This window comes from Falco biarmicus, chromosome 10, assembly GCF_023638135.1.
Source record: "Falco biarmicus isolate bFalBia1 chromosome 10, bFalBia1.pri, whole genome shotgun sequence".
NCBI classification, from domain to species: domain Eukaryota; kingdom Metazoa; phylum Chordata; class Aves; order Falconiformes; family Falconidae; genus Falco; species Falco biarmicus.
Window position 1 is genome coordinate 18,490,863 of NC_079297.1, and position 539,538 is coordinate 19,030,400.

Sequence of the window (539,538 nt, forward strand, 5' to 3'; positions counted from 1 at the left end):
AACTGATCAAAGCCTATAGCGCTCTGAATACTGTTTGTTCACCTGGCAGCTTATCAACAAGCCTGGGCAGAACTTTACAATTAAGGAATGAAAACAGGACACGGGGTAGACAGCAATATTCTATTTTTACAGGCAGGCAACGTCAAAATCACTAGACCTTTCAAAGTCAAATGGAAGCAGCCTCAATGGTAAAACAGACTAATAGCCTCTCAGACTCCCACTTCAGAAACTGAGCAACAGGCCCTGAGCCAAAGTTGACCTCTAGACAAACCTGCCAACCAAACATTAAGTATATATTTAGTATCCAATCATTAGCAAACCATGCATGATCCTTAGCGAAAGATGTAGCTTAGATAAAAGAGTAATCCTGAGCCAAGCTATCTGTGGTGCATCCTTCCTTGCTTAGAGGCAGGTGGACCAGGCAACGAAACCAGATGTTCAGCCTTGTTTGGAAACCAGTGGTTATAATCCAGTAGATAAGGGAGCTTTCTTTGGTTCCTCCTTGAGCCCCAGCCAGGCTTTGGTGGGATCTGAGAGGAGAGTGAAACCAGTTGTTTCTGCATTTACAAGTAGGTGAGCTTGTTTATTCAATACAGTATAAAAGCTGGACCCTCTTGCAGTGACTTGGGAGACCTCCCCTACAAGGGGACACCCTGCATAGACTCCCCAGTTGCTAGGACAGGCTCTCCACATCCTCACTGCAGCAGGGGCGGATCTGGATGATGGTAATGTAGTAGGGCAACGGGTGATCTCTTTCTTACTCACTACAGCCAACCCTGAGTAGTAATGATTAGGTGCATTGCCTTGCTTATCTGTTTTATTGCTTGAAATCAGGGTACTTTATGCTAATCCTTCTGTATGCACATACTGCCTTATTTTCTGCATTAATTTGAAACAAACAGTAATACAAGATTATTTTCTGTACTGGTGTCTGTGTGCTATCCACTGACCCCGTAGAACAGCTCTGCAGCTGCAGTTAGGTGTGGCAAAGCTCTCTCAACTCAGAAGCCACATAAAGTTGCACCCACCTCCTCCAGGTCCCCTATTACCTGCCTCCAGGCCCACCAAGTTCCCTGCTCAAGCCATCAGTGGAATCCAGGGCATGAAGTTTCACCTCCTCCATCTAAATAAAGCTTTTGGTGGCAGATTATCTCCTTGCTGTAGGTGCACAGCATTCAACGCAGAACTACCCCAATTCTAAATATGATTGCAGTACAAATACAAAAACTTTTCACATCACTTCAGCAGACAGCCCACTAGAAATCCAGACAAAGTACACCCCAATGGTGACAGAGGTCAACAAATCCCTACAGCAACTTGCCAGGAATCAGAATTTAAGTTATCAAAAAGCTCTTTGATAGTTTAATTTCTATCAATGCCTAATGTTAATTTCAAATTCTAACTTTAATTTCTATTAAAACAAAAAATCTGTGAACTGGGCTCCAAAATACAACCGCAGAAGACCCAACAAATCTCACAGCAGATTACCTTTTAAAAATTACAAAGAAGTCTTGAGACAGAACTGAAAAAACTGAATTTCTACAGAAAAGACATAAAATTACCCTGCTTGATGACTAGTTCTAACCAATGTGTCGTATTATCCCATTAAGAAAGAAAAGCAACCACAAAGGTTCTTTCTCTCACAGAGCACTGCAGAAATGCTGCCCTCTGTTCCAAGAGGGAAGGAAAAATGTTAGTCTGCCTACTTTCCCATAGGTTTTAGTATGCTAGAGCTTGCAATAATGAAAAATATTCTTGGTCTGATTATTCCTTTCCATGTTCAACTTCAAGCCACATCTGCTGCTCAAAAGGAAAGAGAAGGGCAGATTTCATCTTACAGCTGGTTCCTCAGATAACATGATCCACACTAGCTGCCTACATTTTTTACTTCCTTTGTTCATAAAATTCCAGCATGAAGCAACTGCAACATACTTGCCAGAGAAGTATTTCAAACATTTCAAAGAGAACAAAAAATTATAACATAAGCACCACAAAGGAGAACAGATAACCAGTGAGAAGACCATTTAAAAACAGCTGACCAAACTCTTTAAACAGAAGTCCGATAATGTGAACAGGCAAGGACGAAAACAAGGGCACATTTGCCAACGGTATCACCAGCAAGCTGCCTTCAGACAACTGGCTCTGCTTTATTCAGTGTTTAGCTAAGCATTTTCCATCCTATTCCAAGTATATCCAAGTGTCCCAGACACATTCAGAGTTCAGACAGTAACTTTGTGACCTACCAAATGAGAATACATCTGACATTGCAATTCCATGAAGCTTTAGGTGTAGATTTTGATATTTTGAACACAAACACCAGATGGCTCACAGAGCTCCAAGTGCTTGCTCTTTGGGGCAGAGTTACTAACAATCAGTATAACTGTCAACCTAGAGCAAGGTCTTCAGCTTCAGCAATTTGTATCCACAGCACCAACTGTTCCGTTTGTTGGGTTTGGGTGTTTCTTTTTTAAAGGACAGTTCCCCACATCTGTAAATCAAGGGTCCAGAAAGAAGCAGTGAAAAGAGATGTAGCAACAAAAATGCAAGGTGGTTTCATAGTCACTTCTCAAGTGTGATGCACTTCTACGTTTTCTTCACAACCTTCATCCATTCTATGTATGCAAAACCTGACATTGCTACTCCACTGTCACAGTAACTTCATAGTCCGGGGCAGAAAGTTAGAGGGATGTTTTATCCAGTTACCAGACAAGAAAATCCTTAGCCTGCTGGCTCTTCATCCATCCTGTTTGGAAAGACACCTCCTTCTTCATTTCCTGCTGAATGAAATACATCCAAACATGACACCTGTTAGTCCACAGCCAGGAAAGGACTTCTAACACACATTCATCTGAACAAAAGAATTTTTTTAATGGTTATTTCTAAGTGTTCCTTCTAGATGACAAGACAAAAGACAGTCAGACAGCCAAGCCCTTACCAAAGAACTTCAATCCACTCCTTCCCAGAATCCCCAAACACAGCTGAGTAAATGCTAACTTGCCAAAGCACAAAGAAAAAGACACAAGAGATGTTTCTCTCAACAGGAATGCGTAGTGAAGCCTATTCTGCATTTCACTTTATCAGTCCCGATAAGACAGCTAGGCATCTCCCAACCAATTTACCTTTTATTAATATCACAAATGCTTTTTACCAAGAGACATAACTGATTGAACAGCTAGATCAAACAAAGATGACATGTGCTTCAGCAGTTAACTAAAGGGAAAAAAAAAGTCCATTGGGGGACAATATTCCTGAAACTAAAAGATGCTCACCACTGTCTGTTCCTAAGTCTTATCTCCCACATTGCCTCACCTGACATTGCAAAGAATAAGAAGATTCTGGACGGCAGGAAGAGTGGAATTTTCATTCTGTCCTGTCACCAGGTGTCTGTCCAGCACAACATGTACAGCATCTGGAATGCTGGCTAAATACAGGAGAAAAAGCAAAAGCATTGTGTTAGTGGACACCACTTCAGTGTCAATATCACAACCCTGATAAAACTAAAACAAAAATTAACTATTTTGACCATACAGATTTGCTGGGTAACTTGACATGCTGATCTGTAACAACCACGACAGGGACAATCTTGAGCCCCTAATCCTGAAACAATTTCACTGCAAAGTCCTTCTCCGAAAGGCCAGCAGGGCCAGTCTCATCGTTCAGTTAACACTAGGTGGGTAACATGCACACATCAAGAGATTGTCATAATAAAACCCTCAAAGTATATATTTTAAAATTGTAGTCACCCTGTGATACAATGTAAGCTCTTCTCATGTAGGATATCAAAGTTGTAATCACCATACTACAAAGAACCTGCAGAAAAATACTTATTTTCTGTCCTATAATATCCTGACATGTTAATATCTACCAGGAATTGTTCAGTACTCCAACTAGCATTTTTAAGTTACCTCATTTCAGATAGAGCCATTAGTTTTTCAGTAATGAACAACTCTTATTTTCTTTCCCTTCTCACAGCCACTGACTGCCTAAATACAGGCCAAGCGCCTTCAAACCACACATGCTTTTTTCCTCTTCTTGCTGGACTCATTATGCAGAAGGTGGCAGCAGCAGCCCATGTGAAAAGCATCAAGATGCCATTTAAACACAGAAACAGGCAGTCAGCAGCATGGGTGGAAGAGAATGAAGCAAAGAATATACAGCAGTTTGATAAGACAGTGGTGTTTCTTCTTAGTGAAAAACAGAAGAATGGCATTAGGAGCCTGGTTCTGTTTCCTATCCAGGCCATGTGCATAGTTAATCTCTAATCTAGCCACTTTAATTGAATCAATTCAATAGGTGGAACTATTCTGCTGAAGGATGACTTAAATACCACAGGCATCTCATTATTCTCTTTAAGGATTCTAAAAAAAATTACCTAACAAAACAGGAGACTGAACAACAGCTGCAACTGAAGAATAGGCCCATTTACAGCTCATTATTTAATTCTCCCTGTAGCTCTTCAGTACTGCAGGAACGCAACATGTAAAGGAAAATGACACTTTTCCCTGCACATCCAATTGAGGAAAAAGTGACATTTCTGTGCTTGAATGGATTTAATTTCTCTTACAGGACTGAACTTCAGATTTTGCTGTTCAAAGTCAAACTTTTACATTTTGACTAATAATAATTAATGAAATTAGTAACAAAGCAAGAAAATACTAAAAAACCAGATCTAGCTAGAGTAAAATAGTTCTGCTAAAAGACAACTAATCAGAGCAACCAAAACGCTATGCAGCCTAGCGCCTCCAGCTTTAATTAATGAAGCATTTGCTTGAATAGAAGGCAACCCCAAAATCAAGAACTTAACCTCTCCCAGCAGCGGACATGCTCTCTGCCACACAGGAAGGCAGCAGCTGCAACACCTCCGTACAGACACAGGCTGCACATCTGCAGAGCAACAGCAGCTCCCCTGCTCACACCCTTCCCTGCAGCACAAGTTCTTTGTTCATAGCAGGACAAGCAACGTCACGTTTACCTTGGGGTGTAAGGGCATGTGTGGACAACCACGGAGATCAGTGCACGGTACTGTACTGCCCTACTTCTCCACACACGGTATTTTGTGGCATTTATTATTAAAACACTCACTGTTTATATTCCTAAAGTGGGAATGCAAGATGAGATAGCCTGTCAGAGTCCTGTTCAGCTGTGTAAAACTGGCACATACACATTCATTTCCAGAATGCAGCCACGAAACATGAAGACCTGGACAACAGAAGAGTGACATACCACTAAATGTAGCTCCAGAGTCTTTCACAAAATCTTCCACAATAATGGATAAACTGGCAAAATTAGGCTGCCTCACTAGTTCATACACAGAGGGCTGAAAAAGATCAAAAGGAAGTAAGTCTGTCTTGCTTTTTACAGAATGACACCCAGCAATTTCTGCATAGCAACTAGACACTGAACAGTGTGCATGCAATTAACTTCAAAAAGCGCAGACCTGTTTGGATGCTGGACACAAACATTTGGACACAAGTGCCATGCCACTTGCAGAGTCCAAACAACAGTACTCTGTTTTCTAAATGAATATGGGAATCGGCTTAAATGCCGAGAAAAATAAGAAGTACTTAGTTCAGTTTTTATATGCACAGGAGGAAACAGAATTTTATGGTTTCCATAGTAACTGTAGCTAGGTCACATCATGCCTTATTTTAAATATTTTGTCATGGACTGTAGTGCCAAATACAAGCACATCAGGACACTGACAGTTTTTGGGAGTCCCATAAACTTAATTTCTTAACTTTGCATGTAAATTTTCAACCCTGTAAGTTGTACTATAGAGGTTTGCATCACCTCAGCACACAGGTGCAGCTGCCATATAAGTAGTCTGTGAGGAGAGATATAACTGTACAGTAAATAAAATATCAACAGTATCTAGCTACATTTTTTTTTTATTACAAGCCAGTGTGTACAAACTGCCTTTTCCCCCCTAGAGCTTCCTCTACCTTTGAAAATAAAACAGCACCTTGAGAAATATAACCTACCTCCAGCATTCATGAAGCAAAAAAAAATAAAATTCTTAAGAGCCCTCAACTATGAATTCAAAAAGCTGCAGCAGACATTTCCAGCATTTTAAAGTTTACTGAACAATCAGCAGGCAAACACTTTCCACATGACAGTGAAGTGCAACAATCCCTCCACACGCTCACTGCTGTTTCCCTTTGCTAATGATAACTTTCCACATCATGCACATAAACCAAGGGTACCAAACTGATGATTTATATTTGTAGGAGCTTCTAGGATAAGACCAAATCTACCAGCACCTGAAATCACGGGCCTCCCACACAGCAAAAGCGCCCCCAAACAGCAAAAGTCACCCGAAAGTTCAACCTACCCCTGTCAGGCTGTATCCCTGAAATACCCAGGATTTATCCTCATTGGTGGCACAACACAAAGCTGCAACTCCATGTCCAATCGCACAGATCGGCTCTAGAGAAATACCAAAGCATATTTGTGAGGATCTTCAAATAGCCAAAACCTAGATGAGTTAATGAGATTCTTCAACATTACAGCATGTTGCCTTCCTGTAATAAAATTATACTGCACCATTTATAGCCTCTTAGGCTCCTGCACACTACAGTAAGAATTATGCCGGTCTTGCAGAGTCACTAGCTATTAACTCCAAGTCCAGAGACAGCAGCAATCAGAAAAACACATACTCAAACGGTAAGTGAGAAGCACACACAAGTCTTGATTAACTACAGCCTTAATGATGATCCTGGTACACTTCACATTTGGCTCTAGACCTTGAATCCCATCGACTTGGAGACGGCTATTTCTGTGTCACTGTAAGGCAGAAAACCCCCTTCTGACACAAGCATTGAAAAGCTACTGATAAGGTTACTCTTCGAGAGAAGATACATTTCTCTAAAGCAGCTCCTTCCAGTTCTGAATGCTCTTCAGCTACGGCAACATTTTAAAGTCATTGGAAGGCAACACTGTTAAGTGAACAGTACAGTAGTACTATTTTATTTAACAATATTTAACAATTTCACCTACTGTTCTCAGTGCTGAAGTGCTGCAATATCTTAGCCAGGTACCCGCTGTTTGCAAGGTCAGTCATAGCCCCAGGACAGTTTGGAATCAGCAGCGCGTGGTACCTAGCGCCTAGTAAGAAGGAAAGGATAAACCAATTGTAATACCAGTAACAAACAAAAGCCTGACCATAAATCCATTTCAGATTTGACACAGTTGAGACAATACCACACAGGTCAGTCAAAAACTGTATAAACCAAATGAACTAAAGAAACTAACAGATCTATACAGAGTCCAGAAAAAGGTCCTTTTTAGGACAAAGAACACACCTTTGATACACCATTCTTACCCAGGCAAAACTTGAAACTGTTATGTCTGCTAGCCTCTACTTTAGCAAAGTATTTATTTTTACAAAATAACACTACAGAGTGTGTTTATATACACAGAAACAGACTATATATATTGTGTATGTATACATAGGAGGAAACTACCAATCCAAGATAAATAAGAAAGTAACAACTGTAGCTGGTAGGGCTTCCTCTTAAAACACTTGTTTTACATCTTTTCTGTGTCATTCTTCCCTAAGGGCCTAACATTAAGCAGCATCTGTTTCCCCGATAAATGAAGATGACATACTAGCCAACAACAATCCCTTACCATCAATCGACTCCAACTTGGCAGGGTTTGCGTACGATTTCATACGAAAGTCCTGTACCCAGCGCATGTTGCTCTCGTTCACATCCACAAAATCAATTGATTTCCCCTAGGGGAAGCATGGTTCAAAGGCTGTCATTAGGATCACTGAAAAAACATCCACTACATTTCTTGAAGCATAACCATGTGGGATTTCGAGATACTTCAGTTCTCACAAATCTGAAGCTCTCCGTTTTTCCCACTGAAGCCATCCTTCTAATAGCACTCCCTCTGCTCTTCGTGGGTAACAGATACTGGACGAAGAAGTTCAAAACCACACTATAGGAAGCATGCATTCACTTCAATATTAAGACAACAAAATTAAGTCCTTTAATTTGTAAGGCCAATAAGACACCTCTCCGAATAGTATAATTCTCTCTTGTCACTTGAAATATCAATTGGTTTCAGACTGAAATCACAGAAATCACTTACCCCTGGAGTTGCGACTTGCAGATTAAAAGCCGAGCTAGTCAGCGTAAAGCAGTGAAGGAACGACTGGGCTGACACGCCTGAAAAACAGAGTCCAACAACTTAAGGAAACAATTACGTTTTAATCCCAGCCACACTATGTAGTCTTACCTAGCAAAGTACACGAGCTTGGTTTTTTGATCATCTTAAAAGCTCTCAGTAATTCCAGACTTATTTTAAGATGGAAGAAATGCACCGCCACCGTTATAGGTGAACAACGTATTGAGAAACACATGACAAGTATGCCGTTTGCTCCGGCTGGGGGGTTAAACAGGCAGGAGTGAAGGAAATTTGGCTTCGCCCAGGTACATGTGCAAGGGCAGCTCTGGTGCAGGCACATGCCAAGGGGAAACCAGCCCGCATCCAACGGCACAGCTGCGAGCAGAGGAACACACAGACACGTGTGCACTGCAGGTGGGCATCTACAGAAAGCGAGCACATCTGTGCACCACGCAGCTGCACAAGCAGGAGCAGCGCGTGTGCACGGCCGCGCAGAGCAAGGCTGAGCAGCCAGCCTGCACGTGGGACTGCACAGCTGAGCCGCACGCCTGCACACGCACACACTGCCGAGCCGCGGTCACTCTTGCGCACGCACCGCACACCTGAGCCGCACGCACACCGCGCCTGCACACACACACCGCTGTGCAAGCGGCGCCGCGGGCTGCGGTGCGGGCACACGCGTGGCAGGACGGTGCCGCGCTCGGTGCCGCCGACGCACGGCGCAGCCCAGGCCACGGGGCGACACCGGCCCGGCCCAGGGCGCAGCGGGCCCGCACACAGGGCCGGGCCGCACCCCGGGGCACCGCGGGCCGCGGGAGCGGAGCCGGCCGGCCCGGGGCTCCCCCCGCCCCGAGAATCTCACCCGCGGCGGCGGCGCTGGCGACGATGAGGCAGGTGGGCTTGGCCAGCCGGTCCGACATGGCGCGGGGCGCGGCGGGGCGCGGCGGCGGCGGAGGGGGGCGGTGCCTCATGGGCCGCGCCTGCGCGGGGGGGCGGGGGCGGCCGGGGGGCGGGAACCGCTGCGGGGCGGCGGGGGTAGCCCGTAGCGCCGCGGTGCCTTTTGAAGCCGTCGGGAGCTGCATGGTGGATCCTGCGGGTCACCCGGTGGCACGCCCCACCTGCCTTCCCCTCCGCTACCGTGCAACGGTTTGGTTTTGGTTTTTTTATTTTGGTTTTTTTTGCATGAGAATTGCAAACTAAATAAAGCCATCCCAGCATCTCAAGCTGTCCGTCTCATGCTTCATATCTGGTCCAGGTTGTATCCCCTGTGCGTGCTCTTAAGTTTTGAAGGGGCCTTTATTCTGCAAGAAAAATGTTCAATTTTTTGCAGCTCTCGCTGCTTTTGGCTCCGTGGCTCACCGGAGGAAAAGTAACTTTTCTAAACCTTCTTCAGCTTATGAATCTGTGTTTTGCATCCCTGTGTTAATAGGTTTATCTCTTGATGGTTGCTACTGTATTAGAAAGAGACAGTGACAGTATAAAGCCATAGATACAAAACAAAGACAGTACAATTCTACCATTCTTTTTGTTTGTTTATTTGAAAATAAATGTATTCCAGCCTGGATTCCTAAAGGAAATGTATCTTATACCATCAGGCTGGCTGCTTGTCCATCTCCTCAATCATCTATCTCTATTTTTTTTTTTTTTTCCTCTCCAAAAGTGTTCTGAAACTGTAGGCTGGTTCACTGTGGAGGTAACCTGGATGTTCCTCTCTTTGCTCCAGCTTAGCTACCAGAAAATAATTTAAAAAAGAAAAAACCCGAAGCCTATCTTTCACTGTCCAGTTCAGCTACTATGCGGGGACTTAGTGCCACTCCAGCAGCCTAAGCCTTTACGGCATGGAGCATTGCATTTACACTCTTTACACCTGCTTGTGAAGCCAGTGCTTTTTTCCTAAATCCAAGAGCAGAATGGAAACCACTGTCTCAAATCCTACTCCATCAGTCTTCTCACCCTCCCTAGACTGCCCAAAATACAAAGCATCAGAGGACTTGACAATGATTTAAGGTGAAGACGTAGAAAAAAATGTGAGAGTGCCCTGGTTGCTGGGAGATTAAATGGTACAAGTGATGTCTTAATACTTGATCTTCCATTGCTCAGTAGGTGGCAATGCCTCAGTTTTACCAGAACACCGCTTTGCAAATGGTCTTCTGTTGAATTCTTCTCCAGCAAGCACCATATGTGCTTTGCAGCCCCTCTCGGCTTAATTCGGCAGGTTAACAAGCATGAGTAGTAACTATCACCGTGTCAGGATCACAAAGACAATATAAATTATTTGCTGCTTTGCGCAGACTGGTTTTTTTTTGATAGAGCCTGGACGTTATGGTTAAGTGAAGTCAGCTGAGTGCTTCCTCTTCAAACCTGGTCTGGTAAAATCTAACTGCTGTGTTTCTCATTTAAAGCACACATCTTATTTAAAGTGTGTTTAAAGCTGATGTCTCATGTAAGGCGTCCTTTCCTGTGGCTAGATGATGGCTGGAGTGGAAGGCAGCAGGGGAAAGCAATGTGTAGTTTAAGATAATTGTGAACATAGCCTCTGGATTTTATACTTTTTAAATTCCTGTAAATATGTGGAGGGGAAGAAGTAGATGAAACACATAATGGATCGGTGGAGGATACCCAAACCAGTGTTTGAAAGCACCGGGCTGATGCTAGCTTTGCTCCCTATGTTGGCACCACAACTGCACCGACATGTCTGTGCTGCCACCTGCCCTGGCAGTGAGAAGAGGCACGTTTTTGGTTTGAAGGAGACACAAGCGGAAGATTCTCCAGCTCATTCCCCCTCTCCACCGAGCAAGCAGCACTGTTCTGTCTCAGGCTGAGGAGGACAGTTTGTGCAGGTGCCTCCGCTGATTCCAAATCACCAGGAAACCTTCCAAGCTGCAGCATCGCCTGCCGTGCCAGCCCCGCCACAGCTGCACACCCTCTTCTCTTAAGAAGAGATGAGCCAGGGTCTCTGTGGATGAGGGTATGTTTGCCCTTCCTAGGAACTGAAGAGCCTCAGCTCCCTTGAAGCAGGGCTGTCACCGCCTGGGTACCACAGCGGAGACGGCTGTCGCTGCTCATCCATACCCCACTACCCCAATGTATGTGCTATTTTACACACCCTAACTGGGGGCAGTGAGGAGGACCGGTCACCCACCCACCCCAGCTGCTCAGATTCAGGCTCAGAAAAAAAGAATTTATTTGCTGTCCTGCTCTTATGAATATTAATCTAAAACTTGCATCCTCAGCTGTGTTTCTGCAGCAAAAATCTCATATAATGAATGCTTTTGCAACTAAAGGCTGCCCCTTTTTCCTGGCCCGAAGGAGTTCACAATACTTATCTTCCCAGTTCTTCACAGATTCAGGTCCAAAAGCCTGCAGACTCCTGCAGAGCCCCTGTTTGGAGCTGGTGTAACGTGACAGCAACTATTCACAGTGACATGTACTGCCAAAACCTCCTCCCCGGCTAGCACAGATGTGCTGGGACCACTGCGGACATCAGCCAGGTGCTCAGGGGGCTGTGTTACTTGTGAGGACAGGTGCTCCCAGGCCAACTTAAACCCAAAACCAAGCAAATGGGCACACACCTTGATTTGGCTGGGGAGAGGTCAGAGCAAACCATGCAGCAAAGCCTGCAGACCAGCCTGCAGGACAGGGGATTATTGGGATCACAAAGATTTCCTCAGTGGCTCTGGGCAAGTCTTTACACTTCAGTTCCTATGCGGGAGTGACAATAATCATCCTTTGCCTGCTTCCCTTGGGCAGGCTGGGGTTTATCGGGGGGGGGGGGGGGGCTTTTCTTACAGTTCTTCCTGGGGTCGCTAACCCTAGCAAATGTTGAGCCTGTAGGAAACATGGGTATGAGTAACGAGTGAGAGGGAGAACAGCCATTTTCACTCACACCCCCACATACACAAAGATGCTCACATGATGAATTATACAATATATCTATGTGTGTATTTATATCTCTGTATATAGTTTATTTCTCACAATCCTGGTAAGAGTTACAGGTGTACTGGGAATCATTTACAGTTTCACAGCATATGGAGTGGCCATACAGCTTCTGATGTGAGTAACATACAGTGTGTAGAGAGCACACGTTTTCAACCCATCCACCCACCACTCATACAATGGGTTTTCAAAGCTAATACTAGATTCAGCTACGTAGAAAGCCTGGAAAATGTTAGGGTACAGCGTTGGGTGTCGTACAACACTGTCAGTCACAATGGGACAAGCTAAACTACTTTAATTTTCAATCTAGTATTTCTAGTCTACCTGCATTATTGCATTTATACGCTTTTTTTTTTTTTAAGTCAAAGTAAATAGAATACTATATGGGAAAGGAAAAATTCTTGACTATTTTAGGATTTGAGCTGCAGCCCATACAAAGTGTCCATAGAAGCATAGACAAGATTATAAATTCAACAAGGTATAAATTAGCTGTATAGCTTTGTGTGTAGGTAGGTGTCCATTTCCCTCCAGGAAATGTGTCTAGCAGCATATTGTTTCTGAAAGCAAAAAAAACCCAAACCTGTATGTTGAACACAGGTAAATATGTGTCACAAGCAGGTCTGTTTGTACAGGGAAGAAATCAAGGTGTCACTCTGAAAATTACTACCATTTGGAAAACACATTCAGGCGCTCACTCAAAGCCCACAGATGTCGTTGGAAAGATGCCTGTGGCTTCCAGGGTAGCAGCAGGCATTTCCCTGCTACCAGTGTGTCAGCTTTCCATCTGACTCCTGAGGGCTTTGGATCAGTCCCTGGAAAAGTAACAGAATCCAAGCAAACCAAAAGAAAAATAAATAATAATCCCCTGTAATCTGACCTTCGAGTTCCCTTTCTACAACTGTAGTTTCTCCAAAATTTGTAAACAACCTGCACCTACCACTAGAAGAGAGTTGGTTTTCACTGGGGAGTTGAGATTGCACCTTTTCAAGATTTCAGTTTAAATGGTCCTAACCAGTGACTTGGGAAAAGGCACCAGGCTTAAGAAGGGCTGCTCAAAACTTTGTAAAGCCAAATTATTAACTTGTTGGTTTGTTTGGTAGTTGGTTTTTGGTTTTGTTTTGGTTTTTTAACATGACAAATTGTATGGCACCCTTGTTCTTATCAAATCACCCCAGAAACTTGACTGCTTGAAGCTGCTGTGGCAAAACCAGGGATACAATGCAGGTCTTTACTGTTGCCAAGATGATTAAAATTCCTCTCTTCCTGGCAGGAGTTTTGGTACTGTATTCATGGGGGCTTTGCAGTATGAGAAAATAAAAAAAATAAAGAAATCATCTGTGAATTTCAATCTGGAAGCAACTGAAAGAGAAACAGGAGCAAGAGTAACATGTTGGTCCAAATCCCGCTTAACCCAAATCCTGTTTTTCAGGGGGAAAAAATAATCTATTTGATTTGAAGAGTATAGCATCAAAGAGCACAAGTCCCCAAGTACTGCACGTCAGAGCATCTGAGTGCAGCACACACTGTCCAAAGCAGCGAGCAGAGCCAGAGCACAGGGTAGAGCCACACTCGCACCTTTGGAAAGCCAACAGCTGCGATCTGTCACACAACTTGCAGGCTTTGGGTATCAACTTATTAGCACGGTTAGTTGAATGAGCTCTGAATTTTCAAGGCCCAGCAGTCTTGCGTTACTGTATCAAATGGTAACACCTGAGCAGCCCATTCAAATGGTAAAAATCCTTGCAGCCTTCTGTCTCCTCAATCCTGCAGCACACCCCTGGCATGTGAGCTGATTCTCCAAGGCCAGCAAAAATACAGGTCACTGACTTGAGCTGAGAGCCAGCTCTGGAGTGCTTGGGAACCTCTCTGCCTGTATTTTTTGTGGTCCAGTAACTGGAAGACTGAAGAAGTACTGGCATCAGCCAAGCGTAGGGTATGCTCGTGCTGTGTCAGCATTTCTCGAGCAGCCAGAATACCTCACAGCTGGCTATCAGGCAGGCTTCAGTCCCGAGCAGAGCTTGTGGCCATGCAGTGACACTGGCACGGAAGAGGAAGGACAAGGAAAAGGGACCTTCCAGCTGTGGTTCTCTTATCTGCTGAGCTTCTATAACAGACAAGAGCACTTGGCATCTTCAGACTGAGACCCTCAAGCCTTAGTGGTTTGGGCAGATGAAAACTGGTACATTCCCTGCTGTGCCGCACAGTCTGCACTCCTCTTAGGTGCTCGATAGCCAAAGGATGCCTGTCTCTTTTGGGTAGAGGTACCCAAACCCTGCCCCAGCCTTGGGGCAGGGGTTCTGCCTCACTGTGGAGAGACCACATCTGCAGAGCTGTCTGGGAAGAAAGTAGAAAAAGGAAAGAGAATACAGTGCAGTAGCCAAAGAAGCAGTAAAAGACAAGCAATAAATTGGATCTCCAAAAACTGATGGAGCCGCACAGTTTGTAGCAGTTGAAGATCTGGCATGAGCAGCCAGCCTAGGAATTTGGGCATTAACAAAGAAAGCAGGTCACAGGGCTGGACTGATGATCTAAAAGAGAAGAGGAAAAATTCATCATAAACCCCCTTTGCTCAACAGATTAAATTCCTCAGAGCCACTCAATCAAAGTAACGGGATCTGAGCTAAGCACAGCAAGACACAATAGAAGACACAGAAAAATGGTGTCGGATAGACCCAGCCACGTCCAGCTGAACAGCACGTGGGCATGTTCCAAGCCAATGTCTCAGTTAAATTGTAGTGCCTCCAGTAGCACCTTGCATCATCACCTCGGCTGCTTAATTCAAGATAATCTAGCTCAAGGAGATCAACTTTCTGTATAGCTACCTTCAGTTTGATGAACCTAGATCAAGTACCTTCTCATTTTTGCCATGTATTCACTGCGACAGCTAAGACATCTTATTCTGTGCTCTCTGTCCTTAATGCCACTTAAAAAATAACTTCCCATTAATGATAAATTAATATTTCAAATGGATAAACTTCAGAAGAGAACTAATCTCCAATTGAATGAGGACAGGAGAGATTTAAAAAGAACAATAGGGCAGAAAAAGTCACTGCAGAAGTGTTTAGGGGTAGATGACGGGCTGATAAGAGAGCAGTAATATTTAATCCACAGTACTAGGCAGATGCTGCTCTCATCACACTCTCCTGGCTTCTTCGTAACCCACAGAGCAAAATGCTGAAGTATGGGGGTGGTACTTCAGCCCTGGCCCAGGGGATTGCTGCACAGGCTTCATTGCCTCCTGCAGCAGAGCTGTCAATCGAGCGCCACTCATAAGACCTGAAATGTGCAGGCAGCCCAGGCTGGATCTTCAGCATCTGTGGATTCCTCCCTGAAGGAGTAAGAGACCAAATACCTCTGGTGTAAAGCAACAGGAAATATCCTAATTCCAGCCTTCTGCACTGAGAATGTAATTAACTTAGAACTGGCTTTGATCTGGATAATAAAAATTCTGTATCTATTCAAGAAGAGAGGTGCCTAATCTGTAAAGAACTGCAGTCAGTTTATGAAAAAGATTATATGATGCAGTTGCCTACCCCTGTGGTGGGCAGCTCTTCCTGGCTTGGGAGATTTCTCCCAGCTTCATGGTGAAGGGAATGATACAGCAGTAAGATGCTACACAGCTTGGGAAGGGAACCAGCATCCCTGCTCTAGCATGAAGTCACAGACTAAGAGGATCAAAGTGCAGGTCGGTTGGATTTTCAGTCCTTTTCAAAGCAAAGCATGTGAAAGCCCTTCAAAATGCCCAAATCATAAACTTGCAGCTTCCCTTAATCGTACAAAGTTGGTTGTAGAAAACTTCAGATCTTTTTCTTGCTTCACTAACACTTTAAAATTGAACAGAGCCACAAAAGATCATTTGGAAAAGTCAGTTAGCAAAGGTTAATTTGCATGGCATTAGAGTTGGTCATTTTTGCTTTTGTCCAAGAAAAAAAGAAAGAAGCGGGTAGAGTATAAAAATTAATGTGCCCTTACCAAAACTGTTAAGACAATGAAATTGTGCTTTTTTTCTCTGCATTTCTCTGTACTGTTTCTTGTACCCTCTCAGAAGCACTGACTTGAAGCTTTGTGTAGAGCTGATTGACATTCCAAGAATTTCACCTTTCAAATACATTTTTTTCCTTTTTTGCTCTGTTTCTTGAAGAATAATTTCTCTCTCAAATCTTCAGGACTGTTATTTTCAACCTATTCTAAGAACAGTTAGAAGGATGCCAATTTCTAAACCCCAGTGGCATTTCCAGGAAAGGAAGGGAAATTTTTGAGGCAGAAATAATCTCTCACCAACTCTAGGATTTGTAGTTACATTGTTGTTTATACACAAATACAGATGTAGATATAAGCATGGTTGTAAGCCAGGCTGCCTCAGTTAATACCAGAGAAAACTACTTTCCTTACACTCAGCAGAAGGACTAGGGAATGGTTTTGTCAAGTTTAAAAAAAAAAAATAAACCACACGCCATTGAGATCATTTTACATTTTACAGTGACCTGCAATCGTATCCCTGGTGCCAATAAGATCTCAAAGGCCTGAGCAGAGCATGGTGAAGCTAACAGAAAAATTCCCCGTTTTCAGTAGCCTATGGATCAACCCCTACACTTTGATTCAGCAGAGATAGAAACCCATTTTTAATTTATCACTCAACCTAAGGGAACCAAGAAGTGCTTCAGGGCAAGCAACTGTTCAGCGCCTTAAGCGTAAGCTGGAGAGGTGAGCAGCAGCTGCAAGAATGCATTCTTACCCTCCTAAAAATGCTGCTGCATTATCCTTTGGCTTCCAGATTTGTTTGTGTCCTACGGCAGAACTGTTAGGAATAACAGGACTTATCCATAGCATAGGTCAGTAGAAAGAGGAAGCAAAAGCATAATTCATTTCCCCTTTCTTAAAGCTAGAAGCATTAAAACCCTTCTATCAAGTCGTCCAAGAGAGCATAATGACAACTTTATATTTGACTAAAACTTTTGGCTCCTTAAAAATAGATTGAGATTGAGTGTAGTAATTGAATCTATAGCTTTAGTGATAAGCTACAATGGCTGAATTCAGTTTTGCAAGTTTATAGACTTTATCAAAAGAGTAAACTAGCAATCTAGATCTCTTCAAATCCCAAGCACAGAGTCTGATTAGTTTTAAGCATTAGTCATTCTCCCCATGGAGATATCGCTAGAAGGACTTCATATCACAAACACCACACAAAGAATAACATCAAGCAAATAACGGCATGTGCTCAGTACGAGAAAAGACAACTATTTATTTAGCACAGCGAGTTCAGTCATTTAAGCCGTCTGCTTTGACAAATTTGGTTTCAATCTCACTTCAATTCTGAGAGAGGTGAATTTGCTCTTCTCAGCCTAGTTCTCGCTGGATTATTTTTTTTTTTTCTTCCTCAAAATGAAACCACTGCACAGCCTGGCACATTAAGGCAGAACAGGAAGTGTTTGCTAAGAGGATGTCATTTGCAAGTCAGGACTGGAGTGCGTTGCCCCGGCTTAGGAGCTTGTATGACATCTACGCTTGATCTACCCGACTCAAATCAACACTAGACCCACACTTCGAAAAGCACTACAACACAGTCCAGTATAGTTAGTTCAGTATAGTCTAGAAGTGCCTTATTTTAAAGCGAGTAGCCCACACTACTATCCAGGGAAGGGAACAGTAATTTTGAGCTTCTAGCACAAATGGGCACATCGTACATTCAGCAGTTCACTAGCCATACATTCTTTGCACTAAGAAGAAACCAGGACAAAAAAAGGAGTTCAGGTGCTGCATGGCATGATGCAAATGGCACAAAAAAGACATCACGGACACTTTGTGTGAATGCAGGGGAACAAATGAAGGGTCATCCCCAGGTTGGGTTGGTTCTCCCCACCCCCAGCTGCAGTCATATAAACATACATGTATGTATACATACATATGCAGAATATTCTTCAAGGCAGGGCGGTGTATATACACATACACACAAACACAGGTGTTTTCCAAACCGAACTGCCAAAGAGGTGGGTTCCAGGTAGTGAATCTGGACAGCAGACAGCAACGCTAGGTGATGACAGTAAGTGGAAAACCCTTTAGGAATGGGACACACGATGTTCACTGCCTGGGGAGGGTTCACGTGCGGTTACATACCCAGCTGGTGAGCTGCGGTCCCATCACCAGCTCTGTGGTGTATTTCTGGATGAAATTGGCCTTGCATCTGAGTGCTCTAAGGGCAGGGGGGGTTGGAGGTGGACAGAAATAGTTAAGGCTCATGTTGGCTGAGAACTGTTTTTTCCCGCTTCTAGAAGTTGTCAAAGGTTAAGTCAGGGAAATAAAAACACTTTAGAATGCAAAATAGGAGACTCAAATGAAGCAAGTGTTCCTCTTTCCTCCCCTTGTATCTATCTATGCTGGCCAGGACAGAATAGATAGATGCCCTCTCTGCAATGTCGTCACCCACTGCTAAAACAAATAATCTGTGCCCAGGTCGGAGAGGGAGAGAGCAGACAGGACAGGTAGAGGTGTCTCTTGTTGACAGAGCTCCCACTTGAAAATGGAAGTTACTGTCTGAAAGTCACCAACTTGCTTTGGCAAAACATGAATCAGAGCAGGAGCGACTGGTTTCCCTTCCTCATGAGTGACCTAAGCAAAATTTCCCTACAGCCAAGAGCTTTGTGCTTCAGAGATCTGAGGGAAGAGGAGCCCAGGAATAGCCATCCCCACATCCATGCCCTGTAATTTGGATGCATTACTCGGTACCCAGTGGGCACAGGCCCCTCAGTCACGGAGATCAGGTTCCTGGCAGGACCATACTGCGGTTTGCTTCTGACTTGTGCACTCACATTTCTCTTGTGGGGAACCAGAATGCACAGTTCAGGGTGCAAGCAGGAGCAGGGGGAGCTGGTATGCAATGGGGTCCCTCCCCAGTCTGGCAAAAGGACATGCCTCGGGCACTGCCAGGGTCCAGGGGCTCTGCAGCACTCCCAGACCCCATGTGTGGATGCAGCAGCCTCACTGTGTCCTCTTGCAAAGCCCTGCCACAGTCACTGCCAGGGAGCTGTGCTAGCACTGCTGCTGAGCTACGTTCTCTCACATCTCTGCTTTCCAAATACCTTTCCTATTCCTTCACTATTGTTTGCCCTCCACTCTCGCCCCTAAAAATAACCTTTGACTATCTGCAAAACTGGGTGAGGGGAAATCAGTTCTCTAGAGAAAGTGGCATTATAGCAATACCCCGCCACAGACCCTTCTGCTTCAAATCGGGTAAATTCTCCAGGCTGTGACACACTGCTGCAAGGAGTCACATCCACAATACATGCAGAGTGCTTTAAGCTGCAGGATTTCACCTGGGGCTGTAGCACTCATTCCAAAAAAACCAACATGCCCAGCCCTGGCTCTTTACTGGTAGAGGTAGGCATTAGACTCCAGCTTTTTGCAGCATGCTGTTGTTCAGAAGACAGCATCTGACACTCCCAGAGGCTGGGCACCTTTGGGAATACTCCATGAGCAAATGACAAAAAGGGGAAAAGAGGATGACAAAGTCCACCATAGGCATGGCCAGGCCGCATCAAAAAAAACTGTTGTTTGGGGAAGCCATGTGCATTCAGCAGGCCAAATTCTGAGGTAAGACAGACAGACATGAGCCAAGAGAATTGCCAGATAGGGTTGTACACATCTACCATCTTATCCAGTAATCCTGCCAGAAGCAGACACTGCAGAGGCAGACCCTGAGGAACTTACACCTTTCTCTAGCCCTGTACCCACTGAATGTATACATCCAGGCTCACTTAAAGGTGTATGGCTTAGGCTCTCTAACTGAACTGTCACCACCTCTTGCTTATCACTATAAAACCCTGCCCACAGGCTGCAACTGCCACCGAGCTCAAGGCTCTGTGGTTCTGACCTCATCTAATCTCTGACCTAATTTAAAAATGAGATGTAAGGTGTTTCTTGTAAGACTTTTTTTTGCAGTAGCACAGCAGTCAAGAGTCGTCTAATGGAAGCTTTCAGAATAAGTTCTGCCCACCAGAAGGGCATCAGCTGATGCACTAAACAGCCTCTCTCATCACCTGCCTTCCTTCTCCCCCTTGCAAGGTCTGGCTTTAGAGCCAAGGTACTCACCCATGAAACCAGGCTGCTCCAGAGGGCTGGGAATTTGTTTCCATTTCCCAATCGTGGAGGAATCACAAATCCCTGCTACTGCCACAGGAAGGAGGTAAGCAGTTCCCCCACGACAGGTGGGCTTCCAGTGCCCTTGAACAGGGTTTCCCTGGTATAAAGCAGGTCAGTGTTATTCTCATGGGGTCCATGTGCTCTCTGTCCCTAAAACCAGCTCATGTCTCCCATTTTTCTACCTTCTCATGTACCAAGAGAGCATAGTCTTCAGTGGGGAAAAAAAAAATAATCACGTGAAAGGCCTGATCCAAAGCCCAGAGAAATGAACAGTGAGAGTCCAGCTGACCTCAAGGGAGTTTGGGCTGAGGCCATAGCATCCTGCAAAGCCCAGCCTAACTTTAGGAAATACTAGATCCAAAACAAAGTCTCTCTATCCCCACACGCTGCCCATATGACCTCGGCAAGCCACGAGAGCCCGCAGGTTGCCTGCCAACGTGCAAGAAACCAAGCAGGTGGCAGCTGCTGCCTGCCCAAGGTCAGCACAGGACTTCGCGAGGTATCTCCGTGCACTGCTGCCTGTGCTGTCGGTCAGAGCACAGCCCTGCTGCTCGCTCCCCTGGCAGCTCAGCCCAAGAAATGACTTGATGCCATGTCCCAAGTTGCTGCTCAGCTCCACCATGCTGCAGCCTCCGCCTCCAGCTGCAGCCAGCCTGTTTTCTCTGGGGCACTTTCGAGTTGGGTTTTTAAAAGGTGGGTTGATGAGCAGCAGGTACACAAGACACCTATTAGGGATCACGCTTTGCTGTTTGATCAGGCAGCTGCCTTCTGCCTGCAATTGCCCATTGCTTCCCCGGCATGGAACACCAGCCCAACACAGTGACAGGCAAACTGGGCCTTAGCACTAGGCTCTGCCTCCCCTTCTTTACCACAACCCAACTTAAAAACAAACCAAACGAACCAAAACACAAAGCAGGGACTCTGGATGGGACGTAGAACACTTCAGACTTGAAAACAGGGGACTGCAAGAGAGGTGGGGGTGTCTCCCAGGGAGGACAGCAGGGGAGGGGAGGGGACACCGTCATTTACACTGATCAGGAGAAGCTGTAATCTATACACAGTGGTATAAGCCAAGATATATTACATGAAAGAACACACTGAGTGCATGGAGTTACCCACACCGGGTCAAACTGGCACAGTTGTCTTGAACAAGACTCTTGGAGTTGCAGTTGGTGTTTGTTGACCTATCTAGCTCACTCTAGATATATATATAGAGAGATATGTATAGAATTTTTCTGCATGCATTTGTCTCAAAAGGAGCTGTACAGCTGGGTTGGGTTTCTCATCCCCACCCCGTCTCGGTCTTCATTTTTTCCGGGCTAGGAACGCCACTCCCACAATCACAGCGAGTGCAGCCACCGCCACTCCTCCGATGATGATCAAGGGCTTCATGTTGTCGAAGATGCTGCCTGGTGACTCCTCAGAGCTGCTTCCCTTGTGGTCAGAGTCAGGGGACTGGCTGGTAGCCTCTTGTGTCTCCGTGGTGGCAGGGCTGGGTTTCAGGCTGCTGTGGTTGTTCACAACGGCGGCATCACCACCCGCTTTCTTGGTGGCAGAGGTGGCAGTGGCAGGAGCAGGCTGCTCTTTGGGGATCTCCTTCTTGTCTGCATTCGTGGCAGGCCCAGGGTTGGGCTTTTCTGGCTTTCCAGAGCTGGGGGCCTTGGCGTCGGGTTTGTTTCCACTTCGGACATTGCCTTTGGAATCCATCCCTCCGAGTGCTGTGGGTAGTGACCGGATGCCACGTGCACGGGGCTATCCCAGCTCTTCTCTGGTGCCTGGCTGCTGGAGAAAGCAGAGGAGCCACCTGAGCTCAACCCCTCAGAACAGATGTCCTGGGATGACTGTCACACTGGCAGTGTCCTATCTGGACATGATACAGCACCTGGAAGAGGAAGCAGAGCAATGAGAGGTGAGCAAAAGGACAGAGCAAGCCAATGCCGCTCTACCTGGAGGCAACACAGAAGACAAAACTGGGAAAAAAAAATGTTGTCTTTTTCTTTAGTAACTGTGAGCTGCATTCAAAGCATCTCCTACAGTGCCTGCACCTGCAAGAACATCAAACAAGTTGGACTGACTATTGTCTACGGCTGCCACAACTAGGCTCCGTGTGCAATCAAATCCATCCTGGCCATGTATGCAATGTCATTTGTCAGTGATGGGAGATACTCATGTCCAAACAAATAAATCTTACTTATCAGTTGCTCACCACAGCTCCCTTCCTCCTGGGTAAGGAGAGAACATTTTGTTCTATGAGAAAGCAGATCAAGAGCTCCTCCCTGCTCTCTCACCCTCTACCCTTCCTTTTGCAGCATTATCCCAAGTTAAGCTTAGGCAGTGGTTAATACGTGATCTCGTGTGATAGTCTGCATCCAGATGGGTACTGCACAAAAAAACCCCAGGATTAGTTCCTCAGTTATCACAGGTATCAGAGCTATAAGGATTATTGCTGTCAGTGTTTCTGGTGCAGCTACAGCAAAATAAGGCAAGCGCCAGATCCTCAGCTGGTGCAAACCAGTGTTATTGACTGCAGCGCAACCGCATGAATTTACTGTAAAGCTGGATCTCACAGTGATGGAGGGATCTCACTGCCATCTCCTCCTTGCAGTGGTTAGCTGGGCTTGCCTACAGAGCTGAGCAGGATGCTAGGTGTACTGCAGGCGATGGGCTGGAGCCATTTTCCCCAGGGAACTGAGAAAAGCAGTGGCTCCACCCAGAGAATCCAGCAAACAAAGTGGTCTTCAAAGGGTTAAAAAGCACACCGAAACCATCACCCCAGCAAGCCTCCCTAGGCAATCTAAGCAGGGTGAGCCAGAAGGAGCTCCCATGGCTATACCCCTGCCGGGCAGCTTGCCATCAAGCAGCACCACGTCAACTTTGAGCTTGGGAAATTATGAGTAAACAGGAGGCAACAGTCAGAGCCGAGTTGCCTGCTTCATTACCCCCCTGCTGACCTTCAGGGCTGCCAGCAGCCTGCCAAGAGCTTTCTGCCCGCTAAGTGAAATACGAGCATATTAGCTGTCTGGATTTAGAAATAAAGAGGCTCCTCAAAAACCTCTACAGATAGATGCTTCTTTCAAAGCAGCTCAGAGTGCAGATCGCTCCTTTAATGACAGGCAGGAAGAAGGTCCCAGGGTTGCAGCAATGGTCTATGCTGCTGACCATTCTGGGAAACAAGCTAACAAATGTGGTGGTATAATCTTCATCTAGGCAAAAACACTGGCCTGGAGGAAACCTACTCATAGAAAATGCCAGGTTTGGGATCAGAGCAAAGCTGGGCAACATCTTATGGCTTGGTATGAGTTAGAAGCTCCCCCCAACCCTTTCCTGCCCTCCCTTGTATGCTCTTGTTTGATGGCCACCATCGTCTTCAAGGACAGTCAACGGGAGTTGGCAGAGGGAACCGCAGCACTGAAGTAGTGTCTGTCCTTAGCTCTCATGCTGCACCAGGCATGGTGACCACGACACCAGTATGCCATATACTGAAAAGGCTGTCTGAAAGGTGGGCAGTTCCTCATTTGACATCTGGTACAATGGTGACACAAAGAAATAGTACGTGGAGCCCAAGACTGGAGAAGGCTTGGAGGTTAAAGCAGGGAGAGTCAGATTCATCACGCCATAAATATTAAATTACCTGCTTAGTTGCTTTGATATCAATTAGCTGGGCTACTCACACACTCTCTAGTATTTGTGTGGTTATACTACATGAACCAAGTGTTACACTTCTGCTGCTTTCCCTAGGAAAGCTATGTGCAGCCCACAGAAGTGGCGGGGTAAATCACCAAAAGGGCAAACTGGCCTCTTTGAGAAGTGAGGGCTCTGCACAGCCCAAGCACCTCACAGTTTATCTGCACTCCTCCTTGATCATATCTGGTTTCCAGATTCCTGGAAGCAGGAAAGCTGGTTTTGCTCAGAGCTTATGCTGCACCATGGAGCTTTGTCCCGCAGCTGTGCCCTGCACTGCTGCAAACAGCTCATGAAAGAATCTTTTGATTTCTAAATGAGTTTCCACTAAAAGCAGTGCAAGCCTCTCGTGAAGGTTAGAAAAGGTTTTAAAAGATTTAGAAACCAAACTAAGCCCAAAATAAAGACCAGCATTTCTTCAGCATACACATGAAAGGACTTTCAGTCAGTGGTTTGCCATCACTGGAACTAGCCACAGAACTGCCCAGCATCTCTCCAGACCCTTTGGCTTGCTTGAGCTGCTGCGGTCAAACACCACACCAGAGAAGCTCAGCACCTTTTCTGCCCCCAATGGCTGCAGCATGGCCACCAGAGCCACTGCCCAGGTCAGCATCATGCTGGCCTGCAGCCATTCGTGCCAACCTCCTCTCCTCCAGACCCAGGGTGCTCTGGGCAGCACATCCTCTTCCATCATAGCACCTAACCCTCTCCTGCACGTTATTAGCTACCTCCCAGGCAGACTCCCTACCTTGGGTATCATCCCTTCTTTCCTTTCACTCTCCTTCCCTTTCAGTCCTGTGCTTTAAAGGGCATGACCATGTGCTCATCTTTAAGCACCTTTATGTCCCACAGGCTGAAAATAAAAGTGCTTTCCTCATTTTCAAAAACAGCCTGCACATACAGGTATGAGGGTATTTTCCCCAGCCCTTTGTCTCCTCCTCTTCCCTCATTCCATCACAAAGTTTTTTCTCTAATGGCATGTTTCTCTACCTTTGCTTTCTTCTTTATAGCTCCTCACATCTATTTATTCCTCCCTTCTCTCTCCTCTTCAATTGCTGTCTCTGCCTGTCTACCCATTCCTCCCCCCCTGCCTCCTACACAGACAGCAGCACTTGGGAATAAGGTTTTGTGGGAAAGAGATTTAATTCCCTCCCTTCCCTGCTCCCCCCAGCTGTTTCTTTGTTTAACAACCTCTGCCTTTTCAGGGAGGTTTTCACTTGCCAGCCACTAACCAGCTCTTTCCCAGGCTGGGAAGAGGGAGCAGAGATCAAGAAACCAGTGATCATGGAGAAAAAGGAAAAAAGGAAAAGACAAGACTTCCAAATTCCTGCTGCTGCAAGCAGCAGCACACAAACATCACAGCTCTCCTGGGATGCTTCTGGTTGTTGTAGCTCTCAAGGTCAGTGCAGTCAGACTCACCCAGTGCAACAAGCTGGCCTCAGCCAAAGCAACAGGGCCGACGTGAGGAGCAGCTTTCCCCAGCTCCCCAAAGGGCACCTTTTCTGCCTCACCACCCCTCCACCCCACCCCCAGCAAATACATCTATTCATCCGTCTCCTGTGTGCAGAGATGAAACCTGCATCCATCCTGCACCGAACTGAGCAGATGACTCAGTGCTTGCTTTACCATATCACCATTAGCAGGTCCTCTTCCCTCTGCACAGACCACCCCCAGCCCCATAACCTTCCCCTCGCTGTTTCAAGCTGGAAGGGACAGCCAGCACCTCTGTGAGACTTGAGCAGCTGCTAGAGGGTTGGCGTCTGGGGTGCGGTGGGAAGCTGCCCAGCACCGATGTGCCTGGGGTCACAGCAGTGCTGAGCACAGGGCACACACATCAGGGTTTCTCCCTTCTCCGTGAAAAGGAGACAGTCTCCATCGGGTCCTCAACTGTGACACCACCAGCAAGAAAGAATTCAACCAACACAGCAGGGTTATGTATCTGAATTTATACTTCCAAGAAAGGTCCATCCACACACTCCAGGTGTCCTCCAGTTGAAAACATCAGTCTTAGATATAGCTACTGACCATGCCCAACCTGTAACAATGCTGTGCAGAAAGAGCCAAAGATGGCAGAAAAGACCTATATCCTCAAATCTTCTTCCTTACCCCCTAATCTCCCCTTCACTCCTTTGTCATTCCTACCTGTCTGGAAAAAAGGCATGAAGATTTGCCTTTTTGGGGCAAAAAGGAGAGTTCTAAATACCAAAGCCCCATTCTCTTAAGTATCATGGCCTGTGTTGGTATTTGAGCAAAGCATTAAATGGGTCCCTATTACCAGGCAAGCATCACTGCTCCTTCCTGCCTTATCTCTGCTGTCAGCCCCAAACGCCTTAGCCTGAAGCAGCTGAACCATGGCAAGGACCGTCCCGTAACTCTGCATCACTTGAGCCAGGCATGGCAGCAGTCTGCTTAACGCTCATGGGTTGGGGACAGAGGTTGTCCGCAAGGAGACAAGGCAAGCAACCAAACCCACTCTGAATTCCCTTTGAAATGACACAGCTGGAAGTCAGCAAGAGCCGAAAGCACTCAGCAGTGCTGGAAGAGGTGGCTTTTGCCTCTCGGGATCAGGCCCCTCCTTCCTGAAGCTACAGGAAGACTTTGAACCTGAGAACACACCACCCAACGCAGTCCTCATATTCTTCAGTCAACTGCTCCTACACCCACACAGCGAAAGGTTTTCAGTGTCATGGAGGCAGAATATATGCTGAATACCAATTAATTTCAGGTGCCTTCAGCAGGCTCTGTAAGTCTCAGCTGGCATGTCTGCATTCGGTCATTTAAGACCAAGCTGGCTTTCCGAGGGACAGAAAACGGCCCTCTTCACAGGCAGCTTCCCTTGGCGAGTACAATTTGCACCTGCCAAAGCTGGCTCACAGGACCGAATCACCATCACAGGCTCAGGCGCCGGCACCAGCTGGTAGGTGGAGAGCAGGTAATTTTGGACCGAGAGCACAGATTTTGTTCCTGTGGCAAACTGCACATGTAAATAATTAAAATTAGAATTTGGCCACTTCAAAGAGGCACCTGAAAATACGTCACTTCCTGAAAAGGGAAAAAAGCAGCCGTGTTCTGACTGCAAAAGGCAAGGCAGCAATGAGCTGAAATGACTGGGACTGTTAGAAACCAGGGGTGTTACTGGGGGGATCAAGTGCTGCTGCAGGCTTCCTCTGTGACCTTTGCGTGTCATGCACTCTCACCTTCAGTGGAAATCAGTGTGATACAGGGGGCTGAACTCACCAATGTGAGACCCTCGGATGGAAGACAGCATGGTCATAGGAAGCATTACCATCACCAAAGAGATCTTGACTGAAATGGTCAGAGGAAAGTCAGCTGGAGCACGTGGCTGAGGAGTTCGTGATGTGCTGAGGAAAGTGCCAAGTAAAAGGCAGCCTGTTCTGACATTCTAAGGCCTCTCCAAAGAGGTCTGGGGTTACTGGCCACAGGGCAGTGCTGGTTCATTGCCACTTGTTATGGCAAAATGAAAAAACCAGGGTGCCGTCAGGCACATTGTGCTGGAGAAGGGATTATTTCAGGGAGCCACAGGCTCAGGGTTTGGGGTGTCCCTCCTAAGAGCCTGAAGCTGAAGACTGTTCACCTTCCTTCTCCCAGAGATCAGCAAATGCCTCCGTGCACCATAGTGGCTTGGAAGATTGTTCAGACAAGGAGGGCCTGTGGGCATAGGCTGAAAGGAGCAGACTACAGGAGGGGTGCAAGTCCTGGTTAGCTCAATTGAATACCACGCAAGAAACCATCAAAGCCTATTTAAAAAAAAAAAACACACAAAAACCAAAAACAACCAAAGCCACCAGGATTTGTCCCTCCACAGCTGCTAGCTGAAGGCAGAGCTGGAATCACACTTCTGACTTATTTTACAGTAGAAAATAGAATCAACTTGCTGACTCACACCAGGCTAGCCCTACTTTCGGCCCCCCCTCCCCCCCATGAGCTTCACCTTAAACTCACTGGCTGAAATGTAGCACCTCTGCCCATCACAGGGTTTGTATTAGTCACCGAGGCATCCCACTGCTTCTGGAAACCCAAGGAGAATCATCAGTTAGTCATGTCTTTTCATTTATGTAGCCCTACTTCTTTTAGTATCTTCATTGGAGCTGTTCAGTAGCTTTCGTCCCTGCCTTCCCTTCCTTTGGCCACAAAAACCCCATTTCACCAATTGTTTCTCCAGAGATGCCCTCTTCCATTTTCCCAGTTACTCCTGGAGTACTGCCTCTGCTCCAGGCTGAACTCCAAGTGCCTGGCCAGACTCAGACCCAACAGTTTAGACTGACCAGGCCCCCATCGCTTCTGGAAATGCCTTGCCTGACACATCCTAGCACCCCACTCACCTGTTCCCCGGGGCACTCATCCCCAGCCCACAGCAGATGCAGACTGCTAGCGCGGTGGAGGGGAGGGATGAGCAGTGGCTCATCTGTGGGAGGCTGAGCTTGCGCAGCAGCCGTGCTTTGCAGGAAACGAGGAGGCCTCACTTTCCATCTTGCTCATTAACTTGTGCACACAACAAACAGACCTTTGCTCTCCATAAAGAAATACCAGCCTGCACAGCCAAAGGTTTCTCTGGCCCAGCAAGGGGAGATTCTTCCCCGGTGCTCTGCCCATCCCACAGGTAACGGCCATCATGGCTGGTCAGGCTTCTCATGCTGCATCAGCAAGCCCGCAGAGGGCTTGTGGGTAGCATCAGTGAAGAGAGATCAAAGATAGGCAAGGCCCAACTTCCCCCCCCCCCCCCCTCCCCAAAGTACTGATGGCTCCAAGGGGGTCAAAGCTTGAGCCCTTGACCTTCTTGTCTAACCCCCAGGTAATGCAGCTTGGAGGACCAGACACTGTCCTTGGAAAAAGTGTCCTCAGGGGTCTGTGCCCATTTCCTCTGCTGCATGGGGAGTGATGGGTCAGGGCTGGAAGGATTTGTGTTCAGTGCCCTGCCCCATTCCAGCCTCCTCCTGCAGCTGGGCAGCGCTTTTTTCCCCAGTGCTTCAACTCCCCGTTTCCAACGGGGACAAACGGCACTTCTCCCCCGTTCTGAGCTGCCAGGGGAATAAACACACTAAAGGCAATGAGATGCCAGGCAAGGACCTAGGGTAAGTGGCAGCAGAGTAGTGTGACTAAGCCTTCCTCCCCATCTTCAAGAAGTGCTGTGAAGACAGATGAGGTAATGCAGTGCCTCTCAGTATTACCATAAATATTAAAAAAGCTTTACATAAGGAGCTTGTGTTCGTTCAGCTGCCGTGGGCAGCTCCCCAAGGAGGATTTTAGCTCCCTTACGGTCTATTTTGGCTCCCCACTCCTGACGCAATGCACAGCAAATGTGACAAAACACCATGCAAGCACAGCAATAGCGTGAGTTACTCATCATAGACACTTTTAAACAGCCAGAGTGCACCAGGACCAGGCGGCGCAGGGAGATGGCTGCGTGTGCCATCCCTCCCCCAAGCCAAGCCTTGGAGACAGCAGCACCAAGTTACAGTAAACGCTGCTGACCCACTTCACTCTGATGAGATATTTATGAATCCTTTTCCCAATCTGTTGTTTGCTACCCCCCACATCCCTCCCCCCAGCCCTGGATTAAACATTTCCCTCTCAAACCAACCCTTTGAGTCTTGATGTGGAGAGCGTCAGATGCTGAAAGTATTTTCACAGGCAGCAGCAGCAGCTTCAGATCGCTGCCACAGCGGGAGATTTGCCAGCAAAGCCTCTACGGCTGCGTCAGTCCTGCGGCTGCACCCAGACCCAGCGTTCTCCTCACCTGTCCTGCTGGTCCTGGCAATGACCAGAACTGCAACCATCACTCACACAGCCCCAGAGCATGGCCAGCCTTGCAAGACCCTACTCCTTGCTCCCTGTGCCACCGAGACACAGCAAATGTCTCTCCCAGCCTGGGTGATGCATCAGCATTCAAAGGTCAGGCTATACCTGGCACCATGGTGAGGTGTGGGAACAGGACAGGGTCCTGCTGCCCAGCAAAACTGGCTTTGCTTCACATCTGCAAAGGGAATGGCTGGGGGGTGCAGAGCCTGGGTACACCAGTGGGCCACCAGCTGCACAGAGAGGAGGCAAAATGCCAGCTTCCAACACAGGTGCCAGTGTCTTCTCCAAAGGCTGCCCTGCCACAGCCCAACCACACTCCCCATGCAGGTGACACAGCATTTTGGAGCCCCACAGCCAGTCTCAATTCATTCCCCACCAGCACAAGCTCAGAAAAAGGCTAAACAGTCCTTTTCTACACCATGACCTCTGCAGATAAGGTCCGAGCTAAGCGTCATGCCTGTGAGCCATGCTTGTCCTGACCCCAAAGATCTCACTGGGATGGGCACCACAGACATTTTATTTTGTGAGGTGGAGGTGACAATGCAGGGACACACATCCCATATCCCTGCTAGAGGTTTTGCTTTTGTCCTTTTGGGTTTTTAAGCCCAAAACACAGCTCTAACTTACACTGTTCAGGCACTCTGCCTGTACACAGCCATGTACATAGAAAAACACATTGACATCTCTGTTCTGTTATCTTCTCTTGCCCTATGTGAAAATAAAGCAATAAGAACCATGAGAAATGGTAAAACTGACTGACTCTGCCCTTAAACCTGCAGCATCAAGGGAAGGACAACTTGCTGCAGCCTCACCCTGCCCTTCAGCAGCCCCACGGTGAGCTCCCTTTGCACATTTCCTGCTGCACCACCCACAAAAGCTCCTTCCAGGGCACCTCACAGACCCAGAACCAGCCATTTCTCTGCAGCCACACAGCTTGAAAAGCACTTGGAGTTCACTTCAGCTTCCTGCCCACAACTCCGTTAACACTATACAGGCTGCTGCCAAAAAACCCCAACCGAGCCCACTCCTTCCCTCCTCCACCAGTGCTTGCCATGGACGGTCCCAAAGGGGCAACTCACCACCCCAGCACCACGCTGGCACAGACACACGACCGGCACAAAGCCCCTTCTCACGCCTCAGCTCAGGGCTGCCCCAACACACGGCAGAAATCAGGAAAGCATTACCAGAACAGCCTTGGGAAATACAAGACTGGCACCACTGGAGAGTGTGAGACACAATCACGTGCTCTGACTGATGCCCCTATGTGTGGGCACCGAGTTACAGCTGGCATGGTCCTGACCCACTGTTCATAGGAGAATTCACACCTGGCAAGGCTCAGCCACCTGACCGGTCACCTGCTCAAGTGCCACCAGCACTGGTGATGCAGCGGGACCAGCTGCACTCTCAGCTGCAGTTCACAGCAAAACCATTTCTAGAACTAGAGATAATCTGAAAATACTTCAGGGAGATTAGGTTGACAATGTCCTTCTGCTTCAAAACCTGGCTTCTCAGGGTTGTAACATGCTGCACAGGCCCCCGAAGGGGGACTATCATAACTAGAACAATTTCAGAGCCCCTCACTTTGCTGTGCTGTCCCAACTTTACTCCTGGCTTTGAGCCCCCCCTCAGACACAAAATCAAACAGTGTTTTCCCACTTTATAGCTCCATTTTTTTGTGGTGGAACAAGATGGTAGCTTTTACCCTTCAAAAAACCAATGAGATGTTAGATCTTAAGCCTCTCCCTGACAGGATGGAGCATCACTTACCCGAAGACAGAAATTTAGGGGAACAAGGGAAAGGATCTTCTCTGGATGACTTTTTTTTTCCCCTATGGCAGCTGTTTGACAGGACACTGGGTCAAAGCACTGAGGTAGTTTCAACGGGGAGCGATTCAGGCGATGCAGTGGAAGATGCGCAGCCAGCAGCATGAACCACAGAACCTCTGTGTGTATCCCGCATCCCAGGCTGCTGTGCCACCCCTGCATCCTACCCTGGGCACCTCCCCACATCTTGGCTTTTGCCACACTCAATATTTCACAAACACTCTCATTTTGCTTCTTTATAGTGCTTTTCTAGCTCTCCCAGAGCCAACAATTCAATGCCAGCAACTCTGTGGCACTGGGGATAAGCTACTGCACCGATAGGTGGCAAATCCCTTCCTGAGGATGGGCTGGCACCTCCTGTAAGATCAGAAGGGAGGCCACCAGGGCCCCACAGCCCCAGCAGAAGCTGGCCCAGCAGCCTCCTGTTGCAGCCCTGCTATTGCAAAGCTAATTATCACACTTCCAACCAGAACTTCATAGCTCGGCACCAGTGACACCCTCTCCACCACCTGGAGGTCTGCACCGCCTTCGGCTCTGCTCAGCCATCCTGCCAGAGAGCTGCTTGCTCCAGGAGGGAGGTTACTGCCACTCCCAAAACGCTCAGGTCTCCCCAGGGAATAAATAAATCAGCAATTCCCCACAACATCCACCCTAACACCCCGGCTGGGGCCGTGCAGCACAACTCAATTCTGCTCAGCACCACGATGTCATCTTAGGAATAACGTTGTGGCAGGGTCAGCAAATGTTTCATGCTTCCTTTCTGCCTCTTGGAGAAGGGTGAACAACTCCCTTTCCACCACAGAGCCCTGCTCTTTGTACTGAGCCTGCCAGCACTTGGGAAACTGCCTTCGGCAAGAGGACAGATGCTCCCCATTTGGGGTGCTGCACCCCAGGCAGCCAGGAGCCGGTAGCCAGACAGAAAGGAAACCAGCCTTCTGCAACAGAGCTGCTGCGGCCTCTTCCTGACAGTCAGTGGGTCCTGTATCTCTCAAATTTAGTATCCACAAGCAAAGAAGATCAGGGTATCTCTGATACAGTAAAACAGCCCCAACCAGTGCAGTAAGCAGCAGCAAATTTAACAACTCTCTTCAGTTTCTGGGTATCCTAAACCCATCCCATTTGACCAATGCAGGACTGCACCAGGCTCTCACGGCATCACCCCCCCGTTCATGATGCGGCCACCAAGGAGGCAATTCTGCATGTGCAGAGACAAGTCCTGAATCTGCCAGCCCACAGATCTGCAGGCATCAGCCTGAAAACTGTTGCTTTGCAGCTGAAATGTAAGAAGCCACTGCAGGCAGGCAAAGGGCCCATTCAGCCCGAGGCAGTGACCTTCTGTGGAGGCTCCTGGCACGCTCTGGGGTAAAGCCCATCGTTTTCCTGGTGCGACAAAACCAGAGCACTCTCCCTCCCTGCAGAAAACTGGGAAGGATCTAGGGAAGGATGGCCAAAGCTCCTCCAGCACAGAAATGCTTGCTCAGAGAGCTCCATCCCTCCCCTCTGCCCCATCCCCCTGCCCTCGCACATGATCAAGGATGGGGAGAGTGTGGCAGGGCGCTCAGTAGCCCCCGGTCCTGGCAGCCTCCCAGCGGAGGGAATGGATGCAGAGGGATGAATATCTGCATTTAAGGGGATTCTGGATTTTCTTCCCCCATCCTACCACAATATCACAGGGTTAGAGACTGGTGTTGGACACTGTGGCTGAAAACAGAAAGATGGAAAATGCTGAAGGTCAAACCTGTGAAGGTCAGACTTTTGGAGGTCAGTCCCGAGATGGAGCAGGGAGCTCAATCCAGCATAAGTCCATCCTCCCTCTCCCGACAGCATCCTGCCCAAGCCCCACCCAGAAAAACAGGGCTGCGACAGGGAGGGCTTCCTCCCATTGCCCCAATGCCAAAGTTTCAGTGGGCTTACCTCAATTCAACAATAAAAGTCCTTTTCCTCTGCTCCCCGCCCCCCCCCCCCAGAAGTGACCCTAAACAGGAGCAGGGACCAAATCAACAGGTCTCTGCAAACACACAGGCATGGCCAAACATAGCTGTGCAGAGGCAGGGACATCAGACTGAAAAGCCCAAGACATCCCCCATCCATTTCATGCCTGGAAGCACACACACCTGGATACAGGAGCCCTGGTCTAGTGTCCTCCTCCCTCCTACCCATTTGGTGCCACCTCCCCACAGCTTAACAGGTGCTATTGCCTCTGTCCTCCCTCCATTTCAGGCTTTTTTGGGCAGATTTCCCTTTGTGAGCTCCTTTCCAACACCAGCCAGGGGGCCATAGCAAAGGATACCCCTTTTGATCTCCAAGCACCTCTGCCCAACAGAGCAACCCCCAGCTCCTTCCTTGGGAAAGGGGAAGGCTAACGGCCAGGGCTGCTGGCTGTGCCCAGCCACGCTTTGCCTCCAGACTGACAGCAACAAAGCGGAGACGTTAAACCCATCCAGGCAGAGCGAGAGGCAAACAAATACCACCGCCCATGGAGATGGGAGAGGAAAAGCAGCTGGAAGCCTGATGGAAACCTTTCGGGGACGTGTACAGGCTTTGCTGCCGAGGCTGGGAGGTTTCAGCCGGGGATGCTGCCTTGCCTCCCCTCCTCCCTCCCAGCAGCCCTGTTTCCGGCACATGGCCGACTCCGCTTTTCCACGCTCAGAGCCCTCCTGCAGCACCAAACCCCCGTCTCCATCCCAGGCCAGCTGCCATCCCCCTGGCTGAACCCCTTGGCAGCCAGCGGTGGCCAGCCCGGTCCCCTGGCTGAACCCCTTGGCAGCCAGCGGTGGCCAGCCCAGCTCGGACCGACCGGGCAAGCACGGCACATCCCATCCCGCCGAGGCAGCAGAGCAGACAGCAGGTACGCGGAGGCAGCGGCGGAAACGCCTTCCCTGGCTGCCTGACCTTCAGGGAGCAGGAGCGGGGAGCTGGGGTGGGAAGGGAGCTGCTTGGGGCCAGCCATCCCTGCTCCGCTCGTTATTTCAGGTGGGAAAGCAGCACTGTCGGGTGTTTACGGGGAGGCTGTGTGGGAATGCTCTCCCAAGCCAGCCGGCTTGGCATCCCCGGCCTCCCCCCGAGCAGCTGCAAGGAGGCAGGCACTCACCTTGGCCAGGTGGATCTGCGCCTCTGTTTTGCTATGTCACCCCAAGCAGGGACGCTGAGCTGGCCGTGACAGCTAGGGACCCCTGGCAGCTCTGTCCCCTCACCCACCGGGTGCCAGCGTGCGCGGCGGAGGCAGCAGCCCTTACCTCCTGTCCTCCGGCCGCCTGCACCGGTCACACCTTGGGAGCTGGCTCTTGCGCAGAGAGGAGGGAGGGAGGCAGAGCAAGGAGGGTGGGGGGAAACTTGGGAGTTTCCCACAATGCACCTCTGCAGACTGCATGAAGATGGAGAGCAGGGAAGGAGGGGGGAGGCAGCGCTCCAATCCGGAGGGAAGGGCTGGGACTTTGGGGGGGGTGGGGGGGTGGAGGTGGGAAAGGGGGAGCAGGATGCTGAGGGGGGCTGGCGGGCGGTTAAGGCAGGCCAGCTGCATCTCACAGCCCCTGCTATTTGGCTTGCTGGCTCAGCAGTTCAGGACTGTGCCTGCAACACTGACCCCCCTCCCGCTTCGCTCACCCCTCCAAAGCCCACCTGGGTTTGCAGCAATTGCAGTGAATATAGCCACAAAGGAGTGGGGGAACACACCGGGGAAAATGGGGGGAGAGCCCAATAAATTGGGATGCTTGTGTGTAGACAAGAGGAAAAAAGGTGTACGGGGCTCCCCTCGCCAGGATAAGGGGTTTCCAAGTGTGACAGTCTCCCAGCAGTGAGTTAAGGAGTGGCAGTGTGCCTTGCCAAGGAAAAGCTCTGCATGATGGATGGAGGAAGCTAGAACACTGTGCCTTGGGGTAGTTTTGTGCCAGTTCTGCTTCCCTTCTCCCCAAACCCTCCCTTGCCCCAGCAGGCTGGGGTCCGGCTCCCCTTACAGATCTGGTGCCAGGTCTGTGAAGGACGGCAGGCAGCCCAAGGCCAGGTTGGAGCTGGGCACACAGCCCGGTCCCGCTGCGGAGCCCTGTCAGACACCCAGCCAGGCTGTGCCAGACACAGCCTCCTCCTCCTCCTCAGCCGCACCGGCACTTCGCAATGTGTTGGTCAAAAGCCAGCACCCCCCCTGCCACCACTTCCCCTCTGCCAGCCGGCCATGGGTCCCAAATTCACATCACTGGGGTCAAACCCTGCTCATACCCCAGACTGCAACCAGATCCTGAGACTGGCTAGAACTCTTTTAGCCCTTATTTCCTAAGTAAATCAGGTTATGTGATGCGTGCCCATCTTCCTCCATACAGTTATTTGGGACCCACTGACCAGCTTCATGCTACTTGGTAGAAAGTGTGGACATCTTAAGGACATTATACCCAGAATCCCAGGAAGAAACAACTTTGTCAGCTCAGCCACTTGCAGAACAACCCACTTTAATTCTGCAGCTGCTGTGTTTTCCTCTCTCCCATAAACAGCAGCCAAGCAACAGCTCAGCCACAAACATACTCAGTGCGGAAGGGCAGAAACTCCAAAGAAAATCGGTATTTTCTTTACTGACCCTCTCTGGTTCTGCCAGACTGCCCACAAGAGCCAAGGCAGTGTGCATCTCTGCTTACAAATACTCAGGCTGATTAAATCCCACCGTAAAGAAAAACTGTTTTTGAAGGAAAGTGCAGAAAACACAGGGGCTGGATGTGAGAAACCCAGACCTCCCAGAAAAGGCTGTGCTTGGAGGGGCTGGTTTCAGATGCAGCTACCAGCATTCCCTCAGAGCAGGGATGAGCAAGGTTATCTGGATGTAGTCCTTGGCTTCAGGATCCTGCTTGGCTGAGGCAGGCTGGCACAGACAGCATCAGCTGTGGCCGATGCTGCTGTCCCCTCTGCTGCCTGTCTGGTCCCACACCCAGCAGTGCCAGCCCCCCTGCCGCCCCTCCCAGCTGTTTTAGGGACTTGTGCCAGGCACAGCCAAGACCATCCAGCAGCTGCAAACAGCTGCTTCGCCTCTCTAATGCCTCCCAAATCTCTTGATCTACTGGCAGCAGCAGGGACAGGCTGAGTTTCTGCAAAGCTCATTAAAACCTGTGATTTAATGCAGGAGAGACACCCAAGCCTCTGCTCCCAGGAGCCGAGCACCGGACTCAAAAACCTTTTTGCTACTTCTACATCAGGCAGAAATAGCTGCGGCCTCTGTGCCTCCCGCAGCATGGGAGGGGGGAGGGAGCCTCCAGCAAGCAGAAATTGCCAGCTCCAGTCCCCAGAGCCTGGATGAGCTGAGGCCAGGGCGTCGTGGCCGTGATTTCCTTATGTTCACACATGCTGTCTCTGCCTTAGGAGATAAACAGACCCATATGATACCTTCATATGCCCTAGACTTTTTGAATTTATGATATTATATGCCTCTGAATTCAAATGGAAAAAAATATTTTTACCAATGTAGAAAAAAGGAAGCAGAGGAAAGGAGCTGTAAAACAAGTAACCTCACTCCCTTGTTGTAGAGGGGGGGAGAAGCCAGGAAAGCAGCAGCAGAGCTAGGCAGCACTCAGAAATCCCCTGGCACCACGCACGGGAAGGGTCTCCTGCAGCAAGTGGGTCACATCCCCCCTAACGCAGCATGGGAGAGTGCCGGCACAGGCACAGCAAGCAGCAATTCAGATTAAGACATGGCAAGGTGAAAACAGCTTTTTCAAGGTCAGATGGAGAGGGAAATCTTTAGAAACCATGCCGCAGGTTTTTCCTTCTTGCTCTCAGCTCACAGCGTAGCCCAGGATGAGTTAGTGGAGGGGAGAACAGCCCTGGCTCCTGGGGAGCCCCCCTGCAAGCCCTGCTCTGGTGGGGGCTTGGTGGCAGCAGCATCCCTGGGAAGAAACATGGTGTGCCCTGCACCGTCAGAGAGAAAAGGTTGTTTCCAGACTTTGTGTCCTGCAAGCAAGAGGGACAGGATGACACAGGCTGTGAGCAGGGACCCTGAGCTAGATGGACACAGCTCAGCCCGTGGTGCCACTGAAACAGGCTCACTTTGGAGCCTGTGAAACCCTGAAGGGACATTATCTGGGTTGAACCAAGTCCCTGCTAGCTCTGCCCTGCCCCAGCAAAGCTGCTTCCATTCCCTGGCAGCAGGAGCCACACAGCGCAGACCCCACAAGCCCTGCCACAGCAGTGGCACTGTGGGCAAAAGCTTGGCTGCCAAGGTGTTGTCAGTAAAGTCTGTTTCGCCCCCTCCTAAAACTCTCAGTGTGCCTTAAAACATCCTTTCCCAGCATCCCTCAAAGGCAGCTTTGCTAACCACATGCCCCCCTGAAGCATTTTCCATCGTGCCTGGTGGGAAGGCCAGCCCCACAGAGCTGCAGGTACTCTGCAGCCTCAGCTGCAAACCCCCACCTGCCTCAACCCCAGTTCCCCAGCCCCTGTCTCCTCCACAGGGTGGGTTTACATCCCCCCACCAGCCAAAACACAGGTTCCCTGTTCATAAACTGGAGCGTGAAGAGCAAGTCACAGGACACACACACACACACACATTTCACCCCTGGGCATCCCCAGGGGATCCTTTCTCCTTTCCAAAAGCCCCAGCCACAACCCATCCATGGCTAGAGAGGAAGGAACAGGCTACACAGATGCAAAAACCTGTGGACATCTGGGCAGCAGCCACTTCTCCTTACCTCTGCACTTCCAGGGAAGCAGGGTGAAGGACATTTCTCACAGAGCAGGGGGGCTTGCTTGTTGTTGCAGCAACTGAAGCACTGCCAGGCTTAGCATCCTACACAGAAAGTTCTTGCAGTGAAAATACAAGCCCACTTGCCCCTGAGGGGCTATTAATAGCCTCAGAGCCCTGATCCACCTCACCTGGAGCCTCCCCACCCACTGCCAGGAGTGGTGGGCTTCATTTCCCTGGGCGCTGGCCCTCTGCCCAAGCAGCGCTGCCAGGAGATGTCCTACATGGGCTCCAGCTCAATGCTCATCTCTTCCTTCAATTACATGGGTTTATAATTTCTCAAGAAACATTTTATTGAAAGTAGTCCTTAATGATTTCACTCTGAGCAGTCTCAGCTTCTTTAAGATACAAGTATTTGTATGGGGGACCAGAAGGTCCCACTGATGCAGCTGGGCGATGGGACTTCCCACAGAGCAGGGTTTTCTGCCACCCTCCAGCAAAGCCTGTGTCTGTCCTCTCACCCTCTGTAACGGCCTTTCTCTGGTTTCTGTGTTGCTGACACAGAAATCCCACCATAAACGTCTGATAAGGGTCCACGCTCCAGCTGTGTTCTAAAGTAACAGGCTCTTTGCTGCTGCACCAAAAGCCCACTGGTACCTTCATATCTCCCGGGCAGAACCTCAGGGCGGCCCCCAGGGTCCCGCTGCAGTTGGCACACAGGCACCCATCCGTATGGGCAGCCCCGGGCCCAAGCCGCCTCCGTAGGGATGACTTTGGCCAGCTGGGAGGCGGCAGAGGTGTAGGAACATCACGGTGTCCTGCTGCTGCTCCTCTCAGCTGCAGTATCACTCCTTGCAGCAAATCCCATCTTTCCTTCCCATCCCATTTTGTCATATCTTCTCCTAAATCCTTTAATGCTCTCCAGAGCCCTTAATATCTTTGATCCATTTTTTTTTTCTGAGGTACTAGCCCAACCCAAGCATCTCCTATTCCTCTGTCCTGCTGAAAGCCACAGGTCCTTCTTGGCCCATGTCAAATTTTCCCCCTTCTCCTGCATCCAGGCCACCATTCCCACTGCTCTGTTTGGCCTCTACCAGCAGAGCCCAGGGAGGCTTTTCCCGTGCTTGGACACCGAGTTCCAGCCACTCAGAGCCACCTGTGCCTCACCAGCAAAGGGCTGATGGGGTAGGGTATCGCATCCCACTGGCACCTTCGCAGTTCTGCACTGGTTCAGAAAAATCTTCTCCATCTTCTCCCAGTTTCTAGAGCCACCTTGGTGCTGCTGGTTTCTTACCCAGCTGCTGGGCAGCCTGACTTAATGCTGCAAGAAGGGCACATGCTGGCCCCTTAGCACACGTCAGACTAAAGGCTGGCATAGCACAAGTTCTGGGCATCGAGCTATTTCATTTCCATTGGATCCAAAGCTTGAAGACATTTCTAGAAGTGCCGCTCTCCAACCCACAATGGTGCTTTATTCCTACGGCCTCATGGGCCCCAGGATAGCTGTCACATGGGGACAGCAACTGTTGTTCCCAGCTCCTTTTTCCTCTCCCTTTCATACACATCACCCCGATAATCCTCTTCCTCTGACAGCTCCCAGTTTAATTCTCTGTTTCCTGCAGCTATTTTTAATTTCTCTATCCTACTGTGCTTTTGCAAGCATCTAAATTTAGCTTCACATCGCCTGTGATGGGGTCCCCTTAGAGGTCCCCCTTGCTCCATGGTGAAAGCTGCAGCAGGAGGCAGTTCCTGCAAGGAACTGCAGCTTCCCTCTGGTTTTCTGAATTTACAGGAAACTAATTCCAGGCGGATCTGGTCCCGGATAACTGCAGGATGGTACTGGTCTCCTAAAGACAGGGGACATGGAAATGGGGAGAAGAGTGATACCAGAAATAAGGAGTCCCAAAGAGGGAGGAGGAGAAGCTCAGTGACTTTCCGTACGAAGCCCACCAAAAGGCTTGGGACTCCCAGCAAAGCACGGTGACTCTGGCAGCATTAGAAATTCAGGGGCTCGGTGGCTTTCCAGGCAAACCCCGACCTGCTGTGGGGAGGAGGGTGAGCTGCCAGCACCGGGGAGGCGAGAGGCAGCAGAGGGGCTGCAGCACCCACAGTGCACTTCCCTAAAGCCACCTTTTCCCCCCCCAGAACAGCAGTTTTCCTTGTGGGCTTATTGCTGGGGGTTCTTTGGGTGTGAAGCCGCCCATCCCAGGGGATTTTGCGGAGGACGGCTGGCGAGGTGCCGGGTGGCGGGAAGGAGGAAGGGTGTGCCGGATGCTGGGCTGCCAGCAAAAAGTGAAACCCTGCCCGTGCGCAGGACGGGGATCTCAGGCAGCACCCTGCCATCCTGCCACTCAGGCCGTGGGGACCAGGCTGTCCCTGGCACTGGGGAGACCCTGCCCCAAGGGGCTGCAGGTCCTGCTCCGCTTACTAACCCCCAGGATGCTTTTTTGGGTGGTTTTGGCATCCCCAATGTGCCAAATGCTGCAGCACCCACAGCCCCTGTGACCTTGCTGTGCTGGGGTGACTGTCCCCAGCCCTTCCAGCGCAGGAAGAAATGGAATGCATGGGATGAGCTCGGTGCCCAGCTCTGAAACCTCCACCGTGGTGCAGCCGTGATTTCTAACCGCTGGTATTTTCAGGTGACATCCCATAATGGCAGAGGAAGAGCATGCAGCAGCCCTCCTTTTCTGAGCACTGCAAAGTCTCGCACCTAAAGACGTTCAGGAGTTTCAGACAAAGTTGTCGGAGGTTCAGGTGGAAGAAGGATGGAATATCTCCGAGGGTTCGCTGGCCGTGCCTGGCAGCTGCATGAGGGAAAGCCACAGTGAAGACGCCACGATGGACACAGCGATCAGGGTGTTTGAGGAGGTGAACCAGAGCAGCCTGGCTGAGAAACTCCTGGATGAGAAGGTGAAAGGTAGGGAGCCAGCGTACCTTCTGCTTTCCTTTCTCTCTTTTTCCCTTCAGTTATCCTGAAGACAGGGAGAAGTTGGTAAAAGCAGGTTTTGGCTTCCCCGGGGAAGCGTGGAAACATGAAGCTGTCCCACCGCGATCCTGTTAGTCTGGGGGCTGCAGTGACCTCTCTTGCCATCCTCACGGACTGCTGGACTCCCCCCTGCCTGGAGAAGAGCCTTCAGCTCTTGGCACTGCCTGGCAGGTGGCTGGGCAGATCCTTTCTTCCTGGGATGGAGATTAAGGACATCTCTGCAGAGCTCATGTTTGGTAAAGCTTTGGAGCCAAAGGTGTCCCTGGGAGCCCAGGGATGGTGCCTTCAGCCCCAGCGGCACAAGCAGAGGGGGATGGAGGCTGCAGGTGGCCCCAGGCAATTGCATTTGCTCCCAGGGGAGTAAGGATTGCAGGGGGGTTAAAACAGGGGTTGATGGATCAGGGTGACCGCAGGGGACCCAGGGGAGAAGAAGGGCACTCCCAGAACCAACCAGAGGCCCTCAGTTCTCACAGGCACCATCCTTACGGCCTCTGCCAGACTTAGGAAAGCTCCATGCATGGAAACAAGTGTCCCACTGGCGTGTCAGGAGCACAGTTGTGCTGGGTAGGAGCCCCTTGGGAACCCCCGAGGAGACTGACTCTAGGTCACTGAAACGATGTGTGCTGGGAACTGACTCTGCTTCTCACCGGCACAGAGTACAAGCAGAAATACAAAGAGCACGTGGTCCGGGAGTTCCTCCGCTACAAAGAAGTGAACTCATGTCTTGGGGAGCACCTGTCCCTCAGCAGCCGCTACACCGCCCTGACCATCGCCAGGAAGCCTCGGAGCAAGCGTGGAGGTGAGCATGAAGCTGTGGGCACCAGCCCTAAGTGTGCCAACACCAGCAACAGAGTGGCCACCGTCACCATCACCACGCAGACGCTGTTTGAACCCGACGAAGACGGGCAAACACCACAGGTTGTGGTGCTGGTGGGGGCCCCAGGGATGGGGAAGACGATGACGGTCAGGAAGGTGATGGTGGAGTGGGTGGAAGGGACCACCTACACGCAGTTTGACTACATCTTCTGCGTAGACTGTAAAGACATTACCTCAACCCAGGAAGCGAGCATGTTAGACCTGGTTTCAAAGTGCTGCCCTCAGGGGCACATGCCAGCTGGGAAGATCCTGGATGAGCAGGAGAAGATCCTCTTCATTTTTGATGGCTTCGAGGCCCTGGGATTTTCCTTGGCTCAGTGCGAAGGTGAGCTGAGCTCTGACCCCAGGGAAGTGAAGCCGCTGGAAACCACCCTGATGAGCCTGTTCAAGAAGACTCTTCTCCCCAGGTCTTCCTTGCTTATCACCACGAGGCCAACAGCTCTTCAAAGCCTGGGGCAGTGCCTGGAGGGCGAGTATTACGCAGAAATACTGGGATTTTCGGCAGCCATGAGGGAGGAATATTTCCACAGGTATTTTGAGAATGATGATAAAGCTGAGATGGCCTTCAGGTTTGCCAGGGGCAACAGGATCCTCTACGGTTTGTGCGCCATCCCCCTCATGAGCTGGACCATCTGCACCATCCTGAAACAAGAGCTTTGCAAGAAGAAAAACCTGGTTGAGTGCTCTACAGCCACCACGTGGATGAGCCTGGTTTACCTCTCCCGGTTAACGACGTGTGGAGGCAGCGACAACCTGCAGGACTTCCAGCGGTTCCTGCACAACCTTTGCTCCTTGGCTGCTGATGGCATCTGGAAGCACAAGGTCCTCTTTGAGGAGAAGGAAATCCAGGACCGTGGCTTGGACCAGATGAATCTTCTCCCCCTCTTCCTCAACGAGAAGATCTCAAAGAAAGGCACAGACCACGGGAACGTCTACAGCTTCACCCACCTGCACCTCCAGGAGTTTTTTGCAGCCATGTTTTACGTTCTGGAGGACGATGAGGAGACGGTTGGTGACTCCAGGGCTCTTGCAAAGGATGTAAATATGTTATTAGAAAGCTACAGCAAGTCCAGGCAGGATTTGAACTTGACGGTGCGGTTCCTGTTTGGTCTGGTAAGCCAAAAATCAATGGAGTACGCAGACAAAACCATTGGGTGCAGAATTTTGCCACGAGCCAGGGAAGACATGCTGAGGTGGCTTCAGGGGAGGCATGGAGGCACCTCCTGCCCCAGCCAAGCACCGAAGGTTTCTGAGTTGGACACTTTCCACTTTTTGTTCGAGTTGAATGACAAAAGCCTTGCACAAAGTGCATTGGATTGTTTCAGTGACATAGACCTGCAGGACGTCAAGCTGACGGCGTATGACCAGACAGCTCTTTCCTTCTGCATCAGGCAGTGGGCTGGGCTGGGCTGTGTCACCCTGCGGGGATGCTCCTTCGGTCAGCAGGACCCCGGGGATGAGCTGCCTGTGTCGGTGCCACGGTGAGTCCTTCCCCTCTGCTCCAGCAGCCCCACATCGCAAAGGTTTCTCCTCCTTCACCCCAAAAGATGCTTTTAGAGGCATTTCAGCACCTTCCACCCAAACACCAGCTTATGCTTCTCCTGGAGCTTTCATTCCTCAGCTGAGGATTTGGCTTATTCTTGGGGGAAATCATGGGAGCATAAGGATTGGGCAGGCTCCTCCGGCTGCTGCGCATGGTGGGGTTGATGGAGACGGAGCCTCTCGGCTCAACCCCCCAGCCAGAGCAGACCCATCCGTGCCCAGGCATCAGGCTGGCGTCATGCCCCCCTTCTCACCTCCAAAGGGGGGATCCCCACTGCTGGAATGTTAAGTGCACCCCGGGCTTTGCTTGGGAGCAGGTGACTCCAGCAGGAATGCTCACCAGCCTCTGCATCTCCAAAGCCATTAAGGTCCCTCTCGAGGGGGCCATGGTGGTGAGGTCTACTTGGGAAGCAGGGGGTGTGGAAGCCGGGAGCTCCCGGTGCGAATGAGGGCCACCTGTGCCACCCCACTCTGTCCCCCTGCAGCTCCGGTGCCTCAGGAGCCAGAGGACACCCTCGTGCCCAGGGTGGGCAGCAGGAGCTGCCCGCCTCCATCTACCCGCTCTGCCGAGCGCTGCGGCACCCGGGCACCCACCTGCGGGAGCTCCGGTAAGAGGCAGGCACCGAGCCCAGCCCATGGGCGGCACTGGGCGAGGGCACTGAGCACAGCCTGGGCACCCTGGCTGGCTTGGCGGGGCACGGGGGGCACAGCTGGCACCCCACAGCTGCCACGCGGCATCACCGCCGGCCTCATGGACCATGGGGGGGTGGTCCTGCCGTGCTGATTGGCTGGGAGGTGAGAGGGTGTGGTCCCTTCCTGCTGATTGGCTGGGGAGGTGGGAGGGTGTGGTCCCTCTTTGCTGATTGGCTGGGGAGGTGGGAGTGTGTGGTCCCTTCCTGCTGATTGGTTGGGGAGGTAGGAGGGTGTGGTCCCTTCCTGCTCATTGGCTGTGCTAAGGGTGAGTGTGGTTCCTCCATGCTGATTGGCCAGGTGGCAGGGTGCTGGGGCAGCCAGGGCAGGGGTGATGGGCCCCTGGGTCCCTGCGCTCTCCCTGCAGGCTGCAGTGGTGCGGGCTGTCGGAGAGTTGCTGTGCGGAGCTGGCGGCGCTGCTGGCCCAACACCCCAGCCTGGTCCGACTGGAGCTGGGTGACGGCACGCTGGGCGATGGCGGTGTGCACCTGCTCTGCGAGGGGCTGCGGCAGCCCAGCTGCCGCCTGCGCGTCCTGCGGTGAGTGGCCCCGCCACCCATGGGCATCCCCCTGCACACCATGAGCATCTCCCAGTTGGCCATACTCATGGGGTGGAGTGCTGGGGAGGTACCCTGAAAGAGCCTCTCTGGGGTGGTGCCATCCCTCTGTCCTGCTCTCCCAGGGTTCAAAAGCAGCGGCACCAGGGGACAACCACCGTGATGGGGTGGCAGGGGGGGGCCCTCAGGCTGGTTCTGAGGGTCTTTTCCACGGGTCCCCGGCAGGCTGTGGTACACCCGCCTCACCAGTGCCTGCTGCGAGGACCTTGCCGCTGCGCTGAGCACCAGCCCATGCCTGGTGGAGCTGGATTTGTCCTTCAGCGAGGGGCTGCGTGATGCCGGTGTGAAGCTGCTGTGTGAGGGGCTCCAGCCCCGCACCTGCCAGCTACAGACGCTGCGGTAAGGGGCTGGGGTCCGGCTGGCGCTCCCTCCCTCCCACCCGGAGCAGCTTGCCCACCCACTGGTCAAACCCTGCATCCCTGTTTGCCCTGGTCCTGCAGGCTGGGGAGCTGCCAGCTGACGGGTGCCTGCTGCCAAGCCCTGGCTGCTTGGCTGATGGAGAGCCCCCACCTCACCTGCCTGGACCTGAGCGACAATGAGCTGGGAGCCGATGGCATCCTGCAGCTCTGCCAGCAGCTCCGGCATCCCACCTGCCCGCTGCGGGCCCTGGGGTAAGGTTCCTGGTGCGTCCCCCTTCCATCCCTGGCACCTCCATGCCAGTACCCCATGGTCGGATGCTGTGGGTCAGGGAGGGAGACACAGCACCCCGACACCCAGGAGAGCGGAGGGTGATTTAACCACTCTGCTCTTTTTCTTCCTCTATCTAAATTAGCCTGAGCACGTCCGGGTTACACGAGGAAGTGCTGCACGAGGTGGCTGCGCTGCGGGCGCTGAAGCCCAACCTGAAGATCCAGGACCTCCTCAAGCAGGATGTGCTGCAGACGGGGGCCATGGCCCGGCTGCCCTTCCACCGCGGGGTGCTGCCGGGCACCGGGGGTGTGGGGGGCAGGAAGGTGCTCCCCCCCTTCAGGAGGGGTCCCTCCAACACCCGGAGCTGTTGCTAGCCCAGCTGACGGTGCTGCCGAAGCTGGGGGGAAGCCTCCCTGGGTCTGAGCCTGGTGGGGGCACAGGGCAGGAGACCCTGCCTGCCACTGCTGGGGGTCACGCAAAGCCATGGGTCCTTCTTGCTCCCATTTTCCCACACGTGGCAGTGGGAATAGTGGTGCGGGTGTTTGCCAATGCCAAATAAAAGCCCCGGAGCTAGTCCCAGGAATCCCCCTACGCTCTCCCCCATCCTTCCCCCGTCCCCACCATGCCCAGGGGTGTGTCTGTGGGTCCAGCTCTTGTCCCGCATCCCCCAGGGATGGCTGATGGACCTCAGAGTGAGGTGCCAGTCTTGGAAATGAGTCTCCAGCCATTTTGAGTTTCAATAGAAAATTTGGGGGGTTTTAATAGAAAAAAAAAGATAAATTCCCAGTGAAATAATAATAATAAAAAATAATCCCTGCAGCACTGCTCGTGGGAGAGACACAGGAGCTGTTCTGCTGCTGCACTGCAGTTCTGGGCAGGGAGAGGTGACTTCTGTGGCCAGGGCCACCCTTTCTTGGGGACAGAACCCCCCCACCCTGCAGACATTTTCCCAGGGGACCCCGCGGTGCAGCCCGGGTGTCCTCACAGTGATGTCGCCAGGGTGCTGACATCAGCATCGTCATAGTCCGTGTCCCTCGGGGGCTGTGCCAGGGGGTCTGTGGTGGCTTCTGGGGGACTTGGAGGGGGACTGCTTCCACCTTGGGGGACAGCAAAGGCTGGTGCCTTGGGGAGGGGCTGCTTTATGTCCCTCATGCCAGACCCCAAGTGGGGTCTTGCTGCAGCCTCCATGGATTTGCTGCCTGCTCCCTGCCCGCCACCACAGCCAACCCCCTCCGCAGCAGTGGCTCTCCAGGGGACAGGGCAGCTGTGGCCCCTCTTACCTGTGGGTGAGACACAGCCCCAGCTCGGCCGTGCCACCCCCTTGGAGACATCCCCAGTGCTGGGAGCGGGAGACTCTTCTGGCACGGCCGTGGCATCATCATAGCCATCCGGGGCACCATGCTCAAGCAGGGCAGGGGAGTCTGGGACAGGCACCGGGGTGCATGGGAGTGAACTGGAGGCCATGGCAGGGGTCTGGCTGTGCCACCCCCCCTCCAGCCACGCCACTGGGGATGTGCCTGTGGCACTGGGGCCGCACGCTCTCAGGCAGAGCTGCAGGAGGGATTCATCGGCAGGGGAAGGTGATGCTTTGCTAATGAGAGCTGCAGTCAAGCTGGGCTTGCCTAGGCAAGGGCGGCCGTGTCCCTGCAGCTTCCCAAAACCTGGCTGTGTTCCCCCTCCCCAGGGCTCCCCACTGGTTTCTTGCCCCCGTGCCCTTACCTGAGGCTGCCTTGGGGTCACTCTCCTCCACGTCATCCCCAGTGTAATACGGCAACTTTGTCTCTGACCCCTCCGACAGAGACCCTGGAGGGGGGACACGGGGTGTTGGGGGTGGCCAGAGCCGGCACTGCCCGATGCCACAGAGTGGGGCCACGGTGGGACCAGGGACACCCCCCACAACACAATGCCACACCACCAGGACACGGTGCTGCGGTGAGGCTGGGGGGCAGAGCCTCCCCCCCGCTTCAGGGAAGGGTGCCGGGCATGGGAGGTGGCACTGACCGAAGCGACTGGGCATCTCCTGGTACGCCGGCGTCAAGGCATATTCCAGCTCCTCATAGACAGCATCACCCATGGCACCTGCAGCTCTACCAGGGCCTGAAAGAATAAGCAGTGCTCACCTGGGGCCATGGGCAGCGTGGGTGGCACTGGGGCCACCCACTGCCCATGGCAGGGGGAGCCCGGGACCCCCAAACCAGCTCTTCCCTGGCATCCACCAGCCAGGACCCACCTTGGCACCAAGCCCGGGCACGGCATGTCTGCACGGCCAGGGCACCCAGGGTCAGGCACAGCAGTGTCCCCAGCACTATGCACAAGATCGTTGGCACTGGCACAGTCCTTGCCACTGCTGTCGGGGTGATGCTGCTGGGGTCATCTGTGGGGACATGGCCAGGCAGTGTGAGCAGGCGGACCCTGGCCATCCTGGCACGGGGGGCTGCTGGCATGGGCAGAGCTACCTGTGCAATCGGCACCATCTGGGCAGTGGCTCCCCGGAGACAGGGTGGGCGTCCCGCTCCTGCCATCAATGTCCTTATCACAAGCAATGATGGTGTCCCCACCGGGGCTGCAGGCTTGCAGGTGCCAGGGTGCCAAGGGGCACTGCCAGAGCGAGCGGGACCCCTCCTTGCAGCTCACCCAGGCCAGCCAGGCAGGGGCAGAGGCCCGGGCAGAGGCAGCCATCAGCTTCCCCCCGTCGCCACAGCCCAGCTGCCGGCAAGCTGCGGCGGCCGTGGCGGGGCTGGTGCCGTTGGCACACACGCGGCCCCAAGTGCCATTGTACAGCACCTCCAGGTGCCCACTGCAGCGGCTGCTGCTGCCCACCAGCCGGAGGGAGAGCTGCTCTGCAAGGGGGTGCGGGGGGTCACGGAGCAGCCAGGCTGGGACCCCCCCGGGGGAGATGTTCCCCAACCTGGGGAGACACAGCACTGACCTGAGCAGACGGCACCCGCCCCACCACCGCGCTGGCAGCCGTGCCATGCCGAGGCCGGGCAGTCCCAGAGAGACACCTCCATCCCGGTGCAGCCACCGGCACCCAGCCACAGCGGCCCCGTGCTGGCACCGAAGCGAGCCGAGCTGGGTGCCGCCAGTGCCACCCCACAGCCCAGCTGGCGGCAGGCGACGGTGGCATCCAGGAGGTCCCAGGTGTCCTGGCAGACGGTGGCCCAGGTGCCATTGACGTAGACCTCCACCCGCCCGGCACAGCGCCCAGGGCCGCCCACCAGCCTCACCCGCTGGCTGCCTGCGAGGCATGGAGGGGACCGGGCTGGGGCAGCCGCTCGGGGTGCTGGCACCCCCGGCCCTTCCCGGCACACTCACCCGAGCAGACAATGGCCACCTCCTCGGGGCCGCTGGTTGGTGTGGCGGCCGTCCCCGAGACGTTGCACTGGGCCACGTTCTCCTCGGTGCCGGCACACCACAGCCCCTGCAACTCCGCTGTGCCTGAGCCCGCCATGGCGTAGACCTTCTCCGGCACACCGCAGCCCAGCTGCCGGCACACCACGCTGGCACCCCAGTCATCCCACAGCCCCGCCAGCACACGGGCCCAGGCCCCGGGTCTTGTGGCAACCTCCAGCCGCCCCTCGCACCGGCTCTCCCCCTCCACCAGCCGCAGGGGCTCGGCAATGCCTGCAAAATCACCGGCGGGGCCATGGGGCCGCGGCCCTCCCCTTGCCCTAAAATGACCCTGCGTCTTCCACTCCCGATTTTTGGGGTGTCCCAAAAGCCCCTTCAGGCTTTTTCCTAGTGGGTGCCATACAGACCTGAGCAGTTGATGGCAGCGGCGTGGCCAGGGGGGCAGGCGGGCTCCCCCAGCACCGCTGTGGGGCACTCGCCCGGGTGCCGCTCGCTCCCGCTGCAGACCAAGGCGTGCCGCTGCAGTGGCCCATCCCCGCTGCCGAAGGAGCCTCCTGGGGGCACGGTGGCAGCAGGGCCACAGCCAAGGTGGTGGCACAACACGTGGGTATCAGGCAGGTCCCAGCCAGTGGCGCAGAGGGACCCCCATGTCCCCCCCAATTCCACCTCTACCCGCCCGGTGCAGCTCGAGCTGTTGCCAACCAGCCGAAAACCTGTGTAAGCTGTGGCAGAAAGGGCATTGAGGGCAGGGGGGACGGTGCAGGGACCCCCTGGCAGCAGCCCCCAGCAGCACCCCCCAGCATCCCCAGCGCTTACGGGAGCAGACGATGTTGGCGTGGCTGGCGCAGCCCTGGCCACGGGGCGGCTGGCGGCTGCAGCGGGACAGGAGGGGCTCGGTGCCAGTGCACTTGAACCCCTGGTCCCACCGCAGCCCCGCTCCTGACTCGAACCAGCCGGTGCCGTGGATGGCCAGTGCCGCGCCGCAGCCCAGCTCCTGGCACAGCACCTGGGCAGCCTTCATGTCCACGTGGTCCTCGCAGACGCTGGCCCAGGCTCGGTGCTGCCAGACCTCCAGCCGCCCATCACAGGCACCGTCACCACCGATCAGCCGGGCAAACCCTACCAGGACAGCTGTGGGGGTCAGCGGGGAGGGATGCACCAGGCTCGGCACGTCCCCCACCAACACCCAGCTCCTACCTTGGCAGACGACAGCAGTGTCAAAGTTGTGAACGCCAGTGTAGGGTCCCCAGCCGCGGATCTCACAGTCCCAGAGGGTGGCCTCGTCCCCGCGGCAGCTGACAATAGCCAGGTTGATGGGGCCATCCCCCCTGCCGAAGCGGCTGCTGGCGTCATAGGAGTTGATGGCCGAGCCACAACCCAGCTGCCGGCACACCACCTCGGCGTCCTCCATGGTCCAGCTCTCGTCTGCCACCGTGCCCCAGCGTCCCTGCAGCTTCACCTCCACCCTCCCGGCGCAGGGATCCTCACCACCCACCAGCCTCAGCTCCACCGCATCTGTACCAGGGCACCGGCACGGTCTCAGCCTTGCCCAGGGATGCCCTGGCACACGGCGAGTGTCCCAGCATGGCCAGTCTCCCCACCTCACCTCTGCAGGTCACCCCCACGTCCCGCTCGTGGCCGCAGAAGTGCTCTCCCCAGCCAAAGTGGGGACAGTCCTGCAGCGTCTTCTCGTCACCCCCGGCAGAAGAAGGGCTGCAGCCAGATTCGGCCGGTGCCTTGCCCAAACGGGGCATAGACGGATGCATGGGCCACCGCGCCGCAGCCCAGCTGCTGGCACACCACGGCGGCCCAACGGGCATCCCAGTCAAAGTTGTAATTGCAGACTGAGCCCCACTCGTCCCTGTGCTTCACCTCCACCCGGCCAGCGCAGCGCCCACCTCCGTCCACCAACCGCAGGTCCTCGGTGCCTGCAGCAAGGAGGGTGCTGAGCCCAGAGCCGGAGGGGGGTCCCTGCCCCATGGCTGCTGCCTCCAGCCCTGCTGCTCACCCCCCCAGAGCTTCACACACAGCAGAAGCCCCAGCACCCTGACAGGCACCATCCTGCCGTCCCGGACCCCCCCAGGGTGGGGTGGGGTATATATAGGCAGCACCGCAGCAGGGAGCCAATGGAGGCGGCAGCACCTTTTGAGCCGTTATCAAGTGGGTTATCTCCCAGCTGCCGGGGCCCGGCCTCCAATAACCTGCTCCGTGCCCAAATATGAGGCTCAGCTCCGCTTCTGGCGTCACACATCTCGCCATGGTGGGTCGGTACCCGGATGTCCTCGGGGGGAGGCCAGGCCTCCCCAAGGCACCTGCCGCCAGCACAGGGCACATGGACCCTTCCCACTTGTGTCCCCCCATGGAGCTCACCCTGCTGCCAGAGCCTGGTGAAGCCCAGTCCTTTTGGCAACAGGATTCACCCCAAAATCTACCAAAGCCTCCACGAGGCTGCCCTCTGCACCAGCACGGAGCAAAGCCCCAAGACCCCAGCACCCATTCTTGGGGTGCTCCCCTCCCTGGGATGCTTGGAGACCCCCAAGGTGGGGGACACCGAGATGAAAGCAGCCCCGAGGCTCCCCCCTGTTTGCAGGTGGCACGTCCCTAGCTCCTTGTGGATGCCGGCAGCACATGGCGGCATTGCTTGCAGGTGTGCCTGGCATCCAGCAACAGCGTGGGCAGGAAGAGGCGGTTTCCCCCCAGGCAGGGACCCCGACGTTGGCATCGACCACACGTGGCTCCCCAGCCACCTGCAGCGCTGCCGGGAACACCGTGCTTCCGCGGGCCCGCACCTGCCTGCGGTTAATGCTGCTGAGGGGAGCAGGGAGCTGAGCTGGTGCCAGGGGCAACCTGCCTGGCTGAGCCGGGACCAAGCACCAGCAAAATCCAATGTGGGGGGAGGTAGGAGGTGGGAAGGAGCATGAGCTCCCTCGAGGCCTCAGTTGCGTGTGAGGATGAGGATGGGGCCGAGCCACCCACGGCCACGGGATCTGGCAGGCTCTGTCAGCGCTGAGCAATGCTGGTGGCCACGGCAGGGCCGGGGCGCTGGGACGCCGTGCAGGGCGAGGAGGAGGCGATGCAGCAGGTGGTGAGGGGCTGCAGATGTGCCCGCCCAGGCAAAACCGCCACAAGCACAGTGACAGCCCCAAACCCTGCTGGCAGCGGCAGGGCCCAGCCACCTGCGGAAGCACAGGCGGGCGAGGGGCCACACGCAGCAGCAGCCGTTGGCGGTGGTGTGACCACACGGGGGACCACACGGGGGGCACAGCTGTAGGCAGCGTGGGCAGCACCGCCACATGCTGCTGGCCGCCGCGTGCGGCTGGGGGCCTGCCACCTGCAAATGGCCCTGTGTCACCTCGAGGCCGGGTGTGTGTGTGTGTGTGTGTGTCTCTGAGCCCAGTGCTGGTGTCACATGGGACGTCCCCGCTGGTGGTGCAGTGGGGACCTGCTGTAGCTACCTGTCCCTCCTGCCCGCACATGGCAACCAGGGAGCAGCTGGGGATGGGGACCTGCCAGGGATGAGGATCCCACAGGGGATGGGGACCTGCTGGGGATAGGGACTCCACCAAGGACGGGGACTCTGCCAGGGATGGGGGCCCTGCAAGGGATGGGGACCCCACTGAGAATGGGGACCCCGCCGGGGATGGCAGGAGGGGATGACATGGCTTTGGTGACCCCAGGGCGAGCAGTAACCCCCCCGCGGGCCAGGGACACCGGGAGAGGGCGGTGGCCGAGGTTCACGAGAGGTTTTGATCCCTGAATTCCACGCGTGGCTCCCCAAAAGGGCGCCCGGGGCCGGCGAGAAGCGCTGCCCGGCGCTGGCCCCGCCCACGGCCCGCAGTCCCCGCCCGCCCCCGCCGTACCCACCCCCCGCCGACAGGGGGCGCCGCCGCGCGGCCGCGTTGCTCCGGAAAGAGCCGAGCGGCGGCGGAGGCGGCCGAGGCGGGGCGGGGCGGGCGGCGCGGGGACGATGGCGCAGCAGGTCGAGCAGCTGCGGGCGGACGGCGTGTACAAGGAGGTGCTGCGGGAGGGCACCGGGCCGCTGCCCGACTTCCGCGACGGCACAAAGGTCAGAACCGCACCGCCGCCGCCGGGACGGAGACGGGGGCGAGGGGACGGGTGGGGGCGGGGGAGGGGGGGGGGCTGGACGGCGCAGCGCGCATGTGCAGCCCCTCCCCCCCGGTCGCCATGGTGACGCCGCGGCCTCCTTGTCCCCCTTCAGGCCACCTTTCACTACCGGACGCTGCGATGTGGGGACGAGGAGACGCCGCTGGACGACAGCCGGGCGCGGGGGAAGCCCATGGAGCTCATCGTGGGCAAGAAGTTCAAGCTGCCGGTGTGGGAGGCGGTGCTGCGCACCATGCGGGCCGGCGAGCGCGCCCGCTTCCGCTGCGACGCCAAGGTGGGCGGGGCTTGGGGCCGGGGCTTGATGCTCGCTGTGAGCGGCCCGTGCGCTTGGGGGCGTGGTTTGTTGGGGCTTTATGCCCTGCAGGGCGTGGTTTGCCGGTGTGGGGGCGTGGCCTTCACTCACACTTGGCGCAGCCGCCTCGCCGAGCCCCCGGCCCCGCGGTGGGACCCCGGGGACGTCCCTGTCCCCACCCTGGGAGCAGCCCGGCCCAGCGCCACCTCCCCCTGCCCCGCAGCACGTGGTGCTCTACCCGCTGGTGTCCAAGAGCCTGCGCAACATCGCAGCGGGGAAGGACCCGCTGGAGGGGCAGCGGCACTGCTGCAGCATCGCCCAGCTGCACGAGCACTACTCCCTGGGCTACCCCGACCTCGACGAGCTCCAGAAGAACCCCCAGCCCCTCATCTTCGACATCGAAGTGCTCAAGGTGAGGCACCGTGCCAACAGGGGCAGCCCAAGGATGGCCGGTGGCACCCATGCCCCGGGTGGAGGCTGCGGGCAGCGGGGTGCTGGGGCTCTGCCCTCACGACGGGGTGCTGGCAGGTGGAGGCGCCCGGCTCCTATCAGCAGGATCCGTGGGCCATGACGGATGAGGAGAAGCTGCAGGCTGTACCCCTGATCCACAAGGAAGGCAACGAGCTGTACCGGCAGGGCAAGGTGCAGGAGGCAGCTGCCAAATACTACGATGCCATCGCCTGTCTCAAGAACCTGCAGATGAAGGTGGGGCTCCCCTGCCGCCCTGGCTGGGGGGCGTGCAGTCCTCCCTGCATCCCTCTTGGGCGCTTCCCCTCACTCTCCCTCTTCTGTCTCATCCTGCAGGAACAGCCCGGCTCTCCGGACTGGATCGAGCTTGACCAGAAGATCACACCCCTCCTGTTAAATTACTGCCAGTGCAAGCTGCAGTGCGAGGAGTACTACGAGGTGCTGGATCACTGCTCCTCCATCCTCAACAAGTACGAGGGTAAGGAGCGGCGGGCCAGCCTGGCCAGCCGCGGTGCACGCCAGCGGAGCGAGCAGGTACCAGGGAGCCCCCCCTGCGCTCTGCCAGCCCAGCAGCTCTCTCCCCGCAGACAACGTCAAGGCCTACTTCAAGCGGGGGAAGGCCCACGCGGCGGTGTGGAACGTGGCAGAGGCGCAGGCTGACTTTGCCAAAGTGCTGGCCCTCGACCCCTCGCTGCGCCCCGTCGTCTCCAAGGAGCTGCGGAGCCTGGAAGCCCGACTGCGGGAGAAGGACGCCGAGGACAAGATCCGCTTCAAGGGCATCTTCTCGCAGTAGAGCCCACAGTCGCAGCGGAGAGCCCACCGCTCTCTGAACAGGTCCTTTTAGATATTCCACATGTGGAATGTTCATTGATGTTTATTAATGTTTAATACAAATTTTACTTATTTGAAGTCATTTGAAGTGGCCCGGGAGCTCGCCATGGCCCGGTGACACGGCAGTGCACTTAAGTCGCAGTATTAAGCAGCGTGTAGCAATCACAGCGCACGGCTGAAGCACAGACAGAAGGGGAAGCTCTTTGCCGGGCTCCACACTGTGCTCATCATCACGCCAGGAACAGACGCGTGGGGTGACACGAGCTCAAGCCTGCTGCTCTCTGCCAAGTTCTTTTATTCTTTGTTTGATGTTTTTATACTTTATGTTGAGCTGAGCCACCGCACCTGGGGCTGGCTGAGCTGTTCATGGCCGCAGGGGCTGCGTTGCTGAGCCTCAGCCCCGGCTCTTGCCTGTTCACGCCTGTACTCCACGCCACGTCCTCCATCGTCACTTCTCAAGGCTGCTGCTATCATCCCAAGCCGGTGTTTCCTCTATAGTACATCATCATGTCAGCATCGTAAATATTTTATATAGAATAACTGCTTGTTAGTGCTATCTATATAAAACTCTGGTTGTGCTATGCCAATATAAACAGAAGTAAAACTACTCACAGGCACCTGGTCACTCAGAAAATTTGCTGTTACAGGTAAATGAGGTAAAAACCCTGCAGGCAGGCCAGGAACAGGTCAGCAGGGTGGAGCCTGGCAAGCCCTGGCCCTGAGGCCTTGCAAACTCGCTGCAAAACAAGCCTTTAACTTGCTGTGGTGAGCAATGGATGTGTTGTAGCTGCTAAATGACTGTTCTAAGGTGTAGAGATGGGAAGAAAGCTCCATCCTGGGCTCACGGTGTAAAAGAGCTCTGATGCACACAGAGGATGTGTCAGCACGTGCCCCCCCATGGCCCGGTGCTGCAGGAGGTCAAAGCCAAGCCCACGCTGCTGCAGCACCCCAGACCTCCTGGCCCTCACCCCATGCCTAGCCCACAGGTGACAGCAGGGTGGCTGAGCCAGCAGCTTTCCTGTGCCTGCCCCACACTCCCTCCACCCCTGCCCTAGCACCATGGCTCTCCTCTTGCACAAAAGCTCTAACCGCTCACGCAGCGTACGGCTTAATGCCGACATCGACGCGTACCTGAGAGCAGCGGTGCAACCCAGAGACACCCCAAGCTGTGCCCTTCCCCGCCATGACGTGTCCTAAACAGCCCCTGACCAAACCATGCTGCCCCAACACCACCTCCCCATGTGACACCGTGTCCCCGGGTCCAAGGCTTCCCCAGGCCAGGGCTCTGCTGGTGGCTGGCAGCCCTGGTGCCACCTTCCGTGGCTGACAGGTACAGAGCAGACACGGGTACCGGTGCCTCGTCTTTACATTGCTTTATTCACACCGAAACGAAAATAAGAGAACAGAGGAACCGCTGTTGAATGCCAGCCCTTCCTCTGCCCTGCAGCTGGCAACACTGAACGGAAATAAATAGGAGGGGAGCAGGGGGGTGCCGCTCGCCCTGGGGCAGGGCTGCAGCCCCCACAGTGCTGCCTGGGGACAGATCACCCCGGAGGGCAACACACCAGCTCCTCTGGGCTGGGGGGCGGGGGGAGAAATTCCACCAGGCACTGCCCAGCGCAGCTCTACAGCCCCAAGGACCGGAGGGGGACAGGGCAGCGGGGTGGAGGCAGAGCTGGGGGGCAGCAGGGGGGACCCAGGGTGGCTCAGTCCCGAGGGCATGGCCCTGGATCTCAGCAGGGCTCGGAGTGCCGTCTCCCAGGGCCCCTCAGTCTCCGGGGACCCAGCGCCCTTGTCTCCTTCCTATGGGCTCAGGGCCCATGGCAGGCTCCAGCCCCCGGTGCTCCCGGCTGGGAAATGAAGGCTGCGGTGGAGGGGGGACACAGTGGCTGTGCCACCCTCACTCCTCACCCTCCAGCTTGAGGCTGATGCTGCGGGGCTTGGCCCGGGGCAGGCCAGGGGGGGCTGGCGGGGGTCCCCCATCCCGCTCTGCCTGGCTGGAGCCCCGTGACCGCAGGAGCTGGCTCTGCTTCCGTAGGAAGTCGACGGGCGCTGGGCAGCCATAGGTGCCTTTGCCCAGCACAGGCCGTGGGGGTCCCTTGGGGGAGTGGGCTAGGGCTGAGGCTTCCAGCTGAGCCAGGTGGGCTACATAGCCCTCGGACAGGAACTGCAGGGGATACAACGTGAGCCGGCAGCCCCAGCCACCACACTCACACCGCCATGGTGGGGTCAGCAGTTCCCCCCAGGAGCCCCAGCCGCGCCACCCTACCTGGCACTGGTTATTGAACTTCTTGACGGCCCGACCCACGATGTAGATGTGCGCCGGCGTGAGCCCCAGCGAGCTGTAGACGGAGACATCCTTGGTAGAGCCGTAGCCAGCGACAATGGTAATCTCTGCCTGCTCACGAACAAGAGTGTTAGGGACCGACCCTTCCCACAGGGACAGCAACCCCCAGGGGACTGGGACACCCTCATTTTACAAGGGGATGGCTGCAACACCCCTGGGCTGGGAGCTTCCCCCCTGCGCCTCGTCATGGGCAAGGGTGCCAGCTCCACCACCACAGCCTGGTCCAGCTCCGAGCATCTCCGCATGCGCTGCTACCCCACCCCCCGGGACGGAGGTGGCTGTGGCACAGCCCACGCTACCCCTCCACCACCATCAACCCCGTGTCCCCAGCCCTGCCAGCATCCCCATCCCCACCTCGGTGCGCAGGCTCTGGAGGAAGGCAGCTTTCTGGCGCAGGGGGTCGTGGGTGAGGCCATCGCAGAAGGAGACTGCGCCGTGGGGGAAGTTGTGCTGAGAGAGCCAGGCCACCACACGATGCTTCTGCATGTCAGGGCGTCCCGTCACATAGATGATCATGTAGCCCGAGTCCTGCCAGTGCCTAGGAGGGGACATGCGCTGCTGCCAGGAGCCTGTGTGGGGACAGTCCTGCTGGCGGGAAGCCACCAATAATCTCCCAACACAGCACATGTGGGCGCTGCCTCCAAAACCTGCCTCCTCCCAGGGATCTTTATCAAGGCTGAGGGCACAGCACAGCTGCAGGACCAAAAGCAGGAGTATTTTCCCACAAGAAGGCACTAGCGCAGAGATACTGTGAAGACTTTCTGGGCCAAGGGGTGGTGGGAGATCCCCCAGCTCACCCCTGGGAAGGCAGCCTGCTCCAGTGCCCCTCGCTACCCCAACTGGGTTGTCACCACACCATGCAAGGAGGGGAGGATTGTCCCCCTTAATCAAAGGGCACCTACCGCACAACGTCAACAGCCCCTGCCCGCACTTTGGGGTCACTGCCCATGATGGAGACGCTGGCAGTGAAGGAGCCATCGATGCTGAACACGACTGACTCTGTGCCCCGGGCCACCACCGTCAGGTACGCCTCGGCATAGCTGTGGTCCCCCCTGGGATGGGAGAGTGGGAGGGCTCAGCACCAGCTCTGCCCAAGGGGCCGGAGGGGCACCCGGGATGGCACAGCACACCTGCGTCTCACCTGACCACCATGCGCACGGGGTAGATGCCGATTGCCAGAGCCTTGTCTGGAGGGATGGTGAAGGTCAGGCGCCCGCTGCCGCTCGTCACCTCGGTGCCATAGTACAGCCACTTCCCTGACAGTGGCTGTGTCATGATGTAGATGTCCACCTGGGAGAGGGAAAAGAGCCGAGCACAGACTGAACCTCCAGATCCTGCCACGTCCCCAACCTAAAGTCCTTACAACCCTCACCCACCACCCCACACAGAGTCCCAGTTCACCACATCCCTTCCCCTGCTATGGGTGACACTAGCCCCGTGCTCCTTCCTGGACATCCCTGCCCCACCTGATGGGGTGCTGGTGGCACCTGCAGACCCAGCAGTACCTTCTCGCCCGTCAGCGTCACCACGTCCAGGGGTCCGTACATGAAGCGCCCACTGAGGACCTGCGCTTTGCCCTCACACACGATCACGTCACAGGCCCGGTGGTTGGCCGTCACGTTCTGCAGGGACACCAGGGTCTCAGCAGCTTGCCCTGGGGATGCAGCTGGCACCCAAGGGAGCCCCTGAGGTGGCACAGGGGCCCCACCGGGCTGCGGGACCATCCTGGCATCCTCCTGGCAGACGGGAGCAAACCCTCTGGCTGCATCACCCCATGGCCAGGGTCTGCCCTGGCAGCCAGTGACGGCCAGAGCCCCAGAGCCCCAGCGAAGGGTCAGGCTGCCGACAGGCACGCACCCGGATCTTCACTTGGGTGCGCTTGCGCTGCCACTTCTCCCGGGGGATGGCAGGGCTGTAGATAGAGCTCTCCTCGCTCTCCGCCGGCTGCGGCCCCTCCTTCTCCATCACCTGCCAAGGAGCACAGCCCCAGCTCAGCCCCTGCTAGCCCCAGCGAGCCGTGCCGCCCAGCCCACCATGCCCGCCGTACCTGGCGCAGGATGAAGGCCACCACATCGGAGGACTCCCAGTAGCTGGCGTGGAAGAGGTGGGGCAGGGTGATGGTGGGGAAGGCGGTCAGGGCGTCGGGGCAGTACAGCGAGTAGTCAATGCGCTTTGGGCCCCACCAGCGCTCCAGGACTGCGGGGAAAGCTCGAATGAATCCATCCCCAGACCTTATCCTGCATCATAGATCCCAAGGTGCCGGCATGGGATGGGATGGGCAGGGAATGGCACTTACTCTTGACAACTTCACTGGTGCTGGCGGGAGTGGGGGGCTCTCCCAGTTCACTGCCCTTCCAGAAGCCCCCAAAGCTGCTGGTGGGGGTAGGGGGTGCAGCCACGTCCACCTTTGGCAGGAACAGGGCAGAATGCATCTGCAGGGCCTCCGCTGTGGAGAGAGACAAGTGAGGAAACCCAGAGCCCCAAGGGGACACCACCCACCCCGGGACCAGCCCTCCAACAGAGCCCCAGAGGGGTGGGCAGGGCTCGCACATCACTCTCCCCCCACCGCAGCTGGGCTGCTGTGGTGCCGTGGGTGCTCTGGGATGCACCGGAGCCTGCACCGCACCCCGGGGTGCCCAGGACCAGCCCGGCGTAGGGGCTGCTCACCCAGCAGGGACGAGGTGCCGTCACCCAGGGGGTACTTCTGGTAGCGGGGCACACTGAGTGGTGGGACAGCGTGGAAGGCCTTGGCCAAGAGGGGCTCGAGGCGAGAAGCGCAGGGATCGGCCGCGTGGAAGAGGTTGTAGATCTGCTCACAGGCGGGACGCAGCTGGGCCACTGCGGCAGAGACGGGGCGTCGGGGCTGCCCAGCCTGCGCAGCGAGGAGCCCGGCGGGGACAGGGCAGTGTGGCAGGGACTCAACGCCCAAGGTGGAAAAAGCAAGACTGGGTAAGAGGAAAGGGGAGGCAAACCCAGGACATCGGTGACAGCCAGGGACGAGCTGGGGCTGGCACAGTGCAGGGAAGGGGATGCTTGGGCACACACCAGTGCCGACACCCACACAGCCAAGGCTGGGTGCACAAAGGGCTCAAACCCAGGCAGGGTTTTTGGGGAGGTCCCGGGGGTTGCAGAGGGAGCACGAGTCAGGGACAAGAGTTCAAGCCCTGCAGGGAGGGCTGGGGGCTGGCACCGTGGCTGGCAGGGGTCCTCACCATCCAGAGCAGGCATGACGGTCTTGCGCAGCGCGAGCACCAGCCCCAGCGGGGAGCCAAAGAGGAAGAAGCCGGATACCTTAAAGTCGAGGCGGGTGCTGGTGCCCTCTGCCCCGTCCAGCGGCATGGGGCCACTCCGTGGTGCCTCTGCCTCCAGCGGAGCCTCGCTGGCCTGCAAGCTGGGACAGTGGGGCTGGTGGGCATGGGGAGGGACAGCACTGTCCCGCTGCCACCAGCCTGGGGACAAAGCTGTGCCCAGCATGGCTCCAATAGTCTGGAGGAGCTGCTGGAAGCAGCAGAGCTCCAGCAAGATGCCCCCAGGGCAGGCTGCCCCCATGCAACGCTCCTCCCCAGGCTGGTGCGGATGGGAAATTCGCCCTTTCCATAAAGCACAAAATTAGTCAGGTCAGGAGGGCTCCCAAGGGCTCCCACAGGGATGGGCCACAGTGCTGCAGACCACCCCCCGCTTGCTCTCACCTGCCCGAGGAGCTGTGATGGTGGCTGTCCCCCTGCTCTCGGCAGGGCAGCTGTGCCCCCGGCTCGGGGCTGGTCTGGCTGGACCCTGTGGCTCCATCCGCCCCGTCGGCCAGTGGGTCCCTGCTGCCACACAGCTCGGGGGAGACGGGCTCCATGCTCTGTAGGGGGAGAGGCAGCAAGTGCCCGGCCCCCACTTAACCCCCACCAGCACCCCCGTCAACCCTGCACCCAGGGGCACGGACCCCCTTCCCGCCCCTGGCACGTGGCAGGGTGCCGGCACTCACCAGGCTGCCGCGGCGGCTGCTGCTGCGACTGCCCCCTGCACCTGCCCGGCTCTGGCAGAGCGCGTCAAAGCCCAGGATGCCGCCCACACAGTCCCCCAGCAGCACCACCTGCGGACAGCACACACCCGTGCCAAGGGTGACAAAGGACAGAGCCCCCAGGGGCACAGCCCCAGCTGGAGCCCGGAGCAAAGGTTCCCCCAAATCCCCTCTCACCTGCCCGCAGAAGCCGGCTCCCTCCCCGGAATGCAGGAAAGCGCTGTACGCCTGGTTGGCACGGGCAATGACAGCACCCACAGCGTGCTGGTAGCTCCCCGAGGAGGTGGCCAGCAGCGGGAGGGCTGCCAGCGGGATGTGGTCCTGGCTGCTGGACAGGCTGTCCCTGTCGTGGCTGTAGGGGCTGAGCCTGAGGGACACGGAGGGGAGGATGAAGGAGGCTGCCCCAATGTCCCCACCCCACCGCACGACACCCACTTGCCCCAGGATGCTGCACCAGGAGTTATCTCCATCCCATCACTTGTCCTGGATGCTACACCAGGAGAAGGAAAGTCTCCTCTTCGAGGCCACCACCTCCCTGGTCCCCTCCCACAGCTCTGGGGTGGCTTTTCAGGCGGACAGCCCCTGCCTCGCCTCGTGGCATGGTACCCATCCCTGGCATAGGGCGCTGCCATCCATACTTAGAGACGAGGGCGTAGGCAGCAGCGCAGATGGGTGGGCAAGGCACCAGGCGCAGCGCCACATGCCCCAGCGCCTCGGGGAAGTGGACACGGGTGACGGCGTCGAAGGTGGCCACCAGCGTCTGCACATCTGCCTGCTTGGAGCCCGGCTCTCCCACTCCCTGGTCCAGGATGTTGCCGCTGTGGAGGATGAGGAAGAGCGCGTGGATCCGGCATACCTGTGCCGCGCTCTCCACCAAGCCGCCCTGCGGGAAGGAGAGTACTGCCCTTGGCACCCGTGCTGGCAAGCATGGCCAGGGGGCACGACCCGAGGGAAGGGACAAGTGGGGCACACACCTCGGGGAAACCAGTCGCCCCCAGTCCTTCGCCATCCACCTTGGTGGCACTGGCTCCGTCCCCTGTGAGCACACAGCCCCGGTGAGCCTGGCTGGGGTGCCCAGGCAGGGGTCAGCCCTGTCCCAGGACACCTACACCAGGATTTGTGGCCAGGGCCCCCCGACTGCTCACCCAGTGCCTCATCCAGCTCCACTGGCCGCTCCAGCGTGTCCAAGAAGTCGTTGGAGCTCCACTTCGTCATCTCCTTCGCAAAGACCTCGTCACTGTCGGACAGGTCCTCTGCAGTGGCAGGGAGGGGACCATGGGTGGGGGGAGCACCCCTGTGCTTGCACCCGCACCGCAAGAGCACGCAGCCAGGCACACCCAGCCCACCCCAAGCTGCTGCCCGGCCCCTGCCACTGAAATCCCGAGCTGTGGCCACGTGGCTGCCCTGCCGTACCGTGAGCATCGAAAAACTCCTCCTCAGAGCTGTTCTCAGAGTCACGGGCGATGTTCTGCATCCGCCACTCAGACAGGCTCTGAGGAGACACCCCCCCTGCCACCAGCACGGGGTCAGCACCCAGCATCCCCCCACAGTGAGACCCCACTCCTTCCCCAAAGCTCCCCCTTGTTACTCCACCCAGAGCCCCCCTCTGGCAGATCCAGGGCCACCCTGGGTCACCCAGGGCCACTCCTGGGAGATCCAGGGACATCCAGAGCCCTCCCAGGAGACCCAGTGCCACCCAGACCCCCACCCAGGAGACCCAGGACCACCCCAGGGTCACCCAGATGCCCACCCAGGAGACCCAGGGCCGTCCCAGGTCACTCAGATCCCCCTGCCAAGAGACCCAGGGCCACCCCAGGGTCACCCCAGGGTCACTCAGGGACCCACCACTAGAGCACCACTTGGCAGACCCAGAGGCCCCCCCCAGGGAGACCCAGGCCAGGGAGGAGAGGGTCCCTCAACAGATCTCCTACGTAGAACAGCAGCAGCTGGGACACAGGGGTCCCCGTCACACCCATGCAAGACCTGGTCTCTCACCTCCATGCTGGGAAGAGTAGGAGGACCGGGAAGAGGTGGACCACTGCTTGGCAAAGGTATCATCAGGGGAGGCGTCAGCCACCCCCTGCACCTCGGCCCCCTCCTGCCCACCGGCACCCCCTGGCTCTGGCCGCCCCTCAGGACAGGGCCCAGCGGCAGGGGGCTCCTCAGCCTCGCCGCACTTGGCCATCTTCTGCGCCAGCATCCGCGCTGTCTCCTCCTCCAGCTGCCTGATGTCCTCCATCGTCAGGTCCGTCCACTCGTCCTGCCAGCACCAAGCCTGGCGGTGGGCACGCAGCATCACCTTCCGCAAACCTGCGAGGGGGAAGCAGAGTAAGACAGGGGGAGCAAGCCCGGCATCACCCCGGGGTCCCCCAAACCTTCCCCCACAGCAGCACCAAGGTGCCGGGGTCGAGGGCTCGCCACGGCTGCCCCACACTCACCCACATCATGGATGAACTGCTCGATTTTGGACTGCATCCCCCAGTAGCGGAACTCCACCTTGCAGAGCTTGTAAGCACACATCAGGGGCCCGCCAGTGGCTGCCTCCAGCCAGTCGTCCCCCAGTGGGCCCCGGCCCGTCTTGGCCGAGTGGTAGAGCTTGGGGTCCTCCTCAGGCTTGTATTCCCCAGGGGAGATGGGGTCACGCACGATGTCGATGGTGTCTGCAGGGGGGAACAGTGCTCGTCACCCCACGGCACTTGGCGAGGGGATGTGGGCGGCAGCTGCCCTCGGGCAGAAAAAACTCATAAAAATCAGATGGGGCACCCATCAAATTATTCCCACACCCATGCACCCAGCACAGCCAGTAGCAAACACCCTCCACCCTGCAGCTATAACATCAAAGGCACCCTTGGGTGGGCCTGAACACATCCCGTCCTTGCATGGGGGCCTGATCCGGCACTGTGCGGAGTGGTGTGGCCGCGAGAGGCAGCGGGGCCATGGGGGGAGGGGCAGGGGTGCAAAGAGCCAGGGCTGACACACGTAGGTGCATTAGCCAGGAGATTTAGCAGCTGGGAGAGTGGCCCTGGGGGACACGGGGGCTGGTGCTGAGGACAGCCAGATGAAGCAGCTCAGCACAGGGGTAAGCCCCACCAGCTGCACCCCATCCCACCCCCCAAGACCTGAGGGTCCCCCAATAACAGGTCATAGAGCACGGCAAAATCACCATGTGACCCAGGAGGAGCCCCCCTCAAGCTTGGGGGTGTGATGGCAACACCCTCCTCTCCCCAAATGGGGGTGGCCTCCCCAAAACTGGAGGCAGGGGGGCTCACGGATGGCACCCAGGAAAACATAAGCCAATAGACCCTGGGAGGGGGCCAGTCAGCCCCAATCCTGCACAAAATCTCCTGTGGTTCAGCTGCTCCAGCCCTGTCTCCAGGCCAGCTCCCTCCAGCCTGGGCTACGGGGGTCCCGCTAGCCCCCACGACCTTCCCACAGAGCTGTCCCCAGCCAGCCCCCCCAGACCATGCCAGCCCCCACATTTATTTGCCCCCATTGATGCCCCTGAGGCATCCATTGGCCTTTTCCTCCAGCTTGGGCCAAAAAAAAAGGGGGGAAGAGGACTTTTAAGACTCCAAAAGCAAAGAACAGTTGCAGAGCAGGCGCTTGGAAGCGGGGCTGTTCCCGTGGTGGGCAGCTGCAACGCAAAGGGCCACCAACCCTCCAAACCTCCCCAGCCTTCAAAACACACTGTGGGCTGGGAAAGCAGCACCCGTGGTGTCCAAACCCTGCAGCAAGAGGCCGGGAGGGCACCCCGGGGCTGGCACCCACTGCCTGTGCCGCTGTCCCCCCCAGTTATCATTATGCAATGGGTAAAGCCCCTCTGCCGCTGCATCACACAAACTAGAGATGCCTTGACAAAGCAGTGCTGCTCAGCCCCAGGCTGGCACTCGGCACATGGCCGGTGCAGCGGCGAAGCGAACATGAGCCCTTAAATCGGTGCCCGAGGTGCCGGCTGAGCGGCTCGGATGGCAGCACGCTGCGGCCAGCAGTGAGGAGCTGGGATGAGATCTACTGGCTCCCAGCAGTATCGCTCCTGCAACAACCAGTGGGTCTGTCTGCTTTTACCGCTGGGAAAAAAACTGGTGATGCAGCAGTTATCCCTGTGGCTGGCCCAGACCACCTTACTGCACTGCCTTTTGAAATGTGAGATGAGATTTAAATCTGTCAGTGCTATGGGACACCACGGTCAGAGCGAGAGCTGGCAAACACAATCCCAGCAGAGTCCACACTGGGGCTGGTCCCAGCCCAGCCCCACTCCCCATGGGACACAGCAGATGCCCCGAGATGCTGCAGGACGGGCACCGGCAGGGCAAAAGTCAGGCAGGGCAGCAAGCAGCAGGCACAGAGCTGTGCCCTGCCTGCTATCCACTTGGCCCCGGTTGCTGCCGGTGGTGGCAGGGGCAGAATGCATCCCCCCCAGCCCAAGCTGCCAGCATCCCGGCCGGACATCCCTGGTGCGGCAAGAGCCAATGACAGAAATAGGTCAGATGAATCATTTCCTGAGTGCCTATTTTAGGCCTCCATTTTAAGAGGCAGCACGTCACGCTCTGCACTCCAGTACCTAAAACGACTAGACTGACACCATGGGGAAAGGGAAGCAACAGTGGCCGGGGCCAAACCCGCTGGCGAGGGAGGAATCCCACCCCGGGCTCCTGGCTCTGCCTGCCGGTTCCCCCCAGAGAGCAGTGGAGGGGCCTGGACCTGGAGAGTGACCTGGAGCAAAGCCCTGGGGAGCAAGGGAAGCAGGGCAGGGGATGGGAAAATGGGGACATGCTTTTCCAGATCCTCCCTGCCTCCACCTGCTCCAAAATGTCCTGCTGGAGCCCGGTGTGGGCTCCCACATATACCCGGAGAGGGGCCAGGAAGGCAAAGCTGTGCCAGATGACGTGGGACAGGGCTGGGACCAGGAAGGGGAAGGCTGCAAACAAATACACAGGCAAGGGAAGGCGGCAGAGGACGCAACTTCCCCCCTAAACACCTTAACGCAGACTGTAGTTCAGCAACACTGCCAGGGGAGTGGGAAGGGGGCTCAGGGCACCAGTGCCCTCCCCTGCTGGAGTCCCTCCAAGGCTGTCCCCAAAACGTGAGGGCCAGCAGGGAGAGCAAAGCCAGGCACGTTGCAGCCAGCAGGGAAGCTGAGCCCCTCGGGGCGGCACGCACTCAGCCCAGGGAGCACCACGTGGGAGCCCCGGCAAGGCACCGCGTCCTGCCCGGCGCCCCGTGCCAGCCTCGCAGCATCCGTACGCACCCAGAATCCTCTGCCTCTTCTCCGCCGCGCTCAGGTTGAAGACATTGGTTTGCTGGCCCGCGTCTGGCCGGTAGTATGTCTCGATCTCGATGGAGAACTTCTCCACAAAGGGACACGTGTACCTGGGGGATGCGTGGGGACAGGGCTGAGCCCAGCAGGACGGCTGGCCCCGCAGCCCACCCCTCGGCCACAGCGGGTCCCACCTGGTTCGGGTGTAGGGGTAGGCGTTCCAGGATTCCTCCTCCACCTGCAGCGCAGCCTTGGGGAGCAGTGCCCGAAACCAGCTGGGGATGTGGGAGCCCACATGGTAGACCTTGTGGGTGTACTGGCCGCTACCCGCCAGGGCCATCGGCGTAGGGCCGGTTGGCCAGGATCTCCACGCCGCTGCCCTCGCCGCTCGACTCCTCCCGGCTCTTCTTCTGTGGGGCGAGCCACGGGGTGAGCACAGCCCCCCACCACTCCCAGACCCGTGCACCCCTACAGCCTGGCACCTGGCACCCTTCCACAACACCCAGCCCCACACCTAGTACTGGGACCCCCCCCCCCCAAACCTCACTGACCCCCTACACCCTGCTAATCCCTTGGGGTCAGCCTCAGGCCCCCCACAGCCCCGTGCACCCCCAGGTTCAGCCCCACGGACCCCTGCACCCCCCGGCTCCAGGCTCAGCCCTCCAGCCCCCTGCACGCCCCAGGCTCAGCCCCAAAGGCCTCCTGCATCCCCCAGGCTCCATGCTCAGCCCCACGGCCCCCTGCACCCCCCACGCTCAGCCCCACGCCCCCCTGCATCCCCCAGCCCCACCTGGATCATGTAGAGCTGAGCCACCTGGTACTCCTCCAGGCTCATGGGCAGCAGGATGTGGTACTCCTTGATGAGCATGGCGGCGGGGGGCAGCGCCTGCGGGGGCGGCCGTCAGCCCGGCCCGGCCCGGCCCCTCTTGGCTCGGCCCGGCCCGGCAACGCTCGGCTGAGCGCCCGGCCCCGTTCGGCTCGGCCCGGCAGCGCTCGGCTGGGCGCCCGGCCCCGTTCGGCTCGACCCAGCTCCGCTCGGCACGGTTCGGCCCCGCTCGGCACGATTCGGCCCCGCTCGGCCCCCCGACCCGCCCCGCTGCCATGGCAACGCACCCCCCCGCCCGCCCGGTCCCGCCGCTGCCCCCCGCCCGCCGCGCCCCGGCCCCGCCGAACCTGCGCGGCTCCGAACCGGCCCCTCGCCTCGTGACATCACAGCCCGTTCCCACGGAGACGGCCGTGACGTAGGGAGGGGGGGCGCGTGACGTCAGAGACGGAAAGGCGGCGAGCGCCGCTGCACGGGCACTCCGCGTGTGTCGCCACCGGCGCCCCGCCAGCACAGGGACCGACCCTGCGGGCCGTAACGCCGGCACCGCCGGCCCCGAAAGGGGGAGAATTTATACAAAAAAGCCTTTTTTCAAGTGCTAGAAGAGGGGCTGGCACATTCCTGCACCTCCCGGCCCAGGCACAGCTCCCAGACATCACCCCCCTCCCACCCCGAGCCAGCTCAGCCCTTCCCCGGTCACCGGCCACAGCCCCCGGGGCACTGACAACCCCCCCGCGGGGCACTGACACCCCCCACCCCACCCCCCGCGGGGATGCAGCGCAAGGCAGACTCCCAACCATGTCCTTTATTTATAAAAACACGCATTTATAAAGAGCGGAGAGCACGGGCAGCACGGCAGCCCCCCCCCCGCCGCCAGCGGGGCAGGGCCACCGGGGGTCCCGGGGGGGTCCCGGGTGACAGCAGCTGTTACGTGCGAGCGTTCCGCTCTGTCTCTGCCAGGCACTCCCTGACCAGCGCCCGGGCGTGGATGATACCTGCGGGAAGAAGCAGACAGACACCCCCCTCCATCAGCCCCCAACCCACCCTCCGTGGGGCAAGGGACCCCCGGGCACGCAGGACCGGGGTCCAGCCCTTCCCCCGCCGCCCTCGTACCCCGCTTCAGCCGCTCCATGGCACTCTTGCTGCCGGCGTAGGTGGGCCGGATCTCCTTCCCCATCTCCTCGATGACGGAGAGCAGGTCGGTGTAGGTGCTCTGCGAGCCCTGAGCCCCGGGGGGCTTCATCGCCTGCGGGGGGGGGCGCACAGGGAGGGGCTGAGGGCCGCCCCCACCGCCCCCGGGCCCGCCGCCCGCAGCCGCCCCGCGCCTCACCTGCACGTAGCCCATGGACGGCGGCCCGAAGTCATTGAAGAGCGGCCGGAAAGGGGCGGCGCCGCCGGGGACGGAGCCGGAGGGCGACGGGACGCTCGTGGCTGCGAGAAGGGGAGGGTTACCGGCTGCGCACCCCCCCCGCCCCAGGCCCCTCACCCGGCCCCAGCCCCCCCAGGTCCCCCGCCGTTACCGGGGGGTGCGCTCACCGGCGGGCGGCGCCCCAGGCCCCGGCGGGGCGGGGCTGGCGCTGGCGGCTCCGGGGGTAGCGGGGGCGGGAGCGATGGGCTTGTAGGACATCCCCGACGGCCGCCCGCCGCTCCCGGTTCCCTGGAGAGCGGCCGGGGGGTCGGTAAGCGGCCCCCCGCGCTCCCCCCACCGGCTGTACCGCCGCTTCCCTTCGCTCCTCAGCTCCGCCCAAGCCCCGCACACCCGACGCGACCCGGGAGAGCGGAGCGGCGGCGGCCCCCGGCACGGTCCGGTTGGACGGGGCCCACCGCGGCCTTGCCTGACCCGGCCTCCCCTCACCGGCACCGCCGCTCGCCCTGATGACGCCTGCGCGCGACGCCGCCCTGACGTCACCGCGCCGCCGCGCGCCCTCGCCCCGCCTGCCGGTCACCCTGGAGACACGCGGCGTCCGCCCCGCCCCTTCCCCCCCCACCCCCCGCCTCCATCCCCTGAGGTGCCGAGGAGAGCCCCGGGCCCCACGGCCGGTACCGGGCCTCCGCTGGGGCAGGGACCCCCCGTGCCGCCCGCACAGCCCCGGGCCAGGTAGGGGGGGGGGGCGGGCTCCCGGGCAGGGCCTACCGGGACCGGTGTGGGGGGAGCGCCCCCCGGCGCGACCCTGACCTCCGGGCCTCAGCCCTTACTGCACCCGGGGGTACCTGGGACACCTCAGCGGTGGAGGGATGAAAATCTAATTAAGCCTAAGATAAAGACACATTAAAGTCCGTAGAGCGAAGAGTTTAATTTCAAAAGAGCAAAAACCCCACAGCCTATGCCCGGGGCGGGGAGTGGGCCCGGCTGCCGTTTTATTCCCGCTTTGACCCCTCGAGGGCAGCCAGGCTGGGCACCAAAGCCCCGAGGCACCTCCCCTGCACCGGGGGCCCGAAGGAGCATCCTGGGGCCCCACCGGCCCTGAGAGCATTGGGGTGCCCAGCAGGACAGAGCAGGGCCGGGGGCAGCTCTGAGGCCTGGCTGCGATAATGGGGGCGGGCGGTGGGGTGGCTGCAGGCTCAGCCCTATATCATGGTTGGAGGGAGCGGGGGTGACGCAAAGGGCTTGGCTTCGGGTACAGGGCACAGAGCGAAGGCAGGAGGGATGAGCCAGCAGGGCTGGGGTGCAGCCGGGGGAGAGGGAACCGACACGTTTGGCTTTTGGGGTGAGGTCAGGTTGGGAAGGGGGGACGTTGCGGGGCGGGGAGCAGGAAAGAACAAAGATCAGGGCGAGAGTGGCCGAAGCCCGGCCATCTGCACCAAAAAGCGGCCTGGCGTCAGCCCCAGCGCCCAGCACCGCGGTTGGACCTCAGCAGCCGGGCAGGCGTGCAGCCAAGGGTAAGGCTGAGCGCCTCCAGCGCTGAAGAAGTGAGGGCCTCGCCCCAGGCTCCAGCGCTGCGCTGCGCCGGCACAGCCCCAACCACAGCTGGGCATTCTTCTCCACGGCCCCCTCCTCTTCGTAAGGCACGGCAGGGGCTCGGGTCCCATGTTGGCACACGCTGCCCTCAGCGTGACATCATCCGCACAAACTCTGCCGGCAGGAAAATATGTGCAGAGCATCCCAAATATTACTAGGGGTGCTCCCGGCCCCCTCCCTGGCCCCTACCTTCGAAGTCCACCAGGCCATCCCCATTGAGATCCACGTCCTTGAGGATCTCATCCACCTCCCGGTAGTTGAGCTGCTGCCCCAGCAGCTTGCGCATGGCCTCCCGCAGCTCTGCCATGCTGATCTGCCCGTCTCCGTTGCTGTCGAACTGCAGGGCAAGTGCCCATCGGTGCCAGCCACCCTTGGTGTGCCGACAGCCTGCCCACACTTGGGCCATCCCCCTATCCCCATCCCCTCACCTCACGGAAGGCGTCACGCAGCTCCTTGATCCCAATCATGTCCGCTGTCTCCGCCAGCATCTTGGGGCCCATCAGCTCCACAAAATCATCAAAATCCACCTTGCCCCCAGCTGTGGCAGAAGCAGGGTATCACTGGGGGGGGGGAGGGGGGCAGAGATCACCGGGGCCAGGTCCGGCTGCCAGCAAGGTACAGGGCCCCCCCCCGCACCCTGCCACATACTGATCTGCTGGGACAGCTCGATGAGCTCCATCTCGGTGGGCATGTAGCCCATGGTCCGCATGCACTCGCCCAGGTCCTTGTAGCTGATGTACCCGTCACGGTCCTTGTCGAACTCCCGGAAGGCCTGCTTCAACTCTGGGGGGAGCGTGGCGTCACCACCGGCACCCCGGCACCACCACATGCCCCCACCACTCGCTCCCACCAGCCTGTCACCCTGATGCAGCCAGGGCAGCTCCCGACCAGGGGGAAGACCCCCAGTCCCAAGGAGGGCAGCACCTCACCTTCAATCTCTTCGGGCCGCAGCTCCCGGTCCTGGGGAAGAGAAAAGGAAAAGAGTCAAAGGAGGGGTCCTTCTCCCATGGATCCCCCCAGAGATCCTGCCTTAAATCCCCTGCCGGCCGGCAAGCGGCCACAGGGTGCAGCCAGTGGCGTGGCGCCCGGTGCAGCGGGCACGCGTGGTGTGTGGGAGGGGGCGGCCACGTACCCGCTGGGTGATGGCGATGCTCTGCCGCAGGAAGATGCAGGCTGGCCCCACCAGCCCCTGCAGCACCGAGTAGTTCTGCAGCGGAGGAGACTGTGCCGCCTCCGCTGCCTCCTCGGGGTCCCCGGTGCCAGGGGCCAGGGAGCCGGAGCGCGGTTTCCCATCCTGAGGGCAGAGCGGGCATCAGCGGCGAAGGCGGGGGAGCCCCCCTGCTGGCCACCCAGGGCAGGCATGGGCCAGTCTTACCTTGGGGAGCCTCCGCTCAGGGGTCTTGGTGCAGTTGCCCATGGCTGGGGGCTGCCCCCACGCCGCAGGGCATGCCTGGCCCCGGGGGGCCAGCTGGCGCAGTCCTGGGCACTGCCACCCCGCCGGGGCAAGCTGGGGCCAGGGCCGGGGCGGGTGTGATAGTGGCCGTGGCTGCGCGGGGATTTGAGGTTTTTATGGAATATCTGGGGATATGCAGGGCAGGCGGGGGGGGGTGCCGCGCCCGCGCATAATCCCCCGGATTATTCCCCGCTTGGCCGCCCTGCTCCAGATGTGGGGAGCCGCCCAGCTGTTCCCCAGCCCCCCAGCCTCCCCGCGGGGGCACTCAGGGTCCCCCAGCACCCGCCAGCCCTGCTATGACCCGGCCCTCTGCTCCACTGCCGGTTACCTGCTGGAAAGCCAGGGGCAGCTGGGACCCCGGCTCCTCGGCAGCCCGCCGATGCTCCGTGGGGGGCACACCGCCATGGCTCAGCCGCCCTTGGCTCCCCAGGGTGCCGGTATTGCTGGGACCCCCCCTGCCCCACGAGCTGCGGGGTCAGGTGGAGGCGGCGGCGGCCTCCCCGCTTACTGGGGCCGTGGGGGCAGAGGATGCCCCGGCAGGTGGGGGGCGCAGGGCTGCCGGTGCCCCGCCGCTGGGGCCCACGGAAGAGGAAGAACATGCTGCCTCCCACCCTGTCCCACTGCTCGCCACCAGCCCTCACTCCCTCTCCGCACCCCCAGGGGCAGGCGGGAGGGAAACCGGATCCGCGCCCGTCCCTCCGTCCCTCCGGCCCTGCTCCCTCGCCGGGACGAGGCCACCGACAGAGGTAAGGTGGCCCCAAACCAGGGGGCAGCTGGGGGGCGAGCGGGACCCGCCACGGGGCTGGGGCTGGGCAGCACGACGCGGCCCCCCGGGGTGCCGGGGGGGGGGTGGTGGTGGCAGCGGGGCGCCCCGGGGGGCACCGGGGGGGGGCGGGCGGGGGCCTCCGGTTTCAGCTCCCGAAACCCGACCCGGGACGGGGCCCGAGGCACGTGGCAGCGCGGAGCCATCCTGGCCACGCCCCCTGTCCGTGTGGCCACGCCTCTTTGTCAAGTGCGACCACGCCTCCGCGTCTAGCCACGCCCCCGGGAGTGGCCCTGCCCCGCTCGCTGACGTCACCGCTGCGCCGGGTGCCGGCGCTCGCCGCGGACGTCACCGCCGGTGCGCCGCTCGCGGGGGGCGCCTGAAGGTGACGGTGGGTCCCGGTAACCGGTGCTGGTGCCGCTGCCCGCCCCGCCATGGCCGCCCGGCAGCTGCTGGCGCTGCGGCGCTTGCCCGCCGCCTCCTTCTCGGTGAGCGGGGACGGGGGAGGGCGCGCCGGGGCGGGGCCCGCCGGCCCTGGTGCTCCCGGCGCTGAGTGCGTGTGTCCCCGCAGACGGCGCCCAAGAAGACGCAGTTCGGGTCGCTACGGGACGAGGACCGGATCTTCACCAACCTCTACGGGCGGCACGACTGGCGGTGAGTGGCGGGGTCGGGGGGTGGCCCGTTGCCACCAGCTCGGTGCCACCGGCCGTGCCGTGCCCGCAGGCTGCAGGGCGCCCTGCGCCGCGGCGACTGGTACAAGACGAAGGAGATCCTGCTCAAGGGGGTGGACTGGATCCTCGGCGAGATCAAGGCCTCGGGGCTGCGGGGCCGCGGCGGCGCCGGTTTCCCCACCGGCCTCAAGTGGAGCTTCATGAACAAGCCCCCGGACGGCAGGTGAGACCGGGACTGGCCCCGTCACCCCCCCGCGGGGAGCCTGGCCCTGACGGCACCCGCATCCCCCTCCAGACCCAAATACCTGGTGGTGAACGCAGACGAGGGGGAGCCGGGCACCTGTAAGGACCGGGAGATCATGCGCCATGACCCCCACAAGCTGGTGGAGGGCTGCCTGGTGGCGGGGCGTGCCATGGGCGCCCGCGCTGCCTACATCTACATCCGCGGCGAGTTCTACAACGAGGCCTCCAACCTGCAGGTGAGCGGCGGATGGGGGCGAGGGGGCCCCAGCCAGCAGGGGAAGGGGGCTGCCCCAGACCCACTGGTCCTTGCCCGCTGCAGGTGGCCATCCGGGAGGCGTACGAGGCTGGGCTGCTGGGGCGGGACGCCTGTGGCTCGGGATATACCTTCGATGTCTTCGTGGTGAGGGGTGCCGGAGCCTACATCTGTGGGGAGGAGACGGCGCTGATCGAGTCCATTGAGGGCAAGCAGGGCAAGCCACGCCTGAAGCCCCCTTTTCCCGCCGACGTGGGTACGTTCCCGGCCCTCCCTGCTTTGCTTCTGTGGCTCTTGGCAGCATGAGCCATTTCCAGGCACTGCTGGAGAGTGGGATAAAATGGCAGCGACCGGACAAAACCAGTCGTCCCCAAGCCACCGTCCTGCTGCAGCCGTTGAGAGCTCCCACCACTTCCAGGTGTCTTTGGCTGCCCCACCACGGTGGCCAACGTGGAGACGGTGGCTGTGTCCCCCACCATCTGCCGGCGGGGTGGTGCCTGGTTTGCCAGCTTCGGGCGGGAGCGCAACTCAGGGACAAAACTCTTCAACATCTCGGGTCACGTCAACAACCCCTGCACTGTGGAGGAGGAGATGTCAGTGCCGCTGAAGGAGCTCATTGAGAAACACGCCGGTAAGCACCATGGGCTGCCCTGCCGAGCCATGCTGGGGCCATGCTGGGCCCAGCTCAGCCCGCCCTGTCCCACCTCTCTGGCAGGGGGTGTCCGCGGGGGCTGGGACAACCTGCTGGCTGTCATCCCGGGGGGCTCCTCCACGCCGCTGCTGCCCAAGTCAGTGTGCGAGACTGTGCTGATGGACTTCGATTCCCTGGTGCAGGCGCAGAGCGGGCTCGGCACGGCTGCCGTCATTGTCATGGACAAATCGGTAAGGGACGGGCCCCCTCACCAGCCCCCCTGTGCCGTGGCAGGGCCCTCACCCTCCCTTCCCTCCCCAGACTGATGTCATTAAAGCCATCGCCCGCCTCATCGAGTTTTACAAGCACGAGAGCTGCGGGCAGTGCACCCCATGCCGAGAAGGTGAGCAGGGGGCCGGGGCGGGCAGGTGTGGGGCCTGGGGGGCCACACTGCAGGCCCCTCATGGCCTTCCCATCCCTGCAGGTGTTGACTGGATGAACAAGGTCATGGCGCGGTTTGTGCAGGGCAATGCACAGGTGGCCGAGATCGATGCGCTGTGGGAGATCAGCAAGCAGATCGAGGGCCACACCATCTGTGCCCTGGGCGACGGTGCAGCCTGGCCTGTGCAGGTGGGGCGTCTGGGGTGGGGAGCAGGGTCGGGGGGGGTTGTCAGCCTTTCCCCCCACCCCCTTAACCCATCTCCTTTGCTCTGTGCAGGGCCTCATCCGCCACTTCCGACCCGAGCTGGAGGAGAGGATGCGGCGCTATGGGGAGGCCAAAGCCCGAGCGGTGTCGGCGTAAGGAGGCGGTGGAGGGGCAGGGGCTGCCGGCAGTGGTGGCCCTGCCTGTTCCTACTGGGGGGGCTCCCTGGGCAACTTGTGGGTTCTGCTGAGGGATCCTCAATAAATGCTGTTGCGCTCACGGGCTCGCTTGGCTGGGAGGGGGGACAGGTGTAAGCTGCGGACATAACCTGGGAAGGGACCACTGGCAGGGCTTTGGTGTCCTGCCTCCCCTGGAGCAGGGTATCCCCAGGATCAGGGGGATCACGCAGCCAGGGTATGGATTTCCTCCCCACCCCCAAAGGGAGATCCTGGTTTTCCATGAGCTTCCATGGCCCCCGCTGGGCTGGGCCGGGGGGCAGAGGCAGCACTACACTGTTGGGGTAATACATGGCCCCCAGCCCATCCCTGGGGACACCATGCTCCCTGCCGTGGGGACACCAGGACAGCTCCTGCCTGTACCAGTGCTGCAGGGGACAGCTGTCGTGTCCCCCCAGCCCCCATAGTGTTGGCATCGAGGGCCAGCCATGCACTGTGACTCACAGATCATGGCACAAGTGGTTCCAAACATGGCTTTTTACTAAATCACAGTGTGTGACGCCAGCTGCAGGCAGGTGGAGCCTGGCAGGCAGCAGCACCCATGGGTGGAAGGGCTGGTTTCCTCACGGCACCCTCCTCCCACCCCATCCCGGTGTGCATGTCAAGGCCACCCCTAAAAATGCCCCCCCGGCACCTGAGGGCCACCTCGTTCCCTCTGGCGTCACGTCGAGGGGCTTCGTGCCGGCAGGTAGGTCTTCCTGCGGTAGCCATTGGGCAGCAGCAGCTCCAGCGTCAGCTCGGTGATGATGGCTGTCAGCCCCCAGACCTTGTGGGGGCCGTTGAGGAAGACAGGCAGGGTGTAGCCATAGCGGCCGGCGGTGCGGAAATGGGTGTAGCCCTGGTTCTCCTCCCGCAGCAGGTGAGCCAGGGGCAGGGTGAAGACCTCCTCCACCTGCCGGCACAGGTGACAGGGGGGTGGCCAGGGCCGGCTGCCACAGTGGCACCAGGGAACTGGGTGCTCAGCCTAGGCGGGGGCCGCAGCCAGTGCAGGGTCACCCACCTCATCGGGGTTGGGGGTTAATGTCCAGTCCTCCAAGGGCCCCAGGTTGGCCACAACGGGAGCCACCATCTGTCCCTGCTGGAAGGTGCATCCACAGGGGATGGGGGTGACAGTCACCCCTTCCCCAAAGTGTCACCCACGCACCTGGATCCCCTCTCCCCAGCCCCGGACACCCTGCGGCCCTACTGTGCATCTGTCACCCAACACCCCCTTGCCTGCTGCCACCCGTGTCCCTGTCATTCCATGAATCTGTCATTGTGTCCCCGCCAACCCCTGTGTCCCCATCACCCTGTGTCCCTGCTGCCACCCGCCCTTATGTTCACGTGCCCTTTGCCACCCCCACGTCCTTAGTGTCCCCACACACCTTGCAGCCCCAGCCCGGCGCCCTTGTCACCTCGCCCCCCCGCCCCGCCCCCCGCCCCCGGTGCCCTGTACCCGGTCGGGCAGCGGCCGCAGCTGCCCCCAGACGCTCGGTGCCGCCACCGCCACCCCCAGCTCCTCCCGCGTCTCCCGCAGCGCCGTGGCCACCGCGTCGCCGTCCGCCGGGTCGCGCCGCCCCCCGGGGAAGCTGCAAAAGGCCGGGGCAGGGAGGGCACGGGGGGGGTCGGCGTCGGCCCGGCCCCGGGCCCCGCTCCCGCCGCCGGTACCTGACGTCGCCGCTGTGGGGGCCGCCCAGGCGGCGGGAGCGGAGGGTGAAGAGCAGCGCGGGGCGGCCGCGCACCGAGCACAGCGGCACCAGCACGGCCGCCGCCGCCGCCGCCCCCCCCCCGCCGCCCGGCCGCCGCCGCCAGCCGCGCCCGGCACCGCCGCTCGCTCCCACCGCCCAGCAGCGCCGCTCCCGCCGCCTCCGCCATGGCGCCGCGGGCACCGGGGGGGGGCGGTGCCGGCCCGGGCCCGCCCCCTCCCGGGTGCTCCGGCCTCCCGGGGGGGCGTGCAACCGGCCACCCCGGTGGATAGCCTCGCCCCAGTGTGCAAGCGGCCCCCCATGTGCAACTGCCTCCCGGTGTACAACAGCCCTGCCGGGTGTGCAACCACTTCCCAGCGTACAACCCCCCTGCCAGGTGTGCAACCCAGCCGCGGGATGAAACCTCCTCCCGGTGTGCAACCCCTCCCAGTACGCAAACCCCTCACCAGGCGTGCAACAGCCCCAGGGTGTGCAACCACCCCCGCCAGCTGTGCAACATCCTCCCGGCGCGCAACTGCCTTGCCTGCTGTGCAACCCACCTCCAGCTCTGCACACACCCCCCTGGGCATGCAGCGGCCCTGGGTGTCCCACCCTCCCACTGGATGTGCAACAGACCCCACCGGCTGTGCAACGGCCCCCCCCCAGCTTTGCACAACACCCACCTGCAGCTTTACAATGCCCTGCCAGGTGTGCAGTCCTCTTGCTGGGTGTGCAACAACCCCTGCTGGGTGTGCAACCCACCCCCCCAGCTTTGAAATGCCCCTGCTGGGTGTGCAACAACCCCCACCAGATGTGCAACCCCCCTCCCAGCTTTGCACACACACAACTCCCACCACACGTGCAAGCCCCTCTCCAGCTGTGCAACCCTGTTCGGGAGTTCGCAACCCTCTGACGGGGTGTGCGCCCCCCCAGTGCCACTCCTGTGTTCCCTCACCCAGGGGTGCTGTGGTGGGAACCCCCCCCCAGCTCTGCTCCCACCACCGCAGCCTCAAGGAGGAATGAGGGAGGGGAAACTGAGGCGCATGAGCAGAGGCCTTTGGGCCCCACCACCACCCACGCCACTGCCCCACAATTATCCCCCAGCTGTTAAAGAGCAGCCCCCAGCCCCTGCGCAGGGTGGGGCAGCCCCTGGGGGAGCTGGGACCATCGCTGCCCAAGCACCTGTAACACTGGTACCACCGGTCTTAATAAATCAAGGGGGTTATTGGTAAGAGGGGGAAGGTTCTGGGCCCTGTTATCCTGCGGGGGAATTTCTTCCCTCAAAACAGCCTCGACTGGGTCCAAGGCTGGGAGAAGGCTCCCAGGGTGTAACCACAGGAGAGGGATTTCTGCCAGCGGATTTACTGGGAGCCTCAGCAATGCCAACACTTCCAGGCTATAGATAAGAGACAGGTGCTGGGTCCCTGCAAGGACGGGAGGGACATGACAGTGGCTCGTGGGACTGTCCCAGCACCCAGCCTGGCTGACTGTGCCTACGGGGGTCTGTGCGGGTGCTGAGCTGACAAGGGGTCAGAGAAATAAGGGGGAAGTAGGGAATCATAGGGACAGCACTCCGGTGGTTCAGTCAGGGAGGGAACACTGGAGATCGGCCAATCCCCTCCCCAGGAAACCCCCGGCCTCATGACAGACAATCAGACATCCAACCTTCACCTCTCAGCATTAAATGATTTTAAAAAACTGTATAGAAATCAACACGCTCTCAATTCTTTGCCTCCAGAGCCCCACTTTGGCTTCACAACTGCCCTCTCATCTCCAACTTCAGCGAAACCTCCTCTCCTCCCACACGTATCGCTTCCCTGCGGGCACCTTGCGGAAAAACAGGCTGTTCCCTCGGCTCATGTTGCCCTGGAAGGAGGAGACAATCACTGCTGGGTGAGTCAGGGCTGCCCCAATTCCCGGTGCAGCCCCCCCAGACCTCACGGGGCTCCCACCTGGCTCCTCTCCATGGCCAGGCAGCATCCCGGCGCTGCCCCGCTCCAGCCACTTACCTCCCTGTGCAGCTGGCTCCAGCAGTCCAGCCAGGAGGAGTAGGTGGGTGCGTAGGGGAAGAGGCCCCCAGCCAGCCTGGGAAAGGGAGAGGAGACCCACGGGAAATTATTTCCACCCAGGGCTGAGCCAGTAGGGAAGGAACCATCCCCCTCTGCAGCACCACGCTGGGCTGAACGCCAAAATGGCCCTTCCAAGGCCAGGCTCCCACCCCACACATCCCCCCCAAACCACAGTGCTACCGTCCAGGGATTAGCCCCACAGCAAGTTTAAAACATCTTTGCTATCTGGGAGCTTTGGAAAGGCAGTTTTGGCAGCTGATCCGGCATGGAGGGGCATGGCTGACACCCGGGCCAGCCCCACCAGGCGTGGGCTCGCCCTCGCTGCGGCATAGGAGATGGTGGCAGACTCACCCGCAGTTATTGACGGCCATCAGGTTGGAGACCAGCACGAAGGGGTAGGTCAGCATGCTGGCAAAGAACTGCAAGGGAGAGCAGGGCTGACTGGCAGCAGCACGTGGACCCCTAGGGATCTCCCCGCTTCACTCCACATGGCAGTAAGGAGCCCCAAAAGATCCCCAAGGACACCCCACAGAGGAAACCCTCTCCCACAGGCCCCATGTGGGGCTGGGCCAAGGCCGACAGCGTGAGCCCGTGGGTGCGCAGGGTCACAGAGCTCCTCCATGGAGCATTCCTTCCCCTGCCGGCCGATCCCTCCACAGCCCAGGGCTCTGCTCCCCCAGCGCAGCAGCCGCAGGACAGGCAGGATTATGGGAACTGTTTCCCAGGGGAAAGAGGATTCCGTTATGTCCTCCCTCCCCACAGGGAGACAGCATCACACACGTGTGTACCCCCCAGTCACATGGGCTGTACTCACTCCAGTGACTGCCTGTGAGTAGCTCTTCATCTCTGCCATGGTTGAGACCTGTAGGAAAGGGAAAGGCACCTTCATTCCCTACAGAGCTGTGTTGCCACCCCAAAACAGGGCTGTGGCCTCCCAGACTGTCCCTGGAGCCTCCCCCATCCCTCACTGCTGTCAACTCAACACCAGCCACGTCCCTGCACTGCCCCCAGCCTGCCCCAGGCCCCCCAAAAGCAGGGTGCCAAGCCCATACCCCATTCTCCAGCGCGTACGTGTTGATGAGGTAGGCCAGCATGTTGCAGAGCCAGAGTGAAAGGATGTCCCCGAGGAGCCGGGGGATGAGGCCGCTAAAAGAGAAAAGGCAGCAGGAATGTGAGCCTAGTGCAGCCTTGGATCCAGCCGCACGGAGGGAGAGCTGGGGAACAGCCAGTTTAGAACAGGAGGGAGCAGCAGTTCCCCCAGAAGCTGGGTGAAGGGGGAACTCCTGGCCCCAGGAGCAGGACTGTTCAGAGAGGACACGGACGCAGAGGGGAACTGTTGGAGGGACCCAAAACACCCCCCAGCCAGTGCTCCCGGGAAAAGGTTACTACACCTTTGCTCTGTTTTAATGTCCCCAGGTACTGGATGTCACCTGCACACCCCGGGGCTGGTGGCTACAAGGCAGGGGCTTGCCAGATCCACACCAGGAAGCCCCCCAGGGAGAGCAGAATAGGAAACTGTGCACCCCAGCAGCAGCTGAGGTCAGGGCGGAGTGCTTCTGGAACCCGGCAAGATGGGAGGGCAGAGCTGCAGCGCCGCAACTGGAGCGAGGAGCAACACCTGAGTGAGGCCCATGGATTTTGGGGAGACACCCCGCTGTGCCCCCCTCCCCAGGCCCCAATGGACGGCACTCACGCGAAGAAGCCCAGGATACCCTCTTCTCGGTAAATCGTGGCGAAGGCGCTTAGTGTCCCACTGGGCCGGGGAGGAAGAGGACAGTGCTGCAGTCAGAGGGGGCCCTGCGGGCAGGCAGCCCCCGCTGCGGCAGCCTCCGCCCCATACCTGTACTTGGTCTCCCGGCCGATGAACTGCACCATGCAGCGTAGGGTGATTACTGCAGGCAGAGACAGGCAGCGCGAGGGTCAGGGGGGTACAGGGATGCTCCAGAGGAACACAGGGGTGACACGCACCCGTTACTTGAGTCACTAGGCCCATGCACCAGCTACGGGGGAAGGCACCTACCATGAAAGGGGTGGGTGATGAGCGTGGCAGCAGAGCGAGCGACCATCTCTCGGGAGGTCTGAGGAGAAAAGGGCTGTCAGGGGGGGCTGGGTGACAGGGACACAGCAGACAGAGCACCCACCAGGGTTGTACCAAGCCCCTCTAACACCCTCCTCCTCCTCCTCACCTCCTTGAGAACCTGCTCCAGTGAGGACACGGGCTCCTTCTTGCTGGTGCCAGGCTGGAGACAGAAAGAGGCATCAGGCAGGGAACAGCCCCCCAAAAAGCACCACTCCTTCCCCACCACCTCTGAAAGGACCCACAGCCCCCCAGCATGGGCTCGGCAGCCCCTGGCCCTGCTGGAGCCCTTCTCCCTGGGAGCAGTGCTTGATGCCGGGCTGCCTCTGCCTGCAGCCAGGGCGCACACAGAAGGAGGGAGAGAGGGAGTGAGAAAAGGAGAGGGAGGGAGGCAGGCAGGTGGGCAGACAAAGGGAAGGAGTGGGAGTGAGAGAGGGAGGAAGGGAGCAAGAGAGATGGGGGAAGGAGGGGGAAAGGAGGGAGGGGTGGAAGGAGGGATCAAGAGGGAGACAGAGGATTCACTGGGGGAAGCAGCCTTGCACCTACCTCAGCCTGCTCGGCCTCCTGGTACCGCTGGGGATGGAAAGGGCAGGGTCAGCACAGCCGCGGGAGCCAGGGCAGGGACCCCCCCAAGGCCAAAGCGGCGAGACGCGGGGTCTCGGTGCCCCCAGCGCCGGCCGACACAGCCCTCCCGGGGCCGGCTGCGACGCGCCCCCCCAGGTACCTGCAGCACTTTGCTGTGCACCACAGTGCCGATGGCGCTGGAGCAGAGGCGGGGGGTGAGGCCTTTGAAGAGTCCCGCTCTTCCGTCAACCTTCACGATGTGCTTGGCTGGGGGGGCAGCGGGACCCCGTCACGCCACGCCAGACCCCCGCGGGGCGGGAGACACGGGCAGCCGCGCCGCCGCGGCAGACTCACCGTACGAGAAGAGGCCCGGCAGCTGGTAGACCTGGCGCCCGAAGACGTTCCTCCCCAGGGTGGGCGGCAGCGGCTCGTACCCCACCTGCGGCGGGGACAGGCTGCCTGCAGTCGCCGGTACCGGGCCCGGTGCGCCCCCCCAGCCCCCCCGTTACCGGCAACCCCTTACCTGCACCAGCACCTTCACGTACATGAGGGGCTGCGAGAGCACGGTCAGCCCCGAGCCCAGCAGCACCTGCGAGGCCGCGTCCGCCATGGTGCCGCCCCGGCGTCACGGCCCAGAAGGACACCACCGCCACCGTTTCCGCTTCCTCCCCCCGCTCCCGGTACTTCCGGCGCGGCCGCAGCCTGCTTCCGGGCGAGGGGGGAGCGGGGCGGGGGGGAGCGGGGGGGGGTGGGGGGAGCGTGGAGCGGCTCGCCGGGTCGTCATAGCAACGAGGTGGCGTCACCACGGCCAGCAGGCCTGAGGCGTCGCTATGGCAACGCGGCCTGCGGCACCCGCGGTGCCTGAGGCCTCGCCACAGCCTGCAGGCCTGAGGGGACATGGCAGGACCTGAGGGGGCAGGGCGTGAAGGGACATCATGGCGACAGGGCCTGAGGGACTGGGACCAGAGGGGACGCAGTGGCGATAGGCCTGAGAGTCTGGGGCCTAAAGGGACACTATGGCGATGGACCTGAGGGCATGGGGCCTGAAGGGATGTCATGGAGATAGGGCCTGAGTGGACGCCGTGGTGATGGGGCCTGCAGCACAACGGAGCCTGCAGGGCTGAGGTACCGTCATGGTGCCGGGGCCTGGGGCTGGGTGCCTCTGGGCAGGCTGGAGGCTGAGGAGGAGCCCCAGGGGAATGGCAGGATGAAAACTAGTGTCACCACACAGAGGCACAGCCACGGGTACAGCCTTTAATCCCGAGCACAGGCCCAGCAGCGGCGGGCAGCGGGCAGCGAGGCCGTGCTGTGGGTGGTGAGGTGGGAATGTGCCCTGTGCCTGCGGGCAGCAGCCACCTGCCCGCCCCGCTGCCCACCCCACCGCTTGGACAGCCCCAGTTTGGCTCCCAGGGCTGTATCCCGTGAGGAATCACTGGTGACACCAGGGTGGTGGGTGCTCAGCAGTGGCTGATGGCGCGACACTGCACTGGTGCCACTGTCCAGCTGAGATCCCCAGATGGCAGCACGGTGTCCAGCCCCCACTCCAGCTGTGCTGGGAACGGTTACAACAGAGCCAGCTCTGGGCTCCTCTCCCGCCGCACTGCCTCCCCTTGGGGTCCCGGGGAGAGCCAGCTGCCGGTGGGTCCTGGAGGGCCCTGGCCTGGCCTGGGGGTCACAGGAGAGGAGTTAGACCCACTTGGAGCTCCAGGAGTACTGGCACCAGGCTGGGACAGCACCAGGGACAAGGGTCCCTCCAGGACTGTCCCCTCTGGGACCAGGTGGACTGTCCTCACAAGTCCAGGCTCACCGGGATGTTGGCATGGTTCTGGTAGGCAGCGTTTGTCTGGTTCAAGGCATTCCTCGCTCTTCGGCTCCGCAGCTGCTTCCTCCTCTGTCGCTCCTGCTGCAGCGGATGGCAAAGCAATATAGGAACATCTGCACACTGTGACATCTTGCGCCTTCCCGGCGCTTCATCATGCCTGCCCTGAAAGCAGTGGCACCCAGGGACTCACCGGCTGTGCCGGGCCACAGAGGTGAGCCGGGGTCTCATCGGACACGGAGCTGTCAGAGCCGCTGGTGCTGTGTGAGGGAGACGACTGTCTGCAGCACCCGCTGGCACTGCCGGGCTCTGTGGGGCGGCGTGGCTGGGACGTACCTGGACTCAAGCTCTGAGGCGGAGACGTCACTCCAGCTGCCCCCAGAGCCCGGCTCATGGCCCAGCCGCTGCCTCAGCAGCGTGTCCACCTCTGACAGGCACTGCTGGAACTGCGGGTCAGAGCCAGCATCACCGTGGTTCCCTGCAGCACCAGGACCAGCCTGGGTGCTGTTGTTTGAGCCACAGCTGCTGACCCACCTTGGCGGGATCAGGGTCACAGAAGTCAAGCAGGGTGTCACAGAGGTGGTAGCCCAGCGACTTGAGGTCTTCGACAGTAAAGTGCGAGTTCCTTCCACCTGGAGGGAACAGGGCACAACGAAACAAGTGGCAGCTTCCCAACCTGGGGACCATGTGTCTGCCAACACACCTGGCACCATTACCCCTGGCCCATGGCAGCCCCTCACCCAGCGTGGAGCCACCGAAGGCTGCCTCCATGGTGTAGCTGTTGGAGACACCCATGCGCCACATGACCACCCTGCCCGTCCCTGCTTTGCTCTTCTGCACTTTAAACTTGCAGCTGGGGAAGGAGAACTGGGGCCAGCCCCGGAGTTGGCACAGTGCGGGCATGTGTCCCCCTTCCAAGCCCCACAGGGACACCACAGCAGCATGGGAAGTGGCACGGTGGCCACATTCCCTGCATCACCATCTGGTGTCACCATGAAGCTTGGCGAGGATGCCATTCCCCAGCTCTGAGACGCCATTCCTCAGCTCTGAGGATGGCTTCAGAGAATCCCACCTTGTCGGGGGCGTTTTTGCTCAGCATCAGGGGGAAGACGCGCTGGCACAGCCGTGGCCCAGCACCAGCCCTGCCACTGTCACAGCCATACATGAAGACATTGTTCTTCCGGCTGTGCCCATGGAAGTCGCAGTACAGCACCACCTCCCGCTCCGCCAGCACCCTGCGCACATCAGGATAAACCCACCAGCACCACCACAGGAACGGCATGGACCTGCCAGCTCCCCGCACCCCCACCTCACCTCTCAACCATGGCCCGAAGGTGCCACACGCTGGGGAATGAGCTGCGGAGCGCCGTCCTGTAAGCCCTGTTGGGATCGCGGCCTGCCAGGGAGCAGCGCGAGTTGCCCACCACCACCCCATCGGGGTTGAGCATGGGCACCACCTTGAAAATGAAGAGCCGGCGCAGGAGCTGCGCATCAGCGTGGGCACCAAGGAGGAAGTCGAGGCAGCCCTGCATGGCCCAGGAGCTGCCGCTCTCCCCGGGGTGTGCGCGGGCACTCAGCACCACCACCCGCTTGGCCGCCACACCGGCAGGGCTGGTGATGGTCAGCAGGTAGACGGTGTTACCGGCCAAGCTGCGGCACAGAGCCCGCACCGTGCAGTACTGTGAACGCATTGGGTCACTTGCCAGTGCCCGCAGGTAGCGCTGCAGGTCAGAGTAGGTGTAGGGGTAGGAGTGGGCAAAGAAGCAAGTGTCATCGTTGTGGGGGAAGCGCACTGTCCAGGAGAGGCAGAAGGTGGCCGGCTCCTCCCCGCCACCACCCCCCCGGTAGTAGCGGAGGTCAGTCCCGACGCGGCGCCAGCCGATGCCACGGCTCTGGGCATCCCGCTGGGAGTAGAGCAGCGGCCGCAAGCCCTCGCTGTAGAGGCTCTTGGGCTTTGCCAGGTTGGCGATGGTGAAGCGGTAGAGAGGGTCTTGCCGGGTGTTTTGGACGCGGAAGTAGAACCACTGGGTGTGCTTGCAGGTGTACAGGTCTGGCCGCAGTGTCAGCACGTACTCGTAGGGGCCCCTGTGCAGCAGGACAGGCCACACTCCAGCTCCCAGCCCTACTGCTGCCCGCCCCCAGGCCCCCAGACCCTCTCTTACACCTTGACAGCTTTCTGGAGGTTGCCGCTCTCAAAGCGGGATTCGAAGAGCAGTGTGGTGTCCTGGGGACCCTCCAAGGGGGCCGCTGGTGAGGAGAGGGGACCAGGGGCCCCCCCGACCCGGGCATGAGTGAAGCAGGAGCCTCGGGGTGCTGTGGGGGGAAGCCCAGAGGGACAGCGATAGGGGCCTGGGGAGACCAAGGGGGCACCCAGGGGTGCTGCCCCCTCCCCAGTACCTGGGTTGAAGTGGTAGACAACAGTGCCAGGCTCCTTGCTGGGGGTGGCTGGAGCCTGCTCAGGACCCACGGGCTGGCAGAAGGGCTCCGGTTCAGGGGGGACCCACTCTAGGGAGGGACAGAGACAGGCACTGTGGGCACCATGGGTGTCTGGCGCAGTGGCGAGGGGGGGGGGGGATGGCCGAAGCACTCCCTCACCGATGTGCTTGATCGTTTCCTCGATGACTTCGCACTCAACAGGCCAGTGGGGAGCCGGTAGGGGTCCCCGTGCCGAGGGAAGGGCAAAGAGAGCCCGCGGTTCCCCCAGGGACCCACGGCACCGCACTGAGGGGACCGGTGTGCCCTGGCGGGGGGTCTGCTCCAGCACCCCAGGGGCTGCAAGAGGACCAAGAGGGGCTGGGGGGCTGTGATGCACTCGTGGCAGAGCAGGAAGCCCGAGCTGTGAGGGTTGGGGTGGGGACACCCCCCCAAACCCACCCACTACCCCGAAGCAGGGAGAGGACCCAGCCACTGTGCTCTGCACGCCAGGAGGACACAGCTCTGAGCCCCAGGGCAGCACCAACTGCACTGCCGGGGGACTGTGGGCGGCAACGGGGTCTCACTCACGGCTCAGCTCCTGCCCAGGACCCCGCAGACAGCCAGGTTTGGTGCTGCCGGTGCCAGGCTCCTCGGAGGCGTGCTGCTCAGCAGAGCCCCCTGGGAACACCGGGCTCTTCTGCCCGCCCATCTTCTGGCCTTGGGGAGAGCGCAGCTGCAGCCCCGAGCTGGGGACATGAGGGGACGTGCCCCGGTGGCCAGGGCCCCTCCGCAGCCAAGGCTCACCTCGGAAGTAGCCGTAGTAGCGCAGGTGGCTGTACATGAAGCTGTCGTAGGGCTCGGGGACCAGCTCGCCACCGAACCCCCCCAGTCCCTCAACCCTGATCGCTGGGCTGGGCTGCATGGCTGTGAGAGCTCCCGCAACGGCCCAGCAAACCCTTCTCTGGTGACTAGGACGCGGTCGCTGAGCGACCAGCTAGCACTGGGGAGGGACAGGGCGGTCCCGAAGCCGGGAAAGGAGCCAAAGGGATTGCGTTATCCTGGCAGACACCCAGAGGAGCGGGGCCACAGAGGGCTCCCACGGCATCAGCCTGAGCCAGGGCCAACACGCACACCAGCCCTGAACTGCCCCTGGCCCCGTGGCAGGGGCAAGAACAGCCCCACTCAACCAGACAGTACATCCCAAACTGCTACAATTTATTGGACAACGGTCAAGTGAAGGGCTCTGAACTGTACATCTGTAAAAAAAAAAAACCAACAAAGTGTGCGGTGCACACCTCATGTGCTCGACGCAGTTTTCCTCCGCTTCAGCCGCGCTCGCCAGTCCTCTGGCAGTGCCTCGAAGTTGGCATTCCTCTCTGCCATGCCACTGCAGGGACAAAGTGGGGTGTCAGTGCCCGGGTGGTGTGAGGCGATGCTCCCCACTGCCCTCCTGCGCCCCCTGCCCTGCCCAAGATGCGGATCTGCACCCCCTGCCTTTATGGAGGACAAGGAAAAGGCCCCCAGGAAGCGCCAAGCCAGGCAAAGCGCCACAGGCAAGGGCAGCTGGGGCAGCCTCCTGGGGCTCATACCTCATCAGCTGCTGCTGCTTCCACTCCTCAATGCGCCGCTGGGCAGTGGTCTCCCGGTCCTCCTCACTGGAGCTGGAATTCTCCTCCTCGTCCAGCTCCCGCTGGATGCTCTGCCACTTCTTCACCAGTGATGGCATCTTTGTCTTGCCCTTCTTGCCCTGTGCCAGAAATGCAACAGGCTGCGGTGAGGGCGGCTGGAAAGGGAGGAGAGGGTGCCCAGCACCCCCCAAAGGATGGGCACAAGTTACCCGCTTACCTTGTCCTTCCGCCCCTTCCTCGGCTTCTCCTTCTCCGGTGGCGGTGCCTTGGGGGCAGGAGGTGGGGGCGTCTGGGGGGGCGGTGGGGGTGGCGGCTGCTCGGTGGTGCTGGCAGCGGGCAGGGCTCCTCGTGCCGGGGCCGGCTGCACGGCGGCAGCAGCCAGGCTGACCGGAGCGGCGCACTCCGAATAGCTCATGACAGAAGGCGCGGCGGGTGCCGTCACACCCAGGTAGCTGGACTGCAGGCCCAGCGCGGTGGGCTGAGGGCCGGCGTGGCCTGGCGCCATGCGGAGGTTGGGGCGGCCCTGGATCTCACCCTGCAGCCGCTGGCGCGGCCTCAGGGAGGCGAGGGGCACGGCTGCAGGCTGGTACTTGCCGGCGGCCATCAGGGGCTGGCTGTAGATGACGGGGCAGCTGCCGATGGTGGCCGTTCGCTGCATCAGCCCCGGGCTCATCTCCACGGCTTTCCTCTTCTGAGGCTTGGTGGAGAGCAGCGGGGCCGGGCCCGGTTCAACGGCACCCTGGAAGAGAGCGCCAATGTCAGTGCTGAGCCAGGGCGGACACGGCCCTGAGGTCTGGCCGAACGACCCCCCTCCATGCCCCACAGGCGCCAGGCATGGGGTGGTGGGACATGACCGAGCCCCAGCTTCGCCCGGCTGCTGGACCACTGCTCACCTGGCTGCTGCTGGCAGCTGGGCGCAGGAGAGGCTTCAGGGGAGCGTCTTCCTCCGTTCCTGGGGCGGGTGGCTCCTCGCCCCCCTCATCTTCCATCTCCACTTCCTGGATCTCACCGTCTTCTCCGGGAGGCGGGGGCGGTGGGGGTGGCGGCGGGGGCGAGTCCGGTGGAGGCGGAGGCGGCGGAGGCATTTCCAAAGGCAAGGGAGGTTGGAGTACCGGGACAGAGGACTGAAGCAGAGTCCAAAATGGAGTGAGCGGCATGAGAGACGTAGCAGGAACTTGGCCTGAGAAGGATTCTTTACAAAGGGAGCCTGAAGAATACATATTGACACAGGCTTGAAAACCCACGCTACGGACCGCGCTGCCTGCTCCTGCCTGCTGCCTCCCTGCCAGGGCCCTGCCTGGGAGCGGGCAGGCAGAGCTCAGGCCACCGGCTTGACCGATGAGCTGCCCCCTGCCTTCCGCGGTGCCGCTGCAATGCCTAAAACCGATGGGGACAGCTGGGACGGGGGAGTGGTGCTCGTCCCAGTTTCGCTAAAGCCACCACGAAGTGCCCAGGGAGGGAGGCCAGTGCCACCCTGTACTGCTCTAGCGCTTGGTGAGGCGCCCCAGCACTCCCGTTTCAGGGCCAGGACCCCCCCAGCCGCAGTGACCCCCCCCTTCCTGCCCCTCGCTGTACCTGCGGGGCGCTCGGCGGGGTCCTCGGCGCGCTCTCCCTTGTCTTTTGGAGGTGGTTTAGGAGGACCGTCGGCTTTTCTGTCGGTGGTCCGCTGTCCCTCCTCTTCGTCCTCCCCGTCGGGGAACTCCCATTGCGACTCTCCTGAGCGCTCGTTAACATAGAAATAGCGTCTATGCTCCCTAAATCACAAGAAAGAGAAGGAGGCTTTAGATTCCCTTCCCCGCCACCGACACTCCGAGGCGGGCCTGCCCACGACAGCGGTGCGCTCTCGCAGGGAAGACCCTCTGCAGCAGGGCTGCCGCTCTCCCAAACACAACAAACAACTTTGAGGACAGAGGCAGGAGAGGCCCGAGCTGGCTCGCTCAAAGCTATTTGCATTGCTGGCTGCGTGAACGTCGCCCTGAGCCCCCCGCTCCGAGGGAGGGGAGGGCTGAGAAAGCAGGCCAGCGTGCGGCAGAGCGACGTCTCGCTAGCACCAGGACTTTCAGCCGCCACCTTGGCTGAAAGTCGCCCTCCAAGAAGAGGCACCGGGGAACAGCCCAATGGAGAGAAGCGGCTGCCCCCCTACCCCGTGGTGCGTGGAGGTCGCTTTTATGATACTCTTGGTGTCAAACACACAGTGAATGCTAGAGAGAGGGAGCGGATCTGGGAGCTGAAAAACAAAAGAGCAAAGATTTCAAACAAAGGAAAATTAATCAAGAAAGCCAAATAGACAAAGAAATGTTTGGGTCTGACCTGCTGGCAGGAGACAGAAATCTTGTTCTTCATTCCGTCGATGAGTTGAAGTTTGTCCTTTGTCAGAGCTGTTGGTCAGAAGAGGTGATCCAGAGATCCTGCAAAGTTCACAGAGCTCTCGCATGCGCGACCCCCCAGGCCCGCCCTCCACAGCGCTTTACACTCGCAAGAGTGGCAACCAGCTCTGTCCGATCAGGGAATCAGCTCCGTCTCAAAGCACTGAGCACTCCGTTTGGATCCTCCAGTTTGGTGGCTGGCCCAAACTCTGTGAGTGCCGGACGTTGCTCTGCCTGCCCAGCACTGCTAACAGAAGCTGCTCTCAGTCTCCCAGAGGGACGGCGCCACGTCGTCAGGTGGTGATGGTCACAAATCATGTCTGAGATGTCAGAGATGAAAGGTGAGAAAGGTAGGAGAGCGCGTACCTGTCCCAGTGGCAGGACCAGCCTTTAGGGGTGGCGTTTATTTCGTATTGTTTTAGCTGTTCGGCTGCGTCTTGGAGTTTGCGTTTGAGGTAGTTTCCATTGAGAGCACCTTCTCGCCAGTCTGCAATGCGGGTCTAGAGGGCAAGAACCGGGGGAAGCCGTTGAGGGAGGCTGCAAGCGGCCCTCGAGACAGGACTCGAGGTCTGGGAGGTTCCCTTACGGCACGGGACTCGGGGGGGCCAGGAGGAAGACACCGCCTCCGTGCAAAGCCATGCTCTCCCCGCGCGGAGGAAGGGCCCTGCAGGAGGTGGGTGAGTGGGCACACGGCGTGGTGCCGCGCTGCCGCGGCCACGAGGTTCACGCAGCAGCGGCCCTCGGCGCTCAAACGGCGGACAGTATTTGATCCGCTTCGGAACAGAAGGCCGGAGCGAGGGGCGAAGGCTCGGTTACCTCTGTCTGCAACAGCAACATGTGGAAGTTGGAGATAGATTGTCTGTTGATGCCCAGGAACTCCAATTTACTAGTCAGAGTGTTTGCCAGCTCTCCGATCTGAAACTGCCAGGGAGAAAGGGGAGAGTAAAGAGCTGCCCTCAGGTAGCATCACCGGGCGGCGGCGGCCCCACAGCTCGAGGCCATCCCCGGCAAACGAGACTCAGGACTGCCCGTGGCCCCTCAGCCTGGTGGGACTAGGACGTGCCACCCCCTCCTTTAAGCCCCGCTACTTCCTGCACCCCAGGGACAGAGTGGCAGGATGAGACCTCCTGTGTAGCAGCAGGAGGTGCTGGCAAACCCCAGCTCCTTCGTGCGGACCTTGCCCTATGCCCAGCCATGGCCCCCAGTGCTTCTCAGCACCGCCACCCGCTTCACACCAGCTGAAGGAGGGTAGGGGCTTGGTCTGCTTTGGTGCTCCAGCTCTGGAGCTACAGCAGAGCAATTGCCAGGGCAGAGCGTTATACTAGATACTTCAAACATTTCCCAAAGGAAACGGGCCAGGATATAATTTCAGGCTTTGTAAATCGTTGCTTTCTGGAGGAACTAGCTGGAAAGCTCAGGAAACGGGTAACAGCTCTGGATTTACTCCTGGAGCAGAAACTTTATCCATGTTAAGATTCAGGCCGGCCCACAGCGACCACTGTTAACCCCGGCGTCCTACAGGAGCAAAACCTTCAACTCTGGCACTGCACGGGGACAGGGGGATCCCCCTGTCAGCCCCCCTGACTGAGGGGACCTGCATGAGAGCCGCCACAAGCTGGAAAGCGATCTAGAGCAGAAATGGGGACGCCTGCAAGTGGCATCACAATTGCTTTAAGGAGGGCTCTAAAAATTATTTTTTTTCCCCCCTTCACTGTTCAGAAGAGGCTTTGGAAATTCCCCAAAGCTGACAAGCAGCATCTGTCTCCAGAGAGGGGGCCAGGCCAGACAGACAAGCAGCGTTAGGGAAGCCTGAGGCAGGGAAATGAATTCCCGAGTTAACATGGCTACAGAGAAGTCAGGGAAGATCCCACAGCAGAGGGTGACTTCGCAGCGGAGGACCCGGTGGATCTCCTGCAAACCAGAGAGCCGGCATAAGAGAGATTACCCCAAACCGATGAAGCAAACGGTACCAATTACCCAAGGAGACGGGATTCCTCCAACAGCTCTAAAGGGATCCTGCATGGGAAAGCACCACGCTACAGCACACAGTCCGTCACAGAGCACCGCCAGTACCGGGAGAAAAGGGGACAGCAAACGTAACAGCTTAAAGGGCTTTTGGCAGCCATCTGGGGCACCGCAGCCAACAAGCGTGGTCCTGCTGCAGGCTTTTTTTTTTTTTTTTTAAATAAATTTAGAAAATCAGACAAGCCTCATGTAGATGCTATGCTGAGGGAGGCTCAGTGGTTCTGGGCAGGGAATGTCACATCTCAAAACTCTGTTAAAGAGTTCTTCTTATGAGAGATACACTAAATCCATCATGAGGACAACAACAAAGCCCTTCCCTTTCACACTGGAAAAATGATTAAGTGGTGGGAAACAAAGGCAGGGCCAGAGGTCAGCTTTTGCTACAGGTTTCCACCACAAGCCAGTGATTCTCCATCTGTAAACCATCTGACACAGAGAAGTGATAATGTTTGCGAATGAAACAAAATTACTCCAGAGCCAAAATTAACACTGTAGGAGATCTCGCAGTAACCAACGACCAGAAAATCAGAAGGACAAATAGAAAAGATCTCCCCTACCACTCTGTGGAGCTATCACCCAGAGCCTGTAGCTCTGCGTGTCACTACTACGGCTCAGGAAGGGGCTCTGGGAGTCGTTCAGCCGCAGCCAGAAAGAGCAAATCAAGGCTCAGAAAAGAAAACATCAGCACAACACTGCAGGAATCCCCAGGGCTTCCCCAGTTTGCATCTAACAACTGCAAAAAGTAATGCCGGGCGAAGGGCACAGCAACAGGTACCGGCAGCCTCCAGAAACAGATATTACGGACGAGGAGTCTTCAGCCTGGAAACGGGACAACTGAACAGGTGCGTGCCAGAGGACTGTAATATCGTTATTGGTGAAAAGAAAGTCAAGACAACAGTGTTTGCTCTCCTTCACAACAAGACCCAGGGCTCAGTCTTTATGTCCCCACACCCCCCTTTTTATTAATTTTTTTTTTTTTAAAAAAGAACACTTTCAAGCCTTTTCTGCTGGCTCCTGCTGGAGACAGGATGCCAGGCTGCAGAGATGCCGGCCCAACTGGCCCGGGCAAGCTGTTCTCGCAGCCACACTGGGATCTAAGGTTTACAGCTTCAGCAGGGGTATGGAGCCGTCACACCGGCAGTGCGGAGGGGGACAAGGTCACTGCAGCTGAGCCAAACCCACAGCCCAAAGCTGAGGCGTCCCTGGCTGGTGGCATCCCCTGGGCAGAGGTGGCTGAGAGAGCCAGCACGTCACTCCGCGCTGCCAGCGGCATGGCGAGCCCCTGGGAGAGCAGCCAAGCGCCCAGCCGCATCCCTTACGCGAGCTGAGATGGATCTCACTGACATGCATCTCTGCATCTCTGTACCTTTAGGTCCTGCTCCTCCTCTTCTATTTTTGGTGCCACTTGGGCTTTTGCTTTCTCCTGGGGTTCCTCAGGCTCTGCCTCTTTGTCTGAATTTGCATCAGCTGCTTCTGTGCTCGCTGCTGCAGGAGAAGAAACAACAAGTCAGCCCTTCTCCCACCACTGCCACGGCACTGCCAACAGCCAGCTGGAGACACCATGCTAGGGAGCCAAAGCCGATGCAGGACACGGTGGGGAAAGAGCTGAGGCCTCTTTCCTACAGAAGCTGGCGACAAGAGCCTGAAATCAAAAAGGAGAAGGTCACTGCCTCTGTGTTGTGATGGTGGGGGTCCTTCCAGGACAGTGCGGGACGCAGTGAATTACAGCTGCTACAGCACAAGGGCAGGAAGAAGGAACAGCCTGGAGCACAGGGGCTCAAGGTAGCATGAAGAACTAACTGCCAGGCAGGCAGTCATTAAACTCTGACAGTTTAATAATCTGTCAAGAAAAGGTACTGGGTATTAGTTGAGACAATTACCAAAGACTGAAGAGCTCCCAAAAAGCTGTCAAGACCATAAGGTTTTGCCTGTGTCGCATCACAGAACAGCTGTGACTAATTCACTGTCCAAGTGACAATTTCCAGGGAAGAAAGTTTTGCAAGGGACTACTAAAGCCCTCGGAGGGAAAAAAAAACACATTCCTGGTGTGTTCTGGCACCCAAGGGCAGGACAGTTCCCTCAGTCACCCTCTGGCAGCTGGGTGCTCAACTTTGGGTTTATTTGGCGTTTATTTTAAGAGTAACAGCTTCCTGTTCCCCAGGTAACCAGGCACCAATGGGAAGAGCTGGCTCCAGGGATGTTCTGCTCGAAAGCCTGCAAGTCGCAAGGGGGGAAACCATCCCCCAGTGTCACCCTGGACAAACATCAATCACTTAACCCTAGCCAGGCCACCCAGCTCACAGCTCTGCCGGAGCCAGTGCGAGTTAGGGCCACGTCAGACCCGTTTTGGGGCAGTCTGCTGAAGGCTGAGGGCAGTCTGCTGAAGGCTCAGGGCACTTCTGTACCATTTTTTTTCCTGGGAAAAGCAGTTATCCCTCATTCAGCCAGCCTTCTGTGCTGCCTCCCTCTTTGCCATGAGGCAGGTGGCTGGAATCAAACCTTGCACCAGGGAGGGACTGGCACATCTGGAAGTGCCGGGGCTGGCAGGCACGGGCTGCTCCCTCAAACACCTCGGCCAGTGTGTTTCGGGGAGCATGGCTCTGGAGGGGCTGGGGAGGACAGGAATGTCAGTACAGGCAGCAAAGCACAGGCTGCAGCAAAGCGCTAACAGCTGCAATCACATGATTTCCCCAAGGCAATAAATTTATACGATGCTCTGCGACATCCGTTGAACTGCTCCTCATGTATTTGTCAACCGTCTCTGAAAGACCTGTGCTGCACCACAGGAAAGCGGAGCGCCAACAGGCACACGCGCTCCGCTGAGGGGTTGTTATTGCTCGGGTGATGCATCCCACACACACCCAGTATCAAACACCCTACGTGAACCAGGTCTTCCTTGCAGCGAGGTCCTGCTTTACGTTTCCTACACACCAACAAGTGCAGAGCCGGAATGGCTCTTGGGGAACACCTTGGCTGCCTGATTTGGCAACTCTTACCAGGCAGCTTAAAACCAGAACTTTAAAAGAGGAAGGTAACAGTTCCCCATGTACCGCCAGGGTTAAGATTTGTAACGTCAGGAGGAAAGCGGAAGGCGGTGGATGTGAAGTGGCCATTACCACACTTCTGCGTTCCTTCTCTTGATAACAGTGTCAAGTACAGGCACTCCCCTGCTCATTTTCCTGACAAAAGTGTTGAACAGGGGCACTCTCCTGTTTATGCTCTTTAATTAAGATAAAGGAGAGAAACTGCTTGAGCACCAGCTCATCCCCATGCTGCCCTGAGCCCGTGAGGCTCATGCTGCCGGCCTGTGAGCTTGATGTGTGTGACACTGGTGACTGCCACCCTCCAGGCCTGTCCCCTACCCAGCACACGTACCTCACTGCCTGCCCTGGCTTCTCTACATGCTGCACGGGGCTCTGCGGGCAGGCACCCCGCACATCTTCGGGGAAAGAAGACCCCGGTGGGGGAGGGCTGTGGCCTTTCCGAACACCCACTCCTCCCTCCGAAGGGAGCCTTTCCAATTACCTGCTTCTCCTGCTTCCGGGCTCTCCCGGCCCGTTTTGCTGGAGCCTCGACTCGCAGATTCAGGGCTGGTGGCTCCAACAAACAGTTTCCATTTCCCTCGCTTGGAGGCCAGCCTGCGGGTTGCATCCTGTGAGGCCGACTGGCTGCCATCAGACAGTGGGCTGGAGCCCGAAACACTGCCATCGCCTTCCTCCAAGGCGCGCAGCTCTGCCTGCAGAGACACACAACAGCAAGCGGCACTTCAGGGACCTGAACCTCCCCTGAGGAGCAGCCGTGGCTACAAGTCACCCGTGAAAGAAGAGCAAACGGCTGCTCTAGTTGGGGCATGGTGTTAACAGCAGCAAAGATGAGCAAGAATTTGTTTGCCAATGGCTGCTGACACGCCAGCAGAGCATCCATATGAAACTGCAGCTGATCGGCGCCCAGACCTATAAGGACTCCACGCCCATATAGGAGCAGCACTGGAAATGCAGTGTCATTCTTCCAAAGGAGGCAGGAGATGGGAACATCTGCTGCTCCCAGTTTATTTCCAGCTATTCCTTCCCTGCATGTGAGGCCTCATTCCTGTAACAAAAGTATTTTCCCTTACCTTCTTTCTCTCCAGCACCATCTCCAGCTCGAGGGTGTCTTGCTCCTCCTCTTCCTCAGCGCTCTCCCCTGACTGCACCACGCTGCACAGATCCTCCTGCAGCGTGTCTTCCAGGGGATCCCTGCCAGCCTCTGGCTCTTCAGGGGCAGCCGCCACCTCTTCTGCTTTCACCTCCTCTTCTGGGGGCGGCTCGACCTCCTCTTTACAGATCACCTTTCTCCTCCAGCGCTCCTCTTCCTCCTTCACCACGTCAGGCAGAAGCGGGGCCAGGAGGGCTGCAGCCACCCCCTTCTTCTCCTCCTCACTGTTGGAGAGGGCCTGCACACCTTCGTTCACTTCCTGCAGGTCAAAGCCTGTGTGAGATTTCCGGCAGCTGCTGCGTGAGCTTTCTGGCAGCAACCACGCGAACTTTCCGGCAGTGGCCACTGCTCCCTGCTCCTCGCCCCAGACCCACACCTTCCCCAAGCAGCAAACCCGTGCTGATGGGGCCCCTCTTTGAGCTGCAAATGGGAGCAGAGTGACCCACTCGCTGCCAGAGAAGCCCAAAAGGGCACCTACAAGCCCCATCACAACCAAAAGCCACTGCCTGGCCCATCTGACTGACCTTCTTCACCTCCCGCTTGGTGAGGCTGGCCCCACGGCCAATGCTGCCTGGGGCGGCCCCCTTCTCCTGGGGGTACAGCTCGGCAGTTGCTACGAAGCTGCCGTTGGTGCCTGCCACGGTGCTGCTGAGGAAGAGAGAAGGGAGTGAAGGGTGGGCATGGGGACAACGTTCCAGTGCTTCCCCTCGCAGGCCTGGGGTCTCACTCACCTGTGCTGGTAGTGCTGCAGGCCCTGGACCTGCGTTGCCAGGTACTGTGGCAGCTCCCAGGTCACCTCGTTGCTCTGGGTGTTCCAGTAATAGTAACAGCCGGTGTTCTCGTCCCACACCTCCTGCCAGTCGCCCATCTCCAGCTCCCCCACTGCCGGGGGGACAAGGACAGGCCGTCACCCAGGGGATGTGCATAGCCTGTGTCCCACCGCGAACAGGATTGGTCCCCCAGGCCGTTGTCACCCCCCTTTTCCCTGGAGACAACCATTCCTCACCACCCTCGGCTCCCTTTGGGCAGCAAAGTGAGGGTCAGGAGCCCCCCAAGATAGGTGCAGCCCACCTGGCTGGGACGGGTGAGGTGCTCACCTCCCGCCAGCGAGCACTGGGTGTCATATTGCCACTCTGGCGCTGGTGCAGAGCCCGCGCCGTTGGCAGTGCTGGAGGACTGGCCCGAGCCCGACTCCTTCGGCTCTGGGCGGGGAGGCGTGGGGGGCGGTGCGGAGGAGGAGGTGGTGGCAGCGCTGGGCTCGGCAGGCTGCGGAGGTGCCGTGATGGCATCGATCTCCTGCGAACACAACATCCCGACGTGAACATCAAATCCCAGCGGACGCAAAAGCAGAGCGAAGGCACTTATCAGCAGGGGACAATGTCTCAGGCTGTGAAGCCACCCTCTCCCCACCACCCCGCTCCCTCCCAGGGAGGAAACCCCCTGCACCCTTCTCCCCTCCACACCCCTGGTGCCGCACTAACCGCCAGGAAGTTTGCCAGCGTGCTGTCAATGTCTGACGAATTATTGCCATTCGCGTCCGCGGAACGGGCTGACTTCTCCGGGGTTTCACCCTCCTCATCATCGCTGTCTGCGTAGGCGCCGAGCAGGCACAAGCCTCCTGGCCACAGGGGGAGAAGGGAGCAGCAGACCCTCAGCAAAGGGGAGGCACAGTGTGGCACACACACCCAGGAGCCACCAGTGCAGGCAGCGAGGCTCCTGCTGCCACCACAGGGAAGTGGACCTGCCCCCCCCCCCCCCCCCGCTCTGGGTGGTCCTGCCATTGCCCCAGTCCTGCAAGGGGGGAGCAGCCCCCCAGGGAGCGGCAATGCCAGCTGGAGGGGGTGGGCACCCCCTCCCATGAGCGTTCAGGAATAAACGCTGCCCCTCCCTCTTCAAAACATCCACAGGGACATCTCCTGACCCCCAAAACCAGGGGGGGACCAGCCCCCCGACCACACCGGGGTGGGAAATACTCTCCTGGGGGGAAAATAAACCAACAGAACAATGCCAGGAGGGAAAAAAAAATGCTCCACTATCGCTGAAAAAAGACTGGGGGGGGGGGAATATCATATCCTGCCTGCAAACCAAAGAGGGGAGTCACTGCTCCCTAAAATATTAAAATTTTAATTATTGAATTGGTATTAATTTCATTCAAGAGCTAGTAATAGGCAATAATAGTAAAAGACAAAATAAAATCACTTCTTCCCCCAGATAAAAATACGCAGGGTGGAAAAACACCTCCTAAATAATTTTTTAAGGCAGGAATTCACCTCCCCTTTGCAAACGCCTTGGGGGGGCCCGTGGGGGCAGTTTCCCACCACCCCACGCACGGTGCAGTGGGAGCAATAACCCTGCTCCCCCCAAAACCGGGGGGGAGGATCGCCCCCATCCCCCAGACAAAAAAGCACTTAAAGAAGGCAATCATGCTGCCCCAATAATAAATTAAAAAAAGGTACTTAAGGAGGAACAATCACATCCCTCAGAAAAAAATGCAAGATGATTAAAAAAGAGATAATCCCACCCCGAACAGAGATTGCGTAGGAAGGGGTTGGCTGTGCCCGCCTAAAAAAAATAATTTGAAGGGGGGGCGGTCAGATGCTTCAAAAAAAAAGGTTTAAGGGGCGAGCAACCGCAGCCCCTCCAGAGAGCGGCATTTAGGAGGAAAATCCCGGTTTTCGATGAGCACTGGGCGGGGGGGCGCTCCTTCCCTACCCCCCCCCCGCCCCCCCGGGGGTCCCGTACCTGTGGGCTTGACGGCGGCGGGAGCGGGGGGCGGCGGGTTGGGTGTGCTGCGGGGGGGCTCGGCCACCGCCTCGGGCTCGTCTGCGGGGGAAAAGCCGTTAGGGGGGGGGGGGCGGGGGGCGGCAGGGCCCCGGCCTCCCGGTGCCGCCAGCAGGCCGCAGCGCTACGAGGAGGCCGCGCCGAGGCCTGCGCCAGGCCGCGCCCCGCCAACAAAGCGCCCCCGCCCCCCCCCCCGGGCACAGCGCCCCCCCCGTTACCCTGCTCGGAGCCCGAGTCAGCCCCCTCGGCCGCCGGCGCCTCGTCGCGGCGGGGCCCGGGCGGGGAGAGCTGCAGGATGGGCCGGCGGCCCGGCGCGGCGCGGGACTTCTTCCCCATGGCGGCGGCGGCGGGAGCGGCGCCTCAGGCGGCGGCGGCGCATGCGCGGGGCCGGGGCGGAGCCGGGCGGGCGGGGGGCGGGGCCGGGCGCCTCGCGCTTACCGGCCCTGCTGCGGCGACCCTCCCTCCCGGCATGGAGGTACCCCTCCATCCTGCCCCAGGGAGCCCCGCTTCTGCTCCAAAGCCCCCCACCCTTCTCCAGAGACAGCCTCCCCCTCATTCCTGCCCCAGGGAGCGCCCCCCAGCACTGGGGAACCCCCGTCCTGCTCCAAAGCCCCCGCCATGGAGACCCCCACCCTGCCCTATAGCCCAGGGCTGCCCTACAGCCCGCCCCGGGGTGTCTCTTGAGCCTACAGCCCCGTCCGGCCCTACGTGATGGTGCTGCTCCTTTATGATACAGCCGCACAGGGCAGCTCTTAGGATATAGGGCAGCCTATAGCACAACGCTGCCCTCCCGGGCCACAGCCCTGGCTTGTCCTATAGCATAGTGCTACTCCAAGGGGCTACAACTCTTGGGTACCCTATAGCGCCCTGCCCCTCAGGCTGACAGCTCCATCCTGCCCCACAGCACAGTGCTGCCCTCGGCCCTATAGCGAGGTGCCACCCTCCGCCATAGGGCACACCACCGCTGTGGAGCACAGCCCTGCCCCTGGGCCCTAGAGCTCCAGTCTGCCCTGTAGCACAGTCCTACAGGGAGCTCCCTGTAAGCAAGGGCTGTACGTGCAGAATCCCAGGGAGAGAAGCCCTACAGCCCGCCGAAACCCCCGCTGTGCTCCCAGGGGTGCAGCCAGCCAGACGCAGACCTGTAATAACACTTTGCTTTTATTAAAGTCCATCCAAAACCACAACAATAAATAAAAGAAATGCCAAAACCTGCTGTGTATGGTACAGGATAAGCACGAGGGGACGGTCCTGGCGACGGCTGCAGCCCAGAGCTCTGTTAGCCACCGATCATCCCCCACCCCCAGAAGGGACAGGGACAGCAAGGTGAGTGCTGTGCCAAAGGTGCACTCCACCTCCCCAGACCAGACCCTTACAGAAAAAATGAGTAAAACCAGCACACCACTGGCTGAGGCAGTGCAGGGTGGGACGGTGTCACCTCCCAGGGACGTCACCTTGAGGAGGCGCTGTCCTGGGGCAGGAGGGGGCCTGCAGGCAACAGGGCTGCTGCTAGTTGCGGCGGTAGAGGTGATCCCGGGTGGCCATGCTGACCTTCTGCTGGTAGTCCTCCATCTTGTCGTGCAGCTTCTGATACAGCTGGGTGAGGGGCAGAGCAGGTGTCAGAAACGAGGGCTCCCACCCCGTCCCACACCCAGTTCCCATTTTCCTTCTCCTCAGGCAGGAGCAGGCATAGGGCACTTTGTGGTGCTCCCTGCCACCCTTCAGGCCCCTCCGCAGGGTGTTTACAAGCCCCCTTGCCCCTTTTCGCTGCACAGCTGTACCTACCACAACGTTGTAGTGGTTGGTGGTGCTCTCCCGCAGCGCCTGGAGCAGCTGGTCGATGGCGGTGTAGGGCAGCCACACCATGGGGGACGTGGCGGACAGCGGGAACTGAGGGGAGAGGAACCCTTGCATCGTAATGTGCTTGCGGCAGAGACTCCTCACAGCCACGGCAAGGAAGAACTCTCAGCCACCATGTCCTGGCACCCACTTGTCCTACTGGTCCCACTAAGAGGTCCCCTCTCCCCTGGGGGGGGTTATCCACACCTCACTTCTGGAACCACCGTCATGCAAGTCACGTGCATGATACCCAAACCCCAAGCAGGATCCGCCCCAAGGAACAGTCCACCACATCCCCACGCTGCAGGCGAGCTCACCTCGATTCCGAAGTACCGGTGCCCTTTGCCCAGCACAGCATCTACATATTCCAGGACCAAATCCACAGCCTCCTCCAGCAAATCATAATTCAGATAGAGACGCAACAGCTCGGCAGCATCCACCTTCTGCAAGCAAAGAGGGAAACGTCAGCCAGGGAACATGCCCAGGAGCCATCACGATGCTGAGAGGAACCTGCTCTGAGCCTCAGTGACAGGCACAAAGCATCCAGCACAGACTCCTGGAGCTGGGAACAGGAAGGTAGGGCAAAGCTTGCAGCCAGGAGGTGCCTGGCAAAGCAAAGGTGATGGGGCAGCTCTGGCACGGCTAGGGTTATTTGGCTGCAAGCAGTACGTGCTGAGCAATGACCCTCTCCCTGTTCTCACCTTGTAGCTGTTAATGAGCCAGTTGGGCAGCGGTATCCCGTGAGCCAAGAGCTTGTTGATGACGCAGCGATGGTACAGGCTGTTCTGGGATGGGTACCGCTCCAAATAGGATGACAGCAGCCGCCAGGCTTCATCTGTGGCACTGCAAGGCAACATTTCCCCTCAGAACCTGTGCCAGCAGCCCCTGCTACTGCCTGTGAGGCCATGGTGTGGCTCCAGGGGACCTGTCCCACTGCCGGGGTTCAATGTCTGCGCTCGAGGCCCAGCCAAGTGGGGTGTGCCGAGTACAGCAGGCTGGGGAAAGCACGGAAGCATGGCTCTCCCAACATCCCAGTCCCACAGGTCTGCTTTACGTGGGTTTTGTGAACCCACGACCCTCTGGATTCCTGCAAGGCTTTAACGCTCATTCCCACACCAAGCAGCTCTGCTCTTCTCCCCCGCAGACAAGGACCTACCTGGACTCCTTGGTGGTAACCAGAGCGGAGAGCTCGTTTGCTGCCAGCCAGTCCCAGGCCTCTGCCTGTGCTGCCTCCCCTCCCAGCTGCAGCTTAATACACCTGCAAGACAGAGCAGTGCAACAGAAGTGGGTGCCTTTAGAGTCCAGCCCTTTCACCCAGCCTCGCCACAGCTGCCAGCATCAAAGCCACCCCTCGCAGGACTATTCCTAAGCAACAGCTACGAATTAGCTGGCTTGGCAGGAATAGAAGGCTATTAAGAGCGATTTCTAAGCTGCTCTAGCTGCCAGGGAGGAATTAATAATGTCTCTGATGTTAGCAAGCTTTAGGGCCTGAGCTTGGGGGGCAAGAGCTGCCCTCTGTGCATCCAGCCTCAGGAACAGGTCGCAGCAGCGCTCCTGAATGACTCCACAGGCACAACGCATCCTCTGGGAGCGCAGAGAGGCAAAGGAGAAGAGGAATCCTGTGGTCAGAGATGAGGCGTGAGAGCAAATGGCAGCACAAAGATCAGACGGGAGAGCAAGTGCTCTGCCAACTGCTATTTGAAAGCTGCTCAGCAGCTTGAACAAATCTGTCAACATCTCACTGTGACTGTCAGATGCCAGCTCTCTGAGACCAGGGAGCAATCTCTCCCCCATCCCCACCTGCTCAGCAAGGCTCCCTTATTCTTCCTTTTCAGGCATGAAGAGCAAGTTCCACCCCAAAACCACTACGCCAGCAGCTGCCGTGGCCGAGCACAGCCCTAGCAGCCACGGCGAGCAGACAGGTCGGGACAGCGCTGGCTTCTGACCCTGGGGAGCTGCAAGCTGCACCCTGCAAGCAGCGCCTGTCTCCAGCTGCACGTCACCCAAGGCAGGGAGGAGAAGCTCGCCACGTACTTGAAAGTGAGTCCCTCAAAGATGGGCGTCAAGGGCAGCTTGAATGTTTGGCACAGAGTGATGGCAGTGTCAAAGAGGCCGGCCCGGACCAGGAGAGCAACCGTTTCCTCAGGTGTAGAGTTGCCTGCAGGGAAGCAGGGCCAGGTAAATGCCTCCCCCAATCACACACCAGTGCTTACTGGGGCCTGACCCCATGCAATTCAGCAGCAGAGCTACAACAGCACCGTGACAACCACTCAGCGTAAAAACCCCTGCAGCAGTACTTCTCATCGCATGGCTAGAGGCTTTCTTGGCCTCAGGAACACCTCCTGAGCCCAGGAGCCACCCATGGAGGGACTGCACAGAGCCACAGTGACCCATGGAGCTGTCCCTGATCAGGCACCAGCTGGAGGGATGCAGGCAGCAACATACAGCCCATAGCCAAGTGCTGCTGCTGTTTAGGTGACTAGGGAGGGGACAGCCTTGTCACTGGCGCAGCAGGCCTGTATCCAAGTGAACAAGGCATCAGCTCAGCTCTGCCAGCGCAGGCAGGAGGGGCAGTGGCAGGAGGAGAGATGAAACTGTGACACTTGGCTCCCTGCATCTCCAGTGTGCCCTCAAACGAGCTGTTCAATCCTTTCCCTGCAATCCCTTACTGGGAAGTCATCTCCTCCTGACACTTAAAGGGGAAAAATGTGTACATGTTGTATAACTCTGATAAGAGTGGCAGAACATACCTAAAGGGCCAGGGTGGGAGAGTTGCAGCTTTCCGTTCCCCAACAAGGAACCATTTTGATAAGCTAATGCTGTGTCGTGAAGCTGCATCGTCCAGGACAAAAAGTAGTCTTGCAGTAACTGTTTTTTCTAGGGCTTTCTAATTCTGCTTCCTCTGGGGGAATTTCCAGCAAGACAAAAAGATGTCTTTTTGTCCCAACACAGGAGCTCAACCCCAGCCCCAGGCTGCAGACCACTACTAGAGCTCAGCAAAGCCAAAAAATGGTTGAAACCTTAAAACTGGTTCCCTTGATCTGCCTCTCCAAAGCTGCCAAACTTGGTGGTGAGACTTCATGCTAGAGAGAACCAAACAGTCCCTGCCAGCTCCTGGGTTTGTCTCTGGGTCAGAACAAAATTGCTGCTTCCTCTTCTGAGCTACAACTGAAAGCGCCATAACTAGCAAAAACCTCAGGGGAAGTGAGAGGCGGCTGCGCTGTGTCTCTCTTACCTGCCACAGCTGCTGTTGACAGGTCATGCTGCACCAGAGTCAGCCGGATCCGGGCCAACACACACTCCTTCTCCAAATCCTCCAGCTCAAGAATCTCAATTTGTCGAGTTGCTGTAACAGATGGACACAAAGGGCTCTTTGGGCATCATGCAAAATACCTACACCCCTCTGCCCTCCTAAGAGGAGTTGTATCACAGAAAGCACCAAAGGAGGGGTCAGGTTCTGCTGCCCCTTCCACGCCACCTTGAACTGTGCCTATCTCCTTGTTGAAAACCTCCCACTCCTCTATTAGAGATGTTACCTAACGCTGGGTAGCAGCTGCTGCTCTGACTGCCTGGCATATGCTACAAAAGAGCTCATTCAGAAGTAATTGCTTTAAAAATACCTGACCTTAAATTTCTGTACTGTTATGCTGAGGATTTCAAGTCTAACCTGACCCCATCATCCTGTGCTTTGGTAGACACAGGCAGAGCAGAGACCTTCCCAGCAAGCAGGGTTTCCAAAAGCACAAGTAACAAAAGTCTTGAACAACTAGAAATTGTCTCACAAAGGTGTGTTGTTTTTTTTTTTTTAATTACAAGTTATTTCCACTGGAAGCAAAAGTGCTGACAAAACATCAAACTGCAGAGGAGTGTGCACAAAAGCTCCAGGGGGAATAGATGTTACATGGCAGCATATTGCAACACTGGGAGAGTTACATTACCTTACAACCCCCCAAATTACTGAACTGACAGAGGCAAGAGCTGCACTGAGCCATCTCCTAGCTCACACAGGAGCAGCAGAGCTCTGAGGCCAGGGCAGAGGCTGTGGAAACACAAGAGACATTGGAAGTACCAGGACTAGGCGCTTACTTGGAACAGCCGTGCACTCCCCATCGTAGCTTCTCTTCGGGGATGCTCCAGGACGTTCGTACTTGCAGGAAAAAGCAGAAAGAGGGTTCATGCCCACCTGGTTTCCAAAGGACAAGTTGCCTCAATACATTACAGCCCCAACACCAGCTCTCCATTTCAAGCCTTGATTTGAATCAGAAAAGCCATTACAACCACTTGGCAGTTCAGGTTACATTATCTCTGGCTATCAGAAACACGGCACAGCGCTAGCTGATCAGGCTACAGCCACCCCCCTCCCCGCAAACAGATTTGAAACACAAACCATGTTACAGCAATTCTCTTTTTCACTGGTATTCTGGCTGTTTAGATTCCCCCCAAAAATTCACTTCTTCAACAAAAGGTGATATATTCCCACATATATCTGCAGCCCCCTCCCAAAAGCTGTCCTGCTTCCACCCTGCTCCAGAGAGGGTCAATGAGACAAGGCTGGCAGACAGGACTGATGTCTCCATTGAGTGGGGCGAGACAATTCTGCACAAGCTGGCCAAGAAGATGAGAGTAGCAGATTAAGGCGGCCAATGCCTCTGTTCACATCGGAAAGGATTTTGGAAGCTCCTTCCCAGATGTACACCTCTAAGTGCCCCCACAGTCAATAGCTCAGGTCAGAGGCTTCGTAGTAAGCTCAGCGTTTCCTACCACAGCTCCAGAAGCTGGCTGCACTATCCAGGCGTACTCTGGGCGGATCAGCCGTAAGCAGTTAATAGCAGCGAGGAAACAGTTTCCTTGTTTCTGGAGCCCTCTGAGTGTCCGCACCTCCCTGCCCAGGCGCATGCCGTATTCAAACATCACTGTTCCAGCTGAGGAGAGAAGGGGAACACATCAGCCAAAAGCCAGGCAGGCCACCCGGCAGCGGGAGGTGAGGCAGCATCCCAGGCCAGGCGGGCTGTTACGTGTCCACCCCGAGCCTTACCCTTGCGGTAGTTGTGGCGGTAAATGTGGAAAGCGTACAGCAGCTCGTAGTAATTGTGGGTCATCAGGTCCACTGCTCGAGCATGCGATTCGATGATCCCCACGACCTGCAGCATACAGAAGCTCCAGTGGGTCGACAATCCCTTTAAACAGAGCGGTTGTGCCCTGCTGCTTCCCAGCGCAGGCAGATTACCTCGTTATGAAGGTTGACATAGGGGAACTCCACCAGGTCCTGGAGCTGGGAGCGCTCACAGAGAACTACCACTAGCTGGCGCAGACAGTCCAGCTGCCTGTGGAGAGAAGCGCAAACGTTCTGGAGAAGCGGGAACAAACCCATCTCCAGGATGCAGGCTTTAAGCCAGGAACGCGCTGCTTTGCGATAAGCTCCGTGGGTTTTTTTTTTTCTGGATTAGAACGAAGAAGTCCCTTCAGACTTCGCCTCTGCTGGGAAGTGAGACCCTGGTCAGGAGAGATCCTCCGCAAAGGTCTCTCAGGAGGGCAGTCTACCTCCCTCAGCTGTATTTGGTAAGATTTTCTTCAGCCTCAATTAAAATGCATTCCTGCTTCTCCTCTAAACATCTATTCCAGCTCACCACATCCTCCTCTGCTAGGGTGAAGCTTCCTCTACCCAGGTCACCTCCCACATGGTACTCATACTGAAATTTCAACCCCAAGTCTTTTCTTTATTAAACTAACAGGATTCCTAAAGCTTTTCAACATACAATGCCGCATGTGAACCTTTAGCCATTCTTCTGGCTCCTCCCTGAATCAACTTCCCCCCCAGTTTCTTCCTTTGAGCTAGTGCCAGTGCCACCTGTCCTTACAAAAATGAAGTGTGCTTCATCAAACACACCTTTACACATACTAAACAATACCTCCTAACACAGCAGCCACGTTCTACCCTAAAGCGTCATCTTCCTTTCAGTTTGATGGAAAAATTGGTACAAGGACCTCAGAGACAAGTGAACATGAAGGCATAAAACTGTCACCTACCTGCTGGGATCTGGGTTTTGTGTTAAGGCTACATATGCTTCACTGTTGTGTCCCAAATCCAAGTGATGTTTGAAGATGCAAGTTCTCAAAGTAGCCTGAAAACACCAAAGAGCACAAACCAACATGTTTTGAGTTATAAAACTCAAGAAAGGAATTCCTGTGTAAGCTCCCCAAGAGAACATCTTGATGCAAAAAAGTGACCTGTACCTGACTTCTCCAGTCATCCGCTGATTCCATGATAGCCAAGGTAGCCAGCTGGATGACCAGCTCCGGTAAACCCACCATGTCCAACAAGCGCAGAACCTGGAGAAGACAATACTCTAGTGCTGGCCACAGCAGTACTGAAGAACGGGTCGGGCTAGTGAGAGTTTGTTTTTTTTTTTAAAGAGCTACTCCTGCCCCTACTAACCATAAGAGCAGTTTAAAAAATTTTACCAATGTTTCTAAGCAACTAGACTGGAAACAGGAAAGATTTGGTAAGTTGCAGAGATCTGAACCCCAGCACAACAGGTCCAGGCTATGGGCTTTTCTGGAGGATTCATCTCTGCACGTATCAGTTTTCTGAAACATTTTAGCACTGACAGTTACAGTAAACCCCTACAACAGTGAGGTAAACTATTCTGTTCCCAAGCACACATGCACCTGTATTAGTGAGAGAAGTTCCCCCTCCAAGGGCACCTGACAACTCCTTGTGCTTTCTGGAGTTTAAAATCAGGGAATTCCTTACAATGAGCCTAGGTCTAATCTTGCAGCCTGTCTTAACCATGGTATTACGCAAGAAGAAAGATCTTATCTCAATTTAAAGACATTATTCGTGATTTGCCTCAAAGCTTAATAACCTTGCCCTTAAGCAGCACCTTACATCTAGCCTGGACGTGTCTGGCTTCTGTCTCCAGCTGCTGGATCTCACCCTGCCTTTTTCTGCTGGATAATAAAGTCCTCTGCTATTAGAAAACTAATAGGTGGAAAGTACCTAGCTTTCACACTGTAGTCACCTCATCAGCAGCCCTCAAGGAAAGTAAACTGACTACACTGAGATTTCACCTCCCCCCCCAAAAAAGCATGTTTTCTGAGCCTCAAGTCACTTCTCTGAAAGCCGGGGACCAAGCAGGAATTCTCTTTCCAAGCAGTATCTGCGTGGAACAACTTGGTGCCAGTTTACTTGGCCAGGAGCATGTAGGGGGCTGGCTCAGCTGTACCTTGTTGTAGTACTGCAGGCGTGGAGTGGAGACCACCTCACCCTCCTCAGGCTGGATTAGCCTGTCCAAGAACTCTTCTCTTCCCACCTCTGATGCAGCTTGGCAGAAACAGTCCAAAGCCTAGAAGCAGACCAGAAAACAGCTTGTGTGCTCCCTTGCGGGACTGACCAGCCCTGCTGTACCAGCAAGAGGACAGTGCTACTTGTTTTAGCTCCAGTGTACTGGTCCTGCTGGCCTCAAGCTAACGAGAACTTTCCCAAGAGCAGATCCCGCTGCCCAGCTCCAACCCCATTCTTTGCCCAAAGGAAGCAGACCTCAAGGATGTTTCCTGACTCACCCCAGCAGAAACAAGGCTGGCCCTACTTGTGCACCTCCTCCCTCCCAAAGGAAAATGCCCCAGACCCCTGAGGTAGGCAGCACCAGAGGAGACGAGGGCCTTACCTTGTGTCCCTCACCCATAACAAGGTAGCACCTGCCCATCATGAAGCAGCAGGAGCCCATGTTCACGTGGCACCATGGCTGCAGCAGGCGGATGTATTCCTACAGGAGAGGAGGAAGAGGAGTTTTGATTCAGGTCAGCACTCGCTCATGACCTGCAGGCACCCAGTGCCAGAGGAAGGGTTAGGTCTCTAATGCCAAAGTGCTGCTTTGGTGGCCCCTTTAGCTGTGGTGCTCGCATAAATCCTGCTCTACCAGATCGAGGGCTGGTTTCCCCAGCCCAAAAGTCCCTTCTGTGCACAGGTGGGGAGACATCCCTCACATGCTCCCAGGGAACAACCTGCTTTGAATAGCTCCAGTATCTGTACAAAGGACCTCAGAATCAGCACCCAATATCCCCAAATATCCAACACAACACTCTCCACAACCACTGCAAACTTGCTGCCGGGAACCGCAAAGGAAACATCACCCTGGTGTGCACAGAGCACAACGGGGGCATGCATGTTGTGAAGGCAGCGGGAGAACAGGCAAAGCAGGCATTAGAAGAGCAGTATCTGTGCAGCAGGGCAGGGGAGGGTGAGCAGCCAGGGAAGACCATGGATAGCAGCAATAAACTGACAGGGATGGGGTGGAGTGCTGATAGCACCAAGGATACACCACAAATAAAGCCACAACACAGACACTGGCCAGCGTGAAACAACACAACTGGCCCTATGCCTGCTCCGTCAGGATAATATAAGGGCTGCAAAGTGTCATCACCTATCAATAAGCAGCTAGGAAGCATGACAAAACCTCAAAAGTTGGCATCCCTCGTGCCTGGGAGAGCAGCGTATGCTCTTCATACTTGGAGAAGCAGAGATGTCCCACTAGCAGGACTCTGGGACTCAGCAGGGAGGCAGGCGGAGAAGCCAGGACCTGGTGGTAAAGCCAAGGTCTCACTGGACGACCTGCATCTTTGCATGTGCATAAATCACCGGCACATATGCCCCATCTACCCCAGCCATGCATTCACTAAAAGCCACGTGGCAACGCATCCTTCTGAGCCCGGATTCACTGTTCTGATTAGCCAGCTACAACAGATAAATCCCACCCAGGCTTACTCAACAGCTTGTCATACAGAATAAGTAACAAGGAGAGGTCTGGCCCTCATCCCAGGCCAGTGCTTTGGTCACTAGACCTTCTCTGTGCCCGCCTGTTACTCGCAGGGTGCTTCCTGTATCTCCACCTCTATGTGGGTCACCGTACTCGCGCTCGAGGCAAATCCAGTGTGAGCTCCCTGAGGTCAATGCACTTAATCCAAGTTTACGTGACTGACTGGGATCAGTAAGCGTAACAGAAGGTAGCGGGGAGGAGGAAGAGCCTGCCCCTGCAGATATAAAAGTCTCTTGTACCTCCTTGAGGCAGGACACAAGTGAGGCGAAAGCAATGCAAGGAAATTCAAAGCATGCTCGTGCCATGAGAGTGCACATATGCCAGGAGGTACAACGATGCTGCCCAAACCATCCCAGCATTTCCTGGCTCAAAAGCTCTGCAGATTTGACATTCTTCTCGGAAGCAACACGAACACAAAAGACAGCAATTTAGCCCCCAGGTGTAAGGGACTGTGAGAATAAAAGGATCTGCTAAGCACAGGAAAAAACATGTCATTAATAACAGCCTGCCTAGCCCTGCGTGCCTCAAGGACTGCCATCAGTCAGGGTATGAAGCGTGTCACATGGCACTGCAGACAAGAAACCACGCGGTTCAGAACTAGAGCACAAGCAGCTACAACTACCAAGCCCTTGAAGAGCACGGGAAGAGACAGTGGAGAAACAGCTGAAATACAGCAGTCTATGGAGACACCTAAAAAAAAAGTAGTTCACTCATCTTGCTGCCAAGATGTTGGGAGCACAGCCAGGGATGGGAAGGCGACAGATGTTTCTTACTCTGTTTTTTACCAGTAAGGACATTTAAGAAATAAATAAGCCCTCCTGAAGCATTATTTCAGCTGCTGGGTTGAAGACAGCCTCCTGAACCCCAGTCCCGTCGGGCAATCTGTTTGCAATGGTACCACAGGAAAGGCTACGGGTAGATCAGCAGCTAGCAAGCTGCTGGATTACGGGCTTGCTGTGATATTTAAACAAGCTCTGCAAAGATGTTTCTTGCACGCAGTATCACGCTGTCAGACAAGCCCTGGGAGACTGAACTCCTCCACGAAAAGGGTATATAATAATCCTGAGCACTTATGCCTGGATTTTCTTGAAAACAGATGAAAGAGGAAATGCATAAAACAACCACCTGAAATCATTCCCCAGCAAACTGTCTGCGTCATTTTCTAGGTACGAGATATTTAGCAAAAAGCCCTTCTGTTAGCAGAGGCAGACACCACAGGGAACAAGACAGATGCATGAGGAAGATGGAAGATATTTGCTACCTTACAGTTTGTTCACCGCACCGACACTGTGATAATTACACGAGAGATTTCTAACAATTACCCAGCAGAATCCTTCCTTGCTCTATGTTTCATCTGCAGGACAAACCTCCAGCCCATCATCTCCAAAAGGGAGACGTGAGAGCAGAGTATTTGGGAAGATTAGCTCGTGTCTGAGCTCAAGAGAGCAGTGACTAGCAGAAAGCAGAACAAACTCCAGCAACTAGAAAGATGATGTTTCAGGGAGCTTTTTCTAAGCAGATGTAAGGCAGCTGTGCAGAGAGCTCACACTGCGTTACACCTCTGCACTGGCCAAAGCGCAGAGCTGCTGCTGAAAGAAACCCACGCCTGGAAAGACAGCGTTTGCTATTGCACCCGCTCCTGCTCTTCCCCCTTCAGCCCCTATGAGAGAGACGACGCAAAGCACTCACCTGCAGCTGGGTGTACTGACAGCTCCCCATCAGGCACTCAGGGAAGAGGAAGCTGGGATTGCTGGGCCATCTGAGCGGCGGTTAAGGAACATGGGACAATCCAGCCCCAGGAGCTCACAGAACTAGTCTGAAAGTCAGCATGCCTCTTGCACTCAGTTTGTGGGGGGAAAGGAGAGAAGATTAAGCTGCTCTTTATACAAGTCATTATTCTGTAATAAGATTTATCCATATTAGAACAAAACCATTAGTACATCTAATCCACAACTACCCAAATCTTGTTACTCTTCCAAATCTCGCAGCACCGCACCTTGCCAAGTCAAGTTGCTAGAGCTCAAGGGCTTAAAGTCAAAAACTCAAATCCTTTCTTGTGCACCGGAACAGGACTGATTCTGTGAAATCTTAAAATACCTGCAAATCCCATTAATGCTAACAAGTCACTTGTTCCAGAGACTTGCCTTTGAAATGTAGGCGTGGAAAGCACTGATTTTGGAGTTGTATGAGGCTTGGTGGCAGAGGTGGCCAACTTACAGCCCCCAAGCACTCTGCAGCCCACCACCCTACCGCCTCCACTAGCCCCAACCCTCCTCCCACAGACCCACCGATGCTCCCAGCCTCCGGATGCACGGAAGCTCCGTATCAGGATCTCACACAACTCGCGCAGGGGCTCTGGCACTGCCATGCTGTACAGAAACTCCTCCTGATTCCAGCCCGGCAAGAGTGAGCACCTCGCAGCCGGTTTACAGTCAAGGATACAGAAGCGGCAAAAAGTCAGTCACTATTGCGGTAATGAGATGGGGCCAGTTCAGGCTTGTTTCAGCTAAAGAGGTGTTCGATTGTAAGAAGAGTCGAGATATAATGTGCTTTCTGGCCACTTCCTGGAAGAACAGCTCCACAATTGTTTGAGGGCTGGATACTAAAAATATAAGTTAAAGAAACACTGAGAAGAGGGCCCGCAGCAGACATCCCAGGCTTTCTACATCGTGCTGTGCTCATCAGCCCAAACATCACAGATTAAGACAGAGCAAAACAATAAGCACGTTCAATACTCAGACTTGTTGGTTTTGGATTTCTCTTGCCGTCTGGTTAAGTCAGAGGGAGTAGCAGGAGATCAAAGAGCCACATACTGCAATGTTTATTAACCACAACTCAATTACAACAGACAAAAAAGGGTTGTGCTCTCTCTCCAGTTGTGCTATTCGCAACACAGCTGCAGCTTTCCAGCGCGACCAAGTGTTGTGCAGGGCAGGGCTGAGGGAGTGCTGATTTGGCTATCTGTTCAAATGCCTCCATCCTCGTTCCAGCACCCTCAGCAATCCAATCTCCCATTAGCTAACTGTTCTCAACGCCTCTCCCCAGGCTGCCATCTCCTTTCAATCTTTCCTACGTTTCACATATTTTTCCTGCAGCACAGCAGCCAAACAGGACTTTCCTCACGAGCCGGCCAAGAAATAACCCACGACACTGGCACAGACAAAGGATGTTTTCAGTTTTGCTTTCATGTGCTGACATTTACATCGAGGCAATTGCCTCCTGAACCAAGACTCTCATTCAGGGAGAGTTCGGACTCCAAAGACTGCAGTGTGCTTACAAAGAGCACAAATGCCCCAGGCCTGTAAGCCAGTGGAGGAAATTCTTCTCCAGCTCACAGCCCTGCACACGTGGCACTGCTGCCTGTTTGTCACCAATTTTCTCAGCTCCCTCCGAAGTGTCTTAGGCTCAAAGTGCAGACTACTTACAGCAGCATCTTACCTCTGCATTTTCTCCCCCATCCTGCTCACCACCTCCCTCCCTAACTGCTTCAAGGTACACATCCTCCTAATTACATATTCTATATCCTAAATATACATTCTCCCCCACTGGGATTTCTCCTCCATGACAGTAACCCAAAGCATATGTCTTTGCAGCAAGACTTTTAAAATGCAAACGAATTATCAGCTGCAATTTTCCCCTTGAGGCGCTGGCTGTGAACAACACTCAGTCTCAACTGCAAAGGGCTGGAAGCACAAGTATGTTTTGGGGAAGTATTGCTACATTCTCTCCTTTCCCTGAGCTGCTGCTCCTGCTTACTGTGGGATAAAGGCTGGCGAGCAGGACAGAGCTGGTCTGACCCACTACAGCCGCTGTAACGTAGGTGAGTGAGAGGTGAGCTTGGCTGACACTGCCAGGGTCAGCATTAATAATGCTTGGCTGAGCAAGGCCTTCCCATCCTCCTCAAGTTGAGGATAAGATCCACATCTCTGGTCCCAGTCCAATGCTACAAGATCCTTTGTTGTTTTTTGGTGGACGGCATGACAAACATCTCCACCTAAAGTGGGGTCATTCAACCACGCACTCCATTAGCTCACTGCAGAAAGCATTTCCATAGAGTGGCAAAGACAGAGTGCCAGAGGTATAAATAACACAAACACCGAGAGCTGATGAACTGTGGACATCTTACCTAGTTTATGGGGCGTTAGAACAGTGGTGTCTGCTAACTCCAACACAGATAGATGCTGCAGATTAGATTCCCTAGAGAAGAAAAAAAGCCATCAGTGAAGAGGCAACAAAACGCCTCCTGCTTTAATTGCGCTCATTGTTCAACTCAAATGACTCCTACTGCCAAAAAAGGCAACAGTGCACAGAACAGCAAGACCTCACACGGCAGAATTAGCACAAGGCAAGGAGTCAGCTCAAAACGTGGAAGAAAAAAAACCAACCCTCCCCAGCACAACCTGACTGCTAGAGTGATACTCCCACAGCAGCCACCAGCTTTTCACATCAGGAAGGGCATTTCAGGTGGATTTAGCAGGAGCCTACAATCAAAGACAGAAGGGGCACGGTATCGGTATAGAGACTTACAGCGTGTCAACGGGGACATCTGATGCCAGGCATTGGCTCGCCCACTTAATCAGGTAGTAGGAGAGCAGCAGGGGAGAGGTGCGGTGCAGCAGGTCCTGCTGAGACTGGAACAGCTGTCCCCCTCCCAGAACCATCTGCAAGCAAACCAGAGGTTGGCGCACTGAGAGACCAAGCCCAGAGCCATGGCAGGACAAGGGCAACCATTGAGGTTTATATCAGGCGCAGCTCGTCCCTCCTGCAAACACCAAGGTGCTCAATAGCCCGGCAGTTCACTCAGCCCACCCAGGAGACCAGTAGGACTCTTGCATGTACCAGAATAACCTGGTCATAAATTAGTGTCACCTCAGACCAAGGGGCAACTCAACTATTCTGGTGGCCCAGACCCCATGGGGAAAGTTTAACAAGCAAAGCTATGTGCACACAGAGTGCTTCTCTCGCCTGTGAATACCCACACCTGCTGATGTGTGGACACTAGCAAAAAGGTGCTTTGCACTGCCGCAACAATGTCACCGAGAGTGAAATCACGGCTTTGCTGCAGAGACCATCCCAGGGCCCAGCCTTGCATCCCTGTAGGCTCCAGCCAAGAGCAGCATGGCTAGGTGACACGGAAGAAAAAGCAATCCATGCCTGTGGAGGACACAACTGTGTCAAGGTGGCAAAGCAGTAGTTCATCATCAAACAAGCAGCAGGTCACATGCCCTGCGGTCTGTGAGAGCCTGGCTCCAGAAGGGCACCTTGCAATGTGCTTTAAATGCTACCAGGGCAACCTTATCCGGGAAGAAGGGGATTTCTTTTCAACCAAGAAACTACTGCAGTAACATTTCCAAGCAAATATCGGTTTAAACAACACTCCTCTTGTCTGGGGACTGGTTCCACACCCCTGCATCCAAACCATCAGCACCATCCCTCACGTGGCCACAGAACGGACCCAGACCAGTCCCCACCATGACCACAAACACAGCTGCCATCGTGGCGGCTGTTTGCACTGGCTGGAGCAGCCTCCAAGAGGCTGAAACTACGGCCTCTGGGTAAACACTGCTGCCCTGACACAGAGGTGCTGCGTGCTGCATTGCCAGAAAACAAGGCTGCAGTCCTGTGCACGCTAGGCTGCGCAGCACCAGGGGAGGGATGGGGAACAGATGGGAAAACTACATGTTCAGGCAGTGTTGTTTCAGACGGGAGGCTGGAAACAATGCCGCCCTCCTGCAAAGTTTTGCTTCCTGGATGCTCATCGTGGAAAGAGGTTAGGGTGTGAGCACTGCTTTGCTTAGGATGACAAAAGCAGCTGGAGAAAGAGAACAGGCCTTGCCCAAGCCTCAGGCTAGTTCAAACAGCCTCCAGTGTTCTGTGGGAAGAGACAGTGCTCACAGCCTGGCACCACCAGAACCCAAGACCCAAAAGTTCAAAGAGCGTAGCAGTAGCTTCAAGGGCTGTACTCACAGGATCTCCAAGCCGGAGCAACAGCTGTTGGAGGATCAACAGGTCCCGACAGATCAGGAAACGGATGGTAGCAATCTTACACACCCCCCAGCAAACCACGCTGACAGCCCTACCGCTACCATACAGCTGGGTGAGGTTCATGCGCATAGCTAGATGATGAGCTGAAAGATAAAAATCACTGAGATAAGGGGAGGAACTAGACAGACAAGAACACTTGCTGAGACACTGCTTTCCCAGCCCAAACACACCGCTGTAGAGCTCTCACCTCTTTCCATGTCAGCGTCTGTCTCGTAGTCCATTTCTCGGATGAGCACTCCAATGGCATGGATGGGGTTTCTGACCTCCTGCAGCTTGCTGTGTATATCCTCCATCACATTTTCCCTGCAAAGTGAAAAAGATAACAATAATGATAATCATCGGCAACATGAGATTTAAACTCAAGAGTGCTCCCTTTCCTCCCTTACTGATCCTCTCTGGAAGGCAGTGTATCTGATCAGCCTGGACATTCTTGATGAGAATCCTCTTCTGGCTTGGAGTTTTATTACGGCACCTGCAGGAACCAGTCTATTTATTCCACCCCCCAGGCTACCAGGAAATAACAGTCAGATAGCTGGCATTCCACTAATGATTTCAGGAGGTTAGCACAGTAACCACATGGTTTGACCAAGGCTCTGACCTCTACCTAGTGTCTGCAGGCACTTGCTTTCCACACTGCAATGATTACCTAACAGGAACTTGTTCCTCTTCTGCTATCTTACCTGAGAATCATGAACATTTCTTTTCTGGAGGACCCCAAGCAACAGCAAAGGGGTTCTGGACGGAAGACCCTGCTAACGTCACTGATACCCACGCTCCCCAACTCTAAGGAGACCTGGAAAAGTCTCCTGCAGCACAGGGAGAAGCCCGGACATCTCAAATGTGCTTTGATGCCAATCAAGGATGGCTCCAGGCAATCCCTGCTCAGCCATCACAGCCTCCCTGCAGGGGAGCTTCTGCAAAAACATCTCCTTACGTGTCATTAGCTATCAAGTCCTCCAGGATCTGCTCTGCAGCCTTTTCTGGAGGCTGGAGGCGGGAGCAAGCCATTTCCATTATGAATGCCATTTCCATGGAAATTGATTCTCCGATCAGTCGAAGGCACTGGACAAGACAGACAACATCACGAGACATCTCCAAATCTGTAATGAAAGAATCTAACTGTATATTTACAAGAGATTTCAAAGCAAAGGTGGGAGGGCCATTCAAAAACCAGTTAGTTCAGCTCCTACCACCAAACAACTAGCAGCACATTGGTCTCAATCCTGCATGCCAAACTGCCCCTTCCCTGCTATGAGGCCAAATTAAAACTTAGAGGTTAACAAAGAAAGATTTGGGCTTTATATTTGGAAAGTAAAAACTACTGATGCAACAAGAAAACAATGAAATTTCCTCCAAGGGATTTTCTCCAGCCACAGGTTGAAAGGAAATAATTAGTGCGCCATAAGAGAAAAAAAAACCCAGAGCAAACGGCTCAGACAACTTAGGTCTGCCAAGCAGAAAGCACTCTCCTTTCAGCAGCTATCTGTTTGCAGCACCACCTCTCACAGCTGTGAGAGGATTTTCACAGTCTTAGGAGTGATCTGAAGATTCAGTACTGAGGGTTCAAATCACTGCTTTGCAATGCAGTCCTTCATGTATGCGTTTTGAAAATTAAGTTAGATTTTTTGAGAAGTCTGAAACAGACAGGGCAGGAACTGCTAGCTGCCCAAACCCAGCCCTCCAGCTTTCCTTCCCTCAGATCCAGAAATAGCTCAACCAAATGGATGACAAGTCTTCTTTATAAAAAATATAAAGATCACTCGAGCATGAAAGTAGAGCTTAGGTAACATTTTCCGTTGCCTTTTTCTTGTGAAACGTCATTCCACAGCCAGTAAAGCATAGAGGGCACTGTGGCGACAATATTAACGACAGGTTTTGCACACTCTGGCATTTACTCCGCTGAGACAAGGAACAGCACGGTCCCTCTCCAGTGCTTACATGAAAACATTTATACAAAAACATTGCACTAAAAACCAAGTTTGCAGAACTGGGCAGCTGAGCCCAGCCACAAGTTTCCTTCTCATCTGTAATCTTTGAAAGGAGTTTACTCCATCAGCAAGACACAGAGATTGGGGAATTTTACAAACAGAACCACTTGGACCGTGTCAGAGTAGGTCTTACAGCTCTCAGTGGGCATGGAAAAGCTGAGCAAGCACCCAGCCGAGATAATGGTGAGGAGGGTTCATATTGGTGGGGTCACCCACATGGTCAGAAACACTGCACCCCACTCTCCCCACCAGCACACTACCGGGCTCCAACCCAGCAGATCTGCCCCACACAGAGCTGGCATGAAGAGGGCACCAGCTAACCGCAGCCTACACAGAGTGTTTATAAAGCTACAAGGGCAAAGGATCCACCAATGCAGGTCCTTACCACGGAGCAACACGCAGCCCAAAATCTGAGATGCTTCCTTTTTAAGTTATCTGAAAGGGATCATGGCAGAACTGCAGCCTTGACACCGCTTTCTAACTCCTGGTGTGAGCACGATCGCAGGTTTCACAAAATAAAACTCCCTACAAGTGCCAAAATAAAAAAACTAGCTCCATGTACATAACTATGGAAGAGTCAGGAGCACTTCAAGAGACCTCTGGGAACTCCTGCATCCCTCCCTCTGTCTAGGGTTTCCCTGACATGTAGTGTTAAACCTCCAACAATGAAAAAGCTCCACATCTCACTTACCATCACAGATTGCAGCATCGTCCTCAGTCAGGAGGTGCTCATTAGAGAGGAGATAGAGGTGGTCCACCAAGGAGCAGGGCATGAGGAAAGACAGGGAGCCCTAGAAAGGTGAGGAGAAAGCCCTTCTTTGAGGTCCCCAGATCCACACCTCTGTCAGATCATCACTGCTTCAGTTGGCCACAGAGGCCAAAAAGCCACCGCCGCTCAGTCTCACCTTCTTCAGCAGGCACACCATGCTGGTGTAGGGATTCAAGTGCAGGGCCAGGGGCCGTGAGAGCGCTTCTTGGTACTGAAGGCAGCAGGCATAGAACTTGGACCAGAACTCCACCTGCAGCTGCCAGAACTCCTCCGGCGAGCACTCATATTCTGTCACGCTGCTCTGGAACTAGCAGGACCAAAACAAGACTTCAGGTGAATACAGGCAGTGAACCAGAGAGAAAAACTGTAGCATTCAGACTGCTGTCTTGTCTCTCGTGACCAGTGTCACACCTTTATATGGTTAAGGTTTATAAACACCAGCTACAGTTCTCTTCCCCACCACCTTTCCTACAGCACTGAATCACACAGCAAACAGCGAGGGGAACAAAGATCACAAGAACCGTATCGGTACAACCTTAGACAAAGAAGCACCAATGATATCAAGAAAAAGGGCAGCACTGCAGGCCTCTCTAAAAATATTGTGCATGACAACTGCTATAGAGGACGTATAGCCTTTTTTGTAAACTTTCTAGTAATACTCTAAGCAGCCTCAAGGATGAAGAGCAGGTGGTAGGACTGCTGGCTTACAGAGTCAAGCATATCAAAGTAAAATCTGGAGCAGCAGGATAAAATGGGGGAAATTTAGACCCAAAAGGACAGCCAGTTGATCTTTCAGATGGGTCCCCTAAGCAGATTATCTTTGGTGTCCAAAATTACGAGTGATAGCACCCATTTGCAGGGAGCTGGGAATGGGCACCATATGATGCATTACCAGTGAAGTGCACTCAGGGAGCAGAGACAGCAGAACACTGAGAAAGGACTCCAAAAAAAGAAGAGGGAATGGAAAAGTCAGACAGGAAGGATGGTGATTTGTACTTTTTAAAAAAATGTACGCAACTTCTTTGGAGAGAGAAAGGACAAAACAAGGCCTGGAATCACTCTGCACCTCATTAACTTCACTGAACCATCACAATACTGCATACAACAGATGTAAGCACAAAACATCATGAAGAAAAAAAAAAAAAAAGAAAATCTCACCTCACTTTCCACAGCTAAAGTAACCTCTTTTTTTAACTCCTCCCACGTCAGATCCATGTGTCTCTCAGTTCCTTGAGAAAAGATCTGAAAAGCAACAGAGTGAACTTTTACTTTAAAGCAAGAGAGCTGTCTCCCCAGGGTTCAAGCAGTACTGAGTGACGTAAAGCAAACACAAGAGCGTCAGCCAGTGCTTTGCAAAATGAAAGCATCAAAAAACATGGCTGGCTGCTGAATGTGGGGTACACAGATGTACAGCCAGCTTCACTCTTCCTGTGGAAATGGAGGAAGCTTCCGGGTAGGCAGTGCACCAGAATGTAAGGAAAGAAGTGACGCACACCTTGACAGCAGCCCTCTCTTGTACCTTGCTATAGGCCTCTAACAAGGTCACAGCACAAAGAATCAGTCGCAGGAGCAGAAGTTTGGCTTTTCCATTTTTCCTGAAAAGGCACTGCATGTTGCCCTTAACAGCCCTAGAGGAGCCAGAACCGAGCAGATATATTCTGAAAAAGACCACTACAGTGGGCTGAGAGAGTCTCTATTCCCCTGGCTAAAGCAGCAGGCACTGCAAAGCAAGTTCAGCAACCTCTCTGCTATCTAAGGGGGAGAAAGCCCCAAAACTGGAAACCACATTCTGCCTCCCAGCATCAGCACACACACTGGATGAAGTATGGCACAACAGCCGCTAACTTGCTTCAGTGACTGCTGACAGGTCTACAAACTGTCAAATGCAAACTGATGCCTGCCAAGAGCCCCAAGGAGTCCTGCTGCCTCACAGCTAAACAGCCAGGAAGGATGAAGCCGAGCAGCACGTGCACAGAATGCCCTCTCACTGACCTGCAAAGCCTTCTGGATAGCTGCATTTGTGAACCTGCCAGGCATGAAGAGATACTCCAGGTAGGTTTCCTGCAAAGAGAAAAAGATCACAATCTAAGAAAACATATGTGTCAGGAGCAGAGCATTTAAGATACTGCTTCTGATCCTTACTCCTGTTCTCAAACTCATCCCCTGGATCTGTTCTTCTTTCCAACTTGAGTTCATTCCCATATCCTGCTCGAACCTCCCCCCTACCAGCCCCTTCACAGTTCCTGAAGTGACCAAACACTGCTTCTCGCATGCTCCAGATCTTGTTTATATACACGTCTTGTCTCAAGGCTCCCTCGAGTGACTCCACATTCTTCTCATCCCTCAACTTTTGGTTTCATCACCATGCTTAGTGCTTTAATGCTGTGGTAATAGAGGCTAAGGCCTGTCCCCTTTAATTTGGAGCCATTTTAAGACCGAATCAATACAATTTGTACATTTGAACTGTCTTCATGTTCTCCTGGACAGAGCAGCCTCATTACTTCTTGTTGCTATCTCATAGTTGGCTCACCCTGGGGTCCTGATCGTGTCGAACCGTCACTTCTTCTTCAGGCAGCGGCTGCACAAAGACCTGGTTCCACTGTCCCGCGACATTTCTGGAAGAAAAACAGAACCAGACTCAGTTCTGCATTGCAGTGCTCCAACACAATGAGCCCAGAAGCAGCCACCCGAACTAAACCTGTCACTTCCACCAGCAATCACAGATTTTACAGAACCCTTTGGATCTGGTAACAGGAGCTTTGATTAATAACAACCAACAGATTTAGCCAGGAGAGCTTAACGGTGGCATCCTTAGCTCTAAACTAGCAGAACAGGTTGGATGTGCTCACCAGGTGACTCTCTCTCAGACTGACCATTAGGTTCTTCTGCCTAAACTTGCACACACTCACAGCACTTTTTCACCCATTATTTAACTCCCTGGTCTGGTTATGCACCAAGTCTGCCCTCTCAGCTTCCTGTATCCTATTCCTCAGGATCCTTATAAAGACAGGGATGATTCTTTCACATCACTGGTCTCCTCAAAACATGATCTTTCTTGGAAGAGACCAGCTGGTTATGTTTTGAAGGAGCTGTCGGTGAAGTACAGCCCTCCCTCTGACACACTCACAGCAGACTCCACTTCCAGCAAGCCTGCTGCCTGGCTTTTTAAATTTTTCACATTCCTGCAGCTGAGCTGTAGCTTTATCATAAAACAGAACCAAGAAAAATAAAATTCCATGTAATACGCACTGAGACACAGTGGTGCACGCAACACAGAAACAATAGGAAGAACTAGGTACCGCTGCGCCTCCACACACTTCAGTCAGCAAAGCAGGACAGGAGAAATGTTGAAGAGCTCTATCAGTGTTTTTAATGAGCAGCATGCAGAGCTGCTCCCGCAGATACCCTCACGAGGCTATCAACGCTACCAATTCAGCACAGAAACTCACTGCTCAAAGTTGATGTATTTCACAACGGTTTGGTTCTCTTCGTTGTGCCACAGCGCCCAGATCTCAGACGAGGTTAAGGCAAAGTCAACGAGAGTCTCCTAGGAGAGAGTGCAAATTTACTTTCTTATCATAAATTCACGTACAATAGAGACACGTGTACTTAACAGCAATAAAATATTCCCTCGTATCATTTAACCAAACATTGGGAACAGTTCTTTATTCACAGAGGCAGTCCAGGCCTCTGATCTCTCAGTAAGCAACCCCTTCCTTATCGTCTCAGTGCCCTCTGGGGAGCCAGGCCCCAGCACTCACCTGCGAGGAGAACAGGGAGGATATGTGGTCAAGGCTGTAGCGGTTACTCTCCGTGCTCACCAGCTGGAAGACACAGAACTACAAACACACCTCATAAGTAATTTGCTAAACAATGTAAGCCACTAACCAGCACATCATGGGGAAGCTCATCTCCAGTCCCTCCCCTCGCCTGATGCTACAGTCAATAGACCCCAAAGGGCCAAGGGCAGGAGGGCCAAGCTGAGCCACAGACCCTGCCAAGCTGACCTTCTGCACCACGTACTGGTGTTGCTGCCTTCAGTCTTCTCAGCAAGGACACTCATCTCTGCCTGAACCTGAAGGATTTCTAGCTGTCTTTTGAAAGACTAAACTAGAAAACCAGTAACGTGGGCAGTAACTGCTGGGCACTGCTAGTGACAACACAGTGCGGGCAAGTAAGGACACTAAGGTGGAAAAGTCCAAAATCCCCAAGCCACTTGCTGCTAACCAAGCTCTGCGTGTTCTTACCAGAGCAAGCAGAGTGCTAGTGGGACAGAAGTCACAATACACACTTCTACTCTGTACGCGAATGCCCTGGAGAATGCAAAGAGTAAGCTGTCCAACAGATGAGACTACTCTGTGCCGTCATTCCTGTCCTGCTAAATTTATTATTCACTGCAAAAAGCAGAAGTTCTAAAGAAGTCAACGTCTGGCAAGGCAGCGACGCATGTGCACGCTCCCAGGAGCCTGACACACACGTACTATCAGTATTTCCAGGCTTTTAGCTCCTTTCAGACCTTTCCTTTTCCCACGGCACATATGTGCTTTCGGGATCCTACTGGAACAAGAGGTGAACAAGTGCTCACAGATCAGCTTAGTCACACAGAGAATTCCACTCCCAGGGTGAGGGCACATGTATCCTGCAGTGTTTTGAGAGCAAAGATGTTTATTCAGAAAGTACTGCTCTCCCCAGAGGACCAGCCATGAAGCTTTTCCCTATTTCTTGCCTTACAGACCCAGATGCCAGGAGGAACAACGTATTTTCCATGCAGCCCAAGAAAGATGCATTCACAGCGAGGAAGCCCTGTCCCTCCATACCTGCCCTCGCTTGGGTGCGTGCATGTACACACCGAGGTAAAGCCCCAGGGACTGGGAGAAGGCCAGTCGCAGTCGGTGCCCAGTCCCAGCTGCAAGCCGCAGGTCCCTGCTGACCGGCACAAACTCCAGCAGATCTGCAACCATCAGGCACATTTGGTCCTACACAAAATAAAAGATTTCAGGAAAACAGCACAGGAAAGATGCAGGACTGAAAAAACCACGCTTCTCCCTCATCCTTCCCTTCCTGGCCAAAGGCTACCCAGATCTTCTTCTAAAGGATGCACATAAAGCATCCATATGTGTGCGCACCTAAACCACTGTTTAGCTCTTCTCATCTCACCTGTGCCCTCTCCCACCAAGCACATGGGCTTTCAGAGTCCAAGCACGGAGGATAAAGCTTCCCCTCCCTGCCATAACGCACGCACGCATTCCAGTGCAGATGAGCCGTGAAAGCAGTTGCCCTGGTCGATTAGCTTTGGCACTGATATTTGGAGCAAGTGGCATGCAGCAAGCAGAGGCTTTTATTAACTTCTTGTTGACAAGAAGCCATGTCACAAAGAAGCTCTTATTACTGCTAAAGCAGTAGAATATCCATTTGGTGTGCCTCCTCGGCCCTTGAAGCACTCCTGTCTGCCCTCCTGAACGCTCCAGTATGTTTGTAAATAACCTAATACTGCCTCTTACCCTACGGACAAGGCTTTGCTGCAGAGGAAAACCCACTCGCTCTCCAAACACAGCTACAAACACACGCCACAACAGTTCTCACAAACTGCCCTGAATCCCAGCGTGCAGAGGTTGTAGTGACAATTTGATGGCAGATCAAGCCTTTGTCCCTTAAGCCTCAGACTATCGCCTGAGCAGTGACGGAAGACACTGCCCCCCTGAACCCAGGCTTCACTCACCTTATAGGACCACATCCGAAGTTTATGGTCCTGGCAGAGTGCAAAGAGAAAGGCATCGTGATCTAGGCAGTGAACAGAGAGGCTGATAGGCAGGTCTGATGGGCCACAGTCACCTCTGAAAATACAGAGCTTATTTCAACAGCTTAAAAGAAAATCAAGGCTAGCACATAAATCCATGGCACAGGGTTTCTATCACACTGTGTCTAAAACCAAATAAATCAGTGGTGTGAGACCAGGAGGAGAGTGCGCGTTTCAGGACTGTGTTGGTCAGCATCCGAGGTGCAGAGGAGCCCACCACACCGGTAACAGCCAGTTTTTCACCTGCTTTGGCAGAGCCAAAACACAACCCTGGCTTCCCCAGCCCCAGCCTAGCACATGCAGAATGCGGGCGAAGGACATGGAGGGAGGTAAGGATCCGACCAGCCCCAAGCACTGCACCACTGATGGTCAAAAGTCATTCATGGCACCAGGAGACCCGCTCCCATTTCCGAGTCACAGTCCCTAAATCTGTTTGTGCTGTCGGAAACATCATAACAATTACAATCCAACACTGAGCCCAGCTTGCACACAGAGCATCCGTGTCACCCACACGTAACCTCTGCCGGTCAGGAACCAGCCTGACATTTCAGAGCAAGGGCAAGAACATACAACTGTTGTAATCCTTAATCTGCGCTGGCTGCAAGCCATATCCTGGGCAAATCCTTGGAGGCCAATTACTAGATATAACATGTTCAGAGACACAGACATACAGAATCAGCAGGACCCCATTAAGATGAAGTAATCCAGCATTCAAGTCCCAACTTCCGTACTGCGATAGCTCCTGTGACCCAGTTAACTTTTTTTGGCAGAGTATTTATAGATGCTGACTTGCCTGCCTTTGAGTTCAGCTAGAAACTCTAGGTGAGGGAATCGAAAAAGACAAAATTATTTCCACTTATTCATCACCAGACACTAACCTGATGGCAGTTGGCATCCAACCAGTAAGGAAACGCTGCACCACCGAGCTCTGTTTTAATTCCACAACCGAAACTGTTCCTTTCAAAATAAAAGTGGTATTAAGAAACATGTTGAGTACCCGTTAACAAAATATTCACTGCCACCAGCAAGGGGCTTCACAGGCATGATGTAGGAAAGCTTTTGCTTGTATGTATGTGGAGAAATATGTTAAGACACGTAAAAAATCAAAATCAACAGAAGTTCAAAGCTGGGAGAGGGGATGCTACACTGAGCAGTGTTTCACAGAGGCGGATGCGAGGAGGCAGCCTGTTCCCGCTCCTTACCAGGTGCATCGTGAGGAGGCAGCTTAAGGACGAAGATCCCTCCTGAAGCAGAGGGCAGAGCGAAGAGAGCCTCCCCCTCACTGCTAAGCCACGCCGCTGAGGCGACAGAATTAGATGCCAGGCCTGGCACGCTGGGAATCACATAGTAATTGGAAGGATCTCTGAAGTTGATTTTGCTGATATCTGTAAACACGGACTGCATTTGGCTCTCTGTTATCAGGTCCTGGAGGGAAACGGCAGAGTACAAATCCTGAGCACACATACACAAGGCACAGAGAAAACAACCAGACACCTGTGGAATGGCAATGGCCACACTGCTACTTGATAACAAGGATTTTTTTCTGTTAAGGACTTTCATCACTACCACTCCCGTTTCCTTTACTGTTAACCCTTTACAAGCAGATATGCAAGGGATTTCAAAACCTGCCATTTTCTAGCAGAATACTTGCTCGCTCTCTCCCTCATACACTATAACGCTCCCAAAGGAGCTCTGCAGTCCATCAGCTGCTTTGAAACAGCTCAGAGCAAAATGCTGGTAATGAGTTCCGCGAAAAACAGCTCTGCAGTAGCACAGCATCATCCCTTGGCAAAGCTGTCTGGAACTGTAAAAGCAAGAGATAAGCTCTCCAAGCGAGGAAAGGCACCTGACAAGACACACCAGAAGCAGACATGAGAGAAAAAGTCACAGCAAACAGGTAAACGTGATGTAAATTTTGCATAGGATCCATCTTCCACATGAGATAAAATATCCTATACCTTGCTATGTACAGAGGGCAAGTTACAAACACAGCCAGCCTTTCCTCTGAAGCACTCAGTTGCTACCTTCAAAGTGTAATTTGTCCCCATTGTCACAGGGCTGGGCCCCCAGGACCTCCAGCAGAGTCACCTCCAACCTCTGAGCCTCATTTCAGGTTATGTCACCAAGTTTCAACAAAATTAGAGCCCTAATCACCAATCTGAAACACTCAGCTTTGGGGCAAACGCTGCGAATCCAATGCCTACAGCCTCTGCCTCCCCAGCATGTGGTCTGAGTACATTCAGTCCCAAACAAAGCCAGAGATTTCCAGCTTGTTTTTCTTATTTGACTCTTTTCCCCAGTAGTTTTCACTTCCACTACCCCATGCGGATGAACACACCTGCTCTATCTGGCCAAGAATCAGAGGCCTTGGGAGTTCAGCAGTTTATAACACCTACAAAGAAATTTAACTAGAAAAGTTTGGAGAGTAACTAAAGCAGAGAGTTTCCACACAGCTCAAGAGAGCCTGATATGCTCCAGCTTTGTGCCTCTGGACACACAGGAGGGTTCCAGTCGAGGGTACAAATCCCCACCACAGAGCTATGAATCGGATCAGTCGTGATGGACTGATCCAGCTGGCAGGTAACTGTCATCAGCTGCAGGCCTCAGCAGAGCACAGGAGAATAAGTGCAGCAAAAACTCGGGGGTCAAGACAAAGATGGTCATGTAAGTGAAGGAAAGAGGAAGGAGAAGAAAATAAACCCAGACCCAGCAATGCCAAGGCAGTCCCTCACCACCTCCTCCAAGCAGTGTGATGCCCAGCCGGGCACCAAGCAACGGTCGCCTGCCCCAATTCCCTCCCCTCCGTGTCGCTGAACACTATCATGTATGGCACAGGGACCATCCCCTTGGCCAGGGTGGGCTGTGCCCCTTCCCAGCCTCCTGCCCACCCCCAGCCAGCTCATTTTGGGGGGCAGCATGAGAATCAGATGAGCCGACAATGCCATGCACACACTGCTTGGTGACAGATGAGCCGACAATGCCATGCACGCACTGCTCGGTGACAGCTCAAGCAGTGGTGTGTCCCCAACTCTGCTGCGGTGACAAATCCACCACACAGTGCCATGTGAGCAGCTGCAAAGAAAACCAACTCCATTCCGGTCAAAAGCAGTATACAGTCTGCTCAGCAGGGAAAAAAATCCAGCCCAATTGGAAAGGGCTCAGGAAACACCGAGCTTCATACCTATCAGCAGCTCACCTCCAGCATTTCTACAGCCAGCCCACACGTGATGGGCACAACTGTGGTGACAGGGTTTATGTGAAGCCCTGCAACAAGACAGTGTTGGGGTTTAATCCTGCTGGGCAGCAAAGCAGCACACAGCCACATGCTCACTCCCCCCACAAGTGGGATGGGGGAAGAGGAATGGAAGAATAAAAGCAAGAAAACTTGCAAGGTTAAAGTAAAAAAACCAAAATAATCACTTAATAAGTGAAGGACAAGGAGAAGACAGAAGAAAACAAAACCAGGGACGCAAAGGCTAGATAGACCAACACCCAGCCCGCTCCCCAGCAAAAGGTGGCTAACTGCCCCTGAAACCCTCTTTTCCCTTTTATTGCTGAGAATGATATTATTCAGCAAGCAACATCCCTTTGGTTAGTTCAAGTCATCTGCCCAGTCGTGCCCCCTCCCAAACCACTGCACACCCCCAAATCTATTCACATGGGGGACAGAGTGAGAAACAGAAGGCCTTGAAGGCTGCTTTCAGCAAAAGCTAAATTACTAGCACATTATCAACACTCTTTTGGTCACAAATTCAAAACCTGGCACCACACAAGCTACTACAGTGAAAATTAACTCCATCATGGCCAAAATTAACTATGTCACGACCAAAATAATTGTCACAGCCAAAAGTGGTATGGGTGGGAAGCAGTACTTTGTGCTGAGAAGCACGCCAAGGCTTTTGCTATTTCGAAATGCACTTGGCTCTGCTGAGGGCTGGGGCAGGACCGAGGCAGGTGGCTGACAGAGGCAGGCAGCAGGCCATGCCAGTACTCACGCTGCGGTACATGCGGGCAGGATGCGGCAGGAGCAGGCGATGCACCGTCTGCCCGGTGATCAGCAGGATGACCAAGTGGCTCTGCACCTCGCAGAGGTGCACACCGCCCGGCAGAAACGGGCAGCCCTGGATGCGGAGGCGTACGGCATTGTGTAGCAAGTTAACGTCCAGAGATTCCTCCACCAGCTCCACCGTGTCTCCCGATGTGGTCCTGAGGGAAGAGACCGGGGAAGGCGTGAGGACGGCGGGCACGGGTGGGGGGAGAGGTGGGCCCCAGCAGGAGGGGAGTGAAGCCGGCACAAAGAGAAGGGCCCCAGCCGGGCCCGGGGCCAGGCCCAGCCGCGGAAGGGGCGGGGGCCGGGGCAGGCCTGGGGCCGGGCCTGGGACTGGGCCTGCCCCCGGGCCCGTACTCACCACCGCACGAAGCGGTTCCTGGTGGCGGCGGCGAGCTGCGCGCTCTCCTGGTAGCAGAAACCACCCGCGCTGTCCCCATAGCGACCGGCTGGGAGCGGAAGCGTCCCCGGGGGACTAAAAGCCACCTCCTGAGGCCGCCGCGGTGGGCCCCGAGCCGCCGCGCTCAGCTCCAGGCAGCTCCGCTCCGTCAAGCCCGCCGCCATCTTGCCGCCTGCCTTCCCGCCTCGGCCGCACGGGGCATCACGGGAAGGGAGGCGCGGGGGGTGCCGGGGAGGGGCGGGGCGTGCTGCTGCGCCCCCTGGTGGGCGGGCGGGGGGGCAGCACGGGGGGTCTGGGGGCAGGGGGTCTGGGGAAGGGGGCTTTGGGGAGAGGGTTTGCAGAGGAGGTTTGTGGAAGAAAGATCTGGGGGGCGAGGGGAAAGGGAGGTGGTCCAAGGATGGGGTGTGTGGAGGGGATATGGGGTGTCCCGGGGATGGGGTATGGGGAGGGGATATAGGGGGTGGGCCTGGGAAGGGGGGGGAGAGGGGCATCTCCAGGGCACCGGATCTGGGTTCGGGAGGCCGGAGCAGCGCCCCCCCCCCCCCCCCCCCCCCCCCCCCAGCTGCCGCCGGCGCGGCGTGTCAGGCACGAGGGGCCAGGCTGCTGGCAGAGCACGTGCCGGTGTCCCAGCGAGGGCGGCGGGGACCCCTCTGCCCCCCCAGCCCGGCCATGCCAGCACGGTGCGCACGGTGCCCCCCGATGCCATGTGGTGCCGGGGGCCCGGCCGGGCACGCCGTGCTGGCCCCAAACAATCCTGCCTTTGAGCGGGAGCCCTGCTCCGGCAGCACGAGGCCGCGGCAGGACAGCCCCATGCTGGCGGTGCGTGCCATGGGGCGCTGGGGTGCTGCGCCTGGGCCGGGGGCTCTGCCTACCCCCTGCTCCATCGCGGGGGTTGGAGCACCCTGGGTGCTGCAGCACCCCCAGGAGCTGGGGCCGGTGGCACAGCGGTGCCGTGCCATGCTGAGCTGGGCCACGCTGGGAAGGGCAGGGATGGGGGTCCCAGGTGCATCCCCCTGCCCCTGGCACCTGCGCTGCCCTGGCCCCAAGGGGGTCCCGCTGGTGGTGCCCCACATCTGCCCCATGGCTGGCAGCACCTGCGGGCTCTGCCCCTTGGTGACCGTGTCCCCCTGGGCTGGGGTCCCATGGGGTGGCCCAGTGGGCGTGGTGTCCCCCCACACTGCGCCTCGGTGCGTGCAGGGACATTGCCAGGATCCGGCTGGGACTGTGCTGGGACCATACCAGGACTCTACTGGGATGATGCCTGGACTGTGCTGGGATAATACCAGGACAGTACCGGGACTGTATGGGAACCATACTGGGACTGTGCTGGGATCATGCCTGGACTGTACCGGGACTGTACTGAGGCTGTACCGGGCCTGTACTGGGACCGGGCCTGGACAGTACGGGACCGTACAGGAACCAGACCGGGACTGTCCGCCGTGCGGGCGGCGGGCGGGGCGGGGGTGATGCCGGGGCCGGAGCCGCCGCCGGGCCGGGCGGGGCGGGCGCAGTCCCCGCCCCCGGGGCGCTCCCGCCGCTTCCTGCGGGCACGGCCGGGCCGGGGCGGCGGCGCGCGGTGAGTGCGGCCCGGGGCAGCGGGGGGGGCGGCCGGGGGGGCGGGGGCTGCCGAGCCCCGGGGGTCCCGGTGGAGCGGGAGCCGGGGGTGCCCGGCACCGGGGGTCCCGGTGGAGCGGGAGGTGTCGGTCCCCGGGGGTGCCCGGCACCGGGGGTCCTGGTGGGGTGGGAGCCGGGGGTCCCGGCGGAGCAGGCGCTGTGGATCATGGGGGTGCCGCGGGTCCCAGTGGAGCAGGAGCCATGGATCCCGGTGGGGCAGGAGCCGTGGATCCTGGTGGGGCAGAAGCTGTGGATCCCCGTGGGGCAGGAATCACTGCATCCCAGTGGGGCAGGAGCCGTGGGTCCCGGTGGGGCAGGAGCCACTGCATCCCAGTGGGGCGGGAGCCATGGGTCTCAGTGGAGCAGGAGCCGTGGGTCTCTGGGACAGGGAGCCACGGGGCCTGGAGTGCCCAGTGCTGTGGGTGCCAGTGGGACAGGGAGCCGTGGGTCCCAGGGTGCCCAGCAGTGTGGGTGCCGGTGGGGCTGGCACCATGTGTCTCGGTGGGGCAGGAGCTCTGGGTGCCCACGGGGTGGGAGCTCTGGGTGCTGGGGTGCCCACAGCCATGGGTCCCAGTGGGGCAGGAGCTCTGGGTGCTGGAGGGGCCATAGGGGTGGAGGGCCCTGGTGAGCCATGGGGCAGGGCTGTGGGTGCCCAGGGAGGGCAGGGGACCGGGGGTCCTGGGAGACACCCGGTACAGGCAGCCATGGGGCTGGGGAGGACCCCAGGCCCAGCTGAGGGGTGCAGGGCACGATGGTGACCCCTGTGCGTGCACTGGCAGCTGGGACGGGGGTACCACACCGGGACCCCGAGTCGCATGTGGAGCGGGGTGCCTTGCACCCCTCCGGTGGGATTAGGTGGCTGCTGGCCACACGGGACGCCATGGGCGCGGGACACTAAGAGGCTTTGGCAGCCCTGCGGGCTTGATGCCACCGTGTTCTGGGCACTCTGCACCGTGGGCTCGGGCTCCAGTCCCACCCGGGCATGGCGTCACAGCTGCCGTGGTGTGTGGGGGTCTCACTGCTGTGGCATGGGGACCCCTGTCGTGCCGCACCGCCTGCGGCACCGCGATGCTGCGGGCAGGAGTGCCAGCACCCAGGCTGTGCCTGCCGGGCACCGGCGGTGCCAGCCGGGGCCAGGAGCGACGGCCGCGCCGAGCCATGGCAGCTGGGCTGGAGCCGGCAGCGACCTTCCCCGCTCCCAAGGCCGCTGCGATCCTGGAAAATGCCTGGAAATGGTGAACTGCCTTCCCTTATATGGCTCCGCCAGGCTGGCCTCCTCCAGCCCTGCTCGGCCGGCTGCCCGACCCTGCACCCCCGGCCTGCCCACCCTCGTCTCCCGGCGTGCCGTGCCGTGCTGTGCTGTGCCGTGCCGTGCCAGGGCCCTGGGAAAGCACCGTGGGCTGAGCCTCACGCCCCGGCTCCCGCGCAGGAATGTGCAACAGGGCCGGCAATCCCGCGGCGGGGAGAAAACCTCACCCCGCGAGCACCGGCACCGGCGGCTCGGCACAGCACTGGCCCCTGCTGCAGTTTCCCCTGCTGGGGAGTTTTGGGGTCCCCCCATGCCGGGGCCAGCCGGCAGCCTCCTGGTGTCCTTCCTTGCCTGTGCTGCCAGCAGCACCCATGGGCCACATACAGCTCGGCACCCCGGGGGTCTCTCCTGTCCCCAGCAGCAAGGCTGGGGGTGCCCCGGGGTTCTGGCAGCCCCCGGGGTTGGGGGCAGCATCCTGTCCCGGCAGGGGTGAAGGTCAAGGCTAATCCCCCTCCCCCCCCCGGGAGAAGGCGGCAAGTGGGAGCCGGGGGGGCTCTGGCTAGCAGCGTGCCCACCGCGGCGGTGCTGGGGGGTAAGAGAATAAAGCCCCCAGCCGGGTGGGCTGGCGGTGGCCCAGGCGAGTGGCCACGGTCCCTGTGACGTGGGGCCGGCGCAGTAATCCCGGCGCGCTGAGCGGATTAGGGTGGCCGGGGGCGGCCTGCGGGGACGAGCCGAGGTGGCCGCAAATCCCTGGCCGGGCATCACGTGGGGGAGCCAGCGCGGGCACTGGGCCACCGTCCCCCCGTAGCAGGCGTGGGGTAGCTGTGCCCTGTGTGCCCCCCACGGTGCCACCCGGGTGTCCCCTCTTGTCCCCTGGAAGGGACATGGGTGGGGGCGGGGATCGGACCCTGCCGGGTGTGGATGCTGGGGGTCTGCTGGCCTCAGTGGCCCCGGCAGGATGGGCTGTCCATGGGGCTGGGTGCCCCCCACCCAGTGCCAGGGTGTCCACGGGGCCGGGTCTCCCCTGGCCAACATGACCCTGGGGCCAGGGCAAGGCTGAAGGATTCGGGGTCTGGGCGGGCTGCTCCCCAAATCACTCAGAGCCAGGATGCCGAGGGGGTGCCCCATGGCAGAGCCAGCTGTGCCAGCAACAGGGATGCCTGGGCTGCAGCACAGTCTGGGGATGTGGGGCTGGGGGCGGCACCATGGTGGGTATTTGGGGGGCTCCTGGCTTGCATGGGAAAGCTGTGGGGAGGGCGGCGGCGGGATCGCAGCCATGCGGCATGGCGGGTGCAGGGAGGAGCCGGCGGGAACCGGCCTGACCGGTTCAATACTGGCACCCCCCCGGTGGTGCCGGGGGGCTCGGGCAGCCCCGCCGCCGGCACGTGGCCGGGCTGAAGGTCACTGTCCCTGGGGCCACCCACCTGCTGGGGTGAGCGGGCTCGGTGCCCTGCTGCAAACTGTCCCTCTGCCAAACAGCGCAGCGGTGAGCCCTTGCCGCCGCTCTGGCACGCTTTGCTGCTGGCAGCTGGTTTTTGGGTGCCCCAGCTGGATCGGTGGCACCGCACGGTTTCGGTGGCACAGGAGGATACTGGTGCCGTAGGGGAGTAGCCGGTGGCACCGGTGGTCCGGAAGGGCGGGCCAGCGCTCAGCTCACCAGGAAGGTGTCCCACAGGCGCGGCAGTGACGCACAGCGGGGGTGCCAGCGGGTGGGGGCTCGGCATGGCGATGGCGTTGGTCCCACCGGGGAGCCTCTTCCTCCTGGAGCATGGTCTCTGGCTCCTGGAGTGCATCACCTGGCTCTGGGGCAAGGGAGGGGGTGAACCCCTAATTCTCAGGGCCCTGGCGGGTGGGAGGCCTTGTTGGGCTGTGCCAGGATCCGGCCAGGCTGTATCCTGCCTCGGCTGTTCCGTAGCCGGGGATTTTTGGGGTTGAGGGGTGCTGGCACCACCCTGGCCTGAAGTGTTTGGCCATCAGGTCAACCTCGGGGGCTCTTTGCAGGGGGGTCTCCACACCCCCCTAACCATGCTGCTCTCCCCCCTCCCAGACCCATCCTGCACCCCACCAGTGCTGAGGGATGCCGGCATGCCGGTGCCCGCCTGCCTGCAGCACCCTACTCTGAGCCCGGTGCTGGAGCCCGGCCACGCCATGGAGGAGCCGTCTGGCGGCAGGGCTGAGCCATGGGCTGAGGGGCTGTGCAACAGCAACAACAATGCTTCCCCCGGGGGGTGGCCGGGTGGCCGTGGCGGGCACCCCCTGGCACCTTTTGGTGGCCCCGGGGCCGAGCCCAGCTACCTGGGGCGGGTGGTGCTGGAGATTGTGGAGTCGGAGCGCACCTACGCCCGTGACCTGCGCAGCATCGTGGAGGTGAGTGCTGGGGAGGGACACGGGACACCCCTCAGATGGGGTTTGGGGGTGGCCTGGCTGGTTGCACCAGTGCCGCCACCACCCATGGGTGCCCGGCAGGGTTACCTGGGCAAGATTATCGATGCGGAGGAGCCAGTGCTGCGGCCGGAGCAGGTCAGCGCGCTTTTCGGCAACATCGAGGACATTTACGAGCTCAGCAGGTGGGTGCTCCCTGTGCCGCGGGTGGGGGGGGCACAGCCAGTCCCACAGCTGGGGGGGCTGTTGTCATCCCATCCCCTCTGTCCCCCCTAGCACCCTGCTGCAAAACCTGGAGAGCTGCGCCAATGACCCCGTGGCCGTGGCTGTCTGCTTCGTCACCCGGGTAAGGGTGGGCATGGCGGGGGGCACTGGCGGGGGGCACAGGGCCGTGCCAGGCTCTCACCGTGCTCCCCCTGCCCGCAGAGCCAGGAGTTTGCCATCTACACCCAGTACTGCAACAACTACCCCAGGTGAGTTGGGAGGGGCCTGGCTGGGCAGGGGGCTGGGCAGGGGGCTGATCCCGCTCCCTGCCCGCAGCTCGGTGGCGGCGCTGGCCGAGTGCATGAGGAGCAAGCCCCAGGCCCGGTTCCTCCGTGAGTGCCAGGAGCGGCTGCGGCACGCGCTGCCCCTCGGTGCCTACCTGCTCAAGCCCGTCCAGAGGATCCTCAAGTACCACCTGCTGCTCCAGGTGAGCCGGCATGTGGCGCGGCATGGGCACCCAGCAGGGTACCGGTGCCTGGTGTGGTGTGAGTGCCTGGTGTGGCACGGGGACATGGCATGGCGTGGGCACCCGGCAGGGTACCGGTGCCTGGTGTGGTGTGAGTGCCTGGTGTGGCACGGGGACATGGCATGGCGTGGGCACCCGGCAGGGTACTGGCGCCTGGTGTGCGGTGGGTGCATGGCATGGCATATGGCGCAGTCTGGGTGCCTGGTCTGGCATGGGCACCCGGCAGGGCATAGGTGCCTGGCACAGGCCAGGTGTGTGGCGTGGCATGGGGAAGTGGCAGAGCAGGAGTTCCTGGCACAGTTTAGGCAGCTGATGTGGCACAGGCGCTTGGCACAGCTTGGTTCCCCAGCACAGCATGTTCCCTGGCAAAGTCCAGGTACCTGGCACAGCACATTTCCCTGGCACAGCCTGGTCCCCTGGCATGGCACAGCACCCTTCTCTGGCACAGCCTGGTTCCCCAGCGTGGCATGGGTGCTTGGCGTGGCACATTTCCCTGGCACAGCCTGGTTCCCTGGCATGGCATGGGCACCCAGCATGGCACATTTCCCTGGCACAGCGCACACACCTGGCATGGCACGGGCACCTGGCACAGCCTAGCCCCCTGGTATGGCACACCACCACATCTCCCCCGATGCCGCGTCCTTTGCTGGCAGGAGATCGCCAAGCACTTTGAGCACAAGTCAGGGGACGACTACGAGGTGGTGCTGGAGGCCATTGACACCATGACCTGTGTCGCCTGGTACATCAACGACATGAAGCGCAAGCACGAACACGCCATCCGCCAGCAGGTGGGCACCAGCAGTGTTGTGGGTGGCACTGGGTGGGCACCACCGTGGTGGTGGGTGTCCTGATGCACCCATCCCGGGGCACTCACGCAGGAGATCCAGTCGCTTCTGCTGGGCTGGAAGGGACCGGACCTGACCAGCTACGGGGAGCTGGTGCTGGAGGGCACCTTTCGGGTGCAGCGGGTGCGCCACGAGCGCGCTGTCTTCCTCTTTGACAAGACCCTCCTCATCACCAAGCGCCGTGGTGACCACTATGTCTACAAGAGCCACATCCCGGTGGGTGCTGGGCATGGAGAGGACCAGGGTGGGTGCTGGGGATGGGGGAGTCTGATGGGTGCCAGGGATGGGGGGGACCAGGGTTAGTGCTAGGATGGGGGTCCGGAGTGTGTTGGGGATGGAGGGGACCAGGGTGCGTGCAAGGAATGGGGAGCTCAGTGGGTGCTGGGGATGGAATGGACCAGGGTGGGTGCTAAGGATGATGAGCCAAATAGGTGTCAGAATGGGTGTCCAGGGTGTGCTGGGGATGGGGGAGACTGCAGCATGCTGGGGAGGGATGGGGACCCTGGTGGGTGCTGGGGATGGGGGGGGTACCAGGGTGGGTGCTGAGGATGGGGAGCCCGGTGGGTGCTGGGAAGGGGTCTGGGGGGTGCTGGGGATGGAGGGCTGATGGCCTCTGCCTTCAGTGCTCCTCGCTGATGCTGATCGAGAGCACACGGGACTCGCTTTGCTTCAGCCTGGCTCACTACAAGCATGGCAAGCAGCAGCACAGCCTGCAGGTAGGGGGGCACAGGGTGGGGGTCACCCTGGGGAACCCCTGCCCAACCCCACCACCCTCCCTGTCCTGCCCCAGGCCAAAAATGTGGAGGAGAAACGCGTGTGGACCCATCACATCAAGCGGCTCATCCTGGAGAACCATCACGCCATCATCCCCCAGAAGGTGAGGGCAGAGCGGGATGGGTGCTGTGCTGGCACCAGGGCCCCCCCCAGCATAGCAAGGAGGGGGCAGCTGCACCCCAGCTTCACCCCTTGTTTCTCTCCGTCCTCCTTCCCCCCCAGGCTAAGGAAGCCATCCTGGAGATGGACTTGTTCTGTGAGTGCCACTGCCGCCCCACGGTCCCCTCCCTGCCCTCGCCTGTCCCCCCCAGCCCCCAGCATCACCCCTTGTCCCTGCAGACCCCCCACGCCTTCCCCGCTGCAGCCCCGAGCGCCTGAAGAAGAGCTGGTCCTGCCAGCCCCTGGCTGACCCCGCTGCTGAGCTGCGCCAGGGCCGCCGGCAGTCCGGTGAGAGCCGCACGTCCCCAGCGTCCCCACCACCGCTGCCGACCCTGCCCCGGGGTGACACCATGGCTGGGTCGCACCGATGCCCGTCGGGGTGGTGGGCACTGGGTGCTCGTGCTGATGGGTGTCCCTGTGCCCGCAGAGCCCTTCCAGCACCGGGACCGTGCGGAGACACTGCCAGACCGGCTGCACGGGCACACGGGGCGCAGGCAGTCAGGTGCAGATGCATGCAGGGAGTGAGGACCCCAGCCAGGGTGGGGGGGCTGGGGATACTGGTGGGGTTGGGGATAGGTGGGCTGGGAGACATGAGTGATGGGGGGGCTGGGGGACGCTACCATCACCTGATTTGGATGCCCAACTTCTCCCTGCAGAGCCTGCCAAAGAGATCCTGCGGCAGCTGGGTGAGCAAGGTGAGCTGGCACGGCTGCTGGCACCGGTGGGGTGGGCAGAGGAGGTCCGAGGGCTGGGGGAGGCACTCTGGGGTGCCGCTGCCCCCCCAACCTCTACTTTTCTCTCTTTTTTCTGCTTTTCTGGCAGGGCTGAAGGTAATGCTGGGGCACAGGGTGGGTTGGGGTGCCCGGGCCCCCCTAGCCCTGGCACGCTACTTGCCAGGAGTAGAGAGAACAGGACCCTGAGCCTGACACTCACCCCCGAGTAGCACGCTGACAGCGACGGGGCTCTCCTGGAGGCGGGGGAGCCCCCCCAGCACCCCAGAGCCTGGGCAGTGACTGAAGGTGTGGTGGAGGAGGAAGAGGAGGAGGAAGACGAAGAAGAGGCTTTAGACAAGGAATGCCAGGAGGAGCTGCCTGGTGCTGTGGACCTGCCAGAGCCGCAGGAGGAGCAGGTACCCACCCCAGCCCCCCAAACCCCACAGAGGGTACCTACTGCGTAGTGCTACCCTGGGCATCTCCCATCACTCCTGGGGCACCCAGCATCATTCCTAGGGTACCTCATGTTGCTTGCAGGGCACCCTGTTACTTCTGGGGCACCCCATGTCACTCCCAGGGCACCCAGCATCATTTCTGGGCACCCCATGTTACTCGGAGGGGAGGCTGCATCACTTCTGGGGCACCCCCATATTGCTCCCAGAACACCCTGCATCACTCCTGGGGTACCCCATGTTGCTCCTGGGAACGCTGTGGTGTCCTCAGCCATGAGTTTGGCTGGGGCTTACCTCCAGCAGCAGTCCTGCTTCGAGCAGCCGGGTGCCCCCCCAGCCCATGACACCCCCCGCTTGCTCTTGCCCAGGCTGGGGGGCACCCACTAGCGCTGGAGGGACCCAAGCGGCCAAGCAGCTGGGGGCCAGGGAGCTGCGAGAAGGTCAGTGCAGCCCTGCAGCTTCTGCCGGGGAGTCCCGAGGGACCCAGCACCCACCTGCCTGCCCCTCCGCAGGCCAGCAGCACCAGGGAGCACCCCGAGGGGCCAGGGGCACCTGAAGCCCCCTCCTCGGCGGGGACCCCGGCACCGGTGCTGCCTGGCGGGGAGAGGGAGCCGGAGCGTGCTGCAGAGGATTTGCAGGGGCTGAGCAGTGAGGAGGAGGAGGAGGAGGAGGAAGAAGGAGCTGCCAGCAGCATCCTGCCCCCCTCGGTGCTGGACCAGGCCAGCGTCATCGCAGAGCGCTTCGGTGGTGGCAGCAGCTTCTCCCGCCGCAGCAGCCTGGCGCTGGAGGGGCGGCCGGCCAGCCGCAGCGGCAGCGCGCTCAGCCTGGATGGTGCCCCCCCACTCGAGGCCGGGGAGCCTGGGGGGTCCTGCAGCACCGTCCCTTCACCCGAGCCCCTGGCCGGAGCCCGTCGGGAGTCACTACTCTCCAGCCGGGACCGCCTGCTCCTTGACAAGATTAAGAGCTACTACGGGCACGCCGAGCACCAGGACGCCAGCTTCAGCGTGCGCCGCCGCGAGAGCCTCTCCTTCATCCCTAAGGGACTGGTGCGAAGCTCCATCTGCCGCCTCAACGGCCTCCCCCGGCCCCCGGCAGCCTCTGAGCCCCCCACCCAGCCAGCGCCAGAGGGGCCCGAGGCATCGCCAGAAGAGCCGTGCCAGGAGAACGGGCTGCAGCCCCTTGAGCCACAGCCCCCTGAGCCGCTGCTCATCCTGGAGGAGGACGACCTGGGCACCGGGGGTGAGGGGCTGCCGGCTGGGCCACCGCCGAGGCTGCTGCTGACCCCCCCGCACCCTGGCACCAAGGTGTACCAGCTGGCACGGCAGTACAGCCTCCGCATCAAGAGCCGCCGTGCCGGTGCCCGATGCCCCCCAGCACAGCCAGAGGAGGGGGACCTGTGCACCGGCACCCCCTCGGTGGTTGTGCCACGCCATGGGGGGCTGGCGGTGGCCCCCTCCCCGGGTGTCCCCCGCAGTCCCTCCAGCCCTGGCAATACCGAGCCCTTCACCTGGCCTGATGTGCGGGAGCTTCGTGCCCGTTTTGGTGCCCCACGGCCCCCACCGGTGAGCCGCAGCCGCTCGGCACCTGACGGGCCGTGCCGGGGCGGCCGGCCAGCCGAGAAGGAGCGAGGCAGCGGCCGGAGCCGGAGCGCCGAGGCAGGCGGGGGTCCCAGCACCCCTGAGCCAGCGCCGGCACGGCACAGCAGTGACGGGGCGCTGTGGGTGGCAGCGGAGGCTCCCCTGGGTCCCGGGCAGCGGGTGCTGGTGCTGGAGCAGCTGCCAGCGCCTGCTGAGCCGCCCACCTATGTGCAGATCCGCTCGCCCACCACCCGGGAGAAGATCTGCTTGAAGGCAGTGGTGGAGCGCTGCAAAGCCTACCAGGCCTCTGAGGAGTACCGGCGGCGCTGCCCCGAGCCCCTCGACACCCCTGAGCCCCCCCGCCACGGCCTCGTCAGGGACCTGCGGCAGAAATTTCAGACCCTTGATGCCGCCAGCTAGGTGGGTGACAGGGAGAAGGGGTGTCCCACAGACCCCCAGAAGAAAGAGCACCCTGTGGACCAACCTACCTGGAAGAAGGGGCACCCGTGGACCCCCAGCTCACTTGAGAGGAGGAGCACCCTGCGGACCTCCAACCTACCTGGAAGAAGGGGCATCCCATAGTCTCCCAGCTCGCCTAGAAGCAGAGGCACCCATGGACCCCCAGCTCACTCAGAAGGAGCACCTTGTAGACTTCCAACCTACCTGGAAAAAGGGGCACCCTATGGACACCCAGCCTGCCCAGGAGAAGGAGCACCCTTGGGACCTTCAACCCGCCCAGGAGCAGGGGCACCCCATGGACCTCCAGCTCACCTGGGAGAAGGAGCACCCTGGGGACCCTCAACCTGCCCCAGAGCAGGGGCACCCCATGGATCCCCCAGCTCTCTCAGGAGGAGCAGCACCCTGGGGACCTCCAACCTACCTGGAAGAAGGGCCACCCCATGGCCCACCAGCCCACAGGAGAAGGGCCACCTCATGAACCTCCAACGTGCCCAGGAGCAGGGGCACCCCACACACACACCCCAGCACCCAGCACTGCACCCAGCTCGCTTTCACATCTTTATTAGAAAAAAAACAAAAACCAAACCGAACCAAAAGTTCCTCTCTGGTCGCCTGCACTCCCCCCAGGGTGGCTTAGCCCGGCCGCGGGGTGCAGGGGTGCCCCCCGCCCCCCCCCCCCAGCAGTGCGGCAGGGGCACAGGGTGGTGGCTGTGGGAGGGGGGAGGGGGCAAGCGGTGCCCCCCCGTGCCCACATGCTGATGCTCTTTGGTTGGTGCCTGTGGGGGCCAGGAGTGCCCCCTCTGCACCCACGTGCTGCTGGGGGGGGTGGGGCACGTTATGGCTTGGGGAGGGCGGGGGGGACCCACAACAGCACCATGTGTGGGTGCTGGGTGCCGGGTGGGGGGCATGCACGCGTGTGGCCGTGCGCATGGAGGGGTGGGTGCACCTGCATGCAGGGACACACGTGTGCACACGTGTGCGTGCAGGGACATGTGTGTGCACGGGGCTGCTGTGCACCCCTGTGCAAGGGGGCACCCCTGGGTGCACACGCCTGGAGGGGCCCATCCACACAGACGTGTGCACGGAGGGCGCCCACAGGGACGTACATATACATGTGTGTTCACCTCCACATGGGTGTGTGCATACCCTTAAGCATGGAAATGTATGTATATATAAATACAAATATATATATATACACATGTGCACACAGGCACGTGTTCAACGCACATGGGCTGTGCCCGTTCGTATATGTGCCGCTACACGTATACATGATGTGGGCCCACGCGTGTGCTCACAGAGGTGAGGGGTGCCCACAGCGGGGCTGTACGGCTCCTGCACGCGCATGATGCCAGGCAGCTGCCCCTATAGCCCTGGCTGTACGTATAGAGACATGCACATACAGGTCCCTACGCACACATGGCAGTGGGCACCGCTGGTGAGACAGGTCCCTGGGGTGCAGGGTGCCCAACCCCACCCCGGGGGGGTTATTTCTTTTTTGGGAAGAAGCTGAACCGTTTCTCCTTGTCCTTGCGGGGCAGGGGAGGCTCGGGGGGTGCCGGGGCAGGGGGCAGGGGCAGGCTCTGCGCCTTCCCCCGGCTGCTCCGGCACTCGGTTATTGCTGTGCTCAGCCCCTGCAGCCAGGCCTGCAGCTCCTCCTGTGGGCACGGGCATGGGCTCAGGGGGAGCTCCCCTGGCCCCCCATCACCTTCCTGTGGCCCCCAGCGTGATGCCAGATGCCCCACATCCTCCCCAGCCCCCCATAGCACCCCAGGCACTGCCTGCCCTTCACCATGTCCTCATGGCACCCCTGGCGGCCCCGTGGGCACTGCCAGCCACCCTGTGTGGCACTGAGCACTACAGGTCACCTAGTGTGTCCGCTGGCACTACTGGTACCCCCTGGGCACCTCTGGCCACCCTGGTGTCCCCTGGGTACCACCAGCCACCCTCTGTCCCCTTGGACATTTCTGGCCATCCCCTTGTCCCCTGGGCATCTCTGGCCACCCCCGTGTCCCCTGGGCATCTCCAACCCCACTGTGTCCCCCCAGGCACCACCAGTCACCCCGTGTCCCTCCAGGACACCCCTCACCTCATCCTTGCCATGGAAAAGCCACTCGCTGCCGTTACTGAGCCTGGGGACAGAGCGCAGGTGCCAGTGAGATGCGTGCCACCTCCGTGATGTGCCATGCCGCAGTGTGCTGTGCCAGCCTGGCGCCCTACCTGAGTTTGAAGACGTGCTTCTTCTTCTTGTAGCCAGTGGCCACCTCACAGAGGGCATCCCGCAGCCCCAGGGGCTCCTCGCCGTGGCAGGGCAGCCCCAGCGCCCGGCTCTTGGCATCCTTGAAGAAGGCGAGCTGGCCACCCCGCAGCACGCAGTACCGTGTGCTCCACGACCTGCCACCACAGCAGCGCCATCAGCCTGGCACGCACCCATGCCCCCTGGCGCTGCCACCGTGGCCACCGCCGTGCCTACCGGTTGGATGCCCGCTTGGTGGCTGCCTCCAGGTCGTGCTTGCGGCCGAGGTAGCCCTCCAGCTGGATGCTGCAGGTACGGGCCGGCAATGTGGCCGGCTCCTCTGGCTCCTCCCGCGGTGGCCACGGGCTCGGCGATGCTGGCTCCTCATCGCCTGTCATCTGCACCAGCTGCCGCAAAGCAACAGCCCTGTTACACCACGGGGTCACCACCGCCACCAAAAACCACACCCTGAGGTGCTGTCCCCTCCTATGGTGGCACCCCGCATGTGGCGGGTCCCTGTCCCCAGTGGGGGACTCAGTCCCCAGGCCGGGGGGTGCCAGCTGGGGGTCGGTCACCCCCAGCTCTCAGTGCCAGTGACCCACCAACTCCAGGACATGGGAGCCAGTGGCTACTGGGATGACCCCAGTGAGCAGCTGGGATGCAGTCCTGCCCTGGGACCCGCACCTTGGGCTCAGGACGTGCCAGAGCCCCCCAGATTTGGAGTGATGAAGTTAAGCCAAGGCAGGCAAGCAGCCCCAGGAGCCACCCCAGTGTCACCTCCAACCAAGGGGGCTTGGGGACAGCGAGGGTGTCAGCAGGCAGATGGGGTCTGGTCAGGGGCCATGGTGCCTGGTGAGCAGGGTGCCTGGCCAGGGGCTGGGTGCCACAGGAGGGGCTCGGCCAAGGGGTGCAGGGACCCCAGAGTGCCTGTCCTCTCCTCTTGTGCCCACAGATGGCCCCAGTGCCACACAGCCATGTCTGCCAGCACCACAGGGTCCTGCGGCGTGCCCTGCCGAGAGGGATGCTGTCCCTGGCATCCAGGTGTGACAGTGTCCCCAAGCAGGCAGGCAGAGATGGATCATGTCCTCGAGCAGGCAGAGGGGGTCCTGTCCCCAGGCAGGTGAACGTGGCTGTGTCCCCATGCAGGGACTTCAAAGAGCCAGAAGATGCTGGCGTCCCCCAGCAGGCAGAAGTGATTTTGTCCCCGAGTAGGTACTCAAGGATGCTGTCCCCAGGCAGGCAAAAGTGATCTTGTCCCCCGGGAGCCAGAAGATGCCAGTGTCCCCAAGCAGGTAAAGATGGATCATGTTCCCAAGCAGGCAGAGGGTGACCCTGTCCCCAAGGAGCCAGAAGATGCCAGTGTCCCCAGGCAGGCAGAAGAGGCAGAAGGGGTTCCTGTCCCCAAGCAGGCAGAGCAACCAGAAAGCAACCCTGTCCCTGGGCAGGCAGAACAGGCAGGGGGAGTAGAGAGGCTGGCAGCTAGCGCAGGGTGGATGGCACACAGGGTGACAGTGCCCCAAGGGTGGCAGTGCCCTGTGGGGGGGGTGATGCTTCGCAGGGTGATGATGCTGTTTGGGGTAATGATGCCCCACAGGGTTCTGATGCCTTGTAAGGTGATGGTGCCTCACAGGGTGACGCCGTCTCTTGGGGTAACAATGCCCCACAGGGTGACATCCCCGTGGGGGGGTGATGACAACGTCCCAAGGGCCACGTGTGCTGCAGGGCTGACGTGAGCACGGCCAGCCAGGAACGCTGCTGCTGTGTGTCCGTAGGCAGTGCTGCCCGATGTCCCCTCCATGCCAGGGCAGAGCTGGCCCCATTCCCAGCTGGGTGCCATGGTGCCGGGGCCACGCGGTGTCCCCGGGGGTCTCTCCCGGAATGCATGCTGCCTTGCTGACAGCAGAGGATGGTGTCTGGGACCTGCCCGTCCCAGAGCAGACACTCCAGCTCCAGCTGCTGCGCCGATCCCCGAGACACCCATGCACCCACAGGTGCCAGCCTTTGACAGCTGGCCCGAGCCTGGTCATGGGGGGCAGGGATGCTCCAAGCTGCCACAGGGGGCCCCCCGGCCGCCCCAGGAGTGGGGGTGAAGGGGAAGGTGCAGTGCCCGTGTGCCCACCCGGCCTTTTGGGGGTTATTTAGCATTTATTCAACTCAAGGCAAGGAACAAGGCAAGGAACGAGGCAAGGGCTGGGGGTGCGGGGAGCCGGCAGCACGACACTGTCACGATCACGGTCACGGGGTCTGCCAGGAGCCTGTGGGACATGCAGGGAGACTTTTTGCTGCCAGGGAAGGAGAAAGCTAAATTCAAGAACTGACCGGCTCTGGTCCATCGGTGGCAGATGGAGAGGCATCCCGTGTGCTCGTGCCCTTCCTCTTCTCCTCCTCCTCCTCCTCTTCAGACCTGTGGCAGGGAGGCAGCCTGCTCAGCATGCCTGTCCCAGCCAGCTCGCTGGGGACACGCAGCTGTGGTCCCACAGGGACACGGGCTGGCTGCTGCTCTCCTGTCCCCGCAAGGGATGAAAGCCCCAGCATGGTGGGGCTTGACCTTCATCCCTGCTCTTCGCCTGCATTTACTGCTCTGAAAGGGCAGATTGCTAAAAAACCCTTAATGCTTTGAGAAGAGGGATGCTGGAAACAACGCCCATGCGCCAGGCAGGTGCCACGGGCTGCCTCTGCCCAGGATGCTGCCAAAGCTGCCAGGGGATGGTGCTGGCACGTCTTACCCGGCCTCCAGCTCCCCGTCCAGATCCAGGCAGTAGTCGGGAGCCTGGGGGTGTGCTGCCTCGTCCCGTGCCAACCCCTCACGCAGTGTCCGCCCACCCAGGAGCTCCAGCTGCCAGTGAAGGAGGTGAAGGCGTTAAAGGGGAACGTGGGGTGGGGAAACTGAGGCAGGGCAGGTAGACATGAGCCAGGACCGGCCATGTCCCACCCTGAGTCTTCCTCACCGTCGTCAGCTTCCTCAGGGCGGCGATACGCTCCTCCCAGGTGGCCGAGGACTTTTCGAAAGCCTCATGCCGCTTGAGCAGCTTCTCCACTGCGTCCACTGTCTGCCCATAGTCGCTGCTGGCCAGGTAGGGCTCCTGTGCCATGAGCCATGACTCGGCCACTGAAGCATCCCGGGAGAACTGGCACACCTCCAGCACTATGGGCAAGGACAGGCAATGCTCAGCCCCCTACCACCATTGGCCCCCTGGACAAGCCGCGGTCCTCCCCGGACCCCACGGACACACTCACACAGCCGCAGCCCGGTCCCAGCGCTGCTCCCACATTTCCATCATGGCCTTTCTCTTCCCCACCAGCTCCACCAGCTTTGCCTTGATCTACGAGGGGATACTGTCATGCGGTGGCCCTGGTGGCACCGTCCCTGCTGCCCCCCAGCCCTGGCTGCCCTCACCTCGGGTGAGTCCTGGTGCTTGCGATGCAGCAGCTTCTTGCCCAGCTCAAGACAGGTGGAGAAGCTCTTGCTCCGGGCGTCCACCTCAGCCCTGATGCCCTGGTGATACTTCATGAGCAACTCCACCGAGGAGACATCCCTGGAGACAGAGAGGTGCCAGCATCAGTGGTGACATTGGCACTGGGTCCCAGCAAATGGCACCGGACACCCACTGGAGGCAGCCATACCTGGGTTTCTCCTGCGTCTCGATCTGCCGGACAGTGCTCTCCATCCAGGAAAGTAGGTCCCGTGCCATGCCAAAAAAGCGATGCTTGTCGGCCGTGTCCACCAGCCGGGCCCGGCGTCCGCTGCATGCCTCCAGCAGTGCCCGCAGGGCTCGCGCCACCTCCTGCTCCTGCTCCTGGATGCCCGCTGCCTTCTCCCCAGCATAGGCAGTCTGCAGGCGTGCTGCCGTCTCCCGAAACTGCTGCACCTGCCCGGTGGAGCCAGAGAGCACGAGGGATGCTGAGTGCCGGTGGCGGCAGTGCCAGGCATCCCCGGTAGCCTCGGGAGGCAGCCTCACCTGCGTCTCCAGCAGATGGAGGTCGCGCTCGAAGGCGCTGTGCATGCGGTGGAAAGCCTCCACTGTGCCAGCGTCCTCGCCCAGGTCCTGGGGCAGCTCCTGGTGCCGGGCAGCGATGAGGGCCAGCAGCTCGGCGCCGTCGTAGAAGTACTTGTGCAGGTCGTAGGAGGCAGCGAGGAGCTGCATGCGGGTGTCAATCAGCTCCAGGAGGTCAGCCCAGCTCTCATTCAGCCCGTCTTTCCATTCAGCCATGGTGGCTGCCTCTGCATGCCCGGCGTCAATGAGGCCCTCGATGGCCAGGTTCACCCGGTCCACACGTTCCTGCCCCACACTGCCTGTCTCTCGTGCAAACTCCCGAAACTTATCTCGCAGGAGCTGCACAGGGGAGAGAAGAGTCAAGTTTGCCCTCCCCGAAACTGCACACCTCCACGCCTCCCCAGCACTGGCACCCTCACCGTGACATGGTCCAGGTCCTGCCCCATCTCCTGGGAGGAGGCAACCACATCACGCTCGGCGATCCACTGCTCCAGGTCTTCCTCCTCCCGCTTCAGCTGGAAGAGGTGGGACATGTTCTCCAGGCGCCGGCGGCGCTCCTCGGCCGCCTCCTTCAGCCCCGCGTAGTGCTTGTCCACCTGGCCCTGCAGCCGGATGATCTGCTCCCTGCGCGGCCCCCGGCACACAGACACCCCAGTTCTCACCCGGGAAAAGATGCCCCTGACCTGCCTGTGTTGCCAGCTGGGGTTTTTTTTGGGGGGGTGGGGGGGGACGACACGACTCGCTCTGTGCTCCCCATGTCCCTCTGCCACCACCTCCCTGCCGCAGCTGGGGCCATGCCAGCAAGGCAGAGCAAGACGCCAGGGCAGCCAGCCCTGCCGGAGCTCCAGCCCAACCATCCACGCACCCGAGTGCTGAGGGCACGGGGCTGCCCTGAGGGACAGGGGACACACACCGGTGGCACCTACCCCTCAGGGTGGCCAGCAGAGAGCAGCTGCTGAGCCCTCCCTGCCAGCTCCTTGATGGTTTGGCCATAGTCCTCAATGGACCGCTGCTGTCGGACGTGTCTCTTCAGCATCACCAAGCTGCTCTCCTCATCCTGTGGCATGGCAGACACCAGCGCCCTCAGCACTGGGCATGGCCGAGGGAGAGGGATCGGGGTCCAGCCCCAGCACCCACCCTATGGGCATGTCCTGCCTCCATCCGATGCAGCAGGGAGCAATGGTGAGCTCGGTGGGGTATGGAATGGCATGGCGTGTAACGGCATTGGCTTGGCACAGGACAGCATGTAACGGCCAAGGCATGCGATGCTTAGCATGGGATGGATTGCAATGGCCAAGCATGGCATAGCATAGGATGATCAGTAATGGCACAGCATGCCACGTAATGACAAGGCATGGCATGGGATGACCTACAATGGCATAACAAAGGGTGGCATGGATGGCATGGTATGGGATGCTGCGTAATGGCATGAGATGGACAGTGTGTTATAGCACAGCATGACATGGCATGTAATTGCCATTGGATAGCATGTGATGGCACGGCATGCGTGGGATGGATGGCATATAACAGCACAGCATGGCATGGGATGGTGTGTAACGGCATGACACACCGTAGTACTGGATGATAACAGCACGGCACTGTCTGGGTTGACATAGAATGCACCAGCATGGCATTGCCCAGCACCCCTGCAAGACACGGGGGCACCACACAGAGCCACCCTCACCTTTGGCTTCTCCTCAGCTCCCATGAAGAGCTCCTGCTCGCTGATCCAGGCCTCAGCCTCACTGGCATCCAGGTAGTACTGCTGGGCCTCGCCAGCTTCCCGCAGGCGCTGGTGCCGGGCGGCCGCCTCCTCCTGCAGCGTCACCCACAGCCCCTGCAGCTCCCGTACCCGCGCCTCCAGCTCTGGGCTTGGCTTGTCCCCGCTCACCGCTGCCTCGCCCCGGCTCAGCACCTCAGCCAGGCGGGGGGCATGGCCCGACAGCTCCTTCTGCAGCGTCTGCCAATGGGGTGGGCAGTCATGGTGGGGCTCACCCATGGGATGGGTGTCCCCAAGGCACCGGCCGGGTCTGTGAGTACCACCACTGCACCCAGGCTCACCTCATTCCTCTTGGCCAGGCGCTGCACACTTGGGAGGTCAGTGCCATGCTCCGTCGACCTCGCCAGGGGCAGCCGCTCCTGCACCCACAGCTGTGGGCAAGAACACCCGCTGAGTGGTGCATGGCACCCGCTGGTACCCCTGGCACACCAGACCCCACCACGACAAGGATGCTCACCGTCTCATCCTCCAGATCCCGCGCAAGCTGATACATGGTCTTGGCAGTCTCCAGCTCCTTCCTCTTCCTCTCCAGCGGCTCCAGCAGGTTGAGGCATTGCTGCTGGAGCCTCTGCTCATGCTCATCAACCTCCTGCACATCCTGGGCAGGGGCAGGGCCCTGCCACCGCAGCTCCTCCAGCTCCTTCATCCACGCTCGCACTTGCTCTTCCAGCCTCTGACAAGGCAAAGTCATGTGAGCCAGGGGACAGAGCCAGGCTGGAGACCCCCAGGGCACCAGCCAGCTCCATTCAGGGACACAACCCGGCACCTCAGACCCACTCCCCGCAAAGGAAAGGGCAAGGTGCCAACAGCCTTCGCCCTCACCAGCCACTCGGCTGGCAGTGCCACCACTCACCGTCAGCCTCTTCAGCAGCAGTTTGGTGGCAGTGAGGTCCTTGGCCTGCTCAGCAGCACGCAGCTCCTCCTCCACCCGCCCTAGCCAGCTCTCCAGCTCCTCGTAGCTCCGAGCATACAGCGCCAAACGGTTGGCCTCAAAGAGCTGCCGGCCCTTCTCCTCGGCGGCATCGCGCAGCCTGTCCCACCGCTGGCGCAGCTCACCTAGCCGCTGCACCACCACCTCACTGTACTGCGGCTTGCGGCTCGCCAGATCCTTCCCCTCCTGCCGGCAACACCAAAGAGGTTGGTGGCCACCGTGGTGTGGCTCCATGGTGGCATGGGGACCTCCTGCCCAGCCAAGGGGCTGGGAGGTTTCCAGGCACCAGTGCTGGCACCCACCGTCTCTATCTTCTCCAGCCAGCCCTGGCTGGATGCCAGCTCGGCCATGAACGCCTGGTGCTTCTGCCACTTGCCATGGAGGCCACGGGCTTCGCTGTAGGAGGCGTCCTGTGCTGTCAGCATCTTCTCCTCCACCCAGGCATCGAGCTGCAGGCAAAGGGGTGTCAGAGCTTGGCCAGTGGCAACCACCCAGCACCGCTGGCCGTGCTGAATGCCCACCTCCTGGCAGCTCTGCAGGAAGCTCTGCAGCTCGTGGTTGTCCTGCAGCAAACCTGCCGCCTCCTCTGCCTTGGCCGTGACAGTCCCATGCCTGGCAGGGCGACCAGAGACAGGCGGCATCAGTCCCCTGCCCAGGCGCTGCCTGCCCGCCCGCCAGCCAGCCTGCGCCGGACTCACCGCTCCTGGAGGGCCTGGCACTTCTCGGCGATCTTCTCTGCAAAGATGTTCTCCTCAGCTGCCAGCTTGTTGCCACCAGCCACCGCCTGGGGGACCTTCTTGGCAGTGCTCTCCATGCCAGCACGGAAGTCCTGGAAGCGGCGCAGGGCGGTGGCCGAGCCCTCCAGCGTGGTGGGCAGCTCCAGGTGGGCCAGCGTGTACTCCTGGGGGGGCACAACAGGGGGTCGGCACCTCCTCAGGGTGCCCATGAGCCAGGGACCCCCCCTCCTCGGGCACCCACCTGGTTGGTGAGGAGGATCTCCGCCTGCTTGGCATCACGGAGGAACTCCTGGAAGCCATGGCACTGGCCAAGGAAGTGGTGCCGAGCCTCCGCCATCCTGCCCAGGGCAGCCCAGCCAGCCTCCACACCACGCAGGCGCTGCCGCAGCCCCTCATACTGGGGGTCCTCCTGCTCACCCACCACACGCTGCCCTGTCTCCACCAAGGTGGCAAAGGCGGCCGTGTGCTCTTCCACGTCCCGCCGGGCAGCCTCGTGCCGCTGCAGCAGCTCCTCCGCCTCGGCCAAAGAGGCCGGCACCTCGTCAGCGGCTGCCACCGCTTTCTGAGCCCCAAAGAGCCAAGCCTGGAAGTCATCCAGGTCCTGCAAAAAGCTCCGGAGCTGCCCAGCTTCCCCCAGGGAGGCCGCCCGCTCCGCCAGGGCCACCTGCAGCTCATCCCAAGCGGCCACTGTCGCTGCTAGCCGCACGGCCACCTCCCCGGCTGCCTCCGGCCGTTCCTCAGCCAGGCGTTCAGCCTGGGCGCGCAGGGTGGCCAGGCGGTCCTCGGCCACCGCCAGCTCCCGCTCGATGCCATAGAGCTTGCGTTGTGTGGCCAGAACGCCAGCCAGGTCCCGGCCAAGCTCAGCGGTGGCCTTGACCGCCTGGGCTTTGCTCTGCAGCCATTGCCGCGTCTCCTCGCACTCCAGGCAGTAGTTAAGGAGGCGCAGGGCTGAGCCCACTGCCTGGCGACGCTCCGACACCAGCTGCCTGAACCGGTCCCACCTGCAGGGCAAAGATGGGTGATGGCAGCCAGTGGGGACGGTCCCAGTGTCACCCCCTCGCCCCGGTGTTGCCTGCCACCATACCTCTCGTTGAGCTGCTCCCGGCACTGCCGAACCTGGGGGCTGCGGGGGTGCCCACTCGCCAACAGGCCGTCAGCTGCCTGGTTGACGGCAGTGATCTGGGAAGCCACGGTGGCCATCTCCTGCTCCAGCCCGTCCAGCCTGCGGGGACAGCTCAGCTGAGAACGGGCAGCAGCTGGGGACATGGCACAGCAGCACCGCCACCGCGGGAGCCCCTACCTGTGCTGTGCCACATCCAGGTCCTCCAGCGCCTGAGGGACCTCCAGCTGCTGCAGCCAGGTCTCCTTGGACCCCATCCAGAGGTGGCAGGCGTCGCTCTCCCCAAAGACAGTGTAGAGGCTGAGGGCATCCTGCAGCTGTCGGCTCCGCCGCTCGGCCAGGGCAGCTGCCTCGGCGTGCAGCTCCCGCAGGGCCACCAGCCGGTTCTGCGCCTCGGGGCCGGCCCGCAGCTCCGGTGGGAAGCCCTCAGCTCGCCGAGCCAGCCCATCCAGCTGCTCCTGGGCCGCCGCCAGCTCCTCCAGCAGCTCCTGGTGCTGCCGCAGCAGGGCACGGGTGCGGGACTCATCCTGACCCAGCTCCTCGGTGGCCGCCCGCCGGCGGGCATCCTGCAGCCCCTCTGCTAGCTCCTCCATGTCCACCTGGAACTGGAAGAAGCCCTCGGCCTCCTGCAAGCCACGGCGACGGAAAGCCGCCAGCTCCTCCAGCTGCGCCCACAGCACCCGCACTGCCGCCCCCCGCTCCCGCAGCTGCCCGGCCGCCTGGCCCGCCAGTGCCAACCCCTCGCCTGCTGCCAGTGCCCGCTCCAGCCGGCTGCCCCGGCTCCGCAGCTCAGCCTCGAAGGTGGCATGCCGGCGCTGGAGCAGCAGCACGCCTGGCAGGTCCTTCCCAAAGTCCAGGGAGGAGTAGAGCTGCTCCTGCTCCTTGATCCAGCCCTCTGCTTCATCCAGCTCCCACAGGCAGGTCCAGAGGGAGCGGGACTGCTCCAGCAAGGCTCTCCTCCGGGCTGCCAGCACCTGCAGCTCTCGCCGGCACAACTCCAGGTGGCTCACACGATCCCGGATGACTTTGGGGTCACAGGGACGGTAGCCTGCCCAGGGAGCAGGGTGGGCACCCATCAGCAGGGCATCCCGGCTTCCCCCAGCCATGCCATGGTCCTGGGGCATCCCAGCATGCCTACCCTCAGTGTCCGCAAAGCGTAGAGCGGCAGCGCTGATGGCCCGTGTCTTCTCTGCCTGCAGGGCCATGTCACCCTCCAGCAGCCGGTGCGTCTGCAGCAGCTCTTCTGCTTCCAGAAGGTGCTTCCCAGATTCAGGCGATGCCAGCTGCACCTGCAGGAGAGCCCCAGCTGTCAGGCACTGCCAGCTCCAGCAGACAGCACCCACTGCTACCTAAAAGCCACCGCCAGCACCCCCACACCAGGGTCCAACCAACACTGTGCCGGGTGGGACCAAGGCACCCACCCATGGTGGCACCCAGCGCGCGCAGCTCACCTTGACCTCATCCATCCAGTCGATGCTATGGAGCATCTCCTGGAAGAGGTGCTGCAGGGTGAGGTTCATCTCCAGGCGCTGGCGCCGGGCAGCCAACAGCTCCAGGAGCTGCTCCCAGAGCCGCAGGATGTTGTCCTTGCGCGCATTGATGCGCTGGATGTCATGGTAGCCCTCCACCTCCAGCTCCCTCGCCACCGCCTCGATGGCCTGCACCCGCTCCTTGTAGGCAGCCGTGTCTGTCTCAATGGCCTCATGCTTCTTCTTGGCTGCCTCCACGGCTGGCAAGTCCTGGCCAAAGTTGTCCTGCCCCCACACACAGCCTGTGGTGAGGCTCTGGTGGGGTACCCCACTCCCCGGTGGGTGTCCCCAGCCTCACCTGGGCCACCAGGCGCTGGTTCTCACTCAGCCAGGCCTCCCGCATGGCCGCTTTGCGGTCAAAGCGCCGCGCCAGCTGCTCCAGCTTCTCCTGCCGGATGAGCTCGGTGCGCAGCGCCAGCTCCCGCTCGTGCTCCGCTTTCTCCAGCTGCTCCCAGGCCTGGGGGAAGGTGGCACTGGACAGGGGTGGCACCTGTGTCCCACGACCCCACCACCACCGAAGTCCTGCTTTGCTGGTGAACACCCATGTGACTCATGGGTAGGGGAGAATGGATGGAGGAACCCAACCTGCCCTGGAATGGACCTGCCCTGCCCTGGGGTGGGCTCGCTGTGTCCCGGGATGGACCCAAACTGCCTCAGAAATTGGACCTGAACTGCTCTAGGACCCATTCCAGGATGGACCTGAACTGCCTTGGGAGATGGACCTGAACTTCCCCAGGATTTGAACTGCCCCAGGGTGGACCCAGCTTGCCCCAGGAGATGGACCTGACCTGCTCTAGGACCAGACCGAATCTGTCCTGAGATAGACCTGACCTGCCCTAGGACCTGAACTGCCTCTGAACGTACCCAAGTTGCCCCGGGACATCCCTGACCTGACCTGCCCTGGGACAGCCTGGGGAGCAAAGCTCCCAGGGATACTGGGCTAAGAGCTGCCCCCAGAGCACTGGGGGAGCAGCCGCGTGTCCGCACGGCACAGCACGGCACAGCACGGCACATGGCCAGGCTGCCGGCATGGGCCCCATACCCGGTTGATGTCAGAGACCAGGCGCCCCTCGTGCGGGGTGTAGACGCGCTGGTTGTTGGCTCGCATCCGTGACTGGATGGTGAAGAGCAGCACCTCCAGATTGCCCTTCTCCTGAAACCTGCCCCAGAGAGAGCACTCAGCCCAGGGCACCCATAGGTGCTCAACACCCCTGCGTGGCCACGGGGGGCTCAGGAGCACTTACTTGGGGGGCTTCTCCACGGTGCGGTACGTGCTGAAGGCTTGCAGCTGGTGCTGCACCCCGGCCAGTGAGTTGGCGAAGCTGCGGCTGTTGAGGGAGGCGATGGTCTGCTCGATCCAGGTGAGCAGGTCAGAGGCCAGCCCCCCGTAGCCCTCGATCATCCGCTCCGTCTCCTTGGCATGCTCAATGACCTGCGGCAGGGCTGGCAGTGAGCGTGGGGTGCTGGCACCCCAGCAGAACCCCCCACTCCTCACTGCCATTCCCCTACCTTGCCCAGACGCCTGCCCTCCACCTCCAGCACCTTCATCTTGGAGAAGTAGTGGTAGAAGGCCACCACATAGGTGATGATGGACTTCTCGTCGGGGTTCTCTGTGAACACATCTGCCCGGTGCGAGCGAGAGGTGTCAGTCCTGACCCAGTCCCCGCATCACCCCGGCATCACTCCAGTGGCAATGGGCCTTATGAGGTCCCCCCTTGCTTGCACCCAGCCCCCCCCTCCATGGGGTGAAGACCTCTCTGTGCCTCCACAGGGCCTGGGCGTGTCCCAGGGTATAACGGGGAAACTGAGGCAGGAGGCTTGGCAGCAGCAGCAGCCTCACCTTCAGGGTCTAGGAGTGGGGTGATGCCCAGGTGCCGCTCAGCCACGCTGAACGCGTGCTCCAGGTTGTGCCGGGCATTGGATTTGGTCAGGTTTTGGAAGTCAACCAGCTCAGGCCTGGGGACAGAGGGTGAGGGACAGCAGTGATGTGCTCATGGGACATCCACCAGTGCCACCACCCTGGCATGTCCAGTGCCTGCCGCCATGACACCTACCTGTGCCTGTGGATGAGAGCATTGAAGGCCAGCCCATCCTTCCAGCTCGAGGTGAAGTTGGTGACGTTCACATGGGGGTACCTGTGATGGGGAAAGGGTGTCACCATTACCCTCTGGGCAGCCCTGGCCCCTGGCATGGTGGGGTGTGGGTCCAACCACCTACCCTGCTGTCTTCATCTGGCACCAGAGCAGCAGCGCATCCCTGGCTGAGCGTGTCTCCCGGCCCTCCTGTGTCTGCACAATGATGTCCTGGATCTGGGGGCAGAAGGACATCACAGGGTTGGAAGAGGACATCCACAGGGGAGTGCTCCTGTTTGGGAATAAGCCACGGGGTGCCCCCCACCCACCCAGACCCACCTGGAAGCGGAGGATGATGGTCCAGATGAGGCCAAGGACAAGGCGGTGGTTGCCATCCACGATGTCGTGGGAGCCCATGTTCTCCAGGTGCACCCTCTGCTCCTTCAAGAACTGCAGTGCCTTGTCCACGTTCTCCAGGCAGTGGATCCGCATCCGTCCCTTGGTGGGCTTGGGCTGAGGCATGACATTTTTTAGCACACTCTCCTCCATGCCAGGCACCCCAACCCCTGCGCAGAGACACCCCTGCACCCCTGCTGCCGCCCCAGCGCTGGTGGAGCCTCGGTCAATGCCAAGGTCAACAGCCTTGGTGGAGCATGGCAAGGGTCCCAGGGTCTCCGGCTGGATGGGAGTCCTACCAGAAGCTCTCCTGACAGCACCTCCAGCAGCTTGATGAGCACCCGCCCATCCCGAAGGTCCATGTAGAGGTCTGAGATGCGGCAGGTGACACGAGCCAAGTGTGAGTTCACCCATTTGGTGAAGGTTTTCTTCTGCACAGCCTCCCGCTCGTCTGCAATGAGAATAGGCACAGTGGCACCGGCACCAGGGACAACCTGGGAGGACCACAGGGACCCAAGACCCATCCCTGACCTGCCAGGGCTTTGATGCGGGAGCGCTCAAAGAGTCGTGCCGAGCTGTTATCGTTGTCCAGCTCATCGTCAGAGGCGTCCCAGCGGACATTGATGCGGCTGTACTGCTGCTGCAGCTCTAGCTGCTCGTAGTCGTTGGCTGAGGTCATGGTCCCAGTGTCCCCCGGCCGGATGGCCGTCGGCTACCGGCAAGAGGCCCCTGGGGGAGAGCAGAGGCAGCAGGCATCGGCATCGCTTGCCGTCCCTGCCGCACGTGGGGATTTGCAGCTCAGAGCTGCTGGTTAAGCTGCTCAGAAGGATTTAGCCTCACCCAGGTGTTGGGGGGCACCCGGCGGGTGCTGCCCACTTGGGGACTCACCCTGCTGGCACAGACTCCTGTGCCCACGGCTACGAATGACAGTTCTTCCTGCCCTGTGTCCTGTCTGCACCCCCAGCACCCTGAGCCAGGTCCCAATGGGTGTCCACCCAACCCTTGGGTGCCCTCAGGAGAAGAGGGTGCTGCTCACACCCACCCCAACACCTGCGCCATGGAGGAGCTTTGCCGGTACCCATGGCAGAAAGCGGGTGACAGCTGCTGGCCGGGGGGGGGCACCCGCCCCCGGGGACATTTGAGATACAGATAGGACACGGCCAGTATCTAAAAATGCCTGCGAGCAGCTGTCGGTGGCCCAGCCGGGCAGCAGAAGGCTGCTGGGGCCCCTGAGGGGTGCAGAGAGCCAGGCTGGGCCCCTCTCTGGCCAGCACCCCAGCCAGGACCCCCCCCAGCACCTCGGGGCTGCGGGGAGCCCTCAGCCATGGGCGCCCGGTGCAGCTGTGGGAAATCCCAGTTGCCCCTAAGTCCCTTGTGTCCCCATAAGCCATGACAGCCTGTGGCCCCCCAGCCCCCCAGGGACCCCCCAGGCAGCTGGCGGGCTGGAGAGCTTTATCGGGGCTGGCAGGGCTGGGCTGGGCTCCGCATCCTAATCGCAGCCGCCCAGGCAGGGCCTTGGCTCAGCAGCGGGCTTGCATGCAGGAGTGTGCAAGGACACGAAGAAGCGTGCAAAAGCATGCACATGCAAGCAAGGACATGCAGGAGCATGCCAGAGTATGCAAGAACATGCATGCATCAGCCAGGACATGCAGGAGCGTGCCAGAGCATACATGTGTGAGCAAGGGCATGAAGGAGCATGCAAAAGTGTGCACACGTGAGCAAGGACATGCAGGAGCACACCAGAGTGTGCATGTGCAAGCAAGGACATGTAGAAGCATGCAATAGCATTCGCATGTGAGTAAGGACACATAGGAGCGTGCCAGAGCATGTAAAAGCACACATATGCAAGCAAGGACATGCAGGAGCATGCACACACAGAAAAGGACATGTGAATGCACGCAAGCACATGCAAGGCGGTGCATGAGAGCGTGCAAGGCCACGCAAGCACACACAGGAGTATGTGGGAGCGCAGAAGAGCAGGGCCTGCAGCCCTCCATGCCCTAGCTCTGTGCCACTGCCGGCCAGCACAGCTGGCACTGGGCTCGCCCTCCTGTCCCACCGCAGAAAACCCCTGGGGAAGCCCAAATTCGGGGATCTCCACCCCAACACCGCAGGATCTGCAGCCGCCCTGCCCAGGCATTGCGAATGGGCTGAATGTGCTGAGTTGAGTCAGGTCTCTGCAGCACACCACAGCCCGGTGCGGGACCTCGGTCCTGGCTGAGCCCCCCGCCACCACCACAGCGGGGCCACGAGCATCTGAGGAGGCGGCAGTGATCATGCCAAAGGGAGCCACAGCAGGGCCCAAGGGAGCCGCCAGCATGCATTTTGAGCAGTGGTGCTCACTGACCCTTTAAATCTCCCTCTGCCGCACTGGCACCTTCCAAACAGCCCTGTCTGGCAGAGCCACGCCACCACCAGCACCCGCCACCTGGGGATTGCCATTCCACCGGCTCCGCAGGAGAAAAGCCGGGAGCACCGGGATGCCGGCCCTGCTGCCAGCATCCTGTGGCCGGGGCCAAGGCAGTGTTGCTTTCCCCGGCCAGTGGCTCAGCACCGTGAATCAGCACTTCCCACGAGGGGCTGGCACTGTGCCGCTGCCGAGCCCCCCTGCCAGCCCCGGGTGATGTCCCCCCTGCACCCCAAGGGTGGCCAGGGAGCGGTTTGGTGCCTGCTGCCCATGGCACCCTCGAGCCCCTTCCCTGGCTCAGCCCTCGCCACCGCAGCATGCTGCTGAAACATCACCTGCCAGCACATGACAGCTCCTTGGGGTGCCCCAAAACACCCCGAAATAGCTGCCCCATCACCTCCGCCCGCAGCCTGATGGGTCTTTGGGGGCCCTGCTGCCTGGCATCACCCCAGCTGTTTCGATTCACCAATTAACACTATAATTTTGCATCTCCCCCAAGCCAGCGGTCAGCCATGCTCCCGGCGTGGTCAGCCACATTGGGAAGAGGCAGAAGCCGGGGGGCACCCCCACAGCCCCCCGAAAGCTGCCTGCCTCCCAGGCACAGGGCCAGGGCCGGGAGCAGATGGCCCGCTCAGCACGGTTGCTCGGCACAGCACGGGGTGCCTGGGCATGGCACGGCTCCTCTGGCCAGCAATGCCCGCTCCGGCCACGGCTCCCACCCAGCGGGCGAAGGTTTGGGTTTCCCCAGGGCCAGAGTTGGTGTGAATGCCAGCCGTGCCAGGACTGTCCCATGTCACCTAACCCACCAGTGCACTGAGTGGTGACACACACACGTGCTGACACTCCACAGACATTTTTGGCTATAAATAGGCCTCCCCTGTGCATGGCCAGGCCAAGCCCCACTCCCTTCTTAGGAGCTGCCCCTCACACCTCCTCGCCTACCCCAAAACCACCAGCCAGGGCCCTAAAAACACCCGATAGCTGCAGTATGCTCCTCGGGGGGGCCATGAGGGCATCCACCAGGGTTGCAGGGGTCTCCTTTTGCTTGCCACCCTCCCCAAATGCTCCTCCTTGGCTTAACCCAGTGGAGTAAAGGGGACTGCAATCCCCTGACTCCGAGAGCTGGAGATTTGCAAAGCCAAAAAGCCGCCCTGAAAGGGGAGCTGGGAAATCAGCTGCCCCCCCCCTTGGCTTATTGGGGTGCGGGCAGGGGTTCCCCCAGCCCAATGCCCACCCACGAGCATCCTCCTGCTGCTGGGACGAGGGGGCCAAGGGCACAGCAGCCAGAAAAACTCCTCCCAGTAACTCCAGTTTCCCCAGTTGGTGGTGGCGGCAGGCCAGGCAATGTGCCCCACCATGACCCATCACACATCCCCTCCGGAGACACTTTGCCCACCGTGTCCCACTGGCACGTGCCTGGCTGGGAGCACCCAGGAGTGGTGCAGGGACCCCGCTCGGGGCTGGCACCCCAGGGAAAGTGTCCCCAGGGTGTCCCCAGAAAGTCACCGCCGCTCGCCCGCCCCGTCCTTCCCAAAGCCACGCGTCCCCGCTGGAGATCGCAGCCCCGGGGGACACCCGGTGACAGCAGACTCCCCGCCGCAGCGGGAAAACGGGGGTGCTGAGCTCCCCCGGCGGGGTCCCCCTCCCAAACTTTCCTCCGCGCCCGCAGCCCCCGCGGTGCTCGGGGCTGCACCCCAAACCCAGTGTCCCCGGGACGGGCAGCGCGTCCCGGTGCACACCCCCCCCCCCCCGCTTTTCCGCGGGGACCGGCGCCTCCCGACCCCCCCCCCCCCCCGTCCCCTCCCCGGAGGCGGCGCATTCCGGTGCCTGGCGGCGGCGCATCCCGGTACCGGGCGGCGGTGCCCGCGGCTCTCACCTGCGCGGGGCGGCGGGCGGACGAGCGGCGGCGGGCCCGGGGCCGGAGCCGGGACCGGAGCGGGGCGGGGGGAGCGGAGCCGCCCTGCACCGGGATATAAATAACATTATCTGGGCGCGCAGGGACATTCCTGCCCGGGGCCAGCGGCGCTGCCCGGCCCAGATAGCCCCGCTCCCCCCGGAGGGCCGGGCCCAGGCGGGCGGGGACGGGCCGCCCGCCCCGCAATGCAGCACAGCGGCCCCCCCCGGCCGCCGCCGCCGCCACCGGCCGGGCGCGGAGCGGCGCAGGGCTCCGCTGCCACGGGTGGGGTTCCCCGGCGGGCCGCCCCCACCGGTACCCCCGTGCTGGCCCTGCTCTGTGTTTCCCCCCGGTAACCCGGGCTGGCCCCGCTGATCCCCACCCCCCCCCAAAAAAAACCCCGGTAAACTGGGCTGTCCCCACCGTGTGTGTGTGTGTGTGTGTCCCCTCCGGTAACTCGGCCTGTCCCTGCTCTGCGTGTGTCCCCCGGTAACCCGGGCTGGCCCCGCGGATCCTCCCCCCCGGTAATCCAGGCTGGCCCCTCTGTGTGTGTGTGCCTCTGTCCCGGTGACTCCGCTCAGTGTCCCCCACCGGTAACCCGGGCTGGCCCTGCTGTGTCCCCCCCCGCCGGTGACTCGGGCCGGCCCTGCTGTGTCCCACCCCCAGCTAGCCTGCGGCAACCCCCCCAGCTAGCCCAGCGCATCCCCCAGCTAGTCCCAGGCCCTCCAGCTGGCTCACGGCATCCCCCCAGGTAGCCCCAGGCCCCCCAGCTGGCCCAGAGCATCCCCCAGGTAGCCCCAGGTACTCCCCCTGCTAGCTCCGGGTGTCCCCCAGCTAGCCCCAGGCACCCCTGGCTAGCCCTGGATACCCGCAGCTAGCCCCAGGCACTCCCAGCTAGCCCCAAATGTCCCCACAATCAGCCCTGCTTGCCCCCAGCCCAGCGCTGGCCACCCGAACGCGCAGGCGGCTCCGAGACGCTGGGCAGGCGACCGGGGGCGCGCCGGGGGTCGCGGGGAGCTGAGCCCACACAGGCACCCAGCCTCAGCCGCGCCGCCGCGGCACTGCCCGCGCTAAATCCCGTCCGGGGGTGGGGGTAACGCCGTGGCCACGCCCCCGCCCTAAGCCCCGCCCCGTGACAGGAGTCTCGCGAGAACTGCGGGGCGGCGGCGGCGGCGGGATGTGCGGGGGCTGCGTGGGTACCGAGTACCCGGAGCGGGTAGGCCCGTGGCGGGCGGGCCGGGGCCGGGGCTGGGGCTGGGGCTGGGGCTGGGGCCGGGGCCGGGGCCGGGGCCGGGGCCGGGGCCAGCGCCAGCCATGTGCTACCGCCGTAGGGTACCACTTGCCTGGAGGGCGGTTCCTTCCTCCTCAACTTCGTGGGGTGCGCACAGTGCGGCCGCCGGGACTTCGTCCTGCTCGGCAACCGCGCTGCCGGCCTGCACGGCGGGGACGAGATCGTCACCTACGACCGTGCGCTGGGGGGCGGCCTAGGGGCTGCCTGGGGGGAGGCCGAGGGCTCCGGGGGGGCTCGGGGGGCCTGGGGGGCCCTTGAGGCCTAGGGGGAGCGGGACTCAGGGGGGCTGAGGCCTCGGGGGGGACATTTGGGGCCATGGATTCGGGGGGAGTTGAGGGCTGGAGGTGGCTATTTGGGGGCTGGGGTTTGGGGAGGGGGCTGAGGGCTGGGGAGACGTTTAGGGCCTTGTACTCGGGGGGCCTGAGGGGGAACATTTGGGGTTTGGGGCTCAATGGGGCTGAGGGCTGGGAAGGGGACGTTTGGGATCTGGGGCTCAGGGGGAGCTGAGGGCTGGAGGGGGGACGCATTTGAGGTCTGGGGTAGGGGGAGACACTGAGGGCTGGGGGTCCTTGGGGAGGGGGGAGGCCTGAGGGAGGGTTAGTTTGGGAAGGGAAGATTTGGGGGGGCTAATACTGGGGGGAACCTGGGGTTGGGGGGTGATTGGTGTTCTTGGGTGGGCAGGGGCTAGGGGTGATGTGTGGGCGGGGTGTCAAGGCTTGAGAGGAGCTGGTGGCTGTTAAGGGTGGTTAGGTGCTGGGGGGTTTTGGGGTGGGTGATTCTCAGGGACCCACCCTGGGGACTTGGGGGTCAGTGCCCCAGAGGATGAGGGTGGGCCCAGTGGATGGGGGCTTGCCCCCAAGGGCTGGGGGTGGGGGGGCAGTACTGCAGGGTCAGTGGTGCCAGTGGAGCCCCTTAACCTGCAATCCTCTCTCCTCCACAGACCTGTGCAAGAACTGCCACCACCTGATTGCGCGCCATGAGTACACCTTCAGCGTGGTGGATGACTACCAGGTACAGCCAGAGCAGCGGCTTGTCCCCCCCGCAGCCCCTCTCTGGCTCCAGAAGCATCCTAAGCTGAGCCTTAGGGGCTGTTCCTCCTGCTCCGGGTTTCCATACCTACCTGCTGATTCCCAGCTGCCCTGGCAGCCACAGACTGGAGCCAAGTGGGTTCAGAGGCAAGCTGTGGCACCAGCCTTGAAGGCTTCAGAGCTGCATCCCTATGCTCAGGGCTACCTGGAGCCCCTGACGCTAGCCCCTGCTTCGTGAGGGGCAGTCCAGCTCACCTCTGGCCTCCAGCGCAGCCCCAGCGTGGGAATATCAGTGACATGCATGGCCCAGAGCAGTAAAACGTGGCTGTGTGGCAGGGGCGGTGGCAGGGGTGGGCCTGCAGCTCTCCCAGCCCTCCTCCCTGGCACATTTCCTATTCAGCTGCTAAACGCTGGAAAATGGGCTCAGGGGAGTCAGGCTCATCCTGGGGGAAGAAATGAGATCCCTCCAGGTCTGATTGCAATCAAGGATCAGGTGCCGGCTCTAGCTCGGGTTTCCCTGCGGGAAAGTGGGGCTGTGGCAGATCCGCTCCCCCTCCTGTTCCACCACAGGAGTACACCATGCTTTGCCTGCTCTGTGGCCGGGCTGAGGACTCCATCAGCATCCTGCCCGACGACCCCCGCCAGATGACCCCGCTTTTCTGAAGCTGGTTTGTATCCCAGCACGAGTCCCTGGATGCTTCAGGACCTCCCTCCCTGCTCCCCGCTGCACAGAGCTGCGGCACCAGCAGATCCCAGGGGACTTTGCAGTCCCTTAGGTGATTCTCTTCTCCAAACCTCCAGCCTGGATGTGGCGGATGCCTGATGCCAGATGCTTCCATGCACCCAGCGGCAGCTCAGCTGTCCTTGCTGCATGGTGGCTCTGACCCCAGCTGCAGGGGCAGGGTGGAGCGCCACGGCCCGAGCGCCCCTTGTGCTGAAGACACGAAAGGGGCTTAGTGTATTGTCACTCCAAAAAGGGGTCCAAGAGATTGCTCGCCCTGTCCTGCCTCAGGAGCCCACATGTGTGGGGCAATAAATGTGATGCGTTACAGCTCGGTGGTGCAGGTGGTAGTGCTTTGCGGGTGGGCTTCACCCCCCTGGACTCCCTATAGGTGGTGAAGGGTGTTGGGGCCCAGCATGGGGATCAGGGGGGCTTTTTCCTTCCCAGGAACCTGTGGGATTCCTCCCCTGAGAAGTTAATTATTTTCGCTCCCCCCCGGGGGCCGTGTGGAGCTTATGTGGGGTCGTTGCAGGCACACCCCCGGGGCCCGTTTCTCTGGGGGGTGTAACCCAGCTCTGCCCCGCTGAGGGGTGCATGTTCCTGGGGCAGGCAGGAGCCGGGTGAGCCGCAACTGCCAAAATCACTCCCCTGGGGTGGGGTGCTGCTGTTGGCACCCAGCCCCAGCGACACCTGCGGGGAGCTCGGCGCTGCCAGCCTGGCACCGCTCCATCCCTGCACCACTGTTTCCTGGATTTGGCACTGCAGGGCTGCTTCCTCCCGCCGGCTTGTCCCCAGCAGCTCCCCACAAACCACGCGGATGCAGGTGTGCTCCCTCCGGCTCATTTATTGCCACCAGCCCACACTGCCCCGGTGGCTCCAGCCCTCTGCCCCCATCGAACCCCCTCCCCACAGCGGTTTCAGAGGGGGCTGTCACCCGGCAGAGAGCTGGGGCTGTGCCGGGGGGCGGCAGCTGGCAGAGGAAGGGAGGGGGGGATGCTGGAGCCAGCCCTACTTGGCCAGCTTGAGGAGGCGCTGGATGTCGGGCTCCAGCTGGGCGGTGGGCGTGCGGGGGCTGTAGCGCCGGAAAGGTTCCCCCTCGGGACCCACCAGGAACTTCTCAAAGTTCCAGGAGATGTCAGAGCGCCGCACGGGACTCCAGGTGAGGAAGCGGGGCTCAGCCATCAGGTGCGTCGCCTCGTCGGCTGGCGCGGGCAGGTGAGCCTTCAGGTAGGCGAAGACGGGGTGGGTGTCCTGCCCGTTCACCTGGCACTTCTGGAAGAGGGTGAAGTTGGGCTCGAAGCCACCCCCTGGCCGCACGTGCTTCAGGCTGTTGAGGATCTCCTCGTTGGTGCCGTTCTCCTACGGCAGGGAAGGAGAAAGCCGGAGCCATGCTGCATTTTCCCCTTCCTTGCACACAAAGCCAGCCACTGCGGTGGCCCCCGGGGACTTACCTGGTAGCCAAATTGGTTGCAGGGGAAGCCCAGCACGACCAGCCGCCGGGGGATAGCGGGCTTGCAGCTGGTTGAGCTGGGTGTAGTCCCGCACCGTAGTGCCTCAGAGGGATGCCACGTTCTCGATGAGGACCACGCGGCCCCGGAAGACGTTGAAGTCCACCTTCTCCCCCTGCAAGGAGGTGGCACTCAGGTCGTAGAAGGACTTGGCAATGGGGACGGTCATGGCTGCGAGCGCGTCTGCCTTCCCCGCTTCCCGTCGGCGCACCTTAAGGGCTGCCTGGTGCCCACGTGATGTGCCGGCTCCAAAGGTCTTCTTGCCCCACCGTGACTTGGCAGAAACCGGAGCCGTTCCACCTGCTGGCACCCACACAAGGGGGGAAGGAAGAGGCAGGGAGGGTGCGGGTGCTGCAGGACCAAGGCGATGCTCCTGCCTGCCTCAATAATTCATGGCACAGTGCGGTGTGGCATGACTACTCTTCCCCATGCCTGCGAGCTGTGGGATGCCGTGGGGCTTGGCACCACCGGCCTGGTATGGGCTGGCCTCGAGAGCTGGGAACACCCGGGGAGGCAAGAAATAACGGGACTCCAGGAGCTGGGGCTGTGTGGGGCAGAGGAGGGGGCGACTCAGACCCAGGTGTGTGATGGGGGGAACCGGTGCACCAGCACATCTTCTCCAGGGCTGCCTTGGCATCACCCCTGGGCCTCCTGTGCTTGCTGTCCTGGTGCCTGCTGCCTTCCCCCCAGTGCCCCCAAGTCCCAGTGCTCCACTGGTCCCAGTGCCAGCATCCACCCTGGCACTCATCTGCTGTGGCGCCTGCTTCCTGGCATCCTGGTACCTGCCCATCCTGGATCCTGGCAGTATCCCAGTGTCTACCCATCCTGGTGCCTGGCAGCATCCTAGTGCCAACCCATCCTGGTGCCTGGCAGTATCCCTGTGCCCACTGCCATCCCAGTGCCCACCCATCCTGGTGCCTGGCAGCATCCTGGTGCCCGCTGCCATCCCAGTGCCCACCCATCCTGGTGCCTGGCCGCATCCCAGTGCCTGCTGCCACCCCATCCTGGTGCCTGGCAGCATCCCGGTGCCCACTACCATCCTAGCGCCCACCTATCCTGGCGCATGGCAGCATCCCAGTGCCCACTGTCACCCCAGTGCCCACCACTGTCCTGGTGCCCACCACTAGGCTGTGTGACCATGATGGCCCTGTCCCTGCTGGGGCCAGCTCCTGCCTCCCTGGGTGGCTGTTCCAGCAGCCTGGCGGTGGTGGACACGGTGCCCCCACGGACCCGTTCCCCCAGCCTGGAAAGGGGACACCATCCTGGCAGCCCTGGAGCAGCCTCAATTATTGATAACTGCTCGGGTTGCTGCAGGCCAGCTCTGCCTGTGGCACGCTGCCCCACTCGCCTGCGTATCTGTGGCTGCCCCATGGTACGGGCGGCTCCAGTGGGGCACAGCCATCGTGGCACCCTGCAGCCAGCATGGCACCGTGCCCACAGCCCGCCACGGCAGCACACAAGCCACTGGCTTCCTCCAGCATCACCTTTATTCTGCAAACCGTGTGTGTGTGTGTGTAAAACTCGGGGGGGGGGGGTGTGTGTCCCCAGGGGCATGGGGTGGGCACACAGCGCCCATGACAGCCCCCCGCCCAACCCCATGCACCATGGGGGAGCATGGGTGCCAGGATGCAGGGTGCCAGGATGGGGGGACACCCCCATGATGCCTGCCTGGCCCCCGCCATCCCTGGGGGGGCACATCCTGGGTCACTCCCCTCCACCAGGCACCGGCCGCACCCCCCCTTCCATTGGGGCTGCCCCAATCCCGCACCCGCCGTGGGCCCCCCAACACAGGCCTGGGGGGGGGGGGGGGGGCCGAGGCGGGGCCAGGCTTCAACACCAGCAGGCTTTGGGGCTGTCCTCGCTCCCCAGAGGCTGCTGCTCATCCTCCTCCAGGCGGGCCAGGGCGGGGGCGCGGGGGGGGGCCCGCAGCCCCTCCAGTTCCTTGCGGTGCGCCTGCAGCACCAGCTCCGTCAGCCGTGTGAAGGACTGCAGAAGAGATGGGGGGGGAGGTCAGCCCACTGCACCCCTCCCGAACCCCCCAAGTCCACCCCAGCCCCCCCCCCAGCACCTCCTTGATGTTGAGGTTGCTGCAGGCGCTGGTCTCGTAGAAGTCCATCCCATACTCCCTGGCCAGCTGCAGGGCGAGGGGCCGTCGGCGGCACCATGGTTTGTGGGGGGCGGGGGTGTTCAACACCCTCGCCCCCCCCCCGCCCCCCGGCACATGCACAGCTGGATGAGCTGTGCTGCCCATGGTGGCACTGGGGTGGGGGCATCCCCTGCAGGGGGCACTGTGTGCTGTCCCTGGGTGCTTCACGGTCCCTGAGGGGGGGCACTGTGTGCTTTGGGGTCCCGAGGGAGGTGGGCACTGGGTGCAGGGAGCACAGTGGGGGGCACTGGGTGCTTTAGGGTCCCTGGCGGGGAGGACTGGGTGCTTTGGGGTCCCAAGGGAGGTGGGCACTGGGTGCAGGGAGCACTCAGGGGGGTGCACTGGCTGCTTTGGGTTTCCTGAGTGCTTTGGGGTCTCAGGGGCGGGGGCACCGGGTGCTTTGGAGTCCCTGAGGGAGGGATACTGGGTGCTTTAGGGTCCTTGGGGAGGGGCACTGGGTGCTTTGGGGGTGCAGGGGACCATGCTGGGCTGCAGGGGGGTGTCAGGGTCCCTGGATATGCTGCAGGAGCGGGACAGGGAGGCGTAAGAGCAGCCCCGGAGGTGCAGAGGCTCTGGGGGGCCATCCCTGGAGGTAACGGGGAGCTGGGTGGGGGTTAGGGGGTTTTGGTTACAGACAAGGCTTCAGGACAGTTGGAGGGGGTGTCCCTGGTCATGCTGGGGAGGGGCTACAGATGTCTGGGGGGTCCCTGGCTATAAGTAGGGCTGCAGAAGAGTTGTTGGGGTCCCTGGGGAGTACAGGAGGGGCCTGGGGGGGCCGTGGGGTGCAGGGGGGGTCCCTGGCAACCTGGGGGTGCAGGGGGGGGGCCCTGGCCCCCCCGGGGGCACACACCAGCCCCCGCTCACCTGCAGCCCTTGCTCTTTGGCCACTTGCCTCTTGTGCTCCTCGTCCGCCTTGTTCCCAATGAGGATTTTCTGGACGCCATCAGGCGCGTACTGGGGAGGAGCGGGTGGCGTGAGAACACCACCACCAACACCATGGGGGGGACCCCCCCAGGACCCCCCCTTTGCTCCTGCACCCCCACCTCATCCACGTCGCTGGCCCACTTCACGATGTGCTGGTAGGAACGCTCGCTGCTGATGTCATACACCAGGAAGATGCCCTGCAGGAGGGGGGCAGGCAGCCATTTACAGCCCCCCGTGCCTCAGTTTCCCCGCTCCTGTGTACCAGGATGGGACCACCCCCGTACCTGTGCCCGCCGGTAGTACTGCTTGGTGATGGTCTGGTACCGCTCCTGGCCTGCCGTGTCCCTGCAGCCGAGGGGAGCGGGTCAACACCACCACCCATGGCACGAGCTGGTCAGGGCTCAGCCTCCCCCCTGGCGGGGGGAGCGAGATTCAGGACCACCCCCCCCCCAATCCCTGCCCTCCCCCCCCCCCCCCCCCCCCCGCCCCGAGCCCCAGCACTGGCACTCACCAGATCTGTATCCGCACCTTAATGCCATCCACTTCGATGGTCTTCATCTTGAAGTCAACGCCTGGCATGGGGAGGGGAGCAGTTACGGGGTGCCCCGGTGTCCCCCCCATCACAGCAGCTGCTGCCACCAGGGTCCCCGCAGTCCCCTCACCCTCTCCCGGCCCATCCCAAGGCATGCCGTGCTGCCAGACCAGGTGCCAAGGCTCACCCGTGCCCCCCCAATGCCTGGAGCCATGGCCCGGTGCCCCAGCATCATCCCGGGGCCGGTGCCTGGTGCCAGGCCTGGCAGCGGCCTCCGTGCTGGGTCACTGCGCGGGTGCTGGCCCCAGCCCTGCTGCCGAGCGGCTGCTCCTGGTGCTCCCCGTGGCCCCGGTTTTGCTGTGCTGTGGCTCCCCAGTGCCCCCAGTTTCCCAGCCCCACAGTTCCCTGTGCCCCGAGTTTCCCAGTTCCCTGGTACCGCAGTCCCCCAGCACCCACGGTTTCCTGGTGCTCCCGGTTCCCCCGTGATGTGGCTGCCCGGTGCTCCTGGTTCATCAGTGCCCACTGCTTCCCATTTCCCCAGTGCTGCAGCTCCCCAGTGCTCCCAGTTCCCTGGTGCCCACAGTTTTCTGATGCTCCCAGTTCCCCAGCTCCTCGGTGTCACCGGTTCTCTGGTGCCCACGGCTTTCCCATTCCCTGGTGCCTGTGGTTTCCCGGTTCCCCGGTGCCCATGGTTGCTCATTTCCCGGTTCTTCACCTCCCCGGTGCCCACAGTTTCCCGTTTTCCCAGTGCTCCTGGTTTCCCGGTTCCCAGTACCCAACGGTTTTCTAGCTCCCTGGTGCTTCCATTTCCCGGGTGCTCCCATTTCCCCAGTGCCCACGGTTCCCCGGTTCCCGCTTCCCCGACGCTCCCAGTGCCCATGGTTTTCCAGCTCCCTGGTGCTCCCGGTTTCCCCGTTCCTTGGTGCCCACAGTTCCCTATTTCCCAGTGCTCCCAGCTACCCAGTGCCCATGGTTCCCCGGTTCCCGGTTCCCTGGTGCTCCTGGCTCCCCAGTGCCCACGGTTCCCCTTTCCCGATGCTCCCGTTTTCCCGGTGCTCCCAGCTCCCCGGTGCCCATGGTTCCCCAGTTCCTGGTGCTGCCGGTGCCCATGGTTTCCCGCTTCCCGGTGCTCGCGGCTCCCCAGTGCCCACGGTTCCTTGTTTCCCGATGCTCCCGGTGCCCACGGTTCCTTGTTTCCCGGTGCTCTCGGTGCCCACAGTTCCCCGTTTCCCGGTGCTCCCGCTGCCCACGGTTTCCCGCTTCCCGGTGCTCCCGGCTCCCCGCTGCCCACGGCTCCTCGCTTCCCGGCGTTCCCGCTGCCCAGCGCGGCTGCCCGCCGCCCGCTGCCCGCGCTGGTGCCGGTGCCGGTGCCGGTACCGATGGTGGAGATGTGGGCGGGGTGGAACTGGTTGTCGGTGAAGCGGCAGAGCAGGCAGGTCTTGCCCACGCCCGAGTCCCCCAGCAGCAGCAGCCGGAAAGAGCACGTCGTACTGCTTGGCCATGGCGGGCCGGCGCCGCCGTACCGGGGCCGTGCCGGGGCCGCTGCCGGGACCACTGCCGGGGCCGCGAGCGCTGCGCCGGGCGGGCGGCGGGGCGGGGCGGGGCGGGGGCGGGCGGCCGGGGGGGCACCGGGGGATGCTGTGGGGAACGGGAGGGATGCACCGGGGATGGAACGGGAGAGACACACGGGGGAGGGGGAACCGGGGGATACACCGGGAGAGACACACGGCGGGGGCGCACCGGGGGATGCACCGGGGATGTACAGAGGCATTGGGAGAGACACACGGGGAATGCACCGGGAATGCACTGGGGCACGGGGATAAACACACGGGGAAGGGGAGGGGAGGGGGCGGGCACCGGGGGATGCACTGGGGGGGCCACCGGATGGTGCACGGGGGATGCACCAGGGCACCGGGAGAGACACACGGGGACGTGCTGGGAGGGAGACACGGGGAATGAGGGAGGGAGGGAGCACCGGGGGCGGGGGGGGGGGCGGGGGGGCACCGGGGTATGCCCTGGGAACGGGGGGCGACACATGGGGCATGCACTGGAGAGTGTGGGGACATCTGGGGACACACCAGCCCCCCCCAGGAGAGAGTGGGGGACACGGCCCAGGGGCTGCAGGGGACACTGGGTGACACATGGAGGGATGGGTGGGCAACAGGGGGGCACTGGGAGCAGTGGGGTGGCCCGGGGCTGAGGGGCCTGGAGCAGGGCCACGGCAGGGCTGCGGGGGGGTGCAGTGGCGCAGTGCTGGGTGCTGAGGTGCAGCGCTGGATGCAGTGCTGGATGCCACGGCGCAGCGCTGTGTGCTGGGGTGTAGCTCTGGGGCGCAGCGCTGTGTGCTGGGGTGCAGCACGCGGCAGAGGAGGATGCAGCGTGGGCCAGGGAGTGCACGGCAGGGTGGCACGGCACAGCGTGGCAAAGCCACGCACGGGGCAGCGTGGTGGTGAAGGTGCTGCACAGCGCAGCACTGCAGCACACATGCTGCCGTGCACCCTGCAGCACAGGGGGCCAATGCAGTGCTGCAGCGTGATGATGCAACACAGTGTCGGTGCAACCATGCAGTGCTGTGCTGAGATGATGCAACACCACACAGCATTGCAATGGTGCAGCGCCACAGCGGGATGACGCCACACTGCACAGCAGCATGATGATGCAGCGCTGCAGTGCGATGATGCAACACAGCGGGTCGGTGCAACTGCGCAGCACCACGCTGTGATGACGCAGCACCACGCGGCAGTGTGCGCCACAGCGGGATGACGCCACACTGCTCAGCAGTGCCATGATGCAGCGCTGCAGCGTGATGATGCAACACCATGTCGGTGCCACCACGCAGTGCCACACTACGAGATGTAGCACCACGCTGCTGGACGAGGCTGCAGCGCTGCGGCGTGATGACGCAACGCCGCGCGGCAGTGACGCAATAAGGCAGCGCTGGGCAGGGCCCTGACCAGGCCGCGGCCAGGTAGCCCACCATGACGTCACGGCGCGGTGACGCAGCGCCCTCCTCGCGCCCCGCCGCGCCGCGCATGCGCGTGGGAGGGCGAGGCAGGAGGCGTGGCCTGGGCGTGACGGGGGGCGTAGCCAGGGGCGTGACCGCGTGTCCCCACCCGGCCGCCGTCGTCCGGCTGCCCCCGCCGGCGCGAGCCGCCCGCAGCATGGCGGGAGCGGAGGCCCCCCCCGGCGGGCGGCGGCGGCTGCGGGACGATGGGCTGCAGACCCCCACCTCCGCCGAACAGGTGCGGGGGGCCGGGCCGGGTGCTGGGAGGGGGGGGGGCGGGCCGGGCCGTGTGGGGCTGGGCCCTGGGGTGCCCTGGGGCAGGGCTGTGGGGTGCTGTGGCTGGGTATGAGGGTGCCAGGTTGTGTGGGGCTGGGCTGTGTGGGGCTGGGCTCTGAAGGTGCCAGGCTGCTGGCTGATCCCTGCCCCAGCTCCCCCATGCAGCCGCTGGCCCCACACTCGCGTGTGTCAGGGGGCCGGGGGCTGCCACCCCCGGGGAACATCACTCGTGTCCCCCCGCAGTATCTCGGGCAGCCCGACCCCCTCCCGAGACAGCCCTGGGGTAGCTCCCCGGGCACTGGGACGGGCCCTGTGGGGCAGAGGGCAATTCTGGGTTTCTCAATCCATGGGGCCCTGTGAGCCTCTGGCCCCCCGGGACGCGGTGCCTGCGGAGGGCTGGCCCTGGCTGCACACCCTGTGCCCACCCAGCCGCTCCATCGCGGCCCCCCAGCCGTGCAGCGGGGAGGGAATACAAGGGAGGGCTCAGGGGTCGAGATAAGGACAGGGAGCTCACTTTGCAATTAGTCGCGGGCAAAACAGACTCTTCTTGGGGAAAATTAGTTTCATTTATTACCATTCAAATCAGAAAAACACCTTCCCCCACCCTCCTTCTTCCCGGGCTTAACTCAATTCCTGATTTCTCTCCCTGGTCCCCCCAAGGGGGCAGGGGACGGGGAATGAGGGTTACGGTCAGTCCAGTACATGTTGGTGTTGCTGCTCCTTCCTCCTACGCTCCACCCTGCTCCGGTACGGGTCCTTCCCACGGGAGACAGCTCTCCATGAATCCTCCAGCGTGGGGTCCTTCCCACAGGAGACAGCTCTCCATGAATCCCTCCGGCGTGGGGTCCTTCCCACGGGTGCAGCCCCTCACATGCTGCCCCAGCACAGGCTGCCATGGGTCACAGCCTCCTCTGGGCACCCCCTGCCCCAGCGTGGGTCCCCCCTGGGCTATGGCGGGGTGGGTGGGGGATCTGCTCCCCCATGGGCTTCCTGGGCTGGGGGCACAGCCTGCCTTGCTGGGGGCTCTCCATGGGCTGCCAGGGAACCTCAGCTCCAGCGCCTGGAGCCCCTCCTGCCCTGCCCTTGATGCCTGCGGGGCTGCGGCTCACACACATTCGCTCCTCTCGCAGGCACGGATTATTTTCCTCCCCCTGCTCCTTCCCGCGCTGTCCCTGTGCCGCTGCTGCCGATAGGCTTGGCCTTAGCCTTGATGGGTCCAGCTGGGAGCTGGCTGACATCGGCTCCATCAGATATAGGGGAAGCTTCTGGCACCTTCTTGCAGAAGCCACCCCGGCAGCCCCCCCCTTCCCCAAAACCTTGCCATGCAAACCCACTACAACGGGGCTGCTTGTGCCCCCCCATCCTTGCCCCCCTGCCCTCCAGGGTGTTTTCTGGAGGGTTGCCCTGGCTGGGACAGTGCTGGGTCCTGAGTTCGAGTTTTAAAACAGGGGGACAGTGTGGCAAGTCCCCGGTTAGCTGGCAATGCTGTCCTGGCGTTAGCGGGAGGAGGGTGTTGTATGTGGCAGGGGGGTCCCAGGACAAAGCAAACCCCATCTTTAAAACTGCTGCATTGGAAAAGCGGCAGTGGACGGAGCTAATCCTAGGTGCAAAGCTCCTAACGGCTTAGCTACGATGCTCCGCGGGCCGGCAGGACTGAGTCGCTTGTGATCGCTTTGGTTTTCCTGGGGAATGCAACAAGATGGTGCTGCTGTCTCGGAGAGTGGCTGTGAGCTGGATAAACCCCTGGGGTGGGGCAGGAGCTGAGGGGGGCTCCGGCAGGACTGCTTGGGATGGGAAGAGCTATTTTCCAGAGCTCACCATGGTCTTTGTTCCCCTCTGCGCTGCGGCTGGTGGCAGACCAAGGTGGAAGACATTGTGCAGGAGGTCTTTGATGCCTGCAAGATGAGCCATCATGCTTCACAGTAAGTTCCTCTGGCAGCTGGTTCCCACCAGCTGTAGAAACTCTTGATAATGATAAACAACCAACCCACCCCCAAACCAGTGGCTCTGGCAGCTGCCGAGACCTGCAGCAAGGGACCAACTGCTCCTGCGGGTGTTGGGTGGGATCTTGCCCCTTCTGCTGGCCATGAGCCCGGGGGTCATGGTGGCATCAGCTCAGGGCTGGTGTCCCCCTCTCAGCTGGACTGCTGGTGCTCTGCCTGCTGAGCCCTGCCTGTCTTACAGGTACGTCCTGCAGCGGGAGAAGCACTGCCATTACCTGAAGAGAGGCCTCCGGCAGCTGACCAAAGCCTACGAGGTACCTGCAGTGCCACCAGCTCCTGCTCTGCCCCTTGGCTGAGGCGAGCCCTTCGCCCCAGGGCCCTGGGTTTGCTGGCCCTGGGGCAGTGGCTCCCGACGCGCCCTTGGGTTGCACATGTCCCCATGGTGATGCTTTTGGGGCTCCCCTGCCTGTACCTGCTCCTGTGAGAGCTCTGCCTGCACCCCAGGCCCTGTGCCACCCCCTGGCCACCCTCACTGTCCCCTCTGGTCCCCGCAGTGTCTGGATGCCAGCCGTCCCTGGCTCTGCTACTGGATCCTGCACAGCTTGGAGCTGCTGGATGAGCCTATTCCCCAGTCAGTTGCCTCTGAGTAAGTGGTGCTGCGATGGGGTGGGTCACAGCGGCAGCCTGGGGACCCCCACTGTGGACCTGGCTGTGGCCAGAGGCCCCGTGGGCCACCCGCGTGATGCTGGAGGTGCCACCTCCTGCTGTCCCCGCGTGCTGGCAGGAGCAAAGGAGCGCTTTGTCTCCTCTGCGGCCATCAATGCCGCCCATTCTTCCGGCCAGCGCCTCGTGCTCCAGTGTCTCGTGACGGATGGAGATGGGGGACAGAGAGATAACCCCCGGCTTTGACCTTGGGGGGAGGAACCGGGGCTGGGCTGGCCCCTGCCCCGCTGTGAGCCATGGAGCCCCTGCTGTAGATGGGGGGGTGTAAGGGGAGGTTCCCCTCACCTGGGTGGGAAGTATCCTCCCACTGGGTGCCAGCGAGCGCTGAGCCCCTTCCTCACCCTCCCCGTGCCCCCCTGCAGCGTTTGCCAGTTCCTGAGCCGCTGTCAGAGCCCCCAGGGTGGCTTTGGGGGTGGCCCTGGCCAGCACCCACACCTTGCCCCTACCTACGCCGCCGTCAACGCACTGTGCATCATCGGCACGGAGGAGGCATTCGATGTCATTGACAGGTAGGGCCGGTGGTGCTGGGCTGGGGTCTGGTGGGGGGAGGCAGGATGCATGCCCCCCCCACAGACCGCTGGCTTTCGCAGGAAGAAGCTGCTGCAGTACCTGCACTCGCTGAAGCAGCCGGATGGCTCCTTCCTCATGCATATCGGCGGCGAGGTGGACGTCAGGTGGGTGAGCACTGTGGGGAGGAAGGGGATGGCTCTGCTGTGCTTCCAGCTGGCTGGGTGCTGCGGCAGGGGGGCAGTGCCGTGTCCTGAGCACCCCTGTCCTGCAGGAGCGCCTACTGCGCTGCCTCCGTGGCCTCGCTGACCAACATCCTCACACCTGAGCTCTTTGCCGGGACAGCCGAGTGGATAGTGAGGTGAGTGAGAGCCAGCGTAGCCAGGGACGGGGTGAGGACGGGGAATGGTCCCTCACGCCTGTGCCATCCTGAACCTGCTGCCCGTGCAGGTGCCAGAACTGGGAGGGTGGCATTGGTGGGGTGCCGGGCATGGAGGCCCACGGCGGGTATACCTTCTGCGGCATGGCAGCCTTGGTCATCCTGAAGAAGGAACATCTGCTGAACCTCCGGAGCTTGCTGGTGAGTCACCCTGCACTCTTGCTGGGATGCCAGGGGTTCTCAGCTGCTCAGTGGGACCGGTGGGGGGGTCCCTGTCCTTGCACTGGCACCCACTCTCGCCCGTCCCACACAGCGCTGGGTTACCAGCCGGCAGATGAACTTCGAGGGCGGCTTCCAGGGCCGCTGCAACAAGCTGGTGGATGGCTGCTACTCCTTCTGGCAAGCTGGCCTCCTGCCCCTGCTCCACCGTGCCCTCCACGCCAGGGGTGAGTCTGCCACGGGGAGCTCCCAGCCTCCTCCGCCCCCAAAACGGCATCTCCAGGGGTGGCTGAAGGCGTTTACTGAGGGAACGAAGCACAGCTACTTGGGTGTTCCCGTGTCCCTGGTCTTTGGAGGGGGCTGCTGAATCATGGGGAAATTCATGCCTCCCCGCGGGCTTTTTGGCACCAAGGCTTGACTGCTGGGCCAGCGCCTTGATTGTTCCCCGGGGTGTGCGGGAAGACCCAGGTGGGGATTTGCCGCCTTCCTGGGGTCCCCCCAGCGATGTCATCAGCTTCCTCCTGCAGGCGACACGGCACTCAGCATGACCCGCTGGATGTTTGACCAGTTAGCGCTGCAGGAGTACATCCTCCTGTGCTGCCAGTGCCCAGCCGGTGGGCTGCTCGACAAGCCGGGCAAGTGAGTACCAGGCTGGGGGGGCTGCCTGGGGCCCTGGCACCCTGCTCAGCACCCCAATATCTGCCTCACCAGGTCCCGGGATTTCTACCACACTTGCTACTGCCTGAGTGGGCTGGCCATTGCCCAGCACTTCGGCAGCGGCGAGCTCCACCAGGAGGTGGTCCTGGGCGGCCCCGAGAACCGCCTGGTAGGTGCCAGGCATCGCTGTCAGCTGCCCGGCCTCTACGCCACCAGAAGCAGCGTTAACCTCCTCCCTCTCTCCCTCTCACAGCAGCCCACGCACCCTGTCTACAACATCATCCCGGAGAAGGTGGCAAGAGCGGTGACGCACTTCTTGCGGCAGCCAGTGCCCAGCCTGCAGCCGGCAGCTGCTGCTGACTAGGGGGTCCCGCTGGCCCCAGACTGTGCAGAGCAGCCCTGCCCCAGGCCGGTGGGGAGCTGCTGCAGCGTCTCGACGCAGACGGGCAGAGCGAGGTCCTCAGGGTGCTAGCAATACCAAAAACCGGCCTGCCCCGTAGCCACCAGCTCCTTCTGCCGTCATGCTGGGTGCCTTGCTGCCCTCCTGGCAGAAGCGGAGCTGGCTGAGGGGGACACGGGACGTGGCAGAGCTTTTGGCATCAATAAAGCGGAACAGACACCTGCCGTCTCCTGTGCGCGGGAAGGGCACATAGCTGCCACTGCCTGTCACCCATGGTGGCCCTGGGGAGACAGGACAGGAGGTGACACTGAGCTCGGGCTGCTTCCAGCCCTGGTGCCACCTCCCCTCCTGCCCCAAGAACACGCGGCTACCATGGGGAAGGATAAAAATAAGTTTGGTTGTTTTTTTTATTATTTATAGTCTTATAGTAAAGGGAAGCCTTAACTTGCAAGACAACTCTGGGCAGTATGTACAACATACCTTAGATCCATGGAATGAATGGCATCAAAAGGGGGACAGGGTCACCTACGGGGCAGGGACGGGACACTAGAGTTCAGAAAATGCCACGGAGGTGGGAAGGGGCCGAGGGAGGCATGGGGGGTGAGGGAGGGAAAGAGGAGGGGGCAGGACGCACACGCAGACCACCAGCCCAGCCCCCCGGCTCCATGCTGTGAAGAGAGGGGTGTGGGCACTGGCCCCCCGGCTCTCGCAGGTGCTGGGGGCAGGTGGAATTGCACACGCAGAAAATAAATAGCGAGACCCCCAGCGCTTGCCGGGGGGGTGGAGGGGAGGGGGCAGGCACAGCTCCCCTGTGGGGCCTGGCCTTTTTGGGGGGGCTGCCCGGCTCCTGCGCAGCCTCACCCTTCAGCTCTGGACTGCTGTGGTCCCCAGGTATAAATAGAAATGCTCATATAAAATCAGAAGGGAGAGGACAGAGGAGCTTGCTAGGTGTGGGAGGGCACTGGGGACATCTCACGGCCCCCAGATCCCCCCCATGTCTGTTGGGTGGGCGCTGCGAGGCCCTGCCTGGCCGGCTCCCCCCAGGGCTGCGGTGGTTGGAGTGGGGAAAGGGCCGGGGAAGGCTGGGAAGCTGCAGTCCGAGAGCCTCTACGAGAGAAGGGAGAGAGTCCTTACGCAGCCGGCGGGCGGGCAGCCGACAGCAGCAGGGGGCTGTGGGGGGGCCTAACTGGCCTCCATGCGCAGCTTCTTCCTGCTCTGTGGCTCGTCGGGCTCCGAATCGGAGCTGGAGTCGGAACCGCCATCGAAGGCGGAGATGGTGCTGCCCTTGGGGTTGGTGTAGAGGCTGTTGTCTGTCGAGGGGTAGTTGGCCTGCAGCTGGGCACTTGACCGGGCCTTCTCCAGTGCACGCACTGCAAGGCAGGGCCACCACGTCACCTCCAGCATGCCCATCTGTCCCCACCCCTGGCTCCTGCAGAACCCCTGCTCACCTTGCTGCTCCAGGAGAGCGTTCTGCCGCTTGAGGTCATCGATGTCCTGCTGGTGCGTGTGGTTTTTCCGGCGCATGTACTGGATGTACTCTGTGGCTTTGTCCAGGATTTGGGCCCGGGATGCCTGTTGCAATAGTGGGAAAAGACAGAGGCAAGATAAAGTCCTAGCCCTGGGGGAACCAGTGGGATTTCAGCTGCCCTGTCCCACCCACAGCGCAGCAGAAAGGATTTTGCCGTTATTCTGACATGCCTATGTCACCAGGTGATCCAAAGCCCAGCTCTTGTCCCCACCGGGGACCCCCATGGCAGGGCAGATCCTTGCTAGCACTGGGAAGGGTCACTTCTGAACACCACTGATGGTGCTCAGCTTGGGTCGCGAGCTGGCCCTAGCCAAAACGCGTCCTGCAGCAGCATCCCAGAATGAGAAGCCACCGCTGTGCACCAACAGCCCCACCACAGCCTGCGCAGCTGCCAAGGAAAGTGCCGCTACCCCCGGTGGGCAGAGCCGCCCCACGGCTGTGCCAGGAAGATTCAGCCACACCGGGTGGATTTGCCCCCTTTGTCTTCCCCAGAAAACCCCAGGTGGTAGCAAAGGCTGGGTGTGTGCATGACCTGCCCTCAGGAATGCCAGCTGGCAGGCCCCGTGGGTGAGGAACCGCAGCTCAGCCTTGCTGCTGTGGCTTCCCATCACCGTTGTGGAAATCTCCGTCCAGCCTCAGTGCCGCGGGCCGGGACCCCGGGCAGGCGCATGGCCAGGCTGCCAGCACGCTCCATAAACTCACCTTCTCTCCTTGGAGGGAGGGGACGGAGTCCCGCAGGCTGTGGAAGCTGTCCTTGATGTGGTCCCTGCGCTTGCGCTCCAGCGCGTTGTGATGAGCCCGTTTGTCGGCCTGAGAAGGAAGGGAGAGGGGAGCCTGAGGGGGTGGCACTGTGGGGGAAACCACGACCTGCTCCCCTCTCCCCAGGTGCTGCGGGACAGCCTGCTGAGTCCCAGGAGTGAGTGTGAAAAGCCTCATTGCGTTTCAGCAGCTGCCCCGCTTTGCCTGACAGAGAAGCCAGGGCAGGAGGAGCCAGGCTGCTGACTTTCACCCCAAAACCCCGTGCTGGCAGCTTGGGATGAGGGGCTTGGAGCCGGTGCAGGAGCTTGGCCGAAGCCCCGACTCCCCTTGGCTGGGCGGTGCAGCAGCCGCGACGCCTCCTGCTCCCATCGCAGCGGCAGCTGAGGGCGTGGGAAGGAGGTGGCTCCCGTTGCTTTCAGTTTCTCCCGGCCCTGTCGGAGCCCGCAGGCAGCTTCCTGCTGCTGGGGCAGCCATGCGCCCCACTGGGGGGGCAGAGCTGGGGCAGCAGGGGGGCCTAGCACAGCCTCAAGGGCCAAGAGCAGCTCACAGCACTCTGTCCTGCACCCCCTGCGAGATGGGCTCCCCATCTGACCTCTGCTGACACAACCCCATGGCTTCCCCCCAAAAGCACCACTCTATGTGTCATACTCCCCCCCGCCCCCATATACCCCCAAGATCTGCCCTCACATCCCCCCCTCCCAGAGACAGCCCCTCCGGAGTGCCAGCTCCCCAGATGCCCCCAAAAGCCATAACCCCCATGTCTCCTCTCCCAAAAGAGCCCCAGGCCCACATGTACCCCCCCCCGAAGACAGACACCCCCACTCTGCCCCCAAAAGCCACAGCTCCACAATCCCTCTCTCCTGAAGAGCCCCCACCCCACAGACACCCCCCCAAACACGCACCCCTCAAGAAACACAAGCCCTGTATGTAACACCCCAAACCCATGTCCTTCCCCAAGACCCCCAGCCCCCCAGGTGTGTGTCCCCCAACCCCGCCCCACAGGCCTCTGTCCCCCCACCCTCAGAAGACCCCCGACCCCACAGGTGTGTCACCCCATGAAGACCCCCCACCTCACAGGTGTCCCCCTCCGGAAGACCCCCGACCCTGCAAGTGACCCCCCTCTCCAACACCCCCCAGCCCCAAAGGTGTGTGTCCCCCAACACCTGCAGTCCTGCCCCAGTGCAGTCCCTCCCCCAGAAGACCTCCCAGCTCCACAGGTGCCCCCCCTGCCAGAAGCCCCCAAGGCCCCACAGGTGTGTCCCCCCGAAGACCCCCAGCTGCCCCCCCCCAGCGCCCGCCAGGTGTCCCCCCCAGAAGCTCCCCAGGCCCACAGGTTTCCCCCCCAGAAGACCCCCACTCCCACAGGTGTACCTCCCATGCCCCCCAGCCGTCCCCCTCCCACCCCCAGGACGCCACCAAGCACACGTGCCTCCCCCCCCAGCCCCCCCCGCCCCCCGCGCAGGCGCACTTGCCCCCCGCCCCCCCCCCCCACGTGCTCCCGGTCCCGGGGGCGGCAGCCACATACCGCGGACTGAAACCTCGGCTGCTCTTCCTGAGGGACGCGGGCCAGCGAGGAGGAAGCAGAGGAGGAAGAGGAAGGGGGGGGGGGCGGGAAACGGGGCCGCGGTGGGGGGGAAGGAGAGAGAGAAACCAACAGTTACCCCCCGCTACCCCTTCCCCGGCGCTGCGGGCACCGGAGGGGAGCGGCGGGGAGGATGTCCCGGTGTGGGGGCCCGACTCACGTCGCTCTCCACCTCGATGTCATCGTTGTCGCTCATCGCTCCCGGCCGGGTGAGCCGCGGGCCGCGCCGCCACAACAACAGCGCGCAGCGCGCATGCGCCGCCGCCGCCACACGTGACCTCTCACCCCCCCGCTCCCCGCCGCGCCGCGGGGCACTCTGGGTGCGGGAGTCCGCCTGGGGAGGCGGGGCTATTAAAACTCCCGGTCTGGGGACTACAGCTCCTGGCGTGCACCGCGGTGGAGCGCAGTGCATGCCGGGAGCTGTAGTCCTCGGGCTGGGGGAGCGCGGGTGCCTGTTGCCCCTTATGGAGGGCGGTGGGGCCGCGACGACGCGAAGGCGGAGGACGGTGGCAGTAAGCACGGAGGCGGTGGGTGGAAGAGCTTTTATTGAGCCGTAGAGGAGCATAAGGGGGCGCGGGCTGGCGTAGGGGTGGCACTTTAGGGGGCGGTGGGGGGCTGCTGACCTGGCCTGAGGGGCTGTGAGTCTGGCCTGGGTTGAGGGGGGGCGCGGGCCTGGCCTGAAGGACTGTGGTCTTGGTTTGGGGGGGGGCTGTGGGCTTAGTCTGGGGGGCTGTAGGCCTGGCCTGAGGGGTGGTGGACCTGCTTGAGGGGCTGCAGGCTTGGTCTGGCCTGGGGCCGCTGTGAGCCTGGCCTGAGGGGCTGCAGATCTGGTTAAGGGAGTCCGTGGGACTGGCTTGTGGGGCTGTAGGCCTGCCTGAGGAGGGTCTGGTGGGCCTGGCCTGGGGTGGGCTGCAGGCTTGGCAAGGGTGTCTGCGGGCCTGGCTTGGGAGGGCTGTGGAAGTTTGAGCCTGCTCGGGGGTTTGGGCAGCTCCAGGGGGGCTGTGGACTCCCTGCTCAGGTTCAGAGACCAGGAGGGGTGACCACCGTGGTGGGGCAGGGCAGGCTGTCTCTAACCCAGCTGGTCCTCATCATCTCTTGGCAGCTCGTCCGCATTGGTGGCCTCTGCTGGGTGCCGGTCATTGTCATCATTGCTGCTGCCGCCATCACCCTCTGAGCCAGTCTCATCTGAGTTGTCCTCCTCCAAGTAGCGGTAGCCATGCATCTTGTGGCGTGGGCGGGGGATGCGGGGCAGCCGGTACGCCATGTGCTGTGCCAGCTTGTGCTCCATCCAGAGGTAGGCCCCCACTGCCACCACAAGCGCCAGCAGCATGATGGAGAGCTTGGCCTGCAGGAGGGCAAAGCGGGAGAGTGGCGTGACATTGCATTCCCTGAGCCTGGCAGGCTCTGGAGGTGATGGAGCCAGCAGGGGGGCACTGTGGGGATGACTGCCTGCCTGGCCACGCTTACCTTCATAGGCAGCCCTGACCACAGGTAGACAGTGAAGATTGCCAGGGCCTGCCACCAGTGGTAGATGGTAAAGACAAAGTCTTGGCGCTCCTTGTCAGTGTACAGCATGCCCAGGAGGACTGCGCCAGAGGAGACTGGTTGTCAGCATCCCCCTCTTGTGCCGGTGTCCCCTTTTGGGACACTGTTAGCAGGACCCAGCCACAGCGGGTCTGTCCTGCTCCTTGTCAGCAGGTCCAAGGAGCTGGGGACCACCCAGGTCGCAGTGCCCAGGAACATGAGGAGAGGATACATTGGAAAGCTGGGGACAGCCTGGCTGTGCCAGGGGACAAGAGAGGCTGTGCTGGGGACCTTCCCGGTACTCACTGCTAATGCTGGTCTTGTTGAGGGCACTTCCTGTGCCCCAGAGCACGGCTATGGTGTAGAGCAGAGGTGCCTGGACCACATGCCGGGGCTCAGGTGCCCAGAAGAAGAGAGTCACCAGGAGGGCAGCGTGGATGAGTATTCCAGCTAGCAGTGGGATATGCCGCCGCAGGCGCAGCATGGAGAGGGCCAGGCTGGAGCACGCCGAGGCAGAGAAGCCGTAGGCCATGAGGAGGTACGCCAGCTTCTCCAGCCCCAGGGTACATACACCATAGTTCTGCAGCAAGCACAGGCTCAGTGTTGCTTGGCCAGGCTGTCCCTGCTCTGTCACCCCCCCCCCCACCCTGTCCCTGGGCCCTACCAGGGAGAAGCCAGTGCAGACGAAGAGCACCTCGAAGCCGCTGTAGATGAACAAGGGGAAGAGGTGGCGCAGGCGGTAGTCCCGCATATGCTTGAAAGGCAGCTGGAAGATGTTTCCCCAGCCGATGCTACGCAGGTCGATCTCCTCCGTGGGCCGATACGCCGAGCCACAGAGCACCAGGACCTGCCGAGTGGCTGTGGGTGAGGCACTGCCGGCATCCAGGCCCATCCCCTGCCCGCCGCAGCACTCACCACCAGCATGGCGAGGAAGGCAGCTGCCATCAAAGCGCTCTCCACGATGATGAGGTTGACGCTGCGGGGCAGGCTCTGCAGCACCGTCTTGTTGAAGCCAGGCAGTGTGCCATGGCTCAGGGTCCCTGCCGGGGGGGGGGGGGGGGGCACATGCCATGGCTCAGCCCCAACCAGGGGGTTCCCCACACCACCTTGCTATGCTGTGTCCATGTACTTACCACAGTGCTTGACCCCGAAGAGCGTGTGGTTCAGCTGGTAGAGGTAGTTGTTGAGGAAGAAGAGCATGGGCATCTGAGCACAGACGAAGCTCAGCTGCAAGACATATAGCAGGGGATGCTCAGCACCAGGCTGCCTGGAGCAGCCCCCTGCCCATGCCATGCACCCCACCCAGTGCTCACATGGAAGCAGGCGTAGAAGATGGTCTGGAAGATGATGATGTAGGTATTGCAGGCTCCTCGTGGTGCCTGCTGCTGCTCCTGCACATGTTCCTCCTTGTAGTTGACGTACTCATAGTACTTCTGGGCCATCCTGCATGGCACAGTGGGTAAGCTCGTGCCCCCCAGCCCCCCTGTCATGTCCCCCCTCCGCTGCCTACCGTGTGATGTAGTTGCCCATGGAGGCCCAGAGGGGTACGATGGCCACCCCGATGGCCACAGCAGAGGGCACCAGTGTGTAGTAGCGCTCCCAGTAGTTGCTGGAGACGAAGAGGGCGTAGATGCCCACCGCCAGGAACATGGCCCACTTGGTGCCAAAAAACCTGCCACGGCGAGGAGGAAGAAGCGTCAGTGCCCATGCCGGCATGCTGGCGGGGAGCACAGGCAGTACCATACCTGATGAGGATGGGCGTGTAGAGCAGCGCTGCGACAGGGGTGATGTTGATGCCCATCAGCACCTTGCGGTCAATATCCTCCAGTTCTATGTTGCTGTACTTCACCTCCCGATAGGTCTCATCATAATGCAGGATCAGCTGCATCTGCAGCAGGCCTGGGGGGGTCCAGTGGCTGTCACCCCTGCCCTGAGCCCCCCACACCACAGCAGGGTGTCCCTGGGAAGGGGCAGGGCCATACCCAGGTAGACGCCATAGGTGAGCATGCCAGCCAGGCTGGCGGCCAGCACGTTCTTGACAACACCGAGGCGCTTGCGGCGGAAGTACTTCTGCTCCTCCTCCTCCTCGTTGTAGTCGGGGTGAGTGCTCACAAAATCGTCCAGCTGCGGGTGACCCCAGCTGTCAGCTCTGGGGATGGCCACCAGCCCAGTCCCCCCGGGTGCCTCCCCAGCCTCACCTGTGCCTCAGTGCCCTCAGCACCCAGCCCATTGCCCCCCACTGCTTTGGCCGCATCCTGGTAGTAGGTGGGGTCTTTCTCCATCGCTGCCTCTGGCAGGAGGGGGCCTGGATGGTGTAGGGGTAGGGGGACCCTGTTGGCATCCCCAAGCCTTGCGCCCATGTGTCTTGTACCCCCAGAGCTGCACCCCTGTGCCAGCACCCCCAGACTCTGCACCCATGTGCTTTGCACCCCTATGCCCAGCACCCCCAGACCCCGCACCCATGTATTGCACCCCCAGCACCTTGCACCCATGTGTCCTGCACCCCCAGACCCTGCACCCACGTGCTCTGCACCCCTGTGCCCAGCACCACAACACTGACACCCATGTGCTCCGCACCCCCGCATTCAGCGCTCCCAGATGTGCACCCCCAGCCCCTGCACCCATGTGATTTGCACCCCTGTGCCCAGCACCCCCAGGCCCTGCACACATGTGCTTTGCACCCCGGCACCCCCGGACCGCGCTCCCCTGTACCCGGGGCCAGAGCCTCGGGGCGGAGCGGCCGCCGCTTCCTCTTTCGGACGGGGCGGGCGGGACAGGGGCGTTTAAAGGAGCCGCTCCCGCACCCCCGGGTCCCGCACCCCCGGGTCCCGTACCCCCGGGTCCCGCACCCCCGGGTCCCGCACTCGGCCCGCCTGTGCTGCCGCCGCCTCCGGTCCGCACCCCCAGAGCCCCTCACCTGCACCCGTCCTCGGTATACTGCTCCACCCCACCCCCAGACCCATCACACCCCAATCTGCACCCTGCACAGCACCCAGACCCCCCTTGCACAGCACCCATTGCATCCCCCCAGCACCCTGTCCCCCAGCACAGCACCCGTTGCATCCCCCCACCCCAGCACAGCACCCATTGCATCCCTGCCTTGCACAGCACCCACCCCAACCCACACAGCGTCTGTTCCGCCCCCTGCACAGCACCCCGCTTCTCAGCACCCCTGTACCCCCCACAGCTCCCCCTCACTCCCACCAGGCCCTGGTGTGGGTGCTGCCTGCTTGGGGTGGCTGGTGGCACTGGGTGCCTGCTCTGCTGCTCTCGCTTCCCCTTCCCGGCCTGGGTGATGTGGCAGGGTGCTCAGTTGGGGGACATCCCGGTTTGGGGGTGCAGGGCTGGTTTGGGGGGTGGTGGGGCACATGCCTGTCCTTGTGTCACCCAAAACCCAGGGCTGGGAGGGTGCTCAGGCACGTGGCGATGCTGGGGTGCCTATGGCTGTGCAGTGCCGGTGCTCCAGGGCAGGGTGGGGAGGGTGAAATCTCCCTCACAGGGAGCCAGGGCAGGATCCGGCCCAGCCGGTAGTGGGGGATTCTTGAGATGTGGTGGAGGATCAGCCAGTACCACGTGGGGAGGGTGCTGTGGCCATGGCTTCTGTGGGACGCGGGACAGCCCCAGGAAGGGCCACAGTAGTGCAGGATGCAGCCCCAGGGGCTGCTGGGGAACAGCACCCATCTTGACGCCCCCTTGCCCTGGGCAAGGGTGAGAGGAGCCACCCCGGGATGCCAGGGGGCAAGGGCCCTTCCCAGGGGTGCAGGTCCATGGCCCCAAACCTGAGTGATGGGAGGAGCGAGGCAGGCTGGGGGTGCAGCCCCCCTAGTGTGTGTCCCCCCCTGGGGCTGATTTGGGTCCCCAGCACCATGCAACCCCCAGGTCTGATGGAGAGCAGTGCCCTGGTTTTCTGCATCCTCAGAAAACTGCAGAGCATCTCTTGCCCAGGCATGTCCCACCTTAGGATGGGGGACCCTGGTACCCCCCATGAGGCCATTTTGGGTCCCTAGTGGGTCTCTCCAGCGGATGTGTGGCATCTTCTGGGGAGGCAGGGGGTGCTTGGGGGATAGCTGTGCCCTCCAAAAGCCAAGGCTGGCTCCTAGGGCTGCCCTGGGCATCATGGCCAAGCTCATGGTGCCAATCTGGGCTACCAGCAGCGGGGATCCATTCTGCCTTCCCTGGAGAGCTGCTGCGGTCCCTGGGGAGTGTGGCCATGTGGGCTGAGCCGGGATGTGGTGGCGGGGTGTGTGGGACAGGGCTGCTGCCCTTCCTGTTTACGAAGCGGGGTAATTAGTCCCTGGTGGAGGAGCGGGTATGTGGGGAGCTGGCCGAGGGGAGGTGAAGGTTGCGGTGCTGGGCAGGAGGAACCAGTGCCATCAGGCATGGCTGGACACAGGGTGAGCTGAGGGCTCAACCAGCTGGCACTGGGGTCGGAGTGGGCAGACAGGGGACCCGTGGGGTCCATTGGCATGTCTGTGGGGTCCCCATGGGTCAAAGTGGTCCCAAAGATCATGATGATGGGTTTCTTTGGGGTCCCCCTGGGTCAGGGTGGTCCCAAAGATCAGGATTATGGGTGTCTATGGAGTCCCCGTGGGTCAGGGTGGTTCCAAGAAGCAGGTTGATGGGTGTCAGTGGGGTCCCTGTGGGTCAGGGTGGTCCCAGGGGAGCAGGGTGAGGGGTATCTATTGGTCATGGTACCCTTAGGAATCAGCATGATGGGTGTCTGTGGTGGCACTGGGGGGCAGGGTGGCCCAGGGGGACAGGACAATGGGTGTCTCTGGGGTTCCCGTGGGTCAGGGTAGCCCAGAAGAGCAAGATGAGGTGTCTGTGGGGTCCCTGTGGGTCACGGTTCGTGGCACTGGTTAGGTGGCCACAGCAGTTTCCCAGTGCCACTGTCCCATGTGGGAGGTCCCATCCCATCCTGTCCCAGGCCTTGGCCCCACTGCCAGCCCCACAGAGGCGGGGCACAGTCCTGCCCGCCCCTGGCCATGGGGCCTGGCCACCAGCCCCACAGCATTTAGGAGGGGCACTCTGAGCCTCAGCAGTGCCAGCCTGACCTCACTTACCTCTCGCCACCACTCAGCCCCCCAGGTAGGCACCTTGGGGCCCCAGGGACTGGACCCCCCTTTGTGGCACTCAGCTGGCCCCATGCAGGTGGAGGCTGTGGGGCACTGGGCACCCCACTGGGTGGGTTCCCTCAAGGAAGAGTGGGTGCATTTGGCATGGAGAAGGGCCAGGGAGGTGGGGAAAGATGTGGGGCTGTGTCTCTGTGCCGCAGCTCTGGGGGTGTCTTTGTGTGCTGGTGGAGTGATGCTGTGCCCGAAGGTACTGCTGCAGCTCACACAGCCCCGCACCAGGGTCCCTGGGATCCCCCTGGGTCAGCCTGGGGTGCTGCCCCGCACCAGGGTCCCTGGGATCCCCATGGGTCAGCCCGGGGTGCTGCCCCACACCAGGGTCCCTGAGGTCCCTGCGAGGTGACCCTGTGTCAGCAGGGCAGCCCAGGCAGGTCCATGGCCAGAGGCTGGCGGTGATCCCGGAGTTCAGGAAGGGCCCGGGAATCCCAGGCATCCCCCGCCGGGTGCACCGGGGCCTCTGGCAGCCGCGCCGGGCTGAGTCAGCCGGTGGCCAGCACAGCCCTGAGCACCCAACCACCCTTCAGAGGTGCCGCGGGGTGCCTCGGCCAGCTCGGGGCGTGGGTGTCTCGCTGCGGCGTGACTCTTGGGATTGAGCCGGCATCTCTGGCGCTTCCAGCTGCAGCGTAACCCACTCCGTGTCTCTCCCCAGGGCCACCACACTCTCCGTGGAGACCAGCAGCTCATTCCCACAGCTTGGCATGCACCAGCCCCTCGAGCCCCCTGGGCCGCAGCCCCTGGGCTACGGCAAGTGCAGCCCGGTGGGCAGCGATGCCGGGAAAGCTGCTGGGTGCAGTGCAGGCAGCGAGGCCAGCGGAGGCATCGGGAAGGGGCCAGTGATCTGCAGTGCCATATGGTGAGAGCGAGGGGACAGGGGCAGAAGGGAGACAGGGTGCTTGGGGTGAGGTGGGCAGCAGGTGCTGTGGCAGCGCTGGGGTGATGGTGTCCCTGGGTTAGTGCTGATGAGGGATGCTGGGGGACAAGTTTGGGGTCCTTGGGCCACGACACCCCAGCATGGCTCAAGGGAGGAAACAAAAGGACTGCTGGGAACGGTGCTGTGCAGGGGGCACAAGGAGCCCTTGTTCCCTGCAGCAAGGGAAAGACTCAGGCGCGTGGAGTCCCTGTCCTCTCCCCAGGGACTCTGGTTTGATGCTGGGCTGGAATGATGCGGAGCTGGCATGACGTGGAGCTCCTCTCCATCCTCACTGGGAGCATGAGAGCTCTGACATGGCTAGGGTCTCACTGACATCCCTGTCCCCACAGCGGGAACCCCTACGCGGGGCTGGTGAGCCACCTGCGGGCAGCCTGGCTCTCGGGGAAGACACGGCCCTTGGAGTACCGCATGGCCCAGCTGGAAGCCCTGGGACGCTTCTTGGATGAGAAGAAGCAGGACATCCTGGATGCCACCGCCTTGGACATGGGCAAGGTGAGAGAGAATGGATGGGTGCTGGCCACCAGGGTCACATCTCTGGGGCCTTTCATACCCTCTTGTCTGGGTCTTGCATCCTCCTGGGTGCAGGCGTGGGGCTCTGGGCATGGGGGTCCCCTCATCAGGGTCCTGCATCCCCCTTGATGTGCTCCATGGCTGGTGTGGTGTACCTGTAGGTACTGCGTCCCTGCAGAGCTCTTTGTAGCCAGGGTTAGCTGGAGGATGTGTAGGGACTGTGCTGCTAGGCAGGCTCGATGCTGCTAACCCCATCCCCGGTGCACTTAACTGGCCAAAGGCCCTGTTGGGCGCTGCCAGGTGGGACCCTCAGCATTGCTGAGCTTCACCCTCTGCATCTGCCCCATGCATCGAGTCCCGGGTGGCTTCATGTGACCTCCACAGAGGGTATTGTCCTGGGGTGCTTCTTGCCAGCCTGGTTGCACCTGAGATTACTGGCGTTGTGCAAGGTGCTGGCATTGCACATTCCTCCCAGGGCTGCTGGCCTCACAGGGACTGGTTTTGCTGGCATGGCACTGAGCCAGTGGCACAGGCAGGGACCTGGATGTGGCTCTGGTTATTGTGGCACAGTGGGAGCTCCCAGATGGTCTGCTGAGGAAGCGGGAGCATTCCTGATGTGCTGTGTCTAGCAGTCTCAGCTCACCACTTCTCTGTCTAGCTGCTTCAGGACCCTTTTCTCCTGGTTTTTCTTACCCTGATGTGTTGCAGCCCAACAGACCACTGCACGCTTTGCTCACGCAGCATTAGGAAACATTTTCAGAGGGATAGCTTGACCTGACGCAGCATAACTGGTCTTGTCTGGTAGTGGTAGCACTCAGACCCGAAGGATTAGTGTCTGTGGGTGCATCAGCACAGCAGCCTGTGCTCTCAGACATGACTTTCAACATCCTGACATCTCTCAAGGCTTGTAATTGCCTTGTTTGTTTGAGGTGAGGGCCTTCTCCTTCAGTCAGGGATTGATAGGCATCAGTGCTCGAAGTGCGTCCTTCATCTCTCCTAATTGTATGTAATTAGAGCCAGTTGTCTTGTAATATGCTTGTTATGCAGTCAGGTCTTCATAGTTAGAGGGACAGTTCATCTGGTCTTACGTATCTGGGGTGGGTACCTCACCACCAGGGGTGCCAGTTACTCTCCACTGATGACTGAAGGTGCTTGGATGACCTCAGTCTTAATGTCCCATCTTATAACCTTCGTGCCCCATCAAAACCCTTGATAGCCCATCTTCACCAGCAGTTTCTTCATCCTCCTAGTGATGCAACTGTCAGCTCAGGCTGAGAGCAACCCCGTTGCTTCACCGCATGTCTGATGTGCCTGCTGAGCCCTCGTGTCTAGGAGCAGCTTGGCCTCCTGGCAGCAGCATGTGTCCAGGCCCTTGAGTGGTGTCAGGGACCTCAGGGTCCCTTGAGTTGGGGCTTGGTGGTGGAGCATGAGAGGTTGCTGCCTGGGAGTCAGCAACCAAACTTTCCAACCCCAAAGTGGTGTGTTGCTGCAGCGATGAGAAGGCTCCCACCCAGGGATGCTTTGGGGTTGGAGTCCAGAGGACGTTGTGGTGGAGGGTGTCAGACAGCTGCGTCCACTGCACTTTGCAAACATGGATTCATGGCACAGGAGCTTTGCTCCTCCTGCTCTCCAGGGCAATGCAGGGGATTTACTGAGCCTGCTGTTACCTTCTTGTGTCCTTACACTTCTCCTGCAAGAACGGTCCTGAGCTGTGCTTCACAGCTGTAGTTACGGCAGCGGGGAGGACCCACCATGGGCAGGAAATGCCTTGGCAGCTCCTGGATGCCGGCTCTGACGTCCCGCCACTGCTCCCAAGTCACTGTCCATTTAGTCATTGCCTGTTGGGATGGTGTATCTCGGAGAAACCTGCTGGGTTTGTTTAATTCCCTGACCAGGACATCTCACCTGACCTGCCTTTCCCAGCTGCATGCCAGCCGAGTGCAGGAGCTCCAGGAGCTCCAGGGGGTTTCTGCCTGGAATGGGAGTCTGATAGCACTCGGCCAAATTCCATCATGGGGTGTTTAATTAAGTGGTTGCTCTTCTTCGTATTTCTCTTCAAACAAAGCAACATTTTAAGTTCAGCTTTTGTGCATGGGAGGGAGCTCAGGGCTTTGCTTCCAGCTTGTGTGTCCAAGTGGTCAGGACACAAACACACCAGTGCAAGAGCACTGTCCCACCCTGGGCCAGCAGCACAGAGCTGCCTCTGACAGCAATACCAGCTTTTCTGGAGCTCCAGTGACATTGCTCAGTCCCCTCTTGGCTCAGGGCTCTGCTGCCAGGTGAGCATTTCACAGATGCTGAGCTCAGAAAGCTGTTAAATATTGTTGAAGATGTTAAATATTGTTTTTCTTCTCTGCCAAATACCTATTTTCATAAAATTTCAGGGGCTGATATTCCCCAGGGAGGTGATAGGAACTTCTGCTTGATAGATCCTACTTAATAATAGCTTCTCCTGCTCTTCATGGGCAGAAGAGGGGAAGATGTCTCCTGCAGAAGGGAAGGAGATGGGGTCAGTGTTGGGGTGATGGTTATGTGATGTCTGTCCCCAGCCATCCTTTGAGGCTTACTTCACTGAGATCCTCCTCTGCAAGAACAATCTCAATGACACCCTGAACAACCTGTCCCACTGGATGAAGGACGAGTACGTGGACAAGAATCTGGTAAGGCAGAAGCTCTGGGCTGACTTGGGAAGGGAAGAGGGGAGGTGACTTGTCGGTGGTGAGGGGCAGAGCGGGTTGGGGAGGGCAGCACTGCATGCTGGGCTGAGGCTGGACAGGAGGCGACAGAAGCAGCACTGAGGTCATGATCTTTCTTGCAGGTGACACAGCTGGACTCGGCCTTCATCCGCAAGGACCCGTATGGCGTGGTGCTCATCATTGCACCCTGGAACTACCCCATCCACCTCCTCCTGGTGCCCCTCATTGGGGCCATTGCTGCTGGTGAGCCGAACCTCTCCTCTGGCCTGGAGGATCCAGGCAGTGCCAGGTGCTGGCAAGGGGGTCTGCCAGGGGCCTTGTCCCCAGGCTGGGATGCCACAAGGGCTGGCTGTCACCATGTCACTGCTCTGATGTCCTGTCTGTCTCCTCCCAGGTAACTGTGTTGTTGTCAAACCCTCGGAGACATCCAAGAACACAGAGAGGCTTGTTGCTGAAATGCTGACCTGCTACCTGGACAATGTAAGAAGTTCTTCCTGTCCTTGTGCCTGTCCCTGCCCCAGGGCTGTGGTGTTCCCAACCCTGCCCTGCACACGCCAGCACCACTTCATCCCTGGTTTCAGGTGCTGCTGTATGTCCTTCCTCCGCGCTCAGCAGCCCGGGATGCTGTTGGTGGGGATGGGGACACAGTGGCCCAGGCAGGTGCTGACAGCGGGGTACCCTTCATCTTATGTGGCAGGACTGCTTTGCCGTGGTGACCGCGGGTGTGCAGGAGACCACCAGGCTGCTGGAGAACAAGTTTGACTACATCTTCTTCACTGGTACGTCCCGTGGGCCAGAGCAGAGCCCTGCCTGGCTTTTGTGCAGTGAGGGATTCCCTCTGGACACCCCACTGTGAGCTACCCTGCCCATCGGTGTGAGACAGTGGGCAGCCGGCATGCAAACAAGACCCCTTCCTTGCCCTCGGAGAAGGCAGAGCTCATTGCGTTGGGCATCTGGCATCAGGATCTGTTGGAGAATCCAGTATGTGTGTGTCTGAGGGTTTGCTGGGACTTGGTATGTTTCTCCTGGACCTGGCTCCCCACAGTGCCACATCCCAGAGCTGTGCTGTAGCTGGTGGGATCCTCACCATGATGCATCTCTTCCCTGCCCACAGGCAGCCCCTCCGTGGGGAGGATCGTGATGACAGCTGCTGCCAAGCACCTGACGCCCATAACACTGGAGCTGGGGGGCAAGAACCCCTGCTACGTGTCTGACACCTGCGATGTGCAGAACGTGGCCCGGCGCGTGGCCTGGGGCCGCTTCTTCAATGCGGGGCAGACCTGCATTGCACCCGACTACGTGCTGTGCAGCCTGGAGATGCAGGAGAAGCTGATGCCTGCCCTGCGTGAGGCCATCACTGAATTTTTTGGCTCCAACCCCCGGGAATCCCCCGACTTCGGTCGCATTGTGGGGGACAAGCAGTTCCGCCGCGTCCGGGCGCTGCTGTGCAGCGGGCGTGTGGCCATCGGGGGACAGACGGACGAGAAGGAGCGCTACATCGGTGAGGATGTGGGGCCCGGGGCTTGTGGGACCACCTGTGCCCATGCGCCGGGTAATGTTTTGCCATAACCCTTCTCTGCAGCTCCCACGGTGCTGGCGGACGTGCTGCCCTCTGACCCTGCCATGCAGGAGGAGATCTTTGGGCCCATCCTGCCCATTGTTGTTGTGGCCAACATGGATGAAGCCATCGACTTTATCAATGCACGGCCGCAGCCGCTGGCCATCTATGCCTTCTCCTGTGACAGCAAGGTGCGTGTGGTCCATGGACCAGAAAAGAGGTTGAGGGAAATGGGGCAGCAGGGCTTGTGACCACCTTGCTGACAGCCCGGGGCATGTTCTGAAGGGTCTTTGGATGAGTTGGGTCACATTTGACAAATGCTACTTGCAGAGCCAGGGTGGAAGACCCACACACCCTTCTCTGCTTCCCTCCCAGGTGGTGAAACAGGTCCTGGAGCGGACAAGCAGCGGCGGCTTCTGTGGCAACGACACCCTGATGCACGTGACATTGACCTCGCTGCCCTTTGGTGGAATTGGTAAGTCCAAAGCCCCCAAGCTGCCTGCCCTGGCCAATGTGCACCGGGTGTGATCCTGCCCACGGTGCCTGAGCCGTGCTGGCCACGGTGTGGAAGGGTCTCGGGGCAGTTGGGGCACCCAGGCCTGGGTCCCAGGTCCAGGGGGCTTAAAGGTTGGGAGGGAAATCCTTGTGCCCCTGCCAGGACCCCACCAGAGGCCCCTGGCATCACTGTGCGAGGGCTTAGCTCTCAGGCTTTGCAGCCCCGTTTCTGCAGGACGTGTGTGGAGCACTGTGAGGTTTCTTCTCTCCGTGTTTGCCACCCCAAGCACGGTGTTCCCTGTGTACGTGCAAACACTTCATATAGAAGGTAGGGAAATCTGAACTGCTTGATTATTTTCCTGGTATTTCTGAGCAGCATGGGCACCATGAGTGAATTTTGTGCCAGGGTTGGGTTCCAGCCCTGCTCAGGCTTACCTGGGAGCTCCTCAAGTGCTACTGCCTTTGGTCTATCCATCACTCTGCTCCTTGTCTGGGAGCACAACCAACCAACTCGTTGTACTTCCTGGGTAGGTGAGCTTCCTCCTGCAGACAGCGTGGTGCTCAGTAGGAGCCTGTAACATCCCTCAGAAACAGGCTTGTACATTTATTCTGCCTTTTAGGACTAAACAGTAGGAGCAAAACACTTATAAATGTTTGGAGAACCTGCTTCTGGTAACTTGGAGATCCTCCTTGGCAAAGAGGAGGTTTTGGGTCGCCAAGGGCACCAATAATTGTTTTCTTAGGTGTAAAGTGAAGCCTGCTCAGCCCTGGGCCCTGGTTGTAGCACTGCCCAGGAAAGAGCGTGGGAATCCAGGAACCCTGTGACAATGTTTCCCCCCAGTGCTTTCCCAGTCTCCTGGTCTCTTCCCCAGGATATTCTCTGGGGAAGATAGCTCAGTTTTACGCTGCCCATGCTCAGCATCTTTGTTGGGGGTGGCAGCTGAATCAGACATAATAGGACACCATGACAGCAAATCACAATTAATTCCTCACCTGACTGTGTCTCAGGGAACAATTTTTGGTCGTTCCCATACTGTAACTTATCTTTATGGAAATGATTCAGACAAATTGCCTCAAATTATCAGGTGAAGCCATTTTATAGTAGCCCGGTCAGGTGAAGGGTCTGAAGTCATCGGGGTGAGACGGCATTTGCCAAAGCTTCCACAGCAGCTCGGACATGAAGTCACTCGGCTATTAACCACAATGTGCAACCTCAAGCTTAAACCAGCCACAGGAATCAGGAGAACTGGTGGTGGTGTCAACATGACTCCAATTTTTACGAGCTCTGGGATGAAGCTGACCTTCACAGGGGCTGCGCTGGTGGCTACAAGCCGTGGGTCTATATGGTAATGCACCGTAGAGGCTGTAGAGGAAAACTGAGCCAAGGACAAGGCACAGAGAAGGGTGAGATCTCCTCCACTGTGTCCACGTTGCTCAGCAGCGGGAGCATTTGCATGAGAAAAGCCTGTAAAATTTTCCTTGTGTTGACGGTGTGTGGGCAGGTGGAGTGGGCAGGAGCAGAGCCCCAGAACAAGTCTGGACCTGTGCTGTGTGTTGCAGGGAGCAGCGGCTTGGGGATGTACCATGGCAAGTTCACCTTCGACACCTTCACCCACCGCCGCAGCTGCCTGCACCGCAACATGGGCCTGGAGGCCCTCAACAGCCTGCGCTACCCGCCCTACAGCCAGCAGAAGCTGGGGCTGCTGACGGCCACCTTCGAGATCAAGCGCAAGGGCATGTGCACCCTGCTCTGAGGGCTGTCCCGTGCTGCTCACAGACTCGGGGGGGAGAACTCTTGGCTGGGTCACCCTGGGGAGCAAAATCACCCTCCCTGAGGGGCTGACACGCTTCTCCCTCCTTGGCACCAGTCCCCTCTTCCCTTGCCACATTCTTTGCCTCGCTGCCACCCTGACGCACGTCAGATGGTGGGGATGGACATCTCCTGCACCCTTGCTCCTCCCCAGCTGCCTCTGCTCTGGACTGTTTACCAGGACACATCTGAAATGGACAAAAAGTTCTTTTTCTCACCCTGTACTTCTTTTCTCAGCAGAGAAATGGTCCCCGTGAGGCTGAGGACCAGCAGTTAGCCCCGTCTCCCATCAGATGGACCTTTCCTTTGGGATGAACCTCGCTCTCCCTCTCAGTGCTGATTGTTGCTTTTTCCTCCATGTAACCCTGCCTGTAGTAAAGACTTTGCATTGAGCTCTCCTGCCTGGCCTTGCCTCGCGCCTCCATCACCCGGCTTGTGGGGTGCCGGACGGGAATGTGGCAGCTACGCCCAGGGGGGTGGGCGCCCAGACCCCCCACAACCCCATCCATCACACTGACACCCTCAGCCACACCACTGCACCCCACTGGGGTTGCATCCACGTCCATCACTCTGTGCCTGGTGGCTGCGTGGCAGCGAGGTGCCCCAGGCTGGATTTGGGGTGCGTTTTGCATCCCAAGTGGTTTGTGCTGGAGCGGAGCCCATGGTGACGCGTGCCGGGGCAGGCAGCCAAGGGGCAGAGCAGGAAACCGCCAGCTCCCTCCTCCAGCGCAGTGGGTTGCGTAGCAGGGACTGGGTCAGCTGCCTGCCTGCACCCTGCCTGCACGCTGCCTGCACGCTGCCTGCACCCTGCCTGCATCCTGCCAGCCCCACGCCAGCTACAGAGCTCATCAGGGTGCTGGCTGCAGTGCCAGGGTGCCAGCCAGGCTCCTGGAGGCCACCTCCTCTGGGTAAGGCGCCCCGTTAGCTGGGGCAGGGGAGCTGCGGTTTGCAGCCCAAAGGGTGCGAGGTGTCGGCAGCCTGCCCAGCCTGTGGGCAGCCCCGGCGTAACCTGCCCCGTGCTGCTTCCTTGGGACCATGGAGACTGGCAGCAGCATCTTCCCGCAGTCCGGCATGCAGCAGCCCCTCGAGCAGCAGCCCCTGGGCAGTGGGGCTGGCAGAGCCCCCGATGATGATGATGATGGTGGTGGTGGGAAGGGGAGCATGGACGGCAATGCTGTGAGGTGAGAGCGTGTGGCCAGGACGGAGGGGAGGCCGGAGGGGTCCAGCTGCACTGACCCGTCCCCGGAGCTTTGGTGTGGTGCTGGGCTGGGGCAATGTGGAGCTCCTCTCTCTCGTCTCATCACTGGGAGCATGAGGACTGGGCTGGGGTCTCTCTGACATCTCTGTCCCCGCAGCGGGAACCCCTACGCGGGGCTGGTGAGCCGCCTGCGGGCAGCCTGGCTCTCGGGGAAGACACGGCCCATCGAGTACCGTGTGGCCCAGCTGGAAGCCCTGGGGCGCTTCTTGCATGAGAAGAAGCAGGACATCCTGGATGCCACCGCCTTGGACATGGGCAAGGTGAGACCACCGTGGGCAAGGTGAGGGGGCCAGGAACTGGGAGACCCAGTGGCTGGAGGAACTGAGGGACTGCCCACAGCCCTGCCAGCTCCTGCCATCACACAGAGGGCTGATGTGATGTCCCAGCAGAGCTTCCTCACCGCTTTGGTGCTCCATCCCCATGCTGGGCTCGGAGCTGCTGGATGTGGGTGGAGATGGCGGTGGGGAGAGGGAGCTGGAACACACCCCAGCCCACCTCCTCCAGAGCTCATCCCTGCCCTCGGCATGGACAGAGGCGGCTGTGGGGAGCATCTGGACATGATTAGCTGTTCCCAAACGCACCATCCTCAGTTTACCTCTTTTCTGGGCAGGTCCATCCCTACTCCTGTTACCTCCTCCGTGTGCTCCCTGCCTTGGGCTATCCACTGAGTGTCACCCCCTCCCCTTGGTGCACACCCAGGCTGCAGTTGTCGCAGCCTGGACCCCCCAGCTTTGCATTGTCCCCTACCTCTCTGCTCCCTCCCTCCCCATGATGTCAAGGACACCAAGGGCTGGGGCAGAGCAGCCCCATCCCCAGCATCTCTGTAAGTCTTCAAACAGCTCTGGCCCCACCAGCCCAACAGTTCCCCCTTTGGTACAGCTCATCTGCCCACAGCTGGAGCCTCGCACACCACACAGGGGGTTATCATCATCTGCTGTTCTCCATCCCGGTTCACAGCTTCCCTTTGGACACCCTCCCCATCCTTACTGCACTCTGGTTTGATGGGATCTACATAATTTTTCCTATTTTTAAGCATCCAGCTCTTGTGCCAAGGGGATCCTTCCTTCTCATTTGCTTCTGCACCCTTTGTGCTTCCCCTTTCCTGACCCAGGCAGGGGCCTGACACCCACCTGCACTGGGAAACCTCCAAGGCAGCATTTGGGAAGCGGTGCCGCCGGCGCTGACCCGGTTCTGGGCAGGGGGGATTTGGGAGCATCTTCCCTTCCCGCCCCGTACTGAGCATCTCCGCTCAGGTCCGGCTGGTGCGGTGCTTGCGGCTGGCGTGGTGCTGGCAGCTGGTGGCCGGGGCTGCAGCTTGTGCGAAGGTCTTGTTCATCCGACCTTCAGTGTGAGAGAGGACAAATGGAGGCAGCCACAGCTGCTCTCACCCCAGGGGTAGATGTGAGATGGAAAAAGTCTGCCGATGAGCCTAAGGCAGTGCCATTGAGGGTTAAAATTTGGGATTTGACATTTTGGTTAGTACAATTATTAACCCTTTCACAGTAGTACAGTCATGGGTTTGGTTTTGTATTTTTAATGACATGGTTTCCTCTGCGCCTGCTCACACTGTGCCCGGGTTGGCAGCACCTGAGCGTTATCCCCAGGCCACTGGCCATAGCCACGGCTGAGTAACCCCCGCTCAAACATGGGCACAAGGGTGGTGCAGCGAGTGAGAGCGAAGGTCCGTCCGGCCCAGGCTCACTGAAGCAGGTTCAGAAACAGGGAAAGTACACACGATGCTCCCAAACACTTCTGGAAGCCAGCAGCACTGCCTTCTGTCCGCACCGAGTGCCGTGTGCATGCTCCGTGCTCCATACCCACTGTCATGGCACTGCGGGCACCACTGGCCACCCAGTGTGCGAGCCGCCCTTGGGGCCACCGCTCCTGTGAAAGGGCAAACGAGATGGACACATGGACACCTACTGCTGGTCCCGTGGAGAGAGCGGTCTGTGGTGTCACACAAGGGAGTCAGAGCAGCATCCCACCTGCGGTTCCTCCCATCTCTTCTCAGGAAACGTTGGACACCTCCTGTAATACCCTCCCTGGGTGCCGGGTCTCTGCTTCTTCTTTCTTCTACCCTACGGGAGGTACCAGGCTCCCTTTTACCTGGCCTCATCTCGGAAAGCCCAACACGCGGTGCTCTGCTCCTGCTTGGGCTGCATCCCCTGCCACAAGCCCAGCCACCCCAGCCCACCCAAGCCACCCCGCTTGCCCGAACACCCACCGCAGCCGGCTGATGGCCATCGGCAGTGTCGGTTGTACTTCCTCATTTGCCTGAGGTTCCCTTTTCCTTGGAAAAGGCATCCAGCAGGTCGGTCTGCTTGTGCTCTCTGCTGTCTCTCACCCTGGAGGGGCACCCAGCCCCTTTGATCTTGCTTCTCCTCTCCATGTCATGGCCAAGCCACACACCAGTGGTGCTCCCAAACTCCTCCGTCGTTCGGGCTCCCTTTCCACATGAACATCACGCCTCCCACCCTGCTGAGGGCAACCTCTGGAAGCCTCTGCTTCCCCCTCTCCCTCCTTCCTAGGCTCGGCAGCGGATCTCCTCCCCGCTTTCTCATCCCACTCTGCCAAAAAAGCCTGCACAAAACAGGCTCCAAAATCTGGATATTCCCTTTTCTCCCATATTTCCTCCCAAACCTCAACACCTGGCCGGTGGATATCCCCCAGGACCAGCTGTTGGTATCCACCAAACGTGCCAGTTCCTGTGCACCTTCCACCGTACCCCTGGGTGAGAAAAAAACCCAACTGCAGGACAAACGCAGAGGGGTCTCGTGGTGATGGATGGTGAGGAGGTGCTGGCAGAGCTGGATGTCGGCGCCGGTGCTGTGCCCATGCCGGTGACATGCCCATGGTGGGGCAAAGGGTGGGGGGGACACTGCTTGCACCTGCATCATTTCTGAGCTTTCATTTATCAGGCTAAATCCTTGAAGGCTCTTATTTGAGTTGCACCCTGGCAGGTTGTGAAAAAATAGCCTGTCCTGCTATAAAGCCCTCTCTTCCCCCAGACGCCACCCCCGCCTCCACAGACCCCCTCTCCTCCCCAAACACTTAATTTTCCTGAACCTCAAGGGAGCTCGCAGCAGGGCAAGCGTGGCTGCAGGCAGGTCGCTGCCGTGGGGCAGCCCCGGTGAGATTGCAGCAGGATATTGGAGCTCACCAGTGCCCTGCGCTGCAGACACGGTGGGGCTCACCCTCTCTCTGTGGGGTGCTGTGCCGTGGGGCTTGGGGGTGGGAACAAAGTGCGTGTCCACCATGGGACATGAAGGGCTCGGGTCCCCAAATCCTGGGTAAAAAATACGCAGAGTAGGGATAAGAGCTGCTGCTGTGCTGTGGCACATGCCGAGGTGACGCACGGGCTGCTCTGTGTCCCCAGCCACCCTTTGAAGCCGAATTCTCAGAGATCCTCCTCTGCAAGAATGAGCTCCACGAGACCCTGAACAACCTGTCCCACTGGATGAAGGACGAGCAGGTGGACAGGAATCTGGTGAGAGGGAAGGGGAGGGAGAGGATGGGGGGAAGGACCCACCTCCTGGGCAGAGTAGGGTGGGATGCTGACATGCAGATGGCGGTGCAGGTTGGGACTCATCCTGCAATGAAGCATTCCTGATGCGGTGGGTGTCCTGCAGGCGACACAGCTGGACTCGGCCTTCATCCGCAGGGATCCGTACGGGGTGGTGCTCATCATCGGGTCCTGGAACTACCCCATCCACCTCTTCCTGGTGCCCCTCATTGGGGCCATCGCTGCCGGTGAGCTGATGTGCCCTGACCCAGAAGCTGCAGACAGTGCCGGACACTGGCGGGGGCACCGCGACCCCAGGCTGGGGTGCCGGAAGGGCTGGCTGTCACTGTGTCACTGCTCCAACGTCCTATAATCTCCCCCCAGGCAACTGTGCCATCATCAAACCCTCGGAGATGACCAAGAACACCGAGACACTCGTGGGTGAAGTGCTGCCCAGCTACCTGGACACGGTAAGAAGCTCTCCCTGTCGCTGTCTCATGGCTGGGGTGTTCCTACCCCTGTGCACACGGTGCCGTGCCCTGTGCCCTCCCAGCGCTGTGCCTGCTTTGCACATGCCAGCACTACTCCATCCCTGGCTTCAGGCACTGCCACACGTCCTTCCTCCATGCTCAGCTGGTGTCCACAGGCCCAGCAGCCCGGGATGCTGTTGGTGGGGATGGGGACACAGTGGCCCAGGCAGGTGCTGACAGCGGGGTACCCTTCATCTTATGTGGCAGGACTGCTTTGCCGTGGTGACCGCGGGTGTGCCGGAGACCACCAGGCTGCTGGAGAACAAGTTTGACTACATCTTCTTCACTGGTACGTCCCGTGGGCCAGAGCAGAGCCCTGCCTGGCTTTTATGCAAAGTGGGATGAGTTCCCACCAGGCTCCCTGCTGTGAACTACCCTGCCCGTCCGCATGGGATGGTGGGCAGCCAGCCTGCAAGCAGAGGACCCCTTCCCTGCCCTCAGAGAAGGCAGAGCTCATTGTGTTGGGGATCTGGTGTCAGGATCCAGTACAAGAACCCACATGTTTGAGGATCTAATAGCCATAATGGCTGAAATGGGGAATGCCATGGTGGAGCTGGAGAGGGTGCTAGAGGACTTGACATGTCTTCCCTGGCTCTGGCTCCTGATAAGGCTGAGGCCAGGGGTTGGGCCGTAGCTGGTGGGATCCTCACCATGATGCATCTCTTCCCTGCCCACAGGCAGCCCCTCCGTGGGGAGGATCGTGATGACAGCTGCTGCCAAGCACCTGACGCCAGTAACACTGGAGCTGGGGGGCAAGAACCCCTGCTACGTGTCTGACACCTGCGATGTGCAGAACGTGGCCCGGCGCGTGGCCTGGGGCCGCTTCTTCAATGCGGGGCAGACCTGTGTGGCGCCCGACTATGTGCTGTGCAGCCTGGAGATGCAGGAGAAGCTGATGCCTGCCCTGCGTGAGGCCATCACTGAGTTTTACGGCCCCAACCCGCAGGAATCCCCTGACTTCGGCCGCATTGTGGGGGACAAGCAGTTCCGCCGCGTCCGGGCGCTGCTGTGCAGCGGGCGTGTGGCCATCGGGGGACAGACGGATGAGAAGGAGCGCTACATCGGTGAGGGCTTGAACTTCACATATGTCTCCTTTCTTGCATGGAGTGGACTTGGATTTTGGGGTGGGTCTCATTCTTGGAGGGGAGGTTCTAGATGGAAGGGACATTTAGGGAAGGTTTGCGTGGGAGTCGGGTAGCTTGGTTGGGGTGTCCTGCCTTAGAGGGGGTGTGGGTCTTGGGGAGAGGACCAAGGTGTCATCTCCAACCTCTATGCATGGCTGATGCCTCCGGGTTTCTTTCTCCACAGCTCCCACGGTGCTGGTGGACGTGCAGCACTCTGATCCTATCATGCAGGAGGAGATCTTCGGCCCCATCCTGCCCATTGTTGTTGTGGCCAGTGTGGACGAAGCCATTGACTTTATCAACAGCCTTGAGTGGCCACTGGCTGTGTATGCCTTCTCCTCCGACGACAAGGTATGGTGTGCAGGCTGTGTAAGGCCAGGGCTACGCTTGCCCCATGCTCCTTGGCAGGTGTATTCAGCAGTGTTCATGCTCAAAAAAATTTCTTTACAGCAGACAGCCCTGGCTGTGGGGGAAGGATTGCAGCTGGAGGTGTGGGAGCCACGCACGAGACCCATCCCCACCTTCTCTGCTTCCCTCCCAGGTGGTGAAACAGGTCCTGGAGCGGACAAGCAGCGGTGGCTTCTGTGGCAACGACACCCTGATGCACGTGACATTGACCTCGCTGCCCTTTGGTGGAATTGGTAGGTCCAAAGCCCCCAAGCTGCCTGCCCTGGCCAATGTGCACCGGGTGTGATCCTGCCCACGGTGCCTGAGCCGTGCTGGCCACGGTGTGGAAGGGTCTCGGGGCAGTTGGGGCACCCAGGCCTGGGTCCCAGGTCCAGGGGGCTTAAAGGTTGGGAGGGAAATCCTTGTGCCCCTGCCAGGACCCCACCAGAGGCCCCTGGCATCACTGTGCGAGGGCTTAGCTCTCAGGCTTTGCAGCCCCGTTTCTGCAGGACGTGTGTGGAGCACTGTGAGGTTTCTTCTCTCCGTGTTTGCCACCCCAAGCACGGTGTTCCCTGTGTACGTGCAAATGTCTTGTTTAAAAGGTAGGGAATTTGAGTGTGGCCACCACAGAAACATCTCCAGACCTTCCCTTCTACACGCAGTGTCTCTGCAGGGTGCTGGCAGGCAGCCCCTCACACCCACCCCACTGCTGTGCCACCCCTTCTCTCTGCAGGAGAACGCTTGGAAATTGTCCCTTATCCACAGTTTTCAGGAACTCGGAATTTCAGTTTTTAATGGATCTCCATTTTGGACTCTGGGTCTGAAGACAGCACAATTTCCTATGGATTCCCAAATGTACACAGGTGCCTTTATCAAAACTCCTGGAGATCTATATTGGATAAAACCACTGAGTGAGCAGCAGGGGACCCAGATGACAGCCCAGCAGAGATACGATGAGCATTAAAATCCTTGCAAGCATTTACCATCGTCCCATCCCTGCACTAACAAATCACCCAAGTGGGCTATTTTTAAGGCAAATTTATTTATATGTGCAATTTCTGATGGTCCTCCATGTTGCTTCACACAAAGCTTTTGTAAACCCACAGACCCCAAAAAGGTCTAAATTTTATTCTGAATCAATGGTCTTAAAGGTCTTTATCAACCAAAAAGATTCTGTGATTCTACCATCAGCTGTAAGTTGTGTAGCGCTCATGTTTCAGTTGATGTACATGATTCTGAGCTCCCACGGGATGTTTTCTATCCGGAGCATCAGCAGGAAAACAAGACTTGCATTCTTTTAAAGGCTTCAGAACAAAGCTGTGCCTAGTCCTGCATTCTTCCACCACAACCTTATGCAGATGCATGAATACGAACAGAGCAAGCATCCACAGTCTTTACTCCTGAAAGTCTTCCAGCCTCCATCTGTTTCCAGCTCAGATGGTTTGCTAAGCCAGAAGGGTCCCTGCATGCTCGGTGAAGGGTGCTGGCCTCCGCGTGCTGGCCCAGGCTCTCCTTGAATCCAAGGAAACTTGGTTCCTACGACAGCCCTGTGACATGGCGTTGCACAGCTCACAGGCAGCAGCAGCACTTTGGGGCTGTATCCCTTCTGCCCTGTTCTGGATGTCCACTTGGGCTGGCAAAACACGCTCAGAAGGGCTGCTCTCTTCCCTTGGAGAGGGGGGCTGGGTGATGGAGATACCCACTCTTGATTAGATGATCTTCACTACCATGGAAAACCAGCTCATATTCTCCACCCAAGCCACCCGGTGACCTTCCTCTGTGCCGGGGCTGGTGACGTGTGAGGTGCCAAACATAACCCAGGACTGACCAGGATTTGCATTTCTTCAGGGAGTCTGACTCACAGAATTTCATCACATCTCTTATCAGCACACCAGTGGATTTCCTTGTTTCCTGCCAGCCTGCCTGGCTTCCCCATGCTTGGTTCTGCCCAGCCAGCTTTCCCCTCCCAACAGCCACTTCAGTCCTTGGAGATGGGTCACATTGTCACAAAGCCACCTCGACTGTCAGACTGTCACTGCTTCCTGCTCCAGGAGCTCTGCCTGCAGCGGGGCTGGAGCCAGCAGGGCGGGGGGGGGGGGGGGGGATGTGTTTCAGAGGGTATCCCTGTGGTAGGGAAGCAACTCTGGCAGCAGCATCTTGCCCACTCCAACACCACATCATCAGTTTGGTGATTCCCAGTCGCTCTGGCACCAGGAGAGGTTTCATGATCAAAAAGTTTTATTTATTTATTTATTTATTTTAAAAAAGCAGTAAAGTTTTCCGAATTAGAGTAAAAAGAGAACAGAAACTTGAAAGGGGATGTGGGAAGCACCTGCTAAAGAGTTGAAGATATAGAAACAAGACTAATTATCTTTACTGAGCATTTTAGCTGCTTAAGCATCAGTGGAGATGGGGACACATCTCGCAGCATCCTCAAGGGCATGGACCTGTTCCAGGCTGCTTCCCCCCCGGAGGGTGAGGACGGGAGGGCAGCAATCAGAGCTCTTGCCTCCCCACACCACGCTGAATGTGCTGCCTTTCCTGGTCCCTCCGCTCCCCCATCTGCCAGCAAAGTGGGGGCACTGCAGATCCTCCCCGCAAAGCAGCAGGATGACGTGAAAGGCTCCAGCCTGCAGCTGGTTTCCTCAGAAATCCTTCAAGGTGCAGTCCCTCCTGGTGGGAACACAACGTTTTGTGGAACTCTTATTCCATGAAGATTTTTCTGGGCCCGGGTTAATGCGGTGAGCTCTGCACCGGCGCTAAACGTGTCACCTGAACTGGTGAAATCCAGACTGGTGAGAGGGTTATGGGGAACCTTTCCTCCTCCCAGCCTGGTCTTCTCACTCCAAACATCCCTCAAGCATCATTTGGGTGGCCACCTAGCCCCCCCTCCATGATCCCCTTTAGATTGCTTTCAAGGGAAGAGTGGCCACGGCCAGCGCTCCCTGCCAACCCTGGTGGAAAGCAGCTGGATGAAGATGTGGTGCCGTCCACAGACACAAGCAGCCTCCATCGCCCCCGCATCCTCTGGGCGCTGGGAGCTGAATTTTGGCCTCGTTAGCCCAAATGGTGGGCAAGCGATGGCCAGACCCAGCCACCAACTGGGGACCTGTGTTGTGTGTTGCAGGGAGCAGCGGCTTGGGGATGTACCATGGCAAGTTCACCTTCGAAACCTTCAGCCACCACCGTGGCTGCCTGCACCGCGGCATGGGCCGGGAGGCCATCAACAGCCTGCGCTACCCGCCCTACAGCCGGCAGAAGCTGGGCATCGTCCGGGCTGCCTCCGAGGTGAAGCGCAAGGGGGCCTGCATCCTGCTCTGAGGGTCCCACATCCTGAGGGTCCCGCACCCTGCTCTGAGGGTCCCGCACTCTGCTCTGAGGGTCCTGCACCCTGCTCTGAGGGTCCCCTGCCATATCTCCTGCTGCCAGCCGCGGTAGTTGTGGTGGCCATGTGCAATGAAAGGTGCTTCCCTGCAACCGGTGACCTCCCGTGTGCTTCCTTCCCACCTCCCTGCCCATCGGGAGATGGGATGGAGCCGTGGCCAACAGAAGGGAGAGATCTAGGGAGGGGTGAAGCCAGCAGGAAGGTGGAACCTGCCAGCACCTGGGGCAGAAGTTTTGTGACAGAGCCCCATTGGGAGCCCCTCTGCCCAACATGTCTCCTGTGCCCCACATCTCCCCATGCACAGGTCCTGCAGCCCCCTTGATGGGTTCCATCCCAGTGCCATCACCCTCTGGCTCCATCCCTGCCAGCCCCACCGCAGCAGGGGAGCAGGTGGGGTGGGGGGTGGTCCAGGGGATGCCTGCACCCCCTGCCTTGGGGACTCTCCCCCAAGAAAGTCCACAGCAACACCCTCCTCCCAAATCCATGGACTGGAACCATCCATTTCCTCTGCCCCATGCCCTGCAATTTGCTCTCCCTTATCTCCTGTGGGCTGGCAATCTTGGCAATCCCACAGAGACGGGACTCTCCCCTGAGAAAGTCCACAGCAACACGCTCCTCCCAAATCCATGGACTGGAACCATCCATTTCTTCTGCCCCATGCCCTGCAATTTGCTCTCCCTTATCTCCTGTGGGCTGGCAATCTCGGCAATCCCACGGAGATCCTGGCGCACAGCACAGGCAGCCGAGTCTGGAGCAGAGGGACAGGTGAGGTGCAGCAGGGACGGGAAGCCTTCTGCAGCATTTCCAGGTGTGCTGTCCTCCAGAGCCCCTGACCACGCTGTCCTGGCTGCTTCGGCTCCATCCTGGTGGGTTTCTGGGCTCCGTTCCTCCATCCCAGCTGCTCCTCCCCTCCCGCTACCCCCACCCCGTGCTCTGCAAATGGAGAATCCAGGTCAGACGCAACCCACTGCCTCTCCAGCACAAAATCCCGTTGGACACATCCCTGCACAGTGCTTAGTCCCTGGCGGGGTAGAGGGACACACCAGGTTGCTCCTTCACCCGTGCTGCTCCCCCCCAGCTTGGGGGGCTGGCTGTGCTGGGGAAGGGGGTCCCTCTGCTTGGCCACTTGCTGCTGGGGCAGGAGGGAACATGGTGGCCGTGCCCACGGGCCGGTCGCTGCAGCCGTGTCGCATTCAGACCCTGACGAGTGGCTGGGAGGGTGGGGGGACAGCCCTCACGTTGAGCCAGGAGCTTTGGAAAGGATCCCCTCGCTTTCCAAATTCTTCGGAGAGGAGTCCAGGCACAGCGGGATCAGCGTCTCCTCCCAGATGCATCGGTGGGTTCAGGTCGGAGGGATTACGTGGTGACTCGCCAGAGCCAGCGTTTGTCTGTCTGAGCCCAGTTTAAGGACTTCCACCAAAACAGTTTCGCAAAGTTGAAAAAAAGAGAAGATTTATTAAGGTGACAGGTACAAGTTCAGGAATGCCAATGATAAACGCACTTACCGCAAAAATCAGGCTGGGGTTAAGTGTTCAGCGCTTTTGGTGACACAACTGTCCTGGGTAGCATCTGATGTAGTCGAAATCCAAATTTGACCAAAGAGGCGGCCCTGCTCAGGGAGGAGAGGGGTCCGAGCCTGTCCAGCTGTCCTGTAGTTTGAGTTCTTGTCCTAAAAGGAAAAAAAATAATTATAAATGCCAGATCTATACTCATGGCAAGGTGGGGCTAGGTGAATTGTTGTGTGCCGACTGGCCCTTTGCAAGGTGGTGGTTCTGGAAGGTCGGTGGGGCCCAGCGGTTCGGCACAGACGGGTGAGAATTCAGTGGGGATGGATGGTACAGATGCAGGGTTAGATGTGCAGGGTCCTCCTGGCCTCACCTCAGGCATCGCTCGGTTTGCTTGTTAGAGCACACCCACTACCCGTGGTAGGTGTGCTGCCCCGGGCAAACCCCCAGACCCACCTGGAGCCCAATGGAGTCACCGTTAGGTCAGGCTGGGGACACACACACCACCCTGCCAGTCACCCAGCCCTTCCCTGGAATTTTACTGCGTGGTCAGAGCTGGACGCCTTTGCCTGACCCGAGGGAAGTGATACTTCCTCAGCAGCAGGCAGTGCTCAGCGCCTCCTCAGGACGAGTCCCCACGTGGGGCTGCTCAGCCGCTCAGCCCACGCTCGAGGTTTTTAACACGTGGCTGGCTCTGGATGCTCACATCCGATTTGAGATAAGTTATATTTCCTCCTCAGCAGAGCAGGGCTGAGAGATTCCTCCCAGCATGAGTGCCCACACGGAGCTGGTGAGCCGTCTGCGGGCAGCCTGGCTCTCGGGGAAGATACGGCCCATCGAGTACCGCGTGGCCCAGCTGGAAGCCCTGGGATGCTTCTTGGACGAGAAGAAGCAGGACATCCTGGATGCCACTGCCTTGGACATGGGCAAGGTGAGACCACCGTGGGCAAGGCAGCCAGTAGGGAATGCTTTCCTTTCCACTGCTCAAAATTCCAGCCCCCTCCCCTTCATTTATAAAACTCTCTGTATCCTGACCCACATTTTCTTGCTTTGGCTCTTCCCAGCCTCTCCTGGTCCCACTGCAGGGGAGTGCAGAGGGGCTGGCTGTGTGCTTGGCTGCTGGGCACTGCACCCGGTGAGCAGTGGCCTTTATTTTTTTGTAGTTATCTTCAGCATAGCCTTTGGGGATGGCCCTGGTGGGGGGAACCACACAGCAACATCCCCTGGCCACACAGAAGTAGAACAAATTAGTTCCAGGGCAGCCTCCAGTGGGAGCATCTGGGGGCCCTTGTACCCTTCCCAGCTTCCAGAGCCATGTCTGCATCATGCCTTATCTGGTGTAGCTGAACTTCTTGAGACACCAAATCCCCGACTTCAACCATCACCTTCTACTGTGTTCCAGCAACAGTGGGATAGGCGGCGTGCCACAATGCGGGCGGCACACTGGAGGGGTGGCTGTGCCACCCATCCATGCCACTGTATGGCCACAGGGTGTCCCTGTGGGTGTCTTGCCCCAGTAGAGACAGTTACATCCTGCCACAGCTGCCAGGAGACTCCATGGTGACCTCTGTGGAGATAAACCACCGTGGGGCGGCCACGGGGCTGTGCCCGAAGCGGTGACCACAATGACCTCCTGTGTGTCCCCAGCCGCCCTTCGAAGTGGAACTCTCAGAGATCACCATCTGCAGGAGCAAGCTCAACCACCTGGACGAAGGACAAGCACGTGGAGAAGAACTGGGTATGGGGCAGTGGCTGGCTGGGGACGTATGGCATGGCAGGCAGTTGTCCCTCACACCATCCTTCCTTCCGCAGGTGACACAGCTGGACTCAGCCTTCATCCACAAGGACCTGTATGGGGTGGTGCTCATCATCGGGCCATGGAACTACCCCATTAACCTCCTCCTGGTGCCCCTCATTGGGGCCATCGCTGCAGGTGCGGCTGGGCTGTGTCCTGCCATGCTGGGGGGTACCAGAACCTCACTGGGGGGTGCCCCATGTCCTCCTGGGAGTGGGAATGGGGTGATGGGACCGCACTGGTGGCATGTCTGCTCTGCAAGAGTGAGGGCCTTAACAAGAGGGAGCTCCTGTCCTGCAGGTAACTGCGTTGTCATGAAACCCTCTGAAATCAGCAGGAATGTGGAGAGGTTAGTGGCTGAGACACTGCCCAGGTACCTGGACAAGGTAGGAGAACCCTCTGCTGCAGTCACCTCCCTCTCCTGGGACACCTGCCCCTCTGTGTCCCAAACCTGCTTCACCAAGCCACATCCCCACCGAGCACTCTCTCTGCTCCTGCCCGGCTCTGGCGCTGCACTTCCCACCTCCCCTCCTTGTCCCAGGACTGCTTTGCCGTGGTGACTGCTGGCACAGAGGAGACCACCAGGCTGCTGGAGAACAGATTTGACTATATCTTCTTCACCGGTACATCCCTCAGGAATACTCAGTCCCAGCCCTCTCTTCGAGGCAGGGAGACGGGCGTGGAGCTGTCCCGGCAAGCCGGGTGCAGATCCATTGGGAAGTATGACCACACTGGGTTCATGCTGCTCCCCCCACCTTCAGGCAGCCCCTCCATGGGAAGGATCGTGATGACAGCTGCTGCCAAGCACCTGACACCAGTAACACTGGAGCTGGGGGTTAAGAACCCCTGCTACGTGTCCGACACCTGCAACGTACAGAACGTGGCCCGGCGGGTGGCCTGGGGCCGCTTCTTCAACCCAGGGCAGACCTGTGTGGCGCCCGACTATGTGCTGTGCAGCCTGGAGATGCAGGAGAAGCTGCTGGTCGCTCTGCGTGAGGCCATTACTGAGTTTTATGGCCCCAACCCTCAGGAATCCCCTGACTTTGCCCGAATTGTGGGGGACAAGCACTTCCAGCGCGTGCAGGCACTGCTGCGCAGCGGGCGTGTGGCCATTGGGGGACAGACGGATGCACAGACACGCTACATTGGTGAGGCATGGGGCATACCGCCATCGGGAGGGCAGAGGTGCTGGGTGGGGGTCCCGCTGGACACGGTCTGTAACCCCCAGCCAGGCAGCCCAGGCTTGGATCTCTCCCCACAGCCCCCACGGTGCTGGTGGACGTGCAGCAGGATGACCCCGTCATGCAGGAGGAGATCTTCGGGCCTATCCTGCCCATCCTCACAGTAACAAGCTTAGATGATGCCATCGCTTTCATCAATGCCCGGGAGCGGCCGCTGGCCATCTATGTCTTCTCCTCCTGCAAGAAGGTGCAGAGCTGGGCTGGGAGCAGCATTCCCCTCGGCCTGGGTCGCATCCTGCTGCAGGGGTCTGGGTAGCCACAGGCACCCAGTCGGGGCTGCTCCTTTGACTTTGTCCCTGGTCACAGAAGGAAAGCCACCATGTCCCCAGCCATGCGTGTCTTAGTGCAGCCCAGGGGTGCCCGGTGAGTGCTTAGCACCCCTCTGCTTTCACTCCCCAGGTGGTGAACCAAGTGCTGGAGAAGACAAGCAGTGGTGGCTTCTGTGCCAACGACACCATCATGCACATGACGCTCACCTCGCTGCCCTTTGGCGGCATCGGTACGTCCATCCCTGGGAACAGGGTGCTGCAGGGGTCCCCTGCCCACCGCAGGCAAGGCAAGACCAGGGCCCTGCCTGCTGTGGGGGGAATCCTGCCCAGAGTCCTTCCAGCTCTGCCATCACCCACCACCCCACCCACGGCAGCTCCTGAACCCCTGCGCCGGGACTGTGCCTGGTACCTGTGTCCCAGTGCTGACCCTCCTGCCTCCAGTGGCTGGGCTGGGGGTCCGAGCTTGGTGCCCATGTCGGGGCCCCCTCTTCCTCCTCCAAGCCCCGGGGTTGGGCCTCTACCCCGGTGCCGACTAATCCCGCCCCTGGAGCTCCCATTACCCGTCCCGACCTCCCCTGGGCCGTGCCCGGTGCCGGGGCTCTGACAGACGCTGCTCCGCAGGGCAGAGCGGCCTGGGCCACTACCACGGACATTACAGCTTCGACACCTTCGCGCACCCGCGGGCCGCGCTGCTCCGCGGTGCCGGCCGAGAAGCCCTCAACACCCCCCGGTACCCGCCCTACGCCCCGCGCCGCCTCCCGCTGCTCCGTGCCACCACCGAAACCAAGCGCCGCGCTGCCTGCACGCTCCTCTGAGCCGCAATAAACACCCACTTCCGCTTCCGCCCACGCTTCTGTTCCGCCCCACGGCCTCAGCTCGGCCAATTGCCGCGCCGCCCCACTGCCGCCCTGCCCAATCCACGCAGCTCCGCGCCCCTCGGGCCAATGAGAAGCGAGCCTGGCGCCGTCTGCCCCGCCCACTGCACGGCGGCCCGCCCCGTGACCCCGGCGCCGCTATGCGCCTGCGCCGCTGCCCTTGGCGCCTGCGCAGTGCGCGCGGGGTCAGGACGCCCCGGGTCCTTGGGGGAGGTGAGCGGGGGGGGCCGGGGCGGCCGGGGGGGCCTGCATGGGGTGCCCGGCAGCGCTGTCGTGGCTTGTCCTGGCCGCTGGGTCCCGCCTGGGAGAGAGGGTGCGGCCCGGAGGCCTGGCAGCCCCCCCGGAGCCTGCCTGGGGCCGGGGTGTCGGGGTGGCTCGGTTCCTTGGGGCGGGGGGCTCTTGTCTTGGGTGCTGGAGGGTGGGGAGGGGGTTTGGAGTAGGGCTTTGGGTGCTGTGGGGTGGGTGGGTGGGTCTGCCTGGGTCTTTCGGCGGGGGGAGCGGGGTGCCCAGGACACCTGGGTCCTGTGTGTGTGGGGATAACTGGGTCCCTTGGGGGAGGGTGGGGGGGAGCAGAGCGCCTGGGTCCCCTGGTGGGGCACGACAGGATGCCCGAGTCCTTTGGAGGAGGACGGGACACCTGGGTCCCTTGTGGGATGTGGGGGGACACCTGGGTCTCTTGGTGGGGGGATATTTGGGTCCCTTGTGGGAGGTGGGGGGCGGACAGGACACCTAGGTCCCTTGGCAGGGATATCTCTGGGTCCCTTGTGGGAAGGTGGTGGTGGGACGACAACAGGACACCTAGGTTCCTTGTGGGAGGTGGGGGGACACCTGGGTCCCTTGGCAGGGGGATATCTGGGTCCCTTGTAGGAGGTGGGGGGGCGGACAGGACACTTGGGTCCCTTGCGGGGACACGCACAGGGTGTCTGAGTCCCTTGGCGACACACACACCTGGGTCCCTTGGGGGAGGTGGAGGTGTGTGTCCAGATGCCTGGGACCCTTTGGGGGGGGTGACAGGACACCTGAGGCCCTTGTTGGGGGATGTCAGGATGTCTGGGTCCCATGGTGGCGTAGGACACCTCGGTCCCTTCTAGAGGAACAGGATGCCTGGGTCCCTTGGTGGGGGGACAGGACACATGGGTCCCTTCAGAGGGGGGCAGGATGCCTGGGTCCCTTTGGGGGGTGGGTTGGCAGCAGGCCATGTGGGTCCTTTGGTGGGGTAAACAGGACACCTGTGTCCCTTGGAGGAGGGTGACAGGATGCCTGGTCCTTGGTGGGAGGAGGGGTGCCTCGAGGCTTGGGGTCTCTTCTGGTGGAGGGGTGGGGGCTGGGACATCTGGCTCCCCTGTGGGAAGTGGGGGGGCCAGCACCTGAGGGCTGGCAGTGAGCGTCAGGCCAGACCCCTCTGCTGGCAGCAGGACCGGCCATGGCAGCGCTGCGTTTGCTGTACCGGGCTGCCTGCGCAGGTAAGAGTCACGCCGGCCCCCCCGTTGGCCCCCTTTCCCCAGCCTGAGCCCCCCCCCCACCCCTCTGTCTGCCCTACCTCCAGGCCCGCCAGCCCCCCTGGGCTACCTGCGCCCGCTCAGCACCAGCCACCCTCGGGACTCCTACAGTGAGTAGGGGCGCGCTGCCCCCCCGGCCCTTCCCTCCAGCCCCGTGTCCCCTCCGCCGGCTGGGCACAGCTTCCCTCTCCCTGCAGAGTACGTCAACGTCCAGGAGCCAGCCATGGACATGCGATCCATCACCGACCGTGCTGCCCAGACCCTGCTGTGGACGGAGCTCTTCCGAGGTGAGGCCTGGAGCCGGCTCGATGCAGCCGCTGGCGGATCAAACCCCTCTCAACCTCCCCACGTACAGCCCCTGGCTCATCTGTGGGGTGCCAGTCCCCCTGAGCATGCCAGCACATCCCCCCTCCCCCCCACTCCATCTTCCAGGCCTGGCCATGACGCTGAGCTACCTTTTCCGGGAACCGGCCACCATCAACTACCCATTTGAGAAAGGCCCGCTGAGCCCACGCTTCCGCGGGGAGCACGCCCTGCGCCGCTACCCCTCTGGAGAAGAAAGGTGCATCGCCTGCAAGCTCTGCGAAGCTGTCTGTCCAGCGCAGGTGAGCCTTCATCACCCTCATCTTCCTCCCTCTGGCTCTGGGGGTCAGCAGGCTGCCCAGCGCGGGAGCTGACGGTGTCCCCCGGCCCCGTGGCAGGCGATCACCATCGAGGCCGAGCCCCGAGCTGACGGTAGCCGCCGCACCACCCGCTATGACATCGATATGACCAAGTGCATCTACTGCGGGTTCTGCCAGGAGGCCTGCCCCGTGGATGCCATCGTGGAGGTGAGTGCGGAGCCCCCCTGCCTGGGGCGGCACAGGGGTCTGGTGAGCCTTGAGGGCAAATGTCTCCCATCCCGGCAGGGCCCCAACTTTGAGTTCTCGACGGAGACGCATGAGGAGCTGCTCTACAACAAGGAGAAGCTGCTCAACAACGGCGATAAGTGGGAGGCAGAGATTGCGGCCAACATCCAGGCTGATTACCTGTACCGGTGACAGCCGCGTCTCCTCCCCACTCCCCTAATAAAGGGTCTGGGGGGGCTCTGCCGCCCCTGTCCGTGTTGGGGGCTCTGGCCCCTTCCTAACCCAAAGCTCCGGCTTTCTCTGTGTCTCTTCCTTTCTGGCACTGGGGCAGGGGAGGGGTCGAATCCCCTTCCCTGAGCCTCGGGGGGGTATTCTGGGGAGGGGAGCAGGGGTCCTGGGGGTGCCATCACCCGTGCCAGGCTGGGGGCACAGGAATGGGGGGGGGGAGCGAGTGGCCGTGGCGAGGCAGGCTGGGGTGGGGGGTGCGTGGGGGGCAGGCAGGGGCAAGGGGCGAGCGCGTGCCCCTCTCCCCGGGAGGGGATGCCCTGCCTGCAGCCAGCACCCGCGGCTGGGGGTGGGGGGGCCCTGGTGGTACCGGCTCCGGGAGGTGGCAGGGGGTGTGTAGGGGGGTGGGTCTCATTTCCATGCTCCACGGGGGATGGCGGTGCGGGGGGCGGTTCTGGCTCCGTGCTCCCGGGCCTTCGGGGTCCCGGTGGAGGAGGGGAGGGGGGGGGAGGCGGGCCGGTCCCTCCCCGCGGCCGGGCCCTTCCTGGGGAAGGAGGAAGTGCCGAGCCCGCCCCGCGCTCCCGGGTAGGGGCGGGCGGCTCCCGCGGGGGGGGGGTCCCGGGCGGCGGGGGGGCCGGGGCAGCCCCGGGGGGCGGCCAGTGCCCGGCGCGGGGGACGCGGTGGCGCTGACTCAGCTGCAGCTGAGCGGGGCGGGCGCGGGGGCCGCACACGGGACCGGGGCGGGGGGGGGCGGGGGGAGCAGGGGCGGGGGGATCTGGAAAGTATTTTGCAAGCCCGGTGCTGGGAAGAGCCGCGTGGGACCGGGGCGGGTCACTTCCCCCTGGGCAGAGCTCCGGGGACACCCCGGCTCGCCGCTGCAGGACCCCGGCTGCCCCCCCAGTCCTGCTGCAGACCCCCGGGGGACCCCCAGCCTTGCTGCGAGCACCCCCAGCCCCACTGGAAGCCCCGGGGTGCCCCCCTCCCCCCCCCCCCCGCCAGCCTCCCTGCCATCTGCAGGGTTCCCCCCCCCCAACCCCACTGCCACCCCCGGGGTACCCCCCAACCCCACTGCCACCCCCGAGGTGACCCCCCCAGCACCACTGCCAGTTCCCCCCTGGTCCTCACCCCCTCCCTCTGCCCCCCAGGCGGGTGCCCTTGTGCCTCCGCACCCCAGGGCGGGAGTGGGGTCCCCGGGGGACACCATGGGGTCCCTGTTCCGCAGCGAGGAGGTCTGCCTGGCCCAGCTCTTCCTCCAGTCTGCCTCGGCCTACAGCTGCGTCAGCGAGCTGGGCGAGCGCGGGCTGCTCGAGTTCAGGGACGTACGTAGGGGTCGGGGGGCTGCAGGGGGGTTTGGGGTGCCATGGGTGCAGGGGGGTTGGTCTGGGTGGGGTTGGGTGCCCTGGGTGCAAGGGGATGGGTACAGGTGGCTCAGGGTGCTCTGGGTGCAGGGGTGTTAGTCTGGGTGGGTTTGGGTGCCATGGGTGCAGTGGGGTTGGGGTGGGTGGTTTGGGGTGCCATGGGTGCAGGGGGTTGGTCTGGGTGGGTTTGGGTGCCCTGGGTGCAGCAGGGTTGGGGTAGATGCTTTGGGGTGCCCTGGGTGCAGGGAATGGTTGCAGGTGGTTTGGGGTGCCCTGGGTGCAGAAAGTTTGGGGTGGGTGCTTTGGGGTGCCGCGGGTGCAGGGGGTTTGAGGTGGGTGGTTTGGGGTTCAAGGGATAGATGCAGGTGGGCTTGAGGTGCCATAGGTGTAGGGTTGTTGCTCTTGGGGGGGTTTGGGCCCCCTGGTTGCAGGCATTGGGGGGGTGTTGGCTTGGGGTGCAGTTGGTGCAGAGGGTTTGGCGTTCAGTGGATGCAAGGAATGGATGCAGGGGATTTGGGGTACTGTGGGTGCAGAGAGTGCGGGAGTTTTGGGGTGCTGTGGGTTTAGCCTGGTGGCTTTGGGGTGCCATAGGTGCAGGGGGTGGATGTGGGTGGCTTGAGGTGCCATGGATGCAGAGGGCTTGGGGTGGGTGGTTTGGGGTGCCATGTGTGCAGGGGACTGGATTTGGGTGGTTTGGGGTGCTCTGGGTGCAGGGGGTGGGTGCAGGTGGCTTGGGGTGCCCTGTTCCCTCTGGGGCCATGCTGTGACTGTGCCCCCCTGGCAGCTGAACCCCAACGTGAGTGCCTTCCAGCGGCGCTTCGTGGGCGAGGTGCGGCGCTGCGAGGAGATGGAGAAGACCTTCAGTGAGTGCTGGGGGGGCTCGGGTCTGGCTCTTTGGGGGGCTGCCTCAGGGGGTGCCCCCCCCTCCCCGACCCCCCCACCATCTGACGGTGGCTCTCGCAGCCTTCCTGCAGCAGGAGCTGCGGGGTGCTGGGCGGGTGCTGGGGCCGTGCCCAGAGAGCCCGCGGGCGCCGCTGGCGCGGGAGGCACTGCGGGTGCAGGAGCAGTCGGAGCAGCTGGCGCAGGAGCTGCGGGAGGTCAGCCACAACCGCGCCTCCTTGCGTGGGCGCCTGCGGGAGCTACGCCAGTACCTCCACGTCCTGCGCGAGGGCCAGCGCTTCACCAGCCTGCCGGTGGGTCCGGGGAGGGGGCTCGCCATCCTTGTGGGGGCTGCCCTGCGCCCTGCTTGCCCCCCGCAGCCTCACCTCTGTGCTCCCCATCACCACAGGCCCCGCTGGGCTCCCCACCGCGGCCCCGGGCGCTCTCTGAGCGGGAGCCCATCCTCGATCCCTCCCTGCACCAGCACCTCGACCGCAAGATCAAGTAACAGGGGCTGTGTGTGGGGCGGGGGTTGGAGTGGGGCCGTGGGGCGGTGGTGTGGCCGTGGGGTGGTGGGCATGGCTGTAGGATGAGAGTTGGAGCGGGGCCGTGGGGCGGTGGTGTGGCCGTGTGGTGGTGGGCATGGCTGTAGGATGAGAGTTGGAGCGGAGCCGTGGGGCGGTGGTGTGGCCGTGGGGTGGTGGGCATGGCTGTAGGATGAGAGTTGGAGCGGAGCCGTGGGGCGGTGGTGTGGCCGTGGGGTGGTGGGCATGGCTGTAGGATGAGAGTTGGAGCGGAGCCGTGGGGCGGTGGTGTGGCTGTGGGGCAGTGGGCATGGCTGTAGAGTGAGGGTTGGAGATGAGCCGTGGGGCAGAGGTGTGGCCGTGGGGCATGGCTGGAGGATGAGGACTGGGGAAGAGCCATGGGGCAGGGGTCTGGCCATGGGGTGGGGGCAGCAGCAGAGCCGTGCTCGTCCCAACACCCTCACTGTGTCCCTGCAGCTTTGTGGCCGGTGTTATTCACCCATGGCGGGTGAGCGCCTTCGAGCGGCTGCTGTGGCGCGCCTGCCGCGGCTACCTGGTGGCCAGCTTTGTGGAGATGCCGGAGCCCATGGAGGACCTGGCCACGGTGAGCAGGGCACTGGGGTGGGGGCTGGCAGGGAAGAGGGGCCAGGACAGCTGGGGCTGACATGGGCTTTGCTGTCTCCAGGGCGAGAGCATCACCTGGGTCATCTTCCTCATCTCCTACTGGGGTGAGCAAATCGGGCAGAAGATCCGCAAGATCTCGGACTGGTGAGCCAGGGGCCCCACGCCACGCATCCGGCCAGGCAGAGGTTTATTTAGCAAGACCCACTCTGGATCCCCGCGACGGGGACAGGCTGGGCCACCTTGGGGAGCTCTGGTCCCCCTGACACTGTGGTGTCCGTCTGTCCCAGCTTCCACTGCCACATGTACCCCTACCCGGAGAGCGAGGCCAGCCGGGCGGACACCATGAGCGGGCTGCACAGCCAGATCCAGGACCTCAGCGTGGTTAGCTGGGCACTATAGTGGGGACCGGGGGGGCCATGGGGGGTCCCCCGTCCCTGACCTGTGCTGGGCACCCGCAGGTGCTGGAGGAGACAGAGCAGTACCTGGCACAGGTGCTGGACAAGGTGGCGCTGGCGCTGCCCACCTGGCGGGTGCAGGTGCAGAAGATGAAGGCCATCTACCTCATCCTCAACCAGTGCAGCTTCGATGTCACCGAGAAGTGCCTCATCGCTGAGGTCTGGTGCCCCGTGAGGGACCTCACGCAAGTGCAGGACGCCCTGCGGCAGGGATCGGTGGGTTGCTTGGTGTTACCATGTCCTTGTGCCAGGGTTTGTTCGGTGTCCCCATGCTCAGGGTTGCTCGGTGTCCCCATCCGTGTCCTCGTGCCGGGGTGCGAGGCAGGGGGTGCCCTGTGTCAGGCACTGGGTGCTTTCCCCACAGTACAAGAGCGGCTCGAGCGTGGAGTGCTTCGTGCAGCGCATCCCCACCTCGGAGAACCCCCCCACCCTCATCCGCACCAACAAGTTCACTGCTGGCTTCCAGAGCATTGTGGATGCCTACGGGGTGGCCAGCTACCAGGAGGTGAACCCTGGTAAGGCCCCCCGACCCCCTGCAGCATCCCAGACTGGTGGGGGGGACACCCTGTGTGACATGATCCCTGTGTCCCTGCAGCGCCCTACGCCATCATCACCTTCCCCTTCATCTTCGCCATCATGTTTGGGGACGTGGGGCATGGGCTGCTCATGTTCCTCTTCGCTCTCTGGATGGTGCTGTATGAGAACAGCCCCAGCCTGCAGCAGGCCAGCAACGAGGTGAGCAGGACGTGGTTGGGGGTGTGGGGACCTGGTTGAAGGTGTGGGATGGGGGTGGTAGTACAGGACAAAGGCAGTATGGGGCAGGGTTGGAGGTGTGGGAGGGGGACAGTGTGGGGCATGGGAGGTGGTGGATGCAGGAGCCGTGTTTGCCCCCACCAGATCTGGCTGACGTTCTTCGAGGGGCGCTACCTCATCCTGCTTATGGGGGCCTTCTCCATCTACACTGGCTTCATCTACAATGAGTGCTTCAGCAAAGCCACTGTCATCTTCCCCTCTGCCTGGAGCGTGGCCACCATGGCCAACCACTCCTCCTGGAGGTGTGACTCCCAGTCCCCCAGTGAACCCTGCCTGTGTCCCTGCCTGTACTGACACCCCCTGCTCTACCCACAGCTCTGCCTACCTTGCCACCCACCCATCCCTCACCTTGGATCCCAACATCACCGGCGTCTTCCGAGGGCCCTATCCTTTCGGGATCGACCCAGTGAGTGTCCTGTGGGGGAGAGGATGGGGTGGGACCCTCGGTGGGGTGGCCCAGAGTCTCACCCACCTTGTCCACGACAGATCTGGAGCTTGGCCACCAACCACCTCAACTTCCTCAACTCCTTCAAGATGAAGATGTCCGTGGTGCTGGGCATCGTGCACATGGGTTTCGGTGTCCTGTTGGGGGTCTTCAACCATGTGTGAGTCCCTGTGGCTGTGGGATCTGGCCACCCATGATCATGCTAAAGGGACTGGACTCACCCGGGTGGGGTGGGTGAGTGGAGTCCTGGACCCCTACATTTGGGTGGGAGCCCAGGTCACGCGAGGGTGTGCCATGCTGGGCTGAGCTTGGCTGATGTCCCCCTGCCCAGGCACTTCCAGCAGCGGCACCGGTTGGTGCTGGAGCTCCTGCCCGAGATGGTTTTCCTCCTGGCGCTCTTTGGCTACCTCGTCTTCCTCATCTTCTACAAGTGGGTGAAGTTCAGTGCCGCCGACTCCCTGGTAGCCCCCAGCATCCTCATCCACTTCATCGACATGTTCCTCTTCACCTCCAACGCTGACAACCTCCCACTCTACCGGGGGCAGGTAGCACCCCACCAAGATGGGGGGCACCCACCCAGGGACCCAGTGCCTACCCTTCCCCTTGCCCAGGCTGGGAGCAATGGGGAGCCCTGTGGGGGCCGCTGTGGTGGTGGTGGTGGTCTCCCGCTGTGTCATGGGTGGGGCTGTTCTCAGCTTGGGTGGCTGGTGCCGTGGAGGACACTGAACTGGTGCCCCTGTGCCGCAGGTGCCGGTGCAGACCGTGCTGGTGGTGCTGGCGCTGGCATCGGTGCCTGTCCTGCTCCTGGGGACACCGCTGTACCTGTGCTGCCGGCAGCGCACGCGGAGGACCAGTCGCCCTGCGGTGAGGCTGGGGTCGGGGTGGTGGGGCTTGGGCAGGGGGGTGCGGTGGGGTCTCACCACTGATGCCATCACCTTGCAGCTGGTGACGGCGGGGGAGCAGGAGCCGCTGCTGGAGGGGCAGAAGGCTGGCAACTCTGTCAATGCCACCAAGGAGGACGTGGAGAGCGGGGGGCACAGCCCTGACGCTGAGGTGAGGGGAACTGGTCTGGTGGTCTTGGGTGGTGTGGTGGGGGTGGCTGTGCCCCGCCGCTGACATCCTGTGTCCCTTCCATCCCTGCAGCACCTGGACTTTGCTGAGATCTTCATGCACCAGGCGATCCACACCATCGAGTACTGCCTGGGCTGCATCTCCAACACCGCATCCTACCTGCGGCTCTGGGCACTCAGCCTGGCCCATGCCCGTGAGTCCCCCCGGTCCCCTGCGTGCCCCGCCCCGGGGCTGGGCTGAGCCTCAACCCCTCTGCCTGTCCCTGTCCCCCCCTTCCCAGAGCTGTCAGAGGTCCTATGGACCATGGTGATGCGCAACGGCTTCGTGCGGCTGAACTATGTGGGCGGTGTGGTGCTGGTGCCCGTCTTCGCCGCCTTCGCCGTGCTGACCGTGGCGATCCTGCTGGTGATGGAGGGGCTCTCCGCCTTCCTCCACGCCCTGCGCCTGCACTGGTGAGCCTGGCTGAGGGCGTGGGGTGCCGGTGGGACGGGGTGACTGATCCCCCCCAGCGCCACTCCTCACCGGCCACTCTCCTCGGCAGGGTGGAGTTTCAGAATAAGTTTTACATGGGCGCCGGGTACAAGCTGTGCCCCTTCACCTTCGCCTCTGACACCTGGGAGTAGAGTCGTCCTGCGCGGGTCCCGCTGGGGGCTCAGGGCATCGGCCGGACCCAGTCCCCACCCTGCTGCAGGCAGCTCAGCCAGGGGGGCTGGGGGGCAGCGTTGTGCCCCCAAATCCCCAAGGCTGAGGGGCCACGGGGGTCTGGTTGCAGCATCCTCCCCATTCCCTCCTCGGCAGCGAATAAAGCTGTCCCCGTGGCTCGTCCCCACCTCCGCGTCTCCATCCCCTCTGCCGTGGGCTGGGTCGGGGGTCCTGGCATCTGTGCCCCCACCCATCACTGCTGCCCGTAGCCGAAGGTGGGGGCCGTGGTGGGGCCGTAGGTGCTGAGCGGGGGGAAGGTGGGCAGGGGGTAGGGCAGGGTGCAGGGCTTGGCCCCCACATAGACACTGCGGGGGCAGGCGAGGGGTTGGAAGGGGGGTGCGGGCAGCTCAGGGAAGCCGGGGGGAGCTGCTTGTGGGGCTGGTTGGGGGGGTACGGCAGCAGCCAGTCCTCCATGGCTGCGAGGAGCCCCTGCGGGGGGGAGAGACAGCAACAGGGGATGGTCAGTCCCCCCTCCAGCCCCCCTACCTTTCTCCTGCTTCTCAGGGCGGGAGGGCAGCGCGGTGGCTCGGGCACGGGGCATTGCACCCAGCAGGGACCCTGCTGGCACCCCGCACCTGCAAGAGAGATGGGGGGCTCAGGCGGGGGGGTGGCATGGAGCCCCTTATCGTGGTGTCGGAGCGGCGGGGCCTTACCACGGCTCAGGGTCACCGTCCCGAAAGCCCTTGGCAAAGGGGTTGCTGGCGATTTTCAGCTGGGTGATCTGTGGAAGGGAGCAGGGTCAGGGGGTCTCTGGGGGCGTCCCCCATGTCCCCCCCGCCCTGGAGCTCACCCGGTGGTTCTGGTAAGCCGTCACCGCCATGAACTGGGTCTCGGGGAAGCTGAAGGACTTGAAGTTCTGGTGGGCAAAGCGCTCACTGTCCCGTCGCGGGTCCACGAAGACCACGTGGAAGCGGGGCTGGTAGCGGTGCATGGAGTTGAGGATGATCTGGGGAGGGGGGAATAGGGGGAGTGGGCAGGACCCACTCTGTGCAGGGGCGCATCGTGTCCTCCTGCACTGCCCGCCCCAGGGCTAGGTCCTCACGTGGCCGTTGTCATCCAGGAGGTTGTTGGTCAGCTTGAGCTTGTCGAAGGAGACGATCTGCCGCATCCACTGGGCACCCTTGGCTGGGGAGTCGGGGTGGAAGTGGACGCGGCCGGGGGCTGCCGGGTCGGCCCGTCCCGCTGCCAGCCAGGAGGAGCTGTGGAAGGCATACCTGCGGGGCAGGGGGGCTCAGCACTACCCCAGGATCCGGCCCCCCCCAGCATCCCCATCACCCAACCTGTATCTCTTGTCATCCAGCGGGATGAAGTCCATGAGCAAGACATAGTCAGCCAGCGGGTCCAGCCCCGACAGCTTCACCTGGAAGGTGGGAAACATCCTCCTGCGGGGAGGGGGGGGTAGGAAGGAGGTGCCCCCCACCTGGCAGCCTCCCTGTCCTGCTCTGGTACTTACCTGCCTGCCTTGGTGACGATCATCTCGGTGCCCAGGCGGTTGAACTCCTCCCAGAGGCTGCCCATCTCCAGCCGTGCCGTGGCGTGGCACACGCGCCGGTTCTTGCTGCTGGTCCCCGGCCCCTCGCCTGCCCACCCGAGGCCAGTGCCGCAGGGGGGCCCCTCGCCTGGCCCCCCCAGGAAGGCTGCGGAGGGGGGAAGGGGTGTTGCAAGGGGCCTGATCCTGCACCCCAGATGTGCACCACCAGCTGCCCCATCACATCCTTCCCCCCTGGAGGGGGTGGGAGGACCGGGGAGTCCCTACTGGGGTTTTATCCCCCTCCCCATTGCAACCCCAGTTGCTCGTGGGTCTGGGTGACTCACTGCACCCCAAAACACCATGGGACCCCGCTGCTGGGTAGGGGGGAGCATTGCCGTGGGTGGGTTTTACCTGCCATGTGTTCTGTGGGTGGGCAAGCGGCAGCTGTGGCTCCGTCCCCCAGCACGGCGGCAGTGGGGACCCCACCGAAGACCCCTCCCCGTGCAGCGCCAGCTCTGGACTGTCCCCCGCAGCCTGCCGGGGGTTTTATGCCCCAGCTAGGGGTGGAGAGGCGGGGGCTGGAGCTGCAGCGGTCCTTGGGGGCTGGAGCACGGCCCCCTTCCCCGACTTGGCTTCACGCCTTGACGCGATGATGATGGACGGGAGGCGAGCGGTGGCCCTGGAGTGGCTGGGAGCATCGCTGATCCCCACTGCATTTCAGGGTACACTGGGCTGGGGAGAGACAGCTCTCCTTGGGTCTCCTTGTCCCCCTCATGTCACACATCTGGGCAGGGGGAGATGGGGGGCTGCTCCGACCATCTCTCTCCCCTGGGCAAAACCTGTCCCGGCACATGGCAGCCGCTCGTGCGCCAGCAGCTCAGCCGACAGCTGCCGTCAACACCTGGTATTAAAGCGCAGGGAGGTGTTGAGGCATCCGCAACGTGCCGGCTGTTTGTGCAAAGCCTCTGCAGCTCGGTGGTGGGGGAGGAAAGTGCTCCCCCTGCCCCGCACCCATCCTGAATGCCGGTCCTGTCTCTGCACTGGTACCCAGGACCCCCAGTCCTGCCCTGGGGCTAAGCCCCCCTTCCCCCACACCTCCCATCATGATGCTCAATACCAGCCTGACAGCAGGAGATGGATGGGGACAAGCTGGTGCTGCAGGGGCAAGGGATGCATGTGGGGAGGTGACTGACACAGGGTCAGGGGACTGGGGCATGGGGGAAGCAGAGGAGCTACTCTGGAGCCCCCCACTCCCCTCTGAACTGCAACGGGGCTGAGGACACCATCTCTGCACACCACGGGAGTGTATTTGGAGATGATGAGGGATGCTGGGGCTCTGGGGACAGGTCTGGAGGGAACAGTGGGCATCTTCATGGGGATGCTGATGAGTTTGTGTCCCCGGTGGTACCTCGGTGATGGTGGCACTGGGCAAGGGCTGAAATCCCTCCCTGCTTTGCACAGAGCTGGCTGTTTTCTCCAAACTGGGACCCAGCCTTTGCTTCTGCTTTGGGGTTGGTGCTTCAGTCCTTCCCTCGGCCAGCGTAACAGAGAAGAAACCCTCTGGCCCCCGTGTGCTGCAGGGTGGCCAAGGAGGCTGTGTGGGCAGCACTGGCTTTTGGGACTGGGACTGATGCAAATGGGGCAGGGACCATCTCCCCAAGCCCCCCGTGTCCATTACATCCCCGCACATGTCCCACACCCTGCGGTGCTGGCTCGGCTCCATCCATCTCCCGCTGTCAGCTGGTCCATGGCTGCAGGGCTGGTATTGAGCGGGGAGATGAGGAGGTGCGAGAGGCAGTGCTGACAGCAGGGGGGCGGGTGGAGGGGGCTCAGCCCCAGGCAGGACCGGACCTGCTAGGACTCTTCTACGGTATCATGCTGGGTTCTGCAGCTCCTGTAGCTGATTTTTCTGCTGGAGAGAAAGGAAAAGGTGAGGGTGCTGCCCTGGGAGGGTTTTTAACCCCAAACGCTGCCCAGATGGTGGGGGTTTGCTCACAGTGGTGCACTGTTGGGGAAGGGCAGCCTCTGGCTCCAAGTCTGTAAAACACCAGTTCTCAGTGTCGGAGGTGATGTCTAACCCAACCCTGCTTTGAGCGGTTTTTCCTCGCTGAGAACAGAGGGAGAGCCTCTGTCCGGCTGGGCTCTGGTGTGAATCCATCTGACTTTTCCTTTCCTTTTGTGTTTGTCTCTGGGAAGTGTCAGCCTGGCTGCCCTGCCTGGTGCTCAGCCGAGGGTGTGGGTCAGGGCTTTCCGTGCCTAAGCTAATTCCCATTCTGCAGAATACATCTGACCTGATGCCACAGTGGTTTCTGCTGCTCTGGGCACTCACCCTTTGCTTGGTGGGAAGAGGATGTAGGAAGAGGTACCCTGCACCTCCCGTTGGGCTTGGGAATCTCCATTAGAGCTGCCAGAGACAGGGCCAGCCTTAGAGCTTTCCTTCATCCCTTCAGAAGGGCCCTTTTCCCCTCTCGACGCCCCTTTCAGTCCTTCATCACTCTCCTCATCTCATCCTTCGCATCACCTTCTTTCCAGTTCTGGGCACCTCTCCCTCAGGATCTCATTTTTCCCTTATGGCTGGTGTGTTTCTAGCACGATGGGTGGAAGAAGGTAAATATCATCAAGAAGGAGGGCACAAGGCCTGTGGGCTGCTTCAGTCCCCAGTGGGGCTGAAAAGCAAAATCCCCTGGAAGTCCTCTCCAACTGGAGGAAGGACAGGAAGGTGACTGTGAATAGCCAGCATGGAGGTACCAAGGACAAGTCATGCCTGACCAACCTGAGCACCTTGGGCACTGGGAGGACTGATGGCTGTGTGGACAATAAGAGTAGCAGACAGCATTTACCTCAACTTTAGCAAGGTCACCATGATCTGTTGGCTCCTTGCAGCCAAACTGGTGAGCTATGGTTTGAGTATAAGAAATATAAAATGGTTAGAAAGGTGGTTCATTATCTATGGTGCTCCTGGGACTGCTGATGGACCCTGTTACCAGCCCTGGCTCAGCTCCTGCGGGACTTTGCCCCTTTGGCAAGGTCTCCCTCAGCTCCTTGGCATGATGATGTCAAACATGGCACTTGTGGAGCTGCAAGTGTCCCTGAAAAGCTCAGAGTGGACGTGAAAGATGAGGTGTTGTTCTGTGGTTTGCTCTGAAGGGAGCCCAAAGCCCCGTTGCTCACTCAAGCTGAGGTCATCTCCTCTGGGTACGTTCTCCAAACTCAGAAGTGCGGAGAAAAGATAATGACCTGCTTTGGGCTTTGGCACTCTCCTGGGGCTCAAAAAGATGTACAGTCCCCAGATCCCCAGGTTAGGTGAAATAGCAAGGGTGTTTGCCAGCGGTGGTTTGTTTTCAAGCTCCCCTGCAGAGCTTCAGGCAGGCACATCTTCACATCAATCTCCAAGAGCATCAGGAGGGAAGCAGAGGTAGTGCTGAGGTGTGAGGGCTGATGTCTTCAGCTCCCTGTACCAGACCCATGACAAGGACAGAGGACCCATCTCCTGCAGTTTTCTCTTGCAGAAAAGAAACAGCTCCTGTCTTCATCTCCTGCCCTACCTGCAGGGTCCTGGGATTTGCTTCTTCATGATACTCTGGACTTTCCACCAAAACCAGGGAGCTGTCTGTCCTCTGTCCTCACCACACAACTGCTAAGGTGGCAGGTCTGGAGACACCCTGCTGGAGAGGGCACCCAGGAAGCTTCCTCCCTCATTTGACCACAAAGGGTTCTGGGATGAGGATCAGAAGCTTTCCTGTGAAGAATTTTTAGGGAGCTTACCATTGCTGAGACCAGGCAAGTCCAAAAGACAATTTTTTCCCCAAACATATTTTCAAGAAGAGGTTGCTCAGCTGCGGGAGTTGCTCATTTCCATTTGAAGACTCTAGGAGCAGGCAGGAGACCCAGGGAAAGCTTCTATAGCCGGAGCAGTGCATCAGGAGTGGGGGAAACCTACAGAAACTTCTGTGCCGGGTTTTGTGGTTAGGAAGACATCCCAGCAAAGAGGGAAGAAGCAGGTGGTTGGCCAGCGTCAATGAGAGGGTGAACAATGTCCTTGGCGCTGTGGAAGTACCTCGCTTCTGTGGTTCAGGTTGAGCTGGATGATCTCAAAGTCCCAGACTGAACAGTAACACGGGACGAAATGCAGCACTAAGGTAAAGCTACTCAGGTGTGTAACCTCCCTACAGCCTTTCCCAAAGGTCACTGCTGAGCATCCAGAAGCGAGGCAGAGGACCGGGCACCACGCTGTGCCCTGGCACTGCACAGCCTGAGCAAAGCTTTGCTTTTACAGCACCCTGCTTGTTTCACCCGTGCGGTGATGTGACTTTTGGCAAGCCGTTTCTAATTGATCGGTGCCTAAACTCTTCCTTTAGATCCTGTATGATTGTCTCTGTGCAGGTCCCACTGGATAGAGGGTTTTCCACTTGAAAGGTACCTGCCTGTTGTAGAAGAAACCTCCAGCACGCATCCAACTAATGACACAAAGCAACTGCACCCAAGTGACCAAGTTCAGCTTAATGGGGTTCACAGAGGACCCGGTGACTCAGGTCATCCTCTTCCTGATATTTCTGCTCACCTACCTCATCACTGTCCTGGGGAACCTTGGGATGATGGTGTTAATCAGGGCCAGCCCTCAGCTCCACTCCCCCATGTATTATTTCCTGGGCAACCTGGCTTTTGTAGACCTCTGTTCTTCCACCGTCATCACCCCCAAGATGTTAGTTGACTTCATATCAGAGAAGAAGGTCATTGCTTATGCTGGGTGTATGGCTCAGGTATTCATTTTTGATCTTTTTGGGATAACCGAGTGCTTCCTGCTGGCTGCAATGGCGTATGACCGTTACGTGGCCATTTGCCATCCCCTGGTGTATCCCCTTGTCATGTCCCCAGAATGCTGTTTCCAGCTGGTGACTGGGTCATATCTCATGGGGTTGATAAATGGCACGGGGCAGACTATCGGCATGTCCAGGTTATCCTTCTGCAGCTCCAGTGTCATTGACCTGTTCTTCTGTGACATTTCCGCTCTGATATCACTCTCAACTACAGACATCACCCTCAGCCACGCTATCCTAAGAACTTCAGCATCTTTATTTGGTGCATCCAGCATCCTGGTTATCCTGGTCTCCTACATGGCCGTCATCTCCACCATCCTGAGCATCAGTTCAGCCAAGGGCAAGCACAAAGCCTTCTCTACCTGCAGCTCCCACCTCATCACTGTGAGCATCTTCTATGGGACATCATTTTTTATGTACTTAAAGCCCAGCTCAGACAGCTCAAGAGGAGGAGATAAATGGGCTGTGGTCCTCTACACCGTGGTGACTCCCATGCTGAACCCGTTCATCTACAGCCTGAGGAATAAGGACGTGAAGGAGGCTTTGAGGAGACTTGCAAAAATAAAATGATCTTGAATGTTGTAAATTTATGGTCAGATAGAATCGAGATGCACTCAGCCTTTTGTTAAATATCTCAGATCGACAACGTTTTTGGTGTCTTCTACACTTTGATTTACGTGATATGCTAGCTGTTTCAATATCAGCAGCTGAGAATACTAATAATTTAACTCCTCCAGATGTTGGTAATTATATTTAGTAGTTAATTTAACCTAATAAAGACACAGGTAGAGAACTACAAGCATGCACTTCTCATTTTAAATTTTGCCCTTTACCATTTATTTAATCCTATGTATCAGGCCAAGCTGAACCAGAAGAATATTGCAAACATTTCTAGATTGGCTGGACTCGACTGATGAACCGTGTCGTGTGTTGCTCTTCCTTTTGCTTAGCAAATCAGAATAAACAGGAGTGAATTCCACTGTTCCACTGAATCAAATTCCATTTCAAGACAGTGTTGTAAAGTCATTAAGGGCCATAATAACTGGTCTGAGTACGTCAACACCTTTAGCAAGAAAAATAGAGATGACAGCAAACAACTGGCACACTATGCAGGAAATATTTTCCCTTTTTCTTACTCAAACCTCATTATTGATTAACAGCATCATACACCTCATTTAATTTTAGACAGCTAAAAATTTAAGTTAAATAGGGTATTTGGGTGACCTCTATTGTACATGAAGGCACCTTGAAATCATTTTAAGATGCTGTAGTGATGAATCCCCCCAGGGCAGGTACTATCACGGAATGCCCATCCACTGCTCCACACCTTTGCTTTCCCTCTCCCTGTTGACAGCAATACAAGCCATGATGTCCACACTACCCTGGCCAGAACAGATCACAGGAGTTACAGTGTTGCTCAGCAGCCTTCTCCTTCAGACATGATGTTCTGCAGCCCACGCCAGCCTGGACCGATGCCATTGCCTGCCCTGACGTCTCTCCTGCTGCCTTCCTGCAGACAGAGCTGCTGGGTGGTGCACAAATGTTGCATACGTGAAAAAGCACAAATACTGCAGTTTGTGTATTGCCTCAGCCCCTACAGGCTGCAGCCTCTGCCAGGACCATGGCAAAGTCTGGAGTGATGGCTTAGCCTTGGTGCTATCCTGGAGATGTGTAATAACTTGGGTTGGATTAAATCAACCCAGGATCAAAGGGGTTTGCTAATTTATTCCGACACACAACTAACAGGCACTCAGACTCAGTCGGGTGAGTTGGTCTTTGTTCCCAAAGCTTCCCGATAATTCCCTGGTTATTATTTAATCCAGCCATCCGTTGGCTGCCAGGCTAGCCCTGTCAGCCCGGGGCAAACGTCCTCCCAGCTGTTTGCTCTCCTGCTCAGTTCCTCTCTTATCAGCTGTGCCGTGTTGGGGCTACTTATGCCCCCCCCCCGTGGCTAGGACCCCAGGAGGTCTCTGGTACAGCCACCCACACCAGCCAGGGCCAGCTCCAACCCCACTGCCCTGCTGAGCCTTGGGGACCACCAAGGGCAGAGGTTTCACACACCCCCACCCCTGTTTCAGTGTCTGGCCACCCTGACGGTGGGTTTTTTCCTCCCCTTGTTTCTAGCTGGAATTCCCCATGTTGCAAATCGACGGTAGGAAGTCTCAGATTTGCCCACATCTGCAATAGGCACCCGGAGCGCTTGCTGCTGGCATCAAGTAAAAAAGAATTTGGTGTTATTAATTCCTTCACGCATCCTTTCTTTGTCCCTGAAATGGGTTAAAAAACTGCACTTGGCCGTAGCTATTTCACGTTACAGGCAGGCTGCCTATTTTGGTGCCGATGAGAGGCTGTGCACAGCTGTAGCAGGCAAGGTTCCCTGCTCTTCATCTCCTCCCATGTCTCCAGGTGTGTCCATCAGGATGGCTGAACTGGGACCTCTGTGTGTAACCCCTGCTGTTCTCCCACACTTCTGCTCCTCTGACCAGCACTCTCCCAGTGCTCTTTAATTCAGGTGTGGGGAAGATCGACACTTTTTTCCTTAAACAAAAGATCAAGATTAATTTTAACATTTTATTTACAGTCCCAGAGCATCCCTTCTTGCTGCAGTGACCTATGGTTGTTATTATTTGGAGGTATGTAATATACACCAATATTTAACGACTTTGTGTCCAGCTGGTCTCGCCTCCACCATCACCTGGTGCCTGAATGGGAAGGTGAGCTCTCAGTGCCTTGCAAACACAAGCCTGTGGCTACGGTGCTATCGTTTTGCTCGTCGCGGCTTCGTGCTGGAGCTGCTGCTCTCAAAACCGAAAACTCTGCCTGTTGTGCAAGCAGCGCTGGCGGCGTTTGGGGAAACGAGCGGTTAGCTGGGTGTAATGGCTGTCTCTGGCTTTGGGGGGGTGAGCACCTGACCATGAGGGCAGTGGGAAACACCTTTGTGGGTCTGGCAGGGAGAAGGAGCATCCAGTAGTGCAATCAGCACTGCCACCCACCTTCCTGGTGAGTCATGATGAACGGGCAATGACGTGGCTGGTGTCTGGCACCTTGTTTTGCATTCGTGATGCTTAGCCCCCAGCTGCTGTGGTGCTCCTTTCCCCCGCACAGGCTCCGCTTCTAGGCAGAGCTGCCTTAATTCTAGTGAAATGTGTTTGAAATAAAGAGCTGAGTAAATACTGCAGAAGGGGTAGGAGCTACCGCCCCTTGGTTAGGGACTTGGTGATTAGATTTGGGAATCGCCTCAAATGTCTTTAGGAGAAGGACTTGTCTCCTCACATCTAAATATACTGTGTGCCCTCTACATGTTGGCTGGGTCCATCAGCTCCCTTTATTGCCGAGGGAGATTTGGTCAGTGGAGTATTTTTAGTCCTGAATGGGCAGATGGGGATCACATAAACTTCAAAAAAGGGAAAACACTGAGTCCTGCCCATGGGCAAGAGCTGCCCTAGGCACCAGTACAGGCTGGAGAGCAGCTTGATGGAGAAGGACATGGAGGCTGTGGTGGCCACCAAGTTATAGACAAGCCATCAATACATCCTTGCAGCAAAGACGCCCGCTAGCACCCCGAGAAGAGCTCTGGCAGTGGGTCAAGGGGCTTTCTGCAATGAGCTTCTGACCTACAGCTGAGGAATGGGGAAGTAAAAGCTGCTGTGAGAAGGGTGATGGGGGAAGAGGAATCGTCCTGAAGAAACAGTCATCTCGCTGGTGCCAGAAACCAGGCAGCAAGGCTGATGGAAAGAGGGAAGTGGGAAGGGAAGACATAGTAATGCTCATTTCTCAAACAGGCAATACACATATTCTAAGGTCATCCCTAGTGAATTACACAAGAAGCAGTCTTGTTTATTTTTTTTTTAAAAACAATAAATAAAGACAGAAAAAGAAAAATATACCAGGTAATATGGTAGTGATACTGAACAGCAAGGTGTGTGACCAGCAGATGGGTAGCAGGAAAAAAAAAAACAAACAAAAGGAAAAATACTGATTGAAATTCAAGCACCTAATTGCAAATGGCTAGGAGAGAGCTACTCAAATCTGCGTTCAGTCCCGACACACACACGGGTGATGTGTTCCCCCCTGGAAACAGGCTTTTGGAGAGCTGCGTCCCGGCCAGTGCTGCTTACAGGACCTGCTCTGAGACTGCCGCCTGGGAGCAAACGATGTGAAAACATATTCGAGTGTAAATGGAAACCGACAAGTTATCTTGAACACAGAAAACAAAAACACAATGGCAAATTGATATCTGTACTTTGCTCCACTTTTTCTTTAACGTTTCCATGTCTGCCCTATGGAAATACGTAGTATGAAAGAAGATTAATTTAACTGATCATTGCAAATATAAAGCAATGATTCCCTTAAATTAATTCATTACTTAGCCTTTTTTTTTTTTTTTTCTCCCATGTTCCTGGAGAATAAAAAAACCCTTTCAAATTCAAGTCTTCAGCAAAAATGCATTGCCTTGTTTTTCACTCCTCATGATGATGCTGTGTACAGAGGTGGGACTGCTCAGGCTCTGCAGGCATCACCTCTGATGTGCCTTGGGGATCCCACCCCTGAAACCTCAGTGAGAAATTCTGGTGTTTATTCCAGGCTCTTCAGGGAAGGCTCACTCTGTTTTCAGGTGCCCCAAAGACCCTTTGGTAATTTGTCCTGTGGGAATGGGGTAAAACTTAAATCTTCAGCTGTGTTAGAGGATGTCATAGGGAAACCTGCCTGGTTTTGGAAAGACCGATGGAGCTCGTGCTCTAATTTCAGCTCAAGGGCCAGAGAGTATCTTTCCAAGAATGGCTCAAGATGCCATTGACCAGAGAGAGGGTGAAATTTTAAGAGGTTTTGAGACCATTTTTTGCTGGATGGGGAAGGGCTTCCTTTACAACCCTGTCCAGCCCCTGCAGAAGCAGCAGCCTCTCCATGAAGCAAGACTGAAGGTATGAAGGTCCTTCCTGAACAAAAAAACTCCAGTACCTCTGAATCTTAATTCCTAACTCAAATTCTGGACAAAAATTCCTGATGTTAGCAGACCCAAGAGATGTGAGAAAGGTGAAACACAAGTATAATTCAGATTAGAAGGGGGTGGTTTGTCCTTGAAGCTACTCATCCATGAAATTACTGTCAGGTATGCTGGTCTCATTTTCATTGACCCAAATGTACAGAGTCAGAAAATCGCTCCAATGCGATCAGTTATCTATTCAATGCAACACTAATTAACGTAGCAAATTAAGGCATGATGTTATTGTATTTGCTTGTCCCTAAATAAGCATCCCCCCCCCCTCTGAACAGAGGGGAAGAAACCCTCCCAGCCATGCTCACATGTTGAGAAGAATCTGGATGTTCAAGCAAAGGCATCATTTGCAAGACTGATTCTTGCCATAATGGGGCAGCCGGAGCTTTGAGATGTGAGCTTTAAGATTAATCTTGAAGATATTTTTTTCCCCATAAGCTATTGGTTATTATTTTGTCAATATATTATTTTTCAATATATTATTTCGGATCTTCAACCTGCCCACTGAGGATAACTATTATATTTTTCTCCAGGTAAGTGGGTGCATTCACCCAGGAAACACCGAACTCTGCGTTAGCCTCAGGCACTGCCTTCTCCTGTGAGCTGGGAGAAATTATTTCAACTCTTCCCCATATTTCTTTGCCTCCTCTGTGCTGGTACCAGGGGAATGGCTGGGGGAAACCACTCGAGTGTGACTGAGTTTGTCCTCTTGGGCTTCACTGACCTGCAGGAGTTGCTCTTTGTGATTTTTTTACTCATCTATGTCACCACGCTGGTGGGGAACCTGGGGATGATTGTCCTCGTCAAGACCAACTCTCAGCTTCACACGCCCATGTACTTCTTCCTCAGCCACCTCTCTTTCCTGGACATCTGCTATTCTTCATCCATCACGCCGAAGCTCCTGCTGGGCCTCCTTGCAGAGAGAAATATAATTTCTTTCAGTGGCTGCATCACACAGTTTTTCTTCTTTGCAGTATTTGGCACCACAGAAGCCATCCTTCTGGCCGTCATGGCATACGATCGCTACGTGGCCATCTGTGAGCCTCTGCACTACCTGGCTGCCGTGTCCCATGGGCTCTGCGTCCGGCTGGTGGTGGGCTCCTACGCTGCTGGGAGCCTGAACGCCTTTGTGCACACCAGCGCTCTCCTCCGTCTCTCTTTCTGTGGCCCAAACCTCATCAATCATTTCTACTGTGAAATCCCACCACTCCTGCTAATCTCGTGCTCTGACACCTGGCTCAACAAGATGGTGATGGCCGCATGCATTGGCTTCATCATAACAACCTCGGTCTTGGCCATCGTTGCTTCCTATTCCTGCATCCTGCAGACCATCTGGAGCATCTGCTCAGTGGAGGGCAGGCACAAAGCCTGGTCCACCTGCACCTCCCACTTCATGGCTGTTGCTCTCTTCTACGGCTCTGCAGCTTTCTTGTATTTCCAGCCTTTCTCCAGACATGCAGAAGATCAAGGGAAAACAGCCTCCATCTTCTACACAGTGGTGACCCCCATGCTCAACCCTTTCATCTACAGCCTGAGGAACAAGGATTTGAGGAGCACCCTCAGAAGAGCTACAAGGACGCTCCTCTCCTGCATCTATTCCCACAGGTCCTGCTGTAACTGAACCAAAGCAGGTCCACCTGCCACAGCCAGGACAGCAGAAGAAATCAGGCTGGTGCCTGACAGAAGGAGGGCACCACACATTTCTGCACAGCTGGTGAGGGGTACGTGCTGTACAGCGTGCTGAAACACTGCAGAGTTTGAATTACAAATTAATCCTATGTTGGGGGTGCCTTGGAAAATAAATTACCTGTAATTACAATGTCTGAAAGAAGGAAAGAATGCAGGAGACAATCCTAAAAACACTGTCAGTGAAACTTTTGGAGTAAATGGATTTATAAGCAACTCTAGAACATGCACAGCTGATACTTTTTACCAAAGAGGATTTACTCAATATTATAACAATATGGAATTCTGTGGGCTGAAAGAGTAGGCTCAGAGTAGGAGGGGACAAGCTAAATAAAGGACTACATGTTGGAGGGGTGATGTTTTTCATAACTATGTTTTCAAATTTTCTAAGTAGTTCCTTAAGGTTTTGCTTTAGTACAATAAACCTGATTTATTATCTTCTCTGATCTGTCCAAGGATAGTCTTTGGGGGGTGGCGAGGTGGGGCGTGGGGGGCAGTAGCACATCCCCATGCTTCATATATATTGCATGCAGACCACCTGTGCCGGGCATCCTGCTTTCCTGGATGGGTCTCCCCCATGGAGAGCTACCAGCCTGGAGCCACCACACGGATGGTGTCCCTTGCTTAGGAGCAAAGTGGGGTTTTACCCCCTGTGGCAAACAGTTGCTCAGCTTGGTCCAGGAACAGTCTTTCAAGACATTGTCTGAGCAGTCCTGGCTTTTCCCAGGTTGTCCTCTGGTGCCGGCAGCACGGAAAGCCTCCATGCTTCTGGCCATATGTTGTATTCAGATGCACCCGACTCATTTGGAGGCTCCAAAACTCTCAGCACTGTCCAACACTTCCCCACCACTTCCTCTCCTCCTTGCGCCTCTCCATACAGGCAGAGTTTATTTTCCATCCCAGCTGCATCTTATTCATAATTTCTGCTTCCAGGGTTCAAGGGTTGAGTCATCTTGGCCCAGGAGTCATCCTATCTGGTTGTAGGCTTTCACATATGCATTAGTCACCATAGGTTCCCCTTTTGGAGACAACGATGCATTTGGGGGGTTTGATTCATCTGATCTATTTTAAACATCTACATCAGGGTGAGGTAGGAAAAAGTGCATGGAAAAGAGCATTTTTCTGGAAAAAGCACATGATTTTCTCCACTTCCTGCTTGACTTTGTTCGGAGCAGTCACACATAGTCTGAAAAGTCAATTTAAGCCTAAAGGGAAAGCTTCTGCTCACCGTGCTGATGTTTTGGAGTCCTGCAAAAACCCCACTCAAAAGTGATCAGGTGAAACTAGCTTTGAATCAATAATTTATAATCCAGCTCAGCATGAATGCCCAGCATCCACAAAACACTCTCTGGAAAGAACAGAAAAGCAAAGTGGATGAAGATAGTGGCAGAGCTATGCTTTTGCTTTGATACAAAGGTCACTAACACCAGATATTAACCTCCTACAGACTTGTATTTTCCATGGATGGATAGGAGATAATTCCCTAGGAGATCTGACCACAGATACTATGCCGTTTTGCTCTTTTAAGAGCAATAAAAGAGAAACTTTTCTCCATAAACCTGGCTGTGACTGTCTCAGATGCCTGGATCTAACTCTCTGGGTTTTTAAGCAACAGGATATCCCAGAGAGTGTTAAAACCCATTGCAGCAGCAATGTTCCTGAATTCAGAATTCCTGAACAGTTTTCCCTTCCTCCCCAACAGCATTTGCAACACTGCTCTAAATCCTGAACTATCTCCTAGTCCCTGAATATTTCTTACAGCTCTTTTTAATTCTCTGTGATGCCAAGAGGTAAATTATATATTCCAAGAGATAAATTTATATATATATTTAATCTTTTTAATATATATATCTTTAAAGAAGTGGAAAAAAATACTCAAGCTTACATTTAACTTACTGAAACTAATTGTCTTTATTAATCTGTGCACGTCTTCTCCTTAAGGAGCTGTTTCCAAAGCCATCAATTCCCAGGAGGAATTTCCCGCATGACACCAAGGGGAGGCAGCGGCAAAGCTCTTGCTCTTTCGGTGAAAGAAGCCTATAAACAGCAGCTTTTCTCGGTCAGGTGTCAATGCCCTTCACCACTGGCAAACCAGTCTTGCTTTGAACGCCAACACTGGGACAAATTTGGGCTTATTTCTCCCATAAACTTTTAGTCTAGGAGATAACAAGTCTCAATAAGGCAAAAAAGGCCCTGAGGTGTGAGAAGACAGGTGAGTTTTAGCCTAAATAACGCTGCAAGGAGCTGCTCTGCTGCAAGGGGAGGACTTCAGGCAGGAGCCTGGTTTCACACAAGATACTCACCCAGGGTCGGGATAGCCGATGCAAACCCAGGCGGTTGTAAGTTGTTTTTTCAAATTTAAGGCAGCCACGAGCTGAAGTGTGAGTAAAGCCAGCCGAGACACGCAGGCACTGCCAGAGGTCAGCAGCCCCTCAGTCTCGGATGATTATTTTAATCAAGATCAGTGTGATTCATAATTATTGTCCAGCAGCCAGAGAGGGCAACAGCTTGGACAAGCTGATGAAGTAGCTCTGCAAAGCGTGGATGGTCCGAGGCATGCTGTGCTGGAAAAAAACCCTCACCATCCTCAGGTCCTGGTCTATCTCAGACCTTCCACGCGGTGCAGATAAGAGTTCTGGCGGTGCACGGTCCGCCCTGTGCTATGCCATGAAGACCACAGCGTGGAAGCCTGGCTTATGTGGCAAACTTCACATTGTTTGAGAGGGGTGTGAAAGTTTCTGCAACTGACTTAAGGCTGGAATGAAATATAAAAATTGGTATGACTAAATCCAGGTTTAAGGGAGGCTCGTGCATAAGTCAAGGGCATGCGTTGGACTTTCCTCGTACAGAAGGGTCCTTTCCAGTAGTAAAATTTGGTATCTTTAACAGTTCAAAAATCCTTAGTGAGCAATTTCTGTGACTGTTCCTGAGTCCTAACCATTAATTTTTTTAAAAAAATATAAACTGCATTATCAGCAACTTACTGCCCCCAGTTCATAACGGTGCTGTAGCCTGGTTGGGATGTCCATCTGTACCAACCTTGTAAAATTCTTTCCACTATCTCTCAGTTCAGTGGCATCACAAGAATGATATAGATATCACCATATTTAAAAGGGGGTTAATACTTACACTAAATCTCCTGTTTCAAACCCAATTTCATAGGAAGGAAGGGAAGAAATCAGAGTTTTATTTTAACTTGTTCTGACGCTCCTAAAGGAAATTATTTTTCAAATGTCTTGATCTCTCACCAGTGTTTTCTCTGTTTTGATCAGCTGAAACAAGTTTGTTTGTTTGTTTTGTCAAATGCAATCTGATTTCTAATGTCAGAATAAATTGCTGTGGTTACCTCTTTGGACCTGATGAGTAACAAACTGAACTTCTTCAGGAGGTGGAATAAACCTTCCGATATGCAAAGTGACTATATCAAACGAAATTAGTAGTGACCAGACCAGAATAAAAACATTAGAAAATAAATTCAGTTGTGCACTTTGTTTAAAATGTGTTTTGAGACAAGCACTGAATATGTTGTTTGACAGTTCCTGCCCCTGAAATTTGTATTTCCTGATAAAAATAAATGAATCTTTAAGATTTGTTTTTGGGAAAACAGGAATATGCTGATTCTGTGGTTCTCTGCATCTCTGCTTTCCTACAGCACCGGTGTTACTATGACGGTGAAAGGAAATTGCACCCCCAGCGCTGAATTTGTTCTCTCGGCGTTCTCAACACAAGGGAATGTCCAGGCTGTCCTCTTCATGGTCTTCTTGGTGATCTACTTGATCACTCTGCTGGGGAATCTGGGGATGCTCGTGCTGATCAGGCTGGATGCCCAGCTTCACACCCCCATGTACTTCTTCCTGAGCAGCCTGTCCTTCCTGGACATCTGCTATTCCTCCTCAATCACCCCCAGACTGCTCTCAGATCTCCTAGCAGAGAGGAAGGTCATTTCTTACTCGGCATGCCTCCTACAATTTTTTTTCTTTGCGGTCTTTGCCACCACTGAGTGCTACCTCTTGGCTGCCATGGCATATGACCGCTACGTGGCCATCTGCAGCCCGCTGCTCTACGCCAGCTCCATGTCCAGCAGAGTCTGTGCATCACTGGTAGCTGGCTCGTACCTTGCTGGGATCATGAACGCCACTATCCACACGGGGCTGGCACTGCGGCTGTCCTTCTGTGGGTCCAACACCATCAACCACTTCTACTGCGAGGGGCCCCCGCTTTACGCCATCTCTTGCACGGAGCCCACCATCAATGAGATGATGATGTTCATTGTGGTTGGCTTCAATCTGTTTGTCACCAGCCTGACCATCCTCATCTCCTACACCTACATTCTGGCCACTATCCTGAGAGTGCGCTCGGCTGCAGGGAAACACAAAGCCTTCTCCACGTGTGCATCCCACCTGACTGCCGTGACCCTCTTCTACGGATCTGCTTTGTCCATGTACTCGCGACCCAGCTCCAGGCACTCCCAGGACCTTGACAAAGTGGCCTCTGTGTTTTACACGGTGGTGACCCCCATGCTGAACCCCCTCATCTACAGCCTGAGGAACCAGGACGTGAAGGATGTGCTGAGGAGAGTGATGGAGAAGAAACATCCCTCTGACAGATAGCTTCCCCTGGTGCGGGGGGAATGGAGAAGTCTTCTCAGAGACGTTTACACATTTCATTTCTGTACTACTATAGTATAAGAGAAGCAGTGCTGTCCTGTGAGCTGCTGGGGATAAATGTATTGGGAAACCTCTGCCTTGTTCCTGAACACTGGGTCATTACCTGCTCTTGCATCAGGCCATTCACTGGGCATGTTACCTGTCCTGGGCACGCGTTAGCTTCTCCCATTCGCATTCACAACCTGATATTATTTTAATTGCAAAAACTTAAGTCCTTCTGACCATTTATAGTTTGAGAATGCATTACCCCTGTTGTCTTGAGCAACACCTACAGCTTTCAGTGTGACCATGATGATCAGAGCTCTCTTCATACCAAATAACGGGCACCTTTCTGGTGAACACAAGGCTTGGGTAATTCAGTGCTCCCAGCACTAGCAGTAGACACTAGGCTTCATAACAACTATTCACTGCCGCAATGCTCGCCAGGCCTCTTCTGCAACTTACTTTAGCTCAACTGTAGCTGTATTTTTAAATTGATTTGGGAAACTTCTGCAGTGCCTGCAACTTGCTCAAGGACCAGAGAGTTATTTTCTGGCATCTCCTGTGAGTAATGGTAAAGTTACTTACTAGTCAGGTACCTGTTCCCTATCCTGGTGGTTTGATCTTATTTTGGTTTTATTATTAACCACTTTTGCTCGGTTTTGAGCACTTGTGTCATTTCCCCTCTAAAACCAAAAATGAGATACAGGGGAACCATTAACAAACTTCAGCAACTATAGGGTAGTAACCCCATAGAGCAATAGGAGAGAAAAAAAGAGTGCTGACAAGGAGCAAATATGGGGTAGAAATATGTAGAAGTGATCTCAAGTAGATAGAAGCCTGGCATGGAGGAAGCTCCCACCTCAACCAGTGCTCCCACCAAGCACACCACCATACCTCCTCAGCAAGGAGCTCAGGATGCTGCTGGGTCACTGCATCATCCCACCAAGGCAGGACCTCAGCCTGCAGATGGGAATTTAACCTCAGGGATGAGGGACAGGTACTTTAATCAGGGCAACCCTGAGGTGCATTGCTCTCCATACATCCCGGCCCACACAATTGTCCTTAATAGAACCAGATGCCAACACACTGACCCTCCAACTCGGTGGCTTTGGGGCCTGGACTAGCTCTGTCAAGCAAGGCAGCTGGAGAACTGCACTTTGTCATTAACAAGGAAGAAAGTTTCTTTCCTATTAACCCCTGCTAATTAGTCTCTCATGGCTTGTTAAGAAGAATGAGGTAAGTTGACTACAAGTCCACTGAGGAGCTTTCATGGTGATTAGAAAACTTTCTTGGTAAACCCCAGAAGGTCTTGTTAAGTTGATGACTCCTGGAAGGGTGGTTGATCCCTGAGGACCACTTCTTGCTCTGGGAAGGGCAGCAGCATCCTTCGTGATGGAAATAGCTATAACCACCTGTACGGCGAGAGCCTGGGGCTCAGGCCTGCTGGAGGGCTTTCTGTGCTGGTATGAGCTTGGTCATACACTCGCATCAAAGAGAGACATCCTTGTCCTCATAATGTGTGCAGATAACATGGTCCCCTTGGTTCTCACTAATGGGGTGATTTGTCCCTGCCTGCTTTTGACCCCCTAGCAGAAGAAGCTGGGGAAGCTTGTTGCATTTCTCCTCACCGTTGGACCTCCTCAAGGACACCACACACCTTGAATTTCTTGTCATGAATTGCCTTGGGATAGATTTGCTTGTGGTTTTTTTTCATTCTTAAACTACGAGGCAAGTTGAAGTACACTACATAAATCCTCTGTGTCTGACTGGTTTTCATAAATGTGGTTTTCCTACCATTATGGATCTCAGACCATAAGAATAAGCATGGGAGTGGGTTCACCTGACTCTCAACACCTAAATAATTCATTGTCTGATTGTGAAACAGTCAGCCAGGTCTGCTCTCTAATATGTGGGAGTAAAGGGATGTTTTATCACATCCTAGGACAGAGGGTAGGACAAATGTGGTGCAACAGGAGCTGGTCTGAACATCAGAAGGCCAGGCACCATGGACCCGCTGTCTGTGGTATAAGAAATACTATTATTTATTATAGAAGAAATAGAATATTATAGAAGAAATAACTGGGACAGCTCAGGAGCAGAGGCATGTTACTTCATGACACATGGAGCTTCACCTGAGCTACTGATTTGGGCATAAATTGGGCTTATTCTCGGAGACGCAGTTCAGCAGGATCTTGGGGGTGTAGATGGAGGAATACCAGAGATCCAGGAAGGACAAGTTCCCTGTGAAGAAGTACATTGGGGTATGGAGCCATGAGCTATGGCCTATCACCCTGATGAGGGTGATGTTGCTCCTGGGGGTGGTGATGTAGGCTATGGTGAACACCATGAACAAGAGAAGCTGCACCTTCAGGTCAGTGGTGGACCCCAAGAGGATGAAGCTGGTGACTGAACTGTGGTTCCTCTCTGCTAGGGACAGGGGAAAGGGACTGAACTGGACACATGGATTAAGGTAGCTATTTGATATTTGTAGTGTGGGGTCTAGGTACACCACCTAAGAGAACTTCCATGTTGCTGGTGTTGCTCTCTGTACCAAAACACAGCTACACACACACACACAAGAAAAAAAGTCTGCACCTGTAGATGACAACATTCAGTTAAATCATGCTCAGAGTCAATAGCTAAGTATGCTAAATAAGAGCACTGAGGTAGCTAGAGATCATCTGGAAAAAAAATCCCCTACTACAGTCTGTGACTCAAAAAATATTTCCAATTCCATTTAGGTATTCCTTTCTGGAGCCCTGCAGGCTGGAATGCACCAGGAGCATCTCACACCAGCTTGGGGGACTGGCACCAGACCACCCACCACATGCTAATGCCATGGACTGATTCACTTCACACCTTATCATTCATCTTTTCCCCCTTTGAGCAGCTGAGTGCTCATCAAGCCACTGTTGAAATGGTACAGATTTTTGTGGAATTAAATTCAGCTTCAAGCACAGCTCATGAGCGTATTTGGGGTGAGCTGTGCACTGCTCCAGCCCACGCAGACCAGCTGGTTTCCAGAGGTGATGGATCTGCCCCAGCCAAGTACAGAGTCCCCTTATGCATTTGTCTGGGTGGCTTCTCTCATCCTCAGGACAAATTTGTGGAAGTCAGAGACCAAAACCTGCCAGGTGTCTTAGGGGAAGAAGCCACACAGGCTCTCAATACTTTTTTTTTTTTTTTTTTTGGTTTTGCTTTCTGTATTGCCTTAAATTTAAATTCATTAGAGGATTTTTGACCTTATTGCACACTTGAGCACAGATTGTATTTTATAAATTATTATTACATATTATATATTATATATTATATATTATATATTTCCTGTCTGATTAAGATTTAATGAACAGAATAAGGATAGCTAGTAAAAACAGTAACACAGATGCAGTCCAGCAGAATTTGTAATTTTTCAAGCTGATGGTACTTTTCCTAATTTTGAAACTACCATAGACATATACCATAGACATAGAAACTACCATACCATAGACACATGACAGAAAATGCTGCTCTTGTCTCCTTAGACACAAATTCTGCTGAAAATCTGGGCACCTGAGATTATTACCAGGCAGCCTGGGTATCTGCAGAGTTTGTCTGAGGGGGTTCATAGCACCTCTGGTTGCTCATTGGCAAAACAAATACGCATATGGACAGGCAATATTATTCCTGGTAATAATGGCAGCAATAAGTGGTGTCTGAAATGGAGCTGCTGGAGGTTCTGAAAGCAGCAACCTGCTCCAACAAACTAATACAGAGAGACCTCCAGCTCTGTAAACTAAAATCTCTTGGAGAAAGAGGATGGGAAAATGTTTCATGAATCCAGGCATCAAAACCACAGCGCCATGGATAATATGTGTCAGAACGCTTGGACCCAGTGAGCAGACCTCAGTGAAAAGAATTTTGTTTGGGTAATACTGCCGTTCTGGTGTTGATTTGAGTTTAGCTTAGGTCATTGCCATTGCCTTGCTCTTCTCATCAGTGCTCATAGCAAAAGTAAAAAAGAAAAATAATTTTTTTAAAAAGCTAACATTAAAAAACCTCGGGGGGGGGGGGGGGGGGGGAGAGGGGAACAACATGACAATTATTGTCTTACCGAAGCCAGCAAAGGCAAAGATCAACGTTTGGGGTGGGTTTTGAAGCAAGAGGGTGCTAACATAGGGAGATCATGTCAGCAGAAATGGTTGCAAGAAATATCTTTGCATTGCCAAAATTCAGTTTAAGTGACACTAGGAAGGATACTTGAGAAAATTAGGTAATAACCAGGGGTGACTGCAGAAAAAAGTTGGGGTTTGCTTTTGGTGAATCATGTAGACTTTCACTTTTCATCCACTCCCTCTCCTCAGCATGGGGGAGGGGGGAAGGTATCTTCTTAAATCCAGATGTCCAAAGCAAATTGTTCCTGGTCTTCATTAGTGAGCCTGGAGGTGAAGTTTATATTCTGGGTGGATTTTGCTTGTTGTTAAGCTTCTATTCTCCATGGACTGGAATGCCTCCAAGGCCACAGAAATGAGTATAAATACCACTTGGGCACCAGAAGCTACAGAGGGGGCTTGTCTGCTGTCTGCAAGGTGCAGCAACAAGCCACCCTCAGTGCAGTTTTTAAGGAAAGAGTCCTGAAAAGCACCCTCAGCATTTGTTTGAAGATGAATTATGGCCTCAGTCACTATCTGGAGAAGCAACCGAACTCACCCCAGTTGCATGGAGCTGCACTGAAGATCTGAGTTTTGTTGGAGAATTCATGTCCATGGTGAGGACATCTTCTGTTCTGGCTAGTCCTCAGCCCTGAACCTGCTCTGAAGTGGTGGGACATGCAGAGACATCACGAGGCTAAAGTAGGCACCCCTTTCTCTTTGTTTTATGGACTTGAAGGTAGTGAGATAGAGAAAAGAAAGGACCAAACGTGTCAGATATCTCATTTATAGCAACAAGGCTGAGAACAGCAGAAGGAATCCTACATGGGAGGACGACTCTTCTGCTTTAAAGTTTAGATGACATAAAGCAAAGAGACATGTAGGTGCTTTTTCACAGGTGCCACCGTAATAGCAAGGGATGGTCCTGATGGCCAAGGCGAGAGGGTGCTCATTATTGGGTTCAGCTGGGATGGAGTGAATTTTCTTCTCCATAGCTGGTGCAGTGCTGTGGTTTGGATTTAGTATGAGAATGTTGATAGCACACCGATGTTTGTAGTTGCTGCTGGGTGATGTTCGTACTAAGTCAAGGACTTTTCAGTTTTTCTGGCTCTGCCAGTGAGAAAGGGTGGGTGCAAGAAAGGGAGGGGACACAGCTGGGGCAGCTGACCTCAATTAGCCAAAGGGCTATTCCGTGCCATTTCATGTCATGCATAGTATATAAGCTGGGGGAAGAAGAAGGAGGAGGAGGGATGGCATTCAGTGTGATGGTGTTTGTCTTCCTCAGTCCCCATCGCAACTGCTGGAGCCCGGCTGCCCTGGGGATGGTTGAGCAGCTGTCTGCCCGTGGGAAGCTGTGAAGGAATTCCTTGCTTTGCTGTGCTTGTGTGTGGCTTCTGCTTTGCCTGTTGAACTGTCCTTACCTAATCCACGAGTTTTCTCAGTTTTACCCTTCCACCCTGATGTAGGGGGGTGAGGGAGTGGCTGCCTGGGGCTGTGCTGCTGGCTGGGGTGTAACTGTGCTGGTTACCTACAGCCCAGGCTGTGGTACCTCCCCTCCCTGCCCAGCTCCGCTCCTCCTGTTTGCTTGCATGGCCTCGGCTCTACATCCAAGTGAGTCTCCCCATTGTCACTGTGCCACCGCAGACTCCCCTTCCTGTGGGGTTATCAAGGCTGTGTATACTGAAAAGTGTGTGTGTTTGTGTCAGCTTTAGAAGAAAAATGCCCATGGTTTTGCTCTGCTTTGTTTTGCAAAGGGAAATGAAAGTCAATGGGAAAAGTATTTCTGCAAACTGAATAGTTCCATGTGGGTTTATTTTTAAAAAAACAATTCTGTTCAAAATGTACTTGTAATTTACTAAGGAAAAAACCAAAATCTGTTAAACATCTGAATTTAAAAAAATATGGTTATTACTGAGAAATGCCCAGTGGATTGACCTTGCTGCCATGTTAAATGTCCTCAGGAAAGCACAACTCGGAAGCTGTGCAGGAGCTGACATGCTAAACCTAGGTGGGTGTTCTCACTGTTCAAATTGACAGGTAGGTCTTGGCTTTAAGATCCTTTCAAAGCTGCTGGATGAAGGTTTGGCTTTTCCAAGGGCTATCCAGAGTCCAGCTGATGTTTTATGACCTTCCAGTAGGAAGAGCTCTGCCTCCATGTGGTGACACTGAGGAAGCTGAGGGTCCTGCTGAGCTGCTCAAACCATTATCTGCCATTTTATCTGTCTCCCACAGGTGGAATTTGTTACAGAGAGTGGCACCTGTCAATCACACTGATATGCATGACTTCATTCTTGTGGGGCTGACCATCCGCCTGGATCTCCAGGTCCCCCTTTTCTTGGCTTTCCTGGCCATGTACACAGTGATGCTATCGGGAAACTTTGGGATAACTGTATTAGTTGGGAGTGATCTTCACCTTCACACCCCCATGCACTATTTCCTTGGCCACTTGGCTTTTGTCAACATCTGCTATTCCTCCATCATCCTCACCAAAATTCTGGTGCAGATCTTGACAGAGGAGAAAACCATTGGCTTCTTGGGGTGTGCAGCCCAGCTCTGCTGCTTTGTCATTTTAGGGGTCACTGGTTTGCTGGCCGTGATGGCCTATGACAGGTATGTGGCCATCTGCAAGCCCCTCCTGTACCCCACCATCATGGGTCCTTGCCTGGCCAGGTGGTTGTGAAGCAACTAAGCATCCTGCCAGGGTGTCTGGCAGGGTTTCATTAGGAAAAACATCATCACTATCTACTAGAGCACAAGATTAAAACCCACTAATAATGAAGCAAGGGATGAAGTCACCATAGCTGATCTCATGGAGACTGCCTCCCTGCCTGAGAGCTGGGGGTCCCTTGCAAACTGATGGCTTGGGAAAACTGGACTACAGTGACAGAATTCATTTTCAAGGGGTTCACAGATCACCTTGACCTCCAGGTTACCCTCTTTGTGGTTTTCCTGCTCTTCTATGTCATCACGGTGGTGGGAAACCTTGGCATCATTGCTGTAGTCTGGCTTGATTCCCAGCTTCAGATGCCCATGTACTTCTTTCTCAGCAACTTGTCCTTCTTGGATCTCTGCTACTCCTCCGTTGTGACACCCAAAATGCTGCTGAGCCTCTCATCGGAAAGGAACACTATTTCTTTTGCTGGCTGCTTCGTACAGCTGTATTTCTATGTTGCTTTGGTAACTGTGGAGTGCTACCTCCTGGCTGCCATGGCGTACGATCGCTACCTGGCCATCTGCAGCCCCCTGTGCTACCCTGCTGCCATGTCCCAGGAGCTCTGCGCTGCCCTCTTGGTGGGGTCCTACGCTGTTGGGTTTGTCAGCTCGCTGGTGCTCACAGTGGTTGGGCTGAGGGTGTCCTTCTGCAGCCCCAAGGTCATTGACCACTTCTTCTGTGATGGGCCACCACTCTTTAAACTGGCCTGCTCTGACACTTACCTCAACCAAGTGCTGACACTCGCTTTTGCGGGCTTCCATGGGGTCACCACCATATCAGTCATCCTCATCTCCTACGGCCGCATCCTATCCACCATCCTGAGGATGGGCTCTGTGCTGGGCAAGCGCAAAGCTTTTGGGACCTGCTCATCCCACATGGTGGTTGTTGCCATCTTCTACGGGAGCCTCCTCTTCATGTACCTGCGGCCCAGCTCCAGCTACTCCCTGCCCAGGGACAAAATTGTTTCTGTCTTTTACACAGTGGTGACCCCCATGTTGAACCCCTTCATCTACAGCCTGAGGAACCAGGAGGTGAAGAGAGCTGTGAAGAGAGTGGTGGGGAGAATGACTGTTTCCCTGCCAAAGCGGTAAACAGCTGGACATTTAGGCACTGGTGGGAATGGGGTCTGTGTTTTGGGGTTGTCCTGAAATCAGGGAGAAGACGTGATAATTCCTCTAAATATTAATGTCCCTTTTCAGACTGGCTCTATGGATGTGGGATTAATTTGTTACACACCTGCCTCCAGGCAGTGCATCTCACAACAGGAGAAACACCTGCTTGTTGAAGAGCCACCAAAGGCTGATCTGTGAGGGAAGATGCTCAAGTGTGCAGCTGGTTTTTGAGTACCTGGGGGCAAATGTGTGCTGGGTTTTCTCATGGACCTGCTGTTCCTTAGGCAACTGCAAGTCACCTCTCTCTCTCCAAGGGAAATAGGATGACAAGGCTCAGCCCTGTGAAAATAACATGTTTGTGAGGTTCCTGCCTGAGGACTTGGACCGTTTTGTTCTCAGATGTCTTTGGCCTGAGCCCACTCGTGGTCACCCTGTCCTACAGCCTAGACATCATTCACCAGCTCAGTGGGCTCCATCCCTACCATGTGCTGTGCCTCTTCCAGCCATGAGGTGCGACCTACAGATTTTAGGTGAACTTGAGTGCTTCCAGGTAATCCCCATGGCCAATGGGAGCGTGCAGGAGAACAAATGGAGCAGACCAGGAGGCTTGGGTGGGAGAGGAGGAAATGCTTCCCAAAAGCTGCAGGAAACGGGGACATTTGAGAGGAACTTCTCTGAATCCTCTTCTTCCACAGTGGCCTATCAAAGAACGGGCAAAGGCTTTCTTAAAATGTTCTACTGCACTTTAACCCTGCAATGTGTTTTTTACAGCAAATAAATAGTTCAAACGCCATTGTTGCTGTATGGCACTGGGTACTGGGCAGTGCTGGTTCCTCAGCGTGCTCTTCACTGGAACGTTCTCGTCTGGGTAGTCAAACTGAGGAATGTACAGTAAAGCAAAATATGTTGGGTCACTTGCAATAGAAATAGTCTTCCTATTTTTTTTCCTCTGATGTTCTCCAAGCATGTAGCTCTCTGTATTGGAAGGTCCATAAATTGTGGGATTTAACTGCCCAGTTTTGAGGTTTAGAGTGGTTAAGATTACATCTGATTTTAATCTCTCTCACTAGCAGGAAAAAGACCATGATATTTTTAAAAATAAATATGGGAAATGGCTGGGGTGAATTATGTTGCATAAAGGCATAACGTTTCTTATAGGAAATGCAGCGTTGTTGTCTGACACATTTACGTTCCAGACATCTCAGTTTAGGGGGGCTGAAACCAACCCAAGCTATGGGTAATGTCACTGCCATATGTCAGATTTCAGTGTATATTGTGTTTTCATGGCTTTATCTATATATTTTTTATTTGCAACTCCTCCTTTCCATTTCTACCTCCTTTATAAGAGGGACTATAATTATTATAGGCCAAAATTATAATTAGAATTATTCAGTTATAATTAAAATTAAAACTGTAATTATAATAGGCCAAAAATAGCTTTATATGCAGCAATACACAACACAGCTCCATAGTTGATAGTAGGGAGGTGAAGAATTTAGTGATAAACTTTTCAAAGGTTTATACCTACTCACCTGATAACTATTTGTGTATCTGCTTTCTATAAATTGTTTTGCCACCTTCATCATTCTTTTCTAAGAAGCGAAAGAAGTTTCTTTTGTAAATAACTGGAATGCATATTTTTATTTATCTTTTCAAGAGAGAGGGATGCTTTGAGTTGTACCTAGAAGACTGGTAACAAAGCGGGAACAAACATGAAGCAGTGGGGAAAGTGTTGACACAGAAACTCCCCAAACAGAATTATAGCATCACAGAATCACTGAGGTTGCAAAAAACCTCTGAGATCATCAAGACCAACCGTTAACCCAGGGCTGCCAAGTCCATCACTAAGCCATGTCCCCAAGCACTGCATCTATGTGTTTTTTGAACACCCCCAGGGATGGAGACCCCACCACCCCCTGGGCAGCCTGTCCCAGTGCCTGACCACCCTCCCAGTGAAGACATTTTCCCTGACACCCAACCTGAACCTCCCCTGGCACCACCTGAGGCCGTTCCCCCTTGTCCTGTCGCTGTTCCCTGGGAGCAGAGACCGACCCCTCCTGCCCACAGCCCCTGCCAGGCAGCTGTAGGGAGCCATCAGGTCCCCCCTGAGCCCCCTCCTCTCTGGGCTGAACCCCTCCCCCAGCCTTGTGCGCTTCCCATGGGCAGGCAGGTGCTCATCCATCCCCAGGACAGCCCCAGCATGCATGATGGGGACTTAGGAAGACAAACACCATCACTCCCAGTGTCCCCCCCTTCCTCCTTCTCCCCCCAGTTTCTATACTGGGCATGACATTCTATGGTATGGAATGCCCCTTTGGCCAGTTCAGGCCAGCTGCCCTGGCTGTGTCATCTCCTGGTTTCCCACGCCCCTCCAGCCCTCTCGCTGGCAGGGCCTGAGGAGCTGCAAAGTCCTTGGCTTGGTATGAACATTATCTAGCAACCAGAACCATCAGTGTCCTATCGACTTTGTTCTCATACCAAATCCAAACCACAGCATTGCACCAGCTGCTAAGAAGAAAATTAACTATGAAACCGAGACAGTGCTGCAGCGTTTCTGCCAGAGCCATCCCTTTGGCCAACTGAATCACACTGGTGGAGTCTGCAGACTGGAAGAGGAGCTGGGACACCTGTAGCTCACGTGTAGGTCCATGTGTCATGCTGACATGGAGCAGGGTGAGCCCAAACCCATCCCGTGTGCCCACCTCTCAGCCAGTCCTCTAGGTTCCACAGCAATACTGATGGAGAACTCATCTGTTCATGTGACCATGTGTGGGTCTCCTTTGGACACGGCAGCTCCTCCTCTGGGCTACACTGTCTGTTGATCCATCTAACTCCACCTGAGATATCATAGGATTTCTGGACATAGGTGTGGCAGATATGGCACAAGATGTAGGAAGACTTGTGTCCTTCAGGGAGCAGGGGAGATGTATGGTGGGTCTCAGATACTCCTGGATACCCATGGCTGAATGGCTGAACCATCACCTTCGTTTCTACTGACTGCAGCAGGTCTAGGCAGCTTGCTCATGTATCTGTGCTTCATGTTGTGGACAACTGACAGATTAATAAATCCCACCTATGGATCAGACATGATCCATAGACAAGCTGCTGTTTATATGGTGACTCTATCCATGCTGTCAGGTTAATCTGAAAGCATGGGCTTCTGTTATTTAAAGGGAAAAATTAGCTGTACTGAAAGAAACAGTGTGAACTGTAAACTCCTGAAAACATTGCAGACACTGAAAGAAGCTGGTGTCTATTGAGTGTGTTGAACAGAGATAAATTACACTGATGCTACCATAAATACGCTCTCAATTTTCTGCTAGCCAAAACCAAACACAATTTGCAGAAAGAACTGGATTAGCAACATCTTTTTTTCCAAACAGGCTGTGATGATATGGTTTTGGTCTTGCAATAGGGGTGGAGCAACAGAACGACCTGGCAAAAGGGAGGAAAAAATGGGCAGGTGAGATATTCCTGGGACTATCTAGAGCACAGTGAAAAGGTTTAATGGATTGTCTATCAATCAGGTCCTGTATAGACATCCCTGTTCTTAAGCATCAGTAGCCTGGAAGCCTTTCAGGCTTGTTCATTGCCTGGAGGCTTGGATCAGCCTTCATCTCTGGTAATCCCACCCATCTGCTCCAGGCATCCATCCAAAGCTAATTATGACAGCCTAAACTGCTTGCAATAGGTGTTTAAGATACTTGGAGTAAATTGCCCTGTGGCTGCACCTTCTCACCTCCCCCTCGATTTTCAGAGGGGCTTGTTGCAGAGTAACTTGTGCTCATTTGGATCTCTACCTTTTCTGTCTCTGGAGGCTGCCAAGTGTTGGAACAGTGATGGGTACTTGTGACAGGGTTGTAGCACAGGATTTTACGCCCCCCCCCACACACATAGCGGAGCCTTTTTTAGCAGTTCAGACTGTTGTGACTCCTGGATTCTCATTAAGGAGCCAGCGTACAATCGAGTTTCATTCCTCTGAGGGATGGGAACAGCAGCCCAAGCCACAGAAACACTTGCTCCCTGAGGAAGGCTGCCCCTTGCCCACAAAGACCTGCCGAGACACAGATAAAAGCCATGTGTTGCTGCAAGCAAAGGACTTCATCAGGTGAAAATATGCAGGAGGCTCCCAGATGCTCAGGAGAGACGTTCTTGTTTACCGGGAAGCTGGGAGGATGGCTTCAGGGGTCCCCCCCCCCAGTTACTGTGCAGGCGTCCCGAGCCTGTAGTGTCACCCCACCTGGAGGAGACCTTGCAGCTTGTAAGAGGAGGTGACCCCATCCGATAGGGGGGTGTGACCATTCCCTGAAAGGTCCAGGTGAGTCCTGCTGGTGCCACCCTGCCCTGGTGTGTGTCACCTGTGGGGAGGCTGCTCTGCTTTACACTGGGTAAAGGTGTGCTCCTCTGGGTTAGTTGAAGGTGAAATATTTCTGCTGGGATGCACTTGGGATGCACTCCAGCATTTCAAAGTCGTAAGATCAGAAATTATGCTGCTTGTGGTATGTTTAAGGAGGCTGGGGGAGGAAGAGGAGAGAACCTTTAAAGGAAAGTTTAGCTCACCCACTGGCCCTGAAATAAAGTGATGTTCGCTTTAAAAATTAAGGAGTGTTTCTTTATAGAAACATTCTGCTCATGGAGAACGGTTCTTCAGTGAGTCTTCTGATCCTGGTGCTCATCTGGTGGGGTAAGACTTGATTCTCATCCTCAGTTCTGTAAAGAATGAATTGTTTTATGCTGAACCTCCACATTATCAGGGTCAGGAACCTGTATTTCACATTTTCATTCTTGTGAGCAGCTTACCCGGGTGTCTGAAGGGAGAGCCAGCAGCTGCTGGGGTTTTGCCTGATGAAAATGAGGTAAAACCAAGCCCCGCATGTGTCCTAACCCCCAGGGTGCCATGCTGTGCCGGGCAGGCTCCCTCTGAGAAGGTTTTCCTCCTTAGATGGCATCTTGAAACAGGGAATTCTCAGCCTGGCGCTCTTTTCCACCCCTTGGCCCTTCCCCTCTGCCCATGCTCTCAGCAACACCTTGTTTTCGCCTGGAAATGAAGTGCACTTTGCAGACAGATGCTGGGGAGAGCACCAGTTGTGACTCCATATTCCAGGACGGAATCGTGGAACCCACTTTTGTCCAGGCTTAGTCCGTACATTACAGTCGGTTCATATACATAAACACTCACAGCTCTCTCCTGGCACTTAAATCGCCTCCGTAAATCCACCTCAGTCCCTTCCATCTCCCAGCCCACCTCTGGAAACACAAGGCACGGTTAAAGTCACCAGCAGGCGGTGGTGGCTCAGGTGCCCATGTAAATGCTTCATACAGGCGACCCCAACACCAGGGCCAGTGCCTGTGCTCTGAGCGCCACGGGGAAATACTTCTTATGGTGTTTAGTCTCTTCATTGTATATTCTCTAAACTGTACCAAGGAAATGTTTGATGCTTACCCCGGTTCAAAATAACACTTTTGGACCCCGGTTTTGCTCGTGGTCTCCGTGGCTTCATCTCCCCAGGGTTTCTGAGGCTGCAGTACTAAACTCCTCCTGTCCTGAAGGAGTTTTAGGATCATGCAACACCCCCTGCCTCTCTCCCTCCCTACTCAACAAATTAGACGGGTGGTTTTCCCCTTCACCTCAATGTCCTTTCCAAAACCAAAAAAGGAAAGCTGCAGTATTTTTTTATTACAATTATATTATTATATTGTATAAATTATAATATTACAATTATAGCCAGAAGACAGTGCCAAAATCAGAGCTGTCCTGTTCTGGGTGCCTTATCACGATCGGTTTGAAATGGGGAGGAAGGGAAACAAATGTGGAAAAAGCACTTAATCCCGGAGGTCGAGGGCAGAGCTGGGGATTTGGTCTGTGTCACCTGCACCCCCAACTGCTGCTATATCTGTTGACCTCAACAAACTGCAGGTACTAAAACAGGATTCTGCAGTAGAGATAAACCTGCCCAAAGGTCTGCCCACGGTGAGAAAGTGAGAGACCCTCCGCAGCAACTCTCTGCAGGGCGGGGAAGGTGTTTGGGAAAGCCGGGACGCTCTCCCTCCAGAAAGGACCTCCTCTTCCCTTGGACTGTGAAGGAGGATGAGCTCAGAGCAGATGGCTACAGTGCAGTCCATCCCACTCTAGCACCCTAGGAAGGCATGGTCTGGGCACCTTGGCTCTACAGGGTGTCAGTTATCAAGTTATCAGTTTCAGTTCCAATAAATAAAGGCATGGTTTCCACTGTCCTGCATTTCCAGGCTCTCTCCTTCCTCAGCAGACACGAAGCCCTGAATGGCCCAGCAGAATCACACCTCAGTGGCAGAGTTTGTTCTTGAGGGCCTGAGTGACCGAGTGGAGATGAAGGCAGCCCTCTTTGTGCTGTTGCTGCTCACTTACACCATCACCCTTTTGGGCAACACAGGGATAATTATCGTCATCCAAGGTCACCCACAGCTCCATACATCCATGTACTTCTTCCTTGGCAGCCTCTCCGTTGTTGACATCTGCTTCTCCTCTGTGATTGCCCCCAGGACCTTGGTGAACTTCCTAGTGGAGAGGAAGACCATTTCCTTTGTCGGCTGCATGGGCCAAGCCTTCTTCTACATTGTCTTTGTGACAGCCGAGTGTTTCCTGCTGGCTGCCATGGCATACGACCGGTACGTCGCCATCTGCAACCCCCTGCTCTATTCTGCTGTTATGACTCCGGGGCTTTGCATGTGGCTGGTGGTGGGGTCCTACATCGGGGGTGTCCTGAACGCCATCATACAGATGACCTTCATCATCAGGCTGCCCTTCTGCAGGTCCAACGTCATCAACCACTTCTTCTGCGATGTTCCTCCCCTCCTGGCTCTGTCCTGTGCCAGCACTTACATCAATGAGATCATCCTCTTCTCCTTGGCCGGCATCATTGAGCTCAGCACCATCTCCATCATTCTGGTCTCCTACATCTTCATCTCCTTCGCCATCCTGAGGATCCGTTCAGCTGAAGGCAGGCAAAAAGCCCTCTCCACCTGTGTGTCCCACCTGACAGTGGTGACCATGTTGTATGGGACGACCATCTTCATGTATCTACGCCCCAGCTCTAGTTACTCCCTGAACACCGACAAAGTGGTCTCCGTCTTCTACACGGTGGTGATCCCCATGCTGAACCCCCTCATCTACAGCCTGAGGAACAAGGAGGTGAAGGATGCTCTAAGGAGAACAGCAGAAAGGATCATAGTCAGGCTCTGAACCTCATCCTGAAAACCTGACACAGGAACGTGGGTAACATGGGGATTTCTCCCAGAGGCTGTGGAGCTTCCGTCCACAGAGATATTCAAAAGTTGCCTGGATGAGTCCATGAGCAGCCTGATGTGGCTGTGAAGTCAACCCTGCTTTGAGCAGGACATGGAATAATTTTTGATCAGAAAGGACATTTAGGTCTCTGGTCCTATGAACAATATATGAGTGTGTGTGTATATATAAAAATACAATATTCAATGTATATTATGCTATTTATTTATATATAATGCAGTATATTCTTGTGTTAAATGTGTATGCCAACACACATACGTCACTGATTTTTCTTGTTGCTCCCCAGCCCCAATTTATCTGGGGCCTCAATCATTTTTAGGCTGGGCTGGGGAGGCGGCTCCTGTGAAAAACTCCTTCTAGGAAGGATGGGAACACAGGAGCTAAATGGATAAACTCTGAAGTTTTAATGCACTTATGGCGATGGGATATTGTGCATAAGCCAAATGAACAAATTATAAACTCTTAAACAGGTCTCTGTTGGAAACCAGGCTGCTGAGTTGAACTGCAGGGTTAAACTGATCTCTGTCACTTCTTTTTAGGCACCTATACACCCTTCATTCTTTCCTTCACAATTTCTGTCTTTCAAGGCCTTGAAACAAAGCTCTAATTAGTTTTCTAATTTATGCCCAAAGTGGTTTGTTAAAACCAAAGACAATAATATTGTCAGTAGCGTTTGCATCCAGAGATTTCCACTTTGGCGAGAGGCAGCAGGGAAAAGGAATTTAAAAGGAAGAAAAAAACTCCCAAACACTGTGAAACAAACAAAAAAATAATAAATGAGGGTAATAATAATTAAAAAAAGGTCTTGATTTCTTATGCAAGAACTAATTCCTGCCAGAAATGGCACCTCCCCCTTTTCATCATCTTGTGAGTAGGAACCTGTGGTTGCTGTGAGAATGCAATGCTGCCAGAGGGAACGGTAACCACAGCCCTCTCCCCCGCAAAAAAACCCTTTTCTATTTCTTTAGCAGTTTGTCACTCAAAGGTATGAGCTGTCCCTGATCAAATCATCTTAACAAGCTCCTCTGGGAGGGGAGTTGGATGATCGTCTGGGACGGAGAAGGCTTGGCTGGGTCAGGAATGGGGATTTTCCACCTCTGGTCACTTGATGTGAGCTGTATTGTCAACAGGGGGAAAATACCCCCCAGCACACTGAAAAATAACCCCCACAGCAATGTAACCCTGCACAGCACATGGAGCTTTTATTTTATTATGTTATGTTATGTTTTCGTGTTATGCTAGGTTTGTTATGTTATGTTTGTTATGTTATGTTATGTTTGTTATGTTATGTTATGTTTTGTTATGATGTTATGTTATGTTTGTTATGTTAGGTTAGGTTTGTTATGTTATGTTTGTTATGTTATTTTTTGATATGAAAGTGACCAGCCTGAAGCTGACTCTTACTGTGGCTGGCGAGCTGTGACAGCGTACAAATATACCTGCTCTTTAGATGTCCCTCTCCTTCTCAAAAGTTGCCTTTCTTCTGCTTCTGAATAAAATCCATTCCTGTTTATACATGGATGATTTATTTTTGTTCCTGCTCTCTACCCTTGTGCTCTGTTGTCAGCCCCAAGGGATGCAGAAGTAACTGTCCCTTCCAGATACTAAAGGAGTGCTGGAAGGGGAAAATGCTAAGTGGCTAGAAAAATACTGATCAGGATTTCTGATACATTGTCACCATCTATTGGACATTGTTGGAAATAGCCGCTCCTTTTTATTTTAGGTAAAACCTTTTTCTCCTGTGCCAGCAAGCCTTGGGTAGCGAACGGTGGGAACTGAGCGATAGCACCTAAATACCACAAGCCCATGGTGCTGCCTCTGCGATGGCTGATCCCATCCACATCGCTGATTTTCTCAGCATCAGCTCTTGAACCTGTTAAAAATGAACAGGCACTGTCGGATATTTGAACAAGCCGCCCTTACCAAGCTCCCCTTGCATTTAGAAACGATACTTTAAACTGCAATTTAATTTTTCCCCCCCTAATGCAATTCTTGGGCGAGGTTTCAGGTTGTAGGAAATTTAGATTATCGAATACTATTTTTCTCTTAAACCATCTGGGCCAACTCTACCCAACTTGAAATGGTAATTCCTGGTTTTTTAGATTACCACCTCCTACAGCAACTGTTTCCTACAGATCTACAGATCCCTCTCAGAAAGGGTTCCTGCAGCACATCTTTCTTCCTAACAAACCCATCCTAGATTTTACGATAAAGGCAAATGAAAATACATAGAGAGATCTGAATTTTTATCCTACGTAGGTGAAGGATTTCATTTGTTGCTGTTGACTTATGTAAACTGCATCCATCGCTACCTAAACGGTCCCAGGTGGGCAGCTGCCCTCAGTGCCCTCGGGTGCTGCATTAAATGGATGCTGCTGCCTATATAATCACCCTGCTCCTGGGCCGCTCTGGGTGAGTTTGTCCTGGTGGCCTTCTCAGGGAAGAAACCCACCCTTTGCTATAGAGCACTGAGTGCTAGGTGGATAAAACCAGGAATGTTCCTTACTAGCTGGGGTTTTTTTGAGCAGATGAAGCCGTGACTTTGGTCCTTTCATGGAAGGCACTGCGGCCAGTGCAGCCCCCTCGCGGCTTTCGAGGCAAAGTATCAGAGGAGTTTCTGGCTGAAAAATAAAGGCAGGTACATCAAAATGAAAAATGAATTTACTTTTTTTACTCTAAATATCAACATAAACTGAAAAAAAAAGGCAGTGCTGGATTTCTCATCCTGTGCAGTCTGTACCAAGCATTGAATGCTTCCAAGAAGAGCTGCTCCATGGGGAAAGAGTAAGAGGTTTTCAAGTACAGCTATCGCACATGACACACAGATATTACAAAGACTACCTTCTGGAATTTTTTTAGGATGTGTGAAACTATGAAAGGCAACATTTTTGAGCAGGTATTGTTCAAACACCTTACGCTGTCATTAATTTTAAAACCCAATTGGCTGTATATTGACCGGGCAGTGGAGGCTCTTGGGGTCGCTTTGGGCTTGGCTGGCACTGACCCTCACTTGATCTGGCAGGTCCGTCGAGGTGAAGATGTCATTCCCTGACCTGTTTCACCCTGGGCTCTGTGAATGCTGTGAAGAGCAAAGCTGTGGAAGTGTGGGTGGATGTTGCATGGGAGAAGACACGGCTTCCCAGCCAGGCTGGGGAACGGCTGTGAGGGTTCAGCCGGCCCCGAGAGCAAAGCAGAAGAAATCCCACTTTGTCCCACCGCTCCCACAGGATTCCCAGGACCCAGGGCAGCCTGTCCTCACCGGCTCTGTCTCAGGCTGGCAGAAACCATCACCCTGAGAAAGCAGAGGGATACTGGAGGCGTGAGCACAGGCTGCTTTTACTTCACATTTTAAACCATCCCATTAACCAAGTTTTTCTGCAGTCACTAGTCTGGGCTGTAAGACCCTCAAACCCCCAGCTACCCAAATGGTATGTTTTAGCTCTATAGCTCTGGCACCTTCCCCTTGTTCCTGTACTGAGATTTTGAGGATAACGTCCCCCACAAGAGTGGGCTGTCTGGACTGGACCAGGAGGATGCACTGTGAGGCTCTGCCTGGTGCAGGGTCTAGGCAGCGGCCAGTCTTTCTCTTATCCATACCGTGAGTTAAATCTTGGAAAACACTAAGGAAAGGCTGCTCAGTGAGTCCCAGGGCAGCTTGTTGGAAGGTCTTGTACTGGCTTGCCCAAGAGATGCAAGTTCCTACCCAATTCAGGTAGGAAAGCAAGTACCACAAATGGAGATCCTTTCCCTGGGAGGACAAGGATAAATACTCTGTTAGCAATTCAGCAGAGCGTGGACCAGCCACCCACCTGTTCAGCGTGAGTAATACCTAATCCAAGGCAGCAAGAAATGGGTTTTAAATTTAATTTAGCTCCAGTCCAGTTAATGTCTTCAAGCTGCAGGGAGATGTGACTCCTGGCAGGCAGCTGTCGTGCGTGGCACAACCCGCAGCCTCAAAAACTTCCTGGGTTTGATAGCTACATCTTGGATGGCTTCACACAAAGTGTTTTGTTTGTTGGGTAAAGAAAAATTGAAGATGAGTCTTAGTTTATTGTGGCATTCAGGTCAATTCTCCACCGGCAGCAGAAGTCTGCACCTAGGCAGGACGCTGCCTGAGGGGGAGGATTCAGCCCCAGCCCCAAACAGCTCGATTGTCATTATTGGCAATGCATCTTACAGCACCACGCAGCTTCGCCTCCGGCATCAACACAAGGAGCAGTGAAAAGCAGCTTGAAACCCCCGTTAATAACACTGGGAGACCAGAAGCGTTGCTCACAGGACGGCTGAAATGAGATGTCTGGATCTGGAGACGAACCTCGCCCCTTCAGCAAAGGATCATCACAGAGTTACGACCTTAAAGTTTGGGTCTGTTTGGCAGCCGGCAGGCAGCGTGCGCTCTTGCTTTGCTCTCTGGTGTAACTCTGTCAAGCAATGATTAATGTTATCCAGGAAAAATCAATGTGCGTGTATTCTATCTGTCATAGAGTGTGAGTTTTGGGGCTGCTGATTTCTCCCTGGTGAGCAGAGAGGGACAAGCCTTAATTTATCTTTTATCTCCACGTTAGGCATCATGTCTAAAACAATGTGAGGAAAGACAAACCCTTGTGCACCACCCAGTGCAAACCATGCAAAATTAGTGCACCATCCCAGATGAGGAAAAATTATGCTAAGGTAAGTTGTGTTTTCCAGTGCTTTCACCTGGAAGAGGTGTTCCTGGGACATGGGAGAGATACCTGCTGGGACATGGGAGAGATACCTGCTGGGACACGGGAGAGATACCTGCTCCTCATGTGCTCACAGTGGACTGGGAGCACTCAAAAGATGAGAAATAATTCCGTTTTCTCAGCAGTTACTGTGGAAATAATGGACTTCCATGTGTCAAAGGCTTGACGGGAACTACGACGAAGCCCTGCAATTTATTTAGGCTTTATTCTGGTACGGTGTTGCCCTCCTTCCTCACCTTAAAATACCCACCGGCTTCCAAGCATATCGCCGGTGGTTGTGTGTTGAGGCTGGAGGTGGAGGCTGGCCTTGGGAACTTGTGGTAAGATGAATTCTCTTTGAGAGAGGTTAAAGTGGTGTAACAGGTTGAGAGGCAGAAACTGGCCATTCTCAACATCATTGACAGACTTGGCCTATTAAGCATTTCCATCTGAAAGATGTAAAGCAGCTGAACTGCTTATATATTCAATATGGTTGAAGGTAACAATACGTTTACATCCATGTTTATTCTCCTGGGCTTCACAGACCGAGCAGACCTGCAGATGATATGCTTTGTCTTATTTCTTGCTGTCTATGTGGTCACTTTAATGGGAAATCTGGGAGTAATTATATTAATCAGAACCAATTCATGCCTGCACACCCCCATGTACTTCTTCCTAAGCCACTTGTCTCTCCTGGACATCTGCTACTCCTCTACCATCATCCCTCAAACCTTGCTGAACTTTTTGGTGGAGGAGAAGGTTATTTCTTTCATTAGGTGTGCTGCTCAGCTCTTCTCCTTTGCCACCTGTGCCACCACTGAGTGCTACGTGCTGGCTGCTATGGCTTATGATCGCTACATGGCCATCTGTAACCCCCTGCTCTACTCTGCGGTCATGTCCCAGCGCCTTTGCCTTGGGATGCTGGCTGGTGCCTACTTGGCTGGTGTGATCAGCTCCACCATACACACGGTTTCCATCTTTCGTCTCCCGTTCTGCCGGTCCAAGAGGATCAACCATTTCTTCTGTGATGGCCCACCGCTGCTAGCCCTCTCCTGCTCTGACACCCATGTCAACGAGGCAATTGTTTCTGCTGTGGTGGGGTTCAATGTGCTAAGCACCACAGTCTTCATCCTAGCCTCCTACTTGTCCATCCTCTCCACTGTCTTCAGGATCTCCTCCATGGCTGATCGGCACAAAGCCTTCTCCACCTGTACCTCTCACCTGGTCTCCATTGCTCTGTACTACGGCAGCTCCCTCTTTATGTACCTGCGCCCTGGCTCCGGACGCTCCCTGGGCCATGACGAGGTGGTCTCCATGCTGTACAGCGTTGCAGTCCCCATGCTGAACCCTCTCATCTACACCCTCAGGAACACCGATGTGAAGAACACCATGAGGAAATCCAAAGGTAGGGTCATCTCCGCTTTGTCCACCTGTGGTTCCTGGTGGGCTGAAAGGAGAGGGTTACACTGCTGTGGTGAGGAGGGCTTGGTATTGCACCTTCAGGAGGAAAGGTTAGGTGTTGCACCTTCAAGAAGAAGGAACTAAACACACCTGGAAGGAGGACACCTAAAACCCGTGTTTCTCCCCGACCCAAGGATATGTGCTGCGCTGGGAGGGACAGGACCTTTCCTGGTGGTAACCTGAGACCTGACAGTGACCCTGTACTGAGCAGAAACTTATTTAAATGAGACTTGATGTACATATTGTTTATTATTTAAATATTGGTAAAAAAATAATAATCAACTTCATTTTGGGCTTCAGAGAGGAAAAGGAAGAATGTAGGTGGTGGTTTTGCCCTGCTGGCATCAAACCAGCCGGTGTCTGGTCTCTCATGTCTGATATTAATCAATGTCTTCTGGTGATGTTTCTGGGTTTAGGAGGCTGATAACTGATTTTTCCAGGACTTTTAGCTCCAGACTACAAAGTGAGGTAGTGTGAATCAATGCTGTGATGGTGTGCTGGTCATCAGAGCACTCACGGTAAATGGGGACAAGTCATACCTGAGCCTCTGCTCTGCCCTGAATTTAACTGGGCCTGTAAAGAGCTGGAGCGCTGGTGGGAGGGGGGTTTGGATCTTCCTTTCCCCTGAACAGCCAAGGTGCTGGTGGCCTGGGGTCATCTCGTGATGGAGGTGGAACAAGCATGTTATTCACCCTGCAGATACACACCCTATCCCAGCAGGTATTCCTAGTGGATCCTTTTGCCTTCCCTATATTTTAAAAAAATAATCTTTAAAATCTCTTTTTTTTGTCCTAAAGTTGAGTAAGGATTATTCCCTATTTCTCTGCACACCCACCCACCCCCTTCTATAGCTTTTCCCACTTTACAAGCCTTGGTTCTAGCTCAATACTGAATGGGGAAGAAAGAAGCTAAACGCCATGGGGAAATCCTTTGCCACCCATGTCCAGTGCAGCTCCAGGACTAACCATCTGGAATCTTCTGGCAAAAAGTTTTACATAAAAAACATCTAAAGCCACCTATATGCTTCTCCATCCTTCTTCCCCACACTTTCATAGCTTGGCATTCCCTCCCATCTGCCCCACCCTTATATTTATTTAATATAAAAACTAATGGTTTTACAGTGTCTCTTTGGGTAACCAAAGCTTTCAGGAAATACTGGCACTCAGGATTCATCAACAAACAGCTGGTAAATCTGTGTTAATTGTGTTCTATCCTCAAAGCAGCTGTGTAAAATTATGCTTTTGAGCAAACTGTTGTGTGGTCACCAGTAAAGTGTATGGAAATAAATCTGTCCGCTGGAGAGGACTCCCCACGGCCACACTCAAAGCAGGGATGCTCCGTTCAGTTTGTTTTCAGCATCCTTTAATGCAACGCTAGCTGATCTGTCAGCTTTCCCTGTTGGTGGGAAAGGGAAAGGCTGAAACAGAGAAGTTTGTGATAGTTGGATAAATAAACAGCAAACTGCCCTGGAGCTGTCGTCCTGCAAGAGCAGGTGGTGGCCCTGGAGCTGGGGCAGGTCTGCACAGGAGAGCTGGTCCTGCAGGGGCTGGCGCAGTCGTGAGGGAGGGGGGGTGGAAGGGGCTTTTGCTGAGCAGGTCAAAACCATTATCAGCTGGAGGAGGGTCCTGAGGGAGAACAGCTTGCACAAACACCTGAGGTAATGCTTCGTCTGGGATAAATCCTGTCTGCCAGCCAGCCTGGGCGATCCTGCTCCAGAGCATCTCTCCTCCTGCTGCAGCTTCCACCCATCGGATGGGTTTCCTGAGGAGCTGCAGGCACCACGTCTGCCAACACCTTTCATTTCAACCAAGCAGGTAAAAAAGGGTTTGAGTTTTCCAGGTGGTGACCCTTGTGCTGCCTTGCCCGTGACCTGGCAACACTTTGAAGTGCAGGGGTACGAGCAGGCACGCTGCGAAGCACTCTGCTTCCACCGCACTCAGCTGCTCTCTTTTCAGCTGTTTGTGCACTTCATAGTGCAAAAAGCATGTTACAGTATTGATTAACACCTGAAAAATTCACACCAATCCCTTTTTGAGGGAGCTGGGATGGGTATATAAGTTCCAAGGAGCCAATTGATTCCTTTTTTTAGAAAAAAAAACCATGTTACGGTAATCACTGTTTTTTGTTTTTTTTTTAATTTCTGCATTTAAATGATCAATTGGCAAACCTAAACCAAAAAAAAAAAAAAAGGACACCTCCCCCCGCCACCACCCCCCCCCCCCAAAGAAAAAAAAAAAAAAAGCCCAATTAATACTTCTGTTTTGCTCACATGGCTGAAGAGCAGCCAACTCCCTGCTGTCCTGTTGGGATGAGCAGAACATTCCGGATAAAAGCTTCTGCTCTGCGAGGTCCAGCAGCACGGGCTCATGCTCAGGTGGAGCTCCGTCTGTACTTGGCAAGACTGTAAATATTTTTGTTAGTTAGAATAATTTCTTTAATATTGACATGTTATTTTAATATTTAGCATGGTCTTCACCTTGAAGCTGTTTCAAGTGTGATTGTCCTCTCCGGGGCTGCAAGGTCACGTATGAGCTGGTCGCCACAGGTTGCCTCTGCAGGATGGCCCCATGCACCACTAGGACACGGTTAGTTTGATCCTGGTGATTAAATTGCTGTCGATGGAGAGAAGTGCATGCCTCCAGGGTACCAGTCATCCGGACAGAGCTGCAGCAACGTCTCCACTACCAAGCGACGTTGACCAAGAAGGTCTGAGGTTGGTAGCGTAAAGCAATTGCCACTAGGACTGAATTACCCTCCTGCACTCACTTCAGCCTTTTGTGGTTTTTTTAATTCAGCCTGTCCTGGGGGAGCAGATGCTGTTCCGTGGCCGGGATGTACTGCAGCAGCTGCATCTAAAGGAAGCCCATCTATGCTCTCCAAGAGCATCCATGGCATGAACCCTGTGCCCCAGCAGGGGTTATGAGGTTTCCTTCAAAAAACCACACTCCTGACCCCATCTATGGCTGATCTAGGGACGTTTCAGCTGCGCTGCAGACATCTGTAGGTAGATCTTCCACCAGATAATTCATCTGCAGAGGGGCTGTATGGGAGGGATGGGGCAATCCAAGGTGAAGCTTTAAAAAGTTTGGTGTATATGTGATATATTTGAAGGCTGCTAGTTGGTCATAGAAAGCTCCCTGCCATCAAAGCAAAGCTGTGCTGAAGATGATACCATGGCTCCACCTCCCACCCAGCACACAGGGGGGTTCTTCAAAAGCAGATAAATGTAGAAATTAACCCCCTCCCCCCCCCAAACCAACTATTTCAAGTGCATGGCTTTGTTTCATGATGAAAAGGCTGGACCAGAACTAATGAGGCCACAGAAGAGCACTGATCCAGTCTGGAAAGAAAAAAGAAAAGAGAAAAAAAAATCCCTAAATTTCCAGAAATCAGTGGTGAGAATACACATCTTCTCTGTTTGCCACATTTTGGAATGTGCTTATTTGGCTTCATTTTTTTACACTTGGATAAACATTTTGATATGTCTTAGTGTATCATTAGTACATATAAATCATGTAGAATTATTCTTTTTTAATATCTGACTGTGTAATTAGCTCCTTTACCTGTTTGACTTCAAAGCTTGGGACAAAGACAGAAATAGTTGCCTTGTATTTTTCTAAAAAAACTCCCACCACTTCCTATCACATTTGGTTTACGGATTAAATTCCAATGTTTCCACAGTATTTCTCTCCTAGGGATTTATTTCATTGATTCATTTTATTTCTATGCAAATTCACCTAACCTGTAGAAATGATAGGTGGAGAAAACTTCACCGTCTTGTCTGGCTTCATCCTTTTGGGCTTCTCTGATGCCCCAGAGCTACAAACCACCATCTTCACAATTTTCTTATGCCTGTATGTTTTAATGGTGCTGGGGAACCTGATGATTATCCTGCTCATTAACACCGACCCCCAGCTCCACACCCCCATGTATTTCTTCCTGACCCACTTATCTTTCGTAGATTTTTGCCTCTCCTCTACTGTTGTCCCAAAAGCACTGGAGACCTTCCTTCTGGGGAGAAGCCACATCTCTTTTTTGGGTTGCTTGGCCCAGGTATATTTTTTTGTAGCTTTGATGATCTGTGAGTGCTTCCTCCTGGGGGTGATGGCTTATGACCGGTACATGGCTGTGTGCAAGCCGCTGCTTTACACCACTGCCATGTCCAGGGTGCGTTGCTATGGCATGATGGTGCTGGTGTACACCATGGGCTTACTCAGCTCCCTGGTGCACACCATCCTGGCGGGGAGGTTGTCATTCTGCCGGGCCAGAAGCATCAACCACTTCTTCTGCGAGCTACCCACCCTGTTGCAGCTCTCCTGCTCAGACACCCGTGCAAACCAGATCTTGCAGGTTTTCAATGCTGGGCTTAACGCTGTGGGCTCTTCCCTGATGATCCTGGTTTCCTACACCTACATCCTCCATGCTGCCCTGCAAATCCCTTTGGTCAGGAGGAGGCTTAAAGCTTTCTCCACCTGCACCTCCCACCTGGTTGCCATCACCGTCTTCTATGTGCCGGCGGTGCTCGCTTATGTCCAGCCTCACCAGGCGAGCCGGTGGGACCAGGCGAAGCTGGCCTCAGTCTGTTACACCACCCTGACCCCCACGCTCAACCCCTTCATCTACAGCCTGAGGAACAAGGAGGTGAAGGGGGCCCTGAGGCGCCTGTGGGTGCGAAAGCTGGTGCCCCATCTATCCAAGCTTTGAAAAGGCATTTGCAGCTCTTCGGTACTTGGGAGGTAATAAAGGAATATGTGTTATTGGCCATTATTGCGCTGCTCACGCATAGGGAAATCCCATGGCAAGTACAGGGTGTGGGGAGCCAGTGTGACGGATCAGGCTCCTCAAATGACTTCGGCTTATTTTCATCGTGGCATGAGCCTACAATAATTAATTTAAACAATTGTCAGTGCTTTCCTGGCAAAACTGAAACGGTACCATGATGTTTTGTGTCTCAACTGTGTTAAATGGAAATATTGCCCATAAGGAGGATGCTGCAATGGGAGGTAAACTATTAGTAATATTCCCATTGCCTGCTGGATAATAATTTTTCCCAAATAAGCTTGAAGAACAGAGGATCTAGTTAAGCCAGTGATATATGCAGATCTGCAACGTGACCCAGGCTCTCTGGATTTTTCTAGGAGCAGTTTTGGATCTGCTTTTACCGAGGCTTTGCCAAGCCAGGGATCGGCGAGGTCCCTGTGTAAAGTGGGAAACAGCAGCTGTGTGTAGAAGGGCATAAGGAGGATCCTTGCAGGATCCTGCTGGCAGTGATCCTGGCAAGAGGATTATGTTTAAGCAACGTGAGTGATCTGGCAACAGGCAGCGTGGAATGTGGCCATCCCGGTGAAGGTCCAGCTGTGACCCCAGGTGACATTTGTGACCCAAAGTATAGAAGAATCGTGTGAGAGCACAAAGGCATGGCATCGGCTCAGGGGACCTGGAGCCGTGCTAACGACTGGTTGGGGGTGCACGTACATACGTTGCCAGGAGTGTGTTCCAGCCAGAACCTTCTTGGGATGCCCTGCCTTTACACTTACTGATCTTTTCCTTTTTCGATGGTCCGTGGTTTGACTGAGTTATGACTCTGCTGTACGTCGTCACGTGGCTGAGGTGGAAGATGCTCTAAAGGAAACAGTAGACAAAGGTTTTTCCACATTTAATCAAGATACACCTTTTAAGTTTAATGAACTATACAATTTCTGCAAAGAACTTGGAGCTTGTATCATGATAACGTGAATACATTTTATGTTCTAAAATAAGCACCTTTGTAAACTGTAGTCTTCCTGAAAGAACCGTAAGGAATAATGAATGAATGCAATGGTAACCAGTTAAAACCAGCTGTAAGGTGAAGTGGAATGCTGTAAAGCTTTTAATCAATATTTCTGATGGAATTTTCATGAACAGTACTGGCATTTGGACAATTTCCCTGAGAAACAGAGAACACGGTCTCTGTTTGGGTGGGGTGAGAAGGAGGGATGCAAGTTGTTAACGCACAGCAGAGGAGCTCAGTGCTCCCTTCTGCCCCATCCATCCCTCCTCTGTGCGGGGGGGTACAGTAGAGGATGCTGGATACTCTGCTCTAGCTGTGCTTAGGGCACCGGGTGGGGGAAAAATACCAGTTCTCTTCTCCCCAGGACATCAGGAAGTGGCATCATGGTAATTGCCATGGCCAGCATCACCTGGGCATCCGCCCCCACCCTCTGCCCCAGGCTTGGGGCACTATTTAAGCTCAGCCCTGGGTATCTGACTGTTTTTGGAGCTGTGCTGTAGCTGGCCCTGGGCTTGAATTTGCCCCTTGGTTTCCCCTGTGCTATTGATGGGAGCTGCTGCTGTGCTTGGGCTCTGTGGGATGGTGCCCCATGTTGTGGCTGCCTTCAGCTCCCAGTTTGCCTTCCCTTAGGGAGTGACTTGTCCTCCCTGAGCCATGCTGCATCATGCAAACAGTCAAACAATGTGAGGCAAGACCCTCCAGTGTCCAAGCTAAGGGTAAAGCAAGCTTTTATGAAAGGTAAGTGTTCTAAAGATCTTCCCATCTGCCCCTTGGTCTGTGTCTGTACCTTTCCTGCTCAGCTGCCTGCTCTGGGTGGACTTTATTTTCCTCTGTATCAGGCGTCCACACCTGAGCAAAACCAAGTTTGAATTATTGGTATAATAATACAGTGGGTGTGCTTAGGTTGTGATTTCTATGACTATCTAAAAGAAGTCATGCTAGGGGTATTTATCTTTTGGTTTAGCTATGAAAAAAAGTGTTTGGGCTAAATCCGGTGCAACCATGTGCAAATTGACATTGAGTGACAGCCGACCCCTCTTCTCTCTGTGGGGACCTGGGATCCCAGCCCTCGTTGCTACAGGTCTCTAACAGGTTGTAGTCAGTCACTTCTGCTTTGGAGAGCAGGAAATCCTGCAGCATCCCGCAGTGGTACCTCCTCAGCTGTGCAGCTGCCTTGGGGGAAGAGTCAGCTGGGGGGAAATATCACTGACCACAGCCCCATGACGAGAAAATGGGGGGGAAATACTTTTCTATAGCTAGTTACATTCAGTCATGCTAAACACCTTGCCAACAGGGAGAAGCATCGCTTGTTGTTGCTTCTCTTCCTAAAACAGATGTAAGGTGCAGGTGAGGTGAAGCCCATTTCTCTCCAGTAGAGCAAACCCGTTGGAGCTGGGTGCCTGGCAGCTGCAGGAAGCAGGGTGTAGGGTGAGATCCACGCAGGGGCTGTGAAGCTGTCGGGTACAGGCAGAGACGAGGCAGAGCTGGATGCGCAAGCCCCAGGGGTGGTGCTGGGAGCTTAGCAGGACACCCCAGCAGCTCGGGTGGAAGCCCCCTCCGGGTCTGGAGGCAAAGCAGTAGAGGTTTTCCAGCACAGACACGGCTGTGCTGCCTCCGGGCTGCTCAGCATCACATCATCTCCCTGATGCCACATCTCAGCACTTGCTGCTCTCATCCCCTGCCAGCTCAGTGGGCTCTGCTCCTCCTCCCTTTCCTTACTTTCCATGGCACGTTGCCCTGGAAGCAAATGAGATTTCCCCCCCGCCCTTGTCCCCTTGTAATTAGCCCAAAGTGAGCTGGGTTTTTTTGGATATACCTCCCCCAAAGCCTCCAGTTCTCCTGAACTTGCCCTGGAGGAACCCCTGCTTGAATCAGTGCAACTTCTTAAGAAGCGAAGCTGAAGAGGGGAATTCCTTATGAGTTTATTTTTACCACCTGCTATGATACTACATAATTTCACAGAAAAAACCAAAACAAACCACAAGAGAAGACAAGTAAATATTATCAGAGGCCCGTAATGACAGGATGCTTGTTAACATTCTCTGCAGAGTTTAAAGCATGGCTAAAATGTGCTGTACCTGCTTCTGTGAATAGGTGGTTCCTTACTCCTCTGGGCAGCTGACATTAGACTAGTTAAAAAGGGAAACAGTAGGAGTTTTATTGGCTGGTTTGGGTCAGTTTGGTCAGCAGGCACCTCACAAAAACTTTATTTGCTGTTGCTTTTCTCAGGGCATCTTTGACTTCCTTGTTCCTCAGGCTGTAGATCAGAGGGTTGAGCATGGGGACGATCAAGGTGTAAAACACAGCAGTGACTTTCTCCATCTCCACCGAGTACTTGGAGCCTGGCTGCATGTGGCTCAGCCCTGCAGGCACGTAGAACAAGGTAATGGTCAGCAGGTGGGAGGCACAGGTGGAGAAGGCTTTGCGCCTTCCTCCAGCAGACCTAATCCTCAGGATGGAGAAAAGGATGTGTACGTAGGAGATGATGATGATGAAAAGCACAGACATGGAAATGGTTCCGTTGAAGGTTACAAGCAGAAGCTCATTGAGGTGGTTGTCGGAGCAGGTGAGTTTCAGCAGAGGGTTAGTGTCACAGAAGTAATGGTTGATGGTATTTGGTCCACAAAAAGGCAATGGCAGCAAGCAACACGTTTGGATTAGTGAGTTCAGAACCCCCCCTATGTATGACCCAGCCACCAGCTGAGTGCAGACACTCCTGGGCATCAAAGCAGTGTAGAGAAGCGGGTTGCAAACAGCGACATAGCGGTCATATGCCATCACAGCCAGCAGGAACACCTCTGTGGTCACAAACATAAGGAAAAAGAAATGCTGGGCGAAGCAGGCAGAGTAAGAAATGGTTTTCTTTTCCATCAAGAAGCCAATAAGCAGCTTTGGAGAAAAGACAGAGGAGTAGCAAAGATCAACAACAGACAGGTTGCAAAGGAAGAAGTACATGGGAGTGTGCAGCCGGGGGTTGGTCTCGATCAAGGTTATCAGCCCAAGATTGCCCATCAGAGTGACGAGATAAATCATTAAGAAGATTATGAAGAGAGGAGTCTGCAGCTTAGGCTCACTTGTTAGTCCTAGGAGGACAAACTGGGTCACTGTGGTGTGATTGCCTTGAGCCATATTGCTGTGTTCCACAGCAGCACGCCTGTTTGGGAAGGAGGAGAATCAGTGAAATAGGAAAGAGCAGTGGCATGGCTAGCGTGTGAAGCGGCTGCCAGCCAGCACTCTTCATTCAAACTACAGAGTTTAGATACCTTTGATCCAACTTAGGTTCTCAGCAAATCCTCATGGGCAGAGTAACTCATCCAAAACCTTTCAGAAATTGCATTCTGTCCTTCCCCTCTTTAACCACGAGCTTGAATTAAAAAAATAAAAGCTTTTTCCTTTAAAAAAAAAACAAACCACCAACCCAATATGGAAGGATTTGAAAATGGGAGAAGGGTGAAGAATTTGCAAGCTTGCCATCTCATTTCATTAGAACAGGAGGAAGAAAAGGGAAAGGTATTTAATTTTTCCCCATGAGAAGACTAAACACAGGAGTCAGGATGATTCTGGGAGCCCTGAATCTGCTGTGCCCTCTCTGACCCGCTCCCTGGATCCCCAGCTGCCCTCACCAACTCGGAAGCTGGCGGCGGAGGCTCGGGGGTCGCTCGGCTGCCTGTGGCAAACCCCAGTGCTAGAGGGCAACGACAGGCTGAGCTGCCGGTCTTTGTCGATACCCGGTTCGGTTCCAGCACGGGCAAAATATTTCCCCCAGTGTGGCAAACCACAGTGAAACAGGGGTTAAGTACACTTAATTTTTGTATCTGTTCCAGCTCGGCTCTTATTTACATGTTTTTCTTCACTCAGGGTAGGGGAGGAAGGCGTTTTCAGGCTGCTCTTCACGATTGTGAAATGAATAAGAAACAATTTGTACATAATGTGTTATATATGTAATAGAAAGCTGTTAGCTGTGTTCATGGGAATTCAGGAGGTGAGAAGGGAAAAAAGAAAATTAAATTGCTTAACAGAAGGCTCCATATAGCAGAAAGAAAACTGGTGCCTTCGTTTTCAAACCACACAACACCTTGCACACAGTATTTTTTCTTGTCAAGCCCTTCCAGTGCCAGTTAATCACACTTCCCAGCAGATGTTCGGAGTCCATAAGCCTGGAAGACTGGCTTCTGGCATAAATAGTGGTAGTGGTGTTAATTAAGATCAGTGTGATAAACAGCAGTGGAAATCTGTTTAGAATGGAAAATGTCAGGGGAAAAAACCCGACCTAGTGGTGAAAACAACATGAACTACCAGGCAAGCAGGTGGTGGTGTGGCACATGGGATGAACCGTGGAGAAAGAAGACTTTAATCCAAGCTACATGAAGCAAACCTGTGTGCCCCTGCATCACTGAGACCTCTTCCACATGGATCATCCCTGCAATTCCCCTCCTTCAGCGGGGAGCGAGGATAAACTAGTTCTCTGGAATATTGAGACCACCTGCTCGGCTGCCTCCCAGTTTTTCCAAGGACACTGTAAAGGCTGGGCTGGGACCTACTGAATCAGGGTACACTGCCATTTCTCTCGCAGCATGCTGTCCTGGAGTGGGAAGGATGCTGTGGGCGATGACGCCTGGCAGTTTTGCTCCTGCACCAGGCATCCCTGGATGTGTTAATTGTCATTCTTGGTGTTAGCAGCTCCCATCAGGGTGGCTATCTCACATTTGAGATACATTGCCGCATACCACTTTCCTGGTACAAAACCAGATTCTTGCTTATATCTCTGTTACAGACAGAGTTTTCACTTTACAAATATTTATGAGGTTCCCACATACCAGAAATAGCTGGTAGGATATTCCTGGGTTTTGGCTGAAGCTCCTTTTCCCTTCCACTAAATGAACTTTTTCTTTTTGAGAACACTTTAAACATCTTTATCTACAAAAACCCGTAACAGATCCACCCAACCCTACTGCTGGGACTGAGCTCTCGCTTTCTGCAAAGGAGGATTCCCACTGCAGCATGGGCAGAAGCAGGAGGCTGTTCTAGGCACTGCAGCATGTTTTTATTCTTCCTAGAGGAAAAAAAAATCTCTAAGATTTCCTCTGCTTGGGCTGAGCCCTGCAGAATGCTGCCAGGCTACAGGTGTCCCTGCGCTGCGGTGTAGTGCAGCCCTCCTCTGGTCTTTCCTGTTCAGTTCATGTAAGTTCAGAGCAAAAAAGCAGCTTCTGAAATCTTTTCTCAGAGGTGTTATCACACTAAGATGACAACACATACTTAGAAAGCCTGAAGATAATGCCTAGCATTCAGACATATGGAAAACATACAGTTCAGCTATAGTCTGTTAACGAGCTTTTGCCCTGAATTGATAAATTTGCAGGCTTGCCTGCTGCGGGGTTTAATTGTACTCTGTTTGAAGCCTGTAGCCACAGTCTTGCTCTCCCGTAACACTACGTTCTTACCCAGCACCCGGATGCATCTCTCTGTGAGTCACACATGATGTACACGCATTGTCCTAAGGCAGAAAGAGGTGCGATGTGTTTTCCTCCGTTCTTCAAATGACTCTGCTATGCAGGGAGGGAAACGGCAGTTCACAGATGTGGCACTCAGAAGTGAAATCAAGTAACGCAGCGGCTCCGGTGGTGAGAAGAAATGGTGATGACGCTGCCCCAAAGGGCTTGTGCAGGGGGACAGCACCTGGCTTTATTTACTGCTTTGGCCCTCACTGATAAAATCCCTGAAGTAAATCTTAGCTGAGCAAAGAGCTTCACGCCAGCCACAGAACAGATCATTAGAAACTGTTGGAAGAGCCTGGAAGAATTTTGGACATGGGTCCTGTCCCGCACAGCTCAGCATGCACAGCTCGCTCACCTGCCTTTGCTCCATGCTGAGATGGAGGGAGGGAAGCTTTCACCTGTGCTGAGCTGCAGCTGGGAAAGCAGCCATAGGGGTGCGCTAAATAACGCCTAGTGGGATGCCAGGGTTTGGGATTTATTCTCCTGTTTGGACTGTGCAAGTTTAGAGCTTCACTTAAACTGTGTAAGTTTATATATATATATTTAAAGGTAGCTGAAAGTGTGAGCAATGTAACCAGATAAAACACGGACATTAATCGCCATCTCCCTGCAGGTGTAAGTTTTTACAGCTAGGACTTAGGAAAACCTCATTTCTCAAGCTGGTGGCTCCTGTGCTGGGAGGTGACGGCTGCAGCTGCATGCTACACACACCACACCACGGGAAGCCACGGAGGCAATGCAGCGGCACTTCCAACCCAAAGGTACAAAGCGTAACGCATGCTTCGGTGTAACGGTGCAAGCCAAGTGCACAAACATAGAGTTATATCTCCAATCATGCTTGTGCTTTCACTTGAGATTCATTAGAGAAATTATATTAAGTTAAATGTTTCTTTGTGTGCATCCCTTGACAAAATGGCAGGCAACAAACAACCTTGTTCCTTTAGGTAAATTAAAGGTAGGTGTCAAAGACTGTTAGAATTTTTTAGAAATGTTTCATCGTTTATTTCTGTCTCATTCCTGGAGCTATTTTTGTCACTTTATTAAAGTGATGCATAATAAGGCGATGAACTAAACGCTGGTCAGGTCAGCAAGAAGTGGGTGGGATGGGGGGCTCTGCAGCCAGCTGTGGGGGCCAGGATCAGGCTGAACAGTCACTGCAGTTTCTTTTTCCTGCTGCTAACTTAAGTTTACTTCCTTGCTGTAAGCATTTTCCTGACTCTTAGTTCCAAATATTCTTTTAAATAAATTTTCATTTGCTTGCCACAAAACCATTTCACTGTACCTTTCCACGTGGTCACAATGAAGGCATTCACAGATAAATAAGAAATACTGGATTAAGAAGCTCCTGTTAGAACAAATAATTGAAACATTTAAGAGAATACATGTTGAGAAAACACAATCCCAGTTTTTTGTCTTTACTGCATTTTGAAATTAAAGGTAGTGGGAGGGGCAAAGGCAAGGGAGGGAGAGGAAGGACAGAGGGAGCAGGATGTGGTGGCCAGGAAAAGGTCTGAGAAGAGCCAAGATTTCAAACTACGCCACCACCAACACCTTCTGGGTAAACTATGCCAAGAACTCAGCCCAGGCTCATCTCCGTTAGAAAAGACAAACCAGTGACTTTCGAAGTTGCTTAAACTGTTTGAGCAGGTTTTTCCAGTTGAGGGACAAAAGCTTGTGGCTCAGTGACAACGATTTAGGACTGAAAGCACAAATACTGGCAGATAAAAGCCTTGTTAAATACAGAAATGTACAGAACAGGTGATAAAACATCATCTGCCTATTGATTTTAAAATCTTGATTTTTCTCTGCAGCACTTACCTGGCTTTCTGGACGAGATTCTGCAAGAGGGGGTAAGTGCCCGCTGCACTGACACTTGGGGGAGCACAGATGACTCTCTTGAAGCACACTGGCTACCACTGCCCTCATGTGAAGCCTCGAGGCTGCTTCTTGCCAGAAGTTCTCGATCTTAGGGCTTGGAATTAAGGTTAGGCTGAGCCCCTGTGAAAACCACCAGATCAGAGAAGCAGACTTAAAAGTTTTGGGTGCTCTGCGCTGGCAAGTTGGAGCTAGGCAGGGCACCCAGCTCAAGCTCTATGCACAGCACCTTCCTTCATACTACATTTATGAAAATTTCTGAGGTGGCTTAAGAATCAGGATCATTTTAGTGATGTTAAAGGAATTCCCCTGTGAAGCCAGCCCAGCTTCTCATTTTAAATTGGCAGAGAGCTGACCCACAGATTTTTGATGTCTACAAAGCATCCAAATGCTTACAATTTGTATTTCCTGTATTCAAGCCTGTGCTTGATTTGTTGGCTATTGTCACTAATAGGTTTTGCTCTAAAACTGGCATTTTTCGTTACCTGTGCAACCTTCAGCAACAAGGTTTAAGCCACTTCTCCAGAGAATGAGAAACACTGTATTTGTGTATAAACTTTATTCTTAAAACAAAACCAAGCACATTGCTTTGACAAGAGGAAAAGACTACGCAAAATACAGAAAAGGGGAAGAAAAAAAAAAAAAAAAAGAGGCACCATCTCATTTCTTAGTCTGGGATCTGTCTCTGTGTATAATGTGGAAGGATGCCTCAGGACATCAGGGAGCGAATATGCTTCCATTCAAGGTTTATTGACATTTTTCTTTCTAAACATAAAACAGAAACTAGCAGCAAAATTCAGGCTTGGACTGCTGTAGGCTCAGCTCAGCTTCTCCTCAGTTTGTGCACTAAGAGTGGACCAGAACTTAGCTGGAATTGGGATTACAATTTCTTTTTTTAAAAAAACAAGTGACAAAAGTGACTACAATAAAGGAAGAAAGAACCTACACCCAATATCCATTAAAGAGAGAAGTTTACCTCTTAATTTCAAGTCCCCTTCCCAACTCCAGCTTGCCTTCCATTCACATCTCCCCAGTTTCTCCTTCAGCCTCTGCTGCTTGCACCTACCTCTTTCTGGATGGTGACAGACAGAAATCTCGCTACTATGTGTACCCAGTTCACTATAGCTGTTCCACTTTTTATTTCTTAAATCAGAGAGGGTGTTTTTGATCAGCACCTCCCTTCAACTCCACAACCTGGGTATTACCTCTGGTCTCCTCATCCAAAGTCTCAAACCAATGAAAAGCAATGAATGCTGCTACTGAACGTGACTCGCTGGCTCCTCACCGCCCCCCACCCCCCAATGCCCTGATGCTGCAGTGGTTTCAGCTCTCTTCTCTCCTAGCCTCATATGTTACTACTGCTGCGCAGGAAGACACTTATCTGATTCACTAACCTAGCCTTGTCGGGAAACATTTTAGCAGCATCCTCCCTAGCACTAACATGCAGGACAGAAAGATGACTGTTTGTTATTAACCTAAAATTCCTGGTTGAGCATAAAACCCACAGTCGCAGGGGTTTGTGGTTGGCCAGTCTGGCTATTTTCCCTTTTTGGTCTTTGTGGCCGCAGCATTGTTGGTCTTGGCTTTCTTCTTTGCTGATCCCTTGGTCTCTGGCTCTTTGCGCTTGGCTGATGTGATGGAGCCCGTCACCTTGAAGAAGTCATCCAGCCGGCCCTGCGTGCTGCCCTGCCGGCTTTTGCTCAGCCTCTTGACCCCGTTGCGGATCCGGTCTTCATTGAACTGCTTCTCCCCACACATGAACTGGACGAGCTGCTCTTCATTCGGCTCGGTCCACTTCAGTTCAACAGCATCGGGGTTGACCACATCAGGCTCTAAAAAGAGTTTCTGGGCCTCTTTGTGCAGCCAGTTCTCAGGCAGCGGGTACTTCTTGGTGTCTATCTGCTGAACGATCTTCTCAATAGTTTTGTGCTCCTTGATGAGCTCAACAGCACGCTTGGGCCCAATGCCGCGGATGCTCTCGCAGTAGTCACAGCCCAGGAGGATACACAGATCCACAAACTGTTCCCAGGTCAGGTCTAGATCCTGCAGAATACGGTTCAGGTGAAACTCCTGGATGGGCAGCTTCTTTGTCTCACTGGCAGTAAGATGCCGCATCAGCACGGGACTGCCAAAGGTCAGGCAATCCATATCTTCCGTGGCAGCTGCATAGACCTTCCCCGCCTTCACTAAGGTAGCACAGCTGGCTTCAGCCTCCCCTGGCGCCTCCACATAGGGGATGCCCATCAGCGTTAGCAATTTCTTGCACTCATCAGTGTGTTGCTGTGTCACCTTGACCAGCCTCTTGCTGTACTTCTCAATGTTATTCTCCTCCCCGGCCTCCTGAGCCTCCTGCAAGTGTTTCTCTGCCTCAGCCCGGCGCTCAGTCCGCTTTGCCAGCTCCCCTGATTTCAACTGTGGGGGCTTGCCATCAAAGACATAAACTGGCTTGATGCCATTCTCCACCATGCGGATGGTTCGGTAGAACATGCCCATCAGGTGGCTTGTGGTCTCACCCTCCTCATTCTGAAGGACTTCAGCACCCTGCCGCACGGCGATCAGGAACTGGTAAATGCTCATGGAGGCATCTATGGCAACCTTCCGGCCAAAGTAAGACTTGATGTCATTCTCCCGGATGGCAGCAGGAGCCACATCAGCAATAAGCTTGGCCAGGCCGTGGATTCCCATCCTGGGAAACAGAAAAGGGATCATCCTGGGATCAGCCTCTGCCCACACAAGGTGCTGGGGGTTAACAGCTGGGCTGTGGTGTACCACCTTTGTAGGGGGAACCACAGGGAGGTGACAGCTTCCCCTGCAAACCATTACCCCATGGCTGCGGTCTCCATTGGCTGCCATCACGAAGCTTCCAGCCTCAGCCCACCATTATGCCCCCACCTCAGCCTTCCCAGCGTAACGTCATCCCCTGCCCAAGCCTATCATTACCCCCCTCTCCTACCTCAGCTTCTACCGGCTCCACCATACAGCCATCCAGGTCTCATTAACCCCACGTTCCCACCTCCCTGTTTCCTGGTTTCACCATTAACCCGCATCTCTCTTCCCACCTCGGCCTCCCCCAGCCTGCTGTTCCCCCGCTCCTCAGGGCCCGCCCTTATCCTCCTCTTCTAATCACAGCCTCCCCCAGCCTCACCGTTACCCCTCTTTCTCCTGTGGCCTCTCCCGGCCCACAGATACCCACCCCAGGCCCGCCTCAGCCCCTCCAGCCGCCATTATCCCCCGCCTCAGCCCCTCCAAGCCGCCATTATCCCTCTGGCCCGCGACAGCCCCTCCAGCCGCCATTACCCTGCAGCTCGATCCCGCCACCACTCCCGCGCGCCGCCGCAATACCCGCCGGGAGCCGGCGGAGCCAATAGCGAACGGCTCCCACTCGCCCCGCCCACCACCCCGGTACGCCCCGCCATCGCTCTGCCCTCCGCTTCCGGCGGGGGGCCGGGCAGCGGCGGGAGCGGAGGCGACGTGTCGGCGCAGGAGCGGAACCAGGGCCTGGGCGGGATGGTGAGGGCCGGGGGCCGGGGGCTGGTCCCGGGGCCGGGGCCGGGGCTGGTCCCGGTCCCGGTCCCGTCCCGTCCCAGCCGCGTTCCCTGGCGGCGCCGCTGACCGCCGTGTCCCCGCAGGAGTTGGAGGCGATGAGCAGGTACACCAGCCCGGTGAACCCGGCTGTCTTCCCGCACCTCACCGTGGTGCTCCTGGCCATCGGCATGTTCTTCACCGCCTGGTTCTTCGTGTATCCCCGGGCTGGAGCCGAGGCGGGGTAGGGGTGGGGGGGTTCCTCGCCTGGCTTTGCCTCCGTTACCGCCTTAACCCCCACACTGCAGCTACGAGGTGACCTCTACCAAGTACACGCGGGACATCTACAAGGAGCTGTTGATCTCCTTGGTGGCCTCGCTTTTCATGGGCTTTGGCGTTCTCTTCCTGCTGCTGTGGGTCGGTATCTACGTCTGAGGCCCGGCTGGAGGAGCACTGGTACTGTCTCATGAATCCGTATGTCTGTAAGCGCCCAGAGGTCTTCATGCTCTGCCTGCACCTGGGGGGAGGGGGGGGGAAATGCAGCCCCGTGACGGCTGATCTTTACAAAAGCCATTTTTCTTCAGGGGTAGAAAAGATGTGTGAAAGGCTGGGCCCTCAGCCCAGCAGCAGCCCTTCGGCTTTAGCGTTGCAGCTCCAAGCTGTGTGGCAGCCATTGGGCGGCTGTAGGAGGCTGCTGTGCCCGGCTGTTAACCATGGGCAGAACGGGCCTGTGTCCCTGTTTGAGGCAGCAAGCAATTGCATGTGCTGGGTGTTGGCCTTTGCTCTGTGGCTTTGGTAGCCACAGACTCTGGCCCTGGGGAATGCTATCTTACTGACCTTCTCCATCTCTCATTGTCTCTAGGTGGGCAGCCCTGCAGAAGCTCTTTTTATATTTCTTTTATACTTCAACATCAAAGCCCGCACCAGGCATGGACTGTGCTCTTGCGGAGTGACTTTTGCCAACCCAGCAAACCAAACCTGAATAAAGCTGGCTCTGTGGTGCACCTGCCTTTGGACTCATGGTTTGTCTTTTACATACTTTTTATTTTTTCACTTGGCTTTTCCAGACCGCTTTGATATTGGCACAAAATCCATGTGCCTTAGGATGGGCCCAGTGTTTATCATAGATTTCCATAGCTGTGTATGCCCAGAAGCGTTTCAGTGCCCCCCTATGCCCTGTCTCAGCTAGACTCTAGAAATCAAATGCTTCCTGCTTCTTCCTAAGCCTGCTTTTCTAATCCCTCAGCCTTTATTACCGTCACATCTCCTCGCTCTTCTTCTGGAAGGCTGTGCCCATTCTCATCCCAAGCCAGCAGCTGAGTGGCTCAGTAGTGCTCAGGGCCACTTGCAAAGTGGAGAGCAGCAGGGACCATTCCCAGGTGGTTACTAACTGTCGGCAGTGCATGCTGGGGACCTCCTGTGTTAGAAATAAAGCTGATGAAAACACCCAGTCCTGGTTTTTTTTGCCAGGCTCCGTGCTCCTGAGGCACGTGGGTGGCAGCAGTGGCTGGGCAGAGGAATCATTTGGCCTGGGTGAAGCAGCCTGGTAGTGCGCTGATGTGGTGTCTCAGGTGCAAAGCAAGAATAATTGTCTGGTGGGCACCGCAGTGGGTGACACAAGCTGTGGTTGTGGGAAATGAGGTTTTGGGAGGAATGCTTGAGAAGTACAGGACAGAATAATCTTGTAACTGGATATGCTCTTCAGTTAAATAGTGAATTAACTGCCTTGCCTATAAAAGAGGAGTTGTTTATGGCATTCATAACTATTTTCATAGGTGGCTTTGAATGTGTAGCCCAGCTTTCAAAGCAATTAGATTTCAAAATCAGAAATGCCACAGGTAGCTTACAGATTTAAAGCCCTAATTTCCTGTTTGGGAAGGAAGCTTTCCCTCTGCGGATACTCTTAGATGCCTCTGACCTTGAAACGTGAGCAATGAGAGCTCTTTGTTTTTTAATACCTGTTCTAAAGCATGCTGTGTAGCGGTGAGCAGCCACGGGCTGGGGCTGTTCTGACCCAGACGGGACCCTCCATGGGCACGTCCGGAAACACCCACCGATGAATGTCACGGGGGTTCCTCTGTCTTGTGGGAAGTGGTTTTATAGCTATTGAACTGAAAGGCTGTTATTTCGTAGCAAGGGAGGAACGCGCCAGGAGCCGTCCTTGGATACAAAGCAGTATTTATATATTTATTTATATGGGCATATTTACTTCCAGCATAAAACAAAGTCTAAATAAGCCAAACAAAAAAAGTGGGGAATGAGAAGACTCAGCACTCAAATTCAGCAAAATATAAATATAAATCAGAAAGGAAGGAGGGAAACCACACTTGTTCCCCACAAATAAAAACCGATAATCAATAATACCTGCTAAGAATGCAACTCTACAAACTTGCTGGCAATATACAGTGATTAAAGCTGTGACAGCAACATTTAAACCAAAAAAATTAGTGCTTTACTTTTTTTCTTTTTTCTTAATTCTTGCAGTGGTGGCATAGTCTCTATTTACAGGCTTTAAGCTCCAACAGTAGGACAGAATGTTTGTGAATTTGCTTTTGAAACAAACTCTGAAACAGCCAAACTTTGGCAAGTGGCCTCGTTTCCACACTTGTCTTCCTTCCTGCCAAGAATGTCTAGAGAGATGAAGCGTCTGGTTTCCAGCGGAAAGAAAGGGTTTTCCCCTGTGGTGTGGCTGGAGACATTGGCTCAGAGCTCCCTCCGTCTCATGCGGGGAAAGGCCTGATTGTTAACTCTCTTGTGACTGATTGGGGATGGGGAATGCGTCTTCGGTTAGGGCAGAGACACCTTTGGGGGGAGTCTATGCAAACAGCTGTTTTCCACGGGCTTAGAAGCAATCCTGTGACCCTCAAAGAATTACAAACCCCTTCTGAGCTTGTTTGTGCCTTGCTGTGCTGCAGCTGGCGGAACTGGCATATGCTTCGTGATATCCTTTTTGAGTCAAAGGATACTATTGTGATGTAAGACACTAAAACCTGCGTTCGGAACCCCTCTCTTTTGATACCAGGGATTGCTGTCAGCCCGGTACTGCTCTCCTGTGAAACAGCTGCACCGTGGGTAGGGCCAGCATTGCACTTCAGGTGTTGCCTCATCTCGGTTCTTAAGTTAACTGGCCACTGTTGGAGGCACGCAGCATTTTACGTATGTGTGGGAAACCACTGTTCCCTCTTGCTGTCCTGTTAGCAGATAAAGGCACTAGAGATGTTGCTGTAGCCCTTAGGCACTTGGTTTGCCAGGGGCCTTTGTAAACCCCCGTGGCTAAGCATCGCAGGGATACCTGAGAGGCTCCCATCTCCTCTTGGGCCACCACTGCTAGCACGTTTCTAGTGATTGCTTGATTCCTCCCCTCCAGGAGTGGCTTTCCCTGTAGCAGAGTGCGATGTTCTTGTGGGTCTCGGCTGACCTCAGCCAAAACCACCAGCGAGGGGGTGGGCTGGTGGTGGTGATTGCAGGCAGTGCTTTCAGCTCTGGCTGCCCATTACCTCTTCAAGGGCTAAATGCGTGAGCAGGCATTTAGCCCAGCTCGACCATACAGGGGAAAATGGCAGGTTTGAGAAGGCTACCTCTCAGCTGAGCAGAAGTCGCAGAGCATGTGGCATCGCTCCCCTGAATAAAGACATGCCAGACCTGGGCCACTGATTGCCAAGTGGAGAATAAAAAGCTGCCAGGGAAAGTTGAACTTCCCAGTTTAAGGCAAAGCAAAAAAGCTCGGGTCGGGTGAAGAGCACCGAGCGGCCTCTCCAGAGAGCTACATCGGAAGGTTTCCTTCCCAGTTGCAGGGAGAAACAGAGAATCCTGCTGAGCATGGAGCTGACCTGCTTGTGTGTAGGTGCTCCCAAGCCTTGGGACCTCTTGCTTTCCCACTGAGCTCCCCAAAGCCAGGTAGCCCCCTAGCTTCACTCCTGCTTGGCTGCTCAGCATTCCCTGCTCACCACTGGTTCCTGCCTGCCCAGGTTTCAGTGCATCTTAGTAACTGGAGAGTATCACTGACGTGTAGTTAAGTGTTTGCTGCCTGTAGGCGTGAAAACCTGACCTTGAAACCACCCTACAAATAAAAAGCTTTGGTGGCAGAGATGCCAGCTCCTAGCAATGTCGTGAGGAGGGCTGTGGCTGCTTTGCTGGGACAAGCTCAGAAGTTCTGAAATGGGTGCCAGGAGAGAAAATCGCTGCCCAGACTGGGGAGAAAAGGCCACGGAGGGTCCCACGAGACGTGCACAGGAACCATCTCTATCTAGGTAAAATAAATGTCTTTGCAGCTTATTTCTCCAGAGCAGCGGAGCCAGCCACGCGCTCCTCAGTGCTGGTAACAGCGTGGCCTGCAGCTGGCAGAGGGAGGGATTCCTGCATCTGTCTCTGCTGAAGGCAACAAAATGCAGCAGCCAGAGCCTGATGCAGTTGCCCAAAACCAGTTTGGTGCGAGTTGCTTACGTCGTGTGGCGGTGCTGCCAGGGGCGAGGCATGCTCTTCTCTGAAGCCAGCTTTAGAGCGTGCTTTGGGACTGGTGAGTGGCGTTTCCCCCTCACCTTCCCCAGCGGTGGCTGCTCTTTCCTTAGAGAAATGCACCTCAGACATAAGAACCTGGTGGTGGCTCAGCTTCCAGGAACGCAGATATCTCCTTTTCAGCAAGAAGCGCTGGAGCAGGATGGGGAGGAGGGTGCACGCGCTGGTGAGTCAGTCTGACATGTCCCAGCACCGCTGTAGCAGTCAAACTTTAATGCGGAGCTTAGCAGTGGCCCCCTTTGGTTTCCTATGCGAGACACACATAGCTCAACAGGGACAAAATTAAGAGACCCATTTTTATACGGCTTAAAAAAAAAAAATAAAATTCAGTAGTTTAGCAAGTTAAGAACTTGTAACAGTAAAATACCCAAAATACACTGAACATAACTGCTTTCTGAGAACAGTGACAGCAAGGGCCCACAGTCACTGCCATTCCCCCGCTTTGTGGGAGATGATCAGCGTCCTCAGTGCCTGGTGGAGATCTGTGAGCCAGGGGGTGCAGTGAAGCCACATCATATGTCCCCAGCGATTCAGCCTTGCTCTGCAGGGCACACCAGGCTTTGCCAGTGGTTTCTCTTCTGCACATCTGGGCAGAGGTGGCTGCGTTGACTTGACAGCCAACCAGGCAGCTCCACACCCTGCCAGAGGCCACACGTTGCTGCCAAATGAAAAAAAAAATGGGTCCCACAACGCTTAGTGTAGATAACTCAGGGTAATTTTTTTTCCCACAGGTTGATGGCAAGTGTCCCCACGCGTGGTTTGGCCTGGGCACAGCCTCAGCAGCATCTTTAGTGGGGTTCTTGAGTTTATCCATCCAGACATGGATATGGTGAAAGTTAGAGCACAGTGAGGAGGGGGACAGACAGGGCTAACGTTGAAGCTGCACCTTCTCTTGTTGTCCACAGAGGACAGTCCGTTTGCAGGTCTGGGGGTCTCTGGGGGTCTGTGGAGTGGGGCGGGGGATGGCCCTGGGCCAACTAGAAGGAACAGCAACTCCAGTGTACAACTTCCAGTATGTCCAGGCACAGCCTTCCTTTCCAGGCCAAACTCCAGCGTTTCGCTCTTGGAAAGGGCTCCAGTGTTGAGCAATTCCAGTGTTGCGAAGAACTGATGTGTGGTACATCTGGGACCACTGGGCCAGTACAGGATGGAGCTCCCATCCGCGCGCTGGGATGCGGCAGACCCGTCCACGTTCAGTCCAGTGTAATGCTTTTGAATCCAGTGTTGCGAGGGGAGGGAGAAGCGACTGAGGACAAAAACATCCCCATGAGGGAAGGTCAGGGCAGCGTGGGATGGTGGGAGTCGGTGCGTGGTGAGCCCGGGAGATACCAGGGGGCTGGTTGTGTTTCTGTGGCTTAGGTCCTATGTTCTGCGCGTGCCGTGCTTCAGCGCCTGCGTCACCAGCCACAACCAAACCAGCTCCATGCCCCATGCGGGAGACAGGGGTAAGGTGGGGCTGGGGGCTAGTGGAGGATGGCGTACAGGAGTCTCCCCAGTGTCACCAGTCTCCCTCCTCTCTCCAACCAGAGGGCACTGGTGCTGCCAGGACTCACTCACAGAGCCAATAAAACTGAAAGTAATAGTCAGTGAAAAGGTGTCCCATCTGCTCGGGAGCAGTGCTGCAGTTGGCTCGGTCCTGTGAGAGAGCGAGAAAAAGAGCTTACAGAGGCAGGTAGGACACATGCTCTGAGGGGGAATTGTGCCCGAATTATGTGCTGGAGCAGAGAAAAATCACACCCTTGCTACCCATGTAACTGGAAGACGACAACGATGCTGGAGAAGGCTGTGGGAGGCTCTCAGCACCGTGTGGCTCCTAAACCTGCTACGGTGCCATTGCTCTCCACCCACTCGGCCCTGGACAAGGGGAAAGACAAAGCAGATGCTGGTACTCACAGGCTGTGCTACTCTGAAGTGGTAGGTGAACTCCCGGAAAGACATCATCACAAGGGGCCAACGGTGCATTGTTTCCTGGGGAAGAAAGAATAGCTGGGATGAGATCAGGGCTGAGCACTGGGGGATGTTCTCCCAGGCCAGACCGGCAAGAAAATGCACAACCCTGTGCTGCTGAGTGACCCTGTGGCTGTCTCTGGAGGACCAGCACCTCCCAGGTGAGCAATGGAGCTGCACCGAGAGGGGCAAGGAGGTACCTGAGGGCAGGAAGGGTCTGATGCAGGCTCCGCACATGCAGACCTGCAAAATCCCCCTGAAGGGGTTTCATTAGGACACGTTACGGCATCTTACAGCCTGGTCTTTTTTCCACAGTCCTGGGGCTCATCTGCAAAGGGGTCGGGTGGGATGGTTTCCTCTGAGTGACCACATCTATCAGGTTTAGCCACCTCCGTGCTGGCGGGTGCAGGGACATCTGCAGTACGCTGACACCAGCCATTGCAGAGCATGGCTGTTTGAGCATGAATTCCCTCCGGCAACTGCTGCGCTGCCCCAGCCAGGCTGCTCTAGTCCCTTTCTGTAGGGATCAGTGGCACACTGGGGTGACACCTCACATGTGTGGATTCTGTGAGCCTACCTGTGCGTCTGTGGCATCGGTGGAGCTGTTCCCGCTCACAGCATCCTGGCAGGGGTCACTGGAGACAAGGCCACAAAGGGAGACGGACACAGCGGAGGAGGAGCTGGGGAGATAAGACACGGTAAGAGCCTGGGAGGGAGCTGCCGCTGCCGTCTTCTTTCCCGGCTCAGGCAGGAGATGCCATGGCCACATGGCACAGTACCCCACCAGCTGCAGGGGACAGAAATGCCCCAGAGATGAGCCCCATCCACTCACTTCATTTCCAGGGTCAGGTTGGTGTTCGCTGCCGTGAGCTGGTTGACAGGGATGCGGTAAGTGAAGTTTCCAGTCCTAGAGACACAGAGAGAGCATTAGATCTCGCTGCAGCATTTTGGGCGGCTGTGAGATGGGCAGCATAGCCCCCAGGTCTCCGTTGGGATGACACTTCAGAGAGGAGGGCTTCCCAGGCTGGTTCCCAAGGATGAGCTCATCACCAAACACACTCTTCCTGCACTCTGAGGGAAGGACTCGGAGCCCCAGCTCCTCTGCCCTGGGTACAGCATGGGCTGCCTTGAGGTGACAGAGCCACCCAAGGCTCCAGGAGCCACCCGTTTAGTTCCTGCCCCGGCACTCCCACAGTGCTGCCACCAGCCCTGCCTCACTCACCTGCATGCGTCGACGGTGACGCAGTGCTGGGGCTGGATGGCCATATTGATTTCCACGATGCGGATGGAGTGCAGCACTGGGCTTGGCCCTGTGGGTGGGAGAACAGGCTATTTAGGAACAGCACAGGGATGTCAGCTGGGGTACCCTGAAGTGAGAAGGGCTGGAAGGGCTGCCTGGCACAGAGAGCACCTTTTCTTATCATTGTGGAATCAGAGAGGGGGTCAGATTGCCACAGAACTGCACTAACACCATGCTCGGCCACGGAGAGCCCAGAGAGGGGGTGCCCCACACTGTGCCAAGGGCTGGTCATCCACGCTCCCTTCTCTCTGCTGCCAGCGTGGCTGAATCTGCATGTTTCTTCCTCTAAATCTGATTTAGATGCGGTTGAGCAAGCCAAGATGGGGGTAAGAATGGAGATGTGGGTACAGGAACCTCAGAAGGGAACCAGCAACTGGCCAATATGGCCAGAATGCGTAGGACAGCATGGGGGAATAGGGGCAGGGTTGCAGGCTGAATGTGGCTGCACTGGGAGAGCTAGGGGCAAAAAGGCTACAGGCTGGGGACACAGCAAGGGCTGTGCAGGGCAGAGGAGTCCCGGCTGGCTGAGGATACCCCAGGAGAGAACCCAGGACCACAGTGCTGCTGCAGGGAGGGCAGGAGATAGGTTCCACCTACCATCCGTGCTGGGATCCTCGGTGCGGGGCCACTCGCTCACCGGCTGCTTGATGCTGCGCTGCTGCCGCGCCTGCCCCAGTGGGGAGTTGCTGCGGGAGAGCGAGAGGTTGGAGATGTACTTGGATTTGCCCTGGATGTGGGTGAAGGGGGAGGAGGGGCTGGCATTGGGGCTGCCGAAGCTCTGAGACCTGTCAGGTGTCTTTGGCCACTTGGTGTAGGAGGTCGCTTTCCCGGTGATGCCCCTGGATTTGGCTTTGATATTTGTCACCGGCAGGAGTGAGGTCTGACTTTGGTCTGCAAAGAGAAGGGAAAGGTGGTGCTGAGGCAGAGAGGCTGGCAGCACTCCCAGCCTCCAAGGCCAGTGCAGAGAGAATGGCTACCAGCTCTGGGTTGGTCCTGGCCCCATGTCATCTCCTGTATTACCCCCTCTGCATGCGGCTGAGCCTTCCCAGCCTCTGTGCCCGAAGGGGCTGGCAGGACCCTCGCAGCAGGGGGAAGCTAACACCGGCTGTGGGGGCAAAGGGGGGCACAGCCCCGTGCTCTGGCAGGGCACAGTGTTGAAGGCAAGGTTAAGGTGTGACTCCAGGGGTGTTACGGCTCTGCAGAGACTGAGGTGCTGTTCCACCTGCAACAGCGATGATGATGGAGCAAGCGAGCTTGCAAATGCCCCACTTGGGCAGCACACTGCCTGGCCTCCCAGAACCCTGCTCCGAGCAGAGGGGAAGGTCACACTGCAAAGTACAGCTGCTTGGGCATGCTGGTTGGCCTGGCGTCTCCTCTCAGGACTTTGTGCTGGCAAAGCAGGCAGGTCCAAGGACCTTCCAGCCCCTACTTACCTGATCATGGATGTCTGAACCGTGCCACGCGGGCAGCAGAGGCTGTTCAGCCCGGCAGTCCTGCTCTGCCCCACAGCTGCCTGCTGGAGCAGCTCTCAACCCAGGCAGCGGGTGTGGAGGAAACCAGGCACGTTCTGAAGGGCAGGTGGCACGTCCTTCTTGCAACGTGCAGAGGCAAGGCATGAGGTGGGATGGGGCTGGGGATACGAGGTGATGGAATGGGAAGACAGACCTTGGTGGTGATGCTGAGGCTGGTACCTACCTGTCCGGTTAGTGGCATGAGTAGGGCTGGTCTCAGAGAGGGCAACAGAGGAGACATTGGTGGGAGCAGCAGAGCAGCATGTGGAGAAACATGGTGGGCTGAAGCAGGCCAGCACGCTGTGACCAGGTAAGCCGAAGACCAAGTCATGCATGTCCGCTGTGACTGCAGGGCAAACAGCAGGAACACACCAGGTAAGTCAAGGCGAGAGGCACCTAACAAGAGCAGCACCACATGCCCCCAGCATCCCTTCCACAAAACCAGAGCCCCCGGCCCTACGGCATGAAGATGGCACAGCGCCAGCAAGCCCCCTCGCCATGGCGGAGCAGCCACATTCACCACCCTGCACCACAACCCGCCATCACCCCCCTGCCCTGCCGTGACCTACCGTGCTGCGTGGGGGTCCTGCTGCTGGCTTTGTCTGACGCAGCTGTGGATCGCACCATCTGCGTCTTATCAAAGTTCTGGCTTGACCTGAAATGTAGGAAAATAGGGTGAAAACCTCTAGCACGGGGGGTGATGGTGTCACTTGTACATGAAGAAAGAAGCGGCTGCAGCGGTGAGTGGGGCGATGGGACCAGGTACACGGAGCAAGAGCAGATGTTGAGAGCGCGAGGGTGAGGAGGAGCACAGACTGGAGTGATCTGGGGAAGGAAGGGCAGGAGAGGCACGTAAGCCATGAAGAGAGCAAGGGGAGCTAGGAAATGTCGCAGCAGGCTGTGTGACTGTCCCACACCTGGCAGGAAAAAGTCCCAGCTGGTTCAGAGGACACCAGCACTGCTCCCTCGATGCTCACTGTGGAACAGGGTGTACCCAGTGGACTTGATTTCCAACAACAGTGATCTCTGGGGTGGATTTATGCGCTCAGGTCTCAACATGTGAGGCCATAACGGGCTCCAAGCACTCACCGTTCCCTAAGAGAGGTGCCCCTTATCTCCCTGAGACAGACTGTTCTGCACTTTGGTTTTTAGAAACACACACAATCCCACCCAGATTCGTCCCCTGTAATTTCAGGTGTCTCACTGGAGCTACCAAGACCTGAGCTGAGGACACCACAGACATCTCCTGAGGGTGAGGTAGATGTGGAAGGGAGGAACCACTGCCTCCAACTGCTTTTCTCCCACATCTGCACAGGGAGCCCAGAGCAACACCACTCCTGGGCACCAGCTACCGCCTGCAGAGGTATGGGATAAACCAAGGCTCTTGCCTTCACATACTGTAGCTCTCCACTGAGCAGAAATTTTTACTGAGCTCCTAACGAAGATGTTCATGATTTTACCTGTGCAGACCCTGCCCAGGCACAGCAGTTCAGTGTTAGCTGTCCCACATCTGCCTTGTCCTGTACCCATGTCTTGCCAGTCCCCTTAGCATTCGTCAAGGTTTCTCAAAAGATAAACAGAGCTTTCACTCATTTAGAGACATCAAAGTACCACTTAGTCACCTGCAAGTCTTGTCTGATTACACGTATTTCTTTTTCAGGTGAAAGGAGATGCAATGCCTGTCTCCCAGAGGGAATATGGGCACAAGCCTCTGGAGCTAGCCTTCATCCCAGCCAGAAACCTGCCCCTGTCCCTCACGTTCCTCCACTGCCTTGTCAACACTTCCCATGCATAGCTTTATCTTGCATCCCACAAGCAATTACTTTTTAAAATTGCTTCCTGTGAAACACTCTGCTGTGGAGTTCTTTTAAGAAAACATTACTTGTGCCTTTCACCTCTCTCCGTGCAGTGTTCTGCTCAAAGAGCGCTGACAGACGGTAGGGGCTGCTTTAAGGGAGGTGTTTTGCAGCAGCCCTGCAGATCCTGCTAACGGAGGTGCTTTGCAGGTCTGCACCTAATGAGTAACTCAGCCAGCTTTCCCTCGGCTGGTACCTTTTAAAACATTCCCGGCGGTGATGGCTCAAAACAATAAATAATTTTGGGTTTTTTTCTGTCCTTCCTTTGCACAGTAAGATGTCCTGTACTTGAGAGTACCCTCCACAATAAAGCTACTCACATATGAAGAGAGGGTAAGAGCAGCTTTTTGGCTAATTCTTCCAAGTCTTCAGTCTTTTTAAATATTCCCTCCGCTCCTTCCAAACTGTCTGCTCCTGCTCTACCTGTTGTATTTATTTCTTCATTTAGCCTTTGATTAATTGGTTCTTCAGTCTCCTAAACCTAATTTCCCCTTCCTGATGGGGTCCATAATCCTTTCTCCTGGAGTCCCACTTGCTGTCCTCTTTCTTTGCTTTCAATTTGCTTAAGATTCTTGGTCTTCTGCAGTGCAGATGATAAAAAGAAGAGGAACTGAGAGAAGGGGTGCAGCAATTCAATAACAGTATAATGAAACAGTAACATACCGTGGACATAGAGCGACCGGGACCCCAGGACCCCTGTGCCGAAAGAGGGCCAGGAGACAGGCAGTGGGCACAGCAAAAGAGCTACAGGACAGTGAAGGGAAATGAGAAGAAAAGATGGGTTGGTAGAAGATGAGGAGGATGGGGCAGGGAATGGAAAAGGATATGGAAGATAATGGAAATGAAAAGACCAGAATGGGAAAATTAAAGACACAATGGAAAGAAAATTAGTTGGATGAGAGATGTAACCAGAACAGGAGGGAGAGAAACAGGACAGGGAGAAAGAGAGAGAAAAAAAGAGACTCATTATCCGGTCACGTGAGCTCCCAACAGGGGTGAAGTGTGCCAAAGCTGAATGCCCAGCACAGGCTGCCCGTGGCCACGCCGGCCAGGCTGTTCCCTCTGCTCTCTCTGCACTAAGGACACTTGGCAGAGGAAAACTCTTGCCCAGTACACACCGGTCCAGCCCCACTGCAGTCAGTGGGATGCTGCTGGTTTAGGCCAGCTGAAGAGGCATCCAAAGAGCATGCAGACTGGCCACGAGTGGGTATGTGAGCAGCCAAATAAAGGGTATTTTCTTGTTCTCTGTTCCTCGTTTCTTGCTCCAGATAGCTTAACTGACGTCAGACTTGGATTTGCGGATGCGTTTCCTTGGCTTTACAGCTTGACTGACTGGAACCGTGCTCAGCGCAGCGGCCGCTTTTTGTGCTTCAGACTCCCCCAGTCACCAGATCCCTCCCACAGAGCCCAGAAATACCTACCCATCGATATCCACAAGGTCCTCCTCACTGCGCAAGCTCAGCACATAGAGCGTGGACATGGACACCACACTGGAAAGAAAGAGAGAGGGAGAAGCTGAGGATGTGCACGGGGCGAGGGATATGTCACAGTGCTGATCTGCTTCCAAGGGATTTTCAGCCCATGAAAGCACCCCCCTCGCTACACACCCCACGGAGGGCACGGGCCGAACCGATGAGCTGTATGGCAGCGGAGCGGCAGCCCAGGCTGTGGTCTCACCTGAATGCCATGATGATGACCAGGGCGATGATGGTGCCCTGCAGGAAGCGCTGGCTGATGCAGGCCTGTTCAGGGACAACTGATGGAGACTGCAAGAGAAAAACTCCAGGATAGCTCCAGACTCCTTCCTGCTCTGGTCCTTGCACAGATCTCACCCAGCCCAGCCCAAGTGCTCCTCCTGCTCCCCTGCAAGCCCTGAAGCCCCTCAGCACAGAAGCCATATAACATCTTCATTGGGCGTGGACAAAAGGGATCATGGAAATGGGAGCAGACAGGGTCTCTCCCTCTGCAGCGTATGTAAAAGAACACACGAGGACCACCCAGACGGCTGTTCTTAGGCAGACCACCTTCCCCCGCACCATGAGGCTCCTTTGGGAGCAGCCCCTTACCTTGCTGGCTACTTTGTGGGGCCGCTTTTTGTGAGGCACGCTTCCCGCACGGCTGAACTGGCTTCCCGTTTGGCTGCAAGGGGAAAGGAGGAATGGAGCTGAGCTGTGCAGGGGCAGCACTCGAAGCAAATCCCAGGCAAAAATGTGATTCTCTGGTAGGGAAGAAATCTCTGTGTGGCCTGGCAGTGACAAATCCTTGTCACTTCATCTGCTCAGGGGTAGGTGCAGTGCTGCTCCGTGGCCCAGAAAGCCTGAATTCTGCCCCAAAACCTGCAAAGGCTGACCAGGGCCAGTGTGATCATTTCGGTAGCACGAGAATCTCTTTGCCCTGAGAAAGGTGCTCACGGGAAACACGGAGACTATTTCATAGTGTTTTTTTGGGGGGCTGGGCTAAAAGCAGGCTGTGGGTATGTGTCTGCCAGACCCGTCTCACTAATTTCAGCTCCTTGAAACTACCCCAGGCCAAATAACAACTGCCGACACCCCACCACTCCTCCCCATCTCCCCTTTCCCAAACTGAGCTGTTGCTCAGCGCTGCCTGGGCTCAAAAGGAGACATCTCTTTGTATCCCTCAGCATCCCCTACCTGAATGTCCCAGAGCTCACAGTTGACTTCATGCTGTCCAGCCGCTTGAGCTTGGCCAGCTTGTGACTCCACCTCTCCAGCTCATCGATGCGAGTCTCCAGGTTGTCTGTCAGTTTGCACAGCTCCTTCACGGCTCCCACATTCTCCATGAAGATGCGCTCCTGCCAGAGAAGAGGTCGGTGGCCTGAGTCGTCTGGCATTGGGAGGTACTCCAACTCCTGTGGGTCTGGCTGCCCTGACTGCTCTCCCATGGCCTGCCCAGGGGAAAAGCTACAGAACACCCAGCTCTGGGGGCAGGAACACCCAATGTGACACATCTGGATCTCTACAGCCCCTGGATGCAAGAGCAAGAGATATTCTCTTCAAGCCCAACCAGAAAAATAAATGTTAGCCTGGGATCCCTGAGAACTCTGTCTCCTACTGGTGCTAATCCAGAGTCCTTAGCTACAAAGGACAGACACAAAGTCCACTGTCAGTCAGGAGCCCTTGGTCCAACCATGTGAGCAACGCTCCCCATCTGCCCCTGCTCTGCTCTACAGTGCAAGCTGTTGCAATTATTTTGCAGCATAATCCAGCAGACAGTTGAGCCAGACCTCCCCAGTACCCACCCTTGGGCTCTGCGGCTCCACTCGCCCACACAAGCACTCCCTGAGGCAAAACATCTCGCTGGTGTGCTGGTCCAACCCTGCGCTCTGAGGATCTTGGACACCACGGATAATTTGTGGGCAGCAGGTAGATGCCTCTTGGGAGAGCTCAGCTAGAGCAGACCACAGAGCCTGCTGTGTGCTGCAGCCCTTTTGTGGGGCTGATGCTGAGCTGCAGCCCATGGAGGAGGGCTGTATGCAGAAAAAAAGGACAGCAATGGCCTGGACACGTGCAGATGGGACAGAAAAGGTCATGCTCACAGCTACTGCTAGCTGGTAATGTAACTGCAGGGATCTAGGCTGCCACAAAGAGAAACAGGGCACTAAGGTCAGTCCTGGCCATTCCTACTCTGGATAGAGTGATGCAGGAGAGAACTGGCAGCTTTGGGAGGCTGTCCCCTTGATGTCCAGAGCAGAAACAGGCTGCCACAGGTTACAGAGAGGTCAGGCAGCCAGGTGTTCTGGGTTATCTTGACATAACCACATTATCTTATCCAGAAAGGAGAGATTATGACTAAGAGCCTCCCTACAGGAGGCTGCCAACAAGGAGCCCTTCCTGAGGGAGATGCTGCCAACTTTCACCAACATCAGGCTAGTTCCTCCCTGCTGATGTCTGCCCTCCACCCAGGGCTGCTCCTGACAACCGAAAGACAAGCCAGGTCTGAAACTCATGGGTGGTGTTGGCCTAGAAGCATTTCCCAGATATCACAATTTTTCTCTTCCATTTCCAGCTCCACAGCTCCCCAGAGCCAGGTTCCACAGTGTCCCCAGCCTCCTCGCCCCTCCCGGCTGCCACCAACCTTGTTCACCACCAGGAAGTTCTCAAGGGTCTTCCCATTGGAAAAGACCAGGTCCCCGGTGTCCTTCACAGCTTCAGGAAGGATCTCCTTCACCTCCTGAGCAATGACGCCTGTGTGGAAACAGCGCAGTAGGTTACAAGGGAATTTGATTAGATGCCTAAACTTCAGGTGATGAGAAGCCCCTGCTCTCCTGCCCCATGCCCAGGGGGCTGCCCCAGGGCAGAGGTGGCTGCAGCTGCCAGGCCAGGTGGGGCAGCACTGCCTGGCACCATCAGCAAAGTGCCACCGTAGGCTGCAGAACACGAGGTGCAGCGCTGCAGACACAAGCAGGTCGCTGTGGTGTGACGTGGGGCCCATACCTGTCTCAGAGGTGTTGTCAATGCCCACCGTGGCTGCAAACTCAGGCTTGTAGTTGTAATGTACTAGACGCATGCGAGAGATCCTCTTCAGCTGCTCTGTGGTGTCCACCTGGGACAAAACAGACACATGCAACTCTTAAAGTGGGGTGTTGCTTCTGAAGTTCCCATGACTCCCATTCCAAACAGCAAATCACACTGGCTCATGGCAATACCTCTGTGAGACAGCCTTGAACGCTGCCCAGGGCAGCCTTCAGGGCAAATAGTGTTTGCACTGGGGTTAATCTCCAGTTCTTGTCACTGGACAAGTTCCTCGGCAGGAGGAGACTGAATCCCATCGCACAACCAGGCAGAGGGCAGGGGCAGTTCTCATAAATACGAGATATGATTGTCCCCTCCTTTTCTGGAGAGGCACATCCAGCTGAGAGAACTTCAGAGCAGAGCTGAGCCTCTCACCCAGGCTATCTGAGATGCTTGCCTGTTTCCAGGTTTGTAACTTCTGCGTTTGCTAGTTCTGGCTAACACTGGAAAGGTCAATATTCCCTGACATGGTGGACAGGCTGTGTTTGGGACAGACAGGGACAGACAGACTTCTAAGGCACTTCCTATCTGGTCAGTAGGAGCTCAGGTAGCCCATGAGGGTTGTGTCAAAATCGGCAGCTGAAAGAGGCTCACAAGGACACTCACACTTCTGTGGTGCCTCTTCAGATCCCTGATCACCCCAAACCTACCCTGGTTACCTGGCTCTTACCTCCTGGATGTCCTCCTTCACTCGGACATCTGAAGGGTGCATCAGTGAACCCATGACCTTCACATTGCCATGGACCACCAGGGCTTCATCCGGGCGGTCTGTGTTGATGCCAACCCGGCCGTGGTGAAAAACAGTATCAGGGAGCTGTGCCCGCTGCCACAGCACATCGCTGTCACTCTCAAACTGGCCAGGGTTGGAGGCCTGTGGAGAGATGAGAAAGCGGGGACTGAAAAGCAGCAGCAGCAAAACCGGGGATAGAAATAGTGTGGTGCTGCTGAGCAGGGGCACTCTGAGATGTACGCAGGGTGAGGATGCCAGGAGAGCTCCACAGAGCCATCCCTCCATGCACATTGCAGGACTGTGCGGCAAGAGATGGACATCAGAGAGCCCCAAGCTGCTGCAGTGGCCTGGACAGTGCCAGGCACCCCACGGCAGCACTGTGCCGTCCCCACTAGCGTGGGTGCGAAACACCTGCAAAACAAAGCTTGGTATAAGCAGAAGCACCCAAGGTCCTTGCTCCACAGAAGGAAAACAGATGGGGAAGATCTTGGCTGGAACAGGAGCATGTTCATCCGAGTACCCTCAGAACTGGGAGGGGGCTTTGGGGATGAATAGCCCAGGTGATGAGATCCTGGCATGGGTCCCTCTCCAGCCTGCAGCGCGCTGAATTACAGCCCTCAAGGATGAGCTGTGGCAGTCCCAGCCTCGCAGGAGGGACAGCAAGGAGGTGGATAGAGCAGAGCCAGCAAAGGACAAGTGAGGCCATGGAGGTGCGAGACAGAGCTTTGCAGCAGCACAAGGCAAAGTAGCAGGGGCAGGGATCCACTGCCAGCCCTGGGAACAGATCCCAGCCTGCCCTTACGACAGAGGCAGCCTCAGCATTCATCTGCTGGCCCCATCTAAGCCTCCCTCTGCAGGAACCAAGCCTGTGCCTGCTCTGCTCCTCTCCCTAAAGGAACATCCTTGCTTTCTTGAGCTGTTACCTCACCTATCAGAACTGTTCCTAACAACCCCAACCAGAACCACGCAGGACAGCAGGAGACCAAGGCTGTTGCTCCTAGGTCCCAAATTCTGGAGTTCTGCCCTGCTGCCGTGGTTCTGTGACCCACTCACAGGCTGAGACGGAGCGATTCAGGCTGCCTGCAATTCCCAGCAGTTCTACGCTGGGCACCCTGGAGGTGCATGACTCACCATGAACTTACTTGCCTGCAGACTTTGAGGTCACCCTGCTTCTGTTTTATTCCCTGCCTTCACACCCCAGAGCTGAGTGCTCCGGCAGAGCCCCAGCAGAGCCTGGGGATGGTGCCTTTCTCTCCCTGCTCCCCTTCATTGGAGCACTGCAGCCTTAGGACATGCAAAAGGTGCTGCCCTGGGAAGGTACCCAGTCCTCCCGCACCTGGAGGCTGCAGAATCCCAACAACACTGTTCCCTCACTCCCACCAGGCTCTACCCTGGACAGTGGTCCGGCCTTGGGAGAACGGGATGCTTTCCCTATCCTGCAACAGGTTCTTGCATGCCCTGAGGCTGCTCTGATGAAGCAGATGTGGAAAGGCTGCAGCCAGAACCCAGCCATGGGCATGGACAGCTACAAGCAAGGCGGTAATAGTTTGGAGAAGGTGGGGAAAGGCTGGGTGGGGAAAGCACTGAAAAGCCAGAGGAAGGTGGGAAGATTGCCCAGGACATCCAGCAAAGGACTGCAGGGCACCTGCAGAGGCTGAGGGAGGAGAAAGGGACTTACTCTGACGATGATGCGCTCAGAGATGTGGGCTGCGAGCGTGTAGTTCTGGTTCTGCGCGTGTGCCTGCAAGGCTACCACGAGCATGAAATACCTGCCAAGAGGGGAGAGAGGTCAGGGTGCCATCCTGCACTGGGAACTGCCGAGTCTGCTCTCGCACTGGAGCCTGAGGCATGGCACCAAGCTGTCATGGTGGGCTTGGTACATCCCCGCTCCTTGTGCTGTGGGGCACAGGCACTGTCGCCAACCCCTCAGAGTGGAGGAGACCCTTCCTGTGGCCACAGCAGACACCTCCTTTCCTCCACCCAGACAAAGACAGCCAATTCAGGACCTGTCCTCCTCCCTCCAGCCACACTCCCTGATCTGGGGACTGGCACATCCCCAGGCCCTGAGTGCTCAGGACAGCTTGGACAAGGCACCTGTGCTCCTCACCTCTGGTCTGGGTTGGGTTTGCCTTTCTTCCGCATGTTGTTGGCAGTGGTCTCACTGAAGTGCAGGCGCCCCACGGTGACCTTGGTGACCTGCTCTGGAGGTAGGTTGACCCTGAGGAAGGGAAAACAGAGGAGTGAGCGAAGATGCCACTGGAGAGAAGGGTCTTTGGGGAATAGCCAGCTCCTGGCCTGCTCCACGGCAGGTCTATGAACTGGGCACAGAGCAGAGCGGGGAATGTAAAGAGAAGAAAACTTTGTTGTGGGAAACAGAGGAGAAAAGTGGAGTGTGATACCCACAGTACTGCCCTGAGACCTCCGACTCAGCCCCTTCCCCACCCTCTCCTGCCACCGCTTACCCCCCCTCCGTGAACACCCCCCGGCAACACTCACGTGACGGGGTTGAAGGGCCGTTTGCTGCGGTCAGACTGCGACTGCTCGATATTGATCGACTGGTTCAAGGCCTCCAGCTGGAGGGGAAGATCGAGGCGTGTGAAGACGGGCAGAAAGCTGAGACCTTCCCAGCTCCTCCCCAGCGCAGGCCAACTGTCTGCCCAGCCCTCCTAGGACCCAGTACCCCCGACTGGCAGCACCCAGCTCGAGTGTGGCTGTTGCCCAAGCATGGGTGCCTTCCTTGGCAGGGGGGCAGCTGGGCTTGGCAGGATCTTCCCAAAGTACCTCTGTACCTCTAGAATCAAGGCTCAGTGAGAGGCAGCCCTGAAGCACCCAGGCAGTGACTGAGTCCGTCTTAGGACTTGTATTTTGAGACCTGCCTTGTTCTGGCCTTCAGCACCCCCCTACACGCAACTTAGCACGTGAAGATGTGGTGCTGCCTCATCCCAGCCATCTGCTGAGCACCCCTTCTCCCTGCTGGTGTGGCTACTGGCCCTTAACTCCCGCTTGCCTTCACTCCGTGCAGCTTCAGGTAGAAGCACTCTAAGGGTTTCAGGCCTTCAGGGGTCTTCACATACTTCGGATCTCCAAGCATGCCGATGTAGACCGTGACCTGGAAGTGATTCTTCTTCTGGCACACAAAGGCATCGTCGCCCACAGAGAAGTTGAACCCCTTGTCAGCATCCACGCGGTATGTGAGCATCGGGCTGTGGAAAAGGCAGTGAGCGTTACAGCCCCGTGCACAGGCTTGTGCTTGTGGGGGGAGGATGAGCCTTCCAGCACTGGGCTCCCAGTTCCAGAGAGACAGGGAGCTACTGGGGATGGGGCAGCAGAAGCTGTGGGGATGATGAGGGGATGGAGCATCTCCCTGATGAGGAAAGGCTGGAGAGCTGGGGCTGCTCAGCCCGGAGGAGAGAAGACCGAGGGGCTCTGATCAATGCCTACAGACACCTTAAGGGCGAGTGCCAGCAGGACGGGGCCAGGCTCTTTTCAGCGGTGCCCAGCGACGGGCCGAGGGGCAACGCGCACCAACGGCAACACGGCAACTTCCATCTGCATGTGAGGAGGAACTTCTCTGCCTCGGGGGTGGCAGAGCCCTGGGCCAGGCTGCCCAGAGAGGCCAAGGGGTCTCCTTCTCTGGAGACGTTGGAACCCGCCTGGACGCGGCTCTGTGCAGCCTGCTCTAGGGGAGCTGCTTCAGCAGGGGGGTGGGCTGGGTGACCCCCAGGGGTCCCTTCCAGCCCCCACCCTGCTGTGTCTCTGTGAGCAGAGGCAACAAGGGGTCCATAGGGCACAGTGCACAGCCACATCCCGGGGTGCGGATGCCTGTAAACCACCCCAAAGGGGGAGTGGGAAGGGCTGGGGGGACAGCTCACCACCATGTCCCACCACACCTGAACAGCAGCTGTATGGTGAACAGTCCCACCTCGCCGCAGACTGCGAAGGCCACCTCTGCTCACATATAGAGCCACAAAATAATCCTGAGGCACAGCAGGCATGTGGGAGGGGAAGGAGGGTTGTCTGGGGGCAAAAGAGACAACCCCTGATGCTGTCCCTCCTGCCTTGCACCGATGCTGCTTTTGGGTGCTCATGGGGCTGATCGGCACAGGCATGATGTGAACCCAGGACCTTGCCTAAGCCAGGCAGCAACCCGTCCTGCTGGGCAGGGCTGAGAGCTCAGGGCAGGTCCATACCTCCCTGAAGCTGCCAGTTTGGCTTTAGGTAGGTCTTCAACTGGAAAGGAATACTGTTCCTGTGACTAGGATTTGATGAGGATGCTGGAGCAACCACCCCTCTATATGCTACGCAATAGTACTACTACTGTAAACAAAGTATAATACGAGCCACAACAGGCTATCACCTCCTTTCTGAGCGCTGCTCTTAAAAGTGCAGAGGCTCAGCCCTGGCTCAACACACGCTGGAGATATCGAGCCCCACAGCCTGGCCAAAGCCTGGAGCAAACACCTTAATGCTGCTCACTAGGAGGAGAAGCTCAGGCTGACTTGGTGGGGGTCCCACGCCTCCGCTTGCTTCACCCACCGCATTCCCACCGCCACCTGCGCTGCTGCCAGGCGGTGCTGCCTGCCTGCCGGATTCCTGCCGAAATCACAACCACCTGCTCCAGCTGCTGCAAGAAGCTTCCAGTTCCCAGTGGGCAGGTCCAGAGGAGGAGGAGGGGGCCCTGGCTGCCCGATGAACACATACCAGCTGGGGAGGGTTTAATCTACATCTCCTTAATGGGCTGGTTACCATGGGAATGAAAGAAATATGCAGCCTTTGCAGCAAGTCCCCTTTCTCTCACCATCCAAAAACCCAGACCTGGGCTGGTGGGCCCCTGGGGCGCTGCCGCCCTATGCAGGGGGAAGGAGATGCCTCTCATCCTGCCTCCCCATCAAGCAGTTCTAGCATAACACCAAAATCCCATTGCTTTTAATTAAAGAACTACAAATGAGGTAAAGGGGTGCTCAGCCTGGCCTTTGACATCAGGCTTAAAAATTATGGACCAAAACATTCCACCAAAGCAAACCACTTCTGACTTCCACCTCCAGTTCTTAACACGGACAGACACTGCCCAGAGCGGTGGGATGGGAGGTGGACAGACTGACAGCGATGGACAAGGCACACCTCAGCAGATTCTGGGAACCAGGAGATAGGAGATACAGAAAGGTCATGCTTGCTCCCCTGCTGTCCCTTCCTTTCTCCTGGGAAGAAAGCCATTCTAACCCCACCACCACACTTGTGGGATTAATGTGGATGAAACCTGCGGGTGTTTCCAGGCAGCCGTGAATAACGCTGGGCTGGCCATGAGCAACTACTCATTTCTTGCACCCGGGGGACCGGCAGCTGCCATGCCGTGCCCCGAACACAAACCAGACGGTGGGAGCAAAGCACTACCTTAGCCCAGAAGCACGAGAGGAATTCCCCTGTGCTCTCACCCTCCTCCCAGACTCAGCCCTGAATTCTCCATCTGTTTTTTCTTGTTGGGGAGCTGCGACTTGGGCTGGCCCGAGCACCCTCTGTGCTCACCCCGGGGGTGGCAGAGCTATGCCCGACTGCTTTCACCAAGACCCTGCCTCTGCCTGCCCAGGACCCCCAAGCGTTCACCACTCACCCCACTGGTTTTTAAGAGAAAGCCAAGGAGAGGGAATGTCTGACTGAGCTTGCAAACCACGGATGCTTCCACAACATGCTCTGGTTAGCATCACTCAAACTGATGGCTGCTAAACACATGCTGATAGAGGGGAGACAGTCAGGTTCCCCCTCCTCTGTCTTCTAGAAATGCCTGGTCCCTGCAGAGACACCTTCTCAGAGGCTCCTTTTCTCTGAGTTTTCCCAATGGCAGTGGCTGGTGCATCCCCCAAAGCTGGATCCCCGCGCTGGGGTAGACGGGAGGCAAGAAGCTGCTTTCCAGGGATCTCTCCAGCCCTCTGCCTTCAGCCTATCACTTCTGGCTGAGCCAAGGAGCTGCTCCCAGATCACCCCCACTGCAGGACAGGGTATCCCCTGGATCCCCAATTCTGGTGCTTTTTCACTCTCATATTGTAAATCCCACCTGGAGGCAGCAAATCCACCCCCCCACCCCCCCACTGCCATGTGGCACGAGGACATCACGGCCTGCAGCACTGTAAGGAATCCAGTGACACTTGTTAAAAAACCATCCTCCCCTTCATCTAATCCCCAGGGACCTTAGAGTCACCCCCCACCCCGGCACGAACCCAGCATGGGGCAGCAGGCTGGCAGCGTGCCCCTCCCGAGATGTGCCCTCTGGATGGGCAGCTGCCACGGATGGGGCAGCAGGAGAAGGAAGGGCAGGTGACCCCAAGGCAGAAGCCGTTCCTGAGATTAGGGATGACACCAGCTGCTGACAAGTCAATGTCCTGGGGACAGCCAAAGCCATGCTGGCTTCTCCCAGGGAGAGCGCAGGGGTCAGAGGGCAAAGTGTCAGGAATAAAAGGTCTGGGGTCAAACAGATTATTTTAGCCAAAATGCCCCCACTGACAAAAGCAGATTAAGACAGGACTCAGAAGGCCAGGATCAGAGGAGATGAAGTTTCTCCCCATCCAGGTGAGGGTGAGAGGTTACAAGCTCCCCATAGCACCCACACTCAGAGGAGCAGGGAGCACCCTTGCCCTCTGCATTAAAGTGCAAAGCAAAGGGAAAGGCACTGTATGTCTCTGATGAAAAAGGAACAGTACTGGGACCCATGGCCGAGAGCAGGATTGTCAGAGGGATGTTCATATGCCTCAATTGTTTCCTTGCTGCAAGAAAAATCTCCCCCATTTCTCTCCTCCTGCCTTCCAGGTTCCCCAATATCTCAGCCACTCCTAAGACATAATGTCTGGAGATGCCCTAATCAAGGACCATTCACTAATTCCATGCAATCCCAGCTTCCTTTCTCTTCCAGTTTACAAACACCAAGATGGAGGAACCTACAGCTGAGCAGCATGACTGACACAGCCCCAGTGGTGTGTCCACAGCTCAGCACCACACGTGGTCCCTTCAGCTGCCTGAGATGCGCTTGCAGCGTCAGAGAGTGAGACTTCAGTGATCCATCACCACAGGATTAGCCAAGCTGGTGGACAGGGCAATCACCTAACCCAAAACACATCCAGCAGCATTGGACCATGTCACACTGGTCCCTGTCCCCTCAGTGAGATGCAGGATCTGCAGCAAGGCCAAGCTTGGTGCTGCTTGTAAGGACCCTTCCAACCGTGGAGTGCAAGCCTGAAAGCTCAGGTTTAGCCCCCAGACCGGAGCTTTGGGGCAGAGCACTGGGAGAGCACCAGTTTGCTTGACGGGAAGAGAATGGAACCAGCCCAGTTCCCAGGGTTGGAGCAGAGAGGCTCTGGTCCCAGCATGGAAATGTTTCTGTTGGGCTGCACTCCCTTTGCCAGCTGCCTTACCTCAAACTGCAAACCAACGGGCAGCGGGAGGAGGGAGCCTGCTGGCATTTATCAGAGCATGCTGTCAGGGAGATGGATTGCTCCTGCTCCCAGGAGTAAATTAGCGAACTGCTTGGTTCCAGGCCTCTTCAGCACCGCTGCTGGAAACCAGCTAACCCTTTTGAAGGTTCAATGAGTCTAAAACCACAAAAACAGTGCAAAAGGCCAAGAAGAAATATATTATCAATGAAACGGATCCAGGGACTTTGGTCTCCTTCAACCAAGCAAAGCCTGGGACACAAGCCCAAGACAGCCAAGACAGGTTTCCAGGCACCTCCGCTCGAATCCACGCAGCAACCCTTCCCTCCTTTCCTCCATTTCCTTAATCCAGCCTACTTCTAGGAAGTCTGTGTCAAAACTCAATCTATGCAGTTCATAAGAGCCCAGCTCCCCTTTGCTCTCCTCCAGGCAGAGCAGCCACAGGCTGCTCCACGCCTGCCGGGGGAAAGGGAATCTGGTGCCACTCACACAATCAAATTCACTGTACAGGTCTCTTAGAAGGCAGAAAAAGCTACTTAGGAACTACAGAATCAGTTCAGATCCCCGCTACGCTGTCCCCATCAGCCACGGCAAGGGCTGAGACGGAGCCTGGCTCCGTGATACGGCCCAGAACAGCGGGATAAGAGAAATGGTTGAAGGGCCTCTACTCTGCAGCCTTCTGCCAGGAAAACGACTGAACAGAGATGAATTTTTCCACTTATTCACAGGCACAAGGTACAAATATGATCTGATGCCACAGCTACACCTACTGCATAAGAAGGGAGAGCTGTTACATGGGCTTGAAGGGTGCTGACACCAGCTGGAACAAACTCACTCAGGGCTACTGATCATCCCAAACCGCAGCAGGAAACTCTTAGGAGGAACAAAAAACTTTCAGCGATGGTTACTAGTGGACTCGATGACCTTGAGGGTCTTTTCCAACCTAAATGATTCTATACTAAGGGCCCTAATTTTGTGCGTGCAGGAGGAGAACATGGAGTATCATTTAGGTTTTTTTTTTTGCCCTGGAAGATTTTGATTAGTATGGAACATTACACATAAATCCACAGGCATCAGCATAAAACACATTCAAAACCATATTAAATAAAGTACTGACAAAGCAATTATTCCACTAGCCCAACAGAAAGTGTCATGGATAGATGCAGAAGCAGAGCTGGATCTCTCCTGTGCAGCCATACCCACTGGACTGGCTTTCTGTGAGGCAGAACAGGAGGAAAAGCTAATAAATTCCCCTCCCTGGAGGATGTGAGTGCTTGCCCCGCTCGGTGGAAATGCTACAGGCCGGATGAAGGTTCTTCTTCCTCGCACACAGCCGGGTGGAGCAAGAACAGTGTTTGAGAAGCCAATTTCTGTCCACATCAGGGCACAGCGCTGCTCTCTGCGTGCTGCAACCACTATTAAAAACATGGACAAGCTCTTGACTACCATCCTGGGGCAAGAACCTGACCCCCTTCGTACAGTCTCCCTGCTTAACCCACCTTCCTGGTCGCTTTTCTTAAGAACAAGAGTAGGAAAAATCAGATGATTTAGATGATTCAGATTCCTGGGGCTGCAAATAAGTTGGGGCACCTGGATCACAGGGGAAAATATGTTCTCTCCAGGGGCAGGAAACTCCAACAGCACCTACAAACCAGAGGGCAGCTTCCAGCAGAAAGCAGGCTGGGAATGGCCAGTACCTGATCTCAGAGGCAATGAAATTGTGGGAATACTCATGGATCTTGAAGAGACACAGATGCCCACTCATTTGCTGGGTATTCTCAAAAGGCAGAAAGGAAGGGGAAGACTCCTACTGGCTAAAACATGACTTAACCTAAAAAATGCCATTCTAGAGGAAGGAAGAGAAGATTGATCTTTTGGTGTTTCTCACAGCTCTATTCCAGTGCAGTGCTGTACCAGCAGAAATAACCAATCTCCCACTTCAAAAGAGATGCAGGTGCTGCCTGCGCAGGCTCCCCTGGAGCTACCCGGCCTTGACCCCACCACAGGGAGGAAGGCTGCACTGCAGCAGTTTGTAACTAAAACCTAATCAATCAGCCCCTGGCCTTAACCCTTAATTCTGGCCAAATCCAGCACCACAAGTGGGTTCATAAAATCTACGTGATGTCAGTTAAAAGGAATTTATTCATTACACAACGGGATGATGACCTAAATGCCACAGAAGGAGGTTTGCTCTGGCTTTTGCCCTAAATCCTAAGAGCAGGTATTAGGCAAGCGATCTCGAGCCCAGACCCCAAGAACATGGCAGAGCTGGGCTGGGTTTGCAGAAGTTACAAGCTGTGGTTTGCTGCACTTCAGCAACTTCTCTGTGCCCAGCAGAAAATCCTGTGCAGTTTGCCTCTGCCAATCTGACTGTATGATATCAGGGTGCACGGCAAACCTCTGGAGCTGGGACTGCAACACCTGCAGATGGTCCGTGACAAGCTGAAAGAGTTGTGACGTGTTTCTGATGAGAAACCGTTTACCTAGCACAGGTAAACAGTGGGATGGAAGGAAAAGGGGGACACTCATTGTGTCAAAGAGAAAAGCGAGGCCGCGTGAAAGGTTTGCTCCTACGATGCACAGCATGCTGTGGAGCCTGCTGCCTGCACAAGGTGCATTTGTGCTTCTGCCACGCAGTGAAAGCCCTGCAGAGATTGATGGTGGAAAAGAGCCTGCTCCAGGGACTGACAGGCTGTGAGCAAGCATTGCCCAAGTTAGAGAGGAGAGGTTCACTTCTGCTGCCTCCACTTCTCCAAAATCCTTTGACAGAGGGCAAAGATACTGAGACTCACAGGTGGGAGGCAGTACTAGCACAAAACCAGAGCCTGGGAGAAGCAAGAACAGCAGCAAAAGGCAAAGGTGACTTTGTTGGGTAGAAAACCGGCAGCGTCACAACCACGCAGTGACACCCATGCCCTGAAAACCAAACCATGGAGATGACGTGTCCAGGCAGCGTTCAGAGGAGGTGGGGGCTGGATGCAAACACTGCCCTGTGCGGGAACGCAGGAACTGGGGATTGTGGGGTGTGCACGCTCCACGAGGGATAGCTGGCTTCCCCCATCCTGCCCCCCACAGAAAAGCAAACTGATGGTGGAGAGCAGGACTGGACCGTGGAGCTGCTCACAAGTTCCCAGAAGTAGCTGACATTCCACCTGAAGGTAGGAGATGTTTCCCTTATGGAAACAGTCTGGTAAACCAGAAGTAACCAGCTCCCCAGATTAACCCTCTATTGCTGTGGCTGGGGAAACAGCCACAAACAGCCTGTGCAAATGACAGGATGTCCCCAAAGAAGTAACCAACTCCAATAGCCACTTCTGCACAGGGGAACAACCCTGGCATGCCTCAACAACCCATGGCGTGCCCCAACAACCCATGGCATGCCTCAGTCACCACCTGGTCTGCCTTAAAGATGGTACAAGGACTAGGGCTGGCTGAGGAGAACTGTGTGCAGGAGGGCTGGGGCTTGCAGCAGCAGCTTCCCTGCACATCACTGATCCCATCCTGCCTCCACGACTGGCCTCGCCTGGGGTCCTTGGCTCCCGTTCTAAGCACCATCCAGGCAAGGCATGGTAATAGTCTTGTGTTATTCGGTATCACAGACATCAGAGCGCCCACTCCTCCACGCTCCCTGAGAGGACCCCTACCAGCCACTGGCTGTGCAAAAAGGAGGGGAAACAGGGGGGTTCGTTTGCTCGGCAAGCGGTTCCTGGAACCCAGCCTGCTGCTTACCAGCTCTCTGTCACCTCCAAGGAATGCAGGGAGGATCCAGAGCGGTTTCCTCATGAGCACTCCTCTTTCCCTACGCAGCTTGTCCACACGCTGCCTCCACCCTTCCCTGCCCCAGCCCCCCTCCAGCCCCATGCAGCCCCACCACCCCACCAGCCGCTGTCTGCTCCCCTGCCGGCCTCAGCCACACCAGCTTTCCTCTCCACCTACTGCCTTTGCCTCTGCCACCTCGCTGCCCCTTCTGGCTTCCCAGCTTGCCTCAGCCCCTTCCCCCTTCTTTTCTTTCTCTCCTCCTTTCCTCCTCTGCCCTTCAACTACTCCCACTCCTCCTCCTCCTCAGGCTCCTTTCCATGCTGCTCTCAAGCTGTGCTGAAGTGGCTCTAGATTACCTCCAGTCATCCATGCTATGCATTGTCTAGGAAATCCTCTAATACTTTTTTAAAACCCAGGACCTTGGTCAAGCCTGGGCAGGAGGAAAGGGTGCTGCTGGTCCAGACCACACTCCAGGCAAGGCTGTAGTTACCAGTGCAACCCTCCACGGCAGACCAAGGTCTGAGGGGCTCCTGACCTGCCGCCTTCTGGCTCCTGACCTGCCTTCTGCTGGCTCCTGACCTGCCTTCTGCTGGCTCCTGCAGCGCCAGCCCCATCCCTTAACCTTCCACCAGCCCTGCAGAAGTGCAGAGCAGTGACTTTCTCCATGGCAAAGGCACAGTGGGAAGAGTATCTCCACCACAGCGCAGGCAAGCAGAGATCAGCAGGTGACAGGAGAGGACAAGGGGGAGCCCGGGGAGATCCTTGTCCCGTCTTGTGAGTACAATGCCCCCAACCCCTTGCCACTCATACAGGAAAGGTGAACCTGCCTTTCTCTGAAGGTGGATGAATTACTTACAGTTCTTTGTAGTTGGCATCATACAAGGTTGCCCACTTGTTCTGTTGATGTGGCTGCCACTTTATAGACTGGTAGTTGGGATCCAAGTAGGAGCCATTCAAGCTGTCATTATCTTGAATCAGGCCTGCAGTGAGGGGAAAACACCTATTTCAGTCACTCCAACAGCAATCCAGCTGGATCAGAGCACAAGGAAGCAACGGGCATTGCCTTTGCGGCTGGCCTGAAGCTTGCCTCCTGACTGCCAGGGCACCGCCACGGGCATGAGGTCTGGGCCAGGAAGAACTCACCACCCTGCCCTCCTCCTGGGGGCCCAGCCGGGGTGAGCCCCACCAGCTGGCACCCTGGGGTGCCCACGTGCCCTCCTCCCGAGCGCCCTGGCCCAGCGGGGTGCCCGGGCTGGCAGCAGGGGTTTGTGTGCTGAGGGTATTAAGGGAAGGGGGATGGGGAGGGGGGCAGAAACCACATACCTGGTGAAAGCGCTCCCGGCTGGTGCCAGGGAGGCGTTTGGACTCTGTCAGGGTTGAGTGGCACGGACCCCATACCTGGCTCCTGCTTTATCAGCCCGTTGAGCATCTGTGCATTGAGGGTGTTGGGGGGCGACTCGGAGTGTTTCCGCTTCTTGGCAGGGTGCACCGGGAGGCTGCAGAGACCCGTGGGAAAGCAAAGGCTGAGCAGGAAAGCAAGAGGTGGAGAGGTAACGACCCCGCAGCCTGTGACCAGGAAAAAGCTGGGACCTCACAGAAAAACCAAAACCTTCCTGCAGGGAGCCGCAGGCTCCTTCAGCACTGTCACCACCTTCTCCCACAAGGCTGTGCCCACTCGCCCTGTGAGAGCCAAGCTCTGTGCCATCCATGTGCTGAGCTGCACTTTTGCTTTCCTCTTATCTGTCCCCACCACCCGACTCTGAACGATGCACTGCAAACCTCTGCCCCACACTTTAGGTCACCCCCTCCTCAATGCTTCCCCAGCTCACTCCCACAGAACTGGTGCACACTCCTTAACTTGCAGTTAAACCCAGTAATTCTGCTCATGCATTCTGCAAGCCCCCAGCATCCCATTCCCTCATCCCCCCTTCCCAAATCACACAAATAGCTCTGAAAATCCCCAGCACCCTGAGGCCTTACTCTGCTCCATGTTGCTGGAGTAGCTGGTGCAGCATCTGCGACTGCTGGGCATGGTGGAGGTCGGCAGGCGCCATGCCCTGCCCGATGCCGTACGGTGGCATCAGGGGCTCAGCCTTCATGTACATGTCTCGCTGCAGGCTGGGGTAGTGAGGGTTGTGCTGCTGCTGGTGTGGGTGAGGGGGTGGTGGCGGGGGACCCTGAAGGTGGGGTGGTGGAGGCGGAGGCGGTGGCGGAGGGTGCTCCAGGCGAGAAGGGGGAGTCATGTGGCACATGTTTTCGGGGGTCATGGTCCGGAGGAGGTGAGGATCTTGAAAGAGAGAAAGGGTAATAGCTGTTAGACCAGCAGGTAGGGCCACGCGCTGTGTTCCCTAAGCCCAGGTCCAGCACAGACACAGCACTGCCCTCCCCCTGAACCGTCCCAGTCCTGGTTACCTCCATGAGCCTGCACCTCCCTGCCTCTTCTGCCTAGCCCCGGCATGGCCACGTCTCCTCAGCCACCCCCTCCGCCTTGCAGTGGCCACCTTGCCCTCCACTGACTCCTCTTCCCAGGTTCCTCAATGGCCCCAGCACCCCCCAGACACGGCCAGGGCTCCCCAGCAGAACCAGAGCAGCACGCTCCCTTTCTCACGCCAGAAGCCTTTGCTGTCAGCATCAGAGTCTGTCCAAGGGGTACGTACAGAGCAGGGACCCAGCAGGGCCCGGCTGGCCAGCTGAGAAAGGGACACACAACGCTACGAAACCAGGTGTCTTGTGCTGCACCTCTGCTGAGAAGAGGTGAGACTGGAAGGGGTAAGCACGAGGGGAGCAGGCAAGGCCCAGCATCTCGAAGCTCAAAGAACCAAAACACCAAAGGCAACCAGGTCCTCAGGCTGGGTGACAACAGGGACCATTTCCCACAAACAGTCCTGATATTTGCTAAACCTAGGTATCTCAAGTGGATGCTCTGCACCAAAGGCATGCCTCTAGGAATTCCCAGGCAGCTTTTGTCTTGGCTTTGTATTTCCATTCAAACAGAAAATCCACCAACCACAATATTCCAGCACCGAGGAACTGCACGGACCAAGAAAGCACAGCTGGGGGCAAAGGTTCAACAGTCAGCAACAGGGTCTGAAGCCTGTGCCTGGAGATGCGGAGCTGGAGAGAAAGCACCTGAAGTACCTGAACTTTGCTTAATTTTATGGATTCTGGGCACAGCGCAAGAGAAGTGCCCAGCAACATGCTCTTGTGGCAAAGAAAGCCCACTTCATGATGCCAGAGCTCCTTGTAGCTGTGGGGCCACAACACCCTGCCAAGAAAACAAACTCCCAGCCACTGACAGAGCCTTGAGAAGCCAAGGGTGGGATTCATCCCACAAAGCCTAGTCAGCCGAGAGCTGGGGGTCTCAGCTTGGTGCATTGCCTCATCTCCTCTGCAGTCCCAGCAGAGAGATGTGCCAAGGACGCCCACAGCTTGGGCCAGAGGCACCAAAGGCGGCTCATTGCTGTGCTGGAGTACCACCACGTGAGGACACTGGTTGTGTGTCTCCAACAAGAGCAGAGATGGGCATGGGAACAACTAGAGAAGAGAGAACTGAATGACCTGAACACCTCCAGGTCACCAGCATCACCACTTAGGATTTCCATGAGGGCACTTGTTTTTTTTTAAATTTAAACCAGAAGGAGACTTTGATCTCTACATTTCAATATACAAAAAATGACATTCAAATGTGATCCTACCATTCTCCTCCTCCATTTGGGACTGGATACTAAAGCCATGCCGTGCTTAGGGTCGATTTGACTATATCACCATCAAAAGAAAGGCGGGTGCGTGCAGGGGCATGCAAATCTGCCTGCCTGTCTGCAGCTGCAGCCCCCGGGTAGCTGTGAGCCCAACATGCAGCGAGGGCGAACAGCTCAGCCGAGGGCTTTTGCTAGAACCAAAACACTTTTGGAGGCTAAGAGCAAAAAAGTAAAGCATGCAAAGCAAAGTAATGTGGTTAAATCTCACCCAACGTGCCTTGAGAATGACTAGAAATTGGTGAGTGAAGGAAATAATATGAATGATTCTATGAAAGAAAAACCACACAGGCATTGGTGAGAAAGTTGGTGTGCTGGCAAGACTCGGACAGGCTCAGTGCTCAGATGGAGCAGGACACGATTTCCATCTTCTCTGAACTCAGCTGTTTGTACCACATTGCCTACAGCTCTGGGGGACCCGTCGCACTAGTGACCACACCGGTGAAGTTTTAATACCATTCTCGTCAGAGCTCAGCCAGAATGACAGGATTAAGTGCCTACTCGGACTTTCTGGGAACAGTCAGCATTGGCATCATTTCAGCAGCTTCTTTTTATGTTTTAACACACTCTAAGAAAGAAAAGAAGGAGTTTGTGCCATGAGCAAGTGGAAGGCAAAGACCTGAGTCTGATGAACTGTAATCTCTTACGCCAGCTTCTTCCTCACTGAAGAAGCTGTACAGAGGAGAAAGAAACTGTAAAGAGAAGAAAATTTTCAGTTGGAACATGCTTCTTTAGCATAATCAAACCCTTCCACCACCAGATTCTGCAAGTGAAGAAACGCAGTGAAAAAAAAAACCACAGGAAAACTAAAAGAACGATCACCAGCTTTAGTGCAAGGCACATGAGAAATGAGCTGACAGAGACTGTGAGCAGACCTACGCAGGAAAATCTGTGCATAGAAATATCTCAAGATTTTACATGTGAGAGAAACTTCTCAGAACAGTGCATGCTAAAGATGTCATGCTGAGAAAAATATAACCTGAAAGAATTTACAAATTTTCCCAGGAAAATGCGAGTGAACATCCTGGATGTAGGTGAGTGGGTGTTTGAGGCATTAACAGGCAGGTCCTGGAGAAGCAGGAAATAGAAGCCTTATGAGGAAGTTTAACATTTCTCCTGCATGGAAGTCCTTCCCTCCCATCCTAGAATTAAAACAGATCTCAATACCATTCCAAAAGCCTGTGCTTGCTAAGGAGATTGACAGCACGGTCTTTAAATAACGGCAAAAAGACCAGCTAAACTCCTGTTACCCTCCTGAGACCTTCCCAGCATCCAGCATCAATGCCGACAAACAACGCTCGGACAAGTCTAGTCAAAAAATCAGCAAGCCTGGTGCTGATACCCAGCTGAAGAACATCACCTGAGAGAAACTGGAAAGTTCCAGGCAGTGACAAAACGTGCGGCTGATACACGGCCCTGGAGCAGGAGCTCTTCAGCAGGCTTCCCTGCCGCTGGGAAGCACACAGCCTGGTCCCCAGCCCCACAGAACCAGCCTCCACCCACCTTTTCTTCATCAGGACAAAGCTCATCTGTTTTCACAGCTTTTGCCTAATGGCTGGAGGTGTGTCTGCATGAGCCTGCACCTACAGGTGTCCCCACAGGGTACCAAGGTCTTTGCAGAGAAGAGCGACCATGTCCGGGGGCATTTGGCCCTGGGGTACATAAAGAAACCCAGGGGTGGGGAGGGACTGTAACTTTGCAGGTGGTTTAAGTGCAAGACAAAGCTTCTTTGCACCCTGCTGTGGACATCTGCTTAAGCTAAACACCAGCAAAGCACAGGTGAGAGAAAACACGTCCAGGGCCCTACTACAGGGGACGTGGAGGGGGATAGCAGGGAAGGTACCTGCTGGGTCCTGCCCCCCCAAGCAGGTGCCACCAGGCAGCCTTGAGCCAGGCGCTGGGCTGGATGGATGGACTTTGCTCTCTGAACAGCCAGGCTGTGGCTGACCAATGAGGCCAAAGGATTTGACCAGGAATCAGAAAACTCCTCCCGTTGCGAGGACTGGAAAAGTGAGATATATTCATGCTGAGCCCTCCTACTGAGGGCTGCTGGGGCAGGGCTGCTTCCACCCATCCTGCTCCCTTCAAAGGCTTTCTGCTACCTGCCGAGATCTCTCAGGGCACTTTTCCAGCACACATCGGACTGGATTCCTCTGCCCACGCTCGCAGGAGGGTCCTGCTCCCTGGCCAGCCTCCTTTCTGGAGCTGTCTCAGGGACAGCCTGGCCAAGCACGAGGGCTCCAGGGAGATGGGGAGGTCTCCATCCTCGGGAGTTTGGAGATCAGGACCAAGGAGCAGCCTTGCTTTCCTGCAGTGGCCGGGGCTGCCAGGCAACATCCCTGGGACAGAGTATTTCTGATTTTCAGCCAGGTATTGATGGTATGGGGCACGCCATACCCTTACCCAGCTTTGCTCCTGCCATCCTGACCAGAACTCAACTTCCACACGCGTAACTTAGAGCAAAGATGAGCACGGCTCAGCAACGCAACCAGCCAGCCAGCTTTGGCACCACTCAGCCCAACTGATGGACCCAACTTCCAACAGCCTCAGAACAACTCTTGGAGATCAAGCCCGCACAGAAGGACAGCAGCCTCAGGGCTGGGAGAGGAGCCTCATGTCCTCCCCTGTGAAACACGGCAAGAAATGTGTTTCTTAAGAAGCATCTTAAGTGAATGTCCTGACCCTGCAGCACGGCCAGCCTTGGCACTGGCGGCTCGTGTACAAACTGGGAGACCTTGTGCATCATTCAAGGGGCAACCCATGCATGAGCGTCCAAGAACATGCCCTCACAGCAGACACTGCATCTTCACTGTGCCCACAGCATATTGCAATTTCCACAGGCTTCTAACCAGGGCCGGAACAGGGGCTGATGCCTTTGTGAAACGCAGGGCCCATGCTTTGTGCTCCGAGCTCCAGGGAAAAAAAAGGTCCAGGAGTGTGATCCTTCCCTTGCCAGGAAGGACCTGCTTTGTGGGTGCTCTCCGGAGCCTTCTCTCCTCCCGAAGCAGAGGTGCTGCTGCTCCACCAGCACGTCAAAGCAGCTCTCCCTGTGGTGAGCAACCCGGCCTCTTTGTTATATTTAAGGAAGGGCCAGGAGGAATTCCAGGGATTTTTTTTAGCAAGATAAACAGAACTCTTGACCTCTTCCATCAAAAAAAAAGAGAGCAGGCGCTGTTCCTGGTGGGGACTGGGCTGGAGCCTGGGGAAGAGGGTGCTGCTGCCGAGGGGGAAGGGAGACCAGAAGCAACCTTCCTTCCTCACCAAGGAGTTTCTTCCACCGAAGAGCAGTGAAGGTCACCAGAGGAACCGAATAACGCTCGGTGGCTTCCCCAGGGAGGGTCTGGCAGTGACCCTGCCTGCACCTCGGGGGCACCCAGCTCTCTCTGCCCTTCGCAGGGGGAGCAGAAGACCCCCAGGCTCAGCTGGCCCCACTGGAAGGGAGGGAAGGGCTGGGAAGGAACTTACTGCTGAACGGCGGGTTCATTTCTGTCTCCCCGAGCCAGGCTCCATTTCAGGGACGCGCTCCCACTCCTTGCCTTTGGCTCACCCGAGGCAGAGGGCAGGACAAGGAGGCTCACAGGCTCCACATCCCACCCTGCCCAGGGACAAGCCACACCGCCAATCTCTCCCCGTGTAAGTGGATTCCCACCTTGCCTTCTCTCCTGTTCCCTCTCTCGCTCGCTCTCCCCCCTTGCAAAGACTAGCAGCAGAACAATAGGCGAAAGTCTAGGGATATTTACTAACTGATAATCTCCCCACGTATTGCAGCCGCCTGTTTTCTCCCGTCTGATAAAGATTTCAGAGCCAACCACTTTCACAGAACAAAGAGGGGGAGGATGTTGAGTTTGGGGTTTGGATTATTATTATTATTATTATTATTATTTTTCCTCCTCCCCTCTCTCTCTTTTAAGCACTTACCATTCACCTGCTGAGGGGAGTAGGCTTCTGATCCAGAGTCCGGGGGAGAGTCAGGCAAAGTGCTGCAGCACAATGGGGAAAAGAGAAGGGAAAGTCATTTTAAACCAGTTTCCAGCACAACCAATAGGTCTAGTTTGAGCAAAGCACCCTCCAGGCTCCGGTTGGAAACCCCAGCTGTGCCCACAGCAGATCCCTGTCACCCTGGGCACGTCCAGCTGACAAGCTCGGGACTGCCATAGCTGTCACTGCTCCCCTGCTCCCCCATGACGGCTCCCTAGACCTCAGGAGCAGGGAGAGACATTTTGCTGACCTGCCAGTGAGACCTCCAGTTAAAAGAAGCCAAACAGAAACATATCTGTTCCCCAGAGAAAGACCATGTGCTTCACCATGGGTAAATGGGAGGCTCTGGGGGAGCTGGGCTGGGTCCTGGGCTCTGATGCACAAAAGTGGAGGCTGAGAAGCCCATGGGATGGATTCTGCCTTGTGACCTGTACGAACCTGAGCACCACCACAGCTGCTGGCTGGATCACCCTGGTTCCACTGCAGCATCATCAGGAGCATGATTTGCCCCTGACTGCAAAATGCAATCAAATAAAAGGGGGAGCTCTCAGCTGCCTTCTCCAGCACCCCCATGGCTTGGGGACAGCAGACTGAGGACCAGCCCTGTCATGTGCGGTGGCAGCGCAGATGCACTGCAGGGAGTTCGTTAGCTCCTGCATCCTTCCTTATTTCACCTCTAGCCAGCACAGACTCCAGGCAGCCGGGGTCTCCAGCTATTTCCAAAGCACCTCCTTGGACATTCATTTGAACCAACTTTTCTTTTTCCTTTTCACAGCCCCCCCCCTCCCCAACACGCATCCCACTGTGGCAGAAGCTTGGGCCTCACACATCTTCAGGCCAGGGTAAAATTTCCACCACCCTGGTGCAGAGGTGCATAATTCACGCACCCAGTCCAAGGGAAGGGTTTGTTGGTACCCAACATGTGAGGCATTGCTCCTCTGGGAAAAGCCTAGTACCATGGGGAGGAGTCATTCTGGGATGCTGCAGGAATGCTGCCATCAAAGCTCAGCCACTTCATCTACAGCCAAACCAAGGTCTCCACCTCTAATAGCAAGCTATGATCCTTACTCGTGACCTCTCACATCCTGGAAAGTATCAGATTCATGCAGAAGAAAGGGACGTAACAAGGCATCACGTCATGCTTTTGGGCACAGTTCCCCCATAGCTGTATGTAGCCTTCTAGGCGCACAGTGAAGGGGAACTCCACGGCCTGGGAATAAAGTAAGGGCAAATTTTGTTTAGCTTGGCTCTTTCTGGAAGATCTTTTCAAGTTCATTCAAAGGGCCAAAGTCATCCCAATGGAGCTGCATTATGGCTGAATCATTGGTTCAGTGCATTGGAGGAGACTTCCACGTCCAGGAGTCGCCACGCTGTACTTGCTGGCAACACTAGATGGCACAAGGCAGAGGGAGAAAAGCCAGACAGGGGCTTGTAGAGATGGGCAGTCCGGATGGCCTCCCTGCCCCTGACATCCACCATCTCCACCAGAGAAGGCGCAGAGACTGGCTGGACCATGGCACAGCTCCTCCTGGCACGGCTAGTGCCCAGTGCCAAGGGCTCTTGCTGATGAATATGCTGCTGCACACATGGATTTTCATCTGTCCAGCTTCAGGTAATCTTATTTCACTCCCCTGTGGCTGGAGGAAAGCAGCACGGATCAGAGAGGTGTGTGAGAAGGAGGAGAGCAGACATGTCCTTCCTCCTGGGTCTTCAGGCAGTAATGTTTCACACATGCCAGCCCCCATCCCAGGCAGCGCTGCAGTGCCGTGCCTGCCAAACCGCTCCTGACCGACACGGTCTCTGGCCCCTTTTTGGCCACTGCAGATGGCAGCTGCCATGTCACTGTGCCCTCCTACTGGGGTCGCTCCCCTCCTGCCTGTCCTGGGCAGGACCATCCCAGACAGCAGGCAGCACATCTTTTCTCCTCCCAGGACTAATTGTCCGGTTGAGTCCATCAGCAATATTCAATCCCAGGCGTCCTCTTCCCCCTCACCAGTTCTGCATCCAGAGCTTTTTGCAAAGGAGTAGAAATCCATCCCGGATACCATATTTTTCTTTTCTTGAGTGAACATCCACAAGATCAGGCCAAGAGAAGCGCATCTCTCTGCCCAGTTAACATCTTTCCCTGGGATAGTCATGGGAATATCCTAGAGGCTGAATTTTGTCTTGTTCAAATTTATTCTGTGTCTCTTCCTTCTTAAAAAAACATACATGCTACAATAGCCTCCCATCACATGCTTGTAGATGTGCCACACAGATATCCCGGTCACCCAAGGCCAACAGTTCTGCCGCCACCTGCAGATGTGAGGGATGTCACTGATCCTCTCTGACAAGATCTACCAACTAAACTTTCAGGAAAGCTCAGGACCTACACTTGCAAAAAAGCATCTCTCTGTGCAGCGAGGACTTCACATAGACTGATGCTGCCAGCAGTTAAAGCACTGTGGGACTGATGACACCAGCCCTCCTGGCCCCACGGCCCGGAGGAGCACTCGTCCCACCATTTGCCCTTGTTCTGCCACCCCAACCCCACTTACCCAGGTGCGTAGGAGGCCTTGGGCTCTGATTTGATTGGAGGGACCACGTTGTTTAGGCAGTGGCCACCAAGGTAGCCCTTGGGCACCACCATGCCATTGTTGTTATTGCAGTTGAGGTGAGCACCATAGCCGGGTCCGCAAGGGTTGGCCAGAGGAGGACCATGCCGGATTGGGATCTGGCTGCCCGGGGGAGGAAGGTGGAGGGAACCGCTGGAAGCGGGGTTGGTCACATTGGCGATGGAGCTGGCAAGAGGCGCGTTGATGGTGGTTGAGCTGGAGGGCTGGGGGTGTGCATAGCTGGCTGAAGCAGGGATGTCAGGGAAACAGCTGAGAGAGAGAAGGGGACAACCTCAGCAGAGGGACAGGTAGATGGTACTTTCTGCCCACCCCTCCCCTCCTTGGCCATGCAGCAGCGGGGATGGAGTCACTCAGGTGCTCTGGGACACGCGGAAAAGAGCAAAACAGGCAGCATTGTGGTGGCACCAGCAGGAGCGTACAGGGAGGCAGGTCAGTCACCTGGGTTGGTACGACTGATGCAACCCCAAGGGTGCAAAATCCACCTGTGGAGTTGGAAAGGCCAGAAGTGCCCAGGACACCAACCTCAAAGCTTGTGAAGACAGCAGGAGCTGCTCACCGTGCTTCAGCTTACAGACTAGCACGGGGAAGCCGCTTTGTCACATCAGCCCCAAAGATCCTGCTCCCACCCTGCAGCCCAGATCACCTTTTCTGCTCCCCAGGTGTGCTCCCCCCATTCTTGCCAGTGTCGGCACACACGGGGAGACCCTTCCCTTTCCTGCACTCATGCTGAGCTGGGAATTTAGTCTTTCACACTGAACCTCTAGTGCTTTCTTTCCCATTGCTCAAATTAAGAAAAAGTCTTTTGCGACGTCCTTAGGAGGGGAAAGAGAGAGGACAGAAAAGATTAGGAAAATTCAAAGGCAGGAAGCCAGGAAAAGATGGGAGGAAGAACTGGAAATGAGTAAGAGAGCAAAGAGCAGTAAAGGAGAACCTTAGGAGGGACAGAGGCGCAGCCAGGGTGCAGGGATTTCCAAATGATTTCTTGAATTGCAGGGCTGGAAATTGCTCAACATCTCTCCACAAAAACCATCAGTGAACGCTGTTCCTGCTGTGGAGCAGGGGAAGCACTTACATATCTGGCGAGTCCTCCTTGCTGATGTACTCTTCCAGGATGCTAGTGTCGATGTTAGATGGTTCCAGAGCTCCATTAATGTCGTGGCCTGCGAGGGGAGAGGAGGTGGAAGCATGAGCCATGAGAAGGACACAAAAAGACTTTGCAGGTCAGAAGCACCAAGAAACTGATCTGAGAAGATCAACAGATCCTTTTAGTTTGAGGACTGCCATCTGTCTGTACCCATCTGCATCCCAGTGTAAGACCAGAGGTGGGGAGTGTGGGACAAGCCAGGGTGGTGACACTACCTGGGAAGCTGGACACACCGGTGGGGTTTGTCAACAGTGATTTGCAAGCGCCGTCTGTGGGACACATGGGCTTCCCAGAGCCAGGTTCAGAACACGTGGGAGAAGGGAGATCATGGGCTCAGGCCTGAGCTATGCAAGACACATGGCTCCACAGAGCACGAGAGCCAGGTCTTGCCCAACCACCACCACCACCCTGGCTGGCCTGCAGCAGCTTTGTCAGCGGAGCTGCGAGAGCCGCTGGCCTCACTGGGCTGACAGAGGGGGTCCCCGTTGCATCCCACAGGAGAGAGCGATCCCTGCAGAGGCAGGGCTGTAAGCGTGGGCTCAGGGGGTGCTCTGGGAATGCAGGTTTCCTTCCCTTTGGACCCTTGCCTCGGCTTTGCAGAACATGCTGGAATTTCTCCACTGCTGCCATGACAGCTCTGGATCAGCTCCTGACCTTGCAGGAGCCCTCCTCCCCTCCCCTCCTCTCCTTTCCTCCAGGGGCAAGCGGTGGGTTTCCCTCTCCTTTCTCCCAGAGGGCTCCTCCTCCCCTCCCCTGTTCTGGGGAAGCTGGGCCGGGTTTTGTTGACAGAAAGTGCTTTCTTTATCTGTCTCTCTGAAGTGGGAGTCTGCAGCCCTCTGGGGTCGGTGCCAGCCCTTGGTGCCAAAGACACTGCCAAGAAAGTGGAAGAGAAGGCCCAGCTCCCCCCCACCCCCCCACCCCCGAGCTCAGATAACGAAGACGGCCCTTCCTGAAAGACGCCGCGGCTCCACAGTAATGCAGCCATCCCCTTGCCCAGGAGAAGACCCTGACCCCCGCCTCCCCCCGGCAGACCATGCGCTGGGGAAAGGTCACCCACTGAACCGCAAAACCCCGAACGGGGGGTTTCAGCCCGCCCCCGGCCAATTGCAGCTCTCCCCTCTGCAAATCCCTTTCATACCAAGACAAGCAAATCGGCAGAAATAAATCCAGCTAGGAATTCTGCCAAACGGACAGGGTGTGTGCACGGACGGAGGGATCTCTCCCTCAGTAACCCTGGCTAGAGGGAAAAAACCTGGGCAGCTGCTCACTTGCGAGGCACCTTTGTGCACCGTGTCCCTCCGCAGCAGAGCCCGGCGACTTGGGGGAGCAGGTGGTGGTGCCCTCCCATGCAGACGGAAGGGTGCTCTGAGGCAGGGCCAGGCGATGCTGCTGCCAGGCTAGCATCATGGCGAGAAGAGGCCAGGGCAGGCAGAGCCTGTGAGGTGCCCAGCTGTGCCAGCACCTTGCTTCTACAGCTGCAGACCCTAGGTCAGCGCAGGGGTGCTCCTCTGTGACAGCCACCTCCTCTCCTGAGGTCGCAGTAATGTGGTAGCGACCATACCGGTGTCCTGCTTCAAGCTGTGGTTGACTGGAAGAGTTCACTGATGGTGACCACCATCGGTGCTTGTGTCCCTTGCTCATCCCCAAGGACCTCTGCCATAGCCTGCTTGCGGCACTTCACCATGCATAGCTCTACCGAGGCACCTCTTCTACAAGCAGGCACTCCTCGGCCACTGTGACCCCTTCACATCAGCTGAGACCTTTCTGCCGGGGGTAGCACTCCCCCTGCACCGCTGCCCCGCTCTTGGCTAAGGAGAATGCGCTATAAATCACACGGCGTGTTTGGCAAACATCCACCACAAAAGCTATTGGAAAACTTGTCTTCATCCCAAGTTCTGGGGTTGGCACCCAGGTTCAAAGAAGCAAAAAAGGCACTTCACCGATTTTGCTGCCTTCCCACAAGCTACGGAGCCCGTCCAAGACAAGTCTGACACCTGTGGGTTTTCCTCACACCTCCAAACTCCAGGAGCTTCTCCACAGTAGAAGAGAAGCCCAGGAGCTACCTAGAAAGGTCAGGAGACCCTCAATAGGCAGCGGTGTGCTGGGCTTCCCTATTTCTTTGCTGCCTTGCCTTAAAAGTCACCTTCAGGAGCTCTCAGCAGAGACCCAGACAAAGGGTGCGATAAGCACCCTGACGCGAGAGGTGCGTCAGCTGGGCTGCTGTGGAGCTGAGACATGATAACAGCTGTGGCGGGGTCCGGCCACGCGTGTGCAATGGGAAGGGGCTGCCACTAAATGTAAAGGGCTTTGCATGGGGACAGAGGCACCTGCACAGCTGGGGTGGAACAGGGATGTCAGGGCACTGGGTCTCACTGGCAAACCTGCACAAGGAATGTCCCACCACCCGGAGCTTCCACACAGGCTGGGCTCTTACCAAAAGCCAGCTTAGGTGATTAATTAAAAGCTAATACTTCTCCATAGAGTCACGAGCTCCTAACGACACTAACAATGCTCCCTCCCCCTCTGAAGTGGGGATTAGGAGGAAGCAGGAAGCCACTGAGGAGGGACCCTGGGAAGCTCGACACCCACACGGCTCTGCACGAGACAGACTCCCGCATCTCCTCATCCCAGCCCAAGAGAGATGGAGGAGCCCAGAGAAGTGCTGAGCTCCCCCATGTTGCTGGCGTTTGCCCTCTTGCTGTGGGAAGAACAGCAGAATCCCCACACAGCACCTCCTGTCTATGGCCCTGCCTCTGCACCAAATTTTGGTGTGCTCCAAAAAGTATACCAGCACTCTTGTCACCCGTAGCCCCTTTGATGTCCCTGAAGCTCAGCAGGATGAATTCTGCCTTCCATCCCACAGCAGCAAGTGGGAGCGATGCCGCAGGCACCCACAGGGCTGCCCAAAGAGCACTGTCTTGCAAACCAGCTTATTAGTGCTCTTTGCACACAGTGAACATCCCAGGGCAGGAGGGTACCACGACCAAGTAATTCAGCCACTGCTAACACACTGACCTCCCTGTGCAGACATGGAAGGTCTTCAGGGCAAACTCTTTGAGGACAACCTTCTCTTTCACAACTCCTTCAGTCAGTGCTGCTGCAAAGAAGCTCCCAAACCTGCCAGGTCCCCAGGTCCTGTCCTCCTCTTGGCCCCTGCACTGCCACCCCACTCTCACACCACGTCAACCCCTCCCTTGCAAAAGGGTTGAGGAGACCCCCAAAAAGTAAACTTTGCCTGAGGAACAAGAAGATGTTAAACCCGCAGCACCCTCCTCATGAGCAGAGCCAGGCAAGCAGGGGCCCCCGTACGTGTGAGAATGTCAGGAATCCCAATGTTTGGACTGGTTTTCTCTGCCTTCCCCAAACCTCCAAACATGATCAACATCCAAACGGAGGTGATTCCCACACCGCCAGCTCCTCCCTGCCCCTGCTCCGATGGCGTGGGCCTGCCAGCTCATCCCTCCTGGTGGCATCCGCTCGGCCCAAGAACTTGCTCCTGTCCTGTGTTCGGGTGCTCTGCTGCATCCTGCTTCCCATCAGAGATGGGCACGCAGCCACGGGGCTCTGAAACAGTTAACGGCGTCTGGCCCCCGTGAGTCGTCATATTTACAGGTCTGGGAGATTAAAACCAGAATTTACCTCGAGTGGTAGGCTGATAAGTTTATGGTATTTCTATTTATAACAGTCCCTCCCCCACCTATTCTTGCCTGTCTTCTAATCACCCATAAGCCTGCCTGGGTCACCTGGGGGTGGGAGGAAGGGAGAGAGCTGAAGAACTTCATCCTGGGATCTGCTAACGCAAACCAGATGTGGGAACCTGGAGATGACAACTAAGTCAACTGTTTTAAGGGGCTGGGGAACATCAGTGAGGGGTGGGGGAACACCAGTGATGAGGAGGAAGAGAAGCAGCTGTGCCAAGCCCAGAGCCTCCCTGAGGCACTGATGCCATGTACCAGAGGGGGAATTTTTGTTCAGGGTTTTGGGGATCCACTGAGCGTTTGCAGGACTGAATTACAAATGAAGTACCGTGCTCTGACCCGAGTGCTGTCAGAGGCTGTGAGAAGAGGACTGAGACTGAGATAACACAAAGCCACACACCCCGGTGAGCCCACCTGCCGCCCATTTCCATTCCCTGCCACCTCGACCCTGACTGGTTCCCAGAACAAGACAGGTCCAAGAAACACCCTCCACCGCTGGCTGCTCTGCAAGTCCAGCTGTTTCTCCAGCACACTTGCCTGAAGCACAGCAGATGTCACCGGTGTAGTGCTGCCCCAGGCTCGCTCCAGACAGGACGAGGAGTGCTCCAGCAGCATCCAAGCCTCTTGCCCCATTGCCAGCATGGCCAGGATGGGGGCAGCATCCGTGGCCCCAGGGATGCGCTGCCTTCGGATCAAGTGACATGCTGGGCAGTGCCCGCTGTGCAGCACAGCCAGGAGAGGGAGCAGCCTGCAGGAGACAGTGGCACCAGCCCTTTGCTTTGAAGCCCTTGACCTACAGCTGGGCCAGATCCGTTACCCTGCTGTGTACCAAACTTCACCTGGTGCAAAGGGCACGCAGCTCGCTCACAGCCAGAGCAGGCTGGGGAGCTGTCAGAAGCAGCACAGTGGAGGGAGAAGGCTCACTGACGTGGTGCTGGTGGTACAGCGCAGGTGGCTGGAGCATGCTGGAGAGAGTCTGTAGCTTATGGGATAGCCCTTCAGCTGGGCGCTGCAACCAGCAAATCACATGCACCTGCCCAAGGACCTCTGCTTGGTGCCCTCCCTGAACAAAGCACTTTAGGGCAGGGTGCTTATGGGGAAACTGAGGCACAGAGCACCCCAGTGACAAAGCCATTGCTGAACAGGGAGGCAATAACAAAATACCCAGTGGGTGCATGGGGGAACAGGATCAGGAGATCCCAGGAGCTCCTGGCTGCTGGTCCCACATGGCAAGATGCAGCATCCCCTCTCCCAGCAGCTCTCCAGCACGCACTGGAGTGGGTGCTGAGCGTTGGTGGGATACATAGCTGAGCAGGACAAACACAGCCAGCTTCAGCAAATGCTGCCGGGCATGAAGACCCACCAGCCATTAGATGGTGAGGCACGGCACTGCCCACGAAGCTCAGCAGTGGCACGCCACACTGGGGTGACTGGTGCCACGGTGAGGTGCAGAGGCCCGGCACAGCCCCGAGCACGTTCCTGTGGCCGTGTGCGCGGCGTTGTGCAACCGGCAGGCCAGGCTGCCGCATCGGCACATTCCCGGGGCCTCATGCTGCTCAGCATCCCCTTCTGCTTCCTCCCCTGTTTATCCTTCGGCCCTGGCAGATTGGCTGCCGGCCTGGCTGTGAGCATGAGGAATCTGTGCCATGGCTAGCTAACCAAACACTGCCTAAGCCCGGGGAGCTGCAGGGCCAGCGCTCGACTTCAGACCTACTTCCCCATCAGCGGGAGCCTGGCTGGCTCTGCCGCGCAGGGTGAAGCCCGAAGAGCATCCAGCTGGGGATGGCAACCCTCCCGTGCCAGCCCTGCCTGGAGTGGGACACAGCAAGGGGCCATGACAAAACCCTGTCTCTGCCCAGGGACCTGGGCTATGCATCTGCCAGCTGGGGACAGCCAGCCACAGGGACACAGCTGGTGGCGCAAGGGACAGTGGGATGATCTCCCCATCGCTCCATCCACCCAACCCAGGGATGCCCAGAGTGTACAGAGGGGTGGAAAGATTCCCTCCGTCAGGAGGGACAAGGACCCTGCAGCCCCTGCCTCCCCCCAGATACCGGCCCAGCATTCCTCCTTAATTAAAACTCTTTATTACCTGACTGTAATGATAACCAGTCACTCCCAGCAAAAGGGGCTCCTGTAACCCGAGTTGGACGCTGAGCCAGACCTACTCCTCCATCTCCCCCAAAGCGCTCTCGGGACCACCCCAGAGCAAAGCCCTGGCTGTCTGAGGCACTGAGGGGCCCCCAGGCCCCCTCCCTGAACTGCAGCATGGTTCCTCCATGGGGTGAGCCCCTCCTCACGCCAAGCTCTCTATCATCTTCCTCTGGCCCCGCCAGGACAACCAGCCGGGATCTGCACAGGCTGCCAGCGGGGAAAACTTTTATGTGGTGTGCATGCACGCAACTGCTTGACTTCAGGGGTCTTCACTTGGTCTGATGCTGATGGAGCTACACTAGCTACACTGACCGGCTGCTCACTCCTAAATATAATGTAAATAATACTCACTCCTATCCTTGAGCATCTTCAGCCGTGTTAGGACACCCTTCTCCCGCCCACATGCAAACACAGCCCCTTCCCATCACAGAAGGTAGGCTTGTCCCAGTCAATGCAGAGGTAGAGTCACCACCCTGTGTCCCTTCCTGGGGACGTGCCCTTATCAGCCCATCACCAAGAATGGCCCTGTCCCTCCAAAGCAATGGGGCAGCTTGTGCATCCTCTGTTCATGCCAGAGCAGAAAACCCAAGATCCAAAGTCACAGCAAACACACAGCCAAGACTGAGCTCTGCCAGTCCATGGGACAAGACCCTGGGGAAAACACCAAACTCAGGGCTAAGGAAATGAGGGTTCATGAGAAATTGGGCATTACCCAGAAGATATGAGCTCCAGGGAGCCGAATTTTGTGTGTCATGTATTTGAACTCCCGAATGCAGCAGCTGAGAGGGGTTTTGAACACACACACCTTCTCTGTGGAGAGGCCGAGGCTGCAGGCAGCCCGGCTGTGCCTGACCCCCTTGGTGAGCTCCCAGACAGCATCCCTGCTCCCACAGCTAACCCAGCAACGATCCTGCTGCTGGGAGGAGAAACGATCCCACACCAGCTAGAGCAGGATGCAGGAAAAGCAGTGCAACAGGAATAGAGACACAGGACAGGTGGGATTTAGCCAAGACTCCGGACTTAACACAATGAATAAAAAGCATTACAGGTCTCCAGTGGCCAACAAGACCCTGGAGTAACAACAACCTGGGTGAACAGCAAAGCAGCACCAGTGGCAAAACAGATTAATGAACCGCACTGGTACGAGGTGTGACCAAACCATGGCCAGCCTGCAGCCCAGCGCCCGGAGTCAGCAGCACCAGCCGCCGCAGTGTCTCCATGGCCGCTGGAAAACTCCCTTCTGCTCTCACACAGGCCTACTACAGCTCCTTCGCTTACATGCACGGAAGAATATATCTGACAAAAGCACCTTTAGATAAGCTGGGAAGTGTCCCTAACTGTTCAACGTGTCCTGGCTCAGGCCCACAGCATCCCTCGCTCCCATAGCTATTCCTGACGTACTAGCAGGAAGCGGATACAAGCCAGTATATACACTCTGTATAGGTGTATATATAGAGAGATAACGCTCTCTCTCCACCTCCCACACCCTGGGGAGGACAAGGTGTGTGGTGAAAGACATCCCAAGACAGAAGAGGTACAAGGATCCAGAGGAAATCATCTCGCTGCACCACAGCAGGGCACGGGCACGTCCCTCAGGGAGCCCTGCAGGAAAAGCTCCACACAGAGGAGATGACCAAGTCTTGTCCTCCCTCCCAAACCTTCCTAAGCCCTCCTCTTTCTACTCCCTCCTTCCTACTGCCTTCCCTGGCCTCTCCACCAGCCACCTCTCAGCACCTTCTCCCCTATCCCTCTTCCAGCCCCTCTCGAATTTCCCCATCTCTCGTCTCCCCTCGTTCCTTCCCTCCCGGAGCTGTTATCCCTCCAGACCCTCCTGAGTCCCTTCTCCTTCCAGCTCTCCACCCTTGTCCTGGCCTCTCCTCCGCCCTTGCCAGCTGTGAACCTTGGCATGGATAGAGCCATTGTCCTCCGGGCATTGGGGCCAAGGAGGAGGAGGGGAAGGTGTGAGAGGGGACACAGTGGAGCATTTGTGTGTGTCCCCGCAGCCGTCAATGCCCTGCTTGTCCATTCATGCACTAAGATGGAAGCAACAGCAGCACCCACACAAGCGTCGCCATTTGGCAGGGTCCAAGGTGCCTGCCCAGGGGGGCACATTGCCCTGTTTGTTTGGAGTCCCACAGAGGCAGAAGACAACGCCTTTATCTCCCTCTCTGGACTGAGGGTGTTGGAGAGCTGGCATGGGGGACAACAGGACCTGAGAAGGCCACTTCGTCTGGCATCTCCCAAGCTCAGGACTGAAAAAGAGGTACCGCTGCCTGAGGCTGGCTCCATGACCCTTGCACCATCATTCCCCAGCCCAGGAGGAAGACAGAAATGGGGAAGGGCTTTTCAGCACCGCCTCTGGATCCCGGCCACCGGGGCTCCTTCACGCTGGTGGGCTCACCTGACCCCAGGTGGAGCAGCATGACGCGCCCAGCTCCTCCAGCTGTGCCCTGAGTGGGATCACGGCACATCAGCCACGTGGCCACCCTGCCGAGCCGAGCTTTAAGGGACAGTAAAAACGGAGACATAAGCAAAAGCTTCTGCTCTTGTGTGCTCCTCTCTGCAGCTCACTTGACCCAGATTGCAAGTTTTGGGGGACTGCAGTGACCTTTTTCTATAGGGTAACACCTATGTGCACAAGATCCCTGTCAGCATCATGCCAGCGAAGGTCCAGCGCAGCCCTTCTTGCTATCAGCATAAACTTTCTTTGGTGTGAATTATTATCAGAGCATATCAACAATACATGAAATAATAATAATAATATTTATTACCAGTTACATACCAGTATTAAGCAGAGATTCTGACCCAGGTGCCCAGGTCATGCTTGGTGGTGACCGGGAGAGGCAATAAAGGCTCAGAGAGGGACAGGGACTTGATGAGGCTGACGGCAGATGGCTGAGCAATGTCACTGCTGCTCTGCTACTGCCAGGGAGAGAGCCCAGGGACACAGTCCCCGGATGCTGCAGGGCCACCAACACTGCTGAGCCTGCGGCTCCTGGAAAGGCTCTTAGCAAACTTGGAGAGCCACTCTGGAGACCACTTTCAGCCCGATTTGGAAGACATGCACACCACACACGTGGGGGACTCGGGACTTGGAGCTGCACGACCTCTCCTGGAACCCCCCCAGCACAAAACAGTCCTTAGTCAAGAAGATTAATAATCAAACAGCAACAGAATACAAGCCCACAGGCAGCCAAGCATCGCCTGGAACACCACGTCCAGATCGGGCATCTCGTTCCTCCCTTCCAACTGGGAGGCAACAAGGTCTCTCCTGTCCAGCCTGGACAGCCTCCAGAGGAGACTGGGAGTAAGAAAGCAGAGCAATTTATCTAGATGGGACTTTTGCCAGGGTTTGGGGAGGGCCACCACTACTTTTGTGCAACCAACACCAATCTTTCACAAGGTCATTGCTACTTCTCACACAGCTGGGATGTGCAACCACACAGCACTTTCAGTGCTACACTGCAAATAGCACTTCCTCCAGAACCGACTCCTGCAAAAATCACAAAGGGCACCACAAGCTTCTTACATCGTTGGGTTTCCTCCACCAGCGCTGCAGCAAGTCCTCATCTACCTCTGCTGCACACATGGCACAAACCTCCCAAGGCTGATCCTTCAAGGATCTAGGAGCCGAGCAACACGACCAAGAGAAGTGCTCCGGCTCACAGGCACAGGGCAGTCATTCCTCTTCCCAAGAAGGAAACAAGGAGGAGATTCAACGTGTCCTGCTTTGGTGGTCTAAGCCTTACTCAGCAGCTGTGGAGTACAAATGGTGTGTCTGCAGGTACTCCCTCAGCTGGTGCATGCTGGGCTAGGCAGCAGCGCTGGGGCTGTGTAAATGGTCCAGACAGACCCATCCTGCTCTGCCACTTCAGGGTTGATGCAGGAGCTGCTGTGCCCTGCTTGGGAGCTCTTGCCCTCCTTGCGCTCCTGAAAGAGGGACGGACACAGGGGACACTATTTCTCTGATTTCATCCATCTCAAGACAATGCCAACCATTACATCCCTGAATCTTGCAGCCCATGTAATTTTTTACTTAGGGTGTCCCCCACCAAACCCGGGAGTTTCTCACTGGAGAAGACATGTCCTTCAGACACATGCAGTTCAGAATTAGGCTTCAGCTGATCAATTCATCTCCTGAGGAAGGGGCCACAGTAATCCATTTCCACCCTTTAAGGTCCTCATTTTAGGTACGATGAGCACACACCTCATCACGATGTACCTCCACACCCTTAACTACCAGACTGAAGAGCCCTCTGCTCCAAGGAAGCTACTTTCCAATCAGGTGGTCGTAGACGAGCTCAGTCACCTTCATGCTTTGCCATTTCCTGAGCTAAGCTAAGCTTCTCTAGCCACCCACAATAAGTAACAAGTAATGATGCAATTAGATTTTTTTTTTAATTCCCTAGGGATTACTGCCATGCTGGCTATTTCCATATAGACTTTCACACTGAAACTGAGATTTCTTTTTTCTCTTCAATATTTGCTGTTTGTGTTTTCTGACTAACTGTGAGCTGTCTCCTGCGCTGGAACATAGTTCCTGCACCAGGGATTTAGCAAACAGTTACCAGACAATACAAATCAGATACCAAACAGGCTGTTTGGATCCCATCCACCCTGCAAGCTCTCTGTGTGTTCTGGGTCTCACTTCAAAGAAGTGTGCTGTCTGGAGCAGTACAAACCAAGAGGGAAGGTGCCTGGCACGCTGCTGGAGGATGCTGTGTGGGGAGGGCAGCATATGGAGGAGAGGATGAGGAGGTCACTCTGGGCTGGGGGAGGTGGGAGGCACTGGCTGCACACATTCCTGCAGGCAGAGCAGCTCCTCAGGCTCTTGATGTGCAGCCTGAGTCATCTCCACACATTAAACAAGAGAAGGCAAATACTGAGGCTCAAATAAGGGTGAGATGTGCCCAAAACAAGACAAACCTGACGGCAGTGCTGCTGGCGCTGCGGGCGTGGAGGCACAAGGGATGGATGACGAGGGGTAAGACCTTCTCCCAAAGGACTGCGCGCAGAAGAGATGCACGAGGAATGTCAGGGACCTGCGAACCAAATCGAGAGCCCTCTCCTGGTACCTGACCGCCGGGGGCCATCCCTCCCCTCTGCTTCCTCAGTCTCCCTCCAGCGCACAGGACAACAGGCAGTAAGTGCTGCTCCTTCCCAGCACGGCTCCCCCAGCTCCTTCCCACCACAGCAGAGATCACATGCTGCTGCTGTTTTAAAGCACCTGCTGGGGAAAGCAGCGTGTAGGTCCTGAGCGAACAAGTCTGTCTTGCTGCCAGCCAGAACTGTGACAAAGAGCTGAGTTATGAGGGAAGAGTGGGAAGGCAAGGAAATTACACAAATTGTATGAGTCATTAGATCAATAGATTAAAAGACCTCTTAGAGCCTTCTGTCAAGGCCAGCATAAGGTCATTCATTCCCAGCTCGCTCCTTGGGGCTCTGCCCCTTGTGTCTGGACTTTCAGCACTTCCATTCGGGAGACGATGCCACAGCCCCACGCTCCTCCAAGCCTGGCTGCCTTTCTCAGAGCCCAACCTGAATGCTCCCTTTCTTATCGCTACTCACCGCCAGTGCCCCTGGTGCTAAATAGCACAAGGATGTCACAGCTGGGCCATTCACTATCTCCGAACCACAACTGCGCACAGGCCAGCTCCTCTGGTCCTGGCTACCACCAGCCTGCCATGATTGGTTTCCTGTGGCTGTCCTGTGCACAGCAACCCCCCTGCTATTGCTTCCCATTGCCACCCCAGCATCTGCCGCAGCTGCTCGCAGGGAGGCCGTCTCCCTCCCTTTGAATAACCATGTTTGGAATGATCTTCCCCCAGGTGCATCATCTTTTGCTTTCCCGAAAGGGCCATGGCTCCAGCTGGGCTGAACCACAGCAGTTTGACTGACTTCATGGGAAACAGGGCAGAAATCCCGGCCTTCCTGCAAAATCCACTGTTCATCTTCTCTCTCAGTGCTTGTGGTACTGGCAGCATATTTAGGTGGCTAAATACACTTGTTATTGAGCTGCCTCTGTAGCAGCACACTCGAGGTCTGCTGGGCTAGGTGTTGTCAATTCAAATATCAGCCAGGCAGCCCCTGCCCTGCAGTGTTTGCAGCCTTGGATTTCTCCAATGTGTTTCAATTAATGCCAAACGACATCCTGATTAGAACCTTCCCCGGCATGGAACTGACAGGGAGAACATGAGAGAGATCTAACACTGCATCACTGACAGAGCTAAAATACAGCTGCTAGTATAGAGACATCAAAGAGCAGAAGGGTGACTAGCAGAGACCCCCAGGGACTGGTGTTTGGGCCAAAGCCATTCAGCATTTTTTATTGCTGTTCTCCACTGGCAAAGTTTGAAGGTGGCACACATATTGGTGGGATAAAAAAGAAAGGAAATCAAACAATTCATTCTTACAGAGCATCTTGAATCACCTGGTAAGTAACAGCGATCTGTCTGCTGCATAACAACAAAGCAAAAGGCAAGACAATCACCTGGAAGTAGCACGTACAGGCAGGGAAACTTGGGGGAAAAAAAGACTAAATGAAAGGCTCCAGCTTTCAGGACTAACCACAGCCCCTGAGCCCTCAGCACAATGTCACAGCTCTGGCCATGGCTGCAGAGTTCTCCATGCACGAGTGGACTATGAAACAGAAGACAGAGAAATGGTCCTGGCTTTTCTGCATAGTGCTGCTGGAATCGGTGGCCCACCTCTGTTTGTCTGGAAGAGAGCATGGAAATACTGGAGAGGCTTTGGAAAAGGTTGAAATAACTCTGCTCGGGGTGCAGAAGCAGCTTTACAGAAGTCCTTGTCTGGTCTGTTTATACCCAGGAGGCTGAACAGTGGTTGAATCCTCACATACATGAACTCACCCTGGAGAAAGCAGCCTGCTGGGAGGGGGTTTCAGTCTTGCGAGGAGGATATGGCAGTTGGAGTGCAAGATTTGACAGCCTCAGCCAGGAAAGAAGGTGATGCTCCCAGCAGGCAGCAACAGCTTTCCCAGAGAGGTAAAACATGCAGGTCAGGGACCATCTGCTCCCCCACGCTGGCACAGCACGGCCACAGCGGGCTCATATCTGACTGCAATAAACACGAGTGTTAGCATTACCGGGCACCCTCTTTTGGAAACTATAAACCACAACTCTCCAAGAGATGCTCCAGGAGCAATGCGCCTCTCGGGTGTCTTGGAGGCCCCTCCTAGCTGCAGAGGCCACAGTGCTCTGAATCTATCACAGCACAGAGGCAGCAAACAGTGCCTTGACAGGTACAAGAAGCTCGGGGAGAGCAAACCAAACCCACAAACATGGCCCACTCGCTGTTTGACTGTCCTTCAGGTTCTCCACATCGCTGAGTCACAGGCAAAGGTTTCAGAGGTAACTCAGTGATCAGAAGCTGATTTAGAATTTTCAGCAGGTCAGGAACACTTTTGACAATATTTTCCTATCTCCTTATCCCCACTGTAGCTCACTGACCCTTCCGAGAGGGCTCTATTAGCAAAATTCATTCACAGCACATGTGACTGCAGCTCCATAAATCAGGAGTTGTCCATGGAAGGGGAGCAGGGAGGGCACAGGCTTCGTCCCGCTCCTGCCAGGCGTACACAGCACACTGGGTCCATCCCTTGCTCCGAGCCTTCCAGCCAGTCCCTGGCTGTGAAAGGAGCATCCCTGGAAGCTGACACACAAGTGACAAACCATTCCTTAACCTCAGAAGAGAAATGTTAAATCCATTCTGGAGCTAAGCTCCCTCCAAAGGCTGGAGGACAATCCCTCACTGCCTATGAGCAGCACTGGGAGCTGCGGAATGACAGGTGACCTAAAAGGCTAGAGCCGCTGTGGTGGTGACTGTGACCAATTCTGGCAGGGGGAAGCTGAGGCAAGAAGATAAACGACAAGAGTTTCAGCCACTTAAAACTCCCCCAAGACAGCACAGAGTTTTCTAAGCTTTGGTTCCCCCCTTTCCTCTGTGGCAGACCCGGGGATGCCTTTGGCACAGCACGAATGCACCCTGCAGGCAGGATCCACCCCTGCCAGACCTGCACTCTGCTTCTTTTGGGGGTTCACTGTGCAGGTTGGGGTCTGTCATGATAGAAAAGGCACTTTCCCCTCTGCAGATTCTCCTAGAAGTCCGCTCACACACAAGAGGCTAGGGAGGAGCAACGCCTCGTCACTAGCAAAGAGTTGGCACTTACGCCTTAGGTCTAGAGCTGAATTTCATGGGACATTCAGCTTTGTGCACCTCCCTGCGCCTGCAAACGCGAAACCGCCTGCAATGGTCGTGCCGAGGCTGGGCACACTGCCGTCACCCTGCGGACCGTTCGTGTCCGTGGGGCCGGAGCTGACCTGGCCGGAGAAGGGCGCTGGGAAGGTCCAGCCAGGCCAGCACTGCTGTCCAAGGTACCGCCGTGCCCACTGCCACTCCCGCATCCCACTCCCACATCCCGCTCCCGCATCCCGCTCCCACACCCTGCTCCTGCACCCCGCTCCCACACCCTGCTCCTGCACCCCGCTCCCGCATCCTGCTCCTGCACCCGGCTCCCGCATCCTGCTCCTGCATCCCGCTCCCACACCCTGCTCCTGCACCCTGGCTCCCACATCCTGCTCCTGCATCCCACTCCCGCACCCCGCTCCCACATCCTGCTTCTGCATCCCGCTCCCACACCCCGCTCCTGCATCCCACTCCCACACCCTGCTCCTGCATCCCGCTCCCGCACCCCGCTCCTGCATCCCGCTCCCGCACCCCACTCCCACATCCCACTCCTGCAGCCTGCTCCTGCAACCCGCTCCCACATTCTGCTCCTGCATCCCGCATCCCGCTCCCGCACCCCGCTGTCACATCCTGCGCCGGCATGCACCAGGAGGGAGGGCAGAGCCGCTCATTCCCAGAAGGACAGTCCACACTCCTTGAACAACCATGGCAGCCTCCATCAGTTCTTTTCAGTTTTCTTTGCCTGTGCCTACAGTTCTGGTGCCTGAGACATCTCTGCCCACACGGGGCGAAGGAAATTCCCAAGATTACCAGCCGCTTGTTTCTGTGTCGTCGCTTGCGCAGGGGGCTACACAGATACGAGAAAGGGAGCGATGGGTCGTGCCCCAAGATTGTACAAGTCTGTGACACAAAGGGCTGACACAGGCAAAGCAACAGGGAACTGCCTGGATTCATGCCGTAAAACCGTGCTGGAGCCCAGAACTTCTCACACATCTGCAGACGTGCCCACTGTTTTGTCTGAAGAGAAGCCTGCTTAGCCCTACAGAAAAGAGCACGCAGACCTGAAGATCTGCTGGAAGAAGCCAGCAGACCCAGCCTCTGCCTCTGACAGGACAGACAGAAAACTTGCTTTTACAGAGACCTGTACTGAGACCAGCCAGCAGGTCAGACCCATGTGCTAACGGACCTGCACGCTGTGCTGTGGTCACAAACTTCTGTTATTTGTGTCTTTGTTTTCTTAAAACAAAGCTTACTGCAGAAGCAAGTGAATTACTGACAATTTCTGACAACCTGCACTAAGTCTTTTTGACTTCTCCAGTCCCTCAGAGAAGTCCTCAGCCCATACAGACCCTCAGGGCTGAGCCAAGGGCAAAGACTAACCAGTTTCTCCCAGTTCAACAGGACATATTCCTTCCCATAAAAGCCACAAACCAGAGCCATGGGTTTCTTGGTTGGTTGGTTGGGTTTGGTTGTTGTTGGTTTTTCACAGATGAAACACAAACCCACAACCACATGTGATGAGAAGCCCCACAGTTTCCCTGGCAAAGCTAGGATGCTAACCTCAATCTCATAGATAAATTCTCTGTGGCAGTAAAAAAAAACCCCACCAAACCTGTTATCCCTCCACAGTTTCCAGCTGGAGGCTGCACTGCTGAAAGCTGTTATATGGGTCAGGCTAGAAGATCTGATAGTTCCTTCTAACCTGAAACTCAGTTAAGCACCTTTATGTTAAGAACTTATACTGTCAAAGTAAGGAAAATCAGAAGGCAATTTTATTGAAAGACTTACTGCTGCTGCCTGGGCCTTGTGAAATCAGCAAGCAAGAATAGAGGAGCAGACAGGGATAAGAACGGAGGGGAGATGTGACTTTATCCCTGGCTTGGCTGCCTCTGTGAGTGGGGAGGCTCATCTCCCCGCTCTTCCAACCTTCACCTGAACCAGAAAGACTTCAGGGCACTGTCTGTCTCCCAGTGCCAGTTCAAAGAGGTTTGGAGCTCACCCTGCTGCAACACAACCAGCAATGAGGACTAACACCTTACCAACACGGGCCTGCCCAGCTGCTCATTGGCACAAAGCCTCTGGGTTTACTGAGTGCTATACAGTTTGTGAAACAGCAAAACCACCAACATTTAACATGGTTCTCCTGCACTGACAAAAGCCTTAAACCCACGAATACCACCCTGACCCATTTAAACAACAGGCTGATCAAAGAAGAAACAACTTCTACAAAACTTGAGGTTTTGGAGGTAAAACCAGGGACTTCCACAGGTCTCCTCTGGGCAGTGACTATGCCAGGGAGCAACGTGCGCTCCTACAGCTCATGGCCTTTTCTCTTCTGCTAACGTGGATTGTTCCCTGGCTGAGCAGCCCACATCCAAAACACAAAATGAGGACACATCAGGCCAACTTTCTCCACCTCATTCCTGCTACCTACTTCTCAAAGCTCACTCTCAAGTGTGTTTTGGTTTCCAAAACTGCAGAAAAGAGGGTTTAAAGAAAAAAGCCCAGTAAACGCCACTTCTCTCCTTCAGAGAGCCAACAGCAAGCATCCCAGCCTGCGCATTAAACCCTCCTGACAAGGTCTCGCTCTGCAGCAGCAGCGGGAAATATTTGTGGTGCCTGGTATCAGCTTCACTACACATGACAGCTTACTGTCACTGGCATCCTTCACATCTCTTCCAAAGCCAGACTTGGCCCAATTACATGATCACCTACAAATTTGTGCCTTGACTCAATTAAGAAAGCCGTGCTGAAAATTCATGACAAAAATTCTATAAAAATCTCTATCGGTGATCATCCATGATCTGTTGCACCCACAGCTGCCTCCTGGGTGTAACAGAGCCACAGCACCTGTGTCTAAAAGCAGAGGAGTAGGAAAGGTCCCTGCCCTGATGTTCCACAAGACCATCCTGTTGGACTGGGTTAACTTTTGACCAGTTCCTCTTGCCCAGCCCAGGCAAAACCTCTAGCACCCAAACTTCTCATTCTGGGCTCTGCAGCTTGTCCCCAGCCTGCAGGTCCCCACATGGCTGTTTCCCCTCAACACCAATGAGATGAGTTTTGCAATATTATTTGTCACTCCTCTCCCTTCACTACACGTTCCACCATGCTGCATGTGAAAACTCATCACCACCCACTTCTCCATCCCAACACCTTTCCAAAGACAGAATTAAAACAGACAGGAGGGAGGAGAGACGGGCAGAAGCCCTCCTACTCCTCCCTGCCCAGAGCTTCTCATTGATCTCAGATTTTGATTTGGATGGGACCTCATCAGGGAAAAGACCGTTTCTGTCCTTATACTGAGTGGAGCATTGATTATATTATCAGCAAGCAGCCACCTGTGAAATGGCTTGATGGCCCTTATAATGCACAGTTTTTAAGCTTTTCCTTTACTTAAGCAGGTGTTTCATTTCCAATAAAGTCAAAGCACACCCTTTAGTGCCTTAAGGAATCAATGTCCATAACCATTGCTTGTCATAACAGAAAAGATAAGCCAAGATCAAGCGGGCTGATAAGTTGTTTGGTTTCCTGTTTATCGAGATATCTAGCAGTCAGATGTTGTCAGCACATGGGATTAAAAGTCGTAAATGATAACTGTTGATTAATAAGTATCACCAGACACAAACAAAGTGAATCATCCTATTCCAAATTAAGTTGAATGTATTATTTATACTCTGCCCGCTTCTCAAGGCTGTGAGCAGGAGCGCCCTGGCATGCTCTGGGGTCCCTCGCCACCAAAGCAGACAGCCAGCTTGCAGGAATTGGGCCACCAACTCTTTCAGAAACCCTGCCTGTGTCTTCATAAATCTTCTCCCACGCCCACCCCCACGCCTTCTGCAGGGCCTCCTCCCCACCAGTTACCATCTTCTTCTCCTTGGGTAAGAAAACCAGATCAGTTTGGCACTCTGAGCCTCCCAAGATAACATGCTGCCACAGCATGGGGGTGATGGCAAAAGACTGTACAGGAAAAAAAAAAATCAGCCCCAGAAAATATTGCTTTAATTGCTCTTTTTAAAAATGCAGAGATCTCATCAGAGCTAGACCGCGGCTGTTGGCATTGCACGTGCCTATCAGCTCCTTATTCACTTCTGGTCCCATCCCACGCTGCTTCAGCTAGCCTGCTCAGTCTCTGCTCACACTGCACGCTGCTCTGCAGGCACAGCCCCCCTTTTTTTGCTCTTGCTGATGCAGTTTGCAAGTACTTAGGGCATAATTCAGTACATCTCCTTTAATACACTACAAAAAAATAATGAGAGCAGCCAAAGAAGAGTGGATAGAGCAAAAGGGATGAGGGATGTGGAGGGGGGAAAGTGAGGAAAAAAAAGAAATGCAGGATAAACCAGAGAGGCTAAGAAAAGTTTAACTGCTGCAGAGACTGATGCCAGCTTTCCTATGGCCAGGCTGGTCTGTCACAGCAACTGGGATGTGAAAGAAGCATCGATACTGTGCTGCAGCAGAGGAAAGGACTCCTGCCTCCGCCTGCAGCCCTGCACACCGGCCCTACCCCTGGAGATGTCACGGGATTACGATCACAGCTGCCTGGCACTCCCAAGACTGCTCCCCCTGGCCCACCCTGGCCTCTACCCTCAAATCCTGGATCTGAGCACACCAAGGCTGTTTAAAACTCCAGCCTTGACCTTTCCAACCAACTCTCCGCCCCACCACCCCACAAGCCAGCAAAATCAGCAACTGGTTGCTCTCATTCCACAACAAACCCAGCATCTCCGCTTTGCAGCCGGGGCTGGCCGCTCTCCCCAGCCCCGCCGCCTGGCTCCCACATCTCCCTTTCACCATTTTGAGGAACTGCACCAAAACAGACAAAGTTCAATGAGATAAGTGATGGACCCTGAGTATCATGGTACATTTTCCCTCGGGACGGACGCCTTTCATTCAAACGTGCCTTGAACACGCTCCAGGGTGTGCTGCAAGACAGCAAGGAGCAGAAGGTCCTGGGCTGACCAGCCCACCCACCTCCACCAGACCAGGCAGGAGATGTCCTCTGTCCCTGTTGTGCAGGACAAACGGTGCCAACAGGAGAAGGAAGGTCTGGAGGATAAACAAGGGCATGCCAAGGTGTGCTAGTCAGTGGGAATAAGAGGGTATACCCATGAAACCATAAGTGGGAGCCAAAGGATAGCCAAGTGTAGTGTCCAATGCAATCCACCCTCTGCTTCTAAGGGCCCCTCTTCCCTACACGGCAGCAGTACCCCCCTTGGACTCTGCACCTCCCCTGCTGATCGGACACAGTCTCATCCCTCCCTGTCCATCCCTGTTCTGGTGTCTGCCTTGAAAGCACCAAGGAGGCCACAGTGTGGGTTGTCTCTCCTGAGTGATGCTGCCCCATGAGCTGGTGCACAGCAGGAGCACCCGGCAAGCACCAGCTCGGGCCCAAAAGCCACAAGCCTATTCCTGTTTTGTGTCTCCAGTCACAGCTGCTCCTCTGTCCTCTGGCAACACACATGTTGGTTAATCATTCCTCATACACATTTAGCTTACTGGGATTCTTATCAGGCAGTGCAAAGTCCAAGTCCAGTCAGCAACACTACTGGGAAGAGGCAAGGGGGTTACCTGGCAAGCTCTGCAAAGCTCTGCCGGAGCAACGCCAGCCCCGGGCAGGGAAATCCCCAGGCAGGGATACACTGGAGGGATGCCAGGCCATGGTCGAGGACCCTGTCTGGGCAGCACGGAGGAAGGGCAGGCACCTGCAGCACTGCTGTGGGCCAGGGGTTCGTTGGCCACAGCCTGGCACCCTCCTAGCACAGCTCACAGCTCCAGATCACGCAGGTCTTGTCCCAGCAGGAGGAATCCACAAGGCTCCTAAACAGAAGAGGGCAAGTACAGCAGGTCCCTATCTCCCTTCTTTGAAAGGCCTCTCCTGCTTTTATTTCTCACTAAGTGACCACAGGCAGAGAGCAGCAGCAGGGCATAAACCAGGGTGACAGCAGAAAGCAAAAAGGCCACCGCTGAACCATGACAGGAGGCAGAAAGCCCATGGGGAGAGCGGCTTCCCTATGCACCGCTCTGGTGGGGTTGCACTTCTCCAGGTGATGCCCAGGTCTCTCCAGGCTAACTGTGCACCAAAGCCATTTTTCTCTGCGTTTCTTGCCGCCAGTGAATGACAGCTGGGATGTCTCTGGTCCTAGAAGGCCAGCCCTAGCCAATGCTTTGCTCTAGTAGAAAAGGGTGAGGGAGCGGAGGGAAACCCTGCCTATTCAGCATCCCAGTAAGGCTCCTTCTTGACGGGCATCTCTTCCCCACATCCTTGCATGCAGCACAACCCCAGCCCAGGGAGCAGCGTGGGTCAGCTGGATCTCTGAGTCACCAGCATGCCCACTTCCATCGGCCCGCTCACACCTCCAGCACGACTCCCTTCTCATCTGCTCTTCCCAAACCCCTCCTGGTCCGCATCCAGGTGTCACTCCCGGGACGCCAACCTGTGGAAGATACATTAACCAGAACACGGGCAAAGTACCTCTCCCCGTCCCGACGGAGCCCCTGCGGGCGGGCGCTCACGTTGCTCTTTCTGAATCACAACCCGCTCTTTATCAGATGCCTGAAGGGATCCACCCTCCTGTGAACAGCGCTCTGGCCTTACTCCATCTGGATGTCTCCTGGCCTTTTCCCACCCAGGAAAAAGGAGTTTTGGGGAAACTGGGGAGAGAGGGCAGACCCCAAAGAAATACCAGCATGGTCACAAGACCTTGCTGGAAGTGGCAGACTGTTTTGCACTAGCGTTGCCCTGAGAAGCAGACGAGGACAAGCGCTTTGGCTGAAGGTTCTGGGAAGCTCCTCCTGTTGGTCCGGCTGGGATGGAGATGCCAGCTTCCCCCTGTGCCCAGGAAAGCCCCTGGGCCACAGCCAAGCAATGCAGACCACTGGTTGATGAGCTCAAGGGAACGTTTTTCTCTTTTCCATCCTCTGCCTAGGCCCTAGGATGGAGCTGGGCTCACCAGCAGCCTCATGTTACCTGCTCTTGCTGAGGGCATGTGCTGACCAGAGGCAGACCCCGAGCCGGGTGGGCAGGGGAAGCTCGAAACGGAGGGCAGAGAGAGGAGGATCAGAAGGCAATCACACTGGAGAGAGATGGAGAGGCAGAGGGGAAAGCAAGCTGAGCTGTGGAAGGGTTGGGGGATCTGTGCTGTTACCTGCTCGGATCCAGCGCATCCTGAGCATGGTGAGAGCAGATGTCAAGCTCCCGCTGCGTCCCTGCTCTCTCCCTCTGTCATTATGCTGCCTAGCTCAGCTGGTCGAGGTCCCAGGGCTGCTGCCTGCTGGTTTTTCTATTCCCTCAGGGAAGAGTGGGAGGGCCGGGGAGGAAGCTGGGAGGCTGCTGCTACACTCTGGGATTTGGGTCTGTGAGGGGATTACCAGGAGGGATGGTCATGTGTTTGTGCTGTACCAGGTTCCCCAGGACCATTCTGTCACGGGCTAACTCCGTTCAGCAAAGCGCTCCACATAAAGCCTCTTACCTTCCCCACTGCGCCAGCCAGGCCGCGGAGAGACTGTCACACTGCAAAGCCACTGCATCCCCAAGCCCGCTCCTCCCGAGAGTCGGGTCTAGGCACAAAGGACCCACAGCGACATGCAGCAAAGATCACGTTGTGCTTTTCGCACAGAGCCCACGATTCTCCACAGCTTTTTCCCAATGCTTTCCCTCTGCCTTTGCGCTGGCCACATCAAACAGCTCCCCACCAGCGGTGCGGGAAAGCCTCTCTCCAGCACAGCATCAGAGCCTGAAGATGCATTTGGGGCACGCGGAGGCTAAGGGCCAGGCAGCCACCAAACAGGCAGAGGGTGAACAGTGAGCATGAAACCCAGCTCCCCTAAAAGCCCTTCTTTCACAGAATGCTAAGAAACTAAATGCTCCCATCTGCTGTGGTTGCATTGCTACATCAAGTCCAGGCACCCAAAACCATATGCAGGGTCAGCTGCCCTGGTTTGTGTGCACAGCTTCTGCTGGCCGCGCCACACCACCACGGACCACAGCCTCTGCTCTAGAGGTCCCGGCTCTGCTGTCCTCCTTCCCTTTCTGTTCCCAGCATTTGCAGCCTCAAGAAACCAGCAGCCTCCCTCCTGCATCCCTAAGCAGCCAGGAAGACTCCAAAGCAGTCCCCTGTTACTCTGTGATTCTCTTCCACTACCCCCAACCTGCTGCCTGGCAGAAACTGAAGGTGCCCCCGTGGGTCAGCGGACCCCCAGCGAGCTGTAACTCACAGGCTGGGTCACCAGCACTGCTGGCAGCCAGAGCCCTTCCAGCTCAGGGACACTTCATGAGGTGCTGGCCAGCTCTGAAGAGAAACCATCATTCCTCTTCCTTTAAGCTCACGGCTTCACTCATTTACATCAGTGAAAGTTTCACCAGCGAAGTCCTTCTCCACCCATTCCTGTCCACCACCAAATCCTCCTGCAGACACACAGCAGAGACCCGACCCATACGACACAGCATGGTGGACAAGGTGCAAACGCAGGAGTCCTGGATTCAGGTCTCTGCCTCAGCCTCGTCATTTTCCATTTCTTCATCCAAGGAAAATGGGGCAACGGCCCAGACCTCTCCTTGCAGGGCTGCAAGGCAGCATTTCCTACCCACATACACAAAGTGCTCCACAACACACAACAAAGATCACTGAGAAAGCAACCCATACCCACTAACACCCAAACAGATACACTCCTACGGGCAAAAACATTCACTAATACAAACACGTTTGCTGCCTTGCCGATAAAGCTCCCAGTGGTCATTTGCTCCCTCCCAGCTCAGAGGCTGCTGCAGCCCCTCCAGCAGCACGCACCCACCGGCAGCCCCCACGCATGCACACACGGCTGCTCAGCAAACACACGCTTCTGAGTGCTGCTGCATGAAAAACTGGAAAGAGTTGCTTCGTTTCACAGGACTTGCATGCCCTCAGTGAAATCTGGTCCCTTCTGTTTAACCAACACCTGTCTTTCCCAACCCAAAATCCTCCAAACTTTTAGTGTTCGCTATTCTTTGTCCATTTCTTGCCCTAACGCCATTCAGCCATCTGCCGAACCACCCACTCCCCTGCCCCCCAAGCCCTGCTCTGCACATCTTTCCCGATATACATTCTTTAACAACCTCTTATCTCATAAATTAGCCGAGAGAGAGAGAGGGATCCCAAATAGCTGAGCTCTGTCGTAACTGTTTCCCTTACGCGAGTGGTAGGCAGGGAGGAAGGTAAGGTTTCTAGCAGGATGCCAGCCAAGGGTCAGACGCTTTCAACTCCCTACTTTTCCTTTGATACAAAATACAAATGCTCTGGGTAAACACTCCCAATACTATGGAAAGACCAAACTGAGCTCCTTTACCTCCAGTGCCAGAACCCGCAGCATCCCACGCTCTCTGCCTGTGAGCTGTCCCAGCTGCCTGCCCAAGCTCTCCTCAGCTGGATGGTCCTGGGCACCACCACACAGGTTTACCAGCTGTGCTAACGCAAACCAGGACAGTGACAATCCCCGTAACATGGGACAGGCCCGCCCTGAGGATGCTCAGAGGCCATGCTGCCAGCTAGACCTGCGTTCACAGCATCTGCATCCCAAGGGGATGTGAAGTTAAGCCCGACCCATCTCTTTCCTATAGACTCAGTATGTTTTCCCCTGGCCCCTTCCCAAACATCAGGGCACAGCCCTGGACTTTTCACATCATTCTCCCACTTCTCCGTCCTTGCATGTCTCAGACCTCATCCTCACAGAGCAGACAACTCCATTCCAGGGAAACAAGATTACCCTGCCCAAGCAGATACTGGGAGCCATCTTGACAAAAATAAAAGCCCATCTCTTGCAGCTGAGAAAACCAGAGGCAGGCAACCGGCCCTCAGTGCTCAGGAGCACCCGCTCCCCCAGACAAGCCTTGCTCTGCAGACAGGACCTGCCGTACTGTCGCTGGAGCCAGCCAAACGCCAGGACTCAGCATTAGTACAGACACCAACTCTCTTCCACACCTCAAGCAGCACAGCCCCCACTCCCCAAAAGTCTGCAAGAAGAGACCAGTTAATCCTTGTCTGACACTTTGAAATACCGAGTGCTACACAAGCCCTAAAGGATTACTCTTAAATGTGGTGGGATTGCTTATAGCAGGCTCAGATCCTGTGCAAATCAGAGACAGGCAAAGGAAAGGGAATTCCCAAATTATTTCAGGGTTTTCAGTGCACAGGAAGAAATCCCTTTAGTGTAAAATCTCCACTTGGTGAGAAGATGATTTGTGAGAAGAAAAAAATATTTCGCTGTAAGAAAAAAAATATGATTTGAACACATGTTCCCTCCAGGAAGGGAATCAGCAGACACCTCTTAAAGAAACGATGGGAGCAAGGAATCAGTTCTATTTATTCCTGCAAATTAATAAACTCTAACAGATCTATTGTTCACCACTCTATTACACATACAGAAACCATTAATTCTTCAGGACAGCAAGATTCCAAGGCAAATCTGGCTCTGTGGCTGCAAAGCTAGCAGTTTAAGGCACAGACTGACCTTCACTTCCAAATAACAGAGGATCAGTTTGGCCACATACTCCTTCAGAGCACCACGATTACAACGTGCAAAAAAGGAAAGTACTTTGTTTCTTCACTCACTGCCTAAACTGAACCGAGCAGCAACCCTTCATAATAAAACTTTCTCCTCTTCCCCTCTCACCCTCAAACACTGTGTTGTAACAGATGCTCTTTAACAACACCGCCAAAGGGATCTAGCTGCTCAAACAAAATAAACAGCCATGTTGGGCTCCACAAAAAAAATTAAGCTCAGAGAAGTTCTAAAAATAAAAGTAAGCAGAGGCTAAGAAATATCCTTCAGCCCCAGTTTCCTTCACTCTCGGTTTTTACAGGGACCAGATGGCTTTAATTCAAAAAAGAAAAAGAGAGAGAAAGGAGGAGAGAGACAAAAAGAAAAAAAAAAAACCAAACAAAAAACAAAGATAAAAGGATGCAAAAAGGAAAAAGAAAAAAAGAAAAAGAGAGAAAGAATCCCAGAATGATGGAGATGGGCAGGGACCTCCTGAGGGCACCTTGCCCTATTCCCCTGCTCAAGCAGGATCACCCAAATGAGAGAATGAGACAGACAGACAAAGAAAGAAACTTTCCACCCTATAAAAAGATGCTGTGGGTGAGAGAGAGAAATGCCACTTCCACAAACGAAAAGAAGAGCCGGACAGCTGAAGTCTAATGCCTGTAAGCAACACCGGGGTGCTGAGCAAGGGTTGTGCAGGCTGCCAGGGAGGTGCTTGATGCTCAGAGGGGGGGGGGGGGGGGGGGGGGGGGGGGCAAGATTTAGGAAATTGGTCCAAGTGAAACCCTAAACACAAAACAAGCCCCCTCAAGGCTGAAGAGAACACAGGCTGGGAGCACACGATAAGAGCCCGCATGGCGAGGCTTCCCATCCCTGCTAATCCTGTTGCTCCTGGGAATCCAGAACCACGGCTGGAACAAACGGGATGCTTTTTTTCCTTTGAAGAAGAGATGCATCACTGAGGCACCACAGGGATGCCAGAGGAGAGGAAAGTGAGAAGTACACAGCTTGAGCCCCTGTTCACTCCTGAGAGCATCTTCTGTTTGTGGTGCATCTTTGCATTCCTCCCCAGGTTAAGTCCTTCCAGCAGCCAAAGGAACAGGAGGGGCGCAGTCCTCCCACCCCAACTGCCCCAGGCGACACCAAGTGAGCAGCTCAGCGGAGCAGACAGCACACTGTCCCATCCCACCGTTCCATCCCACCGCAGGCGAAGCACAGCATGAGGACTCCAGAGGGGATCCAGGCTCCAGAGCTGACCCATGCACACAGCCTGCTCTCCATGGACTGGGGTCCCCGACCCCAGCTCCGCCACTGGCAACAGGACCTGCTAACGCAACGGAGCCTTGCTAGGATGGGCGCACTGTTCCCCTCGACCAGTGCATCTGTGTGCCAGGGGCTCACAGCAAGGTGGCACAGCCCGTGCAGCCAGAACCTCCACCTGGCAAACGGCCCACCAGAGAACAAGGGGCATGTGGTGCGGGGCACAGCCCCACAAAGAGAGAAACAAAGACAAGTGAAAGAGAGAAGCAACAATACCTTCAACAAGGAAGAGCAAAGTGTACCAACAAAGCCAGACCGGGGAGAAGAAACACTGAGCCGAGGGAGGAACAGCAAAGGGCGTTGGAGTCCCAACGCCTCCCCAGCCACACAGTTCAGCCCTACCAACCCCTCAGCTGCCATGAGCAACTGTGTTCCACCCCTGCTTGACAGAGAGGCCAAATTCTCCTTACAATCACTTTTCCACCACTGGGTTTCAGTAAAAGCTGCCTTTGGTTTGCACCGATGGGAAGGAGACTCTGATCCACGGACACGTGGTGCCCAAAGGGGTCCGGGCTCTGGCTGGACAGTGCCGGCCTACAGATGAAGAGCTGGTGTGGGGTCCCCTGCTGGACACACCACCGTGGGATCAGCTGTCTTCGTGACCAAAGAGGGGCGATTTCCCCAGCAAAGCCCAGAGCGGTGACCCTGCTTCAACACGCTGCGCCCAGCGGCCACAGCTCCGGGGGCAGGCAGGGGGGCTGCCGGTCCTGAGGCCAGCAGGGAGGGTGGCCGGGGGCTTGGCCCCACGGCGACGCCTGCAACCCATATGCCAGAGCCACCGTCAGGACCCTGGTGCCTGCTCCGAGGACGGGCGAGGGCCACGGCAAGGTCCTGGCCGGGGTGCCCGCACCGTACCATAGGATGCAACACGCTCGCAGCCCTGCTTAAACCTCCAGCTCGGACCCCACGCCGGAGGATGCGCGCTGGCGTCCTGCCCAGGCGTGGGGACCTGGGGTCACTCCGGTGCCGGACGAGGCGGTTGCTGTCCCCAGGGGCCACCAGGAGCCCGGCCGGGCTGTGGCCGAAGGGCTGCGGCTCAGCGGGCACCTTCTTACCTTCAAAGAAGCGCTGCAGAGCCTCCGTCTCGTCCACCACCTCCATAGCTGGGCCATGCACCGGGCGGCCGGGCTAGTCTCCGCGCCCGCAGCGGGGCATGCCCCCGGGCCGCTCCGGGGGCCGCTCCGCAGGTGAAGCCCCGGTGCCGCCCTCAGCGCCCCGCGCCGCCCCGGCGGGGTCCCGGAGCCGGTGCCGGCACCGAGCGCGGCCGCCCGCTGCCCATCGGCCTCCGCCGCGCACCGCCCAGCGCTGCCCAACTCGGGCTGCCGCGGCCGCGCTCCTCCCTCCCGCCCTCCCCGCCTCCGGTGCCCCGGCCCGCTGCTGCTGCTGCTCCTCCTCCTCCCCCCCCCTCCTCCCGCCACGGGCAGCGCGCGCCCCCGCCGGCAGGGAGAGCCCGCCCGGTACCCGGGGCTCCCCCAGCACCCGCCCGCCCGGGGGTCGTCCCCCCGCAACCCAGCTTCCTCCAACAGCCTGAAGCCCCAGCGCAACCCACTTGGGATCGACCCCCCCCCCCCCAGCCTCAAATCCCCCAAAATAAAATTAAAACGTCCTTCCAGTGCGGGGGCTGCGGGAAGGGACAGTTGTGTTTTCTTCCCCAGATGTGGCCACAATCAATAATAATGCCTCAAATAATAATAAAAAAAAATAACAGTACAGTAGCTAAATGAAGTTACAGTTATCTGACCACAGTTAACCAAACGCAGAGCCCCTGCCAGGCAGAGACTGTGGGACTATTCTCTTCTGGGCAGATAAAGCGCACAATGAGGTTTTGTCCATCCCCACAAACCAATTCAGAAGGGCAGATTCTCTTATATATATAAATATATTTTTCTTGCTCACACAGCTGTGCAGTGACCAATTCTTCTCTGGGGAGGGGAGCGGGGAGGGGAGGGGGCCTGAGGTTTGGGGATAGTAATAGGTCTATTATTTCGGGGATGGAGAGAAAGAGCTCAACAGCCCTTTTTTCTTCTCTCTCTCCCTCTCTCTTTCCATTAAGACAATTGTTATTCTCTGTTACCCCACGCCCCTTGTCCCTGCACACACGCTCACCTCCCCCATCTTCAGGCACAAGCTGCATGGGAAGGAAGCAAAAATGTATTTTTGCCCGGGAGCCTGAGTGCTGGCCCAGACCTAAGTCTGGTCGGTGCCAGGTTGGATGTCAGGCCGTGCTAGGTTAGACCCCAAAACAAAATGCTCCCAGCTAAAGATTCAACCCCTGACCCTCAGGCCCCCGTCCTCCCGGCAGCATGCTGTCTGTCCTCAGCAAGAGCCCCCTGCGTGAAGATGTCAGGAGCAGACCTCCCAGTGGGAACTCAGCCCTGTACACCCATGCTTCACTTCAGAATGCAGCAGAAGACACCCAGAGCCACATGCAGGACCTGGGCATCCAGCTCTGTGCTAGCGGCACACTGGAAAGCCTCCCACTTTGAGTCTCTGCTCACTCCCAGCCAGGTCTTGCTTCCAGAACCTCCCCTGCGCTCCCTGACGGGTCACTGCCACGTTGCTCTCCCCTAAGCTTTATTCCTGTGCCATCAGGCCTGCAGTGCATCACCTAAACATCTCTGAGACAGCTAATAAATCACAGGAGTGACAGGAGGGAGCTGAAGCTTCAGCCGCTCGGGCAAAATAAAACAACAAGGGAAGGCCAAGGCTATTCTGGGTCACTTCACCAGTGACTGTCAAAGCCAGCAAAAGGACCTGTAAACAGGCCAAGCTGGCAGAAGAACAAGTTCCTGCCCATTAAGGCATTGGACCCTAAAGCTGAGTCCAAAGATGATCAAAAGATTTGAAAGGCAAATGATCCTAAGACCGACCCGCCTTGGATTTGTCACCCTATGGACCGACCACGTGGGTCTTTGCCTGGCGGTCCCCACCCCCAAGGTGCAAAATCCTGAGCAGCAGCTCATTTATAACCAAACTGTGACACCTTCCTTCAGTGGCAGTGTGAGTGGCCCCGCAGCACACCGCTCCTGTGGCAGGGTGCAGAGCAGCCAGCCCCCCCAGCCTCCCAGGGCCGCGCACCCCGCTCACGAGACACGAAGAGCCCTCTGAGAGCAGCCCACTAACGACCACAGCTGCAGCAGAGTGGCTGCCACCCCCAGCAAACTGTCCTCCCCATAAATACTCTAAGCACACACGGGGGGGGGGTGCGGAGCAGGATAAACAAAACACTCATTTCTATTGTCCGTGCTATGAAGTTATCACAAGAACAGGCAGGCCAATGGCCCAGAAATAATTTCTGAAATAACTTGGTGCCTTATGGGCAACAGCATTAAGCTAGCCAGGTATTTGTACCCGGCGCACGGCCGCAGTGTCTCAGCAGGTAGGCTGCTGAGCCATCTCACCTGTGTGGTACCATTCGTGCAGTACCATGTACAGCATTACCGTTAGAGCAAGATCCACCAGCGGTTAAGAAATCTCACTCCCACTTTTCGCTGGGAAGCCAGAGGTTTGAGTGGCTGCACTTGTCCCAAGCCAGGCGGGCAGCCTGTGAACACCAGCCGTGTCTCCTGACCCCCAGCCACTTGGACTTAACTCCCTCCCGGGGCTGGTTCACTTTTGCTCCTTCCCTGGTGTCTGAATCAAGCAACGTATTGACGCTTTGAGTCCTTCTCACCTTATTTTTCTTCGTGCACGCTTGCCTCTCAGTACTGCTCAGCTCTCTGTCCCAAGCAGTGCTGCTGTGCCCCTTCCTGGACCTAATTAAAGGGAAAAGGCTGGCGGGGCACATGTTCCTGATGCACTGAGGTACGTGCCAACCTCATCCCTTCCCAAAAGGGGAAAGAGCAGCTGGTCCCTTACTGCAATGAGCTCAGAATCCAGCATTTCAGGGTTGTGCTCGTGTAATTCCCAAGAGATACTACAGATCTGAACCCAGAAGAGCTGATCCGCTATTACCGCACAGAAGGCAGTGCTGGGGATCGGAATCCAGTCCCCATTGCGGCATGCCGTTTGCTTTCCTTCCTGCCATCTCCCCTCTGCTGCTCTCCCTCCCTGCCAGCCCACATCCCCCGTTCCTGTGTCTGTTCCTGTGTCTGTCCCCCTCAGACAGACAGAGACACACACACACAGACACACACACACACACAGACACACACAGACACACACACACACACACAGACACACGGAGACACACACACACACACACACACACACACACACACAGAGACACACACACAGAGACACACGGAGACACACAGACACACAGAGACACACACACAGACACACACACACACACACACACACACACGGAGACACAGAGACACACACACACACACACACACAGAGACACACAGAGACACACACACAGAGACACACACACACAGACACACAGAGACACACACAGAGACACACACACACACACAGAGACACACACACGGAGACACAGAGACACACACACACACACAGACAGAGACACACGGAGACACAGAGACACAGACACACACACACACACACAGAGACACACGGAGACACAGACACACACAGACACACGCGCACGCGCGCGCGCGCTCCTTTCCCCGTTTCCCGTTTCCTCGGGTCACACTCTCTGTAAACACCGCTCTCCTATCCCATGCGGTCGGTTGGGAATGTGAGCCAAGAAGGGGGTGGAGGAGGGATATTACTCACGGAAGGTGTGGCTGTTGCTCCCTCCAGCGCTAAATTTCAAAGTCCAGTTTAAAACAAAAAAATAATTCAGCAGTGTCGTCCCCTCCCTCCTATCTCTCCCCACACCCCAACCTCCAGCCGGGCTTCTCAGGCACAGCTGGAAGGCTCTTTAGTCTCTTTTTATCCTCTTTTTATCAAGGGCAGCAGAACCATGGATCCAGCTAACCCTGAGGTTCAGCTGAGCAGGGCACTTGGGTCAAGAGATGGAAGATTGCTCCCGATGCGACTGTGCCATCGGACGCCAAAGAAGCTGCTGCTTAGCTGCTGGAGATGCTGGAATACTTGGCATCTCATGCTAATAGTTTATGCATTACATACTCAGTGGCCATATATCCATTTGTTTAGTATATTAAGGCTCTATCGGATTTGATTTCTGTCTGAAAACCACCCAAGTTACTAGAAACATTGCTGAATTTCACTACAGGGGCAACTGGGATGTGTCCCTGTCAAAGGTGGTTACCTACCAGCAGTCTTCCTCAGTCCCTGCTTTTTGTCTGGTTTCCTTTGGCTTGCTTACAAAAAAAAAGGGGAAAAAAAAAAATAATCACACTCAGTGTGCCGCTGCACCTCCCCAGACTTGAGACTGTGCTAATCAGCCTCATTGGCATTTCAGAGAGGGACAGTTAGGCAATATTGTATACATTTTGCACTGCTTTAAATAGGATGTACTGAAACCATCACTTGGATCCTGTGAACTGGATTTAGGTGGCGTCCTTAGCTATCCAGAGGTATTTTAGTATGTCAGCCAGGACAGGGTAGTGGCTACATCCTAAAATATACATTATCTTTGACAAGACAGCCCGTCTGACTGATTTTATCCTCTGTGGAGTCTCCATGCATTCCAGGTGAGAAGGAGAACAACCTCAAGGAAGCCACAGCAGCACTCCTCCACTGGGATCCAGCACATTAGTATGTAATCCCTGAAAATGTTTGGGTGGTTTGGCTGGTTTGTTTTCCTTAAAACATGCCTACAGGCAAGCAGAAGCAAATAAGAAAATTGTAAACAAAATAAATGCTCTGAATTTAGTCACATTTCACATGTTAAAAATGAAGATAAGACAGCACGCGTGGCACCTAGAATTTTTCACAGGTTGCTGTAGTCACTGGGTATAAAAAGCAGAGAAATAATGTGACCAATCTAGTGTAACCCTTGAGGGCTGCAGAGAAGGGCTGTAGAAAGAAGGCACTATTGTGGCAAGTATTACTAATTATTCTCTACAGCACAGAACTTTGCTCTTCACAGATGCCAGGAGGGTTAAAAGAGCTGCTATGCAGGAACTGCAATTCAGGAGCATGTTCCTGCAGGTCCCTTGCTCATCTGCCAGCGACACTGGTGTCCTCGGCACGGAAGCAGGGGAGCACTGCTTGTACGGTCAGAGCTGGCAGGGCTCGGTGCCCTGCTTTCCAGGGGTGGCCTTCGGCTGAAATCCAGACCTCTTCCAAAGCACCTTCAGCATCCACAGCAGCTCCTGTGGTTCTGGCTGACTTCCACCAAATGAAACAGAGCACAACATTTGCAGACCAAAAGGTTTGTTGGCATCTAAAGCCAGAGCACCCAAAGCAGAGGCTGTGCTTGGGCAGGAATCCTTTTGTGATTGATTTCTGGAGGGTCTCACAGCCAAGTGAGCATCAGAACCAAGCTCAGGTCTGGGATTCCCTGAGTTTGCTTTATGATGCTCAATTCACTGGACCACACTGCCAGGCAGAGCTGGGGAGCTTGCAAATGTGCAAGCTCTCCTGACTGGTTCAAGGCACTTTGGAAAAATCCTCATACAAGCGTGGGAAGAGTGTTAAGGAATTTATAAAGCCCAGAGCTGAATTTCTAGGGCTGCAAGGCCAGTGTTTAGGAAAGACCCTGCAGACAAACACTTCAAACTTGCTGAGCACACAGGACGCACTCCACGCAGCACACTGCTGCTCTGGGATGCCATCAGCCACACAAACAGCACTCCAGTCCCCACTCCCTTTCGCAGGGACCTAACACGTGCTATCGCTTAACAGCTATCAACAGCTTCAACTTCTGCTCCAGCAAAAGAAACCTGCAAAGACAATTATAGATTTTCAAGCTAGAACATTGCAGCAATCCAAGTGTGATATTTCTTCATTCATCTGAGCAGGAAGAATGATTTTAATACCCTGAAGAGTCCAGAATCCCTCCTTCCTAAAGCACCAGAGAAAGCACCCACTTTCTTGTTTTACAAAACCCAACTGCTATTCTATACAGTGCTCTCCAGCTTTATCACTCCTAAAATGCTCTCTCTCTTCACACATATATAAGGAAAAAGTTTCCAAAGGCACTCATGGGAGTTTGGAATCAACTATCAGTTTTAATAGGAACTGAATGCTTAACTGCCCCTCACACCTCTGGGAAAAAAAAATAATAAAAAAATACTCGAAACAAGAGTAAAGCACCAGCAGAATGCCAACATCACACCGCAGTGAGGAGCTAAACTGCTTCCTAACTAACGCTGCCCAAGGTCGTGCCCCCCGGCAGAGCCTCTCCACCAGATCTTGTCAGGGTTTGCGCCACACCAAGCCGAGTTCTTTCTCTTCCACATCCCATCACAGGTTGGACAGGTTACGCCACCAAGACTGTGGATGTATGCACCACGGTCTGGGCCAGACGTGTGTCACAGTGAGGGCTCCTACCTCAACCGTGCTTCCTCATCCTGAACTGAATTTATAACGGAGTCCGGTTCAGGTCCCGTTGCATTTGATGGAGGGTGTATCTGTGCCACCCTTTAACACAGGGCAGTCTACCTTACCGCTAAACTTAACCTGTGTGGGGAAAATGAGGGTCTCTAACACCTTTAGCCAACATCCGAGGCTGAAATCCCTTCAGGTAATGTGTAGCGTAGTGGCGAGGGGAGAGGAAGGATGCCAGGATGGAGAAAATCTGCTTGGAAATTTCACCAAGATTGGACGTGGCACCCCGAGGCTTGTAGCCAAAGGCTGAGGCATAATCATTTTGATTAGTATGGCCAAGAAGGAGATTATTTTGTGGTCTCAGCAGGAGAAGGCAGGTGAGATAAGGGTCAGATTTTGACCTAACCTGTGGTAGCTACCAGCAAGGTACTGCAGCCGGCATAGAGAAGAGCTGTGAGCAGGCAGAGATGCATGGCCCAGGGAGGGAGCTAGCTGGCAAGAGGTTATGGAAAGGGGTTCAGATGCTGCTTATTCCATCCCATTCTTAGCTTACTCAATGGTCTCAGGCAGGAGGGGTGCTGCCGTTTGTGTGGCTCAGACAGACAAATGGAGGGATGCTTGAGGCATCTCTGCTCAGCTGGGGTCGTGAGGAATGCCAGCCTTAACGCTGCTCCATTTCTTGTTACTACGCTCTACCAAACTTGCCTTCGCTGAACTCAGTGCCTGCCTCCTGTTCTTGTAACTGGGCTTTGGCTGAGGACACAGAAAGGCAGAGAGAAACGCAAAGAGACCGGCAAGAGGTAACATTAGTGCAGCACAAATGAGAGTGTCATTTGCTCCGGGGTCACTAGCCTTATTAGCCTCAACATCGCTGATACCGTTATCACAGACGTGTAAGGTACACCCTAGATTGCCCTGCCTGCGTGCCGAGGCAGCCTGCACATGGCAGCAGAGGGGCTGTGTTTTCTGCCTGTTGCAGGACACCCCCCCCCACGCGGCCAGTATTCCCAGCTTCGGAGAGCCCTCCCTGCTCACACCGAGGTGATGCTGGGTGAGGGGCGGGTGGATGCAGTCCACTATCCATACTCCCTGGCACTTCCAACTTGTTCTCTCTTAAACGCTGCTGATGTAACTGGACCGAACAAGTCTAAACACAGGCCAACTGAAGAACCAGGGCTTGTACCACAAGTTCAGCCACTTGATTTCTTTCCTTGGTTTTGTGCTTAAAATTTCCTACCTTAAAGACCCTTTTTCCTTACCCTCCATTGTCCTTTGGCCTCACGCAGCCAGCATCCTTCTCTACCGCTCTCTCTGAGGCAGTCAGCGCAGCAAACGGCAGGCAATGCTGAGAAATCATGACACATTTAATTCTTCCCCCAGCCCCCACACGTATCTTCACTCCTCTCTGTGGGTTTCTCCCTCCAGGCTGCCCAAAAGCTTTCATCTTTGTGCTGTAGCATCTCCTTGCCTCAAACACTGGTGCAATTCTTCCACTCCTCAGCGAGCATGGTTATGCTGGGAGCCCCCTGCCAGCTGTGCAGGACACAGGCGTTTCACAATGGAAGTTGTGCAGCCACCTAAACAAAATGCCGATTGCTTGGGCTGCCTCTTGCTCCTGATTCAGGCAATTCCTGCCTGTTTCTAGGCAAACCTGGACTCCACAGGGCCTTACTGGGAGCCACCTCCTAAGCCTGGAGGGTGCAAAAAAAAAAAAAAAAAAAAAGCTCAGCAAAGAGCCTCCATGCCCAGAAGCTCTGTTTTTATCCAAAATACAGCAAAAAGCCAAGCAAAAGTAACCCCCAGAAGTTTTGAGGCAAGATGTCTCAAATCAACACACAGCTGCAGCAGGGGAGCAGTTTGGCTCTGCTGGCAAACAACTGCTGTTGCACAGCACTGAACAAAAATACCAAAGCGATGGGCACAGAGGCCTTTGTGGACGTGATGGACTACCCAAGTTGAGGAAGGTGTCCTCAGTGAAGCCCCCACAGGGCAGTACTCAGCACCCAGGTCAGAGCAGCTGCCAGTACAAGTCCATCCCACACACCAGCACCTTAGTCTTCCAGGTGTGACACAAAACACACCACCATGAGGGTCAATACAGGAAGAGCTCTGTCAGCCCAAGGAGATGTGTCCTCCGTGTCTCTCGGTGGTGGCCTGCTTTGACTGTGAGTGTTCTCATGCTTTGACTGCAAGCCTCCCTCAGTATCGGCCCACGGACGGGGTAAGGCAGCAGAGGATGCAATCCTGCCCTTCTCCAACGCCCTGCACACACCCAGCACAGCTCCCACACTGCTGGAGGCGGAAGCAGACCGCCACGGGCTCATTCTGTTATCTCCTCTTGGCAAGAAAACTGCACTGATAAATCTCTCGCTGGTTATTCATTAACTGCAAGAGGTTCATTCCCAAGATGGAGAGAACGCCACCATTGATTTAAAAAAAGAATGAAAGACGGTCATCGGCAAGGGACAGCCATTCCCGAAGACCTCTCCATCACGGCAGACAAGCACAACCAAAAGCACAAGGGCTCAAACCAGCACCACTGGGATTTAGAACAAATAGGGGAGATGTGAAGCAAAAAAGATTGGTCCAAAACTTTTTGGGCAGGTTGGAAAGGAGCTCCTCCTACACCCCACAGAGCTTATGCTAGTTTACAGCATATCTGAGGGCTTCCAGCACTGAGACCCCTTTGCAAACCACCCCCTCACATCTGTTATGAAGTTAGTATGTTGTTCAACAAGGCCAAGTGCAAGGTCCTGCATGTGGGTTGTGGCAATCCCAAGGACAAATACAGGCTGGGCAGAAAATGGATTGGGAGGACTTGGTGTGGGTGGACAAGGAGCTCAACATGGTCCAGCAACATGCGCTCGCAGCGCAGAAAACCAGCCGTATCCTGGGCTCCATCACAAGAAGCATGGCCAGCAGGTGATTCCCTCCCTCTGTGCTGCTCTCCTGAGACCCCATCTGCAGTGCTGCATCCAGATCTGGGGCCCCCGACATGGGAAGGGCACGGACCTGTTGGAGCGGGCCTGTAGGAGGCCACACAGATGGTCAGAGGCTGGAGCACCTCTGCTGTGGGGACAGGCTGAGGGAGCTGGGGCTGGTCACCTGGAGCAGAGAAGGCTCCAGGGAGACCTTCCAGCACCTGCCAGTACATAAAGGGGGGCTACAGGAAAGCTGGGGAGGGGCTTTTGACAAGGACATGTGGTGACAGGACAAAGGGGGATGGTTTTAAGCTGACAGAGGGTGGATTTAGATTAGATATTGGCAATAAATTCTTTCCTGTGAGGGTGGCGAGGCGCTGGCCCAGGCTGCCCAGAGCAGCTGTGGGTGCCCCATCCCTGGCAGTGCTCAGGGCCAGGCTGGACGGGGCTGGGAGCAGCCTGGGCTGGTGGGGGGTGTCCCTGCCCCTGGCAGGGGGGTCAGACTAGATGATCCTTAAGGTCCCTTCCAACCCAACCATTCTACGATGGTTCTGTGATTATCGTTATTCCCCAGGCCTGTCCAGGCCAGCTGCAGAGCAACCAGTCCTGAGGGGCTCGGCTGAGCACGGGGAGCCCCTGCCCAAGGCAGGCAGCGCTGCCAGCACGGGCACAGCACCCTCTGCTGCAGCACGGCTGAGCGACACGGGCACCGCCGGCGGGCACCCCGACCACGAGAAGGGACCCACACACCTGCTTCTGCATCTCCTGACAAGGACAGCCAGGCTCACAGAGCCCCTCTCCTGACTTCGGCAGGAACAAACAAGCCCACCGAGGCTGGGCTTGCCGTTCAAGGAAGCTGTTACTGGAGGAACAGCAGCATAAGCAGAGATTGCTGAAAAGGCAGGGAAATTCCAGTGCTGCCAGGAGAGCCCATGTATCCTACGTGTGGTTTCAGAGCAATACGTGCACGCTACATGGGCTGCCACTGCGTGGGTTGCACCTTTCCCTACACAGCAGCTCTGCTGGCGTGGCCTCTTGCAAGCCCTGACCCAGATTTTTCCTCTCCTATACCACTACATGCCACACTTCCACTTTTACAGTTTTCCAAGTTTTTCCTTATGCTGAGGCAGACTGACCTGGGTCCTGTCTGATCTCTGTACTATCCTGGCCTCATAAAACAAGTGAGCATGCCTCTGTAACTGCAAGTAGCACCCCTGCTCTCTACTTATTTTTTTTTTCCCTACTGTACTGTTAATTGAAAGCACTAAGTTAACCTGCATCAAAGCAGTGAAAGCTAGAGACCACCCAGCTAGAAATTCTTCCATACATTAATTGGGTTTATTTCCCTTAAACTTAACAAGAAGTTTCCAAAAAAAAAATCAATTGGTCAAGTAAGATTTTGTGCAACGTAACTGACCAGAACATTACCTCTTCTGAGAAGTACAGACCAGTTAAATAACCTTCTATGGCATCATTTTTCTCAATACGCTTTCTGTACAATTACCTTCAGATGACTGTTTCTTAACCTCTTCTTTTTTCTAACTGAAGTACAACCTAGCATCCTTGGAAAAAGAGATGATCTCGTTTGTGCGATGCTGGTTTCCATTTATAAGTAATGAACAACCACAGCTTTACTTACATATTTCCATTAGTTTTCACTCATTTTCTTTGCTTGCTTGGGAATGCACCAGCCTGGCTTACAAACTGTTTGAAAATTTGTTTTCTGCTGTAGTTCTGGATGCTTTATGGTCACTGGGTTGAAAAACACTTTTCTCAAGCTAGAAATTCCTCCTACAGCCACTAACATATCAAACAGCCACAGAGTTGTCTTGGAAATAGCAACTACATCCCTAGCTACATTCAATAGCTAAGGCTTTTAATAGTTGAACAGGTTTTAAAGCAACAGCCACCATGCCTGCTGCGTACGCATTTATACGTTTTTCTCCTTAGTAACTGTATTAAAACAGTCACCCCTAAGCATGGATTATTTTATGTTTATACAAGGGTAGTATCCAGAGCTTTATGTTTTTCTTTCCCTGTAAGAGGAAGTGTTTACAGAACAGGCAATATCCTTTTATGAGACTGATAGAGTTATGGGTAGGAAAAAGACCACAAAACCAAACCAAAGCAGCAGGCAGGCACTTATACATACCAGCACTTTTTATAGGCATTTTTATAGGAACTCAGTAGTCCAGCCACCTTTGAGCTCTTAATTCCCTGATAGTCTCTTCAGGAGCAACCATAAAAACTATTCCATGCAGCCATTAATAGGATTACTTTCTCCCAGGCATTCCTTTTCCTGCCTGTGTTTCTCATGGCTGGTCAGAAAGCCCCTGTTCCTCTCCTGAAGCTGTTCTACTGGCTCCCCTTCTCCTCCTCTCCGACCCCGTAAGCCACAAGCACTGCTTTCCCCTTTCCAGAACATGAATTACTACGGCATTATTCAGCTCTAGTGTAAATAGTGCCGGGCAGCAAGACCCTGCTTTACAAACCTGCACCAAGATGTGTCCCCTGTTCTGCCGGGCTTGCGTGAAACTTGCCTACCAATTTGAACTCTCCTTCCTTGCAGGATCCCAGCACCTTGCTATTTTTCCACAGGGCAGACTTCTGCAATATTCTTGCTTGCACTCTGCCCTCTTCTCCCTGCCACTTTCTCATACCCTTCTGAGAAGTCCCTTGTAATCCACTGCCTTTGCACTAATGGCGTTCTTTTTGCACGGCATGTTGAATTCAAGTACTTGGTAATTCACAGCATCACGTTTCTTCCTTAAACTGTCTCCTCTCCTGAAGACAAATTGCTAGAGCTGAGTATCCTGCAGTTTCCACCCTTGGCTGCACAGGGCCAAGCTGGAGCTAGTGACTGCTGCACAGAAAAGCAGGGCACAGAAGCGTCAAGCAGATCTCAAGGGACAGAGATGTTCCCCAAAGCGCTTTTCCCATTTCATCAAAGGCCTGGATCCAGAACAGGCAGAGCTAGCGAGGTGATCATCAGCCCCAGTGGCAGCTAAATTACTCCCCAGAGCTCTCCAGAGAGCGCACGCTGTAGTGATGCACCGACACCACGTCCCTTGTCCTACAAGGAGAGCACAGTGCAGGTTTTTCCAACTCTCAAACTCACGCACAATCCTTTAAGACATAACCTCAAGCAAATCACAACTATCATTCTCCAGGTCAGACATGGGAACAGTCACATACACCAGTCATGCTTCTACATCCATTTTATACACAGTGCCATACAATATACAGAAACTTTTATATACATATATCTTTATATAATATGCTATATTAATCTGTATCTTTCTTTACAGCAATATTAGTTTGGATCTTTCATACATAGGTACAAAAAGTCACATGAGAATGGCACATGAGGAGTGCTTTAGTTTCCTTGTAGTCTTCATGCTGGGGCAGCTCAGAGCAGGGATTCGGAGGGCAGCGTTCCCAGGACAGGCAGCGACCTCTTGGTTGAGCACGGGGACACAGGATCCTGTGCTGTCTCCCCCCTGATTGCATATGCAAGTGCTCCAAGCCCTGCAAGAGGCAGTCTGAGCAGCTCGTAGCTCCCTAGGAGGACTGTTTCTCCCATAAATGCAAAAGGCTTTAGCTATAAAGAGGCAATTGGGGTCAAAGAGTTAATTCATAGCTACCCTACTCTGAGCTGCCCCAGGGCATGATGTGAGATTGGTGACAGAAGCAGGCAGAAGGGCTTTTCCATAGAGGCATTGGTGTCCACTGACAGAGAAGTGGGAGGCAAAGGAGTTACTGTGTGGAGCCCCCCACCCACAGACAGCTCCTGTTGCACAAAGCCACCCAGCTGGGCTCCACCCAACACTAAAAAGCACAAAAACATGAGAAAAGAAATAGTTTCCGCCAGTTCCTCTGGTCTTGCTGTCTGCTTGCTCACAGCCATAAGGGAGGCCAGGCCAGGCTGGTGGCTGTCACGGCAGGACACCGGAGCAGACCGCTGAGCCAAAGGAAAGGGTCTCACCGGGCAGCACACTCCTCTCCTGCTGCCCCCCCCACACACATGCAGGGAGCCACAACCCATCACCAATAATCCCTGTGTTGACATTAGTAATTAAGTTTATCACTAGGACAGAAGCTTGAGACTATTCCCTGGACATCACCTCTTCGGTCAGCTGCAGCGTTTGTGGAGGGAAAGCCAGGGAGCCACGGCCTCCATAGCTGCAGGTGACACCACTTTGCCATGAGACAGCGGCCACCAGCAAGCGCAGTGGGCACACTGATGAAGCAGTTAAGACCCAAAAAGGTGTGCAGCAGTGGTCTAGCCAACACAGCATGGTGTAACCGCTTTGCACACCAAGCGGCACACCATGACAGGACAGACCGTTACAGGCATGTGCCACCAAGCCAGCCTGAGTGCTGGGTGACATACGCACTGTGCGTACTGCTCCCTCCTGGCACTGCCACGTGCACCAGGTACCTCCGACTCTGAGCCATCAGAACTGCACAAAGCCCACAATGGAAAGCAGGGCAGTGGAATCCCAATAAAAACCAAAATGAAGGCTTGGTCCTGTGCTGCTCTGTGTTTAATGAGTTTGCAGATAACCAGCTAGAGGTCCCCTCGTCACACAGATACACTGGGCAGGTAGAAAACTTCAGTAAATGAAAAACAGAGCACAGGATGACACGGAGAGGTCAGAGGTCTCAAACACGGCAATGAAAGCAGCAAAAACGCACAGCTCTCTAAAGAGAGCTTACCTTTGGAAGATGGCTGTTCCAGTACCAGTGAAAAACATCAGTAAAATCAAAACTGCAGCAGACAGTTCAGAATACGTTAAGTCCCTTTCAGCATAAGTTCTTGCAAAAACTGAGTCAGATCTTGAAGAGTACAAAGAGTTTTACTCGTGAATAGACCTGAGAGGAAGTTTTTCTCATGAACAGATCTGTTAAACACTGACTGAGGTCATAGATACCAAAGCTAAGAAGCAGCAGGAAATATTCCCTTCCTACCACACAGAAAACACTCACTGCACAAGATGAGGTTCTAGATCAGAGGGGGCTGGCAGGGGAACTGCTGCGCAGGGTCAAGGAAACAGCCTGCCTCAGGCCAGGCTTTGCTGTTGGCACTTGGATACGACCTGAGGCAGCAAGTGGGGAAACGTGGCAAGTCCTAGCTGAGGCAGAAAGGGAAGGCCTGGCAGCAAGGGCGACTTTGAACCCATCCTTGGCCACACTGCATTGCCTTCCACACCCAGAGAAGAAATAACGCACAGAAGTAGAGAAGGAAGCTGGCAGGTGTCTGGTCCCCAACAGGAGTCTTGGACCTTAAGCCAAAGGAAGACAAAGGCACGATATGAACTCAAGAAAATAAGCAAAAAAAAGAAAACAACAACAGTTACAGAGACAGCAAAGTGCTTGGAGACAGCTGATGTGTTTTAGGACTGCAAGTCCCTACAACAAAGCAAAGCAAGGAACTGCTCTTCTCAACAGTTTTGAATTTCCAGCCTGCCTGCCCTTCAGCAGCCTGAGTTTAGGCTAGCAACATCCTCCCGCGCAGAGCGCAACAGCTCAAGGGAAGCGCTGGGTGCAGATAGGGTTGGGAGATAGCAAAGGAAGAAGCACAGCCGGCGCGTGGCGGTTTGCAGGACTCCTGCCACACAAGGAAGCCAACAGCCACGCTGCTCTTGCAGAACACGCTGCCCTCCGCACAGCAGGCTGCTGTTATACAGCGAGGGATCTCCTTCCTCAAGTATTTTAGGGTTTATGTTTCAGGCTCTGTCCGTCACAGATCTAACACCCACCCATCTCGGCAGTGAAGGTCCTGACTCTCAGAGCTGCAACATAAAACTCTGAAGCAGACAAACCACAGCCCCCCAGGCTTGTCCCTGGCATCTAACCGGCCGGACCTCACTGCAAGGCGCAGGGGCGCCTCCCTTGAAGGGAACAGAGCAGGCACAGCACGCTCAGGAGCTGCCAAGGGAGAGAAAGCCACCCACGAACGCCGATTTCACATACCTCTCGTACGTGACCTGTAACACCAGTATGACCATCTGACTGGAGAGCAAGGAGCTCCCAGACCAAGTCCCACCTCCCAGCTGCAGCCTTCCTCCCATTCTTCTCCCAGCTGCCGAGAACGGGCGCAGGATGCTGCCTGCCTGGGACGCGGAGCATCGCCTCCTCCACGCAGCAGCACCGTGAGAGGGAGCTTTGGCACAAGAGATGCAGCTCTTCACTAAATCCAGCGCTGCACTTCAGTACTACACAGGCTCCGAGAAGAACATGTAACAAGCCCGATTCAGCCAGTGCTTCCGAGCCATATATTCCTTCACTGGGAGCATCAGCCGGTGCAAAACTGCTGCTCAGTTTCCACCCCTCCCTTTCCTTAGGCAGGCTAAGGACACACAAATACACTGCAAGCAGGGAAGAAGCTGATGTTTCACAGCTAAGGAACAACAACCATCTGTGTTAAATCTGTCTTGGCTTTTACACTGAGCTTTCAGGTTCAGTGCATGAGATAACTGATCCATTTTCCTTTTACTTCCCCGTACTTCTGCAACTTGTTACTTTTGCTGCTACAGAACTCTAACAAGGGAGCACTTAGCCAACAAGTATCTTCTCACCCTACGCTTTTGCAACTAGAAAGAGGATTGCAGAGATTGTCTACACACTTCCTAAAGTGCAGGGAAGCTCTGTGAGAGTCTGTTGGCAGCAGCGTAATTAACTAACAGCTCTCAGCAAAAATCCAGCTTTAGCAGGGTGAATTTAAACACACAAGCAAGTGACAGCATGGAAGGATTGTCAGCAAAAGCAGCCTCAGACTTCAGTTGTCTGAGCAGAAAGGAACAAATGTAATGCTCTAGGTTGGAGGAAAGCTCAAGGGGCTTTTAGGCAAAAAGCAAAGGTGTTAGGTTTGTTGAGGGCTGGAGATTATTTTAAATGTCTGCCAGTATTTCTGCATTACACCAGAAGAGTTACAAACCACTTTATCAGCAAATTACTGACCTGGGTGGCTTAACATGCTCTGCAGGCAGTAACTGCAACCACCATACCTAAAAAAATGGAAATCAAATGCCACTGCTACCCTTGCTGCAAAGCCAGGATGTTCTCCTACTGCCAAGGAAGAGGATATCCCAGCAGTGGGTACTTATGGGGACAAAGCGAACCCAGCACCAGCTGATTCCCAAGGCAAACACAGAAGGGTTTCTGCGGACCACAGAAACGCAACAGGTCAGGCTCGAATGCCCTCCGGCATCATCAGTCTGCTGGGAGCTGGAGGAGCTTGTAACTCAGCAGCTCAACTTTAAGACATTCCAAATTTCACTAATAGAGAAACCCATTCATTCAGATTGTAAGGTGTGTAAAGGAACCCAAGCAGTTTGCATAGGTAATATGTATCCTGTTTTGCTACAAGAAAGATCTAACAGCTATCCTAGGAAAGGGGAAAGTATCAGGGTGCCAATACAATGGCCAACAACAAAGCACACATTCTGGGGCTAGCTAGAACTGATGCTCCTTCTCCCAGCCTTCCCTGTAGGGCAATAGCCACAAAAGATAAACACTAAACACTCTGACATATGCATTTCAGCAATGATTAACCCCAACTAATCACCATTGCAAGGGATAACTATGATTATTCATGTGCCCCAATTTGTAAGTTGAATTAAACCAGTTATCTGTGTGGGCGATTCAATGAAAATATTGGTCTTTGCCAACAGGCAGATTAAAAAAGCTGAGAAAGCATCTAAGTGCATAATGAATATATTAGAAGAGGCCATACAGGATGCTCTCAAACATGTACAGATCTCATTGCCCTGTCTAAAAGCAGGATACAGGAAGGATTAAAATTAATTTAAAAGCAGGAAGCAGTAACAACCAGAAACATGCAAAAGTTCTATAGAAAGAACATTAAGACTGGGGCCCACATGAATCTAGGAGCAGTGAAAAATCAGAGACACCTGACAAAGAAACAGAATCACTTGAGATATTAAGGGAAGGTTTAAAAAGCCCTCTTAATTAGGCCCGGATTACAAACAGTGAAACTGAGCAGATGGGAACCTTGTTAGGAGATGATATTTGAAAAAGTAATGCCATATTCATCTAGTTTGTTGCACTTCATACAGATCAGCCCTGTTCTGTTTCTTTTGGTAGAGACAGGACACAGCAACAAGTCAAACTCCCAGAGCAGAAGCTGTTCCAAGGAGCACATGCTGATCCTGTATCCCCATGCTTGGTGGTTTTCCTCCGTCTTACCCTTGTTCATTGACAGCAACATCTATTTCCCACCTAAATCCTGTTTGGAACCTTCAGTGATTATTACAATCCAAGCAACAATGTCCTAAAAGTATAGAAATGGGAGCCGCTGGATTTGTAGATCTACACTCACAACCAGCTTTGGCATCTCAGTCCTCTGTAGATATACAATACAACAATACAACTCCTGTTTACTTTGAATAAAGTTCTTAAGTTGCAGAAATTATGGATGAACACTGAAAACACTGACCACAGACCAGGTAAGCAAAAGCTACGGATAGCTAAAGAACTTCTTGGTGTTGAGAACACTTTGACCTTTCTAGATAGCATTAGCCATCACAGTGGGTGGCAGGTGTCTCAAGTGAATCAAGACAGGAATCCCATTCAGCTGGGTTTGGGTCATCATGAGAAGCATGGGAGAGCTATATTGCCCGGGATCAGCGGTGCTGTCAAGGATGCGGACTAAGACACCATCATCCTGAGAGAGAGCAACCAAGAAGAGATGTAAGGTGGCAGGAATAGGGAGCAAAGAAAAGAGGAAAGGTTAGAGAGTGGCTGTTTTAGGAGAAATTGCATGTTCCAACAGGAAAGGGGATAATGGTGAGTATGGGTGAAGAGTTTTCACTGTTCAGCACTTGTAGATACTCAGCACAGCAGGATCCTGTCAAAGTTCTTGGCACTGCTGCAATTAAAGCAACAATAAAAGCAACTAATACTGATGCAGAAGAGCTTCCAAACCCAAAGCCAGCCAACATTACATGCTAAGGGCTTGATGATCAAATCTCACCGGGATATTATCAATAAGATTGTTTTATTCTGCTTTGGACACACCCAGAAGGGTTGAAGCGCGGCTTATAGGTGCAGAAACCAGACAGCAGCACAACCCCTTCACGCCTTGGGAGCACACTCGCAGCAGGGTCAACAGCCCTTCCTCAGATGCTGGATGGAGTTTAACACCCCTAGTTAAGGGTCTCCCACATTGCCCCAAATGCTTCAAGGCTTCAGGATTACACTCCATGACAGTCTGCTGAGATTATCGCAAACACGCATGCAACAGCAAATGCCGATTACAGTCAACTGAACTCTGCCGCACCAGTGGATTGTGGAGAGGGCAGAGCACCCCGCTAGAGTATTTGGCAAAGCTTTTTTTTCCAATAACTGTGCTTTAATTTTAAGGTGCACAAAGCTCACTTTACTCCCCAGGAACTGCACGGCCTCAGCTCCACTACTTTACCAAAAAGCTCTTGGAGGGAATTTTAAGGACGTGCCATTGAACTGGGTGAACTTAGTTTAGCTGGGGTCTAGGGCATCAGGCACTATGAACTGCACCTCCAGCACTGCCTCCTCGTGGGGTACAACATCCCACTGAAATACTAAGATAACATATAAAAATTAGAAGGCACAAAGCTTAAGAGTAGGAAGCAGAAGCCAAGAGATTAAGAAATCTGAAGATGCTTCATGTTTCCCAAGACAGCTGCACGTCAGAGCGGAGTGAGGGCAGAGAAAGCAGGTGACAGCATGCAGTACAAATGAAGGAGGTAGCTATAGGCTTAGCATTTATTTTAACTTCCCAGACATGCTCTTCCAGGATGAAATAGGAGATCAGCCTGTCCAAATGTTCTTATAGCAAAGGAGCTATGAGAGTCAAGACACAGAGAGACATTTAAAGCAGAAATAATGCAAAGAACATGGATTTACTTCATGAGAACTGGGAACAGATCTGTTTGTAAAGAGAGGACAATGGAAACCAGGAACTACCCATCATGTGATGCAACAAGAACCTTTACTAAAAGGGCTCTTTTGGACCGTTACTGCCTTAATCTATGGCAAGCCCAGGTCACAAGCATTAGGTATTCCCAGGCTTTTCAGAAGCAGCCTAATAATCACAGAGCGCAAAGCAAAAAAATGCAGCTGGCCAAGGACAAGGTAACCCCGTTCCCCTGGGACATAGTTCCAATGGCACAGAGAAGGAAACAGCCATGCACAACAATTGCATCTTCCAGGACATGGTGGAGGTACACCCAGGCCAGAATTTACTTTCTAGTGCAACACTGTGACCCATTAAACCCATTAAACATCATCAGGTCACGACTGAATTTTATTTTTTTTTTCTGAAGAGGGAGGTTATCTTCCTGACCTTGAGTCATCTCTCCACCATCCTTGGGTAGGGCACCAGTAGATCCACCTAGTCTCAGAGATAGCCATCTCCTAATACCTAACTGCCAGGGACAGAGATGATTCTTTCATTAATGTTTGTAAAGTGCTTTGCAGATATAAAACTCTGCCTAAGTGCTAAGTGTTATTACTACCCACCTTCTGCTGACACTTAAAGGCAGAAATGAACTCCTTTTCCCACTCTATCAAGGTGTGTCAGCAGCCTGCATCAGGAGGTGAGCTAGCCTGCTAGCCTCAGCCTCCCTGCACTTCAGCTCCCCTTTCCCCCCTCAAAACTACCCAGTTTATTGTGCGTATTCCTGGACACCACCTTTTTAGCGTTTCTTGGGTGTGTGCAGCAATTCAGCCTTACCCTGTGGTCTGCAATAGTGGATGACCTGATGGCACTTACACAGCTGCTCTATATGAGCTCCTGAACCATAAAAGCTCTCAGCAAGGGGAACAACACTGCTCTTATCTGAAGGATCTACAAAGAAAAAAGTAACTTCTCGTTGCTCAGAATAAAAGTATTTTTCTTTTACAAAGTATTTTAAATTCAGAGGGGCTTCTTCCCTCCAATTCAAAACAGTATAGAAAAGGTCACCTTTGGAACCTAAACCACAAGGACAACATTTTACTGCCCATTTAACAAAGCTCCTGCATTTCTGAAGGCCCTGCAATGTGTAAGGAGCAGGAGACACAGGATCCCACAGTAAATTGTTAAGTGGGAGATCGGCACTTGGACACAAAGTCCAGTTCGCTTCTGTGCACCTGAAGTTATTGACATCAATGCACGCTGGTTATAAAGTGCTCCTGTTCTGGCTTGATGGCATCCGATACCCCACGCTCTGTTTGTGTGGCACCCAGGACACCACAGCCCTGACATGTGCCTGGGGCTTCAAGAGACTCTCTATGAACACAGCTAGGGATAACGGGAGCACAAGGACTTGTCATGAGCTAAGCTCCTGGGAAGCACAGCATCCCCCCGCAATGGAAATATCACAGCTAAGGAGGGGAAAGGAGGGCAATAACATCTGTGATAAGGAAGTTAAAATAGGAATTTCTTTTCCAGTGAGGGAGGACAGAGCTCCAGTGAGACTGATTGGTAACTCTGCTGAGCTTTGATATGAAGGTGTTTTGTCAATTAAAGGCTGTCTACAGGTCACAGCATGTTTAACTTTCTAGACAGGTAGTTTTTCTCCTGCTCCCATCATTAGAAAAAGTGCCTGCCTACATAGGTCTAGTAGGCTCTTCCGGGCACTGAGGCCCTGCACAGCAGTGCTCAGGTAGTTTTACTAGCAACTTGGTCACGCTTTGCAATGCAGTGTTGTGCAACAGAGGCAGACAAATGATGCACGCAGCCTCCCCCAGACTCCAACCCACTTTAAAAGCAGGGAACTTGCAGTTGTACCTGCCCATCCTCTGTCCCCCCAGTCCCCAGAGGGAACAGCACAGGAAGGAAAGAACAAACATGATTTTTGCTTAGGGAAAGCCTCCCTGTTTGCTTAATAAATACCTTCCAAAAAAGCTTAGCAGCTCTGTAAACATACAAGAAATTTCAATACTTAGTAAAAGTTCATCTTTTCCCTGAACTCCCAATGACAGAGGCTGGCATTGATCTGTGATTACTGCATATGGGTGGTGTGAGGACTCAGCAGAGTCCAGGAGAGGCTCCCAGGCTCTGCAGGGGCCTGCCAAATAACACTGGGTGTTGAGAAGCCTGTTGAATTTTTAAGCTGATCAATCCATGCAGCTCTGAGATGAGAATCCTGTCAGTCCTGCAGGAATGTTGCCAGCTCAGAGTGGTCCAGGGAACAGAGAAGTGACGATGATGACATCCAGGAGAACTCTCTTCTGGCAAAAGAGGGACATGGCAGAGGGCTTTGGCTCTTCAGAACAGTGTCCTTCCATCTCAGCAGCAGCCTGGTGGTCACTGAACACAGAAGTACTCAGGGGAGAGAAAACACAATGCCAGCCCCATTCTTGCTGCGCCTGGCCAGGGGAGGGGAGACTGCATTTGGGGAGAATACAGCCCCAATGGCTTTAAAACAGGAGTGTCCTACAAAAAGCAATCCCTGTGGAAGTGTGACGAATTGGATCTTGGGCCAGATCCAACATGGTAGTGCAACAGGGCCCAAAGTCTCAATCCGCTCATTTCCAAAACTACTGACACTGTACCAAGGGGGTGATCTGGTCTGGCCCCTTTGCTTCAGTCTATCCAATCCTCAAGCTTCAAAGAATCCACCCTGTCACCCCAGAGGATTCCCTGAAGCAGGGTATCTCACTCCCAAACTCAGCAGGTGCCCTAGGGGCAAGGAATCTGCCTCTGGAATGAAATGTGGCAGGCTGAGGTAGGGAACTTGCAACTACCTTTAGCGACTCAGACCCTCTCGGTGTAGCAGGCCTCGTGAGGCAATGCTTCCCCCAGCTGCAAGCACAGGACTCTAGCACAATCCATCCTCCAGACACCAGTGTGCCACCACTGTGTCACCCCAGAAGGAATGTTTCCAGCTGTCTCCTGCAATCCAACCTGCCCAACGACCACCTCCTCCAAGTATTATCATGCCAGCACTCAGCCTACAGGATCAGCTCTCAGAGCTGCACCCCTTTGCCCTGCACTAGAGGGCTGAAATCATGAGGTCGTCCTGCTTGACAGGGCTGGTTACATGACCAGAAGGGGTGGAAGTCCGGATTTTGTCAGTGGCCAGGCACTCCTGGCTGCTTACCCCTGTGGGAGTGATGTCCATGAGTTCTCCAGATGAGCTAAGGGGGAAAGAGGGTGAGACAGAGATGCCCGACGAAGGTTCTGTTGAGCCTGCAAACAACCTCGGGGGCTTTGGGACTAGGTTGGGTTCGTATTGTGCCCTCAACAGGATCTCCTGATCACTGACAGACTTGGGCATCTCTGCAAAGTCACTGGAACTGTCTGACACCATCATGCAGTAGATGTCCTGGAAGGAGCTGCTTTTGCTATCCAAATTAAAGAGGCTGTCTATGAACTCTGCAAACTCCAGCACTTGGGGACTGGGAACATCAGTGAGCCGTCCATTCTGGAGGGACAGCTCCTCACGAGGGGCTAAGGAAACTCGGTCCCCCTCACTGCTGGCCCCCTCCTCACTGCAGCGTCGCTGGGGGGTAGTGCCACCACTGTTGAGCGCATTGTCAGGGGGCTGAGTCTCCTGGGAGTGCTTGGAAAGGCTATCAGCAGCCAGCAGCTCTGTCCGCGAGCTGAGGGAAGGGTTCTCCTCAGGGATAACAGGGTCTATATAAAAGCAGTGCGTCTCATCCTTCTCCATGACAGCATGGAGGCTGGGGGAGCCCCGGATGCTCCGAAAACCAGAGGAGCGCCTTGAGTCAAAGCTGTAGATGGATTCATTGTCCGAGAGGCTCTCCATGGTGGCGAGAGGAGCACGACGGTCCTGCAGCTCCACAGACAGACGTTCCTTTGTATCCAGGAGAAGCAGCTCCACGGGGTCTTTCTGCACAGGAGAAAGTGGCTTTGTCTCATAAAACCCCTCCAAACTAATTTCAGAATGGGACTTGCTCCTGCAATGAGAAACAGACAATGTGAGGCTGCACCACTCCACAGAACCACAAGCTGCCAGAACAGCCAGAGGAACCAAGTCTTGGGCACAGTTTCCCATACACACTGAGGGTACGTGTCACTGCTTTAACCAGAGCCACACACAACTTCAAGAAACCTCTCATCTCTCCATCCTCCCAGATGAAAATGTTAGGTACAGTTCCTTCCCTCTGCAAAGTCAGGTTCTTGCCCTTCTCCCTTTTCTCCTGGCTAAATGTCTCCCCTCTCAAGCACCACTGACAACTATGGTTCTGCTCCCAGTGAAACTTACAGCACTTTTAACTGAAGCACCCCAAACCACGGTGCAGTCTCCACAGGTGCAGAGAAACTCCTCTCTCACCCGGCACCTCTGTATTAGAGAGGACTGAGACTAGTCTTAGTTGAAACTAGAGAGGTTGAGGACTAGCCTACAGTTAACCCACTACTTTTTCTTCTCACACTCTGGAACCATTCCAGTCAGTCTCGTGCCTTCCCCTCTTCCATGCTGGCAATCCCTACCTTACTACCACAAATGCCAGGAGGCTGTTAAGAGCACTGCCCATGACCAATTCAACTACCATTTCAGGTAGCAAACTTTAAAATAGGTAAAAAAGCCATTTACTCAGCTTAAGACAAGTAAAGATCTTTAGAAAGATTCCAGTTGCACTAAGACTTTAAAGGATTCAGCAGGCTCCTCCAGAAAGACACAGGGAAGGAGCTCCCCACATCAGGCATGCACAAAGCCTGGGATTAGCTGCAGCCAAAACAGCAGCCCTAAAGATAAGAACTTAAGGAAATCTCTAAGAAAAGAGCCTGAGCTTGGGAGAGGACTGCGTATGTATAGGGAAAGACAAGTTAGGCCAATATTTGATCACTTTGTAACTTCTATAGAGAGTAACAGCGGTCTGAGAACAAGAAGAGGAAGCACAACACAGTAAGCTGGCTCTGACCTTAAAACAAATACAGCTAACCTACAGTTGTTTCCACTCTAGCACCTCCCTTAAGCCTCTCTGTCCTCTCTCTCATTCCTTTTCCTTTCATATCTCATATTTCCCCCCTATTCTTCCATTCGCCTCAAAGGGAAGCAGGCCCTTGGGTCTGCTCCCACACAGAAACCACCGCTCCTCTCCCTGCTGCTTGACCTAGTTCCTCTTCTCAGTCTTACTGTAGCCTTCACAAACATCAGCTGATCCCTGTTCCTGCTGTTTCGTCAGAGCTGCAGTTCTGCTTCTAAGCTCTCCTTCAAAGTCTCTGACCATTCACACCTTCTGTGATAAGAACCTTCCCTATTACTTGCTGTCTTATTTTTCTTCCGAGTTTAAATGTCACTCATTATCTCGAGAATACTCAACCTGGTCCATCACTCAGCACAGACCACCTCACCCTGCCTCTTCCCACACACAGAGCTTCCTGTTGGGTCTGTACCTGAAATCTCCACAGAAGTGCTTCCCTTGCAAAGGAATAATCCTCTCCCACCCACAATGCTGCCTTCTGTTTCCACTCACAATTCCTATTTGCCATCTCTGACTACAAACCTTCTTCCTTCTCTCATCTTCCCTATTTTGTCTGCCAATTTGCCCTACATAATGCAATTCTGTGATGGAAGTCACGTGTTCCAGCTTTGAAACAAGTCCTTGCTCACATTTTCATATCTTTTTTTTTTTTTGCTTCTTGCAAGTTTGTGGTCCTGCAACACCCCAAATGTTATCCAAAAAATCTGCAAGGAGTCTCTGCCATCAGCTCCTGGAGGAACGCTGTTCCCATACACTACAAAGAACAAGCTCTTCCAAGCCACTCTTTGTATACCTTCTAGATGTTCCTCCACCTTTCAGCCTTTTTTAGGCTACTGAAGTCAGTGCTCAGTGATGGTCTGGGTTTCAGAAAACAAGCCCTGCAGGAACACCTTCCACACTTGGAACATGCCTTTTCCCTTCACCTGTTTTCCACTGGCCTGAGCTTACTGTTCCCGTTCTCCACAAACAGGACACCAGCTGCTCTCCCCCTCACCTTTATCCAGGTTCCCAGATTGTTCTGTTTATAATATTACACAAGTCACATTATAAAGCAGCTTTAAATGCCTACATTCTGGTAAGCTTATGGCTTTCACTGCTTCACAGCTTTTGAGAATCACTGTGTAGGCTATCTCTGGGCACAAAAATCACATAGGAAAACCAGAAATTTGGCTGCAAGACTGCAAGCTTTGCCTTTATAGTTTCAGGAAAACCCCACTTGTCTGGATAAGGAGAAAAGAATGTTTCTTCCATACCATCAACTTTTAGGTTCTCCTGACTTCACCACACTCACAGATTCTTGAGCAACACAAAGGATTTTTCTCTCCCCTACCATGACACAAGACATACTGAAGTAAAAGTCCCCATAAAGGCAGTTGTTGGATCTATCCTTCCCACAAGTATTGATTGCAATGCCCCAAGAGAAAGAGGACCCACACCTAGAGCCAAGAATCCTTCAAAGAAATCAAATATATATCCTTACTTAGTACTGCTGTTCCTTCTGTCTGCTGCTACAGCTCCAGTTCCAATCTGCACTGAGGGTCCACTAGGCAAGGGCTGACTCTGGAAGATCAACTCTGGGGTGAGATCCACTTCTGTAGGACTCACCATCACTTTGGCTGCAGAAAGTAAAGCTGTTTTCCCTTTGTTGTAATTCTCCAAGACCTATTCAAGGCAGACAGAGTAGTGCTTTAGTGGAGATAGTAGCTTTGCTGTTCTCAGCTCAGGACTTTCAAATGGCTAGACCTGCCTCTGTTTCTCACCAGCACCTTCTGCAAGCACAGGAAAAGGTCTTGTGATACGGGATTATATCAATAAATTCTGACATAGTCTATCCTGTCAGAATGCCCTGCTGGAAATCCAGTGCTGGGGAGGTGATGTCAAGATGGGGCAAGGAGCAGGCTTCACAGCAGCAGGGCAGAGGGGGCTGGGAGCAACCTGGTCTGGTGGAAAGTGTCCCTGCCCATGGCAGGGGGAGATCATCTTTAAGGTCCCTTCCAACCCAAACCATTCTATGAAGTCTCCATGGTAAAGCTGCATGACTAGGAACTGCAGCTTCATGGCAGAGACCCACTCTACAGCCATTACACACACCCTCAATCACCCTTCAGACTAACAGAGGGGCTACAGCTGCAGCTTGGAGGACTTCCGTTGCAGCCTGGATTTCACCTGAGCCGCAGTCTAATGGGCAGCTTCTGAGAGAAGAAACCAAACACCACCCTACTGCATGTTATTATGACACTAAATTTGGAAAAAAGACATAGTCTGGAACTCTGGGTGCTGGGCTGGAGATCTGCATTCCATTTCCAGGCCTCATTACGTCCAACTAATAGCCTGTGACTGGCCCAGAGCACAATCTTCTTTCCTCCTCCCCTCCAAAGTACATGGTCTTGTATAAACAGTCAGCATTCCTGGGAAAGGACTACTTATCCTACGTACATAAAGGTCTGTGACAAGGCATTCATTTTCTTAGGGCACCTAGTGCCCCCTGATCCTAATTCTCTGCCTTACCTTGTTCAGCCCTTCCATGACCACGTATGGGAGGTGTTCGTGCAACATTGCCGGCGAGATGATCACTTCATTGAACGCCTTATTGTCACCCCAGATAGCAAAGTAAGTGGGATCCTCTTGCTCACAGCAACTGGAAGAGGAGTTGGGATCCAGAGGAAAAAACAAGGAGCAGGGGATGAAAGAGCAGGCCAATATTTTGGCATGCAAAAGAAAGAAACAGCAGGTTTTAGAGACAGAAAAAGCAACAGGAAACAAAAAAAAACCAAAACAGAGGGAGGAGATATTAAAGTATGCAAGCTACTGCCATCGCTCCAAAACTCTGCACTAGCCAACAGTGACATGACTATCTTTTTATTCTGACAACACAGACACAATCACTGTCACCACAAGACAGTGGAGGGGAAAAAAAAAAAAGGAATTAAAAAAATCACCTCCTTGGTAGATAGGTTCCTGTCTTGGGGATTCTTTTCCAAAAGAATTTTCACCTCCACCTGTGGGCTGGCTTCACAGCTCCGCACATACTCACCAGCACTGCTCTGCAGGATGATTGTGCACCACGTGGATGATGCGGCCAGGTGGGTAAAGTGGCGTGCTTGCAGACAGGGCGATAGTCAGATCACTGGGATGGGTCCAGAGACGATTACTTGTTACTGAATTTTCTTCTGTCTCTTCAGGGAGCTCTGACTTGGGTATGCACTTTGTAGCCCCCACAATGATTCGCCACTGTCCAACACAAGAGAAAGGAAAGAGAACATTGATAAAAGAAAAACATCAAAAGAAAAGCAAAGCCATCTCACAAGACACTATTGGGAGTTTTAAACTAAGTATCTAATGCCAGAAAAAAAAAAACCAGGTCTTGTGCCCCACTTGATTAAATAATAGACCCAGAGGCAGGGATAACCCTGCCTAGGAAAGGTGTTTCTTCTTTTTACAATTTTAACCTCAGAACTAGCAACATCTCATCCTTCCTTTTTTTACTGGAGGATTTTGTAGAGTTAAGGACCTAGAGCAAGCACCAACTTGCCCACCGACTGATAACTTGGTATCTTCTGGGATAAACAAGGTAGACTGAATCTGAATTTTTAATGCACAAAACTAAGCAGAAGATTATATAACATAAACAGACAAAAGTTCTGTTTAGGCCTTTCTTTATGCACTGAAAGAAATCCTAAAAACCCTCAAAAACTCACCAAAAACACCCAGAAGCCAAAACACAAAAAACATAGAATGTTAATAAGAAAAATAAATGTAAGCTCAGTTTTCTCCCTTTACAGGTCATTTCTATAGTATTTTACCCCAAAAAATCTTAACATTTTATTGTTTTTTCCATCTCAGTGTAATGGTAAAGAAGCCTGGAGAGGAACAATTTTCCCCATTTTCTATCTCCAAAACATCAACAGACCGCTCATCCTAGAACAGCACCACCCAGACAGCACGCAGCAGTGTCTATAAGCAGATAACTGTTGTACTTGCTAGCCTGTTACCATTCGTTACTGGCCAAGAAAAGCTACAGTTGGAACACAGACACCAAAACAAGCTCGGATGAGAAAAATCTCTTGCTCAGTTATTTTAGACCTGTGATGGTGAGCTCTGAGCAAGGGAGCCAGAATCATCACACAGACTGCAGAGTGCAGCCCTTTGGTCTGACCGCTCTAGCTGCCTTCCAGCTCTTGCCATCACTCCTCTGGTTACCTAAATAATAGTCACAGTGGACCTGAGGAGACCTGGAGGGCAGAGGAAGTCTGCAGCATTGCTATGTGACACTAAACATTTACCATCACTGCTCAGAGACTCACCTTGAGGTGTCATGTCTGTCTGTTACTCTTACCTTTGGTTTGTTACTTCTTTGAAGAACATCCAGAAGCTGCCGGCGAAATCCCTCCAGCTGAGAGAGACCGATTCTGGGAAAAGAGGAAGATGCGTTTACAACAGCTGGGCTGGGAACAGGACGGTAGGGACACACAGTGCAGAACGAGAAACTGTTCTACAAAAGACACTACAAGAATGCAACAAGGCCATAATGCAGATCATTTCAGAGGTGGGTTGTGGCATCACCCAGGACCAGTAACCAGGGTTAAGAGGCAACAGGAAATCGTCATGGCAATAACAGGTATGAAATGTAATAGCAGAATCAGATCAGTGAACACAGATGTGAGAGGTCAATGGACAGATAACGAGATGATACAACCACAGAAAGAAGCGAGCAAGACAAGTATAGGATGACACAGAAGAGGGAAGGCAGAAAGATGTCACAGAGCTATATGACACCACTATACAGACTACAGGATGGACAAGATTTTGTCACAAGGTTACCAAAAGGCACATTCAATACTGTGTGGTACTTTTCCTCCAGTGAATTCTACATGCCTTATATTGTACAGACAGACACGTCACCATTTATCTGAGGTCACACAACAAGACAGAAGCAAAAGTAAAACCCAGGTTGCTCCTAGTCCAATGCCCTGCTCAGTAGAACAGGTCCTGGGAGACAATGAGAGGTGAGAAATACCAAGACACAAGAAATGAGGGAGCTGGTTCAGAGATGCAAGATGATACGGAGTAGGTATTCAGAGACAAGCAGTACAAAATGAGATGACAGTGCCTCTAGTGCAGGGCAGAGCGTGAAGAGGTCTGAGAAAACACAGGCAACCAGGAAGATGGCACTGACATGTCAGATACTGCAGTGAGTATTATTACAGAGGCAGGATAGTCACCCTTCTCTTTCATACAGGCAGCTGAGAGACAGGGGGGAATATGCCTGTAAAAGTGTGTGTGAAACACCAATACAGGTGCCCAGGTAAAAGATGCAGCAATACAGGTAACTATGAAGACAAGTAAGAAGCATACAAGGACAGGTTAATGAGGAAACTAGAGACAGAGATGAGCTCGATGCTTCTGATAGGAAACAGGTGACTTTAGTGTAGAACAGCAGATATTCATCAAGAAATTCAGACACTTCTCAACTTGCCTGGGCACTAGATCTTTGCCAAGCACGACTGCAGTCACAAACTCTTTTGAATACTCCATGGCATCCTCACTGGAAGAGAAACAGGACCAAGAAGAAGCAGTGTTTCACTAGCAGCAAACTGGCACTTCATTCCCAATTTGCCACTGGTGTCCCAGAGGTTACTAAGTAGTGAACCAGGGTCATAAAAACCACATCCCAAGCCACTCAGCCCAAATAAGGCTTTTAAGACTTGCACCTTGATAAAGAAAAGCCTGAAATTCACATCCCATGCCCTAAGCAACATTACTTTGGCTCTGAATATACTTGGAAAAGGAAGTACTTGAACTCAATGCCTCATTTTCCAACAGTTTGGGAATGGCCAGGACAGCAGAAGGGAAGAGGATATACCATGCTCCTGAGGCAACTTTACAAAGACACTGTAGAACTAAGACTGCCACTTTCTGCAGCAACCTGAATACCAAGACAAGAGGGAATTAAGGCTTCCACTCTGAACTGGTTCTGCAATCAGCTACCTTCCCACAGATCTTTTGAACCAGTTACTACAGGCAGAGGCTGCATCATTGACCTAGAGATGACCCTGGGCATGACACACAGTGCAACAAAAGTGTGACAGTCGGAGGCACCTCCCTGAACTCAAACAGCTGAGGCAATGCAGCACAGCTTGGCCCAAGCTATTGAGGAGCAGAAGCTCTGAGCAGAAGGCTATAAAACTCTCATGAAACATTCTACAGAGCAACTCCTCTATAGCTGCAGAAGGCCAGGGATTACTATCATAACAAGGCATGCTGATATTCAGATTCATTAGTGGGATAGTTTAAAACCCTTGGCTGCTCCTGGAACATGATACAGTTACTATCACAAGAAGCTTCTGATAATCCATAGCCGATTTCAAGTGCCCTCATGACATCTGTCATGACTAGAAAGACTTTATCTCACTTCACAGCAATCAAGTGGGATGTTTTTGTTTGACTGTCATGTAAATAATGTGACCAGCAGGTCTGTTCCAATTCACAGTGGGAGGAACTCACCATACCTCTCTGCAGAGCTCTGAGGCAGCTACCCTAGATTCCCCCTGTAGTCGAGGGAGAGAAACAGGCACACAAGAAGCACCATCCCTCTGATCTATTTTAGGCACCCACATTACAATGACAGAAATCACACCCCAGAAGTGCCAGTTTCTTTGTCAGCTGCAAAAGGAGTCCAAACAACTAGATCAACTGATGCAGGCATCTACACTTGGTCAAGTATCTCCTTATTGTACATCTATTCACAGCAGATGGGGAGAGGACACAGTGGCACTGTGCAGAGAATATGGAAATTGCACCCCATCCACTCAACCTGCATTTTCTGCTAGTCAGGGTGAAATTAGAGCTAGAGCCACAGGCAGCTAACTCATAAACCAGAATATCTGGGCGAGCAGCCACCTGCCATCATAACCTAAACTCCAAACTAACACAGAGCAAAGGCTGCCAACATCCCTCAGCTCCCATAGACGGCCTCTCCATTTTTCTGCGTGCTTCTCAGAGCATCACAAACAGGATCTGACCCAGCTACGACACCCCCACTCTCTCCCACCAGTCCTCCTGCCCCGACACCTACCTCAGCAGCCCACCTGGGGGAGAATAGGCAAAGCACTTCAGTGATGGATACTGTGGACGCAAGAGGAAGGACAGGATGGCAGCCGTGCCAGCCCCTAGGGAATGACCAACCACAATCAGGCCATAGTGCTTTGTTCCTCTCCCCTGAAAACAACAACAAAAAAAGAAAAAAAAGAAATTGAAGTCAGACTGAAAGGTAAGTCCACAACCCCCAAAATCTGTCCCATTCCCCAAGCATCTGTTGCTGGCAACTGTAAAAAACAAAGTACCAGGCTAGATGAACCTTCAGTAGGACTTGGGACAGCACATGTTCTGGCCATAGCACTTTTTCAGATATTCTTCAGAGTTCAGCTTCAGACAGTATTTAATTTTCTACATATAAGCCAGCTGCTCTCTCTCATACTAATCAAGCTCTTTCTGTCCTTGTAGGTCAGGTCCAATTAGTTTCACTATTCTTCACCAATTAGAATTTGGACCCGCTATACATACAGCCAGCTTCAAGCAGAACAGAATGTGGTACTTATTATCATGCACAGGAGACAACCAAAGTATAGAGCTTTGAATGTCACTATATCCTCACCAGTCAGGTAGCAAATGAGTTCTTTGACATCAGGAAAAATTCCTCAGCTAACAGCTCACTGAAAACCAAATTTCACTTTCCAGGAAGAGAGCAATAAAGTACCGTGCACAAAGAATTCACACATGCCTGTGTATCTCTCTCTACACGTACCAAACATCACCAGGCAGACACTTCAGTGTCGGCTGGTATGACACTCAAATTTCAGGGAACCATCGAGGCTTTTATCCCTTTTTTTCTTTCTCCCTTGAGCTACTGCTAATTTCCCCGTGGGCACTGCTCAGGCCAAAGGCACTCTTTGGGCTTGAGGAAAGGACAGCTGTCTGACAGCAGGAAATCAGGTGGTTCACAAGTTCCCTCCTCAGTGGGCTGTGCTCTTACTGACATACAAACTAAGGTAAGCTGCTTTGTAATGTCTCTCTTGGGTTCTCCAATAGCTCTCTATCGCAAGAAATGTGCACACACAGGCAGTCTGCACGGCATCCCGTTGCCGTCTCCAAAGAGAATCTCCATAGAGATGAGATTTTAGTTCCTGTTGATCTGGTTTTAATGTTCCCTGTCCTGCAATGCCACCAAATGGGACTTCCTGCCTTAGCTTTGCCTGGGAAAAAAAAAAATTATCCCGAGTTCTGCAGTATTGGTGGTTTCAAAAGAAAAAAGCCTTGGGGGAATAAGTAACTAGTTGCCTGCCTGGCAATCAGGAGGAATAGGAACTGAAGGAAGATTTTAGAAGTCAGTACAACAGATTTGGGAACATCAAAAGTAACCCTAAAATCAGTTTTTTAGGGAAATTTCATCTTTTTTATAGCCTACAAAGATAGAATAAAACTAATACTCACTAAGTCTCGTCCAAAAGCTTGAGAAAGCACCATTTCTTGCTCCAATTTCTTCTTGATGTACTCAGCAGATAGCACCATTCCCTGAGGGAAACATCAAGACAGAACAGGATGTAAACAGCTATGGATCAGCCCTGATCTAAACATCTAGCAGACGCTATACTGCCCCAAATGCTGTATAAGCTCTTGAGTGCCACACAGCATGTGTCCAGGTTGAGGAAGAATACTGACTCCACGTTTAGGAATAGACTTCATTAGGCAGATGTCGTGGCTCACTGATTACCGGAGCCACAATCTGTTTACGAGTAATGACAGTTCTTAAATGAAGTTAATACTCAAAGGCCCTATTCCTGGGCTCATGGTACAAAGTCCAGAAAAAAGCCAAACCCAACCCAAAAAACACCCACCACCACAAAACCCACTTAAATGTAAGGTTGTGTGGCTGGTAGCTCAGCAGACACTGGGACCTGCACTAGAACAGAGAAACAAACTGATTTTGTGCATGCCACTGCCTTAACTGCAAACCTGTACTCTTCCATTTAGATCTGTGGATGAAAGCATGAACTAGCCCAGCAAGTTCACAGGGAAAATACAAATACCAAGACACTACTAGAGGGGGGAAAGTGGTAGCACTATCAGTATAGTAAGAGCTATTGATGACTGGAGAAAGCAGCAACTAGTAAGGAGATTCAGCTGTCAAAGGACATTAATCACAAGTTGTTAAGGTTTTTTATTCACTAGAAGCTAAGAACTGCTGGAAGATGGGAAACAAGCCGACAGTCTGGTTCTAAACATTTATCTTCTCTGCTGACGGCTGCATCTGAAGAGTGCTTCTCCCCCTGTGTAATAATTACAAATGCAGTTGATCTGTTATAAAGAAGCAACTAGAATGTGGTCTGTTGCATAAATTCTTGGTCATGCCTTTGCTACAGTTTAATCAATGATAAGCAAGCCTGAACTACAAAGGCTGAAAAACAGTGATGTAGTCCAGGGTGAACACTGGTAAACAGAAATCATCTACTCTAATTCAGTGATTACAGACCTCAAATAATTCATGCTGCCTGGGTTGGTCAAAAACCAGGGGAGATCATCTCCTTTGCTATTTTCCATGACGCCCCTACCTGAAAACAGTTTAAGTACAAAGCGAACATTACTGAGCGCTGTTTAATGTCAGACACAGAAGAATTCATGGCCCTCTCAAAAAGCAAAGAAACATGGAATTTTCAAAGTCCTCAATATCAAACACAACATCAAACCCAATCTGACTACTGAAAAGCAAGAGCAGAGCACAGGTGATTCTGCAGAGCCTGAAATGGGTAAATCTATAAATGGGACATCTGTAACACCACCATCATTATCAAAAAGCAGATGCCATGGTACTTCATGCCTGTGTTCAGATGTCTCAGCAGCTAGCCAGCTTCCACTGCATTCAGGAGAGGCTCCATTGCCAACTCTAATGAGAAGTGAATGGCAGACGACTTATATAAATTTCTAACGTGAATTTCGGATTCTATTTTTGAAAAGCATGACCTAAATCCATGGTGATATTATTAATGGGCTGTTAGTCAGCCTTATAGGTATATTTTTGGTAATTAAAGTGTATTCTAATATAGACAGTGATTTTAATATTACGAAATGAGACTTATCACCACAAAGTTACATTTAGACTTCCCGTTACAGTGGACACCGTTTCATAAGTTTCAAACTAATAAAACTATCCGGGCTTCATTTTCAACCCTCACACATAAAAAGCCAAGCAGACTGGAGGATCTAGGACAAGTGGAAGGGAAATGTTCTGTATTGCTTTGCAGTCTGAAGGCATGAAACTGCTCTGAGGTATTTTAAGTGTGTGTGTGTGTGTGAAAATTCACAGAGGGGGTCTATTTGGTAAAGAGCTTGAAAGTTATTGCTATTACTGACTGTTCTATCAAACTGGTGAGAGCTCTTATCATGGCTGAGCTTTCAGGGCTTCCTTCTAGCAGCTACTACTTGTCATCCCACTTGGCTCTACACCAGGAAAACAAACCTCCATAACATGATCGTTTTAGTAGCTTTGTTCTATACAAGTTCAACAGAATTAAGTATAGATTCATATGCTTGACTTATGATTATTTTAGAATTCATTTTATTATAAAATCAGTAGATTTCAAAAAAATGTGAAGCTTTTTTCCCCCCATTTAATTTCCCCTCCAAATTGTGACAATCCCTTTTTTTTTTTTTTTTGCCTGCTAACCCATAAACCTTAGTTACAGCTATGTTTCTTTGATCCAAAATAGCTCAGAGACCTAATATATATTTTAACTGTGGCATTTGCAGCATCCCAAGCAATCAAACACTTTCAGCTATGGTACCAGTGGAGTGATAAGGAGGCTCATGTAAACATCAAGAGTTTTAATTTGTAGAATGTCTGATCAACACCGCGTGAAGCACAGTGACAGGCGGGCTCCGCAGGTGGAGATAACAGGCCATGCCAGCCTGCTGGGTGTGTGTGACAGAATCAGCAAGAAAAATAACAGAAATCAAACAACTGACAGGGAGCTCTCGAACGGCCAAGTACTTTTCTCCAAATTAAATGTGTTAGCAAAACACTTCATTTATTTTTGTATTAAAGTTGACTTCTGGACATTAAAAATGCATTAAGGCAGACATTTTTAAATTCTATTATCTCCATTAGTTCCCCTCAGGAATCAACAGTACGTTATTGCCTGAAGATTAATATTGATAATAATTTAAGATAAAGCTGTATCTCTGTACTAGCAACAATCAAGAAAGAAATCACACAAAGGCCATATAGAAACTCAACATAGAACAAAGGGAATGACCTGATAATGTTTCGTATTAGTCACTGGCACGTGAGCGTTTTCACATACAGATCAAAGGGAAGCCAGCTTCTGCAAGGGTTTGTTACCGGCTTTTCTGCACATTAAAAAGAGAACAGATTCCCCCCTTCCTTCCCTTTGGTGTCCTTTGACATTTCTCTCTGTACCAACTGTCGATTACACGAATTGTCCAAAGTAATTTTGAGCTAAATGAATGTGTACAACAGCAATGTCACATTGTAACAGCCTAACAGCAACAATGTAGCAACAATGTAGCTGCATAACAGCAACAATTTAACTGCCCAATGGCAACAATGTAGCAACACTGGAAGTGCCTAAATGACAACAATGTAGCAACAATGTAACCACCTAATGCAATGGAGCAACCATGTAATTGTCTAATGGCAACAGTGTGGCAACAGTGTAGCCACCTAATGGCAACAATGTAACTGCCCAACAGCGACAATGTAACCGTCATGTTACCATTGACTGCCACACTTCAGAAGTATTAAACAAATAGAATTTTGTCACACAACTGATGGTAACAATTCACATCACTAAACATCTCTGTTACGTGCGTTTCCATAAAATGTCCCAGGGTAAATTGCCAGGTTGATTAAATTTCTCATTCGGGGGGAAACAAAGGAAATAGGCATCAGCCAAACAGGGGGCACACAACACTTTTTGAAAAGATCTGCTGCTCTGGGAGGCTAGGAGCCCACAGAGCCCACACACCTTCTCAAGTAGCCACTTCTCTATCAGACCCACATCCAGCTAAGCACTGAAGTACGCAGCTGTCTACCAGCTGCTAACACTCTGCTTCCTAAAGTGAAGCATCAAAGCACAGGGAAGAGGTCTGGCATTCAGGCAGGACATCATGAATAAAGCAGGAGCTCCCAGCTCATGGCTCCAAGCAGCTAGAAACCTGATGTCCCTCCCTGAAGGGACCCTGACGAGACGATCAGCAACATCACCTCCTTGCAGCCACATTTCCAACAGCCGCTACATTCCTTCCAACACAGAGTTTGTATTTTTCTTTCCCCAACCTGGCACTGCATCTTGAGAGGCTGCCAAATTCCTGATAATCTTAAAACTCAGCATGCGTGTCATTACTTTGCTGGACTGGGGCAAAGGTCAGCTCTATAGTAAATTGATTTAATCAGCCCAGCCCTGATCACTAACACAGACATATAGCATCAGTCTAATTACAGAGGCAAGTCCTGCCAGGATCCTTTTGTGAGGGTCAGTGCAACAATCCTCTTGCAACAGAACTTCAAAACGCATTTTCAAGGTTTGATTGCAAATTCTGAAAAGGTCATTGGGAAACAAAGTAATCTGAATTACTCCCAATAGTTTTGCTCTAGGTCCCCACAGATGCCTTTTACTGTTTGGTTTTTACTAATTGTATGGGGTTTTTAATTACACACGTAGTGATTGTAACTGTTACAGCTAAGGATTTTTAACACCTCAAAGCCATTTCACTGCAGTTATGTAACACCCTTCTTAAAAGCACCTCAAGCAATTAAGGCCATTCTTTTTTTGCCTGTAATTAAAAAGTCAAAACACTAGAAAAAGAAGTGGTTCTCCTTTTTCATTTTGGTTTGTTTTCTTTTACACACCTTGTGTCCCAGCCACGTTCCGTGGTGACCCTCAACTGGAAGGCGCTCTGCATCCCCAGTTAGGTCCGTCAGGGCATCCTGGAAGAAAACCAGTCACCGCGCTACAGGTAAGTCACACACCAAGCGTGAGTCAGGAAGGTCTCAGACTCTCCCAAAAGTCTGCCAGGGTGGCCAAGGGTATTTGAGGCCACTGCACAATGCACTTACTTTTGGAGACAGAGTTCCTCTGATACTAATGACCACCTTCTTCTTATCATGGTCCACAGCCACATAGAAAGGTGTTTCATAAACCTGGAAAAGATCCTGTACTGTAACCATCATTTGAGACATTCCTGTTTAATTATTCCTGCTCAGGGAAAAGGAAACGGAGCAGTGTGACAGGCTATGCTTTATGCATAAGCACTCCTCCGAATGATCTGAGTTTTCGTACTAGCATCTGTTTCTGTCCAAGTGGCAGAATTTCTTGATGGAGAGAGGGGACAGGAAGCTCTAGGGTCATCCAAAAGAAAAAAAAAAAAAAAAGGCTTAAGTTTCCTTTTTTGTATCACTATGCCTGGAAGTATGTGAATCCCATTAGGAAGAGCCTTAGAAACAGCCCCCAAATGTGAAGGGAGTTGCAGATTCTCCTTACTGCATCATGGCAAGATGTGTAAACAATGTCCACCGAGGTCATATTCTCATCCAAGAAGTGGCGCCGGATGGCGATGGCATTGCAGCCACAGCAATTATCCTCTTCAATGGTGACACTAGGTGCATAGCGGGGCCGTGAAGGACAGAGACAGCAACATCTGCTGAAGAAAAAAAAATAGCTTTGAGGAAAAGCAGAACGTGGAAGTGACCAGTTTTAGGGTGGAATGCCTAGAGATAAGGGAAAGACAGACCTTGCATGCCACACTGGCCTCATCTCAACAACAGTGATTTCTTTCACTTGTAGGAGCTCTTGCACAAAACAGCACACAACTTGTGTTTCAGCCTCAAAAAAGGGCCCCGGGATCAGATGCAGTTTTCCTTCTGAGCACCAGAGAGAGCTCCAGTGTAACCAGTCCCCAAGGAATCAATGCATGATGGGGCTGGGATCCCTCCTCAAGGGATACTGCACTTCATAGCGCAGTCCTACATAGCTTCAACACCCAAAGCAGCTAGAATTTACTGAGATCTAGATCTATTTATAACAAAAAAAAGAACACAGGTCTAGAATAATTCTAGAACAAACACAGAAGCACAGATTCTTTTCCTTCTTTCCCTTATGAGACACTTCACAAATAAAAGTACTCAAAAGGAAATATGTTCCTCCTAATAGCTTCAGCACAGAAGTTGCCTGCGTAAGTGCAAAAAGCTCAACCCCAAAGAGAATCCGATGACAGCATTATGGCAGCTGAAAGCAAACATTTAAAACAATGCAATCTTGAACTGAACTACAGCAATGCCTCCATGAGGTGAGCACTATACAGCATGGCAGAAAAAACCCCAATTAGTCATAGAGAACACAGCACAAACTCTGGCCAAGTTTTGCCAATGCTTTAATAAAGACCCAAATGTCAACTCCTGTATATCTGGGCTTGCTGATAAATCTGATTCCTGAGCTCCAAGACAGCTTTTTGACTCAGTGTGAAAGCAGTCTGGTGCCAGATGAGTTCTCTCCGCTGGCTGTTCAAACTGCACAGGACTGGCATGATCCTTAGCGTGCCAGAGAGGACAGAACATAGGACAGCCTGGTTTGTTTAACAAGGTAAGCAGATAAGCAACTGTAAGGAAGAGATCAAGGAGAAAGATGTTGAAGTATGAAGGCACAGAGTTAACGAGAGATGGAAAGAAAAAGCATGAGAAGGAAAAAAAGGAAAAAAGCAGAAGATAAAAGGAAGAAATAGAGAGGTGATGGAGAGCAAACTGATGAAAAAACATATTTCTAAATCTAGGAAAAAACAGGAGAGAAAAGGGAAGAAAAGAAGGCAGAGTGATAGACAGGATGGCCACTCACGAGCAGGATCTGGCCAGGCGACAGAGTCCACATGTGGGCTTCCTCATCAGGTATATGGGCCAGCCATAGGCAGCCAGGGCAAACAGCATGTAGTAACACACCTCTTTGTACCGCTGCATCTCTTGCTGAAAGAGACAAGAGACTCACTAAAGGCCTTATTTGCTTTTAGAGAGTGAGTTTTTCTACCATTTCCCTTTTTCCATCAGTCAGACATGTGCACCCTTTTTTTCTGAGCATCAGCCTTCTCTCTCAGCACCACCAGAACAGCACTGCCAGCATTTCCAGGTGATTGCAGGACAGCAAGCTGGTTATGCTGGGCAATGTCCTCCCCTTCCCAAGAACAGCTCAGTATAGCCATGCCTATTTTCCCCGAGTGGAGGGGCCCTGCTAACTGTTTAAAAAAAATGGAAGTTAGTTCTACAGAAGTTCTCCTCTGTGCAAACACCCTGCTGCAAAGGCAGGCCATCCCTTGTGGCCTTTGCTCCACCCTACCCTAGTAAAGGAGAAAACTGGTTTAAGCCCCAAGAAGATCAGCTCTCTAAATATACTGCTTCCACAGTGTCACAGGCCATAAGATGCTCAGAGAGGACCATAGAGCCAGTTTGGGGCCACATGCCTTGGTGCTGTCTTCTATAAGCTCTGCTGACATCTCTCCCCACACACACCTATTCAGGAGACAACACAGGCTTAGCACCAGCAGGATGTTAGCATTAAACACAATGCAGTACAGCACAGCCAGAAGCAGGTTAATCACAGAATCACTTGATCAGAGATGCTGGGATTGGGTCAGTCTTGCCTCTCTTGCAGCAATATCGTCTAATCAAGGAAGGTGAATACAGTTTGCCCAATGAAGGGCTGCAATAGCAGCATGCCAGAAGGAAAGCCAAGCTTAATTCACATAGAACAGAACAGGCTGCAGCCACTTCCATCCTGAGAACTGCTGAGAAGCAGCCCCAGGGAGGAAGGCTCCATCTCATTCCAGGCAGTTCCCTGCCCTTATCAAGATGGAACCCAGCAGGCAGGGCTCCACGAGCTCTGCTGGTGGTAATTCCATATGGAGCTCTGCACGACACTCCTGGATGCAGCACTCATCTCATACCTCTGGCTTTGAAGAAACCTCACATTGCCTTCTCCCATCTGATTGGAAATACTACCACATCCCCCAAAGTGGAGGACAGAGATAGATAATGCTTTAAAAGTCATCTGAAGACAAAAAGCCTCCAGAAAGCAAGTGTGGTTATTATGTTGTACTCATCTTTAATTTCTTTGATTATTCCAGAGAGGGGAGAAAGGAATAAGAGAAGCCACTGAGAAAAAGAAAACAGGCTACACAGGGAAGCGTGGTGAGTTTGCAAGATCACAGTCCAGTGACTTACCACATTTTTCAGATCCAGATACTTTGTGTTCCTGGTCACTGGCATCCCAGATAGAAAAGCTAAAATGTCATTGTTTGCCTGTAAGTCACAAACATATATAAAAATTCTCTGTGTCACCAAGACAAAATTTATGCATGAGAAACAGAAAGCACTGTGTAACCTGGGACAAGACGCTTTCAAGTATCCCAACCAGTCTCCTCCACTAGTTCCAATTTTGCTGTTCTTGTTTCTGCCTGATCTGATCACTGCTGTCTGAACCCCACCTCAAGGAAAGGGGGCAGGAGCAGGAAACCAAAACAATTTTCTACTGGGATGACAACCCACAAGTCTCAATGCCAGTAATGGCTTGGGAATTTAGGAATTTTTCCCTAAAATTCCTCCTGCAGCTTTACCTAGATGCTGGAGTCTTCTCCACATCACTGTACAGGTGGAGCAATCTTCCCATCCACTTTTAAGTACCTGCCACCTCCCTCAAGGCAGTTGCCCATTTGGGGTCAAGAGCTAAATCTGTATGTATCACCTGCCTAGAAGAGACGACAGGTTTCACAAGCTTGACTCTGTGTCAGCTGGGCCCTTTGGGAGCCTCATAAAAAGCTGCTGAAGGAGTTAAGTGGTTTTATTTTATAGCTCAGTGACTGGCAGTAGCCCATCACACAACAGAAACAAGACGGGCAGAGTCATGCAGTTCTCACACAGTGAGTCACAAGAGCAGCAGGTAAGTCAGAGGCCAAGGGAGATGCCCACTGCCTCCACACACTGCGACGCACCCCCTCCACCCACCTCATCCAGCACAGCATTGCGCTTTGCCCGCTGCCGTTGGCGCAGAAGAACCAGGCCTGCAATGATGTCAGATGGGACGATGTCAAGGTCTCGGAAAAACTCAGCAAAAAGGTAGGCGATTTCAGAGTAGGCGTCCTGCAAAATCCAGGGAGAGAAGAGTTTAGGAGGAGGAGTTTGGGTGTGGGGAGCCTCAAAACAGGACACTGAATGAGAACCAATGCGGCAGCAATGGCCTCATTTCTGTAGCTCTCTCTCCAAAACATCCATGAGATTCCTTCAGGGAACACCATATCTGGTCTAATCATATTAATCTCTCTCATTTATTTTACATAATCACATTCAGAGGCCTCAGCCAAGACCAAATCTGTACTATGCTCAGTGCTTATGTGTGGGCAAGCAGACCACCTCAACATCAAAACAGACCAGGCAGACACAAAGGGAGAGAAATGTTTTCATCTCTACATTATAAAAAAGACAGAGGAAGTAGGATGAGAACCAATCCAATGTTACCTCAGAGTCATCTTTTTTCCTCAAAAGCAACTTCATTTGAACAGAGGCTAATGGGGGGAAAAAAAAAAAAAAGAGCAAGTACTGATTTTTTCCTATTTAACAGGCTCTTCAATTCTGTAACTCTGTCCTGGGATCAGTGTGTCATCCTTAACCCAGACCTCACAGTCCCTGGCAGAAAGATCACAGAGAAAGTGGCAACTTCTCAATCCTGCCACTGAACAGCTAAAGAAGCTGCTCATTGTTCACCATCAGACTCATTGCCAGGTGACTTCAAAGAGTTAATTACAACAAGCAGGTGTTACACAGGTACTGAAGGAGCAGACCAATTTACCAGGCTTTTCCAGGTTTATCTTGGACTACACCCAAGCAAGAGGGCCTAAAAAGGAAAACCTGAAAAGAGATTAGAGTCATTAAATGTAGAGTTCCCAGAAGAGAAGGTGACCAAACTAAAAAAAAACAAAAAAAAAAAAACCCACACCACAGGAGGGACAGAAATGGAAGTGATCTGAGGGGATCAAGCAAAAGCTCTGAAGCAGAGTGACAAAGGTATTTTGAGAAGAAATGTTATTTCCCATTTTGGTCAGTACTACAAACTAAATCCCACACAAGATCTTAAGCAAGAACCGTTTGGGAGATTGGAGGTGGGCTTGACTGTGAGACAACGCTGGCCTGACCATCACTCAGACCAGCAAGCTTAAAGACAAGGGTGACCCAGAGGCTGGATCATGAAAACGTGGGACAGAGCAAGTGCTGTAGTACACCAGCGGTCAGTATTTTGACTCCTGCCATCAATAACCTTTCCTACCAAGGTCTGTCACAACCTTATCCTGAACTTTTAGCCTGTGTTTTCATAGCATCCTTTGCTCAGCACCTAAAGCCATGTGATTGCCGTCTTCATAGAATGCCAGAGCCGTGCACTTGAAGACAGACTTCAGGACAGGATCTCTCCATCTCTCTTCTTTGACCAACAAGAAAGTAAATCCCTTTTCTCCCTAGCAGTCTTGCAGGAAGTGACCTACATTCTTTCATCTCTGACAAACTCCTGGAGTGCAAGATTACTTTCTATCATTTTTCACTTGCCTACAAAAGTAACTTAAATCACCATTAAGAATGGGGCTTCAGGTGCACACTGTGCAGGTTTCCATGCCAGCTGTGCCTTTGAAGAGCAAATGGACTGGCAGTAACCTCTCCAACATTACAACTGCAGTACCCTTGAAGTACTGACCCTATAAATCCTACCACAGTTCTCATAAGCACACAAGAAAGGCAAACAGCCTTGAAGTAAAATACGACAAACTCCCATTAACCCAAAGTGACAGCAACACCCCTTAATACTCTGACCAAAGTAAAAGGCCATAATGGAAGTTCAACATGCACATTCTGTTCGGAAGGAAGAGTGTTTGCTGGAGCCCCTGATATTATACTTTAGGGCTGATTGTAGTGCTCTGCTACAAACCCTGAAGGCCCTGAGGCTGACAGAGTTGGGGGAGACTTAGCAATTCAGACTTCACTCCAGACCCATAAGAACAGATTCTTGCCCCAATGCCACGTCCACTCTGCAGAACTATTTTCCAGCCCAGAGGGCAATAATCCTCTGCTAAAACATTTTTTTCCATGAGGACTGGGAGGGACAGCATCGGATTTATTTCTGATCCATTGCATATGCATTCATTCCACACGCTGTCATGCCAGGACACACAAAGTCAGAGCTTGTTTCTTTACAGAAAAGAGCCTGGAAATTGCTCAAGCTGAATGTAAAATGGAAATTCAATAGCACAAGGAATTTGAAGATTCTGGTATCTGCTTTTATCCTGAACTAAAAAAAAAAAAATAAAAAATTTGAAAGAGTCACTGCAGAATGAAAAGTTTATTAAAAAGCTTGACACAAAGTGAGATATTTTGCATTCCTGAATAAAATAGAGTTGTTCAGAAACCAGGCCATTCAGATGCCTGTCAGGGCTCTCGAGCCAAGCTGCAGCACCCATGCTGCGCCTTTGGGACAGGCGTCTCTGGATGCCGGCACAAGGTGACCTGGTTGCCCTCTCAGGGGACAGAAGGTGTCCCTGCTGCGGTAGCACAGGCCAGGGGAGGAGCCCAAAATAACCTCCAAGGAAATGCTGCTGTTGGAGCTGCCATGACACGAACATTGTTTCGGTTCAGTTTTCCGGGTGGATTTTCCTAAGCAGCTCCAGCAGATGGGTCTGTGATAGCTGGCAGTCCTGGGCTATGACTTCTCAGCGGGACAGTAGGTTGGGGCTGGGACATTCCCTGGGAACATGGTGGCATTTCAGCCAGTACTGCAGGAGCGTGCCACTGGGAAGATCGGCGTGCCAGTACACATTGCTGGATTTCTGCAAAAGGGCTATGACAATTCCTGCAGCCATCCACACTTTGGAAACTACACCCTGCGGATAACTACAGCGCACTTACTAACAAACCCTTTTAATCTAATTCATACTGGTTGCCATCTGTGATGAACAAATGTTCAGGTAGCCTTCACTTGACTCTCCATTATTCTTACACAGCTCTTCATCTTATTACACCTTTCCCTTTTTGAGGTTAAAAATCCCAGTCTCATTTCTCTTCCTCTGTAAGTTCATATCCCCTCCAATATGTTCCTTTTTCTGCTGTGTTTTTGAGGAGACCAAACACCAGGCTATATTTAGTGAGGACATCGCCGATGTGGTTGGTCCCTCGGTGCTTTCCGTGTCATCTTTATGCCCTTCTACTGAAGCTAAACACTTTCCTGATTTTTTGGCCACTGCTGTGCACCGATGTCTTTGTTGAAGTGTCCTTGATAACTCCTAGCTCTTTTCCTGAGAGGTTGTAACTAATTCAGAGTCCAGTGCATGCAAGTAATTTTTCTTCAGGTAACACATGCATCACCTCATCTTGATGACTTTCTTCTATCTTTGATAACAAATCCCTGGTTCTGATTTGTCTTTCAAGAATTCTCAGATACTCATAATTCTGACCAACTTAAATATTACGAGTCATCAGCAAAATTTTTCACCTTAGTACCCACCTCTCCACCAGGTCCTCAGGAGCCCTGCTGCATACCACCCTCAGGCACAAACCTGCTCCTGCTGCTTCCAGTAAGAATGGACTGCTGACTTTTGGGGAATCGATGTTATCAAGCCCCTTACCCTTCCCTGCTGGACAGATAACAGCAAGGGAAAATCCCAGCTGTAGCACGTGAAAACTTCAAACTGATGATCTTCATGTGAATCTATGGATTAAGTAGTAGGTTTTGACTGCTAGTAATCCAGAAGTGTTCTTTTGGCGATTCTGACAGGTTTACATTTTCCCATTTTCAAAGAGGTGTCTCTCCTTCTAAAATATATGAGACTGATGCAAACAATAGGAGAAACTGCCTAAGTAAACTGGCTGATAAAGGGAAACTGAAGCTGATCACAAAGTGCTGTCAAATATTGAGCCAAACCATAGTGAAAATGTGTATTTCTTCCACTGATATCCTCACTTAAAATTATTATCCCAATTCAAGCAACAGTGAGATAAAGAACAGCTTCTAGAGAAGATTTTAATTCTGACAACATTGCTTTTCAGTGCTGCTAACTCTACCTTCAGAGAAAGTCCTACAGTACTCAAAACCCGAGGGTTAAGACTAGCTATTTTGAAAAGATAACTGCCCTACTCAGTGATGTTACATCTACACCTAGAGGGAAACATCAGGTTCTGCTGCCACATGGCATACCCAGGTACCCTCCTGCAGAAATGCAAGTGCTCATTCAGGCTGCCTGGGCTGAAAGGAAGGAAAAGGAACCAGCATGAGCAAAATTTCAAGCCTTGTCATTTTGAGGGTCGCTCAGCTCACTGCTTCTCGGACAGGACTTTCAGTCCCTTGCATGCACTACTGTTGACACTCACTAGACTCCTTGTGCCGCCAGATCTCAAAGAACACTCACAGTGAAAGGAGACACGTGTCGTCCAGGCTCGAGAGCAGGAGCCCCACACTGCGACACTCTGCCAAGTCCCACGCGTCGCCAGCCATACACGTAGCTTGTGCTCTGACAGGAGATGTTTGGTACCTACCGATTGAGAGTCTTTTGTCCGTGTGCAGCAAAGAAAAACTTTAAGTCTGCGAGTCCAGCTGCTGGCTTGCCCTTCTTCCAGGCGGTGTCTGTAAATAAAGGGTAGAGTGTGCACATGAGGACAGGCAGGAGAACGTGACTGCAAACAAATGGTGGGATCCAATACAAAGTCACACAGCCTACACCACCAATGGTAAAAACCTGTGCTAAACCATATTCTTATCTTTACCCTGGACTACCAGAGACAAGGAGACCACATACAGATTAACAACTCTGCTCAATTTATAGAACAGGAAGGTCTGTTCTGGTCAGGATGATGTCTCTACTTATAAACATGGTATCTCATCTGAATGGGATGGCTGTAACGAAGCTACTGTTGATCTATGTGCCCGCTGGAAGCACATGGAAGACCACGGGGTGCTGCAGATGGAAGGAAGGTCTACTGGCAACCTGGCAGCTGCATCACATGCTAGAGGATGTACTACCACTCAGTAGGAAAACTACCTCATGGCGAGAGGGTGGGAATGGTACAAGAGACCCCGAGCACTTAGTATGAGAGGAGCTGTGCAATTTTTTTCCCGCCAGCAAATAGCTTATTTGGAAAAATATATTTATTAAACATAATACAGTCTCTAAACTGAAACGATTTGTACTCTTTATTCAAGCATCGTGCATAACAGTCATCAAAAACAAAAAAAGCAAGCTAAAGGTTCTCCTTCCATTTAGAAAGTTTTAAAAGGACTGAATAGAGAAGGTTTAGCTCAACCCACATTTCGTTTATATGACATTTCAGTTTCAGCTTCCAAATTAGCTAATTGGACAACCTTATTTAAAATTAACTATAGCTGAGTACACTCCACTGTTGTGAGCTTGTCCTAGTTATTACATTTTGCAGGGTGACAGTCCCTTATTTTTGACCGGCATACCTACTAACAACCCTTAGATCAAGTTGGGCTTAGTGATGTCAAAGCGGGTGACTGATTCTGTACCTCCATAAAGTCCACAGCTCCTCTAATACAGGAGCTTTTTTTAATGTGAACACAGACTAACTCAACACAGGTCAGGCATATCAGAAAAGACCACCTAATTTCTAGCAGGTGATCACATGAGGAAAAGCCCAGGCACAGAAAGTGGGCTGCACCTGGAAGAAAAAGATGCTGGTAAAGGAGTATTTGCCTGCAACAGAAGGACCAGATCCTGCAGGGCAATCCATCAACTCATGCCTGAACATTTTAAAATAACTATCCATAACCTCCAAGGAAGACTCCAAAAGAGGAATGGGAATACGATTGTCCTAAGACAGAGCTGGCAGTACTCTGCTTGCTCCACCAAATGCCAAAGAACTTGCGCAGCAATGCAAAGAACTTCACCGCGGGGGTTGAACAAGCAAGTGCGCTCTGAGCTATTTTCACTCCAACTTTTCCTAAATTCTTTCTTCCTCACACTGAACTTCCACATATTTAGTATGAGCTCCAAAGCAAGTTTCTTAGAAAAGCCTCAGCACAATTAGCTGAGACTTTTGTTGTCTTGTTTTCTCAGCTCTGCAAGAACATAGAAGCCCACACACATCACGATGCCACTGGTAAGGGAAAGCCGCTGTGTAACAGAGTCCGATAGCTACAACACAGTACCACAACAAGGAAGCCAGCTGCATATCTCCTTAATGTGACAATCAAATCAAGGTTATTTTCATTAAGACAGAAGAAATAGGCTCAGGTTAAGTGTAATACAAAGGTCAAATTACTGCTGTACATCAGAAGATGTGTATCACTGTAGGCTGAGGGATTTCAATATGATTGGCTGGCCCTCAGCATCTTACAGGATTCACAATCCAGAAACAGGCAGAGAATTTCATAATTTTTCTTTGGAAAGGACTGCTTTAAGCAGGAGAAGAATTTCAAAATATATTCTTTGCAAACCATTGCTTTAGTAGTAAACACCAGTAACATTTTATGCTTCCCTTTCATATTATAGCCCACAGCATTGTGCTTGTTAACACTCCTTTTCTAGAGTGGAAATCAGCAAACAGCAAGCACAAGCTCTCCAAAAGTCATAGAATCATTTAGGCTGAAAAAGACCTTTAAGATCATTGAGTTCAACAACTAACCCGCTACTGTCAAGTCCACCACTAAACCATGTCCCTAAGTGCCACATCTACACGTCTTTTAAATACTTCCAGGGATGGTGGCCACGGCCCAAGGGACAAATACCTTCACTCAGTTGTCTGGGATGTCAAAACTCCTCAGAGGGCAGATAAAAGTAAATCAAAACCAACTCAAAAATTAAGTTCTCTAGCAAAAAGCTTTGCAATCTGTGGCACTCTGTTTCCCTTTGGAAAAAATAATGCACTGAGCCAAACAGTTTTGATGTGGTGTGGGGTACCAGATCCACAGTATTGCCACAGTTTCCCATCCTGATCTCTCCCTGGAAATGTCCTGATCAGAATGCGGCAATCAGGGCACTAACTCCAGATATTCCAGACTAGTGTTAGTAACATATTGGAAAGGACAGGAAGGATGTCCTGCATTCTGCAATAAAGAACAGGTTCCTTCAAACAAAACTTGCTTGTGTGGTACTTAGAAAAGTCTGAGTTTTCTTCAAAAAGACAGCCTGAAGGATCCCATTTCAAGACATTGGAAGAGTATGTATTCAAAACACTTTCTTGAATATACGTTCCCAATGAGAAATGCAAGATTTGCAGAGTATTCTTTAAAAATCCGCAATTTTTAGCATTCAAAACCTAATGCCCTCAAGTCCTACCACGCCACATTCCTTGCTGACAGTTACAGATGTCAAGAGTGCATAAGAAAACAAAGCCTGTTTGTGTTGTCCCTCTACTAGAGAAAAAAACTTCTGAAAAATGCCTTGCTTGGTGAACAAAGCTTTCATATCCCCATCTGGGTAGCTCAGAGATGTAATCAATTCTTCATTAAAAGATCTGACTGCTAACACAAAAGAAACTGCTTCTTGGCCAAGACCAAACACAAGGAGCCACAGGTCAAAGGTCATATTTTGAAGACAAAAATAAAGGAATAAAGGGGCTTTGGAAGAAGATGCTGCCTCAATCCAAGCAAAATCTAAGCACTGCCTCTCTCACCAGGCAAAACACTGCTACAGGACGGACAAACAAGCTGTTGGGGTCAGCGCTGGCTAGAGGGATGTGTAAGGATTCACAAATCCAGTGACTAATGCACAATCCAGCCACATACTGCATTGCTTCGCCTCCTTTGGATACAGATGCCCACACAAAGCACAGTCTGAGCTGCATTCTTCCAAAATCACCCTCAAAGGGAAGCAATGCCTGAAGCTGAGTGCTCCCTGAAGCAAGGCAAGGAGAACGTCAAGAGCCAAAAAAAAAAAAAGCAGGGCACCCTTCCAGAAATGCTCCTTTACCGTAGGTTGTATGTCCTCAGGTTGCGTTGTCTCCGTTTCGTGGCACGCAGTTTGACAAAGGTCCGGCCTGTCGGGTCGAAGACGCACAGGACAGTGATGCAGACGCTCAGGATGACAACCCAGTTGCACACCACCATTCCTGCAAAGAAAGAAGTCAAGTGCTCTGCCCATAAGTCTTGGCAACAGCACTTCCTGCTTTTCACCACACACAGATCCACCTCTCCATTGCTGCAGGGCAGAGAAAGTTACCCCGAATATCCTTTCAGCCAGCTGCAGCAAAAAGAAAGTGTCTGGAAAGGCTTTTAAACTACAGCTAGGTTTTCCTGTTTTAGGAGATTGCCCGTACAGAAGGCCATTAAATACTCCCTGAGTGTCTAGGGGGACCGCAACATTAGCATCACCCCTGCCAGGAGACTGGCTGAGACTGAAAAGGAGTTCAGGAAAACAGTAAAGCCATTTTGAACTGAAGAAGGGGAACCAGGTCTTAACAGACTCCCCAGACAGACTCTTCCATGGGAACATGAATTCTTGCCTCGGTGCAGACAGCACAAACAAATGAATAGAACAACTGTTCTGAGCAATAATGTCTCAGGAAAACAAGCACCACATTTACAGCTACAATCCACTTCCAACAGTCAATCCCCACATGCATGAATGAATTAGCTCTCCAAACCGAGAGGATGTCTGTGTATTCACAGAAATGCACACAAACCACATTCCAAATACATACCCAAAGTGACACTCTTCGCTGTGATATCATTGCAGGAAGTGTAGTACTGCGTTAGCCAAACGATGCCCACAATAGCATACACAAACTCAATCACCAAGATAGCTGAAACAAAAGGAACACAATGGATAGTAGCAGTATCTCCCTAAGGATTAACAACTGCCTCTCCCCATCTTCTGGAGAGGAAACCCAAAGATAGATTCTTTAGCAGGACAATTGCACAGAATAAATAACTGCAGGAGTGGGCCCCAGTGCTTTGGGAGATGATATTCGAGAAAATGAACCAAAACCATAACGTGTCCTTAACACTAACTACTAAATGGCACAAGGAACACATGCGTGCAGAGCTGTCAGTGCCCTTGGCTCTACCAGAGGCGTGAATCAGATAGCCATGCCTCCCACCCACCACAGTGGAAAGACTCCCTTAGGTAACGTGAATCACAATGTAACAGCACCTAGGTCTTAACCACCTTAGACAGCTGGTCTGATTCAAAGATATGAAATAAATAGTAGCATGTATTCAGGATTGATTCTGCTTACTACACTTGGCAAATGTTCCCAGAACCTCTGCCCTTTGCAGTCCTTCCAGTAATAGTTCCCAGGATGCAATCCTTAAGGAGTCATTTACTGGCTCCTCAGTTTTGCACATTACTCTGGTAATGAACCAGAAACTGAGGATTAACAATGGCTCCCCAGAACAAAGTAAGTTGGGAAACACTGCTCTGAAGTGCCCATCCTCACACTTTCTCTACACATTACAACCCCAAAGTACAGGTAGGCAATCCGGTATGGAAAGGGTAAATAGCTTGCTTAGTAATGCCTAGCAAGCCTTTGGTGGAATTGAGATGGAACCCACATCCCAGCCTAGCAGACTAACCATCCACCCTCTTCATCTACATGTTGGCAGCATCCATGGCTTACTACAGACTCTCACTAGCCTGGAACGACCAGTTCCGAGACATAGACATAGCAAAGAGCTGCCCCAACAGCAGTGGGCAAGGAACCAGGGCTGGACCTGGTTCCTGATCAGCCCAGCTGATGTTCTTAAGCTGAGCTAGGCTTTGCCTGCCTTGCCTTGCCTCCCCTCTGAGATTACCTACTGCAGGACAGGAGCAGCAGTAGCACAGATAAGACTTCCCTGGGTTCATATTGGAACCCTTTCCCTAGATTCATATGCACTAAACAGCACATGCTTAAAATGGGACAGTCACATGGACCTTGCCCACACAATGGTCACACTCCTATTTCTATCATCAGAACTGATGAAGCCTTTTAAGAGTAAAAAGCCCCACGAAATGTAAGACCCAAGATACAGTGTAAATACAGATCCTGAACACATGCATAGTTTAAGGCAGACAAGGAAGAAAAGTGGATGTTTCTTGGGCAGGAAAATGGCTCTCTGGATTCTCTTTATCTCCCTTGCCCCATTTAGTCTGGTTTTAACAGTGTTACTCAAATTGTCAGGCTCTACGTGCTTCCCTAGGGAGACTGCAGCATGTCTGGGAAACTAGAGAGAAAGATTTGTTTGCTATTCATGTTAATGATTTGCACTTAGCACTCAAAGGCGGAAATGTCTCCTAGACAGAGCTTTCAAGCAAGGTTACCCGTATTTTTAGCAAATTTTGCAAGAAAACAATCCAGCAAAAACAGAGATGTAAAAACATGAGATGCTTTGTTTGGAATGGGTTTGACTCAGAAAGATTTTTCTCTTAAAATCTTCACTCAGCATGGAAAAATCTGATCAAGTTTCTGTACCTGGAAAACAATGGAACAGAGGAGGGAAGACAAGCTAAAAGGGAAGCCCTGAATGAGAGATCAAGGAACAATCTCTTTTCTGATCTAGTTTGGTGGGTGAGAGAGACAGGAAGTGTTTTAGGAAGACAAATATGCACTCTAAGAGACAGGACAGAACCAGTGAGCACGTGGTAAACCTATTTATCTCGTGGTGCCTGGAGGTGAAGTATCAAAGTGCAGGTTGCTGGATGGAGAGATGCATCACACGTGAGTCAAAAGGTCAAGTATATGTCTCAAGGTAGGTGGGTGTAGACATGTCTGTATGACAGGCAAGGACATGCACATGCCTCTGGGTCGGAACCACCATGATTTACAGGGACATATGCCTGGATCATGGGAAAACGTGTGGAATAAAGGTGGGGGAGAGGTGTAGATGCATCTCACTGTGGCAGATCTGTGTTGCGAGACAGAAGGGGAGCATATTTTGTTAGAGGAAAAGGATATACCTGCATCGCAATGAGGATGACAAGTTAAAGGTTTGCTAGAAAGATATTTGGGGCATTGCATGAGAGTCTTACAGCAATGACAGGGTGCAGTATATGTGATGTATTCAGATGCATATCACATACAAGTGGCCATCTGGATGCCTTTCAGAAGCTGTGTGTTTGTCAGGGTGTGGGGAGAGAAGTCTTCTGCAATAGCAGATGGCAGTGTGGAGGCTGAGTCATTAGGAGGCCTCAGGCCGCTGCCTCTTACCCAGTCTGACATAGAGCACATACTGCATCGAGTCCCGGGGCTCTGTGTACAGGATACTGCCTCGCATGCTGAGCCAGATGATTGCCACCTCTGCGATCATACAACTGAGCAGGATGCCCAGGTAGCCTCTGCCGTGGTCCACCAGGTTAAGCGAGCAGGTCTCGTTGGGGTTGTACACCAGCCCAAAGAGCACCACAGAGAGGATCACAAACCTGCCAGTCACAAACCAGCTTGTTACCAGCAGTAAGCCAAAGAAAGCTGCATGTTATATCCCACACCTGCTCTCCTCACAAAGCTACTGAGGATCATCAGTGTCCCACAGCTACTTACAATTAATACTAAATTTGGTCTGGAAATCTCCTCCCCACAAGCCATCCAGAGGCCCTGCTACCCCAGTCAGAACAATTTGATGATCTGTGTCAAGTCACATTATCCCATGGGATCTGCCACTCCAATTGTTTTTCCTGAGCCCCTGTCCAGAAACACAGCCCCAAACTCCAGTGGATAGCCTTGGGTAGCACAGGAGGATGCAGGGAGCTCTGGTCAGGCTCCCTCTTTGGAACTGGAGCTAGAACTTGGAATAGAACTTATCCAAAGAACAGAAGCTGGAAATATGTTGGTGTGTCAGAAATGCCCCAAACAAGCCTTCCAGCCACATGTATAAGCACAGGAAGAATAACAGCTGCAAGAAACAGGAATAGCAAAAAGAATTCATGGGAGAACTTAAGCCATCATTCTGCCCTTCTCACTTACCAGGTGGTATGCAGGAGGAAGAGGAAGACGGCTGGCAAAACCAGGTCATCGCTGCCTACAGACCAGCGACGGCGGAACACGACAATCCCTGGCATGGCTAGCAGGTCTGAGGAAGTTCAGCAGGCACGACACTCACCTCCTGAAAAACAACAGATCAAATGCTGACCCTCTTCTTCAACCCCCCCAGGAGAGCCCCACAACCCCACACCAGCAGAAGGACTCTGTACCTGAGAGCCCCCTTATTTTACACCAAAGATGGCAGAGCTTCTTCGTGCCAGCACCAGGGGGCATGGCATGCTCAAGACTGAGAGCACAGGAGAGGAACGTATAGTTTAAAGAGTGAGAAGTATTAGGTGAAGCTGGTGCACAACTCACTGAACATAATCACCACTCACCCAGCTCCAGTTCATAAGATTACCTGGAATCCTGTTAGGGCTGCATGTTGGTAAGCAGTCACTGGGAGGTGTTTTGCACAGGTTATGCTGGCCTCGGCTCTGAAGGCAGCCCTATTACCATGTTCTTCCACAGGCACACCTGCTGCCAAGCCTCTTCTCTTGTTGTCCAACAGTTCCCTCCCTCACTTGGCTCGGCAAGCCAAAATACCCATTAGCAGTTAGTGGCAGCATTTGGGGAAGCTATTGACTGGCTCCCAACAGCAAGCACTTACAGCTGAAGAAGCAAGCTCCTAGGAGATCTCTCACTCAACCATCAGTTGCACAGAAGCACCCTGCCAGCTCTGCATCTCCTTTGTGTTCACACTGGCTGACAGGCACTAACAATTAAAAGGTCGAAGATTGAGGAGCTGGCTGTTCCTCCCCACATTTTGTTTGTGCTCCTATTTTTGAAGCTTCACAAACCCTTTTAAAAAAAGAAACAGCAGTGGTACAAGTCACGAGACTCCACAGGGCTATCCAGACACCTCCTCCCAACACAGCTCTCCCACACCATTTCAGTTCTGCTGTACATACTCCAGCCTGCTCCGGTCCAAGTCCACCGCATCAGAGCGGCTCAGTCCCTTGCTGCAGCACACCCTATCTCCCTTCTGCATGTCTTGTACGACGCACTTCAACCACGACGCACGCCCATGATGTCTGTTTGGTTTTGTCAGCCTTTTATTTCCGAGGTCATGTCTATGCAGTCTGCCCGCAGACACCAGTGATTTCCTGACTGCAGCGGTCAGTCCTGTCCTGTCCCTTTCTTCCATGCCCTAAACCCTGTCACGTCTTACCTGCACCCTCCTGCACTACCACAGACCAGGGGACACCACACGTTGGCCTGTGCCTCTCCACTCTGAGCCACCATCTCAAGGGTGCCAAGTTCTCTCAAACTGATGCATCTCTGCTCCAAATCACAGCACTTCTATTCTAGCACCACTAACCTCCCAGTCTTCACATCCATGCACCGCTGCCGGAGCACTCCATCCATGACCTGCAGTGACCATACCACTCCAAAGCTGCATCTCCAAAGTAATAACTGTCCTTTGTACTGACCTGACAATTTGCTGTTAGGTTCACAGGGGCAAAAATCAGTGTCTACATTTGTTACTTACATTATAATCAGAACTTCCAACAGCGTTTCAGAGGGAACATCACCTGCCACACCTCATGCACCAGGCCAAAAAACCAACCAAACAAACAAAATCAAACTTGTATATGATGTCTCTAATTTAGTGCTCTGGGTATTAAAAAAAAAAAAAAAAGGTGGGAGAAGTGACACGATCACATTTGAACTAATAGAAGCTTCAAAGTAACCCAAGCGTTGGTTTTGTGACAGATCACCGACTGTATCACAGTCTTTTGCTGCACTAACCAGAAGCTGCCTTGTCCTATGAAAACCTATTCACTAGTCAGGTGTGGTTATTCCATCACTTACCTGCCATGCAGAACATCTCAAAACAGATGAGTCTCCCCTCGTGTACCAACACCCACGGCCAGTGGACTAGACCTTCCTACCCATTTCAGTCACCAAGTATTTAAAACCTACATAAGTCTTTCACGCTTTCTGGGAGATTCCATAGTTAACAGGCTGACACACTTCCAGTATGTTACTCACTTGAGTGAAGGAAACACTCTATTCCACAAACAAAGCAAATGTGAAATTACAACACCATTTGGATTCACACTTCCTTAGCACATAATAATCAGAGCACTCAGTACATCGCAGCTCTACCTTCAAACTGCTCACTCCTCTGGCCATCTGGAGACTTCTAGCCTTGCTGTGAATAACCCGCCTGCCTGTAAGAAGCACTTGTACCTTGAATATTGCTAACCCTGCTCAGTATATGCGGATACACCTTCCAGCATCTCAATTCACTCTGCCTCTGGCCACCGCAGGACCTCCCAGCCAAGCTCAGACCTCAGTTCCCATCATCCCTCAGCTCACGGCTGCATCCCGCCAACGCACTTTCCACAACTCTTCCACCTCTCCAGACACAAGCAGTTGTGCTCTGCCTGTGCTTTCAGCACCCTCTGCCAGTTTAAGAGGCAGGGTATCAGCAAGAGCAGCAAACATCTAATGTGAATTCCTCATCCACGGCAACAGATGGGGATGGAGTGGAGCAGCCTGTCATTCACTGTCACACACAAGAATACTCACTGTGGGACTGTCACTCCTAGCTGTACGCTTATCAGGCTCCCAGTGAACCACAGAGAGTGTCCAAATTAATTTTCAAAGATTTTCTATTGAAAATCTAAACCACGAGGTCTGGGCCCTTGCCCCCACTTCAGAAAGAAGGGAGACAACAGAAGGCTTGAGACTGTAAAACTCACAAAAATACACAAGTATAACGCTCAGTGTAAGGACTCTTTGGCTTCATCCCAGGGTAACAGAACATTTTCAAAATTATGAAGATGTGATCTAGCAGAGGAACTGGGAGGAAAGTGGAAGTTCAGAGTGCAAAGAGCCCCGAGACCACTGACCCTAGTTTTGTAACAGCAAGAACCCCTTGCACCATCCCTAAGATTGCTGCAAACAGTGAAAGATTCCCAGGACCTTGAAACTTGAACCCTAGTACACGACGCCCCAAGCTCCCAACACCGAAATCAGGGGGAAGCACATGCAGGCACAAGCTTTGTGTGCAGGCAGTCCAGAGCTCTTGACCCTGGGATGAGAGAAAGATCTATGGAAGCAGAAATCTTACATGGCATGTGGTCCAGCCGCTGCACATTCTTCTCTCCCGTAAGGGTATTTCAGAAAAAGTGCATATCCACGGAGACAGACATCACAGGCAAAGGAGGGAACAGCAAACTCTTCTTGCAGCCATTGAAAATCCCACTCGGCAAAGGGAAGGACTGTGTGGTGACTGCCTGCCGACACAGCCGGGCACCATCTTCAGAACAACTCCCTCTCTCCGAGACAGCAATCGCATTTATTCAACTGGGCTGCTGAGAGCCACCGAGCCAGGGGTCGTGACTCCCCCCTTCCACACACCCCGGCACCCTCTGGAAGGAAGTGACATCATCCCTATTCTGAGGAGATTGTATGTGAATTGTGGGAAGGAGGACTGGGAGTGAGAGCGGGCGATGCTGCTATGCTGTCAGAGATGCACAGAGACGGGAGAGAAGGAAAGGCCTCCAGCAGCAAGCGCAGCAGCGCAAACCTCCTCCCTCTTGCCAGCGAGAAGCCGGCAGGACCGGGAGCGCTGCAGCAGTGGTTCAGGATGGTCGTGGAGCCCCATCTGTGCGGGAAGCCCCTTGGCTGCGAGGGATGGCATCAGCTGGAGCAGGGCTGGGAAAGGCTCAGGGCTGCCGGTCTCTCCTCCGGCATGTACTGAATGGCCAGGGGGAGGGGAATTGGATGGGACACAAAAGGGGCACACAGAGGGGGCCACCCTGGTCACAGAAAGGAGAGACTGTTCCAGAGGAGCAGCCTCTCTCCCCGGCCTTTTCAGCCGTTAATTCCTTCTGACATGCTCTAGGGTATGACAGGATGTGGGGGAAGGGGAGAATTAGCTGTCTGTAGGGGAAGGCTTAGAGAAAAGAGCAAGGGAGAAAAATGCTACAGCGAGACAACATTCCAGCTAAACCTAGGAGATTTAGTCTAATCCAACATCCCATCACATCTGACATTAGCCTCAGAAGAAGGTATACAAGTAAATACAAGCTGAACACAACCATAGCTGAAGAAAAAGGGCTGTACATAGATCTCGCACTGCAGGAGACCACCCACACCACGCCAACACCCCAGGAGAGAAATCAGCTATTCCCCACCACCCAAATCCACAAGCAGGATTTGCTTTAAGCTCACAGCATCACGCAGACACCTGAGGCACACTTGCACCCACACATCCCAACACACTAACCCCCTGCAAACCCTCATCCCTGGATCAGCACCCCCACCTCGATCACCTAAAATCCTCCTCCTGGTCCCCACTCAACCGCCTGCAGTTCAGATCATTACTTGCTGTTGCTGTCAAGCAAAAGATGTGAGGCCAGCACCATGCTGAAATCAGATCCACCGGTGCTAATACTCTCTTCTCACTTTGACAAGACCACTGGTGATGTCTGTGGAGGCATTAGCAGGAGGTAGCCCTGCTAGCCCAACACATTAATCACCTACCTTTCCCCTTAGCCTGAGATAGTGATCTACTTGCAACTTCACACAATCCAGGTATGACAAAGCAATCCCAACTCATCTGTGGTTTTATCTCTCAGCATCCTTTTTCAGCCACTCTCCCCAAATTCTGCCTCACCTCTAGAGTCCTACAGTACCATTCACCCAACAGAAACTCCCTCAAAATAACTGTTCAAAGCCCAGCAACCAGACCGTCATCTTCACTGCTTAGGGCTACAGGAGGCCCAAAAGAAAGGCGATCTCTAGCTCTTAGCTCTGTAGATGGCTGCAGGAGTCACTACAGGACAAAGCCCTTTGCTGTTCTGCAGAAATCCAGCAATGTGTACTGGCACGCCGATCTTCCCAGTGACACGCTCCTGCAGTACTGGCTGAAATGCCACCATGTTCCCAGGGAATGTCCCAGCCCCAACCTACTGTCCCGCTGAGAAGTCATAGCCCAGGACTGCCAGCTATCACAGACCCATCTGCTGGAGCTGCTTAGGAAAATCCACCCGGAAAACTGAACCGAAACAATGTTCGTGTCATGGCAGCTCCAACAGCAGCATTTCCTTGGAGGTTATTTTGGGCTCCTCCCCTGGCCTGTGCTACTGCAGCAGGGACCTTCTGTCCCCTGAGAGGGCAACCAGGTCACCTTGTGCCGGCATCCAGAGACGCCTGTCCCAAAGGCGCAGCATGGGTGCTGCAGCTTGACTCAAGAGCACCAAGAGGAGAACAGGGGCATCTCCATGGTAAGTCCCAAGAGTCACCCAAGTAGCCCAGGACAGTGTGTGAACACTGCCAGATTAACTCCATCCAGTAGTGTCCTCTAGAACTGCCTTCTGCCTCCTACCACATAAAAAGGCAACTGCAAGTACTCCTCCACAGTACTGCACGTCCTTCCTCACCTCCTACCAACAGGACCATGTTCTGTCCTTGCCGGCATACCTGCATTTCTCCTCTTTCTGTAGCTATTTATTAGAGCTATTGAAGCTCTCTGTACTTCTTGCAGATGCCGAAGTGTTTCTATACTGAACTAAAAAAGCAACAGCATTTTAAAATAACCATGTTTGTCAAATTTGGGTCATCAAAAATGATATTCAGCATGCTTAACTATACAGCTCCTGACCCTTAAACATCTGCTGCTTCATAAAACACAAACACTTCCCCTGAAATAGCACTTGACTAACAGATAGGGTTCCAGCCCCATCAAGTCACCCCTACCTGAATTCCATATCCTTCCTTTCCTCACAGGCACGTCCCACATGGGACACGGGCTTTCTACCTCGGGTTGAGTCATCACCCCTGCAGCTTACAGAAACCTCCTGTTCCCATTAAGCACGCCTTTCTATAAGCACTTACTGTACTTGACAGAAATCATCAATTAAAACTTGGATCAAACTTCATCAGTCCTCTTCCAGCTATTTTTAAGGGCCTTAAATGGAACTCTTTCTGTTTCTGAGCTTGGTTCCTCACAATCTGGGAATTGTTCTTCCCTTGCAGGGAGAAGGAGGGGATGTGGTTACATCCATACAAAATGTCCTGAAGCTGGCTAGGAGGCATTTGCTTGCCTCTATCTACACACACAGGGGCCCATCTCTCCTCCAGTACCTCTTGCAGGACCTGGCATGCAGTGTGAATGAGACTGCAAGGTCTGTTGCTGTGTATCTCCCCTGTACAATTTATTCAACCATTAGCAAGAAACAGCAGAAAGTAGCAGGACAGACGAAAAAACACCCAAACTTTCTAAAAGTGCCCTCCCAGGGTGGGAATACCTTGGAGTACCTTGTGAGTAGGTAGGTATTCCTCCCTCTTAACACATACAATATCAAACAGAGCCTCACAAGGTGGGGACAAATTAGCACCAAAGATGAGCTCTTCCGAGACAGGGCTGCCTTTTACAAGTGGCAGTGATACCTACTGAGAGCAATGCCTGCAGGAATTGCACAGAAAGCTCCTTCCCTGGGTAGAGATGGTACAGCAGTTGCCAGAAGGTTGTGAGGATAGTTCTAGCATGACTGAATATGATTAAGGGAACAGATCTCTACTTTAAAGAATATTGTGTGTACTAGTGTTACATTTAAGAGCCATATCTACAATGAGCCACAAGCTGGTCAGCATGGGCAGGGAACGCTGGCAAAAATCAATGGGGTCTTTAATTTTGGAGTATCAATTTCATACCTACTTTAAGATTCTCCTTTATAGTCTCCCATTTTCCAAGGAGAAGGAAATAAAATGAGTCAGCGCTAGAACCAGGAGACTAAGCCATCAGGTTTGAGAAAGGAAAGGTTCAAGAAGCCTCTTGTGGCTTGGCACATTTCAGCTGGAGCTCCCCCAGGATAAGGCCACTGCACCACAATCATCTCACTACAATATCATCAGTACAGAACTAATATGATTAGGTTAGATCTGGAACTACAATACTGCCCACTGACACAAATACCCAAAATACATCTCAGTATAAACTGACCTTCAAAATCCAGGGGATAAGAACTTACCTGTATGTCCCACCAGCTTAAATCATAAATGCTGGCAGAAATACACCCTTGAAAGTACAACAGTGACAGTCACAAGAATATAGTGGCAGTAACAAGAACAGACTACTGGCCCGTTTTCCCTACCATCTCAGCTCATTCCTTATCAATATTTCTTCACAAAGCCACTTTGTTTCAGACAGCATAAACACATCAAAATGTTTCCTAAGCACATGTGCTCCTTGCTTAAATCCATCCCCTTTGTCCCTTACTCCAAACACCTCTTGCCTTGAGTAGAAATAGGTATCATGAGTCCCATGCCATCTTCAAACACAGACAACATCTCCTACCTGCTATCTTGAACCTCTCAGCCTTACAATTTATACCTTTGAATTTCAAAAGCCTCTTAGTTTTTCTTAAGTGGTCCCTCTTCTCTCATGAGAAAAAAAAAACATTAGCTCTCAAAACCTTACTACTAATGCAGAAGATTTAGTATCACATTCGCTATTCACTCCAGACTGGTTATTTTCCCACACATCAATGCAAAGGTACCAACGCTGACCCAACCCTAACGCATCACCTGCTTTTGCACAATAGTATTGATAATCCCAGGTAGCTTAAGTCATTAATTGAGACATCAAAATTCACGAGTATTTTCAAAAAGGGTTTCTACCATTAAAATATTTAAGTCAGATTTTGGGGCTCTGCACAGAAAGGGTTCACGTTTTCAAGCATTTTTCTGCAACAGCTCCATTCAATGCAGTCACACACAAAGGTGCAAGAGGAACCAGAGAAGTCTCACCTTTAGCCTGTGCCAGTGGCTTATTTGATTTTGGACAACTGGCTAACCATACCACTGCTGCCTTAAGGAATAATACTACTCTTTGCAAAGCTGAATAAATTTTCTGAATGACTATTTTTTTATTAGAGACAACAGAACAATCAATGTATGTGCTTAGCATGTACTTGCCCACAGTGGTGGTGTTTTCACAGTATTATCTTGCAAATCCCCTTGTTTAGAGAGGTCCTAAGTAGAGTTAAACGATACCAAAACACTGCTATTCACAGCTTGTGTTCACCAGCTAAAAGCAGGGTAAGGGATCCACTGAATTAAAGAGAAAAGAAAGGAATTCTCTACTTTGGAATATGCCTCCTCTAGTCAACTGGCATCAGTTCAGAGCCTGTTCCCAGGGATCACAGTCCTACAAAGTGATGACACTGTAGATCACAACAGTTCTCAGCATCCCCCCTGGCACCCTCCATCTCTGCACCCCTCTGTTTCATGGTACACAAGCTGAACACCACTATCCTGGCAGCACCTCTAGCACCCCTCTCATGAGCAGCGTACACGTTGCCAGCAAGCACACTTCATCAGTGGATTGCCAAGGGTGCCACCTGTATTAGTTGCAGTAAGGGGTGTGTGTGTAAATAGGAAAAAACCCAAACGAGCACGATCTGAAATCTCCCTTCCCCCTTTTTTTTTTCCAGCTGGGATACCCCCACAGACCAGGATTGGTCCATGGGCAAAAATAAAGAAGTTTGCAGGGAACAAGCACAGTTGTCCTCTTAAAAGCGCTTTCATTTTAGTACATAAAGACAGTTATCAATTACCATGAGACATTTCAACTGCCTAGATTAAAGGAAGAATTACGATCTTAGAGACATGAAAAAAGCTTCACACAACAGCTCCAAGATTACTAGTACTTTTCTCCTTGACCTCAGCAGGAGCACAATTTAACTCCAAGCTTCCTAGTTGTCAGACTATAGAATATTAAAAGTCTTCATGAATAACTGGTCAAGAAACAACAGAAGTCGACAGATAAGCTTACCTTAAAATGAGCCACTTTATTGAAAACCTAGGAGCGGAGAAGGAGCACAATCCAAGTCTGCTGACACCAATTTAGTTAAAAACAACACCCAATCGTTGTATCAATGCCGACATATCTGCAGCCACCTACATTTTGTGCTAGCGAAGCCCACAATCTGAGCTTTCTGACAATTCCAAGCTTGAGCAAAAATAATGTCCAAGTTGCTAGGGGGAAAATATGTATTAAAAAGTGAAACTAATTTTGTATTTTAAATAGATCTTAATAGTCAGCAACCAGTGACAAGAAAAGCTTGGCTTTGAATAAAGCAGGGAAAGGATGTGGAAAGATGATGTTTGGGTAAGTTGACCCAAGTCTGCAGATATGGCAAGCACCTTGCTTTCAAAAATGCTGAGCAGCTGGGCACCCCAAATCTGACTAGCATCTGCAAGCAATGCTAACAGCCCTGGTCAACCCACGCTCACATATGCGGTACAATAGTTAGTTTTTCCTGAACACAATTATTGGGGATCAAAGTTCTTTGGTTTTGTTGTAATATCCCACAGCTATATTCAAAATTTGTTAATTCACAGTTGTAAACCACACAACTATTAATTTGTCTACAGCAAAAATAACAAGGGCTGGATTAAGTCAGCCAGGGCAGAACAAAGTGGTAAATGGTACTTACGAAAAGAGTATTTCAGATGTAGCTGACTGGTGCCAATCTGACCGCCTCATTTCTTTAGGCAAGCTATTTTTCACTACAACACTGGCAAATTCAAATTGGTCAGTTTTACTCCACCCTGGAATGCTTACCAGATCAGCCACCTTAAAAAAACAGGAGAAAAAAAAAAAAAAAACATCAGGAGGAGCATATTTCAAGGTGAAAATAAATATATTCAGTGATGTATCCCTGCTACAGCTCATCTTGAAGTGACCTGCCCTTAGGAAGAGAGAGGACAACCCCAGCCACACCAAAAAATAATTGCCTCTCTATGATGCCACAGGCAGGCTCCCTAGTTTACACTAGTGGGCAAACAGTTTTCCCAATAACTTGACTCATTGCTTCAGGAATTCCCTAAAGGATGAGTCACATACAGGGAAAGCCACCAGTCATTCTACGGGAGCTAAACGGACCACCGCTGCCAATACGAGAAGAGCGAAAGAAGTGGGAGAACCGAAGATCAGTGCCAAACTCGGGAAAAGTATGCGGTCAACACCACTCCTTGGCAGTCCTTCCCTGCTCCCCTCCCCAAAAAGCATGCTGGCGAGCAGAAGCATACCCATTCAAGCAGCAGAGAGGCAGCACAAGGCTCCCGAGGTAAAGGAATCGCTGTGGAGCAGTTTCCTCCACATGCAACTATCAGGATAGAAGGAGAAAATGCTGGCTTCTGCTCACATCCAAGAACTGCTTGATACAGCAAGGAAAGAAGTCTCTGGAAAGGAAAGATGTTAAGGAATTAAAAGCAGTCCCTCTTCTCCCTCCCCCCTAACATTATAGGGGATTAAGAGGGGAACATGCAGAATTTCAGGGCCTCTAGCTTCTCACTCCACACTGCAGCCCCCTGTGCCCCCGGGTTCACAGATCACGCTTCCTTTTCTGCTTCAGAATCCACTACAACTTATCCTGTGATTTTTCCTTCTCTCACATCCCATTATTAAGCAGTTAGGCAGGTATATGCCCAGCTGCAAGTCACAAATGCTGAGAATCACTGCTATGTGGCAAGCTCTTCGGTAGATGAAACCCTAATAAACCTTTTCTTAATAAGATTTGTAATCATCAGATGGGGATGCTAACTATGTGAAGCTGCCAGGCTCAACTATGTTCAAAATTGGCTTCAAAGGGTCTTAAGTCTTACTTAGACCCAATCTATTCTCATTTTACTGGCATTGCCTGTTTATTTCAGTGATTTCCTTCAGTCATGTCTGTGATCACGGGACCCAGGGCAGACAGCTCTGTCCCTAATCAAACATCTGACACCTATGCTGCTCCCCTGGTCTCTGGGCTTTCACATTCACACTAAAATGGATCTGCCAATCTCATGGGAGAGCTTGTGCCTCCACTTGAGTTCAGATTGCCACTTTGGCTTCGTATTCTTTACTTTAGGCAAGGACATACCTGTATCTTACATTCCTAGCAATCAGACTGAAAATATTGGGTCATCGAGGTCATATACCACACAGGCCATGAATATTCTGCCATGTCCTTAAATCACCCAGGATGAAAGCTGAATTTAAGAGCTCTCTCTAGATTATTGTAAACAATGCAAGCAATTAAGCTCTCACTGGTTTTCCATCTCATCACCACTAAGGACTGCTTTTTGTAACTCACAATGAATTATCCTTTGCTAAATGTTCTCCCATTATATCTCTACTCCCACAAACAGCCCCACAGATGCACTTAATCTATTTCACAACTATCTTTTAACAGGTCACTCCAAACCCACAAAGTCCTAGAAGTCCACCTCTCCTACCAGTCCCCCACAATCCCTGACCCACCTCCCTCCAATGCTCGAAGGAAACTCCCAGTAAACAGACACCAACACACTGTTCAAGGCCCACCTCAGTCTGCAGCAGCATTTCAGAGAGGGACTATTCTCCAGTGCTGTGATATCCCTGAAAATACCGTGTATTTGCAATGAAATAGACATGTCTGCCTTCTCCCATTACTCCCCAGACCTTGCCAGGTTTCCACTTTCCAATAGCTTAGTCCTCCTGAGAGCATTAGTCTTGCACCTTATAAAGCAGAATGTTTTATTTCTTCCCTGTAACTCTGGATTTCTTACAGCCTTCACTGAAAAATTAATCTAACACCAGGACATACTGCAAGCAGAAGTATCAGTTATTCTTGCAAACACACAAACCCATAGAATGGCTTGGGTTGGAAGTGACCTTAGAGACCACCTAGTTAATAAAACAAAATCTAAAGCAGTATGTACAGCATCCTATTTAGAAACCTAAATCTATCTCACCATCATTCTCCCTCCTCAGTATAATTCTGACTTCACAGAATTAACCTCAAAAGAAACCACCCCTGAATTCATTTTTTCCAACAAAATCTTGTGAAGTCTAATACGCTCCTAACATCCAGAGGGCTCCTGCTTTCCAGAGGAGGGCTTCTCTTGGCACGAATCCAGGCCACGTGCTCGTATCACGGAGCATATCCACTTTCACTTGAATGTCTACCCTGGGGCATTAATGAAGCAAAGATCAAACACCAAAGTAATGAGCTCTATCTGGTGAAGGGCGTATTCGTGTTGCTTAGAATGCATGAACACACACGCAGGCAAGAGGTAGGCATTTTTACCAACCCAAGCGACAGCACAGCAGTAGCTACCTTTAATGTAACACCCCACATAGCATAAATGCACAGTATTTGCTAAAAAATCCTGAAGCAGAGAATTGTGAATTTCAGCTTAGAAATTTCCCTGACTTGGATATCTCTTACCCACATACACTGCAAGAGGCCTTACAGCACATGACAGCAGAACGTTGCCACCGTCTTTCACAGAAACACAGATATTAACCACCTGTATCTGCACACTGACCCTCTGCTGTTCTCAATCCATCACTTCGGTACTCAGAAGGAAACTTTCCAGATTTTAAAGGAAACAAGCTTTCAAGGTAAACAACAGCAGAACAGCTTTGTATTGACTAACATGCTTTTCTCATCCTAGACAAAAACCCAAATTAGTACAGATTAGAGTCTTAGAAAGATTTTTTCTAAGGCTCCTCAGCTCAAAGCCAACATTTAAAGCCTAACTCTGAATTCTTCAGATACTGGCTTCTGCTGCTGCAACTTCAGAATAAATGTGGTTGTGCCCCTCCCATCTCGTGGCTTCCACCTCAGTGCATGAGAACAGCCCTTGAAATAAAACAAGTGATCAGGCTAAGTATTCCCAGAAGAAAAAAAAAAAAAATCTTTCCTTATTCCTGCCTGGAGAACACGGTCTTCTAAAGAAAGCTGCCAGCTCTGACCCGGCTCATGTAAGGCTTGCTAATTACAGTGAAAATCTGAAGAAAGCAAGAGCAGGAGGGAGGGAGAGCTAGACTCCAGCGCTCGGGTTCACGCAAATGACAGCTTGAGCAAACTTTTCCTGCCTCAGTGGTTGCTGCTATAAATAACACCCTCCAGGGCTTGGTGCTGCAGGAATCCAAATCCCAGTCCCCTCACTGAGACCCTCTGAAGTCCACACTACTCAGTATATACATGAACTTTAAGAGCAGCCTCCTTCCGCAGGTACACATACACCAACGTGCTTCTACACACAGCTCCTCTCTCATGCGTGGTCCCAGACCTGTTAGTAAAAGCACCTATCCATGTTAGGAGCAGTCCTGTTCTCACACACACGTGTATGCACGCCACTTTCCAAAAGCTTCCCTTGTATCTTCACCCAATCCTTTAGATTTTATGCATCTTCCCCCTCCCTTAGCAACCCACTCCTCAATCATTCTGTCATTCTCTTACTCAGTTTTCTCTTTCAGTCCCACATTTTCTGTGGCTTCCCTTGATTACATTGCTTTGCAGACCTCCATTTATTTCTCCACATTTTTATTGCTAAAATGCCCTGGAGTATCTTGAGACAAGCAGAGCTCCTCCTTCCAGCTGCTAACAGCTGTTCTCTAGCCCAAAAGGCTCGTTGTCCATTAGCAGCCCAGAGGAGATCACTGAGGAAGAGGGCAGCATGCTTGCAAGAAGTAAAATCACCAACTGATCAGTGCATGCAGCTCCAACTCCCTCCTGGCTTAGAAAATTAAGTCCCAAATTCAGACCCAGTGGAAATCAAATCCAGGCAGTTCCCCTGTGACTTGTCAGTTTGCTTTCCCTCTAGCCACTTTCTCCAGCTGGCGCTTCAGATAAAGATGCTGTAACCACATACGTGCAGCACTGCTGCAAGAGGCACAAGGAAGCAAAGAGCAGCACAGGTCCCATACCTCTACGTACCACCGATCGCTGGGAAAAGCGGCTCAAAACGCTTCCTCCTCTTCCTAGAAATTCTTGTCCGTCCAGTGCTTCCCTAATGACACAGCAAGATAAAACTGAAATCCTGGGCTGAATCTTGCCAAGCTGAAGTAGCTAGACTCTTCCTGAATCTCAGATTTGGACGCATGTGATAGAAGGCAGGAATCCTATTTTCATTTTGCTTATGTAAGCAAGGATGAATCAAGCCCAGGTTTCTCTGATCTTGTGTCATATTTAAGCCTTATATATATATATATCTTTCCATAACCCAGAGCTAAAAAGCCCTTCTCTTCAGACAGAGCCTCCATTAGCTACACTTCCAAACACCAGCACACACATCCCTCCTCCACAACGCCCACACGCAGCACCTTCTGCACACACATACAGCACAGAATCTGCACGTCTAGCTCGTCTACAAAATCCCCAGGCCCTTGGTGGCTGCGCCTTGCCCAGCGGTTACACAGCAAGCACCCCAGCCCACCCCTCACCAGGCAAGTATCCCTTCTTGCTGCTCCCCAGGGACAGCCAGTAGATGAGAATTCAGTTTCTAGGTCAGTAATTACTGAATTAGACAGTTCAGTTTTAGAAGACCTCCTACTTCAGTTCTGTAGTCTTCTAGTTTTCCAGATCAGAGTCCTGCAAATACCCTTACTCCTCCTTACACATATTTAGTCAAACTTTTTTCCTGTTCTGTCACAGGGCTCACAGATGACTTCTCCTTATTTTCTCTGTGGGTTCATCGCTATAGACCCTGGAGTTGGAACAGCTAATTACCATCTCATCCTCTGCTCCCCAAATGTCTGGCAAAATCAGTACTACAGGTAGCACAGCCACACATTCCCTTGTTCTGCCAGAGGACCATGCATCTCCTTCTCACAGCATGCCCAAGTTTTCACACTTCCTAAATTAGCACTCCCCAATTCTCTTCAGATTTCACCTTGATATGCTGACCACCTACACCTTTCTACTCTACCTTACAGCTCTTCCAAAATCCCGGCTGCAGCATACTTTCCAGATGACTTTCCTTGGGCCTCTAACAGGAACATCAAATAAGCAGTAAATAGCTTGTTATTTCATTACTCTGGCTCTAGAAGGTTACACAAAGGGGCTAGATGAAGGAGATTGTAGGGATTACTGTACAGTCCTTCATACAAATGCAGGCATGGCGTGGCGCTAATTGTATAAGATCTCGATGCAAGCAAAGTGTTGCTAGCCTGTCCCAAGGGTTGCCCTGCTATTTTCATGAAGATGGGTATTTTTGTCCCTGTTGCTACCATCCTCCTTGTTTCCATATACCGATCACTTTCTCTCATTAACAGCTGCTGAAAGAGGGTGGATTTTGATTAGATTTTAGGAAGAAATTCTTTCCCTGTGAGGGTGGCGAGACACTGGCACAGGCTGCCCAGAGCAGCTGTGGGTGCCCCATCCCTGGCAGTGCTCATGGCCAGGCTGGACGGGGCTGGGAGCAGCCTGGGCTGGTGGGGGGTGTCCCTGCCCCTGGCAGGGGGGTCAGACTAGATGATCCTTAAGGTCCCTCCCAACTTAAACCTTTCTGTGATGATTCTATAATGGCAGGAGCTAGAAGAGCTTATCACTACAGGGACAGCGTCACTACCGTTTTGGCCATCCAGCTCTGTAGCTAGAATGAGTTTCGCCAAAATGGACAGAAACGAGGTGAAAGGAGGTGAGGCAGAAGCAGACGTCCCATGTGACAAGAGGAAAGCTGCAGCAGTAGAAACACCCTGAAAAAGTATTCCTTGGCTTCAAGCAGCTGCGCAGACATAAACTAAAAAGCACAGATTGCAACTGCCTGTTTCTGTGGCTAAAAACTAGTTATACCGAAAGGAAATCAGTAACAGTTCTTCCCCAAGGCTAATAGAGTGCAGGGAACATGAACTAGCCACACACAGGACTCCACCAACTCATGTTGTGGACTACTAGGACTGTGGTGGGGGGTACAGAAGAGCTGCAGGAGACCATTCAGAATGTAAATCAAAACCATGGTTACTCAAATAGAGAGGACAGCCATGAACATAAGATTAAAGGGATCAGGGATCACAAAAGAGGGATCAGGAAAGGAGCTAGGTACTTCTCGCTGCCAAAGACAAGTAGACAAAATTTAGGTACAAACTCCATGTAAATGACATCAGTTTGGTGCCAGTGAACTGCAAAGGAGAAAGAGACAAGACCAGCCATCTTACCTGCAAGCAACACATGAAGAGATCTGCCAGGCAAAGCAGTCCAGCCACACAGCTCTCCTGGCACCCAGCTACAGATCCTCTGGAAAAAAAATCACGCATCCTATTTTCAAAATTGGCTCAGTTGTGCTATTCTCTTTTGAAACGAGGGTGCACTGGCATAGCACACTCCTAGAACTATCCCCAAAATCCACTGCCTGTCTGAATTGAACAAGAAAAAGTGTCACCTTTCCTGGAGAAAGTCAGCAGGGTCATCCTCAGAGCTGTATATATAGCCTTGTTATCTGCTCCCAGGTACAGATACAAGAGCTGTGAGGATGAATGCTCTAGGACCTGGCTGCTGTATGTCCTGGACAAAAGCCAGGTGGTCCCAGTCCAAATCTCTCTCTATTGAACTAACTTCTGATGGAAAATTAAGACATCAATAACTTAGCAGTTTTTGTAAAACAAAGGAAAGCCATTTCACTTTTCCATCAATGAGACAGATAAAGAACAGAAGCTGACCCCAAATCTCGTCCAGAGATCTTGCTAAGAGGCAGGCTCATGCTCAGAAAATGGAAAGGATCACTACTCCAAGAGCTGTTTGGAAAAGGATGCATTTTTAAACTGACTTCTGTAAGAGAAGCCACCTTTCCTCTTGTCTGGCAGATAAGAATTTCAAATGCTAAATGAGCCTTCACACTTGAATTTATAATCCAAACAGGATTATAAAAAAAAAAAAAAAAGCTGTTTATTCAGATACACTCCAGGACAAGTGATTGGCTCTGAGCCGAAACAGTTTTAGGCTATTAGAAGAGAAAGCACTTTTTCCTCTTATGCTGTAGGGTAATGCATCATTATCCCTGTAATTAAATTGAGTGCCTTTGTGGCAACGTCTTCTGCAGGATTTGTCTAGGTGTGGACTTTGTTCCCTTTCCTTTAATTATTATTACAGTTAACCATGAAGTATCCATTCATTTCAAACTTTCCAGTCAGGCTTCAGAACTAAATGCCTGAAACAGTCCTTGGTAAGAATGTCATAATAATCTTGGAAGAGATCACAAACACAACATCTGGGGTTTGGTAACTAATTTACTGTTGTTGCAAGTGAACTTTCAAAGCCTGCAAAACCACCTTTATTTCAACTTTTTAATTTGTAGTACTTGATTCAGATCCTCATACTTGATTAGAGCTAAAGGCCTCAAAGCGATATTATATTGCTATTAACTCAGCTGATTAAGGCATAATCAAGCACCTAAGCATCAGGCATAAGCCTAGTCCAGATCTGAGCTCTTCTGCATCATAATCCTGTGCTACTTCCTGCCCCCCTCAATTTCTTCAGTCACTTAAATTCTGAACACAGGCACAAACATTCAAGTTGAGATTTCCTACAGTTCTTTTATGGGCAACACAGGAAAATGTTCCCAATCCTTTTCAAAAGGAATTATAGGAATTATGTCTGCATTCTCACAGAAGTGTTTTGCTCAACTTAAACTCCTCAAGGACCTCGCAAGACCACCAAGCACTGCCCACAGGACCGGCAAATTTATCTTCAAATCAGTCTGAGATCTTCTGCAAGCACAACAGTTTGCAAGGACAAAAGCTACAGAAAAGCCTTGTCACATGGCTCCAGCTCTTTTCCAAAATATGACTGCAGTCACAGTCTCTTTGAGAAGGGGATCTCCCAAGTACTCAGTAACAAATTAGGTAACAACTGAATTTAGAGGCCAGGTAGCTTCTCATACCTTCACAGCAATCTTACTGACAGTCTTTCCCACACCCCACAGGCACACCTTCCCCAGTGAGAAAAAGTAAGTTTATGCTTTAACATCTGACGTTCAAATCTTTGTGACCTCAAGAATCCGCACTCGGCCAAGCGCTCACCTTGCTCCGGCCTGTCCCCCACACAGCCATCCATCACGCAGTATTCTGCATTATTTACTTGAAACTTGTACCACTGGGGGTACACGTCAAGAGGTGCATTATAAAAGGCTGCCTGATGAAAATATTGCAGTATTTTCACTATACAGGGAATTTATTATTAGAACCAGTTAGTGATTAGGTTACCATTGGAAGCAAGATAATGAAGAATTCTTATTTATACATTAGTGTTGCTATTATCCACACAAACAACTGACTTTTTGCATACCTTAGGATGCACAGTATCCAAACCATCATGTGGCAGAAAGCTGCACAGATAATTTATGATTTTATTTTCATTGCAAAGAGGAAAACAGCAGAGCAGACAGACCCAGAAAACAGTCTGCTACAGCATCCAGTTCTGAGCAATGACTTGCTCAACATGCTGAATTCAAGCACTCTTTAAACTGGGGAAAAAAAAAAAAAATCATATCTGCAGGCTTCTTCCTTCCTCTACTGTACTCCTCTGTCACAGCTAGGATCAGTGTCCAGTAGAAGCGCATGCATTAGCACACAGTATCCTACTTCAGCTGAAGGAATGATACCAATAGGCCAAAATGATCACTCTGGAGTAAGAATACTGCTAGAATGACACTATGAATAATTCACCACTAGTTCAAATGATCTCTCCTTGCACACTGAAATTTTAAAGGTGTTCCAGCTGTCAGACTAGGGTTACCCTAGAAAAAGAAAAAAGTATACAAAGGACACAAGAACGACCCCACTCCCTTTCCACAAGTAGTTTTTAAATTGCAGCCTACACATGTCTTCTTCCTTTCCTCCTCCTTTTCCTATGCTTTACCCTAATAAGCCAGGGAGGAGACATCAGCATCCATCAGCAAAATGGAAAAATTATGTATTTCCAGTGACAGGCTGGACATGAAGAAGCAGGGAAGGGGCAGAGACACAACCTGGTCCCTGAAATGCATTAGGTCATGGGACAAAAAGCTCAGCTACGCAGACGCACAATGGCAAGTGGAGGAACTCAAGTAACACCCTCACACTGCTCCTCCCACCCCCACAGGAGCCACCAGCCCACCAAAGGCTCATCTCCAGAAGCAGAGGCACTACAGTAGGCTCAGGAACCCCACTAACTTAGACAGAGAAGCAAAGCCTCTGCCCTGGCTCCTCTCCAGGCCATCACAGAAGAGCATATATATATATGTACATTCATGTACGTGTTGTTTATCTATGTGTGGGCCACTAGGACTTACATGCTTAGCCTCACTTTTAGCTGTATCCGGGCCACAGCCTCAAGCGGTCTCACCTCCATTTGGCTACCAGATCTGGCAACCCCTAACAAGATTTGTAACAACTTACTTTCTAACCCAGTCAGTTGGAAAATGATTTAGAAAACAAAAATGTTACCAGGATGGAAGTCAAAGAACCCAGAAGTTAAAAAAAAAATTTAAAAAAAATCAAATAGAAGACTAGGAGGGAACATGTTACAGACACTGAATGAGTACAGCAAAAGCCTGCCACTTTAACACCCCTCTGTCAGCTGACAGCAACCAGGCATTATGTTCCTGCTCCAGGCTGCCAACAAGGGCTGCAGAGTGTGACCTTTGTGCTATCCATCTCTGGAGAACACCAGAGCCACGCACCAGCAGCACACAACTAATACTCAGGTTTTCTTCAAGCGCCTACAGCTTTTTAACACACCAGTTTTAGGAAAGCCTGAGATACAATTTTGTGATTTTTTGCAGTCAAGAACAGAAGCTCAAAACCCCTCACATTTCTAGGGTGGGCTCTCCCCCTGCCACAAGGAGGCTGAAATCACCTTCTCTAACTAGTTCCAAGTCTTCTGTGAGCACCTTCAGTATAGAGGCTACAGAGGCGGCTAAAAGGCGGCAAAGCCATTGTTTAACTGAAGGACTTAAAACTTTTCTGCACACCTAAGTGACCTCAATTCAAATTTCATTCTACAATGTTTCTAATAGAAAAATCTAAGTACTATGAAGAAACAGTATTACTCCCACTAAGCGCAGTGCAGTAAAGTTTAAGTACCAAGCAGGTATCATTTAATGGCCAGTTACTGACTAATTGAAAACCTATAGTTTTGAGGGCAGTGAAGACTTGACAGTTATCCCCCTTTAGTAAGAACGTTAAAGGGGACTTTTTTTCTAAGAGGTAAGTGCAAAACGATGGGTTTTACTCACCTGACAAGGTCCACTTGAAGACCAACATCCCTTCTTTCCCTGAGCCTTTAGCTACTGCAGCAAACCGCCAAAACCACCAGATTTCTTCTCTTAAAAAAAAAAAAAGCTGTTGCTGGTAACCAGGAAGTGCACCCATCCCAGAGCCAGCCAGGCACCACCCCTAGGCAGGTACGTGCTTTCCAGTGAATTTAGCTGGAAATGAGACGCTTACTGTTAGAAACTTAATCCTCTTCATTAATCAAGCTCCTTTCTTTTTGTCACTTCCTTTTCAATTTTCAGAGCAACCTGACTTTGGGACTGCAGTTCTTCTTGGGTCACATCATGCAGCTGTTTTCTTTGCTAGACCATGAATCTTACAACCACCCAACCTTTCTGAACAGGCAGAACCTACGTACAGCACGTTGGCTACCACCCCGGGAAGAGAGGCATGCTCAACGGGACTGGGCAGTCCTGCATTCACCAGGAACTGCTTTAACAACAGGATGCAGTTCAGCACAGTGGGAACAAACCCAAGATGTTCAGGGTAAAGACATCTATCTACTTTAAATGGGGTGGTAAAAGTGGATTCAAAAATAGTTTAGCCTGGAGCATTCATTCAGACTGGGTTACTAACCCTGCTCCACAAGTACAACTGCTGTGTGGAACAGAGTTGTATTTGCATTCTCATGCCACAGACGCGTGCGGTCTTTTTGCTGCCCCTCTCCATACAAAAAGAGCGCTGAACTGCTGAGTCTGTAAAATAGCACCAGGGTGGATTCATACATCTCATTGTCCAACTTGTAATTAACTCTGTGGCCATGCAGCAGTGAAGCAGCCTTGAAGGCACTGCACAAAATCCTGTCTCCTCCTCAGCAGCAAAAAACTTGCTGTTAGACGCCCGTTGGGGAGAGAATGAATATTAGTTTCCCACTGAAATCAGAAATTAAATGCTTCTCCCACCTTTCTTGCAAAATCCCCTTATAGTTGAGAATTCAAGCCCCTGCATCTCCTATCTGTTCCCATAGGAACATAAGAGACAACCACTTCCAACCTCATCTCCCTTTCCAATAACAGAAATACCTAATGAAGCCTTGGTAGCCTTGCTCCTCTGCAGCAGGAACACTATGCATATTTGAATAAAAGAGAGAAAACACTTCTCTCTTCTGCTCCTGCTCCCTATGAAAAGGAGTAGCAGTCACACAGTCCTAAAGGCCACCAAGTCTTGGATCATCATTATCTTTCTCCCTTTTCCTCTCTCTTAATTGGCTTCCATCACTTTTTGCTGTCAAAAAACCTAGAGTTTAAACAAAAACTCCATTATGAAATGCAAACTCCTGGAAAACTCCTGTACAGAGACAGCAGTCAGGTGCAAAGCAGTTGAGCAGACACCAGCATATTCATCTAAAGAACAGGGAAACAAAAGGGATGCATTTTTTGGAAACAGGATCTCCTGCTTTTCCAGGCTTGGGCAACCAGGAGTTCCAGCCTCCCACCCTCTGGCACTGCACCTTCTCTGCAGTGAGAGGCTTGCACCTTCAGATGCAAAGGCAGAAAACTGATCTGCAGTTCATACTGCCAACACAAAAGCTGCAAGCCCAGACATACTGGAATGATGAAAGTAGTCCAGAACAGGAAGAGAAAAGGGGCTTCACCCACACTCCCCACCCAAAAAGACTTCCTCAAATATTAATGTTAGATGAAGTACGTTACAGAAACTGTGCCTGCTGAAAGAACTGAAAGTCCAACTTACTCTTTCTTCAGAAGTTTTAGCCCTTGCGGTGTAGACTAGAGGCTCAAGAGCTGTATTTTCACATGCTAGTCAAGAGGGAGTGTTTTGGCCTAACACCAGGTAACTTACAGTTGAACGGTTTGCAAAACAAATCTATGTTAACATTGTGATATTCATGTCATAAATCAGGTAATTTAAAGTGAAAAGGTTCCCAACTGCTTTAACCACACCCTTTCACGCTTTTGCACTCAAAAGGATTTCATTTCACAGCCACAGTATACAAAGCAGTGACACAAAAAAGCAAAAGACCCGCAGCTACAGCAACAGAACCCAATGCCACTTCTTCCTTTTCAGTTTAGCCATGTTATTTGCCAAAAAGCATGCCTCATCTAGTGCTGCAGCCACACGAATGAAAGACCTTATTCCTTATGAACACATTTAAGTGGGAGACAAGACTAGAGCTTCCGTCTCTTCCTGTCCTCTGTTCACTTGAAAGCAGTATAATGGATGGGCTTTTACGTCTTTCTTTTTTGTTTATAACAAATTAAGAGAGCTAACCAGAAAAGAAAGATGAGCAGAGCAGCTGGAAAACCATACACACAACAGAAGTTGGGGACATAAAGGACATTAACTTGTCCATTACGATGTTTTAAGAGAATAATTAGCTCAGGCAGATCAGAGAAGGACAGCCCAGGATACTCGGTGTTGGAGAGACTTCTGTGTTCCCTTGAGCAATTCAGTCCTCAGCCTTGCCAGACAACTTACCTTGGAGGTACATCCAGTAGTAAACCTCACATAACTTCAAAAAATAATCTAACACTTCATATGAGCATGCATACTCATTTCAGAGAACAAACAGTGAATTTCCTTCCACTGTCTTGAATCAAGAAATATTTTTGAGCTTAAAGTCATTAAAAGCAGCCTCAGAACGGATCTGCTGCTCCACCTCCCCAGCTTCTACAGCGTAACCCTCAAAACGCAGAACGGCAGCAAGTCCTTTTCAGGCTTTCAATTCACATTGTGCCAGAAGTTCAAGTCCTGTAACAGCTCATTTCCTTTTCTTGTCCCGATGCTGGATACTTCCTTCATCGATTTATTTCTCTGCTAACGCCTACTACCTTGAAACATCCATCTAACCTCCCCAGCCACCCCCAGCTCCTCCATCAGCAGGCCCAAACACACAGGAGGAGAACAAGGATATGACAATCTGTTGGAACAAAGGACAGCACACAGCAGCGGGCTAAATTCCTCTGCTCTTTACCATTCCCAGTAGAAGGAAAAAAAAAAAAAAAAGAAAGAAAGAAAGAAAATCACTATTTCTGTAGTGATATCATCCCCTTGAAGACCTGGTCAAAGTAATTCATCACAAAATAAGCATTGTATGTCCCAAAGAATAAAGGTTAGATGCAATATACCTTAAAGTTCCTAACTAGAGGCTTACAAGCCATTCCAGGGAAGGAAAACCTAAGGAGCCAGTAAAACCTGGGACAGAAAACGGGTTCCTTACACTATGAAGGGCAAGGGTAGAGTTGTCGGTTTCCCCAGTGCGTATCAACCACTTGGAAGCACATGGCCTGCACATAGACAAATACACGGCCTGCAGACTTGCACACTAGTTGGAGAAACTGCCAAGTATGCATGTTCACACTGCTTCTTCCCAAATCACCTGAAAAGCCACTGTGAGGTAGATAGCAGGTTTCTGCCCACCCCTCCCTGCACAAGCTTCCACACATGCACCCCTTCACTGGGGCAAATTAAACACACCTGACACTCCTGAGCTTGCATGCAAACTCATACACTGCATACTCCAAATTCACAAACTCTGTAAATATTACCAGCAAGCTCCCATGAGGCACTTCAGATGCATGCACCACACTTACTCAGCCATCCGTTCACAGAACAAGCATTTTCTGCAGCATCCTACGTGGTTCCCACCTCCAAACCCGCCTGTACTAATTCCTCCGCCCTCATCCAAGAGAAAGGCAGACCAAGGCCTCAGAGAATCGATAAATTCTTTCCCATCAGCAGAGCACTGCGGTCCCATAAAGCAAGACAAACTAATAGTTATATGCAATCAAAGTTTTTTACCTCAGATTCTTCCAGGCCAGTAACACTTAGAAGAACAGAGGACGACAGTGCATTTGTTGATGTCCTCATTTCCTATTGAGTTAAATTCAATTATGGCCCCTGAAGTGTTCAAAAGAGTTTGCTCTCAGATCTGGAAGAAAGAGTGCTCCTTTTTTGCTTTAAAAAAAATATTAAAGAAATCAATGAGGATAAAAGACTGTTTTCCAAAAGCAAGATATTGAACCAGGAATAACCATGAAATGGAGAGGAAAGAAGTCCAGGGCTTCCTACAGAATGAAGTTTTAACACAACAATTAATGCAAAGGCATCTTGTCCGGCACTCCTTTCACGCCACTGAAGTTCAAGGAAAGCTCTGCTCTTTCCAGTTTTAGAACATGCACGTAACATCTCAGGAAAGGCATCTCTCACTTCCTATATGCTTCATTATTCATGTGCCAAATAGCTTTATCCCCATATTAACCTCGGAAGGAAGACTTGAAAAGAAAGAGCAGCCTCTTTCTCTGCTAGAAAAATAAATGAAAATCACAAAGATGAGGGGAAGAGCAATCCCATAGCACACACAGAGAATCTCTGAAAGAAATCTGTCATTATTCTCCGTTCTATTCAGGGAAGAAAGAGCGTCCGCTACAACAACAGGAACTCTAGAGAAGTCGCAAATTACTGCTTCTTCATTTTCTTTTAAGGACGTTAACATACCACCATTCAGCAGAGCAAATGGGAATTCTTTTTGCTTCCTCTGGCTCGGATCAAGGGCACATGTTTCCCCTCCAAGCAAAAAGACAGAGGTTCATATCTGAATACCCTCATTTAGTGAAGTGGTTGTCATTACCAGATGCTTGTTACAAAAAGGGTACTGTAGTTTAAAAGGTTAAACCTGGCTGAGAGGTAAAGCAGTCACACGGGACTGTTGAAGCGGAAAGACACATAGTCTTTGCAGGGACATCCTGGAACAAGAAACAGACCACTGGACTAGAAAACCCCTGCCATTTCCAGAGGGTCTCAAGCTGAAGTTCTTGAAAAATGGCTGATACACTTTTTTTTAAAGAGGACTTGTTTTGATTTCAACAGCAGAGAAACAACAAAGTGGCCCGCTTACTGTTCCAAAAGCATTTAGCGCTGGAGAGTTACACTGAGTTCACTTTACTACTTCTCACATCTGAGTTTTCAAACACTGAAGTCTGCGTTGTATTTCAAAAAGGAAAGAACGTACAGTATGGTCACCTACAAAGGCAAGCCAAGCATAAAGGCAAGTTACACAACACTAGGTTGAATTTCAACGAAGAACACTTTTTAAGGGGCCCTGATATGACCAGGAAATACAGTATGCAAGACAACACTAGAAGGTAAGATTCACTATATCAGGACAGTCACAGGGTGGCTGAGATGCTGCAAACTCACAAGAAGCATCTGACTTGCTTTTAGTTTATGGGAGGTGAAATAGTTAATTTCCCATGAGAGAAAACAGCACAATTTTGCAAGATCATTTGGCAGATCACATGGGGAAAAGACAAGCCTCCAGATGCTCAGACTTTTGAGCTGGAATCTATATTCCAAAAATACTTCAAGGCTGTATCCATAGCTGTAAACACCAGCAAGTGCATTACACAGAACTGTGCTGAAAAGACAAGCCATGATATAATACTAAATTTCATTCTTCTTTCTAAAAGATGCAGAGCTGTATAAACACCAACTTTTCAGAGACATGGAGCAGCATGACAGAGCCAAATGGAAACCTTTCCAGGTAGAAATGCACTGGAGCTTTTTTTTCATGCCAGCCTCACCATTTCTATTGTACTTACTGCAATGCAACTATAATAGCAAAGTCTTGAATCTCCCTGTTTCTTCCTATTGTCCAGTTCAATTTTATTTATGGTGGCCCAAGGGATTCACCACACTATTTGCACATTTTTTGTTCTTCATAAAAAGACTAAATCCAAGCAAACTTCTAGATTAAAACTCAAGATCTCTCAGGTCTGTGCTGATAATCATACCTCTAGACCTACAAAAGAAGAAAAGACATGGCAAACACTCAGCACCTCTTCATTTCAGGTAGCCTTCTCATATTTATCAATTAGCTAATTACTCCTAGTAACTGTAAACACTGTTTAAAATTATCTTTCCATGTCTTCACAAGGTGAGAAGAATCTTATCCAATCAATTCCAGAATCAGCAAGCCTCTGCTCTCATGCAGCACAAAGTCCTAAGCTCTCCCGTAACAGGACACACATCGTTCAGATGCTCCAAGCAAACCTTCCTCACATGTCCCAGAGCACCAAACTGTATCAAATTAGTTATCCCACACACAACGCTGAGAGAACAAACACCTGAAAAGGCTCATCAGTGCTCACTCACCCCATAAAAATGTCAGTGTCCAGACAGAAAGGAGCATGCGGAGGAAGAGGGGCTGACACAGGTACCCTTCAGGACCGTGCCCGCCTGCGTTCCCAGCTAGTACCCCCTTTCAGGGCACAACGACATTCTCACTCTGAGAAAGTGGAAGTGGGTACAGCACCACAATCCCGTAGCTACAGGAAGCTCACAAAACTTCTTATGAAACAGCAGACATTTAGAAAACCCACATACCACATTAGGCACAAACTTCACTCCAACAGGCTTAGCCAGGATTCCCACAATAACCTACCAGCAGCTCTCTGCAGGTACGCGCTAGCAGAGGGCTTTTCATCACCAGATGACTGCTGATGCAGCAGTGTCGATCTGTGCATAAGGTTACGGAAACGAGATCAGTTTAAACAACTCAGAGACAATGGTTTTTCTAAAAATGGGGTTTTTCTAATCACTGCTTGCCAAACAGCATGTTTGCCTCATGAAATGGCAAATGAAGAACACGAGGAAACTTAGGATTTTTAAGACTGTAGATTGCATCTCATATCCTGCTCTCAGAGAGAAATTCTTATTAAGGTCAAAGACATCACTGAGGAATCTACTTGTAGTTTTCATTTCACACAAAGGGAACATGCAAGGACCAAAAGCAGGCTGGCTACTGATTTAACAGCTTGAACAGAACTAAAAGCCATGAATTTTCATGCAATTCCAGACGCATTTGTAATCAACCTGAAGGAGACAGAAAGCCAGACCTCCTCAAAGAGGGAGGGAGGAGAACTTCCAGAGGTCTACAAGAGACTGCAGGAGCATGAGTCCAGCTAAAGAAGCATTTGTGCAAGAGCAGACAGACTAGAAGCTTGGGGGTTAAGAACCCATTACAAAACTCCTTGTTAGTCAGGCAGCCTGCTTGCCATGCAGATTTTCTACTCTCACTGCAAGGAAGAAAAAACATAATCAGTAAGCTTTTTTATTTAATCTTTTAGCTTGACATCTTTTCAAAGAAATCCAGTGCATGAGGTAAGGGACCCATGCCCCTTTCACTGGCAGGAAGAAGGAAAAGAATAAGGAGGAGGAAAGAAAAAGACAGAAAAAATGCCTGAAGATAGAGGGCACATTTTTTTTTCTAAAGCTCAGCAGGAATTCTGCATTTTATTCAAAATAACTTTGTAATTAATTTAGGATCAAGATGCCACGCAACATAACTTAAATTTATGCACCCAAGCAAGCTAGCAGAATAAAAGTGCTTAGCACCTTGCATTACAGAATTACAGTTAGAGCAATTGCTGCGGTAGGAGACAAAAAAAATTACATTGTATTATTGGAAAGCAGAGTGAGATCTAGCAAGCAGGATCAACACAGCTGCGCAAAGGGAGCAGACTCTAGAGTCGATGTCTGTGCCCTGCAAGTAAACTATCAACTCCCAGCTATGCTTGTGCTCTTAAAATACATAGCAATTTGATTTTTGTTTCAGTGGGTAAACTCCATTTCTTACCAAAATCACCGAAATAACTTCAGTTTCTTGTGTCTTAAAAGGTCAAACCTGGACAGATACCACACCTGGCAAATTTTCAAGATTTTTCCTCTGATTTCTCTTTAGAAATACACAAAACAAAGCATTAGCTTGAAAACAAATGAATGTAGCTCTGACTAGAAGCATCGCACAATTCCCACCACCGTGAAACACATGCCACATATGTTTGCTCTGGCAGACAAACATTTAAATTAACAGTATCACGTAGGTACAGCGCAGAATAAAGAAAATACCAGCATAAACTAGCTTCAAGTTAAAAGTCTGATTGACTCCAAGAATCTACTCCAGTAAGAATAAACATCCCAAAGCTATCCGCAGATCCCAAGAGTCCATTTGTCACGCTCCCGATAGCACAAAGGACACTTTCATAAACTCCCTTCCCCAGCTCTTGACAAACTCCAGCCCTGCAGCCCTCCAAGAGCAGATGAAAATAGTTTCACCCTTCCAAGCATCTCAATTTCTGTCTCTTTAAGAGACTTCCTCAAAAGTAACTTCCTCAAAGTCCAACACTGAATCCAGCTCAGGATGTACTTATTCATCTGCTGGATCACTGTCAGGATCAGAGAGACTGCTAGTTTTAACCAAGGATTATTTACTGCTACCTAGGTGGCAAGCTGAAACAGGACATACCCTGTTCTCTCAAGAGGAAAAGCTGGGTGCAGACCCCCCGAAGTAAAAGCTGCTTGTTCTAGAGCAGATACAATTGTTACCCAGGCAGGGGGCAAGTCTCAAGCATCCTTCCCCTGTCTGAAGACAGAACAGAAGCACTGCTGGTTTAATGCAAGAAAGTTTAATAAATTTTAGGCAGGCCAGTAAATGACTCAAAGCCTGAAAGGCTGTTATCTGCCCAAAGCTGAGCAGCGTACCAAGCATGCTGGGGTTTTACTCTCAAGCTTTAGCATTCCTGTATTCCCTACAGGTCTCCAGCTTGATGGGCCTTGCCTGGAAGAGACCCTCAAAAGATTGGTATTCATGTTGCTTTAAGGAGAGTTTTTTAAGTCACAAAGGCTTGGAAGAAGTGTATAAATGTTTTGGTTGGTTGGGGGTTTTTTTTATGCAAATCAATACAATTATATTGCAATGCAAAAACTACATTGACCTAGTTTTGATGAGCTAACTCATAAAATTAATTAACTTCTAAGGAGGCTGCATAGGAAACATCCCTTTGCCTGTCTTTACACTTGGCACTATAAAACATCATTAAACATCTGTACCTTCAGCACCCTGGGATTAAAGGTCGCAGAACAAAGAGAGACACCACCTGAACTTCACATGGAATATAACAGCAATTCACAGCTTCTGCACTCAGGGAATGCCAAACTGGTTTGGTTTTGCTTTGGGGTTTTGTGTGTGTGTGTTTGTTTTGGGTTTGTTTGTTTGTTTTGGGAGGGGGGGGAGTTGTTGGTGGGGGGTTTTTTTGTTGTTTGTTTGTGGGGTTTTTTTGTTGTTTGTTTTTTACAGAAGGGAATCAAAGACGGGTGAGACTGATAAAAACATGCAAGTCAAGTGGATCTGTCAAAGGGCCTGCAAGTTTATGTCTCGAGTTTCTGGTCAGACACACACAGTGTTTAACAGATACATAAAAAAAAATCTCCTGTCTTGGAACAAACTGAGGTAGACATCGCACGAGGAATGTGACATTTATATTCTCATGCAAAGTCCAAAAGCACATCTGTGCACTTACATACAAAGATTCTTTTTGTTGTAACTATTTGTTTATAGGAATTTTGAAAAAGTTTCATAAAAAGTAGAACTCCGCCCAAACGTGGTACAATGCAAATGCACTCACTGAGTATCTGCTGAAGGCAAGTCTCCTCAACTTTTTTAAACAGTTTGCTATCCACATATTTTTTTTTTATGAAACAGACTGACAGCTATTTTGGTTTACCCTATTTTTCTCTGTTTTTTTAACATAGCTTTTTATCATTGGAGGGAGTATTTTCATCCTTTCTACTTTTCTTCCTGGAGCAGCAGGTTTCTTAATTTTAACCACTCAGATCACACTGTTGCACAACTGTTCCTTCCTAGGAGTCTAGAAGGGGAACAGGGTGGACAGCACAGTGAAGCTTGACTTTCTCATTAACCATTTCCCAGCAATGACCGAGCAGTCAGGGACTTCCAGCAATCCCTGTTTCTGTGACTTCTGATTTGATTTTGCAGACAGTAGTCAAAAAGATCTAGCCCAGAGCCTTAAGTTCAAATGGAATTTTGATCAAATCTGGTTTTTACAGGTCAGCATTATCAAAATCAGTATTAGCAATACAGATTTTGCTCATATTCTCAAGTATAATTTTGACTCTAGCACATTATGGAGAGAATAAAATTTTTGTAGAACAGCAGACACAGTAACTCCCAAATATCTTCTTTTATTTAATTACGGATTTAAAGGGGAGCACTATGTCCTACTCTTGTCTGAAGAGTTTTGGTTACAGAAGTTCCATGCTATATGCATTATTTACCATGTAGCAGATGTTGTTCATGTTTCTTGTCCCTGTTAGCCATTACCAGCCTGCCTGTCTACTACAAACTGACACACGCTCACTGGGCTGAGCAGTGACCTAATCAGCAGCTTTGAGAACCTGATGTAACTTATGACACAGAAAGCTAACACCTAGGAAAACAAATAGCTTCACTCAGATAATGTTTCTTATTTAGAAAGCTTTCCACCGGTGCCCACTAGATACACATTTCACTGAAGCCAATGTCATAAAACTGAGAGATTAAAGACAGTCTTTACAGAAGCCACTTCCTACAATTTCATTATCTCCCAGCCACTACTACTTTAAAAACACTCAGCCTGACCACACAAGCACAGACATTTCTTGCTGTTCAGCCAGAAAACGACAGTCAGCGGGATGGAGCAACTCATCACCAGGTATTACGAAGTTTTATCCCGGCAGGTGAATTAACTTCCCACCTTGGCAGAGGTTATACTTTCCCTCAGAGCCATTTCCTTTAACACGCTGGCTAATCCCTCCAACAGAGATTTGCTGCTTTCAGTACACCACACTTGAACACCCCAGCATCCCAGGAGCTGCCTATACTATCCTTGGCAATCACTATGCTCTTTTCCACCTGGATGTGGCTGTAAGCACCACCCTGCGTATCAGGACCTGCAGACAGTCTTCACTCCTATATCACAAGTGGTAACTGAAGCCTGTCGCGAGCACACTGGCAGGGACCAATTCACAGCACAGGCACAGCATGAAAGCTGGCTGAGCAGTCTGGCAACGTCCCAGCTGCAAGAGCTCAGAGTGATATATCCTTTACTTTAAGCATGCAGTTCTCTGTGACCCTTACTGGGGATTTCTACGGTCAGGGCCCATCAACCACTATGGCAGATCCATGTCGCCGGAGTACTCAGTGCCAGCTACCTGTTTCAGATAGCGGTCCCTGCGGAGAAGTAATAAAGGCTGAGAGGCAGAATCCATGTGTCACACCCACCTCCCTCCGCACACCGGCGGCTTCTCCCTGCACAGCCAGCAACACCTACCGGCTCTCCCGCACCAGGCTGGTGCTGACAGCCAGGGCCAGCTCGGGCCGGGGTCCTGGGTCCTGCTCCGGACCCCACACCAGCCCCCCGTGCCGTCCGCACCCGCCCAGGGCAGGGTCGCCCCTTTCTGCGGGATGCGGCCCCGTCCCGGGCCCGGCCGGCTGGCAGTGCTGGCGCTGCTCCGGCGGCCGCCCTGCCCCTGCCCTGCCCGGCCGGGGGGGGACGAGGCGCCCCCCGGACACAGTCCGGCCCGCACCCGCCGCCGCCCCCAGGACGGAACAAAGCGCGGCGGGGCCGGGCCCAGGGCCGGGAGCGTCCCCCCCCGCCCCAGCACCCGCCTGTCCCCTCAGCATCCCCCCACCCCGGCCCGGGGACCTGCCCGCCCGCCGCAGGGAAGGCCCCGCCGCTGCGGGGGGCGCTGCCGGCCCCCCCCAGGCCCACGGGGGTCGCCGCCACCCTCCCGCCTCCCCTCACCTCTCAGCCGCCGCCACCAGCCACGCAGGCCCAGGGCCGCCGCCACCTCCATCCCGGGGGCCTCACGGCCCCCCGATTCTCTAACACCGCCTCCGCCCGTGCAGGGGCCGCCCCCGCCCGTGCCGGGCCGCCCACTGCGTCAGCTTCGTAAGGGCCGCTACGCACCCAGCGGTCACCATGGCGACGGCTGTGGCGGGGGTTGGGGGGAGCGCGTAAGTACAGGGGGCGGCGGCGCCCCCTGGCGGGCCCGAGGCAGCGGCGCGGGCCGGGCCTTCCCGCTGCGGGCTGAGAGGAGCGGGGCCGCCATCGCCCCCTCCTCAGGGGGGCCGGACCCCAGCCAGGGCGCACACACCCCCCGGCTATTCCTCACCTCTCCCTGCTCGGCGCCACGCAGCCCCCTGAGGGGGCCTGCGACCTACCCCCACCAGGGGCACATCGCGGCCCCACAGCCCGGGACAGCCAGAGCCCCCCTAAACCCACTGCGGGCATCGGGGTGGCCTTGTCCCCCCCCGGCGAGGCCACCCGCTGCTGCCAGGCCAGCCCCAGCACCGCCCTTCTGACAGCTTCGGGCACTCCTGGCATCCCTTTTCCCTGAGAAGGGCCCAGTGGCATAACATCACACACACACACACACACACCCCCCGAACCCCCCGGCCAGGACCCCCTCCCCACGGAGCTCCCCCCGGCCAGGACCCCACTCTGCTCAGCCCATCAGGCCAGCCACCAGCCGCCCACCCCTGAGGTACCCCCCTTCCAACCCTCAGAGCAACGGTTTAGGTTTCCAGGCCAGGGCTGGTTATTGCCTTTTAATCCAAAGGCTTCAAGCTATAACCTGGCTGAAATGGAAATAAGGTTTTCTTGTCTATAACTTTACAGGTCTGCGTGGCCTGAATGACCGGTGCTCTCCGGCAATCTGAGCACAAGTGCCTCCTGCTCACACGTATACTTACTAACAAAGCCCTCAGAAGGATGGATGAGCCATGTCAGCCTTCTCCTGGTCTCGGCATTTGGGTGGGAGGCAGGACAGCAGTGGCACAGGTCAGACACAGCACCAGCCTCAGCATGGCAAGTGCTGAAGTATCAGCCAAGGACATAGTTGAGATGCTCTTATTGCAAAAGACTAGAAAAGTAGCAAAAAAAAAAAAAAAAAAAAAAAAAAAAGTCTCTTGTGGGTAGGAATACCTGTCCCAGAAAACAGTGCAGCTCATTCAGCAGGGGACAGCAGCATATACCCATCTGTCCATTCCTCCTTAAAGGAAGTAGAGCAGCCTTCAAATGGTCTGCTCAGTGATATCACTATACCTTGAAAATAAAATAGCCTGGCAGTACTATAGGTGGTAGAAAAACATTCAGCAACAGCTTTGAAGCTCTGGTATTCATTTATGCTGAGGTCTCTGTATACTGTTCAGGCATTAAAAAAAAAAATAAAAAAATCACTCACACTCATTTTAAGTCCCTTTATCTTGTCAGACAGGTGTAAAGTGGCTCTGGTTTAGATGAAAAGCTGGTGCCAAATATAGTATTTAGACAAACCATTTCATCCTGCATGTGGCACTTTCAAGGTCTTCCTTCAGCACAACCATCCTCAGCAGAGCAGTGCCAATCCAGTGGGCAGACACTCCTGCAAGTGCTGAAACCTAGAGCAGACAGAAGCAAGACTCTCAGGAAAACTTCAGTCGCTATTTTATTAATGAAAATACAATCAGTAGCTGTTCAAGACTTTCAATTCGAGTGGTGGTATAGAGTACATACCAGCCCAGATCCTGCCAATTAATGTACACAAGTCATCACAGGCAATTAATCTCATACAGCTCAGGCTTTCTGCTTGCAAGCAGCCCCAGCTGTCCGTATCTAACTCTGCTCCACAAGAGAGCTGCCGGTTAGCAAGGGACAGACCATATTTATAGCCCAGCCTCAGCAACAGAGTACATCACAGCTACCGGCAGGTCTTTCTTTGCAGGTTCTGTATGGCAGTGACACAATCTACAAACAAATTTGGACTTTGTTTTGTGTAAGCCTGTTTCCTTAACACTCCCTCAAAGTGTAAGGGAAGGGCTTAACACCCCTCAGAAATCCCCTGTCTCTGCCCTCATGCAAAGGACATTGCTCCCTATCACTGCATGGGAGGGTGGGTGGCAGAGCACTCAGGGTAATACCTACTTGCCAGAAGAAAAAAGCTGCTTGATTAAGACATTAATTTGAGGTGGTGCATAAATTAAACCACTTTAGCCCTGCTGAACCCAGTCTCCACCTACATCCTCTCTAGCAAGAGCATTAACTTCAGTTTCCCATCCTGGGGAAGATGAAAGAGTGGTTTGGAGTGCCCAGGGCAATGGCATGGAGATGTACGTGCGTCAGTGACAAGTCCTACATCTTAGGAGGGATGTAGGAGAGCAGAGTTACAGCAAAGATACATATATCAGCTGGGTTACCACAGCTGATGGCTCAGGTACATGCCTATTAGGGTGCACTTACACAGCCTGCTTTATTGCCTCTCCATCAGGAGATCACCTCCACTGACACACCACCATCGGTTTCATAATAAAACCTTCAGCAGCCACATCAGCTTAATTAATTGCCGTCCCTCACCATCCCCACTCACCCTTGGGCTATCCTGCAGTGTTGTAGCCAAGATGAAGAATAACCCAAGAACATGAGGATAGGGGGCATTCTCTGTGGTTCTTTAAGCTGGAGCCTGTCATACCTCAACCAGACAGGTATGGCACACAGCTGTTTGTCACCACAGCCTTGGAATCGCCGATATCAGCTCCCCAGGACAAGTGAAATGTCCAGACTGCTGTGGACAGCCTTGGCAGAGCTCTGGAGATCTCCAACATGCCAGCAGCGCACAGGAAGTATGCGATCAACAAAGAACCCGTCCAGCTCTGCTGATCTGAGTGTCCTGAAGAAAGCCAGTGGGATTCTGGGGTTAAGGATCACATTCTTCTAAACCTAAAAGCAAAACAAACGCCTCTCCAGGAAATTTAGAAAAGTAACAAGGATCTGCCATGTACAAACCCAGGAGCCATCAGCTACCAAAAATAGCTGTGTACATGGGAAGCTTATTATTATTATTATTATTCAGTTTGTTTTAGTTACTACCACCCCCAAGCACAGCACATCCAATCACACTGCTCTTAAATTCTGCTCCTGCTTGCCTCCCCAGTCAGAACCAGACAGTTTGTTACTCCTCTGGTAACAAGCCCCTCTCCTCCTCAATCCCAACCCTGACAGTTTCCCTGAACTGTTCTGTGAGTATTACAATAAAATCACAGGAAAAAATATATTAACAAGCTTACATGGGATCTTCTGAGAGCACAGAAATGGTGGTTCAAACATCCAGGCTACCCAGCTGCCTTCTGTCTCCTGTTCAAGCCCTGCAAAACACCAAGCCAGAGGGGAGCCCCATCATCCCTGCAGCAGCTGCAGGCATTATGCCAGGTTCATCTTTATTTCCTGGCAGGCTAAAACTGCCTTGAGATAACTTTTTGCATTAGCACAAACTCTCACCACCAAATGATCATACCACAGCTTCTTCCACCACATATATTGGGAAATAAAGCCACCTCTGCTACTTGTGATCACTTCTTTGTGGTGGAGGGGACAGGAGATGCCTGAGCACTGTGCAGAGAGCAACCAGCCCCCAGCCCTTGCAGGTGACATGGCTAAATTCAAAGGAGGTGACATCAACAAGCATCTTGGCAAGATTATTTTTTTTTAATTCTCAAAGGGAGGGTCACTGGGGACAGGCCATTACCAAAAGATGAACAATAACATCACCCCAATATTCCCTTCAGAGGCACACGCCCCAGTACCTCACCCACCATCTCTCACACTTCGGAATATCAGTTAACCATGTTTCCCCAGCAAAGTACCACCAAATCAGAAAAACCCCACACAGTTTCCTTCAGATGATGCCAATACCAGGTACAACCAGAACTGGGGAGGTAACTCTAAAAAACAAAGCAAGAGGGATCCCTGTCCCCCACTTCCATCACATCAAGCGTGAAGTGCCTGCATCTGCTTCCAGCGCCCATGGTAGCTGTGCCTCCCCAGCCTGCCTGTCAGCTCTTCTTCACTACCCGGCATGACTCCCACCTGCAGTTAGCCAGAGCCATCAGTCCCCATCGCCTACTACCGGAGCATTTCTTAGCTAGCGCCTTCAGGCTGATCCTGCTTGGCTTAGAAGCTCCCCACACACACCAGCTAGCCAGGTCCTTCATTATCCACCAACAGATCCCCCCGCCGAAAGCTGCTCTGCCTTGATGCCCACAGAAGAGCTGTGATCCCAACACACAGAGCCACCACCTCCCAGACTGGCCCTCCATCTTCTGCTTCCTCACTTCCCTGTCCCCTGTGCTGGCACCGCAGAGTTCCCAAAGCAGGGACTAGCAGATGCTAATGCCCCCACAGCAGAACCAGCTGCTTCAGCACTGCAAATAAACAGCATTACTCAAATCTTAACTAAAAATCATTATCCTAACGAAGGTGCTTCTCTTCTGCTCAGCATGTTTGCAAAATTCTCCATCTCCTGCAGGCTAGATCAGGGCCTTCTGCAGTTCCTCCAGGCACCAGGACATGCCTTGGAGGGGTACCACGCTGCTGTGCCAAGCAGTCATTCCCCCACACCATGTTCAGGATTATGCACCCAGCCTCCCTCCCATTAAATAAATGTTCATTAGCATTTTACAAGCATCATTACAACTAAGATAGCCAGCATAGTACCCATGTCAAGGTTCAGGGAGCTGTACAAGTCAAAGCAGGGGCACTGCCAACTTGAATACTCCACAGGTACTACTGTCAGGACACCCCAGGAGAGACGTTTGGTTTCTGTTGGGGACAAACTCTGGTGCCCCCATTCTCGCCTTTCAAAAGGCAAGAGGCTGGTCTAATATCTAATATGGAGCACCCAGGTGGCTGGATTCGGTCTTGGCCCACCCTGTGTGCCTGAACCCCCAAAACAACTCAGTTCCTCCTGTCAGCTAAGGCTCATTTCAGAGATGAGACCTCTCCAGCCTCAGCCAGTCTAACCTGAGGACAGATGCTCTGGAGACAAGCTGAAAGCACAAAGCCAGGCTTTTAAACCAGCACACACAGGGGTTTACAGGCTGCTCCAGGAGCTGAAATACCACCCAGCGGCTGGGCAGGGCCTCTTTACTCACAGGGTGGCAAACCTCTGCCACGCTTGTGAAGAGTCGGACCATTACCAAGGTGTGCGGCAGCACCCAGTTCCCAGTGCAGGCTTGCAGGGCAGTGTGCTGCTGGCACCTTCCTGGCCAGCTTGGCAGTTCCTTCTCCTGGGCACAGCCCTTTCACACCAGCACAGACACATACTGGTAGGCAGCCCCTTTTGCCCAGCCAGGAGGTTTCCAAGCCCTGCCTCAGCAGGTGGGACCACATTTCCAGCCACAAAGCTGCTTCCTCAGGCACTGCTTTGCAGGATTCCTCCCGTCTGCAAGCCATCTCCCACACAGGGAGCCAGGGCACTACATGCCTTTACAATGCAGCGGGTTCACTTTTGGCATATAGTAAATACATACGTGTGCACACGTGTTTATTTTACTGGCCTTGACAGGAAGCCTAGAAACGATTTCTCCCCCAGGTTGCATTTGGTAATTCAGCACAGCCTTTGCTGCTAATGATTCCAAGCACAAACTCATCCTCCAGCTGCTTTTCTAAATTTGTGCCAGATCTAACTATGGAAGCCAAGCCTCAAAGACTTGCTATAAATCCCGCCAGCACTTCCCCCTCCCAAGGACATTATCCAGCATTACCCAAGCTGTGACTCTTCAGCCCAGAAATTTCTCATTGGTAAATAGCCATCTCCACTGAAGAGGAACATTAAATAACATTTCACTGGAGCTCTCACCACCGCTGAGGCTGCTTAGCAAAGCTCAGGGCCTTTTCCTGCCCAGCAGCAGCAGGTGGCCTCTCCATCAGAGAAAAGCAGGTGAGTGGTCCAGGCTGTTGGTACATTTGCCATCATCCTCCAGCTCCATTGCATGCTACCTCTTGGACAAACCCGTCATCCTTAGCAAGCCATACATTGCCCTGTGCTGAAGTTTGCTTTTTTTTTTTTGCCTGGGATTATAAACCCTTGTGGTTTTGCAGAAAAAAGGAATCATAGATATGAACCCTAAAGGCTCAGAGGGGGGGAAATGCAAACCCGCAAGCTCCTCGTTCTGGGGACCTGACCTATGACGTTGCGTTTGCAGTGCTGGCAGCCCAGCAGAGACCCTGGCTCCCCCAGAGCACTACCTCACCGCAGTGCAATAATATGTCATTTTCTTTATCTGCTTGACCCCCCCACCACCACCAAATTCCTACACGCTCTCTTACTTCTCCTCACCGCCTACCTTTCAAATGCCCTTGGCTCCATCCTCCTTGCTAAAACCTCATTTGAAAGGAAAGCTCTAGCCCAGAAATGAATCAGGATTTTTTAACAGGAGCTTTAGGGATGTGGGATGCATTCACCCCCACAAGCAGGAGAGCTGGCCTTTTCCCAGGGCTCTGCAGGACTCGGTCAGGTGGCATTAACACAGCTTCCCTGCAGAGGAACATTGGCCAAGACATCAAACCATGAGAATTTACCCCATGGGCTGACCAAGAATGAGCTGCTTTCTAATTCTCAGTAGCTTGCTAACCTCCTGTAACAGGAATCATTGCAGCAAGATAGGAAAGTTTACAGTTCAGCTGTGTTGTGCCTGTCAGTGGTGGAGAGAAGCAGTTGTAAGAGAGCACTGAGCCCGCTTCTCCCTCACCAAGCAGCACCTGCAGCCTCCCGGGCTCTCTAGGAAGCAAGAGGGACCATGAATACCACTGTTGGATGTGGGCACTGCACAGAAGATGCAGATGCTGCTCAGAAGATGCCACCCCTCCCTGTTCGCCATGTGCCTGGTTGTTAGTCAGATGCAATTAAAAAGCAGCAGCTGGAGCCAGGCTACTTGGATAATTTCATTAGGCCAAATGCCCTCCCTTCTCTGCTTGCTTGGGGGCCTGCACTTGCTTCTGGAGGTGATTCTTAGCAGGGCTGAGGCAGTAGTACTGAACCAGAAGGTTTCACATTAAGGATTCCTCTCTGGCTCTGCTCCTGGCTCCTTGCCCACTCCTCACACCAGGCTGCAGAGCCATCCCTTGGTTCTCTAGGGCCTCAAAAACCTTTCTAACCCACTTGGCTTTCGCCCAGCTCCGAACTGCCAGAGGGGGAGTCTCTGCTTTCGCCTGGAGACTGTGCTTCCCATTGAGATCCTAATCCTCCTCACAGTACTAGTCAGAGCACAGCTCCTCCACAAAGCAGCGTGCAGAGGTGTGGGGATCACAGCCCATCAGGCAGATGGGAGAGGGACCTAGGAGCAAAGCAGAGAGGACCAATATCCCAGAATAATTATCCTATTGAGAGGTTCCCAGTTTTCCCTCACAGACCATGAAACACAGTGGCGCATCGCATCCTCCCTCCCTCAGATACAGGTTGTTCAATACTTACAGCAGCAACTGAGACATCACCACTGTGCCTCGAGTCTCCAGGATGGTCTTGGTTTTGCAGAGGGAAGCCTGCCTTCCAGTGGGTCTTTCCTCTGGGACCTCTCTCATGGAGCCCTGCCATGCCACAGTGAGAGAGGCAAGGCAGTTCTGGGATTTATTGTGCACCAACACCCTTATCCTTGCCCCAGAAGCACAAAACAGCTGAAGTATGGCCTCTAGCAGCTGCCCTCACCACCCAGAGCCCACTTCTGATGGGAAAAGAGCAGCAAAACCCAGGCTGATCCTTTCTTGTGTACCTTTGTGTCAAACCTCTGTGTCCAGGTCTGGGCTTCCCAGTTCAAGAGAGACAGGGAACTGCTGGAGACAGGCCAGGAGAGGCTACAAAGATGATGAGGGGATGGAGCATCTCCCCAGTGAGCAAAGGCTGAAAGAGCTGAGCGTGTTCAGCCTGGAGAAAACAGAGAGGGGATCTTACCAACATATACAAATATTTTAAGGACAAGTGTCAGGAGGACAGGGTCAGGCTCTTTTCAGTGGTGTCCAGCAACAGGACAAGGGGCAACAGGCACAAACTGAAACACAGCAACTTCCATCTGAATACAAGGAAAACCCTCTTTACCTTGAGGGTGACAAAGCCCTGGCCAGGCTGCCCAGAGAGGTTGTGGATTCTCCTTCTCTGGAGACTGTCAAACCCACCTGGACATAACTCTGTGCAACCTGCTTTAGGAGAACCTGCTTCAGCAGGGGGGTGGACTAGATCAGGGGTCCTCAAACTTTTTAAACAGAGGGCCGGTGCGCGGATGAAGTGGCAGGAGGTCATCTGCGGCTGCTTGGTTTCCCCCCCAACCCCTGGCAGGGGGTTCTGTAAATACCGGGGGCTGGATTGAGGACCCTGGGGGGGGCGCAGTTTGAGGACCCCTGGACTAGATTATCTCCACAGGTCCCTTCCAACCCTGGCCATTCTGTGAAACTACGGCACAGGGAAACAGCAGAAAGCAATAAACCATAAGCAGTAAGGGTGAAGCAGCAGGGCTGTTAGACAGACGTGCTCCAGGGGCGCAGGGTTCCTCTGCAGGCTCATGCCAGGGAGCAAAGGCCACATGAGGAAGGGTGAGTCTGAACAGATAATGCTGGAAATGCAACTGCTCAGCTGTTTTGGCCATGCCCAGAGCAGAGATGATGGGTGTGCAAGTGTTGAGAGATGGGGTGCTGGGACCACCCTGAGCCCCAGCTGTGCACCTTCCCCTTAGCTGCTGAAATCCATTTCGTTCTGGAAGTCACTAGTTCAGTACCCCCATCATCAGCCAAAACAGCAGCCATCAAATTCACACGTGCCACAGCTCCAGCCCCAACCCTCCAAAGTCTCTTCCCCAAAAATTACTGTTTAATCTTTACCCTGCAGCAGGCAGCCCAGCAGGTCAGAACCCAGCTGTGCTGCTGACATAAATAGCACCAATCCCTGCTCCCTGCACAGCCCCAAAACCATGACAGAGGCTGAGGCAGCAGCACATGGGTCAGGATGAGGGCGAAGGAGAAGGAACTGGAAAAGATCAGGCTGGAAAGCAACAGCCAGCAGGCAGGCACAGAAACCAGAGCCTGCCAAGAACGTGAGCAAACACAGACCCTGTCAAAACACAATAGCAGACATGTCCCCTGCGTGGAAGGGCATCATGTTGCTAGGTAAGGAGTCTCTGCTACAGTGACAAGCAAGAGGGATGATCCAGAGAGCCAAATGCAGGCAAAAAGGGAAACGAGAGAGGGTCTGACAGTCAGGATCTGCTTCAGATACTTAATGAAGGAGAAAAGGACGAATGGTTGCTAAGGGAAGTGGGACAGATGGCTGGCACAGAGAACTTGCTGACTCTTGGAGACTTAAAACTCTTTTTTTGGGGGGTGGCAGAGGAGAACAGGCAAATAGGCAGCAGCAAACGTGAGAAGATGACCACTTCCCCCTTTCCCTCCACCTCAGAGTGTCAGGGTAGATCATCTCAGAATGAAAAAGGTCACACAAGCAGCAGGAGACAAGATGCACTTGCACTTCTGCTCATCAAGAGCTCTCCCCCCTGCCAGTCCTTCATCCCGCTCCTCTTCACCAGAGGCCATGGACACCAGCACCACTGCCACACTCCCAGGCTGGGTGCACCACAGGCAAGTCACAGCACTGCTGGGCTGTCACCAGCAGGCCCCAGGACAGCAACTGGGCAAAGCCACAACTCCAAGAGAGGGGAAGCCATAGGGATGCTGGCTCTGGAGATCAGGCTGTCTGTAAAATACCACAGCTCCTGGACATGCTGTCTCTGAGATACATTTACACCTCTCGCTGACATTTAAAACCATCTGAGCCTTTTGGCTTCTGCTGCTGTCATCCCTGTGCCAGGTCTTTTCTGGCTCTAAAAGTCTCCAACTTGATTTCCCTGCAAAGACAGCCCTCCCAACAGGTCTCAAACCGCGGTGGCAGGGCAAAGGGAAGCGGGGAGAAGGTGGGAGTTTCTGCTACTGTGTCATTTGCTGGGGGTGGGAGGGGTGCCAAGAGTCTGTCAAATCCTGACGGCCATAAACAAGTCTCTGAAGGGAAGAGCTGAAAAGAAAAAAAAAAAAAAAAGCGCCTTGGCAACAAAGGCGGCAGAGCTCACCAACTGAGACACGCACCACTGTGCTGTGCCAAACGGAGCTGCTCTGCACCAGCATCCGAGGGTGCGAGGTCTAACGGGCAGAGCTGTGGGTTTGGAGAACTTCTGCTCCCCTCAGGCTGGGCCAGGCTCCTTCCAGCCACAGCCTCCCCAGCTGCTTTCACACCTACTGCAGCCGCAGGGCGTAAAGCCAAGGGATTTGTGAAGCAAGGAGGGGCTTTGGGAACAGCAGTCGTGACTGTCACTGGACTTGAAATCACCCCAGAAGTTCCATGAGTAGCTGCAACTCTCAACAGTTCGGTAAGCGAGTGTCCACACAGGACCCTCACCGGGCACTGGTTCCCAGCAAGCCCACATCTGTGCACACACATGCAGCCCTGGGGGGAAATGCCCAGCAGCAAGGACAAGATCAGCCACTTTGCAGGATTGCTCCGCTCCTGCTGCCAAGCAGAGGAGGAAGAATTTGCTCTGGCCGGCTCGGCACCACACAGCTCCAACCACGGAGCACCTCCGTGTCCCTGCCGTGCAGACCTGTGGCTGTGCCAGGAGGCGTGCAGACATGCCTGTGCCAGGAGCAACAGCAGCCAGCACTACGGAAAACATCCTTGGGTATTTCAAGGCAGCTGGTGCTGAGCAGAGGGAGGATGCACCACTGGCAGGACAGGACATGCCACTGTCACTCTGGCTTTGCTGTGAGATAGCTTTGGGCCACCAGAGGTTACCAGGGCCAGTAGTGGGAAGGAGAAAGGATGAGGATAGGTGTGAGTGCCAGCTCGGAGCTGCTTGCCCAGACCGTTCAGCTGGCTGTGTAGGCAGCTACATCTTGGAGCTACGTTCAAAGAAGCTGCACATATCAGCAGCTACCATATTGCATGCCAAACTGCCACGGCTGCTGTTAAGATAAACCCACACAAACAAACAGATGCTTAGACAAGCCAAGACGATATATTATATCAGCACTGCTCGCATGCCACAGACTGGCCCTAGGCTGGCTGCAATCCAGCTTGTCCCCTCCCAGTGGTCTTGTCAGGGAGGAGAAGTCATCAGCACATCTTGTCCCCATACATCAGGGCAACGGGGGGGGGGGGGGGGGGGGGCGGGGGGGGAGTTGCCAGGGGCACACACATCCTCTCTCCTTGCCAGCCCTTTTTGTCCCTGCCTGACAGCAGCTCAAATTCAAGTTCAGGCACGCAGCAGTGAGCAGGAATGCCGGGGTGCTGGGCGATAGAGCTTAGTTGGAAAGGAGCATCTGCAACCAGGCCAGGGGGACTGCAGCTTTCCTCTGGCCCTGGAGCCAGGGGAACAGGCCTCATGTACACAGCCTTGCCCACCATCCACCTGCTCAGTGTGACCTGCATGAGACATGCTGACTGCAGTAATGCCAGGCGGATTTACACCACCTGCTCACTGGCCACTTCCAAGCAGACACAAAGTTCAGGTGACCAAAGCAGCCTGCTATCTTGTGGGACACACTGTCACCAAAGGCCACAGCTGCGCTTGACCTCTGTATTGGCAGCAAAACCCACCTTCACCCTGAGGCACTAACACAGCACTTCTCACTGGCAGAAAACTGCCTTAAAAGCAAGGATTTCAGAAGTCTCCAGGAGAGCCTGTGCATCAGTGGGTGGGCATTTAGGAACATCTGGAGCTCACACAAACACAGAAAGGCTCAAGTGTTTCTCTGAATTCTCTCTCCTCAACCAACAAGCATCAAGATACCAAGGGCATGAACAAGAGTAAACACAGAGGCTAAAAAAAAAAAATAATAAAAAAATGCTGTCCCAAGCCTTTTGTTTTCCTCTAGCCATGCACCCCAGAGCTCCCACCACCATCTACAAGGACTTCAATGTCCTCCATCCCTTCTGCCTGAGGCTCAGGCCTAGCAGCTGCCTGGGTGCTAATGGAGCAACACCTTCCCCTTCTGTACAGGGCACCATGGCAGGCAGCAAACCCCTCTCTTCTGGGGCAGAGGGACAGGCAGTTGTGCTCTGTCCACCTCTGGCAGGCATGGGGCCAGGGACATGGGAGCACTAGGGCTGCCAGCTGCCTGGATATTGGTGCAGCAGCTCCAACTGTGACAGGGCTGTCCTGCAAATGAGCTTGGCAAGACACGAAGAGCCTAATTTTCAGAATTAGGCTGTTGTAATTACTCATCCTAAAAGCACTGGCCTCAGCTGCTGACAATGACACCAATTACACACCCAGTGCCACACAGTTGCTGCCTGCTGTTGTTGACCAGTCACCTGAGTAGACCCATACTACAGCCGTCCGTTCGGCACAGAGCACAGCACAGGCACCGCTGGCCTTCAGCGGCACAGCCCAGTGCTAGCGCTTCCCAAGCTCCTTTCAACGGCCTTAATGCCACCAGCCTGGGCCCTGGCACAGGCATGGCGAAATGCTGCGAGAAGCTGATAGGGCTCCTGCTCCTACCATGATGCTGAGCTGGGGCAAGCAGCTCCCACGGATCACGCCACCGACGCAGCACTGCACCCAAAGCATAGCTTTAACAGACTCTCCTTGAAATGTTTTTTTTTGCCTGGTCACCAGCCCAGTTATCAGTGACACTGACTCATCCTCAGGAGTGCTCTTGCTGCCGGTTGTACTGCAGATCATATCAGCCAGCAACCCCCAATGCAGCTCCTTGCCTCCAGCCTGCCATACACTCTCATGAGGGAGCATCACTGACCCTGCCAGCCACTTCTCCTAGCCACAGCTGGCTGTCCTCACAGCCACAAACACCCAAAGCCCTCCCAGAGTCAAGGAAGCATCCTTCTGATGGGAGGAACATAACTCATGCATTACAGTGACATGACAGCAGGGCTCAAGTCAGCCCAGAGCCACAGTTTGAAGTCCAACCACAAAACAGAGCATCAAGTAAGAGCAAGAAAAGGTTTTATGGCCACACAGTTGGGTTTAACCTCCAACAACCAGGTTATGAGTAGCTCAACCAGAAAGGGCACTGGGCTATACTCACACCTAGGGCTTGTGCCCCCAGGCAGAGCAAGTCACAGCCAGACAATGAATGCTAAAGTGGAAAAAGTTATTTGGGAGGGAAGGGGGATGGGGGGGGAAGAGGAAACCGACCCTGGTCTACCCACAGGGCCACAGGCTCTAGAGAGGCTTGCAGGAGATAACTCACCTTCCTCCAACACACCAGCAACAGCTCCAAGCACTGCAGAGCCCCAGGTTGCAGCCATCCCTGCAGACACAGCTCCTAAACAGGCTGCGCCTATCTTGGTTGCTCTTTAATCAGGACATATTTTATCTCTCATCTGCTCCAGGTGTGAGGCTGATGCACGGCAGCTGGGGCTCAGCCCTGCAAGTAGGACGAACTTTCTGCCAAGGGCAGGGAAACCCTAAGCCAAGGGTGTTTTGAGAATGCTGGAGCCCGCACTCAACCTGAGTGCACTCAGCCTCTCTGCTGTCCCCAGGCTGTCTGTCCATCCCTGACGATGCTGGGTCTTTGCCCCTTCAACCTGTTACCCTGGCATTCGCTCCCACCTTTCAGCTTGCTCCAGTCTCGTTGGGGTGATGGGCCCATCTGTCTTTCCTTCCCACTCAGGGGTTTCCAGATCCCCTCCTTGTCAGGGCAGAGGTCAATCTGTGCGCCCCAGCCCTGCGTAGGTGCAATGCAGAGACAGTGGCAGCTAATGAGGGAGCTCATTTAGCCGCTCACATCAGTGACCTAGATATGCTGGTATGCTCTGCTCCCCTGCCTCAATGCCTCTGTAATCCAGGGGGCATGAGTGGGATTTCTGGGTGGGGGGGAAGAGTCAGCCCCTCTCCCTCCTGGGGCTCTACCTGCAGGGCTCCCATTCCTCTCCCTGCTTCCCAGGAGGCTGCTCCTGCTCCCTGCAGTGTTCTCTGTTTGGCAGCCCTCCCTGAGCCCACGGCAGGGGGGCTGCAGTGTGGGGCTGTCAGCCCACGGCAGCCCCAGGGAAGAGCTAGCCAGGCTCTGCTCCTGCCCATGTCCCTTATTCCCTCTGGAAAATGATCCCAGGGGAAAGACAGGCCAAGGTAGCTGGCAGTCACCCTGTCCCACTGCCCAGCCCTGCTCTGGGAGGGGGACAAGGCGATGGGGGACCAGCCTGACCTCCCTGCGAGGAGCAGGGGCTTGGGGCAGCTAGGAGCAAGACAAAGGGTGGCTGTGGTGGAATATTCCAGCATGGCCAGCCTTACCTCCTCGTCTTTGGCTGCTGCTTTTTAAAGCCTGTTTCCCTTGGGACGACACAGCTAATTTAGCCAGAGGTCGGTCTCCCTGGGTCAGGGCTGAGGAAGGATGCAAATGGGACAGCTTGCTATAAAAAGCAACTCGCAGCTGCCTTTTTTTGCAGCCAGGTATTGATTTTTCCTTGTGTATCTGTAACTGGAGGGTAGAGCATGGGGGGGTGGCTCTGCCCATGCAGGAACCGGCAACCCCTTCCCATGTGAGCTGGGTAACAGAGCCAGGTGTGATCCCATCAGCCGCACATGCTGCTTGTATCAGCTGGAAAGGGTGATGAGCGGAGGTGTCAACCCACCACGAGGGTCCCAGCACCCAGAACAACCCCACCCTCACTCTGCTCCTCTCCCCTTGCTGCCAGCCATGCCTGCAATGCTGCCAGGCCCCGCTCCCTCGGTGGGGGACTGGCAGAGAGAGGTTCCTGCAGCTGGTGCTGGGAATATGTGCTTTAGGGGCATTTGCCATGGAGGAGCAGCAACTGGCTGAGATGGGGACACAATGCATTTGGCACAGCCCCATCCCAGCATACCTACAGTGCAGGGAAAGGGGCACAGCGCTCTGGAAATGCAACTGCATGCTGCCCTGAGGGTCCTGGTTGTTCCCGTTCCTCCTCTCCCCCTCTTAGATTAAATACCTTTGCGAGCAAGGGGAAAAAAAAGAAATTGCTGCTCACAGCAGAAGTGATTTTCCATTCGCAGCGCTCCTGCCTCGCTCCCCACACTTGTACCCAGCCAGGGACGGTAGCCTGAAATCATATTTCATGCATTAACTTAATGCCTTCCTGGAAGCCAGCAGAAACCCTACCCCAGTGCCGCACCGAGCGCCTTGGGGTTGCTGGTGGCTCTGGGCAGGCAGTGGCCCACGCCGGTGGGGTCTCCGTGGGAGGCAAGCCCGGCGGTGGCCACAGTCCCATCCCAGGCAGCTGCAGGGGTGGACCAAGCCCTGTCCCGTCCCGCCCGGGGTCCTCGTCACCCCACGTTTTCCAGGCTGGTGGCCGTGACCCCAGGGAGCAGGAGGGATATACCGTGCTGTGGCCCGGGTCCCGCCGCTGCCTCGCACCTCGCCCGTCCCGTGCCCCGGGGCTTCCCCGGTGGCCGCTGCCCGTTCCCGGTAGTTCTCCACGGGAGCCACGAGGAGGAGCTTTCAGACCGCACCGAGCCCGGTGCTCCCGGCGCATCCCGGTGCTCCCTCTGCTCCCGATGCTCTTGGCGCATCCCTGTGCTCCCAGGGATCCCGATGCTCTCAGTGCATCCCGGTACTCCTGTTGCTCCCAGTGCATCCCCAGGTTCTTCCTGGGCTTCCTCATGCTCCCATCACATCCCAGTGCTCCTGGTCCACCTCAGCCCTTCACACCTGCAGCCAGGGCTGCACTCCTGGGATGCTGGGAGGGATCCAGGCTGCAGCACCCCAGGGCTGGCAGGAGCCAAGCTTTATCCCCAGCCCCACTCTCACCCCTCGGGACCCCACATCTTGCCATCCTGTGGGAAGACAGCCAGGAAGGGCTGGATTCAGGGTGGGGCTTTACCAGAGCCATCCAGGAGCTGCTCGGGTTCCTGCCTTGCACTGCTGCCTACAGGGCTCCCCCGTGGCTGGCTCCTGTGTGGTGGGACAGCGGTGAGACATGGGGACATCGCTGCTGAGAGTGCAGGCATGAGGGACGTGGGAGCAGCCCTGAGACAGGCACCTTCATCCGCACTTATCTTCAGCCTCACCGTCATGGTCCTCCCTCAGCGCACGGGAATCGGAGCTGGATGTGGTACCACTGGAAAGGGCTGTGTCCAAGTTTTGAAGTTAGGTGCTGTGTGGACTTTTCCTGCTATCAGTGAGCTATTCACAGCAGCCCTTCACCATCCTCACTGCACAGCTGCCAAAACCATGTGCTCTGCCCAGCGAGGAGGTCAGAGGAGGACAGGACACCCCATCCCCCATCACAGACTCTTGTGCCCCCCCCCCCCACACACACACACTGCCACAAAGCTGTGGGTGTCCTCCCCATGGCACCCCGTGCTCGCATGTCTGTCCCCTCCAAGGCTGGCAGGCAGGGAGCCCCCAGCCCCCCAGCTCGTGAGCCCAGGAGGGCTGAGCTCCCCTCAGCAACTCCCAGGGCCCATGCTCACCTCCGCACCACCCAGTAGGAACAACCTGCCCTGGGATGTTTTTCTGCCAGCCATGAGGGAGCAGGGGCTTACCCACACTTGGAACACCAAAACATTAGTGTCTCCAAATGGGGACACCCCATTTGGATGCTCTTCTGTAGGGCACTTTAGCCATCCCATCCCTTCCCAGTCCTTTCCATCCCATCCCATTCCATTCCAATCCCACCCCATCTGCCATCCCATATCCCATCCCATACCTTACCCACTCCCTTCCCTCTCCATGCCAGGAGAGATTTCTTCCCAGCAGGTGGAAAAAACAGCCCCAAGGCCAGCCCTGCCCAAGGAGGGAGAAACCCACCTCTCTGTTGAGAACGAGCTGCCACTAATGAGGGCAAGACACAGCAGAGCCCAATTAATTGCTGGCGCTGCCCCAGCTCATGCACATCCAAGCCTGAAGTGCCTTCCGTGCATGGAATTGAGAGCCCAGAAATCAGGAACTGGCAAACCCTCACACTGCTCTAACCTGTCCCTGTGCCTCCTCCAGCTCCTGCCTCTGCTTTGCGATACAGCCCTTAATTGCAACAGCCACAGACCCTTCTGCTGCTGCCCCCCCACCAGCCACACGCTGCTGCTTCCCCCTGTGGGGATGGTCCTGGAGCCTGGGGGATGCCAGGACCCCTCTGCTCCTTCCCAGCTCTCAGAAGGGACCCGGGGAGAGTGGCAAGCACTGCTCAAGTGCTGCAAATCCACATTCAGGCAATTAAATGGCCCATTCTCGAAATACGCTCAAGGCTCGCACATCCACGCGAAGGCAGCAGGTGCTCGGCAGCGCTGGCAGGCGGCTGCTGCCTTTTAAAGCCTCTTTGGGAATTCAGGCAGCCTGCTGCACTGTGGAACGGGTCCTGCACCATCCACACAGGGATAACGGGCTCAGTCAGCCGTGCGGGGGCAGGAGGTGCCGTGAGCAGGTTCATCTGTCCAGTGCTCCCCACTGTGTCGGGAATTGCTTTCCTGTGCTGCGCTGGAGTATGGGGGCCACTCACTGGCGGCCCATCTGGTGCTCTCCACACCGACTGAGCCGCGGGGCGAGGGAGCGCGTGGTGCGCACCAGAGGGGCCCGGTGCCGGACATCTGCTGCCAGCCTCGGGGACCACAGGGGCAGGAGGAGACCGACGTCAGGCAGCGGCGCGTGATACTGGAACCTGCAGGCTGCTGAAAGGATGTAGGGCATTAACAGCCCCAACATCTGCTGGCAAGTGGCTCAGCTGCTGGCGTGGTGCAGGAGCTGCTGCAAGCTCTCCCTGCCCGACAGGTCGTGATCCTGGGGTGGCTGGTGTGTTTGAGTGAGGGCTGAGTGCTGGGGAGCAGGTGAGAAGCAGAGGCAGCCGGTCTCAGCGAGCCTTCTCCAGCATCCCCCTCCCCAGCTGCAGGACACAAATCCTCCCCCTCCACAAAATCAGGTGCCAGTGGCTCTAGTGAAGGTGTTACGGAGAAATCCAGTGGGCAAGGGCTGCTGTCTTGCTCTGTGATGCTGGCCTCCATGCAGAGAGGATGGGGTGAAGCTTCTGTCCCCCTGCTAGGCTGGGGAAACAGCCACCAGTCCAGAGCACTGGTCCAGGGAGTGGCAGGGAGCTGGACACCTTGGGAGGCTGTGGGATGCAGTGACACAACCCCATCTGGGGTCTGTCGCAGGCAGGACGGAGTGCATCCCCAGCCAGGTCTGCGGGACTGACAGATGGCTGCTCGGGCTGCACACAGGGTGAGCGAGGCTGCCAGGCGGTGTGAGAGCTCCCACAGGTCCCTGGAACGTGAGGAGCCCCTGGCTGACCCGGTCCCACCGGCTCCTTGCTGTGCCTGCCCAGATACCGTTCCCCACAGCCGCGCTGCCCAGCCAGCGGCGTAGCGGGGAGTAAGATGTTATTAACGTGCCCCAAAGTGCCTGCTTCCCCATGCATGCTGAGCGTGGTCCATTACCATTTAATAATTGCTAATCCCCTCATTACCAGTTATCTCCGCTAGCTCACCAACTGCTCAGCTGCAGTGCAAAACCATGCCCCCCTCCTCCTCCCTGCCCCAGGGGCTGCTGGCAAGGTGATGGTTGCCTCTGCTAGTGTTTTCACCCATCCCATGGAGGTCCGAGGCCATCAGCTCCTCTCCTCAAGCACGGCCAGGCCACCCCCTCCATCCCCTCCATGCCCTGCGCTGCCCTTAGGGTCCCTCCTCCCCAGCTCTTCCCACTCCCCACAGCCATTTTGGATGCTGCCAAATCCCCCCTGGGGCTGCTGGCATTCCCCCAGCCGCTGGGCACCCTCGCTTGCCCGCAGCCCTTTCTGGGCAGAGGACTCCTGTTGGTGACTGCTGCTGGCTGATCCTCGTGGTGGAATTTTTGGCTGCTTGGGAAGGGGCCAGTTTCTTAATGCGAGCACCATGGCCCTGGAGTGATCATCTGGCTGGAAGGTGCAGAGCCACTGTGCCCTGTGCTCCTGTATCTCCTTCATCACTGATTACATTTAAGGAGGCTATTAGAGGGGTTTGGCACAACCTGTTCTTAATAAACTCATGTTGCTCGACAGCTATTAGAAACCTTTCTCCTAAGCACTTGCATTAGTGAGTGCGCTCCTCCACAAATGGCTGTTTATCGCCGGGGTGGGATGTCAAGCTGAGTTCCCACCTGTGCTATTCCCGGAGCTGCAACAGGGGTCTCTCCCCTTTGGCCTCCCTGTTCCCTGCTTTTCCCTTCCCTGGAGGCCCTGGCTTTCTGGATCCATCACAGATTTTCCTGCTCCAGCCCTCACAGGGACACTGGCTGGCCTGGACTTTGCTCCAACACTTGCAGCAAAACAGAGATGTTTGGTTTACAAGCGGATGTGGCAGCGCTTGGCCATGCATCACCACTCCTGCCCTGTGCCATCGCCTTTCCATGCTCCTCCAGCTCTGGCTTGGCAGGAATTCCCCACACACTCTCCCCACTGCATCCCTGCTTCACTGCTTTCCCTGAGTCCTTTACACAGCGGGGCAGAGCCTTTTGATCCCCTGTCCGCCTGCCCAGCCTGAGCTGATGGGCTGCTGCAGGGTTTTGGTAGCGCTGGTGGGGAGGTTTGGTGCCCAAGCCCTCGTGGGCATTGCCTGCTGGGTGGGTATGGACTGCAGATGCAGGCTTGGGTATGGTGGGGGCTATATACCGGCTTCACACATAGCTACGAACAGGGAGAGAAAGCACTGCGCTTCCCCAGACAAGGGATCTCGGGCACAAATTATCCCTCTGAGTTGCAGGGACAGCCAGCTGCAGTGTCAAGCCCCCAGCTCAGTGCTGCCCGGGGATGTGCACGGGCAGCCAGGCTGCCTCTCCTCTCCTCTCCTCTCCTCTCCTCTCCTCTCCCCTCCTCTCCTCTCCTCTCCTCTCCTCTCCTCTCCTCTCCTCTCCTCTCCTCTCCTCTCCTCTCCTCTCCTCTCCTCTCCTCTCCTCTCCTCTCCCTCTCCCTCTCCCTCTCCCTCTCCCTCTCTCAGACCTGCCCAGACCTGCATCTCTCCCACAAGGTCCTGGCCAGCCTCTGCTTCAGGGACAAGCTGGTCCCCACTCCAGGGTGGCTGTCCCCTGGAAGTATGGGGTCCTGCTAGGCACCGGAGCCGAGCCAGACCCTGCGAACACCCAGCGGTGCCTGATCCCGCACAGGGATCGCAAAGCCAAGCCTGTCCCTCCCCTGGCACTCTGGTCATTGCAGACAGAGTCTTCACTGGAGCTCTCTTCTTTGAGCTCCTTCTGCCTGCCCTGCTGCTGCCTCGAGAGGAGCTTGCTTCGATGCCAGGGCAAAGCATGGAGTCACTGGTGCTGCTGGAACATCTTACAAGGCTTTGGTGGGAGGGCTCGCCTCAAAGCATGTGTGGGAAAGGCAGCAAGTCTGAGCGGATGCACAAGGATGCCCAGATGTGGGAGAGGGCTGGTGAACACCACTGCTCAGGGTGGTGAATGTAACAGCAGCTTCTCTCTCCAGCCCTTTTCTATCTCTGATTTTAGGGCAGATCTTTCATTTTATATCTCAATCAGATTTTTCCGGCAAAGCAGCCGGTCCCACACGACCTCGCTCCTGCCCTTGCAGCCATGCCATGGCTGAGAGCAGTCACAGCAAGAGAGTGCATCACCCTCAGCCATCCCCACCGGCTCCGACCCATCAGTGACTGCCGTCACAGGAATGATTTATTCCTAATTGTACAGTTACTCGGCAGAACCCAACTGCCTTTCTACCCACCAAAAAGCCCCAGCAATGTACTTTAGGAACTCCTGATGAGACTAATAGCATGCCTAATAGAGGTCACCGCTCATTACGGAGCCATGTACCACAAATTATACAAATATCAGGATGCAGAGAGCTATTGTTTCAGAGCTCTCAGGCCCATGTTGGCATCGCAGGAGCACTTTGGGGTGGGCAGGAAGGGCAGTGGTTGTGGAGCAGCACAGCTCTGTCCCAGCCAGCCTGCCCAAGGGCAGCATCTTCTTCCAGTGCTGCCTTTCTCAGCCATCGACCGTCAACGTCTTCCAGCACTCATGAAAAAAGATGACCCGAGGGCAGCACTGAAGGGCTCTGAAAGCAGCGGGAGGGAGGATGGGGATTCAACAGGCTTTGGGTGGGGGCCAAAGGGAAGAGTGGGGCCCAATGCTGCTGTGTCCTGAGCCCAGCATGGCTTGTCCCCAGCAGCACCTGGCCAGCAGAGCAGGGCCACCACAGACATACCCATGGGACTCCCTGTGCTCTGCTGCTGCTGTTCCCAGCTCCCCTGGGGACAGGCACATCCCAGGTGGTGGGAGCACACATTTCTCCCAAACCCCCTTCAGGGGACCCATGCAGTCCCAGCCCTCCCAGTCAGGACCCAAAGGCACAGCAGCCACCCCCGGAGACTGGGAGCTGCTGGCGCCCAGATGTGACCGCAGTGCCCAGTGCTGCCGGCCAGCTGGCAGCGGGGACCTGCTGAGTCAGGGCAGCGGGGCTGGAGCTAGCACTTCTTCATCGATCGAAACCTGATTCCAAACCCAGGGCCGAGAAGATGAAGTCCTGCTTGGGTGATGGGTGATGGCTGCTGGGCGGCCGTCGCATTGCTCCCCTCCTGGCCATGTGCCCCAGGTGGATGCCGGCATCGGCCAGGATTTTACAGCAGCCTCCACTCCCTAGTGCACGGCTGAGAGGCAATGGGTGACCACACGTCCTTCATTTCTGGCTGAGTGCTCCAGCAATCATCTATCCCTTTATTTAACGGTGTCTCAAATGAGAGAAGACACTGCCCGACATCAGCAGGATACAGGGAGGAGGGGAAGAGGTCCGGCTGTGGAGCAGGACCCTGGCACAGCCTCACCTTTGGCTTTGTGCTGCCAGAAAGGACAAGCACGGACTTGAAACGACTGCCCCAAGCTGCCCACCTCACCTGCAGGGTTTTGGGGCACAGGACATGTGCAACCCTCACCGCAGAGGCTCAAGAGCACTGCCGCATCTATAGGGTCTCCCTGCATCCCGTGGCTGCTGCGGGCTCGGGGCCAGCGGGGAGGAACCCAGGCCCTGTGGTGCAGCCTCAGCACCTGTCCCACCCGCTGAGCAGCTGCTCCCAGCAATGCCGCGGGCGAAGTCCGAGCCGTGACCTTCAGCCTCCACCTGCCACTTTTCCCTGCTCTCTTTGGTGCTTTACAGCCATTGCCGGCAGGCCAGGAGCCCTCCTCCCTGTACCAGCAGCAGCCAGGCTGGCCATCCTCATGGCACCAAGCACCGTCCTGGCTCCCTGCACCACCACGCTGGAACTGCCGGGGGTCCTGGTGCACCCCCATGGAGGCAGACACACCGACATAGCACGTGGGAAAGCCTCACGTTTTGATCCCACCTGAGCCCCCCCTCTAACGCTGGGGAAGGCAGCCATCGGTGGAGAGCAGAGACCTTAGCCAGAAGTATTTTTAGCCAAAATTGCTCCCAAAGAGACAGAAGCACTGGGTAGCCAGGTAAGCCAAGGTATATAAACAAACAGCTCAAATGGCACTTGTGGCAGCAAGGAGTGGGGACATGCAACATCCCCCAGGCAGCACATGAAAACCCCTCCCCAGGGAGGGTGCTGGCAGCAGCCAGCACCGAGGGATGCTCAGGATGAGGTTGGGGAGGTCAGCAGGGTTTTAGGAGCCCTCACGCACAACTGCTTCTCTCTCTTGGTCATCCTCCCTCACAGTCCGTTTACCTGCCCTGGGCCAAAGGGGCTTTGGGGCATAAATGTGGGGTACAGTCTGGGGCTGGGGGCCCACTGGGGGCTGGAGAGTGGCTCAGAGTCAGCACGGCTGACTTTGGGCTGTGGGGAACAGCACCATGGCCACCCTGGCTTGTGTCTTTCCAGCCATGCCACCATCTCCAGCATTGCACATTAATTATAATCCGTGTTTCTGGTTGTGTTGCTTTTGTTCTTTTAATAATGTTTGCTGCCTGGGAGAGGAGGAGTAAGGAATTCCTCCGATGGAGAGCATGGCTCCGGGGCTGGATGGGTCGTATACTGGAAGCCAGCACACTCTATGCTGGAGCCTCCCAGTTCACCATCCAGAGCCCTGATGGTTTCAGCCTATAGCTTGAGGACCCCGAAACCACCAACACACCTTCTGGGAGAGCCACCACACCTTGGCCATCAAAGTGTCACCACTGCCTGGGCTGGCCTGCACCCAGGGACGTGCTGTCTCTTTGCACTGGTGTGGCCGGGGTGGCACAGCATGGCATGGTGTGGAATTTGCCCATCCGGCAGCGTGTAGCCCCGAAGGGCTGGACTGGCAGCATGAGCCACGAAAAGCAAACAGGCAGGCTGTGCCCATGGCAAACAGCGCTGGCCACCGCGGGAATCTCCCTCCAAGCCCCGAGGAAACGTGGCGCCGAGCAGCTGCGCCACAGGAGCGGCACATGACGAACGCTTTCTCGGTAATTAAAATATACACAGGGCGTTCAGCCGCCACCGGGCCAATTATTCACATGCCAGCCTCCCAGCGAGCAGCACGGCTCATGGCCAAGGGGGAGGCTGGCCCTGCCCCATGTCAGGCAAAGCGAAGTGGGGCTGCTGTGGTCTCAGCTTTTTGCTGCCCCCGTGGCGGGGTTCCAGCTGACCTGCCTTCTTTGGGGAGCCACAGTGCTTCAGGTGCCTTGCTCATACCCTGGCTGGCGAGCTTGTCAATCAGCGTCATTTATACACTGGAATAAGTCACGAGGGATGAGCATCCTCCTGGAACAAATCCCTGCTGCTTGCCTTCCCATGCGCGCACAGCCCGTGCCTCGCCGGGGCCACGGCGCTCTCCCGGGAACCACACCGGCACACGGACAGCCCTGCTGGGAGCTGCTGGTGTGAGCTCGGCGACCGCCGATCCCGCTCAGCCGCCTGACTGGTTCTGCCCGCGCCGTGTTTGCACAGAAAGGCAAACATGGCACCATGTCACTGGGCTCTGCTTCCACCCCGGCCACAGGACCAGGACTGGCAGGGAAGGAAGGACAGGAGAGCACCGTTGCTGCTGCTGGTTCATTAACATTTTTATTAGCTGTGACAAGTGCCAGGTCACAGCCTGCTCTTGTTAAAGTTGCGAAATAGTTTGCTTTCTAACCCCCTATAATTTCTCCCGTTAGGCTCTGAAATTTTCATCATTTTAGATGAAATTACCCCAGGCTTGGCCTCAGCCCAAAGATTAATTTGTATAAAGGGCTTGAATAAGGCGGGGAAAAACAAAAGGTTCTCCGCGTTCGGTGGGAAGGGAGAGTAAGAAATATCCATTTTCTCCCCATCGAGAAAATAAAAGAGAAAGGGAGAAGAAAGGAGCATAATGACTCTTTTCTGAACAGTGTGAAAGCCAAAGTGGCTGGGAACTGAAAACTGCAATTTGGCAGCAGAACCCACCTTTGCCGGGGAGCCCTGTGCTGGCAGCTCCCATAGAAATCTGGGTTGAGTTGGTGGAGCTGTGGCCATGTGGGAGCCGTGGCTCAGGGCCGGGGGAGCTCCCTGTGCCACGGGGAAGGAGCGGAGCAGGATGCTCGGGGCTGGTGGTGGAGCTGTGGTTTCCCCAGGCTGCCAGTGAGGTTTGCAGCCGGCGTTGGAAGCTGGAGCTGTTCTCCGCAGCACCTGGGCTGCTCTGCTCCCTGAGCCCAGCCCTGGGGAGCAGGCAGGAGCAGGCCAGCCCAGGGGGACACCTGTGGTCCCCATGCCCAGCCCCGGTACAGCCCAGCACCATGCCAGAGATGTAGGAGCATCTCCTTGCCCTGTGGCCAGGACAGCACGGCCACGCTGGGCTGATCTTGGAGCGCCCAGGGTTTTCGGATGGCAGGGGTCTGGTTGCCCAGGGATTTGCGGTACCCAGAGGGTTGGGATGGCAGGAGTCCAGCTGCCCAGAGATTTGGGGTACTCAGAGGGTTGGGATGGCAGGGGTCCAGTTGCCCAGGGATTTGGAGTACCCAGGAGTTTGGGTTGGCAGAGGCTTAAGTTGCCCAGGGGTTTGGGGGAGCAGGGTCTCAGGTTGCCCTGGGGTTTGGGGGAGCAGGGGTTTGCAGGGTTGTGCAGGGTCGTATGCTGGGAGAATGGCTGGAGAAGACAGGGCTGGGGGCAGGCAGCTCATATCTCCACCACAGGGAGGCAAGGTGTGATGGGGGTGATCGCAGGCCAAGTTCATTATTTATGGGGGTTCATCTCCCCACGCAGCCACCTCCCTGACCTTGGGTGTGTTGTGTTTTCAGCCAACTTGCTCCCTCCATGATGGCCTGATGGGCAGGGAAAAGCATCCCCCGGTGATGCTCAGCACCCAGCCAGGTGCTTGCCCCGCAGCAGGAGCCCGGCCGGCGGCAGAGGCTCACGCGTGGCACTCAGTGAGGCGCCGGGCCCGGCTCTGCCGTGAGTCAGCAGCGTTTTACACCCACTTGGCCCCGGTGGAAGTGACGGCGGGCGGCGGCGGAGAGCGGCTGTGTGGGTGCGGGAGGTTACGGTGCTGCCGGGATGTCTGTGCGTGCGGGGATGCGGATTTTAGAGCTTGCTGAAGAGTGTGTGGGAAGCAAGCGGAGAAAAGCAGAGTGAAAGCAAGGGTTTGTGCCAAGGGTTTAATGAGAAGGTTCCCACAAAGGGGGGTGGGGGTGGGTGGGAAATCAAAATAAAGCTACGCGTCCCCAGGAGGAGGCTCTGCCAGCTTCTGAGCAGAGAGGGGCAGAGGGCTGCTGCCTCCTCCCCAGCCTGCCCGTGGTCCCAGAGGGCCGGCAGCAGGCTGGCACCCAGCCCCCTCGCTGGAAGAGCTTCGCCTGGGTGTACGTGCAGGAGTCTGCCTGGCACGCGGCTCCCCAGCGAGCCACACCAGCTGCCGCCCGCGCGCGGGCACCGGTGCTCCTGGCACCGGCCCCAAGCCGGGCTGTCGCTGGCCCAGCTCCGAGGGGCTGGGAGAAGCCCCAGCCCCTAGGCAGGCGCTGTGGCAGGCGGCATGCCAGGATGGGCTACGAGGAGCCCGTGATGTGAGTCAGGGCACGTGAGACTGGGTCCTTTGCCACTCACATGGCCTCACCGCAACAGGCAGTGCCGAGTGTCGGCACCCTGCTGCCCGGGAAGCCCACGGCGCTGGGGTCACGTTTGCCCCCAGCTCAGTCCCAGCCCTAAATCCAGTCCCTGCCGGTTCAGGGTTTCCTCTGCAGGCTCTTTTGCTTTAGACATTATTATAAGGAGATATTTCCTGCCTCATTCCCTGCTCAAAACCCAGCCTGAGGGCAAGGAAAGTCGAGGTTTAGTCCCAAGAGCTTCTGAACCCTCACGGTGGTTTTCCAGCTCTTCCCAGCCCAGTCTGACTCCAGAGAGATTCCACCTGATCCCCTCCATCTTGCAAGGCCAGGTCGGGCTTTGCCCCTCGCGGCTCCCACAAGCCTTGGACCATCCGGGTGAGTGTCCCAGCCCCATCAGCCCGTACTGGGGTGGCTCTCTGACCCCCTCGCCCCAGCAGAAGGGGGAAGCGGGCACAGCCTCCAATCCTGCGAGCAAAGCCCCCACCTGCTGTTCCCCTCCTGTGCCCCATTGCCTCCATCTGGGGGCACCTCCCGCACCAAGCAGGGGGTTCTCCTTGACCCCGCTCCCTCCCACCCCGGGGACTCCCAGGCCAGCACCGCGGGGACGCGGCGGGAGCTGCAGGTGCCTGGCAGGCCCCGCTGTTTGTGCACCCCTGGGCGCTCCGCACAGCAGTTCTCCCGTTTGTTTGCTCTCGGCCTGCATCTCTGTAGGAAACGTTACACAAGCAATTAACGCCGGGGCACAAATTGCCTTTGCGTGCTGGACGGGAGACTACGGGAGCGAGCGCACGCCTCGCACCCGCTCCAGGATTCCGCGCCGGGTTTTCCGCCGCCCGCAGCGCCCGCCGTGCCCGCAGTGCCCCGGCAGCGGCCGCCGCGCCCCGGCACCGGGAAAACCCGGCCTGGAACCCGGCGGAGCGGGACAGCGGGAAAGCTGCGGGGGTGGCGAGGGGCGTGCGGGGCGGGGCGGGCGGGAAGGGGGGCTACCCGGGAGTGCTGCCCCTGCGGGTGCGCAGCGCCCGGGGTGCGCTCGGGCTTCCCATGGGATGGTACTGTGCGTGTGCGCGCCCCCGCGCGTGCGGACCCCCGTGCCCCCCCTGTGCGTGTGTCAGCCCGCGTGCTCCCGCACGAGGCCCCGCCGTCAGCGCCGCCCGTGTGCGCGGCCCCGGTGCGTGGGTGCGCGCATGTGGTCCCCCGCGTGTGGCACCCATCTGTGGTAGCGGGGTGCGTGTGCGGCACCGCCTGTGCGCCTGTGCGGGACTGCGGGTGTGGCACCGCGTGGGGCACACCCCGCGCGTCCCCGTCCCGTCAACGCAGCGGGGGGGGGGGGGGGGGGGGGGCACGCGTGTCCCACGGGTGTCACCGCGCCGCTGCCCGCCCGTGTCCCCAGCCCCAGGGGCCGTGCCGGGGCCGTGCCCCCCCGCTCCGTGCGCAGCACCGACGCCCCCCCTCCCTCCCCCACCTCCCCGGCGGCTGCAGTTTCCTCTCCCGCCAGCAGCGAGCAGCAAGTGGATGCGCGATCGGGGCGCACACACACACTCGCACACGCACCCGCACACGCAGCGAGGCGCGCACCCCGCGGCAGGCAGGCAGGCAGCGGGCGGGCAGCACGGGCTCCGCGGGGCTGCCGGCCCCCGCCGCCGCATGCGGGCCCCCGCCGCCCCGCCGCCGTCCGCGGCCCCCGCGCCCGCCCCGCCGCCGCCCGCCGCCGTCTGATGAGCCGCGGGCCCGCCGCCCCGGGCTGCCGCCGCCCCGCCGCCCCGCCGCGCCCCGCCGCCCGCCACCATGTACCTGCACCCGGAGGCTGCCAGCGCAGGTGAGCCCCGCCGTGCGCAGCGCCGGGCACCGGGACACGCAGACCGGGGCTCGCCGCCGCCCCCGCCCCCTGCCCGGCCCCGGCGCCGGGACCGGTCCGTGCCGCCCCCCGCCGGGCCACGGGGGCCGCTCACAGGCTGCGCCCCCCCCCCCCCCCCCGACACACACACCTTCCCGGCTGCGGCGCTGCCGGAGCGGCCGGTCGGGAGTTACGGTAGTTTGGGGACAAAGTCACCGCCGCCGCTTTCAAATGAGTCACCGCCCTGCAGAGCTGCTGGAGCCCCGGTGGCCCCGCTCGTTGCCCCCCACCCTCGGGGAAAGCCCCCGCCCGGGGACACCCCAGCCCGCGCGGCCAGCACCCCTTTCCCGGGGGAGCACCGTGGCGAGCCCCCGGGCTGAGCCCCCAGCCCCACTGGGTGCCGGCACCTGGACGAGCATCCAGCGGGCAGCGCGTCACCCCACTCCTCATCACCGGTCCCCTCCATCCTTCTGGGGGTCCCCAGCCCCGGTCCCCAGCCCCGTCCTGCTGCGCCTCCGCCTGCTGGGGTGGGCGAGTGGGGAAGGGGCTTTTCAGCGGTGCGGTTTTGCTGAGCTCATGCTCCGGAGGCAGCAGTCGGCCCCGTACCGAGAAATCTGGGACGCTGTCGGGGAGCTTTGGGGCGCGCAGCCACCCGGTGAGGGCTGCCGAACTGGCGGCAGCCGGTGCAGCGAGGAAGGGATGCTGGCGGTGCGGTGCGGCTCAGCGGGGCCTGGCAGCCCTCACCTGCGGTGTCCCGGGGCCCGGGGAGCAGCCGCCGGCGGGCAGAAGGACGGCGTGTCCTGCGGTGGCGTGGGGACGTGCCGGCGGGGACGCGGGGGAGCACCGGCGCGGCTGCTGGTATCGCTGGGGTGAGCCGCAGGCGCTTGCCACAGCCAGGCCTGCAGGAGCCGGCAGGTTGGGGCAGCGCTGGGGACCTCCACACGCTGTCACCCACGGCAGGTGACAGCCTCAGTGCTGCCCGGCAGTTGGCAGCTCCAGACAAGCTGCCTTCGAGGGGAAGCTTCCACTTGCCCAGAGGCTGAGCACTCCGGGAGCAGCTTGGTCCCGTGCCGCCCCATCCCCACAACCCCGCAAGGATGCCCAGCGGGCAGGGGAGCACAGTACGGCACCGCCGGCTGCTTGGCCCAAGGTCACCCGGTGGGTCAGTGGCAGAGCAGGGACGCCAGCCTGTCCCCGCCAGCAGCGTGGCAGAGCTGCCCTTCCCTCCCGCTGCCTGAGATTGGCACCTGTGTTATTTCCCCTCTAAACTTTACATCTGCCGCCAGGTTGCCCCCCTGTGCCTTGCCCCTGCCCGACGTCCCCCTTGGTGTTCGGTGGCCCACCGACGGCTGGCTGTGTTGCGGCTGGCTACAAAGCAGAGCCTGAGCTCCTGGGGTTTGGGGGGGCAGACCCCCTCTCCCCGCTCCACAAGCCCCATGGTCCCTGGCTGCTGGGTCTCCCATCACGTGCAAGTTTTCCCACGTCACTGGCCGCGGCTGTGCTGTGGTGCCTGGGGCTGGGGGGTGCTGTGGTGAGGCCGGGGCTTTGTACACCCGGCTGGCAGCTCTCAGCTGGTGCCGGGACGCGGTCTGCTTCATTCACTCCTTCCCCCTGCCCCTGCTTTTCCTCCCATGCCGCTGCTCAGCCGTGGTGCCACGCAGGCACCGGATCTGTGCCCCACCGATGGAGGCTGGGAGGGCACTAGTGGCTCACACCCCCGCTGGCTTTGGCCAGAGCCAGGCATTTGCCACACCGCATCCCTGGGTGAGGCGATGCCTGTGCCCCTGCAAATCCCTGCCCGGCTTCTTCGGCTGGAGGCTGCTCTGTGTCACCGTGCGGGGGACAGTGACTGCGGCCCCCAGCACTGGCCGCGTTTCATGGAGGGAGAGGATGCCATGTGGGGAAATTTGGGAAACTTTGCTACCATCTGTGCCATGCTTTGCAGCCCAGGGAAAGGGGGCTTTGGGGGGCAAGGCGGAGCTCCGAGGTGATGCTGGGGGTGGGAGGTCTGGTTCCGGGGTGGGAGATGCCCGAGGGAGTCTGGTCTTGGCTGGCAAGAGGTGTTTGAAACTGGGACCGAGCCGAGGCGCTTCCCAAAGCAACTCCCCCCAGCTGGGTGGCTTTGCTGGGGGGCCATGGGGGACTGTGCTGCCAGCAGGGCCATTGCCTGTGCTACCCATGTCCCGTGATGTGTCAGGAGAGCTGTGGCTGAGTGCGAAGCAGAGATTGGGTCTGAAGACAAAGGTGCCCTCTGTGCCACAGCGATGATGTCCCCCACACCACCCACATGCACTGGGCAGCTCCCTCCTCCCTGCTGCAATGCAAGACCCCCCTGCTCCATCCTTGTCCCTGCGAGCTGTCCCCTCTCTGAGGAGGCAGTTGCACCTCAACAGCTTCATATTCTCAGTGCATCAAGCAGGTGCTGGGGGGGGGCTGGACCCCCCTGCCCCACATCCCCATGCTCCCAGGCTGCATTCCTGCTGGCCAGCCGGAGCATGCCGAGCAGAGCTGTGCCGCGGCGGACTCGCCGGAGGTGGTGAATCAATAACCAGGCAGCTGCCTGTTTTCCCCCAGCGCTGTCTCGGGGCGGGCGATGGAGAGCTCTGCGTGCTGGCGCGGCGAGCACCGGGGGCTGCAGGAGCAGGTTCCCAGGGCTGGGACAAAAGCTGATAACCCGATTCAAAATCAGCTGAAATACCTTGAGGAGTGAGGCAGGGGCCAGGCAGGGGGCTGGGGTGCGCGGGGAGCAGCTGGGAGGATGGGGGAAAGCACGACAGCCGGGGAAGGCAGACAAAGAGCAGAGGGCTGGCAGCGTGCAGGCTGGCCGGCCTCGCTGGGAGCCAGGCACCTGCTGCAGCCATGCGTCCCGCACGGCGCAGGCACAGCGCTGGCAGCTCCATTGCCCCCCCAGCCCTCTCATCCTGCTCAGGGCTGGGGTTCACCTCCCCGCCAGCCCCCAGCCCCTTTGCTGTGCTGGGAGCAGGCTCAAGCCCAGGGGATGGTCCTGCCTGCACCTCGGAGCATCATCTCCCATGGCCTCACCCTGTCCCTTTGTCCCCCAGTGGTCATGTCCCCCCTCCCCCCCCCCCCCCCCCCCCCCCCCCCAGCAGCTCCACCCCATCCTCGGTGGCACTGGGGTATCCATGCAGATGATGATGACCCTCCCAGGGTCTCACCGCTCCCTCCCCAGGGTCCTGCCTGCTCTTGCTCTCTCCCCACCACCTTCGACCCATTCAGCCTCCCTGTGCCCGGGGGGACACACACGCAGACGTGTGAGACACATGTCCCAGGGCCCTTGCACGACTAGGGGACAACAAGGACAAGGACTGGGGGCAACAGCCAGGCAGGGGGTCTGGCTGGGAGGTCTGCCTGATTTCCCCCCCCCACCGCACACCCCCACCCCCCCCCGCCCCCGGCCACACCAAGGAGCAGGAGAGGAGCTGGAGGCGGCTTTCCACCGCCTGATCTCGCGGCTTTTCAGCCTGCTGGGGAAGGGCGGGGGAGCGGGGAATGAAGACAGATGCAGATAATATCGCTGCCACCCCCCGGCCCCTGGGGGCTCAGCTACAATATCTATTATAGATGGATTCAGCAGAGGAAGGGCTTTCGAAGAGCCACCAGCGTGGCCGGCGCGCAGGGACTGTGTGCAAAAGCAGAGCGGCAGCGAAAGCATCGAACGAGGGTCGAGCGGGTGGCCAGGCTCCCCGGGATGCATCTGGGGGGACTGGGGTGCACGTATGGGCTCAGGGGGTGGTGGGTCAGGCTGTGCCAAGCAACAGGTCCTGCGCCGCTGTGGGTGCCAGCCCGGTGGTGGTGCAGGGGTGCTCTGTGCCCGACTGCGAGCTGGGGGTGTCCTGCGAGGACCCCATCCCCTCCCGGTGTCCCCGGGCAGCTCTGCTGGCAGCCCTGCTGCAGGAGGGAGAGGGTCACCTTGGGGGGAGTTAATGAGGTTTGACAGGGAAGCGACCGATCGCGCTGATGGAGATGAAGCCGGGGCAGTGGCGGAGGGATGGCACAACGCAGCAGCGCGTCTCCCTGCCCTTTTGAGTGGGGGACACTATGGGGACAGTCCTGAGGCGGCACTTTGGGGGGCTCTGGGCACCCCTGATATGAGGTGTGCACAGCCCTTCCCCTCCAGCTGGGTCTGTGGGACACTGGTGGCTGCGGGGTGGGGGGAGATGGGTGACCATCCCTGCTCCCCTGTGGGTGGCCATCCCTGCTCCCCCAGGGTCTCAGTGTGTGTGTCACTGGAGGATGCAGCCCAGGGACCAAGGTCTACAGAAGAGTTTCCATCACCCCCACTTGCCCCGGGCTCTTGGCCACAGCTCTGTGTCCCAGTCCTCCACCTGGGGCCTTCCTCTGCCCTTTATTCCTCTCCTCTGCCTCCTCTCTCCTCCACTACGAGCTGCGTTTCTCCATCTTCCCGTGTGTGCTCCTCTGGCCCTCCTCTTCCTCCCCCAGCTCTGCCAGCCCGTTGGTTTGGGGGTTGTGGCTGATCCTGAGCATCCCCCCAGCACTGAGCTGTCTGTGGGGCTCCTGTCCCCATGGTGGCCTTCCTGGCCACAAAGTTCAGCAGCAGCGGGGGTCCTGGGAGGCAGTGGCTGGGGGATGCTGCCTTGCTGGGGGGACAGGGAGCTGGGGAAGTAAGCTGGGGCTCATGGGGCTGGGCATGGCTGCATGGAGCCTGCTCGCTCCTGTCCCCCAGGAGCCTCTGGCTTTCTGCCTCCCTCTCTCCCGCTGTCACCAGAAGTGCCTGGGAATGATGGAGGGCCCTGGGGCGAGAGGCTAAGTGGTGGCGGCGGTGCGGCGGCACAAGAGCTGGCAGTGCAGCTCGGCATGAGAGCCCATCCTGCTCCTCCGTGCCTGCTGCCACTGCCAGGAGAGATTTCTGTGCCTGGGTCATGTGGGGCTGGGGCTGCCTCTGGGGTGGGGGGTGATGCCCGGGGGCTACAGGGCACAGGCATGACCAGGACTGCAGGGCTCATGTTCTGGGGCAGAGATGACCTGGAGCAGGGGCTGAGCAGAAGCCAGCCTCGCTGGGGGATGAGGGGCATCACGAGGCTGTCAGGAGCAGGGTTTGAAATGGGGAGGGCGATGGGTGAAAACCCCATGGGACTCAGACGTGGGGGCAGAAAGTCCTTAGGGGGTCTGGGTGCTCCTCAGGAGGAGAGATGCAGTGGGGACCACTAGGCAGAGAAACCACACGCCTCTCCGGAAATCCTTAGCCAAAAATAGCCCCGCACCGGGGGAAGGAGCGCCTTCACTTGCCAAATTCTCCCTCCACTGCGAGCTTCTTCTTGCAACAGCCCGGAGGGGGTATGGGTGGCAGTCCCAGCTGGCGCTGGGGCCTCGCCCGAGGGTGCAGTGGGGTGTGCTGTGCCACGGGGCTGGTGGTGGTGATGTGCATGCGTTGCCCAGGGCCTTGTGGTGTCGCTGAGCAGCACGTGAACATGTGGTGCATGCAGCCGCACGCCGGCCACATACCGGAGCAGGGCAGAGGCACGGCTGCAGCGCGCCTGGGGGGGTGCAGGCAGGGGGGTGCCGGCAGGCAGGGCTGCCCAGCGGGGGGCTTGGCAAGGCGTTGGGTGCCCTCAGCATCCTCTCCCTGTGACCCGGCTGATTCAGGGGCAGGTGCCAAGAGCAGCCACAGGGTGTCAGGAGCTCTGACTCACCTCTCCGTGGGGAGTCGTGGGCTGAACCCATCCGGATGGCTATGGCCCATGGTGGGAGGGTGAGCCCTGCCACGCTGGTGCACCAACTGCTGCGGTGCCCGCTGGCCTTGGGTAGGGCTGTGTGGCTGAGGCACAACCCCAGTGCCATATCCACACCAGGAGCAGGGACTTGCTCCGTGAAGGTGGTATGAAATGAAACCTGGGTGCATGAGGGACCCGTCCCACCCTCTATCACATGAATTTCTTGCTCTGCCCATCACCATGGTGCCAGGGCCCGAGGGACACATCCATGCATGGCGATAGGGTGGGACAGGGGATGTCCAGCTGCACCCTGAAGGAGCCGTGTGCTGTTTGAGGAGGGTGTCCCCCTCCTGCAGAGCCCATGTGGCAGGGACAGTGCAGTGCTTCTGCTGGGCCTGGATGCCTTGGCATCACTGCAGCACCAGGCACATGGGTGCTGGGGGAGAGGTGCCCCCACGGGGAGCAACTCACTGTGCCTGGCACCAGCCGGCCCATCCAGTGGGGTCGCTGGCAGAGGAGGCAGCGCCACGCTGGGGGTCGGTGGCAGTCCTGGGGGTCTGTGGCAGTCCGGAGGCAAATCCCCCAGGGCAGGCAGCTCGGCATGGAGGAGGCAGAGACAGACAGATTGACAGCTCCGGGGGATGGACAGATGGCTGGATGGAGAAGCAGATGTGTATGAGGGATGGATGGATGGAGAGATTGATGGATGTGTTGGAGAGGGGGACGCACAGATAGACAGACAGATGCACAGATGGAGAACAGACGCCTGTTCCCTTCCCTCTCACCCTGGGCATGCCTGGGGTGCTGAGCTGTGGTGCTGCACTGGTCCTCTCCCCTGAGGCTTGTCTGACGATGGGACACTGGCCAGGACCCCGCCAGGGCAGCGGGACAGCCATGAAGCTCCCAATGTCCCCTGCTGAGCAGCTTGTAGCCACACAGCCCCCAGCAGCCCCTGAGCAAGTGGCGCCGCTGGACCCAGCCATCTCAACCCTCTAGCTTGCCAGCTCTGCGGCCGCCCGGTTCTGCCCCATGGCATGCCAAGCCTGGCTCAAAGCAGCCCCAAAATCCCCATCGGGTTGTTTCCAGGGATGACAGCACGGCCTCGTTCCTGCTCAGAGGTTTTGCATCCCGGCAGCCCCTCTGTGCCAAGCCCCTCTCCCTCCACCTGTGCTGATGACATGAGCTTTGCCTGCCTGCTCTGCCCACTGGGCAGCCCCACCGTGGTCCTGCCCTGCTCCCACCCGCATTGCACCCGGGATCCTGCACAGGAGTGAAAGCTGCAAATTCACAGCTTTTCAGCTGCAACCTAAAAATAAGAGGTTTGGGAAATATCTAGCAAATGAGTGGGAGGATGAGAAGAGGAGGAATTAATGGCCTGGTGCCAGGCAAACAGCATCTGGGAAGCCCCGGCGTGGCAATGTGACCGCCTCGCTCCCCGCCCAGCCGCCCTCCGCCACGACACGGCCCTTCCGTGGCACAAGGGGATGTTCTCATGCCACATGGGGCAGGATCAGACCCCCTCTTATCCCCCACTCCACAACGTTGCCCCATCCCCTTCCCAGTCCCATCATCCCCATTTGGGCTCAGCGTCACATCCCACCTGGCTCAGCGGCTTGCGGTGGCTCACAGCAAAATGTGGTGGTGGGGATGCGCTGCTTGCTTGGCACCTTCTCCCGCTCCCCCCTCCCTGGGCACGCACGTGTTTCCGCTGCCGGTCTGGCGAGGCAGCCAGCGCCGCGGGCTGGCACACCGGGCACCCGCTCGGTGGTGGCAGGCGGCTTGGCACACGGAGAAGTTTCTCTGCGTGGAGCTGTGGTGTGCTGGCTGTGGGGAGAGGCTTTGATCGTCACTTCCAGAGAGCACAGCGGGTGGCTGGGGCTGGGGGGGGCTCCACACAGCTTTGATTTCTTCCCCAGGGTACTTTGCATCGATGGGTCTCACTGCTGGGCCAGGGCAGGTGGGAGGAGGCGAGGGGAGATGGGGCTGGAATACCAAGCAGCTGCAGAGAGATGCTGTGCCCACCTGAAACTGGGCACTGCAGGCTCTGCACCCAAAAATATGGCCCTGAGAGCCTGGCCAGGGCTGTCCTCACCGAGGCACCTGTGGAGAGGTCAGCACCAGCCCCAGTGCCAGCAGATGCTGTCGGTTTGTGCCCACTGCTCATCCAAAGCGCTTGGGCACTTGCCATTCCATGAAAGAGATTTCCAGCCTGACTGTGCTGTGCAAGAGCCTTTTGCTTCGGAGAGCGGCCAGGAGCTTACACCCTCACCTGGGTGCCCCTTGCATGTGCTTTGCCCTCCCGGCGCTGCTGTGTGCCAGGGCGGGGAGTGCTGCTCCGGGGCTGAGGGCTTTGGTGCAGGTCAGTGGTGGGGATTTGGGGATGATGGGGAAGCTGTCAGTCCAGTCTGAGTGCCAGGACAGGCACAGGGAGACAGGGCATCTCTGCTACCAGGGAAGGTGATCGGCGGGGGAAAGGGGTGTAGCTGCCTTGAGTGTGCGGGTCAAGCGATGTCTGTCATGGAGAGCTGAGCGTGCACAGGGCCACCAAGATGTGCAAAGCCACCGAGGTGCACAAAGCCACTGAGATGCACAGGGCCGTTGAAGTGCACAACGCCGACAAGACAAGGGCCAAGGCCAGGGGGGAGATGGGAGCAGGCTGAGGCACTTTGGGGTGTCCTCAGGTTGGGCTGCTTGCGCAGGGGTGCCTGGCTCTGCCGCAGCACCAACACCCACCGCCACCCTGGCGTGGGGCTGCCTCCCTGCACGTTGCCGGTGCCAGCACTCAGCTGCATGTCGAATCCGTTGGCATCAGCAGTTCTTGCCGTGAGCGCCTTGTCTCCGCCGGGCCGATCTTACAGGATCTGCGGCTTACACACTGCTTAGGGAAGCATAATCCCTCTTGGATTTCTGCGCCTCTTGCTTGTGCTCGGGTCGGGTTTTGAAGTGTTTCCTCCACAGCCACAAAGGCCGGAGCTCACTCGCACTCCAGAGGCAGCTAATCCTGCGCCTGCAGGAGCGGCGGCTTACAGAAGATGAGCACATGGCGGCACGCTGCCACTGCCCCTGCCAGCCCCAGCTCCCCAGCACCCCGGGGGGCCGTGGGCACAGGGGGCTCCAATGGGTACTGGAGGGAGACCTGCTTGGCCACCCGTGAGGGTCCTCCATGCCAAGGTGCAGGCTTGTGGGAGGGGGTTTGCCACGGGGACCCTCTCCCTGCATGCGGGGACCCTTTTCCCTGGTGTGGGGATCCTCTCCCCCAGCGCAGCCGGCTGCTGCTCATGTGGTGCCACACAAATCCCACGCTGAAGAGCTGCGGCGCTAACGAGGCAGGTAATCCCCTCATCAATAACCGGCTGTAAAAGTGGAATTATATTCCATCAAGTGACATTGAATACTGATGAAAGAGCTGCAGGGCCGCACCGCCTCCCTTCCCAGCCTCCGCAGCCATCCCCTGCTCTGCCGGCAGGCGCGAGGGGCTGGGGAGCCCCAAGCCCTGGTGCCCTCACAGCGCTTCAACCCCTTAACATTCTCCAAGGGCGGATGAGGGGTCTCCAGCTCACGGAGCAGCCCCTTGCTGTGCTCTTGGGATGAGGCAGGACCAGCGAAGGGCAGGGGTGATTTAAGGGGGGGGCATGTGGCTGCAGGGACTCCAGGGCAGGGGTGTGGACCCCCCCAGTGTGTGGGGCTGAGGTCCCAGCACCACCATCTCGCATGCTCTTGGCTGTATCCGCGCCAGCAGAGCAGAGATTTATGTGAGCAGTGGGGAAGGAGGAGGCAGAGACAGTGGTAAACAAGCGCCGTGTTTTTCACCCGTTCTCAGGGCTGTGTCCCCATGCATACCATGGTCACACAACTCCCAACCATGTGTCCCCCCAACCCCTCTGTACCCTGTGTCCAGGGCCACCTGCCCCACAGCATCCTCACGCCAAGCATCCCAACCACAGAGCTGATGCTGCTGGCCTGGGGACCTCATGCAATGCCCCAGGGCAGGGACTCAGGGCTGGGGACAAGCCAGGAGCTCTGATCCACTCAGCTTCTCTAATTAACTAGTGCTAATTGCCCGGAAAACGAGTCATTCAAACTGTGCTGAGGGCAGCAGCACCCTGGGGGCCAGCATCTCTCCCCGAGCCCTGGGGACATGGCCAGCACGGGCTGAGGGACATGTGTCCCTGCTGGGGAGGGTTGGCACCAGCCTGTGCACAGGGACCCATGTGGCTGAGCCTGGAGGCCACCGGGGACTATGAGCCATGCCATCCGTAAGCCCCCAGCATCGCAGCGTGGAACCCACCGGGAGCCTCCCCGGTCACCCCCGGTGTGACCAGCAGCTCCACCGGGTGATGCCAGGTTTGGTGCTGTGGTGGCAGCTTGGCACGGGAATTTGGCTGGGGGCAGGTACAGCACATGGGAGCTGGCATGCACCAATGTCCCTCTTCAACCCCTTCGGTGGCAGGGCCCAGACACCGCGCTGGATTGCTCCTTCCTGAGCCGGGTTAATCCCTCATTTGTGCCGTGGCAGCACCTCTGCAGGCAGCATGCGCCCCTTCCCCTCACCTTCTCCCCTTTGATTTCCCTCTCACCATAGTACACTGGGGAGGAATTTGACCTGCAAGGACCAAAGCACCTCTTGAAGCTCCAGGCTAAGCCTGGAGGGGTTGCGGTGGGTGTCACTCACCGCTGTGTCAGCATGCATGGCAGCCAGGCAGGGCACCCTGCTTCGTGTCACAGTGTCCCCAGGCACGGGGCTGTGGGGAGCACCATGGGGGGAACCAGTGCTTGTGGGGGGCAGAGGAGGGCTCACCCCCATTCCTAGCCTCACCAGCCTGCCCAGTTACCCTGTGTGCTGAACATCCCAAGGGGGGCTGCCCCAGCCCTCCCCACCAGCACAGCTGCTTTATATCCCCCCAGCAGCTTATCTAGCTGGGGTTTATAAATGTTTGAAATTAAGGGCTGGTCCCAAATTCCCTACTAGGCAACAGTTGCTAAGCAAGTTTTATACACAGGCTTCTCGTGACCGAGGAGCAGTGGAGGAGCCCCCCTCGCTGGGTTTGGATGGAGGGAGCACGTGTGCCAGCTGCCTGTGCTGCTGCCGGGGCGCTGGCCATGGCCCAGGAGCCAGGACACCCCCAGCCCTGTCCCCTGAAGACCCCCGGGATAACTTCATCACCTTCCTGCCCCCTACATCCCGCTCTGGCAGGGGCTCAGTGCCGGCCACATGGCTGCTTAAGGGGCTTTTATAAAATTCCCCTTTATTGCCATCATCCATTTACTTCTCTTTTTTTATTCTGCCGGAGACCGTGGGGCTACAGGTCTGCACCCATCTGCACACCAGGGCGGGAGTAGGGTGCTGGTGGCACCAGGGACCCCCCCACATGCCGGAGGGATGCCTGCGCCCCGGTCCAGCTGCCCGGGATGCTCTGACTCACGCCAGCCTCTGAGCCACTGGCAAATTTCATTACAATAACAAGGTCTGCGGGCAAATTAATTATTAACAATTATTGTTTAATATTTATATTGCAGTACAGCTCCAGGCGAACTGCTTTGGCCTCGCCGCTTCCCACTGCCAGCTGTGGCTCGAACGATGGCCTGTCCCAATCCCCGGATGCAGAGCTGGCTGTGGGGTTCCCACAGGGATACTGTTGGGGGTTCCTGCCAGGAGACAGGGCTGAGCTGGGCTGGGGGTCCCGCTGGACCCCCCTCAAGCCACCTTGGGTCCATACTCATCCTCCCACAGTGCCAGGGCCACCCTGTTTGCTGGCAGCATGGCCATGGGCTCAGAGCCTGAGGCGGGACTGCTGGATGCCGGGGACACCCAGTGCCAGGGGGGGAGGCGGGGGGGGGGGCATGCAGGTCTCTTGGGGGCCGGTGAGGGGGTTTTCCTGCCCATAGGGCTGGCTGGGTGCAGGGCAGGAGCAAGGTGGGTAGGAGATGCCTGCCTGGCCGTGTAACCATCCCCAGTGCCCATGGAGGGTGATGCTGGAGCAGCAGAGGGGTCCACCCCCACTTTTGGGATCCCCAGGATTGTCCCTGTGGCCAGGCTGGGGAGAATCCTGCTGCCTGATCCCCTCCCCAGAAGCCCCCGCCCCTGCCAAGTGCCTGCACTGCCCTTTGGGGTGAATCCATGTGGGTTTTGGCTGACCCAGAGGGGACCACAAAGGTGGGGTGGCTGCAGGGCACTGATGGAAGGGGCACAGATCCAGCAAGGAACTGACTGGCTTGTCAGGAGAGAATGGAAAAGGGGAAGGGGATGGGATGGGGAAGGGGAAGAGTATGAAGTTGCAAGGATGGGGATGGGCATTAGGAAGGCAAAGAAGAAGGGAAAGAGGAAAGGGGAAGGGATGGACAAGGGGAAGGGTTGGCAATTAGGAAGGCAAAGGGGAAGGGGAAGCAACACAGAACAGCCATGATGCTGCGATACCGCAGCAGGAGGTGTGTGCTGATGCTGTGACCTTTGCCGGACATGCCAGCACTCCCAGGGTGCTGGCAGAGATTAAAGCCTTTGCTCGGCTCCAACCTGGGCTCCCGGGGAGTGCTCATGGCCAGGGCTGGAGGCCACGGCACGCAGTCCCCTGGGAGCCCAGAGTCCATGGAGCTGGGGGCTGTCGTACAACAGTGATGGAGCCTGTTAGTTGGACCATATTCCCCACCTTTGCCCACCCCGTTCTGGCCCAGCTCTCCCTGGGTGCTCATGCAGGGTGCTGTACTCATGCCCATGCCGGGGACACCCCCAGGTGCGGGGCTGACCCTGTCCCTGTCCCCTGGCTGAGTGGCAGCTCTGCTCTGCTCCTCCACAGGGGCTCCCTCCCGCGACGTCCTCCTCGTCTCAGCCATCACCACCGTCAGCCTTAGCATCACCATCGTACTCTGCGGGATCTGCCAGTGGTGCCAGCGCAAACTGGTAAGTGCCCCTGTGCTGGGGGGTGCCTGGGGTTGGGAGCAGGCACAAGGCATACCTCCTTCCTTCCCGGGGTCCTGGGGTGCATTGGGATGTGGGTCCTGGCCACCCTCTGTCCGTGGGTGATGGCTGGGGCGGGGGGTCCTGATGGGTGGGGGGCAGTGCCCGCTGTCGGGATAGCGAGGTGCGCGGCTGCCAGTGGGCAGAGGCAGTTGCTGTGAGTGGTTTGCGGTGGGTGCCGGCTGCAGCTTTTATTTTGCTCTTTAGGAGATGTGATAATTAAATGTTTGGGCAAAACTGTTTGTGCAGCATAAAGGGAAGTTTCCAAATACATATATACATATATTTGCGACAAGCAGTAACGATCTGGCCCCTGTCCTGCTGGGCACACTCCTGCCTGGAAGAGCCCGGTGGGAAGGCAGCCAGCCTGTCCCTGGCAGCACCAGGCACCGTGAGCCGTCCCTGCCGCCTGCTGTGCCCCCCATGCCAGCCCCCAGCCCCCCAGGCCACCCGGCTTCCCCCCCTGACCCCCACTGTGGCAGGGGGGCCTTTGGCTTGGGACAGCACTCCTTCCTGCCCTGCCTCCTTCCTCCCTCTCCTCCTCTCCCTGGAGCAGCCCAGCACCAGGGTCCGGCCACGTGCTTGGCCACATTTCCTTTGCCATCAGATCCAAATCTGGGTCAAATGCTGCGATGGTGGCAGCAATTCCTCTGCAGGAGATGCCCACCCTGGCGGTGCCGGTGGCTCTCCCCAAGCCGTGGGAAGGCAGCTCTCCCCTGGGAAGGGAAGAAGGGGTCCAGCTGGGGACGAGGCAGCGTGAGGGCGGTGGGAACCACCATGATGTGCGGAGAGGGGAGGTAGGTGGGAAGGGGCTTCCAGGCCTGGCTGGTGCCACCCCAGAGAGGGTAGGCTGGAGCAGGAGGTGGCGGAGGGCTGGGCGCTGGGGAGGAGAAGGGATGGTTGTGCTGAGGGATGAAGCTGGCAGGGGAACAAACAAGTATAAATCGTGCAGGAAGGCATTCAGGCTGCAATTTTACAACAGAAGGGAAAGGCGCGTCCCGGCCGGCCCTCAACAGCGCATGGAGCTGGAACGGCTGAGTGGGAACCACGGCCAAACCCTCTGGGCGGCTGCCGGGCTGGCCCCAGGCTGTGCTCGCACGGCAGCCCTGGGCTGACTAGTGCCAGGAAAGTGGGGGCCAGCAGCCGTGGCTGCCATGTCCCCACAGGCCCTTTACCATGGCCGGCTGGGGACAACGCTGAGCATGTGGCTCAGGGCTGACTCCCTCCATGATGGCCCACGAGTTATCTGAGGGGTTGGGTATCCATGCAGCTTCCAGCAGGATTAGCCCATGGGCATGCAAGGGGATCCAACATCCCTGCAGCTCCCAGCAGGATTAGCTCATGGGCATGCAAGGACATCAGGCATCCCTGCAGCTCCCGGCAGGACAAGCCCGTGGCTGCCCAAGGACACCTGTGCTGAGGGCGCAGGGAGTCCTTTGGCGCAGCACTGCCAAGGAGACAGCCTCGTGCAGAGGTGACGAGGCTGGGGAGGAGGAGAAGGGAGAAATACTCCGTTCCATGGGCAGGCTGCGTGCGGGGCTGGCTCCTGCAGAAGGGATGCTGATGGGTCCAAGGCCACCATGGTGGGAGAGCTGGCCCGCAACCCCAGCCTGCTCCAGCAGCTGCTCCCATCCCACCTCAGCCTCCCCACACCTGTGTGGAGCAGCCTCTGCTCCTAATTGTTTGCTAATTGGCATTAATTATGCTCTTGTCCGCCCTGGATCGGAGCAGCATGCTGAACCTGCCGTCGGAAATCACAGTGAAGTGCCCTGATTACAAGCCCCAGTTAGGAGCAAGCGCCTGCTTCATTATCATATGGCAGCTCTTCCCTTTCAGTGGGGAAGGTGAACTCAATTAATTCAGGTTCAATTAATCCTAAAATTACCTGCTTCTCCCCCAGTGAGGCCGTGGAGGGGTGCGCAAGCGGTGACTGCTGCTCTGCCTTTGGGGTGATGCAGGGCATGAGCCCCCTGCCTGCCTTCCAGCCTTTTGGGGATGGTGCCCAAGAGCCAGGGCGGCCATGCCAGTGTCTCCCCTGTGCCTCTACTGCTTTGTGAGGGCCCAGGGATGAAGCTATCAGGAGTTTTGCTGCCCAGCTTGGTGGGATGGAGCCCATCGACCAGGAGGCTGTAAGGGAAAAGGGCAAAACCCAGGTCAAACCCTTCAGATGATGGAGGTGCAGCCCTGGCAGCTCCCATCCCCATCCTCTGCTGCGATGCTCTGTGGTGCAGTGGGGGTCTCCCTGCTGCCCCCTGACTCTTCTCTCCCTCTCCTCACCACAGGGTAAGCGTTACAAGACTTCCCTGGAGACTGTGGGAACTCCAGACTCCAGCCGAGGCCGCAGTGAAAAGAAAACCATCAAGTAGGTGCCAGGGTTGCGGGGAGAGGGGCAGGGGGCTGTGGTGCCAGGAGCCTCTTCGCCCACGGGTCCGGCACAGCCGCAGCCTACTCAGCACCCTGCCCTCTGCCACACACTGTCCCCTGGTCGTGGGTGCCCTGCCCGCGTGGGGACCCGTGCTGGATTGGTGCCGCCCCCAGTAGCAGCAGGGAGGTTCCTCTTTGGGGACAGAGGTGGCCATCCCTCTGCTCCCAGGGAGGAGGGTCCATGCAAAGCACAGCCCTGGCAGAGCGAGTTTGGCAGCAGCTGCTTGCCCAGCTCTGTCCCGGGAGCAGCGAGGGCTGCTGGGGACACCAAGCGATGGGTGGTGCCCACCATCCTACCAAAGCATTGCCAATCCCTGCTCCTCCTGCAGCTGCTTGCGGGATGGGATGGTTGCCCTGGTTGGGGTGGACATGTCCCCAAGTCCCCCAGCCCCAGTGGCAGAGGGGCGCTGGAAGACTGGGAGAGCTGGCAGACCTCTTCAGGTACCCCTCCTGGCTCACCCACCGAGTCACGGGCATGACCAGATGGAGCCATGGGGACCTCAGCATGGGTAACCCGAGGTCTGGGCATGCAGGGCCTGAGCCCTGCCCCACTGGTGGAGCCCCCCCGGCCCCGCTGCCTGCATGGCTGGCACGGCTCTGCAGACCATGGGCATTGGGTTGGGGATGCCATGGGGAAGGGAGAGCGGAGCTGGGGCCTCTCACGGTGCTGGGTAGGGAGTAAGGGGGGAGGTGTGTGGCAGCCATCACGGGCTCTCCTGGGCACCCCAGCTCTGCCCTCTGCACCCATTGGCACCCCGCAGGACTCCTGCGAGGAGCCAGGGCCAGGCTACCAGGAAGAAAATAGCCCCTGCCTGGAGTAAGGCTATTGCAAACCTCCTCTCTTGGCTGGCCTGGCCTCCTGCCCAGGGTGTTATTGGGGTGCAGGCGTCTGGGGCTACCTTGGGCACCCCTCCACCCAGGCACAGCCTGGCCAGCTGCTCCTGGCCACACCAGGGCTGCCCATGCCCAGCTGGGACTGGAGTGGGAGGCACATCCCCTCCCACTGGCACAGCACAGGTGGCTCTCCCTCCCCAGCTCTGGCACCATCCCTGCAGCTGGGCTCAACCCGGAGCCTCAGGTGGGCATGAGGGGCGTGAGGGCTGGGCACTGGCGACTTTTCAAGACCCCAGCACTGGTGGGGAGCTGCTTGGCTCCACAGCCCCAGTGCACAGCTCGGGCCAGGCCATGGGGTGCTGCGGACAGCTTGCTGGGGCCAGGAGGTTCAGGCTTCAGACTGGTTCGGCAGGAGGGGACCTGGAGGAGTCTCCAGCATACAGTAGCATCACAGTTAACCAAGCAGCGTGCGCTTCCAGGATCCAGCTGCTGAGGAGGCGAGGACGCACAGACGTGGGTGCTAAGGATGCACGGACACGTGTGCCAGGGATGCCGCGCCAGCACCGCACTCGCTGGCACCTCTCTAACCCTGTACCATCCTTCTCTCCTTCCCAGCCAACGGAGCCACCTGCTCCTGTCTCTCCGCAGCTCTGCCCTGCTCCCTCCGTCCATCCATCCGTCTCTGTGTGTGTGTGTGTGTGTGTGTTGGTGTCCGAGGGGTGGGCGGCCGCGCGCCCTGTCTCTCTCTGCAGGATCCCGGCGCTCCGGGGGCGGAGGGCTGCTTTTCCTCCCCTCTCACAGGAATTCAGCTTCTCTCTCTTGTATTTCCCTTTTCTTTCTCCCCTGGTCTCCGGCCGCTGTAGCGATCTAGACAGAGACTTTTGGAATAACAATGACAACACAGTGCAGCAGAAATGGAGCTCCTACCCTCCCAAGGAGTTTATACTAAACATTTCACCTTACGCCCCGTATGGTGATCCGCGGCTTTCCCTCAAGTGAGTCTCTCCTTACCGGGTTTGCTCCGTGTAGTGAGTATATGGGCAGCACCCACTCGCCTTCTTCCTCCTTGCCCTCCTCCTCCTCCTGGGCTCCCTGCACGCCACCCCATGGGCAGCCCCATGGAGACGAGCAACCCCTCCCTCCCGCTCCCCCGGGGGCAGCTGGGGCCGCGGCGGGTCCCCCCACCCCGTCGCGGTGGCGCAGGATGGGGTTGCGCGTTGGGGGCACCCCCTCGGCGCGGGGATGGGTCCCCCCCGGGGCTGGGCTGCCGGCGAGCGGGACCCCCCCCCCCGACCCTCGCCCTCCTTCCCCCTTTATTTTGGATGGTTTTGCCAAGGCCCCCGCGCACCCCTCTGGCCAGGACCCCTTTTCTTTTGCAGTGCTGATGTCTCTCTCTCTCTCTCTCTCTCTCTCTGTCCGTCTCTTGTCTGTCTGTCCCCCTCTGGCTCTCTCCCCCTCCCCTCGTACCCACCACCCCTATCAAACGGCTCCCCCCCCTCCATGTCCGTCCATCTGTCCGTCCGGCTCCCTTTTTGTCTGTCTGGGGGGGTCTGGCCACCGGCCTGGCCCAGTGGCTCTCTGTTATCAGGGGCCAAGCTGACGGCGTCGGCCGCTGCGGGGTTGGCGGGGGAGCGTGACGGCCGCCCTGGGGAGAAGCAGCGGCTCGGCGAGGACGGCATGAAGAGCAGCATCTCTGCCCACAGCGAGCCCAGCGCGGGGAAGGCGGCACGCGGCCGCTGGCACACAGTGCAGAGCCACTTGGCCGCAGGGAAGCTCAGCCTGTCCAAGTGAGTGAGCACACATGGTCCGGCACGGCACCCCGGCACGGACCCCCACCATTGCCAGCGTGCCCGGGCACCCGCTCCCCACTGCGGGCTGCGCTTGGACGGGGGCCACCAAGAGACCCCCCGGCCCACCATGCCGAGGGAGGCGAGGAGCTGCCCAGGCCCCCCGTGGTGTTTCGGCAGCATGTCAGCTGGGGGGGAGTGGAGGAATAGGCTGAGGGGCTCAAGCCCCAGCTGGGCAGGAGGAGCGCCTTTGGGTGCTCCAGCGCCAAAGGTGGCTTTGCTCAATGCCGATGAAAAGTGCCTTGGCACCGCCGGTGAGGCTCTCCAGGGCAGCTGGCACCATCTTGGTGATGGCCCAAAGGCATGAGCTGCTCTGCCATGTCCCCATCCCTGGGATGTGACCATCAGGGATGGTGCGGGGCATCGCTAGCCTCTTTCCTTTGTGGCACTCCCCTGACCCACGGCACAGCCATGAGACCTGGCGCTGGCACCTCACTTGTGGCTCCACCAACCGACGCTGGGCGACACTTGGGGAAGATTGGTGGTTTATCAGATTTAAGGGAAAACCTGAAGTTTTGTCACACTCTGCAGGGCTCATGGCCCAGGCAGGCTGGGTGGGGGTCTCGGCGAGACCCTCTGCTGCTGGCAGTGACCATAGCTCTGTGGGGGGAGATGGAGGTAGTTTATATGGCTGTGGGCTTCGTCCTGTATTACTGGGCTCTGGTTCGGTTCCCCACGCTGGGACGCAGCAGCCCCTGGTTGTGCGGCAACCCAAGTGCTGTGGTCGTGGCTGAATAGCCAGTAGGTCCTGGCAGCGGCCTCAGCATCCTTGGAGAGCTCGGTGGCAACGGCAAAGGCACTTCCCAAGGCTGGCGTGCCTTGTCCCTGCTGCTGCTTCCAGCTTCATCAGTGGGAAGAAAACCTTTTCAAAAGAGAAAGGCCAGTCCTACCACCTTGGACAAATCCCAAATGCCTCCTGGGGGCCCAAAGATTGGTATCGCTGCTGTTTGGAGCCACAGCTACCCATTTGGCATGATGCTGGTGTGCTCCGGCTGGGCTGCTGGAAAGCGAGAAGAAGAGGCGAGGAAGAGGGGGAGCTGCGCAGCCTTCAGCCGTACCCAGTCTCGGCGGCGAAGTGAAACCTGCCAGGAGCCCGCGCTCCTCTGGCATGATGTGCGAAGGCCGGCTAAGAAAAGGCATCGCGCAGCTGCCGTGCCGAGAGCCACAGACGCGCGCCCCGCGCGCCGCTCGGCACCTCCACTCTCACTGACTCACAGCCGGGCTGCACTGGCAGCCGTGCCATGCCAGCGTGGGGACGGGCTCTGCTGCCCTGCCTGGTCACCTCAGAGCCTGGAGGGGCCGGGGCCAGACAGACGGACGATGGATAGACAGCCGCTGCAGCACGCTGGGCTGGCACAGGAGGCAAGGGCAGGGTTAAGGGGATGTGGAGGCTGCTGGTGAAGCTTCCTCCCTTTCAGCATCTCTTTTGCGCAGAGTCTTCGGGTCTGGGGTCTTCAGGGGGGGCTGTTCTGGGGGCTGGCTGCTGTACCGCTCCCCTGATATGGGGGCACCCGGCCGGGCACAGGCAGGGTGTGCGGGCAGGGCGTGCTGCCGCCTGGCACGGTGTTGGCAGGAGCTCGCGCCTCCAGCTGGCGCCGCGCCGAGAGGAGCCAGATTTAGTTTCCTGTGACTGAGAGGTTGTAAATTGAACTAATTTAGGATTTGATAGGAAAGCAAAAGGAGGTCGGCGGCAGGCGCGGGGGGAGCGGCATAGCGCCTGGGCAGTGCCCTGTGTGCCTTTGACCCCGGCCACGGGGCGAGATCCATCCTGGCTCTCCACTCCTCTCAACTTCCCTCCCTCTCCTCTCTTTCTCTCACTCACCTTTTGCTCTTTCTTCACCTCTTTTTTTTTTTTTTTTAATTATCATTTTATTTTAAAAGCTATTTATCTTTCCCCTCTCCCTCCCTGTCCCCCGCTGCTGGCAATGCACGACGGCACAGCTTCGCTACGCAGTTTCAGCCAGCACCCCAGCGTCCCCGGGCAGTGCAGGGACTGGGGTAGGGTTGGTGGCTGCTGCTGAAGGCAACTCCCCAGTGCCAGGCAGTGTGGTGGTTCTGGGTGGGGGGATGCCGTCATGCATCAAGGACCCCCAAGGACTTTTGCTAGGCTGGCTGAACCCCTTGGTCTCGCAGCCATAGCTTTGCAGGCTGCTGTGGGCATCAGCGCCGTGCCTGGGGCTCCTGCCCGGCTGCACAGGCCGTGCCACGCATGTGCTGCTGCCCCAGCGTGGGGCCAGCTGCATGGCCAACGATGGGCACCACTGCTTCCCCTGCCAGCCTCTCAACTGCTCTTCCCTCTCTGCTGGCCAGAGAAGCCCGTCCAGCCCAGCGCTGGGCTCCTCTGCTCTCCCTGTCCCACCAGGGCCACATCCACATCACCCCCATCCTACAATTCAGGAGCACGGCCAGACTCCCATCCCAGTGGGCTTGCTCGCTGCTGGCAGCCTGGCTTGGCCCTGGGGACAGCTGGCTTGCTGGCATGCCACGACCACGGCGGCCTCGGCTCCTCCATCGCTGTGGGACCCCCAGCGGGCTCAGTCCCGCAGGATGGGGGATGCCAGACCCGGCGGTGCTGGCAGCTGGGTGCTGGGCTGGGAGGGATGGGGACGGGGCGGGCTGGCTGGCAGCACGTGAGTGGGCGCCGCGGGATTCGCCTTCGCGCAGCAGCCTAATTAGCTCGCAGACGAAGTCGGCCGGCGTGCTGGGAAGGTGCTGGCTGCGCAGCAGCTGCGGGAGCGGGAGGGCACCCAGCCGGCCGGGTGCTGCGGTGCCACAACCGAGCCCTCCAGCAGCCCGGGACGGTGCCTGGGAGGCAGGATGGGTGAGATGGTGGCGGCGCGAGAGCCCTGTGCTGCCGGCGAGGCCAAGCCGGGGCCAAGAGGCAGAGGAACCGGTCGCTGCATCCGCTGGCCCCTGCCGGAGCGCTCCCTGCGCTGGGGCATCTTCTCTCTAACTCTCTTCTTTTCCTTCCTCCAATTTTGCCCCTTCACCTTCTTCTCCTTTCTCTCCTCTCCTCTGCCCTTCCTCTCCCTAAGTTTCGAGGACTCCACCTTGTCCACAGCCACTACCCTTGAGTATATCCCCACCTCAGCAGGCGACCCCAAATGCCAGAGGCCCCGCACGCTCATGCGCCAGCAAAGTCTGCAGCAACCCCTCAGCCAGCACCAGCGCGCCAACCACAGCCAGCCCACCACCAGCCAGAGCCTGGGCCACCTCCAGGCCCACAGTGGCTCCTCCGCCAGCGCCGGCAACCCCCGGGGCTCCCGCGGCGGCCAGGCGCGCCAGGGCATCGCCGCCGGCTCCAAGCATCGGATGGCTGGTGGCCGGAGCCGCTCCAATCCTGGCAGCTGGGACCATGTGGTGGGGCAAATCCGCAACCGCGGCTTGGACATGAAGTCCTTCCTGTAAGTGTGCGCTCTCCTTTGCTCTCTCCACTGTGCTGTCCTCTGATCTCTGTTGTGCTCTCTGCCTCTCCATCGCGCACTCTCCATCGCACGCTCTCCATCATGCTCTCTCTGTCATGCTCTCCTTTGCGCTCTCCTCTGCTCTCTCCATTGTCTTGCTCTCTGCTCTCTCCTCTGCCCTCTCCTCTGCTCTCTGCTCTCTCCATTGCTTTCTCCATTGCTTTGTTCTCTGCGCTCTCCTCTGCCCTCTCCCTTGCTTTCTGCATTGCCTTCTCTTCTGCCTTCTCCTCTACCCTGTGCTCTGCTCGCCCTGGCACAACTGCTCAGCTGGCACCACCTTGGGGAAACACTGCCCATGGCTGGCAGGAAGAGCTGGGTCCCCTCTGGCCCCGTCATGGGGAGCAGGGGCGGCTCAATCAGGCCGGGGGCTCTGGGAAGGGTCTCACACGTTCCCCCAGTTTGCTTTGCCCTGGGACTTTGCTACAGATCACCGGCCGATGTGGGTGCCCAGGTCCCCTTTGGTCCCCAGGGAGTGCAGGGATGTTCCAGCCCATGGGACAGCCACCAGCATGGTCCCCAAGGAGTGACGTTGCCCCACGGGGAAGGGCGGGGGCGGGCAGCCATGGTAAGGGTGGCTCCTGAGCAGGGTGACCGTCTGATATCACTGCCTGTCAGGCTGCCTTCCGCTCGGGCTGGGGGCCATGGGGGCAGCCAGCTCCGAGCTGCCAGAGCCGTGTGATCTTTAATCTGGCTTAACCCTATCTCCTCTATCAGTGCTGGCTTTCAAACTTCAAATGCTGAGGGCTAATCTGAGTCCCGTGCTGCTGCCGTATCTCAGCGCATGACATTGTCACTCCTCTGCAGAGCTGGTGTCCCCCTAATTCCACCTCCATCCACCCTGGGGTCCTCCCAGTGCCCCCCGGCCTCTCTTTGCCCCCTGGCACCCCAGGAGAGGGGATGCTGAGGTCCCAGCTGTGCTTCCTGCAGGTTGGTAGTGCTCAGGGTCAGGGGGGACAGGGATGATTCGGCCCTTGCGTGAGTCAGCACAGCACCTTCTGCATCAGAGTTAGGTTTTTGGCTGGCCAAACCCCAGCCAAAATCAGGCAGGAATTTGGCTGCCAACCACACTCCTCACCACCAGCCGGTTGGTGCCCCTCTCTGCTCTGCCAGCCCAGCACCATGCCGACTCTGCCTTCTCCCATCAAGAGGTTCCTCACCAGCTCCATTTGCTGGCTTCCCGATGTGGAGATGTGGCTCATTAGCCATCCCGAGGGTCACGTTCCTCTCTGTTTACCCAGCATCGGCACTGGTTCAGTCTTAATTGGCAGGGGGGGAGCAGCCACAGAGCCAAGACATGCCGAGCCAGCATGCAGTTTCCCCACGGAGGAGCCTCTGCCATTTACCACCGCCGCTTTCCGAAGCCATTAACTTTGCTTTTGCTCTTTATTCTGTTTACCCTCCCGCCTGCCTCCCCGGCGCCACAGTGTAAATGCGGTTATGGGCCCTGGGGAGGCTGCGCCGGTGGCGCCGGAGGAGGGCAAAGAGCCTCAGCCATGGCACTGCCATCTCCTCCTCCAGGGAAGGTTGCTGGGACCTCGCTCCCTTCGTGCTGTCCCTTGATCCCCAGCTCCTCTCAGCACCTTCTCCCCCCTTGGCAGGACCTTGGCACCCTCCCTGCCTGAACCGGTGGAGGAGAGGGGTGGCAGCAGTACCCACATGTGCTGGGCCCACCGGAGCTAGCACCTTTCTCCCCACAGCCCTCTGCACCCATCCCGGACATCGCCTCCTGCACAGGGACCAGTGGGCAGAGCCGGGGTCCCCTCGCCGTCAGGGGACCACAGGGTGCCGCCGCTCCTGCCAGTTCCTTGCCTGATGCTGTGTTCTCCTTTCTCTTTCTCTCTCTCTCCCGCTGCCTGCGGGGCTGCCTGGGCAGGGAAGGCCGGATGGTGGTGTTATCCCTGGTTTTGGGACTCTCAGAGCAAGATGACTTTGCCAATATCCCCGACCTGCAACCTGCTGGGACACAGCCGAACCAGCCGAACGCTCAGGGGGACAAGAGGTATGAGCGAGGACGAGGGCAGTCCCGCAGGAGGAGGAGACGAGGGCCTCACCCAGGGTGGAGGAGGAGGAGGAGGAGGAGGCTGGCCTCATGGAGCGCGAAGGTTGGAGCGGCACAGGGTGGCCCAACGGGCAGCAGGGCACGGTGACGTCTGCAGCTCTCCCCCGCCGGCACCCACAGTTCTGCCTCTGGAGCAGCGGCACCAAGAGGACCCCCATCCCGTCCTCCTCCCTCCCTGCCCTCTCCCTCCTGCCATCCCTGGCCACCAGCCCCCCGACCTGGCTGCATGCTGGGGAGCGCACGCTCGGGAGTGGGGCAGGGGAGAGCCCCTGTGCTGGGTGGAGAACGGGGTGCAGCGGCAGGGACACACACACCGGGGGACCCCCCGATGATGCTGTGTCAGCAGCTGAGCCGCATCCCATCCCAACGCATGTCTCGTGCACTGCGTTGCCACCACCTCCAGCCCAGCACAGCTCGCGCGGGTTGGGCAGCCCCCCTGGGGATGCAGGGACATCCCTGTGATGGCGTGTGCTTGAGCCCCACGGCTGAGCCAGGGGCAGAGCAGGCACAACAGGCTGGGGGGATGCATTACCCCCCCTTTCTCCTCCAAGTAAACTGCACAGCAGCGTGGCACAGAGCCTCGCCTCCGGCTGCTCCCTGCCTTCCTGGGGTGCTGAAGGCTCAGCACCACATCTGGCACCGGCACCAGAGCCCAGCCACAGCCACCGGCGAGGGCTGGCAGGAGCAGAGGGGCCCTGTGCCACCGGGAGCGGGTGTTAATCCCCTCCGGAGCGGGGAGGAGGTGTGAAGCCAGCGGGTGCTGCCTCCCCGTGTGCTCGGCGTGTTAATGAACTGGCACCGTTCTCGCCCACCGGCTATTTTTACCCTGCTCCGCTTGGTTTCGCTCTATCTTTTTAGCACTTCCCTCCCCAGCGTTGCGCTGCGCAGCCGGTCCCTGCTGGGAGCGCTGGCCGCCGTGCCGTACCGTGCTGGCTGCCCTGTGCCAGGCGAGGGGACAAGGGACGCTGGCTGCTGGGGACGGGTGGGTGGGTGGCTGTGCCGCAGCAAGACCCCGCTCTCCACTTCCCCCCAGCTCGCTGGTCTGAAAGACGCATCCCGGCGCACGCATGGCCTCCCCACCTCCATCTCCCCCTGCTCCCCATCCTCCTGGGCCCCGTGGGACGTGGGGGTTTCAGCCAGTGGAGGGGACGGGCTCCAGTACCCTCCGCTCTCGCCTGCCCATCCAGCACTGTCGGCCACCTGCTCTTCTGCCTCAAAACGTCTCCTGCATCCCCGTTTCTCAGCTTCTTCCTTCCAGCCCATCCCTGGCAGCTCCAGCCCGGCGCCTCGGCGTGTCTCCTGTCCCAGTGACTAACCACTCTCCGTCCGTCCATCCTCCCTGCTCCTCTCTCCCCCTTCCCTCCCGGCAGGCCGGCGGTGGATGACGTTGCTCCTCCTCTCTCTTGCTCTTTCCTGCTCTCTCTCTGTCCACGACCTCCGCCAGTGTGCCACCACCCTGGCACCCATGGCTCCACCTGCGCCTCCAGTGGGCCCCACCGCCGGCCCCTCCGCCTTCATTTTCACTCTGTTTTTAACCTATCTTTGCTTCCCCAGCTCCCTTGGGCTCTGCAGTCCTCCCTGGGTGCCGTCCCGCTGGGGCGGGCGAGCTCTGTATGCGTACGGGTGTGCAAGAGGGCTGCCGCCCCGTGCCACGGCGTGTGCCTCTGTCCCATCGCCTCAGGTCGTGTGTCGTGTCGTCCCCCCCCATTAGCGTGTGTCTGCGTGTGCTTGGCGTGTCGGTGGGTGTCTCATGGCATGCGTTGTGGCTTTGCCCGCTGAGCCCACCACGATGCTGAGGCCGTCCCGGCGGCGTGCTGCCCACCGCGGTGTGCGTGTCCTGGCAGTGCTGCGCCTGTTGGTCAGTTTGATGGTTTATCACTGTGTCTCAGCTCAGGCAGGAGCCGCAGCAGGTGGGAGTGTGGGGGTGCATCATGGGGTGCCTGTCTGTGTGCAAGTCCTCTCCCTCTTGGGTCTGTCTGTACCCTGGCAGCCACGGCTGCCCCATCCTTGCTGCCATGTGCCTGTGTCCCCTGTTGTCCCTGTGCATTGTGGCAGCGTGGCCTCGGTGTGCGCCCGCCCGCCTCCATTGCTGCTCTGTCCGTGTGCCTGCCGCAGCTCCCGGCTGCCCACCCTCCCACCGGGCTGCTCCCTCCTGGCACCATGCCCACTGTCCTGCAGCCAGCCGGGAGCCATCGGCACGGCCCCTCCAGATCCAGCTGAGACAGCCAGGGTGTGCGGGGACAGCCGGGGCAGCGGTCCCAGCGGCAGAGCATCACTGGGGGCTCCATGGCAGAAGGAAAGAGGGGCTGGTTAGCGCTGGGCACCGAGTCCACACCGCAGCACGAAGCACCGGTGGGGTGGCTGCGTACCCAGCTCCCACCCGGATGGAGAGGGGCTGTGTGTGTGTGTGAGGTGCAGCCAGAGCCATAGGTGCTGGTGGGGCCAGGTAGCCGCAGGGCTGGATGGCTGTTCCGGGCATCACCAGGGGCTCTGTGGCCAGGGGGGCACGTGGGCAGTGTGGGAGCTGCTGCCGAGCTCTGAGGTGGCATGTCACAGATCCCAGGGCACCAGCTGGCACCCAGCCCTGCCTGGGGCAGCGCAGGCAGAACCAGCTGCCTGCACCGGCCAGGCCCCCCTGCCCGGGGAGGCTGGTGGGCTGCTGCCGGTGGCACAGCCCTGGGCATCCTTGCAGTCCAGCTCTGCCCACATCCCAGCCTGCAGCCTCCATCGGGATCTGGCATAGCCCAGGCGCAGTATCCGCTGGGAGAGGGTGCCCGGGGAGTCCCTCGCTGCCTCACCCATGGCTCTTGGCCCCTCTCCTCTAAGTTACTGCCTCTCTTTCCCCAGGTTGCCGGCTGGCGGCAAGGCGGTGAACACAGCACCGGTGCCCGGGCAGCCACCGCATGATGAGTCTGACCGCAAGACAGAGCCTCGCTCCTCCGTCTCCGACCTGGTCAACTCCCTGACCAGCGAGATGCTCATGGTGGGTGCATGGAGTGTGCTGGGGACGGGCTCTCTAGGGATGGCATCCTACCCTGGGCACTGCCTGGGCACCTCCTTGCACTCCCCTGGCTCTTCCCTGTGCCTACCCTATGCCACAAGCACTCTGGCACGCCCCAGCCCGTGCTGCCATGTCCCTGTCACAGCCAGGCACCGCAGCTGGCACAGCCTCAGCTCAGCTGAGACGCCGCGGCCATCCCCCCTGGGCTGGCATGAGGGAGAGATGCCGGAGACATGAGGGACAGGCTGTCAGGAGGAATTTGGTTACTTGACCTCCCCATCCCCAGGATATATGGTGCAGAGCCAGGAGTCATCTGAGGCGACGGTGGTGGCGGGGAGCCAGGAGGAGGCTGATGCCCTCTGACAGCTCGCAGAGCTGGGGGTCAGCTGCTGGTGTGAACTGAGTTCGGGTGCCAAAACGTGGGGGAACGGGGGTGTGCAGACCCCGCTGGTGGTCCCTCGCTGGCCCCCTGACACTGCGCTTGCTGCCATTCTCCCACCACCACAGCTGTCCCCAGGCTCCGAGGACGACGAGGGCCACGATGGTGTCAGCCGGGAGAACCTGGGCCGCATCCAGTTCAGCGTTGGCTACAACTTCCAGGAGTCCACCCTGACTGTCAAGATCATGAAGGCACAGGAGCTGCCAGCCAAGGACTTCAGCGGCACCAGCGACCCCTTTGTCAAGATCTACCTGCTCCCTGACAAGAAGCACAAGCTGGAGACCAAGGTGAAGAGGAAGAACCTCAACCCACACTGGAATGAGACCTTCCTCTTTGAAGGTAGGGGCTTGGATGGGCTGGAGTGGACCAGGGTGGGAGCGGAGAGGTTGTGGGACCCTCTGTCCTCCCTCCTGGGCTGGATCAGCTCAGATTGAGCTGATGGGACTCAACTCAGCTCAAGCTGGTGGTGAGATGGGTTGGACAAGCTATCAAGGCCAGGTTGGAGGTGTTTGCTCTGCATCCCATAAAGGGGACATGGCGGGGGAGGCTCCTTACCCCAGAAGGAACCCATGAGTGGGTGCACACAGGGGTATTAATCTGCCATCAGTCACTTGTGCCATGGTCTGCTCCCTGTCCGCTGCCTGGTGCCAACATCTCCCCATCAGCATGGGTCATGGGTGGTGCCGACACTGGCCCCGGCACCGGGTGCTGCTCGGCACAGCTGCAGCAGCTCCTCATCACCTCCCTCTCTGGCACAGGGTTCCCCTACGAGAAGGTGGTGCAGCGGGTGCTGTACCTTCAGGTCCTGGACTATGACCGCTTCAGCCGCAATGACCCCATTGGGGAGGTGTCCATCCCTCTCAACAAGGTGGACCTCACCCAGATGCAGACCTTCTGGAAGGACCTGAAGCCGTGCAGCGATGGCAGTGTAAGGGCCTGGTCCCCCTCCCACCCCCTGGGGACAGTCCTCAAGGGGAGGCTACCTCCCATCCCTGTGGTGTCCTGATGGGACCACCACCCTCTTGCTACCCCAACAGGGATGTTTCTTGCTTTGTGAGGAGGTTTGACATCTGATGGAGAAGTTTGTCTTCCCAGATCTTTATATTTAAGTAGCCCAAAGTGAGTGTCTCATTTTGGGTCAAACCAAGCCATTTCAGATCGATCTAAAATGAAAGTTTTCTTTTTCTCCTGCCTCCAGCAAGACCACAAAGTATCCCACTGGGGGTGGCCCCATTTCCTCCTGCCCTGATTTTCTGCGCAGCCCCAAAGTCCACCCTTGGGACACCTCTTGTGGTCCCAGCCCAGCACCCCACTCCCACAGCAGGACACGAGGGCATCGGGTGCCCCATTAGGGCTTGGGCTGGGTGCCGTGCTGAGGAGTGGGTGTTTTTGGAGCACCCACCTAAGGGGCTTCTGTGGGTCCCACAGGGAAGTCGTGGGGAGCTGCTGCTGTCGCTGTGCTACAACCCCTCTGCCAACTCCATTGTGGTGAACATCATCAAAGCGCGTAACCTCAAAGCCATGGACATCGGGGGCACATCAGGTATGAGCCCCAGCTCCTGCCATGCCGGGCAGCACTGCCCAATGCTGAGCTGGGGCTGAGAGCAACTCCTGTCTCCCCAGACCCCTATGTGAAGGTGTGGCTGATGTACAAGGACAAGCGGGTGGAGAAGAAGAAGACAGTGGTCATGAAGCGGTGCCTGAACCCCGTCTTCAACGAGTCTTTTGCCTTTGACATCCCCACAGAGCGGCTGCGCGAGACAACCATCGTCATCACCGTCATGGACAAGGACAGGCTGAGCCGCAACGATGTCATTGGCAAGGTGGGTCCCATGGCATTCATGTGCGGTGGAGGGACCCTGGCAACGTGTCCTGCTGAGGGATGGCAGCCAGGGGACAGCCGGGTCCCTGACTGATGGCATCTGGTACCTTCTCAAGCTGGAGAGTGAGGTGGAGTGTGGCAGGTCCCCTGGTGCTGGCTTTCTCCAGCCACCTCTGGTCCCGGCCGTGGTGGGTGGCAGCAAGGACTCACCCGGCACAAGCAGGGGGACGATGTGGTGCGCCCCATCCAGCGTGGCGATGCCTCACACCGTGCTGCGGCACAGCCTGCACCAGGGGTGAGCTTCAACCTGCCAAATATCTATTTATAGCAAGGCAAAAATCGAAGTCCCTGATGGCTCCGGTGTGCCGCGGTGGCAGGTAGAGCCGGAGCCCCCCTGTGGCAGCACCGTCCCCGGCTGCGGGAGAGCAGGGAGTGGGCAGGGGGCTCAGCTGGGAGTCCCTGGGGTCCCTGCCCACCAGCAGACAGACCCCAGCCCGTATCCCCGCACCGGGATTCCCTACCACCTCCTGGTGACAGGAACGGAGGAATTCATCCCCTCTTGATTTGATTTACGTTAAATCCATCCAGCTCTCTGCTCGTTAGGGTAACGATGACAAACGAGCGCAGTAATCTCTGTTATTACCGCTCACCACAGAGAGTCGATGATCCCCAAACACAGCGCTGTAATCAAGCAAACACATAGACTGGGATAAACCTGGGAGAGGGCGGCCACAGGCGCTCAGCCCCACAGGCTGCTGGAGAGGGGCAGAGGTGCCGGCATCCCCGGTGTGGGCACAGTCCCGAGGAGACACGGCACGGGCACGGCTGCGCCTGGAGCCCAGTGCCAGCAGGATGGATGGACTGAGAGACAGGGTGCCCGTGGACGGACAGAGTGCCCATGGACGGACAGAGTGCCCATGGTATCTCTGCGTTGCATTAAAGCCACCAGGAGTGTTGCAGCACAAGAACAAGGTGGTGCTGCCGGCAGAGAGGAGCATGCCCTTCACACCCTGGCCACCCCGCCATGTCCAGCAGCCTGCTAATCACTTTTGATTGCATAATTAGCAGCGAGCCCCGCACCGGTGCGGCGAGCCACTTAGCCAAAGTGGTGGCATGGGCTCCCCGAGCTGTCAGCTGCAGGGAGGGCTGGCACATGCGGTCTTCCACGTTGCTGTATGGAAAATCAATGGATAAAAATAGCCTGGCCCTACGTGGAGACGATGCCGGTGCCTGTGGCTGGCGTCATGTGCCGGGAGAGCCGGGGGGCAGGAGATGGGGGGCAAAGGCAGCAGCACCGGGGAGTGGGATGGGGCTGGACGGCCGGGAGCGGAGACGTGGGTCCAAGGGCTGCCTGTCCCCACAGATCTACCTGTCCTGGAAGAGCGGCCCCGGGGAGGTGAAGCACTGGAAGGACATGATCGCCCGTCCCCGGCAGGCAGTGGCACAGTGGCACCAGCTGAAGGCCTGAGCACCCCAGGACTGTGGGACTGGGGGTCCCCCTTCCCAGCCCCCATCACCCCACTGCGGGGCTCCCAGTGAGGAGGCGAGGGACCAGTGGGACAGTGGCCCAGCTCATGGGGACCCTGCGGTAGGAGGGGGACGGAGCCCCTTGCCCTCCACTTTTGGCTCTCCCCGGTGCTGGGGTGTGGGGGGCACGCAGCCACCCAGGACCCCTGGCCGAGAAGGGTGCCAGAAGCGATGACCCCCCCTCCCCATCCCCACCACTGAGCAGAACTTCTGCGAGTGCTTCCAGCCCCAGTCCCTGGGAGCCCCTCTGCCTCTCCCCAGCCTCACCCCCTATTTCAGGGGGCCAGGCCGTGGGTGTGAGAGGGACTCCCACCTCTCCTCCCCTTTCAGCTCAATAAAACCTCTCCGAGCCGTCAGCGTCGCCTGAGCGGGGCCACAGAGTCCCCCCCCCATGCCCTGTCTCATCCCCACCACCCTCCCCGAGCCCCCCAGCCATGCTGGGCTGGCACGGGGTGGGGGGCACCTGGAGGGGAGGGCAGCCCCCTTCCCCGGGGCCAGGCATGGGCTCCTGGGATCGGAAGCCATGACACAGTTCGTTAGCCAAAGCGGGCTCGCTTGTGCACTGCCTTCAGCCGGGTTTGATGCTTTACCTCCGCCTTCGGGCTCGGTGGGAGCGGGAGGTTGATAACCCCATCCTGGAGCTTGGCTACCCGTATGGGGACCCCACCATCCTGCCCCCACCCCAGCTTTCTCCCCCGTTACACCCCCCCCCAGGCACGTCCCTGTGGGGCTGGACAGGGGACTGGCCTCAAGCCAGGCAGTGGGCCCCCAAGGGGATGCTGAGCCCCAGGGCATCCCTTTCCAGCCAGGCTAACCCACACACCAGGGCTGGACCAGGACCCCTATGAGCCCCATGCCCAATACTGGGGCCCCTGGGAGGGAGCAAGTGCCATTGTCCCCATCCTGGGCTGGTGGCCAGCCAGCCAGGCACGAGCAGTGCCAGAAGCATCCCCATGCTGCCTGCATGTCCCTGTCAGCTCCCCCTGGGATGCACGTGCTGGACCCCTGCTTGCTCCCCAGGGCTGAAGCTACCAGGACAGGGGCTCCCCAAAGTGGGGAAATACCCACCTGGGACTGTGAGGTGCAGGGGCTCGGGATGGCTCCTGGGGGGTGACAGATGGGGTAACCCAGCAGGGTCACACCCTGCAGGTCCTCCCCACCACCCTGCACCAGCAGGGCCAGCGGTGGCTCACCATGGTGGACATGGCTCCTGGCAGGACCACAGCAGCACTGGGTGTGATGGGATACATCCCTGCCTGTCACCATGCCCAGCAGGTGACAATGGTGCCTCTTGGTCCTCCACCAGGACTGGCACAAGATGAGGATGCAGTGGCCAGCATCTGTGTGTCCTTGTGGGGGCTCCCAGGGTGTCCTGCCATTCCCATGCTGGGTAAGTGGAGCCCCTCCAGGCTGGCTGCAGGGTGGCACCATCCATCCCCGTAGTCCGAGCCCTCTGGAGGAGAGGAAGGGTGGGTGTTGCCATCTCCGCAGCCATCTCAGGTAGGGCACGGCCACCTGTGGGCACCCACAGCGAGCCCAAAGGCAGCTGGGTGCCCATCGGCACAGAGCCACCCCACCTGGCCAGGGGTCCCCCAGCCTCAGTCTTCCTACTCCCCCCATTGCCCCTGTGGCACCCACCACCCTTCACCCCTCCCGCACCCGCAGGGAGGACACGGTGGGGTGTCACCAAGCTGTCCCCCAGATGCCAGCGAGGCTGGGGGCTGTCTGCCGGGGTGCTGGTTTTGCAGCGTGAGAGTGTTTCACCCCGTCCCCGCCATCACAGCGTGTCCCAGCCCGTGCACAGGCACCCAGCGCACCCCACAGCAGGCACGTCCCTGCGAGCGTTAGTGCCACCCCACCGGGCTGCGCGGGGACACAGGGTGCTGGGGGGGGACGGGGGATGGGACACCTGCTGAACCCCCGAGGTGCTCCATGGGGTTTCTCCACTGCATAGGGGGAGCCTGCACCAGAACCCCCCAAAAGTCCCCGGGGTGCCTGGCTGCTTGTTCCTTTTCCTGCCGAGGGGGACATCCCTGCCACCTCGGGGCTACCTGGGGACAAGCCACCTGGGGACAAGGTGGCAGCGGGACCATCCCATGGCTGCGGCCAGGAAGGGTTCGACAGCCCCTACAGTCCCTCTTTAGACGATTTTGGACAATCTGGAGAGAAGTCATAATACTGCTACTACAGTAATAATAATGCTTTTAGGGACATTTGTATTTTTATCATATTCTCTCTTTTTTTAACATAAAAGAAGAGATTTACATGCCTGGGGAAGGGGCCGGAGCTGAGGGGCGGCAGGGCCAGGGCACCATGGCAGGCTGTGCCAAGCGGGGTGCCCCCCATCGCCCCTGGGGCACCCCGCTCCCCCAGGAAGGATTTCTTGTCTGCAGTCAGCTCCCTGGGGCTTGTGTGTTCATTTTTAACTCTAGAGCTCTTAGCCGTTATCTTGTTCAGGTATCTCTCTTCTTCATGTGACGGTAACATCCAACTGGTGTGTAAAATACAGAAAAACAGAAAAAAAAAAAAGACAAAAAAAAAAGGAGACAAAAAAAAGGGGACAAAAAAAAAAAAAAGACAAAAGCCTAGACCAGCTGATGAGCGGCTGGAGCTAAGGGATGCCCGATTGGCGATGCCACCCCACTGCCAGTGGCTTTGCTCTGTGTGGGTGGCCGTGGACAGCTGCCCCCTTTTCTAATCCTGGCAGCAGGGCCGGGGCTGGTACGGCGGGGAGGCTGGGAGGCGAGGGCCGGGGTGCGCGGGTCAGGACACCTTCTTTGCAGAATCCTATTTTTGGGGAGCGGGGCCCCTCATTTTCTGGAGGCAGCCCCTGTTCTCAGTAATAAAGGACAGTCAGTAACTGCCAGCGTGCCTTGTCTCTGGGCTCAGGGGAACATTGGGGACAGCTCCTGCGGTCCCCTGGCAGCTGTGCCCACAGCCAGTGCTGGTCAGAGTGGGGACAGGGGGCACAATGTCACCTGCACCTGGCTAAGCATCCCCCCCAGCACTGGGCATCCTTCTCTGAGCACTGAGCATCCCTCCCTCAGCGCTGAGCATCCCCCCCAAGCACTAAACATCCCTCTTTGAGCACTGAGCATCCCTTCCTCAGCACTGAGCATCGCCCTCCCAAGCAATAAGCAGCCCTCTGCCACATGTGCAAGGGAGGGAGGAGGATGGAGCAGGCCATGCTCGAGAACCTCCTGGTGAAGGGGGCACATGTGGGGGGCAAAGGGGGTGAAGCACTCCAAAGAGTCTCTGCAAAGGGAGGGGACAAGGACAGCCCCTGTCCTGGAGCATCCTGGGGGGCTCTTGCAAGATGCCTCTTGCAAAGCCTGGGGCTGCCCAGAGCACCTGGCCAAGCTGCAAGGGCTGCAGGGCTGGGCATGCTAACAAGGGCAATTAACAAGGGCAATTAATGAGGGTTCATTAACTGCAGCCCTAGCAAGAAGCTCTTAGAATCACAGAAATGTTTAGGCTGAGACCAACCCCCCCTGCCTACACCCTCCTTTCAGGTAACTGTAGAGAGTGATCAGATCCCCTCCAAGCCCCCTCCTCTCCAGGCTGAACTTCCCCCAGCTCCCCCAGCCACCCACCCCCAGAGCCTTGTGCCCCAGGCCCTTCCCCAGCCCCCTGCCCAGCTCTGGACACACTCCAGCCCCTCCATGTCCCTCTGGCAGTGAGGGGCTCAGAGCTGAACCCAGGGCTTGAGGGGTGGCTGCGCCAGTGCCCGGCGCAGGGGGATGCTCACCACCTTGGTCCTGCTGGCCACGCTGTTTCAGATACAAGCCAGGAGGCTGCTGGCCACCTTGGCCACCTGGGCACAGTGCCAGCTCATCCTCTTGCTCAAGGTGAGGTGGCTGCCAGCAGTGGTTGTGCTGGGAGGTGTCTCCCAGGAGTGGTGTGGGAGCATGGCTAGTTTGGGGTCCCCATGGAGGGGGCTTTGGGGTCCCCCAGCCTGCACCAAGCTGGGTGACACAGCCAGTGGGTCCCCGTGGGCAGTGACTGGGCCAGAAGGGTGAGGGCCAGTCCCAGCCAGGCAGGGTTGTGCTGGTGGGTCGGGGCTGGGTGCCCGGGAGTGACGTGCTGGGTGAGGACTAGGATATGCTCGGGGAGAGGGGACAGAGGTGGGCGACCACATCTTGGGCAGCTGCCTGTGTGAGGCAGGGGACGCAGCAGCTGCCTGGTAGCCCAAGTGCTGCCTGCCATTAACGGCAAAGGCTTGAGTGGCCGTGTTAAATAATTCACTGAACACTGGCCTTGAATAAATAAAAGAAACTCCAAACGCGGTGATGGCAGGAGAGCCATGTCCTCTGTGCCCAGGATAGCATCCCTCCAGATCCGCCTTTCAGGTATGGGGATGCAGTGTTAGAAGGGGCTGGTGACAGCAGGGGACAAAGCTGTCCCCAGGCCAGCTCCTGCGTCCTGGTGCAGGGTAGGGCACTGCTGCTTGCACCCATTTGGGCTCCGGTTTGTGTCCAGCTGAGACAAACCTGGAAATTTTGGCAGTAACAAGCTACTGGCGGCATCGGTGCCGCTGAGCCTGGCCACTGTCTGGGCTGTTATGCCAGAGCCGGATTGCTTTTATCATGCTATATCTTTGAACACAGCAAAAAGAAAACACACTTGGCCCCACGCAGTGATCCCGGTGCTCCTGTTGCATGGAGCCAGCCTGAGCTGCAGCAATCCTCGAGCTCTTCCTTTGTGTTTGCAGCCAGCAGGAGCAGATGGAAATAGCAGCGTGATCCCAGCTGCGGCGAGGCCACAAACCGTTGTACGCGGGGATGGGAGAGTAGGCAGGGATATATATAGAGACAGACGTATGGATGATGCACTGTGCGCACGCCTCGCTGGGGCTCAACAATGCCAGCATCCCTGAAATACTTGTGCATAGCAGGAACGTGTGAGGTTTCCACTGACTGCAGCAGCTCCCAGCCCTCGTGTCACTGCACTGATTGCCAACGCACTGCCTGGACCACGACCCAGCTCCTTTCCCAGTCAAAGCATGAAAGCCCGAGCTGCAAAAGGCTGAGGTGGTGGGAAAAGGCTGCAGGGAGGCAGGGAGCCCCCTCCTCAGGTGTCAGAGCATCTGGATCCAGCCTCTGCTGTGGGGACAGGCTGGTGGCACCCAGGGCCACCTGCACCCCTCTCCCTGCTGAGCACAGGCTGGCTGGAGGGGTCTGCATGGAGCTAGTGGCAACAGATGAGTTGTGCCAGAAATGCACATGTTGCTCATAGCTGGGGCTTGGAGTCATGTGGGTCCCCACCAGGGCCAGCGCCCTGAGAAGCGATGAATAATTACCTGCTAATTAGCAGCAACATCTTCGCCAGGCAAAGCAGCAGCACCTCAGATCAATGGCACGTCCCCAGTGCACCCCTGGGTGCTGGAAGCCCCCCTTGCTGCAATCAGCACCCCAGGGTGCCACATGTGGGACTGGCTGTGCCCCATGCCAGGATGCTTTGACCCCCCTGTTCACAACCAGCTCCAACGGTGAAGGCTGCCGGGGTGGCAAGAGGGACCAACAGCCTGTCCCTGTCCCTGCGTGAGCAGACCCAGACCCAAGGGAAGAGCAACCTGAGCTCCTGCCCAGCCCCAAATCCACCATCTGCGAGTGGGAATGGGACTGGGACCATGTTACCGCTGAAAAGGTGGGGGCTTCATCAGCCTGAGCTGCCGGAGGGCCTACGCTGACAGGCCCTGAGCATCCCGCAGATGAGGATGCTCCACTGGGTCTAAAATAGCCGCGGTTCCCACTGCAGAGTGGGGAGGGGGGGAAAAAGCCGGGCAGCATCTGCCCTGCCAGCAGGGAAGAGGATGTGGCAGGAGCGCTGGCTGCCTCCCAGCCACCAAACCCAAACCCCTCGCAATTAAAAGCGGATGCGCGGTTTGAAACCTCCAACAAGCCCCAGTCCTCAGAAGGAGCATTTGGTGCCAGTGTGGCCAAGCTCCCTGCCGCACCAGCATGGCTCGGCGGAGAGCAGGAGCACGGCATGGAGACAGGCGGAGGAAAACAGGGCTCCCTTGAATGGCAAAAATAGGAGCTGCTGGTCTTGCACCAGGACATGTTGCTACGCTTCAAGGGGCTGCCAAACAGGCCCTTCCCTGTCACAAGCCCCCAGAGAAGAGACCCCACCACCTTTTTCTCACACTGGGTTTTTTTGGGTTTGTGCTTTTTATTGCTTGAGTTTGGTACAGACAGCACAGAAGGAAGGGAAGAGGAAGGACAAGGCGGCAGCCTGGGCTTTGGTGCCCGTTTTGGGGCAGACAGAGCCAGAGCTGGGACTCCTCTTCCTGTACAGAGGCAAAACCTTTCCAGGCTCGAGACAGGCAGTGCTTGTGCCCAGGTGCAGTTTCCATCAGCTCCTTCCCAACCCTGACGGCTGGGAGAAGCCTGGTGGAAAACTCTCTTTCCTCCAGACCAATTCCAGCAGTGAGACGGGGGTCTAGGGGTGAGAATGGGTCTGCGTCTTTGCTCTCAAACCTTGCTGCTCTTCAGGGTGAAAGGGTCCATGCGGAAGGGATGCAAACGGCATTGCTTTTTCCTGTCCTGCCCCACAGAGCCAGGAGCAAAGGACACATGTGGAGGTGGCTGCAGCATGTGGCAGGAAGGCCCCTGTGCTCGGGGCAGGCATCGCAGGGATGCCTGGCTTTCAGCAGCACCGTGCTGCCTGCCAGGGCCTGCCCAGCAGGCAAGTGGGGTCTGTGGGGTCACCCATCAGGGCCATTTCCCCCATCCAAGGCACCCTGCGGTTACGTGGGATGCTGTAAGGTGGTGGGCTTGTGGATCCCAGCGGTGACCCACAAGCCCTGCAGATCCAGGAGGCAGCTTTCTGCTGTCCCGACTGAGAGAGGCCGGTCCCTCAGATCATATGTTTTCCTTTGCACGGAGGCTGTGACCTTCTTTCTTCCCCAGCCCTAGCTGGGAGTGGCAGTGGTCCTTGGGAGCCCTGTGGAGGCTCCCCATCCTTCCAAGGTGCATCCCTGTGGGTGTACGGCTGCAGCGCGGTGGCTCAGGTTTCCCCTGAGGAGCCCGGTGGGGCGGCGAAGCTGCCCTCCCGGTCCTCCAGCAGCGGGGAGCCATCCTCGGGGGCTGCCGGTGGCGCCTCAGCGCCTTCCTCCTCCTCTTCCTCTTCCTCCTGCTGCTGGAGGCTCTGCAGGCGCTCCCGCCGTGCCTCCATGAACTCCTGCGCACCCTCGCCCACCAGCTGCACGGTGTCTCCCACGCAGGGCGGCTGCCGGACAGGGTTGTGGTCGTAGGAGAGGAGCCGCAGGGCAGGGAGGCCGGACAGGTCAGGGAAGCGGGCGATGCGGTTGCGGTCCAGGTCGAGGAGGTGCAGGCGGGCCATGCGCAGCAGGACGGGCGGGAACTCCTCGAAGCGGTTGCCATAGAGCCAGAGCACCTGCAGGCCGGCCATGCGGGGCAGCCCGGCGGGCAGGCGGGCCAGGCGGTTGTTGCCCAGCTGGAGGCTGCGCAGCTCGGGCAGGCTCAGCAGGGCGCGGGGGAAGCGCGCCAGGAAGTTGCCCTCCAGCCAGAGGCAGCGCAGGCCCCGCAGCTGGGCGAAGGCGGGCGGCAGCTCCTGCAGCCCATTGCGGCCCAGGTAGAGGTAGGCCAGGCGGGGCAGGTAGCACAGGGCCTCGGGCACCTCCAGCAGCTCGTTGCCATCCAGGGCCAGGGTGCGGAGGTGCTGCAGGTCCGCCAGCTCCTCCGGCAGCTCCCGCAGCCCCAGGTCGCCCAGGTAAAGCTTCCGCAGCTCCTGCTGCGCCCACAGGGCCTCGGGCACCCGCCGGCCCCGCACCTCCAGCAGGTGCTGCTCGCCCCCCGGCCCCTCGGCCGCCGCCAGCCGCGCCCCCCGCCCCGCCGAGCCGCCGCTCCCCATCCCGCCGCGGGGCGCACGCCGCCGCCGTCGCCACGGTAACGGCCGCGGCCAGTGGCAGCGCGGGGGCGGGGCCTGGCGGCGGGGCGGGGCGCCGCGCCCCGCGGGGCACCTGGGCGGTGGGCATGCCCAGCGGGGAGCCACGCCCACATGGCCACGCCCTGCCCTGCCTGCATCTCACCTGTGCCGCACCCTGCCTGTGCCCTGCCCTGCCTGCACCCCGCCTCTACCCTGCCCTCCCCTGCCCGTGCCCTGCCTGCACCCCACCTGTGCCCTCCCCTGCCTGTGCCCTGCCTGCACTCCACCTGTGCCCCACCATTGTGCTGCCCTGCCTGCCCCCCACTATTGCCCCTCCCTGCCCTTACACCTTTCTTGCCCTGCCCCATTCCTCCCTGCCCTGCCCCAGCCAGCGCCACCACGCACCCCCCTCCCCTGCCCAGCCGGACCCCTGCCAGCCGGGGGTCAGCATCTCCCAGGGTGCTGGGCCCCTCTCTGATCACCCACCTCCCTGGGACCCCCAGGGAGCTGCTGCAGCCCCTCCCTCCATTTCTCACCCCACCAAGTCTGGCTGCACTCCCCGTGGCTAGGGAGGGTAGGGACCAAGACCCCCAAGCGAACCCCATGCCATGGCTGCCCACCCTGCTGGGTCCTGCCAGGCAGGCTGGGGGTCTCCTTCCTCCTCCTCCTCCCGCTGCCCACCCCAGCCAGCCCTGCCTGGATTTTCCCTGCCGCAAATCAGCTGTGTCATCCCAAAGCCAGCGGAAAGCCGGGCTTGTACAGCCCTCCAGTGGCTACTGGCCAGGCGGCACCACTGGCCCCCCAAATCCTCCTGCCAGCCTTTGGGGCGCAGGCAGCCCCCAGCGTGACAGCTGCGGCAGGCACAGCCCCTCCATGGGGTCTCGGGGGGCCGGGGGTGACAATGACATCGTGCCCAGGATATCTGGGTTTCACTCTTTATTTCTCTGTCAGGGACTGGGTGTCCCCCAAAGAAGCCGGGGGCTGAGACCCCCGGGGTGCTGCTGCATCGGTGGTCACCCCGGGGGGGTCACGCCACGAGGTGGCCACCGATGTCCTCCAGCCTGGTGGGGTGGTTGTTGGTGCTGAAGCCGCTGGGGCGCTGGGGCTGGATGCCCCCCACACATCCTGGCATCCAGGTCGGACCCCGCCAACACCAGGCTGGAAAATCCAGGAGAAATAGAGTGGTGAGGCTGGAGCCCCGCCGGGGGCTGCAAGCCCCACTCCCACAGTCACTCCCAATTTACCTGGTGCCGTGGTGAACCCGGTCGGGCGGGGGGTCACGTCCTGGCCATAGTTAATGGTGAACCCCAACAATTTCTGGGGGATGGAGGCGGGTTGGGTGCATGGTCCCATAGGGATGGGGATGGGGAGGGGGTTATGCTTGCACCCACCTTCCTGCCAGCACCCTGCTGTCCCAGCTGGGCAACCTGGGTCACTCGGGGTGCCTGCAGCCCTCGGGAGATGCGTGGGACAGTGTGGTCCACCACGGACAAGCCCTGCGTGGGGACAGCGGGTGAGGACAGAGAGGGCACAGCGGGTGGGGGGTGGGATGGGGTCCTGCTCACCATCCTGTCCAGGGAGCCTGGCACCTCCTGCCTGAACCTGCTGCCTCTTTCGGAGCCTGCTGGCAGCACCGGGAGCATCTCTTCGCCCTGCTGGAGGATGGAGATAGGGCAGCTGGGACACCACGTCCCCCACCCTGCCCCTCAGCTCTGCCTGATGGGGGTCTCACCTTGCAGACCCCCCCCCCTCGCCTCGCCCTGCTTACGTGGCTGCACATGGAGGGCAGGTAATCCGTCGTGGTGACTTTAACGCCGAGCTGCGGGAGGGAAAAAATGTGTCCCATGGGGTACAGAAGGTCAAGGGGGCTGGTGGGGGACAGGGGACCTGGTGGGGTGGGGGCTCACGGGCTGGGCAGGCAGAGCTGGCAGGACACTGTCACTCTTCAGGGTGGCCCTGGTGAAGCCAGACTGCTCCTTTGTGCTGATGTTAGTCTTCTGCAGGACATCTGCAGGGAGCCACCCTGTCCCCAGCCCTGTCTGCACTTAGCCCCGCAGCCAGCTGTGGTGTTACCTAGTGTCACAGTGCTGGATGCAGCCTGTGGGCCCTGCCTGTGCCCCTGCCTTTACGGGGTGGGCAGGGATAGGTGACACAGGGCAGGGGGCCTCAGACACCCCCAAAACCTCCTGGGGTCAGAGTTGGCACCAGGACCACCAATGACCTGGAACTCCTGGAGTTGGACCTGGCCCCAGGACCACCAGCACCCCAAACCCTCATGGGGATGGAGCTGGCCCAGGGACAACTGAACCCCCAAACCCTCCTGAGGATGGAGCTCTCCTCACATCCACCAGCACCCCAAAACCTTCTGCAGATGGAGCTGGCCTTGGGACCATGGGCATCCCCAAAATCATACCTGGTTGGGCAGGACCAGTGCAGTAGCTCCCATTGCCACGCTCCCTGAATGTTTTGGGGGGCACCTGGAGCAGCTGCGTGTGCTGAGGACTCACCGCCCTGGTGCGGAGGCAGGGAAGGGGGGAATTCTTGGAGGTACTTGCTCACCGACTGGTGGACATGCCAGGGCAGCAGGCTCCGGCCATCAGGGAACCAGAAGGGCTTGAAGTGCTCAGCAGTGGTGGATGTGGTGGTGTCCTGGCAGTGGCTGCAGTGGAAGGCCAGTGTGGCTGTGATGGAGTGGACCCAAGACTTGCCCCCCACCCTCCCATAGCTGGGGTACCTACCCCTCCGCTGTGCTGTGCGGGGAGATCAGGCAAGAGATGGCTGAGCGGTTGTTGGACACGTAGCCGGTGACGATGTGGTGGCTGAGGCAGGGAGGAATACGGAGCTGGCCTGGGTGACAGCAGGGAGATGGGGCTCAGCCCTGGGAACAAGCACCCCCCACCTCTGGGAAGGCCTTTGGGACACCCTACCATGGGCCAACGCATGGCTCGTGGCGTAGAAGTTAATGAGGTCGGTGCTTCCTCTGGTGTGTGCCTTCGCTGAGGAGACTGTGCCCAGGCCCATGGCACACGAGTCCTGTGACAGGGACTGCAGCCTAGCACCCGGACAGAGACACGGACAGGCAGGCGCCACGGTTGGCTGTGGAATGTCCCAGCAGAAGTGAATGTTTGGATGGGAACTGTCTCCTAGCAACTGGCACAGTGACAAATGGGCACCTCGGCCACAGAGAGACTGTCACTGCTGCCCGGAGACTGCTGGCCCGGTGGGGATACCCTGCGGAGGCCACCAGGGGGGCAGGGTGCCCCAGTTCAACCTTCTGCAGAGGGGGCCATAGTCTCCCGGACCCCCAGAAAAAGGGTTTCAAAGAGACAGGTAAGAGCTGGGTATAGCAGTGAGCTGGCACGTGCCGGAACAAGCTCAGATTGCTGCTGCCTCCCCCGAGCGCCCACTCCCAATGCCGTCGAAGAGCAGAGGCCTGAGCTCACAACACAGCAGGAGCAGCAGGGCTAGCAGCCACAGCTTTATTCATCATGCCCTGAGAGTCCAAGGGAGCCGCTGCCAGAGGAAGAGGAAGGCCACAGGGAGGGCAGCAGTAGCATTTCCATAGGGCCTGGTGTCCCTCCTCTTCTCCAGGGGATGGGGAGGGAGAAGATGGCACCCCTGTCAGTGGGGCGGCTCAAAGAGGTACTCCAGGTCTGGCTGCCGCAGCCTCTGCTCCTTCTTCTTGTTCTTGGTAAACTCCCTCAGCATAGCCATCACGTCGTTCTCAAACTCAGCCGGCGTGGGCTTTGCTTCTGCGGTAAAAACAGAAAAGGGCAGCTAAAGAACTGCTCTATCCTGTCCCAAAGCACCCAGTACCACCCGCACCCCAAGCCCAGCTCCCATGGCTTGGGGCAATGGCACTGCCTTGGCCGATGCCCCAGTGCCAGAGCAGGCAGGGCAACAGGCATCGGCACCGTACCTGTGGCCCAGTAGTAAATGTCCCAGTCGTTGCTGGGCTCATTAATGAGCCGGTCGTAGAGGTTCAGCTGCTGCTCGCTCATGCGGTTCAGGTTCTCCTTTGCAAAGAGGCTGGAGAGAGGATGTATGAGGATGAGTGTGGGTGACTGGAGGAAGAACTGGGCTGGCACCCAGCTCTTTGCACGATGCCAGAAGACATGGAGGAGCTGGGTGCAAAGAGACCTGCCTTCTGCCTTAAGCCAGCCTGTTCTCCATTAAACACTGCTTCAGTCCTGAAACCCAACTTGGCCTTGTCTCGTTTGCACATCCCATAAATTACATCCACACTTCCCAAAAGATTTTGGCTCAGCCACCAGCTAAGAGTTTCATTCAGAGCTCTCAGGTGCCTCCAGCTGCCTCTGGCTCTGTTCTGTCCTGCCCAGCAGCAACACTGATCATTGCATCCCAAACCCACGTAAGCAAAGCTCTTGCAGTTATTTATCCAATGGCTCACGCCTTCTCTCTACCTTCTGTCCCCCAAGCAACATCACGTCTCCTTCGGTTTTGGATTGTGGCTGTGCACTACCCCACCAAACTCCTTCCTGCAATGCTCGGGGCTCTTCCTTATTAATTAAAAACCTGTGATGTCTTTAAGGAGCTGAACCACAGGGCAGCTATGCTCACCTGGCCTGGCCTTTCTCCCTTAGCTCTCCAGGGCTGATGGTATCTCTCCTGTGAAGCACAGGGCATCCCTGCCCGCCCCTGCCTGCAGTGGGCAAACGGTCAGGGTGCTGTGGGGAAGGACAGACAGCGGGGAGGCAGACAAGTGGTGGAGGGTGGCTGAGAAGCTGGGAGGGAGGATGGGTGCCCTGCATCTCACCTGAGCAGGATGCAGTTCTCCAGCATCCCCCTCTTCCGGCTCTCATACAGCAGCCGGGCTCTCTTCGTCTCCAGTGGCTCATCAGGACGCTCCTGCCAGGGGGGCAAGGGGATCTCCAGCACATCCTTCCCTGTGTCTGTCGGGGAGTCCCCACGGTAGCCACGCCGCAGGCTCACTGGCCCCAAAACGTGCCGGCACAGAGCCCACCTGGGCAGGGAACAGAGCTGTGAAAGGGACACGGAGAGCGCAGGGGACGTCAGGCCTGGCTGCCCCAGTACAGTGGGGACAGGGAGATTCCCAGCACACACAGCCCCTCCAAACCCTGCTGGCCATGATCCCCCATCCCACACCCTCCCAGACTGCTGCCCCATTCCATAACTTCCCCCATTCCATAAGCCCCCAGACCCTTCTGCCCCCATCCCCCATCCCCCCACCCCCCGAGCCCTGCTGCCCCATCCCACACACGCCTGACCCTGCTGCCCCAAATCCCCCCATCCCACTCCAACCAGACCCTGCTGTCCCTAACTGCCCCCCAATCCCACCCAGACCCTGCTGCCTGCATCCCATAGACACCCCCCCCGAGCCCTGCTGCCCTTGATCCTCCCAGCCCACAGCCCCCCAGACCCTGCTGCGCCCCCGACCCCCCAGCCCACAGCCCTCGACACCTCCATCCCACCCACCCACCACCCGGCGACCCTGTTGCCCCCAGAGCCTCCCTCGACCCCACTGCCTCTCCCAGGCCCCTAGCTCTTCCCCATAGACTCCCCTTGCTCCCAGTAACACCCCCTTCGACTCCAGTCTCGGCCCCCTCCCCTCACCCTAGTCGCCGCCATAGCCCCGCGCGGCCCCTCTAGCCTCCGTCCGGGCCGCTCTGTGACAGCGGGCGGTCCGACTCTATGGGAGGGTGGGAGGTTAGGAGGGGGGGGTGGGGTGAGTGGGGCGGGGCGGAAGGGGCGTGGCCCTGGCAGGAAGGGGCGTGGCGTAGCGCGGCGGCGCTGGCGGTGGCGGTGAGCGCGGTTGGCGCGCGCGCTCGGGGCCTGCTGGCGGTAACGGGCGGGGCCGGGCGGGGGGGCCGCGACCCCCCGCTCCCTCCCCGCATCCCCCTGGGTTCCGCCGCTCGGCCGGGCCGCGCCGCGCCGGACCGTTATGGCGGTCTCGGCCCCAGTGGCAGTTGGGGGGGGTGTGGGCCGGGGGGGCGGCGGCACTGCCCCGGAGGGGGAGCCCGGCTCGGGCGGACGAGGGGCTGGGGGGAGCGGTGCGGGGTCCCTCCCTCCCCGCCGGGGGCTGTGCTGCTGGGGAGGGGCTGCCCGGGGTGGGTTTCACCCTGCGGGGGGGTCGGTGCTCCTGGGTTTGGGCTGGGGGGGGGCTGTGACCCCCGGGGGGGGGGCGGTTGTGGCTGACCCCCGAGGGGGGCTGTTACCCACAGGGGTGGGTCGGGTCAGGTCTGTGGGAAATGGGGTGACGTTGCTCCCCGAGGGTAGCCCTCAGCCGGGGGAGCGGGGGGGGGGGGCGGGGCGAGGTGGGGTTGCCCCCTGGGGTGGGACCCAGGCAGGGGGTGCGGGGCTCTGTGCTCCCATTGTGGGCTGAGACTGTGGGTCCCTCTGGGGGGTTGGCCGGTGCCTGCAGGGAAGTGGGGGGTACAGTCCTAGGGGGGGGGACGGGGACAGAGGGGGCTGGAGGGAGGGCAGCAGAGTGTCTCCGGTGCCTCACTGACCCTGTTCTCCCCCTGCTGCAGTGCACCTTCCATCTTCCTGCCTCACCCCGGTCCCAGTCCGGGTTCCTGCTCCCACCTCTGGAAATATGTCCGAGGGAGTAGATCTGATTGATATCTACGCCGACGAGGAGTTCAACCAGGTGAGCCATGCGTCCGGCCATGGGGCTGGGGCTGCCAGTCTCCCCTTCTGGGAGGGAGCACTGTCACTGCCATCGGCCAGCTCGTTAGCAAGGTGCTGCAGCGGTTAGCATGGACGTGCCCACCGGCTGAGGTGGACACATTAAGCGGAGGTGAAAGGTGCAACTGGTGTGCCCTGGAAAGGGTGGCACAGTGCTGGAGAGTCCCTGTGGGGAACTGAGGGCTGGGGGCGTTCCTAAATCCTGGCGGCTGCCGCCTCGAGCCATGAGTAAAGGGTCTTTCTGCAGGTTTCACTGGAGGTTCAACACAGGGCTGGTCACAAAATGTTTGAGGGTGGGAGGCAAGGTTTGGATCAGGACATTTGCCACGGCAGTGATGAGCAGGGATCGAAGGGGAAAGTTGCAGCCTTGTTGGAGAAGTGAGAAATCCAGACTCTTCCAGTCTGGATTTGGTCACTGTCAGGGAACTGCACAGTGAAGGGACCCGGAGCACCAAACCCGTGCGACCGCTGAGGCCGGGAAGCTCTAGTGGGGATTTGCTGCGGCCGGAGAGATGCCAGTGTGCCACCTCTTCCACCCTGGGGCTGTGTGGGACTTGCAGGAAGCAGTGACAGAGAAGGGCAGGGTGTAGCTGTTAGAGAAGCAGATTTTAGAGAGTTCAGGCATCTGGGAGAGCAAGTGAACACAGATGTTTGAAGATTAAAAGCTTTTGTGAAAAGCCCGTGGAGGAAAGTTGGTCTGTGCTAGAGGGCAAGCTGCATGAACTGGAAGCAAAATCCAAAGAGGAGGGAATCACTGTGAGCTCCTGGAGAGCTGAAGAGGAGCTAAGGGTGACAAAGCCTTTGTTCTGAGGAGGCGGGAGGTTCTCAGGTGAGAAGATGCTGTGGGTTAGACCTTCAGGGAAAAGGGGAAATGGCAGAAATTGCGTTACCTGCCTTGGGGCTGAGGGGACTGCGAGGCGCTTTCCAGCCACCTGGGAAGAAGCAGGAGTTCTCTGCTGAGAGCTGTTGCTCCGGAGAAGGGCAGGGTCCAAGGTGGCTGTGACATTGCCCAAATAACAGGAACCTCAGGAGAAAGGTGAGTTGCAAAGCAAATGTCTGTGCTGCCTGTAGCAGCCGGGCAGTCCTGCCTGGACACCTTCCGACTGGAACGCTGCGTTCTGTGTCCTTCCGGAAAAGCTCCCCAATTCCCCACCAGTTAAACTATCTAGTACTGTGCTGGGATGACGTGGAACTGCTCTGGCTTAGGAGTAGCCTCAGTTTGTATGTTTTCATGCAATTTGCTTCTGGCAGAGTTGGGAAATAGATATACCTGGATTTGGGAGCGGAAGGGAGAGCTGGGTTGCTGCAGGAATAAGGGTGGAAGGTGCAAATCAAGAAAATGTGTGGAGGTCGCTGGGCTGGAGGTTTGAAGTGCACAGAATAACGAGGAAATTTCATTTATGGCAATTACTCTGAACGCCGAAGGGAAGTAGTGAACGTGGACATGACATCTTTTGTCTGGAGAAGGAGAGCTGTGATGTTGGCAGGTGTGAGCTGGAAAGTCTGTACTGTCTCAGCGGACAACCCATGAGCAAGGAACAGGTGGGAGGACGGAATGGGAGAACTCCGCTGCCGCGTCACAGGCGCTCTGCAGAGACGGGCTAGCGCTGCCTGTCCTGCCTGTGCCTGCAGGTAGGCTTTTCCATGAAGGCTCGGCTCCTGGGAAGCCTGGAGCAGAAAGGTGACAAAAGCAGTGGCCTGAGTTGACGCGGGAATGTCTGCTCAGAGGGTCTCTGATGGGTCTGGTCTGGTCTCGGTCAAGACTGGGGGATCTTTGGGATTAAAGAAGTTAAGCAGCGTTGAGAGGAGGATGGAGCAAGCCTGGCTGCACAGTGGGAAACTGCATGGAAAAATTTAGCTGGAAGGTTTGAGGGACAGTACACAAAAGATCTTTGACACGGCCAAGTAGATGGAGGCTTCTTAAAGCTGGAGGTGGTGATCAAGGCTGCCGACTCTAACACCTCGTCCACCGCGGGCTGTGTGGCGGTGGAAACAAACCCAGAGTTAATCTGTGCATGGTGCCACGCCTGGGATCAAAGCATGGTGGGAAGGTGCTGTGGCTGCCCCACGGTCCCTGTGGCACACCAGAGGCACCGGCGTGGTTCCAAATCCCACAGCACACGTGGTAATTGCCACCGGTGCCCGGCTTCATCCCTGTGCATGTGGCAAGTTGTCGCATGTGGGTTCGGAGCGCGTTTGTCGAGTCGGGGTTTGAAGGGCAGCGAAGGTGTTTGCTGGGGGGGCAGCGGGTGATGCAAAAGCCTCTTGCTACCATGGGCTTCAAGTGACGGTCTGCAGATTTGGTGTGACAGCAGGGGCAGAGACCAGCAGAGTGGACTGTGAGTGCTTAGGCTGTGAGTACTTTTACACCAGCTTCCCGTCAAGCTGTCAGTTTTTAAAGGAGAGCATTTTTAGACATCCCAGAGGATGTCTAATCACTCCCAAGCTGAAGCATCCACTAAGTAGCATAACTGAGGGCTCCTGAGCAATTTCTCCTCTAGCCCCCCTGTTTTTGTTCTCAACTTTCTGAAACTTTGAGGCAGAAATCCTCCAGCCTTGGGCCATGTCCAAAGGCATTTGGGGGGAGTAGGAGTGTGGGAGGCGGATTAAACAAACAGTTGAGCTGTTTTGAGAATGAGTGCAAAAATACTGCTCCCAGTTGAAATTCTTGTAATCTTTTCATCAGCTCTGCAGCTGAAATAGCCAGATGCAGAAGTTAGAACCTGCCTTAGAAATGGACGTTGCTGTCAAGAGTATCTAGGGGAAAACGGTCTGATTTTTATGTATTTCTGTGACCCTTTGAAAGCTGTGTGCTGCGCACCCTTCCTTGCCTCTCCCCTGAGCTCACAAAGGGCTGTGTTTTATATGTGCTGTCCCCTGACCATCACGGTGCAGGGGATTTAATCACCTTGCACTATCTCTAGCAGAAGATGTTGTCCGAACTGCCTTTGAAGTCCTAGAATTAAAAATTTGGGAGCAGAACCACTGGTTTTTGTGCTGTGCAGGACCTGTGTGTTGTTCCCGTGGGACAGATCCTAACATAGTAATTTGTAGCATGAAATGATGATCAGCGCATGCTGAATCCGGGTGAGCAATTAGTTTGAAGATCCGTAGTAAACACAGCACTCACTGTACACTCCAAATTAAATATAGCCCAGAACAGAGTGGGAATTGGAAGGCAGATCTAGGACACTTGAGTTCGCAGCTCAGAAGCTTCCTCGGCGGCTGGTTCATGCCGTGAAAGGCTGCGCCGCCGAGGGGAGGCGGCGTGTGTGCATCTGTGTGTGCAGGCGGTGTGTGTGGCTCCTACCCTGAAGAGGGCTCTGCTGCCCCAAAAATGAGCGAGCTTGCGAGGCCAGCAGGGTTTGACGGTGGAAGTGGAACCCCCAGGCTGGACTTGTGAAACGTGTGCCTGCCAAGGAGCGAGAGGCTCATCTGTCAAGGCCGTTTGGTTTTTCCACCACTGAACTCTTGCCCTCACACGCTTACAAAAGGTGTGCTGCTTCCTGGTAGCCTCCCTGAGTAGCAAGTTGCGTCTTGCCCCGTTGCTCGGGCCAGCTGATACCCTAGTGAGCCAGTCCTCTGCTTGTGCGAGGCGGGTGCTTTAGCTCAGCAGAAGAGCGGACGGAAAAGCAAAAGGCTTGTAGTTGAAGCTGGGAGGAGGAAAATCAAGCCAGCACAGGTCACCAGTCGGGTAAAGCCTCGTGGTTCTGCTTCCTGGAGTATTCCTCCCTTCTCCACCTCCTTATGTGTCAAAAATGCCCCAGCGTTATGCCAAGGATCATGAAGCAGAGCCCATCACCCTGGTTTCTAAGTGCCAGTAATGCTCATTGCTGGGGAAAGGAGGTGTTGATCCCGTTGCTGGGGGGCTTGCATTAGTGTTGGCCCGTCGGAGAGCTGGGCAGCTGGAGTGGGGACGTGCAAGAGGGATTTCCACATTGCCCAGGAGGAAGAGCAGGTGCTGGCGTGGATTGCACAAGTGAGGGGTGCCCAAAAGCCCAGGGCACGGCGTGGCTTTGCCACTAGCGAGGAAGAGCAGTACAGTGCTGAGAGGGGTCTGCTGGGCCAGGGGGGAGTTGCATTGCGAAAATGAAGCGCTGAAAGAGGGCCACGCTGTCAAAGAGATGGTGGCGTGACACTGGAGGGAGGGGACAGGGCTCGGCATGGGGAGGTGGCTTGTGAGATAACAGGCGCTGGATCTGTTTGTGGTGGCTTGGTTCATGGCAGTGATTTGCTGCTTTCTGGCTGCGAACTGACCCAAGACAAGTGATTTGGGCGCGAAACCTTTGGACTCGGCTTGTGCTGTCCCCGAAGAGCTCGTGCGCGCCAGTGCTCGCTGACCCGGGGCGGCTGCTTTTGAACTGAAGGAGGCTTTGTGACCTCCAGCACTGCTCACCCGCAGCCCCCAGCATGGCAGGGTGGCACTGTGGGATGACTTTTAAGTATCGCCTGTGGTGGTTGGGATTTGGCTTCTGCTGGACGTCATTGCTGGGGGGTGTTGGAGGACTCCGGCAGAATGGGGTGGTCCTGCAGAGCTCCGTTTTGGCTCCTAACAGCCCGCAGGTCTCTTTCTGAGCTGTGGTTTCACCCGCGGGGTCTCCCCCCTACGGAGGAGCTCACGCTGTCTCCCCTCGCAGGACTCTGAGTTCAGTAATGCTGATCAGATGGACCTCTACGACGACGTGTTAGCAGCCAGCTCGCAGCCCCCCGAAAGCCGCACCAGCAGCTCGGAGGCACCCCCAGAGATCCGACAGGAGCCACCCCCCAAGCCCAACAGCAAATCTCCCGCCATCCTGTACACCTACAGCGGGCTGCGCAATAAGAGAGCTGCCGTCTATGTGGGCAGCTTCTCCTGGGTGAGTGTGACCACTCCTTGGCTGTGCTTGCCTGTGGGAGGGGGGTCTCCAGACCACCGGTGTGGGCGGTTTGGGTCTCCTGCAGTGTGTACACATGTGGGGGTCCTCCAGAGAAACCGCCGAGGGGCTGCAGGGCTCTTTGGGGGTGCTGTTCCTCCTCAATCCATGCTGACCCAGTGTACCAAGCCAGGTTGTGAGCTGGGCTTGACCTTGTCATCCTCGGGGAAAAGGAGTTTGTAGACCTGAGGGGCTTCATGTCCAGTCTGGGGCAAGTGACCAGCACCTGTGGTGCCTCCCTCACGGCGACTGCTGCTCCCACCTGGCTCTGCCATCCTGGGGGCTGCGCAGGCGAGTCCCCTTCGCCCGTTGATGGATATGGGATTGGTTCTGAGAAGGGTCTATCTTGTCCAGAGAACATAGGCACCTCTGTTAGCCGTGCACTGGGCCTGATTCAGACTCGAGGTTGATTTTAAACTCCCTGTAGGGGCTCTGGGGGTGTCTGTACTCCAGCGCTGTGTCCCAGCCCCCTGAGTCTGGGTTAAGCTGGGGGGCACCAGGCCCTGCAATGGGCTGTGTGAGCTGACACCGGCCTCTCCCCTCTTCCCCTCAGTGGACGACTGACCAGCAGCTGATCCAGACCATCCGCTCGGTTGGTGTCTACGATGTAGTGGAGCTGAAATTCGCAGAGAACAGAGCCAACGGCCAGTCAAAAGGGTGAGAGCCAAGGGGGTTGCGGGAGAGTGGGGGAGCCAGGCCCTTGTGGCCACATCCTCTGTGTTGTGGGGAGTGAGGGAGCAGCCAGTGCTTTTCCTGGCTGGCACAGGTGATGTGCCTGGAGCTGGGATGGATAGTAAAGCAGAGACTCCCAAACAGCACGGGGCAGGGAGGAGGCGGCATGTAACACCATGCTGGGTTTGGCTGCCAGGGAAGGCAGCGGGAGGTGGTGCCGGGGTGCTTTCTGCCAGGGTTTGGCCAGGGGTCCCTACCTCCTACTAGGGGGTGAATTCCTGGGGGCTGGTTCTTGCTGGCTGACCTCTGGGCTCTGCCACAGGTACGCAGAGGTGGTGGTTGCCTCTGAGAACTCGGTTCATAAACTCCTGGAGCTTCTGCCTGGCAAAATCCTCAATGGGGACAAGGTGGAGGTGAGGCTGGCAACCCGGCAGAACCTGTCACAGTTCGAGGCGCAGGCTCGCAAACGTGAGTGAGGCGAAGGCACGCCGTGGGTCGGGGGGGCTCCACGCTGCGCGGCAGCTCCCACGGGTCCCGCAGGTCCCCAGCAGAGCTGTCAGGCTGAACCCACCGAGACCTTGGGGTGGGGGGGACACTGCCAGGAGTCTCTGGGGGTTGTTTCCTGTTGCTGCTGAGTCTGATTAGATCCTGACCCGAGTCTTTGTGATCCCCTTTTAGGTGCTCACACACTGCGAAGATCCCTCGTAGCCTCCTCCTCCTCCTCTCCAAACTGAATGGGCTTAAGCTCTTCAGCCTATCAACATAGCTAAGACCCTCCATATCTATTAGTAGCTCTTCTCTGGATCTGCTCCAGAATTTGTCCATCCCTGCGGAGGTAAGGTGCCCAACACTGGACGCAGTATTCCAGCTGGGGCCTGGCCGTGGGCTTTCTACAATGGCAATAGGTGGTCCTCGCCTCACTCCGCAGCGATGTGACGCCCCAGCCCCATGCCGGGGGGCTCTGTGGAGCCGCAGGGACTGTCTTGGCAGGAGCGTGTATGAGGAGGTCTTGGCCAGCTGTGGTCATTGTAGATCCCATGGCCCGTTTCATGCAAGGAAAGCCCTTCTCCTGAAGCACCCTGGCTGAGTTGCAGTGGGGTAGCTGTCACCTTCACACCCTTCCTTCAGCTCCGGTGCCCGTGGTGATCTGTTGCTTGGCAGCACCATGCGCTGTTTGACCATGTCCCGACCTGCCCTTGCATTTTGGTGGAGCAGGGCATGTTCCCTTCTCTCACCCTTTGCCCCCGGGCACGGGGAGGCTGAGTTTCGGCTTGCTGCCGGCGCAGCTTCGCTCACATGAACCCTTGGCAGCCAGCTCGGCAGTGCCGGTGCCCAAAAATTGCTCCATTTGGTGGCCATCAGAGCAGCAGGGCCTGGTGGGGAGCTGTGTCTCCCCTGAGGGGCTCAGGCAGAGGCAGTGCCCTCCATCGTTCCTCTTGTCTCATCCTCTAAGCCTCTTTGGACACAGCAAGGGTTCCTGTCCTCTTTGAGGGCCGATGGGCACCGAGTTTTCCTTCCTCCAGCAGCTCCATTGCTGTTGGCACTTGGGTTCTGTCCCCTCGTGTTCCTCCACGCTCAGGCCTTTCTGAACCCCTGTGAGGATCACAGGCTCTCCGGGTCATTTAACATCTTCAGGGACTCAGGACCCAGCGACCTCTCTGCTGGGGACCTCTCGCCATTTCTTGTGGCTTTTCGCTTCTGTCCCTGTAACCTGCTTGCTCAGCGGCTTCTGCAGAGCCCCACTGACCGAGAGCAGCATCCTGGGGGCACCGTGCGCGCAGCCAGGGTCTTGCTGGAGAGCTGGTACCTTCTCTGAGACACCTGGAAGCGGAGGCTACATTTGGCTGGCTGGATCTTTCTCTGGGCACCTTGAGCTCTCCCGAGGCCAGATCTCACGGGGCTGCGGGAGAGGATGGTCCTTGCGCTGGTTGCCGCGGGTGGGGAGGAAGAGGAGGAGGTCTCCGAGACCTGCAGGCCCTCCGGCCATGGCTCATGGCTCTTTCCTGTGCCGCTTGCAGGTGTGCCGCCGAGGGCCCACTCCCGAGACTCCGTGGACTCAGTGGATGGCCGTGCCACGCCGACAGAGAATGCCTTGCCGCCTGCCCGTGTGGAGAAACCCCCCTCTGTCCTGCCTTTCTTCAACCGCCCCCCCGCTGCCCTGCCCCTCATGGGGCTCCCCCCGCCGCCAATGCCACCCCCACCACCCCTCTCCTCCGGCTTTGGCGTCCCCCCGCCCCCACCTGGCATCCACTACCAGCATCTCATGCCCCCGCCGCCTCGACTGCCCCCCCACCTGGCTGTGCCACCCCCGGGAGCTGTCCCCCCTGCCCTGCACCTCAACCCCGCCTTCTTCCCCCCACCCAACGCAGCCCTGGGTCCTCCACCAGACACCTACGGCAAGGCAGTGGCCCCCTACAACCACAGCAGGTGAGACAGGGCGGAGGGGAGCTGCATGCCTCTCGATCAAATTGGGGGGGCTATGCTGACCCCCACGTGTGCCTCCTGTGCAGCCGGGAGCTCGGCCCGCCGCCTCCCCCTGTGAGCGAAGTGGAGTTTGAGGAGATCATGAACAGGAACCGAGCGATCTCCAGCAGCGCCATCTCCAAGGCAGTGTCTGGCGCCAGCGCAGGTAACAGTGATTTTATTCCTGCGCTCCCCTCCTGCCGTGTCCCCCCCCACCCCATCCCACGGCAGGTCCACATCCCTCAGCCCTGCTCCGTTCCCCCCCAGGTGACTACAGCGACGCCATCGAGACCCTCCTCACGGCCATCGCTGTCATCAAGCAGTCCCGCGTCGCCAACGATGAGCGGTGCCGCGTCCTCCTCTCGTCCCTCAAAGACTGTCTGCACGGCATCGAAGCCAAGTCCTACAGCACGGGCGCCAGCAGCAGCTCCTCCAGGTACCAGCGGTGCCGGGGTGGCTTCGTTTGTACCCCCCCGTGGGGCTCTGCTCGCTCTCTCTGTCCCCACCCCAGCGAGATCCTTCCCTGGGGTGACCAAAAGCTTTTTCTTCTTTTCCCCAGGAAAAGACACCGATCTCGGGAGCGCTCTCCCAGCCGGTCCCGTGAAAGCAGCCGGCGACACCGGGACCTGCTCCACAGTGAGGATCGGCACGAGGACTATTTCCAGGAGCGGAACCGGGAGCATGAGCGGCATCGGGACAGGGACAGAGAGAGGGACCGGCACCACTGAGACAGGTGAGCTGGTGCCGAGGCGCTGCCACATGTACCGTGCCATTGCTGTGGGGTCTTGGGGGTCCCCTCCCAGGGTGAGGGCTGAGGCGGCGGGAAGGGGGCTCGGCACTGCTCTGACTGCTCCTCTGTCTCTCCCTGCAGGAAGTTTGGCAGTAAGTGGTTTTTAATGGACTCGTATCTCCTCACCTCGACCAGGACTACGTGACCGAGGCCGCTCTACACCCACCCCTGGGCCCCTTCCCCGCCACCCCCAGCTCTCCGGGTGCCCAAGGAAAGCCGTGCCGTGCCCCGGCGGGACTCCCACCGACACCTCGTGGCCTTGGGGCCTGAGCCCTTGCCCGCACTCAAAGCTGCCGCTGCTTCCCGGGGAGAGGCGGGGAGCCGGGGAACGCCTGGGCCGCCCTGCTCCGCTCTGTGGACACCCGGACCCAAAGAGAAATGGTGCTTTTTTTCCATGGAGAGAGGTTTGTGAGCCCTTTCAGGGGGTGGCTGGAGGGGATGGACCCCTTGGCTTGGAGGCACACGGCTCCCGACCCCCTGCCTGGGTTCGCTGGAAGCGGTGCAGGGTCTTCTGCCACATACCATCCTCTGGCCTTGTCTGGAGACGCTCCTGTGCCCATCATCCCAGCAGTCCCAGCTCGGGACACGGTGCCACGCTCCTTTCTCTGCCCCTGCTGGAGAGGAAGCACAGCCTATCCCCTCCGTGGGCCTGCTGTCCCTGCTCGCCCTCTCCACTCTGCCCAGGAGCAGCGTGCCGGGGCGCGGGGGCTGGGGCTGAGCTGGAGGTCGCCCAGCGTTCCCCTCCGGCTTGCCTGGCGGCATGCCACCTCTGCGCTCACTCGTCTCCCACACGTGCGGCAGGGCCCTGCGCAGAGCCAGCCTCTCCTGCAGCACCTTCCTTGTTTTAGAGGAAGTGGAAGAGGCAGGGCAGGCTGCAACGCCCCCAGCCAGCTGCCCTCGGGGACCACCTGTCCCCCATGGGTGCTTGGGGTGCTGTCCCTTCCCCAGCTGTCGTCGTCCCCCCCCCCCGGCCGCCCTTTCCTGACAGGCAATGTGGCAGTTCCACACACAGTGGCAGCTCGGTTGTGTCACGCAGGCCAGGCCAGGGGTGGTGGGGCAGGGGACTATCTGTGCAGAGCAGTGGGCAGCTGAGCAGGAGCCCCCCCCAGCCCTGTGTCTCTCCAGGCTGTGAGGCCCCGTGTGGGTCCCTTCGGCAGGAGAGGGAGAGCCCATGAGGGTCGGGGCGAGCTGAGGAGACGTGGGGTGATTTCCAGGGTGGGTGTCAGCCCCAGGGGCTGCCAGCCGGGCAGTGTCACCCTCTGAACTGTTGCTGGACAGGAGAAACCCGGCTCCGGAGGTCTTTTAGGTTGAAATGACCCACAAACAAACACAAAAAAAAAAAGAAAAAAAAAAAATCTTGTAAAGTACCATGAGGTGCCGGCTTAGCGGGTGACTGCTGGGGGGAGCGCTCGGTGGGAGAGTTCTGTTTTTTTACTTAACGACACAAATTTTTAGTTTCTTTCAAAATAGTGGGGAAAAGTGCAGAGCAAACCCCTATTAACCACCCAGCGAGGCGCTGCCCCTCCTGCTCGCAGTGACTAGATTTGTTTGTCTTTCTGATAGGTTGAAAATTGTGTAATAAACTTGATGACGTTGTCAATCTTTTATATGGCGCTGTAGGGCTCTTTGTCGCGTTTCCTCCCTACGATGGTCTTTTAGGTGATGAGTGGGGTGGGAGTGTTCTAGGGTGGCTCTGTGGGAGGGAAGAGCAGTATGTGGGGCCTGTTAGTGCCTCTGTGCCTGCTGTCCCTGGCCCTCGTTGTTTTCTGAGGCTTCTAGGGGGCTCCTGCACCCCTCAGGCAGCGCTGTGGGGCAGTGGTGTGGTGCTGGAAGCTCCTGACCGCTTTATGCCCAGCCCGCTGCCCCAGAGGAAGCCACATGCCCAGGCACCAGGTAAAAATAAATATTTATTGGAAAATAGTGAATTATTCTGAGAAGGCAGTAGAAAAAAAAAAAATAATTCTCCGTACCTCGAACTGACCTGCGCTTCACAAGCCCTGGGGGCCGCATCCTGGGTGGCAGCAGGTTGGGTACTGCCTGGCAGGTTGCTTGCATGTGCTGTGGGCGAAGCGGAGAGCAGGCAGGGTGGGGATCCCTGCACATGGGCACCAGCACGGGGCCAGCCTGGGAGGTGGAGCTGGCAGCAGGCCGGCTGCCCGCTGCCTCGCATACCTGTGCTGCTCTATGCCTAGTCCTTTGATGCGGCACAAGGCCTCAGTACGAATCCACACTGTGAAGAAGGAAAGAAGGGGATGTGCTGGCACCAAACCAGCCTAGCAGCTCGTGTGCCAGCTCCTGCGGTGCCCCGGTGTCACCCAGCTCCCCGCATGGTGTGGCCCAGCCACAGTACCTGGAGAAGGAGACCAGCGCCAAGATGCCCAGCAGCAGCTCTACGGCGTAGAAGAGCAGGAGGGTGGCGTTGAGGATGGCTTCCAGGCGCAGGGCGTAGGTCTGCAGCAGCAGGTAATAGGTTGCCATCACAGCTGCCGGGATGGTCAGGGCCAGGCTGATGGAGAGCGGCACCTTCCGCTGGCACAGGTTGCCTTTGGACCCTGCAGGGTGTGCGGTTAGAAGTGGAGTGGCCCCCCTCAGGACTCTGCAGTGGGGGGACACGGTAAACTGCACCCCCAGCTGTGCCCCAGCAAGCTCCTGCGGGGGGGGCTCTGCAGCCCCGTGTCACCCTGGGGGACACGCCGTTGTCCCCAGGACTTACCGAAGAAGATGCGAGTGGCCTCAGTGCCGAGGTAGAGGAAGAGCAGCACAACGTCCAGCACCAGGTTGGTGAAGGGGTACGGCAGCAGCAGCACTGCGGGCACAGCCACCGCTGCCCTCAGGGCCTGCACCCACAGCACGCCCCGGGCCTCAGGGCGGGGGGAGCTGCTGCCCTGGGGGGCCGGAGAGGGTGGGGTGGGGGGCCTCACCCTTGTACACGAAGACGAAGGCCTCCAGCAGGAAGTAAGTCGCGCTGTACCACCCGTTGAGGAAAAGCAGGACCTGCAGCGGTGCCGAGGAGCGCTGGCGGCCTGCGGGCGCAAGGCGGCCATGGGCTGGGAGGGCCCGGCCCGGCCCCCGCCCCGCTGCACCCCCCTCCCGGCCCCGCTGCGCCTTGGCTGGCTCGGCGGCACCCCCGAGCCCGCCCCGTGGCCCCCTCCCCCGCGCCCCGCTGCCCCCCGGGCCCGGACCGCGGCCTCCCGGGCCGGCCTGCCGCCGCCCCGCACTCACTCCTGGGCGCCATCTTCCATCTCCATGGGAACCGCCGCCGCCGCCCTCACTTCCGGGAGCGCTCGGCGGGAAGGCGTCTAACCGCTCCCTCCGCCCTCTCTATGGCTTTGGAGGACCGGGCCGCGTTGCCCGGGTTCGAGCCTCGCACCCGGCTGCCCGCCGGCTCTGCCTACGCCCCCTCCGAGCCTCCCCTGGGCCCAGCGGTCCACGCTGCGGGGTGGGAACAGCCCTGTTCTGGGGCTGCAAGCCCAGCGCTGAGCTGCGGTAAGGTTGCCGGGATGGCAGGCACCGGCACGGGGAGGAAGGGAAGCAGCCGGGGCACACGGACACCAGGCAGCTACTGGAAAACGTCTCCGATTTATTTCTTTACCGTTTACAAAAACGCTCGAGTCCCAATGGGGGCTGTGGCGCCAGGACAGACCTTCCTGCTGCACAGCTGGGATGCGCCGCCAGCCTCCTGCCGACCCCCAGCACCCACAGGAGCTGTGGCAGTGCTGGCAGAATGGCTGGATCCCGGGAGGAAGGTGGCAGAGCTGGAGCCAGAGCTGGAGCCAGAGCCGTCCCCAGGGGGGCCGAGAGGTGCAGGGAGACGGCGGGGGCTGCCAGGGAGCCGAGGGAGAGCCGGTGGGTCGCCCAGAGCCCGAGGGGAGCCATCAGCTGTGGAACTGTGCAAACTCCTTGCGCAGCCAGAGTGAGTCCTGGTAGAAGAGGGGATCGCCCAGGTGCACCGCTGTCCTCTTGTAGAAGTAACAGTAGAGCACGGCCGCTGCGGGAGGGAGGGGGATGAGGGTCACCTTCACCCCCACAGGCCCCCTGAAAGGGGCAGGAACCCTCACGGGACCCTGCAACCACCAGCCCTTACCCAGCCGCTGGAAAACAAAAAGGGTCTGCAGGCCTTCGGTCCACACGAAGCGGCTGGAGTCCCGCCACCGCAGGTTCTGAGGCAGACAGATGGACAGGAACCAGGGATAACCCCTGCATTAGTTTGGGAGCAGCCCCCCGCACCTCTGGCTCCCTCAGCCTGGTGTGCTGCTGGCCCTGAAGCTGTGCACAGTCCAGGGGCAACACTGCCGGCCTGGGGGGGCAGCCCCCCACCCCAAAGGTTAAGCAGCTCAGGGGATTTAGCCAGCAAGTCAGGACCTATTCTAGCTTCAGACTTCAGATCCCTGCAAATCCCTGTCAATCCCCTGCCCGGACAGCGTGGGCAGCACCGGCATGTGATGCCACCTTGGGCACCCTGACACAGCGCAGCCCCCTGCCCAGCTCTAAGCGATTCCCTTGCCCTAAGGCAGCAGGGTGGGGACAGATCCTCACTCAGAGGCTGGAGCAGGGGGACGAGAGCCCAACGGAGAGGGGTGCCCAGGGGCGGGCAGGGTATAGGGGCTGCTCCTGCAGCGGCTGGGGCAGAGGACAGGAGGGAGTTCAGCTGGGGGAAGAGAAAGGGAAGATGCTGCCTCGACAGAGCCCTTGGTGCTGCCTGATGCCAGCAGGGAAGAAGCTGTCCCCCGTCTCTGAGTGTTGGGGATTAATCCCAGGTAAACCAGGAGCTGCTGTCACAGACTTCAGCAAGGATTACCCCACTGTGGGCTTCTGTGCCAGCACAGAGCTGCAGCTGCTGGGCTTTCCACAAGGAAAGAGGATTTTCCAGCAAGTCATGGCTCTTGGGGAAGGGGCCGGGATAGGGCAGCTCCCTTCCAGGCCAACTCATCAAGGGGGTCACATAGGGAATCACAGGGGGACACCAAACTGTCCCTGCGGTGGCAGATCGTGGCCTTCCTCTTGTGGGAGAGGGACTGCTGCCTGTGCTGCCTGCCCTCAGAAGAAGCCAGCAGCCCCAAGCCTGCCCCAGCCTACCATAACCCAGATGTGGAAGGAGATGCTAAGCGCCAGGTAGGCTGCAGACAGCAGAATGGTCCCCTTGAACTTGTGGAAGAGGAGGTTGACCAGCCCGGCCTGGAAGATGAAGGTGTTGAAGAACATGAGGAAGATGATGATGACGTTGAAGAGAATAGCAATGTCCTGGATGCTGCAGCAAGAGAGACATGGTGAGACCCCAGCCCTCCTGCCCCACCACGCTACCCCCTGTGCCCGCCTGGCACTCACATGAAAAGAACAAGCTGGACAGCGGGGGCCGTGCGGAGCAGCTCTGAGAAGGAGTTGACAAAGAGGTCATAGAAAAGCAGGAGGAACTGCAGGAACAGCACCAGGCTGTAGTTGCTGGTCTGGAGCATCTTCCTTGCCTGGGCGTTGGAGCCCTCAGCCCTGGCATCCCCAGTGGCCGAGCCAGCTCATGGTCTGGAGTTGAGGGGCTCAGTGTCGCCTCTCCCTGTGGCCAGGACCTGGAGGAGGAGCAGAGGTTTCATTTGGCAGGGTAAGATGCACCACCCTGCACCTCACAAACCTCTCTGCCAGGAAACCTAAAGCAGGGTCAAACCAACAGCAGCTTCTGCCAGTTTCTAGCATGCCATGCAGAGCTGTGCTCTGCCCCAGGTCTGTAGGCTTTCACAGACAAGCTGTCTCCCCTCTCTTCTCACCGCACAGTGGGCTCAGGTTTGGTCTCACTCTCCCACCCTCCAGCCTCACAACCAGCCCAACCTCAGGGAACAGATGTGAAGAAACACCGGGACGAGGGAGACGTGAGAGTCCCAGGGAGCAGTGTCCGGGCAGGTTATTCATACCTCTCCTGCTGGACAAACCCTAAAGCTGCCGACGGCTCTGTGGGCAGTGCTGAGCAGGCCATGCTATGGGGGCAGGTTTGGGCACGCTGTGTCCCAGCATCACCCTCCCTGGCCCCACCCCAGGACCGCGCACCCCACTTGGGGCAGCTGCTCAGGCAGGAGATGAGGACACAGTGAGGGAGCGAGGCTAGCTGGGGACAAGCGAGGAGGCAGAGCCCTCCTGCCTGCTTCTGCCTGGGGACAGCAGCACAGCAGTGCCGGAGAAAGGAGGTAAGGTGGTGCTTGGAGGGACGAGGAGTCCAGGACAACGGGGGGTGCCCCATGTCCTGGCAAGAGAGTGCTGCGCTGAGGCCTTCCTTCCCTGGAAAGGAGCCACAGGGTGGGACGTGGCAGGGAAAGGGGGCAGCTCCCCGCATCCCCAGGTCCCATGCCACCCGCCGTCCTTCACACAGCCGCCACGCAGGTGTCCTCTCCCTGCGCGGCCCCCGTGTCCCCTCTGGTCTTCCCACACATCCCCAGGCCTCCCCTTCCCCCCCGGCCCCAGTCCCTAGGGAGGCCGAAGCGCCCCGAGCAGCCGCCCCGGTGGGCCGCCGTGCCCCCCGGCGCGCTTCGCCGGTGCACAGGCAATCCGGGGTTGCCGGTGGTCCCCGCCGTGTACACCCCCCCCCCCCCCCCCCCCGCCTCCGCAGCCCGGGAGCGGCCGAGCGCTGACCTGCGGCCGCCATCTTCCGTCTCCACGGCAACAGCGCAGCCACCGAGGCGGGAACGGAAGCGCGCGGCTGGAGGAGCTATACAAGCGCCGCTCTGGCCGCTGCACTCGTTGGTTGCGGGGCCGGGAGGATTGGGCGGGAGCCACCACCGAGGCGAGCGGCCAGAGCGGCGCCGTCCAACATGGAGGCGCCCGGCGAGGCCGAGGGGGCGGCAAGGCCCGACGGGCGGCGGGCGGGGCTGAGGTACGGCCCCGGGACCAGGCCAGGCCCCGCGTCCTCGGGGCTGGGGGAGCCGTGGGGCCTGGTGTTCTGGGCAGCCTTGGGGCCGGGCCCCACGTCACCAAGCCCGGGGCAGCCGTAGGGCCCTAGCCGTGGGGCCAGGCCCCGCGTCCCCAGGCTTTGGGGGAGCTGTGGGGCCAGGCCCCACACCTCCAGGCTTTGGGGGAGCCGTGAGGGCCCAGGCCCGGGGGAGCTGTGGGCTCAGCACCGTGCCGAGCATTGCAAGAGTGGGTGGCAGAGCTCGTGATTGCCACGCTGCTCCAGGGCCGCGTCCCACCCACCTCCTGCCTCATAGTCCCATGGGGCAGCAGATCTTGGGCGACAGGGCTGTCCCCCGCCCCAGGAGGAGACGTAAATATCTATTTCTGGAGGCAAATGCAAATCGCCAGGCAAATGGACGAAGCTCCTGCCAGTCACCTGCTTGAGCCCTGTGGGCTGAGGGCAGCACTGGGGGCAGGGCCCTGCTGGTCCTGCTGCTCAGCCCAGGCAGGGTTGTGGGGCTGTTGCCCACAGGTGTGTGTGTGTGTGTGTGTGTCCCGCTCAGACCCCCATAGAGCAGGGTGAGAGCTGGTGCAGAGCAGGCAGGAGGCAGCAGGGTGCTGGGGCTCCCAAGATCCAGGTCAGGGCGGTACAGGAGTGTCTCCTTGCACTAGTGCAAGCTAGGGTGAGGCACAGGGTGCTGAGGGGGGGTTGAGAGGGAGTGCTCATGCTGGTGGGGAGGTGGAAGGGGACGTGGGGTACAGGTTGGAGGGTGCTGCGGATGGAGAGAGTGTAAATACATGTGAGGGGGAAGGAGGGAGGGGATCACATCAGTGGGTTCCTGGGGATGATGCAGGGAGCATTGTGGGTGCTAGGGGTGGGGGTGCAGGGTTACAGGAGACACCTGGACTCCCTGTAAGGCACTTGTTGCTGTCCCCTGGGCACCGTGGTGGGGTGCTGCCAGGGACCTGGCTCTGCAGGGGCCAGCTTTGCCTTGCACATCCCCAGCTGGTCATCTCCAGCCCTGGCATCCTGCCCTGGCCATGCAGCAGCTGGGTCAGAGCTGTCCCTCCTCGGGGTGCTTGGTTCCCTTTTCAGCCTGGCTCCTCCCTGGGGGTGTCTGCACAAAGTTGAGAGCCAGCGAAGGCAGAAAACCTCGGTGGAGGCTGAGCAGACATCTCGCTTTTCCCCAGGTGCCACCACCAAGTCACGGAGATGCTGGATCTACCCTTCCTGCCCTTCTGCGTCCTCCTGGGTGGCCTGGGCTTTGTGTGTGTGGCCTTCGTGAGCGCCTGGTGCCAGCACTGGCGCGGTGGCTTCGCCTTGGATGGCAGCGCCCAGATGTTCAACTGGCACCCAGTGCTGATGGTGACAGGCATGGTGGTGCTGTACAGTGCAGGTAAGTGGGGCATGTGGCGCAACGTGGTGCCAGCACGGCTCTTCTCTGACCCTCTCACCCAACAGCGGCCCTGGTGTACCGCCTGCCCGCTACCTGGAGGGGCCCCAAGCTCCCCTGGAAGGTGCTGCACAGCTCCCTGGCCCTGGCAGCCTTCACTCTGGCCGTGCTGGGGCTGGTGGCTGTTTTTCGCTTCCACAACAGCCATGGCACACCCAACATGTACTCGCTGCACAGCTGGCTGGGGCTGGCCACCATCCTGCTCTTCTCCTGCCAGGTGGGTGCTGCCCTGCTCCCCAGCACCCTGCCCCCACCCCCGGCACCGTGCCCTTCACCCTCACCTCCCCTTCCCACAGTGGCTGGCTGGCTTCAGCACCTTCCTGCTGCCCTGGGCTCCTGCCTGGCTCCGTGCCTTCTACAAACCTGTGCACATCTTCTTTGGCTCCACCATCCTCATGCTGTCGGTGGCCTCATGTGTGTCGGGCATCAACGAGAAGCTCTTCTTCAGCCTGTGAGCATCGCAGTGTGTGGGGGGGGAGCCCTTGCTGGGAGGGTGGCTCCAGGAGGAGTGTGGTTTGGGCTGTTCATTGTTTTTCGGTGCTAGAAGTGTCATCGAGTGAAACCGAGCATGGGGTGGCAAAGGGAAGTGAGTGAGCAATTCCTGCCTCAGGTGTGTGGTTAACCTGCACAGCTCCCCGCTGCAGGGTGGGTGCAGGGTTGCATGATCTTAGGGGGAAGGCTGGGCACATGCAGGAAAGCTCTCGGCCATTCTTCTCCCAAGGAAGAACGGGACGACTGACTACAAGCACCTGCCTGCTGAGGCTGTCTTTGCCAACATGCTGGGGCTCCTGATCATCCTCTTTGGGGTGCTGGTGCTGGGGGCTCTGGCCAGGCCAAGCTGGAAGCGTCCCGACGCCGACTCTCCAGACTCTTGCCAGGTACCAGCTGTGCTGTGGGGGAATGCCAGGCTGCAGGGTGGCTTTGGGAGTCTAGCCGGGGGACCTGCCTCCCACCATACAGAATCACAGCAGGCTGGTCACCCAGCCCACCCCCCTGCTGAAGCAGCTCCCCTAGAGCAGGCTGCACAGAGCCGCGTCCAGGCGGGTTCCAACGTCTCCAGAGAAGGAGACCCCTCGGCCTCTCTGGGCAGCCTGGCCCAGGGCTGTGCCACCCCCGAGGCAGAGAAGTTCCTCCTCACATGCAGATGGAAGTTGCTGTGTTGCCGTTGGTGCCCGTTGCCCCTTGGCCTGTCACTGGGCACCGCTGAAAAGAGCCTGGCCCCGTCCTGCTGGCACTCGCCCTTACGATATTTGTAGCTGTTGATCAGAGCCCCTCGGTCTTCTCTCCCTGGGCTAACCCCCCGGCCCTGGGTGGGAAGGGACAGGCAGCGGGACGCAGACACCGGGCTCACCTGTGCTCTCCCCACAGCCGCTGCTCACCGCCGAGCGCTGATGCTGCTGCAGCAGCCGAGGTCTCTCCCTGCCCTCTCAGGGCCACCAGCCCCGAACACTCCGACCCCATCACATCCCTGCCTGCTTTGCCGGCCCTGCTCTCGGCCTGTCGCCGTGCCCTCGTCCCTCTGCCTGTGCCTGATGCTTATCTGCCCGTGGGAGGAACAGGCTCAGCTCCCTTACGGCAGAGGGATTGCTGTGGTGTGGACATCTCTTTGCCTCCGCTGTGGCCTGGCATTGGCCTCCTGCCTGCCGTAGGATGAGGGCAGCTGCAGCGTGATGCTCCTGCCTGCCTCCTCGTGCCAGCTCCTGCTGGGTCCAGCTGGCCTCTCACGCCTGAACCTCGGTCCGTGCCACACCAACTGCCCTCCCCGTGCCACGCAGTGCCATCCTCAACACGATGGCTGGAACTGCCAGAGCCTCATCAGGTCAGAAGCCATTGGAGGAGTGTCCGTGTACACGGCTGTGCTGCCACCCCCCCACCCTGGGACCATCTCCTGTGCGGGGAGCCCAGCTTGGGGTGGCAGGGGTGGAGGAGACCCTCGCACCGTGCCTTGCCCTTCACTGGGCTGCCTGTGCCTCTCCCTCCACCCCATGGGTGTGGGTGGCAGGACCAGCCGCGCAGCCCCCTGGGGCCCTCGTGGACACGTAATAAACCACTGGCTTCTGCAGTGCTCCTGCACGTGCGTCTGTGGGGACGAGGGGGAGCCCCAGGAGCCAGGGTGGGAGAGACGGGTGCTGGGGGAGAAGGTGCTGGCCAAGCCAAGCTGCACTGCTTGGAGGCTGTCCCCCCTCTGAGGGCCTGGCTTGTCCTTGCTGGCCCCTACAGACTCTCCCCTCTGCTGCTGGGAGGCAGAGCTCGTCTAGCAGTATAGGGTCACGCCAGCTGGTCCCCCTGCTCACCCCCGGCCCCTGCCCCAGCCTGGGGCCACCCTGTTCCGCTGAGCAGGCTGTGCCCCTGCCCCTGGTGGTGCCTTTCCTAGAGCCTCCTCCAGGCCCCGTGCCTGGGGCCATGTGAGCCCTGCGGTTTCCCCTCTTGACACCCGATGGGGAAGGCTCATGGCCAGCCCGGAAGCTTCCTTCCTCCCCAGCAGTCATGCTCACACTGGAACACAGGGCCAGCTGGATCTCTGCTCCTCTCCCTTTTCACGTGGGGACATGTCCTGGCAGAACTGGGTTCATCCCCACGAGCCCCAATCCCCACCATCCCATCCCTCTCATAGCAATGGATGCTCTAGGCCAGCTTAGAGGGACCACAAAGGTTTATTGGGGGTACACATGGCGTGCTGCCAAGTCCCCCATCACTGCTGGAGCCACACTGGGGGTGGCCAAGGGCCAGCTGCCCCTTAGCTCCGCAGCCCCTCCAGCACGGCCCGCAGCACAGCTGCCCACCGCCACCGCACCTGGGTCGGGCTGCAGCAGCTGGGCCGAGCTGATGTAGCTGGCTCTGCCCGCCCCGGCCTCCATGTGCCTGGTGGCCTCTGCCGCGGCCTCCGCGCTCTGCCAGGGAAAAACGGGCTGTGCTCAGGATGCGGCTGGGGCAGCCGGCACCCCGCAGGCCAGCCCAGCGTGGTGACTCCCACCCTGCTCTTGTGCCAATGCGGCTTTGGGCTGCCCGTCCGGGGCTGCCCCTGCCCCGTACCTGCACGGCAGTGGCCAGCACCGGCAGCAGGTCAACACCAGGGCTGCGCAGGGCGTGCAAAGCCTGTGCCGCAGCGCAGAGCGGGTCCAGCTGGGAGAGACGGGGAAGGGGGCTGAGCCCAGAGCTGCTGACAGCCCCCGTGGCTCTACCCCGCTTCCCCTGGGACACCAGCACTCACCATCGTCCTGTCTCCTGGTGCGGCTCCTCCGTACCTGTGCAGGATGCAGAGGGGTTGGCAGGATTCTGCAGAGGGATCAGGGGTCCCAGGGGTCCCATGGCACTCACCGTTGCATGGCTTCAATACCGGCATCCACAGCATCAGCCCAGGCTGGGAGATCACTGCGGTTGAGCAGGGGCTGGGCGGCCGCCGTCAGGAACAGCCCGTAGAGCTGCCGGGACACCAGCCCCGTTACCGCTCGCAGCAGGGACACAACCAGGGTCCCACAGTGTCACAAGCCAAACCCACAGCCCTTCCCCTTAGCCTGCGCTCACCACGCCAGAGGAGCCACCCATCTTCTCCAGCAGCAGGTCAGCCAGGGCAGAGAGGAGCTGGGCTGGGGCTGCCGGTGGCGGCCCCGCACGCACCCACTCCTGGATGGCTGTAGGGAACGAGGCAGGAACGGGCTAGAACGCTTCCCTCAGCTCCACGTGGGTGACCCACTAGGCCCGGGGGACCTCTGTCTCACCCTGGGGGCAGCTGGGGCCTCCCGATTGCTCCAGGGGAACCTGGGGATCCCTGCCCCTCTTGCGGACAAGCAGGGACACCCCCTGCGATGCCATGGGGCAGCTGCCACTGGATGCAGAGACATTTTGGGGATGCAGGTGTGGAGACCCTATCCCATAGGAGGGGGCAACTCGGAGGCTCCCCAGCTCAGGGGTCCCCGCTCCCCGAGAAGGAATGTCCTGGGGAAGACTCTACTCCTGGGAGGTGACAGCTGGGGTGAGTCCCCGGCCGACAGCACCCCAGCACCCCTCAGGGTGCCAGCACCCACCTTGGGCAGCTCGAGCATGCGTGTGGCCACAGTCCCCATCACCTGCTTCACGGTCCAGCTCGTTGAGCTTGTCCTGCATGTCCAGCAGGGTGCTGCACACCAGCTCCAGCACCAGCTGTGCCTGAGCTGCGCCAGGCCCTGCGGGGAGGAGACGTCACCCCTGCCCGTCCCTGGGGGAGACGGGGGAAACCGAGGCACGGGGCGGTGCCAGCTCCTGAGGGACTCTAGCTCTCCAGGGCTGCTGGTACCTGTGCTGGTCTCATGCTGTGCGGTCCCTGGTCCCTCAATCGGCACTGGCACCTCCTGTCTCTGGCTCATTGCAGGTGCCGCGGCCAGGTTGGGCCAAGCCATGGCAGTGGTCTCGGCATCTAGAGTAGGAGGTGAGAGCTGAGCGCTGGCTCAGCAGGACTCCGCCGGATCCTCACCAGCGTGTCCAGCAGCACCACCTGTGCCAGCAGCCAGCACTGGGGCACCTTGGGACACCCCCACCAACCTTGTGTCCTGGCTGCCTCGTCACCCAGTGAGTGCTTGGGGACCCCCATCCCATGCTGCATCCCTGCCAGCAGGCACTCACCAATCAGCCCCACCAGCTCCTCATCCACCAGCATGAGCGTGAGGGAGACCCCAGCCATCTCCAGCGCCGTCATGAAGGAGCCCACCAGGGCCCGGGCAATGTGGATACCTCGGCTCTCTACGGGCACAGGGGTGGGGGTCTGTGAACCTGGGGGGTGTCACAGGAAGGGTCCCCAGAAGCAAAAGTGTCACAGCCAGGGCATGGTGCCCCAAAGACACACGCACACACTCACCCAGGCAGCGCACAGCCGCGCCGGCCACGATGCCCAGCTCCAGGCAGGACAGCCCGCCCAGGTTGTTCACCACCAGCACCACGGAGGCTCCTGCAGGGCAGGGGTTAGAATGAGACCCCTGCCCGGGTGGTCTGGGGGCTATGCAGAGGGCCAGGGGGTCTCACCAGGTCTCAGAGGCAAGTGGGAGGCATTGGAGGGGTCCGTCATGTGCACCAGCATCGTCTCCACTGCCTCATCTGCCGGCAGCACCTGTGGGACACAGGGTGAGCCATGAGGGCAAAGCTGGGGAGGGGGGCGGGGGGCGGGGAGGAGGAGGCAGCAGGACATGGCAGGGTCTCGCTCACCTTCATCCTGCGCACACCCGCTTCACCATGGATCCCTGTAGAGATGGGGCGGCATCACCCTGTGCTGCAGGCACCTCCTGCACTGGGTGATGCCTGCCCCATGGCTAACAGGGGGTACTCGTCCCCTGCTGGGGGGTGGGGGGGGGATTGGGGGACAGCTCCTCACCCAGGCCCAGCTCCATCTCATCCTCAGCCAGCCGGAAGGTGGGCTTGGACCCCGGGATGCTGCAAGGGGACAGGCTGAGACCCAGGGTACCTGCGTGGGGAGGGAAACGGGGTTAAGCCTGAGGGGACTGGGGACCGATGGGGGGGCTCTGCTTTGCCCCGGGGCTGCAAACTGCCAGGAGGGGTGGGGGATACGGGGCTGGGGGACAAGGCACAGTATCCCCCCAGGAATCACTGGCCCCCATGGGGGTCCCCACAGGGCAGCAGGGGGTCCCACAGGCATACCCATGGCTTTAGCAGCCGCTGACACCCTCTCAACGATCTCATTCAAGCTTGCCCCCGCCTCGGCCAGGGCCCCCGCCACCTGTGAAGGGCAGCAGCGGGTGAGGGACCCCCAAGCCCCATCCCCCAAAATCCTACACCCCCACAGGGACGCAGCGGGGCCCTGGGTGCCAGCGGCACCCTGCAGACCTTGTGTATGAGGACGGTGCCGCACAGCCCGCGGCGCCCAGCTTTCTTCAGGGTGGCAAAGGCGCTGTCATCCCCCACCACCACCATTTGCACGTTGGCCCCCTCTGCCCGCGCCCGCTCCAGTGCCAGCCCGAAGTTGAGCCGGTCCCCGGTGTAGTTCTTCACGATCAGGAGGGTCCCAGCTACGGCGGGACACAGTGTGGTGGGCATAAAGCTGTGGCAGGGGGGTAAAGCCCCAACCCATGCCCTGCTGTGTCACCCTACCTGCGCCAGCCTGTGTCACCACCCGGATGGCTGCCAGGATGCTGCCCACGGCCGGGGAGGTGAAGACGGCTCCGGCCACCACGCCGGTCAGCATGCCCTTCCCGATGTACCCTGCGGAGCGGGATGGGGTGCTCGGAGCTGTGCCGGGGGCAGCCGGCTCATGGCGGCGGGGGGCTCACCTGCATGGGCGGGCTCGTGGCCAGAGCCCCCCCCGGAGAGCAGGGCCACCCGGCCCTGGATGGCCACCAGATCCGCACGTAGGACCACCCGGTGTCCCTGCAGGAGCTGCAGGCCAGGGTTGCAGGCCACCAGCCCTGCCAGCGCGTCATCGGCACAGCTCGCCACCGAGTTCACCAGCTTCTTGGGCACCTGGTGGCACAGAAGGGGGGCACAGGGGGGGGCACAGGGGGGGCACCCCATGGCGGGGGGAGCAGGGGGCTCCTCGCCGCCCTGTCTTACCTCCATGCAGGTGATGTGGTGGGACAGCGGAGGATCCCACGGCTTCAGCTCCGAGCCCGAGCCCGAGCGCTGGCGGGAGGCAGTGGGGGCTGAGGGGGGGCAAAGTCCACCACCGGTGGGGACAGACCCCCTCCCACCCGGGGGAGCCGCAGGGACGGTCTGGCCTGGCACAGGGGCAGCAGGAGGGGGACGGGGCTGGTGGGCTCAGTGTCATCCCCAAATGGCGACCCCCTCCTGGGGTGTTGGGGGGTGGGGGGTAGGGTGGGACAAGCCCCCCAGCAGGGACCTCCTCAAGGGGGTGGGGGGTCACACCTCTAGCAGTTATCCCCTCCCAGGCTGGGGGACAGGGTGGGAGCATCCCCCTGAGCAGGGACTCCCTCCTGGGGCAGGGGGGAAGGGGGAGGGGGACTGTCCCTGAAGCAGAGGGGGGCAAAGGCGGGCGCACCCCCCCAGCAGGGACACCCTTTTGAGGCGGGCGGGGGGGGGGGGCGGGGGGTAGGGGGGGCGCACCCCCCCAGCAGGGACCCCATCTCAGTATGGGACCCCCTCTCCACAGCAGGGACCCTTTCTCGGGGCGTGGGGGGCCACAAGGGGGCGCACCCCCCTGTAAAGATCCCCCCCGCAAGCAGGGACCCGCCGAAACATCCCCTTCCCCACCTGCCCTCTCGTCTGCTCCCCCGGGTCCTCCAGCGGCCTAGAGCGGCCCCGCGCGGCCTCTTCCGCTGACGTCATGGCGGCGGGCGGAAGGGGCGGTGGCGGCGGCGGCGGAGAGGCCGCGCCAGGCCCCGCTCCCGGTACGCGCCGCGTCCTGCTCCGGCTCCGTCCCGCTCCCGTCCCGCCTTACCGGCTCTGCCTGTCGCCGCCATGTCCTACAACTACGTCGTGACGGCGCAAAAGCCGACGGCCGTGAACGGCTGCGTCACCGGTACCGCCGGCGAGGCGGCGCCAGGACCCCCGGCCTAACGGGCGCGGCGGGACCTGTGCGGCCGTGGGGGTGGTGGCGGGGTTCTTGAGGCACGGGGGGCTTGGTGGGCGAGGAGGTGCTGGGGGCCACTGAGGGGCTGGAGGGACATTGAGGTTCCTGAGGCTCAGTGGGCGACTGGGGAGCTGCGGGGGTGCTGCGGCCCCGGCGGGGTGTGGGGGTTCCCTGGGGTCCGTGGGGGTACTTGGGGGCACTGTCGTGCCTTGGGGTGTGCTGAGGTGTGGAGGGGATCTGGGGGCGTTGCGGGAACACTGAGGGGCCTGGGGTGCCCCAAGGTTAGTAGGCGTGTGGGGCACCAGAAGTAGCCGGGGGGGCTTTCAGGTTTGTTGGGGTGCTGTGGGGCACTGAGGGAGGTGAGGGTGTCGTGAGTTTCCCGGGGGCGGTGCTGTGGGGTACTGCGGGTGCGTTTAGGTTTATGGAAGTGGTGCGGGGCACTGGGGTTGTGCTGGGGGTGTAGTGGGGTGTCTCAGGGGGATCTGGGCCAGGTTTGAGGTTTCTGAGAGCTCAGTGGGGGTTTAGTGCGTGGGGATGAAGTGGGGTTCCTGGGGAGGGGTTAGAGAGCAGCAGAGGGTTGGGGTGCTGTGGGGAGAGCTGGTGGTGATGTCTGTGTCTTGCTGTATTGCGCGGTGGTTTAGGCTGTTGCAGCGTACGCTGGAGAGGGGATACGGTGGGAGGGGCCCCTGGGAATAGAGTTCCCTGGGGAAAGATGAGAAATCAAAGTACAGGAAAGGTGGTTCCTGAGGGCGCTGGGTGCTGTGGGAGGAAGGTGCTGGGGTTTTGTGGTGCTATGGCTGGGGGGTGCTGCAGGGAGGCTGGCGCTCAGTCTGAGGTTGGGGGGGTGCAGGCCAGGCTTCCCAGGATCGGCAGACTGCTGCAGGTTGTTCGGTGAGGGCACCTCACAGTGCTGCCTTGTTACTTCTTTGGGGCTCAGCAGTGATTTCTTCTCTCTGTTTTCCAGGACACTTCACCTCAGCAGAGGATTTGAACCTGCTGATCGCCAAGAATACACGACTGGAGATCTATGTGGTGACAGCGGAGGGGCTGCGGCCCGTCAAGGAGGTGGGGATGTACGGCAAGACTGCCGTCATGGAACTCTTCCGCCCCAAGGTGGGTGTGCTGCGGGGAGGGGGCTGCTCACAGCTGGGGAGGGCAGGCATGGGCGCGTGGGTACCACTGGCTCTGCCACCCTGCTGAAGGCACGCTGTCTCTCTTTGGCAGGGGGAGAGCAAGGATTTGTTGTTCATCCTGACAGCCAAGTATAACGCCTGCATCCTTGAGTACAAGCAGAACGGGGACAGCATTGATATTATAACCCGTGCCCATGGCAACGTGCAGGTGAGTGAAGCAGCAGCACCTGAAAGGGGCAGATTCCCTTCCTCAGTGATGGTTTTACATTTCCAGTGATGAGGCTGCGCCTAGGTGATGGGTTTCTGCCTGGTTATGTACGATTCTTTGCCTACCGCTGGCTCTGGTATGGTTCACCTGCTGCCGCTGGTATTTCCAGAGGTTTTTGCCTGTAGTGAGTCAGGCTCAGGGATTGAGGACATAGCTGTAACTGTGTTCTCAGGGGAGTTTGCAGAATAAGGATAATTTGAGATCCTCCTACTCTAAAGAGAATTAGCTCTCAAAGAGAATTAGTTCTCAAAACTCGGCATAAGGTACAATTTTCCCTGGGAAATGACTCTTCTGGCATTTCGTGGCTGGTCTCTACACGCTGCATAGCAGGATCATGACTGTTGAAGTTACCCTTACCATTGTGGCTATACGACGTTGATAATAATTGGAGATGTTCTCCATTGTTCTGTGTGGATTAAAATCATGCCTTCTGAGCAGGTCAGAAATCCACATGTCCTGACTCTTTGGCTTTTTTGTTAGTCTTTAGCCAAACAATTTCCGTCAGCTGTCAAGCCAAAATATCTTCCGTCTGTTTCCAGGCACTGAGCTTCTGCTGAGTTACTGTTGTGAAGCTGAGCAGGGAGTTAGGGGCAGGAGGTGTAGGTAACATATTAGTGTGTTTGGGGAAAAGTGCTTAATCTTCCCGTGCCACGGTTCTGCCTCATGACATACAGAGATGCTGATATCAGCCCCTGCCGGGTAATGGTGCGGAGGCTGTGGAGGCTGATAATGGGGTGGATTTCTGGAGGGTGATTTTTGGTCATGGATATCAAAGCATTTCATGGCAGTGTAACATCGTTCTCTGTCAGTGGTAGAAAGCAGAGGCACAGGACAGCAATGTGGCTTCTCTGAGGTCATTCAGTGGAGTTAGTATTGGGAAACGAGTTGTGGGTCTGTTCCGGGAGTGCCTGGATCCTGGGAGAGAGGTGTGTGCTGTGGGAGCTCTGCCAGGCTCTCTGGTGGAAAGGACCGTCTGCTTTAGGCAGGAGATGCCTGAATTGCCTTTGGCTTGCCAGATGGTATTTTAAAGCCTGTTGGGAGGTGTGCAAGGAGTTGTTTCTCAGCTGAGGGGTGGTTACTCTTGTACCTACTAATCTGGAGTCGCGCATGGGGATTTTTTTTCTGGTGCTAATTGCTCTCTTTCCCCTCTCTGTGGATCTCTTGCTCAGGATCGCATTGGCCGTCCCTCAGAGACTGGCATAATTGGCATCATTGACCCAGAGTGCCGGATGATCGGCCTGCGGCTCTATGATGGCCTTTTCAAGGTCATTCCCCTGGACCGGGAGAACAAGGAGTTAAAGGCTTTTAACATCCGCCTGGAAGAGCTCCAAGTCATCGATGTGAAGTTTCTCTATGGCTGTCAGGCTCCAACCATCTGCTTTGTCTACCAGGTACCTTGTTCTCGGTTGGTGACTTGGGTGGAGGATGCTGGAGGTGGCTGGTGCGCCAGCCAGTGTCTCTAAAGGTCTTCTAGAGGGCTTGGAGCAGCAGCAGTGTCCTGCGGCCAGTGGAAGGCAATGCTTTGAACAGACCCGAGAGACAGTTGTGGATCCTGCAGGCTTATTGTGTAGCTGAGGAAAGTCCGTGTTCCTCTCTGATGCTTTTTTCCATTTCTGGGAGAGAGGAAGCAATGCTCCGGCTAGGACCATTTCCTTGTGAAACATGCAGGAGTGCGTGGGTCTTTCCAGCAAGTGCTGAGCAGGTGGATTAGAGCCAGAGCCAGTTGTTTCCTGTAGGCAATGCTGTGAGACTTGAGCCTTCCCCGTGGGGGGGGGGGGGGGGGGGAAGTGTCTTGTTTTGTATCTGGGATGCCACCCCAGGAGTGTAAAGAGGGGTCATAACCTCTCCTATCGTCTGGGTCCTCACAGAGGCAGTGTTTTAGGCCCTTCTCTAAATGCTTATTTTGAACCAAAGAGCCTTTGCTGTGCTGACTGAGCGAGGGATTATCTTTGCTTTGTCAAATTGTGGGTAGCCTGGACCTAGCTGAAAGTTCCTGGGACAGCAGCGCATAGGATCTGCTGTGAATTCAGTTCAGCTTTGGCATAGTTCTTAGTGGCAAACTCATACCATTAGAGCTACTAACCATGTGGCAGCAGTGACTTTATTCCCTATCCGGGTGCTGCTGAAGCCCCCTAACAGTTCTGAGTAAAGGCCCAGGGGAGAAATCACTTTGTCACCATGTAACTGGGGGTTGGGAGGGCAGCCCAGATTCCCCCGTGCCAGGACAGTGCTCTTCCCCTGCCCTGTGGGTAGCTGGTGCTCTCGCTTGTCACCTGAACAAACAGCGTGCTCTCTTCAGCCTTGCTGGGAAGTGTCCCCAGCTGTCACATATCCTGCCCGCGTCACAGGCACTTGTGTGACAAGTTAACAATGTGCACAAAAAAGGAAGAAAACAGGAAGGGGTTTGATTACCTGAAAAAGCAAAGGATTTTCAGCTGTTACTATGTTGTAGGAAAAGGCAGTGTTTTCTTAGAAAAAGCACTGCTGTTCTACTTAGAGGAGAAGGGAGTCGTGTTCTCTTGCGTACACTGTAGAGCCTGACCTGGAGGGCTGTCATGCGTGCTTTCACAACACGTGACCATCTTATTTCTGTGGGATTTGGGAGTGTACGTGGGGACTGTGTTTTTATCCCATGCAGCTGCACTGACTTTGGAACCTGGTGTCAGAAGGGAAGCTCATAGCCAATCTTGGTCCTAGAAATATGCCCTGAGGGTGGCTTGTTGTGTATTTCTGGTTTTGACTCACTGCCTGGGTGACTTCCCCGGCACTAAGAAGCCTAGCAGTGGTGGTGTGCTGCTCTGAAAAGTGCTGAGCATACCTGTGACTTTGATTAGTACCGTTGCTGTTGCATGCTGGGGAAACTGAGGCAGAGAGGGATGGTGATTAGGACAAATTGTTAAACTCCGTGTCAGGGTCTGGACAGGAGCGTGCCAGTTTTCACTTGGTACTCAAGAGCATCATAAAACAGAAGCTTGGTTATCCCACGTAGACAGCTAGTGAAAAAGGTCTTATCTGGAGATCTGACACCTTTACAGGTTAAATCAGAGCAAGTCTGTTAATGCTTCATTTGTTATAAACATGTATTGTACAAATAGAGAGGCAATTAATAGCTTGCTCCATGCCTGACACTCAGCATGAATTTTATCCTTGTAGCAGGAGCGAGCTGTAAGTTGTCTGACTCGTTAGGCCTTGCATAAACTCTGGCTTTATTTTGGTCCCTGGGTCTCTGACTTGCGTGTGTGTGGAGAAGGGAACATTTCCAAGCTGCTGCTTTTATTCCTTCTCAATGTATTAATCATTATCACAGGATTTGGACTGAGTAGAATAGCAGTGTCTGAGGTAATTTTTGTGTAGTTCTGAAACAGAAGATACCGCAAAAAGGGGAAGTTCATAAAAATAAATCGCTGCTGTGGTGTGGGGTAAAAAAGTGCAGAACTGTCACAAGTTTCATTAGTGACTCCTCTGCCATTTTAACAGCCCCACTTCAGCTTTCTCCTCCCCACAGAGCTATTTGTCCTCCTGGGTTCCCCTTCTCTGTCAGCCAGTGCTGCTCTTCGCTTCCCTCTGTGCTGCACCACCGACTCCCAGCAGGACCTCGAGCTTTGGAGCGCCATCAGTGAGGATGTTTGCCAAGTGGCACGGGCTGGGAGGTGCCCAGCTTTCCTGCAAGTGTTTCTTTACAGAGCTGATGGCTACAGGGAGGAATAAAAATGGTTTTGCTCAGATCTGGAAAGTGGCAAGGCATAGTAAAATAGTTCTGTGAATGACATGACTAAGGAAACCTGACTCCCTGTGCTTTAGAGCCTTGTCTTAGCTTTGGAGACATTAAATTGGTCAGTGGGTTATGTTCAAAGGCTTCTCTCTGCTTTGGGTGTTCATACACCTTTTTCCCATGCACGTTCCCAAGTGTTAGTTAGCGTAGACCACCTTTTCCTGAAGTGGGGTGCTGATCTGTGGGCCTCTTCCCCACCCACTGCATATTTCAGTGAGGGCTGCGTGGCCTCGCTGCCTTGGAGACCTCTGTGCCTGCCAGGTTTAGTTGAAATTGCCCACTGGACTGGCAGAGCCATTGGGGGATTATTCGACAAGCAGGTTATATTTCCTCAGGAAACCAGGCTGCAAGGCCTGAGGAGCACTGAGGTGGGAGCTCAGCTGCTCTGGCACCTGCACCGCTACAGCAGAGCTGAATTCCTGAATGACTTGCTGGAGCTGGAGGCGGTGGTGATACTGCGTAGTGTCACTTGTGCCCAGATTTGTTAGAGCACTCTGCGTCAGATGAATACGAGTTCCAGAAAATCACTTGTATAAAAATGCAAGAATATTTTTCAGTCTTTTTTTGGCACAGGCATTTATTCAAAGGTTGTTCTACATATGGGTAAAGTTAGGGAGAACAGCAGTATGTGTATGTTCAGGCACACATGTGGTCTGAGGGAGAGAGAAAGGGGGGTGGGAAGCCTCAGCAGCTCGCTGGTGACAGTGCTCTTGCAGGAAACGAGGTGGAGTCTCCTTGCTTCGCAAGCTGCTTGTCAGCTCTGCTTCTGGAGCCTCTCGTGCCGTGCACGTGAGGCTGTCATCAGTGTACATCGTCATTTGTGGCTTCTCTTTCAGGACCCTCAGGGTCGCCATGTCAAGACGTACGAGGTGTCCCTGCGCGAGAAGGAGTTTAACAAAGGCCCTTGGAAACAGGAGAACGTAGAGGCTGAAGCCTCCATGGTCATCGCAGGTTGGTCCTTCTTTGTAAAAGATCTTCCCTCCCGTGTCTTTCTCAAGGCTGAATTGCCTCACTCGTGCTGCACAGGTTCTCTAATAGGGCGTTTGTCTTCTCCCCTGCACAGTGCCAGAGCCTTTTGGGGGTGCGATCATCATTGGGCAGGAGTCTATCACCTACCACAACGGAGATAAATACCTAGCTATAGCTCCACCTATCATCAAGGTGAGCGGCTGCTGAGACCTAGAAATGTGTCCTGTGTAATTCCTTCATTCGCTGGCATCTCTCAGAGTGCCAGTACGATATTGGGCTAGTTGTACTCAAGAATTTAAACTGCTTTTTGTCTCCAGGTGTAGTCTAATAGAAACATTTTACTCCCTGAGGTTTGGCAAGTGGAGGTGTTCCACACGATGTCTGGTCTGTATTTCTGGGGACTGGTGGATGTATGTGATCCTTGTACTGGTGGCAGCCTGTGCTGGCAGTGCAGTGTGTGGCTCTGCTCTCTGTTGAGTGCTTAGAAATGGTGCAGCAAAGCTGAAATCTTGTTTGAGCCCCAGAGAAAAGGATTAATTAGGAGGTAGTGCATGCTTTGGGCAAGGATCCAGGCCAGAGCCTGGTTTCATTCTTGGCAGCAAAAGATAATGAATGAGCCTGTTGAAGACTTGAGTACACTGGTATATGATTGGGGCACTTGTTCAAAAGGAAAAAAGACTTAAAGGGTTTGTGACACAAGTTGAGCATGTGGTTTTTATCAGGGACAGGCCAGTTCCCATGTTTAAATGGTGCAGGAAGCACAAATGGCATGGCTGAGGTGCCATGCAAGCCTGAAACAGGGCTTGAGCTATGATCAAAAGGTCCTTTTAAGCTGGAAATATTGACAGGCTAGAAAAGAACTGCAGATCTTGGGTAAAGAAATACTAACATTTTGCCTGAATGCCTGCAGGCTCTCAGACTACTGCTGGAGCTCTGTGATGGAGAGTCTCATATTGGAGCAGGCAGAGTGAGTCACCTGCGCTCTGCTGACATGGTCCTTGACGTGCAGGCAGAGTGCAGACGCTCCTGTACTTGAGGCCAGTGGGATGTTTAGAATCACAGAATCATTTAGGTTTGAAAAGAACTTTGAGATTATCAAGTCCAACCATTAACCCAGGGCTGCTAGGTCCATCACTAAGCCATATCACTAAGCACCGTATCTATGTGGTTTTTAAATCCCTCCAGGGATGGTGATTCCACCATGTCCCTGGGCAGCCTGGTCCAGTGCTTGACCACTCTTCCAGTGAATAATTTTTCCTGATGTCCAATCTAAACCTCCCCTGGCACAAGTTGCTGTTTCCTCTTGTCCTGTTGCTTTTTATCTGGGAGAAGAGACTGACCCCGACCTGCCTACAACCTTCTTTCAGGCAGCTGTAGAGAGCAATCAGGTCCCCCCCCGAGTCCCCTCCTCTCCAGGCTGAGCACCCCCAGCCCCCTGCCCAGCTCTGGACAGGCCTCAGCCCCTCTGGCAGTGAGGGGCCCAGAGCTGAACCCAGGGTTCGAGGGGCAGATGCACCAGTGCTGAGCACAGGTGAGACAGTCACTGCCCTGGTCCTGCTGGCCACACTGTTTCCGATACAAGCCAGGATGCTGCTGGCCGCCTTGGCCACCTGGGCACACTGCTGGCTCGTGTCCAGCCAGCCACCAAGCAGCACGCCCAGGCCCTTTCCCAATGGGCGGCTTCCCAGCCGCTCTGCCCTAAGCCTGTAGCACTGCGTGGGGCTGTTGTGACCCAGGTGCGAGACCCGGCACTGAGCCCTGTTGAGCCTCACACAACTGGCTGCGGCCCATCGGTCCAGCCTGCCCAGCTCCCCCTGCAGAGCCTACTGCCCTCAAGAGATTAACACTCCCCGCAGCTTGGTGTCATCTGCAAACTGACTGAAGGTGTGCTTGATGCCCTCATCCAGATTGTTGATAAAGGTATTAAACAAGACTGGCCCCAGCACTGAGCCCTGGGGAGCACCACTTGTGACCAGCACCAGCTGGATGTCACTCCGTTCCCCACCACTCTGGGCTTGGCCGCCCAGCCAGCTTTTCACCCAGCGCAGAGCACGCCCGTCCAAGCCATGAGCCGCCAGTTTCTCCAGGAGATGCTGTAGGAATCGGAGTCAAAGGCTTTACTAATGTCTGAATGGATAACATGCACAGACTTTCCCTCATCCACTAGGTGGGTCATCTTGTAGACAGAGATCAGGTTGGTCAAGCAGGACCTGCCTTTCATAACCCTGTACTGGCTGGGCCTGATCCCCTGGTTGTCCTGTACACTGTGTGTGATGGTGCTCAGGATGACCTGCTCCGTAACCTCCCCCAGCGCTGAGGTCAGGCTGATGAGCCTGTACTGTAGTTCCCAGATCCTCCTCCTGCCCTTATAGATGGGGTCACGCTGGCCTCCCTCAGGTTGTCTGGGACCTCCCCAGTTTGCCAGGGCCGTTGATAAATGATGGAGAGGTTGTTTGTATACAATAAAGATCTGCAAGATCAGGATTTTGAAACCAAAGCCAAATACGTTGACAGGAGGCTAGGCAGCATCCACCACACAGCGAAGTGTCTGCAGAGCTTGGGTCCGGAGATGGAGCGAGGCCTGGAGCTCTGCAGGTCCCGGCTAGCATCTCTGCATCTGTGGAAGTCCCAGCCTTAGGAAAATAGGCATTCTGATGGCATCTTCCCTGGGCTGTGAACAAGCTAGCAATGTGTTTAAGAACGTGAGGTGGTTCCTAGTGAACAAAAATGAGACTGTTTGACTACAGGTTCTGGTTGTGTTTGCTGGTGAGGTTTATTGAAGGGTGAATCCAGCCCTCTCTGTGTAGGAGGCATGGACTCTGCTGGGGTTACAGCTAGCAGCCGGTGCGCTGTGGGTGTGGTTGTTCCCTTCTGCCCGCTTGGGGCTGTTTCAATGGGTTCCTAAAAATTCCCTCCCTCCTTCGTGTGCAGCAAAGTACAATTGTGTGCCACAACCGTGTGGATCCCAACGGGTCCCGATACTTGCTGGGGGACATGGAAGGGCGCCTCTTCATGCTGCTCCTGGAGAAGGAGGAACAGATGGACGGCACTGTCACCTTGAAGGACCTGCGTGTAGAACTGCTCGGGGAGGTAGGACTCAGCCCCATTGTGTGTGCTGTCCCTGTCGCTTCTCGCTGCGGGGCTGGGAGGCTCTGCAGGCTGGACATGCTTCGCTGAGGACTGAGTCGCAGGAACAGTGTCTCTTCTGGAGCCCGGGGTGGAGTGATGTTTTGCAGTTCTTGCAGCTCTGGACTGTTGCTGGGAAATTCCCTGTGTGGTACTTGAAAGTTTACACCATCTCAGGTTTTTGCCTGGTGCTTGTGTGCTGTCCCTGGGAGAAGCTTGGACTCTCCATGGGTTTTGTAAAGGGATTAAATTCCTCTCATGTGTGCAAGGTCTTCCTATGGGGCTGCAGCTCAGATGTGGTGCTTGCGGAGCGTGGCAGGGTTCTTCCCATGCTAGCAGTGGTTCATCTGTGTCTTCTCAATTCCCAGACGTCCATTGCAGAGTGCTTGACCTACCTGGACAATGGAGTTGTGTTTGTCGGCTCTCGTCTTGGGGATTCCCAACTTGTGAAGGTACACGGCAGATGTCTTCTGGCTTAGTTGTGTGTTCAGACAGCGGTTTGTACATATTTAATTTTTTCATGGCCTTAAGAGGTGTATGCGGATAAATCTTCCTTTCTTGTCTGCCCTACACCCTTTCCACTTGCCTGGTCTTGCTGAAAGCTGATGATTGTGTTTATTCATAGCTCAACGTGGACAGCAACGAGCAGGGCTCCTATGTTGTGGCTATGGAGACCTTCACCAACCTCGGGCCCATCGTCGACATGTGTGTGGTAGACCTGGAAAGACAAGGCCAGGGGCAGGTAATGTTGATTCTGCTTTTCTTCTCTCAGTGCTGGGAATGTCTGGGCCGGCCAGATGGATGCATCGGTTGTTCACAGAAGGAAAAGACTACAAATCTTTTGTGGGAGAATCTCCAAGTCTTATCCAGGTGCAGGGATGGTATTGAGGTCCTACTAAGAGTGGTATGAGTGAGGTGGCTAAGTCCTGGGTACCCCCCTTCATGAGGAAGGGGTTGCCTTTGTGCATTTAGGAAGGATCAGCTACCAAAAAAATTTCCTCTGAGAAGATGGGTATCCCACCTTCCCCTGAACCCATCGCTGCAAGGAGGAGTGGGGAAGCTTCCCGGCAGTGGTTGGTAAAGACCACCTGCTTCTCTTCCAGCTGGTCACATGCTCAGGTGCATTTAAAGAGGGTTCGCTGCGGATCATCCGGAACGGCATTGGGATTCATGAGCACGCCAGCATTGACTTGCCAGGGATTAAAGGTGCGTGAGCTGTTCGGTGCTGTCTCATACCACCCGCAGCGTGAGAGGGCCCAGTGGGGGCACACCGTGCACAGACTGAGGCTGGGTGTGGGGCAGGGGCCTTGCCACCCACCAGCTTCTGGAATATTCACTGTGAGCAAGTGTGGCCTCGCTTTCTTGCAGGTTTGTGGCCCCTGAGGTCAGACTCTCACCGTGAAACAGACAACACGTTGGTGCTGTCCTTTGTGGGCCAAACCAGGTAAGGTGGGGTTCATGCTGAGCCAGGCTGTCAGGCACCTGTTGGAGCATGGCGTAACAGGAGTTGCCTTTCAGAGTTCTGATGCTAAATGGAGAGGAAGTAGAAGAGACGGAGCTCACAGGGTTTGTGGATGATCAGCAGACTTTCTTCTGCGGCAATGTGGCACATCAGCAATTGATCCAGGTAATGCCAGTTCTAGGGAAACAGATACATCTTTCATGATGACCCTACTGTCCTTATTGACTGTGGGACTCGCAAAGATCTGCCCTGCTTATCGGGGCAGGGTTTGCAGTACTTCCCTGGGCTGTTGTCAGAATGGGAGGTGGTGGTCTGGCTCTGAGCAGAGACGTTTTCTCTCTCCAGATCACCTCTGCCTCTGTGAGACTGGTTAGTCAGGAGCCCAAAGCCCTGGTGAGTGAGTGGAAAGAGCCCAACGGGAAGAACATCAGTGTGGCTTCTTGTAACAGTAACCAGGTAGTGGTGGCTGTGGGACGAGCCCTGTACTACCTGGAGATCCGACCCCAGGAGCTCAGGCAGATCAGGTGGGCGCACATCTCTTGTCCTGGCTTGAGGGCTCTTGGCCTCTGCTGTCTGTCTTTGGGCTCAGGACTGACACCTCTGCTTCCTCCCTCCTGCCAGCTGCACGGAAATGGAGCATGAAGTTGCCTGCCTGGACATCACCCCTTTGGGGGACACTAATGGCATGTCCCCACTGTGTGCGATCGGGCTTTGGACTGACATCTCTGCCCGCATCCTAAAGCTGCCTTCGTTTGAACTGCTGCACAAGGAGATGCTGGGAGGAGGTAGGGCTCTCCTGGGGCTGCTGGGTGGTGGCAGCAGTCACTGACCTGGCTGAGTCACGAGTGACATCAGCCTTCTCTTCTGCTCTCTGCAGAAATTATCCCTCGCTCCATCCTGATGACGACCTTTGAGAGCAGCCATTACCTTCTGTGTGCCCTAGGGGATGGAGCTCTCTTCTACTTTGGGCTCAGCCTTGAGACAGGTGACTACAGAGCCTAGCACTGAGCAGGCTGCTGAAGGGGGTGGCTGAACTGGTGCCCTCTTGCTTGATGTGCTTTCTTTCATCCTTCTGGAGAGATCTTCTTTTTCCTTCTTTCTCACTGTGACGGGGTCATGCTTAGGTGGGACTGGCTGTGGGCGCTGGGAGTTGGTGGATTTCTCCAGTGGGCTCTGAAGAAAGGAGACCGATGGTTACGTTCATTGCTTTGCTGCCCTGTGCTGACAGCAGGATGCATTTACCCACACTCATTTCTTCCCAGGGTGTTGCAGCTGCTTGCGCTCTGCCTTGCTCTCAGGAGCTCCGTTGTGGCAGCTCCCAACACCAGTGCTCCTTTTTGGCAGGCTTGCTGAGTGACCGGAAGAAGGTGACCCTTGGGACCCAGCCCACCGTCCTGAGGACGTTCCGCTCTCTGTCCACCACCAACGTGTTTGCTTGCTCTGACCGCCCCACCGTCATCTACAGCAGTAACCACAAGCTGGTCTTCTCCAATGTCAACCTGAAGGAGGTGAACTACATGTGTCCTCTCAACTCAGATGGGTATCCCGACAGGTGAGTGGGATCCTGGGATCAGCAAATAGGATCTTGGGATCAGCAGTTTTGAGGGGTGCGGAGGGGAGGGAGGTTCTTGCTGTGCTATCCACCTTATAAGTGCCATTGCTCCTGTTTTTGTCTTCCCATACAGTTTGGCCTTGGCCAACAACAGCACCCTGACAATTGGCACCATTGACGAGATCCAGAAGCTGCACATCCGCACGGTTCCCCTCTATGAATCACCCAGGTGAGCTGAGCAGGGGGAAGGAGCCCAGCTTGAGGGCACATGCTCTACGGCATGGGACAAGGTTGGAGGAGGACTTCACAGTCAGCATTCCCGTTGGGGGCTTAGTTGACACGCAGAGTGAATTGGTGGCTTGTGCTCAGAGCAGTCTGGGCAAGTGAACAGCTCTGTCTGTTCTTGTCTCCAGAGCCCCCGTGCTCTCCTTGAGGTGGCCTGTGCTGGCTCTCCTGCCCACACAGCTCTGTTTGTCCCGCAGGAAGATCTGCTACCAAGAGGTATCGCAGTGTTTCGGCGTGCTCTCGAGTCGTATCGAGGTGCAGGATGCCAGTGGGGGCACCACTGCACTCAGACCCAGCGCCAGCACGCAGGTGAGGGGTGGCTGCTAGGTCGTCCCTGGGCTGTGGGTACCGTAGCTCCTCAGGCCAAACCATGATGCAGATATTCCTTGACAGTCTTCTCTTCCGAAGCTCCAAGTGCAAGCTCCTCCCTGTGGCAGCCTGGGAGGAGATGGGGTAGTAAGATCTGTGTGGTGGTGACAAGGGCTCTCTGTGCTGCGCTCTGGCAGCCTCGACACGCTTACCATTCTGTCTGATCACCTTTGGGTTTGGGTGCTGCTCCTTCAGTCTCTGTACAGGCTTCTGTCTGGTCTTGAGTGGGTTCCTTCTTCTAGGGATGCAGGCACAAGTGCCCTTCAGGCAATAGCTCTGTTGGAAACTACAACACTGCATAAACTCTTCTGTTAATGCTGTTGCTCAGCAGCGCTACCTCTGCCATGCATGTCACATGTCTCTGCTGGTAACAGGGAGTGGGTCCCTTTGCTCAAGCCTAGGGAGCTCCTTGCTTCGCCTTCTCTCCCATGTATTTTCCTGGTCCCCGGTTGCCTCAGCCCATGTGGAGCAGCATGAGGATGTGACCGATCTTCCTGTGTCCTAGGCCCTGTCCAGCAGCGTGAGCACCAGCAAGTTGTTCTCCAGCAGCACAGCGCCGCATGAGACATCCTTTGGAGAGGAGGTGGAGGTGCACAACCTGCTCATCATAGATCAGCACACCTTCGAAGGTACCGGTCCCAAATGCTGCCCGTACCCTAGGCCAGTTTTCTCCCGCAGGACAAGCCCATCAGCGTGTGGCTGAGACTAGCGATCTTCAAAGGCTTGTGAAGATCAGTCATCTTGCACGTTCCCTTCAGACAGAGCATTTTTGCTGGAGGAGTGTCAGCCACAGGGTGTAGGTTTAAGACATAGCAGGGTTTGATGGCACAAGGGGGTGGTGGGGAATGGGAGAGAAGATCTCCACACAGCTACCTTGGGCATGTCTTGAGTTTTCAGCTGCTTTGCCTACGCATGGAAGTGCTGCCTGCTGGGCTGTGGGTGACCTGATCGTTTCTGCCTTTCCCTCTTTGCACAGTGCTTCATGCTCACCAGTTTCTGCAAAACGAGTACGCTCTCAGCCTGGTCTCCTGCAAGCTCGGCAAGGACCCAAACACCTACTTCATTGTGGGCACCGCCATGGTGTATCCTGAGGAGGCAGAGCCCAAACAAGGCCGCATCGTTGTCTTCCACTACTCGGATGGTAAGAACAAGGTCTTCTTCCATGGCCAAGACCAGCTGCTTGAGGGAGGTCAGAGATGAGCTTCTCGGGCCCAAGAGAGCTCAGGACCCAGCAGCAGACAGTTTTTCTCAAGGAGCCTGCTGCCAGCTACCCACAGGCAGGCTCTTGCTCTGCTGCAGGCTGTTACAGTGTGTTCCCTTTCCCCTCATCTCCTAGAGAAGCCCAAGAATCCCTCACCAGGACTGGATTCTGAGATTTGCTTTCTCTGTGGCTGCCCTTGCTGTCATGTCACTCCTGTGTTACTCGCCCAGAGATCCTCTGAGAGAGTTTCTAGGGCGAGCAATGTTTAGAGCAGCTCATCTGAATCCCCTCATTGTGCCACCCTTGGGAGCACAGGGCAAATAACTGGGCTGTGCATGGGTTTATTCCAGGGAAGCTGCAGAGCCTGGCTGAGAAGGAGGTCAAGGGGGCTGTGTATTCCATGGTGGAGTTCAATGGGAAGCTGTTAGCCAGCATCAACAGCACGGTAGGGCTCTTGCAAGACCCTGACTTGTTTTGTGAGCACATTTCAGAGCTGGAAGCTGCTCCACCTGTGTGGATGTTAGCCAGGTCCCTGACTTCTGTCAAGGAGTGTGTCCTGGCTGGTGTGGGTGTCCGTGCTGGCTCAGAGCCATGTCACTTCCTTCAGGTGCGCCTGTACGAGTGGACAGCTGAGAAGGAGCTGCGCACGGAGTGCAACCATTACAACAACATCATGGCACTCTACCTGAAGACTAAGGGGGACTTCATCCTTGTGGGAGATCTGATGCGGTCTGTCCTCCTCCTGGCATACAAGCCCATGGAAGGAAACTTCGAGGAGGTATCAGTGCTGTCGAATAGTCTTGGTCAAAGGCATGCCGGGAATCTGTGCTGCCTGTTCCAGTAGCTCTGGGAACAGTGTTTAAGGTGGTAAAAGGAGTCTGACTCACCCCACCTTGCCAGCCCTTTGAAGACAATGATGTAGGGCTCTGCAATGAGAGCAGCATCGCCTAGATCCCTGTGTTTTCTGGAGGGACAGATATCTGGACTTCCAGGGAAGTGGACAGTGTATCAGCAGCCTTTTGAAGAGCAGGCTTTGGGTGCGTGCTTGCTGCCTGCCAGGGTGGGGAGCTGCCATCTGGACTGCCTGTTGTGTAGTTGGAATGGCTTAGTGCGACTGCATCTCTGTCAGCAAATGCAGCGTAGCTGGGGGAGGGACCAGGCGCTGAGACAGTCTGTGCACTTACCGTGTTAGAGTGGCTCTGGGCATGCCTTTGGCACGGGCTGGCCTGCGCTTGCCCAGGGAGTGTCCTGGCATTGTCAGAGTGCCACTCGGGCCAGGGCCACTTCCAGAAGGTGCTCAGTGCCTTTTGCGCTCAGCTGCTTCATCTAGCACAGAGGGACAGACTGGATCCCACCTTGCTCCTGAATGTTAGCGTTGGGTGGAAGAAGATGCTGGATCACAGGCCAGGCCATCTGGGCACACTGAGTCTCCTCTTGTCCCCTTCCAGATTGCCCGGGACTTCAATCCAAACTGGATGAGTGCCGTGGAGATCCTGGACGATGACAACTTCTTGGGAGCAGAGAATGCTTTCAATTTGTTTGTGTGCCAGAAGGACAGGTGAGCAGGCTGTCAGGGGGGAATGTGACAATGCGTGATGGGAGGGATGGGGGTGGTAGGACCTTCTCCTCCACAAGAGGGATGTGTGTCAGGCAGGAAAGCTGGGAGGGGCATGCCCAGCTCTGAGGAGGGGTGAGGTGGGAGCAGAGGAAGCTTTCATGTCACCGCAGCACAGACTGAGCCAGGGTGCTTTGGATTTCAGCGCGGCCACGACCGATGAGGAGCGCCAGCACTTGCAGGAGGTGGGGCTGTCCCACCTGGGAGAGTTTGTCAATGTCTTCTGTCACGGGTCTCTGGTCATGCAGAACCTGGGGGAGACATCTACACCAACACAGGGCTCTGTTCTCTTCGGCACAGTCAACGGCATGATTGGTAAGGGTTGGGGTTCCCCAGCCTGAGTGGGAGGGTGACAGGTCCCCTTCCCTCTGCTGAACCTGGGCTGGGGTTTCCTCATGTCTCCAATCTTCTCTGTTCCCCGCTCGCGTGGTGCTCTGTGCCGTACTCCCTTCAGAAACCTGCTTTTCTCCCTGGGTTGCTTCCAGGAGAGGAAAGTGCTCTGGCTTTCTTTGAAACTCCTTCCTTGTCCCAGCTCTCCCAGGCACCAGTTTCCAGCACAACTCCAGTCCTGGCAGCCTGCCAACCCCTGCCTGCTGGGAGCTGCTGGGACACCCTGGGGTGAGCCCTGACCCTTCATCTCCATTTTGCCCTTTGCAGGACTGGTGACCTCACTGTCGGAGAGCTGGTACAACCTCCTGCTGGACATGCAGAACAGGCTGAATAAAGTCATCAAGAGCGTGGGCAAGATTGAGCACTCCTTATATCCTTTCGCAGTTCGGTCAGGAGCCTGCGCCGCTCGCTGCTGGGGGGTGGCTTGGGAATTTGGCCCGAGCCAGGCACAGGGTGGGGTGGTGGAGGTTTATCTCTGTTGGGACACCCTGGTGGGGAGCGTACATCAGCTGGAGAGGGTGGCAGTGTGTTTTCCAGGTTCCCAGGGCTTTGTGCTCCCAGAAGGTGCCTGCAGTAGAGCAGGGTCTATCTTACAGGGTTTGAGAATGAGTCTGGCTTTGTGGTAGCCCTAAAACTGTGGCACAAATTCGGTGATCCTCCCGACACAGCACTGTCAGTCTGGGGCAGCTGCTCTGCTGCCGTAGTCCGGGGCTGCTGTTACTCCCTGTGGATTTGGCTCCTTGACGGTGGCACCTGGAGGTCGTTTCACACTGAACGCAAAACAGAACCGGCTACGGGGTTCATTGATGGTGACCTGATTGAAAGCTTCCTGGACATCAGCAGGCCCAAGATGCAGGAGGTGGTGGCAAACTTGCAGGTGCGATGGGTGATGTGAGCTTAGACCCTTCCAAACTAGCAGTAGGGACCCTGCACAGGATTCCAGGCTGCAGTAAATCCTGAATGTGTGCCCTCCTGTAAGGGTGTTCTTCGGCATTGCGTGCTCTGATGCCTTTTGCTCTCCTTGCAGATTGACGACGGTAGCGGCATGAAGAGGGAAGCCACTGTAGATGACCTGATAAAGATTGTGGAGGAGCTGACCCGGATCCATTAGCAGGATTCGGGGTCGTTCCCTAGCACCTCCCTCCATGTAGAGCAAGGGAGTCTTTTCCCCACCTGTAGCTTGGGGACCCCAGCTGAACACCAGCGGTGGTGGCCCTTGCCTGAGGGGACATGGGGGAAGGAGCCTCTGGAGGGGAGCCAGCTTGCTAGGGATTTGGGGGGGGTGTTGGTCAGGCACCACGTCATTGCCTGCCTTGGATTCAGGAATCCTGCGGACTTGGCTACTGACCCAGAACTGGGCTTTGCTGGTCGCTCTCGGGTGACTGACCGGTAGCGCTCGGCTGATGCGGTGCCCTTGCCTGGATTCACTCGTCACTGTTGTCTTTAGTATCTGGTTTTTGTTTGGTTC

The 539,538-nt window shown here is 56.0% G+C and overlaps 44 protein-coding genes and 1 long non-coding RNA gene across 102 annotated transcripts in view; 19 read left to right on the forward strand and 26 right to left on the reverse strand.

Annotated features, from left to right (window-relative positions):
- Window positions 1-2,098: 2,098 nt before the first annotated feature.
- On the reverse strand, window positions 2,099-9,101 carry GATD1 (glutamine amidotransferase class 1 domain containing 1). Of its 2 annotated transcripts, none has more exons than XM_056354396.1 (8): window positions 8,996-9,101; window positions 8,098-8,174; window positions 7,630-7,735; window positions 6,997-7,104; window positions 6,332-6,426; window positions 5,224-5,317; window positions 3,310-3,421; window positions 2,099-2,774 (listed from the first exon to the last, which is right to left on the reverse strand). In XM_056354396.1, the coding sequence occupies exons 1-8, from the start codon at window positions 9,051-9,053 to the stop codon at window positions 2,768-2,770; spliced, it is 657 nt and encodes a 218-aa protein (XP_056210371.1). In that variant the 5' UTR covers window positions 9,054-9,101; the 3' UTR covers window positions 2,099-2,767. The 2 variants fall into 2 exon arrangements, with proteins under 2 accessions (XP_056210371.1, XP_056210370.1); XM_056354395.1 differs by having other exon boundaries at window positions 2,099-2,777.
- Window positions 9,102-17,286: 8,185 nt separating this feature from the next.
- On the reverse strand, window positions 17,287-34,882 carry CEND1 (cell cycle exit and neuronal differentiation 1). 5 transcript variants are annotated; one of them, XM_056353550.1, is made up of 2 exons: window positions 34,767-34,882; window positions 17,287-22,087 (listed from the first exon to the last, which is right to left on the reverse strand). In XM_056353550.1, exon 2 carries the CDS (start codon window positions 21,910-21,912, stop codon window positions 21,511-21,513), a length of 402 nt encoding a protein of 133 aa, XP_056209525.1. In that variant the 5' UTR covers window positions 21,913-22,087; window positions 34,767-34,882; the 3' UTR covers window positions 17,287-21,510. The 5 variants fall into 5 exon arrangements, with proteins under 5 accessions (XP_056209525.1, XP_056209526.1, XP_056209524.1 ...); XM_056353551.1 differs by lacking the exon at window positions 34,767-34,882 and adding an exon at window positions 34,622-34,753; XM_056353549.1 differs by lacking the exon at window positions 34,767-34,882 and adding an exon at window positions 28,230-28,317.
- Window positions 34,277-46,110, forward strand: LOC130155795 (NACHT, LRR and PYD domains-containing protein 3-like). 2 transcript variants are annotated; one of them, XM_056353483.1, is made up of 9 exons: window positions 34,277-34,378; window positions 39,978-40,165; window positions 40,825-41,102; window positions 41,827-43,528; window positions 44,075-44,197; window positions 44,647-44,817; window positions 45,061-45,234; window positions 45,336-45,506; window positions 45,668-46,110. In XM_056353483.1, exons 3-9 carry the CDS (start codon window positions 40,994-40,996, stop codon window positions 45,897-45,899), a joined length of 2,682 nt encoding a protein of 893 aa, XP_056209458.1. In that variant the 5' UTR covers window positions 34,277-34,378; window positions 39,978-40,165; window positions 40,825-40,993; the 3' UTR covers window positions 45,900-46,110. The 2 variants fall into 2 exon arrangements, with proteins under 2 accessions (XP_056209458.1, XP_056209459.1); XM_056353484.1 differs by lacking the exons at window positions 34,277-34,378; window positions 39,978-40,165 and adding an exon at window positions 40,224-40,240.
- A 142-nt stretch (window positions 46,111-46,252) lies between these two features.
- LOC130155793 (scavenger receptor cysteine-rich type 1 protein M130-like) lies at window positions 46,253-51,031 on the reverse strand. Its single transcript, XM_056353479.1, is given in 14 exon segments — window positions 46,253-46,622; window positions 46,806-46,946; window positions 47,245-47,328; window positions 47,527-47,622; window positions 47,756-47,899; window positions 47,982-48,365; window positions 48,455-48,763; window positions 48,841-49,149; window positions 49,284-49,598; window positions 49,693-49,995; window positions 50,074-50,391; window positions 50,483-50,573; window positions 50,575-50,804; window positions 50,885-51,031. Coding segments are annotated over 14 exon segments (2,892 nt in total). The 5' UTR covers window positions 50,937-51,031; the 3' UTR covers window positions 46,253-46,506.
- A 1,756-nt stretch (window positions 51,032-52,787) lies between these two features.
- AIP (aryl hydrocarbon receptor interacting protein) lies at window positions 52,788-55,199 on the forward strand. The gene is made up of 6 exons (XM_056353527.1): window positions 52,788-52,942; window positions 53,096-53,275; window positions 53,517-53,705; window positions 53,822-53,998; window positions 54,098-54,239; window positions 54,349-55,199. Exons 1-6 carry the CDS (start codon window positions 52,844-52,846, stop codon window positions 54,552-54,554), a joined length of 993 nt encoding a protein of 330 aa, XP_056209502.1. The 5' UTR covers window positions 52,788-52,843; the 3' UTR covers window positions 54,555-55,199.
- A 751-nt stretch (window positions 55,200-55,950) lies between these two features.
- On the reverse strand, window positions 55,951-67,207 carry PITPNM1 (phosphatidylinositol transfer protein membrane associated 1). The gene is given in 24 exon segments (XM_056353454.1): window positions 55,951-56,759; window positions 56,862-56,990; window positions 57,294-57,477; window positions 57,842-57,991; window positions 58,081-58,229; window positions 58,445-58,561; window positions 58,797-58,907; window positions 58,987-59,135; window positions 59,236-59,385; window positions 59,607-59,777; window positions 60,152-60,330; window positions 60,629-60,786; window positions 60,913-61,020; window positions 61,126-61,315; window positions 61,587-61,831; window positions 61,923-61,984; window positions 62,094-62,201; window positions 62,362-62,457; window positions 62,944-63,258; window positions 63,387-63,608; window positions 66,197-66,318; window positions 66,400-66,533; window positions 66,535-66,615; window positions 66,996-67,207. Coding segments are annotated over 24 exon segments (3,675 nt in total). The 5' UTR covers window positions 67,074-67,207; the 3' UTR covers window positions 55,951-56,492.
- Window positions 67,208-67,818: 611 nt separating this feature from the next.
- CDK2AP2 (cyclin dependent kinase 2 associated protein 2) lies at window positions 67,819-68,940 on the reverse strand. 3 transcript variants are annotated; one of them, XM_056353557.1, is made up of 4 exons: window positions 68,884-68,940; window positions 68,359-68,459; window positions 68,142-68,274; window positions 67,819-68,023 (listed from the first exon to the last, which is right to left on the reverse strand). In XM_056353557.1, exons 2-4 carry the CDS (start codon window positions 68,371-68,373, stop codon window positions 67,956-67,958), a joined length of 216 nt encoding a protein of 71 aa, XP_056209532.1. In that variant the 5' UTR covers window positions 68,374-68,459; window positions 68,884-68,940; the 3' UTR covers window positions 67,819-67,955. The 3 variants fall into 3 exon arrangements, with proteins under 3 accessions (XP_056209532.1, XP_056209530.1, XP_056209531.1); XM_056353555.1 differs by having other exon boundaries at window positions 68,565-68,898; XM_056353556.1 differs by having other exon boundaries at window positions 68,549-68,898.
- An 87-nt stretch (window positions 68,941-69,027) lies between these two features.
- Window positions 69,028-72,432, reverse strand: LOC130155817 (calcium-binding protein 2-like). Its single transcript, XM_056353537.1, has 8 exons — window positions 71,769-72,432; window positions 71,363-71,533; window positions 71,120-71,281; window positions 70,917-70,947; window positions 70,636-70,770; window positions 70,416-70,525; window positions 70,177-70,324; window positions 69,028-70,101 (listed from the first exon to the last, which is right to left on the reverse strand). Exons 2-8 carry the CDS (start codon window positions 71,402-71,404, stop codon window positions 70,076-70,078), a joined length of 654 nt encoding a protein of 217 aa, XP_056209512.1. The 5' UTR covers window positions 71,405-71,533; window positions 71,769-72,432; the 3' UTR covers window positions 69,028-70,075.
- Window positions 72,433-72,525: 93 nt separating this feature from the next.
- On the forward strand, window positions 72,526-74,923 carry NDUFV1 (NADH:ubiquinone oxidoreductase core subunit V1). Its single transcript, XM_056353517.1, has 10 exons — window positions 72,526-72,691; window positions 72,775-72,857; window positions 72,927-73,097; window positions 73,170-73,353; window positions 73,437-73,626; window positions 73,789-74,001; window positions 74,086-74,252; window positions 74,323-74,404; window positions 74,486-74,631; window positions 74,720-74,923. Exons 1-10 carry the CDS (start codon window positions 72,638-72,640, stop codon window positions 74,801-74,803), a joined length of 1,374 nt encoding a protein of 457 aa, XP_056209492.1. The 5' UTR covers window positions 72,526-72,637; the 3' UTR covers window positions 74,804-74,923.
- A 416-nt stretch (window positions 74,924-75,339) lies between these two features.
- NUDT8 (nudix hydrolase 8) lies at window positions 75,340-76,749 on the reverse strand. Its single transcript, XM_056353538.1, is given in 5 exon segments — window positions 75,340-75,772; window positions 75,881-75,958; window positions 76,316-76,448; window positions 76,528-76,652; window positions 76,654-76,749. Coding segments are annotated over 5 exon segments (648 nt in total). The 5' UTR covers window positions 76,735-76,749; the 3' UTR covers window positions 75,340-75,541.
- A 1,461-nt stretch (window positions 76,750-78,210) lies between these two features.
- Window positions 78,211-81,935, reverse strand: MTCH2 (mitochondrial carrier 2). Its single transcript, XM_056353528.1, has 13 exons — window positions 81,778-81,935; window positions 81,609-81,693; window positions 81,415-81,521; window positions 81,237-81,263; window positions 80,800-80,853; window positions 80,634-80,691; window positions 80,454-80,505; window positions 80,307-80,366; window positions 79,666-79,759; window positions 79,428-79,475; window positions 78,965-79,032; window positions 78,554-78,629; window positions 78,211-78,410 (listed from the first exon to the last, which is right to left on the reverse strand). Exons 1-13 carry the CDS (start codon window positions 81,862-81,864, stop codon window positions 78,324-78,326), a joined length of 903 nt encoding a protein of 300 aa, XP_056209503.1. The 5' UTR covers window positions 81,865-81,935; the 3' UTR covers window positions 78,211-78,323.
- Window positions 81,936-82,171: 236 nt separating this feature from the next.
- AGBL2 (AGBL carboxypeptidase 2) lies at window positions 82,172-86,556 on the reverse strand. 3 transcript variants are annotated; one of them, XM_056353482.1, is made up of 12 exons: window positions 86,077-86,556; window positions 85,669-85,845; window positions 85,471-85,578; window positions 85,236-85,386; window positions 84,388-85,158; window positions 84,146-84,308; window positions 83,814-83,940; window positions 83,608-83,705; window positions 83,410-83,519; window positions 83,267-83,333; window positions 83,062-83,157; window positions 82,172-82,919 (listed from the first exon to the last, which is right to left on the reverse strand). In XM_056353482.1, the coding sequence occupies exons 1-12, from the start codon at window positions 86,408-86,410 to the stop codon at window positions 82,509-82,511; spliced, it is 2,613 nt and encodes an 870-aa protein (XP_056209457.1). In that variant the 5' UTR covers window positions 86,411-86,556; the 3' UTR covers window positions 82,172-82,508. The 3 variants fall into 3 exon arrangements, with proteins under 3 accessions (XP_056209457.1, XP_056209456.1, XP_056209455.1); XM_056353481.1 differs by having other exon boundaries at window positions 83,062-83,154; window positions 83,608-83,940; XM_056353480.1 differs by having other exon boundaries at window positions 83,608-83,940.
- A 126-nt stretch (window positions 86,557-86,682) lies between these two features.
- FNBP4 (formin binding protein 4) lies at window positions 86,683-98,859 on the reverse strand. 5 transcript variants are annotated; one of them, XM_056353474.1, is made up of 17 exons: window positions 98,701-98,859; window positions 98,444-98,524; window positions 97,183-97,319; window positions 96,799-96,997; window positions 96,433-96,583; window positions 96,226-96,346; window positions 95,622-95,960; window positions 95,033-95,243; window positions 92,874-92,992; window positions 90,299-90,403; window positions 89,849-89,982; window positions 89,427-89,524; window positions 88,692-88,870; window positions 88,010-88,240; window positions 87,334-87,855; window positions 87,078-87,235; window positions 86,683-86,875 (listed from the first exon to the last, which is right to left on the reverse strand). In XM_056353474.1, exons 1-17 carry the CDS (start codon window positions 98,816-98,818, stop codon window positions 86,785-86,787), a joined length of 2,994 nt encoding a protein of 997 aa, XP_056209449.1. In that variant the 5' UTR covers window positions 98,819-98,859; the 3' UTR covers window positions 86,683-86,784. The 5 variants fall into 5 exon arrangements, with proteins under 5 accessions (XP_056209449.1, XP_056209450.1, XP_056209448.1 ...); XM_056353475.1 differs by having other exon boundaries at window positions 92,874-92,989; window positions 96,226-96,349; XM_056353473.1 differs by having other exon boundaries at window positions 96,226-96,349.
- A 763-nt stretch (window positions 98,860-99,622) lies between these two features.
- On the reverse strand, window positions 99,623-128,385 carry NUP160 (nucleoporin 160). 3 transcript variants are annotated; one of them, XM_056353444.1, is made up of 35 exons: window positions 128,143-128,381; window positions 127,729-127,939; window positions 124,936-125,158; window positions 124,612-124,690; window positions 123,656-123,770; window positions 122,754-122,912; window positions 121,698-121,775; window positions 121,386-121,483; window positions 120,467-120,551; window positions 119,929-119,997; window positions 119,095-119,178; window positions 118,073-118,243; window positions 117,859-117,958; window positions 116,114-116,279; window positions 115,367-115,482; window positions 115,102-115,262; window positions 113,662-113,795; window positions 113,261-113,331; window positions 111,577-111,736; window positions 110,824-110,893; window positions 107,986-108,084; window positions 107,545-107,664; window positions 106,553-106,648; window positions 106,346-106,440; window positions 105,546-105,642; window positions 105,354-105,459; window positions 105,080-105,240; window positions 104,405-104,465; window positions 103,554-103,664; window positions 102,353-102,476; window positions 101,475-101,576; window positions 101,020-101,161; window positions 100,636-100,761; window positions 100,265-100,369; window positions 99,623-100,075 (listed from the first exon to the last, which is right to left on the reverse strand). In XM_056353444.1, exons 1-35 carry the CDS (start codon window positions 128,343-128,345, stop codon window positions 99,989-99,991), a joined length of 4,185 nt encoding a protein of 1,394 aa, XP_056209419.1. In that variant the 5' UTR covers window positions 128,346-128,381; the 3' UTR covers window positions 99,623-99,988. The 3 variants fall into 3 exon arrangements, with proteins under 3 accessions (XP_056209419.1, XP_056209418.1, XP_056209420.1); XM_056353443.1 differs by having other exon boundaries at window positions 104,405-104,501; XM_056353445.1 differs by lacking the exons at window positions 99,623-100,075; window positions 100,265-100,369; window positions 100,636-100,761; ... (1 more) ...; window positions 101,475-101,576; window positions 102,353-102,476 and adding an exon at window positions 102,498-103,486 and having other exon boundaries at window positions 104,405-104,501; window positions 128,143-128,385.
- Window positions 128,386-132,800: 4,415 nt separating this feature from the next.
- Window positions 132,801-139,720, forward strand: PLEKHG3 (pleckstrin homology and RhoGEF domain containing G3). The gene is made up of 16 exons (XM_056353565.1): window positions 132,801-133,411; window positions 133,511-133,611; window positions 133,703-133,772; window positions 133,853-133,899; window positions 133,967-134,117; window positions 134,810-134,944; window positions 135,035-135,217; window positions 135,625-135,717; window positions 135,792-135,878; window positions 135,998-136,031; window positions 136,115-136,222; window positions 136,362-136,436; window positions 136,591-136,629; window positions 136,757-136,764; window positions 136,878-137,063; window positions 137,468-139,720. Exons 1-16 carry the CDS (start codon window positions 133,070-133,072, stop codon window positions 139,094-139,096), a joined length of 3,288 nt encoding a protein of 1,095 aa, XP_056209540.1. The 5' UTR covers window positions 132,801-133,069; the 3' UTR covers window positions 139,097-139,720.
- Window positions 139,721-143,493: 3,773 nt separating this feature from the next.
- On the reverse strand, window positions 143,494-158,375 carry SPTB (spectrin beta, erythrocytic). 2 transcript variants are annotated; one of them, XM_056353441.1, is made up of 32 exons: window positions 158,212-158,369; window positions 154,460-154,657; window positions 154,228-154,379; window positions 153,872-154,045; window positions 153,678-153,769; window positions 153,515-153,595; window positions 153,301-153,416; window positions 152,970-153,082; window positions 152,705-152,892; window positions 152,503-152,620; window positions 151,759-151,917; window positions 151,383-151,685; window positions 151,070-151,220; window positions 150,112-150,979; window positions 149,896-150,033; window positions 149,053-149,812; window positions 148,773-148,975; window positions 148,596-148,686; window positions 148,377-148,523; window positions 147,997-148,260; window positions 147,601-147,816; window positions 147,425-147,514; window positions 147,048-147,323; window positions 146,290-146,420; window positions 145,783-145,987; window positions 145,328-145,702; window positions 144,993-145,237; window positions 144,766-144,904; window positions 144,606-144,691; window positions 144,317-144,513; window positions 144,095-144,204; window positions 143,494-143,772 (listed from the first exon to the last, which is right to left on the reverse strand). In XM_056353441.1, exons 2-30 carry the CDS (start codon window positions 154,605-154,607, stop codon window positions 144,381-144,383), a joined length of 6,162 nt encoding a protein of 2,053 aa, XP_056209416.1. In that variant the 5' UTR covers window positions 154,608-154,657; window positions 158,212-158,369; the 3' UTR covers window positions 143,494-143,772; window positions 144,095-144,204; window positions 144,317-144,380. The 2 variants fall into 2 exon arrangements, with proteins under 2 accessions (XP_056209416.1, XP_056209417.1); XM_056353442.1 differs by lacking the exons at window positions 143,494-143,772; window positions 144,095-144,204; window positions 144,317-144,513; ... (2 more) ...; window positions 144,993-145,237; window positions 145,328-145,702 and having other exon boundaries at window positions 145,783-145,878; window positions 158,212-158,375.
- Window positions 158,376-159,360: 985 nt separating this feature from the next.
- On the forward strand, window positions 159,361-161,599 carry CHURC1 (churchill domain containing 1). The gene is made up of 5 exons (XM_056353559.1): window positions 159,361-159,445; window positions 159,561-159,696; window positions 160,461-160,531; window positions 161,119-161,216; window positions 161,350-161,599. The coding sequence occupies exons 1-4, from the start codon at window positions 159,407-159,409 to the stop codon at window positions 161,209-161,211; spliced, it is 339 nt and encodes a 112-aa protein (XP_056209534.1). The 5' UTR covers window positions 159,361-159,406; the 3' UTR covers window positions 161,212-161,216; window positions 161,350-161,599.
- A 496-nt stretch (window positions 161,600-162,095) lies between these two features.
- On the reverse strand, window positions 162,096-164,165 carry GPX2 (glutathione peroxidase 2). The gene is given in 3 exon segments (XM_056353540.1): window positions 162,096-162,628; window positions 162,721-162,772; window positions 162,774-164,165. Coding segments are annotated over 3 exon segments (576 nt in total). The 5' UTR covers window positions 162,947-164,165; the 3' UTR covers window positions 162,096-162,277.
- Window positions 164,166-164,283: 118 nt separating this feature from the next.
- Window positions 164,284-167,988, reverse strand: RAB15 (RAB15, member RAS oncogene family). The gene is given in 8 exon segments (XM_056353539.1): window positions 164,284-164,763; window positions 164,846-164,911; window positions 165,788-165,877; window positions 165,967-166,044; window positions 166,132-166,192; window positions 166,359-166,419; window positions 167,757-167,856; window positions 167,858-167,988. Coding segments are annotated over 8 exon segments (636 nt in total). The 5' UTR covers window positions 167,882-167,988; the 3' UTR covers window positions 164,284-164,607.
- A 1,354-nt stretch (window positions 167,989-169,342) lies between these two features.
- Window positions 169,343-174,706, forward strand: FNTB (farnesyltransferase, CAAX box, beta). Its single transcript, XM_056353513.1, has 12 exons — window positions 169,343-169,621; window positions 171,517-171,581; window positions 171,844-171,916; window positions 172,157-172,248; window positions 172,688-172,834; window positions 172,916-172,999; window positions 173,107-173,193; window positions 173,283-173,412; window positions 173,525-173,657; window positions 173,958-174,069; window positions 174,142-174,256; window positions 174,341-174,706. The coding sequence occupies exons 1-12, from the start codon at window positions 169,358-169,360 to the stop codon at window positions 174,449-174,451; spliced, it is 1,413 nt and encodes a 470-aa protein (XP_056209488.1). The 5' UTR covers window positions 169,343-169,357; the 3' UTR covers window positions 174,452-174,706.
- Window positions 174,707-174,865: 159 nt separating this feature from the next.
- Window positions 174,866-178,651, reverse strand: MAX (MYC associated factor X). Of its 2 annotated transcripts, none has more exons than XM_056353541.1 (5): window positions 178,517-178,651; window positions 178,300-178,326; window positions 176,718-176,825; window positions 175,936-176,065; window positions 174,866-175,857 (listed from the first exon to the last, which is right to left on the reverse strand). In XM_056353541.1, exons 1-5 carry the CDS (start codon window positions 178,550-178,552, stop codon window positions 175,670-175,672), a joined length of 489 nt encoding a protein of 162 aa, XP_056209516.1. In that variant the 5' UTR covers window positions 178,553-178,651; the 3' UTR covers window positions 174,866-175,669. The 2 variants fall into 2 exon arrangements, with proteins under 2 accessions (XP_056209516.1, XP_056209517.1); XM_056353542.1 differs by having other exon boundaries at window positions 175,936-176,059; window positions 178,517-178,649.
- A 228-nt stretch (window positions 178,652-178,879) lies between these two features.
- Window positions 178,880-183,200, reverse strand: UNC93B1 (unc-93 homolog B1, TLR signaling regulator). Of its 6 annotated transcripts, none has more exons than XM_056353497.1 (11): window positions 183,085-183,200; window positions 182,079-182,185; window positions 181,863-182,004; window positions 181,626-181,779; window positions 181,391-181,552; window positions 181,194-181,323; window positions 181,014-181,107; window positions 180,796-180,920; window positions 180,187-180,727; window positions 179,824-179,942; window positions 178,880-179,701 (listed from the first exon to the last, which is right to left on the reverse strand). In XM_056353497.1, exons 2-11 carry the CDS (start codon window positions 182,160-182,162, stop codon window positions 179,426-179,428), a joined length of 1,827 nt encoding a protein of 608 aa, XP_056209472.1. In that variant the 5' UTR covers window positions 182,163-182,185; window positions 183,085-183,200; the 3' UTR covers window positions 178,880-179,425. The 6 variants fall into 6 exon arrangements, with proteins under 6 accessions (XP_056209472.1, XP_056209475.1, XP_056209473.1 ...); XM_056353500.1 differs by lacking the exon at window positions 183,085-183,200 and adding an exon at window positions 182,593-182,831; XM_056353498.1 differs by lacking the exon at window positions 183,085-183,200 and adding an exon at window positions 182,549-182,588.
- Window positions 183,201-183,345: 145 nt separating this feature from the next.
- Window positions 183,346-211,517, forward strand: LOC130155797 (NADH dehydrogenase [ubiquinone] iron-sulfur protein 8, mitochondrial-like). Of its 6 annotated transcripts, XM_056353488.1 has the most exons (15): window positions 185,696-185,865; window positions 186,273-186,435; window positions 189,003-189,113; window positions 206,516-206,636; window positions 206,799-206,884; window positions 207,040-207,121; window positions 207,260-207,646; window positions 208,139-208,238; window positions 208,630-209,096; window positions 210,296-210,346; window positions 210,430-210,492; window positions 210,580-210,669; window positions 210,815-210,987; window positions 211,084-211,212; window positions 211,291-211,517. In XM_056353488.1, exons 1-15 carry the CDS (start codon window positions 185,711-185,713, stop codon window positions 211,420-211,422), a joined length of 2,310 nt encoding a protein of 769 aa, XP_056209463.1. In that variant the 5' UTR covers window positions 185,696-185,710; the 3' UTR covers window positions 211,423-211,517. The 6 variants fall into 6 exon arrangements, with proteins under 6 accessions (XP_056209466.1, XP_056209464.1, XP_056209465.1 ...); XM_056353491.1 differs by lacking the exons at window positions 206,516-206,636; window positions 206,799-206,884; window positions 207,040-207,121; ... (7 more) ...; window positions 211,084-211,212; window positions 211,291-211,517 and adding exons at window positions 189,272-189,392; window positions 189,544-189,629; window positions 189,847-189,928; ... (2 more) ...; window positions 191,083-191,182; window positions 192,763-193,405 and having other exon boundaries at window positions 183,346-185,865; XM_056353490.1 differs by lacking the exons at window positions 210,296-210,346; window positions 210,430-210,492; window positions 210,580-210,669; ... (1 more) ...; window positions 211,084-211,212; window positions 211,291-211,517 and adding an exon at window positions 207,760-207,926 and having other exon boundaries at window positions 185,252-185,865; window positions 208,630-208,862.
- On the forward strand, window positions 193,763-203,290 carry LOC130155802 (aldehyde dehydrogenase family 3 member B1-like). Its single transcript, XM_056353512.1, has 10 exons — window positions 193,763-194,193; window positions 194,368-194,530; window positions 197,647-197,757; window positions 197,900-198,020; window positions 198,157-198,242; window positions 198,510-198,591; window positions 198,980-199,366; window positions 199,611-199,777; window positions 199,968-200,067; window positions 202,941-203,290. Exons 1-10 carry the CDS (start codon window positions 194,048-194,050, stop codon window positions 203,132-203,134), a joined length of 1,557 nt encoding a protein of 518 aa, XP_056209487.1. The 5' UTR covers window positions 193,763-194,047; the 3' UTR covers window positions 203,135-203,290.
- Window positions 211,518-211,950: 433 nt separating the features above from the next.
- SYT7 (synaptotagmin 7) lies at window positions 211,951-483,703 on the forward strand. 7 transcript variants are annotated; one of them, XM_056353446.1, is made up of 24 exons: window positions 211,951-212,040; window positions 212,601-212,774; window positions 213,598-213,676; window positions 213,777-214,006; window positions 214,102-214,196; window positions 214,694-214,820; window positions 214,902-214,984; window positions 215,128-215,221; window positions 215,299-215,511; window positions 215,660-215,810; window positions 215,891-216,030; window positions 216,193-216,350; window positions 216,424-216,514; window positions 216,595-216,713; window positions 216,885-217,098; window positions 217,301-217,417; window positions 473,212-473,789; window positions 475,723-475,848; window positions 478,756-478,891; window positions 479,417-479,687; window positions 480,107-480,276; window positions 480,777-480,891; window positions 480,972-481,171; window positions 482,534-483,703. In XM_056353446.1, the coding sequence occupies exons 2-24, from the start codon at window positions 212,658-212,660 to the stop codon at window positions 482,636-482,638; spliced, it is 3,729 nt and encodes a 1,242-aa protein (XP_056209421.1). In that variant the 5' UTR covers window positions 211,951-212,040; window positions 212,601-212,657; the 3' UTR covers window positions 482,639-483,703. The 7 variants fall into 7 exon arrangements, with proteins under 7 accessions (XP_056209421.1, XP_056209423.1, XP_056209422.1 ...); XM_056353448.1 differs by lacking the exons at window positions 211,951-212,040; window positions 473,212-473,789; window positions 475,723-475,848; ... (4 more) ...; window positions 480,972-481,171; window positions 482,534-483,703 and adding exons at window positions 217,496-217,606; window positions 217,697-217,817; window positions 217,905-218,076; window positions 218,166-218,453 and having other exon boundaries at window positions 212,541-212,774; XM_056353447.1 differs by lacking the exons at window positions 211,951-212,040; window positions 212,601-212,774; window positions 473,212-473,789; ... (5 more) ...; window positions 480,972-481,171; window positions 482,534-483,703 and adding exons at window positions 217,496-217,606; window positions 217,697-217,817; window positions 217,905-218,076; window positions 218,166-218,453 and having other exon boundaries at window positions 213,468-213,676.
- LOC130155829 (olfactory receptor 5G3-like) lies at window positions 224,255-225,184 on the forward strand. Its single transcript, XM_056353560.1, has one exon. It carries the CDS (start codon window positions 224,258-224,260, stop codon window positions 225,182-225,184), a length of 927 nt encoding a protein of 308 aa, XP_056209535.1. The 5' UTR covers window positions 224,255-224,257.
- LOC130155811 (olfactory receptor 5AR1-like) lies at window positions 227,528-235,906 on the forward strand. 2 transcript variants are annotated; one of them, XM_056353525.1, is made up of 2 exons: window positions 227,528-227,614; window positions 230,144-231,644. In XM_056353525.1, exon 2 carries the CDS (start codon window positions 230,278-230,280, stop codon window positions 231,229-231,231), a length of 954 nt encoding a protein of 317 aa, XP_056209500.1. In that variant the 5' UTR covers window positions 227,528-227,614; window positions 230,144-230,277; the 3' UTR covers window positions 231,232-231,644. The 2 variants fall into 2 exon arrangements, with proteins under 2 accessions (XP_056209500.1, XP_056209499.1); XM_056353524.1 differs by lacking the exons at window positions 227,528-227,614; window positions 230,144-231,644 and adding an exon at window positions 234,908-235,906.
- On the forward strand, window positions 242,360-243,876 carry LOC130155777 (olfactory receptor 1020-like). The gene is made up of 2 exons (XM_056353428.1): window positions 242,360-242,395; window positions 243,001-243,876. Exon 2 carries the CDS (start codon window positions 243,097-243,099, stop codon window positions 243,874-243,876), a length of 780 nt encoding a protein of 259 aa, XP_056209403.1. The 5' UTR covers window positions 242,360-242,395; window positions 243,001-243,096.
- Window positions 250,172-251,116, forward strand: LOC130155827 (olfactory receptor 1052-like). The gene has a single exon (XM_056353558.1). It carries the CDS (start codon window positions 250,178-250,180, stop codon window positions 251,114-251,116), a length of 939 nt encoding a protein of 312 aa, XP_056209533.1. The 5' UTR covers window positions 250,172-250,177.
- Window positions 256,372-262,047, forward strand: LOC130156156 (uncharacterized). Its single transcript, XM_056354430.1, has 2 exons — window positions 256,372-257,398; window positions 261,092-262,047. Exons 1-2 carry the CDS (start codon window positions 256,372-256,374, stop codon window positions 262,045-262,047), a joined length of 1,983 nt encoding a protein of 660 aa, XP_056210405.1.
- LOC130155810 (olfactory receptor 1052-like) lies at window positions 265,131-266,264 on the reverse strand. Its single transcript, XM_056353523.1, has one exon. The coding sequence runs from the start codon at window positions 266,240-266,242 to the stop codon at window positions 265,271-265,273; it is 972 nt and encodes a 323-aa protein (XP_056209498.1). The 5' UTR covers window positions 266,243-266,264; the 3' UTR covers window positions 265,131-265,270.
- FEN1 (flap structure-specific endonuclease 1) lies at window positions 271,028-273,864 on the reverse strand. The gene is made up of 2 exons (XM_056353519.1): window positions 273,781-273,864; window positions 271,028-273,169 (listed from the first exon to the last, which is right to left on the reverse strand). Exon 2 carries the CDS (start codon window positions 273,166-273,168, stop codon window positions 272,020-272,022), a length of 1,149 nt encoding a protein of 382 aa, XP_056209494.1. The 5' UTR covers window position 273,169; window positions 273,781-273,864; the 3' UTR covers window positions 271,028-272,019.
- On the forward strand, window positions 273,871-275,014 carry TMEM258 (transmembrane protein 258). 3 transcript variants are annotated; one of them, XM_056353561.1, is made up of 4 exons: window positions 273,871-273,993; window positions 274,113-274,222; window positions 274,314-274,487; window positions 274,868-275,014. In XM_056353561.1, exons 1-3 carry the CDS (start codon window positions 273,991-273,993, stop codon window positions 274,438-274,440), a joined length of 240 nt encoding a protein of 79 aa, XP_056209536.1. In that variant the 5' UTR covers window positions 273,871-273,990; the 3' UTR covers window positions 274,441-274,487; window positions 274,868-275,014. The 3 variants fall into 3 exon arrangements, with proteins under 3 accessions (XP_056209536.1, XP_056209539.1, XP_056209538.1); XM_056353564.1 differs by having other exon boundaries at window positions 273,951-273,993; window positions 274,314-274,479; XM_056353563.1 differs by having other exon boundaries at window positions 273,951-273,993; window positions 274,314-274,461.
- On the reverse strand, window positions 276,167-340,246 carry MYRF (myelin regulatory factor). Of its 4 annotated transcripts, XM_056353459.1 has the most exons (27): window positions 340,013-340,246; window positions 312,994-313,081; window positions 311,844-312,170; window positions 309,247-309,308; window positions 303,554-303,860; window positions 302,897-303,069; window positions 302,430-302,553; window positions 293,404-293,599; window positions 292,893-292,969; window positions 292,504-292,614; window positions 292,075-292,165; window positions 290,337-290,537; window positions 289,589-289,697; window positions 289,230-289,339; window positions 287,786-287,946; window positions 287,201-287,273; window positions 286,812-286,900; window positions 286,556-286,624; window positions 283,848-283,933; window positions 283,463-283,624; window positions 282,553-282,658; window positions 282,365-282,453; window positions 281,690-281,777; window positions 281,300-281,374; window positions 281,045-281,147; window positions 280,414-280,488; window positions 276,167-280,156 (listed from the first exon to the last, which is right to left on the reverse strand). In XM_056353459.1, the coding sequence occupies exons 1-27, from the start codon at window positions 340,056-340,058 to the stop codon at window positions 280,070-280,072; spliced, it is 3,285 nt and encodes a 1,094-aa protein (XP_056209434.1). In that variant the 5' UTR covers window positions 340,059-340,246; the 3' UTR covers window positions 276,167-280,069. The 4 variants fall into 4 exon arrangements, with proteins under 4 accessions (XP_056209434.1, XP_056209433.1, XP_056209432.1 ...); XM_056353458.1 differs by having other exon boundaries at window positions 282,365-282,658; window positions 302,972-303,069; XM_056353457.1 differs by having other exon boundaries at window positions 282,365-282,658.
- On the forward strand, window positions 280,497-286,547 carry LOC130155832 (uncharacterized). The gene is made up of 4 exons (XR_008824227.1): window positions 280,497-280,628; window positions 280,991-281,165; window positions 284,474-284,641; window positions 284,939-286,547. It is a non-coding gene; the product is annotated as an uncharacterized LOC130155832 (long non-coding RNA).
- Window positions 360,128-424,991, reverse strand: DAGLA (diacylglycerol lipase alpha). 11 transcript variants are annotated; one of them, XM_056353469.1, is made up of 22 exons: window positions 424,854-424,991; window positions 402,686-402,825; window positions 393,171-393,309; window positions 392,418-392,629; window positions 389,931-390,032; window positions 389,201-389,339; window positions 385,809-385,896; window positions 381,246-381,380; window positions 380,466-380,543; window positions 379,090-379,214; window positions 377,743-377,902; window positions 377,319-377,402; window positions 377,112-377,189; window positions 372,677-372,757; window positions 371,262-371,404; window positions 369,663-369,731; window positions 368,523-368,595; window positions 367,221-367,417; window positions 366,695-366,824; window positions 365,667-365,848; window positions 362,338-363,157; window positions 360,128-361,544 (listed from the first exon to the last, which is right to left on the reverse strand). In XM_056353469.1, the coding sequence occupies exons 3-22, from the start codon at window positions 393,263-393,265 to the stop codon at window positions 361,542-361,544; spliced, it is 2,994 nt and encodes a 997-aa protein (XP_056209444.1). In that variant the 5' UTR covers window positions 393,266-393,309; window positions 402,686-402,825; window positions 424,854-424,991; the 3' UTR covers window positions 360,128-361,541. The 11 variants fall into 11 exon arrangements, with proteins under 11 accessions (XP_056209444.1, XP_056209438.1, XP_056209437.1 ...); XM_056353463.1 differs by lacking the exon at window positions 424,854-424,991 and adding exons at window positions 409,162-409,240; window positions 419,365-419,461 and having other exon boundaries at window positions 360,128-363,157; XM_056353462.1 differs by having other exon boundaries at window positions 360,128-363,157.
- Window positions 483,704-488,875: 5,172 nt separating the features above from the next.
- Window positions 488,876-490,611, reverse strand: LRRC10B (leucine rich repeat containing 10B). The gene has a single exon (XM_056353529.1). The coding sequence runs from the start codon at window positions 490,570-490,572 to the stop codon at window positions 489,706-489,708; it is 867 nt and encodes a 288-aa protein (XP_056209504.1). The 5' UTR covers window positions 490,573-490,611; the 3' UTR covers window positions 488,876-489,705.
- Window positions 490,612-491,515: 904 nt separating this feature from the next.
- SAXO4 (stabilizer of axonemal microtubules 4) lies at window positions 491,516-493,911 on the reverse strand. The gene is made up of 7 exons (XM_056353530.1): window positions 493,515-493,911; window positions 493,326-493,434; window positions 493,147-493,246; window positions 492,356-492,406; window positions 491,979-492,242; window positions 491,832-491,904; window positions 491,516-491,745 (listed from the first exon to the last, which is right to left on the reverse strand). Exons 1-7 carry the CDS (start codon window positions 493,606-493,608, stop codon window positions 491,615-491,617), a joined length of 822 nt encoding a protein of 273 aa, XP_056209505.1. The 5' UTR covers window positions 493,609-493,911; the 3' UTR covers window positions 491,516-491,614.
- Window positions 493,912-494,052: 141 nt separating this feature from the next.
- On the reverse strand, window positions 494,053-496,313 carry SDHAF2 (succinate dehydrogenase complex assembly factor 2). Its single transcript, XM_056353545.1, has 4 exons — window positions 496,183-496,313; window positions 495,365-495,588; window positions 494,507-494,616; window positions 494,053-494,339 (listed from the first exon to the last, which is right to left on the reverse strand). Exons 1-4 carry the CDS (start codon window positions 496,195-496,197, stop codon window positions 494,209-494,211), a joined length of 480 nt encoding a protein of 159 aa, XP_056209520.1. The 5' UTR covers window positions 496,198-496,313; the 3' UTR covers window positions 494,053-494,208.
- Window positions 496,314-496,326: 13 nt separating this feature from the next.
- CPSF7 (cleavage and polyadenylation specific factor 7) lies at window positions 496,327-507,701 on the forward strand. 3 transcript variants are annotated; one of them, XM_056353516.1, is made up of 10 exons: window positions 496,327-496,371; window positions 497,100-497,218; window positions 501,894-502,112; window positions 502,723-502,826; window positions 503,164-503,309; window positions 504,860-505,268; window positions 505,352-505,470; window positions 505,572-505,740; window positions 505,864-506,037; window positions 506,176-507,701. In XM_056353516.1, exons 2-9 carry the CDS (start codon window positions 497,165-497,167, stop codon window positions 506,030-506,032), a joined length of 1,389 nt encoding a protein of 462 aa, XP_056209491.1. In that variant the 5' UTR covers window positions 496,327-496,371; window positions 497,100-497,164; the 3' UTR covers window positions 506,033-506,037; window positions 506,176-507,701. The 3 variants fall into 3 exon arrangements, with proteins under 3 accessions (XP_056209491.1, XP_056209490.1, XP_056209489.1); XM_056353515.1 differs by having other exon boundaries at window positions 496,343-496,410; XM_056353514.1 differs by lacking the exon at window positions 496,327-496,371 and having other exon boundaries at window positions 497,045-497,218.
- Window positions 507,702-507,983: 282 nt separating this feature from the next.
- On the reverse strand, window positions 507,984-509,526 carry TMEM216 (transmembrane protein 216). 2 transcript variants are annotated; one of them, XM_056353547.1, is made up of 6 exons: window positions 509,317-509,526; window positions 509,016-509,117; window positions 508,808-508,900; window positions 508,445-508,646; window positions 508,267-508,324; window positions 507,984-508,152 (listed from the first exon to the last, which is right to left on the reverse strand). In XM_056353547.1, exons 1-5 carry the CDS (start codon window positions 509,327-509,329, stop codon window positions 508,309-508,311), a joined length of 426 nt encoding a protein of 141 aa, XP_056209522.1. In that variant the 5' UTR covers window positions 509,330-509,526; the 3' UTR covers window positions 507,984-508,152; window positions 508,267-508,308. The 2 variants fall into 2 exon arrangements, with proteins under 2 accessions (XP_056209522.1, XP_056209521.1); XM_056353546.1 differs by having other exon boundaries at window positions 507,984-508,324.
- Window positions 509,527-509,654: 128 nt separating this feature from the next.
- On the reverse strand, window positions 509,655-512,840 carry TMEM138 (transmembrane protein 138). Its single transcript, XM_056353544.1, has 5 exons — window positions 512,707-512,840; window positions 511,420-511,655; window positions 511,171-511,342; window positions 510,179-510,254; window positions 509,655-510,082 (listed from the first exon to the last, which is right to left on the reverse strand). Exons 2-5 carry the CDS (start codon window positions 511,545-511,547, stop codon window positions 509,970-509,972), a joined length of 489 nt encoding a protein of 162 aa, XP_056209519.1. The 5' UTR covers window positions 511,548-511,655; window positions 512,707-512,840; the 3' UTR covers window positions 509,655-509,969.
- Window positions 512,163-516,483, forward strand: LOC130155816 (lysosomal membrane ascorbate-dependent ferrireductase CYB561A3). 5 transcript variants are annotated; one of them, XM_056353534.1, is made up of 6 exons: window positions 512,163-512,264; window positions 514,156-514,361; window positions 514,427-514,635; window positions 514,715-514,869; window positions 515,140-515,296; window positions 515,787-516,483. In XM_056353534.1, exons 2-6 carry the CDS (start codon window positions 514,178-514,180, stop codon window positions 515,808-515,810), a joined length of 729 nt encoding a protein of 242 aa, XP_056209509.1. In that variant the 5' UTR covers window positions 512,163-512,264; window positions 514,156-514,177; the 3' UTR covers window positions 515,811-516,483. The 5 variants fall into 5 exon arrangements, with proteins under 5 accessions (XP_056209509.1, XP_056209506.1, XP_056209508.1 ...); XM_056353531.1 differs by lacking the exon at window positions 512,163-512,264 and adding an exon at window positions 512,836-512,947; XM_056353533.1 differs by lacking the exon at window positions 512,163-512,264 and adding an exon at window positions 513,387-513,496.
- A 570-nt stretch (window positions 516,484-517,053) lies between these two features.
- TKFC (triokinase and FMN cyclase) lies at window positions 517,054-521,698 on the reverse strand. The gene is given in 19 exon segments (XM_056353501.1): window positions 517,054-517,197; window positions 517,199-517,309; window positions 517,452-517,541; window positions 517,630-517,663; window positions 517,737-517,840; window positions 517,944-518,050; window positions 518,444-518,581; window positions 518,692-518,811; window positions 519,018-519,134; window positions 519,250-519,339; window positions 519,414-519,498; window positions 519,594-519,628; window positions 519,760-519,849; window positions 520,044-520,122; window positions 520,230-520,411; window positions 520,494-520,604; window positions 520,673-520,862; window positions 520,953-521,021; window positions 521,610-521,698. Coding segments are annotated over 19 exon segments (1,869 nt in total). The 5' UTR covers window positions 521,685-521,698; the 3' UTR covers window positions 517,054-517,155.
- Window positions 521,699-521,744: 46 nt separating this feature from the next.
- DDB1 (damage specific DNA binding protein 1) overlaps window positions 521,745-539,538 on the forward strand; it is an 18,097-nt gene continuing 303 nt past the window's right edge. The window contains exons 1-27 of the mRNA XM_056353455.1: window positions 521,745-521,877; window positions 522,893-523,041; window positions 523,153-523,269; window positions 524,499-524,720; window positions 527,938-528,052; window positions 528,165-528,262; window positions 531,002-531,160; window positions 531,565-531,648; window positions 531,822-531,938; window positions 532,300-532,402; window positions 532,565-532,640; window positions 532,715-532,823; window positions 533,004-533,182; window positions 533,280-533,443; window positions 533,536-533,643; window positions 534,003-534,210; window positions 534,344-534,439; window positions 534,693-534,804; window positions 535,370-535,493; window positions 535,841-536,005; window positions 536,416-536,510; window positions 536,673-536,843; window positions 537,514-537,623; window positions 537,826-537,995; window positions 538,338-538,440; window positions 538,824-538,947; window positions 539,098-539,538. The exon at window positions 539,098-539,538 is cut by the window's right edge and continues 303 nt beyond it. Coding sequence (XP_056209430.1) covers window positions 521,817-521,877; window positions 522,893-523,041; window positions 523,153-523,269; window positions 524,499-524,720; window positions 527,938-528,052; window positions 528,165-528,262; window positions 531,002-531,160; window positions 531,565-531,648; window positions 531,822-531,938; window positions 532,300-532,402; window positions 532,565-532,640; window positions 532,715-532,823; window positions 533,004-533,182; window positions 533,280-533,443; window positions 533,536-533,643; window positions 534,003-534,210; window positions 534,344-534,439; window positions 534,693-534,804; window positions 535,370-535,493; window positions 535,841-536,005; window positions 536,416-536,510; window positions 536,673-536,843; window positions 537,514-537,623; window positions 537,826-537,995; window positions 538,338-538,440; window positions 538,824-538,947; window positions 539,098-539,181 — 3,423 coding nt within the window. The 5' untranslated portion in view covers window positions 521,745-521,816 and the 3' untranslated portion in view covers window positions 539,182-539,538. The remainder of the gene's footprint in view (window positions 521,878-522,892; window positions 523,042-523,152; window positions 523,270-524,498; window positions 524,721-527,937; window positions 528,053-528,164; window positions 528,263-531,001; window positions 531,161-531,564; window positions 531,649-531,821; window positions 531,939-532,299; window positions 532,403-532,564; window positions 532,641-532,714; window positions 532,824-533,003; window positions 533,183-533,279; window positions 533,444-533,535; window positions 533,644-534,002; window positions 534,211-534,343; window positions 534,440-534,692; window positions 534,805-535,369; window positions 535,494-535,840; window positions 536,006-536,415; window positions 536,511-536,672; window positions 536,844-537,513; window positions 537,624-537,825; window positions 537,996-538,337; window positions 538,441-538,823; window positions 538,948-539,097) is intronic.

Coding starts and splice junctions, on each gene's coding strand:
- GATD1 (XM_056354395.1), bottom strand. CDS start 9,053: ATGTCGGACCGGCTGGCCAAGCCCACCTGCCTCATCGTCGCCAGCGCC. Junction 7,736..8,097: donor TGCAAGTCGCAACTCCAGGG/GTAAGTGATTTC, acceptor TGCTTCCCCTAG/GGGAAATCAATTGATTTTGT. Junction 5,318..6,331: donor AGGGATACAGCCTGACAGGG/GTAGGTTGAACT, acceptor GATCTTTTTCAG/CCCTCTGTGTATGAACTAGT.
- CEND1 (XM_056353550.1), bottom strand. CDS start 21,912: ATGGATTCCAAAGGCAATGTCCGAAGTGGAAACAAACCCGACGCCAAG.
- LOC130155795 (XM_056353483.1), top strand. CDS start 40,994: ATGAGGGAAAGCCACAGTGAAGACGCCACGATGGACACAGCGATCAGG. Junction 43,529..44,074: donor CTGCCTGTGTCGGTGCCACG/GTGAGTCCTTCC, acceptor GTCCCCCTGCAG/CTCCGGTGCCTCAGGAGCCA. Junction 44,818..45,060: donor TGCCGCCTGCGCGTCCTGCG/GTGAGTGGCCCC, acceptor GGTCCCCGGCAG/GCTGTGGTACACCCGCCTCA.
- AIP (XM_056353527.1), top strand. CDS start 52,844: ATGGCGCAGCAGGTCGAGCAGCTGCGGGCGGACGGCGTGTACAAGGAG. Junction 53,706..53,821: donor TCGACATCGAAGTGCTCAAG/GTGAGGCACCGT, acceptor GGGTGCTGGCAG/GTGGAGGCGCCCGGCTCCTA. Junction 53,999..54,097: donor TCAAGAACCTGCAGATGAAG/GTGGGGCTCCCC, acceptor CTCATCCTGCAG/GAACAGCCCGGCTCTCCGGA.
- CDK2AP2 (XM_056353555.1), bottom strand. CDS start 68,655: ATGTCCTACAAGCCCATCGCTCCCGCCCCCGCTACCCCCGGAGCCGCC. Junction 68,460..68,564: donor GCCTGGGGCGCCGCCCGCCG/GTGAGCGCACCC, acceptor CCCTTCTCGCAG/CCACGAGCGTCCCGTCGCCC. Junction 68,275..68,358: donor CGTCCATGGGCTACGTGCAG/GTGAGGCGCGGG, acceptor CCCCCCCCGCAG/GCGATGAAGCCCCCCGGGGC.
- LOC130155817 (XM_056353537.1), bottom strand. CDS start 71,404: ATGGGCAACTGCACCAAGACCCCTGAGCGGAGGCTCCCCAAG. Junction 70,948..71,119: donor GCATCGCCATCACCCAGCGG/GTACGTGGCCGC, acceptor TCTCTTCCCCAG/GACCGGGAGCTGCGGCCCGA. Junction 70,325..70,415: donor TGCGTGACGCCTTCCGTGAG/GTGAGGGGATGG, acceptor CTTGCCCTGCAG/TTCGACAGCAACGGAGACGG.
- NDUFV1 (XM_056353517.1), top strand. CDS start 72,638: ATGGCCGCCCGGCAGCTGCTGGCGCTGCGGCGCTTGCCCGCCGCCTCC. Junction 73,354..73,436: donor ACGAGGCCTCCAACCTGCAG/GTGAGCGGCGGA, acceptor TGCCCGCTGCAG/GTGGCCATCCGGGAGGCGTA. Junction 73,627..73,788: donor CCCTTTTCCCGCCGACGTGG/GTACGTTCCCGG, acceptor CACCACTTCCAG/GTGTCTTTGGCTGCCCCACC.
- MTCH2 (XM_056353528.1), bottom strand. CDS start 81,864: ATGGCGGACGCGGCCTCGCAGGTGCTGCTGGGCTCGGGGCTGACCGTG. Junction 78,630..78,964: donor ATGGCCGTCAATAACTGCGG/GTGAGTCTGCCA, acceptor TCCCTTTCCCAG/GCTGGCTGGGGGCCTCTTCC. Junction 78,411..78,553: donor GGAGCCAGCTGCACAGGGAG/GTAAGTGGCTGG, acceptor TCCTCCTTCCAG/GGCAACATGAGCCGAGGGAA.
- AGBL2 (XM_056353480.1), bottom strand. CDS start 86,410: ATGCAGCCCAGCCCAGCGATCAGGGTTGAGGGACTGGGGGGGTTCGGT. Junction 85,387..85,470: donor TGTCTACCACTTCAACCCAG/GTACTGGGGAGG, acceptor TTCCCCCCACAG/CACCCCGAGGCTCCTGCTTC. Junction 83,334..83,409: donor GCCTCAGAGCTTGAGTCCAG/GTACGTCCCAGC, acceptor TCCCTCACACAG/CACCAGCGGCTCTGACAGCT.
- FNBP4 (XM_056353473.1), bottom strand. CDS start 98,818: ATGGGGAAGAAGTCCCGCGCCGCGCCGGGCCGCCGGCCCATCCTGCAG. Junction 96,584..96,798: donor CCAGTGCTCGCTGGCGGGAG/GTGAGCACCTCA, acceptor TCCCCCCGGCAG/TGGGGGAGCTGGAGATGGGC. Junction 95,961..96,225: donor CCAAGCGGGAGGTGAAGAAG/GTCAGTCAGATG, acceptor TTTGACCTGCAG/GAAGTGAACGAAGGTGTGCA.
- NUP160 (XM_056353443.1), bottom strand. CDS start 128,345: ATGGCGGCGGGCTTGACGGAGCGGAGCTGCCTGGAGCTGAGCGCGGCG. Junction 105,460..105,545: donor ATGTCAACCTTCATAACGAG/GTAATCTGCCTG, acceptor TGTATGCTGCAG/GTCGTGGGGATCATCGAATC. Junction 103,665..104,404: donor GGAGTGCACGGCTGTTCCAA/GTAAGCGCCTAG, acceptor CATCTGTTACAG/CAACTCGACAAATTGAGATT.
- PLEKHG3 (XM_056353565.1), top strand. CDS start 133,070: ATGCTGCTCTCCCCCCTCCCAGACCCATCCTGCACCCCACCAGTGCTG. Junction 135,718..135,791: donor AGCAGCAGCACAGCCTGCAG/GTAGGGGGGCAC, acceptor GTCCTGCCCCAG/GCCAAAAATGTGGAGGAGAA. Junction 136,032..136,114: donor CCTGGAGATGGACTTGTTCT/GTGAGTGCCACT, acceptor TTGTCCCTGCAG/ACCCCCCACGCCTTCCCCGC.
- SPTB (XM_056353441.1), bottom strand. CDS start 154,607: ATGACCTCAGCCAACGACTACGAGCAGCTAGAGCTGCAGCAGCAGTAC. Junction 153,417..153,514: donor GCTCTCATCCACAGGCACAG/GTAGGTGTCATG, acceptor CTCTGTCCCCAG/GCCTGAGCTGGTTGACTTCC. Junction 150,034..150,111: donor CTGGATGTGGCACAGCACAG/GTAGGGGCTCCC, acceptor CTGTCCCCGCAG/GCTGGACGGGCTGGAGCAGG.
- CHURC1 (XM_056353559.1), top strand. CDS start 159,407: ATGTGCGGGGGCTGCGTGGGTACCGAGTACCCGGAGCGG. Junction 159,697..160,460: donor CGAGATCGTCACCTACGACC/GTGCGCTGGGGG, acceptor TCTCCTCCACAG/ACCTGTGCAAGAACTGCCAC. Junction 160,532..161,118: donor GCGTGGTGGATGACTACCAG/GTACAGCCAGAG, acceptor GTTCCACCACAG/GAGTACACCATGCTTTGCCT.
- FNTB (XM_056353513.1), top strand. CDS start 169,358: ATGACGTCACGGCGCGGTGACGCAGCGCCCTCCTCGCGCCCCGCCGCG. Junction 172,249..172,687: donor CCCCAGTCAGTTGCCTCTGA/GTAAGTGGTGCT, acceptor GCCCCCCTGCAG/CGTTTGCCAGTTCCTGAGCC. Junction 173,194..173,282: donor ACAGCCGAGTGGATAGTGAG/GTGAGTGAGAGC, acceptor CTGCCCGTGCAG/GTGCCAGAACTGGGAGGGTG.
- MAX (XM_056353541.1), bottom strand. CDS start 178,552: ATGAGCGACAACGATGACATCGAGGTGGAGAGCGAC. Junction 178,327..178,516: donor ACATCGAGGTGGAGAGCGAC/GTGAGTCGGGCC, acceptor CGCGTCCCTCAG/GAAGAGCAGCCGAGGTTTCA. Junction 176,826..178,299: donor AGCCGAGGTTTCAGTCCGCG/GTATGTGGCTGC, acceptor CTTCCTTCTCAG/GCCGACAAACGGGCTCATCA.
- UNC93B1 (XM_056353494.1), bottom strand. CDS start 182,465: ATGCGGGGGTGCGGAGCACATGGGTGTCAGTGTTGTGGTGCTGGGCAC. Junction 181,108..181,193: donor TCTTCTACGCCTGCTTCCAT/GTGAGCACTGGG, acceptor TATGTCTTGCAG/CTGAGCTTCGTCTGTGCTCA. Junction 179,943..180,186: donor CAACAAGACCAGCATTAGCA/GTGAGTACCGGG, acceptor CCTCTGGCGCAG/TCCTCCTGGGCATGCTGTAC.
- LOC130155797 (XM_056353488.1), top strand. CDS start 185,711: ATGCACCAGCCCCTCGAGCCCCCTGGGCCGCAGCCCCTGGGCTACGGC. Junction 209,097..210,295: donor GCCCCGGGTCCTTGGGGGAG/GTGAGCGGGGGG, acceptor CTCTGCTGGCAG/CAGGACCGGCCATGGCAGCG. Junction 210,493..210,579: donor CCACCCTCGGGACTCCTACA/GTGAGTAGGGGC, acceptor CTCTCCCTGCAG/AGTACGTCAACGTCCAGGAG.
- LOC130155802 (XM_056353512.1), top strand. CDS start 194,048: ATGGAGACTGGCAGCAGCATCTTCCCGCAGTCCGGCATGCAGCAGCCC. Junction 198,243..198,509: donor TGCCCAGCTACCTGGACACG/GTAAGAAGCTCT, acceptor CTTATGTGGCAG/GACTGCTTTGCCGTGGTGAC. Junction 200,068..202,940: donor GCTGCCCTTTGGTGGAATTG/GTAGGTCCAAAG, acceptor TGTGTGTTGCAG/GGAGCAGCGGCTTGGGGATG.
- SYT7 (XM_056353446.1), top strand. CDS start 212,658: ATGGGGTCCCTGTTCCGCAGCGAGGAGGTCTGCCTGGCCCAGCTCTTC. Junction 214,821..214,901: donor CCATGGAGGACCTGGCCACG/GTGAGCAGGGCA, acceptor TGCTGTCTCCAG/GGCGAGAGCATCACCTGGGT. Junction 480,277..480,776: donor AGCCGTGCAGCGATGGCAGT/GTAAGGGCCTGG, acceptor TGGGTCCCACAG/GGAAGTCGTGGGGAGCTGCT.
- LOC130155829 (XM_056353560.1), top strand. CDS start 224,258: ATGACACAAAGCAACTGCACCCAAGTGACCAAGTTCAGCTTAATGGGG.
- LOC130155811 (XM_056353524.1), top strand. CDS start 234,908: ATGCTGATTCTGTGGTTCTCTGCATCTCTGCTTTCCTACAGCACCGGT.
- LOC130155777 (XM_056353428.1), top strand. CDS start 243,097: ATGCCCATGTACTTCTTTCTCAGCAACTTGTCCTTCTTGGATCTCTGC.
- LOC130155827 (XM_056353558.1), top strand. CDS start 250,178: ATGGCCCAGCAGAATCACACCTCAGTGGCAGAGTTTGTTCTTGAGGGC.
- LOC130156156 (XM_056354430.1), top strand. CDS start 256,372: ATGGTTGAAGGTAACAATACGTTTACATCCATGTTTATTCTCCTGGGC. Junction 257,399..261,091: donor CCTTCAGGAGGAAAGGTTAG/GTGTTGCACCTT, acceptor CCTAACCTGTAG/AAATGATAGGTGGAGAAAAC.
- LOC130155810 (XM_056353523.1), bottom strand. CDS start 266,242: ATGGCTCAAGGCAATCACACCACAGTGACCCAGTTTGTCCTCCTAGGA.
- FEN1 (XM_056353519.1), bottom strand. CDS start 273,168: ATGGGAATCCACGGCCTGGCCAAGCTTATTGCTGATGTGGCTCCTGCT.
- TMEM258 (XM_056353561.1), top strand. Junction 274,223..274,313: donor TTCACCGCCTGGTTCTTCGT/GTATCCCCGGGC, acceptor CCCACACTGCAG/CTACGAGGTGACCTCTACCA.
- MYRF (XM_056353457.1), bottom strand. CDS start 340,058: ATGGAGGTGGTGGACGAGACGGAGGCTCTGCAGCGCTTCTTTGAAG. Junction 283,625..283,847: donor CAGGACCCCCACGCAGCACG/GTAGGTCACGGC, acceptor TTTGCCCTGCAG/TCACAGCGGACATGCATGAC. Junction 280,489..281,044: donor CCGATGCCACAGACGCACAG/GTAGGCTCACAG, acceptor TTTCTTCCCCAG/GAAACAATGCACCGTTGGCC.
- DAGLA (XM_056353466.1), bottom strand. CDS start 393,265: ATGCCAGGGATTGTCGTGTTCCGCCGTCGCTGGTCTGTAGGCAGCGAT. Junction 379,215..380,465: donor ATCTGGATCTGAAAAATGTG/GTAAGTCACTGG, acceptor TGTCTCTTTCAG/CAAGAGATGCAGCGGTACAA. Junction 377,190..377,318: donor GAGGAACTCTGTCTCCAAAA/GTAAGTGCATTG, acceptor GTTTTCTTCCAG/GATGCCCTGACGGACCTAAC.
- LRRC10B (XM_056353529.1), bottom strand. CDS start 490,572: ATGGGGAGCGGCGGCTCGGCGGGGCGGGGGGCGCGGCTGGCGGCGGCC.
- SAXO4 (XM_056353530.1), bottom strand. CDS start 493,608: ATGGGCCTGGGCACAGTCTCCTCAGCGAAGGCACACACCAGAGGAAGC. Junction 491,905..491,978: donor AGCAGGGTGCTGGCAGGAAG/GTGGGTGCAAGC, acceptor TCCATCCCCCAG/AAATTGTTGGGGTTCACCAT. Junction 491,746..491,831: donor CGGGTTCACCACGGCACCAG/GTAAATTGGGAG, acceptor TGGATTTTCCAG/CCTGGTGTTGGCGGGGTCCG.
- SDHAF2 (XM_056353545.1), bottom strand. Junction 494,617..495,364: donor GAGAACTGCATCCTGCTCAG/GTGAGATGCAGG, acceptor TCCTCTCTCCAG/CCTCTTTGCAAAGGAGAACC. Junction 494,340..494,506: donor CATTTACTACTGGGCCACAG/GTACGGTGCCGA, acceptor TTTTTACCGCAG/AAGCAAAGCCCACGCCGGCT.
- CPSF7 (XM_056353516.1), top strand. CDS start 497,165: ATGTCCGAGGGAGTAGATCTGATTGATATCTACGCCGACGAGGAGTTC. Junction 497,219..501,893: donor CCGACGAGGAGTTCAACCAG/GTGAGCCATGCG, acceptor CTCCCCTCGCAG/GACTCTGAGTTCAGTAATGC. Junction 502,113..502,722: donor ATGTGGGCAGCTTCTCCTGG/GTGAGTGTGACC, acceptor TCTTCCCCTCAG/TGGACGACTGACCAGCAGCT.
- TMEM216 (XM_056353547.1), bottom strand. Junction 508,901..509,015: donor CTTCGTCTTCGTGTACAAGG/GTGAGGCCCCCC, acceptor CTGTGCCCGCAG/TGCTGCTGCTGCCGTACCCC. Junction 508,647..508,807: donor GGCCACTCGCATCTTCTTCG/GTAAGTCCTGGG, acceptor CACACCCTGCAG/GGTCCAAAGGCAACCTGTGC.
- TMEM138 (XM_056353544.1), bottom strand. CDS start 511,547: ATGCTCCAGACCAGCAACTACAGCCTGGTGCTGTTCCTGCAGTTCCTC. Junction 510,255..511,170: donor CCTTCCACATCTGGGTTATG/GTAGGCTGGGGC, acceptor TGTCTGCCTCAG/AACCTGCGGTGGCGGGACTC. Junction 510,083..510,178: donor TTTTGTTTTCCAGCGGCTGG/GTAAGGGCTGGT, acceptor TCCCTCCCGCAG/CGGCCGTGCTCTACTGTTAC.
- LOC130155816 (XM_056353531.1), top strand. CDS start 512,886: ATGGAGGCGCCCGGCGAGGCCGAGGGGGCGGCAAGGCCCGACGGGCGG. Junction 514,870..515,139: donor GAGAAGCTCTTCTTCAGCCT/GTGAGCATCGCA, acceptor TCTTCTCCCAAG/GAAGAACGGGACGACTGACT. Junction 515,297..515,786: donor ACTCTCCAGACTCTTGCCAG/GTACCAGCTGTG, acceptor CTCTCCCCACAG/CCGCTGCTCACCGCCGAGCG.